Source organism: Anolis sagrei, chromosome Y (genome assembly GCF_037176765.1).
Source record: "Anolis sagrei isolate rAnoSag1 chromosome Y, rAnoSag1.mat, whole genome shotgun sequence".
NCBI classification, from domain to species: domain Eukaryota; kingdom Metazoa; phylum Chordata; class Lepidosauria; order Squamata; family Dactyloidae; genus Anolis; species Anolis sagrei.
The window spans coordinates 33,745,472-34,288,707 of NC_090035.1; the positions used below are offsets into that span (position 1 = coordinate 33,745,472).

General features: G+C 44.5%; 4 protein-coding genes and 4 pseudogenes across 5 annotated transcripts; 3 read left to right on the forward strand and 5 right to left on the reverse strand.

Moving 5' to 3' along the window:
• The first annotated feature begins 16,406 nt into the window (after nt 1-16,406).
• Nucleotides 16,407-404,004, forward strand: LOC137095548 (protein lin-37 homolog). 2 transcript variants are annotated; one of them, XM_067462331.1, is made up of 7 exons: nt 16,407-16,544; nt 393,790-393,844; nt 395,994-396,044; nt 396,919-396,948; nt 397,584-397,669; nt 401,101-401,250; nt 403,720-404,004. In XM_067462331.1, exons 2-7 carry the CDS (start codon nt 393,811-393,813, stop codon nt 403,786-403,788), a joined length of 420 nt encoding a protein of 139 aa, XP_067318432.1. In that variant the 5' UTR covers nt 16,407-16,544; nt 393,790-393,810; the 3' UTR covers nt 403,789-404,004. The 2 variants fall into 2 exon arrangements, with proteins under 2 accessions (XP_067318432.1, XP_067318433.1); XM_067462332.1 differs by lacking the exon at nt 395,994-396,044.
• LOC137095549 (uroplakin-1a-like) lies at nt 102,971-136,484 on the forward strand. Its single transcript, XM_067462333.1, has 7 exons — nt 102,971-103,150; nt 109,229-109,329; nt 110,601-110,801; nt 121,764-121,827; nt 130,170-130,349; nt 130,524-130,607; nt 136,189-136,484. The coding sequence occupies exons 2-4, from the start codon at nt 109,267-109,269 to the stop codon at nt 121,785-121,787; spliced, it is 288 nt and encodes a 95-aa protein (XP_067318434.1). The 5' UTR covers nt 102,971-103,150; nt 109,229-109,266; the 3' UTR covers nt 121,788-121,827; nt 130,170-130,349; nt 130,524-130,607; nt 136,189-136,484.
• Nucleotides 179,189-186,065, reverse strand: LOC137095376 (rho GTPase-activating protein 33-like; annotated as a pseudogene).
• On the reverse strand, nt 189,599-273,880 carry LOC137095375 (rho GTPase-activating protein 33-like). Its single transcript, XM_067461978.1, is given in 17 exon segments — nt 189,599-191,277; nt 195,985-196,092; nt 196,269-196,351; nt 202,954-203,098; nt 205,188-205,290; nt 215,834-215,901; nt 215,903-215,939; nt 222,513-222,572; nt 223,196-223,262; nt 226,404-226,481; nt 232,143-232,265; nt 232,390-232,482; nt 233,402-233,539; nt 234,309-234,392; nt 234,578-234,662; nt 243,983-244,077; nt 273,786-273,880. Coding segments are annotated over 17 exon segments (1,779 nt in total). The 5' UTR covers nt 273,792-273,880; the 3' UTR covers nt 189,599-190,871.
• LOC137095740 (U4 spliceosomal RNA) lies at nt 268,914-269,041 on the forward strand (annotated as a pseudogene).
• Nucleotides 282,608-341,990, reverse strand: LOC137095588 (proline and serine-rich protein 3-like; annotated as a pseudogene).
• A 22,594-nt stretch (nt 404,005-426,598) lies between the features above and the next one.
• Nucleotides 426,599-436,088, reverse strand: LOC137095343 (alpha-crystallin B chain-like; annotated as a pseudogene).
• Nucleotides 436,089-520,877: 84,789 nt separating this feature from the next.
• LOC137094774 (gamma-secretase subunit PEN-2-like) lies at nt 520,878-542,165 on the reverse strand. Its single transcript, XM_067461882.1, has 3 exons — nt 541,889-542,165; nt 521,392-521,496; nt 520,878-521,212 (listed from the first exon to the last, which is right to left on the reverse strand). The coding sequence occupies exons 1-3, from the start codon at nt 541,947-541,949 to the stop codon at nt 521,073-521,075; spliced, it is 306 nt and encodes a 101-aa protein (XP_067317983.1). The 5' UTR covers nt 541,950-542,165; the 3' UTR covers nt 520,878-521,072.
• Between the last annotated feature and the right edge of the window lie 1,071 nt (nt 542,166-543,236).

The window sequence follows — 543,236 nt, forward strand, 5'->3', positions numbered from 1 at the left end:
AGTTGCATACGCCAGGCAAAGAGGCATCAGTACCTGCTCTTCAGGGTTTGTGATGTCAAAGGCTAAAGTAGCACCCATGGACTCTACAGTGCCCAGATTAGAACTCTGTGTCGCTGTCTTGCCCACTCAGTTGAGTCAAACCATCAGAGAAGAATCTGGACAATTGTTTCAAAGGGTATTCTTTCACATCATGGTTGTGTTAGGTTACCTACAAAACACCATCAATAGATACAAAGTTTATGTTTCAAACAGGATCAACACCATCCTGAAGAGTTCCAACTGCGATCAGTGGCATTACATATCCACTTCGGAAAATCCGGCAGATGTAGCGTCTCGAGGAACATCAGCCTCAAAGTTGTCTAAGTCATCTTGGATCACCGGTCCCAAATGTCTCCAAAATCTTTCCTTTCCAGAAAGCATCACAGTGCTCAAAGACACTGAGTTGCCAGAAATTCAGTCTTGCAAATCTACCATCGATGGCCAAGACTCACCAAGGCAAGGTTTAAATCCAGCCAAATATGAAAGATTCAGCAAATGGACTAGACTCCAGGCAGCCATTGCCAGACTCATACATTACATTGCTACAAAAAACAGTGGTGCTACTTAAAGAAAAGGATGCTCCTAGATGCCAATGGGCTAAGGGTATTGTGTCAAAATTATCCAAGCTTAGACAATAGAGTGAGCAAGGCCCAAGTTAAAGTCATTTCTAACAAAGGGGTTTCCTTATTTGTCAGGCCTATTAGCGACAGGGTTGTGTTATTTTTGCAAGACATACAGTCTTAGAGTTATAAAAGTTAAAGGTATTTAACTTCATTTTGTTTAGATTTTCCAAAGTCCGAAAATCTAGGCCGGTAGTGTGACGGCGTGAGTGGTGCCACCTATGTGTAGAACTGTTAGTTGCAAGATTTAAACTGTTGTATCATGCTTAATCCTGCATTTTTACACTGCTTATGTATAGTTGGATGGATTGGTTAATTATAACTGTCAATCAGTACAGTTTGGCTTCACCTCTTCCTGCAGGAGGGGAGTGCTTTCTTTCTTTTCATTCTGCCATCAGAGTTTCTACCAGATGGATGTGAGTAAGAGACTTGACTCTAAAAGACCATGATTTAATTACCTCTCAGTACCAGTTCTGAGGTTTTTTACCCTTGAGACTTATGCTTCATGTTCAGACCAACCTGAACGACGTTGGAAGTCTCAAGCGCCTTCAAACCAGTTCTTTTGGCACCAGAGGAAGATCCTGAGTCTTCAAACATAGGCCATTTGAACTGGGGTTGTGGTTTGCTCCGGCATTCACAGCCATTGAGGAAAGAGAAAACTTGGAAAAGCTACTCAGCTTCAAACTCCTTGGATCCAGGACTAACTGAGACTGTAACATATATTTTCCTTCACCCCTCTGAAGTTTCCAGCTCATTGCTTTAAAGAAATAACTTTGTGATCAATAAAATTTATTTTGAGTTATTTACAGTGTTTTGGGTTTTTGAGAGTTCCAATTTCCCATAGGATGGCAAGAAGCAATCCCCTGGGGAAAGATGCCATGTCCATGCCTCCTTTAGTAAGAATTACAGCCCCCAGGCGCGACGGCACAACACCAAACTCTCCATTGACAACTATGGCTGTCTTAATTCCTTCCTCTCCCTCTGGCTCTCCCAATTCCATCAGCCAATCAGACTGCAATTCCAGTTTTGAAGCTGCCTGATCACTCTCAGCTTTTTCAAACCAGGCCTGTCTACTACGTTTACGCCAACCCTATAAGATAGGCCAATCCGTTACACACTACTAGTCATTATGATAAATCCCCCTCTTTTTTTTGCCACCTTTTGCTTTGGACATTTCCACATCCTTTTTGGCACAGATGAGAGTAAGCCCACAAATCTTCCAAAATGATCCTCTTTTCAAAATTCATCTCATATCATTTTGCAGGTGGATTGGATCACATATGGTTAAGCACAATGTGGTCCAGATGGTAAAACATGAGTAATGAAAAAGTAATGAATACAGGCTGCAGCTGTTTGCCTGATCTGTTTGGGAAGGGCAAGATTCTGCTTCTTCTTCTTTTTCCTTTCATTAATTAGTTAATTTGGCTAATTAATTGACTGGAAAATATTGTTGCACTTTGAGCTCAGCTTGTAGGACTTGAAGATGAAGAAACAGGCTCCAGGACAGTTGTTCTCAACCTGTAGGTCCCCAGGTGTTTTGGCCTACAACTCCCAGAAACCCTAACAACTGGTAAATTGGCTGGGATTTCTGGGAGTTGTAGGCCAAAAACATCTGAAGACCCCAGGTTGAGAACCACTGCTCTAGGAGAAGGAGAGAGAAAATGGGAGATTTTAAATTGTGTTTAAAACCTTATTTTATCACATAATAGTCACACTTTTCCTCCTTTTTAAAAAACAATACCTTTCAATAAAACAATGTTGAAAAACTTGAGAATATACAAGAGTGCCCAGAAAACAAATTTAATCTTCCTTCTCAGCAGATTCCACGCTACTGGCATTGCTGTCAGTATCTGAGGAATTGTCCCCAACGCTGCTCATGTCAAATATTTTTTTGTCCCCATCATTTTCCCACAGTGCATCATTTTCAGGTCCAACCTATCCATTAGTAAAAACCTTTCACAACGATGTCCTCCATCATAAGGTCCCAACTCTTAATGACCCATGGCATCAGTTCTACGGACAGGTGCCAATTGGTGATCACCACTCATCACAGAAATGATGCAAGTGGTCTTTAAAGGACTTGTTCACTGACACATCCAGTGGCTCCAGGATAGAGGCTATTCTATCAAGAATCACAAGCTCTTGTGTCTTGTTCTCACAGAGAGGTTGTTTTTCTGTGAGAACAGCAGATAGCACAGTGGGTTAAACCGCTAGCTGCACGAAAGCTGCTGACCAGAATGTTAGCAGTTTGAAGCTGCAAGTCGGGGTGAGCTCTCAACTGTCAGTCCTAGCTCCTGCCAACCTAGCAGTTCGAAAGCATGTAATGTGAGTAAATCAATAGGTACCACTTTGGTGGGAAGGTAAAAGGGCACCCCATGTAGATATGCAGACGTGCTGGCAGCAGCATCTGAGATATTGAAGGCTTTAATGGCCAGAATCACTGGGTTGTTGTAGGTTTTTCGGGCTGTATGGCCATGTTCTAGAAGCATTCTCTCCTGATGTTTTGCCTGCATCTGTGGCAAGCATCCTCAGGAGAGAATGCTTCTAGAACATGGGCATACAGCCCGAAAAACCTACAACAGCCCAGAATCGGAGATGTCCATGAACAGCAGGCTCCTCGGCATGGAAAATGGAACAGAACACTTCCCATGGCCGGAGTTGAACATCATCTCCAGACGCCGGAGATGGAAAAAGAGGAAGGCCTTTACTTTTGTCCATGTTGTATGTCATTGTTCACTGTGTATGTAAAAAGGCATTGAATGTTTGTTTATTTATTTCATTTATATACCGCTTTTCTCAATCCCCCTAGGGGGACTCAAAGTAGTTCACAACAAAGTAAATGGCAAAATTCAATGCCTCACAAAATGTAAAATGTGCCACAGAACTAAAATCGAGTACAATAATAGATTAAAAACAATAAACTTTAACCACAGGCAAACATAAAACATTGGACCAATCCCAAAGTTATCTAGACTACTTCTCACTCCCTGACTGCTTGCTTGAAAAGCCACAATTTAAGTAGTTTCCTAAATGTCAGGAGAGAGGTGGCCGATCTGATTTCACTGGGGAGGGGGTATAATAGCCGAGGGGCCACCACCGAGAAGGCCATGTCTCTCGTCCCCATCAGTCACACCTGTGAAGGCAGCGGGACCAAGAGTAGGACCTCCTCAGCCGGTCTTAATGCTCTAACTGGCTCATAAAGAGAGACACATTCGGATAGGTAAGCTGGACCAGAACTGTTTAGGGATTTATAGGCTAAAGCCAGCACTTTGTTTGCCTCATATGTGTATTGTATTCCGCTCCCCTCTGGGGAGATAAAGCAGAACATAAATAAAGTGTATTATTATTATTATTATTATTATTATTATTATTATTATTCACTTCCTTCACAATGTGACTTTGGAAACTGTCCAAAACCAGCAGAGATCACTGTTTCCATAGCACATTTGGTGTTCTGTTCCACAGTTTTAACCCAATCCACCATAAATTCTGTGCATCAGACCATTTGCCTGCGCCCATACATGAAACCCACAGGGAAATTGTACTCCTTTAGGCATTGTTTTCCTCTTGAAAATGATGTAAAGTGGTGAATTCCTTCCATCAGCTGCAATGACAAGCATTATGGTGCACCACAATCTTCCCTATGAACATTGGTTCTCATGGTGATACCGGATTATCAGACTAACTTTTTGGGGTAATAGTGCTTTTTAGGGGGCATATCAAAGAACATAGCACTCAGGTCAGCATTACAAATTTGAGAACAGCGATATGGTGTTTCCTTGCACATACGCAAGACAAAACAATGAAAGCTTTCCACCATCTCAGTGTAATCAGGTGGCTGCTTACAACCCAGCATGACTTGCCTTAAACTGAGTTGAGGGAATGTTGTGTTTGTGGATTCCTCACATAATATGCTACCTCCTATGCTTTGATCTGCAACATCTCATAGGATATAATGCAGCCATTGTCATGCATCTCACTCACATACACAAACACTTCCTCATCAATTTGTTGACCTCTAAATTCACATCGAGTAAGGGTCATTTTCCTTAGACAGTCTTTAACTTTCTGCCAATCACACTCCAACTTCCCATTCACAGAAAAATGCCTTCCTGTAGCTCTGTTTCTATGCTCTGTTTACCCCTATTCATGGTCAGCTCAGTAGTTCCGATGAGAACATGGTGTGGAGAAAGGCAAGCTATGAAATGTAAACACTCTCCAGCATTCCTTACCCTGAAGAGCTTTACCACTTGCCAGGCCCTTTCAGCATACCTCACTTACCCATTCATCAGCTCAAAGATTCACTCACCCACCCATTCACTCGCACATCCATCCATCTATCCAAAGATCCACAGTGATTCCAACAGTGGGTTCAGAGAAGAGGACACCTGGGTTAAACCTCTCACCATTATAAGTAGTTCAGCTGGACATGAATCCACAGATGCAATATGTGCAAACGCTTTTTTGTTGTTGTATGTATTGCCACCTTAGAGGAGTGAAAATTCTGGTGAACGTTGAACATTAGATTGGTTTTTATTGATTGTGATGTATAACTTGATTGTTTTAATTGTTTTATAATTGCTGTTGATATATGTTTTATCTTATTGTCTGTTGTTGGCATCTAATTGTGCCTTTTGTAAGCTGCCCTGAGTCCCCCCTCAGGGGTTGAGAAGGGCAGGCTGGAAATGCGCGAAAATAAATAAATAAATAAATAAATAAATAAATAAATAAATAAATTGTATCTTGTCACTTCAGGAGGCATTCCTGGAAGGGAGTAGATGGATAGGTGTCCGAGTGGATGAGTGCATGGGAAAGGGAAAGTGATTGAACCGGGTAGGTGGGTCTTTGGATGGATGGGCGAGTAGATAGATGGGTGGGTGGGTGTGAGTGAGTGAGTGGGTGGGTGGGTGGTCAAGTGGATGGGAGTTTACAGCAGGGAAGCTGTAAATCAAGGATACGACTATTATGTGAGGAATGCTTAAATACCAAAAAAGGGACCCAAAAATGGAAGTATGACTATTATGCAGTGGAGACTATTATGCGATGAAATACAGGTTATTTGGTTAACTGGGACTTCTATGCAAAACTGGGATACTTCAAAGAGTATGTTATCTGTTGCTTCCATCTTTCAACAAGTTGGTTAATTGAGCAAAAGTATGATAGCTGGGACCCAATGCTGAGAAAGCACAGCGAATGAGAGACCCAGGTGCGACAGAGTCATGGCAAGATAGTTTGCCAGAAAGGGAGGGCAACAAACAGGCAAGCATAGTGCTTAAGGCTATCCAGATTTCGTATGCAAACATGTTCAAATACGTAACGTCTTTGCTTCTTTAATTCTGACCCATGCCGTGCAACCAGTATTGGGTCCCAGCTATCATACTTTTGCCGTAATTTCAATGAGATGACTTTAGCGGCCCTTTCCTGTTATAGAGGCAGTTGTATACTGAGATTTGTCAGGTTTTGAATTAGCTTTTTGAAACAGTTTAAAATTAGAAATATGTGTTTGCTTCCATAATATGTTTGGTTTTATTGGTGGATGAATTTAATGATGTTTGCTTGGTTTTTTTCCCCATTTATCATCTTCAGACACTTTAAAATACATATCGTGTGGTTTTTATTGTTTTATGTTTCACTTTAAAGAGGGTACACTGTACTTTAAAAAATGTCCCATAACTGAAGATAATAATCCTGAATACATTTATTTCTCATGAGTGCCTTCCGGATTAGGCCCTTATTTGGCTATTACAGACGAATGGTTTGGCTCCAGACTTAATCCTTCTCAGAATATACCCACCGAAATAAATGAGTCTTAAATTAGCAATGACTGAGTTGAATCACATTAATTTTAATAGATTTGACCGAAATATAGAAATCCAGAGCACTACCATCTAAAATAGTGGTTCTCAACCTTCCTAATGCTGTGACCCCTTAATACACTTCCTGATGTTGTGGTGACCCCTAACCATAAAATTATTTTCATTGCTACTTCATAACTATAATTTTGCTACTGTTATGAATTGTAAGGTAAATATCTGATATGCAGGATGGATTTTCATTCAGTGGACCAAATTTGGCACAAATACCTTATACGCTCCAATTTGAATACTGGTGGGGTTGGGGAGGATTGATTTTGTCATTTGGGAGTTGTAGTTGCTGGGATTTGTAGTTCATCTGGACTCCGAACTCCAGCAATGATGGAATTGAACCAAACTTGGCACATAGAACTCCCATGACCAACAGAAAATACTGAAAGGATTTGGTGGGCATTGGCTTTGAGTTTTGGAGTTGTAGTTCCCCTTCATCCAGAGAGCATTGAAGACTCAAACAATAATGTATCTGGAAATGCAATATGCCCAGATCTGGGCTTGTTTGGAGGTTCTAGCAGGGGAGCGCAGCTATCGTAAACCCGGGACCGAAGACTGGAGACCTCGGTACACTCCTTCTATACCTGGGACGTCGTCCTCTTCCACCGAGCGCGCAGCTTCGGGAGGGACGCACATGGAGCGGTGAGGGAGGAAGGGGACACCCGCCTAGCCAGCCAGATCAGCCGAATCAACCCTGGCGATCAATGGGGTGACAGATGTCGCAGCCAGATCGCCCTCACATCCAAACGCATGGACCTCCTCTATAATGGTCCCAATATTCAAAAAAGGAGACCAAAACGATCCAACGAACTATCGGCCCATTAGCCTGCTCTCCATAATAGGGAAGATGTATGCCAAGCTCCTGAAAACCAAGCTAGAATCATGGGTCAACCAAAACAACATAATTGGCCCAGAACAAGCAGGATTCGCTAAGGGGAAATCAACATTAGACCAGACTCACATCTTGGCCCACCTAGCCAACAAATACTCAAAAAATTGCCCTAATAAGCTAAATGTGGCCTTCTTGGACCTGAAGGGGGCATTTGACTCTGTGAACAGAGAAAAGTTGTGGGAAAAACTAGCAGCCCTCAACATAGACCCAAGACTCCTCTTCTTGATTAAGAAATTGCACAACCAAAACCTCTGCCAGGTGAAAGACCACAGGGGATGCCTGTCAAACCCGATCCTGGTCCAAAAGGGAGTCAAACAAGGGTGTGTACTAGCCCCACTCCTCTTCAACATCTTTTTGCACGATCTCCCTACTGCCCTGGCTCAAGTTGACGGGCATAGCCCCAAGATTGGCCCAAAGCATGTCCCCCTCTTGCTATTTGCGGATGACGCAGCCCTATTATCCCTCTCTCATGTGGGCTTAAAAAGACTCCTGCATAAATTTGTTGACTTTTGCGAGGCGAACGAACTGCAGGTGAAGTACGACAAAACCAAAATCTTGGCGTTTGGGAAAAGCAACAAAAGACAAGTCTGGAAGATAAAGGGCCACTATATTGAGCAAGTAAAACATTTCAAATACCTAGGTCTCTGGTTTAGCAACAACTTGTCATGGTCCACCCACTTAAAATATACACTGGCCCGGGCCAAATCGAGTGGCTGTGCGACCAGGAGGTTCTTCCACTCCAGGGGTAATCAATATATCCCCCTAGCTCTGCAAGTATTCAAAGCAAAGGCGATGTCACAACTTCTCTATGGAGCACCCATCTGGTTAACCCCCAATAACAGCGCCATCAGATCTTTTCATTCGAAATTCCTCCACAAATTATATGGTGCCCCCAACTGTGTCCCGTATGCAGTTCTTTGTCTTGAATCTGGGCAATATTCTATTGAGGCTACTATCTGGCTAATCGTCATTAAATTTTGGCTATCTATACACTATCAAAGTCCCAGAGACTCTCTGACTCAACTCACCTTGAGCGAACTCCACCACTCCAAATGGTGCTCAACTGTCCTAGCAAAGATCGGGGAATTGGGCTACGACAGCGATTTCCTGACCCTACTATCTTTTCCCGAGATTTTTACCCTCATCAAAAGGAGGCTGCTAGATAGGGACCACAACCAATTGTTGAGCTTGGCAAACAAATCCTGCTCACCTATTAACTTGGCAATTCCATACACACAGGGAAATCCAGCCTTTTACATCACAGAGCTCACCAACCCCTCTTACAGAAGAGCCTACATGCTGGCTAGATTTAACATCATGCCATCGCCGCTCCATAGAGGAAGACTCAATGGCCTCCCGAGCGACAAGAGGGTCTGCCTCTGCAGCACAGGACAGCTAGACTCCATACCGCATATTCTCCTGCACTGTCCACTCTACCAGGAGCTAAGATCCAGTCTGCTAACACAAGTTTTAGACTCACTGAAGAACCGCAGCGATTCTGACAAAGTGATTTTGCTTTTAAATTGCCAGGACTTTAGCTGCTGCCTTTCAGTGGCAAGATTCCTGAATGAAGTCTGCAAACTGAATGTGTAGCAAACGAGAAGCCTTTTTTTATTATGTGTACTATTTTTTATACTCTCTGCCATGTTATGCCAATAAAGGCTTATTGTATTGTATTGTATTGTATGCCCAGATCTGAACACTGGTGAAGTTTGGGGGAAAGAGACCTTGACATTTGGGAGTTGTAGTTGCTGGTATTTCTAGTTAAGCTACAATCAAAGAGCACTATGAACCCAACCTATATTGGACCTGCACCAAACTTAGCACATTACCTACATGGCCAACATTTAATACTGATGGAGTTGTTTTTGAATTCTGAGCGTTGTGGTTAACCAACACCAAAAAGGAAGAGAAGGACAGGTGGAGAGATCTTCAGCTTTCTTTGCCAAAGGAGTTCCTAAGACCTTCAGAGGGAAAACACGTATTTTGTTACCCCACTGCCCCCCCTCCCGGTCTGACTCCCAGGTTGGAAAAAAAGATCTAAAACATTAGAGTGGACAGGAATCCTATCCATAGCCCCAACTAAAGCAAAGCACTGATTCAGTGGTTGAATAAAGAGTCAACACAAAGGCAAATCCAATTGGTTGAATGGTTCTACTCTTGTTGGGATTGACACAAGATATGGGCCATGTTTTTGCCTGTCAAACTTGAGTTGTGCATATCACTAAAGATGTGTCTACCACAACAATAATTAAAATACCTCATAGTTACTATAACCATTATGAGCTATAAAATGTATAATTCATAGTTTAAAATTAGATAAATAAAATTAGCTAAAGTATGAAAGTACTAATTAGAAACAAGCACAATAAGCAAGTATGAGGGGAAAGGAACTTTTCATGAATTTTGTACAACACCCTGTTCTCATCTTTTTGCTTTCTTGCCTTACAGGCACCATAAAAAATGCTTGTGGAGAAGGTATTTGTCATATTTTCCCTGCTGCTGTTATTCCTATGGACCCTGCTAGAATAACATAGTACTGAAGCTTGATTCAATTGACCTAGGAGGGACATCATAGTTGAGAAACCAGGAAGTGGTCACATCACCTATGCCAGTCTTTCCAGCTTCCAATCCAGAAAATCCAGTCCAGTTTTCTGACCCCATCACTCCTCCTCCCCAACCCTTTGCCAGGGTAAATGTATATAAGGGCAGTCCTGAGATGGCTAGGATCCTTGAAGAACGGATTGCAGCTGGCCTGAGAGGAGCTCACTGGTGAGTTGGGGCCCTGAGGCGGGTGATGTTGGGGCAAAGCCTCTCGCAGGGGCACTGTCCACAACTGTGTTGGTACTATGTAGCACTGTTGCTCCAAATACAGATGTCCTTCTAGGAAAAGCCAAAAGGGCAAGACTCTACAATAGAGTGACCACTCAGTATGGGCTTCAGTGGGAGATTCCACTTCAACATTAGGAAGAACTTCCTAACTGTGAGAGCAGTTCAGCAGTGCAACTCTCTGGTGGAGGCTCCTTCTTTAGAGGCTTTTAAGCAGAGGTTGGATGGCCATCAGTCAGGGGTGTTTTGAATTTCCTGCTTCTTGGCAGGGGCTTGGACTGGATGGCCCACAAGATCTCTTCCAACTCTCTGATCCTATGATTTTATATGGGTGACGGCCAACCTAAGGATGCCAGATTGAAGTAAAGGACAGCTCCTCTGCCTTTAATGGTTCTTTAGAAGCAGGAGTTGGTTTTGAACTGATTGCATGACAGCCAACACTTGCTGAAATTCTCTTTACACAGCAATGGAATGTAGAGGAACCTTCTCCAGTTCTGAGACCCTGGCCATTACACTGTTTGTGCAAACGTGGTGTTCTTGGTTCTGGTGGAGGATGTTCTCCAGGCACTACAATTGAAATAAAATAGAACTATAAATCTAACTAGCTTTATCCGCCACGTGTTGCTGTGGCCAACCTTCTCTCCCTCTTTCTCTCCTTCTTTCAGTGCTTCCTTCATTTCCTTTTCTTCTTTCCTTTCTTCCTTCTCTACCTGTTTACTTCCTTCCTTAGCTTTTTGCTCCCATCCTTCCTTCTCTTTATTTCTTTCCTTCCCTCCCTCTTTCTCTCCTTTTTCTTCTTCCTTTGCTCTGTCTTTCCTCCCTTCCCTTTTTTCTTTCCTTCTCTCCTCCTTCCTTCCTCTTTCCTTCTGCCTCCCTTTTTTTCCTTCCTCTTTCTCTCCTTTCTTCCCTCTCTATCTCTTTCCTTCCTTCCTTCGTTCTTGACTTCCAGGCTTCCTTTTCTTTCTTTCTTTTCTTCCCTCCTTTTCTCTTCTTCCTTTGTTTTTCTCTCTCTCTTCCCCTTCCCAAATTCCCCTTCCTTTCTTCCCTCCTTCCTTCCTTCCTTTTGACACCTTCCCTTCCCCTTCCCTTTCTTCTTCTTTTTCTATCTTTCTTTCCTTTCCTCCTTCTTTCCTTTCCTCTTTCCTTTTTCCCTTCTTTCCCATCCTCCTTCTCTCTTTATTCTTTCTTTCCTACCTTTCTTCTTTCATATACTTTCTCAACTTCTCCTTCCTTCCTTCATACACCTTCCCTCCCTCCCTCCCTCCCTTCCTCCCTTCCTTCCCTTCCTTCCTTCCTTCCTTCCTTCCTTCCTTCCTTCCTTCCTTTCTCCATTCTTTCCCATCCTCCTTCTCTCCCTTTCTTCTTTCTTTCCTTCCTTTCTTCTTTCATATACCTTCTCAACTTCTCTTTCCTTACATCCTTCATACACCTTCCCTCCTTTCTTCTTCCTTCCTTCCTTCCTTCCTCCCTTCTTTCCCATCCTCCTTCTCTCCCTTTCTTCTTTCTTTTCTTCCTTTCTTGTTTCATATACCTTCTCAACTTCTCCTTCCTTCCTTCCTTCCTTCCTTCCTTCCTTCCTTCACCTTCCCCTTCCCACTTTTCTTCTCTCTTTCCTTCCTTTGTTCCTTCCTTGCTATTTACACCCCTTCCCCTCATGGACTGACCTCAGCAGAGCCGGGCCGCGGCCTCTCCCAGCCGGGCCAGGAAGGTGCACAGCGGGGGGCCTCCCAGGAAGCCTCCTCAGGTCATGCCGCATCCTGGCCCCCAGCAAGCACAGCCGGCCGAGCTCCAACTCCCAGGCCAGGGCTTCAGCGTCAGCAGGTAGGCCGCATTCTAGAACTACAGCTCCCAGAGTGCATTGCGTGTGTACTTCCACCCCTGGGCACTGCGCATGCTGAGTTGGTTTTTGTAATTGTGAGTTTGTTGAAATGTTGTTTGGAATTTTGATGAGTGTTGTGCACACCTTGTGGGTTGAGGTATGTGCATGGCAAATTTGGTGAGTTTTCGTCAGGAGAGTTTCGCGTTTTGCTGTCCAGTTGAATGCCCTTTCCCTTTATATATATATACTAGCTGTGCCCTGCCACGCATTGCTGTGGCCTATAGTAAAACTTATGAAAGTTGAGGTAGATATCTGGACTATTATGAAAGAGAGGTACCTACTTATTCCTTCCATCTTTTCCTCCCCCTTTCTCTCCTTTCTTCCTTCTCTACCTCTTTCGTTCTTTCCTTCTTTCACTACTTGGTTTCATCCTTCTGTCTTTCCTTCATTCCCTCCCCCTTTCTTCCTTTGCCTTTCTTCCCTCCCTGTTTGCTTCCTTCTTTCACTTTTTATTTCCTTTTATTTCACCACCATCATAACAATAACAATAATGCAATGCATTGCCTCTGGGACCTGACACCTCTCCCATTCCCCCAGGGTCTAATAGGAATAATAGCATAATAATAATAGAAATAACAACCTTTACCCGCCACGTGTTGCTGTGGCCAACCTTCCCTCTTTCTCTCCTTCTTTCCCTCCTTCCTTCCTTCCTTCCTTACCTCCCATCTTTCCTTCTCTTCCTTCACTATCTCTTTCCTTCCTTCCCCCTTTTTCTTTCTCTTCTGGTCTCTTTTCTTCCTTCTCTCTTTCCTTCTTTCCTTCTCTCTCTCTTTCTCAACATCTTCCCCCTTCCTTCACTCCCTCTTTCCTTCATTCATTCCCTTTTTTCTTCCTTCCTTCCTTCCTTCCTTCCTTCCTTCCTTCCTTCCTTCCCCCTTTTTCTTTTCTGGTCTCTTTTCTTCCTTCTCTCTTTCCTTCTTTCCCTCCTTCCCTCTTTTTCTTTACCTCCCTTTCTCTTTCTTCCTTCTTTTCTTCCTTCCTGTCTTTCCTGGATTTTGACAGGGCGAGAAGGGGCGGGGTGGGGTTTGGAGGTGGTGTGAAGTAAAAGGAGGTAAGATTGGGGCAGGGGAGTGATGGAGCGTGGGGTTGTGTGTGTGTGTGTGGTGGTGGGGGGAGTGGGGTTGCGCGTGTGTGTGCGGCGGTGGGGGGAGTGATGGAGCGTGGGGTTGTGTATGTGTGTGCAGCGGCAGGGGGAGTGATTGAGCGTGGGGTTGCATGAGTGTGTGCAGCGGCGGGGGGGAGTGGGGTTGTGTGTGTGTGTGCAGCGGCAGGAGGAGTGATGGAGCGTAGGGTTGCATGTGTGTGTGCGGCGGTGGGGGAGTGATGGAGCGTGGGGTTGTGTGTGTGTGTGCGGCAGTGGGGGGGGAGTGATGGAGCGTGGGGTTGCATGTGTGTGTGTGTGGTGGGGGAGAGTGATGGAGCGTGGGGTTGCGTGTGTGTGTGCGGCGGCGGAGGAGTGATGGAGTGTGGGGTTGTGTGTGTGTGCAGCAGTGGGGGGAGTGATGGAGCATGGTGTGTGTGTGCGTGTGCGGCAGGGTGTGTGTGTGTGCGGGAAGCAGCACGGCAGGGCTTGCAGTGGGCATGGCTTCCGCAGAGGGAACGTTGGCTGGAAGGCTGTGTGCGCACACCAGGGAACTTGCGGCTGGGCGCATGCTCAGTTGTTTTGCTATTTTGTGAGTGTGTTGTTGTGTTGTTTTTCATTTTGAGTAGATATGTTTGTACCTTGTGGGTTGTGTTATGGGCATGGGAATTTTGGTTAAGTTTCATTGGGGTTTTTTTGAGTTTTGTTGTTTTGCTGTTTTGTGAGTGTATTGTGTTGTTTTTCATTTTGAGTAGATATGTTTGTACCTTGTAGGTTGTGTTATGGGCATGGGAATTTTGGTTAAGTTTTGTTGGGGTTTTTTTGAGTTTTGTTGTTTTGCTGTTTTGTGAGTGTGTTGTTGTGTTGTTTTTCATTTTGAGTAGATATGTTTGTACCTTGTGGGTTGTGTTATGGGCATGGGAATTTTGGTTAAGTTTCGTTGGGGTTTTTTTGAGTTTTGTTGTTTTGCCGTTTTGTGAGTGTGTTGTTGTGTTGTTTTTCATTTTGAGTAGATATGTTTGTACCTTGTGGGTTGTGTTATGGGCATGGGATTTTTGGTTAAGTTTCGTTGGTTTTTTTTAGTTTTGTTGTTTTGCCATTTTGTGAGTGTGTTGTTGTGTTGTTTTTTCATTTTGAGTAGGTATGTTTGTACCTTGTGGGTTGTGTTATGGGCATGGAATTTTGGTTAAGTTTCGTTTGGGTTTTTTGAGTTTTGTTTTTTTGCTGTTTTGTGAGTGTGTTGTTGTGTTGTTTTTTCATTTTGAGTAGGTATGTTTGTACCTTGTGGGTTGTGTTATGGGCATGGAATTTTGGTTAAGTTTCGTTGGGGTTTTTTGAGTTTTGTTTTTTTGCCATTTTGTGAGTGTGTTGTTGTGTTGTTTTTTATTTTGAGTAGATATGTTTGTACCTTGTGGGTTGTGTTATGGGCATGGCAATTTTGGTTAAGTTTCATTGGGGTTTTTTAGAGTTTTGCTGTCCCGTTGGACTCGCCTAACAGATTTATATATATAGATATTAGTTTCTATGGGGAGAGGGTGGCTTTTCATCTTGTCTTCTGATTTGAACTCACCTTATAGGGCTTTAAAGACTTGCAGGTTTATTATGGCCTAAGCTTTGGAGGACACTAGAAGCACTGAATTAAGTGGATACCGATCTTGAACAAGCCAGATTGGCTTTCAGGTATACAGTCTAAAGGTAATGTCTTGGGAAGTAGCTCTTCATGTTCAACACATTAATTTTATTGCTATTCTGTTTAGTTCTACCCTCTTTCTCTCTGATTTTATTTCTGTTATACCTTGTTTTGCAAGCAAAGAGTTCTTACTTACTTACTTACTTAGGCGATCCCTAATTGTACGAGTAAGATGGCCTTCCAAGTGTAGTGTCTTGGTGGTGGATACATAGGTGACTGTAGAGCCCTATTCTTGACCCACATGTTCTTCCACAGTGAGGACATTGCTTTCCACTTGGAAGGCAGTCCTAGGCAAGGTTGGCTTGATGTGCTTTCCTCTTGACACGTTTCTCCATTTCACCCTCCAATAGTGCCTCTTCAAATTCACAGCACTGCTGGTCACAGCTGACCTCCAGCTAGAGTGCCTATGGGCCAGGGCTTCCCAGTTCTCAACAAGCAAAGAGTAATCAAGAAGTGTCAAGACCCTACATTAAGGTCAGAAGGAGGGGGGCGGAGTCAGCCATGGCCGGGTGAAAGACGTCTTCCCTTTAGCTCTTGTGGAAACAAAGCAAAAAAGCAGTGAAAAATGGATGGATGATGACCTTTCTGGACTAAAAAGAAGTCTGAAAGTCTGGAGCATACAAGAAGCCTGAGAAGGTAATTTATTACCACTTAATTGCACTGATTTATGAGCTTTGGCAGAAGCGAGGGCGGCTGGCCGAAGCTGGCTGCCTTTCAGGCTGGCTGCCTGAAAACGAAAGCTACTTGAAAAAGCTCTTCCTTTTTCTGAATGGCTTTTTCCTTCCAAACCAGTTTGTGTGTGTGTGTGTGTGTGTGTGTGTGTGTGTGTGTGTGTCAAGAGCAACTTGAGAAACTGCAAGTCACTTCTGGTGTGAGAGAATTGGCCGTCTACTAGGACGCTGCCCAGAGGATGCTTTTGATGTTTTACCATCCTTGTGGGAAGGAGGAAGAAACAAGGGTGTGCACCCTGGTTTCTTTTCCCCTTGCAGCCTAGACCAGCCAGTCTTTCTTTTTCTGAATGTCTTTTTCCTTCCAAACCAGTTTTTGTTTGTGCCAAGAGCAACTTGAGAAACTGCAAGTCACTTCTGGTATGAGAGAATTGGCCGTCTGCAAGGATGCTGCCCAGGGGATGCCCTGATGTTTTGATGTTTTACCATCCTTGTGGGAGGCTTCTCTCATGTCCCTACATGGGGAGCTGGAGCTGACAGAGGGAACTCATCTGCGCTCTCCCCGGATTTGAACCTCTGACCAGTTGGCCTTCAGTCCTGCCGGCACAAGGGTTTAACCCATTGGAGGGGCTCCTCCAATCCAGTAAGCAGCAGCAATAATCACCTCCCATTCACCAGGCTTGATAGCCCCTTATACTCCAGCTAAAAATAAGCATAAGCCATATTTGCACCTATGTGTATCATATAAAGCAGTGGTTCCCAATCTGTGGTTCGTGGACCACCAGAATGAAAATATGGTCTGCGGCCTCACCATTACTACACTGGCAGTGAGGGGGCGGAGTCAGCCATGGCCGGGTGAAAGACATCTTCCCTTCAGCTCTTGTGGAAACAAAGCAAAAAAGCAGTGAAAAATGGATGGATGATTGACCTTTCTGGACTAAAAAGGAGGTGAAAGTCTGGAGCATACAAGAAGCCTGAGAAGGTAATTTATTACCACTTAATTGCTCTGATTTATGAGTTTTGGCAGAAGCGAGGGCGGCTGGCCGAAACTGGCTGCCTGAAAGTGAAAGCTGCTTGAAAGCTTGCTAATTATAACTGTGTACCGAGCAGGAGAAGATAAATAGTCTGCAACTTAAATACACATTAAAATAATTAGAAATACTGGATTTAATGGACTTAACGATCCGGGAAGGCAAAATAATGATTAGAAGCAGGTTCCTCCTTTGAAGAAGGAGTGAGCTAGTCTCGTCATATTAAAAGCGAACCCCATTGGCATTGTAAGGCATATTTGAGTGGATCTTTCTTGGACTGTGTAGAACGGGGGAACCAAGTAATTAAAAAATTGATGAAAGCACTTTGTCGTTTTCAAGATTAGAAAGGGTTCCACAGTCCCCCGAGGAAATGAGCACTGTCAGAAGAAGTCCTCCCCCCCCCCCATCAAGGGAGGTAAACAGATAAAACGACCCCCCCCCAAACGGAGGGGGCAAAAGGGGGAGGAACCATTTCTACTTCGCTGCCATGTTTAACACCAGAGCCAGAAGGAAGCAGGAAGAGCAGCAAGAGGGAAGAATTGGGGATGGGCAGTAGTCAAATGTTAAGCAAAATAGCAGAATTGATTAAAGGAGAGGCTGAAAGTCAAACAAAGGAAATGAACCTGAACATGAACTTGATGTTTGATAAAGAAAGAGAAATAAGGAAGGATGAAATTCAGGCATTGAAGCAAGAAATTCTGACCAGCAATAAAGAAATGAAAGAACATCTGGACACAGAAAGAAAAAGCTCAGATGGAAAATTTCAGACAATAAGAGAAGCTCTGGAAACAGCACATGGAGAAATACAAAAAAATAGAGAAGAAATTGAAAGAAGTAAACAGTAGGCCTGGGCGGTTTCGTTCGTCAATTTTGTAATTTGTTAAATATTCATTATTTTTAACAATTACAAAATGATTACAAAACTTATTTCCAAACCCGGAAGTGTTTTTAAATATCGAAACGGCATCCTCCATCTTTTTTACGAGCTTCCGCCCTTTTCGGAAATGACGTTTTAGGGATGGAGGATGCTGGGTGCGCTGGGAGCCAATCCGGCGCTCCCAAGCACCGTGGCTCATTGTGATTAGGTGGGCTGCCCTTTAAAAGCGGCTCCGCGTGGCCGCATTGCTCATTGCTGGGGAAGGCGAGGAGACGGGAGGTTTGGGAGGGAGGCTTGGCTTGCTTGCATTCATTCATTGCTTGCATTCATTCCCTGGGCTGGGAGCAGCGGGGAGGCTTTGCCCTGTTTTCGTCCTACATTTTTAAATATTTCTGAAAATTTTTTCTTTTATTCTTCAAAAAATTCAAAAAATATTCTTTAAAAAGAAAAGAAACTTGTGTGCCTGTGTGTGCGTTTGTCCTTGTCCTGTGGCTGTGTTCGCTCCACAACAGGGCAAGCATTTTGTTAATTTTCCATTTTTAAATATTTCTGACAAATATATTTCTTTTATTCTTCAAAAAATTCAAAAAATATTCTAAAAAAAGAAAAGAAACTTGTGTGCCTGTGTGTGCGTTTGTCCCTGTCCTGTGGCTGTGTTCGCTCCACAACAGGGCAAGCATTTCATTTGTGTAGTTCGAATCAGTGCGGTCCTTTTGCCAACAGAAAGTGTTATAATACAGTGCTCGCTCATTATTTGTGTAGTTCCAGTGCGGTCCTTTTGCCAACATAAAGTGCTATAATACAGTGCTCGCTCATTATTTGTGTAGTTCCAACCAGTGCGGTCCTTTGGCCAACACAAAGTGCTATAAAACGGTTCTCGCTCATTATTTGTGTAGTTCCAGTGCGCTCCTTTGGCCAACACAAAGTGCTATAAGACAGTGCTCGCTCATTATTTGTGTAGTTCCAGTGCACTCCTCTTGCCAACACAAAGTGCTATAATACAGCGCTCGCTCATTATTTGTGTAGTTCCAGTGCGGTCCTTTGGCCAACACAAAGTGCTATAAGACAGTGCTCGCTCATTATTTGTGTAGTTCCAGTGTGGTCCTTTGGCCAACACAAAGTGCTATAAGACAGTGCTCGCTCATTATTTGTGTAGTTCCAATGCGCTCCTTTTGCCAACACAAAGTGCGGTCCTTTTGCCAACACAAAGTGCTATAATACAGTGCTCGCTCATTATTTGTGTAGTTCTAACCAGTGCGGTCCTTTTGCCAACACAAAGTGCTATAAGACAGTGCTCGCTCATTATTTGTGTAGTTCCAGTGCGGTCCTCTGGCCAACACAAAGTGCTATAAGACAGTGCTCGCTCATTGTTTGTGTAGTTCCAGTGCGCTCCTTTTGCCAACACAAATTGCGGTCCTTTTGCCAACACAAAGTGCTATAATACAGTGCTCGCTCATTATTTGTGTAATTCCAATGCGGTCCTTTGGCCAACACAAAGTGCTATAAGACAGTGCTCACTCATTATTTGTGTAGTTCCAATGTGCTCCTTTTGCCAACACAAAGTGCGGTCCTTTTGCCAACACAAAGTGCTATAATACAGTGCTCGCTCATTATTTGTGTAGTTCCAGTGCGGTCCTTTGGCCAACACAAAGTGCTATAAGACAGTGCTCGCTCATTATTTGTGTAGTTCCAGTGCGCTCCTTTTGCCAACACAAATGGCGGTCCTTTTGCCAACACAAAGTGCTATAATACAGTGCTCGCTCATTATTTGTGTAGTTCCAACCAGTGCGGTCCTTTGGCCAACACAAAGTGCTATAATACAGTGCTCGCTCATTATTTGTGTAGTTCCAGTGCGGTCCTCTGGCCAACACAAAGTGCTATAAGACAGTGCTCGCTTATTATTTGTGTAGTTCCAGTGCGGTCCTTTGGCCAACACATAGTGCTACAAGATAGTGCTCGCTCATTATTTATGTAGTTCCAGTGCGGTCCTTTGGCCAACACAAAGTGCTATACGACAGTGCTCGCTCATTATTTGTGTAGTTCCACTACGGTCCTTTGGCCAACACAAAGTGCTATAAAACAGTGCTCGCTCATTGTTTGTGTAGTTCCAGTGCGCTCCTTTTGCCAACACAAATTGCGGTCCTTTTGCCAACACAAAGTTCTATAATACAGTGCTCGCTCATTATTTGTGTAGTTCCAGTGCGGTCCTTTGGCCAACACAAAGTGCTATAAGACAGTGCTCGCTCATTATTTGTGTGGTTCCAGTGCGCTCCTTTGGCCAACACAAAGTGCTATAAGACAGTGCTCGCTCATTATTTGTGTAGTTCCAGTGCGCTCCTCTTGCCAACACAAGGTGCTATAATACAGTGCTCGCTCATTATTTGTGTAGTTCCAGTGCGGTCCTTTGGCCAACACAAAGTGCTATAAGACAGTGCTCGCTCATTATTTGTGTAGTTCCAGTGTGGTCCTTTGGCCAACACAAAGTGCTATAAGACAGTGCTCGCTCATTATTTGTGTAGTTCTAACCAGTGCGGTCCTTTTGCCAACACAAAGTGCTATAAGACAGTGCTCGCTCATTATTTGTGTAGTTCCAGTGCGGTCCTCTGGCCAACACAAAGTGCTATAAGACAGTGCTCGCTCATTGTTTGTGTAGTTCCAGTGCGCTCCTTTTGCCAACACAAATTGCGGTCCTTTTGCCAACACAAAGTGCTATAATACAGTGCTCGCTCATTATTTGTGTAATTCCAATGTGGTCCTTTGGCCAACACAAAGTGCTATAAGACAGTGCTCACTCATTATTTGTGTAGTTCCAATGCGCTCCTTTTGCCAACACAAAGTGCGGTCCTTTTGCCAACACAAAGTGCTATAATACAGTGCTCGCTCATTATTTGTGTAGTTCCAACCTGTGCGGTCCTTTGGCCAACACAAAGTGCTATAAGACAGTGCTCACTCATTATTTGTGTAGTTCCAACCAGTGCGGTCCTTTTGCCAAAACAAAGTGCTATTATACAGTGCTCGCTCATTATTTGTGTAGTTCCAGTGCGGTCCTCTGGCCAACACAAAGTGCTATAAGACAGTGCTCGCTTATTATTTGTGTAGTTCCAGTGCGGTCCTTTGGCCAACACAAAGTGCTATAAGACAGTGCTCGCTCATTATTTGTGTAGTTCCAGTGCGCTCCTTTTGCCAACACAAATGGCGGTCCTTTTGCCAACACAAAGTGCTATAATACAGTGCTCGCTCATTATTTGTGTAGTTCCAACCAGTGCGGTCCTTTGGCCAACACAAAGTGCTATAATACAGTGCTCGCTCATTATTTGTGTAGTTCCAGTGCGGTCCTCTGGCCAACACAAAGTGCTATAAGACAGTGCTCGCTTATTATTTGTGTAGTTCCATTGCGGTCCTTTGGCCAACACAAAGTGCTACAAGATAGTGCTCGCTCATTATTTATGTAGTTCCGGTGCGGTCCTTTGGCCAACACAAAGTGCTATAAGACAGTGCTCGCTCATTATTTGTGTAGTTCCAGTGCGGTCCTTTGGCCAACACAAAGTGCTATAAGACAGTGCTCGCTCATTGTTTGTGTAGTTCCAGTGCGCTCCTTTTGCCAACACAAATTGCGGTCCTTTTGCCAACACAAAGTTCTATAATACAGTGCTCGCTCATTATTTGTGTAGTTCCAGTGCGGTCCTTTGGCCAACACAAAGTCCTATAAGACAGTGCTCGCTCATTATTTGTGTAATTCCAGTGCGGTCCTTTGGCCAACACAAAGTGCGGTCCTTTTGCCAACACAAAGTGCTATAAGACAGTGCTCGCTCATTATTTGTGTAGTTCCAGTGCGGTCCTTTGGCCAAACACAAAGTGCGCTCCTTTTGCCAACACAAAGTGCTATAATACAGTGCTCGCTCATTATTTGTGTAGTTCCAACTAGTGCGGCCCTTTGGCCAACACAAAGTGCTATAAGACAGTGCTCGCTCATTATTTGTGTAGTTCCAACCAGTGCGGTCCTTTTGCCAACACAAAGTGCTATAATACAGTGCTCGCTCATTATTTGTGTAGTTCCAACCAGTGCGGTCCTTTGGCCAACACAAAGTGCTATAAGACAGTGCTCGCTCATTATTTGTGTAGTTCCAGTGCGGTCCTTTGGCCAACACAAAGTTCTATAAGACAGTGCTCGCTCATTATTTGTGTAGTTCCAGTGCGGTCCTTTGGCCAACACAAAGTGCTATAAGACAGTGCTCGCTCATTATTTGTGTAGTTCCAGTACGCTCCTTTTGCCAACACAAAGTTCTATAATACAGTGCTCGCTCATTATTTGTGTAGTTCCAGTGCGCTCCTTTTGCCAACACAAAGTTCTATAATACAGTGCTCGCTCATTGTGTAGTTCCAGTGCGCTCCTTTTGCCAACACAAAGTGCTATAATACAGTGCTCGCTCATTATTTGTGTAGTTCAAACCAGTGCGCTCCTTTTGCCAACATATAAAGTGCTATAATACAGTGCTCGATCATTTGTGTAGTTCCAACCAGTGCGCTCCTTTTGTCAACACAAAGTTCTATAATACAGTGCTCGCTCATTATTTGTGTAGTTCCAACCAGTGCGCTCCTTTTGCCAACATATAAAGTGCTATAATACAGTGCTCGCTCATTTGTGTAGTTCCAAACAGTGCGCTCCTTTTGCCAACATATAAAGTGCTATAATACAGTGCTCGCTCATTTGTGTAGTTCCAGTGCGGTCCTTTGGCCAACACAAAGTGCTATAAGACAGTGCTTGCTCATTATTTGTGTAGTTCCAACCAGTGCGGTCCTTTGGCCAACACAAAGTGCTATAATACAGTGCTCGCTCATTATTTGTGTAGTTCCAACCAGTGCGGTCCTTTGGCCAACACAAAGTGCTATAAGACAGTGCTCGCTCATTATTTGTGTAGTTCTAACCAGTGCGGTCCTTTTGCCAACACAAAGTGCTATAATACAGTGCTCGCTCATTATTTGTGTAGTTCCAGTGCGGTCCTCTGGCCAACACAAAGTGCTATAAGACAGTGCTCGCTTATTATTTGTGTAGTTCCAGTGCGGTCCTTTGGCCAACACAAAGTGCTACAAGAGAGTGCTCGCTCATTATTTGTGTAGTTCCAGTGCGCTCCTTTGGCCAACACAAAGTGCTATAAGACAGTGCTCGCTCATTATTTGTGTAGTTCCAGTGCGGTCCTTTGGCCAACACAAAGTGCTATAAGACAGTGCTCGCTCATTGTTTGTGTAGTTCCAGTGCGCTCCTTTTGCCAACACAAATTGCGGTCCTTTTGCCAACACAAAGTGCTATAATACAGTGCTCGCTCATTATTTGTGTAGTTCCAACCAGTGCGGTCCTTTGGCCAACACAAAGTGCTATAAGACAGTGCTCGCTCATTATTTGTGTAGTTCCAACCAGTGCGGTCCTTTTGCCAACACAAAGTGCTATAATACAGTGCTCGCTCATTATTTGTGTAGTTCCAGTGCGGTCCTTTGGCCAACACAAAGTGCTATAAGACAGTGCTCGCTCATTATTTGTGTAGTTCCAGTGCGGTCCTTTGGCCAACACATAGTGCGGTCCTTTGGCCAACACAAAGTGCTATAAGACAGTGCTCGCTCATTATTTGTGTAGTTCCAGTGCGGTCCTTTTGCCAACACAAAGTGCTATAATACAGTGCTCGCTCATTATTTGTGTAGTTCCAACTAGTGCGGCCCTTTGGCCAACACAAATGCTATAAGACAGTGCTCGCTCATTATTTGTGTAGTTCCAACCAGTGCGCTCCTTTTGCCAACACAAAGTGCTATAATACAGTGCTTGCTCATTATTTGTGTAGTTCCAACCAGTGCGGTCCTTTTGCTCATTATTTGTGTAGTTTTCCGGGCTGTAGAAGATTTTTGGCCATTATTTGTGTAGTTCCAACCAGTGTGATGAAACGCTTCCTTCCCGGCTTTTCTAGTCGCAAGGGCCAAGTGCTATGGCGAATACCGAAGAAAGGTAGGGGACTGAAGATGAACACATTGACAAGAAGGGAACATTCATCCAACGAGATGGTTATTGAAACACCCACAGATCCTTCAACCAGCTGTGAGATGGCAGAACCTTCTTCCTCATCAGTTCGAAAGACTCTACGTTCAGATCCTGATGTCCTTCCAAGTACCTCTGATACTACTTGTTATGAAGAGGAGGGCAAGGAGGTGGACGTGTCAGAGGAATGGGAGGAAGACAATATGGAATCTGCTTCCACCACAGAAATTAGTGATCAAGAGGACTGCATGCTGCTGGAGGGCGAGCTACAGAAACAACCAACAATTATACTCCCTTCCACCAACACCGACAGTCCAAACATGAGCATGAGTACACCTGAAGTGCGTACTAGGGGTAGGCCGAGATCGCTCCTATGGGATCATTACGACGTCCATAATCAGAGGGCCACTTTGGCAGTTTGCAGGCATTGCGGTGTGAGCGTCAGCAGAGGAAAAGATATGAGGCATCTAACCACAACAGGGCTAAGGATGCACATTAAGAGACACCACCCAAATGTGAAGTTGGACGCAGTAGAAGTCGGCAACACATACAGCAGTACACAGAGCACTCCAACCACACCAACAGGCCCCATGCAGAAAACCATCGATGCTTGGGGCGTCCAAGTTACAAGGGTGAGATCTGGATTTAAGCCGCCATCAGTGAAGGAAATAACATGTCGCCTGGGAGAGATGATGGCTGTGGACCACCAGCCCTTCCGTATGGTGGAACGGGAAGGGTTCTACCGATTTGTTCACCTCCTGGCACCATGGTACAATATCCCAAGTCGCAGAACTTTCTCTCGAACAATTATTCCCGCTTTGTTCGAGGGATGCAAGCAACGTCTCAGAACCCTGTTGAACAAATAACAACCTGTCCATGTATATTTCACCTCAGACATTTGGACGAGCACGGGAGGAGGGCATTCCTATTTGTCCCTGACCGCGCACTGGTGGGAGACAGAGGGTTGCCTAGACTCGGGTCATCGTTGGGCACTCCTGTCCCTTGAGGTGATCGATACGGATCACAGGGCCGACACCATTTCTGAGTACTTGCGAGAGATGATGAGAGACTGGATGCGGCATACTCATTCCGGTGGTACTAACTCGGGATTCATGGTCACAGACGCAGGAAGGAATATGATCCGGGCGGTCGAAAGTGCCGGCTTCTCAAACGTAACATGCATGGCGCACTTGCTGCATAACTGCGTAAAAGATGGCTTCAAGGGGCCCGATGAGAACAGCACCATCGCCGTCACTCAACTCATTGAGCACTGCCGCAGAATCACGGGCTTTTTCCACCGTAGCTCTAAGTCCGCAAAACTGCTGCGTGACAGGCAGATCCTGGAATGCCTCCCACAACACCGGTTACTGCAGGATGTCCCCACCCGCTGGAACTCCACCTACATCATGTTGGAGCGCATGGTGGAGCAACAGAGGGCAGTCCACGCTGTCTCGCTGTCAATTGCGGCTCCGATATACAAGCTGGTCCCCAACAACCCGGAGTGGATGACCATCACTCAGCTGGTTGAGATCCTAGAATCATTCAAACTGGCCACCGAAAAACTTTCAGGACAAAAAGCACTACTCAGCCATGTGGTCCCAGTCATCTTGCGTTTGAAGAGCCATTTGGAGTCGCTGGGTGGACAAAGTACATTGCAGTCTATGGCTGGGCCCCCTACTCCACAGGCCCAGGAGGTGGTCAGAAAGTTGAATTTCACCCTCCGTAAACGTCTTCTACCGTTGACGGAGAGTAAGACTCATGCTTTGGCAGCACTCTGCGACCCTTGCATCAAGGACTCTGTCTGCCCCAAAGAACTGCCAAAGTGGAAGGCCGAACTTCTCTCGCTCGTGAGAGAAGAATACTCTAGGAGGGTGGGGGAACGCTCAGAGGAAATTCCTGCTGCCGTTACTCCCCGAAACACCAGTGGTTACGGCAACACCGATAACATTAGTCCCACCTTGCCACCTACCATGGATGAAGGAAGAGCATTGCAGCTGAAAAAGAGGAGAGCGGAGCATTTCATAACCGACAGTATCGTTTCATGGCAGGGCAAGGAACATCTTTGTCGGCCCAGGTGGCAAAGATTGACTCGGCAGAGTTCTCTGTCAATCGTTACTTTGAGGGGCCTCAGGAAATTGTACCCAGCGATCCATTGGCATACTGGTCCTCCCGAAGCAATACATGGCCTGACCTCTCAACCGTAGCACGCAAGTTTCTCAGCTGCCCACCAACTAGCGTGCAGAGTGAGAGGGTCTTCAGCCTGGCAGGAGATGTCATCACCCTCCAACGTACCTCGCTCGACCCCCTTGCGGTGGAGAAGCTTGTCTTCTTAAAGGCCAACTTGCCACTTTTGGGCTACCCAGAGATTGATTTCTACAGCAACCCTTGCTCTGTGCTGCAGATCACCTTAGTAGCCTCCTGTTTTCTAAAAACCCGAATTGAATTACTTTGAATACCCTAACCCTAACCCTTGCTCTGTCCCGTAGATCGGTATATTGCCTGCTGAATGCAGGAACATTGCCCTCATTGATCACCATGTGTACCTTGCTTTGTGTTGCCTTAAATTACTACTGCCTGCTGAATGCGGGAACATTGCCCTCATTGATCACCATGTGTACCTTGCTTTGTGTCGCCTAAAATTACTACTGCCTGCTGAATGCGGGAACATTGTCCTGATGTGTACTACTTTGCTTTGTGTTGCCTTAAATTACTACTGCCTGCTGAATGCGGGAACATTGCCCTCATTGATCACCATGTGTACTTTGCTTTGTGTTGCCTTAAATTACTACTGCCTGCTGAATACAGGAACATTGCCCTCATTGATCACCATGTGTACCTTGCTTTGTGTTGCCTGAAATTACTACTCCCTGCTGAATGCGGGAACATTGTCCTGATGTGTACTACTTTGCTTTGTGTTGCCTTAAATTACTACTGCCTGCTGAATGGGGGAACATTGCCCTCATTGATCACCATGTGTACTTTGCTTTGTGTTGCCTTAAATTACTACTGCCTACTGAATGTGGGAACATTGCCCTCATTGATCATCATGTGTACCTTGATTTGTGTTGCCTTAAATTACTACTGCCTGCTGAATGCGGGAACATTGTCCTGATGTGTACTACTTTGCTTTGTGTTGCCTTAAATTACTACTGCCTGCTGAATGCGGGAACATTGCCCTCATTGATCACCATGTGTACCTTGCTTTGTGTTGCCTTAAATTACTACTGCCTGCTGAATGCGGGAACATTGTCCTGATGTGTACCACTTTGCTTTGTGTTGCCTTAAATTACTACTGCCTGCTGAATGCGGGAACATTGGAACTTTGAAAAACATTTTTTTTCTTTTTGAAAAACAACGGTCCCCTTTCTGCCTGTTGTGCATCGCCTCTGTAACAGGGGAGCCGTCATTCCCCCGACACCTTGCTGTTGACATTTCTCCCTGTCCGCTTCCACCTACGCCCTTTTTATGCACCCTTTCCTCTGTCATCATTCCCAGGGCCCCTTTCCGTTTGTCAGGTGTGCATTTACCTTTCACAGCATCTCTGCCGTCCCCCTCAATCGAGGGCGGGCATTCCTTGTCAAAGCCCAGCTTGACTTCCCCTTTCCTCATGATGTGGCCAAAGTACTCCTGTCCGCTTCCCCCAACTCCCTTTCGTACACCCTTTCCCCAGTCGGGCATTGCCTCTGGAGTTCCCGGAAAAGAGGCACTCCTCTACTCTTGTGTGTACGCTCCCCCCCCACTCCATAAAAAATGAATGCATAGCCAGGAAAATTATTTTGCAATATATATATATAAATTCATAGTCAGGAAACTTATTTTACATACATATTTTTCATACACCCTTTCCCCAGTCGTTCTCATCTACTCCTGTGTGTACGCTTCCCCCCCCAACTCCCTTTCATACATACACCCTTTCCCCAGTCGTTCCCAGCCAATCCCCTTTCAGCCTGTTGGGCTTCGCCTCTGGAGTGCCCGGAAAAGAGGCACTCCTCTACTCCTGTGTGTACACTTCCCCCCAACTCCCAAGTCCCTTTAATACACCCTTTCCCCAGTTGTTCCCTGCCGGTCCCCTTTCTGCCTGTTGGGCATCGCCTCTGGAGTGCCCGGAAAAGAGGCACTCCTCTACTCCTGTGTACACTTCCCTCCAACTCCCTTTCATACACCATTTCCCCAGACGTTCCCGGCCGGTCCCCTTTCAGCCTATTGGGCATTGCCTCTGGGGTGCCTGGGAAAGAGGCACTCCTCTACTCCAGTGTACGCTAAAATAACTATTGCCTGCTGTATGCGGGAACATTGCCCTTGTAGATCATCACCATTCTAAAAAAAAAAATTAAAAATTATTTCCAAAAAAAAAAAAAACACTGCACATTTGCACATACTTCTTTTATTTTTTAAAAAATATACTGAAAAAAAAGGAATACACTGCACATTTGCACAGTTGTTGTCGGCAAGCATTTTGATTATTTTCTTTTTTAAAACTTTTCCTGCTAAATACTTCTTTTATTCTTAAAAAAATAAAAAAATATTTTTAAAAATATTTTTAAAAAAGATAACACTGCTACACATTTGCCCTGTGGCTGTTTTTGCCCCACTACAGGGCAAGCATTTCATTTGTGTAGTTCCAACCAGTGCGGCCCATCTTGACTTGCCCATGGCCTCCTGTGGTGGATGGCTAGTCGGCATCGTTTGTGGTCGGAACAACGATGGTATCTGATTGTCTTCAAACCTCCGACTTTCGTTCTTGATTAATGCAAGCGGCCAGCTTTGAACACACTAATTTTTTCAAAGTAAACGCTTCGGTCCTCTACATTTTCATGGAAGCACTTCTTTTTATTGATGATTTTAATGGCGACTTTTAGGCAAGTTTTTTTTAGGCAAGTTTTTTTTTTAGGCCAGCTTTGAACACACTAATTTTTTCAAAGTAAACGCTTCGGTCCTCTACATATTCATGGAAGCACTTCTTTTTATTGATGATTTTAATGGCGACTTTTAGGCAAGTTTTTTAGGCAAGTTTTTTTTAGGCAAGTTTTTTTTTTAGGCCAGCTTTGAACACACTAATTTTTTCAAAGTAAACGCTTCGGTCCTCTACATATTCATGGAAGCACTTCTTTTTATTGATGATTTTAATGGCGACTTTTAGGCAAGTTTTTTAGGCAAGTTTTTTTTAGGCAAGTTTTTTTTTAGGCCAGCTTTGAACATACTAATTTTTTCAAAGTAAACGCTTCGGACCCCCAGGACACTCATTTAAGAGCATGGGGGGAGCGCCGAGAGGCAGGGGCTGGGACAGGTGGTAGCTCGCCTCGCGGCGGACCGCCAGCTCAATCCCAAGATCCATTTAGCTTTCACAGCAGGCAAGCAGGCAGGCATTCCCAGAGCCCCTTCCCACAGCCCCTGTCCGCATACACACACCTGCTATCTGCGGGGACATTGGCCCTTTGGGGTCCAGCACTTATTGAAAATCAATTTTGCTTTGCTTTACTTTTACCTCAACTGAGTTACACAGACACACACACCTGCTGCATGCGAAGACATTGGCCGCACTTTTAATAAATCACAGCACTTATTGAAAATCAATGTTACTTTGCTTTACTTTACCCTCAAATGAGTTACACAGACACACACATGCTGCATGCAGGGACATTGGCCACACTTTCAATAAATCCCAGCACTTATTGCGGAGACATTGGCCCTTTGGGGTCCAGCATTTATTGAAAATCAATTTTACTTTGCTTTCTGTTTCCTCTAAAGACTTAGGCTTGGCCAGTTTCGTTCGGTAATTTTGTATTTCGTCAATGATTTGTATTTAAATTATTTTACAATCGAATATAGAGCCATTTTGTAATAGTTTGAGGATCAATGAAGAATCAAATTAATGACTCCAAGTTTTGTAATTGTTTTGTTACTTTTTTGTATGTCTGGTGCAAGTGTTACAATCTCCGTTTCTCTTCCCTCCTGGACTACTACGTGATCGTTAGTTCTGAAATCTGTAATCGTCTTTCCCATCTTCCGATGCATTACAAAGTTCTGTGTTACGTGCGCTGTCATCCGGAATTACTCTGATTGCCTCACATCACCTTATGTGTAAAATTCCTGGGTGGCCTCCTAATTTTTTTTTGTTTATAAAAAAAGGAGTACTCCTAAGAAACTAGTTTTCCTAACGCTTTAGTAGTATGGTACCCAGAGGGTTGTGTCTGCCTGGCTGCTTTGTGTAGGCAAGTTCTTTTTTCGCAGAGTTTGAACTGGAATACAGTATCCTATGCTCAATGCTTCTTGCTTGTTCTGAGCCTTCCAAGGTTTTCAAGAGTCTGCTTCAGTTGCATACTCTCTGACCTCTGGAGCTTACCGTAGGTTTCCTCTCCTTGAGGGTTCTCAGTATGTCTGCTGTGTTGTGGTGGTCGTGTGTCTGCTTTACTGCTTTATTAGTGCACTCCTCCGTGGTGGAACCAATGTGCTTTCCCTTAGCCTGCAAGAGTTTCGTTCTAGGTGGATTTGGGAAGCTTTCTGCAATTAGTCGTCGATTCTTCTTCTCAAGCACGATTTCTTGCAGGGCAGTTCTGTGAGTCTTCTCTTGCCGTTTCGGAAAATGTACAAATTCTCTGGTTTGAAATGTCTTCTTGGCTGCTGTGTGTAGGCCAGTACTTCATCCCGTGATGCAATGCAATGCAATGCAATGCAATGCAATGCGATGCAAATTGCCATCCCAAATACAAGCACTGCAATTACCTTGGAACCCTCCCCCCCCCAACTCCCTTTCCTACAACCTTTCCCCAGTCGTTCCCTGCCAGTCCCCTTTCAGCCTGTTGGGCATCGCCTCTGGAGTGCCCGGAAAAGAGGCACTCCTCTACTCCTGTGTACGCTTCCCCCCCAAACTCCCGTTCCTACAACCTTTCCCCAGTCGTTCCCTGCCAGTCCCCTTTCAGCCTGTTGGGCATCGCCTCTGGGGTGCCTGGAAAAGAGGCACTCCTGTACTCCCGTGTACGCTTCCCCCCCAAACTCCCTTTCATACACCCTTTCCCCAGTCTTTTCCTGCCGGTCCCCTTTCAGCCTGTTGGGCATCACCTCTGGAGTGCCCGGAAAAGAGGCACTCCTCTATTCCTATGTACACTTCCCCCCCAATTCCCTTTCATACACCCTTTCCCCAGTCGTTTCCTGCCGGTCCCCTTTCAGCCTGTTGGGCATCGCCTCTGGAGTGCCCAGAAAAGAGGCACTCCTCTACTCCTGTGTATGCTTCCCCCCCAACTCCCTTTCATACACCCTTTCCCCAGTCGTTCCCTGCCGGTCCCCTTTCAGCCTGTTGGGCATCGCCTCTGGAGTGCCCGGAAAAGAGGCACTCCTGTACTCCCGTGTACGCTCCCCCCCCCAACTCTTTCCCCAGTCGTCACCGGCCGCCCTGCGGTTGTCATGTGTGCATTTAGCTTTCACAGTGTTGTGTAGTGTGTGCGCTGTGTACTGTAGTGTGTACGCTTTCCCCCAACTCCCTTATCTCCTGTTGTGGACAAAGTCCACTTCTCAGGCTACGTCTCTCTGGGGTGCCCGGAAAAGAGGGCGCCTGTGTAGGGCATTCATAACAAGCGAACCGTCATTCCCTACCACCCCTGGGGTTGTCATTTGTGAACTTTGCTTTCACAGCATCTCTGCCCATCTTTCCCCAGTCATTCCCTGCCGGTCCCCTTTCAGCCTGTTGGGCATCGCCTCTGGGGTGCTCGGAAAAGAGGCACTCCTCTACTCCTGTGTACGCTTCTCCCCCCCCCCCCCAACTCCCTTAGCCATAAACAAACTACCTACCTCATTAAAAACCCACAAAAAACCCACAAAAAACTTATGAAAAACCCATTAAAAATGAAGGGACTTATATTTTAATATTTATTAGAGAAAACAGCTGCTATTATTTATTTAATTAATTATTTAAAAAAGGAAAACAAAGAAACTCACCAAAAAACTATTATTTAATTTACAAAAAAACCCCAAATAAAACAAGAAATAAATCCACACAAAAAACCACAAGAAAACCTGAAAAAACCACAAAACCCCCCCAAAAAGAAAAAAAGACTCACAAAAAACCAAAAAATATTTATTAGAGAACAGCTGCTATTATTTATTTATTTAATTATTTAAAAAAGGAAAACAAAGAAACTCACCAAAAAACTGCTGCTATTATTTATTTATTTATCTATTTATTTAAATAATTTAAAAAACAAAAAATAGTAACCCCACAAAAAACAAGAAATAAATCCCCCAAAAAACAAAACAAAAAAACAAAAAAAACCCACAAGAAAAACAAAAAAACCCACAAAAGAACCACAAAAAAACCCACCCAAAAAACAAACCAAAAAAATGTACTTTGCTTTGTGTTGCCTTAAATTACTACTGCCTGCTGAATGCGGGAACATTGCCCTTATTGATGACCATGTGTACTTTGCTTTGTGTTGCCTTAAATTACTACTGCCTGATGAATGCGGGAAGATTGCGCGTATTGATCACCATGTGTACTTTTGCTTTTTAAAAAAAATACTGTAAAAAAAGGAATACACTCCACATTTGCACAGTTGTCGTGTGTCCTGTGGCTGTTTTTGCCCCGCTATTTGTATTTTTATTTTAAGAAGGCAAGCATTTAGATAATTTTACTGCTAAATAATATTTCTTTTATTCTAAAAAAAATTTTTAAAAAATATTGCCCCACTACAGGGCAAGCATTTTGATAATTTTCTGCTAAATATTTCTTTTATTCTAAAAAAATATATATAAAGTATTTCAAAAAAAAATTAAACACCACACATTTGCACATACTTCTTTTATTCTTTAAAAAAATACTGAAAAAAAAAGGAATACACTGCATATTTGCACAGTTGTTGTCGGCAAGCATTTTGATTATTCCTTATTATTATTATTAAACCTTTCCCCAGTTGTTCCCTCCTTGCTCCTGGAACTCCAATCTGTCTGCTATCCACCCATAACAAACTTCCCTCTTTACCTCCTTTGTCTCCAGGCAACTACTGCTTGATTACTGGGTGAGTGTGGATCGGTTGGATCTATTGGCGGAGGAAGTACCTTGATGGTACAACTATCACGTTTCTCTAATGAATAAGAGTCATAAGACCCTTGGTGAAGAAAATCATGTCTCATCCCAGATTAGCCTCCTGAATAACCATCATCCTCAGCTTTAAGGGTGTTAGTGGATCTTACTTGCTCACAGTTTGCAAACTGATTGCACTCTATGAATCTGTGCTCTGTTCGACATTCCTTGATGAGTTACCTTTTTGTCTTTTTTTTGTGTTACCCAATATAAGGAGTGCTGCATAAATTCACTTGAAGGCTTCCTTGTCTTCCTCGTTCGTGGTGTTACAAATTGACATTTATTACAAACTACATTGGGGACATGGCACAAGCAGGATTACTTGAGAAAGGCATAATGTTACAAAGGTGTTCTTTATCGGTTATCAGTTCGTGAAGGTACTGCAAATAAAATCCCATTATGCATGGTTAATCATTCTCCACTCGTCCCCTGAATGTAGAGTGGGTTATGTTGGCTCTGTGCGCCAAGTTCGATCTTGCTCTGCCACTGCAAAGAACAGTGGATTTTCAAAAAGGGCTGGACCAAAATGGGCCACAGAGGCCACAGACAGTCACTGGTTGAAACTACCTTGAGTTAACAGAAAAGCAAAGAACACTGGATTTCCAAAACACACTTATTGCCAGGGAGAAATCCCCTTGGCACCAAAAAAAAAAAAAACAGCATCCGCCATTTTGGAAACGACTTCCACCAGTTTAGGAAAAAAAAGAAAGGAAATTATTTCGTTGTAATGATTTTAAAGTAATTTATAATTGTTTATAAATATTAAAAATAAAAACAATAATAATAAAATATCAATTTAACCCAATGCTTCCCCTCCCAAAAAAAAGGGTGGCACAAGCCGCATCCACAGCCAGGGACCGGGAGGCAGACAGCTACAAGCTCCCTGTGAGATGGCGGATGATGCTTCGATTTAGAAAATACACTTCCGCGTTTGAAAAAAAACATCAATATCGTTGTGTTATCATTATCAAAAAAAATAACTCAATACGAAAATAACGAACGAAAACGCCCAGCCCGATTACGTCATGGGCATATTCATACCCTGACCTCCTGTACAGCCAGAGATTCTTTGGGGTGTCAACACAGCATTGGTTGACAAAGAGAAGAGGAAGAAACCAGGCACCATCACTGCAGAGGAGCGGTCATTCAGAAGCAACGTAAGCATGTGCTTACAGTCTGTCTCACTGTCTCACTGCCTCACTGGGGGACGGCTGATATGCTGTGAAAGATAAGTGCACACCATGACACTCCCGGGGGGGCACTGACCAATGTCCCCCCGGGAGGGCATGGGAGAAGGCCGGGAAGGGTCTTGGCCTTCCCACAGCAGACAAAAAGGCAGCCAATCCCGGGGGGCAGGGTCAAGGCCCCCCCCCCGAAAGGATTTGGAGAATGCCGGGAAGGGAATTGGCCTTCACAAAGCAGGCAGCCAGCCATTCCCAGGGGGCCAGGGTCAAGCCCCCCCCCCCCCGGGAGGTCGTACAGTCGGTCTCACAGGGGGACGGCTGGGATTAGATGCTATGAAAGATAAGTGCACAGCATGACACTCCCAGGGGTTGTGTGTGAATGTCCAATGCCCCCCCCCCCAGGAGAACTTACAGCCTGTCTCACTGGGGGACGGCTGATATGCTGTGAAAGATCAGTGCACTCACCATGACACTCCCGGGGGGCACTGACCAATGTCCCCCCGAGAGGGCATGGAGGGCATGGGAGAAGGCCGGGAAGGGTATTGGCCTACACCCAGTAATCAAGCAGCAGGTGGCCAATCCCGGGGGGCCAGGGTCAAGAGCCCCCCCCCCTCGGGAGGACTTACAGTCTGTCTCACTGGGGGACGGCGGAGATGCTGTGAAAGATGCAGTGAAAGATGCTGTGAATGTCCAATGCCCCCCCCCCCCGGGAAGGCATGGAAAAGGCCAGGAAGGTTTTGGCCTTCTCACAGCAGGCAAAAAGGCAGCTGTTTGGGCGCCGGCGGGGGTCTCCTCCGGGGCCTTGCTGGGCCGAGGCGCTGCGGAGAGGAGCAGCGACAGCGACGGCATCGGTGACGACAACAGGCCCCTGGCAGCAACAGCGTCGCCGTCTCTTCTTTTCCTCCTCCTTCCTCCTCCTCCGTCGTCATCGTCGTCTCCTCCTCTTCCCTCAGCAGCATACTCCCTGCCATACACCCTTTCCCCAGTCGTTCCCTGCCGGTCCCCTTTCAGCCTGTTGGGCATCGCCTCTGGAGTGCCTGGAAAAGAGGCACTCCTCTACTCCTGTGTACACTTCCCCCCCCCAACTCTTTCCCCAGTCGTTATCGGCCGCCCTGCGGTTGTCATGTGTGCATTTAGCTTTCACAGCATCTCTGCCGCCCCTTTCGCTCGCTCAAATGGAAATTTGACTTTGCCATGGCATCGAAGGATGACATCTACAATGAGACAAAAATTCCTCTTTACCTCCATTAACTCCCTTTCATACACATTTCCCCTCCTCTTTACATCCCTTAACTCCCTGTCATACACCCTTTCCCCATACATCTTTCCTCCGGTATCTGATCGTCTTCAAACCTCCGACTTTCGTTCTTGATTAATGCAAGCGGCCAGCTTTGAACACACTAATTTTTTCAAAGTAAACGCTTCGGTCCTCTACATTTTCGTGGAAGCACTTCTTTTTATTGATGATTTTAATGGAGACTTTTAGGCAAGTTTTTTCAAAGTAAACGCTTCGGACCACAGGGACACGCCGAGAGGCAGGGGCTGGGACTGGCGTTAGCTCGCCTCGTGGCAGACCACCAGCAAACATTTTGTTGATTTTTATTTTTAACAATTTATTTTAGCGTTATATAATATTTTTATTTAATTAATTACCAAAAAAAATTACAAATAAAAATTACAAATAATTGTAAATAAGTAGTTAGTACTCTAGTAGTGTAGTGTTGATCCTTTGTTGTGGTTGCCAAGGGGATTTATCCCTGGCAATCAGTGCTTTTTGGAAACTACTTTTTTACTTACTTTATTTACTTATTGCAGTGTATCATTTTGTAATACAGTGCCCCACTGTTTTCCTGCCCTCAGTGCCCCACTGTTTTCCTGCCCTTCTTGAAAATCAATTCAGGAAAATCAATGTGGGAACATTGAAAATCAAATTTACTTTGCTTTGTGTTGCCACACAGTGATGTTCTCAGAAGTTTCCTTTCTCTTTGGATGACATTTTCTATGCATGGCTGGCGCCTGGTTTCTTCCTCTTCTCTTTGACATCCCAAACAGTGTTGGTTTTCTCCTCCGATCGAATGCTGCAGCATACCTAGAGCATGGCCACTGTATTCTTGGCTTCAATCTCTCTGTGCCCCTGTTTTTTTCCCTTTTTCCCCTTTCAGCCTGTTGGGCATCGCCTCTGGGATGCCTGGAGAAGGGGCACTCCTGTACTCCAGTGTACGTTCCCCCCCCCCAACTCCCTTTCATACACCCTTTCCCCAGTCGTTCCCTGCTGGTCCCCTTTCAGCCTGTTGGGCATCGCCTCTGAAGTGCCCGGAAAAGAGGCACTCTTTCATACACCCTTTCCCCAGTCGTTACCGGCTGCCCCTTGCAGGCAGTCTCACTGGAGCACGACTGATATGCTGTGAAAGATGACTGCAGAGAGACACTACTGGGGGGTCAATGACCCCCCCCCCCCGGGAGGACTTGGTTAAGGTTGGGAAGGGTATTATTGGCCTTTGACTCCTTAACTGTTGGGCATCGCCTCTGGAGTGCCCGGAAAGGAGGCACTCCTCTACTCCACAACTCTCTGCTCTACGCATGCAACTACTATGGCATGCCCATCCCTCCCAGAATTGACTGCAATAAAGGAACGTACTCCTGAAGTTTGACGGAGTGCCTTTGACCCCTCCCTTTTTTTCTCATGCCAGCTGTAAGTCGGTCCCCATCCCTGACCTATACGGTCACCCTCTTTTTTCCCCCGTCCTGGACAAAAATTCCTCTTTACCTCCTTTGTCTCCGGGCAACTACTGCTTGTTTACTGGGTGAGTCTGGATCATACCATATAATACCTCTATATGTTGTCTATCCTGTCTGTTTAATGGCATTGAACGTTTGCTGTGTATGTGTTCTGTAATCCGCCCTGAGTCCCCTTCGGAATGAGAAGGGCCGAATATCAATGCTGTAAATATATACATATACACATACATACATACATACATACATACATAATTATAACAATTTAGAATTATAATAGGCTTTGCTATAGCATAGAGAAAAGAGGGAATTGATAAGGATTAGGAGTGGTAATAGCTTCCAGTTTCAATTTCCCATGAAGATATATCTGACTGTTCTTCACACTGTCCTTTGAAGCTGTTTTGATACTTACTAGTTTCTGATTTTAAAACCTTTGTGTTTTAAAACAACTGGGTGAAACAGCTTTTGTTTCACCAAAGACAAATGTGCAGCAGTGTTTTCTTTTTTAATTTTTTTTAAGAATAAAAAAAATATTTAGCAGTAAAAGTTAAAAAAAAAGAAAATTATCAAAATGCTTGCCCTGTAGTGGGGCAAAAACAGCCACAGGACACACAACAACTGGGTGAAACAGCTTTTGTTTCACCAAAGACAAATGTGAAGACGTTTACAGATGGTGAAAGTCAACTTTCTGACCACCTCCTGAGCCTGTGGAGTCAACAGGGGCCCAGCCATAGATTGCAATGTACTTTGTCCACCCAGCAACTTACCAAAAAAAAGGTTGTAGTGATCTACGGGTCCGTGCTATCAAAATCAATCTGAGGATAGCCCAAAACTGGCAAGTTGGCCTTCAAGAAGACCAGCTTTTCCACAGCAAGGGGGTCGAGCGAGTTACGTTGGAGGGTGACGATTGCAATGTACTTTGTCCACCCAGCGACTCCAAATGCCTCTTCAAACGCAGGACGACAAGGACCACATGGCTGAGTAGTGCTTTCTGTGCTGAAAGATGTTCGGTGGCTAATTTGAATGGTTCTAGGATCTCGACCAGCTGACTGATGGTCATCCACTCCTGGTTGTTGGGGACCAGCTTGTTTATCGGAGCCTCAATTGACAGTGAGACAGCGTGGACTGCCCTCTGTTGCTCCACCATGCGCTCCAACATGATGTAGGTGGAGTTCCAGCGGGTTGAGACATCCTGCAGTAACCGGTGTTGTGGGAGGCACTCCAGTTTTGCGGACTTAGAGCTACGGTGGAAGAAGCCCGCGATTCTTCGGCAGCGGTCAATGAGTTGAGTGACGGGGGTGGCGCTGTTCTCATCGGGCCCCTTGAAGCCATCTTTTACACAGTTATGCAGCAAATGCGCCATGCATGTTACGTTTGAGAAGCCGGCACTTTCGACCTCATGGATCATGTTCCTTCCTGCGTCTGTGACCATGAATCCCGAGTTAGTACCACCGGAATGAGTATGCCGTATCCAGTCTCTCATCATCTCTCGCAAGTACTCATCCCTCGAACAAAGCTGCAATGACTGTTCGAGAGAAAGTTTTGCGATTCGGGATATTGTATTGTACCATCGTGCCAGGAGGTGAACTGAACAAATCAGCGAAAACCTTCCCGTTCCACCATACTGCATGGTTGCATGTTGCCTGGAAGATGATGGCTGGTGGAGAGCCATCATCTCCCAGGCAACATGCAATCAAGTAGCAGGCAGGCAGCCAATCCGGGGGGGGGGGGCAGGCCGGGAAAGGGTTTTGGCCTTCTTACAGCAGGCAAAAAAGGCAGCCAACCCTGGGGGGCCAGGGTCAAATAATAATATTTATATTATTATTTATTTCATTTATATAATATATAATAATATATTATTATATTATATAATTATATTTTATATTGTATATATTATATAATTTTATATTATTTATTATATTTATTATTATTATTTATAAATTATTATTATTTATTATTATTTATATTTTATTTATTTAAATTTTATTATTATATTTTTTTTTCATTATTGACTCAGTTTTGGCTACTTTATCTTATTACTTTTTTATTTAATATCTTTATCTTAATATCTTGTTCTATTTGATTATTTTTTGATTTATTTTATGAAATGATTTTGTTTAAAGAGCATTTAGCATTGCGCAATCGCATCCGCCATTTTAACGAATCGATTCACTATTATTTTAAATAACGAATCGATTCGTGTTTAATAACGAAGTTCGGAAGTCGTTTTTGCGCATGCGCAAATCGCGTCCGCCATTTTAACGAATCGATTCGTTATTACCTTAACGAATCAACCCCGCATCAATAACGAAGTTTTGGAAGTGATTTGTGTATGCGCGGGGGGTCCGCCATCTTAACGAATCGATTCGTTAATAATAACGAAATTTCGTAAATACCGAACTTTTTTAAAGGAAAATTTTGTAATTCTTTTAAATAACGAAATGCAAAAACCCCCCAAAAATGAATCGATTTTAGAAACAAATTTTTGCGTTGTTACCCAGGCCTAGTAAACAGGAACAACTGGTACTCAAACAACAAACGCAAAAAAATGAAAATAGGCTCTCAGATGTGGAAAGAAAGTTTGTGTACATGCAAGACAATCAAAGAAGAAACAACACATTAATAAAAAATTATCCAGAAGGAAATAAGAAAGAAGATTTAAAATCTGAGATTTTGAAATGGTTGCAAAAGATCTCGCCAACATTAAACTGGTCAGAATTGGATATTGAGAGAGTTCATCGCCTTCCGGCTGGAAGAAATAAAATAATTCCTAGGAATATAATAATTCGATTTCACAACTTCGTAAAGAAAGAAGACTTGATGAAAATATTAAAGAAGAACCCAGATTCTCTAAAGATGGACGACTCAAAACTGGAAATATTTAATGACTACTGTCTTGAAACTAAGAACTGGAGATATTCAATGAAGCCTATTACAATGCAGCTAATGAAGGCTGGAATTGTGTACACCTGGGGATACCCCATCTTTCTCAAATTTCAATGGAAAGGCAAGAGATACAGAATAGAGGCATTGGAACAAGAACTACTGGAGGAGCTTGGTATAGTAAGAAGACAAGAGAGAGATGGAAAGGAAGAGGAGGAGAAGTATCCGGAGGAAAGAGAAATGGAGGAATTAGTTGGCGCCATTGGAGGAATCGGGATGTAAGAAGAAATTAAAACACTGCAACTAAATTTACTACTTATTTTAATATGAGCACTCGGGGGGAGGGAGACTCTGGGCCACGGGATTACTTCACCCCCCCCCTCCCCAATTGGGAAGGCCGGGGGCCATGATTGGGATAAGTCCCGAAGAATGGAAGGGGAGGAAGGGGGAATGAAGGAAGGGGGGATCAGGGGGGAGGGGGAATGGGGGCAAGGGTAGGGGAGAGTAAGGGACAAGGGTTCACATTGTTTCAAGCCACCAAAAAAACTTTTAAAGGGAAATAGAAATGATGCCCCATAAATTAAGAATTTCAACATTTAACATGAGAGGGTTGGGGACGGTAATTAAGAGAAGGCGGATTGAATCCCTACTGAAGAAGGATGCGGTGGATGTCATCTTCCTACAGGAAACGCATCAAAACAAACCGGGCTCTAATGAACTAAAGTCGAGCTGGATAAGGAACTATGAAGCATCTTTTGGGTCATCAAAGTCAAGAGGAGTAGCTATAATAATAGCAAAGAAATGTAATTTTGCCATAAACAAGGTTTTGAAAGATGAGGAGGGAAGATATATAATAATATATGGGGAAATAGGGGAGGAAAAATATGTACTAGTAAATGTATACACACCAAATGTAAAACAGCAAGAATTTTATGAAAAAGTGTTAGAGCAAATAGAGAATTATCACCAACAAAATTTAATATTTGGAGGAGATAGTAATTGCTATATGGACCCAAAGAAGGATAAAACTACATTAGCATCAAAAACTAGAAATATTGAAACAACGGAATTAAGCAGAGTAATGAACAAATGGCAATTAAAGGATGTGTGGAGATTGGTAAAAGGGAATGAAAGCAGATATACATATTACTCATCGGTACATAAGGTGTATACAAGAATAGATTATATTTTCATCTCCAAAAATATGTCAAGTAAAGTGCTAAATGCTGATATAGGTATGATTAATATTTCTGATCATGCTCTGGTTTCAATTGAGATTGTGTTGAAATGTGATTATGACAAAATGAAAAGGTGGAGGTTAAACACAAAAATATTGAACCATAAAGAGATAGTAGATAGTGTACAAGCAGAATGGCAAGAAACATGGGGCTTTAACGAAAAGGGGGTGACAAAAGGAGTTCTATGGGATACCATGAAAGCAGTAACTAGAGGATTATGTATAAAAGAAACAATTAATCTAAAAAGAAGGCAAGAAGAAAGGAAAAGGAACTTAGAAAGAGAAATAGAAGAGATTGGAAAGGCATATGTAATAAAGAGAGATATACGAATTTATGCTAGGTTGGGAGCAAAAAAAGAGGAATTGGATAAAATGGAAATAGACGAAGTACAAGAAAATTTAATTTATTTAAGGAGGGAATATTTTGAGTTTAGTGACAGGAATTCAAAGATGCTAGCCAAATCAACACAGAAAACGAAAATGGAAGGAATGAAAAATACGATAAAAGATAAAACAGGTAAATTATGTAGAGCTATGAAAGAAAAATGGAAAGTATTTATTTGCTATATATTTATTTATTTGCTATATTTGTATACCGCCGTTTCTCAGCCTAGCCGGCGACTCAACGCGGTTTACAACATAATATAATAATCAACAATATACAGTTAAAAGCATAAAAAACATAAAACACAATTCATACATCAATACCAATCCAGTTCAACTCTTAACTAAAAACGTGATCCAGTTCGTCGTCCATATTGCCAGTCCTTTAGTCAATTACCATTCATTGCACTGAGTTAACCAAATGCCTGCTTGAACATCCAGGTCTTCAGTCTTCTTCGGAATACCATCAATGAGGGGGCTGATCTTACCTCCAAGGGCAGGGCGTTCCATAGCCGCGGGGCCACCACAGAAAAGGCCCTGTCTCTCGTACCCGCCAGCCGCACCTGTGAAGCAGGCGTGATAGAAAGCAGGGCCTCCCCAGAAGATCTAAGGGTCCTGGCGGGCTGATAGGCCGAGATACGTTCGGATAGGTAAGTTGGGCCAGAACCGTTTAGGGCTTTAAAGGCCAACGCCAGCACTTTGAATTGAGTGAAGAATTTGAAGAATTTTATAAATTTTATTTGAAGAATTTTATAAAGAATTATATCAAACCAAAGCAAGCCCAACAGAGGCAATTAGGAAATATGTAGAGGAAAATTGGAAGAGCAAGTTAGAGGAGAAAGATAAAGAGCTACTGGAACAACCTATTAAGAAGAAAGAAATAGAGGAAGTTATTAAGAAATTAAAAGTAGGGAAAGCTCCAGGGTAGCATGGTCTAGGGTCAGAATATTATAAAAGCTTTAGAGATGTCTTAACCCTAAAATTATTAAAATTGTATAATGGAATAATGGAGATAAGATACCAGAATCATGGAGGAGATCATTAATAATATTAATACCTAAACCTGATAAAGACTTAACAGACCCAGGGTCATACAGGCCCATATCATTAATTAATCAGGATGCAAAGATATTGTCCACGATAATAGCTAATAGAATGAATAAATGCATGTATAAGTATATAAAAGAAGATCACTGCGGGTTTGTAAAAGGAAGACAAATGTCAAATCTGATAGGGAGAGTATTAAAAAATTATTGGGCTAAAGACGGGAAGGAAAAAGCAGGGATATTATCACTAGATATTTTTAAAGCGTTCGATTGTGTGGAATGGGAGACATTAAGGGAAATACTGAATTAATTTGGAATGGGAAATAGAATAAAAGGAATATTACAACAATTTTATTCAAGGAATTCAGCAGTGGTAACCATAAACGATGGAGTGACAAACGAAATAAAAGTGACTAGAGGAACTAGACAAGGGTGCCCTTTGTCTCCGATACTATTTGCAATGGTGATAGAACTGTTTGCTAATAGCATAAGGAAAGAAAAGAATTTAGAAGGGTTAGGAAAAAAGGAGAAACAGAAGGTGAGTTTATTCGCTGATGACACATTGTTATTTATAGAAAATATAGTGGAGAAAATGGATAGAATAAAAGAAGATTTCGAGATATTTGGGAAAACAACGGGTTTACAAGTTAATTGGAATAAGTCAGAAATGATGCTACTTAATTATACAAGGGAAGAAGAAAAAGATTTTATTGAAAGATTTTATTTACGAAATTTCGTTATTCGTAAAACGTTAATAATGAATCGATTCGTTAAGATGGCGTCCGCGTTAGCGCATGCGCAAGGCGTTTACGAAATTTCATTATTCGTAAAACGTTAATAACGAATCGATTCGTTAAGATGGCGCCCGCGTTAGCGCAATGCAAAACAAGAAACCATGCAAACAAAAACATTTACAACATATACAGCTTCATAATGGACATTTAGATGGGACATGGAACTCATTTTCTGTTTTTTATATATATACATTACAAAATGAAAGATATTGCATGAGCTGAATTAGAAGGGAGTCAATTTTTTTTTTGGATTTATGATTTTTACCTTTTTTTTCTCCCTTGCCCTCCCCCCTTCCCCCATATATTTTCTCTTGTCATCCACGGGTGTATCTTTAAGTATCTTTGGTACTTTAAAAAAATGTAATAATTAAAAAACATATCTTAATAAAATGATCTAATAACCATAACTAGCTAAACATAAACAATAATAACAATAATAATAAAATAATCAAATAGAATATAAATCAAATAGAATAAAAAATTAAATAAAAATTGTAATAAAATACAGTTGCTAAACAAGAAGCAAGGTAAGAAATTGAAATTAAATTACTTAAGATTGTAATAAAATATAATACATAAAAATTGTAATTATCATATTTTAACATAACAATATACAAAATATAAATTATTTATTTATAATATATATTAAACAAGTTATAATGTTAAAAATTACAAATTAATTTTTAAAAATGCAGAAAGTAAATTAAATAAAAAGAAGAAAGTATCATAAATTGCACTTTGAAACAACTATGAATATTAAATTATGGGCAAATTATCTGGCTGGGCGGTTTTGTTCGATAATTTTGTAAATCGTTTTTTTTATAACAGAACGATATCGATATTTTTTTCAGACCCGGAAGGGTTTTTTCTAAATCGAAGCAGCATCCGCCATCTTTTTTACGGACTTCCACCCGTTCATAATTTCTGTAGCAGTTCTGCAAGTAAGGACAAATCCCCACTGGGTGGGTGGTTCGAAATCAACCACCCAATTCCCTTCCAGGCCTTCTCCAAGTCCTCTCGGGGGGGGGGGCATTGGTCAGTGACCCACCGGGAGTGTCACACAGCACAGTAACCTTTCACTGCATATCAGCCGTCCCCCAGTGAGGAAGCCTCTAAGTCCTCCCGGGGGGGGGCCTTGACCAAGCACACCCCCCCGGGACTGCCTGCTTGCCTGCTTTGTGAAGGCCAATTCCCTTCCCGGCCTTCCCCAAGTCCTCCCCCAGTTATACAACCTCAAAGACTTCACGGGGGGGTGGGGTGGGGTGGGGTGGGGAAGCTTGACCAGGCACCCCCCCCCCCCGGGAATGGATGGCTGCTGCTTGAGTGCTGAAGGAAGGCCAATACCGTTCCCAGCCTTCTCATTAATTCCAAATCTTTAGGGAAGTAAAGACTCATGTAATCCAGTTCAAAGCAGATAATATGACTGTTACGGAAACAGAATGCTAATTTAATTTGATTTTCAATTAGTGCTGGAAAGAAAAGTGTTTGGATAGTTGGCAGGTTAAGTGTTTTTTGATTAAAGATGGGAGACGGGGAAAAAAATAGGAAGTAGTGCGGAAACACTGTACCTGGTGTTCTCTGATAAATGCAATTCTGGTGAAGTTTATTATTTGGGGGGGGGGGGTGATTTCATTAATTCGATTTGCTATGAGGTAGTTTTGCTGAAGCTATCTGCATACCAGAAGGGCGGCCGGGAATGACTAAGGAAAGTGTGCATAAAAGGGTGTGGATAGAAGCAGATAGAAGTACTTTGCCCACATCATGAGGAAAGGTGAACTCAAGCTGGCTTTCGAAAGAGACTACCCGCCCTTGATGGAGGCGGACAGAGATGCAGTGAAAGGTAAATGCGTACATGACAACCGGAATTTAAAAAAAAGGAAAAAAAAGGAGGCACAGGGAGATTGAAGCCAATAATACAGTGGCCATGTTCTAGGTATGTTGCAGCGTTGATCGGAGGAGGAAACCAACACTGCTTTGGATGTCAAAGGGAAGAGGAAGAAACCAGATGCCAGCTATGCATAGGAAATGTCTGAGAACATCACTGTGATAAAAATTGCTAGGGACCCCGGGAAAGATGGCTCCCCTCTAATGAAACCCCGAAGCAAATGGCCTCTCTCTTCCGGGCACCTCAGAGTCCTCTACCGCCTGTCCCAGCCCCTGCCTCTCTGCGCTCCCCCGAATGAGTGTCTCCTGAATGAGTGTCTCAGGGTTCCGAAGCGTTTATGAAACTCTGTGAAAAAAGAACTGACCAACAGAAAGCAGCCTGGCGCACTTAATCCTCAGGAGTGGGGAAGTCAAGCTGGCCTTTGACAGGGAGTGCCAGCCCTCGATGTAGGGGGATGACCGATAGGCAGTGAAAGGTAAATGCACGCATGACAACCGGAAAGGAAAGGGTGTATGAAAGGGGAAGCATTCGCAAAAGTAGAGGAGTGCCTCTTTTCCGGGCACCCTAGAGGCAATGCCCTACAGGCTAAAAAGTGGCATACATGACCACTGTAAGGAAAGGGTGCTCAAAACGGGTGTTGTGGGAAGCAGACACTACTTTTTAGGTTGAGTCTTGGGGAAAGGGGAAGTCAAGCTGGCCTTTGAGAGGGAGTGCCAGCCCTCTATGTAGGGGGACGACCGATAGGCAGTGAAAGGTAAATGCACGCATGACAACCCGAAAGGAAAGGGTGTATGAAAGGGGAAGCATTCACAAAAGTAGAGGAGTGCCTCTTTTCCGGGCACCCCAGAGGCAATGCCCAACAGGCTGAAAAGTGGAATACATCACCACCGTAAGGAAAAGGGTGCTTAAAAGGGGTGTTGGGGGAAGCTGATAGTAATTTTTAGGCCACCTACTGAGGAAAGGGGAAGTCAAGCTGGCCTTTGAGAGGGAGTGCCAGCCCTCGATGTAGGGGGACGACCGATAGGCAGTGAAAGGTAAATGCACGCATGACAACCCGAAAGGAAAGGGTGTATGAAAGGGGAAGCATTCACAAAAGTAGAGGAGTGCCTCTTTTCCGGGCACTTCAGAGGCAATGCCCTACAGGCAGAAAGGGGACTGGCAGGGAACAACTGGGGAAAGGGTGTATGAAAGGGACTTGAGAGTTGGGGGGAAGTGTACACACAGGAGTAGAGGAGTGCCTCTTTTCCGGGCACTCCAGAGGCAATGCCCTACAGGCGGAAATGGGCCCGGCAGGGAATGAATGGGGAAATGGTGTATGAAAGGGAGTTGGGGGGGGAAGCGTATACAGGAGTAGAGTGGCGAGGTCAAGCTTGCTTTCAAAAGAGAAACTGTGTCAAAAACAGCCACAGGACACGCAAGAACTGTGCTAATGTGCAGTGTATTCCTTTCTTTCAATATATTTTTTTAAAAAAACCAAAGTACACATGGTGAACAATAAGGGCAATGTTCCCGCATTCAGCAGGCAGTAGTAATTTAAGGCAACACAAAGCAAAGTACACATCAGGGCAATGTTCCCGCAGTCAGCAGGCATGTAAATCATTACAGCAAACAGAAAGCAAACAAAAATTTATATTTAATAAGTGCTGGACTGCAAAGGGACAATGTTCCCGCAGTCAGCAGGCGTGTAACTCATTACAGGAAACAGAAAGCAAACAAAAATCATTTTTAATAAGTGCTGGACCACAAAGGGACAAAGTTCACGCAGTCGGCTGGCGTGTAACTCATTACAGCAAACAGAAAGCAAGCAAAAATTCATTTTTAATAAGTGCTGGACCACAAAGGGACAAAGTTCACGCAGTCAGCAGGCCTGTAACTCATTACAGCAAACAGAAAGCAAGCAAAAAATTTTTTTTATAAGTGCTGGACCACAAAGGGACAAAGTTCACGCAGTCAGCAGGCCTGTAACTCATTTGAGGAAAGAAAAAGCAAAGTAAAAATGATTTTCAATAACTGCTGGACCCCAAAGGGACAATGACAGACTAATTAGAGGTACTACTTTGTGGTACTAATTGGAGGTAAAAATTGGAGGTTACGGACAGTTAGGTTAAACTGACGATGCAGCAAATAATGAAGAATGCGGGTGAAATACTCAGTTCCTCACAGATTCATTCAACAAAAGAGATGGGACGTCCTCTGCCGATAGATTCAACCTTGCCGTATTCACCGGGTAATCAAACAGTAGCTCCCCAGAGGCAAAGGAGGTTAAGAAGGAAGTTTGTCATGGATGGTCATCAGACAGATTGTAGTTCCCGGAGCAGGGTTGTGGGGAAGGGTGTGAGAGTTACTGCAGTGTGAGCTCTTGGGATGACAATTTGCATTGCTACGCGGTGTAATGGGTTGTCGTGAGTAAGTAGGCAGGTAAAGTTTTTGGAATGAAAATGGCAGCAGGAAAATAACACTGGAAAGAGTGCAGAAGAAACGCTGCAGCTGCTCCCTGCAGAACCCCCCCCCCCCCATTTTTTTAAAGTTTTGTTAAAGGTTTTTATTAAAAGTAATTTTTATAAGGTAGTTGTTTTATGAGGTAGTTGTTTTATGAGGTAGTAGTATATGAGATAGTTTTCTTATGAGATTTTTTCTCGTGAGATAGCTGCTTCCTTACTATTGTTCTCCCATTCCCTAAGTCTGTACGGTTAACGGTAGCAGTGGGTTACCAGGTGAAAGCAAGGGCAAGTATACCTCAAGGACAGAACTGCTTCCATCGCAAACAGAAGGAACACGAGCAACGAAGCATTCGAGTCCTTCGCACTAAAAACCAGAAACCCGAATGTCCCACCAACACTCAGCAGACAACCAGGTAGACAAGTGGAAAATTAAAAGACAGGTGGGAAAGGGCACCTCACATGTGGAAGACCTGAAGGTTTCAAACTCACATTGTCAAGGATGCAGGAGCACACATTGACCAGAGAGCAGTGGTTACTCCCGAGGGTAGTCTGGGATGAAGTACTGGCCTACACTCAGCAGCCAGGAAGACAGTTAGCACCCTCAGAAAAGGAAAGAGAAGAGTCACAGAACTGCCCTGCAAGAAATTGTGACTGAGAAAAACATATGACTATGTATGCCAGTCTTACAGCTAACCTGAATCTTTCTAAATCTGTTCCTCTAAGAACGATAGATGTCCTCCACAAAGCAGACAAACGGACACTCCCACATAATTAAAATCCTGGAGTGATACTATAGATAAAAAGTTATGATGTTAAGATTACTCCAAACTACCCGTCCCATAACACGCTGAACCGTTTGTAATCGCAAAAAGCTTCCCAAATACACCTGGAAGCTATATAGGGAAGAAAGTATGCAACGTAAAGAGTGTCTTCAAAATAGTTTGCAGAACTAGCAGGAACAAGCAGGAAGCAACAGCACCCTTGGAGCAGAGGGTACTGTAACGGTTTATTCTATATATAACTGTGAAAAAAGAACTGGCCAACAGAAAGCAGCCAGGCGGACATAACCCTCAGGAGTGGGGAAGTCAAGCTGGATTTTGAGAGAGAATGCCCGCCCTCGATGGAGGGGGATGGCAGAACAGCAGTGAACCGGAAAGGGGCCCTGGGAATGACAGAGGAAATGGTGCATAAAAGGGGCGTTTGGGGAAGCACACAGTAATTATTTGGCCACCTCTCTCGAACTATCTCTCAAAATGTCATTCCAGCCTTGTATAAGGGATGCGAGCAACGTCTCAGAACCCTGGTGTATGAAAGGGAGTTGGGGGGGGGGGAGGGTTCCAGAGTAATTGCAGTGCTCATATTTGGATAGATCCAACCGATCCAGACTCACCCAGTAATCAAGCAGTAGTTGCCCGGAGACAAAGGAGGTAAAGAGGAATTTTTGTCAAGGACGGGGGAAAAAAGAGGGTGACCGTATAGGTCAGGGATGGGGACCAACTTACAGCTGGCATGAGAAAAAAAGGGAGGGGTAGTGTCTCTCTGCAGTCATCTTTGACAGCATATCAGTCGCGCTCCAGTGAGACTGCCTGCAAGGGGCGGCCGGTAACGACTGGGGAAAGGGTGTATGACAGGGAGTTAAGGGAGGTAAAGAGGAGGGGAAAGGGTGTATGACAGGGAGTTAAGGGAGGTAATGAGGAATTTTTGACCCATTGCAGATGTCATCCTTCGATGCCATGCAAAGTCAAATTTCCATTTGAGTCCCGGGGTTCCGAAGCGTTTACTTTGAAAAAACTAGTGTGCTCAAAGCACTTTGTGTTGGGGGGGGGGGGGGAAGCGTAGACAGGAGTACAGGACTGCCTCTTCTCCGGGCACTCTAGAGGCGATGCCCAACAGGCTGAAAGGGGACTGGCAGGGAATGACAGGGGAAAGGGTGTATGACAGGAAGTTATGGTAGGTAAAGAGTAATTTTTGACCCATTGCTGATGTCATCTTTTGATGCCATGCAAAGTCAAATTTCAATTTGAGTCCTGGGGTTCCGAAGCATTTACTTTGAAAAAACTAGTGTGCTCAAAGCACTTTGTGTTGGGGGGGGGGGAGCATGTACTGAAGTACAGGACTGCCTCTTCTCCGGGCACCCTAGAGGCGATGCCCAACAGGCTGAAAGGGGACTGGCAGGGAATGAAAGGGGAAAGGGTGTATGACAGGAAGTTATGGGAGGTAAAGAGTAATTTTTGACCCATTGCTGATGTCATCCTTCGATGCCATGCAAAGTCAAATTTCCATTTGAGTCCTGGGTTTCCGAAGCGTTTACTTTGAAAAAACTAGTGTGCTCAAAGCACTTTGTGTTGCAGGGGGGAGCGTACACTGGAGTACAGGACTGCCTCTTCTCCGGGCACCCCAGAGGCGATGCCCAACAGCTGCCTTTTTGCCTGCTGTGAGAAGGCCAAAACCTTCCTGACCTTCTCCATGCCCTCCCGGGGGGGGGGGGGGGTGAATTGGACATTCTAAGCATCTTTCACTGCATCTTTCCAAGCATCTCTGCCGTCCCCCAGTGAGACAGACTGTAAGTCCTCCAGGGGTGGGCTCTTGACCCTGGCCCCCCGGGATTGACTGCCTTTTTGTCTGCTGAGAGAAGGCCGATACCCTTCCCGGCCTTCTCCCTCCCATGCCCTCCCGGGGGGACATTGGTCAGGCCCCCCCCCCCAGGAGTGTCATGGTGTGCATTTCCCTTTCACTGCATATCGGTCCCCCAGTGAGACAGACTGTAAGTCCTCCTGGGGTGGGCTCTTGACCCTGCCCCCCCCGGGATTGACTGCCTTTTTGTCTGCTGAGAGAAGGCCAATACCTTTCCCGGCCTTCTCCCTCCCATGCCCTCCCGGGGGGACATTGGTCAGCCCCCCCCCCCCGGAGTGTCATGGTGTGCACTTCCCTTTCACTGCATATCAGCCGTCCCCCATTGAGGCTGTGAGACAGTGAGACAGACTGTAATCACATGCTTACGTTGTGTCCGAATGACCGCTCCTCTGCAGTGATGGTGCCTGGTTTCTTCCTCTTCTCTTTGTCAACCAATGCTGTGTTGACACCCCAAAGAATCTATGGCTGTACAGGAGGTAAGGGTATGAATATGCCCATGACGTAATCGGGCAGGGCGTTTTCGTTCGTTATTAACATATGTAGTTATTTATTTTTGATAATGATAACAGAAAGATATCGATGTTTTTTTCAAACCCGGAGTTGTATTTTCTGAATTGAAGCAGCATCCGCCACCTTTGAAATGACTTCCGCCAGTTTGGGAAGTGAAGTTATTGATGGTAGGATGCTTGGGGCACTGGGAGCCAATACGGGGTTAGTAAGAGCGGCCATCGCCCTTTAAAAGCAGCTGCGAGCTCCGCGTGGCAACATTGTAGCTGGGGAAGTGAGGGTGGACGGAGCGCGAGTGCTGGGGAGTCTGGCTTTGGAGTGCATGGGGCTGGGGACAGGGAGCTTGTAGCTGTATGCCTCCCAGTCCCTGGCTGTGGATGCGGCTTGTGCCGCCTTTTTTGGGGGGAGGGGCAGCATTGGGTTTAATTGATAGTTTATTATTATTGTTTTTATTTGTAATACTTATAAACAATTTTAAATTACTTTTAAATCATTACAACGATATAATATTTTTTTTCTGAAACTGGTAGAAGTCGTTTCAAAGATGGCGGATGCTGTTCCTCTTTTTTGGTGCCAGGGGGATTTCTTCCTGGCAATAAGTGTGTTTTGGAAATCCAGTTTTTCTTTGCTTTTTTGATAACTCAAAGTAGATACAACCAGTGACTGCGGCCTCTGTGGCCCATTTTGGTCCAGCCCTTTTTGAAAATCCACTGTTCTTTGCTGTGGCAGAGCAAGATCGAACTTGGCGCACAGAGTCAACATAACCCACTCTACATTCATAGGACGAGTGGAGAAGGATTAACCATGCACAATGGGATTTGACTTGCAGTACCTTCACGAACTGATAACCGATAAAGAACACCTTTGAAACATAATGCCTTTCTCAAGTATTCCTGCTTGCGCCATGTCCCCATTGTAGTTGTTAGTAATAAATGTCAATTTGTAACACCACGAACGAGGAAGTCAAGGAAGCCTTTAAGTTAATTTAAGCAGCACTCATATCGGGTAACACAAAAAAACTTGATTTTCTTCACCAAGGGTCTTATGATTCTTATTCATTAGAGAAACGTGATGGTTGTACCATAAAGGTACAGCCTCCGCCGATAGATCATACCGATCCACACTCACCCAGTAATCAAGCAGTATTTGCCGGGAGACAAAGGAGGTAAAGAGGGGAGTTTGTTATGGGTGGAGATATAACAGACAGATTGGATATCCAGGAGCAGGGAGGGAACAACACAGGAGACGCAACAACTGTGCAAATGTGCAGTGTATTCTTTTTTTTCATATTTTTTTAATTTTTATTAAGAATAAAAGAAATGTTTATCAGGAAAACAGCCACAGGGCAAATGTGCAGAGTTTTTTTTAATATTTCTTTTTTATTTTTTTTAAAGAATAAAAGAAATATTTAGCAGCAGGAAGTTTAAAAAAAGAAAATAATCAAAATGGTTGCCCTGCAGTGTGGCAAAAACAGCCACATGACACGCGACAACTGTGCAAATGTGCAGTGTATTCTTTTTTCCCCCATATTTTTTAATTTTTATTAAGAATAAAAGAAATGTTTATCAGGAAAACAGCCACAGGGCAAATGTGCAGTTTTTTAAAAAAATATTTTTTTTTAAAGAATAAAAGAAATATTTAGCAGCAGGAAGTTTTAAAAAAAGAAAATAATCAAAATGCTTGCCCTGCAGTGTGGCAAAAACAGCCACATCACACGCGACAACTGTGCAAATGTGCAGTGTATTCTTTTTTTCCTCATATTTTTTAATTTTTATTAAGAATAAAAGAAATGTTTATCAGGAAAACAGCCACAGGGCAAATGTGCAGTTTTTTTAAAAAAATATTTTTTATTTTTTTTAAAGAATAAAAGAAATATTTAGCAGCAGGAAGTTTTAAAAAAGAAAATAATCAAAATGCTTGCCCTGCAGTGTGGCAAAAACAGCCACATGACACGCGACAACTGTGCAAATGTGCAGTGTATTCTTTTTTCCCCATATTTTTTAATTTTTTTTAAGTACACATGGAGATCAACGAGGGCAATGTTGAACAAATCGGCGGAAACCTTCCCATTCCACCATACGGAAGGGCTGGTGGTCCAGGGCCATCATCTCTCCCAGGCAACGTGTTATTTCCTTCACTGATGGCGGCTTAATCCAGATTTCACCCTTGTAACTTGCACGCCCCAAGCATCGATGGTTTTCTGCATGGGGCTTGTTGGTGTGTTTGGTGTGCTCTGTGTACTGCTGCATGTGCTGCCGACTTCAACTGCGTCCAACTTGACATTTGGGTGGTGTCTCTTCATGTGCATCCTTAGCCCTGTTGTGACAAGATGCCTCATATCTTTTCCTCTGCTGACGCTAACACCGCAATGCCTGCAAACTGCCAAAGTGGCCCTCTGATGATGGACGTTGAAATGATCCCATAGGAGGGATCTCGGCCTACCCCTACTACGCACTTCAGATGTACTCATGCTCGTGTTTGGACTGTCGGTGTTTGTGGAAGGGAGTGTAGTTGTTTGTCGTTTCTGTTGCTCGCCCTCCAGCGCATGCAGTCCTCTGGATCACTATTTACTGTGGTGGAAGCTGATTGCATATTGTCTTCCTCCCATTCCTCTGACACGTCCGCCTCCTCTCCCTCCTCTTCATTACAAGTAGTATCAGAGGTACTTGGAAGGACATCAGGAGCTGAATGTTGAGTCTTTCAAAATGATGAAGAAGGTTGTGCCATCTCACAGCTGGTGGAAGCATCTGTGGGTGTTTCAATAACCTTCTCGTTGGTTGAAGGTTCTCTACTTGTCAATGTGCTCATCTTAAGTCCCCTGTATTTCTTCGTTATTCGCGATTGCATTTTGCCCTTGCGACTCGAAAAGCTGGGAAGGAAACGTTTCATCACACTGGTTGGAACTGCACAAGTTCTGAGGACTGTATTTAAGCCCTTTGTGGTGGGCAAAGGGACGCACTGCAAGGACTAGGAACAACACAAAATAGGAGCACTGCAAGCACTTTGTGGACCCTAAATGGGCACACAGGCGGTTGGAGCCACAAGGCAAAAAAGGAGCACAGTATTTTAACACTTTGGTGGAACAACAAAAAATAGGAGCACTGGAAGCACTTTGTGGACCTTAAATGGGTGCACAGGCGGTTGGAGCCACAAGGCAAATAAGGAGCACAGTATTTTAACACTTTGGTGGAACAACACAAAATAGGAGCACTGAAAGCACTTTGTGGACCCTAAATGGGCGCACAGGCGGTTGGAGCCACAAGGCAAATAAGGAGCACAGTATTTTAACACTTTGGTGGAACAACACAAAATAGGAGCACTGAAAGCACTTTGTGGACCCTAAATGGGCGCACAGGCAGTTGGAGCCACAAGGCAAATAAGGAGCACAGTATTTTAACACTTTGGTCGAACAACCAAAAATAGGAGCACTGCAAGCACTTTGCCCAACAGGCTGAAAGGGGACCGGCAGGAAATGACTCAGGGGGAAAGATGGGCAGAGATGCTGTGAAAGCAAAGTGCACAAATGACAACCCCAGGGGCGGTAGGGAACGACGGCTCCCTTGTTATGAATGCCCTACGCAGGCGCCCTCTTTTCCGAGCACTCCAGAGGCGATGCCCAACAGGCTGAAAGGGGACCGGCAGGAAACAACTGTGGAAAGGGTGTATGAAAGGGAGTTGGGGGGGGGAAGCGTACACAGGAGTAGAGGAGTGCCTCTTTTCCGGGTACTCCAGAGGCGATGCCCAACAGGCTGAAAGGTGACCGGCAGGAAACGACTGGGGAAAGTTTGTAGGAAAGGGAGTTGGGGGGGGAGGGTACTAGAGTAATTGCAGTGCTTGTATTTGGGATGGCAATTTGCATTGCATTGCATTGCATTGCATTGTAACCCAGGATGAAGTACTGGCTTACACACAGCAGCCAAGAAGACATTTCAAACCAGAGAATTTGTACATTTTCCGAAACGGCAAGAGAAGACTCACAGAACTGCCCTGCAAGAAATCGTGCTTGAGAAGAAGAATCGATGACTAATTGCAGAAAGCTTCCCAAATCCACCTAGAACAAAACTCTTGCAGGCTAAGGGAAAGCACATTGGTTCCACCACGGAGGAGTGCACTAATAAAGCAGTAAAGCAGACACACGACCACCACAACACAGCAGACATACTGAGAACCCTCAAGGAGAGGAAACCTACGGTAAGCTCCAGAGGTCAGAGAGTATGCAACTGAAGCAGACTCTTGAAAACCTTGGAAGGCTCAGAACAAGCAAGAAGCATTGAGCATAGGATACTGTATTCCAGTTCAAACTCTGCGAAAAAAGAACTTGCCTACACAAAGCAGCCAGGCAGACACAACCCTCTGGGTACCATACTACTAAAGCGTTAGGAAAACTAGTTTCTTAGGAGTACTCCTTTTTTTTATCAACAAAAAGAAATTAGGAGGCCACCCAGGAATTGCACACATAAGGTGATGTGAGGCAATCAGAGTAATTCCGGATGACAGCGCACATAACACAGAACTTTGTAATGCATCGGAAGATGGGAAAGACGATTACAGATTTCAGAACTAATGATCACGTAGTGGTCCAGGAGGGAAGAGAAACGGAGATTGTAACACTTGCACCAGACATACAAAAAAATAACAAAACAATTACAAAACTTGGAGTCATTAATTTGATTCTTCATTGATCCTCAAACTATTACAAAATGGCTCTATATTCGATTGTAAAATAATTTAAATACAAATCATTGACGAAATACAAAATTACCGAACGAAACTGGCCAAGCCTAAGTCTTTCGAGGAAACAGAAAACAAAGTAAAATTGATTTTCAATAAGTGCTGGACCCCAAAGGGCCAATGTCCCTGCAGACAGCAGGTGTGTGTGTGCGGGCAGGGGCTTTGGGAAGGGGCTCCGGGAATGCCTGCCTGCTTGCCTGCAGTGAAAGCTAAATGGATCTTGGGATCGAGCTGGCGGTCCACCACAAGGCGAGCTACCGCCTGTCCCAGCCCCTGCCTCTCGGCGCTCCCCCCGTGCTCTTAAATGAGTGTCCCTGTGGTCCGAAGCGTTTACTTTGAAAAAACTTGCCTAAAAGTCGCCATTAAAATCATCAATAAAAAGAAGTGCTTCCACGAAAATGTAGAGCACCGAAGCGTTTACTTTGAAAAAATTAGTGTGTTCAAAGCTGCCCGCTTGCATTAATCAAGAACAAAAGTCGGAGGTTTGAAGACGATCAGATACCAGAGGAAAGGTGTATGGGGAAAGGGTGTATGACAGGGAAGATGCTGCTGAGGGAAGAGGAGGAGATGACGACGATTACGCCAGTCCCAGCCCCTGCCTCTCGGTGCTCCCCCCGTGCTCTTAAATGGGTGTCCCTGTGGTCCGAAGCATTTACTTTGAAAACACTTGCCTAAAAGTCGCCATTAAAATCATCAATAAAAAGAAGAGCTTCCACAAAAATGTAGAGGACCGAAGCGTTTACTTTGAAAAAATTAGTGTGGTCAAAGCTGGCCGCTTGCATTAATCAAGAACGAAAGTCGGAGGTTTGAAGACGGTCAGATACCGTCGTTGTTCCGACCACAAACGATGCCGACTAGCCATCCACCACAGGAGGCCATGGGCAAGTCAATATGAGCCGCACTGGTTGGAACTACACAAATGAAATGCTTGCCCTGTAGCGGGGCAAAAACAGCCACAGGGCAAATGTGCAGCAGTGTTATCTTTTTTTAAAAATATTTTTAATTTTTTTTTTAAGAATAAAAGAAGTATTTAGCAGGAAAATTCTTTAAAAAGAAAATCATCAAAATGCTTGCCGACAACTGTGCAAATGTGCAGAGTATTCCTTTTTTTTCAGTATTTATTTTTTTAAAGAATAAAAGAAGTATGTGCAAATGTGCAGTGTTTTTTTTTTTGGAAATATTTTTTAATTTTTTATTTAGAATGGGGATGATCTACAAGGGCAATGTTCCCGCATACAGCATGCAATAGTTATTTTAGCGTACACTGGAGTAGAGGAGTGCCTCCTTTCCGGGCACTCCAGAGGCGAAGCCCAACAGGCTGAAAGGGGACTGGCCAGGAACGACTGGGGAAAGGGTGTATGTATGAAAGGGAGTTGGGGGGGGGAGCGTACACACAGGAGTAGAGGAGTGCCTCTTTTCCGGGCACCCCAGAGGCGAAGCCCAACAGGCTGAAAGGGGACTGGCCGGGAACGACTGGGGAAAGGGTGTATGTATGAAAGGGAGTTGGGGGGGGGGAGTACACACAGGAGTAGAGGAGTGCCTCTTTTCCGGGCGACACAAAGCAAGGTACACATGGTGATCAATAAGGGCAATGTTCCCGCATTCAGCAGGCAGTAGTAATTTAAGGCAACACAAAGCAAAGTAGTACACATCAGGACAATGTTCCCGCATTCAGCAGGGAGTAGTAATTTAAGGCAACACAAAGCAAAGTACACATCAGGACAGTGTTCCCGCATTCAGCAGGGAGTAGTAATTTTAGGCAACACAAAGCAAAGTACACATGGTGATCAATGAGGGCAATGTTCCCGCATTCAGCAGGGAGTAGTAATTTCAGGCAACACAAAGCAAAGTAGTACATATCAGGACAATGTTCCTGCATTCAGCAGGGAGTAGTAATTTAAGGCAACACAAAGCAAAGTACACATGGTGATCAATGTGGGCAATGTTCCCACATTCAGCAGGGAGTAGTAATTTAAGGCAACACAAAGCAAAGTAGTACACATCAGGACAATGTTCCCGCATTCAGCAGGGAGTAGTAATTTTAGGCGACACAAAGCAAGGTACACACGGTGATCAATAAGGGCAATGTTCCCGCATTCTGCAGGCAGTAGTAATTTTAGGCGACACAAAGCAAGGTTCACATGGTGATCAATAAGGGCAATGTTCCCGCATTCAGCAGGCTGTAGTAATTTAAGGCAACACAAAGCAAAGTAGTACACATCAAGACAATGTTCCCGCATTCAGCAGGCCATATACCGATCTATGGGACAGAGCAAGGGTTAGGGTTAGGGTAAGGGTAAGGGTATTGAAAGTAATTCAATTCGGGTTTTTAGAAAACAGGAGGCTACTAAGGTGATCTACGGCACGGAGCAAGGGTTGCTGTCAAAATCAATCTCCGGGTAGCCCAAAAGTGGCAAGTTGGCCTTTAAGAAGACCAGCTTTTCCACCGCAAGGGGGTCGAGCGAGGTACGTTGGAGGGTGACGACATCTCCTGCCAGGCTGAAGACCCTCTCACTCTGCACGCTGAGGTGGGCAGCTGAGAAACTTGCGTGCTACGGTTGAGAGGTCAGGTCATGTATTGCTTCGGGAGGACCAGTACACCAATGGATCGCTGTGTACAATCTCCTGAGGCTCCTCAAAGTAACGATTGACAGAGAACTCTGCCGAGTCAATCTTTGCCGCCTGGGCCGACAAAGATGTTCCTTGCCCTGCCATCAAAACGATACTGTCGGTTATGAAATGCTCCGCTCTCCTCTTTTTCAGCTGCAATGCTCTTCCTTCATCCCTGGTAGGTGGCAAAGTGGGACTAATGTTATCGGTGCTGCCGTAACCGCTGGTGTTTCGGGGAGTAACGGCAGCAGGAATTTCCTCTGAGCGTTCCCCCACCCTCCGAGAGTATTCTTCTCTCACGAGCGAGAGAAGTTCGGCCTTCCACTTTGGCAGTTCTTTGGGGCAGACAGAGTCCTTCATGCAAGGGTCACAGAGTGCTGCCAAAACATGAGTCTTACTCTCCGTCAACGGTAGAAGACGTTTACGGAGGGTGAAATTCAACTTTCTGACCACCTCCTGGGCCTGTGGAGTAGGGGGCCCAGCCATAGACTGCAATGTACATTGTCCACCCAGCGACTCCAAATGGCTCTTCAAACGCAAGATGACTGGGACCACATGGCTGAGTAGTGCTTTCTGTCCTGAAAGTTTTTCGGTGGCCAGTTTGAATGGTTCTAGGATCTGAACCAGCTGAGTGATGGTCATCCACTCCTGGTTGTTGGGGACCAGCTTGTATATCGGAGCCGCAATTGACAGCGAGACAGCGTGGACTGCCCTCTGTTGCTCCACCATGCGCTCCAACATGATGTACGTGGAGTACCAGCGGGTGGGGACATCCTGCAGTAACCGGTGTTGTGGGAGGCACTCCAGGATTTGCCTGTCACGCAGCAGTTTTGCGGACTTAGAGCTATGGTGGAAGAAGCCCGCGATTCTGTGGCAGCGCTCAATGAGTTGAGTGACGACGGTGGCGCTGTTCTCATCGGGCCCCTTGAAGCCATCTTTTACGCAGTTATGCAGCAAGTGGGCCATGCATGTTACGTTTGAGAAGCCGGCACTTTCGACCGCCCGGATCATGTTCCTTCCTACGTCTGTGACCATGAATCCCGAGTTAGTACCACCGGAATGAGTATGCCGCATCCAGTCTCTCATCATCTCTCGCAAGTACTCAGAAATGGTGTTGGCCCTGTGATCCGTATCGATCACCTCAAGGGACAGGAGTGCCCAACGATGACCCAAGTTTAGGCAACCCTCCGTCTCCCACCAGTGAGCGGTCAGGGACAAATAGGAATGCCTTCCTCTCGTGCTCGTCCAGATGTTTGAGGTGAAATGTACATGGACGGGTTGTGATTTGTTCAACAGGTTTCTGAGACGTTGCTTGCATCCCTCGAACAAAGCGGGAATGACTGTTCGAGAGAAAGTTCTGCGACTTGGGATATTGTACCATGGTGCCAGGAGGTGAACAAATCGGCAGAAACCTTCCCATTCCACCATACGGAAGGGCTGGTGGTCCAGTGCCATCATCTCTCCCAGGCGACGTGTTATTTCCTTCACTGATGGCGGCTTAAATCCAGATCTCACCCTTGTAACTTGCACGCCCCAAGCATCGATGGTTTTCTACATGGGGCCTGTTGGTGTGTTTGGGGTGCTCTGTGTACTGCTGCATGTGCTGGTGACTTCAACTGCGTCCAACTTCACATTTGGGTGGTGTCTCTTAATGTGCATCCTTAGCCCTGTTGTGGCAAGATGCCTCATATCTTTTCCTCTGCTGACGCTCACACCGCAATGTCTGCAAACTGCCAAAGTGGCCCTCTGATTATGGACGTCATAATGATCCCATAGGAGTGATCTTGGCCTACCCCTACTACGCACTTCAGATGTACTCATGCTCGTGTTTGGACTGTCGGTGTTTGTGGAAGGGATTGTTGGTTGTTTCTGTGGCTCGCCCTCCAGCAGCATGCAGTCCTCTTGATCACTAATTCCTGTGGTGGAAGCAGATTCCATATTGTCTTCCTCCCATTCCTCAGACACGTCCGCCTCCTCGCCCTCCTCTTCATAACAAGTAGTATCAGAGGTACTTGGAAGGACATCAGGATCTGAACGTAGAGCCTTTCGAACTGATGAATAAGGAGGAGGTCCTGCCATCTCACAGCTGGTTGAAGCATCTCTGGGTGTTTCAATAACCATCTCGTCGGTTGAATGTTCCCTTCTTGTCAATGTGTTCATCTTCAGTCCCCTGCCTTTCTTTTTTTATATAATAGTTTTTATTAAGGTTTTTAAAAATAACATCGAAAGAGGGAGAATATTAAAAAAGATGATAGGAAAGTAGGAAAAAAGTAAGAAATACATCCCCCTACCCCCCGTCCACCAAAAAAATACAAAAATATAAAAGCCACACAAAATAAAGAAAAAAAGGGGGGGGGCAGAAAAAAAAGTATAAAATAAAAATTGACTTCCATCTCTCCATCAGGTGTTGTGTCCTCAATGATATTTCCATTATATCCACTTCATAGTATTCCTCTTATTTATTTATTTCCTTTTCGTAATTTTCATATAGAGTCCAATCTGTCCTCTTTATCGGGTTCCCGGTATTCTTTTTCAAGAAAAAAGTTAATTCGTCCATTTCTCTTATTTCTCTTAATTTCCCTAACCACTCTTCAGTGGTAGGGATATCTTCCTGTTTCCAAAACTTCGCCAATAATATTCTCGCCGCTGTTGTAGCATAGGTAAATAGTCTATCTTCGTTCTCATCTAATTGTAATTCCAAATCTGTAAATCCCAATAGATAATATTCTGGTTTCTTCTTAAAAACTCTCTTCAAATTTTTTTTAGCTCTTCATGTACTTTCGTCCAATACTTCTCTATTTCTTTACACGTCCACCACATATGATAAAAAGTACCTGTTTGATTGCAACCCTTCCAACATTTATCAGAAGTATTCTTGTTCATTAAAGATAATTTCTTAGGAGTGTTGTACCATCTGTGGAACATTTTTATCCAGTTTTCTTTTAAATCTGTTGCATATACATATTTCAATTTTTTGTTCCACATCTGCTCCCACTCACTAAATTGAATAGGTCTTCTTATGTTTTTGGCCCATTTTATCATACATGTTTTCACTTGCTCGCACTCCGTTAGCCAGGTTAATAGTGTATTATAAATAACTGAAATTACTTTCTTATTCGTCTTTAATATTTTGTCCCAAATTGACTCTTCCCAGGCGAAGCCTATCTTATTGTCTTGCTTGATATATTCTTTCATTTGCAAGTAGTGTAACCACGTCAAATTACCATTTATTTCTTTCATTTGCTGGAAGGATTTAATTTCCATAGTATTCCTCACTAGTATATCTCTATATGTTGGCCATGCTCTCCAACCCAGTAATCTTCTTTGATACGCCTCCATCGGTGAAACCCATAGAGGCGTTTTAGTATAAAAATGATTCTTGTATTTCATCCATACTCTTAATAATGATGCTCTTACAAAATGGTTTCCAATTTTTTTCCTTTTTTTCTCGATCGTACCACGTGTAGGCATGCCAGCCTACACGTAGATCATGTCCTTCTAAGTTCAAGCCTTTTCCATTTTCTAATGTCATCCAATCTCTTATCCACAAAAGGGCACTAGCCTCATGATATGTTTTCAGATCTGGGAATCCCAGTCCCCCTCGTGGTTTTTTATCAATTAAGTTCAAATATTTAATTCTCGGTCTTTTCCCATTCCACACAAATTTCAATAGTTCTTTCTTCCATTTTATAAATTCTGTTTGATTTTTGATTATGGGTATATTTTGAAATAAAAACAATAGTTTAGGTAAAACATTCATTTTTATGAGCGCAATTCTTCCTAGTAGAGATAGTTTCAATAAGCTCCATTTCTTTAAATCTTTCTGTATCTTGCTCCAAGTCAAGTCATAATTATTCTTCAATAGTTGGCCATTCTTTGCTGTCAACCAAATCCCCAGGTACCTTAATTTTTTCACTATTTCCATTCCTGTAATCCTTGTAATTTCTTCTTGGTCTTCTTTCCCTATATTTTTAGTAAGTATTTTAGTTTTCCCTTTATTTATTTTGAGGCCTGCCACTTTCCCAAATTCTTGTATTTTTTCAATCCAGTTTTGTAAATTATTAATTGGGTCTTCCACTATTCCCAGTAAATCGTCCGCAAAAGCTCTTATTTTGTATTCATATTTCCCGATTTTTACCCCTTTAACATTTGTATCTTCTCTTATTTTCATCATTAATGGTTCCAACGCCATTATAAAAATTAACGGGGATAACGGACATCCTTGTCTCGTTCCTTTTGTAATCTCAAATTCCTCTGATAATTGGCCGTTTATCCGAATTTTTGCCTTTTGTAGATCATAAATCGCATCAATTGCATTTATAAATTTAGCTCCCATATCCAATTCTTGAATCAATATCTTAAAGAAGTCCCAATTCAAATTATCAAACGCCTTCTCGGCATCGATTGATAAAATAGCCATTTCTTTCTGGTGGTTCGCCTCAAAATATTCAATCAAATCCAATACTGTGCGGATATTGTCTTTCATATATCTTCCGGGGAGGAACCCTGTTTGGTCCTCCCCTATCCAATCTTTCAAAAATTCCTTTAGTCTCGCCGCCAGTATATTCGTAAATATTTTATAGTCCACATTTAATAGGGAAATCGGTCTATAATTCTTGATATCCTCCGGGGCTGAACCTTCTTTGTGTATCATTACTATCTCAGCTTGATTCCATGTTTCTGGGATTCTTTGGTGATTTAACGCTTCGTTTAAGACTTTCTTTAACATTGGTACCACAGTTTTTTTCATTGACTTGTAAAATCCTGCTGTAAATCCATCTGGTCCCGGAGCTTTATCTGCATCCATTTTATTAATTGCTCTTTCAATCTCTTCTTCCATAATTTCTTTATTCAATTTTTCTCTTATTTCCTCTGTAATTTTCTGCAATTTCAATTGGCCTATATATGCTGTAATATCATCCTTCTTTATTCCATCTTTCGTATATAATTTACTGTAGAATTTCATGAATTCTCCCATAATCTCCTTATCAGTTGTAACAGTTTTATCTCCCGATATTATTTTTGTAATTTGTGTAGTTTGTTTCTTCTTTCTTACTTGTCTTGCTAACCATTTCCCTGATCTATTCGCATTTTCAAAAGATTGTTGTTTTAAAAACTTCAGCTCTCTTGCTTGTCTTTCCGTTTCCAAGCGAGACTTCTCTTGATTAAGTCTCGCTAATCCTTTATTCAATTTTTTACACTGTGGTTTCTTTTTTAACTCTGTTTCTTTATTAGCGATCTTATTCATCAATTCTTTCATTTTTTTATTTCTGTCTTTATTCTTCCTGGACCCATGTTGAATAAAGCATCCTCTCAAAACCGCTTTGAAGGCATCCCAAGTCACTTGTATTTTTGTCTCCTCAATGTCATTAATTTCTAGATACTCTTGAACGATTTTATTATAATGTAATTTGTCTTCTTCCGTTTTAATCAAATTTTCATTTAATCTCCATTTCCTTTGAAAACCTTTATGATTAATTAGTATTTCTAAGGGGACTAATACCATTAGAAATACAGTCCCCTGCCTTTCTTAGGTATTTGCGATAGCACTTGGCCCTTGCGACTAGAAAAGCCGGGAAGGAAGCGTTTCATCACAATGGTTGGAACTACACAAATAATGAGCGAGCACTGTATTATAGCACTTTGTGTTGGCCAAAGGAGCGCACTGGTTGGAACTACACAAATAATGAGTGAGCACTCTATTATAGCACTTTGTGTTGGCAAAAGGAGCGCACTGGTTGGAACTACACAAATAATGAGCGAGCACTGTATTATATAGCACTTTGTGTTGGCCAAAGGAGCGCACTGGTTGGAACTACACAAATGATGAGCGAGCACTGTATTATAGCACTTTGTGTTGGCAAAAGGAGCGCACTGGTTGGAACTACAAAAATAATGAGCGAGCACTGTATTATAGAACTTTCTGTTGGCAAAAGGAGCGCACTGGAACTACACAAATAATGAGTGAGCACTGTATTATAGCACTTTGTGTTGGCAAATGGAGCGCACTGGTTGGAACTACACAAATAATGAGCGAGCACTGTATTATAGCACTTTATATGTTGGCAAAAGGAGCGCACTGGTTGGAACTACACAAATGAGCGAGCACTGTATTATAGCACTTTATATGTTGGCAAAAGGAGCGCACTGGTTGGAACTACACAAATAATGAGCGAGCACTGTATTATAGAACTTTGTGTTGGCAAAAGGAGCGCACTGGAACTACACAAATAATGAGCGAGCACTGTATTATAGCACTTTGTGTTGGCAAAAGGAGCGCACTGGTTGGAACTACACAAATGAGCGAGCACTGTATTATAGCACTTTATATGTTGGCAAAAGGAGCGCACTGGAACTACACAAATAATGAACGAGCACTGTATTATAGAACTTTGTGTTGGCAAAAGGAGCGCACTGGAACTACACAAATAATGAGCGAGCACTGTATTATAGAACTTTGTGTTGGCAAAAGGAGCGCACTGGAACTACACAAATAATGAGCGAGCACTGTCTTATAGCACTTTGTGTTGGCAAAAGGAGCGCACTGGTTGGAACCACACAAATGACAAATGCACACACAGGCACACAAGTTTCTTTTCTTTTTTTAGAATATTTTTTGAATTTTTTGAAGAATAAAAGAAAGATATTTTTCAGAAATATTTAAAAATGGAAAATTAACAAAATGCTAGCCCTGCTGTGGAGCAAACAGCCACAGGACAGGGAAAAAAGCACGCACACAGGCACACAAGGGTCTTTTTTTTTTTAGAATATTTTTTGAATTTCTTGAAGTATAAAAGAAAGATATTTTAGAGAAATATTTAAAAATGGAAAATTAACAAAATGCTCGCCCTGCTGTGGAGCAAACAGTCACAGGACAGGGAAAAAAGCACGCACACAGGCACACAAGGGTCTTTTCTTTTTTTTAGAATATTTTTTGAATTTTTTGAAGAATAAAAGAAAGATATTTTTCAGATATATTTAAAAATGGAAAATTAACAAAATGCTCGCCCTGCTATGGAGCAAACAGCCACAGGACAGGGAAAAAAGCACGCACACAGGCACACAAGGGTCTTTTCTTTTTTTAGAATATTTTTTGAATTTTTTGAAGAATAAAAGAAAGATATTTTACAGAAATATTTAAAAATGGAAAATTAACAAAATGCTCACCCTGCCGTGGAGCAAACAGCCACAGGACAGGGAAAAAAGCACGCACACAGGCACACAAGGGTCTTTTCTTTTTTTAGAATATTTTTTGAATTTTTTGAAGAATAAAAGAAAGATGTTTAACAGAAATATTTAAAAATGGAAAATTAACAAAATGCTCACCCTGCTGTGGAGCAAACAGCCATAGGACAGGGAAAAAAGCACGCACACAGGCACACAAGGGTCTTTTCTTTTTTTTAGAATATTTTTTGAATTTTTTGAAGAATAAAAGAAAGATATTTTTCAGATATATTTAAAAATGGAAAATTAACAAAATGCTTGCCCTGCTATGGAGCAAACAGCCACAGGACAGGGGAAAAAGCACGCACACAGGCACACAAGGGTCTTTTCTTTTTTTTAGAATGTTTTTTGAATTTTTTGAAGAATAAAAGAAAGATATTTTACAGAAATATTTAAAAATGGAAAATGCTCACCCTGCCGTGGAGCAAACAGCCACAGGACAGGGAAAAAAGCACCCACACAGGCACACAAGGGTCTTTTCTTTTTTTAGAATATTTTTTGAATTTTTTGAAGAATAAAAGAAAGATATTTTACAGAAATATTTAAAAATGGAAAATTAACAAAATGCTCACCCTGCTGTGGAGCAAACAGCCACAGGACAGGGAAAAAAGCACGCACACAGACACACAAGGGTCTTTTCTTTTTTTAGAATATTTTTTGAATTTTTTGAAGAATAAAAGAAAGATATTTTACAGAAATATTTAAAAATGGAAAATTAACAAAATGCTCGCCCTGCTCTGGAGCAAACAGCCACAGGACAGGGAAAAAAGCACGCACACAGGCACACAAGGGTCTTTTCTTTTTTTTAGAATATTTTTTGAATTTTTTGAAGAATAAAAGAAAGATATTTTACAGAAATATTTAAAAATGGAAAATTAACAAAATGCTCGCCCTGCTGTGGAGCAAACAGCCACAGGACAGGGAAAAAAGCACGCACACAGGCACACAAGGGTCTTTTCTTTTTTTAGAATATTTTTTGAATTTTTTGAAGAATAAAAGAAAAATATTTAAAATGGAAAATTAACAAAAAGCTTGCCCTGCCCTGTTGTAGGGCGAAAACACGGCAAAGCCTCCCCGCTGCTCCCAGCCTAGCTCTCACAACTGCCCTCGCTCTCCCAACAACAATGAATCAATGAGAATGAATGAATGCAAGCCAAGCAATGAATGAATGCAAGAAGCCAAGCAATGAATGAATGCAAGAAGCCAAACCAAGCCTCCCTCCCGCACCGCCCGTCTCCTCGCCTTTGCAATGAGTAATGCGGCCACGCGGAGCCGCTTTTAAAGGGCAGCCCGCCCAATCACAATGAGCCACGGTGCTTGGGAGCGCCGGATTGGCTCCCAGGGCACCCAGCATCCTCCATCCCTAAAACGTCATTTCCGAAACGAGCGGAAGCTCGTAAAAAAGATGGAGGATGCCGTTTCAATATTGAAAAACACTTCCGGATTTGAAAATATGTTTTGTATTCAATTTGTAATTGTTAAAAATAACGAATATTTAACGAATTACAAAATTAAAGAACGAAACCGCGCAGGCCTATTAAATATGGTTTTCTGTGGACAAGCAGATGGCGATTACTGGATGGCATATGTTCTGTATCAGAAACTAGAGCTGATGCGGTCTATCCAATGCAGTTTTATGTATTGGCACCCCAAATAACCAAACTGGATCTAAAGTTGACCAAATATTGATTCGTAACCCTTTTGGTACTAATGTTGAAGAGTGGTTCTTGGTCAAAGTGGTCGCTGGTAGAAAAAGGTTGGGAACCACTGACATAATGGGTGTTCTGGTAGCTACCAATGTTTCAAATAGGCACTGTAGCTGTGCCTTCAAAAGTAGCTGGATGCACTGTTTATATTCCTGTCTGCCTGCTGGTTTTCTTCAGATACAATCTGTACTGTTAGAGGCACAAGATCAGACTGGCTTTTCTGGTTAGGTGGCAATTCCATTATTCCCCAATGCATTATCATTAAAAAAAACCTGTTGAAATGTCCAAGAATGTTGCTTATAGCAGAGGTCCTATTTTGCTCCTGTTCTACCTGTGGCCTTTCTGCAGGCAACTGGTTGTTTGTTATGTGACTTGAAGGCTGGATTGCATAGCCTTTGCTCTGACCCAGCTTTGCTCTTGTTATGCCGTTCTCACATTCAGTGCACTGAAGAATGCTCAGGGAGAATGGGGTAGGGGGGCTTAATTTGATCCTAGAACCTTAAGTTTTGGAAGGGATCTCAGCAGCCATTTAGGTCTCTGGGCAATCATGTTAGAAGTTAAGTGAAGGATCAAATACTTTCTATGGAATTTGGACCATCCAGAGGTCTTGCAAAATACCTACATGGCAGTGGTATGAAGAAATACCAGCTGGGAGGGAGATTATAATGTTTTTCTTGTGTTGTTTCTGAAGTAGAATCCCTTACTTGTTGGCAAACATACTAGCATATATTACAAAAAAGAGCACTTCGATTCTGCCATAATTGCCATGGTTTCATCTTGTGGAAACCTGGTGTTTGTTGTTTGATGAGGCACTGACTAGAGCAATGGTTCCCAACCTATGGTCTGTGGATCACCAGTGATCCCCAAGAATGAAAATATGGTCCGTGGCCTCACCATTACTATACTGTTGCCTCAAAACCACACATCAATTAGTGCGACTAGTCTCGCAAAACTCTATTACAGTGTGAAAGATTACTACTGGCACATCAGGTCTAGATTACGAAATATGGTTTTTTGTGGGCAAGCTGATTGTGGCTACTGAATGGCATATGTTCTGTATCAGAAATTAGAGCTGATGTGGTCCAAGATAAAGATTTTCCTCTTACATTAAGTCCAGTCGTGTCTGACTCTGAGGGTTGATGCTCATCTCAATTTCTAAGCTGAAGAGTCGGCATTGTCCATAGACACCTCCAAGGTCATGCAACCGGCATGACTGCGTGGAGCGCCGTTACCATCCCACAAGAGTGATGCCTATTTACCTACTCACATTTGCATGTTTTTGAACTGCTAGGTTGGCAGAAGCTGGGGCTAACAGCAGGAGCTCACTGCACTCCCTTGATTTGAACCAGTGAACTTTCTGTCAGCAAGTTCAGCAGTTCAGTGGTTTAACCCACTATGCCACCGGGGGCTCCTATTGAATGCAATTTTCTGAAGCAGCACCCCAAATAACCAAACCAAGTCTACAGTTGACCAAGAACTGATTCGTTCCAATAAATTGTTGAATCTGCAAAGAAGAGGACTTCAGTACTAATCCACAACAATACACAAAATGCTCTGTCTCCATCAAGATACTCTATCAGATGAACTGTAGGATCTCCAAACAAGTAAACCCAGAAGCACTTGAGGGGAGCTCCACATGACAATAGTAAGACAACTTAAACAGACCTAAATGCCTTTCCTTTCAACAAAATAATTTGAATGCTGGACTAGACCAAACACACTGTGTTGCTGATAAGCTAATAAGCCCGGTGGCAACAACATGAGGAGAAAGAAACGCTTGAGAGAAGCAGAAAATAATACTCCCCCGAGCCCTCCTACACCCAAACAAAAGAGAATCTCTGACTTCTGTTCAAACCGCTTCTCGGCTCTTGCAGAAAGAGAAATTGGGGAACATGGGGAAAATGAGAGTCTGAAAGAGCACAAAGGGAGTGCTGCTAAAAACCCAGATTTGCCAAACAACAATAGTAACAAGCATAGCAGCAAAGAAGACAAAAGTGTTCAAACATCTGAGCTAGTGGGTGAGACAAGCTACTCTGACATGCTCCAACTGGTTGCTACCACTGTTGAGCATTTATACAACAAACTTAGAGATCTCAACCTCAAAGTTGACTCCATTATCACAACCCAGAAAGAAAGAAAGCAACTGAGACAGACCACTTGTGATTCAGCCTAAAAAAAAAACCTAACTGCAAAGAGTCTACTTTGCATTTGCATAAGATAGCAACCTAAAAGACGGCTTTACACATGGACCTCACCAGACGGTCAACACCGAAACCAGATTGACTACATCCTTTGCAGCCGAAGGTGGCGGACATCCATCCATTCGGTGAAAACAAGACCTGGGGCTGACTGTAGCTCAGATCACGAACTTCTTATTGCCCAATTTAGAATAAAACTAAAGAGATCAGGGAAAATACACAGACCAGTTAGATATGATCTCACTAACATTCCTAGCGAATATACAGTGGAAGTGAAGAACAGATTTGAAGGACTAGATTTAGTAAACAGAGTCCCAGAAGAACTATGGACAGAAGTCCGAGACGTTGTTCAGGAGGCGGCAACAAAGTACGTCCCAAAGAAAAAGAAAACCAAGAAGGCAAAATGGTTGTCTGCTGAGACACTGGAAGTAGCCCAAGAAAGGAGGAAAGCAAAAGGAAACAGGGATAAGGGGAGATATGCCCAGTTAAATGCGCAATTCCAGAGGTTAGCCAGAAGAGATAAGGAACTATTTTAAAATAAGCAATGCATGGAAGTGGAAGAAGACAACAGAATAGGAAGGACAAGAGACCTCTTCCAGAAAATTAGAAACATTGGAGGTAAATTTCAGGCAAAAATTGGTATGATAAGAAACAAAGATGGCAGGGACCTAACAGAAGCTGAAGAGATCAAGAGAAGGTGGCGAGACTATACAGAAGATCTGTATAGGAAGGATAACAATATTGAGGATAGTTTTGACGGTGTGGTGAATGAATTAGAACCAGACATCCTGAGGAGTGAGGTTGAACGGGCCTTAAGAAGCATTGCTAACAACAAGGCAGCAGGAGACGACGGGATCCCAGCTGAACTGTTTAAAATCTTAAAAGATGATGCTGTCAAGGTGATGCATGCCATTTGCCAGCAAATATGGAAAACACAAGAATGGCCATCAGACTGGAAAAAATCAACTTATATCCCCATACCAAAAAAGGGAAATGCGAAAGACTGCTCAAACTTCCGTACAGTGGCCCTTATTTCTCATGCCAGTAAGGTAATGCTCAAGATTCTGCAAGGAAGACTCCAGCAATACATGGAGCGAGAGTTGCCGGATGTTCAAGCTGGGTTTAGAAAAGGCAGAGGAACGAGAGACCAGATTGCCAATATCCGCTGGATAATGGAGAAAGGCAGGGAGTTTCAGAAAAACATCTACTTCTGCTTCATTGACTATTCTAAAGCCTTTGACTGTGTGGATCATAATAAATTGTGGCAAGTTCTTAGTGGGATGGGCATCCCAAGCCACCTTGTCTCTCTCCTGAGGAATCTGTACAAGGACCAAGTAGCAACAGTAAGAACTGACCACGGAACAACAGACTGGTTCAAGATTGGGAAAGGCGTACGGCAAGGCTGCATACTCTCACCCAACCTTTTTAACTTGTATGCAGAACACATCATGCGATGTGCAGGGCTAGATGAATGCAAAGCTGGGGTGAAAATTGCTGGAAGAAACATTAACAACCTTAGATATGCAGATGACACCACTCTGATGGCCGAAAGCGAGGAGGAGCTGAGGAGCCTTCTAATCAAGGCGAAAGAAGAAAGCGCAAAAGCCAGGTTGCAGCTAAACGTCAAAAAAACCAAGATTATGGCAACAAGAATGATTGACAACTGGAAAATAGAGGGAGAAACCGTGGAGGCCGTGACAGACTTTGTATTTCTAGGTGCAAAGATTACTGCAGATGCAGACTGTAGCCAGGAAATCAGAAGACGCTTACTTCTTGGGAGGAGAGCAATGTCCAATCTTGATAAAATAGTAAAGAGTAGAGACATCAGACTGGCAACAAAGATCCGCCTAGTCAAAGCCATGGTATTCCCTGTAGTCACCTACGGATGTGAGAGCTGGACCTTAGGGAAGGCTGAGCGAAGGAAGATCGATGCTTTTGAGCTGTGGTGTTGGAGGAAAGTTCTGAGAGTGCCTTGGACTGCGAGAAGATCCAACCAGTCCATCCTCCAGGAAATAAAGCCCGACTGCTCACTGGAGGGAAAGATACTAGAGACAAAGTTGAAGTACTTTGGCCACATCATGAGGAGACAGGAAAGCCTAGAGAAGACAATTATGCTGGGGAAAGTGGAAGGCAAAAGGAAGAGGGGCCGACCAAGGGCAAGATGGATGGATGGCATCCTTGAAGTGACCGGACTGACCTTGAGGGAGCTGGGGGTGGTAACGGCCGACAGGGAGCTCTGGCGTGGGCTGGTCCATGAGGTCACGAAGAGTCGGAGACGACTGAACGAATGAACAACAACAACAAGATAGCAAACTCCTCAAAACTGGTACTTTCACCTAAAAAAGTCTGCTTAACAGTTTGCCACTACAGAGGAATGCTTCCCCCCTGGAACAACATCTACCACTCTAGAAGACATCTGCAACATTTGCTGAAAAGATAAGTGAAACAAATCGATCTCCACTCTGAGCTCTGACTACCATCATACAAGGGTGCTACTAACCTTCTCCTCAGAACATATACCTTCACTACTGCTGCGCCTAAGATCTAATCTTGCAGCAAAAGGCCTCTTCCCAAGTCGAGTGTTTCTCAATAACAGGACTCTTCCCCTCATCTCCAGAGTCAAATACTCTCAGCAGAGCACAGGAAGCTTAAAGGGATACACTCCTGAGATGCAGGCCCTACATTTGGAAAAACCCTCTAAGGACTGCTCTATGGATATTGAAACCCATGATCCTGAAACTGCAGATCTAATTACCCTGGACTACGAGACCCCAGGGAACTGTGTTGAGCTGTCCAACCCCAGTGCCAATTCTCCACCAAGAATCTTTACAACAGCATCAATCGAAGCCCCAACCAAACCCCACTCCATTAGTGACAATGCACCTTCCAAATCCACTACCTGCCTAATTGAGGTAAGCCTGGAAACGGGTCCTGCCAACAACATACTGATGCTGAATAAGGAGGAGAACGAGGCCGCCACCTTGACTCCAGTACAGTGCCTGGTACCAGAACTGCTAACGCTAAAACAGAACAAACCTATTACGGAAGAACAGCTTCATCGACAACACTCCGAAAAGAAAAGAGACCCCTACAACAACTGTGTGTTCACTGGGGACATTGGTGGCATCACACAAGTTGCAGATATAAATTGACTATCAGAACCTTCACCGCTTACACCACCAGGCAAGAATGAACTCAGCATTCTGACATGGAATATTGCAGGGTGGAAGTCCTCCATAATAGATCCCTCTTTCCTAGACTACCTAGCCCAGCACCATATCATATTAATACAGGAAACCTGGGCAGTAGATTATATATCAAGTAATGGATTCCAAGCCTACTCAACAAAGGCAGAACCCCCAAATAGATATGGGAGAGCCAAAGGAGGTTTAACAATCCTAATTTCCAACAAGCTATGGGTAAAGGTAACATCTCTTCCCCCGCTAATGTCAAATGCCATGGCCATCTTAATCCAACTTACTAACCATAAAGTGCTGATAATAAATGCCTACATACCCCCTATGAGGAAAAAAGCCCAAGTTAAAGCTGCATGGATTGAGCTAGAATCCTACGTTGAGGACCTTATAATGCAGAATCCTGATGCATCTATAGTGTTGGGAGGCGATCTTAACTCAAGGATAGGCCCAGATGACCTCTCTCTCTATAAGCAGCAGAACTGCCCACCACCAGCCTGTGAGGATGAAGAACCCCTTCTGCCCCGTTAGTCCAAAGACCAGAAATCGAATTTTGCAGGCCTAAGCTTAGCCAGAACAACATATAGGCTAAATCTTCACATCTTAAATGGGGAGCTGAAAGGAGATTATCCAGGTGAATTCACCTTCCTCTCAGGTGAAAAAACTAGCACTATTGACTATATAGCAATCTCTAGGGATTTTATCCCCTATGGTAAAACTCTTAAAGTTATGTCTAAACCTGAGAATGATCACTTTCCAGTTCTGCTTCAATTACATCTCCCCCCCCCCCCCCAGGAAATCCATTTAACGGAATCCTATAAATCTTCGATACAGAAGGATCCTATAAGCGAGCCAAGTGGACCCCACACATGAATCAAAGAATAACAGACCTGCTGGTGACAGAGCGGCTTACGAGCCTCCGCACTTCTCTGATCTCTGCAGAAACTCCCAATGTACTCATGGAAACCTACAGAAACATTGTCCAAGAGCTCCAAATTCAGTTATGCCAGGGCAATAATACAGAGGGGACACAGCTACTTCAGCAACCATATTTATTTATTTATTTATTTATTTACTGTATTTGTAGACCGCCGTTCTCAGCCCTAGGGCGACTCACGGCGGTGTACAACATATAAAAAAGACAATTTACAATAAAGGCAATAACACAAACAACAATAACAACATCACTATCAATAATACAATTACACTAAATCATTTGCGATGTCTCATCATAGAATCACAATCCAATCTCGTTCTCCATATTCCGTTCCAATCATCATTGCCAATTGTTGTAGCATATCAACAATCACAAACATGGTTTGATAAGGAATGTCTCTCTGCTAAAAAAGCCCTCTCCACTGTTTATCAGAGCTATAAACTCAATCCTACCCCAACAGCTGCACAAGATCTCCTGCTGCAAAAGAGACAATACAAACAACTACTAACCCGCAAGAAGAGAGAGGCTATGAAAAACAACTGGGATCGGCTCATACAAGCTGTTAAGGCAAAGGACACAACCACCTTCTGGCGCATTACATCTAACATACGAAGCTGGGACCGAACTGCAGTTGACTCCCAAATCCTGCCAGCAAGATGAGAAGTATACTTTCAAGAGCTGTACAGGGACACCTATTCAGACAATGAGGGCACAAACTCTTGCTCTAATACATCAATGGAAAACCTCCCTACCTGGCCACCTGTGACCACCACAGAAATAGAGAAACTAGTAGCCCAACTAAAAGCGGGAAAGGCACCAGGAGAGGATGCAATCTCACCCGAGGTCATTAAGAACAATTTGGATTTCTGGGCCCCTATCCTAGCATCTTTATTTACCTGTATTGATAAATATAGCCAAATTCCTAAGGATTGGGGGTTGGCAATTATTGTACCAATATACAAAAGAAAAGGCAGGCAGGATGATCCAGCAAACTACAGGCTCATTAGCCTCCTTAATACCATTAGTACAATATACACAAGGCATCTGTATTGGAAATTGTTGGACTGGATGGAACAAGAAAACATACTTGCGGAGGAGCAAGCCGGCTTCAGGGAAGGTCGGTCCACCATTGACCAGTGCATAGTTTTACAGCATCTTATAGAAAAATATACCTCCCTTATATACCTTCCCTCTATGCTGCATTCATAGACTTTAGAGCAGCTTTTGACTCTATCTCTCGTATCAAACTATGGGAAAAACTTGGGTCCACTTCAATAGATAGACGACTATTGCAATTAATTCGCATACTACATGAAGGGACCATATTGAAAATAAGATGTACCCCTCAAGGTCATCTCACTAGGGCCGTTGAAACTGAGAAAGGTGTCAAGCAGGGATGTACTCTGGCTCCACTTCTATTTAACTTTTATATCAACTCCATTGTGGAGCACCTTTACAACTTGGACTACCACCCGCCAAAACTGGCAGGAAGACACGTATCTACCCTGCTTTATGCAGACGATGCAGTGATACTATCCAGAACTCAAGTAGGCCTGAAAAGAGCCTTGAGAGCCTTAACAAAATATTGTAATGAAGAACAGCTGAAGCTTCATCTTAATTATAAAAAACCAAAATTATGGTGTTTGCGAAACGACCCAAGCATCATACCTGGAGACTAGATGGACACAATATTGAACAGGTCTCCAGCTTTAAATACCTGGGAGTATTCTATCACTGCACTGGAAACAAGAAAGTACATGTGGATTACATAGCAGAGGCAGCACAAAAGAGCTCATATGCTATCCTAAAGTTCCTCAAAACGGGAGGAGGCTCATACATACCAGCTGCATTTAAGCTCTTTGAGGCAAAATCCATAGCACAAATGATGTATGGAGCCCAACTTGGTCCCTTCACAAACCATGCCCCTCTGGAGAAGTACAATAAAAATTTCTAAGATCGGAGATGCAGGTCCCCAGATGTGTCTCAAACACCACCCTGCGATTAGAGACAGGCCTTGTGAGAGTGGAGGCGAGAGTGTGGACAGCCACCCTCAATTATTGGCTGCTAGGCCTGTTTGATCAAGAAAAAATTTGTTTCTAAAATCGATTTGTAATTGGGGTGTTTTTTTGTTTCGATATTTAAAATATTTACAAAACTTTCCAAAAACAAGTTTCGATATTTACGAAATTTCATTAATATAAACGAATTTCGTTATTTAGGCCCAATAACGAATCGATTCGTTAAGATGGCGCCCGCGGGTTTTTAGCGCATGCGCGAACATTAACGAAATTCGTTAATACGTCAATCCGCTATTACGAATTGATTAACGAATTTTACATTAACATTTACATTAATTTCGTTATTCGTTAATAACGAATCGATTCGTTAAGATGGCGCTTTCGCGGTTAAGCGCATGCGCGAAGGCATTAACGAAATTTCGTTATTCGCATATTCGTTAATAACGAATCGATTCGTTAACAAAAACATTTACTTACAACACATTTTACAGCTTCATTATACATTTAGATGGAACTCATTTTGGTTTTTTTTCATATACATTAGAAAATGAAAAGATATTGCATGAGCAGAATAGAAGGGAGTCAATTTTTTTTGCATTTATGATTTTTTTTCCTCCCTTATCTTCACCCCTTCCCCCATATATTTTTAATTAGAACGGTTGGTAATTAAAAGAAATGTAATAATTAAAAAAACATATATTAATAAAGTAATGTAACATAATAAATAAAATAATAAAATAATATAACTGCTACAATAAAATAACTAAACATAAACAATAATAACAATAATAAAATTATCAAATAGAATATAAATCAATAAAAAGTTAAACCAAAAAATAAAATACAGTCAGTTGCTAAACAAGAAGCAAGGTAAGAAATTGAAATTAAATTACTTAAGACTGTAATAAAATATAATACATAAAGAAATGTATTATCATATTTTTTTAACATAACAATATGAAATATAAATTATTTATTTATAATATATAGTTATAATGTCAAAAATTACAAATTAATTTTTAAAAATGCAGAAAGTAAATTAAATCAAAAGAAGAAAATATCATAAATTGCACTTTGAAACAACTATGAATATTAAATTAAGGGAAATTATCTGGCTGGGCGGTTTTGTTTGACAATTTTGTAAATTGTTTTTTTTATAACAGTACAATATCGACATTTCTTTCAAACCCGGAAGTGTTTCTTCTAAATCGAAGTTCTAAATCGAAATTCTTTCCACTCAAAAGAATTTATAGTTCTAGTTTTTGCTAATAGGCAAAGAAGAATTGGAAAGAGAGTTTTAGGGCCGTAGTTGTTATTTCTTAAAGGAAAGGAAGTAAAATAATTTGGAAAAAGGCAATGCAATAATTAGGAGTTTTGCCTTTGCAATCACCCATTTTTATCTAGTTGCAAAGGAAATGCGTATGGGGCAATTTCTCTTAAAATAACTTTTTTTTTTGTTCAGCATTTTTGGTCAAACATTCCAAATAACTCCTTCAAAACAAGTCTGCCTAGGTGTTGCCTAGTTAATGCATTTACTTACTCCAGTTTTTTCTCTCTCCTGGAACCACAAAGATATTTTTTTTCCATGGAGAGGGAACAGAAAGAATTCTTAATCTTTTACCAGCAGGAAATTCATTGCCTTTGAACCCAGTTTTTTAATTTCTATGCATTTTATTTGCAAAATAAGGGTTCCTTGACCATGCATCTTTTTAACTCCAGTTCTTGGGCAATTTTTCTTAAAATAACAGTTTTTTTGTTAAGCTTTTTTGGCCAAAAACTCCCAATAACTCCTTCAAAACAAGTATATATCTTTCACAGTATATTGGCCGTCCCCTTCCCGGCCTTCTCCCTCCCATGCCCTCCCAGGGGGACATTGCTCAGCCCCCCCCCCCCCCCGGGAGTGTCATGGTGTGCACATTTCTTACACAGCATATTGGCCGTCCCCCAGTGAGACAGACTGTAAGTCCTCCCGGGGTGGGCTCTTGACCCTGCCCCCCCCCCCCGGGGATTGACTGCCTTCTTGTCTGCTGAGAGAAGGCCGATACCCTTCCTGGCCTTCTCCCTCCCATGCCACTGAGACAGACTGTAAGTCCTCCCGGGGTGGGCTCTTGACCCTGGCCCCCCCCGGGATTGACCGCCTTTTTGTCTGCTGAGAGGAGGCCGATACCCTTCCCGGCCTTCTCCCTCCCATGCCACTGAGACAGGCTGTAAGTCCTCCCGGGGTGGGCTCTTGACCCTGCCCCCCCCCGGGATTGACTGCCTTTTTGTCTGCTGAGAGAAGGCCGATACCCTTCCCGGCCTTCTCCCTCCCATGCCACTGAGACAGACTAACTCCTCCCGGGGTGGGCTCTTGACCCTGCCCCCCCCCCCGGGATTGACTGCCTTTTTGTCTGCTGAGAGAAGGCCGATACCCTTCCTGGCCTTCTCCCTCCCATGCCACTGAGACAGGCTGTAAGTCCTCCCGGGGCTGTAAGTCCTCCCACTGCGTGGACAAAGTACATTGCAATCGTCACACCCTCCAACGTAACTTGCTCGACCCCCTTGCTGTGGAAAAGCTGGTCTTCTTGAAGGCCAACTTGCCAGTTTTGGGCTATCCCCAGATTGATCTGGATAGCATGGACCCGTAGATCACTACAGCCTTTTTTGTGGTAAGTCGCTGGGTGGACAAAGTACATTGCTATCATGGCTGGGCCCCTGTTCACTCCACAGGCTTAGGAGGTGGTCAGAAAGTTGACTTTCGCCATCCGTAGACGTCTTCACATTTGTCTTTGGTGAAACAAAAGCTGTTTCACCCAGTTGTTGTGGCTGTCCTGCAGCTGTTTTTGCCGCACTACAGGGCAAGCATTTTGAAATTTTTCTTTTTTAAAAGTTTCACTGCTACATATTTCTTTTATTCTTAAAAAAAAATTATAAAATATTTGAAATAAAATGAAAACACTGCAGCACATTTGTCTGCAGTTTTTGTGTGCCCTGTGGCAGTTTCGCTGCACATCAGGGCAAGCATTTCATTTGTGTAGTTCCAACTAGTGCGGCCCATAAGCCAACACAAAATGCTTACAGTGCTCATTATTTGTGTAGTTCCAACCAGTGCGGCCCTTCTGCTGCGACCCCCTGTTGAAGACTGAAGGCCAAGTTGACACACATAACCACAATGAACCGGTTTATTGTCTTGCAAGATTTGGGGGAGGACAGACAACAGGCTGAAAGGCGTCCGGCAGGGGACGTCTGGGGAAAGGGTGTATGAAAGGGAGTTGGGGGGGGGAGCGTATACAGGAGTAGAAGAGTGCCTCTATTCAAAAATGGAAAATTAACCAAATGCTCGCCCTGTTGTGAAGCGTACACACTACACAGGAGTAGAGGAGTGCCTCTTTTCCGGGCACTCCAGAGGCGATGCCCAACAGGCTGAAAGGCGACCGGCAGGAAACGACTGAGGAAAGGGTGTATGAAAGGGGGTTGAGGGGGGGGGGGAGCCAGTAACTCTTAACTGAGTGTCCCGGGGGTCCAAAGGGTTTCCTTTGAAAAAACTTGATTTGAAAAAACCCTAAAAGTCGCCATAGAAATCGTCAATAAAAACAAGTGGGGAAATGGTGTATGAAAGGGAGTGGGGGGGGGGGAGGGGGCAAGTAACGACTGGGGAAAGGGTGTATGAAATAATATGTATGTAAAATAATTTTCCTGACTATGAATTTATACCGCAAAATAATTTTCCAGGCTATGCATACGTTTTTTTATGGAGTTGGGGGGTTGGGAAGCCATGCAAAGTCAAATTTCAACTTCTCTCGGTGCTCCCCCCGTACTCTTAACTGAGTGTCCCGGGGGTCCGAAGGGTTTCCTTTGAAAAAACTTGATTTGAAAAAAACTTGATTAAAATCATCAATAAAAATTAAAATCATCAATAAAAAAAGAAGTGCTTCCTTGAAAATGTCTGGGATTAAGTACTGGCCTACTCTCAGCAGCCAGGAAGACAGTTAGCACCCTCCCAAAACGTAATTCCAGCCATGTATGAGGGATGCGAGCAACTTCTCTGAACCCTGGTGTATGAAGGGGAGTTGGGGGGGGAGGGTTCCCGAGTATAGGTCAGGGATGGGGACCAACCAAAAGTCGCGATTAAAATCATAAATAAAAAGAAGTGCTTCCTTGAAAATGTCTGGGATTAAGTACTGGCCTACTCTCAGCAGCCAGGAAGACAGTTAGCACCCTCCCAAAATGTAATTCCAGCTATGTATGAGGGATGCGAGCAACTTCTCTGAACCCTGGTGTATGAAGGGGAGTTGGGGGGGAGGGTTCCCGAGTATAGGTCAGGGATGGGGACCAACCAAAAGTCGCGATTAAAATCATAAATAAAAAGAAGTGCTTCCTTGAAAATGTCTGGGATTAAGTACTGGCCTACTCTCAGCAGCCAGGAAGACAGTTAGCACCCTCCCAAAACGTAATTCCAGCATTATATGAGGGATGCGAGCAACTTCTCTGAACCCTGGTGTATGAAGGGGAGTTGGGGGGGAGGGTTCCCGAGTATAGGTCAGGGATGGGGACCAACCAAAAGTCGCGATTAAAATCATAAATAAAAAGAAGTGCTTCCATGAAAATGTCTGGGATTAAGTACTGGCCTACTCTCAGCAGCCAGGAAGACAGTTAGCACCCTCCCAAAACGTAATTCCAGCCATGTATGAGGGATGCGAGCAACTTCTCTGAACCCTGGTGTATGAAGGGGAGTTGGGGGGGAGGGTTCCCGAGTATAGGTCAGGGATGGGGACCAACCAAAAGTCGCGATTAAAATCATAAATAAAAAGAAGTGCTTCCATGAAAATGTCTGGGATTAAGTACTGGCCTACTCTCAGCAGCCAGGAAGACAGTTAGCACCCTCCCAAAACGTAATTCCAGCCATGTATGAGGGATGCGAGCAACTTCTCTGAACCCTGGTGTATGAAGGGGAGTTGGGGGGGAGGGTTCCCGAGTATAGGTCAGGGATGGGGACCAACCAAAAGTCGCGATTAAAATCATAAATAAAAAGAAGTGCTTCCTTGAAAATGTCTGGGATTAAGTACTGGCCTACTCTCAGCAGCCAGGAAGACAGCACCCTCCCAAAACGTAATTCCAGCATTATATGAGGGATACGAGCAACTTCTCTGAACCCTGGTGTATGAAGGGGAGTTGGGGGGGAGGATTCCCGAGTATAGGTCAGGGATGGGGACCAACCAAAAGTCGTGATTAAAATCATAAATAAAAAGAAGTGCTTCCTTGAAAATGTCTGGGATTAAGTACTGGCCTACTCTCAGCAGCCAGGAAGACAGTTAGCACCCTCCCAAAACGTAATTCCAGCATTATATGAGGGATGCGAGCAACTTCTCTGAACCCTGGTGTATGAAGGGGAGTTGGGGGGGAGGGTTCCCGAGTATAGGTCAGGGATGGGGATCAACTTACTGCTGGAATGAGGAAAAAAAGGGAGGGGTAGTGTGTCCCTGCAGTTTGGAATCTGTTATGGTTTAAAAACTTGACGAAAACCCGCAATTAAAATCATCAATAAAAAGAAGTGCTTCCATGAAAATGTAGAGGACCGAAGCGTTTACTTTGAAAAAATTACTGTGGTCAAAGCTGGCCTAAAAAAAAACTTGCCTAAAAGTCGCCATAGAAATCATCAATAAAAACAAGTGGGGAAATGGTGTATGAAAGGGAATGAGGGGGGGGGAGCGTACACACAGGAGTAGAGGAGTGCCTCTTTTCCGGGCACTCCAGAGATGATGCCCGATAGGCTGATAGGGGACCGGCAGGAAACGACTGGGGAAAGGGTGTATGAAAGGGGGGGGGGGACGCGCGCGCACAGGCACACAAGGGTCCTTTCTTTTTTTTGAATTTTTTTTTGGTTTTTTTTAAAGAATAAAAGACAGGTATTTTTTAAAAATATTCAAAAATGGAAAATTAACTGGCCCTGATGAACAGCTAACACATCCAGGAGACAGGGCAAACGAGAGCGTATACAGGAGTAGAAGAGTAGATAACCTGGGTCCGATCGCATCAGGGCAATGTTCCCGCGTTCAGCAGGCAGTGACAATGTAAGGCACCACAATGCAGAAAGCAAAGTAGTATGCATCAGGGCACCCTCCCAAAATGTAATTCCATCCTTGTATGAGATTGTTTGGAATATGTTATGGTTCCTTTGGTCGCTCCCCCCGTTCCTTAGATATAACTGTGGTAATTCTAGAGTTTAATTTTAATTTTAAAAACTTGACGAAAAGTGGCGATTAAAATCATCAATAAAAAGAAGTGCTTCCACGAAAATGTAGAGGACCGAAGCAGAGAGACTCCCGAGGGTAGTCTGGGATGAAGTACTGGCCTACTCTCAGCAGCCAGGAAGACAGCACCCTCCCAAAACGTAATTCCATCCTTGTATGAGGGATGCGAGCAACGTCTCTGAACCCTGGTGTATGAAGGGGAGTTGGGGGGGAGGGTTTCCATTCAAACATGGGAAATTAACCAAATGCTCACCCTCTAGAGCTAATCCATGCCGACGAGCGCAGACCTCCATGATGAAGAAGTGCTCACGAAGGTGGTTTTCCCATGGTGAAACAAAAGCTATTTCACCGAGTTGTTTGCCTCTATTTAAAAATGGAAAATTTTCCAAATGCTCACCCTCTAGAGCTAATCCATGCCGACGAGCGCAGACCTCCGGGATGCGTGTATGAAAGGGAGTTTGGGGGGGGGGGGGAAGCCAGTAACGACTGGGAAAAGGGTGTATGTATGTATTTCACAGAGTTGATTTGAATCTGTTATGGTTCCTTTGGTCGCTCCCCCTGTTCCTTAGATATAACTGTGGTAATTCTAGAGTTTAATTTTAATTTTAGAAACTTGACGAAAAGTCGCGATTAAAATCATCAATAAAAAGAAGTGCTTCTAGTTGGGGGGGAGTTAGGGGAGACTGGCAGGGAATGACCGGGGAGACACCATGATCACGAAGGTGGTCTTCCCGGGTTAGGCTCATCCATTGCACTCCGTGTGTGCTGACCCCTGTGATTAAAATCATCAATAAAAAGTAGTGCTTCTACGAAAATGTAGAGGACTGAAGCAGAGAGATTCCCGAGGGTAGTCTGGGATGAAATACTGGCCTACTCTCAGCAGCCAGGAAGACAGTTAGCACCCTCCCAAAACGTAATTCCAGCATTATATGAGGGATGCGAGCAACGTCTCTGAACCCTGGTGTATGAAGGGGATTTGGGGGGGAGGGTTTCCATTCAAACATGGGAAATTAACCAAAAAGCTCACAGCAGCCAAGAAGACATTTCAAACCTGAGAATTTCTATGTTTTCCGAAACGGCACGGCAAGAGAAGACTCACAGAAGTGCCTTGCAAGAAATCGTGCTTGACAAGAAGAAACGACGACTACTTGCATAAGGCTTCCCAAATCCACCAAGAAAATTTAGAAAGCTAAATGGATCTTGGGATCGAGCTGGCGGTCCGCCGAGAGGCGAGCTACCGCCTCTCCCAGCCCTGAAAATTAAAATCATCAATGAAAAGAAGTGCTTCTACGAAAATGGGGACTGGCAGGGAATGAAGTTATGGGAGAATTTCTCTTTGGTGAAACAAAAGCTATTTTAAACTTGACGAAAAACTGTATGAAAAACTTGACGAAAAGTTGCGATTAAAATCATGCTCACCCTCTAGAGCTAATACATGCTGACGAGCGCAGACCTCAGGGATGCGTGTATGAAAGGGAGTTGGGGGGGGGGGGAAGCCATCTAGGTGGCCTTTTGGGTCTCTTCCAAATGTAGGATTTTGTGATTCAGGATTCTATGATTCAGTAGAGACAGGCTAGCCATATGTCAGGAAGGCTTGGATGGTGCCTTCCTGCCTAGCAAAAGGAGATTGGATTGGATGTCCTCTACAGCTAATACATGCCGACGAGCGCAGACCTCAGGGATGCGTGTATGAAGGGGAGTTGGGGGGGGAGGGTTTCCATTCAAAAATGGAAAATTAACCAAAAAGCTCGCCCGGCCACTTTGGTTACTCTAGATAACCTTGGTCCGATCGCATCACGGCAATGTTCCCGCGTTGAGCAGGCACTGGTTACGTAAGGCAATACAACGCAGAAAGCAAAGTAGTACGCATCAGGGCACCCTCCCAAAATATAATTCCATCCTTTTATGACATTGATTGGAATCTTTAATTTTAATTTTAAATACTTGACAAAAAGTTGCGATTAAAATCATGCTCACCCTCTAGAGCTAATACATGCCGACGAGCGCAGACCTCAGGGATGCGTGTATGAAGGGGAGTTGGGGGGGAGGGTTTCCATTCAAAAATGGAAAGGGAGTTGGGGTGGGGGGGAAGCCAGTAACGACTGGGGAAAGGGTGTATGAAATAATATTCATTTTTTTATGGAGTTGGGGATGCGTGCATTTATCAGCCCGAAAACAACCCGGGCTCAACCGGCCGCTTTGGTTACTCTAGATAACCTGGGTCCGATTTGATTTGATTTGATTGATTTGATTTGATTGATTTGATTTGATTGATCGAGCTGGCCTAAAAAAAAACAGTGGTTAGATGGCCATCTGTCAGGGGTGCTTTGAACGCGGTTTTCCTGCTTCTTGGCAGGGGGTTGGACTGGATGGCCCATGAGGTCTCTTCCAACTGTATGATTCTATGATCTGTTTTGTATTCAATATCAGGACAATGTTCCCGCGTTCAGCAGGCAGTGGCAATGTAAAAGTAAAGCAAAGCAAAGCAAAATTGATTGATTTGATTGATTTGATTGATTTGATTGTTTTGATTTGATTGATTTGATTTGATTGATTTGATTTGATTGATTTGATTTCATTGATTTGATTTCATTGATTTGATTGATGTTTCTCGAACATGGCCAAAAGACAAAGTTCCTGCGTTCAGCAGGCAGGGGTAATGTAAGGCAACACAAAGCACAAAGGAGTACGCATCAAGGCAAGCAGGTGGGTGCGGAGGAAACCATAGAAATTCTTTCCTAACCTTCCACGTCTCCCTCAGGTGTCAGCAATCCAGAGAAGAGGGATTCAGAGGAGGGTGATCCAACATCTGGCCCCTGCACCACCTCCACACACAAGTCCCCAGGCGCTGTTATGGTGGGAAGACCCAGGTCGTTCCTCTGGGATCATTTTGATGTCCACCCCCAGGTGCGCTCACTGGTAGTTTGCAAGCACTGCAGGAGGAAGATCAGCAGGGGCAGAAACTTGAAGCATCTGGGTAGCACAGGGTTGGAGATGCATATGAAGAGGCATCACCCAATGATCAAGGTGAGAGTAAGAGAAACTGGCAGCACCTGCAGCCGCAGGAAGAATACTCCCACTTTGCCAACTGCCAAAGCGGGGAGACAGACTCAGTCCACGCTGAAAGTTTGGGGTCTGCCCATGGGCAGGATGAGATCGGGGGAAAAGTCACCCACAGCCAAGCAGATCACCCAGTGCGTGGGAGAGATGATGGCTCTCGACCACCAACCCTTCCATATGGTAGAGCGGGAAGGCTTCCGCCGCTTGATGGCGCTCGGTGGCAGAGGACAACGTCCAAGGTAAAGAAGGAGTGTACCGAGGTTTCCAGTATTAAAGTCGCCTTTAAAATAATCAATAAAAAGTGTCCTGGGGTTCCTGTGATGCCCTTAGATGTCCGGGGCTGCACGTGCACTACAGTGTGTGTCTACCCTACGCCGACAGGTGCCGGTAACCCGTTGAACCCCATTCGTGATGGGGTGACGGGGAAAAAAAGAGGGTGACCGTATATAAACTTGACTAAAAGTCACCATTAAAATCAATCATTAATCATTAATCATTAATCAAGAATAAAAGAAATACTTAGCTAATGATAGCTAACTTGTAGTTTGCTTCCCCTTTGCTTTTCTGAACTTTCCCATTTTGTAGTAATCCCTATTTTTTATAACAAAATAAAGTCGCATTCGTTTTTCCAAAGGCTGCATGACAGGGAGTTGGGGGGGGAGGGCACAGGAGTGCCAAAGGCTGCATGACGGGGAGTTGGGGGGGAAGGCACAGGAGTGCCAAGAGGAAGGGCACAGAAACTTGCCATAAAGTCGCCATTAAAATCATCAATAAAAAGAAGTGCTTCTATGAAAATGTGGAAGACCGAAGCATTTACTTTGAAAAAATTAGTGCGGTCAAAGCTGGCCGCTTGCATCAATCAAGAACGAAAGTCGGAGGTTTGAAGACGGTCAGATACCGGAGGAACGGCTGTATGACAGGGAGTTGGGGGGGGGGGAAGGGCAATGGAAGCAATGGAAGTGGTAGGCAAGAACCACAACGCTGATACTATCTGTCAATACTTGGAAGCCATGATGAGGGAGTGGATGCAGCACAGGAAGGAGAACATGAAGATGGGGTTCATGGTCACCGATGCTGGCAAGAATATGATAAGGGCAGTGGAAAGAGCAGGCTATACCAACATTAGTTGTATGGTGCAATTACTCCACAACACCATAAAAGATGGCTTTGAAGGCCCTGAGGGACAGAAAATATGATAGAAAATCTTTAGAGTAATTCCAAGACTGGTAATCAATCACAAACCTGAAATATACAGTATTTTGGTGACCATCCTGAAGCTGTTGTGATGAGTTGGGGGGGGGGGGGAGGAAGGGCACAGGAGTGCCAAAGGTTGCATGACAGGGAGTTGGGGGAAACTTGCCATAAAGTCGCCATTAAAATAATCAATAAAAAGTGTCCTGGGGTTCCTGTGATGCCCTTAGATGTCCGGGGCTGCACGCGCACTACTTTCCCATTTTGTAGTAATCCCTATTTTTTATACCAAAATAAAGTCGCATTCGTTTTTCCAAAGGATGCATGACAGGGAGTTGGGGGGGGGAGGGCACAGGAGTGCCAAAGGCTGCAAGACAGGGAGTTGGGGGGGGGGAGGGCACAGGAGTGCCAAAGGCTGCATGACGGGGAGTTGGGGGGGGGGGGAAGGCACAGGAGTGCATTTCTCTTTGGTGAAACAAAAGCTATTTAACCCAGTTGATTTGCATCTGTTATGGTTCCTTTGGTCGTTATCAGTCTGAAAACTTGCCCTAAAGTCGCCATTAAAATCATCAATACAAAGAAGTGCTTCCTCCAAAATGTAGAGAGGGCAGCAGAGACCTCTTCCGCCAGTCTGTCCCAGCCCCTGCCTCTCGGCGCTCCCCCCATGCTCTTAAACGAGTGTCCCTGTGGTCCAAAGTGTTTCCTTTTTAGTGTGTTCAAAGCAGGCCGGTCCCATCAATCAGGAACAAGTGCACGAGTACAGGAGTGCCATTGATCGCCAGGGTTGATTCGGATGATCTGGATGGCTATGCGGGTGTTTCAATGTGTCCATCTGCAGTCCCCTGCCTTTCTTTGGTATTCGCGATAGCACTTGGCCCTTGCGACTAGAAAAGCCGGGAAGGAAGCATTTCATCACACTGGTTGGAAGTACACAAATGATCTGGCTGGCTATGCGGGTGTCCCCTTCCTCCCTCACCGCTCCATGTGCTTCCCTCCCGAAGCTGTTGTGATGAGTTGGGGGGGGGAGGGCACAGGAGTGCCAACGGCTGCATGACAGGGAGTTGGGGGGGGCAGGGCACAGGAGTGCCTACACACAGGGCAAACATTTTGGCCCGGCCGCTTTGGTTACTCTAGATAACCTGGGTCCGATCGCATCAGGGCAATGTGCCAAAGGCTGCATGACAGGGAGTTGGGGGGGGGGGAGGAAGGGCACAGGAGTGCCAAAGGCTGCATGACAGGGAGTTGGGGGGAGAGGAAGTGCCAAAGGCTGCATGACAGGGAGTTGGGGGGGGGAGTGCACAGGAGTGCCAAAGGCTGCATGACAGGGAGTTGGGGAAAACTTGCCATAAAGTCGCCATTAAAATAATCAATAAAAAGTGTCCTGGGGTTCCTGTGATGCCCTTAGATGTCCGGGGCTGCACGCGCAGTACTTTCCCATTTTGTAGTAATCCCTATTTTTTATACCAAAATAAAGTTGCATTCGTTTTTCCAAAGGCTGCATGACAGGGAGTTGGGGGGGGGAGGGCACAGGAGTGCCAAAGGCTGCATGACAGGGAGTTGGGGGAAACTTGCCATAAAGTCGCCATTAAAATCATAAATAAAAAGTGTCCTGGGGTTCCTGTGATGCCCTTAGATGTCCGGGGCTGCACGCGCACTACTTTCCCATTTTGTAGTAATCAAGCACTGTATTGTATGACTTTGAGTTGTCAACTAGAGCACACAGCCACAGAAGAGTCTTAAATTTTTTTAGAATATGATCTGGCTGGCTATGCGGGTGTCCCCTTCCTCCCTCACCGCTCCATGTGCTTCCCTCCCGAAGCTGTTGTGATGAGTTGGGGGGGGAGGGCACAGGAGTTCCAACGGCTGCATGACAGGGAGTTGGGGGGGGCAGGGCACAGGAGTGCCTACACACAGGGCAAACATTTTGGCCCGGCCGCTTTGGTTACTCTAGATAACCTGGGTCCGATCTCATCAGGGCAATGTGCCAAAGGCTGCATGACAGGGAGTTGGGGGGGGGAGGAAGGGCACAGGAGTGCCAAAGGCTGCATGACAGGGAGTTGGGGGGAGAGGAAGTGCCAAAGGCTGCATGACAGGGAGTTGGGGGGGAGGGCACAGGAGTGCCAAAGGCTGCATGACAGGGAGTTGGGGGAAACTTGCCATAAAGTCGCCATTAAAATAATCAATAAAAAGTGTCCTGGGGTTCCTGTGATGCCCTTAGATGTCCGGGGCTGCACGCGCACTACTTTCCCATTTTGTAGTAATCCCTATTTTTTATACCAAAATAAAGTCGCATTCGTTTTTCCAAAGGCTGCATGACAGGGAGTTGGGGGGGGGAGGGCACAGGAGTGCCAAAGGCTGCATGACAGGGAGTTGGGGGAAACTTGCCATAAAGTCGCCATTAAAATCATAAATAAAAAGTGTCCTGGGGTTCCTGTGATGCCCTTAGATGTCCGGGGCTGCACGCGCTCTACTTTCCCATTTTGTAGTAATCAAGCACTGTATTGTATGACTTTGAGTTGTCAACTAGAGCACACAGCCACAGAAGAGTCTTAAATTTTTTTAGAATATGATCTGGCTGGCTATGCGGGTGTCCCCTTCCTCCCTCACCGCTCCATGTGCTTCCCTCCCGAAGCTGTTGTGATGAGTTGGGGGGGGGAGGGCACAGGAGTGCCAACGGCTGCATGACAGGGAGTTGGGGGGGTCAGGGCACAGGAGTGCCTACACACAGGGCAAACATTTTGGCCCGGCCGCTTTGGTTACTCTAGATAACCTGGGTCCGATCGCATCAGGGCAATGTGCCAAACTCTGCATGACAGGGAGTTGGGGGGGGAGGAAGGGCACAGGAGTGCCAAAGGCTGCATGACAGAGAGTTGGGGGGGGGAGCGTGTAGTGCCTAGCTGTTGCCTAGTTAATGCATTTAAAGGGATGCGTGTATGAAAGGCAGTTGGGGGGGGAAGCGTACACACAGGAGTGCCTCTTTTCCGGGCACCCCAGAGACGATGCCCAATAGGCTGATAGGGGACCGGCAGGAAACGACTGGGGAAAGGGTGTATGAAAGGGAGTTGGGGGGGAAGCGTACACTGGAGTACAGGAGTGCCTCTTCTCCGGGCACTCCAGAGGCAATGCCCAACAGGCTGAAAGGGGACTGGCAGGGAATGACCGGGGAAAGGATGTACAGTATAACAGGAAGTTATTGGAGCATTTCTCTTTGGTGAAACAAAACCTATTAACCCAGTTGATTTGCATCTGTTATGGTTCCTTTGGTCGTTATCAGTCCGAAAACAACCCGGGCTCCCCGGCCGCTTCGGTTACTCTAGATAACCTGTATGACAGGGTCTGTATGACAGGGAGTTTGGGGGGGAGGCGTACACAGAAACTTGCCCTAAAGTCGCCATTAAAATCATAAATAAAAAGAAGTGCTTCCTCCAAATTGTAGAGAGGGCGGCAGAGACCTCTTCCGCCTTTATTTCCCAGTCCCGGGGTTGCGAAGCGTTAACTTTTAAAAAATTAGTGTGCTCAAAGCACTTTGTGTAGGCTTATGGGCTGCACTGGTTGGAAGTTACTACACAAATGTACCAATGAAACGAAAGTCGGAGGTTTTTGATTCCATCCTTGTATGAGGGATGCGAGCAACGTCTCTGAACCCTGGTGTATGAAGGGGAGTTGGGGGGGAGGGTTTCCATTCAAAAATGGGAAATTAACCAAAAAGCTCGCCCGGCCGCTTTGGTTACTCTAGATAACCTGGGTCCGATTTGATTTGATTTGATTGATTTGATTTGATTGATCTTGGGATCGAGCTGGCCTAAAAAAAAACAGAGGTTAGATGGCCATCTGTTAGGGGTGCTTTGAACGCGGTTTTCCTGCTTCTTGGCAGGGGGTTGGACTGGATGGCCCATGAGGTCTCTTCCAACTGTATGATTCTATGATCTGTTTTGTATTCAATATCAGGACAATGTTCCTGCATTCAGCAGGCAGTGACAATGTAAAAGTAAAGCAAAGCAAAATTGATTGATTTGATTGATTTGATTTGATTGATTTGAATTTATATATATATATTGCAAAAGAATTTTCCTGGCTATGCATTCATAAAGGGAAATCTGTAACTAACTCTAAGGCTGGATCTATACTGCCATATAATCCAGAATGTGAAAGCTGATGATCCCCATCATCATTTTTAAACTGGATTATAAGTGTCTACGCTGACATATAATCCAGTTCAAAGCAGATAATTTTAAAAAAACCTTCTATAATCAGGTCTGTAAATAAAGAACAATACTCAGAAAACAGATAGTAAACAATCAGGGCCAGCTAACACCTACTAACAAAGGATTCCCCCAGGCAGGAAACAGCCAGGCTTTGAAGCTGCAATGCTAATCAAAGTAACCAATAGCAACATTCACACTTGCCTCAAGCAAACAAGACTTCTTTCTCCCACCCTGGACATTATTCTACAGATATATAAACCCCACTTGACTAGTTTCCAACAGACCTCGCAACCTCTGAGGATGCCTGCCATAGATGTGGGCGAAATGTCAGGAGACATCGTAATGATCCCATAGGAGCGATCTCGGCCTACCCCTACGCACTTCAGGTGTACTCATTCTCCTGTTTGCACTGTCGGAGTGTCGGTGTTTGTGGGAGGGATTGTTGGTTGAAACGCATGCATGTAAAGTAGACACGGGCATTATTTTTATTCAGAAATGGAAAATGAACCAAAAACTGGCCCTGATGTGGACCAAACACAGGCACAAACAGGGACCAACTAGAGCACACAGCCACAGAAGAGTCTTAAATTTTTTTAGAATTTTTTTTGTATTTTTTTAAAGAATAAAAGACACTATTTTTTAAAAATACTCAGAAATGGAAAATGAACCAAAAACTGGCCCTGATGTGGACCAAACGCAGCCACGAGACAGGACAAATGAGAGCACACACCAACAGAAGAGTTTTTTCTTTTATAGAATATTTTTTGTATTTTTTAAAGAATAAAAGAAAGGTATTTTTAGAAAATATTCAAAAATGGAAACTTTACCAAAAACTGGCCCTGATGTGGACCAAACACTGCCAGGAGACAGGGCAAGTGAGAGCACACAGCAAGTCGCCATTAAAATCAATCATTAATCATTAATCAAGAATAAAAGAAATATTTAGCTAATGATAGCTTATAGTTTGCTTCCCCTTTGCTTTTCTGAACTTTCCCATTTTGTAGTAATCCCTGTTTTTACGGGGTCACGGGGGGGGGGGGGGAAGCGTACACTGGAGCATAGGCAGTTGGGCTTCTTGCCTGAGAGGGAAGGATGGGAGAGGAAGCTTGGGAAGGGATTGTTCTTTGATTTGCCATGATTGCTTCGGGAGGACCAGTACACCAATGGATCTCTGGATAAATTCTCCTGAGGCTCTTAAAATACACTCCCGAAGCTTCGTTATTGGCGCGGGGTCGATTCGTTAAGGATATAATGAATCGATTCGTTAGTACGGCGGACGCGATCGCGCATGCGCAAAAGCGACTTCCGAAACGTCGTTATTAAATACGATTCGATTCGATATTGAGATTAATAACGAATCGATTCGTGAAAGCGAATATTTAGTATTTTTTTAAGAATAAAAGACAGGTATTTTTACGAAATATTCAGAAATTGAAAATTAACAAAAAACTGGCCCTGTTGTGGACCAAACACAGCCACGAGACAGGACAAACTAGAGGACAAACGCCCTGTTGTGAAGCGTACACAGGACTACAGGAGTGCCTCTTAAAGAAATATATAAATAAATACATAATAGCAGCATTTTTTGGTGAGTATCTTTGTTTTCCTTTTTTAAATAATTAAATCAACGAATAATAGCAGCTGTTCTACTTATAAATATTAAAATATAAGTACCTTCATTTTTAATGGGTTTTTCTTTTTTTGGTGGTTTTTTGTGTTTTTTTATGAGGTAGGTAGTTTGTTTATGGGTAAGGGAGTTGGGGGAGGGGGGAAGCGTACACAGGAGTAGAGGAGTGCCTCTTCTCCTGGCACCCCAGAGGAGATGCCCAACAGGCTGAAAGGGGACCGGTAGGGGACGACTGGGGAAAGGGTGTATGAAAGGGAGTTTGGGGGGGCAACACAAAGCACGAAGCACAAAAGTACGCATCAGGGCAATATTACCGCGTTGAGCAGGCAGTGGTAACGTAAGGCAACACAAAGCAGAAAAGTACACATCAGGGCAATGTTCCCGCGTTGAGCAGGCAGTGGTAACGTAAGGCAACACAAAGCACAAAAGTACGCATCAGGGCAATGTTCCCGCGTTGAGCAGGCAGTGGAAATATAAGGCAACACAAAGCACAAAAGTACGCATCAGGGCAATGTTCCCGCGTTGAGCAGGCAGTGGTAACGTAAGGCAACACAAAGCACAAAAGTACGCATCAGGGCAATATTCCCGCGTTGAGCAGGCAATGGTAACGTAAGGCAACACAAAGCACAAAAGTACGCATCAGGGCAATGTTCCCGCGTTGAGCAGGCAGTGGAAATATAAGGCAACACAAAGCACAAAAGTACGCATCAGGGCAATGTTCCCGCGTTGAGCAGGCAGTGGTAACGTAAGGCAACACAAAGCACAAAAGTACGCATCTGGGCAATGTTCCCGCGTTGAGCAGGCAGTGGTAACGTAAGGCAACACAAAGCACAAAAGTACGCATCAGGGCAATGTTCCCGCTTTGAGCAGGCAGTGGTAACGTAAGGCAACACAAAGCACAAAAGTACGCATCTGGGCAATGTTCCCGCGTTGAGCAGGCAGTGGTAACGTAAGGCAACACAAAGCACAAAAGTACGCATCAGTGCAATGTTCCCGCTTTGAGCAGGCAGTGGTAACGTAAGGCAACACAAAGCACAAAGCACAAAAGTACGCATCAGGGCAATGTTCCCGCGTTGAGCAGGCAGTGGAAATATAAGGCAACACAAAGCACAAAAGTACGCATCAGGGCAATATTCCCGCATTGAGCAGGCAGTGGTAACGTAAGGCAACACAAAGCACAAAAGTACGCATCAGGGCAATGTTCCCGCTTTGAGCAGGCAGTGGTAACGTAAGGCAACACAAAGCACAAAGCACAAAAGTATGCATCAGGGCAATGTTCCCGCGTTGAGCAGGCAGTGGAAATATAAGGCAATACAAAGCACAAAAGTACGCATCAGGGCAATATTCCCGCGTTGAGCAGGCAGTGGTAACGTAAGGCAACACAAAGCACAAAAGTACGCATCTGGGCAATGTTCCCGCGTTGAGCAGGCAGTGGTAACGTAAGGCAACACAAAGCACAAAAGTACGCATCAGGGCAATGTTCCCGCTTTGAGCAGGCAGTGGTAACGTAAGGCAACACAAAGCACAAAGCACAAAAGTACGCATCAGGGCAATGTTCCCGCGTTGAGCAGGCAGTGGAAATATAAGGCAACACAAAGCACAAAAGTACGCATCAGGGCAATGTTCCCGCGTTGAGCAGGCAGTGGTAACGTAAGGCAACACAAAGCACAAAAGTACGCATCTGGGCAATGTTCCCGCGTTGAGCAGGCAGTGGAAATATAAGGCAACACAAAGCACAAAAGTACGCATCAGGGCAATATTCCCGCATTGAGCAGGCAGTGGTAACGTAAGGCAACACAAAGCACAAAAGTACGCATCAGGGCAATGTTCCCGCTTTGAGCAGGCAGTGGTAACGTAAGGCAACACAAAGCACAAAGCACAAAAGTATGCATCAGGGCAATGTTCCCGCGTTGAGCAGGCAGTGGAAATATAAGGCAATACAAAGCACAAAAGTACGCATCAGGGCAATATTCCCGCGTTGAGCAGGCAGTGGTAACGTAAGGCAACACAAAGCACAAAAGTACGCATCTGGGCAATGTTCCCGCGTTGAGCAGGCAGTGGTAACGTAAGGCAACACAAAGCACAAAAGTACGCATCAGGGCAATGTTCCCGCTTTGAGCAGGCAGTGGTAACGTAAGGCAACACAAAGCACAAAGCACAAAAGTACGCATCAGGGCAATGTTCCCGCGTTGAGCAGGCAGTGGAAATATAAGGCAACACAAAGCACAAAAGTACGCATCAGGGCAATGTTCCCGCGTTGAGCAGGCAGTGGTAACGTAAGGCAACACAAAGCACAAAAAGTACGCATCTGGGCAATGTTCCCGCGTTGAGCAGGCAGTGGTAACGTAAGGCAACACAAAGCACAAAAGTACACATCTGGGCAATGTTCCCGCTTTGAGCAGGCAGTGGTAATGTAAGGCAACACAAAGCACAAAGCACAAAAGTACGCATCAGGGCAATGTTCCCGCGTTGAGCAGGCAGTGGAAATATAAGGCAACACAAAGCACAAAAGTACGCATCAGGGCAATATTCCCGCGTTGAGCAGGCAATGGTAACGTAAGGCAACACAAAGCACAAAAGTACACATCAGGGCAATGTTCCCGCGTTGAGCAGGCAGTGGAAATATAAGGCAACACAAAGCACAAAAGTACGCATCAGGGCAATGTTCCCGCGTTGAGCAGGCAGTGGTAACGTAAGGCAACACAAAGCACAAAAGTACGCATCTGGGCAATGTTCCCGCGTTGAGCAGGCAGTGGTAACGTAAGGCAACACAAAGCACAAAAGTACGCATCAGGGCAATGTTCCCGCTTTGAGCAGGCAGTGGTAACGTAAGGCAACACAAAGCACAAAAGTACGCATCTGGGCAATGTTCCCGCGTTGAGCAGGCAGTGGTAACGTAAGGCAACACAAAGCACAAAAGTACGCATCAGTGCAATGTTCCCGCTTTGAGCAGGCAGTGGTAACGTAAGGCAACACAAAGCACAAAGCACAAAAGTACGCATCAGGGCAATGTTCCCGCGTTGAGCAGGCAGTGGAAATATAAGGCAACACAAAGCACAAAAGTACGCATCTGGGCAATGTTCCCGCGTTGAGCAGGCAGTGGTAACGTAAGGCAACACAAAGCACAAAAGTACGCATCAGTGCAATGTTCCCGCTTTGAGCAGGCAGTGGTAACGTAAGGCAACACAAAGCACAAAGCACAAAAGTACGCATCAGGGCAATGTTCCCGCTTTGAGCAGGCAGTGGTAACGTAAGGCAACACAAAGCACAAAGTACAAAAGTATGCATCAGGGCAATGTTTCCGCGTTGAGCAGGCAGTGGAAATATAAGGCAATATAAAGCACAAAAGTACGCATCAGGGCAATATTCCCACGTTGAGCAGGCAGTGGTAACGTAAGGCAACACAAAGCACAAAAGTACGCATCTGGGCAATGTTTCCGCGTTGAGCAGGCAGTGGTAACGTAAGGCAACACAAAGCACAAAAGTACGCATCAGGGCAATGTTCCCGCTTTGAGCAGGCAGTGGTAACGTAAGGCAACACAAAGCACAAAGCACAAAAGTACGCATCAGGGCAATGTTCCCGCGTTGAGCAGGCAGTGGAAATATAAGGCAACACAAAGCACAAAAGTACGCATCTGGGCAATGTTCCCGCGTTGAGCAGGCAGTGGAAATATAAGGCAACACAAAGCACAAAAGTACGCATCAGGGCAATGTTCCCGCGTTGAGCAGGCAGTGGTAACGTAAGGCAACACAAAGCACAAAAGTACGCATCTGGGCAATGTTCCCGCGTTGAGCAGGCAGTGGTAACGTAAGGCAACACAAAGCACAAAAGTACACATCTGGGCAATGTTCCCGCTTTGAGCAGGCAGTGGTAATGTAAGGCAACACAAAGCACAAAGCACAAAAGTACGCATCAGGGCAATGTTCCCGCGTAGAGCAGGCAGTGGAAATATAAGGCAACACAAAGCACAAAAGTACGCATCTGGGCAATATTCCCGCGTTGAGCAGGCAATGGTAACGTAAGGCAACACAAAGCACAAAAGTACGCATCAGGGCAATGTTCCCGCGTTGAGCAGGCAGTGGAAATATAAGGCAACACAAAGCACAAAAGTACGCATCAGGGCAATGTTCCCGCGTTGAGCAGGCAGTGGTAACGTAAGGCAACACAAAGCACAAAAGTACGCATCTGGGCAATGTTCCCGCGTTGAGCAGGCAGTGGTAACGTAAGGCAACACAAAGCACAAAAGTACGCATCAGGGCAATGTTCCCGCTTTGAGCAGGCAGTGGTAACGTAAGGCAACACAAAGCACAAAAGTACGCATCTGGCCAATGTTCCCGCGTTGAGCAGGCAGTGGTAACGTAAGGCAACACAAAGCACAAAAGTACGCATCAGTGCAATGTTCCCGCTTTGAGCAGGCAGTGGTAACGTAAGGCAACACAAAGCACAAAGCACAAAAGTACGCATCAGGGCAATGTTCCCGCGTTGAGCAGGCAGTGGAAATATAAGGCAACACAAAGCACAAAAGTACGCATCAGGGCAATATTCCCACGTTGAGCAGGCAGTGGTAACGTAAGGCAACACCAAGCACAAAAGTACGCATCAGGGCAATGTTCCCGCTTTGAGCAGGCAGTGGTAACGTAAGGCAACACAAAGCACAAAGCACAAAAGTATGCATCAGGGCAATGTTCCCGCGTTGAGCAGGCAGTGGAAACATAAGGCAATACAAAGCACAAAAGTACGCATCAGGGCAATATTCCCGCGTTGAGCAGGCAGTGGTAACGTAAGGCAACACAAAGCACAAAAGTACGCATCAGGGCAATGTTCCTGCGTTGAGCAGGCAGTGGAAACATAAGGCAACACAAAGCACAAAAGTACGCATCAGGGCAATGTTCCTGCGTTGAGCAGGCAGTGGTAACGTAAGGCAACACAAAGCACAAAAGTACGCATCAGGGCAATATTCCTGCGTTGAGCAGGCAGTGGTAACGTAAGGCAACACAAAGCACAAAAGTACGCATCAGGGCAATGTTCCCGCATTGAGCAGGCAGTGGAAACATAAGGCAACACAAAGCACAAAAGTACATATCAGGGCAATGTTCCCGCATTGAGCAGGCAGTGGTAACGTAAGGCAACACAAAGCACAAAAGTACGCATCTGGGCAATGTTCCCGCGTTGAGCAGGCAGTGGTAACGTAAGGCAACACAAAGCACAAAAGTACGCATCAGGGCAATGTTCCCGCTTTGAGCAGGCAGTGGTAACGTAAGGCAACACAAAGCACAAAGCACAAAAGTACGCATCAGGGCAATGTTCCTGCGTTGAGCAGGCAGTGGAAATATAAGGCAACACAAAGCACAAAAGTACGCATCTGGGCAATGTTCCCGCGTTGAGCAGGCAGTGGAAATATAAGGCAACACAAAGCACAAAAGTATGCATCAGGGCAATGTTCCCGCGTTGAGCAGGCAGTGGTAACGTAAGGCAACACAAAGCACAAAAGTACGCATCAGGGCAATGTTCCCGCGTTGAGCAGGCAGTGGTAACGTAAGGCAACACAAAGCACAAAAGTACACATCAGGGCAATATTCCCGTGTTGAGCAGGCAGTGGTAACGTAAGGCAACACAAAGCACAAAAGTACGCATCTGGGCAATGTTCCCGCGTTGAGCAGGCAGTGGAAATGTAAGGCAAACAAAGCACAATGCACAAAAGTACGCATCAGGGCAATGTTCCCGCGTTGAGCAGGCAGTGGAAATGTAAGGCAACACAAAGCACAAAGCACAAAAGTACGCATCAGGGCAATGTTCCTGCGTTGAGCAGGCAGTGGTAACGTAAGGCAACACAAAGCACAAAAGTACGCATCTGGGCAATGTTCCTGCGTTGATCAGGCAGTGGTAACGTAAGGCAACACAAAGCACAAAAGTACACATCAGGGCAATATTCCCGCGTTGAGCAGGCAGTGGTAACGTAAGGCAACACAAAGCACAAAAGTACGCATCAGGGCAATGTTCCCGCGTTGAGCAGGCAGTGGAAATGTAAGGCAACACAAAGCACAAAGCACAAAACTACGCATCAGGGCAGTGTTCCCGCGTTGAGCAGGCAGTGGTAATGTAAGGCAACACAAAGCACAAAGCAACTAAGGTGATCTACCGCACGGAGCAAGGGTTGGTGTCGAAATCTATCTCCGGGTAGCCCAAAAGTGGCAAGTTGGCCTTTAAGAACACCAGCTTTTCCACCGAAAGGGGGTTGAGTGAGGTACGTTGGAGGGTGACGACATCTCCTGCCAGGCTGAAGACCCTCTCACTCTGCACGCTAGTTGGTGGGCAGCTGAGAAACTTGCGGGCTACGGTTGAGAGGTCAGGCCATGTACTCCTTTTTGAGGACCAGTACGCCAATGGATCGGTGTCTACATCCTCCTGAGGCTCGTCAAAGTACCGATTGACAGAGAACTCTGCCGAGTCCATCTTTGCTGCCTGGGCCGACAAAGATGTTCCTTGCCCTGCCATCAAAGCGATACTGTCAGGTATGAAACGCTCCGCTCTCCTCTTTTTCAGCTGCAGTGCTCTTGCTTCATCCCTGATAGGTGGCAAGGTGGGACTGATGTTATCGGTGCTGCCGTAACCGCTGGTGTTTTGGGGAGTAACGGCAGAAGGAATTTGCTCTGAGCGTTCCCCCACCCTCCGAGAGTATTCTCCTCTCACGAGCGAGATAAGTTCGGCCTTCCACGTTGGCAGTTCTTTGGAGCAGACAGTGTCCTTGATGGAAGGGTCGCACAGTGCTGCCAAAACATGAGTCTTACTCTCTGTCAACGGTAGAAGACGTTTACGGAGGGACAAATTCAACTTTCTGACCACCTCCTGGGCCTGTGGAGTCAAGGGCCCAGCCGTACACTGCAATGTACTTTGTCCACCCAGCGACTCCAAATGGCTCTTCAAACGCGAGATGACTGGGAGCACATGGCTGAGTAGTGCTTTGTCTCCTGAAAGTTTTTCGGTGGCCAGTTTGAACGGTTCTAGGATCTCAACCAGCTGAGTGATGGTCATCCACTCCTGGTTGTTGGGGACCAGCTTGTTTATCGGAGCTGCAATTGACAGCGAGACAGCGTGGACTGCCCTCTGTTGCTCCACCATGTGCTCCAACATGATGTAGGTGGAGTTCCAGCGGGTGGGGACATCCTGCAGTAACCGGTGTTGTGGGAGGCACTCCAGGATTTGCCTGTCACGCAGCAGTTTTGCAGACTTAGAGCTACGGTGGAAGAAGCCCGAGATTCTGCGGCAACGCTCAATGAGTTGAGAGACGGCGGTGGCGCTGTTCTCATCGGTCCCCTTGAACCCATCTTTTACGCAGTTATGCAGCAAGTGCGCCATGCATGTTACGTTTGTGAAGCCGGCAGTTTTGACCGGATCATGTTCCTTCCTGCGTCTGTGACCATGAATCCCGAGTTAGTACCACCAGAATGAGTATGCCGCATCCAGTCTCTCATCATCTCTCGCAAGTACTCAGAAATTGTGTCGGCCCTGTGATCCGTATCGATCACCTCAAGGGACAGGAGTGCCCAACGATGACCCGAGTCTTGGCAACCCTCCATCTCCCACCAGTGAGCGGTCAGGGACAAATAGGAATGCCCTCCTCCCGTGCTCGTCTAGATGTCTGAGGTGAAATGTACATGGACGGGTTGTGACTTGCTCAAAAGGTTCCTGAGACGTTGCTTGCATCCCTCGAACAAAGCGGGAATGACTGTTTGAGAGAAAGTTATGCGACTTGGGATCTTGTACCATGGTGCCAGGAGGTGAACAAATCGGCGGAAACCTTCCCGTTCCACCATACGGAAGGGCTGGTGGTCCAGAGCCATCATCTCTCCCAGGCGACGTGTTATTTCCTTCACTGATGGCGGCTTAACTCCAGATCTCACCCTTGTAACTTGCAGGCCCCAAGCATCGAAGGTTTTCTGCACGGGGCCTGTTGGTGTGTTTGGAGTGCTGCTGCATGTGCTGGCGACTTCAACTACGTCCAACTTCACAGTTGGGTGGTGTCTCCTCATGTGCGTCCTTAGCCCTGTTGTGGCAAGATGCCTCGTATCTTTTCCTCTGCTGACGTTCGCACCGCAATGCCTGCAAACTGCCAAAGTGGCCTTGTCCTTATGGACGTCGTAATGATCCCATAGGAGCGATCTCGGCCTACCCCTACCACGCACTTGAGATGTACTACTCATGCTCGTGTTTGGACTGTCGGTGTTTGTAAAAGGGATTGTTGTTGGTTGTTTCTGTGGCTCGCCCTCCAGCACCAAGCAGTCCTCTTGATCACTAATTCCTGTGGTGGAAGCAGATTCCATATTGTCTCCTTCCTCCCATTCCTCAGACACGTCCGCCTCCTCGCCCTCCTCTTCATAACAAGTACTAGTATGAGAGGTACTTGGAAGGACATCAGGATCTGAATGTAGAGTCTTTCGAACTGAGGAATAAGGAGGAGGTCCTCCCATCTCACTGCTGGTTGAAGCATCTGTGGGTGTTTCAATAACCATCTCGTCGGTTGAATGTTCCCTTCTTGTCAATGTGTCCATCTGCAGTCCCCTGCCTTTCTTTGGTATTCGCGATAGCACTTGGCCCTTGCGACTAGAAAAGCCGGGAAGGAAGCGTTTCATCACACAGGTTGGAAGTACACAAATGAGTGATCAAGCACTGTATTGTATGACTTTGAGTTGGCAACTAGAGCACACAGCCACAGAAGAGTCTTAAATTTTTTTAGAATATTTTTGAGTTTTTATTAAAGAATAAAAGACACTACAGGTATTTTTAAAAATACTCAGAAATGGAAAATAAAGCAGAAAATGGCCCTGCTGTGGACCAAACACAGCCACAAACAGGGACCAACTACAGCACACAGCCACAGAAGAGTTTTAGAATATTTTTGAATTTTTTTGAGTTTTTTTTAAAGAATAAAATACACTAAAGGTATTTTTTAAAAATACTCAGAAATGGAAAATAAAGCAGAAAATGGCCCTGCTGTGGACCAAACACAGCCACAAACAGGGACCAACTACAGCACACAGCCACAGAAGAGTTTTAGAATATTTTTGAATTTTTTTGAGTTTTTTTTAAAGAATAAAATACACTAAAGGTATTTTTTAAAAATACTCAGAAATGGAAAATAAAGCAGAAAATGGCCCTGCTGTGGACCAAACACAGCCACAAACAGGGACCAACTAGAGAAGAGTTTTAGAATATTTTTGAGTTTTTTTAAAGAATAAAAGAAAGGTATTTAGAAAATATTCAAAAATGGAGCTGGCCCTGAGCTAACACAGGCAGGAGTCAGGGCAAACGATCTAACACAACCAAAACACCCAAAAAAATAGCACACACCAACAGAAGAGTCCAACTACTCTTTGCTCCAAGCCAAGAAGCCACGCCAACCCAAGCAACAAGCACCAAGCAGCACAACCCTCCCACACACCTCTCCTCCCTCGCCTCCGCGCTAGAAATGAGCTCCGCGGCCGCGCGGAGCTCCTTTTAAAGGCCTTCCCGGCCAATCAAAAGCAGCCACGGTGCACTGCTGGGTGCTTGGGAGCGCCGGATTGGCTCCCAGGCACCAGCAGCACTCAGCAGCCTCCATCCCATTAACGACACGAGCTGAAGCTCGTAAAAAAAATGGGGCTGCTGTTTCGATATTTTTAAACCCTTCCGGGTTTGAAAATATGTTTTGATATCGCGTCGGATATGCTGAAAATAACGATTAAATTACGAAATAACGAATTAACGAACGAAACCGCACAGGCCTATTGGCTGCATCTGTCTTTCTCAACATGTGGCCTTGCTCCATTAACTCTGAGAGATGAATTCCAGTCTACATGGAATAAGGCAGTGGCAATCAAAATCGCAACTCTAGGCATCTCTCAAGGACAACTGCTAGGTATGGGACCAAGCCAAGGCTCGTATTAGACAACGGATCCTGGATATAGAGAGACAATCAGACTTAGCCTGCTCTCCAGCATTCACCATTAGCGAAGATAGCAGATATCTCATCGCTCCCATGCCTTACTTAGCTAACCTGGAGGTGCCTAAACACTGAAGAGCTTTCACTTTGGCAAGTTGCCATGCACTTCCATCGGCAGTACTGGAGGGGAGGTACCGGAAGACTCCTGCCCAGGAGAGACTATGCCTGTGTGAGTCTGGCTACATTGAAACAACTGAACACGTGCTCCTCCAATGTGTATTCTATAGAGACATTAGAGCTAATTTCATCACTCCATGGCTTTTAAAACATCCAGGGCGCACTGAAAGATATTACACCTCCCTGTTGCTCTCGGACTCTTGCTCTGCGACAACCTACAGTGTTGCCAAGTTCTGTGCAGCAGCAATTAACATCTGATATTTGTTATTAGCCGCCCCCTATTTTAGATTCATACATGCACTTTAAACTATAAGTTTAGTCTGTTTTATCTTTTTAATTTGTCTCTTTTATAACATGTTTTTAATCTGCTTTTAATCTGCTTTTATACCTGATCTACTTGGGAACTGCGATTCCCTTCCTTGGGCACCGATGCCCCATTCTGTACTGTGCTGGTCAAAGACCGTAATAAATCATTGATTGATTGATTCGTAACCCTTTTGGTACTAATATTAGAGAGAAATCCCTGGTCAAAATGTTTCCCTTATCAATAAGGTTTTAGAATGCTCAACTAGAGCTTTCTGGTTGAGTGTTCTAAAAGCTCTTCCATAAACTACAAATTCCAGTATTCCATAGGTTGTTGCCATGTCAGTTTATGCAGAAGCATGGCCTTCTTGTTGTGTTGTGTGAAAGGGCCCTGGGTGTGTATGTTCCTCGATGCTCCAAGTGAATGGGCTCCTTCTGCCTTCTGGTGATATTTTATCTTGAGACTATTCTGACAGCCCTTCAAATAGTGCCTGGCATTCTTTCAAAAGAAGCACATAGGTTTGGGTGAACTTTCTTTGCTCCCTCTGAAGCACCTTTTGTGAGACAGGTATTGCAGTGTTTTGTAGTGTGATGCCTATAAAGATCGGATAAATAAGATCTCTTAATCCTTAAATCAGATCTCACTCGCTGCCACCAATTGTAAAGAATCTAGCAAATCGATCTCAATCGCTGGAGACCAAATTATAAAGATCTATTCAGATCACTACTCAATGCTGCCACCAATATTAAGAGTGGCCACCAATTGTCAAGGGTTAACCACATTTTAAAAGGCTTATTTACTTTGAAAGTATGCTGCCACCATTAGTTTCTTCAAAAGTTGCTTTTGTAGTTTTCAAAGTTAGAGGCACACTTGAGTCAGGTTTTGATGAACAATAATCAACAAAGTTTATTATTTAGAACGGGTACAAATGCAGTCAATATCTTGGCTGTTACAGAAAGTTGTGTCTTAAAAGCGTGATGGTTATAAGAATGGTTCTATCATTGTAACTAAAGTGTTTCTTCTCTCCCTCCAAAACAAAACAAGAATCCCAACAGGACTGTGTCTCTGCCAGAGATTCTTCAGTAGCCCAGATAAATCTAGCCTGATTCTATCCTGCTACTACCCAGCTAATCTCCTATTAGCTGTAAGTTTGCTTTAGCTACCTTCCTAGCAAACTCCTGGCAGACTTAGGCCTTTTCTTCTAACCCTAACACCACTCCACTCCTAAACACCCTTTCTCTTCAAACCCCAAACTCCAACTCCTCTCTAGCACACAAGCCTCACTCTCCTTTTAAAACACTCCTTTTTTCCTCTCAACTTCTCCTAAACTCCGCCCCCTTTCTCTACACCAATCCTGGTCATTCTCTGCTGTCTAATATCTAGGACATGCCCCCCTGCTCTGAACTACACTCAAGATGGCATCTCCCTTCTCCAAAATGGCTGCTGATGCTTCGCCTTGCCCATTTCCTATCTTTCTAAGCTTACAGGCTTTTCCAGGCCCTGCATCCTGGCAGTAAATAAGGTAAGGGTTCTTCACAATGCCATTCTTCATGACTGGGAAATGGGAGCAATACAAGTCCAACATTAATAAATAAATAATTAATAAATAAGAAATAAATAAGAATGATTACAGTTCCACACTACAGGGATGCCTGCTGCCCACAGCGTTATGTGGGATTGGTCTGCAATTGACTTTCTATGCACTTGCTGTACCAGTGCTGGTTTCCTTGAGTCAAAGCCTAGAAAAATTCCATTTCCAGAATCCAAAAAGCGACTTATCCAAATTTTGAATTGCTTATTATATTTCTCAGTTAAAAATGTATTGATGTGTGACTCATGTCACTTCTAAACCAGGGCTTAAACTCTGCAAGAGTTGTTTCTCAAAATACTCCCAGCATCATGGGAATTGTGTGAACATTGAGCTGGACTTCAGCTCCCAGTATCCCTCATCCTTGTCTTGTTAGTTAAAGAGGATAGTTTAGCAGTGTTTCTCAGGACCACTGGGGGGATCGCAAGGGGCGTGTCAGAGGATTCACCAAAGACAAACAGAAAATACAGAATTTTCTGTTGGTCATGGGGATTCTATCATTGATGGGGTTCAGAATGCTCTTTGTAAGTGAACTATAAATTCCAGCAACTACAACTCCCAAATGTCAAGTCTAGTTTCCCCAAACTCCACCAGTGTACACATTTGGACATATTGAGTATTGATGTCAAGTTTAATCCAGCTCTATCATTGTTTGAGTCCATAGTGCCCGCTGAATGCAGGTGAACTACAACTCCAAAACTCAGTGTCAATGCCCACCAAACTCTTCCAAAATTTTCTGTTGGACATGGGAGTTCTATGTGCCAAGTTTGGTTCAACTCCATTGTTGATGGAGTTCAGAATGCTCTTTGATTGTAGGTGAACTATAATTCCCAGCAACTACAACTCCCAAATGACATAATCAACCCCCTCCCCACTCCACCAATATTCAAATGTGGGCGTATTGGGTATTTCTGCCAAATTTGGTCCAGTGAATGAAAATACATCCTGCATATCAGATATTTATATTATGATTCAGATCAGTAGCAAAATTGCAGTTAAGAAATAGCGAAAATAATGTTATGGTTAGAGGTCATCACAACATCAGAATCTGTATTAAGCGATCACAGCATTAAAAAGGTTGAGAACCACTAGTTTAGCATCCCCTCCTGGACTTTCCACAGATATATAGTGCCCACTGAATGCAGGTGAACTACCAGTCTGATCTGGCCACAGTGGTCCACGCTCTTGTTACATCCCGTATAGACTACTGCAATGCACTCTACGTGGGGTTGCCCTTGAAGACTGTTCGGAAACTTCAATTGGTCCAGTGAGTGCCAGCCAGATTGCTTACCGGAGCAACATACAGGGAACACACCACCCCCCTGCTGTGTCAGCTCCATTGGCTGCTGGTTCAGTTCCGAGCACAATTCAAGGTGCTGGTTTTGACCTACAAAACCCTTTATGGTTCCGGTCCAGCGTATCTGTCTGAACGTATCTCCCTCTACGTCCCATCCCGGCATCCGGGGAGGCCCTGCTCTCGACCCCACCGCTATCACAAGTGAGGCTGGTGGGGACGAGGAGAAGGGCCTTCTCGGTGGTGGCCCCCCACCTGTGGAACTCACTCCTGGGGGAAATCAGAGCATCAACATCCCTTCTTGCCTTCAGGAGGAAGGTAAAGACGTGGCTATGGGACCAGGCCTTTGGGCATCCTGACAATTAGATATGGAAACCAGATGGATAGGACCAACAAGGTATGGAAATTGGAATTTAAACTATGAGACTGTGAAACGCTGGCCAGCAATGATGTTTGTATTGTTTTTATTGTTTTTACTTGTTTTTACTGGTTTTATGGCTGTTCTGCCGATAATAATTCTGTTTCTGTTAATTGCTGTTTATTGCTAAAATTGCTGTCGTTAACTGATGTTGTTGTTCCTTGCTCTATGTAATGCGGGCATCGAATTGTGCCTTGCTTGTGTAAGCCGCCTGAGTCCCCCCTGGGGTGAGAAGGGCGGGGTAGAAGCAACCGAAATATATAAATAAATAAATAAACCCAATTTTCCTAATTTCCAACAGACCTCGCAACCTCTGAGGATGCCTACCATAGATGCAGGTGAAACATAAACAAAGAATACCTCTAGAACATGGCCATACAGCCCAAAAAACCTCCAACAGCCCTGAAAAAAGGAGTAACCCTTTCCATCCCAACCTTTCCTAGTTTCCACCTCAGTCATTCTTCCTTCCCCAGTTGCCCCCTTCCCACCTCAATCTGTCCAACCTTTCCAGCTGCCCCTTTTCCACCTCACTTTTTCACTTTTTCAGCCACCCTTTTCCATTCCAATGTTTTCACGTTTCCAGTCCTTTCTCACACCCTTCCCAAATGTTTAAAAGCAATGCTTTTTAAATGTTTTAAAATATTTGGAAAGACTAGCCGTTTACAAGAAACGTTGCCTGGGGGATGCCTGACTGTATTTACTCAGTCTTTGAGGAGGCTCTTTTCGTGTCCCCCAATTGTTGGGAAGTTGCAGCTAAATGTGAGAGAAATAAGGTTGAACACTGTGAACGCCATCCACTATATGGCTCTTGGCATCCCCCCAGCAACAGCAAGGGTATCCCTGTGGGCAGCCTAACCAGGAAATCCCAACTGGATCCCCCACCCTACCCCGAGAGTCTTCCTCCAGGGGCAAACCAAGAATGGGTAGTCCCTGAACAGACTTAGAAGTGGAGTGGGCAGATCAAAAGACAACCTGGCAAAATGGCACTACCTAAAAGAATCCCACACCTTGTGTGACTGTGGAGCAGAACAGACAACTCCGCATTTGTATGCATTGTCCACTATGCCCTGCCTCATGTACAGAGGAAGAATTGTTGGAGGCTATGGTGAATGTTGAAAGGATACGTTAGCACATATACATTGATAAAGGTTAGAATAATGATTTAATCAGAATTGGACAGTCTTATCTTATATTAAACTTTTATGTAAATATTCAAAAACATTTAACCTATGGATACCTCAATTAAGGTAATTTTATTGGTATCTATTTTTATTTTTGAAATTTACCAGTAGCTGCTGCATTTCCCACCCTCGGATTATGCTCGAGTCAATAAGTTTTCCCAGATTTTTTGTGATAAAATTAGGTGCCTCGGCTTATATTTGAGTCAGCTTATACTCGAGCATATATGTAATCTTCATTGCCTTAGTCAGAAAGGCAGATTCTGCTAAGATGGGGCACGGTTTCTTCGTGGTTTGAATTTTCACTATTTTACTATTTTAAAGTATTGTTCTTATTTACATTGTCATGTGCAACACCTCGGTAACATTTGTGAAAAGGTAGCATACCGATGAGAATAATAAATTATAGTAATAATCTGTCATTCTGAAATGACATTATGTTTGTTAGATTCGTACCCTACTCTCTACCTCCAAATGATGCTAAGGGTGGCTAATGCCAGTAAAAGGCAGATCAGAATGCCAAATAACAACTCCAAACCATAAAAACAGGGCAAGTGAAGCATACCTACAAATTCTTATATAAATGACAACCTGCTAAACAAATGGCAAGATATTTTTAGTGGCTATGACAAGTTGTCTATTTGAGTAAATAGCTTTCTATTCAGGACTACTTCCTTGCCTTCATGGACAGTCAGGCTTGCATTAGATCAGTGTTTCTCAATCTTCCTAATGCCATGACCCCTTAAATGCAATTCTCATGTTGTGGTGACCCCCAACCATAAAATTATTTTCGTTGCTATTTCATAACTGCAATTTTGTAACTATTGTGAATAGTAATGTAAATATCTGATATGCAGGATGTACTTTCATTCACTGGACCAAATTTTTGCACAAATACCCAATACGCCCAAATTTGAATACTGGTGGGCTTGGGGGATGGGGGGATTGATTTTGTCATTTGGGAGTTGTAGTTGCTGGGATTTATAGTTCATCTACAATCAAAGAGCATTATGAATTCCACCAATGATGGAATTGAACCAAACTTGGCATACAGAACTCTCATGACCAACAGAAAATACTGGGTTTGGTGGGCATTGAGTTTGGGAGTCGTACTTCACCTACATCCAGAGAGCACTATGGACTCAAACAATGATGGATCTGGACCAAACTAGGCACAAATACTCAGTATGCCCAAATGTGAACACTGGTGGAGTTTGGGGAAAATAGACCTTGATACTTGGCAGTTGTGGTTGCTTGGATTTGTAGTTCACTTACATTCAAAGAATATTCTGAATCCCAAGCTTCCCACACAGAACCCTCATGATCAACAGAAAATACTGTTTTCTGGTGGTCTTTGGCGATCCCTCCGACACCCCCTTGTGACCCTCCCAGGGGTCCTGACCCCCAGGTTGAGCAATGTTGCACTAGATACTACTGGTCTGCTTTGTACCTTGAAATTTAAAAAACCTCATATTGTGCCAAAGATAAGACATAGGAATGTGTAGTTTGCAGAATGAGTTGAGTTTTAGGGCATTCATTCTCCTCCCCTTTCAAATGGTGGTCCCCATTGAATGGTGCAATGTTGGCACCCAGGAATCTTAGCAATGCTGCCACAAGTTAAAGCTGTTCTTCCTGGAACAAGCTGGGCAAGAATATCTGCTTGGGGACATGTTTGAGAAACTCAGGGATAGCCAAAGAACAATCCAACCACTTCTCTCTTCAACAGTACTTGAACGGTTGGTTTGGATGGTCCATTGAGCCTTAGAGTATGCCTGTTTATAAAAGTCTTTTCTAAGATGCCATCCTTAAGTCAAAGCCTAGAAAAGTTACATTTTAGAGAACAGCTTCCTGAATCCTCTTGGCTTTGCTTGCTAATCAATTTGGAAAGCTATAGTCCAAAATGCAACTTGTCCAAATTTTGGATCAATGACTAGTTAAAAACGTGTTGGCATGTGACATGTTGCTTCTAAGCCAAGTCTTAAACCAGAGTGTCTCAATCTGGGGGTCGGGACCCCGGGGGGGGGGGGTCATGAGAGGGTGTCAAAGGGGTTGCCAAATACTATTAGAAAACATAGTATTTTCTGTTCGTCATTGGGGTTTCATGTAGGAAGTTTGGCCCAATTCTATCGTTGGTGGGTTTCTGAACGCTCTTTGATTGTAGGTGAACTATAAATCCCAGCAACAACTACTCCCAAATGTCAAGGTCTATTTCCCCCGAACTCCACAGGTGTTCACATTTGGCCATATTGAGTATTTGTGCCAAGATTGGTCCAGATCCAGGATTGTTTGAGTCCACAGTGTTCTCTGGAGGTAGATGAACTACAACTCCAAACTCAAGGCTCATCAAACCCTTCCAGTATTTTCTGTTGGTCATGGGAGTTCTGTGTGTCAAGTCTGGTTCAATTCCATTGTTGGTGGAGTTCAGAATGCTCTTTCATTTTACGTGAATTACAAATCCCAGCAGCTGCAACTCCCAAATGACAAAATCAACCCCCCCTCCAACTCCACCAGTATTCAAAATTGTGCCAAATTTGGTCCAGTGAATTAAAATCCATCCTGCATATCAGATATTTACATTACAATTCATAACAGTAGCAAAATGACCCATGAAGTAGCAACGAAAATAGTTTTATGGTTGGAAGTTACCACAACATGAGAAATTGTATTAAGGGGTCGTGGCATTAGGAAGACTGAGAAACACTGCTTTACAACATTCATAATGGTAAAATAGTTGTATATTTAGAAAACCAGGATCTACAATAGGAGCATAACACTAAACAGGCGGTAAAACAAACTATCCTATCCTAAAAGCTTGAAGAAATAAACGTCTTTCCAGGCATTTATAATATGGTTCTCTGGGTGGAGCTTGTTCCATAAATAGCAGAGACAACACTGTAAAGGCCCTGCTGCTAAGAGCTGCATGATCTAAATAGGTAAAAGTGATCTCTGGCTTAGGACTCGAGTGATTTATCATTCCTCTTCAAGTTGTGGGAGATGGATGTTAGAGCAGAGGATTTGAAGTTGCTGCTTGCACAGATGTCTTACTCCAAATTAGATGGACCTGATGGAATGAATCCTGATTTTGTTCAATTTATTCTCTTTCTTTTCCTCCTCTCTTGCAGAATCCTAGCAGCCCATAAAAGGAATCTTTCCTGGAAACATGGCGGCAAAGGGCTCGACATTTGTTGTGACAATATTAGTGATGGGCAATGTTATTATCATGGTAAGAATGCTAAATTGGCACTATTTGTATAATGACCTGTCCCAATCTGTTCACCTCTTGATATGTTAGACTACAACATCCAGCATCCCACAGGGCTGTAGCATTATGGGAGCTATCACCTAACCCATCTTGAAGACACTTGAAGAAACAACGCTGGCTCTACAGCTTTGAAATGGAGATGAGCACCACCCCCCAGAGATGGACACAACCAGACTTAATGTCAAAGGAAAACCTTTACCTTTACCTACCAGCTCTCCAGGGTGCCCTGGTGGCATAGTGTGTCAAATTGCTGAGCTGCTGAACTTGCTGACTAAAAGGTTAACAGTTGGAATCTGGGGAGTGGGATGAGCTGCTGCTGTTAGCCCCAGCTTCTGCCAACCTAGCAGATTGAAAACATACAAATGTGAGTAGATCAATAGGTATCACTTCTGTGGGAAGGTAACTGCGCTCCATGCAGTCATGCCAGTCACATGACCTTGGAGGTGTCTATGAACGACGCCAGCTCTTCAGCTTAGAAATGGAGAAGAGCACCAACCTCCCAGAGTCGGACACGACTAGATTTAATGTCAGGGGAAACTTTTACCTATGTCCACATATAAGATTCAGCGCATAAAGGAGTGTCCATTTTAAAATTAAATTCCCACCGTATGTCCCCCATCTACCCTCCACCTTGTTCTGAGACAGAGGAGACCTGTGAGGATGGTGGGGAAAGAAAACTCCGGACTCACAGGTCTGTGTGGGAACCAGCTCTAAGGTCCTGGGGTTTTGTTTGTTTGTCCTATGCATTAAACTCAAGTTTTGGCAATGTCTGGAAGAGCCCACAGTTTAAGAAGCTGGGGCATGAGGTACAGTGTGTGTCATACTTGTCAAAGATGGTTGATTCAGTTCATGGCTTTTGCAAATGCTGGAAATGTCTTCTGGAAAGTTGCTTCCAACGAATAAGCAGGACCAGGCAGAGACTGAAAATGCTATCTTTTTGTTGGATTGTGACACTGGCCTGCCATCCACCTGCCAAGCATGAATAGTGTCTATACTGACTGGAAGAATTTTGGGAGTTGTAGTCACCAAGAATAATATGTCCAAGAGTTGGTGCTGGGCTAGGAGAGCCTTTTCCCCCTGCAGATTTGGCAGACTACAACGTTTATCATCTCCCGCCAGGTGGATAGCACATCTGAAGAGCACTTGGCTGGGAAAGGTTTGGGTGAATTGAAATGATCCTTGTGTGGTATAAGTCAGCTTCCTATGTAATAACATTACCTCTGTTCATACAGCTTGCAGGTCTGGCCCTTTACGCTGAGTCTATCTGGGTAACAGCTGACCCATACAAAGTGTACCCCATCATGGGAGTGTCAGGCAAGGATGATGTCTATGCAGGTGCCTGGATCTCCATTTTCACTGGGTTTTGTTTCTTCTGTGTCTGCGTCTTTGGCATCATCAGCCTCGTGAATGGCAACCGCCTCATGGTGTTGTTGGTGAGTAAAGCAAGGAGGAAGAACAGACTGTTCTGAACACTGTCTTCTTCATCTGGAGCCTTTCATCAGTGCCTCCCTCTCTGCTTCCTTCTCTTTTAGGGGGTTGGAAGGAGTACATTGAATAAGAGGGGCACATTGGGTATCTTTCCCCATCTATGAGCTCCTCCGGACAGAACAAAATATGTTGGGAAATTGTTGGTGGTTGTAGTATCTATGACTCTGGTTCACAGTAGGGCTGGATTACCTATGGTTAAATTGATGCCATAGCTCTAAATCCCTCATCCGCTGGTGGTTCCAGTACTAAAAGGAAAAAAAATACTAGCTACCAGTATTAAAATACTCTAAAATCATAACAGTAAATAAAGAACAACATTCAAAAACAGTTGAACTCCTGACAAGAAACAATCAAGGACAGCTAATCACCTCTCAATAAAGGATTCCAAGGCAGTAAGAAGCCAGAACTTGAAAACTACTAGGCCATTAAATGCTAATCAAGGTGGCCAATTGCTACATTCACACCTACCTCCAACAGAACAAGAGTTCTTTCTCCCACCCTGGACACTCCACAGATCTATAAACCTCATTTTCTAGTTTCCAACCGACCTCACAACCTCCGAGGGCCTGCCATAGATGCAGGCGAAATGTCAGGATATAATGTTTCTGGAACATGGCCATATAGCCCAAAAAACTTACAGCAACCCCCAAAAAATACAGTTGGTTCCTTTTTTTCCTTAGTTCTGTCCACTTGGATCTCCCAGTGTTGCTGATGTCACCAAAACTTTGTGCATCACTTGGGTGGCTGAATAAAATTGTATGGGAATAAGCTGCTCATCTCATAAAACTTGCAGAACTGAAAATGGATTCTGACAGAATGATTGGGAGGCTGCTGTTATCTTTCAGTTATTTTTACACTCAGTTTTTATTAGGTTTGCCAAGAAATGCAACTAAATTTCAACCAATAAAAAATAAAAAATACAGTTACCAAAATAAAACAAGTAAAATGGTACAAATATAATCCACTTGTTTTCCTTCGCCATAACATCCCATCCCTGCCGGCAGAGGTCCGACAGCTTTGGTTTTGCTAGGAACAGAAATCTCTATCTCTATTCTGTAGTCAAAATTTGTATGTATGTGGGTTTGTGGGCGATTTCCAAGATAGCTCCCACTTCCAGGGAGCACTGTGACTCCCACCAATGATGAATCTAGACCAAACTTGATGCACAGACTCCCCAGAACCAACAGAAAATAATGGAAGGATTTGAGGGGGACAGACCATGGATTTTGGGAGTTACAGTTCACCTCGCATCCAGAGAGCACTGTGAACCTCATCATCAATGGATCTCAAAAAACTTTGCGCTCATACTGACAGGGTTGGGAGGGAATTAACCTTGGATGCTGGGAGTTATAGTACACCCTCATCCAGAGAGCACCATGAATAAAACCAAATATCGATCTGAACCACACTTGACATACATAACATGACCAATTTTGAATACTTGCAGGATGAGAGGGAATTGTATCCAAGATGTTGGGAGTCCTTATGTGTTTTCTAATTGGAGTATTCATTTAAAAAAAAGCATTTCAAAACATGTAACACAGGCATCACATGCCTAAGCTAAAATCCAATAAAAAATGTTGTGTGCCTTCAAGCCATTTCCAGTTTACATTGGGACTAAGGCAGAGAGACTATCCTGAAGTTTTCATGGCAAGTTTTGTCTTTTTTTAAGGCTGAGAAAGTGTGATGTGCCCAAGCTCACCCAGTGGGTTCCCGCAACTAAGTGAGAATTTGAACCCTTGTCTCCCAGTGTCCTAATCTAATACTCAAGCCACAATACAATGCTGGCCCTAATAGAAACCTTAAAAACCATCAATATTGACAAAAGAAAGAAATTTATTTTTCTCTTACAATCCTCTGTAACAGCATCTCTCAACCTGGGGGTCGGGATCCCTTCGGGGGGGGGGGGGGCTCACAAGGAGGGTGTCAAAGGGTTCGCCAAAGACCATCAGAAAACACAGTATTTTCTGTTGGTCATGGTGGTTCTGTGTGGGAAGTTTGGTTCAATTCCATTGTTAGTGGGGTTCAGAATGATCTTTGATTGTAGGTGAACTATAAATCTCAGCAACTACAACTTCCAAGTGTCAAGGTCTATTTCCCCCAAACTCCACTAGTGTTCACATTTGAACATGTTGAGTATTCGTGCCAAGTTTAATCCAGATCCATCATTGTTTCAGTCCACAGTGCTCTCTGGATATAGGTGAACTTCAGCTCCAAAACTCAAGGTCAATGCCCACCAAACCCTTCCATTATTTTCTGCTGGTCAAAGTCCCTTTGAGGCTTGAACATTTTTCCAAAGCCTCGACAATTCTTTAGCACCCATGGCCTCTGTCTGGACAGATCAGATTGTATTCTGTTGACTATTTTTGGGGCCCAACTTAAGCAACATAAGCTTGCAATAGCAGGACCCAGCAGGGTGTGAGAAAGTGGTACTGGAGTGTCCTAGTTTTGTTTTGGGTGGTAGGCAGGAACCTGAAGAGGTGAGAGCTGATGTCCAACCTGTGGTGGTTGATCACATGATGTTGAAGTGAGTGTCCCTTGGTCTAGCGAGGACTTCAGTGGGGATGGTGAAGGCAGGGGATGATGGAGGCTGTGATAGTGGTCAGTAGGCCTGGGTAACAACGGAAAACTTTGTTTCTAAAATCGATTCATTTTTTGGGGGTTTTTGCGTTTCAATTTTAAAAAGAATTCCGAAAATTTTCTTTTAAAAAGTTCGATATTTACGAAATTTCGTAAATGTTAAAAAATTACAAAACAATAACGAATCGATTTCGAAACAATAACGAATCGATTCGTTAATGGCGGACGCAACCGCGAAATACGCTAAAAAACCTCCAAATGGGACAGGGGGAACTTCTGAAGCTTCCCTTTCCCTCTGTTGTTGACTGTTGGTGTGATATTATAATTTTTTTTCACTAATTAAACAAAAAACAACTATAAAACTTGCCCCAGACATGCGGAAATAATAACGAAACAACTTCAAAATGATAACGAAATGAATACATAACGAATCCGAAACAATTATGAAACGAATTTAAAAATTGGTTTCATTTTTAAATTGCTCCAGAATGGTTCGTTATCGCTTCGTTATAAAAAAAATAACGAATTTTTAACGAATTATGAATTAACGAAACGAAACCGCCCAGCCCTAGTGGTCAGCATGGAGTGCGCAAAGGTCCTGAGTGTGTCCCCAATGGAGAAGATAGCGAATTGGAGCACATGGTGGAATTCTCCCACCTGGCCGCAGGCAGTGGTCCTCAGGCCTCCTGGGGGTGCTGGCTCCTCCCTTGGCACTTGGGGGGGCGGGGAGACCGGGCACCGCTTTGCGACCCCTCCTGTCCTGGCACCTCCTGGTGACCGCAGACAGGTCCGGCTCTCCATCATCACAGGGGATCAGGGGTAATGTCTAGGATAGTCAGAAAGAAGGTTTACAGCCCCCACCCCCACCCCTCTTCCTGGCCCTAGGATAGTTAGTAGCGAAACAACAAAGGGAAAACTTCCATACCTAGTGAAGACTTCAGTGATCCCTTTAGGGTCATCCCTTTGCACAGCTCTGGAACAGGCAGGGCATCCTTCCTTCATGGCGGTCACGGTGGGATCCTGGGTGCATCTGGGGCACCTCCTGTGATGGCATTCCCCTGTAGGGGCGTAGATTTATTATTTATTTATTTATTTGGAGTGCTTCTACCCCGCCCTTCTCAACCCCCTAGGGGGGACTCGGGGCGGCTTACAAAAAGGCACAATTTGATGTCTAGCAATTCACAAAATACAGTACAATATACAATATATAATACACAAATTTACCATATAATGTCAACAATTATAAGTAATTGTAATTGTTGACATTATATGGTAAATTTGTGCATTGACCACAAGATGATTTTATTGCTGCTAGTATATTGTTTGATTGTTTTAACTAATTAAAACAATCAAACAATATACTAGCAGCAATAAAATCATCTTGTGGTCAATGTTCGCCAATTCATAGTCTGTAATCCATCTAGCATCGTCATTATCCTTTCCTACTCTGGTCGTCATTGGTTGTCTTTGTCCATTTGCCAGCTTACCCGAAGGCCTGGTCCCACATCCAGGATTTTAGCTTCCTTCTGAAAGCAAGGAGGGATGTTGATGACCTAATCTCCCCCAGGAGTGCATTCCACAGGCGAGGGGCCACCACCGAGAAGGCCCTGTCCCTCGTCCCCACCAGTCTAACTTGTGATAAAGGTGGAGCCGAGAGCAGGGCCTCCCCAGAAGATCTTAAACTCCGAGGTAGGACGTAGAAGGAGATACGTTCGGACAGGTTCGCTGGGCCGGAGCCATAAAGGGTTTTGTAGATCAAAACCAGCACTTTGAATTGTGCTCAGAACTGGATCGGCAGCCAGTGGAGCTGACATAGCAGGGGGGTGGTATGCTCCCTTTATGACGCTCCGGTGAGTTATCTGGCTGCTGCCCGTTGGACTATTTGAAGTTTCCGAACAGTTTTCAAAGGCAACCCCACGTAGAGCGCATTGCAGTAATCTATTCGGGATGTAACAAGAGCGTGGACCACCGTGGCCAGATCTGTCTTCGCAAGGTATGGGCGCAGCTGGTGCACAAGTTTTAATTGTGCAAAAGCTCTCCCAGCCACCGCTGAGACCTGGGGTTCCAGGCTCAGCGATGAGTCCAGGATCACTCCCAAGCTGTGAACCTGCGTCTTCAGTGGGAGTGTAACCCCGTCTAACACAGGCTGTAACCCTATGCCCTGTTTGGTCTTACGATTGCCCAGTACGACCTCTGTCTTGTCTGGATTCAATTTCAATTTGTTAGCTCTCATCCAGTCCAACACAGCGGCCAAGCACCGGTTCAAGGTCTGGACAGCCTCCTTGGTAACAGGTGGGAAGGAGTGACAGATTTGGACATCATCTGCGTAGAGATAACATCTTAGTCTGAAACTCCGGATGCTCTCTCCCAGCAGCTTCATGTAGATGTTAAACAACATTGGGGACAGAATTGATCCCTGTGGGCCCCCACACAACAACGGTTGAGGGGCCGAACAGGTGTCACCCAGTAACACCTTCTGGGACCGTCCCTCAAGAAAGGACCAGAGCCACTGCAAGGCAGTACCCCCAAGTCACATATCCTCGAGGCATCCCAGAAGGATACCATGGTCAGCAGTATTGAAGGCCGCTGAGAGGTCCAGCAGAACTAACAGGGACACACTCCCCCTGTCAAGTTCCCGGCGAAGATCATCTACCAAGGCGACCAAGGCTGTCTCAGTTCCATGTCCCGGCCTAAAGCCAGATTGTGCCGGATCTAGATAATCAGTGTCTCTCAAGGGGGAAGCTGTCTCTTCTGGGTGGCATGGGGGTCTGGTCCGGCTCTTTTAGGATCTTCCTGTGCCATCTGGGTCCCAGCTGCCACACAGGAAAGTCCATAGTACTCCCATTTACACCTCACCCGGTCGTTGTCCCCAGTGGCAGGAGTGGATTATGGGTCTCACAGTCCAATCTGATGCTTTGGTGGCCTCCTGGTCATCCTTCACTGTGTTGCACTAGGATGACCACTGGAGTTTATCTCCTCATATTTAAGGCAGGTAAAGGGGTAATTTAAACATTCACATACACACACTCAGGGAAAAGGGAAGGAGGAAGGGCCAGGAAGGGGGAAAAAGCATTGGAAGGGCTATGGAAAGTGAGAGGGAGAGATAGAGAGAGCCTTAACCATAGATGTGGGTGAAATGTCAGGAGATAATGCTTCTGGAACTTCCCTGGGGAATGATGTCCAAGTTGGGAGGAAGCACCCCTGCCCACTTGGGGCAAGTGTGAATGCCACCCTTGGCATGGGGGGGGGGGGAGAAATGCACCTTTTCTCCCACCCTCCCAACATCCCTTTCTTAGGTTTAAGAAGAAGGAGATAAGAGGAGTCTAAGAAGATGGGAGAGAGAGGGAGGGATGGAACTCTTTTTGTGAGGCATGATTCTTAGAGAGAAAGGGGAGAAGTAGAGAGAGAGAAAACAACAAACTTGGAGGCATGGATCATCCCCTCCCCCTCTTCTTAGCAAAAAGAAACAGGAACAGGAAAAAAAATTCCCCTTTTACACCTTTGTTTGCAAGAGGAGAAAGGGAGGGGGGTTGAAAGCAAGAAGGGGAAGTTGAGGAGTAATGGGAAAAGATGAAGAGAAGACAAAGGAAAAAGGCAGGGACATTGGTGACTGCCTCTGGATAATGGGTTTTGTAGTTGCACAGAAGAGAAGGGGAGATGGTGTGAGAGGGGTAGAATTCCCTTTGTTTTCAAAGAAAGGAAGGAGAAACCCCCAAGGCCAGGGGAAAAGTGGTCAGAAAGAGAGAGAAGTTGAAAGCAAAAGGCGGAGAGGTAGGTTGAGGGGTTCCAGTGGGCAGCAAAGCTGGAGGTTCAGGAGGGGGGCTCAAAAAAGGGGTCCCTGAGTCAGGGAGACTTGGGGAGGGGAGAGAGAGAGAGTTAAGTCACAGAGTTGGCAGGATCTCCCCTGGAGGGGAGATATACACAAAGTGCTAAAAGATTTAGCCTTAGAAAGAAAGTGGGGTGCTTTGGTGAGGTGGGGATTTGTAGTTCTAGAGAAGAGATGGGAGAAGAAGGGAAGGAGTGATGTGCCCTCCCCCCATCTGCAGGGAGGAAAGGGGAGAGAGGAGAGGTGGCACAGAAGAAAGAAGGAGTAAGAGAGAGAAACATTTATTTCGTATACTTCTACCCCGCCCTTCTCAACCCCCGAGGGGGGACTCAGGGTGGCTTACAAAAAGGCACAATTCGATGCCTGCACAGTAATACAGATAAAATATAGACAGCAATTAAAACGGTTTCAACAGTTAAACATGCCAAAGAACTCACTTCTAGCCCTTTTCCCCAGAGAACTACCCAGTGCATTCCTACAAGGACAAGTGGGAAGCAGAGGGGGCATACAATTCAGACATTACATGAATACACAGAATTCCAACACTTTAGCTGGAACCTTCCTTCTTCTACTCCCCCCCCCCCCTTCCTTGGTGGGAAAGAGAGAAAGGAAACACAAGCCTGGGTCAGCCCCTTTCCCTTCCAGATTCCAAGGGAACAAAGGAGGTCAAACAAAAGAAGACTCCTCCCACTTTCCCCCTCCTCTTCCTGTTGAGGAAAGAGGAAGTCTTTTTGAAAACCCTGGGAAGGAGATGGCATGGCTAACAGGAGACAAAGGGGAAAGGTACATTGGGGATTGTCCCTGGAAGAGAGAGAAAGAAAAGCCCAGGTCAGACCCCTCGCTCTCCTAATAGACTTCAAGGAAAAAAGGACAAAGGGGTCACTTTTTACAATCTATTCCCCTTCCCCCCACCTTCCAGGTTTTTCCCAAACAAGGCAGCAGAGAAAAAAAGGGGTTGGAAAAAAGAGGATGTGGGCAAAGGAAAGAGTGGAGAAGAAAATGGGAAGGGTAGGGGGAAAAAATGAAAATGTCTAGGGCATTTTTCCTCCTTGGCAGGGAGGGGGTCTGGAGGAGGGTTTTGATGGGAGGGGGCTTAGCCTCAACTTTCCTTGCATGCCAAAAAGTTGATCACTCTTCTCCTTTCTACCCCCCCCCCCCGCCTAGTTATGAAGCATGTGGTATGGGCCAGCCCTCTTGGCCTTCCCTTGACAATGGGCTTGGAGCCATGCTGCCATGGGTAGGCCAGGCGGCCCCCAAGGGGTTGGGTGACCATTTCCCCACACTGTGCCAAGACCATTGCTTGGCTGGCAAGGAAGATTCCCTGCATGCCCATCCCAATCAGCCAAGACTTCTTACCTCAAGGTGTTCCTTTGGGACAGGACATTGTCGGTGGGAAGAATAAATGCTCATCTTAGGATCTTGCCCCCTAAGGTTACCTATAGGTTAATGGAAGTCAACCTCACCAACCGGAACGCAGGCTCTCCCAATGGTCCCTTTCACATAAGATGAATGGCTAGCACTTTGAGCAAGCTGTGAGGAAAAAGGAGAATACTCCCATGGCCCCACTAGCACCCAAGCCTGTAACTACAAGCTAGACTATTCTTGCCTCGCCTAAGATGCCAGATGTTCCCCACACCTCAATCAGGAAGTTGTTACCGAACCCCCCTTACCAGAAGTTCCAACTTCAAGGGGGTCCCTCCCACCTGAGGTCTTGGTGCGATTTTGGCTGCTTTTTTATTTTTAATAAATTACCTAGGATTTGTAGTCACGTCGGTGTCCTTTCTTCCAGGGAAGTCAATGTGCACCCCTTCGCTCTTTTGTGCCAGGACCCCAGGCCAGTTCAGCTGAGAGGAAGGTGTCTGGGTGGGCAAGGAGTCCATGAGATATTAGATTTTGGCGCCTCTCCCCAGCTGTTCCTCCCAGAGATCTGCCCTAAGGCCCCTGGACCAAGTAGCAGCTTGGGTTTTAGAGTAAAATTTTGCTTTTTGGGACTCCAAGCCTGTCCCTTCATGGTCGCCAATTGATATCAGGCCAATTGATATAGAGAGTCCGAAACCCTTGGCAAGCAAATAAGGATAAAGGCCCAGAATTTTCCCTGATTTTTCTCAAATAAATCTCACCAAGGTTGAAGAAAAGCCATCGAGGTTTATTTAGTGATCCAGCTGAAAAGGATGCAGAGCTGCAATCATTCGCCAGCAGAGCATAAAGAAATACATTTGATACAGCCATATTTATAGTAAATTCAAAGTTGCAGAGCTCAAACTTCCCACCCCAGCCTCCCTGCTGCCCTCACTGTGATTGGACAATGGACAAAGAGCTGGGAGGTGGCCCTCCCACCCCCGGCACCTCTGGACCAATCAGGAAGCTCCAGCGGTCCATAGGATCCAATGGAGAGGCTCCTGTTGCCTAGCAGCGACAGCAAATCAAGGGAGGCAGGATGATAAAACACAAAGGAATCTGTGAATGAATTCTGAAAAAATGCCATGTGGCCTGCGAGACAAAAAGAGGAAGTCTCAAGCAAGGCTGATCTATTGTGTTTTGATTGGAATGAATCAACATGTGTAAAGGAAAATCTGGATTTTACTAGCTAGCAAACATGAGGACAATGAAGGCAAGACTGGTGTGATTGTTTCTTGGTGGGAAGATAGTTAAATCAACCAGTGCAAAGGTGGGGGCTTTTGGAGGGTCCCCTGATCTCCAAGTAGAAAAATGATTAGGGGTCTGACAGGGGGCAAACAGCATTGTTAAGCAATCCTCTGAGAATGAAGCCGCCTGTCAGTTTATTTTTCATGCAAAGGAAATTGTGGATTGGGGTCTTTGGAATGTCTGGAGCTCTGCAGTTTCCTGGGGGGATTTCTTCATAAGGAAAGGGAAGGGGAAAAAAGGTCAAGGGGAAAGCTTCAACTACAAGGAAAATAATGAAAATATATATCACAAGCCCATAGTCCATAATGGGAAGAGTTCATTGTGTGTGTCCTTGGAAGGGAATGAAAAAACGTCAAGGGAAGGCCACTAGCACAAAGGAATATATATATATATAGGGTTGATGTTGCAGGAACCATATGTTTATAATTCATAACAGGAAAGGTCCATATAGAAGTATGTTTTTGAAAGGGAAACAAAAGGGTCCATGGGGAATGATTAAAATTCATGAGGAAAGGTCCAAAGGATTTCACTGAGCCAGTCAAGGGAGTCCTGCAGCATTGAGGTTGAGACTTGTCCTTGGCCCTTGGAAAACTGTAAGTTACTATCCCTTATTTTTTGGGGGGGGGGGCATGCTCAGCTTCAATGGGAGACCTGTGTGCCAAGTTTGGTTCAATTCCATCTTTGGTGGAGTTCAGAGTGCTTTTTGATTGTAAGTGAACTATAAATCCCAGCAACTACAACTCCCAAATGACAAAATCAATCCCCTCCCAACCCCACCTGTATTCAAATTTGGGCGTATTGGGTATTTGTGCCAAATTTGGTCCAATGACTGAAAATACATCCTGCATATCAGATATTTACATTACAATTCACAATAGTTACAAAATTGCAGTTATGAAGTAGCAACGAAAATAATTTTATGGTTGGGGGTCACCACGACATGAGAACTGCATTTAAGGGGTCATGGCTTTAGGAAGGTTGAGAAACACTGATCCAATGTGCCAAATTTGATCCAGTGAATGAAAATACATCCTGCATATCAGATATTTCCATTACGATACATAACAGTAGCAAAATTGGTTATGAAGTAGCAACAAAATAATGTTATGATTGGGGGTCAACACAACATGAGTATTAAGGGGTTTCGGCATTAGGAAAGTTGAAAACTCCTGCTTTATAGTGTCAAATAGATATAAAGTACAGAAGTCCCCGAGTTAAAAACAACATACAAACTTGAATTATTTCATTTATCATTCTAAAAGAAAAATTCCAACAATCCATATGTTATATTTTCCCAAAATAATGACTTTGGGGAAAAATGGGAAGTGAGGCATACCCCCCCCCCCCCCCCACACACACACACATTAAGCCTTCCAGAAGAGACCTATGTGAAGACATTACTTTCACAGTAAGGAAAAGATTATTTAGACAAGGGAGTTGCTACTCATGGCATGTCACCCACTTTTGTCACTTACCAAAGGTAGTATTAGAAACTGTTTTCTCCTGAACCTGTTTGAACAGAGACAGCAAGGCCAGAAGAACATAAAATTCGTACTGGATCACACCAAAAAATCCTCCTAGTCCAGGCTTAGGAGAAAGAAAACTACAGTAAACAAAGTCATATGAGGAACAGATGAAAAAGTTGGGTATATGTAACTGGTCAAGAGGGAGAAGACAGGTGATCACAGGCCAAGGCCATTCGACTTGGACTGATCTGTTGATAGTAGATGGGGCCTTTCACTTTCTTTGATGCATGTTTTCAATCTACTGTGTGTTTTCATTGCATTTGTTATTTAACATGAGTGCCATGCTTTTGGAGCATGTAGAACTAACCTTTATTTTCCTTCCCTTGCAGTATCTGGTGCTCATCCTGATTTGAGTGCGCTTCTTGCATCACCTCCTACACGCATCGTGATTTTGTAAGTACAGCGCTGGGAAGTCTTCCTGCTTAAAACTTCCACCTGCAAGACTGTTCTGTCCTGTTAGAAGGGTATTTTAGCCTCACCAAGCCTTTCTCCATGGAGGCTAAACATGTAGCACCAGAGATTGAGACTGTAGGGCCTTCCAGATCCTATTAGAATGCATTCCCATCAAGTCAGCAGTGAAAGATATTGTAGTCCAACAATGCCTTCTACTTGGCATGACACTGTTATTGCAGAATACAGAGTCAAAACAGTTTCCCCTATATGGTGACTCCCCGTATTTTCTTTGTGTAGTAGTTGTCAACTTGTAAGGCTAGGGATAGGGAATATACAGCTCTCACAGTATTGCTGAACTGAACTAAAACTCCCATAAGCCCTAGACAGCAAGGACAGTCGAAATTACAGTCTTACAGCACATAGAGAACCACATGCTTCCCATACTTTTGGATACTGTGATAGCATGTGAGCTTAGTGTTCACTTTGCCTGGAATCTGAAAAGTTTTTGAAAACAATATTATTTTATCCACTTGCCTAAATGCCAAAGATGGCTAGTTACCCCTAGTGGCAACAACAGCTGAACAATTGCTGGCTTCATTTCACATGGAGTTTAGTTTTGCTCATTCTATTGGAAATCTCTATCTATTTTGGACTAAGACGTCCACAATCATTTGTTGGGCAAAAGGACTTATTAACAAAAGACCGTCCTCATAAATGTATACCAAAGTAGCTTATTAGCAGCAGCATGACCCAGCACCGGTAGCCAAAAGTGATAAAATAACTTTCGCAATTGCATCTGGTGGGAACGAGAGACAGGGTCTTTTCTGTGGTGGCCCCTTGGCTATGGAACTCTCTCCTGATTGAGAACAGATCTGCCCCTCCCTCCTGTCCTTCAGGAGGCTGGTGAAATCCTTGCTATGGAAGGAAGCATTCCCAGAGTAATGGTTGAAACCAGCTACAGAACAAAGTTATCGACCACACATATGGACTGAGTTGGACATGATTTTATCTTGGCGATTTGGCCTATTTATAATTTTAATCTATATGTATTTTAACTCGTTATTATATGATGTTTTTAGATTGTACTATTAGCATTGCATCCTTACTGTAAGCCGGTCTGAGTCCCTCTACAGAGGTTGAGAAGTCCGGAATATAAAAGTTTTAAATAAATAAATAATAAACAAAAAAGAACAATAACACACCGACCAATGTTATCTCTTCCTTAGGAGGCTTTTCTTAATAGCAAAATAATATGGGTGCACTATTTACAAAAATGTTTCCATAACACAAGTAAAGTTCTTTATACTTCCTTCTTTGCTTCTACACTGGGCTTCTTTCTCATACAAATAAAAAGCCTCTTTCTCACAGAGCCTCTTCTCACACTAAACTTACACAGGAGCTTCACACAGGAGCCTTTTACACACAGCAGGCTTCGCACTGGAGCTTCACACAGTTGCTTTAACCTGGGGCTTCTCACACCAGGCCATCCTCACACTGAGGCCTACTAACACTGAGGCCTTTCTCCCACTGAGGCTTTCTCACACTGATAGTTATATATAATACTAATACTGTGCTATGCTAATAATTATAATGTATTGTTTGTACATATAATATTGATCATAGTATTGTAATACAATATAATACCAATAATAATACAATATAATAATTATATATTTATATTACATGTAATATTACTAATAATATTGCAGTACAGTGGTATAGTACACTATAGTAATATTTTTTCTTCGTGGTCTCTGCGAATGCACACTTGTGGAGAGACTGCGCCTGCGCGGGCTCCAACGGAAACTTCTACGGTTTAAACTTTTCAAGTTTTGGCGGTAACCCCGCCCAGCCCCAGCATGATGGAGCGCATACCCTCGCAATTCCTTTTTTTCTGCCACACGGCTCACTTCGATTCTTCTGAGTATGTCAACGACTAGATTTAAAAGATGCTCGAATTGTCCGAGGAAGATTCTTGATTCGGACAAGCACGCTCTTTGCTTGTTGTGTCTCGGCGAGGCACACATTACTTCTTTGTGTCGTCACTGTCAAGCGCTGACGGCACAATCCCGTAAAAATCAGGTTCATCGGCTTCGATACCTTCTGTACCAGCAGACGTTGGCTCGGGTATCATTAACATCGACACCGGCGTCGATGTCGACTTTGGTATCCAAGCCATCGACAACAACATCGGCCAAGGCGTCACGGCCGTCGACGTCGAAAGAGGCGTCGACTTCTAAGTCTGTCGATCCCTCGGCCCAGGCCGAGCCTCGCCAAACAAGGGCGAGAAAGGCCGCACAGAAAAAACCGAGGTCAGCTATGTCGACAGCTTCTAAGGCCTCGGTGTTGACAGCTTCTAAGGTCACGAGGCCGACGAAGCAGAAGGAACCATGCACGGTAACAACCGAGACCGTGCGCATCCGGCACTCTTCAACCAGCTCGGTGGCATCAATGAAGTCGATTAGGTCCACGAGGTCGACATCGGCGGCTCCGCCATCTTCCACGGCGGTTCGCATTGCCTTTCGCCGAGCTCAAGTGGAATCTCGGCGTGCTTCCACCTCATCCTCCATCCCGCCCACCCCGGGCAAGTCTCTGTCTAAGACTGCACAGCCACCGGCGAAGAAGAAGAAGACGATGCCGCCTCCATCCTCGTCTTCTTCTTCTTCTCGGAGACCAACTACTGCCTCCTCGGCCACCTCGTCTGCGAGGTCATCGCCGTTGCAGCCAGCTCAGCCTCAGCCGATCTCCCAACCTGCTCAGGAGATGCGTCGGTCACCAGAGGCGCCTATGGAACAACCGGACTCCCCTGTGATTTCTGTGGACACAATGATCGAGGCGCCCGTTCGTCTTATAACTGCCAGACAGGAGATTTTCCCATCTGTGACAGCCAAACAGGAGACCGTGACAACTGTGACGGCAAGACAGGAGACTTCTCCGGTGACGGAGACTCCGGAAAGTGGCAGACAGACTATGAGACTGGAGCGTGCCATTCAGGCCTCAGCATCCAAAGTCCCTCCAACCGCTTTACCAGAGCAGCCAGTTCGGGATGTTTCTTCATCCCCTCCTCCCCAGTCCATTGCTGCCGAGGAGGAAGAGGAGGATGGCGAGTTGCCGGGATCGGTACACTCGGGATCGGTTTTGTCTCTCGGGATCGAGAGATCACCTATCCATGATGCATACGAGGTCGATCCACCATCTCCACAGACAATGTCAGAGCCTTTGCAGATCAAATGGCTCGTATGGCTGACGCCTTGGGCTTGGAGGTCAAGCAAACTTCCAAGGCAGTACAAGACCCGGTTTTCAAGAGGGTGCAGTCAGAATCTCCACCTGCTCCTCTTCTACCTTTCCTGCCCTACCTCCTCGAAGTTATCCAAGGTTCTTGGGAAACCCCTTCCTCCATCCCACCCACATCTAAGAAGATTGAGGCGTGGTACAGGACAGACGATGAGGGCTTGGAGTGGCTCAAGTATCACCCCGACCCCAACTCGGTGGTGATTAAAGCAGCTCAGGCGTTCGGGAGACAATCATCAACACCGTCTGATCGAGAGGGGAAGAGATTTGATGCAGTTGGCAGAAAGCTGTACTCCGGCGCCCTCTTGTTAGCCCGGATGGCTAACTATGGCGCGTGCATGGGCACGTACCAGCAGATACTCTGGGAAAAAGCGGCACCATTTTTCCAGAGGATGTCTCAGGAGGATCGTACCGTCCTCTCCGCTCTGGCCCAAGAGGCGAACTCCCTGGCGCATCATCAGATGCAGATGGCCAAACACACTGGAGACACTGCCGGCAAGATGATCACCCACGCCGTGGCTATTAGGAGGCATGCTTGGCTTCGATCGTCTAGCCTCTCCACATCTTCCAGGCAGGTCATTGAGGACCTTCCCTTTGATGCCCTTGGACTCTTCAACGCCGGGACGGACGATAAGCTCAAGTCAAATCATGACTTTAAGACTTTGGCTACTAAGTGCGGGTTTGAGAACCAGAACTAGGCACAGAGGACAAAGTGGTTCCAATACAAGCGTCAACACATGGTCCCATACCGTACGATCCAGTACCGCCAGTCCGTCCATCCCCTGCATTCATCCCAGCAAACCCACCCTCAGCAACCCCAGCAGCAGCGTAGGCAACCCCAGCAGCAACGTTCAAGGTCCTGCCAGGCTTCAGGAGGCAACCAGGCCAGACATCGTATTTGACGCCCCAATGGGCGATACCGCTTGCAGATCCGTTACCGATGTTGTTCCCATGTCCCTCCCGATGGCACCCACCCTCATTCTTCCATCCGGCTCTACACCGTTCGGAGACCGCCTGACAAACTTTCTCCCTGCATGGGAAAATATCACCTCAGATGCATGGGTTTTAAAGATTGTCGGTGAAGGTTATGCATTGGAGTTCGAAGAACTCCCACCAACGGGACATATTGTCAATACCGAGCTATCTTCGACAATTCTGACAGAAGTCGAGACCTTGCTTCTAAAGGGGGCCATTTCCCCCCTACTGGACTCTCAAAACCATCGAGCCTTTTTCTCCAGATACTTTACTGTCCCAAAGCCGGACGGCTCCCTCTGCCCAATCCTCAATCTCAGAGACTTAAACTCCTTCATCGAACCCCAAAGGTTCCGGATGGTGACGGTATCGTCCATACTTCCCCTCCTCAGATACGGAGATTTCTTCGCGTCCGTCGATCTCAGAGACGCTTATTTCCACCTTTCAGTCAGAAAACACCACAGACGCTTCCTGGCTTTCAGGGTAGCGGGACAGACTTATGCCTTCAACGTGCTCCTGTTCAGACTCGTGACGGCACCGAGAACTTTCACCAAATGCATGTCGGTGGTCGCAGCAGCCCTCAGAAGGGAAAAAATCCGCATTTTCCCATACCTGGACGACTGGCTGTTGGCAGCTCGCTCTCCAGACCTTCTAAGAATCCAGGTGGCAAAGACACTTTCCCTCCTCGAGGATCTGGGTCTCCAGCTGAACAGGGAAAAATCCCATCTACAACCTACCACATGCATAAAGTTCATAGGCGCCATGTTCGATTCTCTCTCCCAGTCTGTTTACCTTCCAGAGGAAAGGTGATATTTTCCCATGCAAGGAGAAAGTTTGTCAGCTCTACGCGCTGAGGCGCTCAAAGTTCATCGATCCCGAGTGGTTCCAGCGAAGCAAATACAAGTCCTCCTCGGACACATGGCCTCCACGGTAATGGTGACAGCATTGGCAAGACTTCGCTTCCGTCCCCTTCAAAGATGGTTCCTGGACCATTTCAATCCAATGTGGGACAACGCCTCAAAACGATTGCTGGTCCCGAGGTCGGTGAAAGACTCTCTGAACTGGTGGATGAACCGCAGGGGCATTCCCTTCCACCCGGAACCTCCATCCGTCACCATCATGACGGATGCCTCGACGTTCGCATGGGGATGCCATACAGGAGATCTCTCGGTACATGATCTCTGGTCCCTGGAAGAAAGACAATGCCACATAAATTACTTAGAGCTGCTGGCGATCTTCAAAGCCCTAAGGGCTTTCGCCCTCCTTGTCACCGGAAAATCTGTCCAAATCCTTACGGACAACATGGTGGCAATGTTTTATGTAAACAAACAGGGCGGCACGGGCTCGAGAAAACTACTCAAGCTGTCATTGGAACTGTGGGAGTGGTGTGTAGCCAGGTCGGTGTCGATAACAGCCCTTCACCTTCCGGGCGAGACCAACGTCGAGGCAGATGCGCTCAGCAGAACGAAATCGACCTCGCACGAATGGAAGCTGAACACGAGCTCACCAAAATTTTCAGAGACTGGGGTCTTCCGGCGGCCGATCTCTTTGCGTCACCTCTAAATGCTCAACTGCCACAGTTCGGCACATGCCTGGCTCTGAACGCGGTACCAGGGTGCCTCTGAGACGCGTTTCTTCTGGATTGGTCGAAACATCTGCTCTACCTCTTTCCACCCTTCCCACTCATCCCGAGGGTGATCGAGAGGATCCTTTCGGTGCAAACAAACTGTATCCTGATAGCGCCGGAATGGCCACGACAACCGTGGTTCCCAGTTCTCCTCCAGCTGTCCGAGGAACGGATGAGACGCCTTCCACTTCGACAGGATCTGCTCTCCCGAGAAGGGGGCCAGCTTCTCCACCCCGATCTTGCTTCTCTTCACCTTTCGGCGTGGAGGATCCAGTTCTAAAGACACTGTGTCCAGGCGTTCTTCCTATCCTAGCTGCAGCTCAGAAACCGGCGACGAAGAAGTGCTACTCGGCATGCCTCAACCACTTCCAGGCTTTCCTCTCTGAAAAGGGACTGGACGACCCTCAGCCTTCGGTACCATCAATTCTCTTGTTCTTACTGCACCTTACCGAACGGGGTGTCGCTGTCATCACTAAAGTCACACCTGGCGGCCATTTCATGGCTTCTTCAGCGAAGAGGGGATGCCTCTCTGTTTAAGGACAGCTCGATAAAGTCCTTCTTGAGGGGGTTCAACAATCTTCATCCCCCGGTTCGTCCCCCAACTCCTGGCTGGAACCTCGACCTCGTGCTGGCACAGCTCGCACAACCCCCCTTCAAACCGTTGGCGTCGATTGATCTTCGACTTCTTTCCTGGAAAGTGGCCTTTCTGGTCGCAATCACCTCGGCCCGTAGGCCATCGGAACTGGCGGCCCTGAGGGTGGGCGAACCCTATTTTGTTGTCCACGAGAATAGGGCAGTTCTCCGCACAGATGTGACATTCCTACCCAAGGTTGTATCCCCTTTCCATGTTAACGAGGACATTGTTCTACCTTCGTTTTTTCAATCTCACTCTACCCCGACGAAGAGACTCCATATGCTCGACGTGTGGAGGGCATTGCTGTGTTACAGGGATAGAACTGCTCAGTCTCGAAGGACTCAGCGACTTTTTGTGACATATGCCCATGGTAAAATGGGTTTGACGATCACGGCACAGCGCCTCTCCCACTGGATCACTTCGACCATCGAGCTGTGTTATCAGCTGGCTCGACAACAACCTCCCTCGGTTGTCCGGGCTCGGTCAACCAGGGCAATGGCGGCCTCTACTGCTTTTCTTAAGGGGATTCCCCTGGACGCTATTTGCAAGGCGGCCATTTGGAAAAGTCCTCAGACATTTGTTTCACATTACAGATTGGACACCAGATGTACACCTGACATGGCCTTTGGGAGGGCAATTCTGGCGTCGTGTCTGCCATAGAGATTCGCACCAAGTTGTATCATCGATACCGTGGGTTTGTTACGGTACCGTATGCTCCCTTCCCCGACACACTGTGATGTTTTTGTTGTGAACACGGGTTGCTCGAATAGGGCTGGCTACTGACGGTAGCGAATGTACTTGCACTTGTTGAATTGTTACATTACTTGCCTGGCATACAGGCAGCCTTGCACTTGAGTCTCTTTGGGCTCATCATGTGTAGTGCCTTTTACTGATGTGTGTTTTTTATTGCCAAATGTTTATGCAACTACTTGAAGTACCCTCATTGCAATGAGTGTGTTTGTTTACCAAGGGTCAAAAAGTTTATGTAACTGTTCCAAAGAATGCCCTCATTTGTTGAGTGATTGTTTACTGTGAATTGGCCATCTTCAGATGGCTGGGAGGATCACGTACTCCCATACGTTTATGCACTGTGCCCTTCTTATGAAGTGATACGATACCTTGTTCATGACTTTATTACACTTAATAAAATTGTTTGGCCCTTGATTTTTATGGTCGGTTTGCCTTCTTCCCGCCTCCGGGACCTGAGCTTGCTAGTCTCCACAAGTGTGCATTCGCAGAGACCACGAAGAAAAATGGTAGGTTACATACCTGTGACCATCTTTCTTCGAGTGGTGCTCTGCGAATTCACACTAACCCGCCCAGCCTCCCCTCAGACAAACCTCCAATTTCTCGTTGCCTTAGCGGCGTAGGAATTGCGAGGGTATGCGCGGGGCGCCCTTTTATCCCCTGCGGGGGCTGGGCAGGGTTACCGCCAAAACTTGAAAAGTTTAAACTGTAGAAGTTTCCGTTGGAGCCCGCGCAGGCGCAGTCTCTCCACAAGTGTGAATTCGCAGAGCACCACTCGAAGAAAGATGGTCACAGGTATGTAACCTACCAATAATACTGTTATTGTGCTATGCTAATAATATAATGTATTGTATGTACATATAGCTTGTAAGCCACTCTGAGAAAGGTGGGATATAAATGTCATAAATAATGAATAAATAAATATAGATATATAATAATAATAACAACAACAACAACAACAACAACAACAACAACAACAACATTAAACAAGATTGCAGTTCTCTAGCCATAGCTCTTGGCAGTATAAATTGTGAGTTTATGTTCCCTCCTCTGTTGTTCTCACCCCCTTAGCAACAGTGCTGTGGCACCAATAACCCCATGGATTGGGTAAACTACACCTCGGTCTTTCGAAGCAGGTACCCTGAAATAGTGGCTCCCTGGCCATTCTTCTGCTGCAAACAGGATCAGAACTACAATTTCATCAATGAGGAAGGATGCCGACTGGGGCATGTGGATTACATCAACACACAGGTACTTGGTTCTTCTCCATCTTCCCTGGGGTTTGTCTGTCATTTATGAACTTCTTTGCAAGGTTTTGAACTGCCTTCTGGGAACATAAGGTTTCTTGGGTTCCATACAGAGGCAATAGCATCACCAGTATTTTCTCTTTCCCAAAAGTTGACTGGCTCTCCCTTCCTTCCTTAGGGCTGCTTTGAGCACATTAAGCATGCCGTACAGAGCTATGCCTGGGGTGCCTCCTGGTTTGGATTTGCCATTCTTATGCTTATGGTGAGTTCTTGTTGTTGTTCATTCATTCAGACATTTCCGACTCTTTGTGACCTCATGGACCAGCCCACGCCAGAGCTCCCTGTCGGCCGTCACCACCCTCAGCTCCTTCAAGGTCAAGCCAGTCACTTCAAGAATGCCATCCATCCATCTTGCCCCTGGTCAGCCCCTCTTCCTTTTTCCTTCCATTTTCCCAAGCATCATTGTCTTCTAGCAGGACATATTTGGGGAGGAACAAGTGAGCAAGTTGTTATTTTACCCTCTTGTTAGGCTGTGATTGTCCATATTTTAAAAGGGGGAATTAGCAGGCCACGTCTGTGTATAAGGGCTGGTTGTGGCCTAAGGGAAGTTTGGGAGTATCAAACAATGACCAAGCACACATTCCCAAAGGCTTCTGGCAGCCTGGATTCTCCATTTCCATACCAGTTTTTTTTCATGTCAGGAGTGACTTGAGAAAGTTGCTTCTGGCGTGAGAGAATTGGCTGTCTGCAAAGACATCACCCAGGGGAAGCCCAACAGCACTACATGTGAAAAAGATCTTGGAGTCCCCATGAACAACAAATTAAACATGAGGCAACAATGCCATGCGGTGGCAACAAAAGCCAATGGGATTTTGACTTGCATAAATAAGAGTCTAGTGCCTAGATCCAGGAAAGTCATGCTGTCCCTTTATTCTGCCTTGGTCAGACCACACCTGGAATACTGTGTCCAATTCTGGGCACCGCTATTGAAGGAAGATGTTGACAAGATTGAATGTGTCCAAAGGAGGGCGACTAAAATGATTAACAGTCTGGGGAACAAGCCGTATGAGGAGCAGCTTAAAGAGCTGGATGTGTTTAGTAGGCCTGGGTAACAACGCAAAAAAATTGTTTCTAAAATCGATTTGTAATTGGGGTGTTTTTTTGTTTCGATATTTAAAATAATTACAAAATTTTCCCAATTTTTTTTCGGTATTTACGAATTTTCATAAATATTTACGAATCGATTCATTAAGATGGCGAACCCCCCGCGCATGCGCAAATCACTTCCGAAGCTTCGTTATTGGTACGGGGGGTCGATTCGTTAACCCTAAAACGAATCGATTAGTTAATATGGCGAACGCGATTTGCGCATGAGCAAAACGACTTCCGAAACTTCGTTATTAAATACGAATCGATTCGCGATTACAATAATAACGAATCGATTCGTTAAAATGCGATTTTAACGATTGCGCAATGCTAAATGCTCTATAAACAAAATCATTTCATAAAATAAATCAAATAAAATAATCAAATAGAACAAGATATTAAGATATTAAATAAAAAAGTAATAAGAAGTCTGACTTGGCCACGGTAGTCCACGCTCTGGTTACATCCCGTTTAGACTACTGCAACGCTCTCTACGTGGGGCTGCCTCTGAAGACTGCCCGGAAGCTTCAATCAGTCCAACGTGCGGCAGCCAGATTGTTAACAGGAGCAGGGTACAGAGACCACACGACCCCTCTGTTACGCCAGCTCCACTGGCTGCCGATCAGCTTCCGGGCACAATTCAAAGTGCTGGTGTTGACCTATAAAGCCCTAAACGGCTCTGGCCCAGTTTACCTGTCCGAACGGATTCTCCCCTATGAGCCATCAAGGCTACTAAGATCTTCCGGGGGGGCCCTGCTCTCGGTCCCACCACCCTCACAATCACGGTTGGTGGGGACGAGAGACAGGGCCTTCTCGGTGGTGGCTCCCCGGCTTTGGAACTCCCTCCCATTAGAGGTTAGATCTGCCCCCTCCCTCCTGACGTTCAGGAAATCGTTAAAAACATGGCTCTGGGATGCGGCATTCAAAGACTGAACCTGGAACCTTCCCTGTGATGGATTATGATGAACTGCGACTATGAATATGATTATGACCATGACTGGATTGACGATTTGGCATAGGAAACTGTGATGATGTAATGATGATTTTATTGTACTGAGTTATACGATTTTAATATGTAATGAGTTGTATTTGTTGTTTTATCTGTTTTATCTGATTGTATTTGATATGTTTTGTAAACCGACCTGAGTCCCTCGTTGAGGTTGAGAAGGCCGGTATAGAAATCCTCTAAATAAATAAATAAATAAGATAAAGTAGCCAAAACTGAGTCAATTTAATAATATAATGAAATAAACAATAATATAATAATAAAATTTAAACAAATAAAATATAAATAATAATAAATAATAATTATTATTAATAATAAATAATAATATAAAATTATATAATATATACAATACAATATAAAATAAAATAATATAATATAATAATATATTATTATATAAATGAAATAAATAATAATATAAATATTTAAATAAAATATAATTAAATTTATAAAATATTTATAAATATAATTATAAATAATAATAAAAATAATATATAAAATTAAATTATAAATTATTAATATATAAAAATAATATTATAAAAACTTAGAAAGTAAATATAAGAAATAAAGAAAAAGTAACAAAAAGTAACAGAAATTGCACTTTGAAAAAACTCTGAAAATTATCTGGGAAGTATTGCATATACATACTAATTTCTGTAGCAGTATTGCAAGTTAAGTAAGAAGGACCAACTTCACATTTGGGTGGTGTATCTTAATGTGCATCCTTAGCCCTGTTGTGGCAAGATACCTCATATCTTTTCCTCTGCTGACGCTCACACTGCAATGCCTGCAAACTGCCAAAGTGGCCCTCTCATTATGGACGTCGTAATGATCCTATAGGAGCGATCTCGGCCTACCCCTACTAGGCACTTCAGATGTACTCATGCTCGTGTTTGGACTGTCGGTGTTTGTGGAAGGGAGTATAATTGTTGGTTGTTTCTGTAGCTCACCCTCCATCAGCATGCAGTCCTCGTCTTGATCACTAATTCCTGTGGTGGAAGCACATTCCATCTTGTCTTCCTCCCATTCCTCTGACACGTCCGCCTCCTCGCCCTCCTCTTCATAACAAGTAGTATCAGAGGTAGTTGGAAGGACATCAGGATCTGAACGTAGAGTCTTTTGAACTGATGAAGAAGAAGGTTCTGCCATCTCACAGCTGGTTGAAGCATCTGTGGGTGTTTCAATAACCATCTTGTTGGATGAATGTTCCCTTCTTGTCAATGTGTTCATCTTCAGTCCCCTACCTTTCTTCGGTATTCGCAATAGCACTTGGCCCTTGCGACTAGCAAAGCCGGGAAGGAAGCGTTTCATCACACTGGTTGGAACTACACAAATAATGAGCAAAAGGACCACACTGGTTGGAACTACACAAATGACAAACGCACACACAGCCACCGAAGACTCTTTTATTTTTTTTAGAATATTTTTTGTATTTTTTTAAGAATAAAAGACAGGTATTTTTAGAAAATATTCAGAAATGGAAAATTAACCAAAAACTGGCCCTGATGTAGAGCTAACACAGGCAGGAGACAGGGCAATCAAGAGCACACACCAACAGGAGACTCTTTTCTTTTTTTGGAATATTTTTGTATTTTTTTAAGAATAAAACACAGGTATTTTTAGAAAATATTCAAAAATGGAAAATTAACCAAAAACTGGCCCTGATGTAGAGCTAACACAGGCAGGAGACAGGGCAATCAAGAGCACACACCAACAGAAGAGTCTTTTATTTTTTTGGAATATTTTTTGTATTTTTTAAAGAATAAAACACAGGTATTTTTAGAAAATATTCAAAAATGGAAAATTAACCAAAAACTGGCCCTGATGTAGAGCTAACACAGGCAGGAGACAGGGCAATCGAGAGCACAAACCAACAGAAGAGTCTTTTATTTTTTTAGAATATTTTTTGTATTTTTTTAAGAATAAAACACAGGTATTTTTAGAAAATATTCAAAAATGGAAAATTAACCAAAAACTGGCCCTGATGTAGAGCTAACACAGGCAGGAGACAGGGCAATCGAGAGCACAAACCAACAGAAGAGTCTTTTATTTTTTTAGAATATTTTTTGTATTTTTTAAGAATAAAACACAGGTATTTTTAAAAAATATTCAGAAATGGAAAATTAACCAAAAACTGGCCCTGATGTAGAGCTAACACAGCCAAAAGACAGGGCAATTGAGAGCACAAACCAACAGAAGAGTCTTTTCTTTTTTTAGAATATTTTTTGTATTTTTTTAAGAATAAAACTCAGGTATTTTTAAAAAATATTCAGAAATGGAAAATTAACCAAAAACTGGCCCTGATGTAGAGCTAACACAGCCAAAAGACAGGGCAATCGAGAGCACAAACCAACAGAAAAGTCTTTTCTTTTTTTAGAATATTTTTTGTATTTTTTAAAGAATAAAACACAGGTATTTTTAAAAAATATTCAGAAATGGAAAATTAACCAAAAACTGGCCCTGATGTGGAGCTAACACAGCCAAAATACAGGGCAATGAAGAGCACACACAGAAGAGTCTTTTCCAACGAAGCCAACCCAATGCAAGTCTTTTTCCTACCCAAGCCAAGCCAACCCAAAGCAAGCACAAGCAGCCCTCCCGGACCTCTCTCCTCCCTCGGTGCACTGCTTGCTTGCTGATTGGCTCCAGCCTCCCAGGGCACCAGCATCCTCCATCCCATTTCCGAAACGGGCGGAAGCTCGTTAAAAGTATGGGGGATGCCGTTTCGTTATTTTTAAACCCTTCCGGGTTTGAAAATGTGTTTTGTAATCGTTTCGTAATTAATAAAAATAACGAATAATTAACTAATTACAAAATTAACGAACGAAACCGCCCAGGCCTAGTGTTTAGCCTTCAGAAGAGAAAGCTGAGAGGAAACATGATGGCCATATATAAATATGTGAGGGAAAGTCATAGGGAGGAAGGAGCAAGCTTGTTTTTTTGCTGCTCTGGCAACTAGGATGCGGAACTACAGGAGAGGAGATTCCACCTGAGCATTAGGAAAATCTTCCTGACTGTGATTGCTGTTCAGCAGTGGAGCTCTCTGCTCCAGAATGTGGTGGAGACTCCTTCTTTAGGGGCTTTTAAACAGAGGCTGGATGGCCATCTGTCGGGAGTGCTTGGAATGCAATATTTCTGCTTCTTGGCGGGGAGGTTGGACTGGATGGCCTATGAGGTCTCTTCCAACTCAATGATGGTTTGATTCTATGTTTTACCATCCTGTGGGAGACTTCTCTGATGTCCCCAAATGAGAAGCTGGAGCTGACAGATGGGAGCTCACCCCGCTCCTCGGATTTGAACCAGACAAACTTCAGCCCTTGAGGTGTTTTGGACTCCAACTCCCACAACTAATTCCTAATTGAATTTGACATTTGGGAGTTTTAGTTGCTGGGATTTGTAGTTCAATCAAAGTACAATCAAAGAGCATTCTGAATCCCACCAGTGATACAATTGAGCCAAAAGTCCTACGCAGAACTCCCATGATGAACAGAAAATACTGTGTTTTCTGATGGTCTTTGGTGACCTATTTCACACCACCTCGTGACCCCCCAGGGGTCCTGACCCCAGGTAGTGTAACATCATATAAGCTGGAATGATGTGTGGGATTCTAGGCCCGTCCGAGGTTGGAAGTCAATGCAACTCTAACAAAATCATCAGGGATTGTAATGGAACCTAACGCTGATGTCTTCCACAGGTCCCTGTTGTTCTTCTGGCTATATACCATTACACCACAATGTGAGGAGCCCGGCTGGTGAAGCTTAATTTGCCGGATGATGTTGTATACCCCTCTAGGACAGCCGAGGCACCCTGAATCACCCTTCTGAGGAGACCTCTTGTGGTTTCTTTTTGTATACATGCTGTACCACAATCAGCTTTCCAGGACTGGCCTAACCACTGGGCTGGATTTCCTGTGGTTGCTTCAGCTTTAATACCTTTAACTTTATCATGTTGTCACACACGTCTCCTATGGAACATTTGTTGCCACCTACATCTGTGTAATTTTTTTGTAAAAAAAAAAAGTAAAATAAATATTACTTAAAATTCATAAGCAGCACCTGTGTTTATCCTGTGAAATGGTGAACTTCAAAAGATAGTGTGGTGTGGAGGTTTGAATGTGGGACTCGGACTCCAGGAGGCCAGAGTTCAAATTCCTGCTAAGCCATGAGACCTACTGAGTGACTTTGTGCAAATCACTACCTTTTACTCTCCAGGGAAGTCAGTAGCAAACCTCTTCTGAATAAATCTTTCCAAGAAAGACTCACAAGAGAGTCGCCTAAGCTAGAGTCTTATTTATTTATCACTAGCTTGAGAACCCGATGATGCCTGGGTTATTTGAGAAAAGTATTGTTTGTCTGTGCTCCAAGTTTAGTCAACATGAAGTCGAGCACCCCCCCCCCCCCCCCAATAAGGGATAGTGACTTATAGTTCTGCAAAGGGCAAGGGCACCAGACTGCACAGTAGGGGTTAAGCCTTGGTCACATTGCCAAGGCACTAACAACAACAAGGACCCCACAAGACTTTTGGGGAACAGCTGGATCTTGGGACTTCTGCACTTCATGAGAGTTGTAGTGTCCCAAGGACCAGCTTCAATCCCAGCATGGCAGAATCCACCCAATGGCTCAGTGGGAAATCAACAGACTTTCCTTTTGGGGCTTTAAGAGCTCTGCCTAATGTTTTGGACTCGCAAGGACATCTTTCCCGCTCATGAACTTCCCTCAAAATGAACTATGGACTCATATTGCTTGAAAATAATTTCTTTATTAAATTTCTTTGGCAGGGTGGGATGGGGAAGGAGATATTTGATATGAATTTTTGTGGATTTCTGTATTCTCCCATGTATTCTCCTTATTCTTGCCCTGACACCCAAAACCTATCACTCCTTCCCCCTCCCCTTGGGTAAAACAATCCAGGAATCAGACAGCTGTTGAAGGGGCAATCAGAGGCAACAAAAGAAACTCATATCCCAGAACTCTGGCGAGGACAATGGAACCTGGAAACTCTATGAGGCTCCAGAATAAAGGCCATCGGGCTGGGGATTTCCTTCTGGAGACTTTTGGCCATTTCACAATAGGAGCGAGACGCCCTTCAGGGGGCCGCCTTCCCGATTTTGTTTACTTCATTCAAAACTGGACATTTCCCCAGCCTCCCCTTTTGTGCCTTATCTGATTGTGGCAGGAAGGCTAGGATGAAAGTAATCAAGGATCATCACAACTCCACTCAAGGACGACTTCCGGTGCGGGGCTCATGGCGGCAGGACGGTGGTGGTGAGAGCTCTCTCACGTTCTCCACAACCCACGGAGGTTTAGGTGAGCATAGCTCCCACTCCCCAGTGGATTGAGGCTGGAGAGATTGCGAACCCACAGGGGGGTCTAACCGATGGCCCATAAGCTGTCTCCCCCCTCAAGGGAGAGGCAGCCAGAGGGCCCGGACGCGATCCCCAAAGGGAAATCAGGCCTCCATTCGGACGACCTGGAATTGGCCCAGGAATACTGCCGACCACCCGCATTTTAGACGCAACAAAGAAGACCAAAGAATCGTAAGTCAACAAAAATTACTCTCTTTATATAAGGACGTTAAATATAAAATATAGAAGCAGCGGCTTTGGAACTATAAACCTGAAAGCGGTAGCGGAGGAAGGAGGAGGAAGTAAAAAAGCTAAGGAAGAGAAGGAAAGAGAAAGAAAGAACAATAAGGCCAGGGTGGAGGGAGGTTAAAAGGCTAAAAGGCTAAAGAGAAGAAGAGAAAGTAAAAGTAAGAGTAAAATAAAAGAAGAAATTGGCTCAAAAAGGGATAAGAAAGAAGACCAACATATGAGAATCTGTGTTATCCTTTCTTATTTGACAAGTAACAAGCAATTTGATAAAACCAGGACAAGAATCTGGATCACTGATTGAGCAATCGGGACCCTTTAAGAGGCCTAGCCTCAGAACCACCTCAGAACCGCCGCAGCACTGTGTCAGACCACGTTTGACTCCCCCAACGGCCTATCGCCAAGGTGTGAGGATCGAGGAATCCAAAGGGAGGCCAAGGGGACCCCACTCAACCTTCCAGTACAAGCATAAGTACAAGTAAAAACAAAACGCGACCTGTAAACTGTGGAGGGAAAGAGGAGAGGCGAAGCGGGAGGACAAAGGGATGCCGAACAAGCCACGGAGGCCGCTGGCGACGTGACACGGCGTCATGACGCAAGACGCAGGGACGCAGGGGACGACGACAACGTAGGACGGGAGGACGCAGGAACGCAAGGAGCGTGTGACATGTGACGCATAAGACAGAGGGCAGAAGTAAGAAGAAGGCCGGCCGACTGCGCATGTGCAAACAAAGCTCCCCCAATAATAATAACAAAATAACAAAATAAATAAAAATAAATATATATAACTAAGATAATTAAAAAATAAAAAATAAAAATAAATAAAAATAATAAGATATAAAATAGAACAAAAGAGAAGATAAATTTTTTAATAATAAATAAATAAATAATATACCAAAAAAATACAAAATACATAAAAAAATATACAAAGAAAAACAAAATAAATAAATAAATAAACGCCAAGAACTGGAATAGGATTTGACACATAGACACTTATACTAATATTTAGAAAACAATAACAAAATATTATAAGATCACAATAAGGACACAATAAGAACTACTATATTAAATCAAATAAAATCAAACAAACAAAAAGAAAATACGTAATACTTGTAAAGTACATAGTTATAATAGTATAATAAATAAAAGACTACAGCAAATAATAATAAATAAAATAGATAAGTAAAATTAATAAATAAAATAAAATAAATACATAAAATAATACAACTTAAAATAATTAATAAATAAAATAAAATAATATTTAACAAATAAATAAACAAATAATATAACAATAATAAAAAACCACGAATAAATAAGATATAATAAGTTAATAGATAATAAACAACGAAACAATAAAATTAATTGGTAAATAAAATAAAATAAAATAAAAATATTAAAAAAAGAGTAAAACAAATTTTTTAAATAATTAAATAAATAATTAAATAAATAAACTTTTATATTTATATTGATATATTAAAGAATAAAATAAAACTAAAATAAAATATAAAAATAAAATATAAATAACAATTAAAAATAATAATTAATATATATATAATAAAATATATAAATAAATCAAAAATAAATTAATAAAAAGAAGCAATAAACAAATTGATAGATTTAAAACTACAATAACAACAATAATAAGAATTAAAAGAAGGGGAAAAAAACAAGACTAAGGAAAAAGGAGAGGACACAAATCAACCATGACAACTCCAAAAATCAAAATGGACAAAGAAAAAGAAGAGAAAAGGTTACTTCTACTACAACAAGAAGAGGATCACAACAAGAAGAAACTACCACAAAAGAACCCTCTTTATCAGATATTATGAGGGAAATCCAGAAGCTATCAGAGAAAAACGATACTCTCAAAGAACAACAACAAAAATTACTAGAGAAACAACTAGAACTCCAAGAACAACAACTAAACATGAAAAAGGAGATCTCAGAGGAGCTAGGGGAACTAAAGAAAGAAATGAAAACGGACATAACAAATCTACAAAAAGAAATAAAAGAAATTAAACTAGAAAAACAGCAACTGACAACAACACAAGAAAAACAAAAAATTAGAATGGACAAAGTAATGGAGAAAAGTGACAGACTGGAGAGACAACAAGAGCGTATCGAGCAAGACATTATGGAATTTCAACTAAGATATAGAAATGTGTCAGAAGAGGCTAATGAAAACATTAGACAAACCATCATCCAAATAACAGCGAAACTGATGGATTGTACAGTGAAAGACATAGAAGACCAAACAGATAAAGTATACAGAATCTCAACGAGTTACTCCAGAAGGAACAAGGTTGATAGAGACGTAATAGCCCATTTCATAAAGAAAACCACTAGGGATGAAATATTAAAACAAAATAACAAACCCCCGATATTCCATAAAGGAAAAAAAGTTGCAATAATGAAAGAAATACCATCGGCAGCCTTAACAAAAAGAAAGAAATATCTGTTTCTAACAGAAGAACTACAAAGAAGGAAAATAAGATATAGATGGGAGAAAAACGAAGGTATCATGGCAACATATAAGGGTGAGCGGTACTGGCTAACCTCGGAAGAGAAGGCCAGAGATTTCTATGAGAAAATCCTAAAAGACAAGGAAGATCCGAACACACCAGATCTAGGAAACCCTAATAAGCGTGCCAGAACTAACTCTCCGAATTTACTAGATAACCAGGAAAGACCCAAAGACCAAGCCCAATCGAATCTCGACAGACCGGAGGAGGAGCTACCAGAAGAAGATCCCGCAGATGGAGTGGAAACTTAAATGCTATTCGAATAACGTAAACGGACTTAAGTCGGTCAGCAAGAGAAAGAAAATATACAACCAAATTAAAAAAGGTAACTATGACGTAATCGCACTACAAGAAACACACATCGCTCAGAAATATGCAGATTATTTAATCCAAAAACAACTTGGGAAAAAATTCTACTCCTCATCAGTTGACAAGAAAAAGGGGGTGGTAATCTACACGAAAGAAAAGTTACCAGCCAAATTGGCTTTTAAAGACCCAGATGGACGAATAATAGGTATTACTCTAGAAAGAGGCAAGCAAAAACTACTAATCTGTAACATATACACCCCAAACGGGCCGAAAGGGAAGTTTACAAAGAAACTTAAAAAACTGATCTTGGAACAAGACCCCCAAGATATAATACTATTTGGAGATTTCAACGGTGTGATGGACAATAAGATGGACAGGACAAAAACAGCTAAGAGATTAGGGCCAAATAGACAGGGAAAGCTACCCGAGGGGCTAATAAAGCTGAAGGAAGAGCTAGGCCTGCAGGATACATGGTGGACACATCACGCCTCTGAAAGAGATTACACTTACTTCTCAAATAGACATAACACCTGGTCAAGGATTGATATGGTATGGACGACCAAAACACTAACATCCAAAGTAGACAAGATCAAAATCCTACCAAGAAGAGACACAGACCACTGTCCACTGGAATTACACATTGACCAAAAACCTGGACATAGAAAATGGAGATTAAACGAAAACCTCTTAAGATCAAAAGAAGAGATCGAGAAAAACGAAAAGTTATTGAATGAATACTTCAATTTAAACTCTACCCCGGGAATGGAAAACCACATAATATGGGACACAAGCAAAGCGGTTATGCGCGGGTATTTCATACAACAAAGCACTTGGAAAAATAAGCTAAGGAACCAACAAATGATGGAACTACTACGAAAAATAGAGGAAACAAAAAAAGAATCTAAATGCCACCCAAATAACAACAAACTCAAGCAAGATCTGCAAGTGCTAAACAAACAACGAAACTTGTTGGAGATGGAACAAACAGAAAAAGAGTTAAAGTTTATGAAACAATACAATTTTCAAAACATAAACAAAGCGGGGAAGTGGCTCTCTCGAAGGATAAGGAAGAAAAAACAACCGCAATATATCACACAAATTCAACAAGAAGACAGGCTATACGCAAGAGACTCAGAAATACAGGATCAGTTCCATAAATTCTACACAAACTTATACAAAAGAGATATGATAAAGAAAGAAGCTGTTTGCTGCTACTTAGGAAAACAGAAAATCCAGATCATAACTGAGGAGCAACGGGAATGTTTAAACAAAGAGATAAGTGACGAAGAGATGGAAAGTGCGATCAAAAAATTAGATCCGAATAAGGCGCCGGGCCCTGACGGCCTAACTGCTGTGTATTATAAAATGCTAAAAGAAACAATAAAACCACAATTAAAGGAAGTAATGAACGGGATACTACAGGGGAAGAAGATGCCAAACTCATGGAGAGCAGCAAATATTACATTAATTCATAAAGAAAATACAGATCCCACCAATATCAAAAATTACAGACCTATATCTCTCCTTAACACTGACTACAAAGTTTTCACCAACATAATTGCAGAACGACTAAAAAACTTTTTGTCAACATGGATTAAAGAAGAACAGTCCGGATTCCTGCCCAATAGAAACATCAAAGACAATGTCAGAAATATAATCGACGTACTAGAATTCTATGAAGCCCATAACGAAAAAGAACTAGCCTTACTCTCGATAGATGCAGAAAAGGCATTCGATCGATTGAATTGGGACTTTTTCAAATTGCTACTCAGGGAAATGGACATAGGTTATACGTTCCTAAATGCAATAGAGATTTACAAAGATCAGGAAGCAGACATCTGGATTAATGGTACAGCCACGAAGAAGATTAAGATAGAAAAGGGCACAAGACAAGGATGCCCCCTGTCCCCCCTGATATTTGTGTTAGCATTGGCGATCTTATTAAATAACATAAGGGAAGACGAATACTTAAAAGGACTCAAAATAGGCAAAGAATCATATAAGTTGAGGGCCTTTGCTGATGATCTTATTTTCACGATAGAAGATCCCTTAAGCAATATAGAGAAATGGATCAAGAAAGTGGAGGACTTCGGCACAGTATTAGGTCTGAAAATCAATAAAGAGAAAACAATGCTTCTGACTAAAAATATTACCAAACCAAGACAGGAAGAGCTAAAAAATAGATCGGGACTACAAATTACGAGCAAAATAAAATATTTAGGAATATATTTAACAGCAAGAAATTCCCAATTATACCAGAATAACTACGATCATAAATGGAAGGAAATAAAAAAAGATCTAAAGAATTGGAGCTCGATGCAATTGTCACTTCTGGGCAGAATAGCTGCCATAAAAACCAACATCTTACCAAAAATGATGTATCTGTTCCAAAACTTGCCAATAGTAAGGAAAACAAGTATTGTGAAAGAATGGAACAAAGAGCTGACAAGGTTTATTTGGAATAATAAAAAACCCAGGATTAGTTTCACTAACTTAACAGACGAGAGGAAAAGAGGAGGCCTAGGCCTACCGAACTTGGGTCTCTATAGCGATGCCTGTGGACTCCAATGGGTACAGGAATGGATAAACCTGAAAAATAAAAAGTTGCTGACATTAGAGGGCCATGATCTTCGTGCAGGATGGCATTCGTACCTCTGATACGGAAGAAAGAGTATAGAAAAAAATTGGAAACCACTTTGTGCGCTCTGCCCTATTGAAGATCTGGGACAAATACAAAAAAAGGATGTTTAGGAAAGCCCCACTGTGGCTTTCGCCTCTAGAGGCATGTCACAGGCGGGAAATGGGATGGTCGATATGGCCCACTTATGAAGACTGCATAAAGAAAGAAAAGGGGACCTTTAAGTTAAGAACACAAGAAGAACTATCCAAGAAATTCCCAAATTTGAACTGGTTTCAGTATTTGCAGATCAATAATCATTATATAAAAGATAAAAAGAAGGATTTGAGGAAAAGAATTCTACATGGCAAAAGACTTTTGAAAGTAAGAAAAAATAATTACAAAAATATATAGACAATTACTGGAGTGGAGTACAGAAAAAGATCTGATAAAGGGATGCATGATCAAGTGGGCAAAAGATATAGGAAGAACAATACCTCTAGAAGATTGGGAAACGTTATGGAATAAAAGAATGAACTACACCTACGCTTACGACCTTAAGGAAAACTGGACCAAGATGTTTTACCAATGGTATGTCACCCCACACAAGATTGCAAAATTTAACGAAAATCAGAGTGACAGATGTTGGAAGTGCAGGAAAGACAGAGGAACATTTATGCATATGTGGTGGTACTGCGAGACAGCAAAATCTTATTGGAAAGAGATCGCAGAGATCTGCCAAAAAGTGTTAAAAAAGAGAAGACCGTTCAAACCAGAAAGTTTCCTCCTGGGGATGACAGATATTAATTGGAACACCAACGAGGATAAGCTCTTTGTCTACATAATCACAGCAGCCAGAATTGTATATGGTAGGACATGGAAGCAAGAGATCAGGCCGCGGACAGAAGAATGGACACTAAAAATCATGGATATAATGTGCATGGACAAATTGACATATATACTAGCAAGAATAAACAATAAACACACGAAGAGGACTGACTGGACACCCTTGAGTACCTGGCTGAAAGAAAAGAAAACACCCATAATTATAGAGTAACAACCTTAAATTATCCGCAACAACAAAGCAACAACATCAACAACAATAACTATAAGAAAGAAACCTAAGCTTTATCGACCCACTGCCAAAATAAGGAAGAAAAGAAAGAATCACCTACTGGAAATATTTATATGAAGAGAGACGGAAGAACTCCCCCCCCCCCCCCCCCCCCCCACACACACCAATGTTTTCTATCCCCACTTGTGTACCCCCACCTCACTTCCCCGGCTTTCCCTATTCCCCCCCCCATCCCCCCTCGCCTTCCCTCCCCCCAAACCCCATTTTTACTGTTTGGAAAGAAAATCACTAATAAACATTTATATAACAACTCCACTCAAGGACAATAGACTGGGCATCTCATCCATTGATCCACTTGCCGGCTCATTGTTCCTGTTTTCATCCCGCCTCTCTCAAGGCGCTGAAGCAGGGAAAGCTCTCCCATTGGAGGGAAGAGGGAGGGAGTTTTGAAACTTTCAAACCTGTATTTTGCTATAAATATGCCTCTGATCAAAATATCACCACATTGCATCCGTCTCAGCTGAATCGCTCATTAAACCTCGGTGCCACTTCTTCGCTTTGGCAAGAGTCTCATTTCAATTTTTAATATTAATAAAATTGCTGGAATCAGGCTTCTCTGAAGGCTTGCCAAGGTAGCGTTCCCTCTTTGGTGGGAACTAAGGGTCATCTACCCTTGGAGTTGACCCCCCTAAAGTCTAGTTTGACTTCAAACATCCAATGTCAGCTGGATTCATTGGGTGCAGGTGAACTACAATTCCCAAATGCAAGTCCCATTGTCCATGGTCCATCCTCCTCTAAAATGAACCAAGATGTAGAGTGTGTAATGGGGCTCTGTGTGTCAAGCATAGTCCTGATCTGTTGCAGTGGTCCTGATCTGTTGCAGTGGGAAGTGAGTGAAGCTACTGAATGTCCCATCATCCATTGTCCATCCTCCCCCAAACCACACCAGGATGTAAAGTGGATCATGTGGGCTCTGTGTGTCAAGTTTGTTCTTGATCCTTCATTGGTGCAGGTCACAGTGCAGGTCTCAGGAAGTGAGTGAAGGTACTGCAAGTCCCATCATCCGTGGTCCATTCTCCCACTTAGTGTACCAGGATGTAAAGTGGGTCATGGGGGGTCTGTGTGCCAAGTTTGGTACAGATCTGTCATTGGTGGTGGGGGGGGGGGTGCAGTGGTCTGTGGGAGCCCAAGCAATTGAAAGTACTGCAAATCCCATCATCCATGGTCCATCTTCCCCCAATCTGCACCAGGACATAAAGTGGGTCATGGAGGTTATATATGTCAAGTTTGGTCCAGGTCTGTTATTCGTGGAGGTCGCAGTGGCCTGTGGAAGTGGCAGCCAATCAGAATGCTGCCACATACACAGATACATACATACATACATACATACATACATACATACATACCCACTACCCATATATATATATATATATATATATATATATATATATATATATACATTGACTTGACTTTTATATATAGATATAGATGCCAGAAGCGAGCTGAGGGTACAGTTAAAATGAATTGAAAAATACAAACAAACTTGGCATTATGCTAAAAGTCCTTGGAGTGCCTCTGGTGTCGCTATGAGAAGGTCCGCCATTGTGCATGTAGCAGGGCTCAGGTTGCATTGCAGCAGGTGGTCTGTGGTTTGCTCTTCTCCACACTTGTATGTCGTGAATCACTTTGTAGCCCTATTTCTTAAGGTTAGCTCTGCATCTCGTGGTGCCAGAGCGCAGTCTGTTCAGCGCCTTCCACGTTGTCCACTCTTCTGTGTGCCTGGAGGGAGTTTCTCATCTGGTCTCAGCCACTGATTGATGTTCTGGCCTTGAGCCTGACACTTTTGAACTCTCGCTTGCTGAGGTGTTTGTGCGAGTATCTCTGTAGATCTTAGAAAGCTGTTTTTTGATTCATGCTTACTAAATCCAAATAGAGCAGGGGTCCTCAAACTTTTTAAACAGAGGGGCAGGTCACAGTCAAGGGCCAGATGCAGCCCTCCAAGGTCATTTACCCTTGGAGGGCCAGATTATAATTTGAAGAAAACATAATTTGAATTCCTATGCACATTGCACTTATCTTATTTGTAGTGCAAAAAACACCAAAAAGTACAATAATTAAAATGAAGAACAATTTTAACAAATATAAACTCATTAGTATTTCAAAGGAAAGTGTGGGCCTGCCTTTGGCTAATGAGATAGGATTGTTGTGTGCTTTCAAATCATTACAGACAAGTTGACCCTGAGCGAGAGCCGGGTAAATGACCTTGGAGGGCTGGATCTGGCCCCCGGGCCTTAGTTTGAGGACCCCTGGCCTAAAATGTGAAGATCTGTGAGCAACATACCCATTTCCCATTTTTCCCTCAAAGCCATTCTTCTGGAATACTGTGTCCAATTCTGGGCACTGCAACTGAAGGGAGATGTTGACAAGCTGGAATGTGTCTAGAAGAGGGCAACTAACATCCTGGACCACAGAAATGCTGGACCACTCTAACAACCACCATGTCAGACTACACAGAGAAGCCATTGAAATCTACAGGCATGTGGACAATTTCAACAGAAAGGAGGAACCCCATGAAACCATGGTAGTTGTTAAGAGTGGTCCAGCATCACTGTGTTCTCAAATAATATGCTGTGTCCAGGTTGGTTCATTAGGTGCCTTCTCCCATCCTGGACATTCCACAGATATGTGGAATGCCTAGTTTGCCTAGTTTGCTTCTGGAACATGGGCTTACTGATCAGAAAACTCAGCAACCCATTGCTAAAACACATAATTAAAACACACAATCATTTAAAAATACTTCATAGAATACACATATTAAAGCATATTACCACAAAATACACTTTAAAATTCACAAAACAAAAATTAGTCATAAAGCGAAGGTTTAAAATTAGTTATTAATGTGAAGATTTGAAAAAGAATGCCATAATATGGTGGGTTAACTGGAGAGACATGTGTCTGTAGCTGACTGGCTGAGTGTGCAAGGGGCCGGAGTTCTGATTGGCTGCTGCGTCTGGCTAGTTGCTGAGACCAATGGTTCTGTCATTCTGCCATTTGTTCTCACTTTAGACAGTGAAGAGATAGTGCTGGCTGCCAACTATCTTAAAGACTGATCATTTTAAGGCATAAGGCTTATTTTAAAGACTATTTAAAAAGACTGTTTTATTCCTCTGTTCTCTGCCTGTATTCAAAGAGACTGATGTATATTGCCCTGTTTGAACCTTGGAGGGCTGTATCTGGCCTCCGGGCCTTGGTTTGACTCTTGAAATAGAGGATGGGCCAAATATGTCAATGCCTTGGTTCTTTCATTGCTGGCTGCTCCTTCCCGGTGGATGTCAGGTGGTGCAATACCAGCTGGAGTTGACTTGAAGAAACACAACAGCAAGTTAGTATTGTGCTGAAACTAAACTGAGGATTATGGATGAGAGGCGAGCAGATCTCAGGCCTGTAGGAAAAGACCTGCTAGCTGGTGTTAAGTTGTGGAAAGGTAAAGTGTTAGACACAGCCTCAGATTCACAAACAGCTGTGAAATGGTCACTATCTTTCAGTTTAATTCATCTCACAGGCAGGGCCGGTTTATCAATTACGCGAATTAAGCGTTTGCTGTACACTTTTTTTTTTGCCAGGGGCGCAGAAGCGCCTCTGAGTCGCAGCCTTTCTCTGTTTCCCTCTCCCTCACTCCGCCACCTCCCTTCTGGCTCTGTGCATGTGCCCCACTGTTGGACGGGGAAGGCAGGCTCCTCTGTTTCCCTCCACTTGGTGCATGCGCGAAGAGGCGAGAGCAGCTGTGTGCAAGGCGCCCACGTGGCTCCAGCTCGAGCTAACCAAGATCTGTGAGGAGCACAAGGAGGAGCTCAAGGCCAGGTCAGTTCTAGTCACCTACTTACAAGGAAAGGGCTTGAGGCTGCAAGGAATAGTGGGAGTTGGAGTCCAAATCACCCAAGGGCTGCATGGCTCTCTTCCCCTCTGCCTCCAAGAACTTCCTGGCCCCATTTGACTTAATGGTTTGTTTGTTTTTTTGTTTTTTTTAAATTAATTTTTATAATTTCCAAAGATTTACAGTGAAAGTGGGAGAACAATGTGATCGTTTTAGAGAGAAAGATGGAAAAGGAAAGTGAAGTATTGGGGATGGGGCGGGAAAGAAGGGACAAGGGGGCAGGGGGAAGGGGGGAAGGGGGAGACAAGAAAAGGAAGGAGGGGAAAGGGAAGGGAAGGGAGGGGGGAAGAGGTGCTGCCTTCCGGTTCATTCCTCAGGGACAGGGGTAACTATGTCCATTTGCTTTTTCCTTGTGATTTAATTACATTTCTCTGTATCGGTTGGTTGGACCTTCATCCTTAGAGTTGGATCTGCATCTCTTCTTACATGAATCTTTTCAAAGGTTCCCAGTTTGTTTGCTTACTCTAATTCCTGTTGCCGATATAGTAAGATAAATTGTCCATACTCATGTACTCTAAAATTTTATTTATCCAATCGTCAACTTGTGGAAGGTTTTTTTTCTTTCCATCTTTGGGCAATTGTCATTCTTGCTGCAGCTGAGATATAAAGAAACAATTTCTCTTCGTTTTCGCTTAAATTCCAGTTTATAATGTTCAAAAGATAAAATTCTGGTTTCGGATCAAATTTCACTCGAAGGATTTTTTGTGTGTATTTATGTATTGTTATCCAGTACTTCTTAATTAACTTACATCCCACCACAGATGAAAGTGGGTGCCTAGCTCCTTTTCGCATCTCCAACATCTGTTATTGTAGTTTTTACTGAATTTTGAGATTTGTAAGGGTATCAGATACCAGCGAAAATATATCTTGTACCATCCTTCTATAATATTTGTGGCTTTCGTAAATCTTAGCTTCTTCTTCCAAACATTCTCCAAGTTATTGTTATTATTATTCTCATTACTATTATTTTATTATATGCGAGGAATAGTGGGAGTTGTCCAAATTACCCAAGGGCAGCATGGCTCTCTTCCCCTCTGCCTCCAAGAACTTCCTGGCCCCACTTGACTTACTGTTGTTGCTATATTGTTATTATTATTCTATTACTATTATTTTATTATATACAAGGAATAGTGGGAGTTGGAGTCCAAATCACCCAAGGGCAGCACGGCTCTCTTCCCCTCTGCCTCCAAGAACTTCCTGGCCCCACTTGACTTACTGTTGTTGTTATTATATTATTATTCTCATTACTATTATTAATTTATTATATGCGAGGAATAGTGGGAGTTGAAGTCCAAATCACCCAAGGGCAGCACGGCTCTCTTCCCCTCTGCCTCCAAGAACTTCCTGGCCCCACTTGACTTACTGTTGTTGTTGTTATCATATTATTATTCTCATTACTAGGTTCTTGTGGGTTTTTTCGGGCTATAGAGCCATGTTCTAGAGGCATTTCTCCTGACGTTTCGCCTGCATCTATGGCAAGCATCCTCAGAGGTAGTGAGGTCTGTTGGAATTAGGACAATGGGTTTATATATCTGTGGAATGACTGGGGTGGGGCAAGGAGCTCTTCCCTGCTGCAGTTAGGTGTGAATGTTTCAGCTGATCACCTTCATTAGCATTTGAAGGCCTGCCTGAGCCTGGGAAAATCTCTTGCTGGGAGGTGTTATTCTGTGCCTGGTTGTTTCCTCTCTGTTGTTTTGCTGTTGTAATTTTAGAGTTTTTTAATACTGGTAGCCAGATTTTGTTCATTTTCATGGTCTCTTCCTTTCTGTTGAAATTGTCCACATGCTTGTGGATTTCAATGGCTTCTCTGTGTAGTCTGACATGGTGGTTGTTAGAGTGTTCCAGCATTTCTGTGTTCTCAAATAATATGCTGTGTCCAGGCTGGTTCATCAGGTGCTCTGCTATGGCTGACTTCTCTGGTTGAAGTAGTCTGCAGTGCCTTTCATGTTCCTTGATGCGTGTCTGGGCGCTGCGTTTGGTGGTCCCTATGTAGACTTGTCCACAGCTGCATGGTATACGGTAGAGTCCTGCAGAGGTGAGAGGATCCCTCTTGTCCTTTGCTGAACGTAGCATTTGTTGGATTTTCTTGGTGGGTTTGTAGATTGTTTGTATGTTGTGTTTCCTCATCAGCTTCCCTATGCGGTCATCATTATTATCATTATTGTTGTTGGTCCTGCAGTAATTCTATCTCTCTGCCTGGTAGAAAGAAGGGGGCTGGGCTGGATGGCCTTCGGTTTCCCTTCCAACTGCCTGAGTCTTACAACAACAACAACAATTATTATTATTATTATTATTATTATTATTATTATTATTATTCCATCTTCCTATCTGGCAGAAAGAAGGGTGCTGGATTAGTTGGCCTTTGGGGTTCCCTTTCAACTGCCTTAGTCTAATAATAGTAATAATAATAATAATAATTGTTGTTGTTGTTGTAAGAAGATGATGATGATGTATAATAATAGAATAGTAATTCTATTTTCCTGCCTGGCAGAATGATGGGGGCTGGATTTGATGGCCTTTGGGGTTTCCTTCCAACTGAGTTTTATAATAATAATAATAATAATAATAATAATAATAATAATCATCATCATCATCATCATCATCATCATCATCTCCTGGAGTGACTGTAAGAGCAAAACAAAAAACCTCTTTCAGTATTTTCTGTTGGTCATGGGAGTTTTGTGCCAAGGTTGGTTCAGTTCCATCATTGGCGGAGTTCAGAATGCTCTGATTGTAGGTGAACTATCAATCCAAGCACTACAACTCCCAAATGTCAAGGTTTATCCCAGATTATCTGGCAGTGCGGACTCATATAGTCTAGTTTAAAGCAGATAACCTGGATCGGATATTGGGATATAAGGACAGTGTAGAAGTGGTCTAGGGGCCCTTCCATACAGGATAGTGTAAAAGGGGTCTAGGGGCCCTTCCAGACAGGCCCTATATCCCAAGATCCGATCCCTGGTTTTCTGTTTATCCCAGATTATCTGGCAGTGCAGACTCCTATAATTCAGTTCAAAGCAGATAACCTGGGATCAGATCTTGGGATATAAGGACAGTGTAGAAGGAGTCTAGGGGCCCTTCCAGACAGGCCCTATATCCCAAGATCTGATCCCAGGTTTTTTTGTTTATCCCAGATTATCTGGCAGTGCGGACTCATATAATCCAGTTCAAAGCAAATAACCTGGATCGGATCTTGGGATATAAGAACAGTGTAGAAGTGGTCTAGGGGCCCTTCCATAGAGGCCCTATATCCCATGATCTTGCCTCACTGCGGGGTGATCCTCTTCCCAAAGGGGCCAGGCCCTTGAGCCTCGCCTCGCCTCGCCCCTCTCGTTCCTGCTCCACCTGGCCACCGGGTGCATGAACAGAGCCGGTGCTCAATCGTTTTCCGCATTCGATCCCTTCCCCATGACAGGCTCCCTTTCCCGATCCCCCGGTGCTCCACCCACCTCCTCTCCTCTCCCCAATCTGCGGGTGGGCCAAGGGGCAGAGCCGCTACGCCTGGCCTGCTTTGGGTCCGGAGGCGTGTCTGAAGACCCCGGAATGCGCACCAAAATTCGCCTCTTCTCCTGACTTTCTCTTCAGCCATTGGGACCAGGAGAGAGAGAGAGAGAGAGAGAGAGAGAGAGAGACCCTCCGGCTGGAGGTATCTCCCACCTCCGCTCCCTCCTTTGTTTTTGAGCCTACCTTCAGGAAAGGTGGGCATCTCCACCTCTGTCTCTGTCTCTGTCTCTCTCTCTCTCTCTCTTGGTCCCAATGGCTGAGGAGAAAGTCAGGAGAAGAGGTGACCTTTGGTGCACACGCTGGTGTCTTCAGGCACGCCTCCGGACCCAAAGCGGGCCAGGCAAGGGAGCAAGTGCGGCAAGTGTAGTTACTGGGATGTATAGTTCACCTATAATCAAAGAGTATTCTGAACTTCATCAATGATGAAAATGAACCAAATATGGCACACAGAAGTCCCACGACAAACAGAAAATATATATAAATGATTGGTTGGGGGGGGGGGAAATACTGTTTGCTTACCATTGAAAATTACCTATGGCCGCCTCTGCAAGTCCCTAGTCTGAAAAATCTTCTGAAGAGACAGCATGACCAGGAAACCTTTATGTAGTAATGTATTGGCGAAGGCTTTCATGACCGGAATCACTGGGTTGTTGAAGGTTTTTCCGGGCTATATGGCCATGTTCTAGAGGCATTTTCTCCTGACGTTTCGCTTGCATCTATGGCAAGCAACCTCAATACCTCTGGGGGAAGAGTACACAGGAGTAGAGGAGTGCCTCTTTTCCGGGCACTCCAGAGGCGATTCCCAACAGGCTGAAAGGGGACCGGCAGGGAACGACTGGGGAAAGGGTGTATGAAAGGGAGTTGGGGGAAGCGTACACAGGAGTAGAGGAGTACCTCTTTTCCGGGCACCTCAGAGTCAATGCCCAACAGGCTGAAAGGGGACCGGCAGGGAACAACAGGGGAAAGGGTGTATGAAAGGGAGTTGGGGGGAAGTGTATACAGGAGTAGAGGAGTGCCTCTTTTCCGGGCACTCCAGAGGCGATGCCCAACAGGCTGAAAGGGGACCAGCAGGGAACGACTGGGGAAAGGGTGTATGAAAGGGAGTTGGGGGGGGGGAAGCGTACACAGGAGTAGAGGTGTGCCTCTTTTCCAGGCTCCCCAGAGGCGACGCCCAACAGGCTGAAAGGGGACCGGCCGGGAACGACTGGGGAAAGGGTGTATGAAAGGGAGTTGGGGGGAAGCGTACACACTGGAGTAGAGGAGTGCCTCTTTTCCGGGCACTCCAGAGGCGATACCCAACAGGCTGAAAGGGGACTGGCAGGGAACGACTGGGGAAAGGGTGTGTGAAAGGGAGTTGGGGGAAGCGTACACACTGGAGTAGGGGAGTGCCTCTTTTCCGGGTACCCCAGAGGTTGTTACCACTGGTTGTAACTACTTTGAGTTAACCGAACAGAAATGAGCACTGTATTTTCAGAAGGACTGGTCCCAAAGGGCCACGGGCCACGCAAATACTGGTTGTAACTACTTTGAGTTAACACAAAAGAAATGAGCACTGTATTTTCAAAAGGACAGGTCAGCGGAAACCTTCCCGTTCCACCATACGGAAGGGCTGGTGGTCTAGGGTTAGGGTTAGGGTTATTTCCTTCAATGATGGCGGCTATGGCAAGCATCCTCAGAGGTAGTGAGGTCTGTTGGAATTAGGACAATGGGTTTATATGTCTGGAATGGCTGGGGTGGGGCAAGGAGCTCTTCCCTGCTGCAGCTAGGTGTGAATGTTTCAACTGATGACCTTCATTAGCAAAGTAAACTTGATTTCAATAAGGGCAGGACCACAGTGGGGCAATGTTCCCGCAGACAGCAGGCAATAGAAATTTTAGGCAACACAAAAGCAAAGTAAACTTGATTTTCAATGTTCCAGTGTTCCCGCAGACAGCAGGCAATAGTAATTTTAGGCAACACAAAGCAAAGTAAACTTGATTTTCAATGTTCCAATGTTCCCGCAGACAGCAAGCAATAGTAATTTTAGGCAACACAAAAGCAATGTAAACTTGATTTTCAATGTTCCAATGTTCCCACAGACAGCAGGCAATAGTAATTTTAGGCAACACAAAAGCAAAGAACACTGTATTTTCAATAAGGGCAGGACTACAGTGGGGCAATGTTCCTGCAGACAGCAGGCAATAGTAATTTTAGGCAACACAAAGCAAAGTAAACTTGATTTTCAATGTTCCCACAGACAGCAGGCAATAGTTATTTTAGGCAACACAAAAGCAAAGTAAACTTGATTTTCAATGTTCCAATGTTCCTGCAGACAGCAGGCAATAGTAATTTTAGGCAACACAAAAGCAAAGAACACTGTATTTTCAATAAGGGCAGGACCACAGTGGGGCAATGTTCCCGCAGACAGCAGCAATAGTTATTTTAGGCAACACAAAGCAAAGTAAACTTGATTTTCAATGTTGCAATGTCCCACAGACAGCAGGCAATAGTTATTTTAGGCAACACAAAGCAAAGTAAACTTGATTTTCAATGTTCCAATGTTCCCGCAGACAGCAGGCAATAGTTATTTTAGGCAACACAAAGCAAAGTAAACTTGATTTTCAATGTTCCAATGTTCCCGCAGACAGCAGGCAATAGTTATTTTAGGCAACACAAAGCAAAGTAAACTTGATTTTCAATGTTCCAATGTTTCCGCAGACAGCAGGCAATAGTTATTTTTTGGCAACACAAAGTAAAGTAAACTCTAAAAATCAATCTCTGGATAGCCCAAAAGTGGCAAGTTGGCCTTCAAGAAGACCAGCTTTTCCACCGCAAGGGGGTCGAGCGAGTTACGTTGGAGGGTGACGACATCTCCTGCCAAGCTGAAGACCCTCTCACTCTGCACGCTTGTTGGTGGACAGCTGAGATACTTGCGTGCGACAGTTGAGAGATCAGGCCATGTCTTGCTTCGGGAGGACCAGTACGTCAATTGATCAGTGGATAAACTCTCCTGAGGCTCCTCAAAGTAACGATTAACAGAGTACTCGGCCAAGTCTATCTTTGCCGCCTGGGCCGACAAATATGTTCCTTCCTCTGCAAGAAAAGCGATACTGTCGTTTATGAAATTCTCCTCGTTCCTCTTTTTCAGCCGCACGTCCCTTCCGTCTTCCCTTGTAGGTGGCAAGGTGGGACTACTGGTATCGGTACTGCCGTAACCGCTGGTGTTTCGGGGAGTAACAACAGCGACAGTTTGCTCTGAGTGTTCCCCCACCCTCCGAGAGTATTCTTTTCTCATGAGCGAGAGAAGTTTGGCCTTCCACTTTGGCAGTTCTTTGGGGCAGACGGAGTCCTTGATGAAAGGGTCACAGAGTGCTGCCTAAACATGAGTCTTACTCTCCGTCAACGGTAGAAGACGTTTACGGAGGGCGAAAGTCAACTTTCTGACCACCTCCTGGGCCTGTGGAGTCAGGGGCCCAGCCATAGAATGCAATGTACTGTGTCCACCCAGCCACTCCAAATGCCTCTTCAAACGCAAGATGACAGGGAGCACCTGGCTGAGTAGTGCTTTCTGTACTGAAAGTTTTTCGGTGGCTATTTTGAATGGTTGTAAGATCTCGACCAGCTGAGTGATGGTCATCCACTCCTGGTTGTTGGGGACCAGCTTGTTTATCGGAACCGCAATTGATAGTGAGAAAGCGTGGACTTCCCTCTGTTGCTCCACCATGCGCTCCAACATCATGTAGGTGGAGTTCCAGCGGGTGGAGACATCCTGCAGTAACCGGTGTTGTGGGAGGCACTCCAGGGTCTTCCTGTCATGCAGCAGTTTTGCGGACTTAGAGCTATGGTGGAAGAAGCCCGCGATTCTGCGGCAGCAGTCAATGAGTTGAGTAACGGCGATGGTACTGTTGTCATCGGGCCCCTTGAAGCCATCTTTTACACAGTTATGCAGCAAGTGCGCCATGCATGTTACGTTTGAGAAGCCGGCATTTTCAACTGCCCGGATCATGTTCCTTCCTGCGTCTGTAACCATGAATCCCAAGTTACCACTGGAATGAGTATGCCGCATCCAGTCTCTCATCATCTCTCGCAAGTACTCAGAAATGGTGTCGGCCCCGTGATCCGTATCGATCACCTCCAGTGACAGGAGTGCCCAACGATGACCCGAGTCGAGGCAACCCTCCGTCTCCCACCAGTGAGTGGTCAGGGACAGATAGGAATGCCCTCCTCCCATGCTCATCCAAATGTCTGATGTGAAATGTACATGGACGGGTTGTGATTTGTTCAACAGGGTTCTGAGACGTTGCTTGCATCCCTCGAACAAAGCTGGAATGACTGTTCGAGAGAAAGTTTTGCGATTCGGGATATTGTACCATGGTGCCAGGAGGTGAACAAATTGGTGGAAACCTTCCCATTCCACCATACGGAAGGGCTGGTGGTCCAGAGCCATCATCTCTCCCAGGCAACGTGTTATTTCCTTCACTGATGGCGGCTTCAATCCAGATCTCACCTTTGTAACTTGCATGCCCCAAGCATCTATGGTTTTCTGCATGGGGCCTGTTGGTGAGGTTGGAGTGCTCTGTGTACTGCTGCATGTGCTGGAGACTTCAACTGCATCCAACTTTACATTTGGGTGGTATCTCTTCATGTGCATCCTTAGCCCTGTTGTGGCAAGATGCCTCATATCTTTTCCTCTGCTGACACTCACACCGCAATGCCTGCAAACTGCCAAAGTGGCCCTCTGAGCATGGACGTCGTAATGATCCCATAGGAGTGATCTTGGCCTACCCCTACCCACAGGTGTAATCACGCTTGTGTTTGGAATGTTGGTGTTTGTGGAAGGGAGTGTAATTGTTGGTCGTTTCTGTACCTCGCCCTCCAGCAGCATGCAGTCCTCTGGATAACTAATTCCTGTGGTGGAAGCAGATTCCATATTGCCTTCCTCCCATCCCTCAGACACGTCCCCCTCCTCACCCTCCTCTGCATAACCAGTAGTATCTGAGGTACTTGGAAGGACATCATGAGCTGAATGTTGAGTCTTTCAAAATGATGAAGAAGGTTCTGCCATCTCACAGCTGGTTGAAGCATCTGTGTGTGTTTCAGTAACCATCTCGTTGGGTGAATGTTCCCTTCTTGTCGATGTGTTCATCTTCAGTCCCCTGCCTTTCTTAGATGTTCGTGATAACACTGGGCCCTTGCGTCCCGAAAAGCTGGGAAGGAAACGTTTCATCACACTAGTTGAAACTACCTTGAGTTAATCGAACAGAAATGAGCACTGTATTTTCAAAAGGAGTGTTGCCAAAAGGGCCACGGGGCCCACAAACACTGGTTGAAACTGCTTTGAGTTAACCGAACAGAAATGAACACTGTATTTTCAAAAGTAGTGGTGCCCAAAAGAGCACAAAATGAGCACTGTATTTTGAAAAGGAGTGGTGCCAAAAGAGCCACGGGGCCCACAAACACTGCTTGAAACTGCTTTGAGTTAACCGAACAGAAATGAGCACTGTATTTTCAAAAGTAGTGGTGCCCAAAAGAGCACAAAATGAGCACTGTATTATTTACAAAAGAGCACAAAATGAGCGCTGTATTACAAAAGGAGTTTCCAAAAAGCACTGATTGTGAGGGAGAAATCCCCTTGGCAACCAAAACAAAGGAACAGCAACACTACTAAAGTACTAAATATTTTTTTTGTAATTTATTTATTTATTTATTATTATTATTTTAGTAATTAAATAAAAATATTATATTTAACGATAAAATTGTTAAAAATATAAATTAACTAAATGCTTGCCCTCCCAAGATTCAGGAAGGCAAGCAACAGCCACAGCAAGGGACTGGGATTTCTCCCTGTCCCCAGCCCCAAGCAACCAGTGCCACCAGTTGAAAAAGGAAAAAAAAAGCCAAAAAGGCAAAAGGCAAGCAAGCAAAAAACCACCAGAGTTTTGCAACCACCAGTTGCAAAAGGCAAGCAAAGGCAAGCAAAGGCAACTCCGCAGCTCCCTCCGTCTGTCCACCCTCCCCGCAGCTCCGTCCACCCTCGCAATCTGGCCGCACGGAACGCGCAGCTGCTTTTAAAGGGCAGCCCACCCAATCAGAAGAAGACACGGGGCAATCAGCCCCATGTCTTCTGATTGGCTCCCGGCGCTCCCAGCATCCTTCCATCATTTAACGTCATTTCCGAAACGGGCGGAAGTCCGTTAAAAAGGTGGAGGATGCTGCTTCATTATTTAAAAACACTTCCGGGTTTGAAAAAAAAATCAAAATCATTTTGTTATCAAAAAATAACGAATAATTAACGAAATACAAAATTAACGAATGAAACCGCCCAGCCCTAGTGATCAAATAAAGAGCAGGCTGGTCTAAACCTACATGAAAATGTATATATTGACTTTCCATTTTGAAAGAACTGGAGCTCTATATTGGCTGCTTGCATCAACAGCACTGGGAAGGTTCTCCCTTATTGACTCACCTCATTCCCTTTCTAACTGATGCAGAACCCAGGCATCCTGATTGCCCTATTGATAATACTCTTAGTAGTTAGTCCAACAGGTTTTACCAGCTGTGGAGCATTGCTAGCCTTTCATACTGTACCAAAGGTTCTTAGTTTGATCCATGGAATTTTAACTGCTCCAAAAACTTCCCTAGGGTGAAACAAGAACCTAGCATCATTGTTTGTTTTTGTACTGCTAAGCCTGAATAGATAGGAATGAAGTTCAAACAGGTCCTATCCAAGATTTACCTTCTTCCAGCTCAAAACAGAACATCAGTTAGCGAAAAAGGAAGCAAAGATACATCAGATCAGTGATTCTCAAAGTATCTCCATGGAGCTCTTGGGGCTCCGCATTGCATACTGAGGGGCTCCATGCTTCCTCCCCCTCCTTCTGCCTCTCTTGCCAAAAGTCTTTCTTCACCTCCCTTGTCCCAAATGCCTTTTTCCTCGCTTTCCTCATCCCCAAAGTCTTTTTTCCTTGCTTCCCTTGCTTCCAAAAGCCATTTTCCCCACCTCCCTTGCCGCCAAAGACCTTTTCCCCCTCAACTTCCTTGCTTCCCAGATCCTTTCCCCCTTGCCTTTCTTGATTCCAAAACCCTATTTCCCTCCCATCACTCAGGGGGTGCTTTGACTGTGTTTTTCCTGCAGGGCAAGAAGTGGTTGGACCGGATGGCCCCTGGAGTTGCTATTATTATTATTATTATTATTATTATTATTATTACAAAGGCTAGGTGTCCATCCATTGGGGGTGCTTGACTGTGTTTTTCCTTCATGGCAAGAGGTGGTTGGACCAGATGGCCCCTTGGGTTTCTATTATTTTTGTTGTTGTTGTTGTTGTTGTTGTTAGAAACCCTGACCATCCATTGGTTGTTGTTGTTAGAAACCCTGACCATCCATTGGGGGCGCTTTGTGCTTTTCCTGCATGTCAAGAGGTGGTTGGACTGGATGACCCCTGGGGTTTCTATTATTATTATTATTATTATTATTATTATTACTATTATTACTATTATTACAAAGGCTGGGTGTCCATCCATTGGGGGTGCTTTACTGTGTTTTTTTCTGCATGGCAAGAGGTGGTGACCCCAAGAGCGGCGGAGGCCCCCGCCTTCAAGTTGGTATGAACCGCAGTTCCTGGGAGCCAAGTTAGGGACCAACTGATGAAATGTGCCCCAGCAGGCAGCTCAGAACTAGGACTGCATTCAGCCTTTTATCACTTTCCCCCAAGCCCGGACTTTGTAACAAATCCCTAATAAAGGTACTTGAAAATTGCAACTTTTTAACCTTTCCAATTGATACTTAGTGTCCTTCACTGCCTAAGCTAACCCAAGCATGAAATAAACCTCTTTCCAGGCTCTGGGCAACCACGGGCCTGCCTCGGATGCCTTTCTGGCATCCCGGGGAGGCCAAATCTGATTAATTGGAACCGCGGATACGGAGATCTCCCTTTCGGATCTCGGTATCCGCTAAAATCTCAAAATGGCGGATCGGCCCCATTTCAATGCCATATTTTTTTATATTTAATTCTTAACCAAACTGCTATCTTGCTTTTCTCATTTCGGATACCTACGCCCGGGAAATAATCTTTTTATTTTAAAGAATATAATTTGACAGAAAACAGCTGATTGTCAAATTTTGCCAGCTCCGCACAAACAGCTCATTTCACTGCTGTTCATTCCTGCCTAGCCCCGCAACAGGGACTTGCTGCAGCTGCCCCCAGGAGACCTCGGAGAGGGGGCCAGGCAGGAGGCCCAGTCCTTGGGAAGGAGTTATAGTTCCCCAAGGACCAAGCCATGGACTTTGTTACCAAACAACTCAAAGACTGTCCTGTTGACTTCTGCCAAAAAAGGATAACTTTCTGCTGCTTGTTTTGAACGGCGAGCCACATCCACTTCCATGAACTCTTTCCAAGAAGATCCAAGTTTTCAAATAAAAAAGATGATTTATTATTAAATATCTGGGATGGGGATGGGATCTTTCCTATATGAAATGTATATGATGAAATATATATGAAATGTTGCTTGCCCTCCTGTTTTGCCCCCTGACTTTTGCCCTAGAAAAATGTGACCAAGGACTGTTGAAATGCCTGAGGGAGGACCACTGCCTCCCTCGAAACTTACTTAATTATCTCACATCTGCATGGACAATAACAAGTTGAGATTTCCTCTGCCCGCTCTCTGAGTTTGTCTGGTGGGTGAGGAAGTCCTTTTGGACATTTTGATTAAATCACAAAGGGACAAGAATGACCCCCGGGGTCCCCTGTCCTGACTCTGTTGTTCCTTCGGCTAAAACCCATTAAGGACACTCCTTATCTGATCCGGGACAGGAAAACCTTTCTTGAGAAACATCACACTTTGCCAGCCAAAACAATGCCTCAAATTACAGCTGGCCGGCTAGCAATTATCCCATCATTTCCTCCATTGTGGGAAATTCAAAATGTTTTCCTGTATTTTCTCTATTAAAATGCCTGTAAATTCTGTAGTGGTATGCTTGTAGAGGAAATATCCCTACACTTGCATCCGATTACAGCTGAATCGCAAATAAAAACACCTCGGTCGCCGACTTATTTATTATTTATTTATTTACTTACTTTATTTGTATACCGCACTCTCTCAGCCCGTAGGCGACTCAGTGCGGTTTACAACAGGTCAATATACAAAGTGCACAACATTAGCATTTAAAACAGTAACTAAGGCAACTACATCAATATAACAATAAATCAGTACATCAATATAACTTCAATACATCCAAATAACTAATCCATCACGTCTCATCAGTAAAGTCATAATCTGATCTCCTCGTCCATTATTCCAAGTTCCAAGATCAATTAATTGGTTGCACTGCTTAATTAAATGCCTGTTCAAAGAGCCAGGTCTTTACTCTTCTCCTGAACACCAGCAGGGAGGGGGCCGATCTAATATCTGCGGGAAGGGCGTTCCACAGCCAAGGGGCCACCACTGAGAAGGTCCTGTCTCTCGTCCCCACCAGCCGTGCTTGTGAGGCTGGCAGGATCAAGAGCAGGGCCTCCCCAGACAATCTTAATGTCCTAACTGGCTCATAGGGGGTGATGCGTTCGGACAGATAGGTCGGGCCAGAACCGTTTAGGGCTTTAAAGGCTAAAGCCAGCACTTTGAACTGTGCCCGGTAGCAAATTGGCAGCCAGTGGAGCTGGCGCAACAGAGGAGTTGTGCTCCCTGAGTGCCGCTCCTGTTAACAACCTGGCTGCCGATCGTTGGACCATTTGTAGCTTCCGCAGTCTTCATAGGCAACCCCACGTAGAGAGCATTGCAGTAGTCTATACGGGATGTAACCAGCGCGTGGACTACCGTGGCCAAGTCAGACTTCCCAAGGTACGGGCGCAGCTGGCGCACAAGTTTTAATTGTGTGAATGCTCCCCTGGTCACCGCCGAAACCTTGGGTTCAGGCTCAGCGATGAATCCAGGATCACACCCAAGCTGCGAACCTGCGTCTTCAGGGGGAGTGCAACCCCATCCAACACAGGCTGTAACCCTATACCCTGTTCGGCCTTACGACTGACCAGGAGTACCTCTGTCTTGCCTGGATTCAGTTTCAATTTGTTCGCCCTCATCCAGACCGTTACAGCGGCCAAGCACCGGTTCAGGACCTCGACAGCCTCCTTAGTAGCAGGTGGGAAGGAGTGACAGAGTTGGACATCATCTGCGACTTCTTCCGCTTTGGTGAGGATTTATTATTTTAATATTTTCTGCTGCTGGAATTGGCTTCGCTGCCCTCACCAAGGTTCCGGGACCCTCTTTGGTGCGGTCCTCGGGATTTCCTCGGCTGGGGAGATCCTCCTAAAAGCGGCTCAATATCAGTGGTTGGACCAGATGACCCCTGGGGTTTCTATAGTTCTTGTTGTTGTTATTGTTATTATTGGAAACATAACAAGATTAGTACACAGCAAACAAGATCACTATGCTGGCTGTTGTATTGGATCCCTTGTGTCCAGGACTGTGTGATGTATTGGCGAATAATGCGTGCAGATCCCAGTAAGGTTGTCTTCTGCAGCTGGCAGATGGTAATTTTGTCAGCACCTATTGTGTTTAAGTGCAGGGCAAGGTCTTGAGGTACTACACCCAGTGTGCCAATCACCACTGGGACCATCTTTACTAGTTTGTGCCAGTCTTTGCAGTTCAATCTTTAAATCCTCGTATTGTGAGAGATTTTCATTTGTTTCTCTTCAATCCTGCTGTCACCTGGGATTGTTGTTGTTGTTGTTGTTACAAAGGCTGGATGGCCATCCATTGGGGGTGCTTTGATTGTGCTTTTCCTGCGTGGCAGATAGATAGAAGATAGATGATAGATGGATAGATAGATAGATAGATAGATAGATAGATAGACAGATGATAGATAGATAGATAGATAGATAGATAGATATAGATGGTAGAATATATATAAGGTATCAACATTTCTTGGGGTTCCATGAGAAACTTTTGCTTCAGAATGGGCTCCGTGGCTGGAAACGTTTGAGAACCCTTTCATTACACAGTTGGTTTTGTGGTCATTCGACATCTTCCCATTCTTCACTTCTTCCCCAAAATTCTTCTGAGGAAAAGGGCTGACTCCGGAGCCTTCAATGTTTTCCCTACCCTTTTCCCAGGCTTTGATGCTTCTGATTGGGATATACTATTTCTTGGTTATCTAAGGGACATTGTTTGAAAGTATGGTCAGAGGTTGTGTTTCCTGCCTGCCATGAACTTTACTAAGTGAAACTATCATACTGCACTTCCCTTACTGCATGAAACTAGGAGCCCCCGATGGCGCAATGTGTTAAATCCTTGTGCCGGCAGACAGGTCACAGGTTCAAATCTGGGGAGAGCTCGGATGAACTCCCTCTGTCAACTCCAGCTCCCAGTGAGGGGACATGAGAGACAACTCCCACAAGGATGGTAAAACATCAATTATTTAAAACTTTTATATCCTGATCTTCTCAACCCCCGTAGAGGGACTCAGACCGGTTAACAGCAAGGATTCAATGCTACAGTACAGTCTAAAACAACATATATCAACAGAATTAAAATATATATAGAATAAATTACATGTGAGCCAATTCGCCAAGAATAAAATCATGTCCAACTTAGTACCCTTGTGGTCAGTAACTTCGGTCAATTGCTGGTCTCGGCCATTATTCTTGGAAAGCCTTGTTCCATAGCCAGGATTTCACTAGCTTCCTGAAGGTCAGGACGGAGGGGGCAGATCTAATCTCATTTGGGAGGGAGTTCCATAGCCGGGGGGCCATCATAGAAAAGGCCCTATCTCTCATTCCCACCAAATGCGATCACAAAAGTAGCAGGACCGAGAACAGGGCCCCACCAGAAGATCTTAACAGCCTTGATGGTTCATTAGAAGCAACTAGAAGCAACTTGCACTGTAAGTTGAAGAAACTGCAACAGCCTGTTGTAGGTTTTTTGGGCTATATGGCCATGTTCTAGAAGTATTCTCTCCTGACGTTTCACCTGCGTCTATGGCAAGCATCCTCAGAGGTTTTGAGCATCCTCATAACCTCTGAGGATGCTTGCCATAGATGCAACCTCTGAGGATGCTTGCCATAGATGCAGATGAAATGTCAGGAGAGAATGCTTGTAGAACATGGCCATATAGCTCGAAAAACCTACAACAACCCAGTGATTCCAGCCATGAAAGCCTTTGACAATACATTGCAACAGCTTACTTCTACCTGAGACTAGTGGAAAGGGCAAGCTTGCACCCCTTTGTTTCCTCTTCCTCCTGCTTACAGTTATTTTTGCACTTCTAACTCAGTTTGAAGCAACTGAAGCAAACTGAAGACAAAAGAGGAAAACAGGAGAAAAAGAGAGAAATTAGGATAACTTAAAATCAGATGAAAAAGTAGAACGAAGAAGATTGAGACTGTCCCTGACAAATCAGCATAGTTAAAGATTATGTATCCTCATGCACACGCCTATGTATCCACTAGTTTTCATGCATTGTGCTGGTACGGCTGTACCAGGAGCTCCAACTTCTTTTTCTTTCTTTGAGTGTTTGCATGTATTCCAAAGTTCCAGGTGGCTTCCCTTGGTTTGCAGTTATAGGGCCAATGACCCATCAATCATCATTAGTTTCTTTAGTTCCACACCTTTTTCTGAGTTTAGGAGGGGAAAGGGGGACCTCTAGTTCAGTTCACACAGAGAAACCTTTCATACAGGACATGAATCAGTTCCACCTGTAGAAAGCTTTGTCTTTTACAGCTCTTTTGCTGTGGGGAATTCATTCCCACAGCTCTACAGATAAGCATAGTCTTTGCTGGCTGATCCAGTCCCACAGCTTTACAGCCATCCTTCGCTGGGAATTGAAGACCTTCTTTCCTGTTGGAAATCTACAAAAGGACTCTGTTTGATAAAGACCACTCGCAGCAGCCATACTGCAATTTGGATAGGGTGTAGGGGCCCACTCCAGCAAAGCCTAAGACAGATTGCCCAGGTAGAGGTCAAGGATTTCCCTGATAGTGAAGAAACAGTTCATGAAGATAGTTGCCTGTCCCTTGTGGACAAGATTAAGAAAGCCACCAGTTAATTCAAAGCTTGAGGTGTTTTTTTTATTTATTGAAGACCTAAGCAATAATAAAGAACTTTGTTCAACTTTCCAAGTTTCTAAAGACTTTGTTTAGAGAAATCCAAAGGGCCTCTAATCCAAGGCACCCCGGCGTCCCATTGGGCATACAGAACATGTCCTGTCTACAGACATTTTCACAGGCCCAGCGCGTGACAGCACATGCATACTCATGGAAAGGAGAGGACACACATAGCATAGTATCTTATCAAGCTAAACTGTCCTCTGACAAATCTGCTGGGCTATCAGGAGTGCCATTTACATGGATCTAAAAAGGTTGCTAGAGGGCAGAATGCAATGGCAGAAATGGCTCAGTCACTGGAACTCAAGGCTTTATGATAGACAGGTTGCCTATATATTTTTATAGGTCTCATTATGCTAAAAAGATGGCTGAAATAAATGAGGAAAGAGATAAGACAGATAACAACTCACAGTTACTTTTAAAACAATGGCTGCACTGGTAAAAAGGATATGATACTATAAAGAACACCACTTATATATAACTAGCCAGCAGACTTTGCATGGATTTAAGCAGCAGGAAGAGCCACCCCCGCTGACCTAGAAAACTAACCAAAGAGGGTTAGACTCTTGTTACTTCTGTAAAAAGAAGAGGTGTTAACCAGAATTTAAAGTGGCATTTGTTGAATGTAAAAACTACCCATTCCTATGGCAACACAAATGGCAAATAATGGAAATGAGAGAAATCCATGGTGTGATTTTCTCCCACTCCTCATGCCCATGTCCTCATGGCATTGTTGGCTCTGTGGCACTCCTTTCGTTCATAGGTCTGGTGCTTTACTGGGCAACTTACAGCTTAGTTTTGCTGCAATGTTTAATACAGTTAAAAGAAGATAATTAATTTATCAACCACCATTGCAGAACTCCATCAGACCGGATTGGCTTTTCAAGTCGACTCAACAGCATTTATGATCGTGGCAATGCTTTGTTGTTGTGTTCATGTGCCTTCAATTCATCTCCAACATAGAGTGAAGAGAGAGGGGGCCAGGGGACAGTTCCATCTTGTCTCCTGCATATGTCATCAGTTGAGGACCCCTCCCCACCAGCACCAACTGCTTCTCTGGGCCAGAGAGAAGGGGGGGGGGCAGGGGACAGTTCCATCTTGTCTCCTGCATATGTCATCAGTTGGGACTTCTCCCCACCAGCACCAACTGCTTCTCTGGGCCAGAGAGAAGAGAGGGGGGGGGCAGGGGACAGTTCCATCTTGTCTCCTGCATATGTCATCAGTTGGGGACTTCTCCCCACCAGCACTAACTGCTGCTCTGGGCCAGAATGAAGAGAGAGGGAGCCGGGGGACAGTTCCATCTTGTCTCCTGCATATGTCATCAGTTGGAGACCCCTCCCCCAGCACCAACTGCTGCTCTGGGCCAGAGTGAAGGGGGGGGGGCAGGGGACAATTCCACCTTGTCTCCTGCACTATGCTAATAATATAACATAATGTAATATATTTTATATTGTATATACATGTAATATTTATAATATAATTGAATACAAAACTATACTACTACTAATAATAATAATATATTATAATTATATATTTTATATAACATGTAATATTACTTATAATATTACAATGTAATGGTATTGTACAATATAGTAATATATAATACTGATATTGTACTATGCTAATGATATAATATATTGTATGTATATATATCTTGTAAGCCGCTCTGAGTCCCCTTCGGGGTGAGAAGGGCAGCATATAAATGGTGTAAATAAATAAATAAATAAATAAACATATGGTGGTCCTAGGGTAAATGTAAAGATTTCCCCTTGACATTAGGTCTCGTCGTGTCCGACTCTAGAGGGTGGTGGTCATCTCCATTTCTAAGCCGAAGAACTGGCGTTGTCCATAGATGCCTCCAAAGTCATGTGGCCAGCATGACTGCATGGAGTGCTATTACCTTCCTGCCGGAGTGATACCTATTGATCTACTCACATCTGCATGTTTTCGAACTGCTAGGTTGGCAGAAGCTGGGGCTAAAAGCAGGAGCTCACCTTACTCCCTGGATTTGACCTGCCAACCTTTTGTCAGCAAGTTCAGCAGCTCAGTGGTTTATTATTATTATTATTATTATTATTATTATTATTATTAACTTTATTTGTACCCCGCTAGCATCTCCCGAAGGACTCGATGCGGCTTACACGGGCCGAAGCCTCCAGACACAATACAATAAAAAACATAACACAACTATAAACAAAGCAAATCAAAACAATTAAGCAAAATAACCGCAATGACAATACATCAATACATCAAGACACTATTAAAACTGGTTCGGCCGGCGCAATGGGGTACAGGGTTAAAAGTGCTGAGATGGCAGGAGGAACGTAGGATTAAAAGTGCGGTGTGCAGCAACATTGGTTGTGCTAAAGTGCTTCTAGGACTTGGGATGGGGATTCCTAATCTGCGAAGGCACATCGGAACAGCCACGTTTTTAGGTTCCTTCTGAAAACTGCTAGAGTAAGGGCCCGACGAAGCTCTTTTGGAAGGGCATTCCAAAGTCGGGGTGCCGCCACAGAGAAAGCCCTGTCCTGTGTCCCCACCAAGCGCGCTTGCGACGTAGGTGGGATCACGAGCAGGGCCTCCCCAGATGACCGGAGCGAGCGTGTGGGTTCGTAGATGGAGATGCGGTCACGCAGGTAGGGTGGTACCAAACCGTTCAGGGCTTTGTAGGTGAGCACCTGCACCTTGAATTGGGCTCGGAAAATAAATGGCAGCCAGTGGAGCTCCTTAAACAGAGGGGTAGACCTCTCTTGATAATGAGCTCCAGTTAGCATCCTAGCTGCTGCCCGCTGGACCAATTGAAGTTTCCGAGCCATCTTCAAGGGCAGCCCCACGTAGAGTGCATTGCAGTAATCCATTCTAGAGGTGACCAAGGCGTGGACCACCCCGGCCAGATCAGCCTTCACGAGGTACGGTCGCAGTTGGCGCACAAGTCTCAATTGTGCAAAGGCCCTCCCGGATACCGCCAACACCTGAGCCTCAAGTGTGAGCGAAGAATCCAAGAGGACTCCCAAACTGCGGACCTGTGGCTTCAGGGGGAGTGTAACCCCGTCCAGCACAGGTAGCCACCCTATACCCCGGTCCTGTTTACGATCGACCAGGAGGACCTCTGTCTTGTCGGGATTGATCTTCAGCTTGCTCTTCCTCATCCAGATCGACACAGCGGCCAGGCACTCGTCCACCACCCGAGAAGCCTCCTTGGAATTAGGTGGAAAGGAGTAGTAGAGTTGCGCGTCATTCGCATAAAGATGGCACCCAACTCCAAAACTCTGGATGACCTCTCCCAGCGGTTTCATGTAGATGTTGAAAAGCATGGGCGACAGAATGGAGCCTTGCGGGACCCCACAGGTCAAAGGCCAGGGGTCAGTGCAGGCGTCTCCCAGCTTCACCATCTGGGTCCGTCCCTCCAGGAAGGACCGGAGCCACGACAGGACCGCGCCCCCGAGGCCCATCCCAGAGAGACGACCCAGAAGGATACCATGATCGATGGTATCGAAAGCCGCTGAGATGTCCAGGAGAACCGGCAGGGTCACACTCCCCCTGTCCAGCTCTCTGCGGAGGTCATCCACCAAGGCGACCAAGGCTGTCTCGGTACCATGACCAGGCCTGAAACCAGACTGTGACTGATCTAGGTAGTTGGTATCATCTAGGAAGCTCTGGAGCTGTGAGGCGACCACCCGCTCCAGCACCTTATCCAAGAAAGGGAGGCTGGAGACTGGCCTGTAGTTACTCAGCACCGTGGAGTCAAGGGAAGCTTTTTTGAGGAGTGGACGAACCACAGCCTGTTTCAAACCAGATGGAAAAATCCCTTGCTCCAATGATGCATTGATAATCAATACAAACCAGTCAACCAACCCCTCCCTGGCTGATTTAATGAGCCAGGATGGGCATGGGTCTAGAGGTGAGGTGGTCGCCCTCACAGCCCCAAGAACCTCCTCTACGGTTTCAGGAAGAACAAGCCTAAAAGAATCCCACAAAATTGGACAAGCAGATGCCTCCGTCACCTCTTCAGGCACTGCGGTGGAATTGGAGTCGAGCTCAAGGCGTATCTGAGCGACTTTACCTGCAATATGGTGTGCGAAATCGCGACACCGAGCTGCTGGGTCATCAGTGACCTCCTCCACCACAGGTGGGTGGAGGAGTTCCCCCACGACCCGAAACAGCTCCGACGACCTATTTGCTGTAGACGCTATACGGGTGGTCGTGAATGATTTCCTGGCCACCCGTATAGCCACGGAGTATGCCTTAAGAGAGGCTTTAGCCCGTGCTCGATCAGACACAACCCGAGATTTCCTCCATTTGCGCTCTAGCCCCCTTCTCGCATGCTTCATCACAGTCAGCTCCCCGGTGAACCAGGGAGATGGCCTGTCACGATGCAACGAGATGGGGCGTTCGGGTGCGATCACATCTAACGCCCTGGACATCTCCCCATTATAGAGAGGCGTCGATGGAATCGCCAGACTCCAAGGCAGGAAGAACCCCAAGATTCCTCCGGATCCATCAGTCTCCTAGGGCGGACCATTTTAATCTGTCCTCCACCCCTGCGGAGGTTAAGAGTCGCAGCAAGTCTAAAACTGATCAGATAATGATCAGACCATGACACCGGAAGGATGTTTTGATCTTCCACTCTAATCATTTCGTTGTCCGCCACGAAAACAAGGTCAAGAGTATGTCCAACTTGATGAGTGGGACCAGATATTATTTGTGACAGTCCTATGGTCGTCATGGTGGCCATAAAGTCCTGAGCTGCGCCAGATAGGGTGGTCTCGGCGTGGATGTTAAAGTCTCCCAGCACCACCAGGCGCTGGGAGACCAAGGCCGAATTAGAGACCACCTCCGCTAGCTCAGACAGGGAAACTACTGGGTCGCGGGGTAGGCGGTACACCAGCAGGAACCCCACACTGTCACGGCTCCCCACTTTCAAGTGGACACACTCAAACCCAGAAGCCTGCGGGACAGCGTATCTGATCACGGCGATAGATTGCCGAAAGACTACTGCGACCCCTCCTCCCCGCCCCCCTTGTCTGGCCTGCTGATGCACTCCGAAACCTGGTGGACATAACTGAGTGAGATTTACTCCCCCCAGCTCATCCAGCCAGGTCTCGGTGATGTATGCCAGATCCGCCCTCTCATCCAGGATCAAGTCCTGGATGGCCGCAGTCTTGCCATTAACGGATCTGGCATTAATCAACAGGACCTTAAGACCAAGGGGGCTGCCATGGAGCCTACCACTACCTACCTTCTCCAGGGTCGCAAGAACTCTATTGCGCTTCTCCCTAGGATGTTGGTGACCCGCTATTCTCCTCCCCCACACGACTTGGATGGCACCCCCTTCCTCTGGAACCCTCCCCCCCCTACATAGCTACATGGTTTAACCTACTTCGCCATGGTAGCCCTAAGACAAATCTATCGTAGGGTTTTCTTGGCAAGGTTTATTCCGAGGGGTGATTGTCTTTGCCTTCCTCTGAGAAAGTGCCAGGTTTTAATTCCTAGCTGCAGTAAATCTTGCCAACCGAAAGGTTGACATTTTGAAGCCCGGGTCAGGGTGAGCTCTTGGCCTTTCGCCCAGCTTCTGCCTACATAGCAATTTCGAAAACAGTAATGTGAGTAGATAAATAGGTACTGCTAAGGGGGAGGTATTTAAGGCAGCTATAAGGAAATGCCAAAAAATGCCGTCAGTTCGATCAAGGAGGAAGAACGAAGCACAGCCTCCAAGATACCAAAGATGGGAAAGCCTATATATACCTCTATGTTTTCTGTGATCCACCCTGAGTCCCCTTCGGGATGAGAAGGGTGGAATATAAATACTGCAAATAAATAAATAAATATTGTCTTTGAAGTTCCAAACATCCAACAGCAACTCTTTGCTTTCATGTTTTTGTAAAATAATTGATGCAATTCCTTTTCAGTTGTTTAAAAAATTTGAACACTACAAGCTGCAGTTTCAAAACACACTCTTCTGTCCACTTGGCTGCCACTGTGAATGCTGCAGTGGAACTCCAGACCAAGCATAAGATAAGATGGAGTAAGCAATATGCCGCCTCTACCTTCAATGATATAAAAGTAATTAAAATTGAACTACTGCTGAAGGCTTTCATAGCCGGAATCACTGGGGTGCTGTAAGATTTCGGGCTGTATGGGTGGGCTGGTAGCACAGCTGGTTAATCACTAGCAGCAATAAATCACTGCTGACCGAAAAATGGCAAGTTTGAAGCCTGAGTCAGGGTTGAGCTCCCGACTGTTAAATAGCCCAGCTTACTGTTCACCTAAGCAGTTCGAAAACACCTGTGCTGTGAATAGAGAAATTAGGGACCACCTAAAGCAGGGAGGTTAATTTATGACACCATAAAAATGCCAGAGAGCAAGGAGGACATACTACGATCAAAAGCCTCAGTGTCATAGTGGATGAAGCGACATCTCCCCACTGTGGCCAGAATTGAGCAACCTCCAGGTTCAAAGTGGAAAAACTGCTGAATGACCTCTATCTGTCTGTCTGTCTTGTATGTCAAAAACAGCATTTAATGTTTGCTGTGTATGTGTGCATTGTGATCCGCCCTGAGTCCTCTTGAGGGTGAGAAAGGCGGGATATAAATACTGTAAATAAATAAATGAATAAATGCTCCAAAAGCATTCTCCCCTGATGTTTCACCTGCATCTATGGCAGGCATCCTCAGAGGTTGTGAAGTCTGTTGGAAACTAGGAAAATTAAAGTATAAAAAGAGGAATGCTGACCATCATTCACATCTAATTGGGATGCAAAGTTTTCTTCCCTTTTAGTTTTTTTTTTTTAAAAAAAGAATGAAATACAAGTGACTAGTTACTTCAACACTGTTGTAAGCTAGAGTTTGCTGGAAAGAACTCATAGGCATTTAGGTTATTCAATGCTATTTTTTTTTTACATTTCCTCATTTGAACTCTTTTAATTAATTTTAAACTGAAAAGAATTAAAATCTGTCTTCTAAAAAGAATACAGTTTGTTCTGGTATGGCCGTACCAGGAGCTCCAGCTTTCCTTGCCAATTGTGGATTGTTGCATGTATTTTAAGGTTCTGTGCATTTGCACTTTTCTTACTTTGCAGTTATTGGGTCAATGACCTGTCAATTATCATTAGGTTCCCTAGTCCTGCCCCCTTTTTGGGTTTTGGAGGGAATAGGAGCCATTTTAGGCTCAGTCCACAAACAGAAGCCTTTTTTACAGGACTTAAACCAGGCTTCATCATTTACAGCTTGGCTGGGGAGAAAAGGCCCCATAGCTTAGCCAGGGATATACAGATACAGCCTCACAGCTCTCTTGCTAGGGATCCAGTCCCACAGCACTTCAGCCAGCCATCACTGGGAAGTGAACATCTTCCTCCTCCTGGAAGTTCTGCAAAGTCTCTGTTCGGTAAGGGCCCTTCGCGGCAACCATAAAGCAGATTGGACTGGGTGTAGGGGCCCCACGCCAATAGAAGAGAAGACAGATTGCCCAGGTAGAGGTCGGGGATTTTCCCAACAGTGAAGGAACAGTTGCCTGCCTTTCGGAGCAAGATTGAGAAAGCCAATTGTTTATTAAGAAAACTTTGAAGCTAATCGTTGAAGATTTGTTCAGTAATAAAGATTTTGTTGCATCTTTAAAGACTTTGGAGCCCATCTTTTCAGAAAAATCCCCAAAAAAATCCTCCCTCTGAGGCAACCCTGGTGTCCCGTTGGGCTAACAATTTAAGTACTGTTCACAGTTTTTTATAGGAGCCCAGCATGCGACAGCACACAGTTCTGAGTTGAATGATGCGACTCTCAGGTCAAGTTGAAGCCTCCCGCTGTTTCGCCATGGCTTCCCCGTCGCAAGCAGTGAGATGGCAGACCCAAGATACTAGTTTAATTTTTATTTGTTACTTGGTTTGTATTAAGCCATTTAGTACAAGAGTCCAGGAAGAAAGGGAGATGGGTCCATATACAAAAAAAAAGAATGCAGCACATCAGGGACAATGAGGAAACATTGGCCTTTAAAAACACAGGCACAGACAAACCGGACACATGTGGCAGTGACAGCTTCGCAGCATCAGAGAACGTGGGAGGGCTCTCCTTCAGTCTCACGGTTTCTTCATGTCAAGACATTGGCGGCATCTCACAAAGGAAACCAGTGGGATCCACAAGCCACAGCCTGCTCTATGGAGGCACCTCCGGATCTTCTAAGAATTCCCCCCTCCCTCCAAAAAAACTGGCTCTACTGACTAGAATTGGAATCCAGCAACACTGAAAACATCATAAGTTGCCCAACTCTGGAGTAGAAGGCTGCTTAAAGGAGCAAGAGAACTGTATCATTTAGGCAAACCTTGAAGGGCTCATAGAATCATAGAGTTGGAAGAGACCTCATGGGTCATCCATCCAATCCCCCGCCAAGAAGCAAGAAAATTGCATTCAACGCACCCCCGACAGATGACCATCCAGCCTCTGTTTAAAAGATTCCAAAGAAGGAGCCTCTACCACACTTCGGGGTAGAGAGTTCCACTGATAAACAGCTCTCACAATCAGGAAGTTCTTCCTCATGTTCAGATGGAATCTCCTTTCTTGTAGTTTGAAAACTTGCAGAAGAAGGGTTTAGAAAAATAATGAAACAAAACCAAAACAAATTGCATCCTCAGTTCTTGTGGGTTTTTTCGGGCTATATGGCCATGTTCTAGAGGCATTTCTCCTGACGTTTCGCCTGCATCTATGGCAGGCTTCCTCAGAGGTCTGCTGGAGCTGGGGAAAAAAGGGGTTTATATATCTGTGGACTGACCAGGGTGAGACAAAAGGCTTTTGTAAGTTGGGCTAGGTGTGAATCTTTTCAACTGACCACCTTGATTAGCATACAATGGGCTGACTGTGCCTGGAGCAAACTCTTAATGAAAGGTGCTTAGATGTCCCTGCCTGTTTTTCTCTCTGCTGTTTTAATTTTAGAATTTTTTAATACTGGTAGCCAGATTTTGTTCATTTTCATGGTTTCTTCCTTTCTGTTGAAATTGTCCACATGTTTGTGGATTTCAATGGCTTCTCTGTGTAGTCTGACATGGTGGTTGTGAGAGTGGTCCAGCATTTTTGTGTTCTCAAATAAAATGCTGTGTCCAGGTTGGTTCATCAGGTGCTCTGCTATGGCTGATTTCTCTGGTTGGAGTAGTCTGCAGTGCCTTTCATGTTCCTGGATTCTTGTTTGGGCGCTGCGTTTGGTGGTGGTCCCTATGTAGACTTGTCCACAGCTGCATGGTATACGGTAGACTCCTGCAGAGGTGAGAGGATCCCTCTTGTCCTTTGCTGAACGTAGCATTTGTTGGATTTTCTTGGTGGGTTTGTAGATTGTTTGTATGTTGTGTTTCCTCATCAGCTTTCCTATGCGATCAGTGGTTCCCTTGATGTATGGCAGGAACACTTTTCCTCTGGGTGGATCTTCATCTTTACTCTTGTGGCTTGTTCTTGGTCTTTCAGCTCTTCTGATGTCTGAGGTGGAATATCCATTGGCCTGGAGAGCCCAGTTGAGGTGGTTCAGTTCATCTTGGAGGAGGTGGGGTTCACAGATTCTTTTTGCACGGTCTGCCAAGGCTTTAATGGTGCTTCTTTTTTGACTTGGGTGATGGTTGGAGTTTTTATGTAGATATCTATCTGTGTGTGTGGGTTTTCTGTAAACGGTGTGACCCAATTGTTGATCTGGTTTACGGATGACTAGGACATCTAGAAAAGGCAATCTTCCTTCCTTTTCTTTTTCCATAGTGAACTGGATGTTAGGGTGGATGCTGTTAAGATGTTCCAGGAACCTGTTGAGTTCTTCTTCTCCATGGCTCCAAATGGTGAAAGTGTCATCCACATATCTGAACCATATAGTGGGCTTTTTGGTTGCTGTTTCAAGAGCTTGTTTTTCAAATTGTTCCATGTAGAAGTTAACTATGACTGGGCTGAGAGGGCTCCCCATAGCTACTCCATCTTTCTGTTCGTAGAATTCATTGTCCCACTGAAAATAGCTGGTGGTGAGGCAATGGTGAAACAGCGCCGTGATGTCTTCTGGGAACCTCTGGTTGATGAGTGCCATGGTGTCTGCAACTGGGACCATGGTAAATAGAGACACCACATCGAAGCTGATCAGTATGTCATTTGTATTTAGCTTGAGATTGCTGATTTTTTCAATGAAGTGGGCTGAGTCCTTGATGTAGTGTGTTGTGAGCCCAATGTGGCTTTGTAACTGTGCAGCAAGAAATTTGGCTAAGTCATATGTGGGGGACCCAATGGCACTCACGATTGGTCTGAGTGGGGTGGAGTCCTTATGGATTTTGGGGAGTCCTGAGTGATTCCGGCCATGAAAGCCTTCGACAATAAATTGCATCCTGTTTTCCCAATGGGTTTTTTCCTCTTTCAAATGCTTTCTCATAAAGGGGCACAAGTAGTCCAAAACAAAGTTTGAAATAGTATAATCCATGCTATTAGCCTCTTCTTCCCTGATCTGCTGGATATTTCAAACTGGTCCACATCAAAGCAGCCATCACCTGTTCTGTCCGGGAACATTGGAGGCATCTGCCTGAAACCAGTTCCAACCCAAATCTGGGTTTCACAATGCACTGGCTAAGATCTTGTATCATACAGTGTCATGATTACAGTACCACACCATGAGTGTTGATAGACCCAAACTATAGGCATCAGTATTTACCTCTGAGGGCAGATCCAGACAGACCTTTAAAAGTGGGAGCTCCTGCATTTTCAAGTGGGGCGTCCAAATAATGACCCACATAAAAAATGAGTTCATTCGCCACAAAGCAGGAAGACCTTGCCTTGCAGCAAATTAATCTGCAAGTGAGTTTGTGCCAAGCCTTCTTGGAAGGTTCAGGTTGAACCCACTATGGCCGCTGTCTGGATTGCCCCCTCAGAAGTCCGGAACTTCTGAGGGAGCAGTCCAGACAGCAGTCTCATGTTTTTTCAGGGCTAAATCAGCTAAATCCGCCTAGTCAAAGCCATGGTATTCCCTGTAGTCACCTACGGATGTGAGAGCTGGACCTTAGGGAAGGCTGAGCGAAGGAAGATCGATGCTTTTGAGCTGTGGTGCTGGAGGAAAGTGCTGAGAGTGCCTTGGACTGCGAGAAGATCCAACCAGTCCATCCTCCAGGAAATAAAGCCCGACTGCTCACTGGAGGGAAAGATACTAGAGACAAAGTTGAAGTACTTTGGCCACATCATGAGGAGACAGGAAAGCCTAGAGAAGACAATTATGCTGGGGAAAGTGGAAGGCAAAAGGAAGAGGGGCCGACCAAGGGCAAGATGGATGGATGGCATTCTTGAAGTGACTGGACTGACCTTGAAGGAGTTGGGGGTGGTAACGGCCGACAGGGAGCTCTGGCGTAGGCTGGTCCATGAGGTCACGAAGAGTCGGAGATGACTGAACGAATGAACAACAACAAATCAGCCTGGAAAACCATGAGGGCACCAAACCCCTCCCCCAAACCCTTTAAAAACGAAAATAACTTCTGTGACTAGATGCGACAGGACAAGGGGAAGGAGGAAAATCGCTCCTAAGTGGCAGGAGAGGGCCATCAGCAGGGAAATGTCGGTGCCACAAGTTATTTTCTTTTTTAAATGCTTTTTAAAGTGTTTTGGGGGGATGTCTCCCTGTCCTCCCAGAAGGTGTCAAGAGGACATGTAGACAATGCCCATGAAAGACACAGACTTTTGGGGCCAGTGTGCAGACTACAGTCCACCCTGACCTGGATTTTTTAAACCCGGGTCAGTGTGGACTTTTCCGCTATCTGGAACTGCCCTGAAAAAAGTCTACATTTATTTTCAGGATGTTCAGCATTCCTCCAGGTTTGCAACAAATGAACCCCACAGATTCTGTATATTAAATGAAAAAGTAAACATATAGGAAACCCTTCCACAGTTTCCACCCAAGGTAAAAATATTTTCCAATCCAATACAGACCAGAGCATGGATTCAATTCTGACAGCCTATTTTACATAGGGGTTTACGAAATTTTTAAAGTGTATGTTCATGTCTTTGCAAAGTATCTTAAGAAGCAGCTTCCCAAGAAATCAAGGACTGTAAGAAGGTAAAGCGATCTAGAAGAGGGTGGACATCATTTCCACAGCAGGAATATAAAAAAACCAAATGCAACTTTAGTGCAAGTTCTGCAATTAAAATTGAACAAACCGGGGGGGGGGGGGGGGTCATACCACAATCTGATACTCATTGTTCTCTCTATGTTGAGAACCATATTGGAATAAATCTTGGAGTCATTTGCATATATATCTTTTGGGACTTTTCATTTAGATGGTAGAAGTGAAATACAGCAATTTAAAGTGCTTGTGGATATTGAGATCTAGACCGCTAGGCCACTGTGGACCATGCTTGGCGAGAAGAAGCTATAATCCAATGTTCCCAATTAAGAAATCTTACCAAGTTGAAGAAGCCACCAAGATATTTTAGGAACCATTGCACATATCCTGAAGCCCTCCACATTCAGCACTTAATTATTCAGCCATGATATTGCTTTTAAAATGTTTGTTGTGACTGTGAAATATGTTTTATTTCTGATGTGATGTTCTTGATTTTTATAGTGTTTGTTTTAATCAGTATTTTTTGGCCTTGTCCTCCTGTAAGCCACCGCAAGCCCCTTCAGGGAGATGGTGGTGGGGTATAAAAATAAAGTTATTATTATTATTATTTGAAATAAAATGAGTTCACAGCAGACACTCTGGTGGCTGTTATATTGGATCACATGTCAAACACTTCCCAAGTGTCTAGGACTATGTGATGTATCAGCAAATAATGCAGGCAGATCCCAGTAAGGTGGCCTTCTGCAGCTGGCAGATGGTAATTTAGTCAGCGCCGATTGTGTTTAAGTGTAGGCCAAGGTCTTTAGGCAGTCCCAGTGTGCCAATCACCACTGGGACCACCTTGACTGGCTTGTGCCAGAGTCTTTGCAGATCAATCTTTAAATAGTCATATCGTGTAAGCTTTATTATTATTATTATTATTATTATTATTATTATGCAATTCTTTGACTATCCTACTCCTGTCCCTTCGCCAATCTGTGCTGACTGGCAAAGCCGCATTGATGTCACAATCAGTTGCAAGGGACTCTCTCTGTGAGGTGAGACTGCAGCTGATGGAATAAAATACCTCGGTGACCTCTTCAACTTGGTGGAATTTCTTTTGGTCTGAAATAGAGCCATTTTGGACTCTCTAAATGGCTCTATTTCAGAAGGATGATCTGGATCTCACCACTGAAGAATGCCAGCCAGTTGGGGTGGCCGAGATCTAAGTTGGGCTACTCCCAAACTCCTGTGAGATTGAACCGTGACAAACCTTGCAGAGAACTTCAAAACAATGAGTTTTAGGATTCAGTCCTATGTGTACTTCCCTGGGACTGACTTCCCAGCAAGGAAACACAGGACGGGATGGTTACATGTTGCTTCAGATCTAAGAACTTTGGGGGAGCCTTTGATTTTCATGGGAGTGAGAGAGAAAGAAACCCCCCTCACTGACTGAAAACAATAGCAGCCCACACGCATACATTGGTTTATATCATGCTAAAAAGGAATGACAACAAGAACAAAAGAGTCAGTGATGTGGGAGAGGCGTTGTCACTGCCATTTGCTTCCTTTAAATGAAACCTGACATTCTAAGGATTCTAAAAGAAGCCCAGAGGCCACATAAAAAGTGCTTTTGGGTTGGGTGCCACAAGGGACTGATGTGTCACCCGAGTGGTGTGCTTGAGCAAGGACAGCCTGCTCAACTGGAAATAAGGCATAGATACTTCTTCCTCAGCCCACAGGCCTGAAATACTGCCCATGAAATATATATAAACATCTCCACAGATGCACACCAAAGTCCACACCAGACGCAAACACATACATACCTCACAGACATGAATACCTAACTCTATCTCTGCTACAGTACACACAAGCCTGGCTCCCAGGCTTAGGAAGATGTATGCAAGCATTTTATGCCAAGCACACATGCATCTTAAAACCCACCCCATACACACTCACACATATACAAAGTCCTTCTGATGTTAAATAGATACGCAAATGTGCCAATTAGCTCCCACCCATCCCACCCAGTTTGAATTCTCTGAACACACCACGGACTACGCAGTTTTGAAGCTAGGAGTGCAGGATCAACAAGGAAACCACAAGGTGTGTGTGTGTGTGTGTGTGTGTGTGTGTGATGGAGGGTGAATTTTTCTCATCATAAGATCCCCTTCCCCCCTCTGGCACATAGGTAAGTATTGGGGTTCTTCTCTACTCCAGCTTCCCAGGAATTGGCTGAATCTCTGAGAGAGCAGCAGAAAGAAGGTGGTGTTAATGTTTTAATTGGGTTAAAAACAATTATTAAAATGTTAAAAAATGCTGCAAATACGCAAAGGAAAGAGATTTTAATTGCTGCCCCCACTTCCACTCACCCTTCACTCAGACCCTGCCTTCCACTGAAATGCCTGTGATATCACACAATGGTGCAATACAGAAGCATAGGATGGCCAACAGTGCCCCACAGTGTCCACTTTGCACACTGCAACACTGCATCTCTGCGAGCATAGCTAAAGATAAATGTTTTCCCCTGATATTAAGTCCAGTTGTGTCTGACTCTGGGGGTTGGTGCTCATCTCAATTTCTTAGCCAAACAACCGGCATTGTCTGTAGACACCTCCAAGGTCATGTGGCTGGCATGGCTGCATGGAGCACTGTTACCTTCCCGCCAAAGAGGTACCTATTGATCTACTCACATCTGCATGTTTTCGAACTGCTAGGTTGGCAGAAGCTGGGGCTAACAGCAGGAGCTCACCTTGCTCCCTGGATTCAACCTGCCGGTCAGCAAGTTTAACAGCTCAATGGTTTAACTCACTGCGCCACCGGGGGCATAGCTACCAGTAATATTCACATTAGATGTGGGTGCTGCTGCAGGAGCGGTGTAGACCAGTAGGATGAAACCATGAGGCAGGGGTTCAACTAGGTCACTGTTCCAGTGGGAACAAAGTTCTCCAGTAAGGATGTTAGGAATTCCCTGCTGAGTGGGGAAGGGAATCAAAGGAAAGAGATGTAACATGGAGCAGAATAAAAATAGGGCGAGTCATGTGATGATACAATTGGCAGAGCTGTTATGGCATCAAAGAGGCTGAAGTGATATGATCCAAACGCTCCACTGCAACATCATGTCTTTTGTTGGGCACCACGCAAGTGCTGGAGCTGCCTTCAGTGATTCGTGTGCTCTTGAAATGTCCACTAGGTTTAAGTATCCAGAAATTCAGAACAGGCCAGCACAGTCACCAACAAATGATCTGGAATGTGATGTCACTGCCACCTGTCAAAATAGATAGTCTTCCATCCAATGCCTGCACTTTTCACATCAAACAGTACCACAAAATAAATTCCTCAGATAAGGGCAGAAACCCGGAGCCCAGCCCCAAGAATCCCAAATGGGGTACTGTCTCTCAGCAGTAGCTGTGTGTCTGGTCTTCTGTGTACACAGTCCAGCTGGGTCCCACGTAGCACTCAGAAGGAGACCCTTCCCTCCTCTCCACATTGCCATACTGAGCGGGAGACTCCTCCAACTTCCGCAAAGATGACAGGGAAGTGGAGGCTTGGCTCCCCAGATGGGCAGGGGGTCCGTCATTGGTGATGATGGGCTCTGGACCATAGGGAGGATGACTCAAACACGCTGAGGGAGGGCAGTAGAACTGGAGCAGAGTATGGCTGCACGGCAAAACACCCATGAGCTGGCGGTATTGCCCTGTTGATGGGCAGCCCCAGCCAAACTTCTACTTCTGAGGCAATAGAGGCCTGCTGTGGTGTGAGAGAGGCTGAGGAGCCCCGGGATCAGAATGGCTACGGGGATGTGCCATTTCCAGTGGAGGGGAAGGAGTGTGAGTGATGGAAGGGGGCTCAGGAAATGGTATGTTGACATAAATGGGCTCCTGCTTGGTGACCGTGGGAGGTATTGGCTGGGGATGCACGCGAGAATTATTGAGGATTGTTTGGAGAGAAGATGGGGCGGGAGGGAGGTAGGGCTGGTACCACGGTCTCTCAAACACACCGTAGGATGCATTGAAAGTGGCAAAGTACTCAGGAGGTGGGCAAGTTGGCCAGGGCCGTGCCATCCCAGGGTAAGCGGGAGGCTCCCCAACAATCTCATAGTAGAGGTTTTCATGCTCCAGCTGGGGAGGTGGGGTCCCATTCACACCACCCCGAGAGGAGGCCGGGAAGCGTCCATGATGTCGATGGTCTGGGAGATAGGACTGGAAGCCAGGGGGCCTGCCTTTGACGAGCAAATGATGAGGGGTTATGGGAAAGTGTGGAGGGGGGGAGGTTTAGGTGGGGCGGGAGACTGGCTGGACAAAGGATAGGGCTCATGAGGGTGGTGTGGGACACAGTAGGGAAATGATATTGGAGGTGGTTGGTGATGAAGACTGTAGGCAGCTGGTGAGACAGAGGTCTGGGAGGAGAGGTGGTAGGGATCGGAGAAGGAATGCAACGGTGGGTCTTTATGGGACATGTCAGTGAGGACCTTTTGGGAAGGGGAAAAGGAATCCGAACTGCCCACAGGAGAGGCCTGGTTGAGCAGCATCTGCAGAAAAACAAAGCAAGGAAGATAGTCAGGGGCACAGAACTCGGAAAGTTATTGCACTGAAGTCATGCATTCCAGTAGTATCCAAAAAGGCAAGTGATTGCTATTACTCATTAAAATGATGATACAGTTGCCCAAAATGTTGACCGTTACTATAAAAAAAACTTATAACTAATAGAGAATGGAATTCAGTTGGAAAATGCCCTATTTTTTAAATGATTTAAATACCCTTTAAGAGGAGGTTTAAGAACTAAGATAGCCCTCTAGGTCAGTGGTTCTCAACCTTTCTAATGCCGAAATCCCTTAATACAGTCCCTCATATTGTGGTAACCCCCAACCATAAAATTATGTTTATTGCTACTTTCGTAACTGTAATTTTGCTACTGTTCTGAATCATAATGTAAATATCTGATATGCAGGATGCATTTTCATTCACTGGACCAAATTTGGCACCAATACCGAGTATGCCCAAATTTAAATACTGGTGGAGTGGGGAGGAGGAGATTGATTTTGTCATTTGAGAGTTATAGTTGATGGGATTTGTAGTTAACTTACAATCAAAGAACGTTCCGAACTCCACAAAGGATGGAATTGAACCAAACTTGGCACAAAGAACTCCCATGACCAACAGAAAATACTGGAAGGGTTTAGTGGGCATTGACATTGAGTTTTGGAGTTGTAGTTCACCTACATCCAGAGAGCACAGGTATTTGTGCCAAATTTGGTCCAGTGAATGAAAATACATCATGCATATCAGATATTTACATTACAATTCATAACAGTAGCAAAATTCGAGTTATGAAGTATCAATGAAAATAATTGTATGGTTGGGGGTCACCACAACATGAGGGGTTGCTGCATTAGGAATGTTGAGAACCACTGGTTTAAAGGAAGACAATAAAGATACATGATTTTCCTGAGCCGATGACAACATACTAAATCATTCAAAACATCCCCTGCCTTTCAATAGTAAACCAACATCCACACCTTGATTAATGGTCAGTCCATCTCAGCCCTTCTTAAAGCAACTTCTTACGCGGTTTCCTCCTTGGTGGTCATGGCATTTGCTGCCTCTGCTCCTGCCCCGAACCTGACCCTGCAGGGAAGAGAGGGCGGCAGCCTTGACATTGGGGCGCACCATGGAGTAACGTGCCCGTGCGCCGCTTGTCAGCTCTCCTGCCTTACACTCCAATGACAGGGAGCGTCGGAAATGCCTCAGGTGCTGCTTCAGCCCAAGGCTGGCCTGCTGTTTCTGCTGCAGGGCCACCTGGTGTGCGCTCTCAACCAGGGCCAGGGCCATCAGCTGAGCCGGGTTTTGGGGTGGAGGAGGTGGGGGAATGTGCGGCAGCAATGAGAGTGTGCCAGGGGATGGGAGAGTCAATTCATTCTTTGGACCTGAATGGGAAAAAGGAAGGAAGGAAGGAGGAAGAACAGAAAGAAAGGTCAGAACCAAGGAACCTTGTGATCTGTGAGGATGGGTAGATTGGAGAGGGTGTAAAGAAGACCACCAGTATTGAAGTGATGCTCCTATGCCATCAACTCTGCTGGACTGGCCACATTGTCCGAATGCCCAATGACCACTTCCCAAATAAGTTACTATACTCCCAACTCAAGAACAGGAAATGTAATGTTGCTGGACAGGAAAAGAGATTTAAAGATGGGCTTAAAGCCAACCTTAAAAACTGTGGCATAGACACCGAGAACTGGGAAGACCTCGAGTGCTCTAACTGGAGGTCAGCTGTGACCAGCAGTGCTGCAGAATTCAAATGGAGGCACGAATGGAGGGTGAAAGGGAGAGACATGCCAAGAGGAAAGCGCATCAAGCCAACCCTGACCGGGGCCGCCTTCCACCTGAAAACCAATGTCCTCACTGTGGGAGAACACACGGATCAAGAATAGGGCTCCATAGCCACATACGGACCCACTGCCAAGACACTGCACTTGGAGGACCATCATTCTCGAGCTACGAGGGATCACCTAAGTAAGTAAGTAAAGAAGGACTGGGACATCACGAGGAGGGAGATGGAGGATGGGGAAGCGGGGAGGAGAGGCCACTGGCCAATTGGGAATTGAACAATAGAAAGAGTTATTCCAGCAATTAGATTTATTGCATTGCAATTATATGATTTAATTTTTTTATGATTTGAAATGTTAGATTTATTGCATTGTCGAAGGCTTTCATGGCTAGGAATCACTGGGTTGATGTGAGTTTACAGGGCTGTATGTCCATGTTCCAGACACGTTCCCTCATAAAGTTTCACCTGCAACTATGGCAGGCATCCTCAGGGGTTGTGAGACCTCACAACCTCTGAGGATGCCTGCTATAGATGCCAGTGAAACTCACAACAACACAGGTATATTTATTATTTGTATTTACAATGTGCCATTGAATTTTTCCATAATCTATAAGTCGTTCTAAGTCCCCTTTGAGGTGAGAAGAGCAGGGCATAAATATAGTAAGTAAATAAACCATTCCTTCCATTAGTGAAGACAAAACCCATAGCCTTCAATTGTCTCAGGCCCCTTCTACACTGCCATATAATCCAGATTATCAAAGCAGATAATATAGATTATCTGCTTTGAACTGGATTATATGAATCTACAGTGCCATATAATCCACTTCAAAGTAGATAATCTGGATTTTACATGGCAGTGTAGAACAGGCCTAAATTCATAACTGTGAAGAAACTTACATTTATCTCAGCAGAAATGAGTGAAATCTTGCCTTTCTTACATTACTGGGGCTTATTAATTTTATTTATTGATTTAATGACTTACTATATTTATACCCCACCCTTCTCACCCCAGAGGGGACTCAGAGCAGCATGGCAAATTTGGCAACAATTCAATGCTGTTTGAACAAACATATAAAACAATACACATATACATTAAACCATAAGTTAAAAGCATCTATACATTAAAAACCAATTATTAAGACCACACAAATCCAAAGTCACAGCCCAGGAGCCATTCCAGTCTTTTGTGTGTGTGTGTGTGTCAGGAGTGACTTGAGAAACTGCAAGTCACTTCTGGTGTGAGAATATTGACTGTCTGCAAGGACGTTGCCCAGGGGACACATAGATGTTTTGATGTTTTACCATCCTTGTGGGAGGCTTTTCTCATGTCCCCGCATGGGAAGCTGGAGCTGACAGAGAGAGTTCATCTGTGCTCTCCCCACATTCGAACCTCCAACTTGTCATGTGGTGGCCATAAGGAGAAAAATAAAATAATCGTAATTTAAAATGAAAATAATGAGCAGTAAGGCTTACCTGTCCGTTCTTGAGGCTGGGAAGCAGAGATTTTGGTGGAAGAGAAATTTAACAGATGACTTAGAAACCTTTCAGGCTGGCTCTATCTTAAGTCAATATTTGAAGAAGCCAAGGCTAAAGGCTGAAGGCTGAGGTAGGAAACTTGGCTCATGGGTTAAATCGATATTATTGATCCGAAAACTAACATCTAAAGGTCACGTAGTAGTAGCGCCACCTCCTGTCTGGTTGATGAAAATAGCAGGTAATTTCACACACCTTTTTAAATGATCAACTGAGGAAAATAATGTATTGTGAAAGTAATCACAGAAGAATTAATGGGGAGGCTGCTTTTGAATAAGTTTTATGTTAAAGATACATATATGAAAACATGTATAAAGAGATATATATGAAGTTATGATTCATTCTAAAGATTACGTAATTCGTCTGGGAACGTGGCTGATCAGCTGACAAAAAGGGGAGCAGTGGAAATTATAGTATCTTGCCAACAACTGTTCTTGGCCGCGGTTCCTTGAGGACAAATTGATATTGATTAGATTGTGTAAATGTCAAGACCCATATGCGCATGTGTAAACCTGTGAATTTATGCTATAAATGCTGGAGCTAATCTGACTTCCAACTTGTGTCAGATATTGTTTTCTGGACACCCTATCAAGCTTGATAGAATTAAAAAGCCTGGAATCAGTTGCCGTCTCCTTTCTCTTCCTTCCTGATTGTGCTCTAAATGATCTCGGGTAACGAATCTTCCGCAACAGATCGATTTACTGCTCTGCCTCAAGCAAAAAATACCTTGGAGTGTCCCTGCCACTGGAAGATGGAACCAAAGGTTACAGCCTACAACAAAGGTTTCAAATAAAACTCTGACGTATTCCAAAAGGTCAGAACATATCAGAACATACATCTCTATCATACATCTTTGCAGAGTGTCATATGGTTGCCCAGACAACTGGTAAAAGTAAAGGTAAAGATTTCCCTTGCCATTAAGTTTAGTCATGTCCAGTTCTAGAGGGTGGTGCTCATCTCAATTTCTTTTTTTTTTATTACTTTATCACTTTATTACTTTATCATAATTATTACATTTATTATACATTTGTTTATAGCAGTTATGTTTTATTCAACACCCTCTTTAACATATAATCTTTTTCTTCTGCTTAAGCATTCCCCCCTTCCCACCCCCCACCACTGTGCTCCCCTCCCCCCCCCCATTTCAAGCCACAACTTTTACATATCATCTGTCCAAAATCTCATTTTTTCCTTCTTTGTTTTTTAAACCATTTACAACAAATTTATCCCATACAACATCAAAATCACTTTGTTTCCATATACCTTTTTAAACTTTTAATATACATGTCAGCTTATCATTTATTGCCAGTTTCCATGCTTCCTTGTACCACTCCTCTATTTGTATATTTATTTCTTTTTTCCAGTTTTACTAGTTATTCCTCTCAAATTTTCATGCTCTCCTACAACCCTTCCCTTCTGTATTATTTGTTCAAATTGGTTAAGTTTGCTTCCATTTCTATTATTTTTTTCCCCAATTTTTGAGCCATTGTTCTAATTGTATACAATGGAACCATGTCAATTTTATTTCTTTAAACTCTTCCATAATCATGTCCTTCTTCATTCCCACCTTTATTCAATCCCCTATCTTATCTAAAAAAAAATCCCTTAACTTTTTATCCATTACTTTTTTTAGATTTTTTGAAAACTTCTTTTCCATTACAATTGGGGTTATAATTGACCCCTCCATTATTAACTTTCTCCTATATTTGTTCCATACTTCTAATGTATTGTTCAGCATTGGGTTTCTGATTTCTCTAATTTCTTTTCTCGTGAACTGTTTAAAAAATATATTCCAAATTTCTTCTTCCACTTCTTCTGAGTCATTACTAAGCCAGTCTGTTCCCTCTTTTTTAACCATTCCTTCTATAGCCAATCTTGATCTACCTGCTTCATAATATTTTTTAATATTAGGTAGCGCTAGTCCACCCTCTTTTTGCAATCTGTACCATAACTGTTTATTTAATCTATTTCTTTTACTACCATTGCAGTACTTGTTTATCATTTGTTACCATCTATTTAGATCTTCTTCTGTAATTTGAAGTGGCAGCATCCTAAATATAAAATTTATCTTTGGGAGTATTTTCATTTTTACTCATGCTAGTCTTCCAAATCAAGATAAGCGTATACCTTCATACTCTATTAACTTTTTCTGAACCACTTTCCTCAATGTTACTACATTTACCTCTTCCATTTCTTTTAAATCATTTGTTATTATTACTCACAGGTATTTTAATTTATTCTTAATTCTTATTCCCATTTTACTCTGTTCTATAAAATCTTTTTCTTCTTCCTTTGTATAGTTGAGTAGCATCATTTCTGACTTATTCCAATTAATTTGTAAGCCTGATGTTTTCCCAAATATCTCCAAATGATCTTTTATTTTATCCATTTTCTTTACTATATTTTCTATAAATAACAGTGTGTCGTCAGCAAATAAACTCACCTTCTGTTTCTCCTTTTTTTCCTAACCCTTCTAAATTCTTGTCTTTCTTTATGACATTTGTGAACAATTCTATCACCATAACAAATAAAATCAGTGACAAAGGGCAACCTTGTCTCATTCCTCTTGTCACTTTTATTTCATTTTTCACTCCGTCATTTATAGTTACACTGCTGAGTTCCTTGAGTAATATTGTTCTAAAATTCCTTTTATTCTATTTCCCATTCCAAATTTATTCAAAATTTCCCTTAATGTCTCCCATTCCACACAATCAAATGCTTTGAAAATGTCTAATGATACTATCCCTACTTTTTTCTCCCCCTCTTTAGCCAAATAAATTTTATTTAATACTCTCCCTATCAAATTTGACATTTGTCTTCCTTTTACAAACCCACACTGATTTTTTAATATATATTTATACATGCATTTACTCATTCTATTGGCTATTATCGCAGATAAGATCTTTGCATCCTGATTAACTAACGATATGGGCCTATATGACCCCAAATCTGTTAAGTCTTTGTCAGGTTTTGGTATTAATATTATTAGTGATCTCCTCCATGATTCTGGTATTTTATCTCCCTTCATTATTCCATTATACAATTCTAATAATTTTGGAATCAAAACTTCTCTAAAGCTTTTATAATATTCTGTCCCTAGGCCATCCAAGCCTGGAGCTTTCCCAACTTTTAAATTCTTAATAACTTCCTCTATTTCTGTCTTCTTAATAGGTTGTTCCAATAGCTCTTTATCTTTCTCCTCCAACTTACTCTCCCAATTTTCCTCCACATATTTCCTAATTGCTTCTATAGAACTAGCTTTGGTTTGGTATAATTCATTATAAAATTCTTCAAATACCTTCAGTTTTTCTTTCATAGTTCTACATAATTTACCTGTTTTATCTTTTATCGTATTTATCATGCCTTCCATTTTCTTTTTTTGTGTGGATTTGGCTAATATCTTTGAATTCCTATCACTAAACTCAAAATATTCCCTCCTTAAATAAATTAGATTTTCTTGTACTTCGTCTATTTCCATTTTATCCAATTCCTCTTTCTTTGCTCTCAACCTTGCATAAGTTCGTATATCTCTCTTTATTACGTATGTTTTTTCAATCTCTTCAATTTCTTTTTCTAGATCCCTTTTCCTTTCTTGCCTTTTTTTGAGATTGATTGTCTCTTTTATACATAACCCTCTCGTCACTGCTTTCATAGTGTCCCATAGCATTCCTTTTGTTACCTCCTTTTCATTAAAACCCCAAGTTTCTTGCCATTCTACTTTCACTCTATCCACTATCTCTTTATGATTCAATATTTTTGTATTTAATCTCCACCTCCTCATTTTATCATTATCACATTTCAAAGCAATCTCAGTTGATACCAAGGCATGATCTGAAATCTTAATTGTTCCAATATCAACATTTAACACTTTACTTAACATATTTTTAGAGACAAAAATATAATCTATTCTTGTATACACCTTATGCACCGCTGAATAATATGTATATCTATTTTCATTCCCTTTTACCAATCTCCACACATCCTTTAGCTGCCATTTATTCATTACTCTACTTAGATCCGTTGCTTCAATATTTCTATTTTTTGATGCTAGCATAGTTTTATCCTTTTTTGGGTCAATATAACAATTACACTCCCCTTCGAATATTACATTTTGCTGGTGATAATTCTCTATTTGTTCTAACACTTTTTCATAAAATTCTTGCTGTTTTACATTTGGTGCATATACATTTACTAATACATATTTATCTTCCCCTATTTCACCATACATTATTATGTATCTGCCCTCCTCATCTTTCTGTACCTTGTTTATGACAAAATTACAATTCTTTGCAATTATTATAGCTACCCTTCCTGATTTTGATAGTTCATTTGAACCCGGTTTATTCTAATGCATTTCCTGTAGGAAGATGACGTCCGCTGCATCCTTCAATAAGGCTTCAATCCGCCTTCTTTTAATTACCATCCCTAAACCTCTTGTATTAAGTGTTGAGATTCTTAATTTATGGAACATCATTTCCCTTTCCCTTTAAAAGCTTTTTTTGTGGCTTGAACCAATGTGAACCCTTGTCCCTTGCACTCCCCTCCCCTTCCCCCCTCCCCCTGCTTCCCCCCTCCTCATTCCTCCCTTCCTCCCCTTCCATTCTTGCTCATCTCCATTTCTAAGGGGAAGAGCCAGAGTTGTCCATAAAGACTTCCAAGGTCATGTGGCCAGCATGACTGCATGGAGTGCCGTTACCTTCCCGCAGAAGTGGTTGTTCTACTCAAATTTGCATGCTTTTGAACTGCTAGGTTGGCAGAAGCTAAGGCTAATCCAAATTTGAACTGTCAATGTTTCAGTGAACAAGTTCAGAAGCTCAGAGTTTAACGCACTGTGCCACTAGGGGGCCCTAGAGAGGTGGTATTACAGTTGAGGGGGGGGGGGTTCTCAAACTAAGGCCCAGGGTCCAGATACGGCCCTCCAAGGTCATTTACCCAGCCCTCACTGAAGGTCAACCTAAGTCTGGAACGACTTGAAAGCACACAACAACAACAACAACAACAATCCTATCTCATTTGCCAAAGGCAGGCCCACACTTTCTACTAAAATACTAATAAGTTTATATTTGTTAAAATTGTTCTTCATTTTAATGATTGTATTGTTTTAAAGTGTTTTTTACACTACAAATAAGATATGTGCAGTGTGCATAGGAATTCATTCATGCTTTTTTTTCAAAATATAATCCGGCCCTCCAACAGTTTGAGGGACTGTGACCTGGCCCTCTGTTTAAAAAGTTTGAGGACTTCTGCAGTAGAGTCTCACTTATCCAACATAAATTGGCCAGAAGAACGTTGAATAAGCAAAAATGTTGGATAATAAGGAGGGATTAAGGAAAAGTCTATACGATGACAAATTAAGTTATGATTTTACAAATTAAGCACCAAATCATCATGTTTTACAACAAACCGAAAGATAAAGCAATTTGATACACGGTAATGTTATATAGTAATTACTGTATTTACGAATTTAGCATCAAAACATTGCAATGTATTGAAACAGCTGTGGATCTAGGCGGGAGGCAGACTTTGTTGGATAATACAGCACGTTAGATGAATGAAGGTTGGATAATCAAGACTCTACTGTACTTGTGAAAGCCTCGTGAATCATTAAGAATAATAGCTTGGGGAAGTTATTTTTCAGATGACACCCTTAGAATCCTTCAAGGAGTGGTCATGTGGTTTGGGGATTCTGGGAGTTGTTCAAAAAGTAACTTTCCACATGCTAAAACATCAGTGATATATCATAACTGTATCATTGCACGCTAAACAGTGTTCCATGCTACTCCACTGCCTGGAAGTCCATAGGACACACAGTATGGAAACAATAGGAAGGGGTCATTGGCTTCTTCGCTGACCTTCCACAAAACAATTCTACTTGCATGAGACATAAATATCAGAATAGGGTTTCATTGTCAACAGTGTGGGGAGGAGGGAGGGAAGGACTAGTGATGGCTCTTTGCCTGTGGTTGGAATAGATTGGCAGTTGAGGAAACAAAGCGACATTGATTCTACAAACAGCAGCAATCTGAAATGACACAGTTTCACTTGAGACATTTGAGATTCCGTGAGAAGGATGCTGCATAAGACTTCTGAGAAACCTGCAAACAGGGCTTTAGAAGGGGCCGAGGTACCTGCGCAATCCTTGCCAACCGAAGTGAAAGTGTCACTGAAGAGAGTCTGTACATTGTTGAGGAGGAACTCAACCATCAAGGACTGAACCCGGACTTCCTGTAAGGCATCAGCTCCACACTGAGCAACAGACTCCAGAGTCACTGATCTGTCATAAAAGGCAGAAGGGGTATTACTGGTCAGCCAGGCAGAAGAAGATCTAGATGGGAACAAGCATGATGAAGTATCAGGGCATCATGCTTGTGCCTTACGGAGGGCCCAGATGAGACCCAAGGGAACATATTTAACTCGGGAGGAAAACCTCCAACTCCAACTGTGAAGGGGAGAGCAGACATACTTGGCACATGGCAGAGTGGTGCACATGTGAAGGCGAAGGAGAGCGTGCGAGGCTGGAGGGAGGCTCCACCAACTAGTCCCTTCAAGGAATGAGGGTTCTGTGTGGGAAGTTTGGCCTGATTCTATCATGGGTGTGGTTCAGAATGCTCTTTGATTTTAGGTGAAATATAAATCCCAGCAACTACAACTCCCAAATGTCAAGTTCTATTTTCCACAAACTCCACTAGTGTTCACATTTGGGCATATTGAGTATTGTTCTGGTACAGCGGTACCAGGGGCTCCAACTTTATTTGCCTTGTTTAAATGTTTGTTTGCAATCCCAGGCTTGGGATTTTGCAGCAGGGTGGCTTCCTGTTATAGTCTGCAGACATAGGGCAAGCCCCCTGTCCATCTTCATTTAGCTTTGGTTCCGTCCCTTAGTCTGGGCTTTGGGAAAATAGAGGAACCATTTTGGTCAGTCACACACAAGGAAGCCAGTCTATAGGACACAGATCAGCTTGTCCCATAGGAAAGGCTCCATTCCTCAAAGCTATCCGGGGATCATCCAGAGGTGATCTGGGGTCCATCCAGTGACCATCCAGGGGTCATCCAGTGACCATCCAGTTCCAGGGAAACAGAAGGAAAAGGTCCCAAAAGCTCTGGCTGAGAGCTCACAGCCTCTCAGCCTCACAGCACCAGAGGGGAAAACAGCCCTGAAGTTCCCACAGGACAGCACTACAGAACCACAGAATTCCAGCTAAGTATCTTCTAGCTTTGTCTGGTAGGCTACTCGGTTTCCAGACACATTTGGGGATCGGCAGTTATACCCAGACCAGCAAGGCCTAGGCGATGGACGGCCTGGGAGAGATTATAAAGGGTTCTTCCTCATGTTGAGATAGTATAGTTAAACCAAGTCAGTGCCAGTCTCTTAAAGACTAGTATAAGAAATAGGCCTGGGTAACAACGCAAAAATTTGTTTCTAAAATCGATTTGTATTTGGGGGGTTTTTGCGTTTCGAGATTTAAAATAATTACAAAACTTTCCTTTAAAAAAGTTCAGTATTTACGAAATTTCGTTAATATTAACGAATCGATTCGTTAAGATGCGCAAATCACCCCGGAACTTCGTTATTAAGACGGGGGTCGATTCGTTAAGGTGATAACGAATCGATTCGTTAAAAAAGAAATATTTATCAGAAATATTTAAAAATGGAAAATTAACAAAAAAAACTTGCCCTGTTGTGGAGCAAACCCAGCCACAGGACAGGGAGAAACGCACACACAGGCACACAAGATTCTTTTCTTTTTTAGATTATTTTTTGAATTTTTTGAAGAATAAAAGAGAAATATTTATCAGAAATATTTAAAAATGGAAAATTAACAAAAAAACTTGCCCTCTTGTGGAGCAAACACAGCCACAGGACAGGGAGAACCGCATACACAGGCACACAAGATTCTTTTCTTTTTTTAGATTATTTTTTGAATTTTTTGAAGAATAAAAGAAATATTTATCAGAAATATTTAAAAATGGAAAATCAACAAAAACTTGCCCTCTTGTGGAGCAAACACAGCCACAGGACAGGGAGAAATGCACACACAGGCACACAAGATTCTTTTCTTTTTTTAGATTATTTTTTGAATTTTTTGAAGAATTAAAGAAAAATATTTATAAGAAATATTTAAAAATGGAAAATTAACAAAAAGCTTTCCCTGCCCTGTTGTAGGGCGAAAACAGGGCAAAGCCTCCCCGCTGCTCCCAGCCCAGGTCTCACAACCGCCCTCGCTCTCCCAACAACAATGAATGAATCAATGTGAATGAATGAATGCAAGCAATGAATGAATGCAAGCAATGAATGAAAGCAAGAAATGAATGAATGCAAGCAATGAATGAATCCAAGCCAAGCCAAGCCAAGCCAAGCCTCCCTCCCGAACCTCCCGTCTCCTCCCTCGCCTTCGCAATGAGCAATGCGGCCACACGGAGCCGCTTTTAAAGGGCAGCCCGCCCAATCACAATCAGCCACGGTGCTTGGGAGTGCCGGATTGGCTCCCAGGGCACCCAGCATCCTCCATCCCTTAAACGTCATTTCCGAAACGGGCAGAAGCTCGTAAAAAGGATGGAGGATGCCGTTTCGATATTGAAAAACCCTTCCGGGTTTGAAAATATGTTTTGAAATCATTTTGTAATTGTTAAAAATAACGAATATTTAACAAATTTCAAAATTAACGAACGAAAACACCCGGGCCTAATAAGAAAGTCTTGAAGTGTTGTTTGAAGAATTGTTCCTTAATAAAGACTTTTTTGTACCTTTAAAGAACTCTAAAGGCCATTACTTCTGGAAGTCTCTAACAATCTCTATTCAGGCACCGCGGCTTCCCACTGGGTTTAAAGTGTGCGTTCTATAGAATAAAGACATTTTGTTCGGACCCAGTCACGACAGAACAATTATTCATGCCAAGTTTGTTCCAGATCCATCATTGTTTGTGTCCACAGTGCTCTCTGGAAGTAGGTGAACTACAACTCCAAAACTGAACATCAATGCCCACCAACCCTTCCAGTATTTCCTGTTGGTCATGGGAGTTCTGTGTGCCAAGTTTACAGTTCGATTCCATCACTGGTGGAGTTCAGAATGCACTTTGATTGTAAGTTAACTGTAAATCCCAGCAACTACAACTCCCAAATGACTAAATCAACCCCCCACCCCCCGTATTCAAATTTGGCCATATCAAGTATTTGTGCCAAATTTGGTCCAGTGAATGAAAATACATCCTGCATATCAGATATTTACATTACAATTCATAACAGTAGCAAAATTAATTTATGAAGTAGCAATGAAAATAATTTTATAGTTTGGGGGTCATCACAACATGAGGAACTGTATTAAGGGGTCACAGCATTAAGAAGGTTGAGAATCACTGCATTAATGACAATGGCAAGATTCTGTAAGTAATGGAAGATATATTGTGGAAAGGTGACTACATCAGGCACAAAGGAAAGGGAAGCAGAGCGGAGAATAAGTGCAACATTTCACAGAATAAAACTGGGAAAGATAGAACCAAGCAACATCAAAAAGTGGTTAAGCTGCCAAAGGTTATTAATGAGGAAGACACACTAAGGTATGAAAGATGCAGAAGTTTGCTTTCAACCGAGTCTATAGAGAAAGGGCAGATCCCTCTCTGTATTCCCCTTGATGAATTGTACATTTGTACTTTGCAATCAGTTTACAGCAGGGGTCCTCAAACTAAGGCCCAGGGGCTGGATACAGCCCTCCAAGGTAATTTACCCGGCCTTCGCTCAGGGTCAACCTAAGTCTGAAACAACTTGAAAACACACAGCAACAACAATCCTATCTCATGAACCAAAATCAGACCCACACAGACAAAACACAAAGTTTGCACTTCCCATTGAAATACTAATAAGTTAATATTTGTTAAAATTGTTCTTCATTTTAATGATGGTATTGTTTTAAAGTGTTTTTTGCACTACAAATAAGATATGTGCAGTGTGCATAGGAATTCATTTTTTTTTTCAAATTATAATCCGGCCCTCCAACAGTTTGAGGCACTGTGACCTAGCCCTCTGTTTAAAAAGTTTGAGGACCCCTGGTTTACAGCAACTGAATTTAAGCTGGGGACAAAAAAGGAAAGTGGGAGGTGGGGAGGGAAATTGTGACATCTTAAAAGCAGCTGAAAATCTGTGATGACAGAAGGTTAATGAGGACTGTCTCTGGCAAATTGGGACAGTCAGCAGGTAAGGTAAAGGTAAAGGTTTCCCCTTGACATTAAATCTAGTTGTGTCCGACTCATCTCTATTTCCAAGCCCAAGAGCTAGCGTTGTCCATAGACGCCTTCACCAACCTATCTGTCAGCAAGCTCAGTGGTTTAGCCCGCTGCGCTACTGGGGGCTCTAGTCAGCAGGTATGTGAAAGCAAATAATGTAAATACACAAATGTCCTGTTGCTATAAACTTCAGCAAAAGTATCAATTCAATTAATCATGAGAATACTCAAGTAATTTGTATAGTACACAAGCGCTTGTATACTATATGAATTAAATGTGTATTCTCATGATTAACTGAATGGATACTTTTGCTGAAGTTTATAGCAACAGGACATTTGCGTATTTACTTAATAGATATCTGTGTAGTTAGAATGTGAACGCAAATACACAAAAGCTTATGAGGCGCATCAAAAGACTACTGTTGGCAGAACGTTTTGCAGACTGGAATATCTACAGCAAATCCCCATCTCAAAACAATCCACAAAAGGTTAGACCAGTGCCAGGGAATGATAGGGAAGAACCAGAGAAACCAAATGATGCTCAAGAGCTGTGGAGTCTAATTCCCGGAAGTCGGTATGGGAAGTATTATTATGCCCCCAAAGAACTGTTGGAAGGAGTCAGTGATCACTGATACCACAGGGAAAATATTACGGCAAAATGGAGAAGATTACAAGAGCAGTGCAAAAATATTGCTGGAAGGAAGGCAAAGCCAAGCATTTGCACATTAAAGGGGAGGCACAAGGGAAGTGCCGGTGCCATCTCACCGCAGCAGGTTGGGTGCCCAAACAATGGCTAAATTGCGAATATGCATGCTGGTGTTTTGACTATGCATAGCCATGCTTGCCAGGTGCCACAGGAGGAACTCCAGAGTCCTGTAGAGATAGAGAAGAAGCACTACAGCTAAAAGGACTGCTTCTACCATCTGCCCTCCCCGATTCCCTCGCAACCCAGCCTATACCCCAAGCTCCCTTCCACTCCCAGATGCCTCTGCCCACACTACCGACCCAGTTGGCAGGACTGTGAATCCACAGCTTTAGACAATGCCTACCTATAATGTGGCAGAGGCAGCTGCTGAATGACATCATGAACTGCCACCAAGCGCTCCTCGTTCCCTGAAACGGACACAGCCTCCTACAGAGAAGGGAAAAAGAAAAGGCTGGAGGAGGGGAAGACAATATGACAATCCTAAGGTGGAAATTTACATAACAATTATGTTAATATATTGATAATAATCTCAATATATTTATATAAGGTAAAAGTTTTCCCTGACATAAAGTCCAGTCGTGTCTGGCCCTGGGGTTTGGTGCTCATCTCCATTTCTAAGCTGAAGAGCTGGCATTGTCCATAGATACCTCCAAGGTCATGTGGCCGGCATGATTACATGGAGCGCCATTACATTCCCGCTGAAGCAGTACTTATTGATCTATTCACGTTTGCATTTTTTTTAACTGCTAGGTTGGCAGAAGCTGGGGTTGACAGGGGGAGCTCACGCAGCTCCCCAGATTTGGACTGGCGACCTTTCGGTCAGCAAGTTCAGCAGCACAGCAGTTTAATCCACTGCACCACAGGGGGAGCATATTTGCATATTTAATAAACTTTCATGCCCTTCTCAAACAGAAAAAAATGGAATTTCAGCAAAATTTCGGTAATGCAAGGAAGCCACTAAAAGCATGGAAGTTAAAGTGGAATAATTATAAATGCTGAAAGTGCCAAGCTAAATAACTGGGTTCACATCCAATCATACTTCTAGAGTTTTTATAGCTTTTTATGGGTAAGAAATATAATAATAATAATAATAATAATAATAATAATAATAGATTTGAAGAAACACTACACTCTTCAAGTCTATTGTTGTTGTTGTTGTTATTTCTTACCCACATCTCCTCACATTGCTAAAGCTAAAGGTTTTCCCCTGACATTAAGTCTCGTCATGTCCAACTCAGAGGTTTGGTGCTCATCACCATTTCTAAGCCGAAGAGCCAACATTGTCCATAGACACCTTATAGGTCATGACTGCATGGAGTGCCTGCACCGTTACCTTCCCATCGGAGCAGTACCTATTGATCTACTCACATTTATGGGACCAAGCCTTTGAGGCAGTGCAGTGAGGCAAAATTGTGTCCTGAGATGGTTTTTAAACAACTTTTAATATGGATATAAGTGATTTTAATGTTTGTATATATTTATGTTTTTATGTCCAGGCACTGAATGTTTGTCAAACCAAGAATGGGCAACTTGGAAGTCCCTAAACAGACTCAGAAGAGAGAGTGGGCAGATCAAAAGACAACCTGGCAAAATGGCACTACCTAAAAGAATCCCACACCTTATGTGACTGTGGAGCAGAACAGACAACTGCGCATCTGTATGCTTGCCTACTATGCCCTGCCTCATGTACAGAGGAGGAATTGTAGAAGGATACAGACAATGCCATTGTTGTTGCCCATTTTTGGTCAAAAGATATTTAGCCACCTGCGCTCCTCCTATTTTTATCAGTTTTATACTAATCTATGCAATGCTTTTGATAAGAAATACCTAAATAATCTCTTTCCTCTTCTTCATCAGCATCCAAATAAAAACACAAAACTTCAGAAAGAATCAGGGAAGTGGGGAGAATCACAGGAGAATTTTAAAACAGGAGGTTATGGAGTCAGAATTAGAAGCTCCAGGAAAGACAGGATGTAATTAATCCATCACGCCTTTCCTCTGGCTTCCTGCCAAGCCAAAGAACAGGCATCGCAACAGGCAGCGGCAGAGTTCACCTGAAGCACCGAAACTCCCTCCTCTGGCTCATCTTCAACTCTTGCCTCCTGCCTGGGCAATGCAGCTGAACCAAGAGCCACCAGGTCTCCTCTTTTAAACAACAGAGAAAAGCCTGGAGCTGAGCAGAAAGGCATGCAGATAAATGCTGGAAAGAACATCAACAGGGCTCTGGAGGAGTGGCACAAAGAGACAGACTGAGAGGGCAGTAGAAAATTAAGGCTATGGGGAAACTAGGTTGCAGTGATTTTCCAGGCTGTATGGCCATGTTTCATAAGCATTCCCCCCTGACGTTTTGCCCACATCTATGGCAGGCATCCTCAGAAACTGAGGGGTCTGTTGGAAACTAGGCAATTGAGGTCTATGTATCTGTGGAATGTCTAGGGTGAGAGAAATAACTTAAGCAGGTTCCTGGACCATCTTAACAGCATCCACACAAACATCCAGTTCACCATGGAAAAAGAAAATGAAGGAAGACTGCCTTTTCATCCGCAAACCAGATCAACAATTGGGTCACACCGTTTACAGAAAACCTACACACGCAGATAGATATCTACATAAAAACTCCAACCATCACCCAAGTCAAAAGAGAAGCACCATTAAAGCCTTGGCAGACCATGCAAAAAGAGTATGTGAACCCCACCTCCTCTAAGATGAACTAAACCACCTAATCTGGGCTCTACAGGCCAATGGATACTCCACCTCAGACATCAGAAGAGCTGCAAGACCAAGAACAAGCCATGAGAGTAAAGATAATGATCCACCCAGAGGAAAAGTGTTCTTGCCATACATCAAGTGAACCACTGACGGCATAGGAAAGCTGATGAGGAAACACAACATACAAACTATCTACAGATCCACCAAGAAAATCAAACAAATGCTGTGTTCAGCAAAGGACAAGAGGGATCCTCTCACTTCTGCAGGAGTCTATCGTGTACCATGAAGCTGTGGACAGGTCTACATAGGGACCACCAAACGCAGCATTGCCCAAACACGAATCAAGGAACATGAAAGGCACTGCAGACTACTTCAACCAGAGAAGTCAGCCATAGCCTAGCACCTGATGAACCAACCTGGATACAGCATTTTATTTGAGAACACAGAAATGCTGGACCACTCTCACAACCACCATGTTAGACTACACAGAGAAGCCATTGAAATCCACAAGCATGTGGACAATTTCAACAGAAAAGAGAAAACCATGAAAATGAACAAAATCTGGCTACCAGTATTTAAAAAAACTCTAAAATTGCAACAGCACAACAACAGAGAGGAAACAAACAAGGGCATCTAATTACCTCTCAACAAAAGTTTGATCCAGGTACTGTCAGGCCATTATATACTAATCAAGGTGGTCAGTTGAAACATTCACACCTAGCTCCAGCAGACAAGAGACCTTTGTCTCACCCTGGTGATTCCACAGCTATATAAACTCTTTTTCCTAGTTCCAACAGACCTCACTACCTCTGAGGATGCTTGCCATAGATGCAGGCGAAATGTCAGGAGAGAATTCCTCTAGACCATGGCCATATAGCCCGAAAAAACCTACAACAATCCAGAAATAACTCTTGTTTGGTTGAAGCAAGTGTGAATGTTGCAATTGGCCCCCTTGATTAGCACTGAGTGGCCTTGCAGCTTCAAACGCTGGCTAATTGTTGCCTGGAGGAAGTCTTTGTTGGGATGTGCTAGCTGGTCCTGATAGTTTCATAGAGTATCAACATAGAGCAGAGTATCATGTGAGTACCCTCTTAATGTGTAAAATACTTTAATATTTTTACAAAATAATCATTTTTAACATAGTAATTTTCAAACACTCATAGCCACATTTCGTTCCTTTGGTATGGATACCACTGAGCCAAAAATCTGTATCTCCTGAGGAGAACAAATTCTCAAGTGTATAACTTTGTAAGTACTTAAATGTGTTGTAACTTATGGTATTTAATGGATATGTTCAACAAATATTGTTGTAATAACAAGTGTGAAGACTTAACTAATTTCTTTGAGTACATTTTGGTATAAGATGTTCTATATGTATGCAACTGGAGCAAAATATTGATTTATACATTAATTTCAGTCCACCAGAAGAAGGCCGAAACCGGTCGTGGACGGCTGATCTATAAGCTACTCAACATAAGAAGATACGGCATTGATATTATTTTAAAGACTGTATGAAAATGTACACAATATTGTTTGACATCACTGTGAAATTGGACAGTACAACATGTTTATATAACTGTTTGTTGAATTCTATTATTGTTTACCTTATATAAGTGGTATTTTTTGTTGTATTTACTTATTCAGGAACCCATTTATATTATATTACCTTGATAGTTTCATGTCAGGAATTCCCCTGTTGTTTGGGTGTCTCTCTTTATTCACTGCCCTGATTTTAGAGGTTTTTTAATACTGGTAGCCAGACTTTGTTCATTTTTATGGTTTCCTCCTTTCTGTTGAAATTGTCCACATGCTTGTGGATTTCAAAGGCTTCTCTGTGTAGTCTGACATGGTGGTTGTTAGAGTAGTCCTGCATTTCTGTGTTCTCTAAAAATATGTTGTGTTCAGGTTGGTTCATAAGGTCCTCTGCTATGGCTGAAGCTGTTGCCATTCACTTTAAAAAGGACTGCTCATTTAGTCAAAATGCAGTGGTTTCTGACACACATGAATTTCCCAGTCCAGACCACCTCCTGGTTGACTTTGAGCTTATTCATATATATATATATATTTAAATACATCCAAATAAAGTTTTCCCACTGAAGCATCATTAACTTTGTCTGAAACTAATTCTTAGCCGCTAATGCAGTAGTTCTCAATTTGTGGGTCCCCAGGTGTTTTGGCCAGCAACTCCCATAAATCCCAGTAAGTTTACCAGCTGTTAGGATTTCTGGAAGGCCAAAACATCTGAGGACCCACAGGTTGAGAACCACTGTTCTAGTGGACAACGGTGGCCCTCCAGCATAGGCACGGAGAGGATTTCTGCAGAGAGCCTAACACACCTCCCTGACAATAAGAGGCAAAGGTTATTCCCAACAATAAGTCTCGTCATGTCTGACTCTGGGGGGTGGTTTTCATCTCAATTTCTAAGCTGATGAGCCAGCATTGTCCGTAGACACCTCCAAGGTCATGTGGCCAGCATGACTGCATGGAGCGCCGTTACCTTCCCGCCGGAGCAATATCTATTGAACTACTAATATTTGCATGTTTTCGAACTGCTAGGTTGGCAGAAGCTGGGGCTAAAAGCGAGAGCTCACCCTCCATGATTCTGGTATTTTATCTCCCTTCATTATTCCATTATACAATTCTAATAATTGTATAATGGAACCACCGGATTTGAACCACCAGCCTTTTGATCAGCAAGTTCAGCAGCTCAGCTGTTCAACCCGCTGTGCCACCAATGGGCCCCAATAATACTAAAATATTAATTGAACAATCTTTGGCAATCTTTGACTAAAATATTTCTTATACAGTATCATGTGATGCCTGCAATATTGTTTCTTGAAATACCACACATGGGAATAAAAAAGACTTTTTAAAAAAATAGAAAGGGAGGAGAAGAAACAGAATAACTTCAGTTAACCAAGCCTAAAATAGTACAGCACAAAAATAGGTAGTACAAAAGAATAAAGAAGTAGGAGACAGCACTGCTCAGATTATCTTGCAGCCTGCAATGTTGGTGAACAATGTAGTTGAGCTCCACTATTCAATCGCCTTACTCCTCTTTTGTTCTGCAATTCCTATTTTTATGATTCAGCTCCAGAACATGTGCACACAGAAGATACAAGGCTGGCTTATGTACTCTGAGGCCAGTTTCAAAACACAGCATTGGCTGTTTTGCCACTAGAATGAGTGAATAAATACACTTGGCCTGCAGGACAGGTGATGGACTGGGCCAAAATAAAGAGGGGTTGGGTTTCTGTGAGTTTTCTGAGCTGTATGGCCATGTTCCAGAAGCATTCTCTCCTGATGTTTCGCCCATATCTATGGTAGGAATCCTCAAGGTTGCCTACCACAGATGTGGGTGAAACGTCAGAAGAGAATGCTTCTGGGGCATGGCCATACAGCCTGGAAAAGTCACCGCAACCCAGTGATTCCTAGCCATGAAAGCCTTCGGCAATGAAATAAATGTAACATTTCAAATTACAAAACAATTAAAACATATAAATGCAAGGCCTTTGACAACATAAAGGCGGGTTATTATCAGCTAAACATCACTGGTTATTTATTTCTGTGGATGCACATCTGTTTGAGAAATAAGGGTATATCTACACTGTACAATTAATGCAGTTCGATACCACTTTAACTTTCACAGCCCAATGTTATGGAGTTGTGGGAGTTGTAGCTTTACAGGGAACTTAGCCAAAGAGCAGTGACACCCCAACAAAATATAAGCCTCATGATTCCATAGCATTGAGCCATGGCAGGTAAAGTGGTATCGAATTGCATTAATTCTAGAGTGTAGATGCACCCTATGTTGTTCAAAAGTAGATTAATGAAAATGCACACAATCAGCCTGTTTTGAGATTGTGAACAATGGTGGCAACGCCGAATAGCAATGCAAGCAGGGACCAATTTTTCCATAAGGAAAGGAAGCAATCTGCACTGAAACACTGGTAAGGGAATATTTTCACCCACAATTCTTTACCAAACATGATCTTCTCTATGCTTGAAACAACTAAGCTATTCTAGTGGGCTGCTATGGACTGCTCAAAGCAAGAGTCATTTTAAAAGGCTGGTCATGGCAGAAATATTGGACGCAGAGCTGGGAAATCCAGGTTCAAATCCTCCCCAAGCTATAAACCTCACTGGGAGATCTTGGGTCAGTTACACTTTCTTAGCCTCACTTCCTGCACAGGCCTGTTGCAAGGATGAAAAGGGGGATAAGTGAGCCATGTACACTACCTTGAACTTGTTAGAGGAAAGGAAGGATATAAATGATTAAATAATGGGAAAACATCCATCAAGGCTGTTGCATGACTCACAGCAAACTTGTTGTAGAGCTGATAAGTGAGCAGTGGGTTTGGCAACTCTCGGAAGTACAGCTTGCAGAGCGAACTAATGGAGTGGATGTCCTGCAAGTAGACATCTTTGGAGAGCTCTGGCACCCTCTCACAGTCAAACTCGTGCCTGGAGACAGGGACCAGGGGAGTGGCAGGAAGAAAGAATTACAGGAAAAAGCAATAACCATCCAGAACTAATGCCAGATTATCATACCACTGTCCTAATTAAGGCCAAAGTGAACACAATGCAACAACCACTCACATTTCTTCCCAAAACATACTGAAAGCAAAAGATGGAAATCATATAGGGGAGTAAACATCTCGATTAGCATCCAGAGATGACTTTATGTGCCGAGACACTGTAGTTACACTTTAGGGTAGGTAAAGGTAAAGGTTTCCCCTTGACATTAAGTCCAGTCATGTCCGACTCCAGGGTAATAAATTTTGGGGCAAACGTATGCTCAATTGTATATCAAAGAGCTCTCGACATTGCTGCACAAAATGATTTAATGATCATAGCGCAAGCTAGAGCCACTCCATACCTGGCCAAATTTAAATGTAACGTGGGCATGGAAACTTACCTCTCTTTTACACTTCCACTATATATTAGAAAACTTTTTACCCAGTCTAGTTTTGAGCAGCTCAACATTAAGTCCAAGTTGGGATGACATCAGAATATTCCCTACACGAGGAGAATCTGTGGGTGTCGTGAGGTAGATACAGAAGTGGAGGACTCAGAACATTTTTTCTTAAAATGTCCCTAATACAATAGGATCCAGTCTTACTACCTAGAACCTCTGCTGGAGAATCATACTCATTTAGAGAATAAGGAGAAATTGCACATCCTCCTACAGGGTTCAGATAAAAACTCTATTTTAAAATTGACCCTTTTTATGCAAAAAGCGCTGGCCATCCGTGAGAAGATGGAAGCAGAGAGAGGTGACCTGCTGCCACCAACAAAATTCAAACTTAAAAACTTAATATGAACATTCCACTAGTTTTACCTACCCGCACCCCTGCCCAAATCCCATTTTAAGGAATTAATCAATTTTAATCTTTTTATCTTGCAGATGCACAATCATTTAGGAGTGGGTTGACAGGCCAGGAGGCTGGGATGCCTTGTGTTCATATATGGTTTTACTGTATGTATGGGCAAATGTGTATGTTTTGCATGTTTTGATATGGTCAAAATTGACTAATCAATAAAGAATTGTTGTTGACTCCAGGGGGGGGGGTGCTCATCTCCATTTCAAACCTCCAAGGTCATGTGGCTGGCATGACTGCATGGAGCCTTCCCATCAGAGCAGTACCTATCGATCTACTCAAATTTGCATGTTTTTTGAACTGCTAGGTTGGCAGAAGCTGGGCCTAACAGCAGGAGCTCACCCTGCTCCCCGGATTCAAATCACTATCCTTTCAGTCAGCAGCTCAGCAGTTTAACTCACTGCACCACCGATATCACAAAATATATTTATATACTGTATATCATATGTATATACAGGGGTCCTCAAACCAATGCCCAAGGGCCGGATACAGCCCAAGGTCATTTACCCAGCCCTTGCTCAGGATCAACCTGAAATGACTTGAAAGCACACAACAACAACAATCTTATCAGCCAAAACCAGGCCCACACTTCCCATTGAAATACTAATAAGTTTATATTTCTTAAAATTGTTCATTTTAAGTATTGTGTTGTTTTTGTTTTTTGTACTACAAATAAGATATGTGCAGTGTTCATAGGAATTCATTCATGCTTTTTTTCAAATTATAATCCAGCCCTCCAACAGTTTGAGGGATTGTGTTTAAAAGTTTTGAGGACCCCTGCTCTAGAACCATAAGCAATGCAAAAAAATCACTGCTAATAACTCATTCTCAAATCCCCCCCCCCCCCCGAAAAATCAAATTGCCTTTCTGTAGGGCGTGTGCCCCACACAGGGAACCAGAGCTTCAAACTGACCTCAAGCACTATAAAAGTATTCCTTTTTTCTGTGGGATGGGAGATTTCCTGGCTGTTTTATATTATAGTTTTGCTACTCAGTTTCTCTGTGACACAGACTAACAGAAGCTCAGGGATGGGCAATTTTCACTTTTCACACCTTTCTATAAAAACTGGATCCCCCTCATCTCCTTGATTTGTGGATAAAACTGGTCACCAGTGCAGGGCATCAACAGCCCTGATCTGTCATGCAACATGTCCTAATTTGACCAGGCCTTACCGTAGCTGTTGGATGTTGGAGGAGACCCCTGACAAGCGGTAGATGCCATCCACAATGCCATACTTCTTGATGAAATCAGAGCATGTGCGTAGTACCTGTGGTACTGATGAAACAATAAAACAATATTATAAAGACTTTTCCAAGACATTTTGCTGCCTGAATCAAATAAGAAGATGGCACCTTCCCTCATTCTACAGAGAAAGGCCAATGGACTGTCAGATCCAGAAGCATATGATCATAATGAATATAGAAACATGGCAGAGCCTAAGTGTAGGATCCTGATAGGCAGCCAGTGTCTTGTCTGGCTGCAGCTCCTTATACTGTCAATGCCTTCATGCTCTTTGCATGATGTCCCATCAACTGAAATCTTCCTCCAATGCCTTCCCCTGGTGCCCTTTACTTTAACACTTTGACATGTTGTTACTGGATGGAAAGAGGGCCGTTTTTTGAGTGATACTATAGAATCTGGAATTGTTTATCATTACAGATGACTCAAGAACAGAATATGGAAAGGAGACGGGCACATGGAGAACTCCAAAGAAGTCTGGTTTCTTTTTATTTCGTATGTAAACACAAAGCAACCTTTACATCATCCTTCAAAACACCATTCAAAAATCTGGATATATCAATAGACTATATTTGAAAAATGTTCAGAACTAACAAATTTATATTCTGACAGGATAAGTATGCAATGTGATTTTTTTTTTTCATATCAGAGGCGACTTGAGAAACTGAGAGAATTGGCTGTCTGCAAGGACATTGCCCAGGGGACGCCCGGGTGTTTTACCATCCTGTGAGAGGCCTCTCTCATGTTCCCCCATGAGGAGCTGGAGCTGGCAGATGGGAGCTTCCCTCCACTTCCCAGATTCGAACCACTGACCTTTCTGTCAGCAGTCCTGACAGCACAAAGGTTTAACTCATTACACCACCTTGGGTTCCTTTTGCTATGCAATATGAATAGTAATGATTTCTGATTCTCATTTTGTTTTGTTTTCCTACTGGCACATAATAAATATGAATCCATTTTTGTTTTTCTCGTTTGGGAGTTTTCTAATTTGCTGATTGTCATTCTGGTTTTGTATGTAGAATAAAATTAATATGAATTAATGGGGGGGGGGGGGGAATCAGAGCTTGAAACACTCCTTTTAAGAAAAAAAACCCCCATAAGCACATGCTAAACCACGTATATATGAGCAGCAGTAGGGAGCTGTTCTGGAACACATCTCCTACCACTGCTCAGTTATCCATTGCTTCAGTATGTCTTCATATTGATTCTTCTTTTAAATAATCCCTTCCCAATCCCCATTCCATCAAAACAGCTAAGGGACAATGTTGTTCTGGGCAAACAGAATTACAGAATCTCAGAGCTGGAAGAAACCACAGGGTCAGCCTTTTAAAAATCTTTGTAGTTACTCATAGGAAAGGCTCCTATCACATGTTCACTTTCTTCACCTCTGCTCTGTAGTAAAGTTAAAGATTTTCCCCTGACATTAAGTCCAGCCATGTCCGACTCTGGGGTGTGGCACTCATCTCCATTTCTAAGCCGAAGAGTTGGCGTTGTCCATAGACACCTCCAAGGTCACATGGCCAGAATGACTTCATGGAGTGCCATTACCTTCCTGCCGGAGCGGTACCTACTGATCTACTCACATTTGCATGTTTTCGAACTGTTAGGTTGGCAGGAGCTGGGCCTAACAGCGGAAACTCACCGCGCTCCCAGGATTCGAACCAGCGACCTTTCGGTCAACAAGTTCAGAAGCTCAGTACTTCTTTATATACTCCTCAATGATTTCCTCCTAGTGTTGCCACTGCCAGGCAAATTAACCTAAATGTATCACTATTTATTTGGATTACAATATTTATTTTGAACACCCAAGTCTTCCTAGTTTCAAAAACAACAATAATAAATTCAAGTAATGAATGAGTGAAGACAAACAATGGCTAGGACAGCTTAGCTCTCTGAACCTCTAATAATAATTGTTTCTAAATGTAGGCTGCATGGGAAAAAATGTTCCAGGGCTTGGTTAAACAAGCTCAGGGATTGCATACCTGCTTTCTCCCAAACTTAGAGAGTATCATGAGTTTGCTTAATAATCTTGAATATCTCTTGGGGTTTTATTCTGCTTTTTGTGAGCTCTACGCATCCAGAACTTCCTGAACCATATTTGCGCTCTGCCTATATATTTTAATTCCCCACATACCGATATCCTGTTATCCATTTAAGTTGTGGGCCCGATGGCGCAATGAGTTAAACCCTTGTGCCGGCAGGACTCCTGATCAAAAGGTTGGGGGTTCGAATCCAAGGAGCAGAGTGAGCTCCCATCTGTCAGCTCCAGCTTCTCATGAGGGGACATGAGAGAAGCCTCCTACAGTATGGTAAAATATCCAGGCATCCTCTGAGCAACGTCCTTGCAGACAGACAGTTCTCTCACAACAGAAGCAACACAGTTTCTCAAGTCGCTCCTGACACACACAAAAAACCAATTTGGCAATTCTTCTCCCTTAAACAAGCAACTGATTAGAAAACAGAATGTGAATTCAATAAGGTAAAGGTTTTCCCTTGACATTAAGTCTGACTCTAGGGGTTGGTGCTCATCTCCATTTCTAAGTCGAAGAGCCAGCGTTGTCCATAGACACCTCCAAGGTCATATGACCAGCATGACTGCATGGAGCGCCCTTACCTTCCTGCAGGGATCCTTCTTTTTATTTTTGTTCATTCATTATGAAACACATGTCCCCTTCCTCAGAGGTTGCCTCGAGCCCTGTCTGAACTCTGGCAGAGCTGCCTGCCTGCTAACAACCATGACTCACTGACGGCAGATTTTCCAGCTATTTAAGACCACTCTGCCTCCTACCGGAAACCAATTAAAACAGAAACAAGGACAATAAATCTGTGAGATTACAACTTCCAGGATCCACTAATAAAGCAATCCAAACAAAAAAAATGACATCTTGGTTTTTAGGTCTGTTTCTGGGGTTATTTGGGAGTGCTGATTCAGAAAACTGCATTGGATAGGCCACATCCGTTATAATTTATTCTTAAATATGGTTATCATGGTGTACCTGGGTTTGAGTGTGTCCACCTGAGGGTGGGGAACCGTGACAGTGTGGGGTTAGGCCTGTCGGTTTCGTTTCGTTAATTCGTTATTTCGTATTAAAATCGTTATTTTTTGCATATCCGAAGCGATATCAAAACATATTTTTAAACCCGGAAGGGTTTAAAAATATCGAAGCAGCAGCCCCATGTATTTTACGAGCTGAAGCTCCGCTCGTTAATGGCATGGAGGCTGCTGCTGAGCGCGCCATCCGGCTCTGGCTCCTCCTCTTCCTCCGGAGCCCATTGGATGGCGCGCGCGCGCGCTCACAAGCGGCCTCCGCGCGCCATCCGGCTCTGGCTCCTGCGCCCCCCTCCTCCTCCTCCTCCTCCTCCTCTTCCTCCCAGCTGGGAGGAAGAGGAGGAGGAGGAGGAGGAGGAGGGGGGCGCAGGAGCCGGAGCCCATTGGATGGCGCGCGCGGGCTCACAAGCGGCCTCCGCGCGCCATCCGGCTCTGGCTCCTCCTCTTCCTCCGGAGCCCATTGGATGGCGCGCGCGCGCTCACAAGCGGCCTCCGCGCGCCATCCGGCTCTGGCTCCTGCGCCCCCCTCCTCCTCCTCCTCCTCCTCCTCTTCCTCCCAGCTGGGAGGAAGAGGAGGAGGAGGAGGAGGGGGGCGCAGGAGCCGGAGCCCATTGGATGGCGCGCGCGGGCTCACAAGCGGCCTCCGCGCGCCATCCGGCTTGTGTGACTTTTCAGGGCTGTATGACCATGTTCCAGAAGCATTCTCTCCTGACATTTTGCCCACATCTATGGCAGGCATCCTCAGAGGTCTGTTGGAAACTAGGCAAATGGTGAGTTATATATCATCTAATATTATCTATGGAATGTCCAGGGTGGGAGAAAGCCATTCAATGCTAATCAAGGTGACCATTACTGCAACATTCACACTTAGCCTGTTTGATCAAGAAATTTTTTTTTTCTAAAATGTTTTGTAAATAATAACGAAAATTCGTAAATAACAAAACATTTTTTTGGAAAGTTTTGTAAATATTTTAAATATCGAAACAAAAAAACACCCCAATTAAGAATCGAATTTAGAAACAAATTTTTTCTTGATCAAACAGGCCTATGTGGGGTTTCTGCTGGTGTACTGCCCACCCCGCGACCCAGCAGCTTCCCTGTCTGAGCTAGCAGAGGTGGTCTCTAATCTGGCCCTGGCCTCCCAGCGCTTGGTGGTGCTGGGAGATTTTAACCTCCATGCTGAGACCTCCTTGTCTGGTGCAGCTCAGGACTTTATGGCCGCCATGACAACCATAGGACTGTCACAAATTATATCTGGACCCACCCATTGAGGCATCTGCTTGCCCAATTTTGTGGGATTCTTTTAGGCTTGTTCTTCCTGAGACCGTGTGTGACGATGTGTAAGTTTTATTTCTTTGGTTATGTGTAGTTTGGACAGTGGTTTAGGGATGGTAAGTATGGGAGATTATATTTTGTTAGAGATGGTGGCTAGTGGCTTGAGCTGAGTTGCCATAGCAACAGGGGTGGAGCCAACTATCACTTCACGGCGCAGCTTTTTAAAAGTGGCAGTCTGTGGCCGGTGAGCTACAGGAAGGGACTGATTTCTCTAGTGGGAGAAACAGGGAATTAGTCAGTACGCCAGCGAGCTACTGAGTGAACTGAATCTTTTGGTGGAGATTCAGGGAATGTGTCTGTAGCCAGTGTGCTATAGGGAAAGACTGAATCTCTTGGTGGAGATTCAGGGAATCAATTGGTGACCAAGTGGTTGCAGAGAAGGACCCGGTACAGGGGGTTGTTGATTCTGAATTAAGAATCAAGGTTTGGCTGGGTTTAAGCCTGTTATGCCAGCTGTGAAACCTTATGAAGTGTTTGCCTGAGTTTACTCATGAAACCTTTCCAATGTATCCATCAAGATTTGTGCCACTTTTGAAGAACAGTTATACATTGTTATACTCCTGTTAAAATAAACTTGTTACTGTTTTCCTCAAGCCTTGCCTGATACAGTTGCTCCTAAGTTGAACAGCCTACAATAGTAAAGTCAAGCCAAGAAAGCAAACGCTACGCTATCAAGTGAATAAAGCTTTCTGTAATTAACAGTCCCTTTATAAAATAGCTCCTAGGTTGATATTGATCGTTGCCCGGCTTCCCTCATAGATTAGGTGGCAGTGGGTGCTTTACCACGCTCACCTTCACAATTGGTAGCATTCGGTGGCATTAAAACGGTCATTGTTACAATTGGTGGCAGCAGTTTAACAACCTCTTTACACCGTGGAGGAGGTCCTTGGGGCTGTGAGGGTGACCACGTCGGCTCTAGATCCTTGCCCATCTTGGCTAATTAAATCGGCCAGGGTGGGGTTGGTCGATTGGTTTGTGTTGATCATTAATGCATCATTGGAGCAAGGGATTTTTCCATCTAATCTGAAACAGGCTGTGGTTCGTCCACTCCTTAAAAAGGCATCCCTTGACTCCATGATCCTGAACAATTACAGACCGATCTCCAACCTCCCTTTTTTGGGTAAGGTTCTGGAGCGGGTGGTCGCCTCCCAGCTCCAGGGCTTTTTGGATGACATCAATTACCTAGATCAGTCACAGTCTGGTTTCAGGCCTGGTCATGGCACCGAGACGGCCTTGGTCACCTTGGTAGATGACCTCCGTAGAGAACTGGACAGGGGGAGTGTGACTCTGTTGGTTCTCTTGGACATCTCAGCGGCTTTTGATACCATTAATCATGGTATCTTTCTGGGTCATCTCTCTGGGATGGGCCTTGGGGGCACAGTTCTGGCATGGCTCCAGTCCTTCCTGGAGGGACGAACCCAGATGGTGAAGCTGGGAGACGCCTGCTCGGATCCCTGGCCTTTGACCTGTGGGGTCCCGCAAGGCTCTATTCTGTCTCCCATGCTCTTTAACATCTACATGAAACCGCTGGGAGAGGTCATCCGGAGTTTTGGAGTTGGGTGCCATCTCTATGCAGATGACACACAACTCTACTACTCTTTTCCACCTAACTCCAAGGAGGCCTCTCGGGTGCTGGATGAGTGCCTGGCCACTGTGTCTATCTGGATGAGGAAGAACAAGCTGAAGATCAATCCCGACAAGACAGAGGTCCTCCTGGTCGATCGTAAACCAGACCGGAGTATAGGGTGGCAACCTGTGTTGGACGGGGTTACACTCCCCCTGAAGCCGCAGGTCCGCAGTTTGGGAGTCCTCTTGGACTCATCGCTTACGCTTGAGGCTCAGGCGTCGGCGGTGTCTGGGAGGGCGTTTGCACAACTGAGACTTGTGCGCCAGCTGCGACCGTACCTCGCGAAGGCTGATCTGGCCGGGGTGGTCCATGCCTTGGTCACCTCTAGATTGGACTACTGCAATGCGCTCTACGTAGGGCTGCCCTTGAAAACGGCTTGGAAACCCCAACTGGTCCAACGGGCAGCAGCCAGGATGTTAACCGGGGCTCATTACAGAGAGAGGTCAACCCTCCTGTTCAAGGAGCTCCACTGGCTGCCGTTTATTTTCCGAGCCCAATTTAAGGTGCAGGTGCCTACCTACAAAGCCCTGAATGGTTTGGGACCCCCCCCCCCCAACTGTATGACCGCATCTCCATCTACGAACCCACACGTTCACTTCGATCATCTGGAGAGGCCCTGCTTGTGATCCTGCCTGCGTCGCAAGTGCGCCTGGTGGGGATGTGAGACAGGGCCTTTTCTGTGGTGGCCCCCCAACTCTGGAAGGCCCTCCCAAGGGATCTTAGACAGGCCCTTTCATTGGCAATCTTTAGGAAGAATTTGAAAACTTGGCTGTTCCGATGTGCCTTTGCAAATTAGGAATCCTCCAATACCAAATCCTAGCAGCACTTTAATAGAACCATGAATTCTGCACACTGCACACTGCACCTATTTATAATCCTACATACCTCCTGCCACATCAGCACTTTTAATCTTGTACCTAGTACCCTGGCCTGGCCCAGTTTTATGGTGTCCTGATGTCTTAATGTTATTGTTACTGCTGTTGTTATTTGCTTAACTGTTTTATTCGCTTATTTGTTTTTAGGTATTGTATTGTTGTATTGTATTTTAGGGCCTTGGCCCATGTAAGCCGCATCGAGTCCTTTGGGAGATGCTAGCGGGGTACAAATAAAGTAATAATAATAATAATAATAATAATAATAATAATAATAATGCAGACAGTTGGGAAGAGCAGAGCTGAACGTTCTAAAGGGGCGGAGTTAAGTTCAAAAAGGGAGTTAGAGGGAGAGTTAAAAAAATGACAGTTGGTTAGGGACTGCCATTTGTGAAGTGCAGTTAAATATTGGAAACAGAGCCTGTCAGGAATAAGTACTTAAAGAAGATGTTTTAGAAATTGCTGTTAGTGAAAAGCAGTTAGATAAATAGATCTTGAGTCTTAAGGAAAGTAAAAAAGGCCCGTGTTGCCTATTTTCAGAATATAAAAGGATGTAACATGTACGTGTATGTGGAACTTTGAAAGTTATTGAGAGAGGTCAACCAAGCAAGTGTAACTGTAACAAGACACAAAAACAATTGTATCCAGTGTTTGGAGCCTGAAGGGTTTGAATAAACTTACTTTGTTACATATAAGAGAGCCTCCAGCCTGTGATTCAAGAAAAGAGGCTTCTGTTTTACAACACACAGAGCAACTCAGATATTAAAGTGTTGGCAGAGGACTGCACATAGGTACATGCTTCTTTACAAACTGGTGGCTTCCCTGGCATTGCACATGGGTTTCCATGGACAAGGAGAGGGCAACCAGTAGATGGTATATGCTCCATATCTCCACAACCAGTAGATGGTATATACTCCGTATGTAGGCATTAGACATTAGATTAGCACCCACGTTGGCAGTCTTCAGGAAGAATCTGAAGACCTGGCTATTCCGATATGCCTTTCCGGAATAGGAAAATCTCCAGCACTATGTCCCAGAAGCACTTTATTAGAGTTTAAGACTCTCTGCACATTGCACTTGCCCAGAAATCCAACATACCTCCTGCCACACCCAGCACTTTTTAACCTGTACCCATCACTGGCCCGGCCCTGGTTTTTATTGCATAATGATGTAATGTTTTGTTATTGCTTATGTTTTAATTTGCTTTAAATTGTATTGTTATTGTTTTGCTGTTGTTGTATTGAGGCCTTGGCCTTTGTAAGCCGCATCAAGTCCTGCAGAAGATGCTAGCGGGGTACAAATAAAGAATAATAATAATAATAATAATAATAATAATAATAATAGAGCTGATGGGGGTATACTAGTGCCATTTAAGGAATCAGCAGGTCAAATGTACTCAAAAACAGAGCTAACATTAAAGGCACCAAAATGTATGTTGGCCAGTGTAATCACAGGCTAAATCAGAAGTTTCCAACCTTTTTTTTTTTACCAGGGACGACGTGACCAGGGACCACTCTCCAACATTAGTACCAAAAGGGTGACAAATCAGTTTTTGGTCAACTTTAGATTCAGTTTGGTTATTTGGGGTGCTGATTCAGAAATTTTATTTATTTATTTATTTTACTATATTTGTATACCACTCTTCTCAGCCCGCAGGCGACTCAAGGCAGTTTACAGAGGCAACAATTCAATGCCCAACAACACCATAAAAACATTAAAAACATTTAAATATAAACATTTAATATAAAACCATAACAAGATAAATAAGACATAAATCATTTGCATCTCCTAGTTAAAAAGTTGCCCAATCTCACCATCCAGTTGTTCCATATTCCTATGTCTGTTACACTGCATTTTCAAATGCTTGCTCAAAAAGCCAAGTCTTGACATTTTTCTAAAATGTTAAAAGGGAGGGGGGGGGGCGATCTAATGTCTCTAGGAAGGGTGTTCCATACCCGAGGGGCCACCACTGAGAAGGCCCTGTCTCTTGTTCCCGCCAAACATACTTGTGACGAAGACGGTAATGAGAGCAGGGCCTTCCCAAACGATCTTAAAGTCCTAGATGGTTAATAAGAGGAGATGCATTCGGACAGGTAAGTTGGACCAGAACCGTTTAGGGCTTTATAGGATAAAACCAGCACTTTGAATTGTGCCCGGTAGGAAACTGGAAGCCAGTGGAGCTGGCACAACAGAGGAGTTGTATGCTCCCTGAGTGCCGCTCCTGTTAGTAATCTGGCTGCCGTCCGTTGGACCATTTGAAGCTTCCGGAAAGCCTTCAAAGGCAACCCCATTGAATTGAATAGACCACATCAACTCTAGTTTCTGGTATAGAACATACACCGTCCAGTAGTCGCCATCTTCTCACCCACAGAAAACTATATTTAATAAGCCTTGGCACTATAAGAGGGTTTAGCAAGACTAGTTGCTCTTTTTGAAACAGTGTTGTAATAATGAGGCCATGGACAATATTTTAGTTTTTGCGGACCACTGGTGGTCCATGGACCACAGGGTGGGAACCACTGGGCTAGATGGATTCTAGGAGCTAACATCCTAAGCAGTAATTTTTCTAACCTCTGGTTTGGTCAGTGGTTACAAATGTTGGAGCATGCAAGTGAGTGTGCGTGTGTCAACTGTAAAATAAGATGAATGAAGCTGATTGGTCGGGCAATGCCCGGGGAGCAGGCTGAGCCTTGAACTTTTGGGTACTGTTACCTTTTTGTTCAGGTTCGAGCTATGCAGGTGCAGAGAGAGACAGTTTGAAGAGAGAAGCAAAGAGAAACATAGTTTGGAGTGCACTCTCACTTAATAGACAGAGAAAGATCACATGGAGAAAGATCATTTTAAATCTCTCATAAAAGGACATTCTGTGACTTGGTGCAACTGATAACATTGTACATATGCTATTCTGGATTTACAAAGAGTAAACTAATTGTTATTTACTGTTCGCCTGCATGACATATTTTCTTTCTCTGGCAAGGCAGTGCGTGATTTATTTTACATTACGCTACAGAAAGCTAAACTAAAAATAAAGAAACCAGAAAGCTGGGCAAACACTAAGGAGATTCATGGAGATTCATTCAGATCCTTAATGAGAAGATAGGGCTCCACAGCCACATACGGACCCACAAGAATATTGGAGGACAATCATCCTCGGAAAGCGAGGGATCGCCTAAGTAAGTAAGTAATGAGAAGAAATGTTTAGAAGGCAGGCTGAACAACCTAACTTTAAAGTGTGTTGGTGACACACTTTTTAGACATGCATCATTTCACGACCATGCAATTCAGTTTGACTAGCAAACCCGAAGTTGAACCAACCCCTTATGTATGTTGTCACATACATAAGTTGTGACAACAAAATGTATGGGGATACTACATATCTCATGAAAACCATTCAGTAATATATTTTTAACTATGTGATTTGTAAGATAATATCATGCATTTCCAAGACTTTGGTCTTTCTTGTTACTTTCAAGTGACACATCTACACATTGCAGCTGACACACTTAATGTATCATGACACAGAGTTTGCAAAGCTATGACCTAAGCATTCAGCCTATTACCACAGGCCATTATGAAAGAGAAAAAGAGGAAACTTATTTAGACACAAGGATAAAGGATGAACTGCAGTATTTAAGGGGGGAAAGCCCAGTAAGCAGAGGTGACTATAATAGGGAGAGTCAGTGTGTTTCAACTTACCATCATTCCCTGCATTCTTCAGATGTTCACCCAAATCGCAGCCAAAGACCCTCTCCTGGAGAATTCCATCGGAGGAAGCCGATGAGTTTGCCATGTTTCTTACACACTGGAACCAAAGCACAGGCGGGTATCTGAGCTGGACTTGAGCAAAATTGTATTGTTGAAGGCTTTCATGGCTAGAACCATTGGGCTGTTGTAGGTTTTTTCGGGCTGTATGGCCATATTCTAGAAGCATTCTCTCCTGACATTTCACCTATATCTATGACAGGCATCCTCAGAGGTTGTGAGGACCTCTCACAACCTCTGAGGATGCCTGCCATAGATGCAGGCGAAATGTCAGGAGAGAATGCTTCTAGAACATGGTCACTTGAGCAAAATTAATTGAGCAGAGAGGTTCTGTGGGTTCTTCTGATGTTATTACATGAGGAATGTGTGGTTATCCTGATGCTATTAGATTGCAACTCCTATCAACACTGGCCATCGCTGCCAGAGAAGGTGGCTGAAGAATCTCCTGTCCAGTAATATATGGAAGACCACATATTCCTGTTCTCTGCCATGCCAGATGAGGAGACTCTGAGGCAGAGCTTTCCATGCATTTCGAGTTGGTGATACACTTTTTAGACATGCATTATTTTGCAACACAGTCATTCCGTTTTACTAGCAAACCAGTGGTTAAACCATGGCATGGGCAAACTTTGGCCCTCCAGTTCTTTTGGACTTCAACTCCCACAATTCCTAACAGGTTGTGATTTCTGGGAGTTGAAGTCCAAAACACCTGGAATGCCTGGGTTAAACTAACCCCTTATAAGAGATATGGGCATTGAGAACCTAATTGTAATAATGAAATGTATGGGGACACCACATAACTCATGAAAAACTTTCATCTATATATTTTTTTAATATATGATTTGTAGGATAATACAATCATTTGTTTTTAAAATACTCAAAGGTTTCTCATTATGTTTGTGTGACACATCTACACACCAAAGCTGACATACTAACATGTAGTGACACAAAGTTTGGAAAGATCTGCCCTTTTATGTCTGTATAGAGGGTTGTTGTAGGTTTTTCGGGCTCTGAGGATGCCTGTCATAGATGCAGGTGAAACGTCGGGAGAGAATGCTTCTAGAACATGGCCATATAGCCAAAAAAAACCTACAACAACCCAGTGATTCTGGCCATGAAAGCCTTCGACAATACACTGTCTGCTCACGTTAAATGAGCTTGCTCACGTTAAATGAGTCAAAATTTTCCATGTGAAAGAATTGTGCTAGTCTCACAGTCAAATGTATTTTAATCCCAATCCAGAATTGAGGTGGGGGAAGGAGATTGTGGTTGCGATTTAATGCACATACAGGAATACATATGAAAATATGCACTGCATCACATGGGAAAGTTAGGTCTTTGACTACATCTCCCAGAATCCACTAAATAGCCTAGCCATGTCCATGCTGGCTCAGGGCATCCTGGAAACTAGTTTACAAACTGTGTTTTCAGGTTCAGAGCATACTGTGATGCTCAAGCGAGTATGGTCCCTATGTAATCAGTCCCCCCTCGATGGACTGTCACCTTGTCGTGGTGAGGGTGCTTGCGCATTCCAATGAACCTGTAGGCACAACAACTGGAGTCGTGCACTCCCAGGAGTGGCCGCGGGGGAGGTTCCAGACCAAGCACAGTCCGAAGACCCAAAGACCTCAACGGCGGAGCAGGCGGAGGATAACATGGCACATGTTACAACGGCTGCGAAGGCAGAAGAAGGCTGCAACAGACTGAGAAGCCACGGTCATTGTGTTAAACTACATCACCAGTGGAACCTCACTCTGTGAAGTCTGTGTGTTGATCAGTTGTGCACTGACCTCCACACATTAAAAAAACCCACGCACAGGCGTCTTCCAAAGAAAACAAAAACCAAGCAACCAAAGTCCCATGGTGATCAGCGAGTGGCGACGGGGGCAGGACTGTGAAATCTGGAAGCCCCTAGTCACAGACTGGCACATGGGCGGTGGGTACGGACTCAGTCGTTCTACCTCAAGGTCCGAGGCAGTTGAGTAGTTCGGCAGCTGTATCCGCGACTGAGCAGCCCTATTGAAGACCCACTCTGCTCACCCCACATGGGGAGGGGGCTAGAAAAGGTGCCCTAAACATAGTCTGCCTCACTTATCCCTGACTGGACTGCCACGTCCAGTGGGGTCACCACCCTGCGACCAAAAAAGGAAAATGAACTTCGGTACGTGGAACGTACGGACTCTGATGGACAACAGTGGCAGTGAACACCCCGAACACAGAACTGCCATCATTGCAAGGGAGCTGGGACGCTTCAACATCGACATAGCAGCCCTTCAGGAGACCCGGAGAGCAGGAGAGGGACAGCTGAAGGAAGAAAAAGGAGGCTACACCTTCTTCTGGAAGGGACTGCCCGAAAAAGATCAAAGAATGCACGGAGTTGGCTTTGCCATCAGGAATAATCTGGTGAAACATCTGTCCGAAGCACCCACTGGCATCAACGAACGACTCTCAACCCTCCGAATCAATCTTGCCAAAAACCAACGGGCAACCATCATAAGTGCCTATGCACCAACACTAGATGCTGACGAAGACATCAAGGAGAAATTCTACTGTCAGCTGGATACCGTCCTATCGGGGATACCTAAGGAGGACAAAATCATCCTCCTGGGGGACTTCAATGCAAGAGTCGGGCGAGACTTCGACCTGTGGCCAGGGACCATCGGAAAAGACGGGGTTGGAAACAGCAACTCAAATGGCATCCTGCTTCTCACCAAATGTGCGGAGCACAACCTTGTCATCACCAACACGCTCTTCCGCCAGAAAAACAAGTTCAAGACATCATGGAAGCACCCCCGGTCAAAGCATTGGCACCTCTTAGACTATGTAATCACACGCGCCAGAGACCGCCGTGATGTGCTCCTCACAAGAGCTATGACAGGTGCTGACGACTGCTGGACTGACCACAGGCTAATTCGATCCTCGATGGCTCTCAAGATTGCCCCCAAGCGCAGACTCCAAGGAAGGAAGACAAGGCGCAAAATGAACACCCAAGCCCTTCAGGAGCCCTCCAGACGAGCCCATCTCCAAACAGCACTCAAGGACCACCTACCCACAGTACACCCCGAAAATGTCGAGGAACATTGGAACAAACTGAAGACCTCCATCATCCAAGCCTGCGAAGAAACTATTGGATACCAAGCCAAGAAACATCAAGACTGGTTTGATGAAAATGACATTGAGATCCAACAGCTAATTTACAAGAAAAGGAAAGCCTTCCAAGCATGGCAGAGACATCAACTGTGTTGCTAAGAAAAAGATCTATGCCAGTGCAAAAGCTGAGGTCCAAAGAAGGACAAGAGAACTCAAGAACATCTGGTGGACAAAGAAGGCTGAAGAAATCCAACACCTGGCAGATACCCATGATGCTCAGGGATTCTTCAAAGCCACAAAGGTCATCTATGGACCAAGAAACCATGGGATACAGCCTCTACGCTCATCAGATGGAACCAAACTCCTGAAGGACCAAAACTCAATTGCACTACGTTGGAAAGAACACTACCACAGCCTCCTGAACCGCAGCTCCAATGTGGCCGAAGAGGTCCTCTCACAAATCCCGCATCAACAAACTAGGGACGAGCTTGCAGCACTGCCTAGTTTGGAAGAAGTCAGCAATGCCATCAGCCAACAGAAGAATAACAAAGCCAGTGGACCAGATGGGATCCCTGCTGAAATCTTTAAAGAGGGAGGACCTGAGCTGACACACCAACTCCACCAGCTCATAGAAAAAGTGTGGGTGACCGAGAAAATCCCAGCAGATTTCAAGGACGCCACCATCATCACCCTCTTCAAAAAAGGGGAAAGAACAGACTGCGGAAACTATCGAGGTATCTCCCTTCTAACCTCCGCTGGGAAAATCCTCGCAAGAATCCTTGCAAACCGCCTTCTGCCCCTCTCAGAAGACACCCAGAATCCCAGAATGGCTTCCGCCCCTCCAGAGGAACAGTGGACATGATCTTCACTGCGAGACAGCTCCAAGAAAAATGCAGAGAACAAAACCAACCTCTGTTCATGGCATTCATCGACCTTGCAAAGGCATTCGACACAGTGAATCGCAGCGCTCTCTGGACCATCCTCCACAAAATTGGGTGCCCAAACAAATTTGTGAACATCCTGCGGCTCTTCCACGATGACATGATGGCAACAGTCTTGGACAGCAGTGGCTCCCAAAGTGACCCATTTAAAGTGGAATCAGGTGTCAAACAGGGATGTGTTATTGCCCCAACTCTATTCTCCATCTTCATCGCTATGATACTTCACCTTGTTGATGGGAAGCTTCCCACCGGAGTGGAAATAATCTATCGGACAGATGGCAAGCTATTCAACCTCAGCAGACTGAAAGCCAAAACCAAGGTTACAACAACAGCTGTTATAGAACTCCAGTATGCTGATGACAATGTCGTCTGTGCGCATTCAGAAGAAGATCTACAAGCCACTCTAAACACCTTCGCAGAAGCATATGAGAAGCTCGGCCTGTCACTGAACATTGAGAAAACCAAGGTGCTGTTCCAGCAGTCGCCAGCCAATCTCTCTCCAATGCCAGTAATACAGCTTAATGGTGTCACATTAGAAAATGTGGACCATTTCCGCTACCTTGGCAGCCACCTCTCTACCAAAGTCAACATCGACGCTGAAATACAACACCGCCTGAGCTCTGCAAGTGCAGCATTTTCCAGAATGAAGCAGAGAGTGTTTGAGGACCGGGACATCTGTAGGGATACCAAGGTGCTTGTTTATAAAGCTATTGTCCTCCCAACCCTGCTATATGCCTGTGAGATGTGGACTGTCTACAGACGTCACATGCAGCTTCTGGAACGTTTCCATCAGCGCTGCCTCCGGAAAATCCTGCAAATCTCCTGGGAAGACAAGCGGACAAACGTCAGTGTGCTGGAAGAAGCAAAGACCACCAGCATTGAAGCGATGGTCCTCCAACATCAACTCCGCTGGGCCGGCCACGTTGTCCGGATGCCTGACCACCGTCTCCCAAAGCAGTTGCTCTACTCCGAACTTAAGAACGGAAAACGGAACGTTGGTGGACAGGAAAAGAGATTTAAAGATGGGCTCAAAGCCAACCTTAAAAACTCTGGCATAGACACTGAGAACTGGGAAGCCCTGGCCCTTCAGCGCTCCAGCTGGAGGACAGCTGTGACCAGCAGTGCTGCAGAATTTGAGGAGGCACGAGTGGAGGGTGAAAGAGAGAAACGTGCCAGGAGGAAGGCGCATCAATCCAACCCTGACCAGGACCGCCTTCCACCTGGAAACCAATGCCCCCACTGCGGAAGAAGATGCAGAGCAAGAATAGGGCTCCACAGCCACATACGGACCCACAAGGAAATCCATAATGGAAGACCATCTTACTCGTCCAACGAGGGATCGCCTAAGATATGTAATCAGTCTAATGCTGAAAGAGAGGAGAATCAATCCCTATCTCTCTTGTCTGTGCCATCCCAATATATTTAATCAGTCAGCCCATTCTGCCCCGTATCCATCCTATTATACAATTATAACACCATGTATGATCACATAATTTCACACTTTTTTTGGATGTTATTTTCTGTCAACCCTTCCCTATGCTATCCAAAGATATAGATAATAATAATAATAATAATAATAATAACAACAACAACAACAACAATGCTTTATTTTTACCCCGGGGACTCGGTGCGGCTTACACGAGGCCATGCCCATCAGTACAGTACACAACAATATAACACAAAACATAACAAATCCAAAAACTAAAATACATAAAATGCAAAACCAATATAATAAGCAACACAACAATATAAAATCAACATTAAAACACAAAAGATTTCACTGGGCAGGGCCAAATTCAAGGACAAAATTTTAAGATAGGACAATGTAAAACATCGGGAGGAGGATCTGGGGATGAGGAAGGATTTGATTGCACGAACCATAAAATAAAGGGCTTCTGAGGTCATTTTGTGCAAAGTTTAGTCAGAGAGTATCTTATGTTCAATCACTGAAGGCACATTGGAATAACCAGGTTTTCAGATTCCTCCTGAAGATTGCCAGTGTGGGGGCTTGCCTAATATCTCTGGGGAGTGAGTTCCAGAGCCGGGGGGCCACTACAGAGAAGGCCCTCTCATCCAAAGTTTCAGAGGTTTTGGAAAATTTTGAATTTTTTTTCAAAAAAAATTGGAAGTGACTTTAGAATTGAATCACCCTACTTTTGAACCCAGTTAGAACCTTTTTTTGGATCGCCCATGCCTAAGATAGATAGATGATAGATATTTGGTTGGAGATTATTTTTTTTATGTTCCTGTTCTGACTTACAAACAAATTAAGTTTAAGAACAAATCTTCAGAATCTATCTTGTTTGTAACTTGGGGACTGCCTATATATGTATTTTGAAAGTTATGTCCCACAATATATTGATGCATAACTTATAAACCAGGGTCTGCATCACAACATTCCAAAAATATTTAGTTAAAAGCAGGGCCGCATTCTGATGCCTATGATGCATAGATTTGGTCAGTTTACTTTGAAATGCAGACCAAATCAAATTATCTCCCATTCTTGCACAGAAGATACACCCAACTGCAGAACACAGCAGTAGACTCTTTAGCCACCAAAATCAGAAGCAGTCATATCTCACCTGAAGATGGGGAGAGGAGACCAGGTGGGTAGGGAATGCTGCCACTCATCCCTTCTTCGTCTACCAGAGACAGACACAGAATGAAATAAGAAAAAGTATAAAATAATATCCTTCCCAGCTCTGAATCAAGTCATGATCCCATAATACATTCTTTTTTGTGGTTCCTGGAGGTTTTTATAGGGTTTCTTTTGATAGCAAATTGAATGCTTATATGGTGAAGTGATAAGAGTTTGGGGTTTGCAGTATTATATCATAGGAAAGTAAAGATTTCCCCTGACATTAAGTCGAGTTGTTTCTGACTCTGGGTAGTGGTGCTCATCTCCATTTCTAAGCTAAAGAGCCAGCATTTTCTGTAGATGCCTCCAAGATCATATGGCCAGCATGACTCACAGAGCGCTGTTAACTTCCCGCCAGAGCCGTACCTATTGATCTACTCACATTTGTATGTTTTCAAACTGCTAGGTTGGCAGAAGCTGGGCCTAACAGCGGGAGCTCACTCTGCTTCTTTCAAATATTTAAAAATATCTACCATGTCCTCTCTTAACCTTCCTCTAAACAAAAAAATACCAGTTCCCTAAGCTGCTCCTCGTGAGGCTTGAGTTTTTATCTTTTTGGTTGCCCTCCTCTGGACACTTACCAGCTTGTCAATATCTTTTCCTGAATTCTACATAAGCAAGTCTTACCTGTTTTGAGCCCTGGGCTGGGACGCTCAGAGAACAGCTCCACACATTCACTGGGAAAGAAACCCACCTGGAAAAGAGAGAAGCATGGTAACATTCAGAAGAAATGAAGTTCCATTCAACTCCTACGCTGAATATGCTTTACTGCAAAACAATGACAGAGGGTGTTAAAAACAATTATTATTTTTATTATTATTATTAAACTTTATTTGTATCCCGCTAGTATCTCCCGAAGGACTCGATGCTGCTTACAAAGGTCGAGGCCTCAACACACAATACAACAATACAAACCTAAGCAAATTAAAAACAATTAAAGCAATCTAAACAACAAGCAATGAACAATCCACTGAGACACAATAAAACTGGGCCGGGCCAGAGTAAGGGTACAAGAGTTAAAAGTGCTGATGTGACAGGTAGAATATGAGGCTTGTGGGCAAGTGCAGTGTGCAGTGTGCGGCGGTCTTAGCTTTAATAAAGTGCTTATGGGACTTGATATTGGAGGTTTCCTATTCAGGGAAGGCACATCGGAACAGCCAGGTCTTCAAGTTCTTTCTGAAGACTGCCAATGTAGGGGCCTGATTAAGATCTTTGGGGAGGGTGTTCCAGAGTCGGGGGGCCACCACGGAAAAGGCCCTGTCTTGTGTCCCCACCAAACGCGCTTGCGACACAGGTGGGATCACGAGCAGGGCCTCTCCAGATGAATGAAGAGAGCACGTGGGTTCATAGACGGAGATGCGATCATGCAGGTAGGCTGGTCCCAAACCATTCAGGGCTTTGTAGGTAAGCACCTGCACCTTAAATTGGGCTCGGTAGATAAACAGCAGCCAGTGGAGCTCCTTGAACAGGAGGGTTGACCTCTCTCTGTAAGGAGCGCCAGTTAACATCCTGGTTGCTGCTCGTTGGATCAGTTGGAATTTCCAAGCTGTTTTCAAGGGCAGACCCACGTAGAGCACATTACAGTAATCCACCCTAAAAACGGTGCTCCAGTTCATGCGAACTCCAAGGAAAAATTAGCAGCATTTCTGATGCAGGGAATCCAGCTGTCCTCCATTCCCTCCAATGGTTCACATGTGGCCAAGCAACATTAGTGTATAGTCAAGATGGAAAAAGAGAACAATAAGCAAGGAGAAGCTGCACCACATCGCTTTCGCCTGAGCAACTGAAGTGAAAGGCAATGAAAGGAGAAAATGAAGGGAAGAAAAATAAATTTGACTTTTTGAAAGCACTTGGAAACCCGAGACAACAGAGGATTAACCAGAACACTGAAAATAGGCATCATTGCCTGTGCAAATTTGTGCCTACACCAATTATGTATTTACCAATTATGAAGACTCAAAATTGTAAACACAATGAAAACTGAATATGTGTTTACTACACTAGCTGACCAACAGGGAGCTCTGGCGTGGACTGGTTACAAAGAGTCGGAAGCAACTGAACGAATGAACAACAACACCACTAGCTTCTTAGACAGTGGCTCCCCAGATGTTTTAGCCTACAACTCCAAGAAATCCCAGTCAGTTTACCAGCAGTTAGGATTTCTGGGAGTTGAAGACCAAATGATTTGGGGATCCACAGATTGAGAACCACTGTTCTAAGAAGTATAATGGGGCTGGGACCTGTCAGAGCTTGGAAAAGTTCTGACACCCATAATCCTCTAACAGGTTGACCCAATATCTAAAATTATCTTTGTCAAGCTCTGAAAAGTGCCACAGACTTTTCATACCTGGATATATTAGATATATTTGCATAATGTTGCATTCCATTTGCACCCATCGGTGGGGAAAGAGCAATTCACTTGAATGCACCATTTTAAAAACTTTTTTAAAAAATATTTCTATTGTCATTTTTTAAAATTGACAATAACAGAACTTCTATTATGTTTCCACACTGTTGAGTTGAGCTACAAAATTTTTACCAGTTTTAACATATTATCTTCAAAATAAACTCCTTAAGAGAAAAATGGGTGTATATTTAAAAATTACGCTGCTGTGAGTTTTTTTAAATTTTAAACACTTTTACAAATAAGGTAAAAGGTTTCCCATAACAAGTCTAGTCATGTCCAACTTTGAGAGGTGATGCTCATCTCAATTTCTAAGCCAAAGAGCCGGCATTGTCCGTAGAAGTCTCCAAGGTCATGTGGCCGGCATGACTGCATGGAGTGTCGTTACTTTCCCGCCGGAGCGGTACCTATTGATCTACTCATATTTGCATGTTTCCAAACTGCTTGGTTGGCAGGTGCTGGGGCTAACAGTGGGAGCTCACCCCACTCCACAGATTCAAACTGCCGATCTTTTGGTCAGCAAGTTTAGCAGCTCAGAGGTTTAACCCACTTCGCCACCAAATATCAAGTGTTAAAAGCAGCCTGAAACATTTTAGCTTCCATTAAAAGATTAGGAAAATGACTGAATATAAAGACAGCAAGATATTTTTACTAAATCCCTCTATAAAATTGATGACATCTACCATATAAGCACTTACAGTGTTCCCTTGCTACTTCACAGTTCACTTTTAATGGACTCGCTGTTTTGCAGGTTTTTGAAAATATTAATAAAAATATTAAATATTAAATATTTATGTCCAGTGGAGGCGAGTGACCCCGGAAGTGCAGTGGCCTGAGACACAGTGATGAAGGCCTGCCGCCCTGGCTTCCACAGACCCTGGAAGTGCAGCGGCCGGAGGCGCAGCAGGGAAGGCCTGCCTCCCTGGCCCGGTGCTGCCTGAGTGGCTTCAGAGGCTTTGAGGAGTCCAGGGAGGCAGATAGGCACCCTTGGGATGGGCCGAGAGGTGGGTAAGGAAGCACGGGTAAGAAAATAGTATATAAAATAATGCATAAAATTATTATGGCATCCCTACTTCACGGATTTTCACTTATCACGGATGGTCCTGGAACTGAACCCCCGCGATAACTGAGGGAACACTGTGTAGCTTTCGGGGACCCCTTTTATTTATTTATGTCAGGAGCAGGCAATATGCTACATGCACACCTACACTCACAACTACGTTATGGGACCAACTCTCCCATATTTTCCAGGATCTATTGGGAGTGCTTTGATTGTCCTCTTCCTGCGTGGCAGGGGGTTAGACTAGATGGCGTAAGTGGTCTCTTCCAACTCTATTATTCTATTACACTAATTCCTGTTTTGAATCTTTTGGACTGAACTATACATCCAGACTTCCTGGCTGCAATGTCTCTTTGCCCGTGATGTCCAACCTGAAATCCATGTTTCCCGCGCCACCAACTCCTGTCCTCCTTGAGGGGCATATCAATCACAGAGATGATGTCTCCAACCTGTGCCAAAGAGAGCAGAAAAATGTGTCAGTGCACAAAAATAAGGAATGCAGGGTATGCATTAAAGCTCAAATATTACACAGGCCGGGATATTATTACTACAGCTCCAGTGAACCAAGACAATTAACGCAGATGCATCCAAGGTTTTCTTTTCCCTTGCTAACGTTTTAGTGTTCTAACACTTTTATTTTTAAATAAGGAATTCCAAGCATGCAATAACTGTAACGGCCAAATCACAGAGATGCACTATTTGTGGCTGCGCATTACATTCAGCAGTAAATCCGTTTTTTGTTTTGTTTCAGGGTTCTAAAAACTGAGGTGCGTATTAGATTCAATGATGCATCAGACTCAAGTAAATATAGTATCTATGTCTGCCCTCCAGGCAAGGCACCTTACAAATCAGTCATTTGACAGCTCCCTGTCCACTTGGTTACAATCTAAATAGGACAGGACACACTAGAAAAAGAGAGCCATAGTTGGGAGAGCCTTAGGTCTCCTCAATTGTTGGCTGCTCTTCTCTCCTCCTGAGGCCAGAGCAGTGATAGCTGGAACATAGAGGGCATCTCACCAGCTACAGGTCCAATTATTGTAAATTATGAACCATCTAGGACTGCTTATGAACCATCCTGCTCTCGGTCCTGCCTTCTTCGCAGATACATTTGGTGGGAACGAGAGACAGGGCCTTCTCAGTGGTGGCCCCTTGGCTATGGAACGCCTTTCCTAGGGATATTAGATCGGCCCACTCCCTCCTAACATTTCGCAAAAAAGTAAAAACCTGGCTTTTCGAGCAAGCATTTGCAAATGCAGTGTAACAGGCAAATCTAAATTACAGAATAATTGGACGATGCGACTGGTAAATGATTTCAGTCAGGAGACACTGAGATTTTTGTTTTTATTGGTTTTGCATGGTTTTCAATATTATATGCTAAATGCTTTTTAATTGTATTATATGTGGTTGGGGCCATCGAATTGTGCCAACTGTAAACCGCCTTGAGTCGCCTTCAGGCTGAGAAAGACGGAAGATAAATACGGTAAATAAATGAATTATCATGGAAAATCTCATCCATCCCTAATTTTGAGCTATTTCTATAATTATGGGGTGTGCTTCAGTAAACTGTGAAAAAAGACTGGTTCAATTGCCAGCTTGTACTATGTTTTATTATTTATTTATTTATTTATTTATGGTATTTCTATCCCGCCTTTCTCAACCTGAAGGCGACTCAAGGCAGATCAGTTGTGGGGATTGAAATCTCAACCAGATACAAGGGAAGAGTCTATCTTGCACAAAGAAACGAAGTATGTATATTGTGCTGTCGCTGGACCTGTGCATAAGGCTGTAGACAGGACATAAATTCTGTGTGCCCAACGGGGACAACGGGACTGCCTCAGATTAAAGGCCTTTGGATTTCCTTAAAACAGAGTATTTAGATTGTTTAAAGGTTCAACAAAGTTCTTTATTAATGAAAGCAAACAGGTACTTTAAGGCTTTCTTAACAGTCTATTGGCTCTCTCTCAATCTTGTCCACAGGGAACAGGCACTATCTTCATAAACTGTACATTAACTAATGGGGAAATCCTTAACTTCTAATCTGGGCAGTCTGTCTTTTGCCTCTGTTGGCGTGGAGCCCCTACACCCAGTACCAAATGCTTCTGGCTTCCGCAAGTGACCCTTACCAAGTAGAGCTTTGTAGACTTCCAGGGGGAAAGAGTTCAGGTTTCAGTGATGGCTGACTGAAGTCCCTCAGCGAAGGAGCTGTAAGGCTGTATATCTTCCGGCCAAGCTGTGGGGCTGTATCTCCCCGGCCAAGCCATAGAAGACGAAGCTTTCTACAGGAGCTCTTAGTATTATGTCCTGCATGGAAAGCTTCTCTGTGTGGACTGAACCCAAATTGGCTCCTATTCCCTCCAAAACCCAAAAAAGGGGGTGGGACCAGGGAACCTAACTATAATTGACAGGTGGCTTGTCCTATGATTGCAGTCAAAAGAAGCCACCTATCTGCAGAGTCCCTGAAACTTAGGACTACAACAAACATTCAATGCAAAGCAAACAAAATTGGAGCTCCTGGTATAGCTGTACCTGCACATATATATACAACTCTTTGGTAACATTAGTTCTGTTTTTGTGGTGTTCCAGCAAGAGCCGATGCAATCATACACTGATGCCATTTAAGTAAAGTATACACATTGCAGATAGCAAGTGTGGTCAATTTTGTCCTTGGGGAAATAATGTTTTTGTTATTAGTATTTGTTATTTGACTTTCCATGAAGTATTTGTCAATTTAGGGTGCTACTGTATGTATGTATGTATGTATGTATGTATGTATTTACAGTATTTATATTCCGTCCTGCTCACCCCGCAGGGGACTCAGGGCAGATTACAATGTACATATACATGGCAAACATTCAATGCCATAGACAAACAACATTATATAGACAGACATAGAGGCAAGATCTGTATAGGAAGGATAATAATATTGAGGATAGTTTTGACGGTGTGGTGAATGAATTAGAACCAGACATCCTGAGGAGTGAGGTTGAATGGGCCTTAAGAAGCATTGCTAACAACAAGGCAGCAGGAGACGACGGGATCCCAGCTGAACTGTTTAAAATCTTAAAAGATGATGCTGTCAAGGTGATGCATGCCATTTGCCAGCAAATATTGAAAACACAAGAATGGCCACCAGACTGGAAAAAATCAACTTATATCCCCATACCAAAAAAGGGAAATGCGAAAGACTGCTCCAACTTCCGTACAGTGGCCCTTATTTCTCATGCCAGTAAGGTAATGCTCAAGATTCTGCAAGGAAGACTCCAGCAATACATGGAGCGAGAGTTGCCAGATGTTCAAGCTGGGTTTAGAAAAGGCAGAGGAACCAGAGACCAGATTGCCAATATCCGCTGGATAATGGAGAAAGGCAGGGAGTTTCAGAAAAACATCTACTTCTGCTTCATTGACTATTCTAAAGCCTTTGACTGTGTGGATCATAATAAATTGTGGCAAGTTCTTAGTGGGATGGGCATCCCAAGCCACCTTGTCTCTCTCCTGAGGAATTTGTACAAGGACTAGATGGCGTAAGTGGTCTCTTCCAACTCTATTATTCTATTACACTAATTCCTGTTTTGAATCTTTTGGACTGAACTATACATCCAGACTTCCTGGCTGCAATGTCTCTTTGCCCGTGATGTCCAACCTGAAATCCATGTTTCCCGCGCAACAGTAGCAACAGTAAGAACTGACCACGGAACAACAGACTGGTTCAAGATTGGGAAAGGCATACGGCAAGGCTGCAACCTCTCACCCAACCTTTTGAACTTGTATGCAGAACACATCATGCGATGTGCGGGGCTTGATGAATGCAAAGCTGGGGTGAAAATTGCTGGAAGAAACATTAACAACCTCAGATATGCAGATGACACCACTCTGATGGCCGAAAGCGAGGAGGAGCTGAGGAGCCTTCTAATCAAGGTGAAAGAAGAAAGCGCAAAAGCCGGGTTGCAGCTAAACGTCAAAAAAACCAAGATTATGACAACAAGAATGATTGACAACTGGGAAATAGAGGGAGAAACCGTGGAGGCCGTGACAGACTTTGTATTTCTAGGTGCAAAGATTACTGCAGATGCAGACTGTAGCCAGGAAATCAGAAGACGCTTACTTCTTGGGAGGAGAGCAATGTCCAATCTTGATAAAATAGTAAAGAGTAGAGACATCAGACTGGCAACAAAGATCCGCCTAGTCAAAGCCATGGTATTCCCTGTAGTCACCTACGGATGTGAGAGCTGGACCTTAGGGAAGGCTGAGCAAAGGAAGATCGATGCTTTTGAGCTGTGGTGTTGGAGGAAAGTTCTGAGAGTGCCTTGGACTTCGAGAAGATCCAACCAGTCCATCCTCCAGGAAATAAAGCCCGACTGCTCACTGGAGGGAAAGATACTAGAGACAAAGTTGAAGTACTTTGGCCACATCATGAGGAGACAGGAAAGCCTAGAGAAGACAATTATGCTGGGGAAAGTGGAAGGCAAAAGGAAGAGGGGCCGACCAAGGGCAAGATGGATGGATGGCATCCTTGAAGTGACCGGACTGACCTTGAGGGAGCTGGGGGTGGTAACGGCCGACAGGGAGCTCTGGCGTGGGCTGGTCCATGAGGTCACGAAGAGTCGGAGACGACTGAACGAATGAACAACAACAGAGGCAATTTAACATTCCAGCTTTATTTGAGAGTATTCTGGCCACCAGGGGAGCTGTCCCTTCACCTACCATTTGTGACACTGATGAAGTACTTCCTCATTATTTGAATGCTTGCTTGAGATTTTTATGGCCTCGTAAATTAGTTACATTTAATCAAAGTCCTCCTGACAAAGAGCCACCCAGTCATAGATAGATAGATAGATAGATAGATAGATAGATAGATAGATAGATAGATATGGTTCACACACACAGAGATATCGTATCACAGATTTGAAAGGGACCCCTAAAGAAGGACAATCACATGTTGTATGTTCCAGAGTAGGCAAACCAGACACACTCCACATCAACAACGACAAAGAAATAACAAGAAATGCAGTTTACTCAGAAGCATGAAGAAATTACATTAGAAACCAACACTTTCTCATTACTTTTATTTTCCAGATCACCAGACTGGGCCACAGCAATGCGTGGCAGGAACTGCTTGTAAATAATAAATAACTATTTTAAAGTCACTTTCTAAACAACCATGCTATTCCAGTTCTTTCATCTTTGATTGAGCAAAAGAAAATAATTACGTATTTACTTCATTTCTACCCCGCCATTCTCACCCGGCAAGGGATTCAAGGCAGCTTACAAACACCTGCAAAATTCAATGCCGCATAGACATAACAATAAAACATGCACCACCAAATGATAAAAATAGTAAAAACATATGAACAAGCACAACACTCTGAAAAAAGGGGAATTCCTGACAAGGAACAATCGGGGCCAGCTAACACCTCCCAAAAAAGTATTCCCCCAGGCAGGAAGCAGCCAGGCCTTGAAGCTGCAAAGCTTTGCAATGGTAATCAAGGTGATTAATTGCAACAGTCACACTTGCCTCCAACAGACAAGAGTTTTTCTCACACCTGGATGTTCAACAGATGAATAAACCTTTCTTGTCTAGTTTTCAATATACCACACAACCTCTGAGGATGCCTGCCATAGATGTGAGCAAAATGTCAGGAGAGAATGTTTCTGGAGCATGGCCATACAGCCTGGAAAACTCATAGCAATGCACATTCAAAGAACTAGATATAGGTAAGCAACCTGTCCTCCTTCTTTGTGGTCTTTGTATATTACACAAATGGGAGAATAACAAGCTACTAAACATAATGTATGGGTGTCATGCTACACATGAAAACAGCACAGCCCTCCCAAAGGCAGTGTCCCTCTGAGGCCTTGAATCCTGTATTTAATGTAAGATATAAATCAGAGACCTAGGCTGCTTTACACACATCATGGAGAGAACACCTCAAAAAGCTGTTCTGAGGAGGTTGCTTACCAGCTAGCTCATAGGCCAAACAAATGATAGACACAACACATTGAGCTGCAGACACAACTTTAGGCAGAAAAGAGATGTTAGGGCAGTTTTGTCACTAAGGAAATGTAGATTTGGCTGGTCAGTTTGACAAGTTGTCCGCCTGGATATTACTCACTTCGAAGGATAGCTCATCAGGTGCTTGCGCTGTGTAGCGTTTAACCACATAAGCAGCTGCAATGGCAGGAACATTGATGGAAGCTTCTTCATTCACCAGAAGCCGATTGCCATGGTTATCAATCTAAAAGAGAATGAGGAAGAGCTTCATATGAATTGGATAGAGCCCTCTAATACTGTATGGGTGTTTCTTAGGATTCTCTGCAGTAGAAAGGAGATGTGGCTGCCTCATCTCTCCTGGTTCTCACCTCCATCCAAGTGAGCACTGGACCACAGTTGATGTTGCTGTCCACAAGGTCCGAAAGCTTTTCCAGATATTGTGAGAGCATGGGCACCAGAATCTAGAGAGAAAAAACATATATCCTTTGCAGTAGGCAAAAACTTACTTCTATATCAGCATTTCTCAACCTGGGGGTTGGGACCCCTTGGGGGTCACGAGGGAGTGTTAGAGGGGTCACAAAGACCATCAGAAAACACAGTATTTTCTGTTGGTCATGGAGGTTCTGTATGGGAAGTTTGGCCCAATTCTATCGTTGGTGGAGTTCGGAATGCTCTTTGATTGTAGGTGAACTATAAATCCCAGCAACTACAACTCCTAAATGGAGTTCACCAGTGTTCATATTTGGGTATCTTGAATATTCGTGCCATGTTTGGTCCAGATCCATCATTGTTTGAGTCCACAGTGCTCTCTAGATGTAAGTGAACTACAACTCCCAAAGCCAAGGTCAATGCCCACCAAACCATTCCAGTATTTACTGTTAGTCATGGGAGGTCTGTGTAAAGTTTAGTTCAATTCCATCCTTGGTGCTCTTTGATTTTAAGTGAAATATAAATCCCAACAACTACAACTCCCAAATGGCAAAATCAACCCCCCCCCCCCCCCCCCCGCTCCAACTCCACCAGTATTCAAATTTGGGCATATTGGGTGTTTGTGCCAAATTTGGTCCAGTGAATTAAAATACATCCTGTATATCAGATATACCAGTAGACCAGTAGCAAAACTATAGTTATGAAGTAGCAATGAAAATAATGTTATGGTTGGGGGTCACTACAACATGAGGGGTCGCAGCATTAGGAAGGTTGGGAACCACTGTTCTATATGATGAATGTTACACTCCCCATTCTATAGATATAATATCCAGGTCTGTTCCCAGTTAACAGAACCATTGAAAAAAGATTGAAAGGGACTGGAAGTGTACCTTCTTGCAAGAGAATTTGCTCTACATAAACGCATACCTCAAAACAGCCTCACATAGTTACCTCAGGGTGAGCCCGCACATGGCTGATGGATGGCAATTCAGGAAGCTGAGAAAAGCGCTTATCAAAGATGCAGCAATGCAGGTGAGCATCCAAATTGTTAAATTCCTCATAGCTGTGATGCACCTGGCAATTCTTGTCCTATGGGAAAAGAGAGAAACACTGGATACATCCATATTAGACAACCATACCATTGTGATTTAACTATTATGGCTCAATGTGTTGTCAAAGGCTTTCATGACCGGAATCACTGGGTTGTTATGAGATTTTTGGGCTGTATGGCAGAATTTCCAACAGATTCCTGTGCTGGCCATCTTGAGGGTTGCAAAATCATAGAATCATAGAATTGGAAGAGACCTCATGGGCCATCCAGTCCAACCTCCTGCCAAGAAGCAGGAAAATCACATTCAAAGCACCCCCGACAGATGGCCATCCAGCCTCTGTTTAAAAGCCTCCAAAGAAGGAGCCTCCACCACACTCTGGGGCAGAGAGTTCCACTGCTAAACAGCTCTCATAGATAGAATCCTAGAATCCCAGGACAAAGAGTAAGTGTGGAAGATGGAGGCAGAAATCCCAGGACCAACAGGTTTGTATGTGGACCTCTTCTCAGGTCCCGGGATTTTTTGCTTCTGACTAAAAACCATGATTTGGTGGTGTCTGGAAGCACCCTAAATGTGTCTGTAAAGATTGCACCTATAGGTTTTGCCCAGGCACAACATCTATAGGGATCCCAAGCAATTTAATTTTATTACTAAACAGTGTTTTGATTAGCAGCTACTGCTTGCTAGTTAATATATCTTTTCATTTAATCTGTTCATTTAATCTGTTCGTTTAAGGTGCCAATCCAACTTAAACGAACAAATGCAGCAGGTTTTGTCAGCCAACTTTTCTCTCTCCCAGTCTTGTTTACCTGACAAGTGACTTGAACAGGAAACAGCTGGTCTCCCTCCTCTAAATCACTGAGGTTCTCATTCTGCTCAGGAGCAATCTGCAACTGCAGAGGGAAAGGAGATTTTAGTTCCTTCTGCAGCTGTCAAGAACCTGTACTCTCTAATATACAAGCACACACAGAGACATGAAATAAGTGCCACACAAATACTGGTCACAAGGATCAGGGTATCCACAGCAAACAGCTCCTACATTTCAATATGCTTCAAAACGTCAATAGGGGAAACACACCTGGATATGTCCAAAGTCCACAGCCTCATGGTGGAAATGGGCACACTCGGTCAGCTTGGGGAAGTGGCCCCATGTAATGGAAAGCCTGGAGGGCAAAAGAAGGGAAATGTTGTCATGCATATCAGTTCTAAGTCTGGAAACCTAACACTTGGAAAACAAATATTAGCTTGTAAACAAAATGCTGGAAAACAACCTCTCATTCTCCATAGCACTCAAGGCAACCAGCGGTACCTGTTCTGTCACCGCTGGGCTTGAAACGAAGTGCTTTTAAAACAGGACGTGCAACTTTAGCCCAATGGGAAGCCAGGGGGCCTGAAGAGAAGCCCTTAGAGAATTTTCCCCCATTAAACAGTCTTTAGAAGGCTTGAGCTTAAATACAAAAAAGTCTTTTATTGATGAACAATTAAACAGAAACAGCTGTACCAGAACACTCCTGGCCTAGATTTCTCAATGATGAGAAATCTACACTATAAAATTACCAAATCCGATTTGGTGACAAAACAGTTATCTATCTAATCAACAATACAATATCACAAATAGGTCTGTGTAAAACAGAAACATTGCCATTTTGGCACACTTTTAGCTTCACCATCCTTACCAATCCGTCCGGACTTGGCAAGGTCTCTACAACTTTGGCCAAAAGCCACTTGAAATGAGATAAGGATTTGTCTTTAAGCAAAACAATGTCTCCAACTTGGATGTTGGGTTTGGAGTCTTTCCACTTCCTGCAACTCTGAAGTTGAGCTAGGTACTCTGCCTTCCAGCATCTCCAAAACTGATTAGCAAGAATTTGAGTTTGTTTCCAAAGTGCTTTGTAAGATCCTTCAGGGACAGGATACATAATTTCCAGCCATTCAGAACTCTTTTGGGTCAGAATGGAAGCAGGAGTGAGAAGCTGTGGAATGTCTGAGTCTGAGGTGATGGGCACCAATGGGCGGCTATTTACAATGGCTGTCACCTCTGCCATCAAAGTAATCAAAACATCATGGGTCAAATTCTTACACTCCAAAAACATAGCATTCAAAATCTTTCTACACAAACCAATCATACGTTCCCACACACACACACACTCCATGTGAGACGCATGCGGTATATTAAATAGCCATGTAACCTTTTCTGCCTTCAAATAATTGCCGACACTGGGGCCCTTGGCAAACTTAACAATACAGTCTAATTCTTTGGTTGCCCCAACAAAATTTGTACCACAATCAGATCTGATCATCCTAATAGGTCCACTGATGGGGATAAATCTCTTTAAAGCATTCAAAAAGGCGGAAGTATCCATACACTCAATCACCTCGATGTGAATGGCTCATATAACTAAACAGGTGAAGATGACTGCCCATCTTTTGTTAACAGGGCACCCGCGAGTTCTCCTAGTAACCACCTCCCACAGACCAAACACATCAATACCAATATGGGTGAAAGGAAGGTCAATCTGGATCCTATCTGGGGGTAACTCTGACATGATTTGGCTTTGGCAACTGGCTCTTAGCCTCCTGCATGTAACACATTTGTAAATGACACTACTAACTAGCCTTCTGCCACTGACTAACTAGAAACCTTGATTTCTCAGTGCCCTCTCTGTAAGGGCCCTGCCCTGATGCTGCACCTTGCTGTGAGAATAGCGAACCAACAAGGTAGCTAGATGGCCTTTAGTGATGATGACGGGGTTTTTGACGCAGTCAGAAAACTTAGATCTGTTTAATCTCCCACCCACTCTAAGGACTCTCTGAAAGTCTAGAAAGGGGTTCAACAACTTAATACAGCTGTCTTCAGGGAGACTGGCTCCCCTTTAAAGGCAGTCGACCTCTTCTTTAAATATGTCCCTCTGGACAGACCTGAAAATCAAATTTTCAGCCTTCTTGGCCTTGGGGGTTGCCTCCCTTCTTGTGCACAGCTAAATGAAAGAGTCTGGCCACCATGACCTTCAGCATGGGCCAGCTAGAAAAACGATCAAAGATTGATGAGTCCAAAACTCCAAATAGCTTGCTGGGCTTTAAAGTTGTTGCTTTGCAGGATTGAACCTCAGGAAGGTCCGGCTCCTCTGTAAATGAAAAAAACCTTTGGAAAGTCAGGGTTGGCTAGGCACTCTGGTCCAGACAGCCAGGTGGAACTTAAAAGTCTTGTGTGCAGAAGCGCCTCGACTAGCAATATCTGCAGGGTTGTCATCAGTGGCCCATGATGCCACTGATCCGGAGTGGAGCTTGCCAAAATAACGTTGATTCTGTTATTTACATAAACTTTAAATCTTTTGGTGGTGTTTCTCAAATTACCCAACACTATCATACTGTCAGTATGAAAGAAAGTGTCAGAAAAGAAATGCCCAGTTTCTCCCTTGATTATTTGAGCTATTTGAATGGCTAGCACAGCTGCACACAGTTTTAGACTAGGGATAGTGGCGTTAGAGGGAGCAATCTTGGCCTTGGCCATGAAAAATCCTAAAATACAAGATCTAGAGTCTTTTTGTCTGGCATAAGCCACAGCTGCAATAGCTTTCTCCGAGGTGTCGCAAAAGACATGGAATTCGGTGTGCGAGCCTTGCAGAGGGCTCCTGGCCGTGAGTTGGCGCGGGATGCTCAACTGGTGTAGATCTTGAGCCTGGGCGGCCCAAGTGGTACAAGAGTTCTTGATGGACTGAGGAAGATCCTGATCCCAGTCCAGTTTGCTTTGAATGACCTCTCGGAAGAGGAGCTTGGCTGTTATCTTGACAGGGGCAGCCATTCCCAATGGGTCGAAAACACCATTAACTGCCTATAACATCTGTCTCTTGGTGTTCACGCAGGTGAACTTTGTGGCCCTGACTGACAAGAGGTCCAGACGGGTGTCCCTGAGCAGGCCTAAGCTGGATTGGCAGCTCACGTTCTGGAACACCTCCAATACATTGTCTTGTATCAGATCTTCAGTTGGGAAGGCTCTTAAAATGTCGGTGCTGTTAGAGTTAATCTTGTGCAGCCTGACATTGGCCTTTTTCAACAAGGATTAGACATCCTTTACTGTATTAACTGCAGACTGTGTGGTGTCAAACGACGCAAGCAAGTCATCTACATAAAAGTTCTGGTTGATAACTTGGGTGACCTGATTGTCAAAGGAATGTCCAAATCTTTCAGCAGTCTTCCATAGACAATAATTGGCCACCACAGGAGATGGCATGTTTCCAAACACATGGACCCGCATCTGGAAGGCCTTTAAACCCGCCAGAGCCTGGATGTCTTCAAACCATAAAAACTTTAAAAACTTTCTATGCTCCGGTGTGACCAGGAATGCATAAAACATTTTGAAGATGTCAGCGATGACAGCATACTTGGATTCCCTGAACCTAAGTATGACTCCAATGAGGCTGTTCAGAAGGTCTGGTCTCTTCAGGAGTACGTCATTCAATGAGATGTCCTTGCATTTGGCACTGACATCAAACACAATGCGCACCTTTTCCGGCTTCTGTGGGTGAGTGGCCTTATGGAAAGGAAGAAACCAAGACTCTTCTTTGTCTTAGCTAGGGCTGGATGGCTCAGCATACCATGCTGTAAACATATCGTCCATAAACTGAACGATTTGCTGCTTAGTCTTGGGATCATGCTGCATCTTGCATCTCAAAGACTGCAGTCTCTTCTCTGCTACCTGTCTGTTGGGAGGCAGGGTAGGCCGGTCTGCTTTGAAGGGCAAAGGGGCGATCCAATTCCCTTTCTTGCTGAGAGTGACCTTGGAGTTCATGATGTTCAGGAATGCTTGCTCATCTCGGGAGAGTACTGTGTTCTCGTCGTCCCGGGATACGTAGAAGATGGATGAGAACTCAGATGAAACTCCTTGGCAGCAAACAGAAATGTGGCTGAGACAACTTTGCATGAGGGTGACTTTGCCACAGCTAAGGGTCTTTGGCTGATCTGGACACAGAGAAGATGGAGGATGCATTCTGTCAACACATACAGGTCCCTGTATGGTCCATCCTAAAGGAGTCTTCTGTGCCAAAGGTGCATCTGGAGGACCTCTCTTCTCAGCTCAGATGCTCAAGCTGGGGCAGTTGGATCTGATGAGCAGGACTATGTCAATGCCCAGCTCAAAGGGTGGAATGAGGTCCTATAGTCCTTTCAAGTGAGGATGCGCTTGCATCATCTCTCTGGTAGCAATCTGGTCCTTATTGTGTGGGTTGGACGCACACTCAATAAGGTCAGGTAACTCAAAAAGAATGTCTTTGCCACATGACGAAATGATAAATCCAGATGCAACACGGCCCTGTCTTCTTTGCTTGCCCGTACAAGTAGAAATACAATAGTCAATAATCTTTGCCTGCCCCTTAAGAATTTTCTGAAGAAGTCAGGGGTGGCCACAGAACCGTCTTCTTCATCCATTGCTTGCTGGCAGGAGAGACCTCTGCCAAACAGATTGGGGGGGGGGGGGGCAAATCCTAGTCTTCTTTAGGCTGCCGCACAACTTTGTGCTAGCCACAGAGGGTGCTTCAGTGCCCGATGAAGGTCCCGCTGAAACTTCTGAATGTACTTCTGGGGAGCGTTGACTGGTGGCTCCGCTCTTGACCTTGGAGGGCACGAAATCCTTGTCATGCATGGCCGAGCAATGCTTTTCAGATTGGCACACCTCGCACTTTACCTTTTCTTTGCATGACTTTGACTGGTGAGGAGTTGCGCCGCAGCACCTGAAGCAGATCCTGGACTTCTTGAGGATCTCGACCTTGTCTGCGTGAGGCTTCTTGGCAAACTCCCTGCAGTCAGTCAAACTGTGAGGCTTCACAAGCAGTGGGCACAAAACATCCTTGGGCGTCATCTTGGCGTTAGCTGGAGATGAGTTGGTCTCCGTGGACTTGACAGCAATGTTTCTCTTGGTGCCACTGTCCTTTGCAGGTTTCTTAGGATCTTTGATGGGCCTGTCCGTCCTTGGAGTCCCATAAAGAGTTGGAAATCCCATCTGAGGGTTGTTGAGTTGCATGGCGGGATTTGTAATGAAATCCACAAGATAGGTGAACGGTGGGTAGACCTGATGATTGGCCTGCTTGAATCTGAAGACTTCTCTGCCCCACTCTTCTTGTAAGGAATACGGCAGCTTCTGAGTGATGGCAGTTTGGGTCCAGGCAGGCAAACCCTGGAAGCTGAGGGTTTCCCTGGGCTGACTGGAGCTCAATTAATAAGTCTGACAGGTCTCAAAGCTGTTTAAAGTCCTTAGGTTTGAGCACTGGGAACTTATGAAGTCTGTCCATCAGCGAGGCTTCAATTTGGGTGCTGGACCCATAGCGCTGATCAAGCCTCGTCCATGCAGTGTCCAAGGCTCTGTCTGGTTGGTCGATGAGAGCTGAGAAAATCCTTCTCACCTGCTTAGCTGATACTGGACCAAGCCAGGCGACCAAAAGAGTCAGTTGCTCCCCAGAAGTGAGCCTTAAATTCTGTATGGCACGCTGAAAAGTCTTTTTCCAAAGTAGGAAGTCTTCTGGCCAGTCAGAGAATTTCTCCACACCTTTGTCCCTCAAATCCTTCTTCGGGTTCCTAAACAGAGACTCAAGCTGTGACTGAGGTGTCTGAAGAAACAGGTGTTCAATCAGGGGTAAAGGCATTGCATCTTCTGGAACCTAGAAGGTCCATTCAAAGGAACACCTGTGGCCTCAGGTATAGGCGAGACCCTAATTTCCATGCTGGGCCTTGGTACCTGAATCGGTGGCTGTGGGCTCCTGGCCCTGAATTGCTTGACCTGCCTGCGTGGCACGATGTCACTGTCCGCCTGCACCAGTTTGCTGTCTTGGAAACTAATGTGGGCTAGCAGAAGAGGTGTGGTTGGTGGTGTTGGCAAAAGATTGATGTTTTCTTGAAACAGCTCTCCTTGCACTGCCTTTGCCAGGATCTTGGCATGGACCCTTTTCTGAGCTGCGTCCTGTTGGATGCACAACAACTTCAACTTCGCCTCTAACTTGGCCTGCTTTGTCTCTAACTCTATTTAAGCCCACTTGAAGTCCAGGCCTAGATCCGCAGCTGCTGCCTCAGCTTCGGTTTCAAGTATTTTTTTCTTGCAGTTCGAGATGCCTTGCTTCCTTGGCGTATAAAGCTGTCATTGATGAGGAGGTGCTTCTGGAGATGGACGATCCAGATGCTGAGTCACGTCTGCTGCTATGCTTTTAAAACAGGACGTGCAACTTTAGCCCAACGGGAAGCCGGGGCCCCCGAAGAGAAGCCCTTAGAGAATTTTCTCTCATTAAAGTCTTTAGAAGGCTTGAGCTTAAATACAACAAAGTCTTTTATTGATGAACAATTAAACAGAAACTTCTTTTGTCTTCAAAGATTAAACAAATGCTTCCAGGTTTCAAACAACTGGTGGCTTCTAATTGTTTCTTTGCTTTACTTCCAAGGAAAATCCCTTTCTAGCTCCTCCTAGGCTGTGAACCAAGACCTGACTGATGTGGATCCATTACCAGGCTGAACTGCATCTCAAAACCGAGTGGACATACCAGTAGGCCTGTAGTTACTTAGCTGGAGTTCTTGGTGTTTAAAGCTGTTATTCCCCCCAAAATTCTTCAGGGCTGTACGACTGTTTCCCTGGAACCTTTGGGAATCTTTAGATGCTCTTAAGACTGTTCTCCCCTGGGAAGTCTTAAGGGTTGAAGCCTTTGTACAGCAGAAAGTCTGTACATGTCCTTTACATTGACTTCCTACCTGAGACTAACTGAAAAATGGCCCCCTTCCCTTCCCAATTGCCCTGAGCAAGGGGTGGGACCAAACTCAACGATGATGGACTGGTGGCTTGCCCTATAACTGCAACCAAAAGAAGCTGCCTATCTGCAGAGTCTCTGAAACTTAGGACTGCAAACAACCATTCAGTGCAAAGCAAACAAAATTATAGCTCCTGGTACAGCTGTACCAGAACAGTACCATTCTGTTCTAAAAGCTTCTTGTTCCATTTTAATCCTGTAGGCTTGTGGTTCCCAGAATAATTCCTCAGATGGTGTTCAGCTCAAATGACATCCACTAGCCCAGCCATCATGGAACGGTGGTTAGACGTTCTGGAATTTTAGTCCAACAACATGTGGAGGTTAGAGCCTGGGAAGACATTGCTTGTAAGCTCTCAGAAGTCTTCTTTATTGCACATCCCTCACTTTACTCAAGTGCCACACTTTCATACCAGTTTTAACAAGGGAATACTTCACCCTCATCCTGCTTCTTGCCTATGTTTGTTGCTGCTTCTAGACAGTGCTTTCTCTTACTCAATTGGACTAGGTTGTCTAGGACACAGCTTTGGGTCAAGACCTCAAATTGGATCGCCATAACTGCATACTGAGGTCTCCTTCCTTTCTCTCTTGTGCTTGCATCTCCTTGCTTTCCCATTTCTCTCAAACACCACCTCTCTGCTTCCCTTCTTTCTTTCTTTCTTTCTTTCTCTCTCTCCTGTATTGTTCCCTGCTTTCCCTTCTCTCTTGCGTGTGCAAGTGTCTCTCTGTCACAAGAAATATAATGTGCAGATTTGATAAATGTGGATTTAATATGTGTGAGGAGGAATGGAATTGAATGGAAAGTAAATGAATGAGATTTAATACTTCTGAATATTAAGGCCTGGAAAACAACTGCCTGCTTGCTGGACTGTAATTAAAAGTTGCTAATGAGAACTGAAATGGTTGACCTGCCATAGTAAACTGTGATAAGAACTGTGACAGTGATAAGATAAATGTTTACATCTTTTTACATCTGTCAACATTTGCTGAGCAGAAACTGGATTAACTCCAAAGGAAATGATCTCTGTTTACATTAGTCAAAGACAATGCTCTTTCAAGTCAAAGCCAGAACACAATGGTTCGTTTGATCGACATCTGTCAGAAGGTGAAGACTTAAGAGTATTTCAAACAGAACAATTATTTACTACATCAGCAGAATATTCCTACAAAAGACTCAATGTAATAATTCTCAAGTGTGGCAGATTGGAGGAGTCTGGCTTACCCACTATGCTCTGCTACATGGGAAAGAGAGACATAGTGTACCATGGAGAGTGTCAGATCTGCTATGGGAAAGCAGGATTCTGTACACTTTGGGCTTCTTTCTCAAGGGAAGAGGAAGAAGTGCATTTTGGAGTCATGATACGTTTGCAAGGAGTCAGATTCTGTTATATGGAAATCAGGAATCTGATCCTTGGCATTTTAGTGTTTTAGAAGTTTTGGAATTATGCGTTGGCAGGCTGCAGGGAAGCAGGGTCTTGTCTAACAGGTCTTCTCCAAGGAGGGAGACAGAATATGATGGATGAATGTTTATGTGTAAGTGAATTTTTAAGTGAAAATATAACCCCTTCCATTGTTTGTTCACCAATGTAACTGTAAGTTGTTTGTGAATCCAATGTAGTTACATAGAATCCATATATCTGTATGCCTAATGTGATTCTTTGTGTAAAAGTTCTATAAAAGTTTTGATATACCCTCTCACATTGAAAATTGAAATAAAAACAAACTTTGTTTTAAAAGTACTATGACATCTCTGCCTTCCTTTCTCTCTGTCTCTCCTCTCCTCCTTAATATGGCCATTTGTCAGGGGTGATTTGAATGCAATATTCCTGCTTCTTGGCAGGGGGTTGGACTGGATGGCCCATGAGGTCTCTTCCAACTCTTTGATTCTATGATTCTATGATTCTATTCTATGATTCTATGAAAACACATAAACATTTCTTGGATTAAAAAAATTATCAATGTGTTGAAAAAGTTTAAGAAGCTCTAATCTAGAAGAGAATGAACAAAACCAAAAAGAACTGAACAGCCATATTCTCTTTCACATCATTTCAGTCCAGCAACAATACCATAAGCACAGTCTCCATGTCATTAGAAATCCCAGCTGGACAAAATCAACCCAACCAGTCCTTATTTAAGAAGCACCTGATAGGCAGAATATGAGCTAGTAAAATCTTTTCTAACAAAAAAATAAGTATGTGTGCATGCTAGTGTCACACCTACAATTAGTAAAGGTTTCCTCTTGACATTGTCTAATATCCAACTCTTGGGAGGGGGATGTGTGCTCATCTCTATTTCTAAGCTGAAGAGCTGGTGTTGTGCATAGATGCCTCCAAGGCCATGGGCCCAGCATGACTGCATGGAGTGCTGTTACCTTCCCGACAGAGCAGTACCTATTGATCTACTCACATTTGCATGTTTTCGAACTGCTAGGCTGGCAAAAGCTGGAGCTGACAGCAGGAGCTCACCCCACTCACCAGATTCAAACCATTGACCTTTCAGTCAGCAAGTTCAGTAGCTCAGCAGTTTAACCCGCTGCGCCACCAGGAGCTCCCACATCTATAATAATGCTTCACAATTTTTGCAAAGGTCGGAAATGTTTTTCTCTGGGCTTCCAGAATCCCACAGCTATGTCAAATGTGAGTCCTCAGGATGGAAACTTCATGCCACACAGCTTTAGGGCTTGCCCACCCCTTCTCCCATTTTACCTCTTCATTGGCTTCCCTTTGACGTTACTAGTTGCATTCCCCAAAGAGCGCACTTGACCCTTGCCTGTTGTATCAATGTTGTCCGTGCTCTGGGCCTGTAACCAAAACAGCCAAGGTAAGAAGATTGTCAGTTTCCACAGAAACTATGATATAAGTCAGTCTTTCAGACTTGCAGCTCTTCTGCCACAAGATCCCTGTTGAGTCAACTCAGGGATCAGCTGCCAGAGAGATCTCATGGTGATATCTATAATCACAGATCTTATTCAATCAAACAATTGCTCTTAGAACAGGAATGCTCCTTTTCTCTGTACTCCTCCCAAATCCTCTCAAAAAAGTCTCCCAATTTTGATACCAAATTTGTTTTGCTAGCTTTGGAAACCCACTGACTTCTTTACCATAGAATAAGAAACCATGTGATCATCATTATCATCATAATAGTTAGCCACCTTGAGTCCCCATGGGGAGAAAGGTGGGGTATAAATAAAGTAATAATAATAACCCACCTCTCTTTATGGCTTGAGGCAGGGTGCAATAGTCAAAACATATCAACATAAAATACATACACAAAAATACATATGGCAAAACACACCATTATAAAATACATACACCAAAACACATGGTACAACTTACGCAAAGAAAAGTGGCATTACTGGAGTCACAGGTCTGCACCTTTCTTGCTTGAGATATTATAGTGAGAGGGTCTATGCCAGTGTTTTTCAACCTTCGTAATACAGCAACCGTTTAATACAGTTCCTCATGTTGTGGTGACCCCCAACCATAACAATATTTTTATTGCTACTTCATAACTGTAATTTTGCTACTGTTATGAATCATAATGCAAATATCTGATACACAGGCTGCATTTACAATCATTGAACCAAATTTGGCACAAATACTTGAAACGCCCAATTTGATACTGGCGGGGTTGGGCTGGGGCTTGATTTTGTCATTTGGGAGTTGTAGTTTCAGGGATTTATATAGTTCAGTTACAATCAAAGAGCATTCTGAACTCCACCAACCATGGAATTGAACCAAGCTTGGCACATGGAACTCCCATGATCAACAGAAAATACTGGATGGGTTTGGTGGGCAGTGACCTTGAGTTTCAGGTGAGAGAGTGTGTCTAAGAAATATTTATTTATTTGTGGTATTTGTATACCATCCTTCTCAACCCCAAAGGGGAACCAGGGCAGTTCACAGTGTGGGAAACAATTCAGTGCCATCAATAAAAACAGTATAAAACATCAAAATTGACCCTCCCGATAAAACATTAAACATCACATAAAATAACATTGCATATCACACGAAGACAGAGTCGTTGTCCATAAACAGTCCTGGGTCATTGCACTTTCAATTTTCACTTTAACTTTAAATATTCCTATGACGGGCTGTTGTGAGAAATACAGCACTTCTCACAAACAGGGATGATAACCAAAACCCAAAGCAGCAAACCATGGCTTTTCCTCCCCCTCCCCCCCAGTGCCCCTGGTGGCGCAGTGGGTTAAATCACTGAGCTGCTGAGATTGTTGACCGAAAGGTCGCAGGTTCAAATCCAGGGAGCACGGTGAGCTGCTAAACTTGTTGACCAAAAGGTTACAGGTTCGAATCTGGGGAGTGGCGTGAGCTTCCGCTATCAGCCCCAGCTTCTGCCAACCTAGCAGTTTGAAAACATGCAAATGTGAGTAGATCAATAGGTACCGCTCCAAAGGGAAGGTAACGGTGCTCCATGTAGTCATGCCAGCCACATGACCTTGGAGGTGTCTATGGACATTGCTGGCTTTTCGGCTTAGAAATTGAGATGAGCACCACACCCCAGAGTCGGACACAACTAGACTTGATGTCAGGGGAAACCTTTACTTTTACTTTACTTCCTCTCTCTCCCCAAGTGAGAACTAGGAAAGCAAAATGTGTAGCATATCTTTCTTTCAGCATCAGAGTTCCCCAGTTTACCTCTTTGCCTGTAAACATATGTAAGTGAGGAAACTCTGAGCATCATGACGACATGTCACATGTTCAGTTTCTACACATTTCTGGAGAAAGAGGAAACAAAGGGATTCTTTTCCCTGAGACAATCCCTTGGCTTCCCTGAAAGTTTCAGTCCTGGATGACTCAACCCAACTGAAGTGCTGATGAACAATAAGGAACAATCAATGTCCTAACATATGCCTCTGCAGGAATAAAATTAGTCATATTCTCACTACTAATTTCCAAATTTTATGCAAAGGCGAGTTTTGACCTACCAAGGTCTAAACAGCCTGAGGTTAACCTGTTGAGCTGCTAAACTTCCTGACTGAAAGGTTGGTGGTTCGAATCTGGGGTGTGAGTGAGCTCCTGCTGTTAGCCCCAGCTTCTGCCAATCTTGCAGTTCGAAAACATGCAAATGTGAGTAGATCATTTGGTACTGCTCTGGCGGGAAGGGAATAGTGCTCTATGCAGCCATGCTGGCCACATGTCCTTGGAGGTGTCTACAGACAATGCTGACTCTTCAGCTTAGAAATAGAGATCAGCACCACCCCACAAAGTCAGACAAGACTAGACTTAATGTCGGGGGAAACTTGTACCTAACTACTCCTTTGCAAAGTGTTGAGATCACTAAGAATTTTGCTCTGATTATTATTCTACACAGATGGCAACTACTTCTATGACTCCTTCTGTAGTAATGCTCCAACTCTAATAGATCCTCATAAAGATAGTCACCTGGTACCTGTGATGTAACCCTTCAGGTGTCAGAAAAAGCCTCTTATTTCCCCTGGATTTTATCTAAATGGAAGACATTACAAGCTTCTGCTGCTTTTGTGTTGCTAATGATGCAGGAGCACAATCTGGTCCTGATGGGTTTATCACTGATTTCATTATTGGGGCAGAAGTGTTTTAAAACTGTGCTGATATGTTGCCTTCAGTACACATAGTTGGAAGACGGGCTCTAATATAAACAGAGAAAAATATGTATATAGTGTGATCCACTGCCAATCCAAAAGTCACTTTGATTAATGAATCCTTCATTAATCAAAGGCTAAAAGGACTGCAAAGAGATTGTCAAGCTTTATACTGTAAAACATATTTAAAATCTGCATAAAGTCTTATACAGATCATAGCTTTTCCCATAGTGTTAAGAATATCCAGGCTGTGGGAAAAACTTCCATTTAAAAAATGAACTTTTCTAAACCCTGACTGAACTTAAATTTGTCTCATTCGATTCACCATAACCTTAATTCTAACTATAGCACCACATTCTACTGGATTTTATTTATCACTAACTTGGGGACTGGGTTATTAGAGAAAGTGGGTAATGGTGGTTCTGTATGCCAAGTTTGATCTTTATGGGTCTTTGGATAATGGCTGCATTATTTTCAGGAAGTGAGTGAAGGTACTTGAAGTCCCATCATCCATGGCCCATCCTCCTACAAACAGCAGCAGGATGTAGAGTGGGTCATGGGGGCTCTGTGTGCCAACTTTGGTCTTGATTGGTCATTAGATCAGTTTTGCAGCAGTCTTGGGGAGTGGAGGTACTTGAAGTCCCATCATCCATGGTCTGTCCTCCTCCAAACTGCAAGTAGAGTGGGTCATTGAAGCTCCATGTGCCAAGTTTAGTCTTGATTAGTCATTGGCGAGGGTCTCAGTGGTCTCAGGAAGTGAGTGAAGTGACTGCAAGTCCCATCATCCATTGTCAAATTCTTCCAAACCGCATCAGGATGTAGAGTGGGTCATGCTGGGTCTCTGTGTAAATTGTGGTCCTGATCCATCATTGTTGGCAGTTGTAATGGTCTTAGGAAGGGAGTGCAGGTATTGCAAGTCCCATCGTCCATGGTCCACCCTCCCCCAAACAGCAGCAGGATATAGAGTGGGTCATGGAGACTCTGTGTGCCAAGTTTGGTCTTTATCAGTCATTGGATGAGGGTTGCAGTGGTTTCAGAAAGTGAGTGAAGGTACTTCAAGTCCCATCATCCATCGCCAAATTTTTCCAAACGACACCAGGACATAAAGTGGGTCATGAGAGGTCTATGTGCCAAGTTTGGTCTTGATCAGTCATTGGATGAGGTTCGCAGAGGTCTCAGAATGTGCGTGAAGGTACTGCAAGTCCCATCAACCCTCCTCCAAAACTGCAGCAATATGTAGAGTAGGTCATGGGGGCTCTGTGTGCCAAGTTTGGCCTTGATTGGTCATTAGATGAGGGTTGCAGCAGTTTTGGGGGGTGAAGGTACTTGAAGTCCCATCATCCATGGTCCGTCCTCCTCGAAAGTGCACCAGGATGTAGCGTGGGTTATGGGGGATTTGTGTGCCAATTTGTCCTTGATTGGTCATTGGATGAGGGTCACAATGGTTTCAGTAAGTGAGTAAAGATACTGCAAATCCCATCTTCCATGGCCCATCCCCCTTAGAACTGCATCAGGATGTAGAGTGGGCCATGAGTACTCAGTGTGCCAAGTTTGGGCCTGGTCTGTGATTTGTAGGGGCTACAATGTTCTGTGGGAAGTGAATCGGGTGAAGGTACTGCAAATCCCATCATTAGTGGCCCATCCTGCCCTGAATTGCACTGGAAGTCCCATCATCCATGGTTCATCCTCCTCCAAACTGCAGTAGGATGTCAAGTGGGTCATGGGGGCTCTGTGTGCCTAGTGTGGTCTGTATTGGTAATTGTCTGACTTAGCCCCCTCTGGCCTTTTCCTTTCCTCTCTTTGTCATCTCGGAATCTTGGAATTGAGGCTGGCCAATCAGAGACCATATGCAAATTTCCTTCTCATGTCCCTGTTTCTGCCATGAACTCTTTTCTCCACCAGGGGCTCCTATTGAAGCTGGCCAATCAAAGACCATATGCAAATAGCACCACTGCGGCAGCTAATCAGAATGTTGGAACTTTCAGGCTGGCCAATCAAAACGCTGGCACATACTCCTCCCGTCGCACCGCCACACTTTTGTCCACCGCATACAAACTTTCACCTTTATTATATACTAGCTTGGGGACCCGGCGCTGCCCGGGTTATTTGAGAAAGTGGGTAATGGCGGTTCTGTATGCCAAGTTTGGTCTGTATTGGTCATTGGATGACGGTTGCATTCTTTTAAGGAAGTGAGTGAAAGTATTTGAAGTCCCATTGTACATGGTCAACCCTCCTCCAAACAGCAGCAGGATATAGAGTGAGTCAAGTTTGGTCTTTATCAGTCATTGGTTCAGGGTTGCAGTGGTTTCAGTAAATGAGTAAAGGTACTGCAAGTCCCATCATCCATGGTCAACCCTCCTCCAAACAGCATCGGTATGTAGAGTGGGTTATGGGGGCTCTGTGTGCCAAGTTTGGTCTCGATCGGACTTTAGATGAGGGTTGCAGCAGTCTTGGGAAGGGAGTGGAGGTACTTGAAGTCCCATCATCCATGGTCTCCTCGAAAGTGCACCAGGATGTAGAGTGGGTCATGGGGACTGTGTGCCAAGTTTGGTCTTGATCAGTCATTGGCAAGGGTCTCAGGAAGTGAGTGAAGTGACTTCAAGTCCCATCATCCATTTCCAAATGTTTCTAAACTGCACCAGGATGTAGAGTGGGTCATGCGGGCTCTCTGTGCGAATTGTGATTCTGATCCATCACTGTTGGCACTTGTAATGGTCTCAGGAAGGGAGTGCAGGTATTGCAAGTCCCATCGTCCATGGTGCACCCTCCTTCAAACCGCACCAGGATGTAGAATGCATCATGGAGACTCAGTGTGCCAAGTTTGGTCTTTATCGGTAATTGGTTGAGGGTTGCAGTGGTCTCAAGAATTGAGCAAAGGTACTGCAAGTCCCATAACCCATGGTCCACCCCCAGCCAAAACACACCAGGATGTAAAGTGGGTCATGAGAGGTCAATGTGCCAAGTTTGTTTCTGATCACTCATTGGATAAGGTTAACAGCGGTCTCAGAATGTGAGTGATGTACTGCAAGCCCCATCGCCCATGGTTCATCCTCCTCCAAACTGCAGTAGGATGTAGAGTGGGTCATGGGGGCTCTGTGTGCCAAATCTGGTCTGTATTGGTAATTTTCTGACCCAGCCCCCTCTGGCCTTTTCCTTTCCTCTCTTTGTCATCTCGGAGTCTTGGAATTGAGGCTGGCCAAACAGAGTCCATATGCAAATTTCCTTTTGTCATGTCCCCGTTTCTGTCATGAACCCTTTTCTCCATCAGGGGCTCCTGTTGAAGCAGGCCAATTAGGGACCATATGCAAATAGCACCACAGCAGCAGCCAATCAGAATCTTGGAACTTTCAGGCTGGCCAATCAGAAAGCCGGCACATACACCGCCACATATCCACCGCATACAAGTTTTGACTTTTATTATATCCTAGCTTGGGGACCCGGCATTGAAGAGAGTGAAGGTACTTGAAGACCTATCATCCATGGGCCACCCTCCTACAAACAGCAGCAGGATATAGAGTGGGTCATGGGGGCTCTGTGTGCCAAGTTTCGTCTTTATCAGTCATTAGATGAGGGTGGCGGTGGTGTCAGTAAGTGAGTGAAGGTACTTGAATTCCCATCATCCAAATCCATCCCCTTTCAAATTGCAGTAGGATGTAGAGTGGATCATGGGGGCTCTGTGTGCCACATGTGGTCTTGATTGGTCATTAGAAGAGGGTTGCAGCAATCTTTGGAAGGGAGTGGAGGTACTTGAAGTCCCATTACCCATGGTCTGTCCTCCTCCAAACTGCACCAGGATGTAGAGTGGGTCATTAGAGCTCCATGTGCCAAGTTTAGTCTTGATTAGTCATTGGCGAGGGTCTCAGTGGTCTCAGGAAGTGAGCAAAGGTACTGCAAGTCCCAACATCCATCTCCAAAGTTTTCCAAATAACACCAGGACGTAAAGTGGGTCATGAGAGGTCTATGTGCCAAGTTTGGTGTTGATCCGTCATTGGATGAGGTTTGCAGAGGTCTCAGAATGTGAGTGAAGGTGCTGGAAGTTCCATCATCCATGGTCCACCCTTCTCCAAAACTGCAGCAGGATGTAGAGTGGGTCATGGGGGCTCTGTGTGCCAACTTTGGTCTTGATTGGTCATTAGATGAGTTTTGCAGCAGTCTTGGGGAGTGGAGGTACTTGAAGTCCCATCATCCATGGTCTGTCGTCCTCCAAACTGCATGTAGAGTGCGTCATTGAAGCTTCTTGTGCCAAGTTTTGTCTTGATGAGACATTGGCGAGGGTCTCAGTGGTCTCAGGAAGTGAGTGAAGTGACTGCAAGTCCCATCATCCATTGTCAAATTCTTCCAAACCGCACCAGGATGTAGAGTGAGTTATGCAGGCTCTCTGTGTAAATTGTGGTCCTGATCCATCATTGTTGGCAGTTATAATGGTCTTAGGAAGGGAGTGCTGGTATTGCAAGTCCCATCGTCCATGGTGCATCCTCCTTCAAACTGCACCTGGATGTAGAGTGCATCATGGAGATTCAGTGTGCCAAGTTTGGTATTTATTGGTAATTGGATGAGGGTTGCAGTGGTCTGAAGAATGAGCAATGGTACTGCAAGTCCTTTAATCCACAGTCCATCCCCAGCCAAACCACACCAGGACGTAAAGTGGGTCATGAGAGGTCTCTGTGCGAAGTTTGGTCCTGATCAGTCATTGGATAAGGTTAACAGCGGTCTCAGAATGTGAGTGGTGGTACTGCAAGTCCCATCATCCATGGTTCATAGTCCTCCAAACTGTAGTAGGATGTCGAGTGGGTCATGGGGGCTCTGTGTGCCTATTTCGGTCTGTATTGGGAGTGTTCTGACCCAGCCCCTGGCCTTTCCTTTCCTCTCTTTGTCATCTCGGAATGTTGGATTTGAGGCTAGCCAATCAGAGACCATATGCAAATTTCCTTCTGTCATGCCCCGTTCCTGCCATGAACCCTCTTCTCCACCAGGGGCTCCTATTGAAGCTGCCCAATCAGAGACCATATGCAAATAGCACCACAGCGGCAGCCAATCAGAACGCTGGCACATACACTGCCCTCCACAATTCCTCTGTCCGATACAAACACTCTTCTTTATTATATACTAGCTTGGGGACCCGGCGTTGCCCGGATTATTATAGATAGTGGGTAATGGCGGTTCTGTATGCCAAGTTTGGTCTGTATTGGTCATTGGATGACGGTTGCATTGTTTTCAGGAAGTGAGTGAAGGTACTTGAAGTCTCATTGTCCATGGTCAACCCTCCTCCAAACAGTAGCAGGATATAGAGTGGGTCATGGGGGCTCTGTGTGCCAAGTTTGGTCTTTATCAGTCATTGGTTCAGGGTTGCAGTGGTTTCAGTAAGTGAGTAAAGGTACTGCAAGTCCCATCATCCATGGTCAACCCTCCTCCAAACAGCATCGGTATGTAGAGTGGGTTATGGTGGCTCCGTGTGCCAAGTTTGGTCTTGATCAGACATTAGATGAGGGTTGCAGCAGTCTTGGGAAGGGAGTGGAGGTACTTGAAGTCCCATCATCCATGGTCTGTCCTCCTCGAAAGTGCACCAGGATGTAGAGTGGGTCATGGGGACTCTGTGTGCCAAGTTTGGTCTGGATCAGTCATTGGCAGGGGTCTTAGTGGTCTCAGGAAGTGAGTGAAGTGACTTCAAGTCCCATCATCCATCTCCAAATTCTTCCAAAGCACACCAGGATGTAGAGTGGGTCATACAGGCTCTCTATGTGAATTGTGATACTGATCCATCACTGTTGGCAGCTGTAATGGTCTCAGGAAGGTAGTGCATGTATTGCAAGTCCCATCGTCCATGGTGCATCCGCCTCCAAACTGCACCAGGATGTGAAGTGCGTCATGGAGACTCAGTGTGCCAAGTTTGGTCTTTATCGGTAATTGGATGGGGGTTGCAGTGGTCCCAGGAATTGAGCAAAGGTACTGCAAGTCCCATAATCCATGGTCCATCCCCAGCCAAACCACACCAGGGCATAAAGTGGGTCATGAGATGTCTATGTGCCAAGTTTGGTCTTGATCAGTAATTGGATGAGGTTCGCAGAGGTCTCAGGATGTGAAGATACTGGAAGTCCCATCATTCATGGTCCATCCTCCTCCAAGCAGCACCAGGATGTAGAGTGGGGTCATGCGGGCTCTGCATGCCAACTTTGGACTTGATCGGTCATTAGCTGAGGGTTGGTACAGTCTTGGGAAGAGAGTGGAGGGACTTGAAGTCCCATCATCCATAGTCTGTCCTCCTCGAAAGTGCTCCAGGATGTAGAGTGGGTCATGGGGGCCCTGTGTGCCAAGTTTGCTCTTGATCAGTCATTGGCGAGGGTCTCAGTGGTCTCAGGAAGTAAGTGAAGTTACTGCAAGACCCATCCTCCATCTCCAAATTCTTCCAAACTGCACCAGGATGTAGAGTGGGTCATACGGGCTGACTGTGTGAATTGTGATCCTGATCCATCACTGTTGGCAGTTTTAATGGTCTCAGGAAGGGAGTGCAGGTATTGCAAGTCCCATCATCCATGGTGCATCCTCCTCCAAACCACACCAGGATGTAGAGTGCGTCATAGAGACTCAGTGTGCCGAGTTTGATCTTTGTCGGTAAATGGATGAGGGTTGCAGTGGTCTCAAGAATTGAGCGAAAGTACTTCAAGTCCCATAATCCATGGTACATCCCCGGCCAAACAACACCAGGATGTAAAGTGGATCATGAGAGGTCTGTGTGCCAAGTTTGGTGTAGATCAGTCACTGGAAGAGGTTCACAGCCGTGTCAGAAAGTGAGTGATAGGACTGCAAGTCCCATCATCCATTATCCATCCTCTTCCAAACTGCAGTAGAATGTCTTTATTGGTAATTGGATGAATGTGGCTGTGGTCTCAGGAAGTGAGTGATGGTACTGCAAGTCCCATCACCCATGGTTCATCCTCTTCCAAACTGCAGTAGGATGTAGAGTGGATCAATGGGGGCTGTGTGTGGCAAGTTAGTTTTGTCTGTATTGGTAATTTTCTGACACTTAAGGCCTTTTTCTCTCCTCTCTTGTCACCTCAGAATCTTGGAACTTTCTGGCTGGCCAATCAGAGACCATATGCAAATTTCCCTCTCTCATGTCTCCGTTTCTGTCATGTACCCTTTTCTCCACCAGGGGCTCCTGTTGAAGCTGGCCAATCAGAGACCATATGCAAATAGCACCACAGTGGCAGCCAATCAGAAAGCTGCCACAAACTCTTCTGCCCTATGTCCTCCCTCCGTCCTCCCACACATACAAACTTTGACTTTTATTATATACTAGCTTGGGGACCCGGCGCTGCCCGGGTTATTAGAGAAAGTGGGTAAATGGTGGTTCTCTATGCTAAGTTTGGTCTTTATTGGTCATTGGATGATGGTTGCATTGTTTTCAGGAAGTGAGTGAAGGTACTTGAAGTGCCATCATCCATGGTCCACCCTTCTCCAAACAGCAGCAGGATATAGAGTGGGTCTGTGGGGGCTCTGTGTGCTAAGTTTGGTCTTTATTGGTCATTGGATTAGGGTCGCAGTGGTTTCAGTATGTGAGTAAAGGTTCTGCAAGTCCCATCATCCATGGTCAACCCTCCTCCAAACAGCAGCAGGATATAGAGTGGGTCATGGGGACTCTATGTGCCAAGTTTGGTATTTATCAGTCATTGGATGAGGGTGGCAGTGGTTTCAGTAAGTGAGTGAAGGTACTGGAAGTCCCATCATCCAAAGTCCATCCTCCTTCAAACTGCAGCAGGATGCAGAGTGGGTCATGGGGGCTCTGTGTGCTAAGTTTGGTCTTTATCAGCCATTGGATGAGGGTGGTAGTGGTTTCAGTAAGTGAGTGAAGGTAATGCAAGTCCCATCATCCAAAGTCCATCCTCCTTCAAACTGCAGCAGGATGTAGAGTGGGTCATGGGGGCTCTGTGTGCTAAGTTTGGTCTAGATTGGTCTATGGATGAGGGTTGCAGCAATCTTGGGAAGGAAGTGGAGGTACTTGAAGTCCCATCATCCATGGTCTGTCCTCCAAACTGCACCAAGATGTAGAGTGGGTCATGGAGACTTGTGCCAAGTTTGGTCTTGATCAGTGATTGGCGAGGGTCTCAGTGGTCCCAGGAAGTGAGTGCAGTGACTGCAAGTCCCATCATGCATTGACAAATTATTCCAAACCGCACCAGGATGTAGAATGGGTCATGCAGGCTCTCTGTGTAAATTGTGGTCCTGACCCATCATTGTTGGCAGTTGTAATGGTCGTAGGAAGGGAGTGCGGGTATTGCAAGCCCCATCGTCCATGGTGCATCCTCCTCCAAACTGCACCAGGATGTGGAGTGCATCATGGAGACTCAGTGTGCCAAGTTTGGTCTTTATCGCTAATTGGATTAGGGTTGCAGTGGTCTCAAGAATTGAGCAAAGGTATTGGAACTCCCATAATCCATGGTCCATCCCCAGCCAAACCACACCAGGATGTAAAGTGGGTCATGAGAGGTCTATGTGCCAAGTTTGGTCCTGATCAGTCATTGGATGAGGTTAACAGCGGTCTCAGAATGTGAGTGATGGTACTGCAAGTCCCATCATCCATGGTTCATCCTCCTCCAAACTGCAGTAGGATGTAGAGTGGGTCTTGTGTGCACTGTGTGCCAAGTGTGGTCTGTATTGGTAATTTTCTGACAGAGCCCCTGGCCTTTCCCTTCCTCTCTTTGTCATCTCGGAATCTTGGAATTGAGGCTGGCCAATCAGAGACCATATGCAAATTTCCTTCTGTCATGTTCCTTGTTTCTGTCATGAACCCTTTTCTCCACCAGGGGCTCCTGTTGAAGCAGGCCAATCAGGGATCATATGCAAATAGCACCACAGCAGCAGCCAGTCAGAATCTTGGAACGTTCAGGCTGGCCAATCAGAAAGCCGGCACATACACCGCCACACATCCGCCGCACACAAGTTTTGACTTTTATTATATATATAGATATAGATAGATATATAGATATAGATATAGACTAGCTTGGGGACCCGGCGCTAATGTTCTGACGCAGCTACTGGCATTCTCCTTTCCTCTCTTTGTCATATCGGAATTTTGGAATTGAGGCTGGACAATCAGAGACCATGTGCAAATCTCCTTCTCTCATGTCTCCGTTTCTGTCATGAACCCTTTCCTCTATAAAGCTGACCAATCTGAGACCATATGCAAATAGCAACACAGCGGCAGCCAATCAGAATCTTGGAACTTTCAGGCTGGCCAATCAGAATGCTGGCACATAGTCCTTCACACCGCCACACGTCTGCCGCATACAAACTTTGACTTTTATTATATGGATAGACAGATATAGATATAGACTAGCTTGGGGACCTGGGGCTGCCCGGGTTATTTGAGAAAGGAATTGTGTATCAAGGTTGTTCTTTATCAGTTATTTATATGGCTCGCAGTGGTCTCAGGAAGTTAGTGAAGGTACTGCAAGTCCCATCATCTGTGGTCCATCCTCCTCCAAACTGCACCAGAATGTAGAGTGGATAATGGGGGCTCTGTGTGCTAAGTTTGGTCTTGTTCAGTCATTGGATGAGGGTCACAGCGGTCTCAGAAAGTGAGTTAAGATACTGCAAGTCCCGTCATCCATAGTCTCCCTCAAACATCACCAGAATGTTGAGTTGGCCATGGGGGCTCTCTGTGCCAAGTTTGGTCTTTATTGGTATTTGGATGAGTGTCACTGTGGTTTCAGGAAGTGAGTGAAGGTACTGCAAGTCCCATCATCCACTGTCCGTCCTCTTCCAAACAGCACCAGGATGTAGAGTCACTGCTCATGGGGGCTCTGTGTGCCAAGTTTGGTCTTGATTGGTCATTAGATGAGGGTTGCAGCAGTCTTGGGAAGGGAGTGGAGGTACTTGAAATCCCATCATCCATAGTCTGTTCTCCCCCAAACTTCACCAGAATGTTGAGTTGGCCATGGGGGCTCTGTGTGCCAAGTTTGGTCTTCATCAGTCATTGGATGAGGGTCTCAGTAGTTTCACTAAGTGAGTGAAGGAACTGCAAGTCCCATCGTCCATGGTGCATCATCCTACAAACCGCACCAGGATGTAGAGTGCATCATGGAGACCCGGTGTGCCAAGTTTGGTCCTTATCGGAAATTGGATGATGGTTGCAGTGGTCTCAGGAATTGAGCGAAGATACTGCAAGTCCCATAACCAATGCTCGATCCACAGTCAACCCACACCATGGTGTAAAGTGGGTCATGAGAGGTCTATGTGCCAAGTTTGGTGTTGTTCAGTGATTGTTGAGGGTCGCAGCAGTCTCAGAAAGTGAGTAGAGGTACTTCAAGTCCCATCATCATTGGTTCATCCTTCTCCAAACTGCAGTAGGATGTAGAGTGAGTCATGGGGGCTTTGTGTGCCAAGTTTGCTCTGTACCCTTTTCTCCACCAGGGGTTCCTGTAAAGCTGGCCAATCAGAGACCATATGCAAATAGCACCACAGCGGCAGCCAATCAGAATCTTGGAACTTTCAGGCTGTCCAATCAGAATGCTGTCACATACAACGCCACACCGCCACACTTTTGTCCTCCGCATACAAACTTTGACTTTTATTATATACATAGATAGATAGATATAGATAGATGTCAGAAGCGAATTGAGGGTACAGTTTTAATATATTTAAAAACACAAACAAAGTTAAAAACTTGACATTATGCTAAATGTCCTTTCACATGACCACTTAGAGTGCCTCTGGTGTAGCTATAAGAAAGTCCTCCATTGTGATTGTGGCAGGGCTCAGGTTGCATTGTAATAAGTGGTCTGTGGTTTGATCTTCTCCACACTCGCATGTTGTGGACTCAACTTTATAGCTCCATTTCTTAAGGTTGGCTCTGCATCTCATGATGCCAGAGTGCAGTCTGTTCCGTGCCTTCCAAGTTGCCCAGTTTTCTGTGTGCTCAGGAGGGAGTTTCTCATTCTCCAGTGGTGTGTGGTGGAGACATCCTATGATAATGTGGCATGTTTCATTATGAGCAACATCCACTGTTTTAATGTGATGTGATGTATTCCACACTGGGTATGTGTTTTTAGCAGCAGAGTAGCAAGCACAAGGGCAGATGTCTTCAGTGTGGCTGGATGTGATCCCCAGTTTGTGCCAATCAGCTTTCGTATGGTATTATTTCTAGTGCCCACTTTTTGATAGTCAAGCAGTGCTCCTTATAAGTCAGAGCATGGTCCAGGGTAACTCCCAGGTATTTTGGTGAGCTGTAATACTCTAGTGGGATCCTTCCAAAAGTAATCCTCAGAGTTCGAGATGCTTGTCTGTTCTTAAGATGTAAAGCACACGTCTGGTTTTAGATGGATTAGGAATCAGCTGGTTTTCCCTGTATTAAGCCATAAGAGTACCTAAAGCTTCAGAGAGCTTCTGTTCAACCATTTCCAAGCTTCCTGCTTGAGTGGTGATGGTACGTTTGTCAGCATAGATGAAACTCTCTGTCCCTTTCGGCAGTAGAATACTAGATTAATCTGCAACTGTAAATCATGAAAACAGTCCCAAAAAGTTGGCAGAAGCAAAAATAAGACCAAACATAGCCAAAAGGCCCAGGATAGCTTTTAAAAGTTTTCACTTGGTAACTCATGGATGTGAAATGGTGCCAGGTGCCATTTCACATCAGGATAACCTGATGTGATAACTCAGCTTATCCTGAGTCACAATCTGTCCCTTCTAGGACCTCTGAAGTCTTTCCCAACTATATAATTCAACGGGTAATAACAATAGGAGGCACTTTTGGTGAAGACATCCAACTTTTGGAAAGCCGAGTTATCCTGGCACCTGGCACCTGATGTGATAACTCAGGATAAGCTGAGTTACCACATCACCTGGCTCCATTTCACATCCATGAGTTACCAAGTGAAAACTTTTAAAAGCTATCCCGGGCCTTTTGCTATGCTTGGTCTTATTTTTGCTTCTGCCAAGACATAATAATATTCAATCTTCTGAGATTGAAAAGGGTATTAGCCTCTAGACTAATGATGATATTCCCTTATTGTAAACTGTTTTTATAACAAATGCAGTAAATAAATAAATAAATAGACAAAATAGATACTTAATGTATGTGCTCATAATATATCATCATCATTGATTCACCCTATAATTCCTCTTAAGCATTATGGAAAAATAGCAAAAAAAGGGGTTTTGTGTGAAAGAAAAATAAATATAATTTGATCCACCACCCACTTATCCATGAATTCAGTTGCCACAGTTTTGCTTACCTACTGATCCTCCAAAAATATCCCTCCCCTACTCAAAAGGGTTTGTGGGGCACTCTGGATCTTCCAGTGTGATCCTATGGTATACTTCCAACATAAGTACAGTTGGCCCTCCACTTTTGCTAAGGGAGAGGGATCACTCCCCAAGCTATGCCAATGAGGGGACTGTCATGCGAATACAAGGCAGTCCCATTTCCATGGGATAAACAAGTGGAATATTCAGGAGACAGGGCCAATATGGGCAGTGATGAGTCCTCCTGAGGACAGGGCTGCCCTGTAAGTATATATTTAGAAAAGAGCCCCCAGTGGCCCAGCAGGTTAAACTGCTGAGCTTCTGAACTTGCTGACCAAAAGGTTGGTGGTTCAAATCTGGGGAGTGGGGTGAGCTCCCACTGTTAGCCCCAGCTTCTGCCAATCTAGCACTTAGAAAACATGCAAATGTGAGCAGATCAATAGGTACCACTCCAGCGGGAAGGTAATGGCGCTCCATGCAGTCATGCCAACTACATGACCTTGGAGGTGTTTACGCACAACGGTGGCTCTTTGGCCTAGAAATAGAGATGAGCATCACACCCCAGAGTCGGACACAATTAGACTTAATGTCAGGGGAAAACATTTACCTTACTATATCTTTGGGAGTTAGGCATGCCACATATGTCAGTTTTGCCCAGTACCTGCCTATCTTTGCCCAAGTGAAACAGACATAGACGGCACACAAGAGTGAGGCCCGTGACCTTCCCTATGGTTTGCTGCTTCTTTTTCTCTCAATATGCCACATATATCTGTTAAACCCCTGTGCCGGCAGGACTAAAGACCAACAGGTCACAGGTTCGAAACCGGGGAGAGGCGAATGAGCTCCCTCTATCAGCTCCAGCTCCTCATGCGGGGACATGAGAGAAGCCTCCCACAAGGATGATAAAACATCAAATCATCCAGGTATCACCTGGGCAACATCCTTGCAGACGGCCAATTCTCTCACACCAGAAGCGACTTGCAGTTTCTCGGGTCGCTCCTAACACAACAAAAAAAATCTGTTTCAACAGAGCAAAATTAGGGAGTTATGGGCAAAACAGGCCCATGCTTCTGCACCCACAATTTTAAGATGTACCCCATTTTTGGCAATGTTTATAGAGGGAAAAGCTGTGTCTTATAATCGAGGAAATACGGTATACAGTGGTTGTACTGTATCTATATCTGATAGTATGAGAGATACAGCTGATTATTCTAAGGTCACTCTGGGCCCATCCAGACAGTATCTTTATCCCAGGAACTTCCATAGCAAACAGGAGGGTGGCCAGATGCTGTTCCCTGTAAATGCGGAAGCAATTGCTACGAAAGGCAAAAAACGTGAGATTTCCATGTGCAGGAATATTGTGGTTTTGAGCCGAATATGCCAATCTTTGCATATCTGTATCTCCCTGCAATTGGAAAACATGGGATTTTTTAATCTGGGTTTGTTCCTTGGTTTTAGATGCTTGTTCCTGATTGGTCAGTTCCTAAAGAGAAGATGACACTTGAGTAGAAGGCAAAAACTTTGTGTGCCAGAAACTTCATGAAACATCTGGAGGACACAGTTTCTCTGGCCAGGTCAAAGAACTGAACTTGCTGCAGTGATTGTCCACATATTCCCATTTTAAGGGTTTTTAAAAAAACTGGTGGAAGGCCCACAGCAGCCATCTTGGGAGCCTCTAAGTCTCGCAACAAAGTATCAAGTCTAGACAACAGAGGCAGAAATCCAGGGACCAACAGGTCTGTTATGTGGACCTCTTCTGAAGTCCCAGGATTTTTTTGCCCCTGTTTAAAACCCGTGATTTTGTGCTGTCTGGAAGCACCCTCAATGAATTTGATGGCTATGGTCCAAATGCAACCACTTCACTGGCACTCTAGTTGTATATCAGTGACACAATTTTGCAATCACAAATCACACCATCGCAAATTGTGTTTACTAAATATTCTATCTCTTAGTATATAAGCTGAAGATTAGTGCATCTCTGTATACTATTAGGGTGTGCATTTCTTACAAATTCCAATAAGTCTCATGTTCTCAATCAGATGTCAACATTCTTGCAGATGGCCAATTCTCTCACACCAGAAGTGACTTGCAGTTTCTCAAGTCGCTCCTGTCACAACAAAAAAAAATCTGATGTCAGGTTTATTTGGGAACTAGAATGTCTGTTACCACTCTAACAAATGCTACAGAACACATTCCCTTCACGGTTAACCCCATACTTGCAAATACATGGAGGCCTTTCTTTATTCTCTGTTCTCTTTTTCCCATGGCCCCAAATCAAGTGACAGATCATGAAAAAAAAAACACTACTGTTTCTAGGAGATCAAGCTCAGCCCCTGGCAACTTCCTTCCCCAGCGATTTTCCCCTTTGAGCATGAATTTCATGGAAATTCCCACAGTTTAGTTCTGCATTTTATACCAAAATTGGTTGCCTCGGCAGTTTTTGAGATCATTCCTTAAACTTGCAAGTAGCTTCTTGCCTTATACAGTGACAAGCCAGGGGCTGAGTTGTCCAGTTAAAGATTAGTAATACAGGGACAGCCTGGCTCTCAGGCAGAATACACTGACCTAAGGATAAACACAGAGCATCATTCTCACACAGAAGTATGCAGTTAATTTTATATTTGTATCATACTAACTACCTGAAAATTGAAGGCTGCCCATATTCATATGAGAGTGCGTGAATAGTTGAAAACAGACACAAATTGTGAATGGAAAACATCATGTAATTAGGAGTGCTAGTATTAAAAGTATGTCTGCCTGAAAAGTGCAGAAAGCGCCCATTAGTTTTCAGACATTCATAAAATTTATCTGGGATAGTTACCATTTGCCAAAGTCCCGGTAGTATGTATTAAGAGGTGCCTGGTGTGGTAGAATCATACAAGGGTGGAATGAAAAGTAACCTTCGTTACTGGGGTTTGGATGGGAATATTTTAATAAATCAAACACAGAAATAATCCTTAATGTGCTCTTTAACGACCACTATTCACTTCTCCACATAATCAACAGGCAATTGGATACATTTCTGCCAACGATGAACAAGTTTTCTGAAGCCGTCACGGAAGAAGTCGACACTCTGTTTCCGCAACCATTGTCTCACAGTTTTCTCAACATCTTCATCAGAATCATAATAATGTTCCTGCAGATCTTTTTTCATTATCAGGAACAGATGGAAGTCAGACAGTGCTAAATCTGGACTATATGGAGGATGCTGTACGGTGGTGAGATCCAGTCTCCAAAATTTCAAGTCTGTGCACTTTCATTTCAGGCGTCAGCATCCTGGGTACCCATTGTGCACAGATCTTCCAATAGCCAAACAAAGCAATAATGTGACCCACACATTCTTGTGAAATGCCGATTGTGCTTAAAATTGAAGAATTCAATGATTGCACGGTGCTTAAGTTGTACTGACCGCAGGGTTCCATACCTCGCACTTTAACAACACAATCATTCAATGCTAAGGCTTCCTGCCAAAATGGAACTGTAGAGGAGAATCTACTGAACAAGCCAGTACCTGCCGCATACCACTACTGCCATCTGTTGAGGAGTTACAAAGGTGGAGGCATTACTTTTCATTCAAGCCTCGTAGAATCATAGAGTTGGAAGAGACCTCATGGGCCATCCAGTCCAACCCCCTGCCAAGAAGCAGGAAAAACACCAGATTCTATTTTTTTGTATTTATATATTTATTTTGTGTCAAAAGCATTGCATAAATAAGTATTGAAACATTACTTAGAATCTCTGAAACAATGTAAACTAGAGTACCTTGAAAATGATATCAAATACAATGTAAACTCTCAGTACCTTGAAAATGATGTCAAATACTCAAAAAGACAATCAAAATGGACAAAGCAAGGTGTATTTGTACATCTTTTCCTCGGAACAAATAACTCCAAAGCTGTAGCATCACCTGGTCTGCTGCCTCCCAGATACACTGGGACTGTAACACCCCTCATCTCCATGCTGCATGGCCAAATGGAATTACAGTCCAACTACAGTTAGAGCATGTACAGTACAAGCCTACTTGAGAGACTGCCTGTTCTCCTATCAGCCCACCTGAGCCCTGAGATCATCAGGAGAGAACCTCCTCTCGGTCCCACCACAGTCACAAGTACAGTTGGTAGGAACGAGAGGGCCTTTCTGGTGCTCACCCCGCAGATTTGGAACTTCCTCCCCAAAGAGTTACATTAGGTCCCCTTGTTATTCACCTTTCACTCCCAGGTGAAAACCTTTTCATGGAAGCAGGCCTTTCCCAATAACACACAATGGCAGCTTATCTCAGTCAGACAAAGCTCAATTGGTCAAAGACTTGGAGCTATGAGACATTTAATCTAATATTTTAAAGTTTTAAGACAACCTCAGTGGCCCGAGACACAGGGATTTTAGCTATTATGATATATATGGCTATTTTATGCTTATTTATATTTATGTAATTTGTGGTTTACGCACTGTGTTCATTGTTGTTTATATGTCAGGTTGGATGGATGTTGATTGTCTGTATTATGGAGTTTTGGTTGTTGTTTTTTTCTAATTTTTTCAACACTTTTGAGTCTCATTTGTGGGTGAAAAAGGCAAGATAAAAGTAAATAAATTATTATTATTATTATTATTATTATTATTATTATTATTAAGAGGAGGAGGAGGAGGAGAAAGCCACCCCATCTCTGAGCAGGGTGGCTTGATCCCACCATGGATTCCTGAAACCAGGGAAAGTAGTGAATTATTTTAATGTATCGTCGAAGGCTTTCATGGCTGGAATCATTGGGTTGTTGTAGGTTTTTTGGGCTATGTGGCCATGTTCTAGAAGGATTTTCTCCTGATGTTTCGCCTGCATCTGCGGCAAGCATCCTCAGAGGTTGCCTCTGAGGATGCTTGCCACAGATGCAGGCGAAACGTCAAGAGAGAATGCTTCTAGAACATGGCCACACAGCCCGAAAAACCTACAACAACCTAGTGAACTATTTTGATTACAGAAACATACCCCAGAATCACAATGGAGGACCGAGATAGGTCTAAAAACACTTTTGGCGGAAGGAGAATTTTTGGAGCATAGTTAAGTGAAACCGTGGATATCAAATATATGGAGAAGGGGGTTATATAGTACAATCAAATATTTTTGTAATTTGTTAAAATAAGATATATCTTTTGGTAATAACACATATAGAATAACACCTATTTCTTGGAAGTGCTTGTTTTTAGAGCAAGCCTGTACAACTTGTGGCCCTCTAGTTGTTTTGGACTTCAGTTCCCAGAATTCCTAACCATTGGACAAGCTGGCTAGGGCTTCAAGGAATCCCCAACAAATGGACGGCCACAGGTTGTACAGGCCTGGCTTAGAATCCCAGCATTCGTAATTTATCCCTGAGTCGAACATATATGAAAAGCAGTACATTTGGAAGACTATACTATAGGCATACTGTGGAACGTTTATGGCACTTCAGGTATGTACCTGGAACAAAACACTCTGATGCCTAAAGAAACTGGCAAGGAAGATAAAAGGAATGGTAGAGAAAATAGTTACAATCCTTCTGCACTACACAGAAAGCTGAAATTTCATAACAAAAGGCATGAGATCATAAGGGGGGAAAGCCTCTAGAAATCTGATTGGTAAAATCTAGCAAGGCAAATGTTTACCGCATAATAGAATCAATGTTTCCGCACAAAACAAGTGACGGCACAGGCATTGAGAACCAGAGAGCCGTTCCCTTATCAATACAGCATTCAACCTGCACCCACAATGGCTGTCATGCGTGGACTGAGCCAGGGCCGGCCAAAGACATGCTGTCAGCGGAGGCAAACTACAAGAGGGAGCCTCCCCCTCTTCTGCCCCAATTCCATGTACAGAGACTAACTGGGCTGACATCCCAGCCAAGCCAAGCCTTTTCCTTGCCTCAGTCAGAATAACAGTCATTGTTCTTATTATTTATTTATTTACTTACTTTATTTATATACCGCTTTTCTCAGCCCTCAGGCGACTCAAAGCCGTGAACAACATCGCTACAAAACATCACGAGACAAGTATAGGGCAATTAAAAAACAATTCTAACATAAATCATTAAAAATGTAATGTTTGTTTGTGGGATTAATATAACCCAAATACCACTGGACAAATTGCTGCCAAATTTGGCCACAAGACACCTACTAACCCAAGGAGTGACCATCACTCAAAAAAATTGATTTTGTCATCTGGGAGTTGTAGTTACTGGCATTGATAGTTCACCTACAATCAAAGATAATTCTGAACTCCACCAATGATGGAATTGAACCAAACGTGGCATACAGGACTCCCATGACCAACAGAAAACACTAGAAGGGTTTGGTGGGCATTGACCTTGAGTTTGGGAGTTGTGGACTCAAATAATGATGCATCTGGACCAAACTTGGCATGAATATTCCATATGCCCAAATATGAACACAGATGGAGTTTGGGGGAAATAGACCTTGACATTTGGGAATTGTAGTTTAACCCACTGCACCACTGAGGGTTCCTATTTCCTTTTTTATTTACTGTTATGATTTTAGAGGGTTTTTTAAAGGGTTTGGTGGGCAGTGTCCTTTGGTTTTGGAGTGATAGTTTACCTGCCTCCTTGGAGACCAGAGCGGCCGGAGCAGAGGGTTCCAGCGATGGTTGGAGCGGCGCCAGGTGGGCGTGGCCAGAGAACACCAGCGTTCCCTGGCCACGTCCACCCGGCGGCGCTGGCCACGCCCACCCGGCGGCACTCCGGCCTTCGCAGGAACCCTCTGCTCCGGCCGCTCTGGTCTCCAAGGAGGCAGGTAAACTACAAAAGGCTTCTCCCCCCCACACGAGCATAAGGGCCGGAGCAGAGGGTTCCCATGATGGGCGGAGCGGTGCCGGGTGGACGTGGCCAAGGAACGCTGGTGTTCTCTGGCCACGCCCACCTGGCGCCGCTCCAACCATCGCTGGAACCCTCTGCTCCGGCCGCTCTGGTCTCCAAGGAGGCAGGTAAACTACCACTCCAAAACCAAAGGACACTGCCCACCAAACCCTTTAAAAAACCCTCTAAAATCATAACAGTAAATAAAAAAGGAAATAGGAACCCTCAGTGGTGCAGTGGGTTAAACTGCTGAGCTGCTGAACTTGCTGAGCGAAAGGTCATTGGTTCAAATCCGGGGAACCGGGTGAGCTCCTGCTATTAGGCCCAGTTTCTGTCAACCTAGCACTTCTAAAATGTGCAAATGTGAGATCAATAGGTACCACTTCAGCAGGAAGGCAACAGCGCTCCATACAGTCATGCCGACTATATGACCTTGGAGGCGTCTACGGACAATACCGGATCTTTGACTTAGAAATGGAGATGAGCACCAATCCTAAAACTGGACTTAATGGCTGGGGAAAACACTCAAAAACAGGGGAATTCCAGGCAAGAAACAATCAGGGCCAACAAAGGATTCCCCTGGGCAGTAAGAAGCCAACCTTTTTTAACTCTCTTTTGGAATAAATACAAAGATAAACTATACAAAAAAACCCCGTTATGGCTGTCACCACTCGAGGCTTCCCAAAGAAGAGTATTAGGATGGAATGAGTGGCCTAAATATAAAGATATAATAAAAAAGGAAGATGGAGAATTTAAGATCAAAACCCAACAAGAATTAAAAAACATCAACAATAGAATATCATGGTACCAGTATGAGCAAATTAAAGAACACTTTAAGATAGACAAAGAAAAAGGATTTGAAGAAGGCACAAATTTCTGGGACAAGATTATGCAATCCGAAAACAAGCTAATCTCGAAGATATACAAGAAACTACTAGAAGTAGAAGGAGATGGAGACAAGGAGGAAACATACATGAAAAAGTGGAAAGAAAACCTTGGTAAAGAGATAAGGAAAGAACAATGGGAAGAAGTATGGAATAAGAAATTAAAATATACGAAAGCGATGGAACTCAAAGAAAATTGGTTCAAGATAGCTTATAGGTGGTATATAACACCGCACAAGATTGGGAAATTTAACAAAAGTACAAACACAAAATGTTGGAAATGCAGGAACCATGAAGGGACATACTACCATTTATGGTGGACATGCCCAAAAGCAATAACATATTGGAAAAGTATACAAAAATCATTACAAAAATTTTTAAAGATGAATATACCCCTAAAGCCAGAAACATTCCTACTTGGGATACACGAAATAAAAATGGAGAAGAACAAGGACAAAATCCTATTTCTCTTAACAACTGCGGCCAGAGTAATATATGCAAAACATTGGAAGGAAAAGGAACCTCCGGGAGAAGAAGAGTGGCTAACAAAGATCCTGGATATAAGAAATATGGACAAGCTAACTTACATTCTTTCAAAAAAAAAGGGCACTCCATCAATAGAAATTGACTGGAAACAAGTTACAACATACTTGACAGAAGAAAAAAATATGAAAATACTCACATGAAAAAAAGGACAAGGAAAACAAAGGGGGAGAGCAGAAGAAAGAAGAAAAAGGAGGAGTCTAGAAGAAGAAGAAGCGAAGGAAGAGGGAAAACCTCCAGAAGATACCGGGAAGTCAACGCCAGACTCACACCTATCACACACCCCTTTTTCCCTCACAGTGACCCTCCTAATTTCCTTTCTACACCTGTCACATTTTCTATTGCAAACAAACTCCAATAGCATCTTTCTCACTCTATCCCCTCTAAACTATTACCCTTCCCTATTTCTATTCCTTGCCCCTCCCTCCCTATACCTACCCGACCTGATACTGAATACCTCTGTTTTGTTTTTAACTAAAATCAATAAAGATTATTTAAAAAAAAAAAAAAGAAGCCAACCTTGAAACTGCTAGGCCATTCAATGCTAACCAAGGTGGCCAATTGCAACATTCACACCTAGCTCTAACAGACAAGAGTTCTTTCTCCCACCCTGGACATTCCACAGATATATAAATCCCATTTTCCTAGTTTCCAAAAGACCTCACAACCTCCGAGAACACTTGCCATAGATGCGCGAAAATGTCAGGAGAGAATGCTCCTGGAACATGGCCATACAGCCTGGAAAGCTCATGACAACCCAAATCTTGCTTTCATTTTAAAACGCCATGGATTGTAAGGGCACTTCCACACAGCTATATAATCCAGAACATCAAGGCACAAAATCCTACAATATCTGCTTTGAACTGGGTTATCTGAGTCCACGTTGCCATATTTTCCAGTTCAAAGCAGAAAATGTGGGATTTTACTTAGCTGTGTGGAAGGGGGTCCCTGATAACCCAGTTCAAAGCAGATATTGTGGGATTTTCTGCCTTGATATTCTGGGATACAGGGCTGTGTGGAAGGGCCCTTAGACAGACACTAATTCTAGTAACACCAACAGGAAGTGGGGAGGGAAATTTATTATTTATTTATTTACTACATTTATATGCCGCCCTTCTCACCCAGAAGGGGACTCAGAGCAGCTTAATAGTAATATGTAAATACAATATATTATATTATTAGCATAGCACAATATTAATATTATATATTACTATATCGTACCATATTATTATACTGTAATATTAATAGTAATATTATATGTAATATAAAATATATAATAATATATTATTAGTAGTAGTATTATATTGTATTGCATTATATTATCAATATTATATGTATATACTATGTATTATATTATTAACATAGCACAATATTATTATTATATATTACTATATTGTACTATACTATTATACGGTAATATTATTAGTAATATTACACGTAATATAAAATATATAATTATAATATATTATTAGTAGTAGTATGAGCTCTGAGTGCCTCCTTGGGGGTTGAGAAGAGCGGGGTAGAAATGTTGTCAATAAATAAATATTATATTGTAAGCTTTGTGCAGTGGCAGTATTGTAGTCAATGAGGTTAATCCGAGGCGCAATTATTGCTAATTGAAACTTTTCCAAATATTATATTGTATTACATTATAATATTAGCACTCTGGTCCCATCATCTGATTCCTAAAAGGCACCCCATTTTTAGAGATGTTCATATGGGAGAGGGTATGTGTGCAGGTACAGCTGTACCAGGAGCTCCAATTTTGTTTGCTTTGCATTGAATGTTTGTTGTAGTCCTGAGTTTTAGGGGCTCTGCAGATAGGTGGCTTCTTTTGGCTGCAATCATAGGGCAAGCCACCTGTCAATTATCATTAGGTTCCCTGGTCCCGCCCCTTTTTGAGTTTTGGAGGGAATAGGAGCCATTTTGGGTCAGTCCACACAGAGAAGCCTTTCGTGCAGGACATAATATCAAGAGATCCTGTAGAAACCTTCATCTTCTACAGCTTGGCCGGGGAGAAAGGTCCCGTAGCTTGGCCGAGGATTATACAGCCTTACAGCTCCTTTGCTGAGGGACTTCAGCCAGCCATCACTGAAACCTGAACTCCTTTTTCCTCTGCAAGTCTACAAAGATCTGCTTGGTAAGGGTCTCTCGCGGAAGCCAGAAGCAGTTGCTACCGGGTGTAGGGGCTCCACGCCAACAGAGGCAAAGAAAGACTGCCCAGATTAGAAGTTAAGGATTTCCCCATTAGTTAAAATACCAGTCATGAAGATAGTGCCTGTTCCCTGTGGACAAGATTGAAAGAGCCAATAGACTGTTAAGAAAACCTTAAAGTACCTGTTTGTTTTCATTAATAAAGAACTTTGTTGAACCTTTAAGCATTCTAGAGACTGTGTTTTAAGGAAATCCAAAGGCCTTTAATCAGAGGCAGCCCTGGCATCCTATTGGGCACACAGAATTTATGTCCTGTTTACAGTCTTATGCACAGGCCCAGCATGCGACAGCACAGTAGAAGACGAGAGCTGGTAGCTTCTGCCACCCGGAGTAGAGAAAAGGTCTTTTAGAGCTACAGAACAGTATTTAAGGGAACCTGTACAAGCCATTTCAAGTCTTCATTACCAGTATCCATCTGTTCGTGTCTGGGGGGGTTTTGGCCATCTTGGAGAGGAGCCCATCTGTGCGTGTTCCTTCATTTTCGGCCATTTTGGAAGACACCCCATGTGACCAGAAGGGAGGGGCTGGCAGCCTCCTTCTTTGCTTCAAGTTCCACCTTCCTTGCAGAGGACCCTGAAAGTCTGCAAAGTTTGCTACAAGTTCCTGCCTTTTTGAAGATCTACTCAGCTAGTTTTGCAAGTTTGCTACAATCCTCAGCCAATCTTTGCACAGCAAGTCTGCAAAGTTTGCTACAATCTTCCTCCAGTCTTTGCACAGCAGGCCTGCAAGTTTGCAACAATTCTTCCCGCCTTTTTGGAAGTCCTGCAATTGCTACTTTGTAAGTCTCCAACCAGAAGCAAGATTCTTCCCGCCCTTTTACTGGGGTCCTGCACAGCATTGCTATAGTTTGCACAAGCAGCAGAAGCAAGCCTTGTGTCTGCTTGGCCTTTCAGATTTCTGGAAAGGAGTGTTTGCAGTTCCTTTTGGCTTTTTGCAGCCTTACAACAAGAGTTTAACCTGCATTTGATTTATTGTGTCTGCTATGTCTTATTCTCTGCCTTAAAGTGATAAGTTTTGAGTGTGCTAATAACTGCCTTGATATTCGCTTGCTCTATTTGTTGTTGTAATTGCTTTTATATGCTGTTTGCTGCATCCTATTGAAATTGCATTGTTATATTGCTTGTCCTATCTGTAATATTTGCATTGATACACTGACTGCTTTTTATACTACATTGCTATATCACCTGCTCTTTGTGCTTATGATTGCATTTACATATTGTGTGCTCTATTGATTGTTGGTTATTGATATACTGATTGCTTTACTTGTCAGTTTACCTGCATTGCTGTACTGTTTGGGCAATTTGCTGCCATGGCTCATACCTCAAGTTCACCAAAATCTGAGAGCAGACCTTATGACCTAAGATTCCACAGTTCTTTGCACCCCACGCAAAAGGCATTAGATTCATTTTTGGAGGAGGAAGTTCAGCTCACAGATAAGGCTGAAAGCATCTGGCTTTCTATTATTGGCCTGGATAGCCAGCTACAGAGTTCTGGGGATGTCACAAGACATCAAAGCAGACCTTAAAGCTTTGATTAATAAGTGGAGAGGTTTAGTTGATGCCATTGCTCAGTTGCTTAGTAAAATAAACAGCCAAGATGCAGATTTTAGGGCAATTCAGTTTTTGAACAGTGTTAAGCTTAGGGAATCTAGCTATGCTCATTTGTTTCATGCAGCCAATTTTGGTCCCTCCCCCAGAAAAGACAAAGAAGGTCAAGCTTCGCCCGCTGGTAGTGTGATCCCTGAGCTCCTTAAGCATTCCCCAAAGGCTTCAAGTGCAAAGAACAGTCAGGCAAGCACGTCTGCCCATAGCAAGCACAGCCACGCCAGCAGGAAGTATAGCAGCAGACGTGATTCATCATCTGGATCGTCTGTCTCCAAAAGCAGCTCTTCATCTATGACTACCTTGTACGCCAGGGAAGCAAGGTAACTTGAACTGCAAGAAAAAAATACTTGAGGCCAAAGCTGAGGCAGCAGCTGCAGATCTAGGCCTGGACTTTGAGCGGGCTCAAATAGAGTTAGAGACAAAGCAGAAGTTGTCGCAAGCTGAGTTAGAGACAAAGTTGAAGTTGTCGCGCATCCAACAGGAGGCACCACAGAAAAGGGTCCATGCTAACATCCTGGCGAAGGTGCTGCAAGGAGAGCTGTCTCAAGAAAACGTCAACCGTTTGCCAACACCACCAAACACGCTTCTTCTGCCAGCCCATGTTGATTTCCAAGACAGCAAGCTGGTGCATGTGGACTGCGACATCGTGCCACGCAGGCAGGCTGAGCCATTCAGGGCCAGGAGCCCACAGCCACCAGGACAGAATTTATGTCCTGTCTACAGTCTTATGCACAGGTCCAGCGTGCAACAGCACAGGGGGTCTAATAATAGCCATCGTTTCCCTAGAGCTCATGAATTTCAGGACTTTCAGGGCCCTTCCACACAGCCCTATATCCCAGAATATCAAGGCAGAAAATCCCACAATATCTGCTTTGAACTGGGATACCTGAGCCCACACTGCCATATATTCCAGTTCAAAGTAGAAAATGTGGGATTTTATTTATTTATTTAAAACATTTATATTTCGCCCTTCTCACCATGCAGGGGACTCAGGGTGGACCACAACATATATATGGCAAACATTCAATGCCAGGACAGAAAACCATAAATATATACAAACATTAAAATCACTTATATTCACATTAAAAATTGCTTAAAGCCCATCTTAGGACATCATTTTGCCTCATTGCACTGCCCCAAAAGCTTGGCCCCACAGCCAGGTCTTCACCATCCTTCTGAAGGACAGGAGGGAGGGGGCTGATCTAATATTGCCAGGAAGGGAGTTCCATAACCAGGGGGGCAATCACTGAGAAGGCCCTGTCTCTCGTCCCGCCAAACTCGCCTGTGATGGTGGTGGGACCGAGAGCAGGGCCTCCCCATAAGATCTTAATTTTTGTAGTGGTTCGTAAATGGAGATGTGTTCAGACAGGTAAACTGGGCTGGGGCCATTTAGGGCTTTATAGGCCAAAGCCAGCACTTTGAATCATGTCCGGAAGCAAACGGGCAGCCAGTGGAGTTGGCGTAACATGGGAATTGTGTGCATCCTGTAGGATTATTTGAAGCTTCCGAAGCGTCTTCAAAGGCAACCCCACGTAGAGCATGTTGCAGTAGTCTATCCTGGATGTAACGAGAGCATGGATCACCATGGCCAAGTCTGACTTCCCAAGGTACTTAGCTGTGTGGAAAGCGCCCCAGATAGCCCAGTTCAAAGCAGATATTGTGGGGCTTTCTGCCGTAACATCCTGGGATATAGGACTGTGCGGAAGGGCCCTAAGTGTGGACTCAGATAACTGAGTTCAAAGCAGATATTATGGTGTTTACAGCCTTGGTATTCTGGAATATATGGCTGTCTGAAAGGGCACTGAGTGTGGACTCAGATAATCCAGTTCAAAGCCTTGATATTCTGGGTTATAGGGCTGTCTGGAAGGGCCCTTAGACAGACTCCAGATTCCAGTAACACCAACAGGAAGTGGGGAAAGAGAGATTCCTAAGATGCACCCCATTTTTAGAGATGTTCATATGGGAAAGTAGGTGGGGGGGGGGGGGTAGGGTCTAATAATAGCCTACCTTTCTGTAGACCTCCTGAGTTTCAGGACTTTCAGGACCCTTGCAGAACATCCTACAACAGCTGCTTTGAACTGGGCTATCTGAGTCCACATTCAGATAATGTGGGATTTCCTGCCTTGATATTCTGGGATATAGGGCTGTCTGGAAGGGCCCTGAGTGTGGACTCCGATAACCCAGTTCAAAGCAGATATTGGGGGGTTTTCTGCCTTGATATTCTGGGATATAGGGCTGTCTGGAAGGGCCTCTGAGGCTGCATCCCAAAAGCTGGGAGGATCAATAATGGGTGGGAGCAGGGCCGCCTTGAAGAAATCCCCTGGGTCTGGATTGGGAAGGTAACTATGTATCTACACACAATGCAAGGCCACATAGGTAAACTGAGCCTCCTAAGAGGATCTAGGACCAGGGCGCTACAGTAACCCATTCACTTCCTTTCCCACCAGCAATCACATTAGGAGTGGGGCCAGGTTTTGTTTATGGGGATTTGGGTTTCGATGGTAACAGGTGCATATCAGGGAGAAAGAAGAGAGGGAGAGAGGGAGGGGTCGCCTTGATGCTAAAGCCCCCCGCCCCAAATAAATAAAAGACCAAGGCCCCAGACTCACCACCATGGCGCCGCGCTCCTGATGCACTGGCCAGCAACCGGAGCCAGGCACTGACCCAGGAAAAGAGGGAGGGAGGGAAAGAGGGAGGGAGACAATGAGAGTGAGAGAGCACGCAGAGCTTCCTCCCCTTGCCTCCGCCCCAGCCTGGCCCCTCCCCTCCCTCCCCTTCCCTTTTGCCTGTCTTTGCTTGGGAAGAGCTTGAGGCAAGAGGGAACCGACGAGAAGGGGGAATCTTATTGTCCAAGGCTCTCACAACTGCCATGTCAGGCTTCGCAGAGAAGCCATTGAAAGCCACAAGCATGTGGACAATTTCAACAGAAAGGAAGAAACCATGAAAATGAACACAATGTGGCTACCGGCATATTAAAAAAAAATCTGAAATTATAACAGTAAATAAAGAACAACACTCAAACACAAGGAAAATCCAAACAAGAAACAATCAAGGACAGCTAATTACCTCTCAACAAAGGATCCCCCCAGGTGGTAACAAGCCACACCTAAAAACTGTCAGGCCATCAAATGTTAATCAAGATGGCCAACTGAAACATTCACAACTAGGTTGTTGTAGGTTTATTGGGCTATATGGCCATGTTCTCGAAGCATTCTCTCCTGACATTTCACCTGCATCTATGGCAGGCATCCTCAGAGGTGTGAAGTCTCAGACATTCATACCTAGGTTGTTGTAGGTTTTATCAGGCTATATGGCCATGTTCTCGAAACATTCTCTCCTGACATTTCGCCTGCATCTATGGCAGGCATTCTCAGAGGTTGTGAGGTCTCAGACATTCATACCTAGGTTGTTGTAGGTTTTTTCAGGCTATATGGCCATGTTCTCGAAACATTCCATCCTGACATTTCACCTCTGTCTATGGCAGGCATCCTCAGAGGTTGTGAGGTCTCAGACATTCATACCTAGCTTGTTGTAAGTTTATCGGGCTATATGGTTGGCGCCGGACTTAGCGCGGACGAACTCGCCTATGCCTCATGCCTTTCTGCCTTGTGCCGGAAGGGGGGTGGAGGGAGGAGATTGTGCCCAACTTTGACCATGCAAAAGGGAAGGCCACAAGCCACCCCCTCCTCCCAGAGACCCCCCCTCCAGACCTTTCCCCCCCTCCCTTTGAAAAACTGCTTGTTCCCCTACCATCCCATTCCCATTTCCCTTTACCCAATCTCCCTGACTCCTTCCTTCCCTTTCCAACCCCTCCATTTCCCTATTCCCTATTTATGATATGTCTGCATTCATATGCCCCTTCTATTTTTTTTCCTGCTCCTTGAGGAAATGCACTAGGGAAACTCTTTGCTCTCCTCCTCTCCTGCTTTCTCCTGTGCCACCTTTTCCCTCCTTCAGATGGGAAAAGAAGGCATTGCTCATTCCCTTCTTCACCAAGCTACCACAAATCCCTTTCTTTCTAAAGCTAAATCTTCAGTGCCTTGTGTGTTTCTCCCCACCAGGAGAGACCCTGCCACTGATGTGACTCAGCTGCCTTGCAAAAGTCTGTCTCACTCTCTCCCCTAACCCAAGACCCCTTTTGTGCCCCCCCCTTGAATCTCCAGCTCTCTTCTTCTCCCCTTCTCTTCTGTGCAACTACAAAACCCATTTTTCAGAGGCAGTCACCAATGTCCCTGCCTTTTCCTTTGTTTTCTCTTTACTCTCCAACTCCCCTTTTTTTTTGCTTTCAAACCCCTCCTCCCTTTCTCCTCTTGAAAACAAAGGGAGGTGTGAGAGGGGACCTTTTTTCTGTTCCTGTTTCCTTTTGCCAAATAGAGTTTGCTGGGTTTCTCTCTCTCTCTCTCTCTGCCTTTCCCCTTTTCTCTCTAAGGACCAGACCTCACCAAAGAGTTCCATGTGCTTGTAAAATGTCTCTGAAACCCATCCCTTCTCTCTCTCTCTCTCTCTTCTCCCTCCCCTCCCATCTTCTAAGAAGCCAATATTCTGTGAATTCTTTCCTCTATCTCCCAGAGAAATCCTGCTGCTCCCTCTTACCTCCTTTTTCTCAAACCCAAGGAAGGGATGTTCCAGAAGCATTCCCTCCTGACATTTCACCCACATCTATGATTAAGTCTTTCTCTCACATACACAGTCCCTCTGATGCTTTTTTCCCTTCCTGGCCCTTCCTCCCTCCCCTTTCCCTGAGCGCATGTATGTGTATGTTTAGATTATCCCATTAACTGCCTTAAATATGAGGAGGACGTTGAGGTCCAGGGGTCTCCTCTGCGCAGTGAAGAGACCACCAGACATCAGATCGAACTGTGGGACCCATAATCCACTCCTGCCGCTGAGGACAACTACCTGGGTGAAGTGAACAATGGGAGGTCTATGGACTTTCCTGTGTGGCGGCTGGAACCCAGATGGCACAGGAAGATCCTAGGAGAGCAGGACCAGACCCCATGCCACCCAGAAGAGACAGCCCCCCCTAGAGGCTGATCTGAGCCCCCACGGGGGAATGCCATCGCAGGAGGAACAACCAGGATCCCACAGCAACTGCCATAAAGGAAGGAGGCCCTGCCCGTTCCAGAAGCTGTGCAGAGGAATGGCCCAAAGGAGACCACTGAAGTCCTCACTAGGTATGGAAGTTTTTCCCTTTGTTTCCCTACTAACTACCCTTGGGCTGGGAAGAGGGGGGTGGGGGGGCTGTAAACCTTCTTTCTGACTGTCCTAGACACTACCCCTGAGTCTCTGTGATGATGGAGAGCCGGACCTGTCTGCGGTCACCAAGAGGCGCCACGCCAGAAAGAGTAGCAAGGCTGTGCCCCATCTTCTCCCTCCCCCAAGTGCCAAGGGAGGAGCCAGCGCCCCCAGGAGGCCTGAGGACCACTGCCAGATGGGAGAATTCCACCATGTGCCATCCTTCTCCATTGGGGACTCACTCGGGACCCCTGAGTGCTCCATGCTGACTGCCATCACAGACTCCATCATCCCCTGCCTCCACCGCCTTCACCTTCTTACTTCAGTCTTTATTACTCCAACCCAAAGGACACTCTGCCACTGGTCTCTCCCACCCTGCTGGGTCCTGCTGTTGTTGCTTGAGTTGGGCCCCAAAATAATCAACAGAATACAATCTAATCTGTCTAGGAAGAGGCCCTGGGTGCTAAAGAATTGTCGAGGCTTGGGAAAATGAGCATGACCATTTTCCAGCCTTGAAGGGAGGAATTGATGCCAAGCATCTTTCCCTCCTCCCAAGTATTTATAGTTCCCCAAGGGCTGAGCGATGGATTCTGTTATTGATCAACCCAGTGCCCATCACTGGACCTCTGCCTTTTCTTACTGACTCTCTGCTTCATGAACTGAACTGTTTGCCACACCCCTGGCTTAGGAACTTCCTTCTGGTGCTTGCCTTGAAATGCAAGCAGCCTCCGTTTCCACGCACCTTTGCCAAAGGACTATAAGATCTCCAGTTTGCGTTATAATAAAGATCCAGTATTGTAATAAACTTTGCTTGGGATGGGGATGGGATTGCCTTATGAAATATATATGAAGTGTATGAAATGTATGTATGTAATGAAATATCATGTAAAATGTACTCTGGTCCCCCTCCCCGCTTCTTCTCTTTGACCCGTGCCCCAAAAGGAATGTGACCTGAGGATTACTGTGGCAGGGAGGAAATCCTTTGTCCTCCCGAAACGGTTCATATTTACATTTGCATGGGCCGTATAGTTGACCCCTTCTTCAAACTTACTTTCAGAGCAGACAGTAAGATGAGGGAAGGGTCAACAGAAACTCAGGGATAAAAGGCTGATTGTATCATTTTTAGGTATTTGTTGATCCCCCTTGTTTACAAGGCTCTGAGGTCCAAATACCATCAAAAGCTCCTTTTCATACTTCCTCCCAAATCCAATCATAAACCAGGAAACTCATTGTTCCCCCTATCTGTCACCCCGCCGGTGAGGACAAAGGCTCGCATTTCAGCTGGCGGATGCCCCCTGGGCTCATCATTTCCTCTGAACTGTCAAGCTTCGTCCCGCCTCCTAGCTGCCAATTGGTCCATCTTCCAAGGCACTAGGAAGGCACTGATTGGCCTCCCAGAGGCGGCGGAGCCCGCTGATTGGTCCAGAGGCGAGGCATGCTGCCAAACCTCCTCCCAGCTGTTCCGCAGCCAGCCAATCAGCCCGAAGCCGGCTGACAGAGGGTGGGCGGGGGTTTTGAAACTGTTTTCCTTTGTCTGTGTACTATAAAAATGCTTGGAAATTCTGTAAAATCATGCTTGCAGTGGAATGATTCCTGCAAGGCATCTGATCTCAGCTGAATCACAATAAACCTCGGTTGCTGAAAAGAAACTTCTTCCACTTGGATGAGGCATTATTATTTATAATATTTTTTACTCTTTGGATTGGCTCTCGCTGGCCTCACCAAGGGACCCAGAGCCCTTTAGGCGCGGTCCTCAGGCTTCTCTCTCTCAAGGAGACCCCGCTAAAAGCAGCTCGATATCATGGTCATGTTCTAGCAGCATTCTCTCCTGACGTTTCGCTTGCATCTATGGCAGGCATCCTCAGAGGTTGTAAGCCCTGACATTCATACCTAGGCTGCATCTATGGCAGGCATCCTCAGAGGTTGCCTGTCATATAGCCTGAAAAACCTACAACAACCCTGTGATTCTGGCCATGAAAACCTTTGACAATACATATTCACACCTAGCTCCACCAGACAAGAGTTCTTTCTCCCACCCTGGACATTCTACTGATATATAAACCCCATTTTCCTAGTTTCCAACAGACCTCACAACCTCTGAAGATGCCTGTCATAGATGCAGGTGAAACATCAGGAGAGAATGCTTCTGGACCATGGCCATATAGCCCAAAAAACCTACAACAACCCAGGGGAAATCTTGCTTGGTTGGTTGGCTGGCGCCTCTCTTGTGGCCACTTCTCCAACCCCTCCTTACTCTCTTCCTGCTGGAAAAGGGGATCAAAATAATGCACCGATCAGGGAAACATAGCCCCAGTTCGCACTCAAAAGGTAGAGCTTTCTCCTTTCTGGAGAAAGGGGCAGCTGGCTGGAGCGCACAAAGGGGCTTCTGTGTGCTCAGCTCTGCTTCTAGAGAGGGGAGCAAGGGAAGCATTTTCTTAATCTAATCGGGCTTTTCCAGCCTCTCCTCCCTTCTTAACTGCCTCGGTCAAGGGCACAGGAGCCATCCAACACATCCCTCCCCCCTCCTGCAATACTTGCCCAGGTGTGTTGTGTGTTTCCTGCACATCTTCCCTCTTCTAAGGCTTTGGAGCCTAAGGAAGAGGAAAGCAATCCTTCTAGTTGTAGACCCAACCAGCAAGAGGACCTCATGTTTTTTCCAGTCTTCTTTCACTGACAACCCACCAGCAGAGCTAGATGGTTTACTACAGAGTAGTACTAGCAATAGTAGCAAGGCATGCTGTGCTGGCTGTATATAAGGGATGGATGATCAGATACCATCATCCTGATTGAGATGGGCATTGCAGTGCTTCTTTGGGTTTTCCAGCCTTGCCTATAATAGGCATGGGCAAACTTGGGTCCCCCAGATATTTTGGACTTTAACTCTCACTTAAGCGACTGAAGGGAAACAGGAAAGGGCCTGAGGCTCTTAGGAATTGTGGGAGTTGAAGTCCAAAACACCCGGAGGGAGGGCCAAAATTTGCCCAAACCTGGTCTATACTACCAAAAAATATTCTGTTTGGCAACAACAACAACAAAAACAACACTTCATCTATATTCCGCCCTATCTCTCCAAGGGGACTCGGGACAGATCACAGTACACATACACGGCAAATATTCAATGCCATTTTGGACAGACAATACAGAGACAAACAGAACAGAAAGGAGGTATGTTGTGTTGAAATCTAGCTTGTTGGTGGCACTGCATTTTCCCAGTCAATAGAGCCCCCAGTGGTGCAATGAGTCAAAACCTTGTACCGGCAGAAATGAAGACCGATAGAGAGAAAGCTCGAATCCAGGGAGAGCGTGATGAGCTCCCTCTGTCAGCTCCAGCTCCCCATGCAGGGACATGAGAGAAGCTTCCCACAAGGATGGTGAAACATCAAAACATCCGGGCATCCCCTAGGCAACGTCCTTGCAAACAACCAAATCTCTCAGACCAGAAGCGACTTGCAGTTTCTCAAGCCACTCCTGACACGAAAAAAAGAACTGTCTTGTCACACATTTTCCCAAAAAACTTGTCTCACTGCGAGGGGCTGCTTTACACTTCTAATCCTTTACATTATTTTTGAAGGCATGGCCACACTCATACACACACGCCACCGCCTATCATGCATGAATATATGTATTTTTTTGTTAAGTGGGAGTGTGTAAATGTTGCTCTTGTTGTTTATTTGATCAGTCGCTTCTGACTCTTCACAACCTCATGGACCAATCCACACCAGAGCTCCCTGTCGGCCGTGGCCACCCCCAGCTCCTTCAATGTTAAGCCAGTCACTTAAAGGATAATAATAATAATAATAATAATAATAATAACAACAACAACAACAACAACAACAACAACAACAACACTTTTTTTATATTCTGCCCTTCTCACCCCGAAGGGGACTCAGGGCGAATCACAGTATGTATTCTTGGCAAAGATTCAATATCGCTTTATATAGACAATACACAGACAGACAGACAGACAACAGAAGGAGGTGGTTTGTTTCGATTCAGTGTCCAGCTGTTTTTGATGCCGTGGAAGGTTGGGCTTGAGTCCAGGGGGTGCTGTTGCTCTATCCTCTATGATGAAGAGACGTCAGGACTTCCTTCCTTTTGGTTGCCCAGCATTTTCTTATCTTCTTTCTTTATGGTGTCGTAAAACACCTCCCCCGCTTTTTTAGCGGTACCTAATTTCACTAAAGCTGTTTTCACTAAAGCTATTTTTGAATCACTTAGGTAAACAATGAGCTAGGGTATAATTTGGCAGCTCACACCAACCCGGGGTTTGAACTTGCAACCTTTTGGTTGATAGATCTTACAATTGCTGATGATTTACCAGCTGTGCTAAACCTCCAGCCCCAATGATGGAATCTATCCATCTTGCCCTTGGTCGTCCCCTCTTCTTTTTTTCTTCTATTTGTCCATCCATCTTGCCCTTGGTCGGCCCCTCTCTTTTTTCTTCCATTTTCCCCAGCATCATTGTCTTCTCTAAGCTTTCCTGTCTTCTCAAGATGTGGCCAAAGTACTTCATCCTTGCCTCTAATATCCTTCCCTCCAGTGAGCAGTCGGGCTTTATTTCCCGAAGTATGGACTGGTTGGATCTTTTCACGGTGCAAGGCACTCTCAGAATGTTCCTCCAACACTACAGTTCAAAAGCGTATATTTTCTTTCGCTCAGTCTTCCTAATGGTCCAGCTCTTACATCCATAGGTTGCTATGGGGAATACCACTGCTTTAATTATGTGGATCTTTGTTGCCAGTGTGATGTCTCTATTCTTCACTATTTTATCAAGATCTGTCATTGCTCTCCTACCAAGAGTAAACGTCATCTGATTTCCTGGCTGCAGCCTGCATCTGTAGTTATCTTCACATCTAAAAATACAAAGTCTGTCACTGCCCCCACGTTTTTTCCCTCTATTTCCCTCTATTTGCCAGTTTTTCCCTCTATTTGCCAATTTCCCTCTATTTGCCACCATCTTGGTTTTTTTAATTTTAACTGCAACCCAGCTTTTACACTTTTTTCTTTCATGTTGGTTAGAAGGCTTCTCAGCTCCTTCTCACTTTCAACCATCAAAGTGGTATCATCTGCATATCTAAGATTGTTAATGTTTCTTCCAATTATTTAAAACTCCAGGCTTGGATTCATCAAGCCCTGAACATCGCATGATGTGTTCTGCATACAAGTTGAATAGGTGAGCCCGAGCGCAGCTTGGGGCCCCGCCTTCACCTTGATGTGAGCCGCAGCGGAGAGTTCCGCAGTTCCTGGTTTCATCAAAAATATTATTATTTTAATAAAATATATCTATCATACTTTGGCAATCTCATAAATTACTCGTTAGAAAAGATAGATAATACTTGGAAAAGAGGAGGGCAGTAGGAAGGCCACATTCCAGATGGACAGACTCATTCAGAGAAGCCATGGTCCCTAGTCTACAAGACCAAAGCAGGGCTGTCGAGGATCAGGTGACTTAAAGAGGTCTCTCATTCATGAGATCACCATAAATAGAAGTCGACTTTAACACTGCTTTCATCCAATTTTTCCACTCTAAAGATGGCTATCACAAATATAGAACACATTTCCTTTGTATTGTCAAAGACTTTCATGGCTGGAATCCCTGGGATGCTGTGAGTTCTCTGGGCTGTATGGCCATGTTCCGGAAGCATTCCCTCCTGACGATTTACCCAGGCAGGAAGCAGTCATGCCTTGAATCTGCAAGGCTATTTGGTGTTAATTAAGATGATCAATTGCAATATTCACACTTGTCTCAAACAGACAAGAGTTCTTTTTCCCACCCTGGACATTCCACAGATAAATAAACCTCACTTGCCTTGTTTCCAACAGACCTCACATCTTCTGAGGATGTCTGTGATAGGTGTGGGTGAAACGTCAGGAAAGAATGCTTCTTCAACATGGCCATACAGCCTGAAAAACTCACAGCAACCGACATTTCCCTTGTCTCTTTGAGCCAGATCATTCCCATTGCTTGTTACTAAGTCAAACCCTTTTGGATTCTCTTCATCACCATTTCATTGGACAGAAAATGTTGGGTACATTATGTTGTCTTACTGCAAATCATCACACATCATTTTAATCTAAAATGCGCTTTATTTTAAATTAATCACCAAAATATACAACGAAACCATGGAAACAGAGCATCATTTCCAGAGACAAGTCGACAAATCACTTTACATTTGTCAACAACTACTATGAGTATATCTGCTTGTGAAGTGCAGGTGGCACAACCAACCTAGAAAAGAATGAGCCCTCCGAGGTGTCACTGCCACCAGAATCCCACAGGAAACTTCTCAAGACACAGAGAAGCGTACACAGGAGCTTGTTATCATCCAGAAAAGTCCTGCTCAGAATGCTGTCCTTCAAGCTGAGCCATCTGAGCGTCCAGTTCTGCAAAGAAACAGCACACATCTATGCTACCTTCAAAGGCCAGAGGGCACCAAACAAATACACACTACATCTTAGCATAGAGCAGTGGTTCTCAACCTTCCTAATGACGTGACCCCTTAATACAATTCCTCATGTTGTGGTGACCTCCAATCATAAAATTGTTTTTGTTGCTTCTTCATAATTGTAATTTTGCTACTAATATGAATCATTATATAAATATATGATATGCAGGATATATTTTCATTTACTGGACCAAATTTGGTGTAAATACCTGATACGCCCAAATTGGAATACAGGTGGGATTGGGGAGGATTGATTTTGTCATTTGGGAGTCATAGTTGCTGGGATCTATAGTTCCCCAACAATCAAAGAGCATTCTTGTAGAGAAATGTTTATTATAGAGTGTTTAATGTACTGTGTTTAAACTGCATTTATGTATTACATTTATTTCCATGGCCTAGCTGTGAGGGATAGGTTGCCATGGTGACAAGACAAGGCAGAAGAGGAGGTGGGCGGAGCTTAAGGAGGAAAAGGTTTGAAAGTGGCAGTTAAGCTCCAGTCCGGTGGAGGAGACCCGGAAAAGAGCAGAGCCAGTTAAGGGCTCTGGGAAATAGCAGAGTCAAGAAAGGACTCTGGGGAAAGTAGTTTAGTCCGGTGGAAGAGACCCGGGGAAGAGGATAGCCAGTTAGGGCTCTGTTGTGAAGCTGTGAGAATTCAGTAGTTCCTAGAATTTGTGAATATTTCTTCAGCAAGAGAGCTGAAGGTGTTACCTTGTTAGATTGCTTAGGTTAAAAGAATCTAACAGAGGGGGTCTTCAGGATTGCCAGTAAGGAAAGACTGGTGATCAGTGGTTTGTTCCGAGTATAGGGCAAACAGTGTGGACATTCACAATAGGGAACTCTGAAGTAGTATAAGCACTTCACTAAGAAGAAGTTTGTAGAATTGTATCATCAGAAGCATGTATCTCAAACCAGCCATTTTGTAACATCAAGCCTTGTGCCAAGTTCAAATTCTCAAAACTGCAACAATTACATTCTGTTAACAATAAAACTTGTTCTCTTTATATTTCAAACCTGCCTCTTCGATTGCTGTCATGCTTGGTGCATTCCACACTACCAAAGTCACCTCACAACACAACTAAAGATAAACAGAGACCTAAACCAGCGTCTCTAAACATATTGGTGGCAGCTTAATTGATATCTAAAAAGAAGGTTCCTCACAGAATATTGGTGGGATTAACGCTTCTTTACATAATTTGGTGGCAGACGACGGGATTCGTGTAACAACTAATCGAGTGCCTTAAGTTTAATTTTAAAATAAGTTGTGAGGTAAAAGTTGCTGAAAAATGGCTACCAGGCGACAGAGAAAGCTGGCTGAAGAAAGAGAGGGAGACCAAGGGGAAAGTTCGGGCTCTGAGGCAGAGACAGAGTTAGTGCCTATGTCAGAAATGGCTTATAAATACAAACTGGAGATGGAGGAAAAACGATTAGAGATGAGACGATTGGAGATGGAGGAAAGACAAAGAGAGAGAGAAATGGAGGAAAGACAAAGAGAGAGAGAATTTGAGCTAGAAAAACAAAGATTGGCTTTGTCTCAAACATCCAGTGTTGTCCAGGAAGGGAGATCTGGAGTGGATACCCCAGATTTGACAAAGAAATTCCCAAAATTTACCAAAGGAGATGACCCAGAGAAATTCCTTATATCTTTTGAGAGATGTTGTCGAGATTTTGGGTTGGCTAAAGACAAATGGATGATATACCTAAGGCCTCAGATAAATGAGAAGCTTTTACAGATTTATGGACAGATGCCGGAGGAGTCTTGTAGAGACTATGATCTGTTTAAGAAGCAGGTTCAACAGGAATATAGATTGACTCCTGAATATTATAGATTTAAGTTCAGGACGTTGAAGAAAGATAAAACACAAAGTTTTGCTCAGGTGGCCTCTAGATTGTCTCAACTGTTCGATAGTTGGATAAAGACGTCTGAGGTAGAAGATTATCATCAGCTGAGGGAACTTTTGAAATTGGAACAATTTTTCCAATTAGTTCCTTATGAAATTCGTTGGGTGATTCAAGATCGCAAGCCATCCACGATTGTAGAGGCAGCGGGTATGGCGGATCAAATAACAACCTTGAAAGAAGGATTCAAAGGGGAAGATCTGCCAGGGGACAAAAGAACAAACAGGCAGCCATTTTATCCACAACAAACGCGCCCACAGCATGAAAAGGGTGCTGACATAGAAAACACCCCCTATAGGAGGCAGAGTGTAATAAGACCAACTGCTCCTGAGGTAAAACGTCGGTGCTATCAATGTGGAAAATTGGATTATATAAAATATCAATGTCCTCTGTTAAGGAATGAGAAAACAACCCTCTTTGTGAATAAAATGAAAGAAACACCAAGGGCAGAAGCAGATACTGTTTCAAAGGAGAGTTCAAGCTCAGAGCCTCAAGAGAAACAATGTCTGTTCATCCTGTCAGGCAGCCCATCTAAGGACTACTTAGAAACCATTTCTATTGATCACAAAGACAGGAAAGGACTCAGAGATACAGGTTCCGAAGTATGCATCGCGCACCCTGAAATAATACCTCAGAAATTTCAACAGCCAACCTCTGAAATAAAATTAAAAGGTTTAGGTCCCGCGATCCCGACACCCGTGGTGACCTTGCCAATAGAATATAAAGGATGGAAGGGTGTGTGGGATTTTGCAGTCAGTCCTGACATACCATACCAATGTTTAATTGGAAATGATTTGGCTGAGGAGATTAAATACTGTAAGATGGCGTGTGGGGAGAAAGAATGTAACAATAAAAGCCCTGAACAGAAAGCCCTGTGTTTTGCCATCCGACAAGATGGGGATGAGAGCCCAGAAGCCAGTGCTACAGTTGCTAAGGTTGTTGAGAAGACAGGAGGAGTTGAGGAAATTCAACAGGAACAAAGAGCAGAAGAACAACCCTATAGATTTATTGCTGGAGATGGTGTTCCAAATATAAAGTCAGAAGTGTACAGCCAGGAGAGACCATGCAAACGAGGAACAAGCCCTGCAGCAGAGCCGATTCCAGTGGCTGATTATTTGAGAACCAGTGAAGAGAGTATAGAAACAATAGGTCTGGAAAGACAAGTGATAAACTCTGAGGAGAAAGAGGAATCCTTGACCTTAAAAGATGTATTTCCTTCAGCTCCACGTAAAGAAATTACCTCAGCCGAACTTTTCGACAAAAACAATAAAATAAAAGTAAAAGAGAAAGCTAAAGGAAAACAAACTCTGGATGTGACAGTAGGAGCTGATGCGAGTTCAGAATATCCAGGGGTCTTCTGTGAAACAAAGATCCATACATCTGAAGAGAAAGTGAACAGAAAAAGAAGATTTGGCCAGGTGTCGGAAGAGAAATCTCCTTTATCCTTGAACAAAGAAGAAAGAGAGAATAAAAGCCAAGTTGATAGACTGACAAGAAAACTAATATACACAGACTATATTGGTGATAAAAGGAAAAATCTACAATTTCCAGCTTCGGGGGTCCATCCAGACTACAGTGATGAGATCACAAGGGAGAGAGAAGGTGTTCTTGTTCGTTCTTCCAACGGTAGCGAGTTCTCTTCAAGACCAGGAGAGAATATTCAAGGAAGTACTGATTCTTCGCTACAACAGAGTGCTACGCTGAAGCAAGTCTCATTTCAAGCCTTAGAACTCGATAAAAACAGAACTGTTCCTGATAATTGGAAGGTCAGACAAAAGAAGAAACCTAAAAAGAAGAAACGAAGAAGTGGAAAAAAGAAGCTAAAAGATCATCATAAAGAGACATTGCTGTAGACAGTTGGTCCAATACAACTGAGGTTGTGTTTGAACCATGGGACATTGGACACTAAGACATCTATGTCAATGATCAAATGTGGGAGTTAAACTATTGTGTGGGCTATTAACAAATTGAGACCATATGTATGGAGAAAAGTTGTGGTATGATATATAGATAAATGTCTTATAAATTAACCAGACTAGGTAGAAGGTCAATTATATATGTTAATGTATAAAGGTAATGTATGTGTAATATAGTATAAAATAGTATAGTGTAATATTTAAACCAAATGGGTATACTGTTTTATTATAGACTTATAAAATATAGGATGTTATTACAGTGGTGAACTGTATATGTTTCATACCATAGATATAAGATATAATCCCATTATAATAAAGTGTGGTAGGTATATACGTTCTGCAATAGGCAATAAATATTTACAAATATATGTATAAGTATAAAAATGTGAGACTTTGATACCACATCCATAGATGATACTGGAATGTCGTAGGTTAAAGGTTTGTATGTATGTGTAATTGAAATGTATTTAACCCTAATATGTTTCCCTTTCAGAATTGGTGTATATGTATTTATTGTTAAATGATATGTGGGATTATTTTTGCTATTCTAGGATTAAGAAATATGCAAAAATATTTTTCTGGGGGGGAAGGTGTAGAGAAATGTTTATTATAGAGTGTTTAATGTACTGTGTTTAAACTGCATTTATGTATTACATTTATTTCCATGGCCTAGCTGTGAGGGATAGGTTGCCATGGTGACAAGACAAGGCAGAAGAGGAGGTGGGCGGAGCTTAAGGAGGAAAAGGTTTGAAAGTGGCAGTTAAGCTCCAGTCCGGTGGAGGAGACCCGGAAAAGAGCAGAGCCAGTTAAGGGCTCTGGGAAATAGCAGAGTCAAGAAAGGACTCTGGGGAAAGTAGTTTAGTCCGGTGGAAGAGACCCGGGGAAGAGGATAGCCAGTTAGGGCTCTGTTGTGAAGCTGTGAGAATTCAGTAGTTCCTAGAATTTGTGAATATTTCTTCAGCAAGAGAGCTGAAGGTGTTACCTTGTTAGATTGCTTAGGTTAAAAGAATCTAACAGAGGGGGTCTTCAGGATTGCCAGTAAGGAAAGACTGGTGATCAGTGGTTTGTTCCGAGTATAGGGCAAACAGTGTGGACATTCACAATAGGGAACTCTGAAGTAGTATAAGCACTTCACTAAGAAGAAGTTTGTAGAATTGTATCATCAGAAGCATGTATCTCAAACCAGCCATTTTGTAACATCAAGCCTTGTGCCAAGTTCAAATTCTCAAAACTGCAACAATTACATTCTGTTAACAATAAAACTTGTTCTCTTTATATTTCAAACCTGCCTCTTCGATTGCTGTCATGCTTGGTGCATTCCACACTACCAAAGTCACCTCACAACACAACTAAAGATAAACAGAGACCTAAACCAGCGTCTCTAAACATATTGGTGGCAGCTTAATTGATATCTAAAAAGAAGGTTCCTCACAGAATATTGGTGGGATTAACGCTTCTTTACAATTCTATACACCACCAACGATGGAACTGAACCAAACTTGGCACACAGAACTCCCATGACCAACAGAAAATACTGGAAGGGTTTGGTGGGCACTGACCTTGAGTTTTGGAGCGTAGTTCACCTACATCCAGAGAGTACTGTGGATGCAAACAATGAAGGATCTAGATCAGGAGTCCTCAAACTAAGGCCCGGGGGGGGGGGGCAGATACGGCCCTTGGTCAGGGTCAACCTAAGTCTGAAACGACTTGAAAGCAAACAGCAACAACAACAATCTTATCTCATCAGCCAAAAGCAGGCCAACATTTCCCATTGAAATAATAATATGTTTATATTTGTTAAAATTGTTCTTCATTTTAATTATTGTATTGTTTTACGTGGGGGGGGGGGGGGGGAGTTGCAATACAAATCAGATATGTGCAGTGTGCATAGGAATTCATGTTTGTTTGTTTTTTCAGATTATAATCCGGTCCTCCAAAAGTTTGAGGGACTGTGACCTGGCCCTCTGTTTAAAAAGTTTGAGGACCCCTGATCAAGATCAAATTTGGCACAAATACTCCACATGCCCAAATGTGAGCACTAGTGGATTTTGGAGAAAATAGACCCTGATATTTGGGAGTTTGGTTGCTGTGATTTATAGTTCACCTACAATCAAAGAGCATTCTGAACCCCACCAATGATACAATTGGGCCAAACTTCCCACACAAAACCCCCATGGCCAACAGAAAATACTGTTTTTTGTGATTTGGTGTTTTGGTCTTTGGCCCTGACATCCCCCTTGCGACCCCCACAGGGGTCCTGACCCCTCAAGTTGAGAAATGCTGGCATAGAGACATTGTCCAGCCTTTCTACAGTACTAAGTAATAAAGCCACTGCATGTACTGGAAAGTCCAGCACCAAAGTCATAGGGAGGAGAGAGGAGGGAGCAAGCAAGCTTGTTTTCTGCTGCCCTGGAGACTAGGATGTAGAACAATGCCTTCAAACTACAGGAAAGGAGATTCCACTTGAACATTAGGAACTTCCTAACTGTGAGAGCTGTTCAGCAGTGGAACTCTCTACCCCAGACTGTGGTGGAGGCTCCTTCTTTGGAGGCCTTTAAACAGAGGCTAGATGGCCGTCTGTTGGAGGTGCTTTGAATGTAATTTTCCTGCTTCTTGGCAGGCGGTTGGACTGGATGGCCCACAAGGTCTCTTCCAACTTTATTATTCAAAAACTTTTTCACATAATTTCTTGGGGACAAAACCTTGCGGGGAGAAAGGAGAAACATACAGAGCACCTCAATGTTTTATCAGACACCAGGACAGAGGGAACAGTCCCTCTGTTGATTTCAGGTATCCAGTATGTCTCAAAGCTAAGACAAAAGAACTGGGAGCAACCAAGATAGACAGACTTCTTATTCCCAGCCTCTTCAAGGCAATATTTCTCTGCAGCAGAGAAGCATTTAGAAATGGGAGCAATCTACATGAAAATAACTTTGTACCAGTTCAGACACCTCAGCTGACTGCGAAGTACTTCCCTTTGGCCCCTTAATACCTGTAAGAGGGGATCATCCTCAAACTCTGTGCCATCAGAATCTGCCAAACAAAAGTGTTTCACTTAATGACTCATGCGCTCCAAAACCACATGCATTTCAGTAGATATATTCCTATCAATGTCAGAACACTGCGGTTCCCAGAAATCAGTCATTGCTTAAACTAAAGATTCCATTACTTATTTCAATCTCTTCTCCCACATGCTCCCTAGCCTTTTCCATAATTTTTATTATTATTACTGTTATTTATTCTGTGTTTGCAATTTCCTCAAACATTGAATACACACACACATACACGGGAATTAATTAAAAGGTCTTAACATTAATGATTAATAAAGATAATGATGTAAAAGGTAAAGGTTGTCCCCTGACATCAAGTCCAGTCATGTCTGACTCTGGGGTGTGGTGCTCATCTCCAATTCTAAGCCGAAGAGCCGGCATTTATAAGTTGCTTACCTGTAACTGTAGATTCCTGTGAATTCGTACACTTGATATCTCTGTGCATGCGCAGACAGCTTTCGGAACCTTCTAGAAATAAAAGAATGTTCTTCCGACCCAGCTAACCCCTCCCACCTCCGTCGAGTATAAGAACCCCGTGGGTGGGATTAGCCATCAGTTCTCTTCCGCTGCAAAGCAGCCAGAAGGTGTGGCATGAACTCGAGGGGAGGTGGGCGGGTGTGTACGAATTCACAAGTGACTACTCAGGAAACTACAGTTACAGGTAAGTAACTTATAATTTCCTGTCGTAGTCACTGTGAATCGTACACTTGATAGACTAGCGAGCTAACTGATTAGGATGGTGGGTATCATGCCACCGCTGAGAATAACACAGCTCTACCAAACTGAGCATCCCTTTTCGAGACAATGTCCAGTTTATAATGGGAAACAAAAGACAAAGGTGAAGTCCAGATAGCCGCTCTACAAATAGTATCTAATGGGATCCCTTTCCAAAAGGTGACCGATGTAGAGACCGATCTGGTCGAATGTCCCCTGACAGGGAGAGGGAGATCTTTGCCGGCCATCCTATAGGAAAGTTGAATTGTCGATACAATCCAAGATGCCGATCTCTGTGAAGAAACAGGTAACCCCAACACATCGGAACGGTATTTAATAAACAGTTTGGGGGACTTCCTGAGTGCGGATGTCCAGTCCGTATAAAAAGCAAGAGCTCGGCGGACATCAAGCAAGTGCAGGCTTTTTTCCAAAGGTGAGGTAGGGTTTTGGAAAAAGGAAGGTAAGATCATTTCCTGCGACACATGGAACCGTGTGGAGACCTTGGGCAGGAAGGCAATGTCAGTTCTCAATACAACTTTGTCTATATGAAATCTGAGGTATGGGGGATCTACTCTAAATGCACACAATTCGCTGGCACGTCTGGCTGAAGTGATGGCCACAAGAAAGGCGGTTTTCCATGAGAGGTAAGTGAGACTGAGAGTCGCCAATGGCTCAAACGGAGGTTTCATCAAAGCACCCAGTACAACTTCTAGGCTCCAAGAAGGGGTGATAGGGGCTACAGAGGGTCTAGTGTTCAGAATTCCCCTTAGGAAAGTTTTGACCAGGGGATCCGTAAAGCAGGAAGGAAGGCCCGATTTCCTTCTAAACCAGGATATGGCAGCTAAGTAACATTTTAGAGATGTATACTGTAAGCCTGTGTCTGATAGTGACACCAAAAAGTCTAGGATAACCGAGATAGGAGCCACCCTAGGGTCTAATCCCCGTGACCTTGAGAAGGACGAGAAGCGATTCCATTTATACAGGTAGGATCGCTTAGTAGAGGACCTGTGAGCTGCCTCGATAATGTTTAATACTGCGGGGGATAAGTCCGGGGTGTAGGTTGGACGGTGGGTAAAATCTGCCACGCAGAGGTCTGTGTACCTCTGGGTACTGTACTAAGCCTTTTGGGAGGTTAGCAGATCTGTCATGTGGGGGAAAGAAGAAGATCCCCTGTGCCAATTGGTTGAGGAGGGGAAACCACGGTTGCCTGGGCCACCACGGGGTCACCAAAATGCAGTGTGCGTTGTCCCTGAGTATTTTTGCTACTACTCTCAGCAGGAGGGGAAAAGGAGGGAAGGCGTAAGTTGGTTGGCCTGGCCATGTAAGTAGAAATGCATCCCCCAGGCATCCCTCCCCGGGGGAGGGATGTGTTCTGGAGCAAATCAGGGGGCACTTGGTGTTGGACTGGGTCGCAAAGAGATCTATCTCGGGGAAGCCCCGGGTGAGAAACAGTCTCCGGGCTTCCGAGTCGTTGAGGGACCACTTGTGGTGGGTCAATGGATTTCGGCTGAGCGCATCTGCCAGCAAGTTCTGTTCCCCCGGTACGTGAGTTGCTAGAAGATGGATCCCTCTGTCTATGTACCACTCCCAGATCTGTATGGATAAGGTCAGGAACAACCGGGAGTGTGTGCCCCCCTGTTTGTTGAGGTAATACATCACCGTGGTGTTGTCGGTGAGAATGTGTATTACCTGACCTGTGACCACCTTTTCGAAAGATTTTAGAGCTTTTTCGACTGCCATGAGCTCTAGAATGTTTATGTGGAGCATGGCGTCTTGCTCTGACCACGTCCCATGTGCAACCAGACCTTGGGAGTGGGCACCCCACCCCGTAAGTGAGGCAGCCGTGGTGACCATTCTGGTGGCAAACGGAGTGTGGAATGATAGACCCGCATATGCCCAAGTGGGGTCTAGCCACCACTGAAGTGAGGCACGGACCCAATGAGGGGGGACAGTTTGGTGGAGGGGCTGTCCAGCAAGGGGTTGAAGTTGGACAGAAACCAAAATTGGAGCGGTCGCATTCGTAATCTGGCATATTGGATAACTGACGTGGTCGAAGCCATGTGCCCCAGCAAGACCTGTAGTTGTTTGGCTGACACCTGGGGTGCGGCCGCAACTTGCTCCACCAGTTCCCGAAGGTTGACAAAGCGATCTTCTGGGAGGAAGGCCTTCTCGCAGGTGGAGTCCAGAAGAGCCCCGATAAACTGGATATGCTGTGTTGGCACCAGTAGAGACTTCTCCCGGTTGAGGACGAGGCCCAAAGACTGAAGGAGAGACAAAACCATGGAGATATGTGATTGGAGATGGTGGCAGGATCTGGCCACTAAGAGCCAGTCATCAATATATGGATAAACCGTGATTCCTCTTGTTCTAAGATGGGCCGCGACCACTGCCATACACTTGGTAAAAACCCGTGGGGTGGTGGAAAGCCCGAAGGGTAAGACGTTGAAGCAGTAGGTGAGTCCCTGAACTCTAAACGAGAGGAATCTGCGATGCTGTGGGGCAACGGAAATGTGGAAGTATGCATCTTTGAGGTCGATCGTAGCGAACCAGACACCTCCAGATAGGAGGGGGGTAATGGCAGCTAGAGTTACCATGTGAAATTTTCTTGGTTTGATATGTTTATTAAGTGCTCTTAAGTCTACAATGGGAAGCAGCCCACTGCCCTTCTTAGAAACAAGGAAATAACAGGAGAAAAAACAGAGTGGAACAACAACAGGGTCAACAACGGAAACTGCCCCTTTTTCTAACAGCATGTTAATCTCTTGTTCCACCTCCTCGCTCTCATGGGAGGCATCAAAGACGCTTCTTGGAGGCGCCTACAGATTTTGGTTTTCCCTGGAAGGGTTGCGACCTCAGCTTTTGGAAATATGGGGTTCGCCTCCCTTCTTGGAACCTGGGTTGGCCCCCTGCCCTATTCCTATACGGGATTGAGGAGGAACTGCCAAAGGGCTTCCGATAGCTAGAGGGTGATGGTTGCCACCTGCTCTTTTGTTGTTGGTACGGCTGCCAGGCGTACCCGAATTTAAATGCAGATTGCCTAACATCTTGTTTCTGCTTAAGGTTGTCATCGGTGTTAGGGTTAAATAACCCCTCCTCGTGGAAGGGAAGATCCTCAGCGAGGGCCTTCCCCTCCTCTGAAAGGTTAGAGGCTCTTAACCATGCATGCCTTCTAATTGATGTGGCGGTGGCAAACAAATTGCCAGATGTTTCCGCCATATGCTTAGCAAAGTCCTTCTGAAGCTTGGATAACGCTAATGCTTCAGCTTGCAATGCCCTTGGAAGACGTTGGTCCTCCGCAGGTAGGCAGTCAATGAGGGGTAACATCCGGTTCCAAAGGAAGGTCTGGTACCCACTCATATACATCGCATAGTGGGCCATGCGTGTAAAGAGACTAGCGGAGAGGTAAGCCTTCTTTCCCAGTGTATCAAGCTTCCTTCCCTCTCTATCGGGAGGTGCCGACATGGAATTCCTGGGGCGTTTAGATTTCGTGACCTCAGCTACCACGGTGTTCGCCTTGGGAGGCGTTGAAACCCACTTTGCAGTAGACATATCGATTTTATAAAGGGAGTCAAGATGCCTAGGGACAGCAGGTACCTGGGATGGAGGCACATCCACCACCTTAGCTAGTTTCAATAGGTAAGGTAACATGGGAAGGGCAGAGGAGGGAACCACATTCTGTTCATCTGAGGTGAACATGAATGAATGAATTGTTTATTGTACTAGCCATAGGCCATGACATCAGTAAAATACTAACTTTATAAACACTTTCCAATATAAACCTTAAAACGTAACAAGAATGAAAACTAAAACAAGTTCTTTAAAATTATGAAAGCAGAAACATGACAATAACAGTGTCTGCTTTGTGTCATTCCAAACCGTTTCCATTTCTGACCCCCAGTATGGATTTTGCTACTTCGGCTCTGATCTTTTGGGCTGCGATTGCGAATGTGGCAACCTTTAGTGTTATATTTTTAGAATGATCTGCTAGCAAGTCGCAGATCACTGCAGATAGTTGCCATGATGCCCTTTTTTCCAAGAGTGATCCTAGGAGATTTTATTATTATTATTATTATTATAGGACTTCCGGTATGATGGCGGAGAGGTAACAGCTGACTTGCGGAGCGGTCTGGTGAGATTCTTCAATCCAACCCTAATCCCCTCCATCTAGAGCCCCCCCAACTACCAACCACCACCATTGGCAACCGAGGGTTCGAAGGAGCCCTCAGGGGGTCTTTTGGTGGGTTTCTACCTGAAGAAGGGGAGCTAAGAGGGAGAAAGAGGAGAGGTAGAACGCTGAGGCCACCTCCATCTTTGGCCTGGCAAGAGCGTTCCCTCCTTGCCGCCTGACTGCTGACTGCTGATGCCTGACCACCTAAGTTGCTGCTTACCCACAGACTGGATTTAAAATCTACCGGTGGGCTGCCTTGTCTGTCCCCTTGCTGCTGCTCCGGCTCCGTTTCCAGCTGGCTGGGCCTCGCTGCCTGCTGCCTCTGGCCTCCGCCTGCCTCTGGCCTCCGCCGCCGCCATGCTGCCGCGCGCTCTTGGTCGCCGCGTTGCTGCTGCTGTTCCTGGCCGGGGGGTTGCTCTTCTCGTGCCGTTTGGATCTTCGCCCGGTTGGCGTTCCGTTGGCGTCCCCCTCTTCGGCGCTTGGCTGTTCCTTCTGCCCTTGGCGCCAGCGTCCTCCTGCATCTCCTGGTGGCTGGCGCCATTGCTTGGAGGACCTTGGCCGCTATTGTTTGGAGGACTTGGGCGGCCACAGGGTGAGGACCTCCTGCTGAGTGCCAGCTTTCCGGCGCACCGGCCTTCGTGTGCGGCAGCTGTTCTTCGGCGTGCCGGCCTTCAGCATGCCGGCTCCCCTGGGTGCCGGCTTTCCACCGAGCCTGCCTGTCAACGCGCCGGCTTCTCCACCGCGCCGGAGAACCTTGGCCGCCATTGTCTGGAGGACTCGGGCGGCCACTGAGTGAGGACCTCCTGCTGAGCACCGGCTTTCCGGCACGCCGGCTTTCGGCACGCTGGCCTTCGGGCACGCCAGCTGTTCTTCGGCGTGCCGGCCTTCAGCGTGCCGGCTCCCCTGGGTGCCGGCTTTCCATCGAGCCTGCCTGTCAACACGCCGGTTTCTCCATCGCATCGGCTTCGACCAGCCGGCTCATTTGCCGTGCCAAGCTCTCCTGGAGGAGGTAGGCCGCGGTACTTCTCCTCGCCACCGTCATCGCGGCCGAGGCCCGGCCTGGCTCCAGCGCTGCTCGCGACCCGGCGTCCCGGCTTCCATCCTCAACGCTCCCACTTAGAGCCTTGTCTTGTCCGAGTGTGTTGTGTTGACCAGTATGTTGTGTTGACCAGTGCGTTGTGTTGACCGAATACGTTGTGTTGACCGAGCACGTTGTTGTGTGGACCAAGTACGTTGTTTGCCATCTGGGCTGACTGACTGCATAGTCCAGCTTCCTGGGTCACCAGGCCGCTATCGGAGGACCATCTACAACAATCTTTGTGCTGACCGACCATCGAGTTCTTCCATCTGAACTCAGCAGAGCATTATCATTTCTGTGAGGGGGAGGGGTGTGCTGTCCGCTGTCGTACATGAGTCGCCTTCCATCGCGACCATTAATTTCGAACCCGGAGGCTAACACCAACCACCTATTGACGCCCATCCAATATTCATTGTTCCATATTATTCCATACTGTATGCCATAACAACGCCATTAGTAACTGTGTTTATCTTTGCACTATCCACTGCACTTTAACAGCCTGCAAGTTCGCTTAGAATAGCACTTTGTCAACCCCCCTATTCCTATCGCTGCTAACCCCACACTTTATGCTGCTATTGACCCATCTGAGCACTTTACCTCCATGCTGCACTTTAACAAATTCTGGCACATTGCACTTTAAGAACTAGAGAGAGTACCCGCTACATATTGAGATCGGGAAGCGCTAATAAGTGCATTGATAACTGTTTCCATGTGCTCCCCCATTCCTTGGTACCTTCTATCTGTACTGTTAATCCTCTGTGGAGGGGTCTGGGGACGCAGCGGGCTGGAGACGGGGGGAAGCAGTGGGACGGAGGGGGAACATAGGGGATGGAAAGGCGAATTGGTTTAAGATCCCAACAAGCCATGCAACTAACAATGAAATGCGAACCGAGATTACAGGGATGGAATGTGGCATGGTGGGGGGAGGGTGTTCCACCAGCCGAGGGGCCCCCATAGAAGTGGTGGTGGGGAAGGGGAGATGCGGAACAAGGAGACCAACAATTTGGCCTAGGGATCGTGCACCAACATTAGTAATTCCAAACCGGTCTCCTTATATGGCAAATTTGTGTAACCAGGTTGGCGGTCCCTCCGGATTGAAGGTGGTGCTGTTGAACGCCAGATCTGTCAACGGAAAAACCACGTTCACCCAAGACCTAATTTTGGATGAGCGGGCAGATCTGGTGTGCATCACGGAGACCTGGTTGGAGGAGGCTGGGGGTGTGAATCTCACCCAGCTCTGCCCGCCAGGTTTCTCCATGCAGCACCAACCAAGATCCGAAGGGCGGGGAGGCGGGGTTGCAGTAGTCTATAGAGATTCCATCCCTCTGACCAGGGGCCCCATCCCGCAGACTACAAATTTTGAAGGCGTCTACCTGAGAGTGGGTGACCGGGACAGAATAGGGATTCTGTTAGTGTACCGTCCACCTCGCTGCACTACAGTCTCCCTACCTGAGCTAGCGGGGGTGGTCTCGAGCCTGGCATTGGAGTCCCGGCAGCTCCTTGTGCTGGGGGACTTCAATGTCCACGCCGAGACGGCCCTTTCTGGGGCAGCTCAGGACTTGTCTGCCATGGCAACCATGGGGCTGTCCCAACAAGTAACTGGCCCCACTCACAGTGCAGGACATACATTGGACTTAGTTTTCTGCCAGGGATGGGAGGAAGGTGGCGGTGTTGAGGAGTTGACCATCTCTCCGTTGCCATGGACAGACCACTACCTGGTCAGATTTAGGTTCACTGCACCCCCTAACCTCTGCAGAGGTGGAGGACCTATTAGGATGGTCCGCCCCAGGAGGCTTATGGATCCGGATAGATTCCTGATGGCTCTTGGGGAATTTCCCGCCACCTCGGTAGGTGATCCTGTCGATGCCCTGGTCGCTCTCTGGAATGGGGAGATGACTAGGGCAATTGACACGATCGCTCCGGAACGTCCCCTCTCAAGTAGCCGAGCTAAACCAGCGCCTTGGTTCACCGAGGAGCTGGCAGCGATGAAGCGAAGGAAGAGGGAACTAGAGAGTTTGTGGCGTTCGGACCCGAGCGAGCCAAATCGAGCACAGTTTGTGTCCTTTCTGAGGGCATATGCCACAGCAATAAAAGCTGCAAAGAAGGCTTTCTTTGCGGCCACTATTGCGTCTGCAAAGAACCGTCCGGCTGAGTTGTTTCGAATTATCAGAGGTCTTTTGAATTCCACCACACAAGGTGGGATCCCTGACAACTCGACCTCTCGCTGTGAAGCTTTTGCTCGGTTCTTCGCAGACAAAGTCGCTTTGATCCGTTCTGGTCTGGACACCATGTTAAATGCAGACTCTGTGGATGTAGCAAGAGCACCTGCTTGTCCTATTTTGATGGATTCATTTCAATTGGTGAAGCCCGAGGATGTGGACAAGATACTTGGAGGAATGAGGCCAACTACGTCCATCCTAGACCCCTGCCCATCCTGGCTTGTAAAGGAGGCCAGAGGGGGATTGGCTGAGTGGGTGGAGGTGGTGGTTAATGCCTCCCTTCGGGAAGGCAAAATTCCAGCGAGCTTAAAGCAAGCTATAATAAAACCGCTGTTGAAGAAACCATCACTAGACCCCACTAAATTTGACAACTTACGGCCGGTTTCCAATCTCCCCTTTTTGGGCAAAGTCCTGGTAAGCGTGGTGGCCTCACAACTCCAGGTATTCTTGAGAGACACGGATTATCTAGACTCGGCACAGTCTAGTTTCAGACCGGGACATGGAACTGAGACAGTCTTGGTCACCTTAGTGGATGATCTGCGCCGGGAGCTCGACAGGGGGAGTGTGTCCCTGTTGGTGCTTCTGGACCTCTCAGCGGCCTTCGATACCGTCGACCACGGTATCCTTCTGGGGTGCCTTGCGGAAATGGGTCTCGGAGGTACTGTTTTGCAGTGGCTCCGGTCATTTCTGGAGGGTCGTTCCCAGAAGGTGTTATTGGGGGACACCTGTTCATCCCCACAACCATTGTCTTATGGGGTTCCTCAGGGTTCTATCCTGTCTCCCATGCTGTTTAACATCTACATGAAGCCTCTGGGTGAGATCATCCGGAGTTTCGGGGTACGGTGTCACCTGTACGCAGATGATGTCCAACTCTGTCACTCCTTCCCACCTGCTACTAAGGAGGCTGTCAAGGTCCTGAACCGGTGCCTGGCTGCTGTGACGGTCTGGATGAGGACGAACAAATTGAAGTTGAATCCAGACAAGACAGAGGTACTCCTGGTCAGTCGCAAGGCCGAACAGGGTATAGGGTTACAGCCTGTGTTGGATGGGGTCGCACTCCCTCTGAAGACACAGGTTCGCAGCTTGGGTGTGACCCTGGATTCGTCGCTGAGCCTGGAGCCCCAGGTCTCAGCGGTGAGCAGGGGAGCATTTGCACAGCTCAGGCTCGTGCGCCAGCTGCGCCCATACCTTGGGAAGTCTGACTTGGCCACGGTAGTCCACGCTCTTGTCACATCCCGCCTAGACTACTGCAACGCTCTCTATGTGGGGCTGCCCTTGAAGACGGCCCAGAAACTGCAACTAGTCCAACGCGCGGCAGCCATGATTCTAACAGGAGCGGAGCGCAGGGAGCATACAACCCCCCTGTTGCACCAGCTCCACTGGCTGCCGATTTGCTACCAGGCCCAATTCAAGGTGTTGGTACTGGCCTATAAAGCCCTAAACAGTTCCGGCCCAAGATACCTATCTGACCGCATCTCGGCCTATGAACCCACCCGGACTTTGAGATCTTCCGGGGAGGCCTTGCTCTCGATCCCGCCGGCCTCTCAAGCACGGTTGGCGGGGACGAGGGATAGGGCCTTCTCGGTGGTGGCTCCTCGGCTGTGGAACGCCCTTCCTGTAGACGTTAGGCTGGCACCATCGCTCATGACATTCCGTAGAAAGCTGAAGACCTGGATGTTTGTGCAGGCGTTTGAGTAATTCAGTGCAAGTGTGGTAATGTGAACATAGGAACGGAACAATGACGACGAATTTGGATCACGTTTGGATGATGAGGCGATTGGGGGATGGGATTTGTGATAATTGTGTATTGTTGATTGTTTATTAGCTATTAATGGAACTGTGTAATTTAACTGTTTTGTATATTGATTATTGCTGTTTTTATTGTCTTTGCTGTTTGGAAACCGCTGTGAGTCGCCCTTGGGCTTGAGATACAGCGGTATACAAGAATAGTAAATAAATAAATAAATAAATAAATAAATTTTTCCTAGGGTCATTGTACAAGGGGCAGTGTAGCAAATAGTGTGTTAGGTCTTCTATTTCCCCTGTGCCACAAATGCAAAGTCGTTGGGCATGGGGGATCCCTCTGTATCTTCCCTCTAGCCAGTTTGATGGCATTGTTTGGAATCGCAGGGCTGTAAATGCTTTCCTCAGGACCGCTGACGTTAGGTCTTGAAGATATTGTTAACGATATTGGTCACTTTTTAGCTGAGGATACTAGATAGAGAAGCCTTGCAATTTGCTAATCTGCAAGTTGTCAGCTGCATCCCTCTCAAAGATTTTGTCTCTAATCGCCTTCTTGTCCAGATGCATTAGGGTATTTGTTGACCCATCAAAGTACTGAAGGAGCAAGGCTTGCCAGTATTGTGCCCATCCTCCCTGCTTATACTGCTCCATCATGCATTGCTTTGTTATACTCTCGTCCTCCATTCCCAGGAGCCTCTTTCCATATAAGATGTTAAGCTTATTCATTCTGGCCTTAAGTGAGGGAAGATCCAATTCCAGCCTTAACAAGGCAGCTGGAGTCCCAGGGGGAAGGGCTAACAAAGCTCTTGCAAACTTATTCTGAATACATTCAACCTGTTTTGTAATGCCCTGTCCCCAAATTTCGGCTCCATATAATAGTTGGGGTAAAATTTTAGCAGAAAAAATCTTTGCTGTGGGACATACCAAGGACCCTCCCTTTGTTTTCCTGAAGGCTAGGATTGAGTTCACTGACCTCCATGCAGCTAGTTTGGCTGCCTCAATATGGCTCTTCCAATTTCCATTGTATGAGAAGTGTATGCCCAGATATTTAAAGCTATGACACTGCTCTATTGAATGGCCATCCAATTTCCAATTATGCATTTGTTTCCTTTTGGAGAATACCATTACTTTGGTTTTAGAGTGATTGATCCTCAACTTCTTTTGTTCGCAAATTCTGCTTAGTGACCTCAAAAGTCTCCTGAGACCTATTTGCGTAGTTGACAGGAGGACCATATCATCCGCATACAACAAGACTTGGATTCTCCTACTACCTGCTAAGGGAGGGAAGTGGTCAGGGGAGCTTAGCTCAGCAACTAAATTATTCACGTAAAAATTAAACAGAAAGGGTGCTAGCAGACAACCTTGCCTAACTCCTCTTTTTGTTTCAATGTTGTTTGATAGCTTGCCTGACAGGCCTAACCTCACTCTTAGGTCTGTCCCCGAGTATAGCTGTTGCAATAATAACAATAGTCTTCTATCCACATTAGTCTTTGCCAACTTTGCCCACAAACGCTGTCTATCAATTAAGTCAAAGGCTGAGGTAAAATCCACAAATGCCGTGTATAAGCATCCCTTTGGTTTCTTCAGACTATTTTGGATTAGGTGTGAAAGCACAAAACACTGCTCTATTGTGCTTCTGCCATGCTGAAATCCAGCCTGTTCTTCTGCAATAATATTATTCTCCTCAGCCCAACTATGTAGTTTATTTAGCAGGAACCTACCATAAATTTTTGACACTACGTTCAACAGGCTAATGGGTCTATAATTATGTGGGTCTGTCCTATTGCCTTTTTTGTATAGAGGAACAATCACACTAGTTTTCCACCCATTTGGGACCATTCCTGTCTGGTTGATGTATGTAAACAATCTGGCCAGGATGGGAGCCCACCAGGTGATGTTATATCTAAATAATTCTGGTGGTAGCATATCATCTCCTGGGGCTTTTTCTGTTTTTAATTTTTGAAGCAGTCCTTCAATTTCTTCTGGAGAAACAGGTGGCCAATCAGGGAAGTCAATGGGTCTAGTCACTTCCTCAGCAGTCTCTGGGCCACTGAATATGTCTCCAAAATAAGTTTCCCAAGTATGTGCTGCAATTTGGGAGTCTAGATGAAGTTGCAAGGGCCTTAGCCCTGAATGCACCATATTCCAGAATTTGACCTCCTCCTTTTGCCTAACTGCCAGATCCAGCTTGATCCAATTTTGCCTGTTGAATTCAAGTTTCTTCCTTTTGAGTAGGGTTTTATATTGTGAACGAATTTCACTCAGGCTTTTATAGATTTGTTCAGTCCCATTTTTGTTGGCTGCTCTGATGGCCAGGGACAGGATCTTTTTTTGGCTCCTGCATTCTACATCGAACCAACTTCCCTTACCAGGCTTTTTGACTTTAGTTGGTTCTGTATGAATCAGGTGAGGTTTGAGGGAGGTAATAATTTGCTGATAACCCTCTATTGGGTCAATAGTACCTTTAAGTATCTTATCTCTGCAGGATTCCAGAATAGGTCCATTAAGTTGGTCTATAACCTTATCGCTCAAGGGCTCCGACCACTTGAGTCGTCTGGGTCCCATGGAAACCAGGGCCAGTGGATAATTATTTGACCGTCTGTGCTGTTCTAAGTCTGTTTTTATGACTAGTTTAATGGGGTGATGGTCACTTTCTGGGCGTATGTCCACTATAAAGGTTTTGATTACAGGCAACAATCCTGGTGAGATTATAAAGTAATCTAGGACACTTCCCCCCCTTACTGAGTGATAAGTGTATAGTCCGGATGACTCCTCTAGATGGCTGCCATTCATGATTAGTAATAAATGTTTATAAACTAATGAGAATAATTCCAGTCCATTCTTGTTAAATTTCACATCCCATCGAGTTCCTACTAAGTGAAAATTGATTCTCCAAATGCAACCCAAAATGCTGAGCCAGTTCCTCATTTGATTTTCCCATCCTTGCATTGAAATCACCGCCTAAAACAATGTTCGTGTTTTCCAGGCCAGTGCTCCTGTCTCCCAGGACTGTATCTAAAAACTGCCACACCTCTTTGGCTGAATACGCTGAATTTACTGGAGGCACATAGGCACATAGACATTAATGCAAAATAAAACCTGGTTGTCCTTGAGATTTATCTCTACAGCTAATATGTTATTGTTAGACTGGTTAGTCACAATTTGGCAATCAGCTTCCAGCTCAACTGAAACAAAAAGGTGAACATGAAGTCCTCCACGTGCTCTGGGGGTTTCGGAGCCGGAATGTCAAGGGCTTTAATCATTCTTTCCACAAGCGCAGTGAATTTGTTGAAATCCGCAGGCAAATTAGTGGAACCACTCTTGACTCCAAACCGTGGGGTGTCAGGGGGCTCAGAATCAGAGTCGGTATCCCCTTGGTCCCCATTGTCCTGGGCAGAAGTGTCCGGTAAGTCCGGTCCAGAGGTGTTCAGGGGGACAACAGGAGTGGAAGGCAGCTGGGCCAATGCCCCGGCCCCTGTGGGAGGGCATGAGTCCTGTCCCAAAGAGTTCAGTACAATAGGAGGATTACACAAAGAGTCCGGTACAGTAGAAGAATTACACAAACCTTGGTCAACTCAAATATTGGTAGAAGCCGGAGCGTCAGGGCGGCACAAGGTAAGATCTGCACAACATGCCCTTCCTGAAGGCCGGTTGTCCGAAGGAGGGGCGATAATAGCAGTCGCTGAAGCAGGGAGCACTGCTGGCAAAGGCAAAACCGCCGGAGTGGGCTCCATTCCTGCTCCTGCCATAGGAGCCATCAGTGTGGTAGGCATGGGAAGAGGCAACGGCATCGGCGCAGCCACAAAGATGTTTGTTGTTTGTTAATTGTTGTGGATCGGTGTTATTGATCCTGTTGTTACATTTGTTGTGTTTTTAATTGCACTGACACTGTTATGATAATTTGTACCTTGTAAACCGCATTGAGTTGCCTGTTAAGGGCTGAAAAATGCGGTATAGAAATAAAGCAAATAAATAAATAAATAATAAAGATGAGTTGGCCCGATTGGCTGAGTTGCCAATATCCAGCGAGAGGCTTGGGGCCCTATCCGTAGGCCGTGCGCCGCGAGGAACAGGAGCGTGACTGCCTGGAGCGTCGGCGGCCCCATGACCGAGGGGAGGATGAGGAGGAGTCGGATGAGGATAAGGAGGAGGAGGGTCATCCTCGAGGCCTGCTTCTGGCCGGTGAGCGGTGTATACGATACTGGGAGCTCCCGCTCCCCCTGGAGGGCGATCGGGACCGCCTTAGGTGCCCAAATGGAAGGTATGTAGATCTGGGAGGCGCCATCTGGGATGGAGGGAGGGAGGCAGCCGATGGGGTGGGGCCAAATCTGGGCCAGGTCCGTCCCCCTGTATCGCAGCTGTCGGCGGTGGGGAGGAGCTCAGAGCTGGCGGCATCGACGTGTCGGCCCTCAGAGTGGGAGGGGCGTCCACAAGGATAGGAGGGGCATTGAAGATGCCTCCGAAGGCCCGGCTTCTCGATGGAATCAGCGCCGAAGCCGATACTGGTAAGTCAGTCAGTACCGGGGACCCAAACGTATCGGGCTCGGGGAGGATCTGATTCTCCTGTAGGGTGGGAGGCCTGGTAGTCGGTGCGTGCTTCCCTCCGCCGGCCTTTCAGCGTTTGGATGGTGAGGGCTCAACGCTGTGCTGCCTGTGTCCTGTGCAACGCCCTCTAAAGCCACTAGTGGTCGTGCTGAGTTTTCCAAGGAGGCCTCTCTGCGAGGGGCTGAGGCGGTTGGAGCGGAGGTTCCCGCCTTTTTGGAAGCCAGTTTTTTTGTGAGGGCGATCCAGCAGCCATCTTGAGGACCCTTGTCGTTGGGTTTTTTGGCCTTCTTCTTCAACAAGGACTCCGAATGTTTTGAGGTAGGCAGCAATGGGTCCGCAGGGTTAACGGCTTGTCCCAATGGAGGTAGGAGGGCCTTTTCGTATAGGGCTGCCTTAAGGCGCGATTCCCGGTTTTTCCGTGTCTGGGCCGTAAAGGCTAGGCAGACTGGGCAAGATTGGGTGAGGTGACCCTCACCCAAGCACGTCAGACACAACGAGTGACCATCCGTGTCAGGGAAGGTATTGGGGCAGCTGACGTTAGCACACCTCTTGAACGAGGAAGTGGACATAGCGGCAAGCGGGAATGTAATCAAACAGGCCGAGTCAGAGGGGGGAGATTGATGAGAATGGTCAAACAGTCTGGGTCGGTAACACAATAAGTAGAAGAAGTCCCAAGTCACTAAACGAATACCTTAGTCAAGTAACAGTCCGATTTCAAAGCCAAGTATGAAAAGAAGCTCGCAAGGAGAGAGGTTCTCAAGCTGCTGCAAAAGTAGCGCAGAAAAGAGAACTGACGGCTAAGCCCGCCCACGAGGTTCTTATACTTGAGGGAGGTGGGCGGGGTTAGCCGGGTCTGGAGAACATTCTTTTATTTCGGGAAGGTTCCAAAAGCTGTCTGCACATGCGCAGAGATATCAAGTGTACGATTCACTACGACAGGAAATGTCCATAGACACCTCCAAGGTCATGTGGCCGGCATGACTGCATGGAGCGCCGTTAATAATAGTTGTAGTAATAACGGAGCCGCCTGGTGGTGCAGCAGGTTAAACTACTGAGCTGCTGGTCTTGCTGACCAAAAGGTCGGCAGTTTGAATCCTGGGAATGGGATGAGCTCCTGCTGTTAGCCCAGCTTCTGCCAACCTAGCCGTTCGAAGACATACAAATGTGAGATCAATAGGTACCAATTCTGTGGGAAGGTAATGGCACTCCATGCAATCATACTGGCCACATGACCTTAGAAGCATCTATGGACAACGCCAGCTCTACGGATTAGAAATGGAGATGAGCACCACTCCCTAGAGTCAGACACGACTAGGCTTAATATCAAGGGAAACCCTTTTTTCTTCTCTTCCCCCCCCCCCCCCCCCCAAATTCCCTTTTTCCCTTTTTTGTGCCACCTTTTTCCTGGACCAACTTATCTTATTCTTTATCTCCAGAATTTCATTGCGTCTGTTGCCAGTTTGATCCTCCGTCCTTCAGTAAATACAAATTCCATAAACTTCCCCCATATTTTCCAAAAGTATGTTTGTTTCCATATTGCCTTTTTAATTTTAATGCCACAAGTCAGTCTGTCATTAATCGCTATGTTCCAAACCTCTCTATATCATTCTTCCAATTGGGTTTCACTTTTGTTTTTCCATTTTTTCGCAACTATCAGTCTCACTATTAATAAATTGTTGGTTCTTTCACTTCTTGTGAGGATACAGTGATAATAATGCTGTTTCTGGTATATTCTTTATTTCTATTTTTACTGTCACTCTTATTTCCTTAAATACTAATTCCCAATTTTTTTGTATAAATTTACAACATATATATATATATATATATATATATATATATGAGGCGATTTCTTGGCATCTTCTCCAGCATGATTTGAATATTTTCCATCTATCTGATTTAATCTAACTGGTGTTAAATACGATCTCCATATTATTTTATAATTTTCTTTAATTCTTACAGAAATATTTTCAAGAAATATTTTCAAAGTGCTCATATTCCATATTTTTTCCATTTCTGAATACTCAGGGTTCTTCCCGAGTCTAATTCCCATATTTCTCTGAGATGGTCTTGGTCCTGCTCATCTTCCAGTAATAGTTTATGAGTATCACTTGGTTGTCTTGGTAGTATAACAATGTTTGGAGGCCTAAGCCCCCTTCTTTTTGTGGTTTATACCATTTCCTTTTATGTGTTCTGGCTTTTTTATTTCATTTACAATAAACATTTATCATATATTGCCAGTTTTTTTATTCTTGATCTGAGATTTTTCTAGCCCCCTTTTTCACACATAGCCCACCAGATTTTCTCCCTTCTGGACCAACCCTGTGTTGCACCTTTGGCTACACTCCCACTTTGACTAAATGCAAAGGACCTGTTACAAAGGGATCTTGTTACAAGAACAATATTGTATATATGCACTCCTCTGGAGCCTGGATCCAGGGTTTGTGGAACCTGTATCCAAGCAGGAAGTAAAGTTTACATGCTCCTTGACTGCAAATAACACCAGTCCTTGCCACCACAACTAATGAGAAAGGCCTCAATATGTTGTAGTTCAGCCCATGATTGTGCCTGCTTCTAATGTCAATGAGGAAGTGGATCATGGGATTTCTTCCCTGCAAGCCAGCATGAGATTCTAAGTCCTGAAACTGAGCAGTCTGTGTCTCCAACAGCTAGTGAAGACCACATTCCAGAGTGGGGCCCAGATGCTGCTTGGAAACCTTTCTCTAGGGAAGCAAGATCAGATGCTGAAACGAGTTCAGAGGATGAAATCCCAGATTGAAAGGATAATGAACTTTTAGATAGGAAACTTAGTTTTCATCGATTTAGTGCGGCTCAACAGCATATTTGAAGGTCACAGCGCTTGTTGCATAAAAAGCCATTATCAGGCAGCCAGGGAAAACGGCATGATTTCATGTCTTTATTAGAGAGACCAGGGGGATTTTCCAGCCAGTTTCATCAACATTGGTGTTGAGGCAATAACTCTTGCAAAGTCCTAATTAAGCCTGCTAAGGGAATTCTAGTTCATGTTTCTGTTCATTCATGTGTCTTGATTTCAAGTTTGAAGGATTATGCCTGGATTTTTGTATTGGATTGTATGTTGCCCCGTGTTTCCTGGTTCTTTTGTTTTCCTGTGTTGGAATATAAAAGTTATTTTGTACCACAATGTTTGGATTGGACCACAATGTTTGGATTGAGTTGGATGATGTTTTCAACTCCAACTGTCTTTTATATGTATTTTATACATTATTTATTATGTATGTTGTTTTTAAAATGTTATTTATTGAATTTTTGCTGTTGCTAGCTGTTCTGAGTCCCTCCACGGAGGTAGAGAAGAACGGGATATAAAAGTTCTAAATAATAATAATACTGCCCTGATGTTTTGGGTTTTTAAAACTACTCTTGTACCTTGAATCTTGTGGATTATTTCATACATTTGGACTTTGACTTTTTTACTATTTTTGCTGAACTGCTTTTTATTTTATTTATTTTTTGCATTGTTTTATCTTTTTCTTCATCCATACAACAATTACAATCTCCTCCAAAGATAATATTTTGCTGATGATAGTTTTCTACTTGATTTAATACTTTTTCATAAAATTCCCACTGTTTAACATTTGGAGCATATACATTTATTAGTACTAACTTTTCTTCCCCTATTTCGCCATACATTATTATATATCTTCCTTCCTCATCTTTCACAACTTTATGTACAGTCATATTACATTTTTTGCCATTATTATTGCTACTCATTTAGATTTAGATGTCCCAAAAGATTTTTCATAATGTCTAATCCAATTTGATTTCAGCTCATTTGTATTTTCTCTAGCTTGGTGGGTTTCCTGCAGAAAAAACAGGTCTGCTGTATCTTTCTTCAACAAGGCTTCAATTCTCCTCCTTTTAATCACAATTCCTAAGCCTCTGGTGTTTAATGTTGAGATCCTTAATTTAGTAGACATCCCAAATATTGCTTATTTTCATCTTGTTTGTGGTTCGGATTAGTGTGGACCCTTTCCCTTTATCCTCTATCCCTCCCTCCCCTCCCTTTATTCTCCCCTTTCCCCTTCTTCTTCCTTTCCCCCATTCCCATTTGTTGGGTCTCAACCCAACCATGGCCCCTGGCCTTCCGAATGGGTGGAGACGAAATAATATTTCATTGATCATGGCTCAAGGTCACCCTCCCCCCAAGTGCTCATGTTTTTGTTTTTGTTTTTTTCTTTTCTTTTCCTTGCAAAACTTAGTTCACTAGTAATTTTCTTGTTGCTCCATTTCTCCAACTGCTCCACACGATTTCTCCTGTTTACTTTCTTCTCTACTCCAACCGGTTCTCCTCCTCCTCTATTGTTTTACTTTCTCGCCATTCTCAATAGATCCGCTGGTACCTCCTTTGTTCTGTTTCTTATTAATGTTCAGTTCCTTCAATAGTTTTAGTCCTTCTTCCACAGAGTTCACACTATATCTTTTCCCTGCCCATTGGAACTTCAAGAGTAGTGGGTATCCCCATATGTAGGGTATACCCGCTTCCATCAACTTGCTCGTAACTAACTTCTTTCCGAATCTCCAATTCTTAGTCTCTGGGCAATAGTCATTGTACATTTCTAATTTTGTTCCTCCGATTTTTAATCTTTCTGGGTTTTTCCTTATTATTTTCATTAATGCTTCTTTCTTTGAGAAATGTAATATTCAAATTATTACATCTCTTGGCATCATTTTATTCTTTCCTGTTGGTAACCGGTGTGCACGTTCTATATCTATCTCTTCCCAATTCAGTGATGGGGAAATATTTCTGCTTTCAAATCTTCCTTCTTCTCTCCTCTTCGCCCCTCTGGCCACTTTCTCAAAATTATATTATTCCTTCTTTGAGCATCCTGCATATACACCATTTTCTTTCCCATCTCCAAAACTTTAGTATTGAGTTCTTGTATTTGTTTTTTGTTTCATTCCTGGTCTGCTTTATTCTCCTCCACCTCTGTTTTTATCGTTTGCATATCCCCATGTACATCTTGTATATTTTTATATACTTTGGAATTTCTCATCTGTTTTTTTCTGATTCAAGGCCAACTGAACTAATTGTGTCTGAACATCTTTCATTTCCTTTGCGATGTTTTGTAAGTCTGATTTGAAAGTACTTATTATATCTTCCATTTCTCCTTTCCTTCTTCTGGACTCCTCCTCTTTCTCTGCTTTCCTTTCCTTTTCTCTTTCTTTCTTCTCCCTCTCGAATCTATTATCCAGTTCCATAAATATTTTGTTATTTTCTTCTCTCAGAATCATTGTCATTTGTTTTAACATTTTGTCAAAGTTACTATCTTCCTTTTCCGTCATGCTTTCTGTTTGTGAGAGAATAGGCAATGATTTTAAAGTGGGGGCGATAGGGGAGGTTTGTTTACTCTTTATTTCTAACTTTTTTTAGGTGGAGTTCTCTGCATTTCAGTATTAGACTGGGTTTTTTCAGCTTCCTCAGCTCTTTGCAATTTCCCCAGTGTTTTATCAGATGGTTTTACATGATTTCTGGTCCATGTTTTTTGACTGCATACACCTGCTGCTTCTCTCCTCTTTCACTTTTGACACTTTTGGTGGAGTTGCTTCCCTTTCTTCTGTTTCCTTCATTGCTATTATTGTGTCTGCATATTATGGTGTTTGTCTCCAATTGATTTTCCAATTAGTTTTTCTTTATTGAGTCTATACTAAATCTGTATTAAGTCTATATTAAATCTATATTCTATATTCAGTACCTCACTTCCTCTTCCTGGTGAGTTACGTCTTTAATCTCCTGGAGAGGCTTGACTCGCTTCAAATCTATCAATTATGTTCCGGACATGCTATTTGCCTTTCTTAGTTTAGAGAAACTGCCTCACAGACAAAACAGATTCTCGTCAAGGTCAGTCTTGCTTATCTTAATTCTCTCTCCGCCATTAATCTCTGCAATGCCGCCAACGTCAATAAATCAGGGAGAAGTGGAAGCTTTCCAGTTTATGCCAGCAATAAAGGTGAGTTAAAGAGAGTTGCAAAGAGAATTAAAAGAGAATTGCAAAGATGTATTCTTCCATTAGTTAAAACTCTTTCTCTTTTTTCTTTTCTTTTCCCCTGCTTTTAAGAGGGAGGACCACCCCCCATATTCTCAGAGTTTTTTTCTTACTTACTTATCTCTCGTAGCTCCTGTTGTAGTTTCCTTTTCCTTCTTTATTCTTTATTCTGAGCTGCACATGGCTGATAATCTCCTAGGCATCCAAATCATCTCCTGCTGCAGCCTTTGGCTCTTGGATACCACATCCATCTGGGATCTCTCCTTTTTGGTCCCGGCTGGTGCCTTGGGCTTCGCTAGGCTTCAGTCTGCTGTGAGGAGGGAGCCAAGCCTTCAGCCAGCCAGTCTGTCTTATCACCAAATAGCGTAGGAGATACAGATTTTTTTATCTTCCAAAAGATAAAGTTCTTATTTCTGCTTTTCCAGTCCTGGAGTATGGAGCAAACTATTCTTTGTTATGCATTTTATTGCAAGTAGTTCTTTTTCCCCACGAGGAGCTCAGAGGCTGACCTCCTTAGCCGGCCATGACCAAACTCCGCCCTTTTTATATAATCTTAAATAACTGCTTTTTATATAATCTTAAATAAATTGCTTGATATTTTAACTTGGACTAGAGTGTGGTGGTTAAGTACAGAGGTCATTCCTGTCCTGGAGTGCAACACGATCCAACAATATCTGGACACACATTCAGCACCCTGAACTTGTTATATATGAGCAAAAATGGAACAGACTGCACTCACATTTAAGGAGCATTGGATTCCAGGTATCTGCCATGCCTTCAACTATGTATACCACTTCCTACCTTCTGCTTGTTCCAGAAGCTGAGCAGCCATGTCCAGGAGCTCAAGGTGTGAGGATCTTGCAACACCATCTGGCATAGTCTCCTTTGGGCCTCTGTCCTTTAGACTCCTCTTTGGTCTGTCTCTGTAAAGAGCTGGAGATTCAGGTGAGGTTTTCAGAAAAGTCTTTCAGCAACCACCTGGACAACAGCAGGGAAAGAAGATTACTGTTAAATATACTCGCACCTCTAATAAATAATGCTGTTGTGTGAGGTAAAGACATCAGGCTCAGACAATACTAGCGGAATTGACCTGAGAGCAAGCCAAGGCCCTCAATGAGGAGTGAGTGCAAGAATTTGTTGGGTCTCACCTTGTATGAATTCATAGCATACCCTTGCTAAGGTCACTAATGGCAGGGAACTGGACATGGCTGATCTGTGCACTAAGAGAGGCCAGAGAAGCTTCCAGTGACCATCAGGTTCTTCAGAAAAATGCTTAAGCACAACCATTTTACTGAATGTGTGGGGGTGCTTTACCATTTGTCTTTAATACTTTTAAACACAAGCAATATGTGGAACACTCGTCACATAAGCCAATTGGAGAGAGCGTGCACACAGTATTGGGGGGAATGCTACACTAAATCGAGCAATTTTTTCAGAATTTGTGAGTTTCAGAGTTGTGCCCCAACTATGGCAGCCTTTAGGAAGAGCTTGAAAACATGGTTATTCCAGTGTGCCTTCCCAGAATAATGGATCCTTAGCATTATGTCCTCTAAAGCACTTTATACTGATTTAGGACTGCTTGTACGTTTCCACCAACACTCCACCTCCTCTATCTTGTTCATGCCCAGCATTATTTTTTAATTTTAACTACATTTGGCCCAGCCATAAATTTTAAATGTGTGTTGTGATATTGTTCAATGTTTATGCTATTTATGTATGAGATTTATTTTAATTCCTTTGTATTAGTATTTGTATTTTGTTTTGTATTGTGGTTGTATTGCTTGTATTGATTTTATTTATTTGTTTGTTTGTTTACCTTACTTACATACCGCTGTTCTCAGCCCGAAGGTGACTCACAGCGGTTCACAACAAATACGAACAGCAAAAATTCAGTGCTACAGTATAAAAACAGTTAACAACCTAACACATTACACAATTAATAAACAGTTACTACAATACCCATTCACTGTCATCTCATCATCAAAAACATGTTCCAGATTCGTCATCCATTGTTCCATTCCAGTGTTCATTAACCAATCAGTGCACTAATTATTCGAACGCCTGCTCAAACAGCCAGGTCTTCACTTTTTTGCGGAATACCATTAGAGATGGTGCTAGTCTAATGTCCATAGGAAGGGTGTTCCACAGCTGAGGAGCCACCACCGAGAAGGCCCTATCTCTCATCCCCGCCAGCTGTGCTTGAGAAGCAGGCGGGATCGAGAGCAGGGTATCCCCGGAAGATCTCAAAGACCTGGTGGGTTCATAGGCAGAGATGCGGTCGGATAGGTAGCTTGGGCCGGAACCATTTAGGGCTTTAAAGGCCAAAGCCAGCACTTTGAATTGAGCCCGGTAGCAGATCGGTAGCCAGTGGAGTTGGCGCAACAGGGGGGTTGTATGCTCCCTGCGCTCCACTCCTGTTAAAATCATGGCTGCCGAGCGTTGGACTAGTTGGATCTTCTGAGCTGTCTTCAAAGGCAACCTCACATAGAGAGCGTTGCAGTAGTCTAAACAGGATGTAACCAGAGCGTGGACTACCGTGGCCAAGTCAGATTTCCCAAGGTACGGGCGCAGCTGGCATACAAGCTTTAGCTGTGCAAATGCTCCCCTGGTCACTGCCGAAACCTGGGGTTCCAGGCTCAGCGATGAGTCCAGGGTCACACCCAAGCTGCGAACCTGCGTCTTCAGGGGGAGTGCGACCCCATCCAACACAGGCTGTAACCCTATGTCCTGTTCGGCCTTGCGACTGACCAGGAGTACCTCTGTCTTGTCTGGATTCAATTTCAATTTGTTCGCCCTCATCCAGACCGTCACAGCAGCCAAGCACCGGTTCAGGACCTGGACAGCCTCCTTAGTAGCAGGTGGAAAGGAGTGACAGAGTTCGACATCATCCACGTACAGATGACACCGTACCCCGAAACTCCGGATGATCTCCCCCAGCGGCTTCATGTAGATGTTAAACAACATGAGAGACAATATTGAGCCCTGAGGAACCCCACAAGACAATGGTTGTGCGGTTGAACAGGTGTCCCCCAACAACACCTTCTGAGATCAACCCTCTAGGAATGACCAGAGCCACTGCAAAACTGTACCTCCAAGACCCATCCCTGCGAGGCGTCCCAGAAGGATACCGTGGTTGATGGTATCGAAGGCCGCTGAGAGGTCCAGCAGCACCAACAGGGACACACTCCCTCTGTCGAGCTCCCGGCACAGATCATTCACTAAGGTGACCAAGGTTGTCTCGGTACCAGGTCCCGACCTAAAGCCAGACTGTGCCGGGTCTAGATAATCTGTGTCTACCAAGAATACCTGGAGTTGTGAGGCCACTACACGTTCCAAGACTTTGCCCAAGAAGGGGAGATTGGAAACTGGCCGATAGTTGTCGAATTTAGTGGGGTCCAGTGATGGTTTTTTCAAGAGCGGTTTTATTATAGCTTCTTTTAAGCTCGCTGGAATCTTGCCTTCCCGAAGGGAAGCATTAACCACTACCTTAACCCACTCAGCCAATCCCCCTCTGGCCTCCTTCAGAAGCCAGGATGGGCAGGGGTCCAGGATGCATGTGGTTGGCCTCATTGCTCCAAGTATCTTGTCCACATCCTCGGGTTTCACCAATTGAAATGAATCCATCAAAACTGGATAAGCAGGTGCTTGTGTTACATCCTCAGAGACTGCCATTAACATGGTATACAGACCAGAATGGATCAAAGCGACTTTGGCTGCAAAGAACTTAGCAAAAGCTTCACAGCGAGAAGTCGAATCATCAAAGGCCTCTGACAATTTGGAACAGCTCAGCCGGACGGTTCTTTGCAGACACAATAGTGGCCGCAAAGAAGGCCTTCTTTGCGGCTTTTATTGCCGCGGCATATGCCCTTAAAAAGGACACAAACCGTGTTCAATTTGGCTCGCTCGGATCCGAACATCACACACTCTCTAGTTTCCTCTTCCTTCGCTTCATCGCTGCCAGCTCCTTGATGAACTAGGGAGCTGGTTTAGCTCGGCTAATTTAGAGAGGACGTTCCGGAGCGATCGTGTCAATAGCCCTAGTCATCTCCCCATTCCAGAGAGCGACCAGGGCCTCGACAGGATCACCTACCAAGGCGGCAGGAAACTCCCCAAGAGCCATCAGGAATCCATCCGGATCCATAAGCCTCCTGGGGAGGACCAACTTAATGGGTCCTCCACCTCTGCAGAGATTAGGAGGTGCGGTGAGCCTAAATCTGACCAGGAAGTGGTCGGTCCATGGCAACAGAGAGATGGTCAGCTCCTCGACCCCGCCACCTTCTTCCCATCCCTGGCAGAAAACCAAGTCCAAAGTATGTCCTGCACTATGAATGGGGCCAGATACTTGCTGGGACGGCCCCATGGTTGCCATGGCAGACATGAAGTCCTGAGCCGCTCCTGAAAGGGCCACCTCGGCATGGACATTGAAGTCCCCCAGCACAAGGAGCCGCTGGGACTCCAATGCCAGGCTCGAGACCACCCCCGCTAGCTCAGGTAAGGAGACTAGTGAAGTGAGGTGGACGGTACACTAACAGAATCCCTATTCTGTCCCGGTCACCCAACCTCAAGTGGACGCATTCAAAAAATTTTGACTGCGGGATGGGGCCTCTGGTCAGAGGGATGGAATCTCTATAGATCACTGCGACCCCACCTCCCCACCCTCCGGATCTTGGCTGGTGCTGCACGGAAAAACCTGGTGGGCAAAGCTGGGTCAAATTCACGCCTCCCGCTTCGTCCAACCAGGTCTCCGTAATGCATGCCAGATCTGCCCGCTCATCCATGATTAACTCCTGGATGAAAGTTGTTTTTCCATTGACAGATCTGGCGTTCAACAGCACCACCTTCAATCCAGAGGGACCGTCATCCTGGTTAAACCAGTTTACCATATCAGGAGACCGGTTTGGAATTACTAATGTTGTTACACGATCCCTATGCCGAATTAATGGTCTCCTTTTCCCGCATCTCCCCTTCCCCACCACCACTTCTATGGGGCTCGGCCTCATGTAAGCCACACCGAGTCTCTTGGGAGATGGTAGCGGGGTATAAATAAAGTATTATTATTATTATTATTATTATTATTATTATTATTATTAAAGCCTTTCTTCTCATTCCCCAGCCTTTTAGCAGTACATGCATTAATTGAATATATTGTTTTTTGCAGTCCTAAGCACCAGAAATGTGTTCTTCATTCGACTGAACCGCCTGAAAGTTAGTACACAAAAGTCATGTACTATACTGTGGTGTTAGCCATGCAGATATGTCTATACCTCTCCCAAGACACCTTGAACTGACTGTTTTGCAGGGATGATGGGTGGCTCTTTGAAGTCTGTGGCTAGTTTTACTTGGTTTTTCTTGGATCTGCATGGCTTTTGGTCACCTTTGGGTTTGATGTGCACTCTCTCATCAGACTCAGTTGTTCGTTGACCATGGCATAAAATGGCCTGCTTCAGGTGCTTTGTGGTTCCTGCAGGCCTTAGTGGGGAAGAAGACTCCTGATTTGCAGTGGAACAATCCTTTTGAGGGGTTGGTTTCTTCATTACTTGTTTGGGTGTTGGCTCCATTTTGGGAGATAAGTCCATGTATGGAGAGACAGATGTCTCTTGGAGAGTTAGTTTCTTCAGTCCCTGCTCTCCAATGAGACCAGAACTCCCAGTTTCCACAATTCCATTCCTGAATGAAGTGGTTTCTCTGAGTTGCCTGATGCTTGTTTTTTTTTTTCTCACAGGATCTATGCAGGAGCAGAAATGGTATTCATTGAGGGCGGATCCCATGCTTGTTTGGGATTCAGATATTGGCAATGTCTTTCTACTTTTGTCAATCCAATCGCTGGGTTCTGATAGTTTCATGGCTACATTTTCTACCTGCAGAGAACAATGAAAAAGGCCCAGATTGCATCAACATACTGACATGGGATAGTGAGCGGGCAACTTTGCACAGTTAGGGTCTGCCTATATACCCTGCCTTGTAGAACAGTCTATTTCCACACAAAGGCAAGAAAGGCATAAAAATATCGACCACAGAGTTCCTCCAAAGAGTACTAACCATCAGTTACATGGACACTCATCACGTAACTCAACGAACACCAATCTGAGCTGTGGTACATGCATACAATACCATCCCATAACAACCCTTATGGCCCTATAAGAGAATGCTACAAATACTATCATCAAACATAACAAAGCCTCTAGCTAACCTCTGGCCAAAATGGACTCTGATTTCACCAAGCCATGATTCTCGTTGCCACAGTGCTTTTGCAGGGTTCATGAAAGTTAAATTCATGTTATTTTTAAAGGTATGATTATTATTAATCATCATCATCTTGATTTCTAGGCAAAAGCTACACATCGCAAGTGCTGAACCTGACTCATAGAAGATGGCTTTGAAAGGCAGCAGATCACAGGAGCTGTCTTCATAGACCTGTCAGCGGCTTATGATACTGTAAACCACCGCCTCCTCCTGAGGAAAATGTATAATATCACAAAGGACTACAATCTCACCCGCCTCATAGGAAACCTGTTACAAAACAGGAGCTTTTTTGTTGAGTTCCAGAGCCAGAGAAGCAGATGGCGGAAACAGAAGAACGGCCTGCCTCAGGGGAGCATGCTTGCTCCATCAATGTTCAACATTTACACAAATAACCAGCCACTACCAGAAGGGACAGAGAGTTTCATCTATGCTGATGATCATGCCATTACCGCTCAAGCAGGGAGCTTTGAGATGGTTGAACAGAAGCTCTCCAAAGCTCTAGGTGCTCTAACTGCCTATTACAGGGAAGACCAGCTGATCCCTAACCCATCTAAAACACAGGCATGTGCCTTTCACCTTAAGAACAGACAAGCGTCCCAAGCTCTGAGGATTACCTGGGAAGGAATCCCACTGGAGCATTGCGGCACACTGAAATACCTGGGAGTCACTCTGGACCATGCTCTGACCTACAAGAAGCACTGCCTGAATATCAAGCAAAAAGTGGGTGCTAGAAACAATATCATACGAAAGCTGACTGGCACAACCTGGGGATCACAACCAGACACAGTGAAGACATCTGCCCTTGTGCTATGCTACTCTGCTGCTGAGTATGCATGCCCAGTGTGGAACACATCTCACTATGTTAAAACAGTGGATGTGGCTCTTAATGACACATGCCATATTATTACGGGCTGTCTGCGCCCTACACCACTGAAGAAATTACACCGTTTAGCTGGTATTGCACCACCTGACATCCGCAGGGAAGTAGCAGCCAATAGTGAAAGGACCAAGGCAGAGACATCTCCAGCTCATCCCTTGTTTGGGCATCAGCCAGCACGTCAACGACTTAAATCAAGAAATAGTTTTCTAAGATCTACAGAGACACTCATTGGAACACCTCAACAAGCGAAAGTCCAAAAGTGGCACGTTCAAACCCAGAACCTCAACCAATGGCTGATACCAAATGAGATACTCCCCCCTGGGCACACAGAAGACTGGGCAACTTGGAAGGCGCTGAACAGACTGCGCTCTGGCACCATGAGATGCAGAGCCAATCTTAAGAAATGGGGCTACAAAGTGGAATCCACAACATGCGAGTGTGGAGAAGAGCAAACCACTGACTACCTGCTGCAATGCAACCTGAGCCCTGCCACATGCACAATGGAGGACCTTCTTGCAGTAACACCAGAGGCACTCCAAGTGGCCAGATACTGGTCAAAGAACATTCAATCAACTACCAAGTTTGCAAACTTTGTGTTTTTTTATCTGTTTGTTTGTTTTGTTCTGTTAGAAATGTAATACATTGGTCTGGTTGCCCCTGACACAATAAATAAAAATATTTCTAGACTGCCCTCTTTCCCCAGAGGGGAAAACACAGAAAAACGCAGAAAAAGGCAAGCCTCAAAATGAGTACAAACACATCAAAATAATACAGGATAATGGATAGTAACAGCAGAAAACTTACAATCAAAATAAAATAAACAGAGAAACAATTCACTAAGACATAAAAAACTAAAATATAAGTAAGCATTGCAATGCACACCCTAAAATCAAATTAAGAGACATTACATTAAAAATGGCTGACACTGGTGCTTCATTAAAGATGCATCATAACAGCCATATAATACAAGTAGGTTAGCCAGAATTTAAAGTGTCCTAGTCCTCCTCCTGATTACTTCTGATTACTTGAAATACTTGTAAGCATTTAACTATTTGAAACAGACAGTGGAATGGCTGTTACATTACCTGTCAGAGATGTAGACATTGAAAAGATGTGGAAGACAATCAAGTCTCATTGTGTGGGAGAAGATGCTATAAAGTTGCAACTACCTGAGTTTTTAAATTAATTTTTGCAGTTACCAACATAAGCTTTCACCCAATATTGTGTGTGCACACATGCCAGGGTCCATACAGTCGACTATGTTAGAAAATACTGTTTTGAGTATCAATATTATGATTAGCAAATACAGTGGAATCTCGCTTATCCAACATAAACATGCTGGCAGAATGTTAGATAAGCAAAAATGTTGGATAATAAAGACGGATTAAGGAAAAGCCTCTTAAACGTCAAATTACATTATAATTTAACAAATTGAGCAACAAAACATCGTGTTTTACAACAAATCGACAGAAAAAAGCGGTTATGTAGTAATTACTATATTTACAAATTTAGCACCAAAACATCACAATTTATTGAAATAGCTGTGGATCCAGACGGGAGGCAGACTGCGTTGGATAATACAGAACATTTGATGAGCGAAGGCTGGATAAGCGAGACCCTACTGTACAAACTATCTGGGGTTTTTTCCAGATCTTTCCCTCTGCATGTGGGAATACAATTCCCGGCTGTGGAACGCCCTTCCTATGGAGATAAGATCAGCCCCCTCGCTAATGGTGTTCCTAAGAAAATTAAAAACTTGGATGTTTGAACAGGCATTCGGTTAAACAGTGCAATGAATGTGATGATTACAGGAATGGAAATTTGGACGATGGATTGGATCACGACTCTAGTTATGAGATGCATTGTGTTGTCTATTGTTGTGTTAATATTGTATATTATGCTTTTATGGTTTTAAATTGTATATCGTTGTTTAATCCTTATCCTTGTTGTAAACCGCGTTGAGTTGCCTGTTGGGCTGAGAAACTGTGGTATACAAGTAAAGTAAATACATACATACATACATACATACATACATACATACATACAATTTACAATAGGATCAGTTGTCCATTTCATCAACCCATAAAAAACAATAAAACAATGAGAAAGAAAACAATCAACTTATATCCACAGTTGCAAAGATGAAGTGGCCCAGAGCAGTATATGCCATATTTCTTCTATTTCACCCAGTTGCTAAGATAAATTGCAGGAGCCTTTTTCTATATCCCATCCATGATGAGAGCATGATGAGAGTTGATTGGGATAAAGTGATTGGAACCTTCAGCAGCTGCACCAGTATTCTAGAAGCATGTTTCTATTCCTGGCTTTAGAATCTTAATTTACACATCGAGATCACAATCAATTATTCATTTTAAATCCTTACCATGCTACCAGCAGATGCTAGTTGGCCAAAGCTCCTCCAAGCTACAGAGGGCATCACAGCAGCTGCCTTGCTTGCCTCTTCCATCTTCCGCCGCAGGCACCACTGGAATAGGATGTCTTCTTCTGGTTTCTTGGAAGAGCAGGACTGAGATCTTTGAGTTAAATGGCAAGAGACAGCAGCAAGGTTACCTGGGGATACAGAAGAGTATTATTACACTGGCCAACACACATTTTGATGCCTCAAATGTTAGGGTTTTTTTTTTTAAAGGATATATCTGGCCTGCTGATTCCAAAAATGGTAGCAGTTCCCCCCTATCAGCTCTAGGTTTTGAAATACAGAACATATATGATATAATAATAATAATACTTTATTTATACCCCGCCACCATCTCCCAAGCGACTTGGAGAGGCTTACATGAGGCCAAGCCAAACAACACATCAAAAACAACAAGCAAAAATAAAAACAACAAACAATATACAAAGATAAACAATACAGTTAATATAACTCACAGGTAGACAATAACACATAAGAATTTAAAAACCTATGGCTGGGCCAGATGTAATCGTTAAAACTTTAAAAATAAATGCTGGACATGAACAGAGGATGTAACTAGGAGGGTTTTAAACCAAAAGTAGAGAACAACCCAATGGGTAATTAAAGTGCTTCTCGGGGTATTTTGCAGGGGATTGGTTCCTTTATTCGGGGAAGGCACACTGGAACAGCCATGTTTTCAGGTTCCTCCTAAAGACTGCCAATGTGGGGGCTTGTCTGATATCCTTGGGAAGTGAGTTCCAGAGTCAGGGGGCAACCATGGAGAAGGCCCACTCACTCGTCCCTACCAATTGCGCCTGCAAGGGAGGCGGGAGCAAGAGTAGGGCCTCCCCAGATGAACAAAGAGATCGTGTGGGTTTGTAAACAGAAATGCGGTCACGCAGGTAGGCAGGTCCCAAACCGTTCAGGGCTTTGTAAATCTGCACCTTGAATTGGAATCAGAAAATGAATGGCAGCCAATGGAGCTCCTTAAATAGGGGGGTAGACCATTCCCTGTATACTAGTTGCCATCTGCTTGCCCACTGAAATCCACAATAACCATATCTAAGAGCTGACACAGTCGATACAATGCAATTTTCTGAATCAGCACCCCAAATAACCCCAGGAAAAGGTCTAAAAACTAAGACATCAATAAAAAATGTTCAGGCTGTCTTATCATTGCACTAACTACCAATCTGGTATACTGTTAAGACAAGGACAAGGTTCTTCCTCATGTTTAGGTGAAATCTCCTTTCCTATAATTTGAACCTATTACTCCTGTTCAGGTCAAAAACTCATTTCTTATAATTTGAATGATATTTATTAAGCTTGTTGTATATGGTTTATGTATTGTGCAATTTGTTTATCTGCTTTATTTGGTTTATGATGCTGTGCTTTTGTGTCGTGTAATTTCGGCAGTTTTTAAACATTGTACGCCCCTTTGAATCCCATCCATGAGAGAAAAGTGGGATATAAATAAATACTGAGTCCGAGTCTCCAGGGCATCAGAAAACAAGCCTGCTCCCCCTTCCTTATGACATCCTTTCAAATATTTAAACACGACTATCATATCTCCTCTCAACCTTTTCGAAGATTGTTGTGGTGATAATCTCTAAGAATTGTATATGTGACCCCTTTAAAACACTCTGTTTCTGTCAATGTTCATCTGTTGAGAAGGAAGGCCCTTGTTCCCAGGTCCTACCTTTGTACTGATGTGCTGCAAGATGAGGCGGGCTGTGCTCAGTCAAGTCCACAAAGGCATTTGTAATGGTGGATGGAGGGATAGAGCCAAGTCCTTCAGAACTCACATGCCTGGAGTTACCAGAGGAGGAAGTGCTGCATACAGAAATATGTATGGGAAAAGACAGCTTTTTAGGTATATGTAGTGGCTAAGATAAGAGAATAGGGCTCGTCAGAGTTTGGAAAAGTTCTTTTTTTATAAACTACTGCTGTCAGAATTCTCAACTAGCCTTCTCAGTGGCAAGCTGGATGGGAGATTTTAAGAGGTCTAGCCCAAAAGAAGGAGGTCTTCAAACTTCTGTGTGAGGCTACATGATAATAAGTGAAATACAAGGAAGGCTGATACCTTCTCTGCAAGAGTTTTGCTGATCTCATCTGAAGATTCACAGTTTCTGGGTCCAGTATGGAAGTGTCCTTGCTAAAACACACACATACAAAAGAAAGAATAATAGAGGACAACTTTCTGTTAGGATACTGGTAAGAGAAAAGTTGTGCTTGCGCAGCACTGGAATCAAGCAAGCTCATTTCCAGACTCTTGATAAAAAGATCTGACTAGATAAAGTTAAATTAAGATTCTTGAGAAATACTGTGGCCAATCTTATCCTTTCTTCAGCTACAGCAGAACAAAACCTCGAAGCTGGGTAATGTGGCTATGCAGTCAAATTTACAAATGGCAGTCATTTATATTCTGTCTGTCTTCCCAAGTTGCAGGGCAACATATATAAAATTGGTCCATTTTACAGCAAAATCTGAGAAGAGAGCTGGTCTCACAGACCATGAGTGCTCTGAAGTTATTTGGTGAATTGACCACCTATTGAGCCCAAGCCTTTCTAATTCATAGAATCATAGAATCAAAGAGTTGGAAGAGACCTCATGGGCCATCCAGTCCAACCCCATTCTGCCAAGAAGCAGGAATATTGTATTCAAATCACCCCTGACAGATGGCCATCCAGCCTGTTTAAAACCTTCCAAAGAAGGAGCCTCCACCATACTCCGGGGCAGAGAGTTCCACTGCTAAACGGCTCTCACAGTCAGGAAGTTCTTCCTCATGTTCAGATGGAATCTCCTTTCTTGTAGTTTGAAGCCATTGTTTCGCATCCTAGTCTCTAGGGAAGCAGAAAACAAGCTTGCTCCCTCCTCCCTGTGGCTTCCTTTCACATAAGCAGTGTAGTTTCTCCAGTGGTGTAGGGCATAGACACCCTGTCACCCCGTGATGATGACACTCTGATTTTCAAAGTCACAACATGGCTTTTGGAGCAACCTGTCGACTTCTACAAGTGAGGTGTTTCCAGTTGCTTCAAAAAGATGGGAGAAGTGTGTGTCCCTCGGTGGCACTGATGGAGAGAAGGACTCAGAATTGGGCCAAGTTTCACTGCTCTCAGTCCGCAGGAAGTGGTTCAAGGGAAATCTTTAATGAACGCACCTCATACTATACCACCCTGGATCTTGAGGTATACACCACATAAAAGAAATAGAGATTTAAAAGGCACACACCTACACAAAGGACGCCAGTTTTCTGGATGCAGAATATCTTACACCTGCAAATATCTGCATAGGTTATTATTTTATCAAATATTTTGTAAACTCCTGAATGTAAGGGGGAAAAAAGAACTCACAACTTGAGCCAAGAAATAGAGGATTCTGTGGATACCTTGAACCACCTAATGACAAATAAATAGGACCATGAGCAAATCAGACAGAACTCTATCTAGATGTCAATATGAGTAAAACTGAGGCTGACACACTTGGAATATAGCATTTATTTATTTATTTCACATCAAAAGCATTGCATAAATTAGTACATAACTGATAAAAATAGAAGGAGCACAAGTGGTTACAATATCCTTCAGTGCTGTTGGACCGAGCTTACTAATGAGCCCAAAATAGTATAGGAGACTTATGTTATAGTTTCCCTTGCAATAGGAAACTTTCCTCCTAGAAAGTACCTTCTTACTCACAAAGGGGGACAGATTCAGTCCAGGACTGAACAGAGATGACATAACTCCACTCGAGCTACTATCTATAAGGAAACAATTTCATTTACAGCTGAGGACCCTTAAAATTCAGTCATCCTTACAAAGAGATTATTGTTAATTCTCAGGATATCCCCACTAACTGGAAGGCTTTTAGCTTCCCTAACCATCATGAACCTGCAAAGTTCCATCATCACAACAGCAGGTTCTTTGTGGGTGGATTAGACAAGGAGTCATTTGATATATTCAGTCTGACTCTTTTTTATATGGTGACTTGTTTTTAAAAGGTTTTGAGCACATACAAATTTATTTGGTAATTGGTAGGTTAAAGGGGAATCAAAATTGCTTTTTAAAAATTTGGTATACATATGTCTGATGGGAACAGCTAGAAGACCAGATTTCTATTCCTTCTAAGAGGCTAAAGTTCTTGTGACAGCTGGGAATTGGCATACAGAGATAGGATAACCAAAGTCACATTGTGAGTCTTTTCTTTTCCTTTCTAAGCTATTTTCCCAATGGAATGGTTAAAATTGTGACTCTTGTTTCCACAGGGGTTTGTTTTGGGCATTCTCAGGTTGGCAGCACGCATGTCGTCGTTGATGGTGATGGTGATCCATCTTTTCTTTGGCAATCCATGTGGTCATTGTCCTGCAATCTCCAAACATATTGCTGTTTGTACTATTGATGTTGGTTCTCTTCTCATGACATGGCCGTACTACCGTAGTCTTGCTTCCTGCATTTTCTTGCTGATTGCTTTTATTCCTAGTCTTTGACGGATATCATCATTTGGCACATAGTCAGGAAGTGCCCAGCCAAGTGTCCATCTTAAGTCAAGTCAAGTCAAGTTTATTTATACCCCATTGTGGCGTCGTGCCTGGGGGCTATTATTCTCAATAAAGGAGGGGTGGACGTGGCATCTTTCCCCCGGGAGATTGCTTCTTGCCCTCCTATAGGAAACTGGAACTCCCAAACTCAGCTGTTTCTTTTTTTTTAATAGAATTTTATTAATTTTATGTAGATTACAATGAAAGAGTGAGAACAATAAAGTATAAGAAAGTGAGGAAATGAAGAAAAGAAGAAAAAGAAAAAGAAGAAGCAAAAAGTATGCTAAAATCCCAAATAACCCCTAAAAAATAAAAAATAAAAAATAACTACAAAAATACACAAAACACACAAAAAAAGAGAAAAGAAAAACAAAAAAAATGACTTCCATTCCATCTTCTTGGATCATATCTTCTTATTATTCAAAAATATAAAATAAGTTCAAAACGAAATTGTCTCTCTTATTTCTTATTTTCCCAATTTGTCCAGATATTCATGGAGATTATCCCAATTCGTTCTTCTTAGTATCATACCTGTATTTTTCTTTAACAAAAAAGTCAATTCATCCATGTCCTATCTGATCCCGTATTTTCTTCTTTGTGAATTGGACTCGGTATATTTGATCCACTTCTTGCTCAAGTTCATCCTCCTCCACCTCCAAGACCCTCGCCAGGAGATTTAACACTGTTGACCTTATGTCTTCCTTTGAATCTTCTTGCATATTTCTTAGCCTTAATTGATAATCCATTTGTTTTTGTAGTAATTTTTCTTGTTCTAATTCCATTCTTTCTTTTTGTTTCTCCAGTGACTTAATTTTCTTCATAATTTTCGCCTGTGTCTCATCTGTTTCAATTTTTCCCGCTTTTAAAACTTCCACCTCGCCTGCCAGATTGTTTAGTTCTTTCTTCAACTCTCCAAACTCTTCCTTCATTTCTTTTTTCATATCTTTAAGATCCTTATCTAATTTCTTGTAATGTTCTTCTTGTTTTTTGTAGTATTCTTCTTGTTTGTCTGTCATATCCTTCTTCATGGCATCTTGTTTTTCAGAAAGCTTCTTAATCTCCTTTAGAATATTCTCCATATTCACCCCTCTATCTAAAGATTCTCTTCTCAGCTGATTTTAAATGCCTCTAATTAATTTTATTAATTTTATCATTGTCTGCTTCTCGGCCTTGTCTTATTTTGCGTCTGCTTCTCGTCCTCGTCTGCTGCCCGTCTACTTCTCCTCCTCGTCCGTCGATCGTCTACTTCTCCTCCTCGTCTGTCGCCCGTCTGCTTCTCTTCCTTGTCTTTATTCTTTAAATTCCTCCTTTATTGCCTTCAGAGAATGATCTGTGTCTTAATTATTAGACCTCTTCCTGCCTCCGTTTGCCTCTTTTGCCCTTCTTTGCTTTGCTATCTTCTTCACTTCTGACCTTGTGCTCTTATGCTCTTCTCTGCCCTTTAAAACCTTTTTGGACCTTTGGACTACCACTCCCAGCCTGCACTGCTCTCTTCTTCCTGTGTTGTTCCACAGCAGCATTCCGTTTCGTCAGTTCCTATCTTACTTTTCTTTGATCATTTATAAAGAAGGCCAGCGTAGACCAAACAACAATGGAGCCAAGGTCGTTTCTCCTCACACTGTAAGCTAATTCAATTTCTTAGAGTGGCCATTAGAGTCTCTATTTTAGATAGCAGTGCGGGGGTGTAGCCTAATGTTTAGAGGAGAGTACAAGGGTCCCGATATTTATAAAGTTCTATTTTCTTTGATACTTTTAAAAATACTTATACCAAATCCTTTAGACTTTAAAGTTCATCCAATTTAAAATCAACTTATAAAAACACTCTTCTTATTATAGATTCTCTCCTTTACTATCTTCTTCTTTTCTCCTTATAAAAGTACTTGATTTAATCCCTCTTTGCCTAGATTCCGAGGGGTAGGTCCCTCCCCCTCATATACCTTGAAGATGAAATTTCTTCTTTCAGGAACACAGTCCCTTTAGCCCCCTAACGTGGGGGTTCATTCTTCTTTAGAATTCTTATCTTAAAAATGGGGTGGAGGCGGTTGGACAAGCTCAGCTGAGCCTGATCCTGTAGAGCAGACCACTCCCCTTTTGGTGCTCTCAGATCCTTCGATTCCCCCTTAATAGGGGGGCCTTGGGGTCTTCAAAGCACCCAGGGGATTTGCGATCACCTTCGCCTTCGATCCGGTCAAAGGTGGGGAGCTATAGCTCGACCTCGCCACTCAAAACAGGTCCTCCCTGAGAGAGCTTTCCCTCAGCGAGGCTTCCCCGTCACCATTCCCACCGGAAACTGGAACTCCCAAAAACCCAAAATGCTGTAAATAGCTCAAAATAAGTTTTATTTATCACAAAGTCATTTCTTCAAAGCAATGAGCTGGAAAACTTTAGAGGGGTGAAGGAAAACATACATTACAGTCTCAATCAGTCCTGGGTCCAAGGGGTTTGAAGCTTCCTCTTTCCTCAAGTTTCCTCTTTCCTCAATGGCTGTGAATACCGGGGCAAACCACAACCCTAGTTCAGATGGCCTATGTTTTGAAGATTCAGGATCTTCCTTTGGTGCCAAAAGAACCAGCTTGAAGGTGCCTGAGTCTCCTCAATAATTGTCCAGGATGATCTGGACATAAAGCATGAGTCCCAGGGGTAAAAAACCTCAGAACTAGTGCTAAGAGGTAACTTAAATCAGGGTCCTTTAGAGTCAGGTCTCGTACTCACGTCCATCTGGTATGAACTCTGATGGCAGAATGAAGAAGAAAAAGGAAGCTCTTCCCTCTTGCAGGAAGAGGTGGAGCCAAAGAGTACTGATTGACAGCTATAAGCAACCAATCCATACAACTATACATAAGCAGGGTAAAAAGGGGCAAGATTAAGCATGATACAACAGTTTAAATCTTACAACTAACAGTTCTATACATAGGTGGCGCCACTCGTGCCGTCACACCCATCCCATCTCCCCTTGGGGACTTGGGGTGATTTACAACATATATGGCAACCATTCGATACCTTATAATACACAGTAAAAATAAAAATACATAATAAATTAAATGCAGATAATTAAAACAATTATAGTAATTATGAGAACAAATTAAATAAACACACATGACAACAGCAATTAAACACCCAATTGGTAGATTAAAATCAATAACCATCATTTTCTGTGGTCACACCTTCCCTCTGGAACTCCCTCCCTAAAGAAATTAGAACAGCCCCTTCTCTCCTTTAAGAAATAACTAAAAACCTACTTTTGCACACTAGCATACGGAGTGGAAGATGAGTAGTTTACCTTTTGATTTTACCTCATCCCTGGACATTCCTATATGCAGATGACATAGCACTCTGCCACCAAAAAAGTGCAGACCTCCAACAACTGCAGACATGGAGTGATAGTCTCAGTGAAAATGGACTTCAACTGAACTTTGTGATAATTTCATATTACCAAATTATCACATAACTGTGTCAGGTTTTATGGAGGTATTATATGTATGATGTGTATGAGTTTTAAATGTAATTCTTGTGTAGCAAATATGGATGCCACTGAGAATGGAAATGCTGTACTGAAATGTTTATGTTGAGGCTGTGATTAAGTGACCTTAAGATAAGCTTTCTTCTGCTGAGAACATTTAGGGAGTTGCCGCTTGGAACAAGAAAGATTAACAGTTGCAAAGTTCGGTTTTGACTTTCAGTTTTCCTGTTTCTTCCTGTGTGTTGCTTGCTGTAGATGGACGTGTTCTTCTGTGCTTAGTAAACTGAGTTTTCTTTTGTAACCAAAGTCTCCAGAGTCCTTGATTTCAGAGCTTTGTCTGATGGATCTAGCATTTCACTTCTGTCAAGTTGCACCTTAGCTTGACAAATTGCACTTTAAGTGTCATAGTTTCATCCCATGGAATCCTTGAGTTTATAATTTAGGGGCTGATATTAAAAACCTTCCATCATATAACTCTAGTGCCTCATCAAGCTACCAATCTCAGGATTCTACAGGATTCAGCCATGGCAATTAAAGTGGAATCATGGTGTTATAATTAGGTAATGTGAAGGGGCCAATGTATACACTATTACGGAAATCTAGAAGTTCCCAGATATACAATTCTACCTGCCCACAACTGCTATCATTACAATTAAGACAACTTTACTCCTACAAAAGGGTTAAGATCATTTCTAAGCCTCGCTGCCTTGATGTTGAGTTTATTTCATTGGCTTCCTTTTGCTGAAACAAGTACCTGAAGATGGTGATGATTCCTTCTTGGAGATGTTGTCTTCAGAGCTACCAGCAAACCACCAGAACTGTGAAGAAGGATCACTAGATGCCCTGCGTTCTTTACGTTTAGTGGGTTTCCCATAACGGAATCGCTCAATGTACCTACCCAGAGAAAGAAAATCCGGAATCATCTACACAGGCATTAATCCACAGAAGTTAAAGTGACAGTCTATGACCACTACTGATCTAGGAGCTACTGGCTGCTGATACATGGCAGATTTTCAGGAATAAGGAGAGAAATAGAGTTGTTGCCAATAGAAACAAATATGTTGTTGGTCCCAAAAGAACATTTATCTACAGCAGAGGTTCGCAAACCTTTTTAGTCCTGAAGCCCTTTTTAAAGCAAAAGTTTCTTGTGGAATCCCAAGAAATGTTTATATATTATAATACATATTATCTATATATATAAATTTGTTAGGGGCATCCAACGAGGAAACAAAACTCAAAAAACCCCCAACGAAACTTAACCAAAATTCCCATGCCCATAACACAACCCACAAGGTACAAACATATCTACTCAAAATGAAAAACAACACAACAACACACTCACAAAACGGCAAAACAACAAAACTCAAAAATACCTCAATGAAACTTAACCAAAATTCCCATGTCCATAACACAACCCACAAGGTACAAACATATCTACTCAAAATGAAAAACAACACAACAACACACTCACAAAACGGCAAAACAACAAAACTCAAAAATCCCCCAACGAAACTTAACCAAAATTCCTATGCCCATAACACAACCCACAAGGTACAAACATATCTACTCAAAATGAAAAACAACACAACAACACACTCACAAAACGGCAAAACAACAAAACTCAAAAATCCCCCAACGAAACTTAACCAAAATTCCCATGCCCATAACACAACCCACAAGGTACAAACATATCTACTCAAAATGAAAAACAACACAACAACACACTCACAAAATGGCAAAAGGATAAAACTCTAAAAAAAACCCAACGAAACTTAACCAAAATTCCCATGCTCATAACACAACCCACAAGGTACAAACATATTACACAACAACACAACAACACACTCAGAAAACGGCAAAACAACTGAGCATGCGCATTGGCGCCCAGCCGCAAGTTCCCTGGCGCGCGCACATGCCCTTCCGGCCAACGTTCCCTCTGCGGAAACCATGCCCACTCCAAGCCCTGCCGCGCCGCTTCCCGCACACACACACACCCCTGCCGCACATACACACACAACCCCACACTCCATCACTCCCCCCGCCGCCGCACACACACACGCAACCCCACACTCCATCACTTCCCCCGCTGCCGCACGCACACACGCAACCCCACCCCCCCGCTGCCGCACACACACGCAACCCCACGCTCCATCACTCCCCCCGCCGCCGCACGCACACACGCAACCCCACGCTCCATCACTCCCCCCGCCGCTGCACACACACACGCAACCCCTCGCTCCATCACTCCCCCACCCCAATCTTACCTCCTTTTACTTCACGTCACCTCCAAACCCCACCCCGCCCCTTCCCGCCCTGTCAAAATCTAGGAAAGACAGGAAGGAAGGAAAGAAGGAAGAAAGAGAAAGGGAGGTAAAGAAAAAGGGGAAGGAAGGAAAGTTAGAGAAAGAAGGAAGAAGAAAAGGAAAGAAAAGGAAAGATGGAAGGAAAGAAAAGACAGACAGCAGAAAAGAAAGAAAAAGGGGGAAGGAAGGAAAGAGATAGAGAAAGAAGAGGAGAAGGAAAGATGGGAGGGAAGGAAGGAAGGAGGGAAAGAAGGAGAGAAAGAGGGAAGATTGCCAAAGGAAGAAAGGTGTAGGGAATGAAGGAAAGAGAGAAGGATGAAACCAAGTAGTGAAAGAAAGAAAGAGGTAGAGAAGGAAGAAAGGAGAGAAAGGGGGAGGAAAAGGGGGAAGGAATAGGTAGGTACCTCTCTTTCATAATAGTCCAGATATCTACCTCAACTTTGATACGTTTTACTATAGGCCACAGCAACGCGTGGCAGGGCACAGCTAGTATTATATATAATGCATATATATCAGGCGTGGGCAAACTTTATGACAAATTGTGTTTTAAACTTGATAGACAGGCCAGGCCAGATGGATGGAGAGTGTCTGTGTGAACTAACTGAAAAAAACATGAACAAATTCATATCTCGTTTGTAGTGCAAAAGAAAAGAAAAGAAAAGGAAGGAAGGAAGGAAGGAAGGAAGGAAGGAAGGAAGGAAGAACAACACACTATTTAAAATGAAGAATAATTTAAACCAATATAAACTTATCAGTATTTCAGTGGAAGACCCAAAGGGCCATCCAGTCCAACACCCTTTTTGCCAAGCAAAGAAAAAAGCAATCAAAACACCTCAGAGCGGTGGGAGGGGGGGGGGATAAGGTTTTGGGAGAAAGGACGGCAAGGAGAAAAGTCTCTTGGCAGCAAGGAAAATGAAGAAAAGGGCTTTTGGAGGCAGGGGAAAATGCTTTCAGCAGCAAGGAAAGTGAAGAAAAAGGGCTTTTGGCAGTAAGGGAGGCAGAAAAAAGGCTTTTGGTGACAAGGGAGGTGGAGGAGTTAGAGAGAACTTGGAAAGGGGGAGGAGGAGAAGGGAAGCGTGAAGCCCAAAGTGCTCCATGGAGCACACTTTAAGAAACACTGATCTACAGCAAGTAACAGCTGTCACTAAAATATGAGCTAATAACAAAGTAGTCTGTTGTAAGCTCACAAAGGACAGCAAAATTTAAACATGGAATTTATTCAGGGGTGGGATTCCAAAGGATGTGAACTAAAGTCCTCCACTTGAGTATAGTCACACTCCTGAAATGGCTAAGAGGCTCACCTGGCAATAACTGATTCACTATCTGAGATAGGCTCCTGGAGCCTCAGTGCGGACAGGGCCTTGGTTCCCACCACCTGCTCTAAGGGACGGGCCTTTACTCCCTCAGGAGTTAGGGAGGAGGAGCTGCACTCAGTCGAGGGCCATAACTCATTGAAGGGGCTCACAGAATCCGAGTTAGATTGTTTTGTTTCTTGATAGCTGATGTCTGGCATGAAACTCAGCTTTAGAGGGCTCAGTGTTTCTACCTTCTCAGGAGAGTTGGGGCAATTCTTGTTCTGCAAACAGGATGGGCTCAGAACCTGGGCACAGAGAGGAGTTTGAAGAATCAGTGATCACGAGCGGCTAATGTTACAGCAAATCTTCAGAAGCATTCAAATCCAAATATGATACTGCCACATATTCCCAAAGTTCAATCCAGTGACACCAATAATTATATTTTTATCTTATCCTTCCTGTTTTAAAAGTTAATAATAATAATAATAATAATAATACAAAAAAGCAGATTTTCATGATATATATCACTAAAACTAAGCAACTATCTGACTAGCCACTATGGCATCTTAAAAACCTAGATGATAATGATGATGATGATGATGATGATGATGGATTACAGCATTTACAAACATAAACAAACATTCAATTCCTTTTACAATCATATACAATGAGACACACAAACACAAACATAGGCAAAGACTTCTCCTTTCATTTCCAGCTTCTGGAGGCGGTGCTCTGAGGAGGTGCTTTTCTCCATTTTTAAGCCAAGCAGCCTGCATTGTCACCTTCTGGTTTGCTAGGAGCCGTCACTTTGCCTTTTTCTTGCATGGCATAAATGCTTCCTTATTTATTTATTTATTTATTTATTTATTTATTTATTTAGGGTACTTCTACCCTGCCCTTCTCAACCCCCGAGGGGGGACTCAGGGCAGTTTACAAAAAGGCACAATTCGATACCTACACAAGATACACATACATACAAAACAGCAGTTAAAACAATTATCAAGTTAAAAACAATCGGTACATAACACAATCAATAAAACTAATCTCATGCTCAGCGTTCATCTTTCAGAGTTCCATAATTCCATTCCGCTTAGTCAGTTCCTGTCCATCGTCAAAGTCCTTTCTTTAGTTGCCAGAATGTCCAAATGCCTGGTCCCAAATCCAAGTTTTCAATTTTTTCCTAAAGGAAAGGAGGGATGTCGCTGATCTAATTTCCCCGGGGAGTGAATTCCACAAGTGAGGGGCCACCACCGAGAAGGCCCTGCTCCCCGTCCCCGCAAATCTCACTTGTGATAGAGGCGGGGTTGAGAGCAGGGCCTCCCCAGAAGATCTTAGACTCCGAGGTGGGACGTAGAGGGAGATCCGTTCGGACAGATACACTGGGCCGGAACCGTATAGGGTTTTCTTCCCTCCATTTCTATGCACAGACAATTCTCACTGCAATCTATATTGTAGTAAACTTCCATGTTTTCTTTCTAGTTGATCATCCAGCATTCCCAAAAAAATAATCTTTGGTTTCATAATAATTTTAACATTACAATTTTTCCCAACATCATACATATTTTAGTCCAGTATTTCTGCGCCTTTTTGCAAGACCAAGTTTTGGTAAAATGTCCCAACATTTTCTCACATTTCCAGCATTTGGTAGATCTGCTTTTATATATCTTAGAAAGTTTCTCTGACATTAAGTACCACGTATACATAATTTTATTTTGTTTTTCCAATCATTACTTAAAGCAACCATCAAATTCTTTGTTCAAATCTTCTCCCATTGTTGCAACTGAATGTATGTACCTATATTCTCCAATTCTGTGGAACTCATTGCCTCCATATATTAGAGCAATGTCGGAGTTGTGACCTTTTGCAAAGGCGCTCAAGACTTGGCTGTTTGGTTGTGCATTTAAGTAACCGGATCAAATTTTGCCATAGTCACTGCTGAATGTTTTATGTTGAATGCTTTATGTTGAATGTTTTTATAATGAATGTTTTTATATTGAATGTTTTATATTGTGTATAAACTGTTTTAAATTGTAAGTCACTCGGAGCACCTTGGTGGAGAGCGACTAATTAAAAAATAAAGTGATGATGATATTTTGAGTTCATTTAACCATACAAACTTTCACTTGTTCTTCCTCCATTCCATATTCAAACAACTTACACATTTTTGCAGTTAATCATTCTCCGAGTACAATAGATTTTCAAACTCAGATTTAAGTGTTACAAATACAAATAAGTTTTATCCATATTACACCGCTCAGTGATTTGTCTATGGGCAAACTATTGTATTGAGAAACCCTTCATCATTAACTCATCTCTTGCCTTTAACCTGTATTGGTCATCATCATCATTTATTCCACATTTGCAATAGTGATGGCATTATGCCTAGCCCTCCACTCATCACTATCCTGTAAAGAACACTAAGTTGAAAAAAAATGACTAGCATAAGCTGAATTTCACTGCTGAGTACACTGAATTTGGGCCACCTAGCTCAAAATCTAATATTCTAATCATAGTATTGTATCATCTATTCCCATATCTAACCAAACTCATACAGCCCACCAGCATTTTCTATTCTTGCAGTTTTAAAATCAATAAAGCTTTTAATGTCCTGGCTTTGGTGCACACAATTATTTAGTCCTATAGAGTTAACCCAGCCCAAGAAATTATTCAGTTCCTGTTAATCCATCTTTTGTTGTTCATTCGTTCAGTCGTCTCCGACTCTTCGTGACCTCATGGACCAGCCCACACCAGAGCTCCCTGTCAGCCGTAACCACCCCCAGTCCAGTCACGTCAAGGATCCCATCCATCCATCTTGCCCTTGGTCAGCCCCTCCTCCTTTTCCCTTATACTTTCCCCAGCATAATTGTCTTCTCTAGGCTTTGCTGTCTCCTCATGATGTGGCCAAAGTACTTCAACTTTGTCTCTAGTATCCTTCCCTCCAATGAGCAGTCGGGCTTTATTTCCTGGAGGATGGACTGGTTGGATCTTCTCGCAGTCCAAGGCACTCTCAGAACTTTCCTCCAACACCACAGTTCAAAAGCATCTATCTTCCTTCTCTGAGCCTTCCCTAAGGTCCAGCTCTCACATCCGTAGGTTACTACAGGGAATACCATGGCTTTGACTAGGCGGATCTTTGTTGCCAGTCTGATGTCTCTACTCTTTACTATTTTATCGAGACTAGACATTGCTCTCCTCCCAAGAAGTAAGCATCTTCTGATTTCCTGGCCACAGTCTGCATCTGCAGTAATCTTTGCGCCTAGAAATACAAAGTCTGTCATGGCCTCCACATTTTCTCCCTCTATTTTCCAGTTGTCAATCATTCTTGTTGCCATAATCTTGGTTTTTTTGATGTTTAGCTGCAACCTGGCTTTTGCGCTTTCCTCTTTCACCTTGATTAGAAGGCTCCTCAGCTCCTCCTCGCTTTTGGCCATCAGAGTGGTGTCATCTGCATATCTGAGGTTGTTAATGTTTCTTCCAGAAATTTTCACCCCAGCTTTGCATTCATCAAGCCCCACACATCGCATGATGTGTTCTGCATACAAGTTAAAGAGGTTGGGTGAGAGTATGCAGTCTTGCCGTACGCCTTTCCCAATCTTGAACCAGTCTGTTGTTCCGTGGTCAGTTCTGACTGTTGTTACTTGGTCCTTGTACAGATTCCTCAGGAGAGTGACAAGGTGGCTTGGGATGCCCATCCCATCAAGAACTTGCCACAATTTATTATGATCCACACAGTCAAAGGCTTTAGAATAGTAAATGAAGCAGAAATAGATGTTTTTCTGAAACTCCCTGCCTTTCTCCATTATCCAGCGGATATTGGCAATCTGGTCTCTTGTTCCTCTGTCTTTTCTCAACCCAGTTTGAACATCTGGCAACTCTCGCTCCATGTATTGCTGGAGTCTTCCTTGCAGGATCTTGAGCATTACCTTACTGGCATGAGAAATAAGGGCCACTGTACGGAAGTTTGAGCAGTCTTTCACATTTCCCTTTTTTGGTATGGGGATATAAGTTGATTTTTTCCAGTCTGATGGCCATTCTTGTGTTTTCCATATTTGCTGGCATATGGCATGCATCACCTTGACAGCATCATCTTTTAAGATTTTAAACAGTTCAGGTGGGATCCTGTCATCTCCTGCTGCCTTGTTGTTAGCAATGCTTCTTAAGGCCCATTCAACCTCACTCCTCAGGATGTCTGGTTCTAATTCATTCACCACACCGTCAAAACTATCCTCGATATTATTATCCTTCCTATACAGATATGCTCGTGTCGTAATGAGTGGCTTAAAAACAAAAGAACACCCTCCCCATAGAGGTAAGATCAGCCCCCTCGCTGATGGTGTTTCGGAAAAGATTGAAGCCATGGATGTTTAAACAAGCATTTGGTTAATCCGTTGCAACGAATTATGATGACTAAAGGACTGGTAATCATGGACGATGAATTTGGATTGCGACTCCAGTTACGAGATGCATTGGATGGTTATTGGTGGCCCAATAATTTTATTGTATATGTGTTTTATGCTTTTAAACTGAATATTGTTGTTTTTTAAGTGTTGTAAACCGCAATGAGTCGCCGATTTAGGCTGAGATATTAGCGGTATACAAGCGCATAAATAAATAAATAAATAAATAAATAAAAGAATCGCTGGGCCAATACCCACCAAATTTGGCAACAAAACTCCTCACCATACAAGGTGTGGCCATCAATAATAAAAAACAAAAAAAAACTTACAAATCCTAAAAAAGGAGAAGATACCACTGGGCATGCATACTGGGATGGGGGGTGGGTGGGTTGCACTCGCGCTCGCACACACAGGAGAGCTCCACGTGGCGGAGCCTGTGCCAGCAATGGCCTGGAGTCAGCCTTGGCTCTCTCCCTCCTCCTTCTCTCCCTTCCCTCTCTCTTCCCCCATTTTCTCCCTTCGTGCCTTTCCTGCCTCCTCTCCTTCATCCCTCTCCCTCATCCTTCCCCTCTTTCCTTCTCTCTTTCCTCTTTCCTTTCCTCCCTCCCTTCTATCATTCCTCCTTCCCTTCTTCCTCTGTCTTCAGCTCTCCCCTTGGGTGCCGCCATCAAGGGGCTCCATTAAGCCCCGCCCCTAATAGAGCAGAGTGTGCTAGGGACGAAGGAAGGAAGGAAGGAAGGAAGGAAGGAAGGAAGGAAGGAAGGAAGGAAAGGGTGAGTCCAGTTCAGTTCCAGGTGAGCTGGACATCCAAGCAGCTCCCAAGGTCAAATTTCCCCCAATTTCCACCAGAATTCACTTTTGGGCATATTGAGGATTCCTCCCAAGTTTGGTCCCGATCCATCTTTCTTTGGGTTCACAGTGCTCTCCGAATGAACAATTTCTCCTCTTCCTCCTCCTCATTCTCTCATCCACACACAGAGATATAGTATCATAGGGCAAACCAGACACTCTCCACATCAACACTGACAAAGAAACAGCAAGAAATATTATTTACCCACAAGCATAAAGAAATTACATATATTAGAAACCAACACTTTCTCATTACTTTATTTTCCAGATCAACGGACTGGGCGACAGCAACGCGGGGCAGGGGACAGCTAGTTATTACTGAAACAATTCTGAAAGGTGACAAGAATCCAGGCTTGGCAAGTGTTCTAGAGGAATTTCCAGGTTTGCTGTAGTTCAGAGCATGGGATTCTCTCCTGCATGCAATTTAGTGGAAATTTCCATGTCATTTGTTTTTTTCAGTAGAAAGTTGCCGGGTAACCATTTTGTTCACTTTTTTTACCCTGTGAAAGCATCCCATTCACTAACCCTACTATACTATGGAGAAATGAACACAGCATGCATTCCTCTATCTGGGAGAAAATGTTAAGACTCCAAAAACATCTGATCAAAGGTTGAAAAATTCCTGTTCTAGAATCTGTGCAAATCTCACAGCCTGGCCCTTCTACTAGTAGTGTATTCAAAGTGAAACAAGTAAATAGGCTTAGTTGGTCTAGGCTGAAATAACCTGAGGCGATATTCTCAAAGGTACAGTTCAACCTACTGGCACGCAGCCATCTAGTAACGGTCTCGAGGCACTGATGGAAATAATCGGGTACAGAGTCCAATCGGCCTTCCATCTTCAGCACCAGCTGAGTGTCATCGGCATACTGATAACACTCAAGCCCAAAACCTCGAACGAGCTGAGCAAGTGGTCTCATATAGATGTTAAACAACAGAGGGGAGAGAATAGCCCCCTGAGGAACCCCACAAGATAGAGGGGACCTCTCAGAGACCAGGCCTCCCCTCTCTACTCACTGTCCACGGTTGTGAAGAAAGAAGGACAGCCGGTTTAAAGTTGTCCCCCTGACTCCAGCAACAGCAAAGTGGTGGGTCAAAAGATTGTGGTCGACTGTGTCAAATGCTGCTGTGAGATCAATAACACAAGCAGCGCTGACCCACCCTGGTCAAGCTGGCATTGAAGGTGATCCATGATGGAGACCAGCACAGTCTCTGTCCCATGCCCTACACGGAAGCCGGACTGGAAGGGATCTAGTCCGGCTGTGTCGTCTAGGAATTGCTGCAACTGCTCCGCTGCTGCCCTCTCAATCAACTTGCCCAGGAACGAGAGATTCGAAACTGGGCGGTAACTGGAGGACAATCTAAATCTGGTTTCTTCAGCAGGGGAGAGACCACCGCCTCTTTTAAACCCTCTGGAAAAACTCCTTGCTCAAGGGAGCTGTTTATAATCTTCAACAGAAGGTCACGTAATCCCTCCAAGCAGGATTTCACCAACTAAGAGGGACACGGATCGAGGGAGCAAGTGGTCAGTCTAGCTGCAGCTATGAGCCTATCAACAGCCTCTGCGTCCAGTGGGATGAACCGGTCGAGGATGGGCCCAGCAAGTGGCCACGGAGTCTCAAGTTCTCTCACTGTATCAATTGTGGCAGGGAGGTCCCGGCGAAGTAGCGAGATCTTGTCTGCAAAATAGCTCTGAAAAACCTCGGCTGAAGGGGCCTGATCACCGCTTTTTGGGACGGTAGGGACCATCGTTAGAGATTGAATTATTTTGAACAATTTTGCCGGGCGTGAGCTAGCAGACTCATAATATACTTGCTTTGCCTCGGTGATACATGCTCATAGGACTCCCTAAATGCCTCATAAGCTGATCTCGATGCTCCGTCAAGGAGTTCTTGCCACACGCCCTCTAGCCATCTCTTTTCCCGCTTCATCAGTCGAAGTTCCTTGGTGAACCAAGGAGACCGATTTCAGTGCGGTTGGAGAGGGCGTCTAGGGGCGATCTTGTCGAGTGCATTGGATAGCCTGATGTTCCATGTTCCATGTTCCATGATGTTCCATGTGTCCACCTGCACATCGATCGAGACGCTGGCAGGCTCCAGATCCCTCAGAGCATTCTGGAACCTACTGGGTTCCATAAGTCTCCTTGGGCGAGCGCAAATTGGCTCGGCGCTCTTGCAGGGTGGGTAAGCATGCTCCAACCAGACTCTCAGGGCACAGTGATCTAACCATGGAACCTATATCGTGGAGGCTTGGGTCACTTGAATTCCTGTGCTGAAAATCAAATCTAGCTTGTGCCCTGGCCGATGTGTGGGCCCAGTACTACAAAGCGAGAGTCCTAGTGTCTCCATGGTAGACACTAGGTCCATAGCCACTATTGAACAAGAGTCTGCATTAGTGTGGACGTTGAAATCCCCCAAGACGATATGTCTGGAGAACCTCAAGGACCACTCCGACACAGTCTCAAGCAGCTGGGATAGGCTGTCTGCTGGTGCGCTAGGTGCACGGTACACCAGCAGAAAGACTATACTCTCAAAGGAATCCCACACCAGGCTAACACTTTCAATGCCAGAGATGCTCAGCACAGGAACTGCCCTAAGAGAAAAAGTTTCTCGGGCAAGCATAGCCACACACACCCCGCCTCCCAGTCCGCATCTGGTGAGCGATTACATAACCTGGAGATGTTATTTCCTGGAGTAGGATCTCATCCCCCTCTTGGATCCAAGTTTCTGTAATACACACTATGTGGTCTCCGCGATCATTAAGAAAATCCCTGATGGTAGCAGTTTTGTTCCTTATCAACCTAGCATTCACTAACACCAGAGGAGGTGGAGGAAACTGGTTGCCTGTCACAGATGTACCTGGGGATAGGCCGCAGGTCAGAGGGGGGCTGAGTCTCCCGCCAACTCAGCCTCTAGTATTCGGCCTGCGCCTACAGTCGTACCTCCCCCTCCCAGAGATCGTAGGAATCCCCATGCACAGACCTACTTCTCTTGGAGGCTCTGCAGCACAGATTAGGTGCCCAGTGTTCGACTGGCCATTTGAAAAGTAGATGGGGCATGGCCAATTAACAAGTGGTCATAAATGGGGCCCTCAGAGTGGTGAAGAGCAGGTGTAAAGGTCAGAGCACCCGGCCAGCATTGCGGGTGGGGGGATAATCTAGAGGATGTCGGGACCAGATTCCCTCGAGAGTGCTGGAATGAGTTCTTAACTCCCGTAGACTGGGAAGACACTCTCTCTTTTATGCCCACAGTTCTTATAGTTGAGTCCCAGGCTCTGGTATCTTGGGGTGTACTCTCTCCTCCATATTTACAGATCTAGTGCCACCTGGGGGGACGTGGGCCAGTTTGTGGGAGGAGGCAGTAGCTGTAGATCTTGTCCAGTTGCCAAATCCCACTCCCCAGAAGATTCTAGTTTTAAATTTCTTTTGATGACAGCCACGACTCTGGGACCTACGATTCAGAGGTCTGCCAGTTCCTATCACTGTACATCTGTCCATGTCTGGGGCTTCCGACCCTCCAGAGGCCATCGTCAATCTGTCCTGGTCCGCAGCCAATCTAGCACTGCATAGCACCAGAAGCTCCCTCCGCCAGCGAAATAGTTTGCTTTGGCCTCTCATCAGAGATCCAGTGCATATCATGGCAGCGTTTCCGTCTCTGGTCAAGATAACCCACACACCTGCGCCAGAACTTCTTGTGATTTGGAGAGGAAGATAAAAGCTCCCCAACAGTGACCCCGAGGTCAGTCACCATCTTTGGAACTTGCCTCTTTGATAGAGAGAGGCAGCGACATCACTGTGGGCTTCCACAAAAGGGGGACACTAAGGGAGAGACAGGCACCCGTCTAAGGATCTCTGTCACATCCAATGCCTCCACTTCAGGCAGAGAGGGTCAATCCTTTTCCTGATTGGTGGTCCCTAGAGCTCCCCGCCCAGACCAAGGGCATGGGTAGGACAGTCCAAGATCGAGATTTTAACAAGACTCCCACAGGATTTAAAAAAGACTGTGGACTGGTAAAATGGGGAATGCTCAACACACTCTAATGTTTCTAATGTCATACAAAACCTCCTTGCTCAAACAAACAGACCAATCAACTCAGAAAACCTATATCTTCTGGAAGATCTATGCATTTTTAAAATATGGATTTTATGTTTAAATTTCATCAGTATTTTAATCTTTGTTCTGTGTATTTTAATAGTACTGTGTTCTGGCTATGTGTTTTAACTATGTTGTATCCTGCCTCGAGTGATGAGAAGAGGCAGATAACTATTATTATTATTATTATTATTATTATTATTATTATTATTACTAGTACTACTACTACCTTGCTGAGTTTCCAAGATCTGAGGCATATAGGGTTTTTAGACCCAGATTAACCATACACTCATATATGGGTGAACTAATTTGTCAAATTGAAACAACATGCCTATTATTTTAATCCCAAGCCTGACTTGAAACTAAGAAACAAAGAAAGGTGTCAAGCAGGGATGTACTCTGGCTCCACTACTATTTAACTTTTATTTATTTATTTATTTATTTATTTACTTTATTTGTTTACCGCTCTTCTCAGCCAATTAGGGTGTGCAGTAAGTCTAAATCTGACCAGGTAGTGGTCAGTCCATGGCAACGGAGAGATGGTCAGCTCCTCATCACCGCCACCTTCCTCCCATCCCTGGCAGAAAACCAAGTCCAATGTGTGTCCTGCGCTGTGAGTGGAGCCAGATACCCGTTGGGACAGCCCCATGGTTGCCATGGCAGAAATGAAGTCTTGAGCCGCTCCTGATAGGGCAGTCTCGGCACGAACATTGAAGTCCCCCAGCACAAGTAGCCGCTGGGACTCCAATGTCAAGCCCGAGACCACCTCTGCTAGCTCAGGTAGGGAGACTGTAGTGCAGTGAGGTGGACGATACACTAGCAGAATCCCTATTCTGTCCTGGTCGCCCACCCTCAGATGGACGCATTCAAATTTTGTTGACTGCGGGATGGGGCCCCTGGTCAGGGGGATGGAATATCTATAGACCACTGCAACCCCACCTCCCCGCCCTCCAGATCTTGGCTGGTGCTGCACAGAGAACCCTGGTGGGCAGAGCTGGGTCAGATTCACACCTCCAGCTTCGTCCAACCAGGTCTCCGTGATGCACGCCAGATCTGCCCGTTCATCCAGGATTAGATCCTGGATGAAAGCTGTTTTTCCATTGACAGATCTGGCGTTCAACAGCACCACCTTCAATCCAGAGGGACCGCCATCCTGGTTACACCAATTTACCATATCAGGAGACCGATTTGGAATTACTAATGTTGTTTTACGATCCCTAGGCCGAATTGGTGGTCTCCGTTTCATGCATTTCCCCTTCCCCATCACGACTTCGATAGGGCCCCTCAGCTGACAGAACACACACCCCCTCCTCCATGTCGCACTCAACATCCATAACTTCAACCCATGGTTCATTATTGATTCTTTGGTTTGGTGGAATATTAGTTTGCCATAAACCTCCACTCGGTTCATTTCCCACCCCTGCCCTGCTGTTTCCAGACCTCTCCAGCCCGCTCCACCACTTATCCCTTTCACAATCAATTAACAATACAATCAACAGATACCAGGGAATGGGGAGCAGCATGTTAAAACTCTATCACTAGAACTTTACAAAAAAATTCATAAAGTGCAAGCAGTTAGCCGTATCGGCGTGCAAGGTGATAAGTTGTTAAAGTGCGGTGGCTTATCGGCATCTGACTTTAAATACTAAATAAAGTGCAACATGGAGGGATTGGTAATTCATGTGCTGGTTGTTAAATCAAAACTAAAGTGCTGAAGTTGGAAGGTTTAGTAGCACAGTTCAATACAAGGTAATGGGTTAAAGTGCTGAGGCTAGGCAGGTTAGCAGAAAATTTCAGAGTATTGGCAGAATATTGGCAGTGCAATTATACCTTAAGATCTCAGTTTCAGTCCTAATACGAATGTTGTTAATATTGCAGTTTAACCCCCCTCCCCTCCCCAGTATTAAGGTTACAGCCCCGAAGATGTAAAGTTGGGGGATGTTGTTGGTAGCAGGGCTCAAGGGAGCTGTTGTAGAACTGCTGGAAACGGACCCCCAGCTTGCGAACGTAGATCAAGTGCCAAGGTAGTTAATAAATCGGATGACAGGATGGTTAATACTAGTCCTTCCGGAGTTGGAGACAAAAACGCGATGGTGGGTGTCTCATATGATAGCGATGGGCCAGCACAACTCAAGATGATAAAGACCACAAGGCAGGAATAACTTAGCAAATTACCAACCAGCTGAACCTGTTACTCCAGCAGGGGAGAAGCTAGTTCCAAGCTTCCCAATGGCCAAGTTCTATGGCCAAGCTCTAGAGATGGTGCAATGGGGCGGTAATTCAACGACGCAGCCGAAGCGGTGGAAAGCCGGCCAGGACGACAACAAGCCGGTCAAAAACGGCACAACGCTGAAGCGCCGGTTGGAGCTGTGGGGGCCAAAGCGATGGAGAACCAGCCTGGTCCGGGAGCAACAGGCAAACAGCTGCGCTCTGGGCTGCGATACGGCGGTCAAGCCAATCTTCAGCTCTGGGTCCTGGAGTGATGATGAGCCGGTCTGAATGGAGGGGGCCGGCGGGGTGGAAGGTCTAAGCGAAGGAGGCCGGCGGGATTGAAAAGCCGGCCTAGCCCAAAGCCCAAAGACCAGGCAACCACGGGGCAGCAGCCCGGCTGCGCAGCACGCCGCCAGGCAACCCGGTTGTACTCCAGGGACTGGAGGTAGATAGATATGTTTTATTGATTGGCCTATTGGCCGTATCAAAACATTTAACACATAACACAATTAACACATAGTCATACATAGTCATACATACAACATACAACCCTCGGTATAAAAGGAGTTAAAATAAACAAGCTGTTAACAAGATCTCGTTCAGGTCAAATGTCTGCGTCACCTCCACAGTTTACCCCAATTGATTCTAAATGTGCAATTCTCAGCTGTGTTGCTTTGAATAGAAAAAGGGCTGTTTTGTGTGTTATTTTAGGGTTCTGGCCGACCAACAAAAATGAGGTTTTAATATATGGGTCCCAGTGTGTTTTTTGAATAATGTATGGTCCAAGGCAGTGGTCTCTCTCTTTCTTTACAGCTCACAGTTGAACAATACATGTGTGATATCCTCCACCTCTGGTGCTCCACAAATACAAAATCGTTCGTTGTATGGGACTTGATTAAAACTTCCGTGCTTGTCCATTGTATCCAGTTGTTCAAAACGAGCTCTGGTAAATACCCTCCTAAGGTGTTTAGGCATTTCTGTTTTTAGATATTGAGCTGTTTGGAAAGTATGTTTAAAGCGGCCTAACCATTTCAGTGAGCCAGCTTTACTGAGGGTAGCGATGTCTTTTTGGCCTTCTATATCCAATACTCGTTGAGCAACTATTTTTGCGTCTAACTCTTCTAAGAGATTCGGATACCGAGTCGGAAGTCCACAGCTCCTAATGTATTTTGTCAGGAGAACTAACCAAGAGGTCTAAGGGACTGGAGAGAATGGCAGCGCGGAGCTGGAAAATGGCGACACGGCTACAAGTCAGGTCGGTCCACGCCTCCGAATCCCGGTAGGAGAGGGGGCAGAGAGATGGCACAACTGTCACTTACTCAAGCGGCAGCGGTCCCAATCCTGTTGATAGCATTGGAGTTGGTAAGAAGGAGCCAGTGGTTGCAGCAAAAAAAGGTGGGGAGGGAGCGTGTTCAAGAGTCGGTAGTGGCGGCGGCCCGGTCGCTCTACCTCCTTCCTCTCCCAGCCTTCTTCAGCCCTTTCTTCAGCAATGCTCTGCCAATTAGACCCCCCAAGGCCACCTTCGTGGCCCTGGTTTGTCGGTAGTATAAGGAGCAGTTTCCAAGGGCTCCGGGTGGGGAGGCTTAAATCGGATTATAAGTTCTTTTCCAAGTTCTTTCCATCCTGTAGCGGAGGTTCGTTGCTACCATGCCGCCATCATACCGGAAGTTATATCAACTCCATGGTGGAGCACCTTTACAACTTGGACTACCACCCTCCAAAACTGGCAGGAAGACACGTATCTACCCTGCTCTATGCAGACAATGCAGTGATACTATCCAGAACTCAAGTAGGCCTGAAAAGAGCCTTGAGAGCCTTAACAAAATATTGTAATGAAGAACAGCTTCATCTTAATTTTTTAAAAAACAAAATTATGTTGTTTGCGAAACGACCCAAGCATCATACCTGGAGACTAGATGGACACAATATTGAACAGGTCTCAAGCTTTAAACACCTGGGAGTATTCTTTCACTGCACTGGAAACAAGAAAGTACATGTGGATTACGTAGCAGAGGCAGCGCAAAAGAGCTCATATGCTATCCTAAAGTTTCTCAAAATGGGAGGAGGCCACTAAATACCAGCAGTTTTTAGCTCTTTCCAAAAGTGCTGTAATGTGGGGATTTGTCTAAGTTCCCTGGGGAGGGCGTTCCAGAGCCAGGGGACCACCACGGAGGTCCTCTCTCTTGCCCCCACCAACCACACTTGAGATGGAGGTAGGACCAAGAGGAGGGCCTCCCCAGCAGATTTTAGAGCCTGTGCCGCTTCATAGGGGGAGATGCGGTCATGAAGATAGTCTGGACCTGAACAGTGTAGGGCTTTATAGGTAATAGTCTGCATTGTGAATTGGGACTGGAAACTTACAGGCAGCTAGTGGAGCTGCTTCAGTGGGGGTATAGCATGCTCCCTATAGCTAGCTCCAGTTAGAAACCTGGCTACCAATCTTTGCACCAACTGCAATTTCCAAGCTGTCTTCAAAGGCAGCCCCACATAGAGTGCATTACAGTAATCCATTCTAGAAGTAACTAAGGCATGGACCACAATGGCCAAGTCAAGCTTCTCGAAGTACAGTCGCTGCTGGTGCACAAGTTTTAACTGTGCAAAGGTCCTTCAGGCCATCGGCAACTCCAGGAGGAGCCCTTGACTGTGGAACCTGTGTCCTCAGGGGGAGTGTAACCCTGTTTCTAATATTTGGAATTTCTTTATGTTTGTGGGCAAACAGTATTTCTTGTTTTTTGTCAGTGTTGATGTAGATTGTCTGGTTTGCCTACTCTGCAACATGCAACATATAATTCTTCTTCTTTAGGGATCCCTTTCAAACCAGTGAAACTATATCTGTCAGGCCCGTAGCGAGGGGGGGGGTTAGGGGTTCAACCCCCCCCCCCCAAAATGTTTCAGATTTTTTTTAAAAAAACCTGGTTTACTCATGAATTAACTGGTTAACCCAATCCCCCTGCTAAGTCTATGAGATGCAAAAAATCCCTCCAGAACTGCAAGCACTATCTGAAGCAAATATTGGTAATTTATTCACACTGTCATTACTTGCAGCAATAGCCGATGTAGTTGTTCTGGTACAGCTGTACCAGGAGCTCCAACTTTATTTGCTTTGTATTAAATTTTTGCTTGCAGTCTTAGGTTTCAGGGACTCTGCAGATAGGTGGCTTCTTTGGTTGCAGTCATAGGGCAAGTCACCTGTCCATCATTGTTAAATTTTGGTCCCGCCCCTTGCTCAGGGCAATTGGGAAGGGAAGGGAGCCATTTTTAGTTAGTCTCAGCAAGGTAAGCTTATGTATAGGATGTGTGCAAGCTTCCCCTGTACAAAAGCTTCAACCCTTAAATCCTTCCGGGGGAGAAAGATCTTAAGAGTCTCCAAAGAATTTCCAGGAAAATATCCCTAAAGACCAAAGAACTCCAGCTGGAGAACATCTACTGCCTTGCTAGTAGGTCCACTTGGCATTCGAGACGGAGTTCGACCCAGTTGCAGAGCCCACATCAGTAAGGGTTAGATTACAGTCAGCCTGGGAGAAGTTAAAACAGGGATTTTCCTTTAAAGTAAAGAAGAAGTTATTGAAGACAGTTGCCTGTCCTTCGTGGGCAAGACTAAAGACAATTATTTACAGGCCCAGCGCGCGACAGAACAGTAGTGAAGCAACCAAGTTGGGAGGGGGGGGGGTGTTGAATGCTCTCATTAAGGAGGCCAGACTTGGTGGAGGTGGTGGGCAAGGGCGGAGCTGTAGGCTATTGAAGGCTGCTCTGCCCCCTGCTGTGCTCTTTGCTTCAGCGTGAGCTAGGAGGTAGGTTTCAACCCCCCCCCCCTGCGAAATTTTCAAACCCCCCCCCCCCGAAAATTTCAAACCCTCCCAGTTTTTGTTGCTGTTGCTGTGTGCTCTCATTTGCCCTGTCTCGTGGCTGTGTTTGCTTCACATCAGGGCCAGTTTTTGGTTAATTTTGCATTTTTGAATATTTTTTAAAAATACCTGTCTTTTATTCTTAAAAAAAATCAATAAATATTCTAAAAAAAGAAAAGAATCTTGTGTGCCTGCCTGTGTGTGCGTTTCCCCCATCTTGTGGCTGTTGGCTCCACTGTGGGGAGAGCATTTGGTTAATTTTCCATTTCTGAATATTTTTAAAAAATACCTGTCTTTTATTCTTAAAAAAAAAATTCTAAAAAAAGAAAAGACTCTTCTGTTGGTGTGTGGTCTCATTTGCCCTGTCTCGTGGCTGTGTTTGCTTCACATCAGGGCCAGTTTTTGGTTAATTTTCCATTTCTGAATATTTTTTAAAAATACCTGTCTTTTATTCTTTAAAAAAATCAAAAAATATTCTAAAAAAGAAAAAAATCTTGTGTGCCTGCCTGTGTGTGTGTTTCCCCCGTCTTGTGGCTGTTGGCTCCACTGCGGGGAGAGCATTTGGTTAAGTTTCCATTTCTGAATATTTTTTTAAAATACCTGTCTTTTATTCTTAAAAAAAACCCAAAATATTCTTTAAAAAGAAAAGACTCTTCTGTTGCTGTGTGCTCTCATTTGCCCTGTCTCTTGGCTGTGTTTGGTTCATATCAGGGCCAGTTTTTGGTTAATTTTCCATTTTTGAATATTTTTTAAAAATACCTGTCTTTTATTCTTTAAAAAAACAATAAATATTCTAAAAAAGAAAAGAATCTTGTGTGCCTGCCTGTGTGTGCGTTTCCCCCGTCTTGTGGCTGTTGGCTTCACTGTGGGGAGAGCATTTGGTTAAGTTTCCATTTCTGAATATTTTTAAAAAATACCTGTCTTTTATTCTTAAAAAAACCCCAAAATATTCTTAAAAAAGAAAAGACTCTTCTGTTGCTGTGTGCTCTTGTTTGCCCTGTCTCGTGGCTGTGTTTGGTCCACATCAGGGCCAGTTTTTGGTTAATTTTCCATTTTTGAATATTTTTAAAAAATACCTGTCTTTTATTCTTTAAAAAAATCAATAAATATTCTAAAAAAAGAAAAGAATCTTGTGTGCCTGCCTGTGTGTGCGTTTCCCCCATATTGTGGCTGTTGGCTCCACTGTGGGGAGAGCATTTGGTTAAGTTTCCATTTCTGAATATTTTTTTAAAATACCTGTCTTTTATTCTTAAAAAAAACCCAAAATATTCTTAAAAAAGAAAAGACTCTTCTGTTGCTGTGTGCTCTCATTTGCCCTGTCTCTTGGCTGTGTTTGGTTCATATCAGGGCCAGTTTTTGGTTAATTTTCCATTTTTGAATATTTTTTAAAAATACCTGTCTTTTATTCTTTAAAAAAACAATAAATATTCTAAAAAAGAAAAGAATCTTGTGTGCCTGCCTGTGTGTGCGTTTCCCCCGTCTTGTGGCTGTTGGCTTCACTGTGGGGAGAGCATTTGGTTAAGTTTCCATTTCTGAATATTTTTAAAAAATACCTGTCTTTTATTCTTAAAAAAACCCCAAAATATTCTAAAAAAAGAAAAGACTCTTCTGTTGCTGTGTGCTCTTGTTTGCCCTGTCTCGTGGCTGTGTTTGGTCCACATCAGGGCCAGTTTTTGGTTAATTTTCCATTTTTGAATATTTTTAAAAAATACCTGTCTTTTATTCTTTAAAAAAATCAATAAATATTCTAAAAAAAGAAAAGAATCTTGTGTGCCTGCCTGTGTGTGCGTTTCCCCCATATTGTGGCTGTTGGCTCCACTGTGGGGAGAGCATTTGGTTAAGTTTCCATTTCTGAATATTTTTTAAAAATACCTGTCTTTTATTCTTAAAAAAACCAAAAAATATTCTAAAAAAAGAAAAGACTTCTGTTGCTGTGTGCTCTCATTTGCCCTGTCTCGTGGCTGTGTTTGCTTCACATCAGGGCCAGTTTTTGGTTAATTTTGCATTTTTGAATATTTTTTTAAAATACCTGTCTTTTATTCTTAAAAAAAAACAAAAAATATTCTTAAAAAAGAAAAGACTCTTCTGTTGCTGTGTGCTCTCATTTGCCCTGTCTCGGGGCTGTGTTTGGTTCATATCAGGGCCAGTTTTTGGTTAATTTTCCATTTTTGAATATTTTTTAAAAATACCTGTCTTTTATTCTTTAAAAAAAATCAATAAATATTCTAAAAAAAAGAAAAGAATCTTGTGTGCCTGCCTGTGTCTGCGTTTCCCCCGTCTTGTGGCTGTTGGCTCCACTGTGGGGAGAGCATTTGGTTAAGTTTCCATTTCTAAATATTTTTAAAAAATACCTGTCTTTTATTCTTAAAAAAAAACAAAAAATATTCTAAAAAAAGAAAAGACTCTTCTGTTGCTGTGTGCTCTCATTTGCCCTGTCTCGGGCTGTGTTTGCTTCATATCAGGGCCAGTTTTTGGTTAATTTTCAATTTTTGAATATTTTTTTAAAATACCTGTCTTTTATTCTTAAAAGAAATCAATAAATATTCTAAAAAAAGAAAAGAATCTTGTGTGCCTGCCTGTGTGTGCGTTTCCCCCATATTGTGGCTGTTGGCTCCACTGGGCGGAGAGCATTTGGTTAAGTTTCCATTTCTGAATATTTTTTAAAAATACCTGTCTTTTATTCTTAAAAAAAATCAAAAAATATTCTAAAAAAAGAAAAGAATCTTGTGTGCCTGTGTGTGCGTTTCTCATTTGTGTATTCCAACCAGTGCGCTCCTTTTGCCAACACAAAGTGCTATATAATACAGTGCTCGCTCATTAGTTGTGTAGTTCCAACCAGTGCGCTCCTTTTGCCAACACAAAGTGCTATATAATACAGTGCTCGCTCATTAGTTGTGTAGTTCCAACCAGTGCGCTCCTTTTGCCAACACAAAGTGCTATATAATACAGGGGTCGCTCATTATTTGTGTAGTTCCAACCAGTGCGCTCCTTTTGCCAACACAAAGTGCTTTATAATACAGTGCTCGCTCATTAGTTGTGTAGTTCCAACCAGTGCGCTCCTTTTGCCAACACAAAGTGCTATATAATACAGTGCTCGCACATTATTTCTGTAGTTCCAACCAGTGCGCTCCTTTTGCCAACACAAAGTGCTATATAATACAGTGCTCGCTCATTAGTTGTGTAGTTCCAACCAGTGCGCTCCTTTTGCCAACACAAAGTGCTATATAATACAGTGCTCGCTCATTATTTGTGTAGTTCCAACCAGTGTGCTCCTTTTGCCAACACAAAGTGCTATATAATACAGTGCTCGCTCATTATTTGTGTAGTTCCAACCATTGTGATGAAACGCTTCCTTCCCGGCTTTTCAAGTCGCAAGGGCCAAGTGCTATCGCGAATACCAAAGAAAGGCAGGGGACTGAAGATGGACATATTGAGAAGAAGGGAACACTCAACCGACGAGATGGTTATTGAAACACCCACAGGTGCTTCAACCAGCTGTGAGATGGCAGGACCTCCTCCTTATTCCTCTGTTCGAAAGACTCTACGTTCAGATCCTGATGTCCTTCCAAGTACCTCTGATCCTACTTGTTATGAAGAGGGCGAGGAGGCGGACGTGTTTGAGGAATGGGAGGAAGACAATACGGAATCTGCTTCCACCATAGGAATTAGTGATCAAGAGGACTGCATGCTGCTGGAGGGCGAGCCACAGAAACAACCAACAATCCCTTCCACAAACACCGACAGTCCAAACACGAGCATGAGTACATCTCAAGTGCGTAGTAGGGGTAGGCCGAGATCGCTCCTATGGGATCATTACGACGTCCATAATCAGAAGGCCACTTTGGCAGTTTGCAGGCATTGCGGTGTGAGCGTCAGCAGAGGAAAAGATATGAGGCATCTTGCCACAACAGGGCTAAGGATGCACATTAAGAGACACCACCCAAATGTGAAGTTGGACGCAGTTGAAGTCGCCAACACATGCAGCAGTACACAGAGCACTCCAAACACACCAACAGGCCCCGTGCAGAAAACCATCGATGCTTGGGGCCTGCAAGTTACAAGGGTGAGATCTGGATTTAGGCCGCCATCAGTGAAGGAAATAACACGTCGCCTGGGAGAGATGATGGTTCTGGACCACCAGCCCTTCCGTATGGTGGAACGGGAAGGTTTCCGCCGATTTGTTCACCTCCTGGCACCATGGTACAATATCCCAAGTCGCAGAACTTTCTCTCGATCAGTCATTCCCGCTTTGTTCGAGGGATGCAAGCAACGTCTCAGAACCCTGTTGAACAAGTCACAACCCGTCCATGTACATTTTACCTCAGACATCTGGACGAGCACGGGAGGAGGGCATTCCTATTTGTCCCTGACCGCTCACTGGTGGGAGATGGAGGGTTGCCTAGACTCGGGTCATCGTTGGGCACTCCTGTCCCTTGAGGTGATCGATACGGATCACAGGGCCGACACCATTTCTGAGTACTTGCAAGAGATGATGAGAGACTGGATGCGGCATACTCATTCCGGTGGTACTACCTCGGGATTCATGGTCACAGACGCAGGAAGGAACATGATCCGGGCGGTCGAAAGTGCCGGCTTCACAAACGTAACATGCATGGCGCACTTGCTGCATAACTGCGTAAAAGATGGGTTCAAGGGGCCTGATGAGAGTAGCGCCACCGCCGTCTCTCAACTCATTGAGCGTTGCCGCAGAATCGCGGGCTTCTTCCACCGTAGCTCTAAGTCCGCAAAACTGCTGCGTGACAGGCAAATCCTGGAGTGCCTCCCACAACACCGGTTACTGCAGGATGTCCCCACCCGCTGGAACTCCACCTACATCATGTTGGAGCGCATGGTGGAGCAACAGAGGGCAGTCCACGCTGTCTCGCTGTCAATTGCGGCTCCGATAAACAAGCTGGTCCCCAACAACCAGGAGTGGATGACCATCACTCAGCTGGTTGAGATCCTAGAACCATTCAAACTGGCCACCGAAAAACTTTCAGGACAGAAAGCACTACTCAGCCATGTGGTCCCAGTCATCTTGCGTTTGAAGAGCCATTTGGAGTCGCTGGGTGGACAAAGTACATTGCAGTGTATGGCTGGGCCCTTGACTCCACAGGCCCAGGAGGTGGTCAGAAAGTTGAATTTGGCCCTCCGTAAACGTCTTCTACCGTTGACGGAGAGTAAGACTCATGTTTTGGCAGCACTCTGCGACCCTTGCATCAAGGACTCTGTCTGCCCCGAAGAACTGCCAAAGTGGAAGGCCGAACTTCTCTCGCTCGTGAGAGAAGAATAATCTCGGAGGGTGGGGGAACGCTCAGAGCAAATTCCTTCTGCCGTTACTCCCCAAAACACCAGCGGTTATGGCAGCACTGATAACATTAGTCCCACCTTGACACCTACCAGGGATGAAGGAAGAGCACTGCAGCTGAAAAAGAGGAGAGCGGAGCATTTCATAACCGACAGTATCGTTTTGATGGCAGGGCAAGGAACATCTTTGTCGGCCCAGGCGGCAAAGATGGACTCGGCAGAGTTCTCTGTCAATCGGTACTTTGATGAGCCTCAGGAGATTGTACACAGCGATCCATTGACATTCTGGTCCTCCCGAAGCAATACATGGCCTGACCTCTCAACCGTAGCACGCAAGTTTCTCAGCTGCCCACCAACTAGCGTGCAGAGCGAGAGGGTCTTCAGCCTGGCAGGAGATGTCATCACCCTCCAACGTACCTCGCTCGACCCCCTTGCGGTGGAAAAGCTGGTCTTCTTAAGGGCCAACTTGCCAGTTTTGGGCTTCCCGGAGATAGATTTTGACAGCAACCCTTGCTCCGTGCCGTAGATCACCTTAGTTGCTTTGTGCTTTGTGTTGGCTTACATTACCACTGCCTGCTGAACGCGGGAACATTGCCCTGATGCGTACTTTGTGCTTTGTGTTGCCTTACATTTCCACTGCCTGCTGAACGCGGGAACATTGTCCTGAAGCGTACTACTTTGTGCTTTGTGTTGCCTTACATTTCCACTGCCTGCTGAACGCGGGAACATTGCCCTGATGCGTACTACTTTCTGCTTTGTGTTGCCTTACATTTCCACTGCCTGCTGAACGCGGGAACATTGTCCTGATGCGTACTACTTTCTGCTTTGTGTTGCCTTACATTTTCACTGCCTGCTGAACACGGGAACATTGCCCTGATGCGTACTACTTTGTGCTTTGTGTTGCCTTACATTTCCACTGCCTGCTGAACGCGGGAACATTGCCCTGATGCGTACTACTTTGTGCTTTGTGTTGCCTTACATTTCCACTGCCTGCTGAACGCGGGAACATTGTCCTGATGCATACTACTTTGTGCTTTGTGTTGCCTTACATTTTCACTGCCTGCTGAATGCGGGAACATTGTCCTGATGCGTACTACTTTGTGCTTTGTGTTGCCTTACATTACCACTGCCTGTTGAACGCGGGAACATTGCCCTGATGCGTACTACTTTGTGCTTTGTGTTGCCTTACATTACCACTGGCTGCTGAATGCGGGAACATTGCCCTGATGCGTACTACTTTCTGCTTTGTGTTGCCTTACATTTTCACTGCCTGCTGAACACGGGAACATTGTCCTGATGCATACTACTTTGTGCTTTGTGTTGCCTTACATTACCACTGCCTGCTGAACGCGGGAACATTGCCCTGATGCGTACTACTTTGTGCTTTGTGTTGCCTTACATTTCCACTGCCTGCTGAACGCGGGAACATTGCCCTGATGCATACTACTTTCTGCTTTGTGTTGCCTTACATTTCCACTGCCTGCTGAACGCAGGAACATTGTCCTGATGCGTACTACTTTGCTTTGTGCTTCGTGTTGCTTACATTACCACTGCCTGTACCTTGCTTTGTGTCGCCCGGAAAAGAGGCACTCCTCTACTCCTGTGTACGCTTCACAACAGGGCAAGCATTTTGTTAATTTTCCATTTTTAAATATTTCTGTAAAATATCTTTCTTTAATTCTTCAAAATATTCAAAAAATAATCTTTTATTCTTCAAAAAATCAAAAAATAACCTAAAAAAAGAAAAGACCCTTGTGTGCCTGTGTGCATGCATTTGTCCCTGTCCTGTGGCTGTTTGCTCCACAACAGGGTGAGCATTTTGTTAATTTTCCATTTTTAAATATTTCTGAAAAATATCTTTCTTTTATTCTTCAAAATATTCAAAAAATAATCTAAAAAAAGAAAATAATCTTGTGTGCCTGTGTGTGCGTTTCTCCCTGTCCTGTGGCTGTGTTCGCTCCACAAGAGGGCAAGGTTTTTGTTAATTTTCCATTTTTAAATATTTCTGAAAAATATCTTTCTTTTATTCTTCAAAAAGATCAAAAAATAACCTAAAAAAAGAAAAGAATCTTGTGTGCCTGTGTGTGCGTTTCTCCCTGTCCTGTGGCTGTGTTCGCTCCACAAGAGGGCAAGGTTTTTGTTAATTTTCCATTTTTAAATATTACTGAAAAATATTTCTCTTTTATTCTTCAAAAAAATAAAAAAAACCTAAAAAAAGAAAAGACCCTTGTGTGCCTGTGTGCATGCGTTTGTCCCTGTCCTGTGGCTGTGTTTGCTCCACAAGAGGGCAAGGTTTTTGTTAATTTTCCATTTTTAAATATTTCTGAAAAATATCTTTCTTTTATTCTTCAAAATATTCAAAAAATAATCTATAAAAAGAAAAGAATCTTGTGTGCCTGTGTGTGCATTTCTCCCTGTCCTGTGGCTGTGTTCGCTCCACAAGAGGGCAAGGTTTTTGTTAATTTTCCATTTTTAAATATTACTGAAAAATATTTCTCTTTTATTCTTCAAAAAAATCAAAAAATAACCTAAAAAAAGAAAAGAATCTTGTGTGCCTGTGCGTGCGTTTCTCCCTGTTCTGTGGCTGTGTTCGCTCCACAAGAGGGCAAGGTTTTTGTTAATTTTCCATTTTTAAATATTACTGAAAAATATTTCTCTTTTATTCTTCAAAAAATTTAAAAAAACCTAAAAAAAGAAAAGACCCTTGTGTGCCTGTGTGCATGTTTCTCCCTGTCCTGTGGCTGTGTTCACTCCACAAGAGGGCAAGGTTTTTGTTAATTTTCCATTTTTAAATATTACTGAAAAATATTTCTCTTTTATTCTTCAAAAAATTTTTTAAAACCCTAAAAAAAGAAAAGACCCTTGTGTGCCTGTGTGTGCGTTTCTCCCTGTCCTGTGGCTGTGTTCGCTCCACAAGAGGGCAAGGTTTTTGTTAATTTTCCATTTTTAAATATTACTGAAAAATATTTCTCTTTTATTCTTCAATTTTTTTTAAAAAAACCTAAAAAAAAAGAAAAAAACCCTTGTCCGCCTGTGTGCGCGTGTTTGTCCCCCCCCCCCCCAACTCCCTTTCATACACCCTTTCCCCAGTCGTCCCCTGCCGGTCGCCTTTCAGCCTGTTGGGCGTCACCTCTGATGTGCCCGGAAAAGAGGGCGCCTGCGTAGGGCATTCATAACAAGGGAGCCATCGTTCCCTACCGCCCCTGGGGTTGTCATTTCTGCACTTTGCTTTCACAGCGTCTCTGCCCATCTTTCCCCAGTCATTCCCTGCAAGTCCCCTTTCAGCCTGTTGGGCATCGCCTCTGGGGTGCCAGGAGAAGAGGCACTCCTGTACTCCTGTGTACGCTTCCCCCCTTTCCCAACTCCCTTACCCATAAACAAACTACCTACCTCATAAAAAAACCCCAAAAAAACCACAAAAAAATTATGAAAAGAAAAACCCATTAAAAATGAAGGGACTTATATTTTAATATTTATAACTAGAACAGCTGCTATTATTTATTGATTTAATTCTTAAACAAAGTAAAACAAAGAAACTCACCAAAAAATGCTGCTATTATTTATATATATATATATATATATATATATATATATATATATAACAACATTAACAACCTCAGATATGCAGATGACACCACTCTGATGGCCGAAAGCGAGGAGGAGCTGAGGAGCCTTCTAATCAAGGTGAAAGAAGAAAGCGCAAAAGCCGGGTTGCAGCTAAACGTCAAAAAAACCAAGATTATGGCAACAAGAATGATTGACAACTGGAAAATAGAGGGAGAAACCGTGGAGGCCGTGACAGACTTTGTATTTCTAGGTGCAAAGATTACTGCAGATGCAGACTGTAGCCAGGAAATCAGAAGACGCTTACTTCTTGGGAGGAGAGCAATGTCCAGTCTCGATAAAATAGTGAAGAGTAGAGACATCAGACTGGCAACAAAGATCCGCCTAGTCAAAGCCATGGTATTCCCTGTAGTAACCTACGGATGTGAGAGCTGGACCTTAGGGAAGGCTGAGCGAAGGAAGATCGATGCTTTTGAGCTGTGGTGCTGGAGGAAAGTTCTGAGAGTGTCTTGGACTGCGAGAAGATCCAACCAGTCCATCCTCCAGGAAATAAAGCCCGACTGCTCACTGGAGGGAAAGATACTAGAGACAAAGTTGAAGTACTTTGGCCACATCATGAGGAGACAGGAAAGCCTAGAGAAGACAATTATGCTGGGGAAAGTGGAAGGCAAAAGGAAGAGGGGCCGACCAAGGGCAAGATGGATGGATGGCATCCTTGAAGTGACTGGACTGGCCTTGAGGGAGCTGGGGGTGGTAACGGCCGACAGGGAGCTCTGGCGTAGGCTGGTCCATGAGGTCACGAAGAGTCGGAGACGACTGAACGAATGAACAGCAACCTGTAGTCCTGTGTATGCTTCCCCCCCCCCAACTCCCTTACCCATAAACATACCTACCTCATTAAAAAAACCAAAAAAAATTATGAAAAACCCATTAAAAATGAAGGGACTTATATTTTTATATTTATTAGAGAAAAAAGCCGCTATTATTTCTTTATTTAATTATTTTAAAAAGGAAAACAAAGAAACTCACCAAAAAACTGCTGCTATTATTTATTTATATATATATATTTAATTAATTAATTAAAAAAAGTAACCCCACTAAAAACAAGAAATAAATCCCCCAAAAAACAAAACAAAAAAACACAAAAACCCCATAAGATAACCAAAAAAAAAACCCACAAAAGAACCCACAAAACAACTCACCCAAAAAACAAACCCAAAAAATGTACTTTGCTTTGTGTTGCCTTAAATTACTACTGCTTGCTGTATTGATCACCATGTGTACTTTTGCTTTTTTAAAAAAATACTGTAAAAAAGGAATACACTCCACATTTGCACTGTTGTCGTGTGTCCTGTGGCTGTTTTTGCCCCACTATTTGTATTTTTATTTTAAGGCAAGCATTTAGATAATTTTACTGCTAAATAATATTTATTTAATTAAAAAAAATTTAACAAATATTGCCCCACTACAGGGCAAGCATTTTGATAATTTTCTGCTAAATATTTCTTTTATTCTAAAAAAAAAAAATTAAAAGTATTTCAAAAAAATAAAATAAACACCGCACATTTGCACATACTTCTTTTATTCTTAAAAAAGAAATACTAAAAAAAGTAATACACTGCACATTTGCACAGTTGTTGTCGGCATGCATTTCTATTATTCCTTATTATTTTTAGTAAACCTTTCCCCAGTTGTTCCCTCCCTGCTCCTGGAACTCCAATCTGTCTGCTATCCATCCACCCATAACAAACTTCCCTCTTTACCTCCTTTGTCTCCGGGCAACTACTGCTTCATTACTGGGTGAGTGTGGATCGGTTGGATCTATCGGCGGAGGATGTACCTTGATAGTACAACCATCACGTTTCTCTAATGAATAAGAGTCATAAGACCCTTGGTGAAGAAAATCATGTCTCATCCCAGATTTGTCTCCTGAATAACCATCATCCTCAGCTTTAAGGGTGTTAGTGGATCTTACTTGCTCACAGTTTGCAAACTGATTGCACTCTATGAATCTGTGCTCTGTTCGACATTCCTTGATGAGTGACCTTTTTTGTGTGTGTGTGTTACCCGATATAAGGAGTGCTGCATAAATTCACTTAAAGGCTTCCTTGTCTTCCTCGTTCGTGGTGTTACAAATTGACATTTATTAAAAACTGCATTAGGGACATGGCGCAAGCAGGATTACTTGAGAAAGGCATAATGTTACAAAGGTGTTCTTTATCGGTTATCAGTTCGTGAAGGTACTGCAAATAAAATCCCATTATGCATTGTTAATCATTCTCCACTCGTCCCCTGAATGTAGAGTGGGTTATGTTGGCTCTGTGCGCCAAGTTCGATCTTGCTCTGCCACTGCTAAGAACAGTGGATTTTCAAAAAGGGCTGGACCAAAATGGGCCACAAAGGCCGCAGACAGTCACTGGTTGTAACTACCTTGAGTTAACAGAAAAGCAAAGAACACTGGATTTCCAAAACACACTTATGGCCAGGGAGATATCCCCTTGGCACCAAAAGAGAGGAACAGCATCTGCCATTTTGGAAACGACTTCCACCAGTTTAGGAAAAAAAAGAAAGGAAATTATTTCGTTGTAATGATTTAAAAGTAATTTGAAATTGTTTATAAATATTTAAAAAAAACAATAATAATAAAATATCAATGTAACCCTATGCTTCCCCTCCCCAAAAAAAGCTCCCTGTGAGATGGCGGATGATGCTTCGATTTAGAAAATACACTTCCGGGTTTGAAAAAAACATCGATATTATCGTTGTGTTATCATTATAAAAAAAAATAACTAAATACGAAAATAACGAACGAAAACGCCCAGCCCGATTACGTCATGGGCATATTCATACCCTGACCTCCTGTACAGCCAGAGATTCTTTGGGGTGTCTTCACAGCATTGGTTGACAAAGAGAAGAGGAAGAAACCAGGCACCATCACTTCAGAAGAACGGTCATTCAGACGCAACGTAAGCATGTGCTTACAGTCTGTCCCACTGCCTCACTGGGGGACGGCTGATATACTGTGAAAGATAATTCCACACCATGACACTCCCGGTGGGGGCACTGATCAATGTCCCCCCGGGAGGGCATGGGAGAAGGCCGGGAAGGGTATTGGCCTACACTCAGTAATCAAGCAGCAGGTGGCCAATCCCGGGGGGCCAGGGTCAAGAGCCCCCCCTGAAAGGATTTGGAGAATGCCGGGAAGGGAATTGGCCTTCAGAAAGCAGGCAGCCAGCCATTCCCAGGGGGCCAGGGTCAAGGCCCCCCCCCCCGGGAGGTTGTACAGTCGGTCTCACAGGGGGACGGCTGGGATTAGATGCTGTGAAAGATAAGTGCACAGCATGACACTCCCAGGAGGGGGTGTGTGAATGTCCAATGCCCCCCCCCGGGAGGACTTACAGTCTGTCTCGCTGGGGGACGGCTGAGATGCTGTGAAAGATGCAGTGAAAGATGCTGTGAATGTCCAATGCCCCCCCCCCTCCGGGAGGGCATGGAGAAGGCCAGGAAGGTTTTGGCCTTCTCACAGGAGGCAAAAAGGCAGCTGTTTGGGCGCTGGCGGGGGTCTCCTCCGGGGCCTTGCTGGGCCGAGCCGCTGCGGAGAGGAGCAGCGACCGCGTCGGCATCGGTGACGACAACAGGCCCCTGGCAGCAACAGCGTCGCCGTCTCTTCTTTTCCTCCTCCTTCCTCCTCCTCCGTCGTCATCGTCGTCTCCTCCTCTTCCCTCAGCAGCATCCTCCCTGTCATATACCCTTTCCCCAGTCGTTCCCTTTCAGCCTGTTGGGCATCGCCTCTGAGGTGCCCAGAAAAGAGGCACTTACTCCTGTGTATGCTTCACAACAGGGCGAGCATTTTGTTAATTTTCCATTTTTAAATAGAGGCACTCTTCTACTCCTGTATACGCTCTCCCCCAACTCCCTTTCATACACCCTTCCCCCAGTCGTCTTTCATACACCCTTTCCCCAGAATTAGGGTTGGCCAGTTTCGTTCGGTAATTTTGTATTTCGTCAATAATTTGTATTTCAATTATTTTACTCCTCTACTCCTGTGTACGCTTCACAACAGGGCAAGCATTTTGTTAATTTTCCATTTTTAAATAGAGGCACTCTTCTACTCCTGTATACGCTCCCCCCCCCCCAACTCCCTTTCATACACCCTTTCCCCAGTCGTTTCATGCCGGTCCCCTTTCAGCCTGTTGGGCATCGCCTCTGGAGTGCCCGGAAAAGAGGCACTCCTCTACTCCTGTGTACCCTTCCCCCCCCCCAACTCTTTTCCCAGTCATTACCGGCTGCCCTGCGGTTGTCATGTGTGCATTTAGCTTTCACAGTATCTCTGCCGCCCCTTTCGCCCGCTTAAATGGAAATTTGACTTTGCATGGCAGTGAGATATAAATTCCTCTTTACCTCCCTTAACCCCCTGTCATACACCCTTTCCCCATACACCTTTCCTCCGGTATCTGATCGTCTTCAAACCTCCGACTTTCGTTCTTGATTAATGCAAGCGGCCAGCTTTGAACACACTAATTTTTTCAAAGTAAACACTTCGGTCCTCTACATTTTCGTGGAAGCACTTCTTTTTATTGATGATTTTAATGGAGACTTTTAGGCAAGTTTTTTCAAAGTAAACGCTTCGGACCACAGGGACACGCCGAGAGGCAGGGGCTGGGACTGGCGTTAGCTCGCCTCGTGGCAGACCGCCAGCAAACATTTTGTTGATTTTTATTTTTAACAATTTATTTTAGCATTATATAATATTTTTATTTAATTAAAAAAATTACCAAAAAAATATTACAAATAAAAATTACAAATAATTGTAAATAAGTAGTTAGTACTTTAGTAGTGTAGTGTTGATCCTTTGTTATGGTTGCCAAGGGGATTTATCCCTGGCAATCAGTGCTTTTTGGAAACTACTTTTTTACTTACTTTATTTACTTATTGCAGTGTATCATTTTGTAATACAGTGCCCCACTGTTTTCCTGCCCTTCTTGAAAATCAATTCAGGAAAATCAATGTGGGAACATTGAAAATCAAATTTACTTTGCTTTGTGTTGCCACACAGTGATGTTCTCAGAAGTTTCCTTTCTCTTTGGATGACATTTTCTATGCATGGCTGGCGCCTGGTTTCTTCCTCTTCTCTTTGACATCCCAAACAGTGTTGGTTTTCTCCTCCGATCGAATGCTGCAGCATACCTACATCATGGCCACTGTATTCTTGGCTTCAATCTCTCTGTGCCCCTGTTTTTTTTCCTTTTCCCCCTTTCAGCCTGTTGGGCATTGCCTCTGAGGTGCCCGGAAAAGAGGCACTCCTCTACTCCTGTGTACGCTTCCCCCCCCCCCACTCCATAAAAAAATTAATGCATAGCCAGGAAAATTATTTTGCAATATATGTATAAATTCATAGTCAGGAAACTTATTTTACATACATATTTTTCATACACCCTTTCCCCAGTCGTTACTGGCCAATCCCCTTTCAGCCTGTTGGGCATCGCCTCTGGAGTGCCCGGAAAAGAGGCACTCCTCTACTCCTGTGTACGCTTCCCCCCGCAACTCCCTTTCATACACCCTTTCCCCAGTCGTTTCCTGCCGGTCCCCTTTCAGCCTGTTGGGCATTGCCTCTGGGGTGCCTGGAAAAGAGGCACTCCTCTACTCCTACGCTTCCGCCCCCCAACTCCCTTTCATACACCCTTTCCTCAGTCGTTACCGGCTGCCCCTTGCAGGCAGTCTCACTGGAGCACGACTGATATGCTGTGAAAGAGGACTGCAGAGAGACACTACCAGGGGGTCAATGACCCCCCCCCCTGGGAGGACTTGGTTAAGGCTGGGAAGGGTATTATTGGCCTTTGACTCCTTAACTGTTGGGCATCGCCTCTGGAGTGCCCCGGAAAAGAGGCACTCCTCTACTCCACAACTCTCTGCTCTACGCGTGCAACTGCTATGGCATGCCCATCCCTCCCAGAATTGACCGCAATAAAGGAACGTACTCCTGAATTTCTATGGAGTGCCATTGACCCCTCCCTTTTTTTCTCATGCCAGCTGTAAGTCCCCATCCCTGACCTATACGGTCACCCTCTTTTTTCCCCATCCTGGACAAAAATTCCTCTTACCTCCTTTGTCTCCGGGCAACTACTGCTTGTTTACTGGATGAGTCTGGATCATACCATATAATACCTCTATATGTTGTCTATCCTGTCTGTTTAATGGCATTGAACGTTTGCTGTGTATGTGTTCTGTAATCCGCCCTGAGTCCCCTTCGGAATGAGAAGGGCCGAATACCAATGCTGTAAATATATACATATTATACACATACATACATACATACATACATTATTGTAATAATTTAGATTTATAATAGGCTTTGCTATAGCATAGAGAAAAAAGGGAATTGATAAGGATTAGGAGTGGTAATATAGCTTCCAGTTTCAATTTCCCATGAAGATATATCCTTATCTGACTGTTATTCACACTGTCCTTTGAAGCTGTTTTGATACTTACTAGTTTCTGAATTTAAAACCTTTGTGTTTTAAAACAACTGGGTGAAACATCTTTTGTTTCACCAAAGACAAATGTGCAGCAGTGTTTTCTTTTTTTATAAATATTTTTTTTAAGAATAAAAGAAATATTATTTATTTAGCAGTTAAAGTTTTAAAAAAGAAAATTATCAAAATGCTTGCCCTGTAGTGGGGCAAAAACAGCCACAGGACACACAACAACTGGGTGAAACAGCTTTTGTTTCACCAAAGACAAATGTGAAGACGTTTACAGATGGCAAAAGTCAACTTTCTGACCACCTCCTGAGCCTGTGGAGTCAACAGGGGCCCAGCCATAGATTGCAATGTACTTTGTCCACCCAGCGACTTACCAAAAAAAAGGCTGTAGTGATGTACGGGTCCGTGCTATCAAAATCAATCTGAGGATAGCCCAAAACTGTCAAGTTGGCCTTCAAGAAGACCAGCTTTTCCACAGCAAGGGGGTCGAGCGAGTTACTTTGGAGGGTGATGATTGCAATGTACTTTGTCCACCCAGCGACTCCAAATGCCTCTTCAAACGCAGGACGACAAGGACCACATGGCTGAGTAGTAGTGCTTTCTGTGCTGAAAGATGTTCGGTGGCTAATTTGAATGGTTCTAGGATCTCGACCAGCTGAGTGATGGTCATCCACTACTACTTGTTGGGGACCAGCTTGGGCCGACAAAGATGTTCCATGCGCTCCAACATGATGTAGGTGGAGTTCTAGCGGGTGGGGACATCCTGCAGTAACCGGTGTTGTGGGAGGCACTCCAGTTTTGCGGACTTAGAGCTACGGTGGAAGAAGCCCGCAATTCTTCGGCAGCAGTCAATGAGTTGTTGAGTGACGGCGGTGGCGCTGTTCTCATCGGGCCCCTTTAAGCCATCTTTTACAAAGTTATGCAGCAAATGCGCCATGCATGTTACGTTTGAGAATCCGGCACTTTCGACCGCCCAGATCATGTTCCTTCCTGCGTCTGTGACCATGAATCCCGAGTTCGTACCACCGGAATGAGTATGCCGTATCCAGTCTCTCATCATCTCTCGCAAGTACTCATCACTCGAACAAAGCTGCAATGACTGCTCGAGAGAAAGTTTTGCGATTCGGGATATTGTATTGTACCATGGTGCCAGGAGGTGAACTGAACAAATCAGCGAAAACCTTCCCGTTCCACCATACTGCATGATTGCATGTTGCCTGGAAGGCAAAAAGGCAGCCAACCCCGGGGGGGCAGGGTCAAGATCCCACCCCGGGAGGACTTACAGTCAGTCTCACTGGGGGACGGCCGATATGCAGTGAAAGGGAAGTGCACACCATGACACTCCGGGGGGGGGGGCTGACCAATGTCTCTTCGGGAGGGCATGGGAGGGAGAAGGCCTGGAAGGGTATCGGCCTTCTCTCAGCAGACAAAAAGGCAGTCAATCCCGGGGGGGCAGGGTCAAGAGCCCACCCCGGGAGGACTTACAGTCTGTCTCACTGGGGGACGGCCGATATGCAGTGAAAGGGAAGTGCAGCAGTCCCCTTTCAGCCTGTTGGGCATCGCCTCTGAGGTGCCCGGAGAAGAGGCAGTCCTGTACTCCAGTGTACGCTTCCCCCCCCCCCAACACAAAGTGCTTTGAGCACACTATTTTTTTCAAAGTAAACGCTTCGGAACCCCAGGACTCTAATTGAAATTAGACTTTGCATGGCATCGAAGGATGACATCTGCAATGAGTCAAAAATTACTCTTTACCTCCCATAACTTCCTGTCATACACCCTTTCCCCGTCATTCCCTGCCAGTCCCCTTTCAGCCTGTTGGGCATCGCCTCTGGAGTGCCCGGAGAAGAGGCACTCCTGTACTCCAGTGTACGCTTCCCCCCCCCCCCCAACACAAAGTGCTTTGAGCACACTAGTTTTTTCAAAGTCAACGCTTCGGGACCCCGGGACTCAAATTGAAATTTGACTTTCCATGACTGCAGGGAGACACTACCCCTCCCTTTTTTTCTCATTCCAGCTGTAAGTTGGTCCCCATCCCTGACCTATACTCTGGAACCCTCCCCCCCAACTCCCTTTCATACACCAGGTGAGACGTTGCTAGTATCCCTCATATAAGGCTGGAATTACATTTTGGGAGAGGGTGCTAACTGTCTTTGTGGCTGCTGAGAGTAGGCCAGTACTTCATCCCAGACTACCCTCGGGAGTAACCACTGCTCTCTGCTCAATGTGTGCTCCTGCATTCTTGACAATGTGAGTTTGAAACCTGTCTTTTAATTTTCCACTTGTCTACCTGGTTGTCTGCTGAGTGTTGGTGGGACATTCGGGTTTCTAGTTTTTAGTGCGAAGGACTCGAATGCTTCGTTGCTCATGTTCCTTCTGTTTGTGATGGAAGCAGTTCTGTCCTTGAGGTATACTTTGACACAGTTCCCTGCCGGTCCCCTTTCCTTTTGGGTTGTCATGCGTGCATTTACCTTTCACTGCCTATCGGTCACTCCTGAGAGTTTATTGCACCATGCAGCTTTCTGTTGGTAAGTTCTTTTTTAAGTGTGCCAGGCTGCTTTCTGTTGGTCAGTTCTTTTTTCACAGTGCGAATGCTTCCCCTTTCCGTACACCCTTTCCTTACACCCTTTCCTTACACCCTATCCTTACAGTGGCCATGTATGCTATGCCACTTTTTAACCTGTAGGGCATTGCCTCTGAAGTGCCCGGAAAAGAGGCACTCCTCTACTTTTGCGAATGCTTTTCCTTTCATACACCCTTTACTTTCGGGTTGTCATGCGTGCATTTACCTTTCACTGCCTACCGGTCGTCCCCCTACATCGATTTTTATTGATGGTTTTTATGGCGACTTTTAGCTAACTCCCCTTCGTACCCCTCCATCGAGGGCGGACACTCCCTCTCAAAGGCCAGCTTGACTTCCCCTTTCGCCAAGACTCAGCCTAAAAATTACTTTGTTGCTTTGTTGCTCGTGTTCCTTCTGATAGCGATGGAAGCAGTTCTGTCCTTGGGGTATTTCTAACTTGCCCTTGCTTTCACCTGGAAACCCACTGCTACTGTTTACCGTACAGACTTTGGGAGTGGGAGGGCAGAAATGAAGCAACAGCTATATCATGAGAAGTAATCTCATTAGAAAACTACCTCTATAAAAACTACCTCATAAAACAACAACCTCATAAAACAACTACCCTTTGACATCCAAAGCAGTGTTGGTTTTCTCCTCCGATCAACGCTGCAACATACCTAGAGCATGGCCACTGTATTATTGGCTTCAATCTCCCTGTGCCTCCTTTTTTTCCCCTTTTTTAAAAAATTCCGGTTGTCATGTACGCATTTACCTTTCACTGCATCTCTGTCTGCCTCCATCAAGGGCGGGCAGTCTCTTTCGTAAGCCAGCTTGAGTTCGCCTTTCCTCAAAGTACTTCTATCTGCTTCAATCCACACCCTTTTATGCACACTTTCCTTAGTCATTCCTGGCCGCCCTTCTGGTATGCAGATAGCTTCAGCAAAACTACCTCATAGCAAATCGAATTAATGAAATCACCCCCCAAAAAATAATGGAGGAAGGAACAAAGCTTGTTTTCTGCTTCCCTGGAGACTAGGACGCAAGGGATATGATGAGCGCAAGGGAACAATGGCTTCAAACTATATATTTGTGGTTCCAGGAGGAAAAAAAACGAGTAAATAAATGCATATAATACCTTATTTTGCAAAATAATAGGTGCATATGCATAACCATGAACCTTATATTTAAAAAGAATGAATGCACAGCCAGGAAAATTATTTGCAAAAAAATTAATAAATTCATAGGATAATTATTTTACAAAAGACTAAATGCAGAGGAACCTTGCTTTGCAAAACAGATGCTTTTTTTGCAAAATAGATGCATGGGCAAGGAACCTTCATTTTGCAAATGAAATGCATAGAAATTAAAGAACTGGGTTCAAAGGAAAGGAATTTCATACTGGTAAAGTTTAAGCTTTCTATTGCCTTCATGGAAAAATCTTGTGGTTCCAGGAGAGAAAAAACCTGGAGTAAAATAGATGCATGGTCAAGGAACCCTCATTTTGCTAATGAAATAAAAGAACTGGGTTCAAAAGGCAAGGAATTTCCTACTGCTAAAGAATTCTTTCTATTACCTCTCCATGGGAAAAAAAATCTTTGTGGTTCCAGGAGAGAGAAAAAACTGGAGTAAATAAATGCATTAACTAGGCAACAGCTAGGCAGACTTGTTTTGAAGGAGTTATTTGGAATTTTTGACCAAAAATGCTGAACAAAAAAAATGGTATTTTAAGAAAAATTGCCCCATACGCATTTCCTTTGCAACTAGATAAAAATGGGTGATTGCAAAGGCAAAACTCCTAATTATCCAGTTTATGGCAACAGCTTTGCATTGCCTTTTTCCAAATTATTTACTTTCTTTCCTTTAAAAAATAACAACTAAGCCCCTAAAACTCCCTTTCCAATTCTTCTTTGCCTATTAGCAAGAACTAGAACTATAAATTCTTTTGAGTGAAAAGAACAAAATAATAAACTTCAAATTCTTTTGAGTGGAAAAGAAAAAATAGTAACAGGTCCCTTAAGCAGCCTTCCTTCCCTCCCTCCCTCTTCCCTCCACGTGCAACTCCAACTGAAGCAACAATCCCTGCAAGCAGGGGAGAAAAGAGCATTGGGCTGTACCAACTGGAGGGCGAAAAGGGGGTGTTTGGGGTCAGAGAAAGAACTTGACTCTCTCCTCCAAGGCCTGGAGGAAGACCCCACACCAAGCCAGACCTCTCTGCTATATTTTACAGTTGGGAAGGGTTCTGAATGCTCTTTGACTGTAGGTGAATTATAAATCCCAGCAACTACAACTCTCAAATGACAAAATCATCCACCCACCCCACCCCACCCCACCCCAATCCCACAAGTATTCAAATTTGGGCATATCAGATATTTGTGTCAAATTTGGTCCAGTGAATGAAAATACATCCTGCATATCTGATATTTACATTACTATTCATAACAGCAGCAAAATAACAGTTATGAAGTAACAATTGAACTCATTTTATGGTTGGGGGTCACCATAACATGAGGAAGTGTATTAAGGGGTCGTGGCATTAGGAAGGTTGAGGACCACTGTTCTAGAGGAATTCTCTCCTGCATTGGTTACCAATTGAGCACCGGATCACTTTCAAAGGGATGGTACTCACCTTGAAGGCCTTGCATGGTCTGGGGCCGATGTACCTGAGGGACCGCCTCTCCCCCTCCCAACCCCAGAGATCCCTCCGTTCTGAGGACCAAGATCCATTGGAAGTCCCCAGTGTCAAGACCTTGCGTCTAACAGCAACCAGACGCAGAGCCTTCACAGCAGTGGCCCCATCACTCTGGAATACTCTGCCACCTGAAGTCCGTGCCTTGTGAGACTTACCAGCTTTCCGCAGGGCATGTCAGACATACCTGTTTCGACAGGCCTTTGATCTCTGATATTGTTTTTTTTAAATTGTTTTAAATTGTTTTTAAATTGTGTTCAATTTTAGCCTGTTCTTGTAAGCCGCTCCGAGCCCCAGGGGAGTGGCCGCATAGAAGTTCGAATAATAAATAAATAAAAACAATGAATGAATGAATAAAGTGGTACCTTAGGGACCGCCTCTCCTTCTCCCATCATCGGAGGTCGCAACGAACAGCCCAACATGACTGACTCTCTATACCGGATCCTAGAGAAATGCCCTTGGAAAGCACCAGGCGCAGATGGGCTTTCTCTCTTTCTGCCCCTGCCTTGTGGGATTCCTTAGACATCCATTGACACCGAAATACAACACCGCATGAGCTCTGCGAGCGCAGCATTTTTCCGAATGAAGCAGAGAGTGTTTGAGGACCGGCACATCCGTAGGGATACCAAGGGGCTTGTTTATAAAGCTATTGTCCTCCCAACCCTGCTATACGCCTGTGAAATGTGGACTATGCTATGGAATCATGAGAGTTATAGTTTGCTGAGGTACCATAGAATCATAGAATCCTAGAGTTGGAAGAGACCTCCTGGGACATCCAACCCCATTCTGCCAAGAAGCAGGAATATTGCATTCAAATCACCCCTGACAGATGGCCATCAGCCTCTGTTTAAAAGCTTCCAAAGAAGGAGCCTCCACCACACTCCGGGGCAGAGAGTTCCACTGCTGAACGGCTCTCACAGTCAGGAAGTTCTTCCTCATGTTCAGATGGAATCTCCTCTCTTGTAGTTTGAAGCCATTGTTCCCTTGAATTGGGTGGTTGATTTCGAACCACCCACCCACCCAGTGGGGATTTGTCCGTACTTGCAGAACTGCTACAGAAATTATGAACGGGCGGAAGTCCGTAAAAAAAATGGAGGATGCTGCTTCGATTTAGAAAAAACACTTCCAGGTTTGAAAAAAATATCGATATTGTTCTGTTATAAAAAAAAGATTTACAAAATTGTCGAACAAAACCGCCCAGCCAGATAATTTACCCATAATTTAATATTCATAGTTGTTTCAAAGTGCAATTTATGATACTTTCTTCTTTTTATTTAATTTACTTTCTGCATTTTTAAAAATTAATTTGTAATTTTTAACATTATAACTTAATATATATTATAAATAAATAATTTATATTTCGTATATTGTTATGTTAAAATATGATAATTACAATTTTTTATGTATTATATTTCATTACAATCTTAAGTAATTTAATTTAAAAAGGGTAAGGGAGAAAAAAAGGTAAAAAAAATCATAAATCCAAAAAAAATTGACTCCCTTCTATTCTGCTCATGCAATATCTTTCATTTTGTAATGTATATGAAAAAAAAAACTGAAAATGAGTTCCATGTCCCATCTAAATATCCATTATGAAGCTGTATATGACATGTTGTAAATGTTTTTGTTTGCATGGTTTTTTGTTTTGCATTGCGCTAACGCGGGCGCCATCTTAACGAATCGATTCGTTATTAATGGTTTATTTTAGAATAACGAAATTTCGTTAATGCTTTGCGCATGCGCCAACGCGGGCGCAATCTTAACGAATCAATTCGTTATTAACGATTCATTTCAGAATAACGAAATTTTGTTAATGCTTTGCGCATGCGCCAACGTGGGCACCATCTTAACGAATCGATTCGTTATTATCGGTTTGCTTCAGAATAACGAAATTTCGTAATGCTTTTGTGCATGCGCCAACTCGGGCGCTATCTTAACGAATCGATTCGTTATTCCGCTCAAACTTTTACGAAATTTCGTTAATGCTTTGCGCATGCGCCAATGCGGGCGCCATCTTAACGAATCGATTCGTAAATATTTACGAAATTTCGTAAATACCGAACTTTTTGGGGGGAAAAATTTGTAATTATTTTAAATATCGAAACAAAAAAACCCCCCAAATACAAATCGATTTTAGAAACAAATTTTTGCGTTGTTACCCAGGCCTACTGGATAGCTCTTTGTCATGAGGGCTTTGATAATTTTTTCTTGCCATTGTGAAGGGAGTTGGACTGGATGGCAGCATTTCTCAACCTGAGGTTCAGGACCACTGGGGGGGGGGTCGTGAGGGGGTGTCAGAAGGGTCACCAAAGTCCACCAGAAAGCACAGTATTTTCTATTGGTCATGGTGGTTCTTTGTGGGAAGTTTGGCCCAATTCTATTGTTAGTGGGGTTCACAATGCTTTTTGATTGTAGGTGAACTATAAATCCCAATAACTACAACTTCCAAGTGTCAAGGTCTATTTCCCTCAAACTCCAAATTTGGCAGCAAGTCGTCCAGCGGATTTTGTGTTATGATGTCACTCAAAACGAACAAGGCATTTATATACATACTTACTTAGGCAATCCCTCATTGTCCGAGTAGTATAGTCTTCCAAGATCAGTGTACTGGTGGTGGCTCCGTAGGTGACTGAGGAGCCCTATTCTTGATCTGCATCTTCTGGCGCAGTGAGGGCATTGGTTTCCAGGTGGAAGGTGGTCTCGGTCGGGGTTGGTTTGATGCGCCTTCCTCTTGGCACGTTTCTCTCTTTTGCCCTCCATTTGTGCCACTTCAAATTCTACAGCACTGCTGGTCACAGCTGACCTCCAGATTCCCAAACTCTAGTTCTCCAGGTAATTTGGACTCAACTACCAGCGGCTCTGGCTTGGATTCTTGTTATTTTATGATGTTTTAGACTTATTATCGATATATTTGGATTGTTGTTTACATGATTTTAATATGTTGTCAGCTGCTTTGGCTCCCATGGGGGAGAAAGGTGAGATATAAATATTTATTATTATTATTATTATTATTATTATTATTATTTATTCTGGGAGCTGAAGTAAAAAAAATTAGAAGACACAGCAAGGACATGAAGTTGTTTACTCTCAAGAATAGAATTAAATACTGTTCACACATCTATGGGATCTACTGAATTCTACAACTTTCTCCCATGTAAAAATAAAATGGTTTGCTTTTAGAGCGAGAGAGAGAGATTGGAACAGAAGACAATGACATGCTTACGAAATTTGACAGTATTTCAGACAAGAAAATCGATTCCTCTTCCTGAAAGAGCTGCTTGACAGTCACAGACACTGCTTCAGAGTATGGAATCTCCTTCAAGGGGCTCCGGGAAAGCTCCACACAACCCACTTCACAACGAGGCCTACCTCTACCCTTAAACCTTTCCCGCTCTCCTCAAAACAAACTTACAGCCCGATGGTCACTTAGCAATCGAAACAGGAAGCCACCCCAAAGGATGCCAGGTAAACCATTCCCCCCGCATCAGTGTCAACTCCAGCAGTGTATTACTTTTACCAAGACGCTTTGCAACCAACATAACCTGAAGTTCATCCTGAGGTAGAGGCGCATGAGCAAGCCAAATCCCAGGCGCATGCTGAAACCAAATCCAGTTGGAAACACAGGGACTGAAGCCCTGCACAGGCCGCAACTTCCGGGCAACATCCATTTCCGGTTCTTCCAACATGGCTGCGCTGCCACTTCCACTCCTTTGCTTAGGCCTAGAGTTCCCGGCATGCAGCGCTCCAGAAGCGGTTTTTCTGCTTCGTGCAAATGCCCGAAGGGAGCAAAAGTAAGCGACGAGAGCAGGGAACTAGCCGCTCGAGACCCGTTGCAGGCAGCGCCTCAGCAGCCATTCCCTGAGAGCCCAAAGGGCCTCGAAACGTAAGTAGACGCAGGGTGTACCTGTACTGTAAAGTTAATGCGGGTTGACACTGCTTTAATTGCCATGGCTCAATGCTAGAGGATCCTGGGGATACCCTATCTTTCTTAAATTTCAATGGGAAGGCAAGAGATATAGAATCGACACATTGGAACAAGGTTATCAACTACTGGAGGAGCTTGGCATAGTAAGAAGACAAGAGAGAGATCGAAAGGAAGAGGAGGCGAAGGATCCGGATGGAGGAGAATTGGAGGAATTAATCGGTGCTGTTGGAGGAATCGAGATGTAAGAAGAAACTATACACTGCAATCAAGTTTTTTATTGTTTCGATATTTAAAATATTTACAAAACTTTCCAAAAAAATGTTTTGTTATTTACGAAATTTCGTAAATTATTGATTTAAAATGAGCACTCGGGGGGAGGGAGACTCTGGGCCACAGGATGACTTCGCCTCCCCCTCCCCAATTGGGAAGGCCAGGGGCCATGACTGGGACGAGAAGTCCCGAAGATTGGAAGGGGAGGAAGGGGGGAATGAGGGAAGTGGGGGGATTGGGGGGAGGGGGGAATGGGGAGTAAGGGTAGGGGAGGGGAAGGGACAAGGGTTCACGTTGTTTCAAGCCACAAAAAAGCTTTTAAAGGGAAATGGGAAATGATGTCCCATAAATTAAGAATTTCAACGCTTAACACGAGAGGGTTGGGGATGGTAATTAAGAGAAGGCGGATTGAATCTCTACTGAGGAAGGACGCGGCGGACGCCATCTTCTTACAGGAAACACATCAAAATAAGCGGGGCTCAAATGAGTTAAAGTCGAGCTGGATAAGGAACTATGAAACATCTTTCGGGTCATCAAAGTCAAGAGGAGTAGCAATAATAATAGCAAAGAAATGTAATTTTGTCATAAACAAGGTATTGAAAGATGAAGAGGGAAGATATATAATAATGTATGGGGAAATAGGGGAGGAAAAATATGTATTATTAAATGTATATGCACCAAATGTAAAACAGCAAGAATTTTATGAAAAAGTGTTAGAACAAATAGAGAATTACCATCAACAAAATGTAATATTTGGAGGAGATTGTAATTGCTGTATGGATTTAAAGAAGGATAAAACTACGATAGCATCAAAAGCTAGAAATTAGGCCTGTTTGATCAAGAAAAAATTTGTTTCTAAAATCGATTTGTAATTGGGGTGTTTTTTTGTTTCGATATTTAAAATATTTACAAAACTTTCCAAAAAAATGTTTTGTTATTTACGAAATTTCGTAAATATTTACAAAACATTTTGTAAGTGTGAATGTTGCAGTAATGGTCACCTTGATTAGCATTGAATGGCTTTCATTTCTCCCACCCTGGACATTCCATAGATAAACACCATTTGCCTAGTAGTTTCGAACAGACCTCTGAGGATGTCTGCCATAGATGTGGGCAAAATGTCAGGAGAGAATGCTTCTGGAACATGGTCATCCAATCGGCTCCGGCTCCTGTGCCCTCCTCCTCCTCCTCCTGGCACTTCCTGCAACACAGCTGGGAGGAGGAGGAGGAGGAGGAGGGCGCGCCATCCAATCGGCTCCGGCTCCTGCGCCCTCCTCCTCCTCCTCCTCCTCCCAGCTGTGTTGCAGGAAGTGCCAGGAGGAGGAGGAGGAGGGCGCAGGAGCCGGAGCCGCGCGCGCCATCCAATCGGCTCTTGCAGAATGGCAAGAAATATGGGGCTTTAACGAAAAGGGGGTGACAAAAGGAGTTCTATGGGACACTATGAAAGCAGTGACCAGAGGGTTATGTATAAAAGAGACAATTAACTTAAAAAGAAAGCAAGAAGAAAGGAAAAGGAATTTAGAAAGAGAAATAGAAGAGATTGAAAAAGCATATGTAATAAAGAGAGATACACGAATTTATGCTAGGTTAAGAGCAAAAAAAGAGGAATTGGATAAAATGGAAATAGACGAAGTACAAAAAAATTTAATTTATTTAAGGAGGGAATATTTTGAGTTTAGTGATAGGAATTCAAAGATGTTAGCCAAATCAACACAGAAAAAGAAAATGGAAGGAACAATAAATATGATAAGACAGGTAAATTATGTAAAGCTATGAAAGAAAAACTGAAAGTATTTGAAGAATTTGAAGAATTTTATAAAGAACTATATCAGACCAAAGCAAGCCCCATAGAGGCAATTAGGAAATATGTGGAGGAAAACTGGGAGAGTAAGCTGGAGGAGAAAGATAAAGAGTTACTGGAACAACCTATCAAGAAAAAAGAAATAGAGGAAGTTATTAATAAATTAAAAGTAGGGAAAGCTTCAGGCTTGAATGGTCTAGGGACAGAATATTATAAAAGCTTTAGAGAAGAACCCCAAAATTATTAGAATTGTATAATGGAATAATGAAGGGAGATAAAATACCCGAATCATGGAGGAGATCATTAATAATATTAATACCTAAACCGGACAAAGACTTAACAGATCCAGGGTCATATAGGCCCATATCATTAATTAATCAGGATGCAAAGGTATTGTCCGCGATAATAGCCAATAGAATGAATAAATGTATGTATAAGTACATAAAAGAAGATCAGTGCGGGTTTGTAAAAGGAAGACAAATGTCAAATTTGATAGGGAGAGTATTAAATAAAATTCATTGGGCTAAAGAGGGGAAGGAAAAAGCAGGGATATTATCATTAGATATTTTTAAAGCGTTCGGTTGAAAGGGTGCCCTTTGTCTCCGATACTATTTGCTATGGTGATAGAACTGTTTGCTAATAACATAAGGAACGATAAAAAATTTAGAAGGGTTAGGAAAAAAGGAGAAACAGAGGTGAGCTTATTCGCTGACGATACATTGTTATTTATAGAAAATATAGTGGAGAAAATGGATAGAATAAAAGAACATTTGGAGATATTTGGGAAAGCAACGGGTTTACAAGTTAATTGGAACAAGTCAGAAATGATGCTACTTAATTATACAAGAGAAGAAGAAAAAGATTTTATAGAACAGAGAAAAATGGGAATAAGAATTAAGAATAAATTAAAATAATAACTAAGGATTTAAAAGAGATAGAGGAAGTAAATGTAGTAACTTTAAGGAAAGAAGTTCAGAAAAAGCTAATAGAGTACGAAGGTATACGCTTATCCTGGTTTGGAAGAATAGCATTAGTAAAAATGAAAATACTTCCAAAAATAAATTTTATATTTAGGATGCTACCACTTCAAATCACAGAAGAACTAACTAGATGGCAACAAATGATTAATAAGTACTATAATGGAAGTAAAAGAAACAGACTAAACAAACAGTTATGGTATAGATCGCAAAAGGAGGGTGGACTAGCACTACCTAATATAAAAAAAATATTATGAAGCAAGTAGATTAAGTTTGGTTATAGAAGGAATGATTAAAAAAGAGGGGATAGATTGGCTTAGTAATGATTCAGGAAAAATGGAAGATGAAACCTGGAATATATTTTTTAAACAGTTTACTAGAAAAGAAATGAGGGAAATTATAAACCCAATGCTGAGTAACATACTGAAAGTATGGAATAAATATAAGGGGAGGTTAATAAAGGAGGGATCAATTATAACCCCAATAGTGATGGAAAAGAAATTCCCAAAAAATTTTAAAAAAGTAATGGATAAAAAGGCAAGGGAAATAAATCTAGATAGGATAGGGGATTGGATGAAGGTGGAAATGAAGAGGGAAATGATGTTGGAAGAGTTTAAAGAAATAAAATTGTCATGGTTTCATTGTATACAATTAGAACAATGGTTAATAAATTGGAAAAAAACAATAGAAATGGAAGCCAACTCAATCAATTCGAACAAATAATACAGAAGGGAAGGGCTGTAGAAGAATATGAAAACTTGAGAGGTATAATTACAAAATTTATAAGATACTAATTGAAATGAAGGATGAAAAAATAAAAAAGTGTACCCTTAAGGAGATTTGGGAAGAGGATTTAGGGATAAAAATAAGTGAAATAGAGTGGTAACAATTATGGGGACAAAGACATTTAAAAAATGTATCGATACAAGTTAAAGAAAATTATTATAAGTTAATATGGAAGTGGTAATTGACACCGGTAAGAATAGCATATATGAATAAAAATAACTCAATAAATTGTTGGAGAGGGTGTCAAGAACCAGGAACATATATACATATGTGGTGGCAATGTAAATATGTAAATAATTTTTGGGAGAAAGTATTTAGAGAAATAGAAACAATAATGAATATGAAAATAGATAAAAGTCCTAGTATAGACTTATTATCATTGTATAACAATAAGTTCTTAGAAGCCACAATTAGGACAAACTGATGAAATGTGCCCCAACGGACAGCTCAAACAGGGACTTCACTCAGCCTCTATGCCTTTCTATCACTTTCCCCCAAGCCCTAACATTGTAACTATCCCCCTAATAAAAATACTTGAAATTGCAACTTTTTAACTTTCTCGCTTGATACTTTGTGTCTCTCCTTGCCTGAACTATCAATTTGCATGAAAGTAACCTCTTCCTGGCTCCAGGGAACCGCGAGCCTACCTGGAATGCCTCCCTGGCTTTCCGGGGACGCCTGATCTGCATTATTTGAAACCGCGGATATGGGGTCTCTCCTTTCAGATCTCGGTATCCGCAAAATCACAAAATGGTGGATCGGCTCCATTTTAATGCCTTATTTTTATGTACTAAATTCTAAACCTATCTGCTATCTCGCTTTTCTTATTTTGGATCCCTACGCCCGGGAAATAACCTCTCGGATTTTGAGAATATATTTTATTAGAAACAGCTGATTGTCAAAATGCCGGTTCCATGGCTGCTGCTTCATTGCTCCTTGCTGCCGCTCGCCTCTGCCAAGCTCCGGACCTGGGGACTTGATGCAGTTCCCCCATGGGACTTCGGAGAGGAGCCTGGCCAAGGGGCCTTGGACCTTGGGAAGAGATTCTAGTTTTCCAAGGACCAAAGTGTGAATCCATTGCAGCATAGCCGGAGTTCCATCTGCCAGCCTTTGCAAAGACCAAGGACTTTGTGTTGCCTGTTTGGAACTTCAGAAAACACCATTTCCCCATGAACTTTCTTCAGAAACACTGGACTCAGAGCCTCCAAATAAAATTAATTCTTTTATTAAATATACTTGGGATGTGGGACAAAGATGGGGTTTTGTTGCTATGAAATGTTTATGATTTGAATGTATGTATCTTCCTATGAAATATATTTTGCCCTTTGCTTTGCCCTTGGCCCCTTGGCCAACCTTAGAAAGGCGACCTGGAAAACAATCAGTGCCCGAGGGAGGCTATTGCCCCCACAAAAACATTCCACGAACTCTTGCATGGACAATAGCAAAGGAGGTTTCTATTGATTTTCTGAGTTGGTCTGATTGATAGACGCTTCCTACAGCCAAGTTTTGATTATTAGAAACAATGCGGGCCAGACTGCCCACATTGTCTTTTGCCCAGCTCCATCTTCCTTTACCCAGCACACAAAGCAACATCTCTTATCAGTTTGGGGACAGGAAAACTCTTTTTAAGTCAATCAACTTTTTCATCAGTAAGACAATAACTCAATGCCCCAGCTGGCCGATACCCCCGGATGCAGGGACGCAGAGGTTTCAAGATGTCATAATCCCATTACTCTCCATTGTCCCTGATCGTCCCGCCTCCTCTTCCCTGATTTGCTGATTCCCCGAAGCGGGGAAAGCCTCCTGATAGGCTCCCCAGAAGCGGGGAAGCCTTGTGATTGGCCCAGGCTGAGGGCAGGCCGCCAAGCTTCCTCCCAGCTGTTTGGCCACCACCCAATCACCGTCAAGCCGGGCGGGGAAGGGCGGGTGGGAAATTTGAAATCTCTGTACATGTTTTGGCTATAAAAATGCTTGCAAACTTTGTAACGGCATGCTTGTGGGTGAGCTATCCGAGCATTTGCATCCGACTCAGCTGAATCGCTCAATACAAAACCTCGGTCACCATCTTCTTCCGCTTTGGTGATACAATTATTATTTTTGCTATTTTTATCGCCAGAATTCATCTTCTCTGTCCTCGCCAAGGTTGCGGGCCCTCTTTGGTGCTGTCCTATGTGTGTCTCTTACTGGGGAGACCCTCCTAAAGTCCGTATTGACTTCATTCCCTTTTTTCTGAGTGTTGCTCTTTATTTACTGTCCTGATTCTAGGGTTTTTTAAATAGTAGCCAGATTTTGTTCATTTTCATGGTTTCCTCCTTTTTGTTGAAATTGTCCACGTGCTTGTGGATTTAAATGGATTCTCTGTGTAGTCTGACATGGTGGTTGTTAGAGTGGCCCAGCAATTCTGTGTTCTCAAATAATATGCTGCGTCCAGGTTGGTTCATCAGGTGCTTTTCTATGGTTGCCATCTTAGGTGGAATTAGTCTGCAGTGCCTTTCATGTTCCTTGATTTGAGTTTGGTCAATGCTGCGTTTGGTGGTCCCTATGTAGACTTATCCACAGCTGCATAGTATACGGTAGATTCCTTCAGAGGTCAGAGAATCCCTCTTGATCTTCTCTGAATGTAGCATTTGTTAAATTTTCTTTCTGGTTTATTTATTTACTAGCTTGGGGACCCGGTGCTGCCCGGGTTATTTGAGAAAGGAATTGTGTATCAAGTTTGGTCTTTATCAGTTATGTATATGGCTCACAGTGGTCTCAGGAAGTTAGTGAAGGTACTGCGAGTCCCATCATCTGTGGTCCATCCTCCTCCAAATTGCACCAGAATGGAGAGTGGATCGTGGGGGCTCTGTGTGCCAAGTTTTGTTCTTTTTTTTAAGTAAATTTTTATATTGATTTTGCACTTACAATAAATATGAAGTGGACAGTGAGACAAAGACGAAACCGCTCGGCGTATACGACTAGGTTACATGTATGCCGGATGGTACAGCGAGTTACTCCTAAATACAAAACACATACAAATATAGCCGACAAACATACAAACAGTGCCCCTTGGGTCCCTCCCTTCCCGTCCCTATAAAACCGACTTCCCCTCATCAATCATTTACAATATTAAGTTCTCCCTGCATAGAGGACAATTAGTACAATTATTACAATCTTTCTCTCCTCATTTCTTAGAATGATTTTATACTATCATTTTTAAAAACAATACATATTATTTCTTAAGACATTGTTTCCTTTTCATAGTATTCTAAATATTACATTCATTAAATTGCAATTCCTATTTTAATATTGCATTTGTTTTAAATTTTCTAACATTTACTACATCCCCTCTTATAGCGGCCTTAGTTCGACCCAGTATTCCCGTATCTTTCATTCTCAATATAGCTTTTAAGCAAACTCCAATCTGTCATTTCAAAGCCTTTTCCAGTGTTTTGTCTTAGCCAAAAGGTCAATTCATCCATCTCTTGAATTTCTAACAGCTTTCCTAGCCACTGGGTTATGGTAGGTGTCAGTTCTTGCTCCCACATTTTGGCATATATCATTCTGGCAGCTGTAGTAAAAAAATAAATATTTTTTCCATGTTATTATTAGGGAACAGTTTTTTATCAAACATTCCTAATAGGTATAGTTCTGGGAGCATTGCGATTTCTAATTTCAAGATTTTTCTACACTCATTATGGATAGACCTCCAATATTCTTTCGCTTTTGGGCATAGCCACCAGAGATGGTAAAAGGATCCCTCCCTCACTTTACATTTCCAGCATCTGTTGTCCGTATTCCTATACATTTTTGCTATCATCTGAGGTGAAAGATACCAGCGATGCAGCATTTTTAGCCAGTTCTCTTTTAGGTCCAATGAATAGGTATATTTTAGTCGTTTCGTCCAGATTGTTTCCCAATCTTTCAAGTGGAGAGGTTTTCCTATATTTTTGGCCCACAAAATCATAGAGTGTTTAACAGCCTCAGTTTCCATGGCCCATCCCAATAGGCTCTGGTATATGAATGTTACTACTTTCCTATCCTTCTTCAGAATCTTTCCCCATAGATCGTTTTCATCACCGAAACCTATTTTCTTGTCTTCTTTGTAGCTTTCTTTAATTTCGGCATACTGGTACCACGAGACGTTGCTGAAGTCCTTAGCTATATCTTCCTGTGGTCTTAATTCAATTGCGCCATTATTTTTGTGCAGGATGTCTTTGTAGGACGGCCAACAGGTCCACCCTAGTAGTCTGCGTTGCTTTGCTTCCAGGGGGGAGATCCATAGAGGTGTTTTGTGGAAATAATATCTCTTGTATTTATTCCACACCTTCAGGAGCGCCGATCTAACGAAGTGGTTCCCGAAGTTATTTTTGGTTTTTTCTCCCTCGTACCAAAGATACGAGTGCCACCCCTTGCGAAGATTGAAGCCCTCTATGGTCAGGGTTTTAATGTTGGTAAATCTTGTCCAATCCTGTACCCAGGATAGGGCGCACGCATCATGGTATAGACGTAAATTCGGTAGACCAAAGCCTCCTTTATTGATTTGTATAGTCATGAGTGTATATTTTATTCTAGGCCTTTTATTTCTCCAGATGAATTTAGAGATCTCTCTGTCCCATTCTTTAAATACCTTATTGTTCCGGATAATTGGTAGGTTCTGGAAAAGATATAGCATTTTCGGGAGGGCATTCATTTTTATGGCTGCTATTCTGCCCAAGAGTGATAGGTTTAATTTACTCCATGTTCCTATTTCCTTCTTAATTTCTCGCCACTTTACTGTATAGTTATTTTTAAGTAGGTGTAGATTTCTTTGGGCTATCCAGATTCCCAGATATTTAATCTTGTTTGATATTTTAATACCAGTGAGTTTTTCTAATTTCTCTTGGTTGGCTTTTGTTATTGGTAACAATTTTGTTTTTTCCTTGTTCAGCCTAAACCCCGCCACCTTTCCGTATTTCTCGATTTTCTCCAGCCATTTGGGTATGTTTGTCCTTGGGTTTTCCACTACACAGATGATGTCATCTGCGAAGGCTCTTACCTTGAGCTCTTGTTTGTCTATTCTCAATCCACATAGGTTTTTATCTGCCCTTATTTCTCTCAATAAGATCTCCAAGGCAAAGATGAAAATTAAAGGGGAGAGAGGGCACCCCTGTCTAGTTCCCTTCTCAATTTAGAGTTCATCTGAGTATAGACCATTAATTATTAATTTAGCTCTCTGCTCTTTATAAATGGCATCTATTGCATTTCTAAATTGGAAGCCAAAGTCCATTTCCTGAAAAAGTGTCTTGAAGAAGCACCAATTGATGTTAAACGCTTTCTCAGCGTCTATGGCAAGCAGTGTCATTTCCTTCTGATGATTAGTTTCGTAGTATTCTAAAGTGTCCAAGATGATTCTGACATTCTCATTGATGTTTCTATTGGGCAGAAAGCCATTTTGATCTTCCCCTATCCATTTCGTAAGGAAGGTTTTGAGTCTATTTGCTAATATATTTGTAAATATTTTATAATCATTATTTAACAAAGAGATTGGTCGATAGTTCTTTATATCCTCTTTGTTTGTTCCTTCTTTATGTATTAAGGTGATTTCTGCCGTTTTCCAGGACTCTGGAATTATGCCTTTTTGTAATGCTTCATTCATCACTTTTCCTAGGGTGTCCACGATGTCCTCTTCCATTGCTTTATAGAAGCACGCTGCATATCCGTCCGGACCAGGAGCTCTGTTGTTTCGGAGGTCTTTAATCGATTTTTTAATTTCTTTCTTAGTTATTTCTTTATTTAACATGTGTCTTTGTTCTTCTGATATCTTCTCTAGTTTTTGGCTGCTTATATAGTTGACTATCTCTTCTTCATTTACTTCATTCCTCTTGTATACGTCTTGGAAGAAGTTTTGGAATGTTTCCACTATTTCGACATCTTTTACCAGTATTTTATCTTTTGTTTTGATCTTGGAGATTGGTTGCTGTTGTATCTTTTTCCTAATTTTCCAGGCCAGAAGTTTTCCTATTTTATTGCCATTTTCAAACTCTTGTTGCCATATAAACTTTAGTTGTTTCGCCATCCTTTCCGAGTCCAATCTATGTTTTTCTTTCTTCAGTAATTCCAACTTTTCTTTCGTTGTCTGGTTGTCTGGATTATCTTTAAGATCTTTTTCTGTTTTGCATATCTGTTTCTCTACCTGGTCTTTTTGCAGTCTTTTAAGTTTATTTCGAATTGACTTTTGTTGTATTAGGTGACCTCGTAGAACTGCTTTATATGCGTCCCACACTGTTTGTATCTTTATTTCTTCTTTGGTATTAATCTGGAAATATTCCTTCGTTTTTTCCTTGTTTCTTTTGATGTCTTCTTCCCTCTTGAGCAGGTTATCGTCCAAACACCATTTTCTGGGCCCCTGTCTGTGGTTGATTGTCATTATTATTGGGCCATGGTCAGTGTAGTCTCTTGGGAGTATTTTTATTTCTGTTACCTTAGATGTAATTGACCGAGTGGCCCAGATCATGTCTATCCTGGACCACACGCGATGTCGGTTAGAGTAGTATGTGTAGTCTTTTACTTCTTCATTAAGAGTCCTCCAGATGTCCTCAAGGTCATATTCTTCCAAGCAGGAGAGAAAGCATCTCGGTAGAATGTTTGTGTTTGTTGTTTTTTTCTTATTTGGTGGGGTGGTCTTGTCTAATTTGTGATTGATGATACCATTGAAGTCTCCCAGTATAATCAAATGGTTATACGATTCTGATGCTATCTTTTCCTTCAAGGTTTTCACAAATTTCCTTTTAGAGCCGTTATGGGCATATATATTACATATAAGTATACTTTCTGATCCTATAAATATTCTAACTCCCAACATTCTGCCCTCCTGATCTTTGAATATACATTCTGAAGGGATGTTTTCATCAATGTATAATACTACCCCTTTTTTTTTCTCTGGGGCTGAAGAGTAATACATTCTACCCAACCTTTTATTAATTAAATGTGCAGTATGGCGCTGAGCTATATGTGTCTCCTGTAGGGCTACTATATAATACTTTCCTTTTATTATTTGGGTAAAGATGGATTTCCTTTTACTAGGGGAATTTAAGCCATTTACGTTGTTAGTGTAAAATTTTACCTCTTGTGTAAAGTCATCCATCTCTTTCTTTTATATCATCCTGGTCCATATCGCCATCTTCCTCATCATCGTCCTGTTCTTCTTGTGTTGATTTGAGATCTTTAGTCGTTCTTCCGATATCAGGGGATGTGCTTCTTTTCCTCTTGGATTTTTTCCTTTTTTCCTCTGGTCTCAGGGTTGTTCTGATTTTAAATTCTTTTTCCAATCTTCGGTGGACGCGTACGGAGGCAGGTCGGGTTTGACGAGCTCTCGTCAAACCACCCGATTTTCTGGGGATTTGGGGGGAATTTCAACCCCCCTCCTCTGTCCTGGAGCGAGGGGACAAGGACCTCGCTATGCTGCACTCTATGTTTCGGATCCCTCTCCCCAAGAAGAGGGTTTGAGAGGGTCTTCGGCTTAGCGACGGCAAGCGAACCCAGTACCAGGAAGCAGGGATTACTCTGCACTTACTGCCTTCGTGGCCATCTCAAAAGAAATAAATATGAAGAAATAAGCTACGCGAAAGGAAGCGTGAGTAAAAAGAAAAGAAGAACTCACCTAATCATTTACCACATCTCTCTTCAAGGTTTTTTCTTCCAAAATTATTAGTACGGACTGATTGTGTAAATAGGTGAATTCCAAATGACTAATTACTAATTGAATACGCTTAGTACTAGTTGAGGACTCTTAGTAATCTACAACTCTAATCAATAGCTAGCAACAACTTTGCAGAAAGAGAAGACAAAGATATTAAGTAATAGAGAAGATAACTGATAAGTAGCTACAAAGCTACAAAGTAATACAAAGTAATACAAAGCAACTCCAAACTCCAAACTCCAGACTCCAGACTCTAAACCACAGTGAATGGAGGAAGAAACGAACTTGCCGAGCCGCTGATCAACTGCTAACAACAAACAACAAATAGCTGTTGAACAACACTCTAACAGATAGTCGCCAATTTCTACCCTAGGAGACCTGGAGGGTGGAAATAAATAAAGCGGAATATATATTGTACATTTTACATTATACCGAGTTGGTCTACCTGGGAGTAAGGCAGCACGGCAGCACAAGCGGAGCTTGGAATGCCCTGGATTGGGACCCACCGACAGCTGGGAGCTGACAGCAAATTAGCAGCGGAGTGGCGGGGCGGCAACGCCCCAGAAGATTGAACAGGGAAGAGCGAGGAGGAGGCGGCTCGGCGGCCCTGATCCAACATCAGGCAAACCGGGGGAAAGTTGACGACCCGGGCGAAACAGATGGGATCGGCGCGCCAATAGGCAGAGAGATCTCATGTGGCCTAGGAGGCGGAGCCTAGTGGAGAAGCTAACGGAACAGTGAAACTGTGACCTCACCGACCCATCGCCTCCCGATACGACGACTGGCCAAGAAGCGACAACGTGGAGGCAAGGCGGAAGAACAAGGAGGGCCCCTGTGAAACGCGGTAGGACAGTCGGGGTGGCAAAGGAGGTCGGGAAGAGCCTAAGGACTAACGACGAGGAAAGGAGGGGAAAGGGAGAGAAGGAGGGGAGAGACGGGGGAAGGGAGGAAGAAGAAAATACAGGAAAGGCCGAATTGGAACTGGTATGGGACTACAAGGAGGATAGGAAGCGAAGCCATATAGAAGAGCGTGGAGAACCCCCACGGAGACGAGAAGATTCTGTTTTTTTCTCTTTCTTTTTCTCTTCTTTCTTTTCCTTTTCTCTCTTTTCTTCTTTTCTTCTTCTCCTCTTTTCTTCTCCCCCTCCCAGTGCCCCTCCCCTCCCCTCCCCCTCCCCCCTCTCTTTTTTTCCTTCTTTTCTTTTTTTCTTCTCTCTTTTCTTCTGCTAGGGGGGCACATCTACATCCCAAAAACATGTCAAACCTCAAAGGAAAGCTGGATCCCAAAGACCTAAAAGAACTGAAAGATCCGAAGGGCACCATCAGAAGACACTCAGTTGCGGGACCACCTACCCTAGAAGAACCAAGTATGAAAGAGACAGGACCAAAGGAACCAGGGCTAAAAGAACTGTTAAGGGAAATACAATCTGAGATTCAAAACCTATCCACTAAACAAGATAAACTTCAAACAGAATTCCAGGCTAGGGCAGAAAAACAAGAAACACAACAAAAAGCCATTCAAATGGAGATCTTAGAAATTAGAAGAGAATTCAAAGAAGATATGCAAACAATGAAAGGAGAAATAACTGAGGCACTACAGGAGATAAAGGTAGTCAAAACCAACAATATGAAGATAGAAAAAGCCCAGATAAAAATAGAAAAAAGGATGACCAGCGCAGAAAAACAAAGCCAGAGATTAGAAAAAGTGCAGGAAAAACTGGAACAGAATGAAGCTGATTATCAACTCCGCTTTAGGAATGTTATAGAGGAGGAGAATGAAAACATCAGGGAAATTATAGTAGACCTATTAAATAAATTAATGGAAACCCCGATGCAGGAAATTGATAATGGCATAGATAGAGTCTATAGGACCCAAACGAGCTACACCAAGAAGAACAAAACTCCTAGAGACATTCTGGTGAACCTTGTCAGAAAGAAAACCAGGGATGAGATACTGAAAATAAGCCATCAAAAGTCTGTTCACTATAAAGAGGCTAAAGTGACAATATTAAAAGAATTCCCACCTAATACACTGATTAAAAAAAGAAAATATTTCTTTTTGACAGATGAACTAAAAAAGCTAAACATTAGATATCGCTGGGAAAAACAGGAAGGTATTATGACTACCTACAAAGGGGAAAGACTGTGGCTTACCACTGAAGAGAAAGCCAGAGAATTCTATAAAAGATTGGAAAAAGAATTTAAAACCAAGTTTTGTTCTTGATCAATCATTGTTTGAGGGTCACAGTGGTCTCAGAAAGTGAGTTTAGGTACTGCAAGTCCCATCGTCCATACTCTGTTCTCCCCCAAACCTCACCAAAATGTTGAGCTGGCCAAGGTTGCTCTCTGTGCCACGTTTGGTCTTTCTTGGTATTTGGATAAGTGTCATTGTGGTTTCAGGAAGTGAGTGAAGGTACTGGAAGTCCCATCATCCATCATCCATCCTCCTCCAAACAGCATGGGTCATGCGGGCTCTCAGTGTGAATTGTGGTCCTGATCCATCATTGTTGGCAGTTGTAATGGTCTTAGGAAGGGAGTGCAGGTATTGCAAATCCCATCGTCCATGGTGCATCCTTCTCCAAACTGCACCAGGATGTAGAGTGCATTGTGGACACTCAGTGTGCCAAGTTTGGTCTTTATCGGTACTTGGATGAGGGTTGCAGTGGTCTCAAGAATTGAGCAAAGGTACTGCAAGTCCCATAATCCATGGTCCATCCCCGGACAAACCACACCAGGATGTAAAATGGGTCATGAGAGGTTTATGTGCCAAATTTGGTCCTGATCAGTCATTGGGTGAGGTTAACACAGGCCTCAGAATGTGAGTGATGGTACTGCATGGTTCATCCTCCACCAAACTGCAGTAGGATGTAGAGTGAGTCATGGGAGCTCTGTGTGCCAAGTTTGGTCTGTATTGGCAATTTTCTGATAGAGCCCCTGGCCTTTTCCTTTCCTCTCTTTGTCATCTTGGAATCTTGGAATTGAGGCTGGCCAATCACAGACCATATGCAAATTTCCTTCTCTCATGTCTCCGTTTCTGTCATGAACCCTTTTCTCCACCAGGTGCTCCTATTGAAGCTGGCCAATCAAAGACCATATGCAAATAGCACCACAGCTGCAGCCAATCAGAAAGCTGGCAATACATTTCCACCACACCTCTGTTTGCCGCATACAAACTTTGACTTTTATTCTATTACTAGCTTGGGGACCCAGCGCTGCCCGGGGTATTAGAGAAAGGAATTGTATATCAAGGTTGGTCTTTACCAGTTACTTATATGGCTCGCAGTGGTCTCAGGAAGTTAGTGAAGGTACTTCGAGTCTCATCATCTGTGGTCCATCCTCCTCCAAACTGCACCAGGATGGAGAGTGGGTCATGGGGGCTCTGTGTGTTAAGTTTGGTCTTGATCAGTCATTGGATGAGGGTCACAGCAGTCTCACAAAATGTGAGTTAAGGTACTGCAAATCTCATCATCCATAGTCTCCCTCAAACAGCACCAGGATGTAGAGTCGCCCATGGGGGCTCTGTGTGCCAAGTTTGGTCTTGATTGGTCATTAGATGAGGGTTGCAGCAGTCTTGGGAAGTGAGTGGAGGTACTTGAAGTCCCATCATCCATAGTCTGTTCTCCCCCAAACCTCACCAGAATGTTGAGTTGGCCGTGGGGGCTCTGTGTGCCAAGTTTGGTCTTCATCAGTCATTGGATGAGGGTCTCAGTGGTTTCACTAAGTGAGTAAAGACACTGCATGTCCCATTGTCCATGGTGTATCATTCTCCAAATCACACCAGGATGTAGAGTGCATCATGGAGACCTGTTGCGCCAAGTTTTGTCCTTATTGGAAATTGGATGATGGTTGCAGTGGTATCAGGAATTGAGAGAAGGTACTGCAGGTCCCATAATCCATGCTCGATCCACAGTCAAACCAGAGCGTAAAGTGGGTCATGAGAGGTCCATGTGCCAAGTTTGGTGTTGTTCAGTTATTGTTGAGGGTCGCAGCAGTCTCGGAAAGCGAGTAGAGGTATTTCAAGTCCCATCATCCATGGTATGCCCTACTCCAAACCGCAGTAGGATGTAGAGTGGGTCATGGGGCCTCTGTGTGCCAAGTTTGGTTTTGATCGGACATTAGATGAGGATTGCAGTAGTCTTGGGAAGGGAGTGGAGGTACTTGAAGTCCTATCATCCATGGTCTGTCCTCCTCGAAAGTACACCAGGATATAGAGTGGGTCATGGGGTCTGTGTGCCAAGTTTGGTCTTGATCAGTCATTGGCGAGGGTCTCAGTGGTCTCAGGAAGTGAGTGAAGTGACTGCAAGTCCCATCATCCAGTGTCAAATTCTTCCAAACTGCACCAGGATGTAGAGTGGGTCATGCGGGCTTTCTGTGTAAATTGTGGTCTTGATCCATCATTGTTGGCAGTTGTAATGGTCTTAGGAAGGGAGTGCAGGTATTGCAAGTCCCATCATCCATGGTGCATCCTCCTTCAAACTGCACCAGGATGTAGAGTGCGTCATGGAGACTCAGTGTGCCAAGTTTGGTCTTTATTGGTAATTGGATGAGGGTTGCAGTGGTCTCAAGAATTGAGCATGGTGCATCCTCCTCCACACCAGGACGTAAAGTGGTTCATGAGGGGGTCTATGTGCCAAGTTTGGTCCTGATCAGTCATTGGATGAGGTTAACAGTGGTCTCAGAATGTGAGTGATGGTACTGCAAGTCCCATCATCCATGGTTCATCCTCCTCCAAACTGAAGTAGGATGTCGAGTGGGTCAGGGGGGGCTCTGTGTGCCAAGTTTGGTCTGTATTGGTAATTTTCTGACAGAGCTCCTGGCCTTTTCCTTTCCTTTCTTTGTCATCTCGGAATCTTGGAATTGTGGCTGGCCAGTCAGAGACCATATGCCACCACTGAGAAGGCCCAGTCTCTCATCCCTGCCAAGCGTGCTTGTGTTGCAGGCGGGACAGAGAGCAGGGCCTCAGATGCATTTGTAGAGGTAAGTAAGGCCAGAACCATTTAGGGCTTTATAGGCTAACACCAGCAACTGGCAGCCAGTGGAGCTGGCGCAACAGAGGAGTAGTATGCTCCCTGACTGCTGCTCCTGTTAGCAACCTGGCTTCCGAACGCTGGACCATTTGAGACTTCTGAGCAGTCTTCAAAGGCAACCCCACGTAGAGAGCACTGCAGTAGTTACGGCATGTAACCAGAGCGTGGAATACCATGGCCAAGTCAGACTTCCCAAGGTACAAGCACACCTGGCGCACAAGTTTTAACTGTGCAAATGCTCCCCTGGTCACCGCTGAGACCTGGAGTTCCAGGCTCACCTACGAGTCCAAGATCACACCCAATCTGCGAACCTGCATCTTGAGGGGAATTGTAGCCCCTTCCAACACAGGCTGTAACCCTATGCCCTGTTCGGCCTTACAACTGACCAAGAGTACCTCTGTCTTGTCTGGATTCAATTTCAATTAATTCGCCCTCATCCAGACCGTTACAGTGGCCAAGCACCGGCTCAGGACCTGAACAGCCTCCTTAGTAGCAGGTGGGAAGGAGTGACAGAGGTGGACATCATTCCCGTACAGATGATACCGTACCCCGAAACTCCGGATGATCTCCCCCAGCGGCTTCATGTAGATGTTAAACAACATGGGAGACAATATTGATCCCTGTGGAACTCCACAAGACAATGGTTCTGGGGCAGAACAGGTGTCCCCTAGCAACACCTTCTGAGATCGACCCTCTAGGAAGGACGGATCCACTACAGAACAGTGCCTCCAAGGCCCATTCCCATGAGGCGTCTCAGAAGGATACTGTGGTCGACAGTATCGAAGGTCGCTGAAACGTCCAGCAGAACGTCCAGCAGCTCTGTCTAGCTCCCGGCGTAGATCATCCACTAAGGCGACCAAGACTGTTTCAGTTACATATCCTGGCCTAAAGCCAGACTGTGCCGAATCCAGATAAGTGTCTTCCAAGAATACCTGGAGTTGTGAAGCCTCCACACGTTCCAGGACTTTGCCCAAAAAAGGGAGATTGGAAACTGGCAGAATTGAGTGGGCTCCAGTGATGGTTTTTTCAACAGCGGTTTTATTATAGCTTTTTTAAAGCTCGCTGGAATGCTGCCTTCCCGAAGGGAAGCATTAACCACCACCTTTACCCACTGGGCCAATCCCCCTCTGGCTTCCTTCAAAAGCCAGGATGGGCAGGGGTCTAGGATGCATGTGGTAGGCCTCATTCCTCCAAGTATCTTGTCCATATCCTCGGGTTTCACCAATTGAAATGAATCCATTAAAACCGGACAAGCAGATGTTCCAGCTACATCCTCAGAGACTGCCATTAATGTGGTATCCAAACCAGAATGGATCAATTTATTATTTATTTGTTATTTATTTGCTTCATTTGTATACCGCTATTCTCAGCCCTCAGGCAACTCACAGCGATTAACAACAGTAGTAGCAACAATTCAAAGCTAACATCAAACAAGGTATTTAAAAACAAATTAACACGATAGCAGACTAAGCAATTAACATCAATAAACACTCATTGGTGTCTCGTAACTAGAATCATGATCCAAACTCGTCATCCGTTGTTCCGTTTCCTATAATTTATTGCACTGCCTATTCAAACGCCTGTTCAAATAACCAGGTTTTCACTTTTCTCTGAAATACCATTAGTGAGGGAGCCGATGTAATGTCCATGGGAAGGGCGTTCCACAGCCAAGGGACCACCACTGAGAAAGCCCTGTCTCTTGTCCCCGCCAACCATGCCTGTGTTGCAGGCGGGATCGAGAGCAGGGCCTCCCCAGAAGATCTCAAAGTCCTAGTGGGTTCGTAGGCGGAGATGCAATCGGATAGGTAACTTAGGCCAGAACCAAGTGATCAAAGCGACTTTGTCTTGCAAAGAACTGAGCAAAAGCTTCACAGTGGGCTGCCAAGTTGTCAGGGCTCCCATGCTGAGTGGTGGGATTTAAAAGGCCTCTGACAACTCGAAACAGCTCAGTCGGACAGTTCTTTGCAGACACAATAGTGGTCGCAAAGAAGGATTTCTTTGCGGCCTTTATAGCTACGGCATATGCCCTTAGAAAGGACACAAACCGTGTTTGATTTGGCTCGCTCGGATCTGAACGCCACACACTCTCTAGTTCCCTCTTCCTTCGCTTCATCACTGCCAACTCCTCGTTGAACCAAGGAGCTGATTTAGCTCGGCTACTTGAGAGGGGATGTTCTGGAGCAATCGTGTCTATTGCCCTAGTCATCTCTTCATTCCAGAGAATGACCAGGGCATCAACAGGATCACCTACCGAGGTGGTGGGAAACTCCCCAATCCATCTGGATCCATACGATTCTTGGGGTGGACCAACTTAATGGGTCCCCCACCCCTGCGGAGGTTAGGAAGTGCAGTGAGTCTAAATCTGACCAGGTAGTGGTCGGTCCATGGCAACGGAGAGATGGTCAACTCCTCAACACCGCCACCATGCTCCCATCCCTGGGGCCAGATACCCATTGGGACAGCCTCGTGGTTGCCATGGAAGACATGAAGTCCTGAGCCGCTCCTACTAGGGTAGCCTCGGCATGTACATTGAAGTCCCCCAGCAGAAGAAGCCGTTGGGACTCCAGTGCCAAGCTCAAGACCACCCCTGCTAGCTCAGGTAGGGAGACTGTAGTGCAGTGAGGTGGGCGGTACACTAACAGAATCCCTATTCTGTCCTGGTCACCCAACCTCAGATGGACACATTCAAAATTGGTTGACTGCGGGATGGGGCCCCTGGTCAGAGGGATGGTATTTCTATAGACCACCGCAACCCAGCCTACCCGCCCTCCGGATCTCGGTTGGTGCTGCACGGAGAACCCTGGTGGATAAAGCTGGGTCAAATTTACACCTCCTGCTTCATCCAACCAGGTCTCCGTAATGCACGCCAGATCTGCCCGCTCATCCAGGATTAAATCTTGGATGAAAGTTGTTTTTCCGTCGACAGATCTGGCGTTCAACAGCACCACCTTCAATCCAGAGGGACTGCCATCCTGGGTACACCAACTTACCACGTCAGGAGACCGATTCAGAGTTACTAAATTTCCACAATCCCTAGGCCAAATTAATGGTCTCCCTTTCCTGCATCTCCCTCTCCCCATTATAGTTTCTATGGGGGCCCCTCGGCTGACGGGACACCCCCCTGTCAGCCGAGGGGTTCTGTAAATAGTTTGTAGGTTGTGTTTCTTCATCACCTTCCCTATGCAATCAGTGGTTCCCTTGATGTAAGAACTTTTCCTCTGGGTGGATCTTAGTTTTTGCTCTCATAGCTTGTTCTTGGTCTTGCAGCTCTTCTGATGTCTGTGATGGAGTACCCATTGGCCATAGAGAATCTGCGAACCCCACCTCCTCGAAAGAGAACTGAGCCACCTAAACTGGGTTCTACAGGCCAATGGAGACTCTTCCACAGACATCAGAAGAGCTGCAAGACAAAGAACAAGCAATGAGTGTAAAGACAAAGAAAGACAAAGATCCACCCAGACGAAAAGTGTCTGTGGTAGAGTATCCATTTGCCTGTAGAGCCCAGTTTAGATGGTTCAGTTCACCTTGGAAGAGCTGGTGCTTGCAGATTCTTTTTGCACGGTCTGCCAGGGCTTTGATTGTGCTTCTTTTTTACTTGGGTGATGGTAGGAGTTTTTATGTAGGTATCTATCTGTGTGTATAGGTTTTCTGTAAACTCTGTGGCCCAACTGTTGATGACTAGGACATCTAGAAATAGCAGTTTTCCTTTATTTTCTTTAGAGTCATGGAGAAGAAGAACTCAACAAGTTCCTGGACCACCTCAACAGCATCCACACAAACATCCAATGGAAAAAGGTTTTCTGCAAACCCAATCAACAATTTGAAATTAGTTGCTATTTTCCAGAAACTTCATTTTTGTGGTTGCCACAAACTATGTTGAATTGGTTGAGACTCAATGAGATAGTTATTGAAAAACTATAGCAAAATGTGCTGCAGGATGTCTCTCCTGCAAAAGCAATTTTTTCAGTTTAATGTACTTTTTCCATGTTTTTATGATAGAACCAATTAGAAAATGACATTTATAACCCAGGAACAAAATTCGTTTACATAGTGCAATTGATGCTAAAGGCAAAGGAAAAAAATAGATTTGGATAAAAGCGGACAATTAATGCTGGAAGAGTTTAAGATTTAATGACTGGTGAGATTGGTTACTTAAAGTTGACATCATTAAAATCAAATTAAGGGGGGAAAGAGAGATATGTGCCAAAGGATGTGCCAAAGGATACCTGACAGAAGGGACTCCATATACAGCAGTAGGCAGGCTCTGTTTTAGGGGAAATGAGATCAGTAAAAGGCTCTTTTGACAATACTTCTGATGTAAACTCTGTGGCCCAACTGTTGATGACTAGGACATCTAGAAATAGCAGTTTTCCTTTATTTTCTTTAGAGTCATGGAGAAGAAGAACTCAACAAGTTCCTGGACCACCTCAACAGCATCCACACAAACATCCAATGGAAAAAGGTTTTCTGCAAACCCAATCAACAATTTGAAATTAGTTGCTATTTTCCAGAAACTTCATTTTTGTGGTTGCCACAAACTATGTTGAATTGGTTGAGACTCAATGAGATAGTTATTGAAAAACTATAGCAAAATGTGCTGCAGGATGTCTCTCCTGCAAAAGCAATTTTTTCAGTTTAATGTACTTTTTCCATGTTTTTATGATAGAACCAATTAGAAAATGACATTTATAACCCAGGAACAAAATTCGTTTACATAGTGCAATTGATGCCAAAGGCAAAGGAAAAAAAATAGATTTGGATAAAAGCGGACAATTAATGCTGGAAGAGTTTAAGATTTAATGACTGGTGAGATTGGTTACTTAAAGTTGACATCATTAAAATCAAATTAAGGGGGGAAAGAGAGATATGTGCCAAAGGATGTGCCAAAGGATACCTGACAGAAGGGACTCCATATACAGCAGTAGGCAGGCTCTGTTTTAGGGGAAATGAGATCAGTAAAAGGCTCTTTTGACAATACTTCTGATGGGATTCAAGGGGGAGGTAGCATGGAGAAAGGGAAGAGTGAAATGTGAACTTTACCTGCATTGTGTGTGAAAGTGTATGTATTTTTTTGCAAGGGGCACCTGTTTGCAGGTATCATGATAAAATTTGCTACTTTGCTAAAACTCTCTGTTTAAAGTATTTGTACTAAAAAGGCTCTAAAGGGGCATATTTATAACAACTGATGGGGTTGCAAGGCAAGGCCACCTTCACACAGCCTTGACCCATAATGATACACCGAATTCTGACCCAGTTACAGCTGCACAAGTTCAAAGATGGGTGCAAGTGTTTTCGTTGGCAGCCTGTATCTACCTGTCTCAGGCAATTCAGGAACCTGGGGTGATATTTAACAATCTCCCTCCACCTGTTCATATTGTGTTGGCCACAATGTTGGTCTGGCTGGTCAGCCATCACGTGCAGTGATGTTGACCAAGGAAGGGAGAGGAAGGATGGTTTCTCCCCCCCCCCCCCTCTCATTGCCCAGCAGACCTCACTGTAGGTGGCAGCTGACTGGTAGGGCCACGGCCATCAGTCCGTGGTACTTCGATTGTGTTTTCCCTGCATAGCAAGGAGTTGAACTAGATTGTCCATGTTGTCTCTTCCAACTCTGTGAATTTATGTTGCGGCCAGAAACCACCACAATACGGAAGACAATGAGGGGCAGTAAAGGTGGCTATCCAGTGGTGCTGAACTAAGCTCACTGTCATTGGGCAATTGGGACCCCCTTCTGCCTGTGCAGTGACCAGGAGATGCTTGTGTAACCCATTGGGCATGTGCCACACCAGATTGGCCCCAGGATAGCAGGTCAGTGTAGGTCTTCCCCTTGTCTTTCTCTTTCGTATAGCTGTCACATGAGTATTCTTCTGAAGAATAGCTTGTGCAAAACTAAATCTTCCCTGATTCTACAGAACCCATGCAGTTTGTCACATTACATCTTTTAAATGTCTACTTGTCTTCAAAATCAGTCTGTTCCAGATGAGAGGTATCATTGCAGTGTTGTTTATCTCTTTCAGTGAACAGAATCTTGGATAAACATGCTACATACAAAGGTGAAAACAGAAAAGCGAGGTAGGTTGCCTTGGAAGCATGGTGCTATAAATAGCAAAAGCAAGTCATTGTCATGATCCTCTTTTTTACAGTGGCAACAGAAGGAAGTTGTTGGCCCCCCAGGAATACCATTTAATCCTCTCAGCCAGGAGCAGGGAATCTCGGTACAGGTCCACAGCATGTCACAAAGCAAAATGTCATTTCTGCCCAGTCCCTTTTTTTTCTTTTTGAGAAGACATAGCATGCATGCTCATTGCTTTGGGCAAGACGTCTAAGTGTTGCATAAATCATCCACCTCCAACTGTACCCTATTTCAACACAATTTAACAGGAAATAGGTTGTTTTTGGGAAATCAGTGGGATAATTTTTATTTGGGAAGTCAAGGCTTAAAAGATTCATCTAAAGATCTTCAGTAAAAATGGGGGACTTTGAATGTTCAGAGAATGCAAACTGTGGCTTCCATAGACCCTTATTGGCTGTATTAACTGGGGCACTGAAGTGCAAAATATCTGAGAGCCAAAAATTATCTGCCCCTGGTCCTTCAGTGTCTTCATGAGATGAAAAGCAAATGGCATGTCTATATATAAAGGATGACAACTTTGGCCTGGATGATCTTTTTGGACTGCAGTTCCATAAGCTATACGGGCTAGAAGTAATGGAAGTTGTAAGCCTAAAACCTCACATGAGCCAGAGTTGCCTGTCCCTCTTGTATAAATTATCTCTATCCTTCCTTTTTTTTGGAAGGAGTCGGGTTTAGCCTGTTCTCCATCTACACCATCTCCCGTGTCATTCTAAACAGCCCCTTTTCTTCTAGCAAAAATATCCATGTGGCACAGGAACCTGCGATGGAACTAGCCAAACTTATTTTCCTTTACCAGCAAGTGTGATTGTGGGATTTCCAGATTCAGGTCAATGAAAAAAAAGCCAGGCTTTTTTGCAAAGGCAAAGTATGAAAACATGTTTTCTGAGGAATAAAACTCTATTCTGCAGTCCTACTCCAGATCTGTAAACCACCAATGCTCGAACCCACCTTGATGCTGTGCTGCAGTGCCTGCTGGAGAAGACTGATGTTGACCGATGTGTATTGGTAGTCTGCAAGATTAACCTTTAGAATGACCTTGATACCTTCAGTTATGAAGGCCTCTGGCATAGATAGGGATAAAGGAAGCTAGGGCCAAATTTGAATGTTTTTCATTGACTGTTTTCCAGCAAAATGGGAGTTGAGGGGACTGGGGTTGGGGATGGATATAATTCTTATGTATTGCAGGTACACAAAGGACAGCCTGATTCTAGGCAAGTCTACTGAATAGTAAATATAAATAGCTTCCTCATTAGAGCTATATAGTAGTTTCCTAGACTCAAAGCAGAAATCACTTTCTTGTGATATATTCCTGACCTTCAAGTATATCCTTGTCCTCCATCACAGAGAATAGCAGAAACATGTAGGCCAGATGGCAAACATCCTTGATACAGATGATATAACAAAAATGTTTTCTGTTGCTCCATACATATAGTGATTTGCAGAAATATTAGGCTGCACATCCCACCATCCATGTTCAGCATGGCTAGGGCATGCTGTCTGACAGTGATGGGACTCAGTGTAATAAACCTAGAAGACTCCAGTTTGGAATGTGGTGCTTGTGTGGCCCCTTCTACAGTGCCATATAAAATCCAGATTATCTGCTTTGAACTAGATTATAGTGCAGTGTAGACTCATGTAATCCAGTTCAAAGCAGATAATGTGCATTATCTGTTTTGATAATCTGGATTATATTGCAGTGTAGAAGGCACCTGAGAGTGAGACCAAAACCAACAGGTTCAAATTGCAAAAAATTGAATTTTGACTAAACTTTAGGAAGAACTTCCAAAATGAATACATTTATTCATTTTGGAAACGTATTTCCCAAAAGGTGACCATTGTAAGCTCATTTCTTGCGTTATCAGTGATGTCTCTTCTAATGTTATGGTTCTGTTTTCAATTTTTTGGCCTGGGACTGGTCTCTGCTCACATAGGAGCAGTGTATGAATACCTCGTGACGCTGTTTTGCATCTAGAACTGTCTCCCATAAGGAGCAGTAATTTTAGTAGTGGCAAGCTCTCAAGTGGGAAGCCAATTTAAATAAGCCTCATTCCCCCACCCCCACCCCCACCCCTTGATTTGTTGCTTCAGGGAACAGATGGAAGAAGATTCTGAGAAGACAGCATCGGTTGCCCTCTGCAAGTAAGGAGCCTATGTAGTTTCCCACAAACTCTTATTGATTTTACTAGTTCCATTTATGTACCATCTTTCAGTAGGAGTACTCACCTCCCTTAGCCACTTTATCCTAGCAAGAACACCTCAAAATGCACATAACTTATAAGTCCAAGTTTACAAACCAAGATCTTACAGTGAGTAGGGGGAACATAATCCTCTATTTGTGCAGTTCTTTGAGCCTACCCTGTACAAGCAGCTGTCCAGCCCACTGCTTACTTGTGAGGAGGAGAGGGAGGCAATTCCGATTATGAAAAGGCTCGAAAGAGGAAGAAATATGAATGTACTTATACATTTTGTATTTTGCCTTTTTTCCTTCTCCTGAAAGCTGAAATCTGCAGCTTGATTGTCTAAATTGCTTCATTTCCAATAAATCACAAGAGACCCTCTCAGGACTGTACATTCTCCCAGTGTAATTTATAGCACTATAATAGCACTTCGTTTCCCATGGTTCCATTCTGTGGTATCCTGGGAATTTCAGTCCAGGGAAAGTTATTTGAAATCACATTTTAATAAAACCATCATTTAATTATAATCCAGGGATGGGATTCAACTTGGAATGGTACTTCAACACTAAACTTAGAATATGGGCAGGGTCATATGCTTGATGGTACTTCTTTGGGCAAGATGGTTCCATTTTCTTTATCCTGACTTACCAGTATAGGTTTGGATGGACAACTGACCATACAGTCTGGGATGGCCCACATTGGACAGTCAAGGCATATAATAAAAAAAGGTTGGGAACAGACTTTCTCCTTTTTTGTGAAGCTTGCCTCAGCTGATAATTATGACCATGGTTTTCTTCTCTGAACACTTTCTAACCTCTCTTGCTTTGTGGTTGCAGGGACTCTTCTCCTACTGCCACAGGAAAGAGGTAAGGTTTTTACGGCATCTTCTCCACCTAAGTGAAGTAAATGTAAACATTTTCCCATTCTGCTCCCAGCCATTCCTGGAATATCCAGATATCTGTGTGTGTGTTGTGTGCAAGAGAGAATAGCATGTGCACATGAATTTCAGTTTGCAAAATTTCGTCAAACAGTTCTGACTGTCAAAGAGAAAGGCTTATTAGTTGCTTCTCTCTTCAACAGTAGTAGTTGTCTCTGAAATATTATTTTGCCTTTTATGCACTGTATTTAGAACCTAGTTGTAGAAGTGTTTAAAAATGTTTAAATGGGAAATGTAAGAGTTTGAAAGACAGCCCTATATCCCAGAATATCAAGGCAGAAAAGGAACCATGTCAGTTGTGTTGGACTCACTGTTACGTTGTGTTGTCCATTCATGGCCTCCTGATCTATTTCAGAGTCTATGCAGGGAGTCATGAAGCGTTAGAACTGACTGACCAAGTAATCTAATCCAGAGGTTCTCCTGCATGCTTTGGGCCATAACTCTCAGACATTCCAACCAGCGTGGCCAGGGATTCCAGGAAGCCCAAAACATCTGGAGGACAAAAAGTCAAACAAACGCTCACTAACCACTTACTCACTATTCAATACATTTTTTTGATCTCAGGCCCTCCGCACGGTTTTCCCACCACCGTTGCAAGAAGAGGAAGGAAACAGATAAGGGACTCACTGAAAGCAAGCAGCAGAAACAGAGTGAGTAAAAAATTTGGATGTCTTTTTTTTCTTTATGCCGAAGATCTGATTCTGTGAACTTTTAATCAGCATCTAAAGCACTGACTGTCTTAACAATCTGTATCCGAAATCCTTGCCTCCTGTAGATACCTATGTAATCAAGCTGTTTGACAGAAGTGTAGACCTGGCACAGTTCTCTGAGAATACCCCCCTGTACCCCATTTGTTGGGCCTGGTTGAAGAACAGTCCCACCGTGCGGGAACAGGAACAATCTCCAAGCCCTCAAATAACCAGCCTTCATGGTTGGCACTGCATCTGGAAAAGGGGACTTCATACAACGGAGGTTCAATTAGAGTGCTCTGTCAGTGCTTGAAATCCGTTGCCTGAACTATCTTGGTTGCCAGATTGAAAGCTGGAGAGAGCCTGTCAAAACTTGATAACTTCCTGAAATTATATATATCACATGTTATATTACTAATAATATTGCAGTATAGTGGTATAGTGCAATATTGTAATATATAATACTAATATTGTGCTATGCTAATATAATATATTGTATATACATATAACTTGTAAGCTGCTCGGAGTCCCCTTCTGGGTGAGAAGGGCAGGATATAAATGTCGTAAATAAATATAAATAAATGATGTGCTGCAATTCTCGTTTCAATATAGCCATTAAAGATATAGGATCCCAGCCAGTTTTTACTCTGACAACCCTACTTACAACAGACCTTGGTGGCAGTCAATTAGTTTTATCTCTGTGGAACTGAACTTTAATACCTGGCAAGTCTCTATCTGAGCCCACTCTATTTTCCAATCCAATTTTTCTTATTTGTTATTGATTTTAATTTTTTTTAGATAGTCCACCTTTGAGAAGTTCTGCATGGGTCTTTTTCTCAAACCTTTTCTTCTCACAATAACCCTGTGAAGTAGGTGGGCCTGAAATAGAATGCATGGCTCAAGGTCACCCACTGAGTTTTATGGCTCAATTGGGACTAGAACCTGCATCTTCCAAATCAGGTTTCTAACAGTAGTCTGATTTGAACGGGCGACTTCAGGTAGATTTTTAAGATTTTAAAACCCGAGTGGCTATTTAACACAGTGCCCCACCACACTTCGAACTTCAGGAAATGATTCTCTAAATTATTATAATCCTTTCACAATGAACCAAGATCCTTGAGGGAAACACACAATGGACTTGCGTAAGAACCCCTGGGTCATTTTCCTGTTTCACCTGATTTTTTTTTTCATGTCAGGAGCAATTTGAGAAACTGCAAGTCATTTCTGGTGTGAGAGAATTGGCCATCTGCAAAGACTTTGCCTGGGGGACGTCTGGATGTTTGATGTTTTACCATCCTTATGGAAGGCTTCTCTCATGTTCCCGCATAAGGAGCTGGGGCTGACAGAAGGAGCTCAACTCACTTTCCCCGAATTCGAACCACTGACCAGTCAGCAGTCCTGCCAGCACAAGGGTTTAACCCATTGTGCCACCTGGGGCTCCACTTCACCTGATGTGATCTAAGTTATCTCTAGGAATGCTTCCTCTTCCACACTCCCAAACCGGATCCATCCTGGTAAAACCCACTGAGACAGCCATCACCTTAAGCAACCTTTGTTTATCTGGACTAACCCCATTGTATCAGCCAGAGATGGAATACTAAGCCCATTATTGAAGGCCCCATCACATTCCTTTCCAATCATGCCCCTCTCATGTGTGGATTGGTAAACTGACACACTTTTAAAAATAATTCAATAAATATGCAAAATTATGGAAACGGCAAACCATACTAACTTCAAAATTACAAAAGTTTTTGAAATAGCCAAAATGACCAAATTAATTTTAGCTCTACAAATACACAGAGACTTCAGGAGAAATGGAAACCCTTTATTGTATAAAGAACCAAAGGAAGATGACCACAGCAGGATTTGTTGACTAAAATAGTATTAACAGTATAGATGCACTTTGTACTTTTATATACTTGACATTCAAGAGACTTTAGAGACTTCAGATAATTGACCTGTTAGTACTCTTTAACTAGAACAGAAATGCTTGCAAGCTTTGTTATTTAGATATTTCAAAATTACATATGTTTGTGTGTGTGTGTGTGTGTGTATGCACACACACACACAAATACATACAGTTTGTGTAGTGTTTAAAAAAGAAGTAAATATTACAATGTAACTTTGTAAATTATCACCTACACAATATTAATTTACCAACAAATGGAATTTAATGTTTAGATTTATATGGCAATGGTGAAAATTAGATAAATGACACGTAAATAACTAGAAGATGGGAGGAACATTGGGTGGTATGGGAAGACATGACTACCAGTTCTGACATCAGGTGACAAGACGATGTTCTTTACTGTTATACAGGATGTATGGAATTATCAAAATTGTAGACACTGTGTATAATAGTACTTGAGACAAAGATATAGATGTAATCACTATAACAAATATTAGGCCTCTCTTCCCCTGCTAACCCCTTCCTATTCCTCGGTGGCATAGAAAAACATTTATATAGTCCTAATTCCACTGCCCCCAACCTATTTTTGTCTTCTCTCTTCGTGTGAATTTATGTTTTAAATGCTTAATAAACAGTTTCAGAAAAACAAAAACAGAAAAAACCAAAAGACTTTCCCAACCCTGTCGTCTATACAAATATGGAGATGTCAAGAATGAGGAGAGCCGTGCAGTAGGGTTCCTTTCATACACATGATACCTCCCTACACATTTTAGCTTTTTAGCTAATTTTCCTTACATAGTCATTGAAAATGAGATAGTTGTCAGAAATACTAAAAATTAACTAGGTATTTTTGGTTACAAAAATGTGAGTCAAGCACTGAAAGAGTTAAATGGATGCAGTGACTCAGATAAGTTGCTATTCAAGTGTGCCTGTACTTAGTAAGGCCTCAGTTTGAGAGAGTTCTCAGTGTTAGAGAGAATGCCTCAGTGGGAGAAAAGTCCTAAGTGGTAGTAGGCCTCACTGTAGAAGTATAGGCCTTAGTGTTTTTAAGCCTCAGTGTGATGTAGGCCTCGTTATGAGAAAACCTCATGTGTGAAACTCCAGTGTGAATGTTGAACTTTGTGTTATGGAAACCTTGTTCTTGTAAATAGTGTAACTCTATTATTTTGCTATAAAGAAAAACCTCATATAGAAGCTATAACATTGGTCTGTGTGTTTTTGTTCTTTTTACCACTTTGGGCTACTGGTGCTGGGTCACAGTGCTGCTGCTAAGTTACTCTCCTGTACATTTATGGGGAGGGTCTTTTTGTAAATAAGCCCACTCCCCCAACAATAACCCCCCATACACTGCCAGGAAGTTCTTTATGCTAAGGATGGAGTGTAAAAAGTAAGAAATTCAGCAGAATGTATTGGTAACATGTCAGTGTGACAACTGTGTAGCAATTACCACTGTGTCTTTTCTCTCCATGGCATTTAATTCCAGGGAACTGAGGGTCTGAATGGAAAGATCCAGGATGTTTTCAAGATGCCACCTCTAACTGCCTGCCAGGCAAATGCCATCGGCGAGCCGGTGAACCTACGTATCCAATCCAAACTGGAGCCTGAAGAGGAGACAAAACCAGTTATTGACATGGTCAGAGCGCCTGGAGGAGGGAGAAAAGCAAAATGGGCAGTCTCCTGTGTCAAATGGAAGGCATCTTAAAGGCTTTGTCAAGGCCATAGATTTCCCACTGTTTACATTCTCCCCATCCATGGCCCTTGTCATTGGGCAATAGAAGGCAGTAGCTTTAGATTATGAAGCTTTAGATTTAGATTATGAAGTGTATACGGATTTGTAGGTAATAACCTGCACCTTGAATTGAGCCCAGAAAATTGTCAGAAAAATGTCTTAGAAAACTGGTTACATATGGGGAATTGTCCATGCATAGTGTGCTGCCTTTTCTGTTTCCCATTAGTTTTTAGTGGCTTATTTATCAAACTGGTTGTGATTTTTTGATAATTTGATTACAGCTTTTAACTTCTGTATTTTACCATGTTTGTTTTGGCTCTGGCATGTTGCCTTGAGTCCTGACATGGGAAAAGGGCAAGACATAAACAAATATATTCATGCTAATAGCTGGAAATCTGCACCCCGTGCCTTGAGGGAGCCCCTGCCACTTTGGAGAGCAGTTGCAGAGTTGACTTTCCCCCCAAATGCCTGTCTCTGGCATCTTCAGAGCCAGGAAATGTCCTGTGCCACAACTCAGGTGGATTTCTATACCCCACTACACCACAGAATGCAAAATGCTTAGATTTGAGAATCCCTCAGAAGCAGTCTCTTGTGAAGAAGCTAGCTTAAAGTCATTCAGGCTGCTTTTAATAAATAATAATAATAATAATAATAATAATAATAATAATTAAACTGTAGCCCCTGGTGACGCAGTGGGTTAAAGTACTGCTGAGCTTGTTGACTGAAAGATCGCAGGTTCGAATCCGGGAAGCAGTGTGAGCTTCTGCTATTAGCCCCAGCTCCTGTCAACCTAGCAGTACAAAAACATGCAAATGTGAGTAGATCAATAGGTACCGCTATGGCGGGAAGGTAACGGGGCTCCATGCAGTCATGCCAGCCACATGACCTTAGAGGTGTCTATGGACAAAGCCAGCTCTTCAGCTTAGAAATGTGATGTTCAAGGAGCTCCACTGGCTGCCGTTTATCTTCCGAGCCCAATTTAAGGTGCAGGTGCTTACCTACAAAGCCCTGAACGGTTTGGGACCAGCCTACCTGAGTGACCGCATCGCTGTCTACGAACCCACATGCTCACTCTGGTCATCTGGAGAGGCCCTGCTCGTGATCCTGCCTGCATCGCAAGTGCATTTAGTGGGGACACGAGACAGGGCCTTTTCCGTGGTGGCCCCCCGACTCTGGAACACCCTCCCCAAAGATCTTTGACAGGCCCCTACACTGGCAGTCTTCAGAAAGAACTTGAAGACCTGGCTGTTCCGATGTGCCTTCCCAGAATAGGAAATCTCCAATACCAAGTCCCAGAAGCACTTCATTAGAATTAAGATTGCCGCACACTGCACACTGCACTTGCCCTATAATCCTTACATATCACCTGTCACATCAGCACTTTTAATCCTGTACCCTTTACTCTGGCCCGGCCCAGTTTTATTATGTTTTGTCATCCAAAACAGCCCTACATGTGCTCCCCATCTTCTGGCAAAGAGAGGATCACTATGCCCCACAATGTAGCCCCCAGTGGTGCAGTGGGTTAAACCACTGAGCTGCTGAACTTGCGTACTGAAGGGTTGCAGATTCAAATCCAGGGAATGGGATGAGCTCCCGCTGTTAGGCCCAGCTTCTGCCAACCTAGGAGTTCAAAAACATGCAAATGTAAATAGATCAATAGGTAGTGCTCCATGCAGTCATGCCGGCCATGTGACCTTGGACGTGAACCACCAACCTTTCTGTCAGCAAATTCTGCAGTTCAGCGGTTTAACCTGCTGCACCACAGCGGCCCCAGCTATGAGTTACATAATCAAAATAGATTAGGAAACCAAATTAAACTGCAACCCCAAATGTGTTTTCTTTTTTGGGGGGCGGGGGGCTGGGGAGATAATAAGGAAGGGTTTGCTGAATATTCAGGGGAAAGTTCCAAGATTAGGGCACAGTAAGGGGTAAAAAAAGATCCAAGCTGATGAAGAAAAGCTCGGCTTGACAAGAAACATACAATTATTAAAATGGAGACGCTGAGCAGAATAGTAAAGAGAGGTGAGAACTGAAAAAAAGTGAGAAGCCAAGTGATTGTATGAAGTGTGGAGGTATTTGTTTGTTTTTTAAATAAGAGGGTCACCTCAGTTTGGATGTAAAATGCTGCTATGCTGGATTAAGTTGGACTGGGATTTGCAGCCATCAGTTGAGCTCTTGAGTTGGCCTTTCCTTAGTAAACCACCATGTACTATGGATATTCCAGGGTTTTGTTTCTGACTGTGTACTTTGGAGAGTAACAGAGGTGATTTGCTGATTCTTCTTGTCAAGTATTCCTTTATTTAAAACCCTGATCAGCTTTAGTATGAGCAAAATGCTTATGCCTTGTCTTTCCCCCGCATGGACTTCCCCTAGACTTCTGACACAGTGCTGTCAATGTCCAGCCTCATCTACAAGAACATGGACCGGTGGAAGAAGATCTGACAGAGGTAGGAGGCCTGTCAAAGTCAGGTGGAGAAGTTGACAAAAGGCACGACAGAAGTAGTTGAAAAGGGTGGGGAATCTTAGGCCCTCCAGATGTTTTGCACTGTATTACTTGCATTAGGTTACCATCTTGGCTCTTGATAAGGTATCTGTCAGACACTAGTTCAAAACGTGACCAATATAGAACAGCGTGAGACACTTTTTTTTTTGTTGGTCGTGTCAGGAGCGACTTGAGAAACTGCAAGTTGCTTCTGGTGTGAGAGAATTGGCCGTTTGCAAGAATGTTGCCCAGGGGACGCCCAGATGTTTTCATGTTTTTATTATCCTTGTGGAAGTCTTCTCTCATGTCCCTGCATGAGGAACTGGAGCTGATAGAGGGAGCTCATCCACACTGTTCTGTCGCCAATGGATCTGAAATGAAGCGCCTTTAAGAAAGGATGTGTGGCTTAAATCCAGCGGGAAGCCAGGGGCCCCGAAAAAGAAATGCCTACTCTCTCCCCTAATTATCTAAGCTAATTGGATAGCTAGCACAGCTGCACAGAGTTCCAACCTGGGAATGGTGGCGTTAGAGGGAGCAAACTTGGCCTTGGCCATGACAAAACCTAAAGTGCAAGAACTAGAGTCCTTTTGTCTGGCATAAGCCACAGCTGCAATAGCTTTCTCCGAGGTGTCGCAAAAGACATGGAGTTCGGTGTGCAAGTTCTGTGAAGGGCTCCTGGCCGTGAATTGGCATGGGATGCTCAGCTGGTGTAACTCTTGAGGCTGGGCGGCCCAAGTGGTCCAAGAGTTTTTAATGGACTGAGGAAGATCCTGATCCCAGTCCATTTTACTTTGAATGACTTCTCGAAAGAGGAGCTTAGCTGTTATCATGACAGGGGCGGCCATTCCCAATGGGTCAAAAACACCAATAACTGCCGATAACATCTGTCTTTTGGTGTTCACGCAAGTGAACTTTGCGGCCCTGACTGACAAAAGATCCAGACGGGTGTCCCAGAGCAGGCCTAAGCTGGATTGGGAACTCACATCCTGGAACAATTCCAATATGTCAGATCCTCAGTCGGGAAGGCCCTTAAAATGTCGGTGCTGTTAGAGCTGATCTTGTGCAGCCTGACGTTGGCCCTTTTTAGCAGGGATTGGACATACTTTACTGTACTAACTGCAGACTGTATGATGGCAAACGACACAAGCAATTCAGCTACATAAAAATTCTGATTAATTACTTGGGCGACCCAAGGGTCAAAGAAATGTCCAAATCTTTCCGCAGTCTTCCACAGGCAATAGTTGGCCACCGCAGGAGATTGTGTGTTTCCAAACACATGGACCCGCATCTGGAAGACTTTCACATCCACTAGAGCCTGGGTATCTTCAAACCATAAAAACTTTAAATACTTTCTATGATCCGGTGTGACCAGGAACACATAAAACATTTTGAAGATGTCAGTGATGACAGCATACTTGGATTCCCTGAACCTAAATATGACTCCAATGAGGCTGTTTAGAAGATCTGGTCCTTTCAGGAGCACATCATTCAGCAAAATGTCCTTACATTTAGCACTGGCGTCGAACACAATGCGCACCTTTTCCGGTTTCTGCGGGTGTGTAACCTTATGGAAGTGAAGGAAACAAGACTCTTCCTTGTCTGAACCAAGACTGGATGGCTCAGCATACCTTGCTTTAACATGTCGTCCATAAACTGAACAATTCGTTGTTTGGTTTTGGGATCACTCTGCATCTTGCGTCTCAAAGACTGCAGTCTCTTTTCTGCTACTTGTCTGTTGGGAGGCAAAGCAGACGTGCTTGCCTGACTGTTCTTTGCACTTGAAGCCTTTGGGGAATGCTTGGGAGCTATGTCTGCTGCTATGCTTCCTGCTTGCGTGCTTGTTACAGGCAGACGCGCTTGCCTGACTGTTCTTTGCGCTTGAAGCCTTTGGGGACTGCTTGGGAGGCTCAGGGACCACACTACCAGCGGGCGAAGTTAGACCATCTTTGTCCCTTCTCCGGGAGGGACCAAAGTCGGCTGTATGAAACAAATGAGCATAGCTAACTTCTCTATGCCTAACACTGTTCAAAAACTGAATTGCCCTAGAATCTGAATCCTGGCTGTTTATTTTGCTAAGTACCTGGGCGACATCATCAATCAGACACCTCCATTTACTAATGAAAACCTTAAGATTTGCTTTGATGTTCTGGGATTTCTCTAAATCCTCCAAATGCTGTAACTGGTTGTCAAGGTTGACAATGGAAAACCACATGCTTTCAACCTTGTCTTTAAGCTGAGATTCCTCCTGCTGGAGCACATCTAAAGCTTTGTGAGATGGGTGTCTAGAACCCTGGGATCTTAGGTCATAAAGTCTGCTCTCAGATTTTGGTGAGCTTGAGGTATGAGCCATGATAGCAAATTGCCCAAACAGTATAGCAATACAGGTAAAATAACAAGTGAAGCAATCAGTATATCAATAACCAACAGTCACCAGAACACACAAAATGAAAATGCAATATGTAGCAATTGACAGTAAATAGAGCAATGCAATATATCAATGCAGTTACAAAGCAGTCAGTATAATAATGCAGGTATAACAAGCAATATATCAATGCAGTTATATGCACACACAAATGGCTTATCACTTTAAAGCGATGCAGTTATGACAGCTAGAGCAGGAAATTAAATCAATGCAATTGTAAGCACTCAAACCTAATACTTCAGGGCAGAGAATAAACACAACAGATGCAATAATTCAAATACACATTAAACTCTTGCCGAAGGGCTGTAGAAAGGCCAAAATGAATGCAAATGCTTCTTTCCAGAAATCGGAATGCCAAAGCAGAAACAAGGCTTATTTCAAAAGAGCGGGAAAGCTTGTTTCTGCTGTTTGAACAGACTATAGTAATGGTGTGCAAGGCCCCAGAAAAGGGCAGGAAGAATCTTGCTTCTGGCTGGAGAGTTGCAAAGTGGCAAACTGCAGAACTTCCAAAAGGCGGGAAGAATTGTAGCAAACTTTGCAGAGCTGGCTGTGTAGATACTTCAAAAAGGGCGGCAAGAGAGCTGATGCAGACTTTCAGATTCCTCTTGCAAGAAAGGTGGAGCTTGGAGCAAAGAAGGAGGCTGCCAGCCCCTCCCTTCTGGTCACATGGGGGTGATTTCCAAGATGGCTGGAAATGGAGACACACGAGCAGATAGGCTCCCTTTCAAGATGGCTGAAACTCCTCAGACACACACAGATGGATGCTGATAATAGAAACTTGGAATGGCCTGTACAGGCTCCCTGTTCTATAGCCGTTAAAGTTCTTTTCCTTTTACTCCTGGGCTGCCAGAGCAACCGGGATCATCCCTTAATGTTCTGACACCACTGGATCTGAAATGAAGTGCCTGTAAGAGAGGATGTGCAGCTTAAATCCAGCGGGAAGCCAGGGAGCCCAAAAAGGAGCCTTTAGGAAAATTTCCCTCATTAAACAGTCTTTAGTAGTCTTGAGCTTAAATATAACAGTCTTTTATTGATGAACAAACAGGAATTGTAAAGTTTGCTTGGTAAAGAAACCAGTTCTCTCAAACTTGTCCACAAGGAACAGGCACTATCTTCAATAACTTTGTTCAAAGGAAAATTCCCCTTTCTAACTCCTCCCAGGCTACTGTGAACCTAAACCTGACTGATTTGAATCCACTACCGGCTGAACTGCATCTCACAACCGAGCAGATGTACAGGCAGGCCAGTAGTCACTTAGCTGGAGATCTTGATGATTAGAGCTGTTATTCCCTCCAGAATTCCTCAGGGCTGTAAGGCTGTTTCCCCGGAACCTTTGGGAATCTTTAGAGGCTTAAGACTTTTCTCCCCCGGGAAATCTTAAGGGATGAAGCCTTTGTACAGGAGGATGTCTGTACACATCCTCTGCATTGACTTCCTTTGCTGAGACTAACTGAAAAATGTCCCTCCAAAAAACCCAGAGAGGGGCGGGACCAGGGATCCTAACTATAATTGACAGGTGGTTTACCCTATGAATGCAGCCAAAGGAAGCCACCTATCTGCAAAGTCCCTGAAACTTAGGACTATGAACAAACACTCTCCCCAGATTCGAACCTGCGATCTGTCAGTCTTCAGTCCTGTCAGCACAAGGATTTAACCCACTATGCCACCAGGGGCTCCACCTGAGACACCTGAAAACATCACAACTTGTATTCCCTTCACAACCTCATGTTTGCACCAGGAGAGTCTTACAATTTACTAGGTTTTTCTACAGGAAATTCAAAGTGAATTCAAAGCTTTAAAATATAGTTTTAAAGCAGAGGTGAGAGCTTTGTACCTCTTTAGATACAAGGGTTATCCAAAAAGTAAGGTTACAAGATCTTTTAAAAATACAAAGAATGAATATATTTTAATAAAACTTACATGGAGTATAGCATAGGTATTACATTATTTTTCCACATAATCGCCACTCAGTTCAATACATTTTGTCATCTGTGGGACAAGTTTTGATGCCTGTGTCATAGAAGTTTCCCTCCGCCTTTTTCAGCAAGTTCGCCTTTGGTTTTCACCTATTCGGCATTGAAAAAGTGTTTTCCATCAAGTTGTTCCTTCAATTTAATGAACAGATGATAGCCCCTGGGTGCGAGATCGGGACTGTGAAAGGGATGGCTTTAAAACATCCCAATCAAATGATCAACAACCCTTGTGTAGCATGAATAGTGTGCAGATGCACATTGTCATGAAGGAGACAGACCCCCGCTGTCAGCATCCCACAACATTTGTTTTGGATGTGACCCATTTTGTCACATGCTGTCTTGACATTATGTCCTCTCCATAAACTGAAACAATTTCGCAATGAATCGCAGCGGCATTCATGCCTTTAGCATTTAGGTAGCATATTACAGCTTCACACTTCACACTTGGTGGGAAACGGAATGAAGATGCTCATCTCTAACCTTTACTACAACGTCAGTTGATAAGCTACTGATGCCTGGTACTGCTCGTTCATTTCCACTGGCTTCCTGCTACACAGCAGTGATACCAATTTCCCCTGAGAAAATTCCCTGCAAAAGCTACATGCCTTGTAACCTTTCAAATTGGTGGCAACAATAGATCATCCCTCAGCTCCCCTGCTTCTTTTCAAATTGGTGGCAGACGATGGGATATGATTAACAACTGAGTAAGTGCCTTAAGACTACTTTGAGAATAATTTGTGAAGTAAATGTTATTGAAATATGGCTACCAGATGACAGAAAAAGCTTGTTGAGGAAACAGAGGGAGACCAAGAAGGAAATTCTGGCTCTGAAGCAGAAACAGAGCCAGTGCCTGTGTCAGAAATGGCTTTTAAGTACAAACTAGAGATGAAACAATTGAAAATAGAGGCAAAACAAAGGGAAAGAGAGTTTGAGGAAAGACAAAAAGAGAGAGAACAGGAGATAGAATTGAGGAGAATGGAAATTGAACTGCAAAAGCAAAAATTAGCTTTGTCTCAAACATCCAGTAATATCAAAGAAGGGAGCTCTAGAGTGGATACCCCAGATATGATGAGATTTCCTAAATTTACTAAGGATGACGATATAGAGAAGTTTCTAATCTTGTTTGAGCGATGTTGTAAAGATTTTGGAGTTGCTGAGGAAAAATGGATGACGTACTTAAGGCCTCAGATAAGTGGAAAGCTCTTAGAAATATATGAAGAAATGCCTGAGGAGTCCTATGGGGATTATGATTTATTTAAGAGACAGGTTCAACAGAAATTTCAATTAACACCTGAATTTTACAGATTCAAGTTCAGGACTCTGAAAAGAGATAAGAACCAAAGTTTCACTCAGGTGGCCTCTAGATTGTCTCAACTGTTCAATAGTTGGCTAAGGATGTCTGAGGTGGAAAATTACCAACAACTGAGAGAACTTTTAAAATTCGAACAATTTTTCCAATTGATACCTTCCGATTTTCGCTGGCTGGTACAGGATCGAAAGCCATCCACTGTAGTAAAGACAGCGGTTATGGTAGATCAATTAATTACCCTAAAAGAAGGATTCAAAAGGGAAGATCTGCCAAATGATAAAAGGACAAACAGGCAGCCATTTTACCAACATCAAACACACCCACAGCAAGGAAAAGGTCCTGCAATAGAAAACCCCTCCTGGTGGCGGCAGAGTGTAACAAGTCAAACTGCTCCTGAGGGAAAAATGAGGTGTTTTCAGTGTGGAAAGTGGGATCATATAAGGTATCAATGTCCCCTTTTAAGAAAAGAAAAGACAACTCTCTTTGTTAACAAAGTAAAAGAAACAAAGAAAACAGAACCAAATACTGTGTCAAAGGAGAGTTCGGAAATGGTGCCTCAAGAGAAACAATGTTTATTCATTTTGTCAAACACCCGAACTGAGGATTACTTAGAATCCATTTCCATTGACAACAAAGACATGAGAGGGTGGCGGGACACAGGATCCGATGTGTGTATTACACATCCAGATATAATACCTCAGAAATTTCAGCATCCTACCTCTGAAATAAGATTAAAAGGCTTGGGACCTGCAATACCAACAGCAGTAGTGTCCTTGCCAATAAAATATGGAGGTTGGAAGGGTATATGGGATTTTGCAGTCAGTCCAGACATACCATACAGATGTTTAATTGGAAACGATCTGGCTAAAAAGATTGGAAACTGGAGAATGACGTGTGAGGAGGAAGAATATAACAGCAAAAGCCCTGATCAAAAAGCCATGGGTTTTGCCATACAACAGGATGGGGATGAGAATCCAGAATCCAGCACTATGGTTGTGAGCTTATTAAGAAGACAGGAGGAGTCAGAGAAATTCAACAGGAACAAAGAGCAGATGAATTTCTAAAACCTTTGTTCGTTTTGGCTCAAAACCCCACAGTATCAGCAAAAGGGCAGCCCTCCAAGTTTGTGTTAAAGAATTGTGTCTTGTATAGAGAAACCAGAAACATGAAGTCAACAGAAGGATCAATGACATGTAATCAAATTGTAGTGCCTCAAAGTTTTAGAGAACAGCTGATGAGGGTGGCACACAAGAACCCTCACGGTGGACATCTGGGCGTGAGGAAAACCACAAAGAGAATCACTAAAAACTTTTTTTGGCCTGGCATGTTCCAGAAGATCAAAGAGTTTTGCCAGTCTTGTGGTATCTGCCAAAGATTGAGTACTGGAAGGGATAAAATTAAAGCTCCTATGATCCCTATGCCGGTAATTGCAGAACCATTTTACAGAGTGGGCATTGACATAGTTGGTCCTCTTTGTAAGCCAAGCAGACGTGGTTACGCCACAAGATATCCAGAGGCTGTAGCTCTAACTTACATTGAGACAACAACGATTGCAAACGCACTGTTATCCATTTGGGGAAGAACTGGTTATCCTAGAGAATTGGTTTCTGATTTGGGAACTCAATTTACTTCCAGACTTATGTCAAAATTGCTTGAGTTATGTGGAATCAGACACCTGACTTCAACAGCTTATCACCCACAGACAAATGGACTAGTTGAAAATCTGAACAAGACTTTAGTCAAAATGATAAAGTCTTACAGTCAAAAGAAGCCATGCGACTGGGAAGTCAAACTACAACAACTGTTATTCGCCTACAGGACCGTCCCTCATGACAGTACTGGCTACAGTCCGTTTAAATTGCTATATGGAAGGAAAGCTCGTGGTCCATTAGACCTGATAAAGGAATATTGGGAGGAAAATCCAGCAACAGATCCAGTTCCAGTGTCGGAGTACGTAAAGGATCTTCAATCAACAATGCAACTGGCTAGGGACATTGCACAAGAACATTTGCTTGCAGCTCAGCAAAGACAAAAAGACTATTATGATTCTACTGCTAAACCAAAGATCTTCAACATCGGAGATGAAGTTTTGTTTTTATCTTCCAACAAAACCAACAAACTGCAATTAGATTGGTCGGGACCCTGGAAGATCACCAGGAAACACAACCAAATAAACTATGATATTTATGATGAACATTCAAATGTGGAAAGAGGAGTTCATGTAAACATGTTAAAGCCTTATGTTGGAAGGTCTGCTAATGTTTATTTTGTTGTTTCAGAAGAAGAATCCGGTCCCTTTTCTTTTTGGGAAGGTGATCGTGAACAATACAAAAATTTGGATCGGGTAGAAATAAACAGTGAATTGTCCCAACCACAGCGAAGAGAGGTTGTGGAAGTTTTGAGTAAATATAAAGATATATTTTCAGATTTACCAGGAAAGGTTCAGGGAGTCCAGCATCAAATAAACACTGGTGATGCAGCTCCTATAGTATATCCACCCTACAGGGTCACGGGGAGACTCAATGAATGTATTGAAAGAGAGATCAAAGAAATGTTGGACCTAGGTATCATTGTTCCATTGGTTAGCTCTTGGGCTTCACCCATAGTATTAGTACAGAAGCCAGACAAGACAATTAGATTTTGTGTAGATTATAGGCAATTAAAAAAGGTAACCCAAACAGATACTTATCCTATGCCACGTTTGGATGATTTGCTGGAAAGGATGGGGAAGGCCAATTTTATTAGTAGTATAGATCTAACCAAAGCATTTTGGCAAGTGCCCATGGCACCACAGGATCAACATAAAACCGCCTTCTGGACCCAAAATCGGCTTTTTGAATTTTCCATACTTCCATTTGGGTTAAAGAACAGTCCGGCCACATTTCAGAGATTAGTAGACAGAGTTTTAAGTGGGCTGGGGTCTTTCTGCGTGGCCTATATCAATGATATAGGGATTTTCAGTGATTCATGGGAAGCTCACCTTGAACATTTGGATCTGGTATTAAGTAGGTTGAGGGAAGCAGGATTAACTATTAAAGCTTCCAAGTGCAAGTTAAGATACAATACTACCAAGTATTTAGGACATTTAGTAGGAAGAGGTTGTATTCAACCTGACCCTACTAAAGTGGCAGTTATTCACCAGTGGCCAGTGCCCAAAACAAAAAAAAACTGGTTAGTGCATTCCTTGGATTGGCTGGATACTATCGTAAATTCATTCCATCTTTTAGTGATTTGGCAGCCCCTCTTTCGGATCTTACCAAAAAGAAGAACCCGAATCAGGTAATTTGGACTCAAAATTGTCAAACTGCCATGGATCAATTGAAGAAAGCCATTACTTCGGATTCGGTGCTATTTGCGCCAGATTTTGATAAACCTTTTATTCTAACATGTGGTGCATCGGATACTGGGCTAGGAGCTGTCCTAAGCCAGTTAGATGTAGAGGGTGAGGACAGACCTATTTTGTTTTTGAGTAAAAAATGGCATTCCAATGAATATAACATGTCAACGATTGAAAAAGAATGCTATGCCATCATCTGGTCAGTTGAAAAATTAAAGCCATATTTGTGGGGGAGAAAGTTTTCCTTACAAACGGACCATGCTCCATTAAGATGGCTAGATAATGTAAAAGGTACGAATAACAAATTATTGAGATGGAGTTTATGTTTACAGGATTTTACATTTGAAATTAAACATGTTTCAGGTAAACGAAACATAGTCGCAGATGCCTTATCTAGAATTTCGTATGGTTTGTATATATGCATTATAATGTATCTAACCATATTGTGGTTGCCTTTCAGAAATATTGTGTATTTAGATATTGTTGGATAATTTGTGGAATTATTTTTGCCCATTTCGGGACTGAGAATGGCCCAAAAATAATTTTTCTGGCGGGGAAGGTGTACAGGAGTTGATTATAAATTGTATGATTTTAACTGTATTTGTGTTTAGATTGGTTGCAGTAAGGTTGGAGCGGCCTAAGTCAGAGGAGTCCTCCACGTGCATTGCCATGGAGACCAATGTAGGAGAGAGGGAAGTGGGAGGAGCTTAGAAGGGAGAGTTTGAAAAAATGACAGTTAAAAATCAGTTAGGGGTTTAGGTTTAGAGGAGTGAGTAGTCAGGAGTTAGGTTCAGAGGAGTGAGGAGTGAGGAGTTGGGAGAAAAGGAAAGGAAAGGTGGTGGAGTGACTTGTGAAGCAAAGCTTTGAGGCTTTGAAAAGCTGGGTTTGGCTATTGGAGGTTTCTCAGGCTAGTGCAGCCGAATGGTGAAACATAGCTGGTATTCTTTTAGTCTAAGGAGAGAATAGTTTACTTAGTATTTGTTCTAGGGAGGATCAACTAAGGGAAACATCTCTGTATGGAAACTTTGTCTGAAACAAGTGCTCTACGTCAGAAAGATACTGTGTTACTTGAAAGAATGAACTGTTAAAGTTGCAAGTATTATTCCAAGTGCAACAAGGAAAAGTTATGTCTTGCAACCACACGCTGTGTACTTAATAAAATTGTTAACTTTTATTTGAAGATTGCCTCAGCTCCGTCTATTCTGTGTACCAAGTGCCATTTCTCACAATATTACAACTTACCTCACATGGTGGCAGAAACGTAGGGAAAAGTAACCAAATAAATCTACATTCTTCTCTCCAGTCACGCTACAGTATAGACAGTGTAATTACTACTAAGTTATTACTTTCTTAATAAAGGAGGAGGTGCAATTGAACAGCCTCCCTCCTAACTTGATGGTAAATTTGGTTCCTAAGCGGCAACCTCCATTGCAAATTGGCTAAGTCTTTTTAAAATTGGGAACTGGGGTAAAATCTCCTGAATACCGGTTCCTTTCAAATTGGTGGCAACAATAAATCATCCCTCAGCTCCCCTGCTTCTTTTCAAATAGAAACTCTTAACATGTTTTCATGAAAACTAAAAATATACACATGCGAAATTACACATGCAAGCCTTGCCTGAGAAGAGTCAAACTCTCTAAACCTTCTAGAGACCACTTGAAGGCTTCTTCCAAAATGCATCAAGGGATGATGTTTTCTTTCACCAGTTTCCTTTTGGAAATTCGAAGAAACACAGATCTATGTGTTTTTTTACATCAGGATATGAAGGAGGAAAAGCTAATGGAGCAGGCTTTCCTGCTTTCTTCTTTTCTCTATTTTGTTGTATTGATGTCTAAGCATTCCCAGTAAAGGATTCTTGAGGAAGCTGCTGTGACTATAATACAAAAGACTGAAGTAAAATTCAGTCCTTTCCAGCTTAGATTGTGCTTATTGCATTGTTTTGCCATTGCTGTTTTTTCTGGCTGAATTAGTCTGCAGCACCTTTTGTACTCTTTGATTTCTGTCTGGTAACTATGTTTGGTGGTCCCTGTGTAGACTTGTCCACAGCTACATGGTATGCAGTAGGCTCCTAAAGTAGTTAGAGGATCCCTCTTATCCTTTACTGAATATAGCAGTTGTAGAATTTTCTTGGTGGGTCTAGATAGTTTGTATATTATGTTTCTTCAGCAGCTTCCCTATGTGGTCAGTGGTTCCCTAGAGGGAAAGTTTGCTTACCATACACCAAGGGAACCACTGACCGCATAGGGAAATCCTCTGAAAATGCCAGCCACAGAATGCAGGCAAAACATCAGGAGAAGATGCTGCTAGAACACGGCCACATAGCCTGGAAACTACACAACACCCCGATATATGTTATTGCTCATTCGAACAGGCTTGCATGGTTTGGATGCCAACTGAGACAAATCAGTGGGAGATATTTAGAAGTGAATTGGTCATAATCCTCACAACAACCCGGTCTTAATTTACAACATGACAAACCTTGACCAAGGGACCTGTCTCCCTGTAGAGCTATCTATAGACTTGAGTCAACTGTGTGTCCTGTCATAGCTGCAAAGAGCTCCAGCTGGCTTCCAGGAGAGTCTCAGTTTACACTCAGATGTCAGGCCAAGAGCCAACAAGCTTCGTGACTGAGCAAATATTTCAACTCTGACTAAAACCAAGGCCTTCTACAATATACCACTTGGGCTCTTCCATCAGGCTGCTCAGAGAGAATTGGTGCAAAACAGAGCAGCTACTCCCCTGCCTCAGCCATACAGCCATAAAAACAGTGGGGCAGAATGACCCAATACAACTGGTACATTAGTCACACTATCTCTTAAGCAGAGCTTAAAGTTACCTTTTTTGGACTATCATTTGGACTCCTTCAAGCAGCATGAACACTTTTCCAACTACCGTATATACTTGAGTATAAACCGACCCGAATATCAGCCAAGGCACCTAAGTTTACCCACCAAAACTGGGAAAACATATTGACTCGAATATAAGCCAAGAGTGGGAAATGCAGCAGCTACTGCTCAATTTCAAATGAAAATATATACCAATAAAATTACATTAATTGAGGCATCGGTAGGTTCAATGTTTTTGAATATTTACATAAAATTGTAATTTAAGATAAGACTGGCACTTAACACCTCAGAAACCAGCAAGGTACTATAAGAACTATAACAATAGATGTTGGAAATATGGGGAGAAACTGGGGACCTTCTTCCACTCTTGGTGGAACTGCAAAGAAGTGAAGAAGGACTGGAAAAACTGTCAAAGTATAATAAAAGTAAAATTTGAATTAAGGCCTGAATATTATTTATTAAACTTGACAGATTTTGAACTAGGTAAAAACAAGGACAATTTTTTTTATATGATGTCCCCAGCAAGAATAATACTAGCTCAAAAGTGGTGCCTGAAAGAAATCCCTACTAGAGATACATGGATTACAAAATTAATGGATTACAAGGATATGGACTTCCTAACTTTCCTACTGAAGGACCGGAAAAATAGATGTAAAACAGACAGGTCACTATTTAAAGAATTCCTCCAGGAAAGATGACTCACCCACAATGCTCAAACAGACTAATCTAGGAGAAAGAAATGATAGTAATGTAAGAAGGAAAATTATAGAATAGGTAGTAGAACCAAAGCTATGAGATCTTGTTTAAAAGGGTGAGGAAATGGAATAAACTCTGTGGAATGGATAGGAAGCCAACAATTTACCCAAACCCACCCATCTCCGTTTTTTCCCTTTCCCACCTCCATCTCCTCCCCCTCTACCACTCTTTTTCCCCTCCCTCCTTTCCCCCCTTACCAATTTTTTTTCCTTTTTATGTATACCTGTTAAAATTCCTGAAATAAAGATGATTAATAAAAAAAGAAGACTGTCCAACTCTGACTAAACCAATATTCTCACCTTCTTCAATGCAAATGTGCTTAAGTGTCCTTGCAATAATAATAAAGATAACAATAGATCACATCCTCAGATGCTGCAAGAAGATTGCACAGGCAGACTACAAGCAGAGGCGTAACATTTGCTCAGATGGTTCTTTGGAACTTGTGTCACAAATACCATCTGCCTGCGACAAAGAACTGGTGGGATCATAAGCCGGAAAAAGTTACAGAGAATAAACACACCAAACTCCTCTGGGACTTCCGGATTCAGACAGACAGAGTTTTGGAGCATAATACTCCTGACCTCACAATCGTGTTAAAAAACAAAGTATGGATCATCGATGATGCAATCCCAAGTAACAGCAGGATTGCAGAGAAACAACTGGAAAAGCTGACACGATATGAGGATTTAAAAATTGAACTGCAAAGACTCTGGCAAAAACCTGTAAAGGTGGTCCCAGTTATAACTTCCACTTAAACACAATAGGTGCTGACAAAATTACCATCTCCAGCTGCAAAAGACCACCTTACTGGGATCTGCACGCATTATTCGCCAATACATCATACAATCCTAAACACTTGGGAAGTGTCCGACGTGTGATCCAATTCAACAGCCAGCAGAGAGTGTGCTGTGGATTCATCTTGTTGTGTTTCTAATAATAATAATAATAATAATAATAATAATAATAATAATAGGGTCAAATAATGGAAATGTAATAAAAGCAGTAATAGAGCGAAATAATAAATGTAATGATACTAATAGAGTAAAATTATAAATGTAATAAAAATAATAATAGTAAAAGTGTAAAATAATAAATAACCTTGACTTTTGAGTATAAGCCGAAGGGGACTTTTTCAGTCTAAAAAAGGGCTGAAAAACTAGGCTTATACTTGAGTATATACAATACTTGGGGTACAGGATAAATATCAATTTCTTAACCATCCCCACTTTACCGCTCAGGGATTTTTGATTGTTTCCTCTTCCAAAATTGTCAATGTTCTAACTTTGAGGCAAAGCAACCATTTTTCATAACTGGATTTTGACTAAACGGCTGTGCATGATTTTACACTAGACTTGTTTTTCAACCTTCAGGTTCAAGTAAGCAGCATGGAGTGTTTTACAAAAGCAGCTCAGAATTAAGTTTAAAAATTACAGCCTTATATACAAGTGCATTTTATATGTGGCTATCTCACTGACCCCAGAAAATGTCAAGAGAGAGGCCACCAAGACAGAAGCTACATACATCATAAGGAAAAGCTCAGGAAGCTATGTTTGGCTTGGAGAAGGTGGTAAAGTAATATGATAAAAAGGTAAATTATTATTATTATTATTATTATTATTATTATTATTATTATCTTTACTTGTACCCCGCTAGCATCTCCCGAAGGACTCGATGTGGCTTACAAAGGCCAAGGCCTCAAAACACAACATAACAATACACAACCTAAAGCAAATTAAAATCAGTTAAAACAATATTAAACAACAAGCAATAAAACAATACACCAGGACACAATAAAACTGGGCCAGGCCAGAGTAATGGGTACAGATTAAAAGTGCTGATGTGACAGGGGATATGTAAGGATTATAGGGTAAGAGCAGTGTGCCAGCAATCTTAATTTCTAATAAAGTGCTTCTGGGACTTGTTGGAGTTTTCCTATTCTGGAAAGGCACATCGGAACAGCCAGGTCTTCAAGTTCTTTCTAAAGACTGCCAATGTAGGGGCCTGTCTAAGATCTTTGGGGAGGGTGTTCCAGAGTCGGGGAACACCCTGTCTCACGTCTCCGCCAGATGCGCCTGCGACGCAGGCGGAATCACAAGCAGGGCCTCTCCGGATGAACCAAGTGAGTGCATGGGTTCATAAACGGAGATGCGGCCACACAGGTAGGATGGTCCCAAACCGTTTAGGGCTTTGTAGGTAAGCACCTGCACCTTAAATTGGGCTCGGAAAATAAATGGCAGCCAATGGAGCTCCTTGAACAGGAGGGTTGACCTCTCTCTGTAAGGAGCACCAGTTAATATCCTGGCCGCTGCCCATTGGACCAGTTGAAATTTCTGAGCCGTTTTCAAGGGCAGCCCCACATAGAGCGCATTACAGTAGTCCACTATTGGTGACCAAGGCATGGACCACCCCGGCCAGATCAGCCTTTGCGAGGTACGGTCGCAGTTGGTGCATGAGTCTCAATTGTGCAAAAGCCCTCCCGGACACCGCCGACGCCTGAGCCTCAAGCATAAGCGATGAATCCAAGAGGACTCCCAAACTGCAGACCTGTGGCTTCAGGGGGAGTGTAATCCTGTCCAACACAGGTTGCCACCCTATACCCCAATCAGGTTTGCGATCGACCAGAAGAACCTCTGTCTTGTCGGGATTGATCTTCAGCTTGTTCTTCCTCATCCAGATAGACACAGCAGCCAGGCACTCATCCAGCACCAGAGAGGCCTCCTTGGAATTGGGTGGAAATGAGTAGTAGAGTTGTGTGTCATCTGCGTAGAGGTGGCACCTAACTCCAAAACTCCAGATGACCTCTCCCAGCGGTTTCATGTAGACAAGATAGAGCCTTGCGGGACCCCACAGGTCAAAGGCCAGGAGTCCGAGCAGGCATCTCCCAGCTTCACCATCTGGGATAGACCCTCCAGGAAGGATCGGAGCCACGACAAAACCATGCCCCCGAGACCCATTCCAGAGAGTCGACCCAGAAGGATGCCATGATCGATGGTATCGAAAACTGCTGAGATGTCCAAGAGAACCAACAAGGTCACACTCCCCCTGTCCAGCTCTCTACGGAGGTCATCCACCAAGGCGACCAAGGCTGTTTCGGTGCTGTGACCAGGCCTGAAACCAGACTGTGACTGATCTAGGTAGTTGATGTCATCTAGAAAGCCCTGGAGCTGGGAGGCAACCACCCACTCCAGCACCTTACCCAAAAAAGGGAAGTTGGAGATTGGTCTGAAATTATTCAGCACCGTGGAGTCAAGGGAGACCTTTTTAAGGAGTGGACGAACCACAGCTTGTTTCAGATGAGATGGAAAAAAACCCTGCTCCTTGACATGGCCATGTCCTAGGAAATAAAGGGAGGAGCCCTTAAGCTAACCCAAGGATTATGCTGCAGCTAGTTACACATGCAAAGCACTCGTGAAAAGGTAAAGAATGTATTATTTGAGTTGTTGGTACTTGTCTGTACACAACATAATGAATTGAGTTGGCTCAAGGGTTCCTCTCTTTATTCCCTAGGACATGGCTATTACCTTAATTAGAAAGGCTGCATTTTCTTTCTACAGAATGGATCTGGAAAAAATCCAGTGCAAGGATTTAAACCCTAGACTACACCCTTCCCTGCCCTGGCTCAGTTAACTAGCAAACGATCTCAACTTTCCAACTTCCAGTTTCCCAAATACAGAATACTTACATATACAATATCACTTATGCACCCCATTCCATCCAACTTCACCCAGGAGAATCAGGTCAACTACTGCCTTAAGTCTCTTAAGTTAAATGAACAGTTATCTTGAAACGATCGCATCTCCTCTTAGAAACCAGCCTGGGCACTGCGGACATCGGAGGAGGCCCTCCTCTCGGTCCCACCCCCATCCCAAGCACAGCTGGTGGGAACAAGAGAGAGGGCCTTCTCCATGGTAGTCCCCCACCTCTGGAACTCCCTCCCTAAATAAATAAACCTGCCCCCCCTCCCTCCTCTCCTTTAAAAAACAACTGAAGACCTACTTTTGCTCACTTTCTTTCTCTCCTTCCTTCCCTTCCCCACCCCCCCCCCCCCTCTTTCTTTCCTTCTTTTCCTTTTTCCTTCCTTCTCCTCATTTCTTTCCCTTCCCCTTTCTTCCCCTCTACCTATTCTTGGACTGCAACTCCCAGCAGTCCTTCTGATCGATCTACTTATCTACCTATCTCCATCTAATCTATCTATCTGGAGGATTGCTGGGAGTTGCTGTCCAGGAATAGGAAATTGGAAATATGCAAGAATTGGGATGCTCTCAGAGAAATCTAAGGAGAAGAAAGCTTGCATTTTGAAAGCAGTGCATTTGGATCATCCTCCTCTCCTAAAGAGCCTGGTCTAGGGGATGCTGGGAGCTGTCTTTCAGAGTGTGGATGTGTTATTGTGTTTTCTTTGCCAGGGGAGACATTTTTGCACATGCACTGTAGCATCTTTTTGCTTTTTTTTTGTCTTTTAAGTCCCTTCCACTGTGTTTTTATGAGTGATGGTCACTCATTGGCCTGATAGGTGTATTGTGTCCAAATCTGGTGTCAATTCGTCCAGTGGTTTTTGAGTTATGTTAATCCCACAAACGAACATTATTTTTATTTACATAGATTGTGTGTTTTAAGTAGACATTGAATGTTTGCCATTGTTATGTTGGAATCTGCCCTGAGTCCCTTTGGGGTGATAAACTTTTATTTTTTATTATACAGTAGTTTGTTAAGCCAAGTCCTTCATAGTGTCACTCTGGATAGCCAGATTTATTTATTTTTTGTCGTGTCAGGAGCATCCTGTTGTGAGAGAATTGGCCGTCTGCAAGGACGTTGCCCAGGGGATGCCCGGATGATTTTGATGTTTTATCATCCTTGTGGGAGGCTTCTCTCATGTCCCCGCATGAGGAGCTGGAGCTGATAGAGGGAGCTCATCCGCCTCTCCCCGGATTCGAACCTGCGACCTGTCGGTCTTCAGTCCTGCCAGCACAGGGGTTTAACCCACTGCGCCACCAGGGGCTCCTAGCCAGATAAGCCTGTAGGCTCCTTTGTTTTCCAGAACCAACCTGAAGTGTCTCTACAACCACCCATAAAAATCCCTCAGATAACCAGAACAGAAAACAGAATGTTGATGGACAACAAAAGAGATGTAAACATGGGCTTAAAGTGAATCTTAAAAAATGAGAAGCCTTGGCACTCAAACAATATAACTTGGAAGTCAGCTGTTGCCAAAAGTGCTGTGGACTTTGAAGAGGCCAGTGTTGTAGCTCAGCCAGATGAAAATGGGGGGGGGGGGGGAATGCAGGGCCTGCAAGGCCTGATGCTTCTGGAGATTCTCAGACAGAGGGGGATGTTAGAACAGGATGGTGATTCCAAAGTTGGAGGAATTGAGGGGGGTTTGGGTGATTCTCTGTGTGAAAATGAAACTGTTTTAGAAGCTGACAGGCAGGAAGTGAGGTCAAGGTTGCTTCTGCGGGGGAAGAATTCCAGTGCAAGCCAGGCCATGGGAAAATGAGACCGAGAGAGACTACTTAAGGCCGAAGGAATGCTTTCATGCATTGCTGTCCTTAATTAGGGAAAGAATAGGTTTCAGTTCTCAGATCAAGCTACGTAGTAAAGCAAGAAGCTTCTGCCTTGGTTCTTGCTTCAAGCCATGTCCTGGTCAAGTTTTGCTTTAAGTCTTGGGGATTTTTTTTACCATGAACTCAATCTTATGTATTGTTCTTTGATTCTTGGATTACTCAAGTTTGATGTTTTATTCCCTGCCTTTTGGATTAATCAAGCTCATGATTATACCCTGTTCCTTGGATTTATGCTCACGCTTTAACCTTTGCATTGGATATTTATCTCTGGCTTTTGGGACTCCTTTTATCTTACCTATTTGGATTTTTTTACTCTTTTGCTGTGTATGCTTTTTCAATAAACTGTTTATTCCTACGTTTGGCTTCCTGGTAAGTGCTTGAGCAAGGTGAGCCCTAGCTGAGGTGCACCCATGGCGAAAGGGTGAAACATTCTAAGAGGAAGGCGCATCAAGCAAACCCTTGTCTGGAAATCTGTGTCCTCAATGTGAAACATTTATTTATTTATTTATTTATTTATTTATTTATTTATTTATTTGGGGTTCTTGTACCCCGCCCTTCTCACCCCGAAGGGGACCCAGGCGGCTTACAACTGCAAGGCACACTTAGATGCCTGCCACACAAAACAACCATCACAAAAGTACAGCAATTCAAGTTCCCACAATTCAGGCCATTATCCCAATAAAAACAATAAAATGATAAAATCAATAAAACAATACAAACCTAATTCTTCCTCCTACCCATCAGTGTACACTAACTCAAAGATCTGTTTTTGATTCCACTTCGACAATCCTGCTGATCTTACACATCTGATTGTCTTATTTAGTTGTCTTATTTAATTGCCTGGTTGCCCAAAGGCCTGGTTCCACAACCATGTCTTCACCCTCCTCCTGAAGGAGAGGAGGGATGGTGATGTTCTGATTTCCCCCGGGAGTGAGTTCCACAGGTGAGGGGCCACCACTGAGAAGGCCCTGCTTCTCGTCCCCACCAGCCTCACTTGTGACAGTGGTGGGGTTGAGAGCAGGGCCTCCCCAGATGATTTCAAACTCCGAGGTGGGACGTAAAGGGAGATACGTTCGGACAGATACACTGGACCAGAACCGTACAGGGTTTTGTAGGTTAAAACCAGCACCTTGAATTGTGCTCGGAATTGAACCGGCAGCCAGTGGAGCTGGCATAGCAGGGGGGTGGTGTGCTCCCTGTATGTCGCTCCAGTGAGCAATCTGGCTGCCGCTCGCTGGACTAGTTGAAGTTTCCGAACAGTCTTCAAGGGCAAAGCTGGGAGAGATTCACACCTCCCCCCTCGTCCAGCCAGGTCTCTGTTATACATGCCAGGTCGGCCTGTTCCTCCTGAATTAGATCTCGAATAATGGAGGACTTTCCATTTACCGACCTGGCATTGAACAGCACCACCCTTAGCCCAGAAGGACCACCATCCTGACATCTCAGCTGTATCTTGTCGGGAGGATTTTTTGGAATCGCCAATATATTCCTATTATTTTCAGGCCGAATCGATTGTGAGGTTGTAATATGGGTAATCTTGGGATTGCCAATGTTCTATTGTAAATTTTGGGCCGGATTTGTTTTTGTCTTACATTCTTAGAGCATTTTGGGTTTGCCAAATTATTGCTGAAAATTTTGGATCGGATTGAGTAATTTGTTCTCCCTTTCCCGTATCTCCCTCTACTTGTACATGATGTAGATCCAGAATAGGTCTCACGGACTCACCACAATGTGGATCCAGAATAGGTTACGGACTCACCACTAAGATTCTATATTTGAAAAACAATTGTACTTGGTCACAAGGGATGATGATGATCAGTTTTAGTTTTGGAATAAGACTTTGAAAAGTTTGGGGGCCAGTTCACACTATGCTATTTTATTCCACTTTAACCACCATGTTTCCATCCCAGGTCATTCTGCAAGAAAAATTCTGAATTCGCAGCCTGAAGGACAATGTACCCATTTAAATTACCAGGATTCCATAAAATGCCACCATGGAAGTTAAAGTGCAATCATAGCACTATAGTTGTGTGATTCAGCATTTGAACACCCACTGAATCATGGAAATCCCCCGGTTAGCCTTGATCATGTCACCCTCCCTCAGCCTAAAAGAAAGGCAAGAGCCTCTTCTGTGCAAATCTTGCCAAGAAAATCCTGGGACAAGTGGCCATAAATTAGAGCCACATAACACATTCCACAGCCAACTCATGCACTGGGGAGGGGAAGATTCAGGCATCCGCTGGCACCTTCCCTATGTGCCCTTGCCTGTTCTCTCTACTCTGTTTGCTCCCTGCTGTTCCCCAGGAAAGCCTGTATGGCCCAAGAAAGGCAATTTCTGTCACCACCACATTTCTTTCCACCTACACCAGTGTGTCTCAACCTTCCTCATGCTGCAACCCCTTAATACAGTTCCTCATGTTGTGGTGATCCCCAACTATAACATTATTTTCGTTGCTACTTCATAGCTGTAATTTTGTTACTGTTATGAATCGTAATGTAAATATCTGATATGCAGAATGTATTTTCATTCACTGGACCAAATTTGGCACAAATACCCAATATGCCCACATTTGAATACTGGTGGGATTGATATAGTCATTTGGGAGTTGTAGTTGTTGGGATTTATAGTTCACCTACAATTACAGAGCATTCTGGACACCAACGATAGAACTGAACCAATATTGGCAAACAGAACTCCCATGACCAACAGAAAATACTGGAAGGGTTTGGTGGGTATTGACCTTGGATTTGGGAGTTGTAGTTCACCTAAATCCAGAAAGCACCGTGGACTCAAACCATGACAGATCTGGACCAAACTTGGCAGAAATACTCAATATGCCCAAGCGTGAACACTGGTAGAGTTTGGGGAAAATAGACCTTGACATACTGGAGCTGTAGTTGCTGGAATTTATAGTTCACCTACAATCAAAAAGCATTCTGAACACCACAAATGATAGAATTGGGCCAAAATTCTTGCACAGAACTCCCAGGTCTTGAAGGGACTTGCTCATGCGAGTCTTCCTCCACCTTCGCAAGCTCTCCCTCGCCCGCACATGCACACCACGTTGTCATATGCCGAGCACACCTGTTTGCCCCTCACCGCTTGGAGTCTCAGAAACAGCCCTCCCCTTGGCTGAGAGGCTGGCCAATCACAGCGGAGGAGGGCTTTTGGTGGGAAGATTCGCCATCTGTTTCCAAAAAGGAAGAGAAGGGCAGACAGAGAGATCTTCTGCCTTCTCTGCCAAAGGGGTTCCTAATACCATCAGAAATATGTTTCTGATGGTCTTTGGCGACCCCCCTGAAACCCCCTTGTGATCCTCAGGTTGAGGAATGCTGATGTACACAGTCTTTGTCTGGTGTGACCAATGGAAACCTGGTGACTGCTTTCCCCCCCCCCCCATCCCATTTCTCCTATTCCTTTCTCTTATTAGGCCTGGCATTTGCATGATTAATCTGAAGTAACCATGTAATAATATCTCCTATGCAGGCATGTATAAAATGTTGAAAGAGTTGATGGTCCCCTTACTCTAAAGCAGTGGCTCTCAACTTTCCTGATGCTGCAACCCCTTAATACACTTCCTCATGTTGTGGTGACCCTCAACCATAACATTTTTTCCTTACTACTTCATAACTGACATTTTGCTACTGTTATGAATAACAATGTAACTATCTGATATGCAGGATCTATTTCCATTCACTGAACCAAATTTGGGACAAATACATGATAAGTCTAAATTTGAATACCGATGGGGTTGTGGGGGTTGATTTAGCCATTTGGGAGTTGTAGTTGCTGGGATTTATAGTTCACCTACAATTACAGAGCATTCTGAGCTCCACCAACAATAGAACTGAACCAATATTGGCACTCAGAACTCCCATGACTAAAAGAAAATACTGGAAGGGTTTGGTGGCATTGTCCTTGGGTTTTGGAGTTATAGTTCACCTACATCCAGAGAGCACTGTGGACTCAGACAATGATTGATCTGAACCAAATTTTGCATGAATACTCAATATGCCCAAATGAGAACACTGGTGGAGTTTGGGCAAAACAGGCCTTGACATTTGGGAGCTGTAGTTGCCGCAATTTATAGTTCACCTACAATCAAAGATCATTCTGAACCTCACCAAAGATTGAATTGGGCCAAACTTCTTGCACAGAACCCCCATGCCTTGAAGGGACTTGCGGACGCGAGCCTCCCTCCAGCTTCGCACACTTTCCCTTGCCCACACATGCACACCACACTGCCATGCGCCATTCTTAGACTCCCTTCCTGCTTGGAGTCTAAGAAATAGCCCTCCCCTTGGCTGAAATGGCCAGCCAACACGTGGTAATACCTCCCATTCACACAATCTCACAAAGACAGATTGCCAAGATCAGAAAATCCCATGCAGCCATGTATAAAATATTGAAAGAGCTGATGGTCCCCTTACTCAGGAATCAAAGCTAAAGATTCCTGAGTAAGGGGGGGAAGGTCTGTGTGATAAACAATTCTGGGAGTTGTAGTCCACAGAAAGGACCAAGTTTCCCCCACCTCTGCAGGAGATGAACTCTTGTCACATACACATACAAAGGTTGTAACTTCAGGTTTATTAGCAAGTAGCCCTCAGATGACATTTTGTTTCTGCTAATACATGTAACTAAGTTAGTTTCTGAATCCATAAAAAGCAAGTGAACAGTAGCACTGAGTAAACCCATAACAGGAGGATACTGGCAAGTCGAAAGAGGCGGCCCATTATTTATTTCTGGAAGATCCCATGCAAATGCTGTAAAATTGCATTGAAAGGTAACCATCCGAAAGGCAAAATTCTCTGTTGTCAGACCACTTGTTGTCAGAGGTTTGGGGGAATCAGAAAAAATTCCATTATTCCAAAGCTCCAGATGAGCAGCCCTTGAAGCTACAAGCGAGGAGAAACTAGGCCTCAGCGACTGGAAAGAATCACAGGGCCATTACTTCCCAGTAACGGCAGGCTTCTCCTGGTGGGTGATGGGGATGCTCCGCTCCTGGGCAGCGGCTGCTTGGGCAGTGGGTGCTGTAATGGACAGCACACCATCCGGAGAGAGGGCTGAGGTGATGGCTGCCGGATGCACCCCTTTGGGGATCATGTAGCGGCGGTGAAACTCCCGGGAGATGTAACCATGCTCATCCTGCATGAATAGCAAAAGAAAGAAAACAAGCACGAGATGAGTCACTAGTACATTCAGGAGGATCTGTCTCAAAATCCAGAGATGGCTTTTCAACAAGAGGATGCACATTATTAACTTAGCCAAGGGGGTGCTCAGCATCTGGTTCTTTCAAGGTAAATCAGTGGTTCCCACCCTGTGGTCCATAAGGACTAAAATATCATCTGTGGCCTCACCATTGGAACGAAAGCAACTAATCTTACAAAACCCTCTTATAATGCTGAAGCTAATTAAATATGCTTTTATGTGGGCGAGCAGATGACGACTACTGAATAGCATTTGTTCTTTATCAGAAACTAGAACTGATGTGGTCTATCCAATGCCAAATCGAACCTGAAGTTAGGAGCTCCCAGTGACACAATGGGTTAAACCCTTGTGCTGGCAAGATTGAAGACCAACAGCTTGGACGTTCGAATCTTTGTATGAGCTCCCTCTGTCAGCTCCAGCTCCCCATGCAAGGACATGAGACAAGCCTCCCATAAGGATGGTAAAACATCAAAACATCCAGGTGTCCCCAGAGCAACATCCTTGCACATGACCAATTCTCTCACACTAGAAATGACTTGCAGTCTCTCAAGTCGCTCCTGACACACACAAACAAAAACCCCAAATTTGACCAAAAACTTATTCATAACCCTTTTTTTGACTCTGGTCAAAAAAAGATTGGAAACCACTGAGGTAAATCAATCACAGAAATTCCCAAAATCTGATTTCAAGAGTATTTCAAGGCTAAATCAGGAACAGAATCTGGAAAAGTTTACTGGACCATAAATCCCAGAATCTCCCAGCCAACATGCCCAGTGGGATATATATCAGGCATGGGCAAACTTCGGCCCTCTAGGTGTTTTGGATTTCCAACTCTCACAATTCCTAATAGCCGGTAGGCTGTTTGGAATTGTGGGAGTGAAAGTCCAAAACACCTAGAGGGCCAAAGTTTGCCCATGCCTGATATATATAGTTTAACCTTTCTGAGCATCCTCATCCCAAATGGAATCTCCTTAGCTCAAACTCCTGAAAAATTTGGCAAACAGTATAAGGTTTCTGAATGTCACCTAGGAACCAGCTTAGACATTTACACAAATCTGTTGCACAGTGTTTACAAACTCTGCAGAAAAGAGGGCAGAAACTACAGAAAAGAAGCCAGACCTTGAAACTGCTAGGCCATTAAATGCTAATCAAGGTGGCCAACTGAAACATTCACACCTACCTCAAACAGACAAGATTTCTTTCTCCCACCCTGAACATTCCAGATATATAAACCTCACTTGTCTAGTTTTCAACAGACCTCACAACCTTTGAGGATGCCTGCCATAGATGTGGGCAAATCATCAGGAGAGAATGCTTCTAGAACATGGCCATACAGCCTGGAAAACTCACAACAACCCAATGATTCTGGCCATGAAAGCCAGAGTATTATCAAATACTCTACAGAAAATGATTCAGCTGTACTTCATAAAAAAGGGGAAATTGTCCTGTTTAGCAAACTTTGCAAAAATGTGTCAGGACAAATGGAGTCCTGAGTGAAAAGGTTTAAGAAGCCCTACTTTAGATTACAACTCCTATCAGCCCTAAACAGGATAGTAAATGGCAAGACATTGTTCCACCTCTAGCCCAGATCATCCAGGCTTTGGACAAAGAGTCAAAGACAAAAGAAAAGTCAGACTCAGTACCATAAAAACCTTTCTTGAATTCCAAGATCGGGAGCCACAGCCAAATCACAGTGTCTCTTATGTCTGATGAAGGGAGAAGCCTTTATACCTGTTGCTTGTCAGTCACTTTGAGAACAATGCTTTTAAATAAACAATAAAAAAACTTTATTTATACCCCGCCTCCATCTCCCCAAGGGATTCAGAGCGGCTTACATGAGGCCAACCCCAACAACACATCAATAAACAAGAAAGCAATAAACAAAAAAATAACAATACAGTTAAATAAATCACATATAAACATTAACATGCTAGGATTAAAAAATCTGTGGCTGGGCCTGATGTAATAGTTAAAAATTTTAAAAAATTTAAAAATTTAAAAAATTAAAAATAAGCTCTGTGGTTCTCAACTTAGGGTCCCTAGATGTTTTTCACCTTCAATTCCCAGAAATCCTAACAGCTGGTAAACTGGCTGGAATTTCTGGGAGTTGTAGACCAAAAAATCTAGGGACCCCAGGTTGAGAACCACTGTTTTAAAGCAAGAAAAACCATGTGCAGATCTGTGCCTGTGCATGCAGGCACAATCACCCCATCCATCATGTTAGTACTTCAGAAGATTCACAGGGCTTCTCCATTAAATAAGTCTCCCTTTACTACTTGGATAGCATTAATATTCCAACTGAGTCCATCATCAAGACATGGCCATATGATCTTAAACAAACAAACAAACAAACAAAAAAGAGATGGCATCTGAATACCAGTCTTCTATGATGAGCTGTCAGGAACACATTGTCCTTACCTCTGTTCTGACTCACTGCCAACTTCGGACTTCAAAATTAAGTTTGGACCCAACATACATGATTCTTGTACTTCACACTAGAAATGGAAGAGCTCCTGGTCGAACAATGGTTAAACCCTTTTGCCAGCAGGGCTACTGACCAACAGGTCAGCAGTTCAAATCCGGGGAGAATGGGTTGAGCTCCCTCTGTCAGCTCCAGCTCCACATGCGGGGACATGAGAGAAGTCTCTGACAAGGATGGTAAAACATCAAACATCTGAGTGTCCCCTGGGCAACGTCATTGAGGACAGCCAATTCTCTCACACCAGAAGCAACTTTCAGTTTCTCAAGTTTCTCCTGACACAAGGGGAAAAAAACAGGATTGGACAATATGGTGCTTTCCAGGTGTTGCTGTACTACAACTCTCATCAACCTCAACCAACATGACCACTGTCTACAAGTTATGAGGGTTATAAGGTAAAGGTTTTCCCCTGACATTAAGTCCAGTCGTGTCCGACTCTGGGGTGTGGTGCTCATCTCCATTCCTGAGCCAGCGTTGCCCATAGACACCTTATAACGAAGCAGCGAGGAGTAGTAGAGAAGATTTTAAAATGATTTTATCAAACTGGGAAATATAGAGAAATAATCCCTCCGCTGCTCAACCAAATTAAAACGATGACGCCTCCACTACAGAACTAGCTCACCAAAATATAAAGGTAATATGGTTGCTAAACCAACTATATATTTAAAAGTTGGGAGCTGGGAACCACTGGAGCTGAGAGACTTTAAATGATTCTTTAAAAAATTTCCACTGCCACCATATTAATAAACAGGGTGAAGTATTATTGAGAGGTTGTTCAGTAACACACTCTGTGTCACCATAGTTTACTTAGAGGCTGTTAAAAGCTGACCTGAATAACGCTTTAACCACAAAGATATTCACACTGAGGCTGGTATAAGTTGATAAAAATAACAAGAACGTTTATTGAACAGGCTTGAATAATTCAAGTACAAATGCTTAATGGTTTCAGTAAAATACTAGCATAAAAAGCTTATGGTTGTGTTTGAGTAAAGAATCTTAAAAACTTCTGGGTTACAAGTCTTGAAAGTTTCAACACAGAAAATTTCTTCAGGAAATGAATCTCTGAAAGTAACTCCCCAAAATCCCCCTTAGGAATCTAGTCAAAAACCCTGTACTAGACTTCCTTAGAAAAAGAACAGACCACTAACAGGATGCTGTTCCATACAACAGTATTCTAGCTATCTTCAATCGCTATTCTTAATACTACACAAAAGACTGACCCAAACTTCTTCAAAAACCCAAACTGCTCTCGCTAACACCCAGAGTTCTACTCTCCACCTGTTCCAAAGTCCAACTGGCAAACTGGGACCTCAAGCCTCAGTTTAAAAGCCACTTTTTTTTCTTTAGATCACATAGGCTCCGCCCCATCTTTCTAACCAATCCTAGCCTTACAACTCCAAGGTCATGTGGCCAGCTTGACTGCATGGCACACCGTTACCTTCCCGCCAGAGCGGTACCTATTGATCTACTCATATTTGCATATTTTCAAATTGCTAAGTTGACAGAAGCGGGGGCTCACAGTGGAAGCTCACACTGTTTCCCAGATTCGAACCTGAGACCTTTCGATCAGCAAGTGCAGCAGCCCAGCGGTTTAACCCACCGCACCACTGGGGACTCCTGAGTCCAAAGCATTTGGCAGACATGAAATTAACTGCTACGCTGCACATGAAACAAATCAGAACCCATAAAAGCATTTGCAATCCAAGCACCCAAAACTTAAATCAGGCTTTTAGGCCAAGTCCACTCATAAAACCCTCCTCAAAGCTACATACCGGACGTTCCTCGTGCTTGGCATGGACCTCAATGTAGTCACCCACCACCTTCACATTCAATGCTTCACATCCAGCAACACAGAGAACTTGTTTTTGTCCATCTTCATCTGAGGAGGAGAAAACAGATCACGGCTTAACAAAACTGGCAACATTCCTTTTCTTGGTCACAGAATAATAGAGTTGGAAGAGACCACAGGAGGGTCCAGACAGTCCAACCCCCTTCTTCCATGCAGGAAAAGCACACTCAAACCACTCCCAACAGATGGCCATCCAGCCATTGTTAAAAAGCTTCCAAGGAAGGTGCTTCCACCACACTATGTACTATGAAATTAAAATCTTGCTAATAAAAGCACAACCTCTACATAAATATACATATAGTTCACAGCTGCTGGATTTTTTCCTTTTGGACCAGTTATGGGCAAACCCAGGCCCAGGAGCAGGATGTGCCTCTTTGGGCTCTTTTCTCAGGTCATCCTCTCTCACACCCTCCTTTTCTCTTCCCTTCCCTTCCACCCTTTTATCCTTCCTTCCTTACTTCCCTCTCTTTCTCCTGCCTTCCCTCCCTTTTGACTTTCCTTTTCTTTTCTCCCTCCATTCCCTTCCATCCTTCTTTTCCTCCCTCCCGCCTTTCTTCCTGAGGGATGTTTAGCTGGGAGAAGAGACAGTTGGGAGGGAACATGAGAACCATATTTCAAGATCTGAGGAGGACGGATGGGGAAAACTGACTTTCTGCTGCTCTGGAGACCAGGGCACAAGGGAGCAATGGTTTCAAACGGCAGGGAAAGAGATTCGACTGCAAAGATTAGGAAGGACTACCTAGATGGTGAAATAGGTTGCTTTGGAGTGTGGTGGAGCTTTCTTCTCTGGAGGCTTTTCTGCAGAGGCTGTCCATTGGGACTGCTTTGATTATGCCTTCTTGCATGGTAGGGGGTTGGACTGGATGGCCCTTGGGGGTCTCTTCCAGTGCTTAGAATCTATATCAGGAGTAGGCAATACTGGGTCTAATGGATATACTTTTTCTCTCCCATCCACCATCTCATCCTGACCAAGGCCAACCCTTTTGAGACCCAAACATTTCCATCTTTCCTCCACCTTCCGAAAAAGAAGAGGAAGGGGAGGAAAGAGCAGGGAGGGGGCTTTGGGAGAACCACCTCCCTCCTGGCCTGCTCACCCAGCTCTGGCCCACCATGCAGCCCCGAAGTTAGAAAGTTTGCCCATGTCTGCTATACAGGTGCTATCTTTAATGCACAAAATCATAGAATAATAGAATTGGAAAGAGACCACATAATAGTCTTTCCAGTCCAATCCCCTTCTTCCATGCAGGAAAAGCACAATCGAAGCATTCCTGACAGATGGCCATCCAGCTGGTGTTAAAAAAACCCAAGGAAGGAGCTTCCACGACACCTACGCACTATGGAATTAAAATCCTGCTAACAAGAGCACAACCTCTACATTAATACGAGTATAGTTCACAGATACTGGATTTGTCCTTTTAGGGGGTGCTATCTTTATTGCATAAAATTATAGAATAATAGAGTTGGAAAGACACCACACAGTGAATCTCCCTTCTTCCATGCAGGAAAAGCACAATCAAAACACTTCTGACAGATGGCCATCCAGCCGCTGTTAAAAAGCTTTCACCACACTATGCGCTACGGAATTAGTGCACAGTATGGTGGAAGCAAGCTAACAAGAGCATAACCTCTACTAGAGTAAAATAATCCACTTAAAATCCAGTTTCGGCCTCCTGCAAAATTCTGGGGTTTGTAGTTTAGTGAGACTGTTAAAGGCTCCTCCCTAAACTACAAACCCCAGAATTCTGCGGGAGGCAGAAACCGGATTTTAAGTGGATTTTTTTTCTCTAGTGTAATGAGGATAAATACACATGAAGTTCAGAGCTGCTGGGTTTTTCCATTAGACAGACAATATCCACAGCCCTGTGGGAAATCCACACACCATCTTCGGCATCCTGGGAGTCTAAGACAGCAGACAAAACACTTAGCCGCCTCTAGAAAAGCGTTTGGCTTGTGGATTGTGTGAGCTGTGGTCCAAAATATCAACTTTCCTATAGAACCTCATCTGCAGGTTTCCTACGTACAGTTATCCCACTCTATATTTAAAGCCAGAGAGTTTTGGAACAGTTTCCATCCAAGATCTGTGCCAAGTCTTGTGACAAGGCATTTGGAGAGAGACCAAGCAGGAGATTGAAGTCCACCATTTGGACTCGGGGAGGGAAGGCGGTGCACAAGCCAAAGAGTTTGGGCTATTGGCCCACAAGACAAACAACAAACCTTTGCATTCCACTAACCTTACTTAATATAATGTGCATTGTTTACTATATGATTGCTTAGACTAAGTATGGGCCAATTTGAGCCCTCCAGGTGTTTTGGACTCTAACTCCCACCAGTCCTAAACCCTCAGGCCCTTTCCTTTTCCCATTCAAGACTTGTGTGAACGAGGGAGAAAACCTTCTCCGCTGTGGCTCCCCGTCTTTGGAACTCACTACCTGGTGAGTTTAGGCAAGACCCCACATTAGCAGACTTCAAGAAAAACTTGAAAACCTGGCTCTTCTGATGTGCCTTTGGAGAGTGACCATTTATCCCATTTCTGTTTGCTCCATTTATAGTGTTGCCCCTATGATGCATTCCTCCCCCCCCCCCCCGAAACTTACAACACTTACATATTTTCTATTCCTACCTCACCCAGGGTTTTATCATTTTATCTCTTCCATTTGGCCTTCCCATTCTGTTCAATTTTATATTGTATTAATTTGCTTTATTTTGCTACTGTATTTTATGACGTAATTTTTTGATATCTGCATTCTGTATTTAATTGTGTTGTATTGTATTTTTGGGCTTGTCCCTTTGGGGAGATGGTGGTGGGGTATAAAGTTTATTTATTATTATTACTAGCTGTACCTCCCATGTGTTGCTGTGGCCAACCTTCCTTCCCTCTTTCTCTTCTTTCCCTCCTTCCTTCCCTCCCTTTTTTCTTTCCTTTTCTCCTTCCTTCTCTACCTCTTTCCTTCCTCTCCCATTTTTCTTTTCCTTCCTTTTTTCTGTCCTTTCTTCCTTCTCTACCTCTTTCCTTCCATCCTTTCCTCCCTCTTTCCTTCTCTCCTTCCTTCCTTCTCTATCCCTTTCCTTTCCCCCACTTTCCTTTTCCTTCTTTTTCTCTCTTTCTTCCTTCACTTTTTCCTTCCATCATTCCCTCCCTCTTTCCCATGCCTTTTCCTTCCATCCTTCCTTTGCTCCCTTCCCTTCTCTCCTTCCTTCCTTCCATCCTTCTTTCTCTCCTTCTTTCGCTCTTTCCTTCCCTTATTCTTTCCTTTTCTCCTTCCTTACCTCTTTCCTTCCTCACCCCTTTTTCTTCCTTTTTTCTTTCCGTTCTTCCTTCTCTACCTCTTTCCTTCCTTCACTTTTCCTTCCATCCCTCTTTCTCTTCTTTCCCTCCTTCCTTTGCTTTTTTCTTCCATCCTTCCTTTCCTCCTTCTTTCCTTCGTTTTTCTTCCCTTCTACCTCTTTTCTTCCTGCCTTTTTCCCTTCCTTTTTTGTCCTTCCTTCACTTTTCCTTCCATCCTTCTTTCCCTCCTTCCTTCACCCCTTTCCTTCCCATTTTTCTTTCCTTCTCTCCCTCTTTTTCTTTCCATTTCCCTCCTTTCTTCCTTCTCTACCTCTTTCCTTCCTTCCTTAGCCCTTTGCTTCCATGCTTCTTTCTTTCTCCCTTTCCTTCCCTCCTCTTCTTTATCATCATTTAGCTTTTCGTCATTAAGCTTTTGGGGGTTTTTGAATCCTTTCCAGTTCTTTTTGAAGGAGGGTTTATGAGTGATGGTCACTCATTGGTCTGTTAGGGGTGTAGTGTCCACATTTCATGTCAATTCCTCCAGTGTTTATTGAGTTATGTTAATCCACAAATGAACATTACATTTTTATTTATATGGATGATGATGATGATGATTATTATTATTATTATTATTATTATTTAGCAGCTTAAGAATGTTAGAATGTTGGGGCTGACCAATCAGAAACCATATGTAAATTAGCACGTCGAGATAGCTCATTCATGGGCCAACCTGGGCCCTCAAAGTGTTTTGGACTTTAACCCCCACCATTCCTCACAGCCTCAGGTCCCTTCCTCAGGTCCCTTCCTTGAGGGCCCAAGTTGGCCCAGGCCTGCTCTAAAGGGAGGCGAGCCAGGAAAGAGCTCTGTCTCTGCTGGACCTTCGCCTGCTGGCATTGTCTCCCTGGCAGGAATGTTACCATAATAGGCATCCGCGCTGCAGAAGCTCAGCCCTCAGGCTCGCCCTAGGCACTCTGCTCATGCCCAAAGGCACTCTGCCCACCCCGTTCCCCGATTCCCCGCTCTCTGACCTCGGAGAGTCCGGTCTCCGGGAGGTGGACGCTGGGCACGCGCATGTAGTAAGGCGAGAGGGTCAGTGAGAAGAGCTCGCACTCCAGGAGGCCTTCCCCAAAGCGCTGGTCGAAGAGCCTCTGCGGAAAGAGCGAAGGCATCATCGAAGGGAAGCCCATGGCGCGGCGGATCCAAGGGTGGCTGATGGCGATGTCCATTTCCGCGTTTCGTTCCTAACATAGACCTCCCAAGAAGAAGAAGAAACAAAGAAAGCGATCCAAGCCACGCTGAAGCTCGCTTTTTATACTCTCCCGCCGGAATTGGCTAGAAGCGTGGAGAGGTTTCGGGTGGAGCTCGACGCGCCGAGGAGCCAATCGCCTGCACGATAAAGGCAGGGGCGGGGCCAAGTGTGGGTTCGACTCTCCGGGGAGCCAATCGCCTATGCGAGAAAGGCAGGAGGCGTGGCCAAAAATTGCTTGTGGGAGAAGGCGAGGGGCGGGGCCTAGGCTGGACTGGACGCGTCAGGTAGTCAAGTGCCTGCGCGAGAAAGGCGAGGGGCGGGGCCTAGACTAGGCTCGACGCGCCGGGGAGCCAATCGTCTTCGCGAGAAAGGCGAGGGGCGAGGCTAAGGTTGTATCCCTTCTCGCTCTGTCCAGAGGAGCCTCTTTTCAAGCATGGAGAGTCACGCCCAGCCGAGGAGCCATGAGAAAGGCGAGGGGCGGGGCCAAGATAGTGCACGACGCGCCAGGGAGCCAATCGCCTACGCGAGAAAGGCGAGGGGCGGGGCCAAGGCATTTTTACTTCTCGCTTTGTCCAGAAGAGCCTGTTTTCAAGCACGGAGAGTGACTGGGATCGTCACGTGACTTATATCAGGCCTAGGCCCAGGCATGTAAGGGGGGGGGGCTCGAGGGGCTTTAGCCCCCCCCCCCCCGAAATTCTCATGGTGGTTCACGAAAAGGCCTTACTGGTGCATTATTTAAACTGTTATGTTTATTCATATCATGATCTGATCACCATCTATATCTGTATCTATATCTATATCTATCTATCTATGTATATAATAAAAGTCAAAACTTGTATGCGGAGGACAAAAGTGTGGCGGGAGGAGTATGTGCCAGCGTTCTGATTGGCTGCCGCTGTGGTGCTATTTGCATATGGTCTCTGATTGGCCAGCTTCAATAGGAGCCCCTGGTGGAGAAAAGAGTTCATGGCAGAAACCGGGACATGAGAAGGAAATTTGCATATGGTCTCTGATTGGCCAGCATCAATTCCAAGATTCCGAGATGACAAAGAGAGGAAAGGAAACGGCCAGGAGCTGAGTCAGACAATTACCAATACAGACCAGACTTGGCACACAGAGCCCCCATGATGCACTCGACATCCTACTGCAGTTTGGAGGAGGATGAACCATGGATGATGGGGCTTGCAGTACCATCACTCACATTCTGAGACCGCTGTTAACCTCATCCAATGACCGAACAGGAACAAACTTGGCACATAGACCTCTCATGACACACTTTATGTCCTGGTGTGGTTTGGACGGGGATGGACCATGGATTATGGGACTTGCAGTACCTTTGCTCAATTCTTGAGACCACTGCAACCCTCATCAATTATCGATAAAGACCAAACTTGGCACACTGAGTCTTCATGATGCACTCTACATCCTGGTGCAAGTTGCAGGAGGATGCACCATGGACGATGGGACTTGCAATACCTGAACTCCCTTCCTAAGACCATTACAACTGCCAACAATAATGCATCAGGACCACAATTTACACAGAGAGCCCGCATGACCCACTCTACATCCTGGTGCAGTTTGGAAGAATTTGACAATGGATGATGGGACTTGCAGTCACTTCATTCACTTCCTGAGACCACTGAGATCCTCGCCAATGAGTGATCAAGACCAAACTTGGCACACATAGTCCCTATTGCCCACTCTACATCCTGGTGCACTTTAGAGGAGGACAGACCATGGATGATGGGACTTCAAGTACCTCCACTCCCTTCCCAAGACTGCTGCAACCCTCATCTAATGTCCGATCAAAACCAAACTTGGCACACAGAGCACCCATGATCCACTCTACATCCCAATGCTGTTTGAAGGAGGACGGACGATGAATGATGGGACTCCAAGTACCTTCACTCACTCCCTGAAACCACAGCGACACTTATACGAATACCAATAAAGACCAAACTTGGTACAGAGAGCCCCCTTGGCCAACTCAACATTCAAATGAGGTTTGGGGGAGAACAGACTATGGAGGATGGGACTTGCAGTACCTAAACTCACTTTCTGAGACCACTGTGACCCTCATCCAATGACTGAGCAAGAACAAAACTTGGCACACAGGGCCCTCACGACCCACTCTCCATTCTGGTGCAGTTTGGAGGAGGATGGACCACAGATGATGGGACTCGCAGTACCTTCACTAACTTCCTAAGGCCACTGTATGCCATATTAATAACTGATAAAGACCAACCTTGAGACCCAATTCCTTTCTCAAATAACCCAGGCAGCACCAGGTCCCCAAGCTAGTCTATATCTATATCTATATCGATCTATATCTATATATATAATAAAAGTCAAAGTTTGTATGTGTGGGAGGACAGAGGGAGGACGGAGGGAGGACGTAGGGCAGAAGAGTTTGTGGCAGCTTTCTGATTGGCTGCCACTGTGGTGCTATTTGCATATGGTCTCTGATTGGCCAGCTTCAACAGGAGCCCCTGGTGGAGAAAAGGGTACATGACAGAAACGGAGACATGAGAGAGGGAAATTTGCATATGGTCTCTGATTGGCCAGCCAGAAAGTTCCAAGATTCTGAGGTGACAAGAGAGGAGAGAAAAAGGCCTTAAGTGTCAGAAAATTACCAATACAGACAAAATTAACTTGCCTCACACAGCCCCCATTGACCCACTCTACATCCTACTGCAGTTTGGAAGAGGATGAACCATGGATGATGGGACTTGCAGTACCATCACTCACTTCCTGAGACCACAGCAACATTCATCCAATTACCAATAAAGACATCCTACTGCAGTTTGGAAGAGGATGGATAATGGATGATGGGACTTGCAGTCCTATCACTCACTTTCTGACACGGCTGTGAACCTCTTCCAGTGACTGATCTACACCAAACTTGGCACATAGACCTCTCATGATCCACTTTACATCCTGGTGTTGTTTGGCCAGGGATGTACCATGGATTATGGGACTTGAAGTACTTTCGCTCAATTCTTGAGACCACTGCAACCCTCATCCATTTACCGACAAAGATCAAACTCGGCACACTGAGTCTCTATGACGCACTCTACATCCTGGTGTGGTTTGGAGGAGGATGCACCATGGATGATGGGACTTGCAATACCTGCACTCCCTTCCTGAGACCATTAAAACTGCCAACAGTGATGGATCAGGATCACAATTCACACAGTCAGCCCATATGACCCACTCTACATCCTGGTGCAGTTTGGAAGAATTTGGAGATGGAGGATGGGTCTTGCAGTAACTTCACTTACTTCCTGAGACCACTGAGACCCCCACCAATGACTGATCAAGAGCAAACTTGGCACACAGGGCCCCCATGACCCACTCTACATCAAAGAGCACTTTCGAGGAGGACAGACTATGGATGAGCGAGCATTCGGCTAATCCGATGCGATGAAATCTCTGATCAAGGACTGGCAATCACAGACAACGAAATTGGATTATGATTTTAATTTAAGAGATGCATTGGTCTGTATTGGTGGCCCAATACTGTGTATTGTATATGTATGTGTTTTATATTTTTAATTGGAATATTGTTGTTTTTAAATGTTGTAAACCGCAATGAGTCGCCGTTTTAGGCTGAGATATTAGCGGTATACAAGTGTACTAAATAAATAAAATAAATAAATAAATAAAATGATGGGGCTTCAAGTCCCTCCACTCGCTTCCCAAGACTGTACCAACCCTCAGCTAATGACCGATCAAGTACAAAGTTGGCATGCAGAGCCCGCATGACCCCACTCTACATCCTGGTGCTGCTTGGAGGAGGATGGACCATGAATGTTGGGACTTCCAGTTTCTTCACATCCTGAGACCTCTGCGAACCTCATCCAATTACTGATCAAGACCAAACTTGGCACATAGACATCTCATGACCCACTTTATGCCCTGGTGTGGTTTGGCTGGGGATGGACCATGGATTATGGGACTTGCAGTACCTTTGCTCAATTCCTGGGACCACTGCAACCCTCATCCAATTACCGATAAAGACCAAACTTGGCACACTGAGTCTCCATGACGCACTTCACATCCTGGTGCAGTTTGGAGGAGGATGCACCATGGACGATGGGACTTGCAATACATGCATTACCTTCCTGAGACCATTACAGCTGCCAACAGTGATGGATCAGTATCACAATTCACATAGAGAGCCTGTATGACCGACTCTACATCCTGGTGTGCTTTGGAAGAATTTGGAGATGGATGATGGGACTTGAAGTCACTTCACTCACTTCCTGAGACCACTAAGACCCCTTAGATCCAGACCAAACTTGGCACACAGAGTCCCCATGACCCACTCTACATCATGGTGCACTTTCGAGGAGGACAGACCATGGATGATGGGACTTCAAGTACCTCCACTCCCTTCCCAAGACTGCTGCAACCCTCATCTAATGTCTGATCAAGACCAAACTTGGCACACGGAGCCACCATAACCCACTCTACATACCAATGCTGTTTGGAGGAGGGTTGACCATGGATGATGGGACTTGCAGTACCTTTACTCACTTACTGAAACCACTGCAACCCTGAACCAATGAATGATAAAGACCAAACTTGGCACACAGAGCCCCCATGACCCACTCTATATCCTGCTGCTGTTTGGAGGAGGGTTGACCATGGACAATGGGACTTCAAGTACCTTCACTAACTTCCTGAAAACAATGCAACCGTCATCCAATGACCAATACAGACCAAACTTGGCATACAGAACCGCCATTACCCACTATCTATAATAACCCGGGCAACGCCGGGTCCCCAAGCTAGTATATAATAAAGGTGAAAGTTTGTATGCGGAGGACAAAAGTGTGGCGGTGTATGTGCTAGCTTTCTGATTGGCTGCCACTGTGGTCTCTGATTGGCCAGCCTGAAATTCCAAGATTCCGATTGGCTGGGCAGCAGTGCTATTTGCATATGGTCTCTGATTGGCCAACTTCAAGAGGAGCCCGTGGTGGAGAAAAGAGTTCATGACAGAAACTGGGACATGAGAAGGAAATTGGCATATGGCCTCTGATTGGCCAGCCTCAATTCCAAGATTCCAAGATGACAAAGAGAGGAAAGGAAAAGGCTAGGGGCTGAGTCAGAAAATTACCAATACAGACCACACTTGGCACACAGAGCCCCCATGACCCACTCGACATCCTACTGCAACCATGGATGATGGGACTTGCAGTACCATCACTCACATTCTGAGACCGCTGTTAACCTCATCCAATGACTGATCAGGACCAAACTTGGCACATAGACCTCTCATGACCCACCTTATGTCCTGGTGTAGTTTGGCCGGGGATGGACCATGGATTATGGGACTGGCAGTACCTTTGCTCAATTTGTGAGACCACTGCAACCCTCATCCAATTACCAATAAAGACCAAACTTGGCACACTGAGTCTCCATGATGCACTCTACATCCTGGTGCAGTTTGGAGGAGGATGCACCATGGACGATGGGACTTGCAATACCTGCACTCCCTTCCTAAGAACATTATTACTGCCAACAATGATGGATCAGGACCACAATTTACACAGAGAGCCCGCATAACTCACTCTACATCCTGGTGCGGTTTGGAAGAATTTGACAATGGATGATGGGACTTGCAGTCACTTCACTCACTTCCTGAGACCACTGAGACCCTCGCCAATGACTCATCAAGACTAAACTTGGCACATGGAGCTTCAATGACCCACTCTACATCCTGGAGCAGTTTGGAGGACAACAGACCATGGATGATGGGACTTCAAGTACCTCCACTACCCAAGACTGCTGCAAAACTCATCTAATGACCATCAAGACCAAAGTTGGCACACAGAGCCCCCATGACCCACTCTACATCCTGCTGCAGTTTTGGAGAAGGATGGACCATGGATGATGGAACTTCCAGTACCTTCACTCAGATTCTGAGACCTCTGCAAACCTCATCCAATGACGGATCAATACCAAACTTGTCACATAGACCTCTCATGACCCACTTTACATCCTGGTGTTATTTGGAAAACTTTGGAGATGGATGATGGGACTTGCAGTACCTTTGCTCACTTCCTGAGACCACTGAGACCCTCGCCAATGACTAATCAAGACTAAACTTGGCACATGGAGCTCCAATGACCCACTCTACATCCTGCTGCAGTTTGGAGGAGGACAGACCATGGATGATGGGACTTCAAGTACCTCCACTCCCTTCCAAAGATTGCTGCAACCCTCTTCTAATGACCAATCAAGACCACACTTGGCACACAGAGCCCCATGATCCACTCTACATCCTGCTGCAGTTTGAAAGGGGATGGACTTTGGATGATGGGACTTGCAATACCTTCACTCACTTACTGACACCACTGCCACCCTCATCTAATGACTGATAAAGACCAAGCTTGGCACACAGATCCCCCATGACCCACTCTATATCCTGCTGCTGTTTGTAGAGGGATAGCCCATGGATGATGGGACTTCAAGTACCTTCACTCACTTCCTTAAAATAATGCAGCCGTTATCCAAAGACCAATAAAGACCAAACTTGGCATACAGAACCACCATTACCCACTTTCTCTAATAACCCGGGCAACGCCGGGTCCCCAAGCTAGTATATAATAAAAGTCAAAGTTTTTATGTGTGGGAGGACAGAGGGAGGACGGAGGTAGGACAGAAGGAGGACAGAGGGAGGACGTAGGGTGGAAGACTTTGTACCAGCTTTCTGATTGGCTGCCACTATGGTGCTATTTGCATATGTTATCTGATTGGCCACCTTCAATAGGAGCCCCTGGTGGAGAATAGGCTTCATGACAGAAACGGAGACATGAGAGAGGGAAATTTGCATATGGTCTCTGATTGGCCAGCCAGAAAGTTCCAAGATTCTGAGGTGACAAGAGAGGAGAGAAAAAGGCCTTAAGTGTCAGAAAATTACCAATACAGACAAAACTAACTTGCCACACACAGCCCCCATTGACCCACTCTACATCCTACTGCAGTTTGGAAGAGGATGAACCATGGATGATGGGACTTGCAGTACCATCACTCACATTCTGAGACCGCTGTTAACCTCATCCAATGACTGATCAGGACCAAACTTGGCACATAGACCCCCTCATGACCCACTTTACGTCCTGGTGTGGAGGAGGATGCACCATGCTCAATTCTTGAGACCACGGCAACCCTCATCCAATTACCAATAAAGACCAAACTTGGCACACTGAGTCTCCATGACGCACTCTACATCCTGGTGCAGTTTGGAGGAGGATACACCATGGATGATGGGACTTGCAGTACCTTCACTCACTTAGTGAAACCACTGAGACTCTCATGCAATGACTGATGAAGACCAAACTTGGCACATAGAACCCCCATGGCCAACTAAAGTTGAAAGTTTGTATGCGGCGGACGTATGGCGGTGTGGCGGTGTATGTGCCAGCATTCTGATTGGCCAGCCTGAAAGTTCCAAGATTCTGATTGGCTGCCGCTGTGGTGCTATTTGCATATGGTCTCTGACTGGCCAGCTTCAGTAGGAGCCCCTGGTGGAGAAAAGAGTTCATGGCAGAAACGGGGACATGAGAAGGAATTTGCATATGGTCTCTGATTGGACAGTCTCAATTCCAAGATTCCAAGATGACAAAGAGAGGAAAGGAAAAGGCCAGAGGGGGCTGGGTCAGAGAATTACCAATACAGACCAGACTTGGCACACAGAGCCCCCATGACCCACTCGACATCCTGCAGTTTGGAGGAGGATGAACCATGGATGATGGGACTTGAAGTGCCATCACTCACATTCTGAGACCGCTGTTAACCTCATCCAATGACTGATCAGGACCAAACTTGGCACATAGACCTCTCATGACCCACTTTACATCCTGGTGTGGTTTGGCTGGGGATGGACCATGGATTATGGGACTTGCATTACTATCACTCACATTCTGAGACTGCTGTTAACCTCATCCAATGACTGATCAGGACCAAACTTGGCACATAGACCCCCTCATGACCCACTTTACGTCCTGGTGTGGAGGAGGATGCACCATGCTCAATTCTTGAGACCACGGCAACCCTCATCCAATTACCAATAAAGACCAAACTTGGCACACTGAGTCTCCATGATGCACTCTACATCCTTGTGCAGTTTGGAGGAGGATACACCATGCATGATGGGACTTGCAGTACCTTCACTCACTTAGTGAAACCACTGAGACTCTCATGCAATGACTGATGAAGACCAAACTTGGCACATAGAACCCCCATGGCCAACTAAAGTTGAAAGTTTGTATATGGCGGACGTATGGCGGTGTGGCGGTGTATGTGCCAGCATTCTGATTGGCCAGCCTGAAAGTTCCAAGATTCTGATTGGCTGCCGCTGTGGTGCTATTTGCATATGGTCTCTGACTGGCCAGCTTCAATAGGAGCCCCTGGTGGAGAAAAGAGTTCATGGCAGAAACGGGGACATGAGAAGGAATTTGCATATGGTCTCTGATTGGCCAGCCTCAATTCCAAGATTGCAAGATGACAAAGAGAGGAAAGGAAAAGGCCAGAGGGGGCTGGGTCAGAGAATTACCAATACAGACCAGACTTGGCACACAGAGCCCCCATGACCCACTCGACATCCTGCAGTTTGGAGGAGGATGAACCATGGATGATGGGACTTGAAGTGCCATCACTCACATTCTGAGACCGCTGTTAACCTCATCCAATGACTGATCAGGACCAAACTTGGCACATAGACATCTCATGACCCACTTTACGTCCTGGTGTGGTTTGGCTGGGGATGGACCATGGATTATGGGACTTGCAGTACCTTTGCTCAATTCTTCAGACCACTGCAACCCTCATCCAATTACTGATAAAGACCAAACTTGGCACACTGAGTCTCCATGACGCACTCTACATCCTGGTGTGGCTTGGAGGAGGATGCACCATGGACGATCAGACTTGCAATATCTGCACTCCCTTCCTAAGACCATTATAACTGCCAACAATGATGGATCAGGACCACAATATACACAGAGACCCAGCATGACCCACTCTACATCCTGGTGGGGTTTGGAAGAATTTGACAATGGATGATGGGACTTGCAGTTACTTCACTCACTTCCTGAGACCACTGAGACTCTTGCCAATGACTAATCAAGACTAAACTTGGCACATGGAGCTCCAATGACCCACTCTACATCCTGGTGTGGTTTGGAGGAGGACAGACCATGGATGATGGGACTTCAAGTACCTCCACTCCCCAAGACTGCTGCAAAACTCATCTAATGACCAATCAAGACCAAAGTTGGCACACAGAGCCCCCATGACCCACTCTACAGCCTGCTGCAGTTTTGGAGGAGGGTTGACCATGGATGATGGGACTTGCAGTACCTTCACTCACATTCTGAGACCTCTGCAAACCTCATCCAATGACGGATCAAAACCAAACTTGGCACATAGACCTCTCATGACCCACTTTACGTCCTGGTGTTGTTTGGAAAATTTGAAGATGGATGATGGGTCTTGAAGTTCCTTTGCTCACTTCCTAAGACCACTGAGACCCTCGCCAATGACTAATCAAGACTAAAGTTGGCACATGGAGCTCCAATGACCCACTCTACATCCTGGTGCAGTTTGGAGAAGGACAGACCATGGATGATAGGACTTCAAGTACCTCCACTCCCTTCTGAAGATTGCTACAACACTCTTCTAATGACCAATCAAGACCAAACTTGGCAGATTTTAAAGGACTTCCGGTAGGGGAGACATGGCGGATGCCACGGCTAGCTGAGCTCCAACGGGCAGTTCAGCTATCCGACCTTGCCAAAACGCTAAGGAGGGGGGAAACCCTCCCCACGAGGATTGGAGGTCAACGTGGTGCCAACCAAAGGGATAAATCTCGCCGGTGGAACAGCCCCCAATAGCGGGGGGTGAAACGCAGACGGGAGAAACCCAGAGGACGCGAGCATGGCAAGGTGCACCTGGGAAAGAGGTCCCCTATTTTAGCTTGTAAAAAAGAGGAAAGAAAAGAAGACAACCCAGAATTAAGGGGGGTTAAGCGACAGAAAAATATTAAAGAGAAAAAAGAAATAATACTGGAAAGGGAAAAGCGGTTGGGCTCCTTTAAGAAATAAGGGGAAGAAAAGGAAGGAAGTGAAGAAGCCGCGCAGAGGGCGTAGGCACCAGCGCCGGACGCGACTGAGAACAATACCTGCCAAAAACAAGTTAAGATAAGATTTCCGAAGATCTGCCAGCCACCTCTGAAGGGCCGGGTATACAGGAGATGAGGGAGGCGTGATCGTAGAACATAAAGAGCCAGAGAACACCACGAGCCCTCAGTTTCAAGCCGCAAGGAGGAAGCAGAGTGAAAGGAGAGAACCCAGCGGATTTAACTCCTTAGCCGCCGCAACCGCGCAGCTGACCATTGAGGGGAACTGAGATAAATGAACTGAAGAGAAGGGACAAATTGAGAGGAGAGGAGAGATGACTGGAGAGGCGAAGATCGAGAGGAAAGGAGAAGCAATCAGACAGATCCAGAACGAGACCGAGGGGGAGAGGAGAAGGTAGAGAGATGAAACAGAAGACACATGGAGCGTGATGGAAGAGGCAGGGAGGAGCAACGCAGGATGCAGCGTAACGCAACATAACGTGACGTGACGTGAGACGCAAAACGCAACACGCGACGGACTCCACGCAAAATACACGGCAAATACAATAGAAACAACACAGCGCGAGGAAGGAAGGGAAACGAGAGGAGAAGGAGAAGAAGTGAATCAAAGAAGGAGGAACTGAAAGAGAAGGAATCGTGGGTCTACAAAGCTATAGAACTACAGATACAGAAGAAAGTGAAGGAAACTATCAAAGGTGAAAGTAAGGTGACTGAAAAGGATAACCCTACTACCCTTTCCCTCACTACCCCATAGAAGACCCCTATACCCCGCCCTTGCTAACCTCTCCTCCCCACATATTTCCCCCCCCACATATTAGCAAACCTATTATTCAGGCCCGCCCAAGACTCTCCATAATGCCTAGATGTGGACATTGCTAGAAATCCAAGGACTTTAGACTAGAAGCACAGGCAACAAGGGACAAGACCGAAAATACATGAAAGGCTGATCTAAAAGGACAAACATTTTGTCACTCAGCATCCCCTACCCCACCCCATCCCCTACCCATTCCCCTCACTCCCCTCCTTTTTTTTTTTTTTTTTTTGCTTTTCTTCTTTCCTTCTCCTTACTTCTGGGAGGGTGGGGGGAGGGAGGTTATGTACTAAAAGATGTTGTATATAGTGATACGTGTGACTGTAAAAGACTGTAAAAGAGAAAGTTCTATAGAAATGTCTATGTAAACAGTGAATAATCTATAGAAATGCCTATGTAAATAGTGAATGACTAAAGATAGCTTCTGAAAGATAATAGAGAAAAGAGGATAAAATTTAAAATTTACGTCGAAAATAAAAATAGATAAAGACAAAGACAAAGAAAAAAATTACAAAATAGAAAGGACTCATTAACAAAAGATCCTGTATTAAAAGAACCTGTCCCAGAAGAGAATGTAGAGAAGAAAGACGAATTTACTATGAAGGACTTAATGAGAGAAATACTGAAATTGCAATCGGATGTGCAAAGACTTGAAGGGAAACACGACAAACAATATAACAACATTAAGAAAGAAATGGAGGAGATGAGAAAAGAAATTAAGGAAGAAGTGCAAGCAGCAATGAAGGAAGAAATAAGAACAATACATAAAGAAATAGAAGATATGAAACAAGAAAGGAAAGAAGACTTAAAAGAAAACAAAACCTTCAAAAACCATCAAAAAGAGCTGGAAAAGGCGATGCACACAATGGAAAGAAAAATGGAAACACTACAAACACAGCAAGAAAACCTAGAGGCAAAGGAAAAAGAGTTCCAACTAAGATTTAGAAATGTACAAGAGGGGGAAAAGGAAAACATCAAAGGAATAATTGCAAATATAGTGGCACAGATACTCCAACTTAGTCAGGAGGATATAGAAGACAATATAGACAGAGTTTTTCGAATTCAATCAGAGTACGCCAAAAAACATAATGTACCTAGAGATGTGGTAGTATGCTTTGGAAAAAAATCCATGAGAGATGAAATATTGAAAGAAAATGCCAAGAAGCCCACTTACTATAACGGTAACAAGATCGCTATCCTAAAAGAACATCCAAAATCGGTCCTGGAAAGAAGACGAAAATATTTCTATCTCACCGACGAATTAAAGAGAAGAAATGTAAGATTCAAATGGGAGAGAAGAGAGGGGATAATGGTAACATGGGGAGATAACAAGCACTGGTTAACATCAGAAATAAAGGCCAAAATGTTCTACGATAAATACCTATGCAAGGAAGAGAAAGGACAGAGGAAAGACAGGAATGAAGAAGATGTGAAGGAAGAGGAAACCCAAGAGACTACACAAGAGAGACTAAGGAAAAGACCAAGAGAGCTATCCCCCAAAGACTACAGGAGTTTTACGAACTCACCAGCGGCGAATGGGAAAGACGACGCCGGAATAGGGAAAACAAATGGCACAGAACATTAAGATATACTCAAACAATGTAAACGGTCTAAATAACCCCCACAAAAGGACAAAGATTTGGCACCAGCTTAATAAAGAACAATATGACGTAATAATGCTTCAAGAAACTCATATATGTCACAGGCATGTTGCCCATTTAAGCCAAAAGAAATTGGGGAGAATGTACTACGCCTCAGGAGGGGAAAAAAAGAGGGGGGTAGTAATGTATATAAAGGAAAAGATACCCTCAAAACAAGTATTCAAAGATCAAGAGGGAAGGATGCAGGGTATCATTATAGAATTTGATGCAAGGAGAGTACTATTATGTAACATCTACGCCCCAAATGGTGCCAAAACAAAATTTATCGACTCCCTACATAAGAAAATCCTAGCCCAGGAATACGACGACCTAATTATTATGGGAGATTTTAATGGGGTCGTTAACACAAACTAGACAAAATCACGGGAAAGAAAAAAAGGGGGGTAAATCACCAGATTGGGGAACTCCCAAAAGAATTTAGTAGATTAAGAGAAAATCTAGGATTGCAAGACATTTGGAGATTTCTCCACAAGAGCGATCGGGACTTTACATTCTATTCGGCCCGCCACAATTTGTGGTCATGCATAGATATGGTGTGGGGGTCAGAAAAAATAATAGAAAAAACGGTAAAGGTTAGAATATTAAAAAGAACCAATTCTGATCACGCCCCGTTGGAACTAACCATGGAAAAGACTGGTAACAAGGCAAGAACAAGGACATGGAGATTAGATGAACAACTGATAAGAGAACAGAAAGATCAGGAAATAAATAAAAAAAATACTAGAAGAGTTCTTTAAACTCAATACAGAAAAAGATACAACCATAGATATCATTTGGGATACATCTAAGGCGTATATTAGAGGCCACTTTATTCAACAAAAAGTCATGAACATCTTAGCGGAGATCTTATATCTATTCCGCATGATTCCTGTAATAAAAACAAAAACCATAATAGCAAAATGGCAGAAAGAAATAAATAAATTTATATGGCAGAACAAGCGGGCCAGAATAAAATTCAGGAACATGTGCGATTACCCGAAGAGGGAAGGGCTTGGGTTACCAGACCTCCAACTTTATTACGACGCAGCAGCGCTTGCATGGGTGAGGGAGTGGGCAACACTAAAAGACGACAAAATGCTATCACTTGAATGGGAGGACTTAAATAAAGGGTGGCACAACTATCTATGGGGAGGGAAAGCTGCAAAAGAAAAGAATTTCTCTAACCACCCCATTAGGGCGTCCCTAATAAGAACATGGAACAAATACAAGGGGAGATGGTATGTGAAAACACCAACATGGATCTCCCCGAACGAGGCAGACCAGAGGAGGGAAACGGCAAAAGGCAAATGGTTAAGATACAAACAGCTCCTGAAGACAACGAACCAGGAACTAAAATTAAAAACGCTAGAGGAAATAAGGCAAATAGAACCGGACTTCACCTGGTTCCAATACTGGCAGGTAAATGAGAAATTTAAGGAAGATAAAAAAAATAGGTTTTGAAACGAAAGAGAAGGTATGGGATAAGATGCTAAATAAAGAGAGAAAAGCCATTAAAGGATTATACCACCAATTACTATCATAGGCATCTGAAGAAGAACAAGTGAAGGAGGTTATGGTTAAATGGGCGAGGATGATAGGACGCAAAATAACAATGTCGGAATGGGAGGGAATCTGGAGAAAAAAACTAAAATATACATACGCCTCAGAGATAAAAGAAAATTGGGTCAAAATGTTTTATCTCTGGTACCAGACACCAGAAAAAATAGCGAAATACAGTAAAGGAAGATCTGACAAAAAGTGCTGGCGATGTGGAAAAAAACTGGGAACTTTTCGACACATGTGGTGGGACTGTAAGATCATTAGAAAATTTTGGAAGGAAGTACACCACAAGATAAAAGAAATATTACAAATCAACTTGGAATTTAAACCAGACCACTTTCTGCTGGGATTGAATGACCCAACCATGAACAAAAACGACGAAAAAATTATGTTTTACCTCACCACGGCAGCGCAAATTAGTGTGGCCCGCCTATGGAAGAATAAAAAGACAGCAGACTTTAGCCAGTGGATGAGTAAATCCATGGATATTATGAACATGGACTTACTAACTCAGAAATTAAGGAAAAATGAACAGACAAGAGAATACACTGACTGGAGCAAACTCATAACCTTCCTAGAGAAATATAAGAAGAAACGAGAATAGAACACGGAGGAAGGAGAAAACCCAGAGAACAGTAACCAACCAAAAGAGTACCCGACCAACATAAACCTAGATACATAAACAAAGATACAATGAACGATACGCTTAAATACCCTGGAAGTCAAGAGATCTACATAGCTGTTATATATGTTTGTAAGTTTGTCATGTGTCCTTATATCTGTTTGGTAGGGACTAGTACAGTAGACTAGAGGGGGGGGGGAGCTGGGAGGGGGGAAGGGACAACAAAGAACTGCCCCCTACAATAAGATACACCAAGAGACTGCAGAAGAAAGATAACAACCAGACTAAATGTCAGAGGGGAGCAGGAGCGAAAGATCTAACAACATTGATATGCAAAACAAGAGGGTAATTGTCTAATTGTCTATATGTTACATGTATTGTACTGTTTCAATATATATGTTTGTACGTCACTATGTGGGAACAGCATTGCCCCATCTTTTTAAATTATAAATTAATAAAAATTATTTATTAAAAAAAAAGACCAAACTTGGCACACAGAGCCCCCATGATCCACTCTACATCCTGCTGCAGTTTGAAAGGGGATGGACTTTGGATGATGGGACTTGCAGTACCTTCACTCACTTACTGATACCACTGCTACTCTCATTTAATGACTGATAATGACCAAACTTGGCACACAGAGCCCCCATAACCCACTCTATATCATGCTGCTATTTGTAGGAGGAGGGGCCATTGATGATGGGACTTCAAGTACCTTCACTCACTTCCTGAAAATAATGCAGCCGTTATCCAAAGACCAATAAAGACCAAACTTGGCATACAGAACCGCCATTACCACTTTCTCTAATAACCCGGGCAACGCCGGGTCCCCAAGCTAGTCTATCTATATCTATATATATAATAAAGAAGAGTGTTTGTATGCGACGTAGGGCAGAGGTAGGATGTAGGGCGGACGTGTTTGACAGCTTTCTGATTGACCAGCCTGAAAGTTCCAACATTCTGATTGGCTGCCGCTGTGGTGCTATTTGCATATGGTCTCTGATTGGCCAGCTTCAATAGGAGCCCCTGGTGGAGAAGAGGGTTCATGGCAGAAACGAGACATAACAGAAGGAAATTTGCATATGGGCTCTGATTGGCCAGCCTCAAATCTAACATTCCGAGATAACAATGAGAGGAAAGGAAAGGCCGGGGGCTGGGTCAGAACACTCCCAATACAAAACAGACTTGGCACACAGAGCCCCCATCACCCACTCTACATCCTACTGCAGTTTGGAGGAGTATGAACCATGGATGATGGGACTTGCAGTACCATCACTCACATTCTGAGACCGCTGTTAACCTCATCCAATGACTGATCAGGACCAAACTTGGCCTCTCATGACCCACTTTACGTCCTGGTGTGGTTTGGTCGGGGATGGACCATGGATTATGGTACTTGCAGTACCATTGCTCAATTCTTGAGACCACTGCAACCCTCATCCAATTACCGATAAAGACCAAACTTGGCACACACAGCCCCCATGACCCACTCTGCATCTTGCTGCAGTTTGAAGGAGTTTCGACTTTGGATGATGGGACTTACAGTACCATCACTCACATTCTGAGACCACTGTTAACCTCATCCAATGTCTGAACAGGACCAAACTTGCCACATAGACCTCTCATGACCCACTTTACGTCCTGGTTTGTGTTTGGCTGGGGATAGACCAAGGATTATGGGACTTACAGTACTTTTGCGCAATTCCTGACACCACTGCAACGCTCATCCAATTACCAATAAAGACCAAACTTGGCACACTGAGTCTCCATGACGCACTCTACATCCAGGAGGACAGACCATGGATGATGGGACTTCAAGTACCTCCACTCCCTTCCAAAGATTGCTACAACCCTCTTCTAATGACCAATGAAGACCAAACTTGGCACATAGAGCCCCCATGATCCACTCTACATCCTGCTGCTGTTTGAAACGAGATGGACTTTGGATGATGGGACTTGCAGTACCTTCACTCAGTGACACCACTGCCCCCTCATCTAATGACTGATAAAGACCAAACTTGGCACACAGAGCCCCCATGACCCACTCTATATCCTGCTGCTGTTTGTAGGAGGATGTCCCATGGATGATGGGACTTGAAGTACCTTCACTCACTTCCTGAAAATAATGCAGCTGTTATCCAAAGACCAATAAAGACCAAACCTGACATACAGAACCACCATTACCCACTTTCTCTAATAACCCGGGCAGCGCCGGGTCCCCAAGCTAGTATATAATAAAAGTCAAAGTTTGTATGCGACGTAGGGCAGAGGTAGGTAGGATGTAGTGCGGACGTGTTTGGCAGCTTTCTGATTGGCTGCCACTGTGGTGCTATTTGCATATGGTCTCTGTTTGGCCAGTTTCAATAGGAGCCCCTGGTGGAGAAAAGAGTTCATGGTAGAAACAGGGACATGAGAAGGAAATTTGCATATGGTTTCTGATTGACCAGCATCAATTCCAAGATGACTAAGAGAGGAAAGGAAAAGGCCAGAGGGGGCTGAGTCAGAAAATTACCAATACAGACCAGACTTGGCACACAGAGCCCCCATCACACACTCGACATCCTACTGCAGTTTGGAGGAGGATGAACCATGGATGATGGGACTTGCAGTACCATCACTCACATTCTGAGACCACTGTTAACCTCATCCAATGACTGATCAGGACCAAACTTGGCACATAGACCTCTCATGAACCACTTTACGTCCTGGTGTGGCTTGGCGGGGGATGGACCATGGATTATGGGACTTGCAGTACCTTTGCTCAATTCTTGAGACCACTGCAACCCTCATCCAATTACCGATCAAAACCAAACTTCGCACACTGAGTCTCCATGACCCACTCTACATCCTGGTGCAGCTTGGAGGAGGATGCACCATGGAGGATGGGACTTGTAATACCTGCACTCCCTTCCTAAAACCATTATAACTGCCAACAATGATGGATCAGGACCACAATTTACACAGAGAGCCCGCATAACCCACTCTACATCCTGGTGCGGTTTGGAAGAATTTGACAATGGATGATGGGACTTGTAATCACTTCACTCATTTCCTGAGACCACTGAGACCCTTGCCAATGACTGATCAAGACCAAACTTGACACACAGAGTCCCCATGACCCACTCTACATCCTGGTGTACTTTTAAGGAGGACAGACCATGGATGATAGGACTTCAAGTACCTCCACTCTCTTCCCAAGACTGCTGCAACCCTCATCTAATGTCCAAACAAAACCAAACTTGGCACACAGAGCCCCCATGACCCACTCTACATCCTACTGCGGTTTGGAGTAGGGCATACCATGGATGATGGGACTTGAAGTACCTCTACTCGCTTTCCGAGACTGCTGTGACCCTCAACAATGACTGAACAACACCAAACTTGGCACATAGACTTCTCATGACCCACTTTACACCCTGGTGTGGTTTGACTGTGGATCGTGCATGAATTTTGGGATTTGCAGTATCTTCGCTCAATTCCTGAGACCACTGCAACCATCACACAATTTCCGATAAGGACCAAACTTGGCACACCGGGTCTCCATGATGCACTCTACATCCTGGTGTGGTTTGGAGGATGATGCACCATGGACGAAGGGACTTGCAGTTCCTTCACTCACTTAGTGAAACTACTGAGACCCTCATCCAATCACTTATGAAGACCAAACTTAGCACACAGAACCCCCATGGCCAACTCAACATTCTGGTGAGGTTTGGGGGTGAACAGACTATGGATGATGGGACTTCAAGTACCTCCACTCCCTTCCGAAGATTGCTACAACCCTCTTCTAATGACCAATCAAGACCAAACTTGGGATACAGAACCGCCATTACCCACTTTCTCTAATAACCTGGGCAGCGCCGGGTCCCCAAGCTAGTCTATATCTGTATCTATGTATATAATAAAGGTGAAAGTTTGTATGCGGCGGACAAAAGTGTAGCGGTGCGACGGGAGGAGTATGTGCCAGCGTTTTGATTGGCCAGCCTGAAAGTTCCAACATTCTGATTGGCTGCCCCAGTGGTGCTATTTGCATATGGTCTCTGATTGGCCAGCTTCAATAGGAGCCCCTGGTGGAGAAAAGAGTTCATGGCAGAAACGGGGAAATGAGAAGGAAATTTGCATATGGTCTCTGATTGGCCAGCCTCAATTCCAAGATTCCAAGATGACAAACAGAGGAAAGGAAAGGCCAGAGGGGGCTGAGTCAGACAATTACCAATACAGACCAGACTTGGCACACAGAGCCCCCATGACCCACTCAACATTCTACTGTAGTTTGGAGGAGGATGAACCATGGATGATGGGACTTGCAGTACCATCACTCACATTCTGAGACCGCTGTTAACCTCATCCAATGACTGATCAGGACCAAACTTGGCACATAGACCTCTCATGACCCACTTTACGTCCTGGTGTGGTTTGGCCGGGGATGGACCATGGATTATGGGACTTGCAGTACCTTTGCTCAATTCTTGAGACCACTGCAATCCTCATCCAATTACCGATAAAGACCAAACGTGGCATACTGAGTCTCCATGACACACTCTACATCCTGGTGCGGTTTGGAGGAGGATGCACCATGGATGATGGGACTTGCAATAACTGCACTCCCTTCCTAAGACCAATACAACTGCCAACAATGATGGATCAGGACCACAATTTACACAGAGAGCCCGTATGACCCACTCTACATCCTGGTGCGGTTTGGAAGAATTTGACTATGGATGATGGGACTTGCAGTCACTTCACTCACTTCCTGAGACCACTGAGACCCTCGCCAATGACTGATCAAGACCAAACTTGGCACACAAAGTCCCCATGACCCACTCTACATCCTGGTGCACTTTCAAGGAGGACAGACCATGGATGATGGGACTTCAAGTACCTTCACTCCCTTCCCAAGACTGCTGCAACCCTTACTAATGTCAGATCAAGACCAAACTTGGCACACAGAGCCACCTTGACCCACTCTACATCCCGATGCTGTTTGGAGAAGGACGGACGATGGATGATGGGACTTCCAGTGCAGTTCAGGGCAGGATGGGCCACTAATGATGGGATTTGCAGTACCTTCACCCGATTCACTTCCCACAGAACGTTGTAGCCCTTACAAATCACAGACCTGGCCCAAACTTGGCACACAGAGTACTCATGGCCGACTCTACATCCTGATGCAGTTCTAAGGGGAATGGACCATGAATGATGGGATTTGCAGTATCTTTACTCACTTACTGAAACCACTTCGACCCTCATCCAATGACCAATCAAGGCCAAATTGGCACACAAAGCTTCCATAACCCACTCTACATCCTGGTGCACTTTCGAGGAGGATGGACCATGGATGATGGGACTTCAATTACCTCCACTCCCCAAAACTGCTGCAACCCTCATCTAATGACCAATCAAAACCAAACTTGGCACACAGAGCCCCCATGACCTACTCTACATATTGCTGCAGTTTTGGAGGAGGGTTGACCATGGATGATGGGACTTTCAGTACCTTCACTCACATTCTGAGACCTCTGCGAACCTCATCCAATGACTGATCAAGACCAAACTTGGCACATAGACCTCTCATGACCCACTTTATGTCTTGGTGTCGTTTGGAAAAATTTGGAGATGGATGATGGGACTTGCAGTACCTTCACTCACTTACTGAAACCAGTGCGACCCTCATCCAATGACTGATAAATACCAAATTTGGCACACAGAGCCCCCATGACCCACTCTATATCCTGCTGCTGTTTGGAGGAGGGTGGACCAAGGATGATGGGACTTCAAGTTCCTTCACTCACTTCCTGAAAACAATGCAGTCGTTATCCAATGATCAATAAAGACCAAACTTGGCATACGGAACCGCCATTACCCACTTTCTCTAATAACCCGGGCAGCGCCGGGTCCCCAAGCTAGTCTATCTATATATATATAATAAAGAAGAGTGTTTGTATGCGACGTAGGGCAGAGGTAGGATGTAGGGCGGACGTGTTTGACAGCTTTCTGATTGACCAGCCTGAAAGTTCCAACATTCTGATTGGCTGCCACTGTGGTGCTATTTGCATATGGTCTCTGATTGGCCAGCTTCAATAGGAGCCCCTGGTGGAGAAGAGGGTTCATGGCAGAAACGGGACATAACAGAAGGAAATTTGCATATGGGCTCTGATTGGCCAGCCTCAAATCTAACATTCCGAGATAACAATGAGAGGAAAGGAAAGGCCGGGGGCTGGGTCAGAACACTCCCAATACAGAACAGACTTGGCACACAGAGCCCCCATCACCCACTCTACATCCTACTGCAGTTTGGAGGAGTATGAACCATGGATGATGGGACTTGCAGTACCATCATTCACATTCAGAGACCGCTGTTAACCTCATCCAATGACTGATCAGGACCAAACTTGGCCTCTCATGACCCACTTTACGTCCTGGTGTGGTTTGGTCGGGGATGGACCATGGATTATGGTACTTGCAGTACCATTGCTCAATTCTTGAGACCACTGCAACCCTCATCCAATTACCGATAAAGACCAAACTTGGCACACACAGCCCCCATGACCCACTCTGCATCTTGCTGCAGTTTGAAGGAGGATCGACTTTGGATGATGAGACTTACAGTACCATCACTCACATTCTGAGACCACTGTTAACCTCATCCAATGTCTGAACAGGACCAAACTTGCCACATAGACCTCTCATGACCCACTTTACGTCCTGGTTTGTGTTTGGCTGGGGATAGACCAAGGATTATGGGACTTACAGTACTTTTGCGCAATTCCTGACACCACTGCAACGCTCATCCAATTACCAATAAAGACCAAACTTGGCACACTGAGTCTCCATGACGCACTCTACATCCAGGTGCAGTTTGAAGGAGGGTGCACCATGGACGATGGGACTTGCAATACCTGCACTCCCTTCCTAAGACCATTACAACTGCCAACAATGATGAATTAGGACCACAATTTACACAGAGACCCAGCATGACCCACTCTACATCCTGGTGCGGTATGGAAGAATTTGACAATGGATGATGGGACTTGCAGTCACTTCACTCACTTCCTGAGACCACTGAGACCCTCGTCAATGACTAATCAAGACTAAACTTGGCACATGGAGCTCCAATGACCCACTCTACATCCTGGTGCAGTTTGGAGGAGGATAGACCATGGATGATGGGACTTCAAGTACCTCCACTCCCCAAGATTGCTGCAAAACTCATCTAATGACCAATCAAGACCAAAGTTGGCACACAGAGCCCCCATGACCCACTCTACATCCTGCTGCTGTTTTGGAGAAGGGTGGACCATGGATGATGGAACTTCCAGTACCTTCACTCACATTCTGAGACCTCTGCAAACCTCATCCAATGACGGATCAAGACCAAACTTGGCACATAGACCTCTCATGACCCACGTTACGTCCTAGTGTTGTTTGGAAAATTTGGAGATGGATGATGGGTCTTGCAGTACCTTTGCTCACTTCCTAAGACCACTGAGACACTCGCCAATGACTAATCAAGACTAAACTTGGCACATGGAGCTCCAATGACCCACTCTACATCCTGGTGCAGTTTGGAGGAGGACAGACCATGGATGATGGGACTTCAAGTATCTCCACTCACTTCCGAAGATTGCTGCAGCCCTCTTCTAATGACCAATCAAGACCAGACTTGGCACGCAGAGCCCCCATGATCCACTCTACATCCTGCTGCAGTTTGAAGGAGGATGGACTTTGGATGATGGGACTTACAGTACCATCACTCACATTCTGAGACCACTGTTAACCTTATCCAATGACTGATCAGGACCAAACTTCGCACAGAGACCTCTCATGACCCACTTTACGTCCTGGTGTGGTTTGGCCGGGGATGGACCATGGATTATGGGACTTGCAGTACCATTGCTCAATTCTTCAGACCACTGCAACCCTCATCCAATTACCAATAAATACCAAACTTGGCACACTGAGTCTCCATGACGCACTCTACATCCTGGTGCAGTTTGAAGGAGGATGCACCATGAATGATGGGACTTGCAATACCTGCACTCCCTTCCTAAGACCAGTAAACTGCCAACGATGATGGATCAGGAACACAATTTACACAGAGACCCAGCATGACCCACTCTACATCCTGGTGCGGTATGGAAGAATTTGACAATGGATGATGGGACTTGCAGTCACTTCACTCACTTCCTGAGACCACTGAGACCCTCGTCAATGACTAATCAAGACTAAACTTGGCACATGGAGCTCCAATGACCCACTCTACATCCTGGTGCAGTTTGGAGGAGGATAGACCATGGATGATGGGACTTCAAGTACCTCCACTCCCCAAGATTGCTGCAAAACTCATCTAATGACCAATCAAGACCAAAGTTGGCACACAGAGCCCCCATGACCCACTCTACATCCTGCTGCTGTTTTGGAGAAGGGTGGACCATGGATGATGGAACTTCCAGTACCTTCACTCACATTCTGAGACCTCTGCAAACCTCATCCAATGACGGATCAAGACCAAACTTGGCACATAGACCTCTCATGACCCACGTTACGTCCTAGTGTTGTTTGGAAAATTTGGAGATGGATGATGGGTCTTGCAGTACCTTTGCTCACTTCCTAAGACCACTGAGACACTCGCCAATGACTAATCAAGACTAAACTTGGCACATGGAGCTCCAATGACCCACTCTACATCCTGGTGCAGTTTGGAGGAGGACAGACCATGGATGATGGGACTTCAAGTATCTCCACTCACTTCCGAAGATTGCTGCAGCCCTCTTCTAATGACCAATCAAGACCAGACTTGGCACGCAGAGCCCCCATGATCCACTCTACATCCTGCTGCAGTTTGAAGGAGGATGGACTTTGGATGATGGGACTTACAGTACCATCACTCACATTCTGAGACCACTGTTAACCTTATCCAATGACTGATCAGGACCAAACTTCGCACAGAGACCTCTCATGACCCACTTTACGTCCTGGTGTGGTTTGGCCGGGGATGGACCATGGATTATGGGACTTGCAGTACCATTGCTCAATTCTTCAGACCACTGCAACCCTCATCCAATTACCAATAAATACCAAACTTGGCACACTGAGTCTCCATGACGCACTCTACATCCTGGTGCAGTTTGAAGGAGGATGCACCATGAATGATGGGACTTGCAATACCTGCACTCCCTTCCTAAGACCAGTAAACTGCCAACGATGATGGATCAGGACCACAATTTACACAGAGACCCAGCATGACCCACTCTACATCCTGGTGCGGTTTGGAAGAATTTAACAATGGATGATGGGACTTGCAGTCACTTCACTCACTTCCTGAGACCACTGGGACCCTTGACAATGACTCATCAAGACTAAACTTGGCACATGGAGCTTCGATGACCCACTCTACATCCTGGAGCAGTTTGGAGGACGACAGACCATGGATGGGGGGACTTCAAGTACCTACAGTACCCAAGATTGCTGCAAAGCTCATCTAATGACCAATCAAGACCAAAGTTGGCACACAGAGCCCCCATGACCCACTCTACATCCTGCTGCAGTTTTGGAGAAGGGTGGACCATGGATGATGGAACTTCCAGTACCTTCACTCACATTCTGAGACCTCTGCAAACCTCATCCAATGACGGATCAAGACCAAACTTGGCACATAGACCTCTCATGACCCACGTTACGTCCTAGTGTTGTTTGGAAAATTTGGAGATGGATGATGGGTCTTGCAGTACCTTTGCTCACTTCCTAAGACCACTGAGACACTCGCCAATGACTAATCAAGACTAAACTTGGCACATGGAGCTCCAATGACCCACTCTACATCCTGGTGCAGTTTGGAGGAGGACAGACCATGGATGATGGGACTTCAAGTATCTCCACTCACTTCCGAAGATTGCTGCAACCCTCTTCTAATGACCAATCAAGACCAGACTTGGCACGCAGAGCCCCCATGATCCACTCTACATCCTTCTGCAGTTTGAAAGGGGGTGGACTTTGGATGATGGAACTTGCAGTACCTTCACTCACTTACTGACACCACTGCCACCCTCATCTAATGACTGATAAAGACCAAACTTGGCACACAGAGCCCCCATGACCCACTCTGTATCCTGTTGCTGTTTGTAGGAGGATGGCCCATGGATGATGGGACTTCAAGTACCTTCACTCACATCCTGAAAATAATGCAGCCGTTATCCAAAGACCAATAAAGACCAAACTTGGCATACAGAACCGCCATTACCCACTTGCTCTAATAACCCGGGCAATGCCGGGTCCCCAAGCTAGTACTCAATATATCCCATCTGCATGGGGGTATTGTGCTAATGATACAAAAGGTTTGCTAGGCTAGACCCTCTTTCACTCAGAGTCAGCCCCCCCCCCCAAAACTTAGCCCCCGAGCCCTCCCCTGAAAAAAATTCACACACACCCCCAAAACGCAATCCTGGCTACGGGCCTGCCTAGGCCAACTTCGGCCCTCCCTCCAGGTGTTTTGGACTCCAACTCCCACCATTCCTAACTGCCTCAGGCTTCTTCCTAAATGGCTGAGAGGGGAAAGGAAAGGTCCTTTCCCCTCTAAGTGTTTTGGACTCCAACTCCCATTCCTCACAGCCTCAAGTTCCTTCCAAAGTCGCTGAGGGGGGGGGGGGGGAAGGAAGAGGCCCTAGGCTGTTAGGAATGCTGGGAGTTACAGTCCAAAACACCTGGAGGGCCCAAGTTTGCCCATGCCTGCTATAAACCCTGCATGTTGTTGTTAATAGGTTTAGAATTCTAGAATTGGAAGAGGTGCTGTGGGCCATCTAGTCCAACCCCCTGGGTGCACCATCACAGCAGCCCCAACAGATGACCATCTAGACTGGGTGGGTGGCGTTGAGAAACTTTTTTTATAACCCCAACATTTAGCTATGGCAACCTTCCTAAAGTCATGACCCATTAATACAGTTCCTCATATTGTGGTGATCCCCCAACCATAAAATTATTTTTGTTGCTACTTCATAACTGTAATGTTGCTACTGTAATAATAATAATAATAATAATAATAATAATAATAATAATAAATACACTGGACATCACGATTGTGGAAAAGAAAAAGTTTGGATTATTGATGTCGCCACACCAGGTGGCAGTTGCATTGAGGAAAAACAACAGGTAAAACTCAGCCATTATCAAGACCTCAAAATCAAACTGCAAAGGCTCTGGCATAAACCAGTACAGGTGGTCCCAGTGGTCATCGGCATACTGGGTGCCGAACCAAAATATCTCAACCGGCTTTTGGAAACAATAAACATTGACAAAATAATGATCTGTCAACTATAAAGGCTACCTTACTTGGATCTGCATGCGTTATTTGAAAATTCATCACACAGTGCTAGATGCTTGGGAAGTGTTCGACTTGTTATTTTGTGATACAAAATCCAGCATATATTTATTATTTATTTATTTGCTTTACTTGTATACCGCTCTTCTCAGCCATTTGGCGACTCAGAGCAGTTAACCAGTATCAGCAATACAGTACAAAATCATAATAATTTAAAACAGTAATATCAATCAATTAACATCAACATCAATACAGCAGTACAGAAAATAACAATCCATCACATCTCATCAATAGAATCAGCATCCGATCTCGTTGTCCATTAATCCATATTCCAGTAATCAATCAATTGTGCTGCTTAGTTGAAAGCCTGATCGAAGAGCCAGGTCTTCACTCACAGATTAGTCTGGCATGACTTGTTTTTGATAAATCCATGTTGACTTAGCGATGACCCCATTTGTTTCTAAGTGTTTGCAGACCACTTCCTTAACTATCTTTTCCAGAATCTTGCCTGGTATCGACGTGAGGCTGACAGGACGGTGGTTGTTTGGGTCATCCTTTTTTCCCTTCTTGAAGATTGGGACCACATTGGCCTTCGTCCAATCTGCTGGAACTTCTCCCGTTCTCCAAGAACTCTCAAAGATGATTGCCAATGGTTCCGAAATGACTTCCCCTAGTTCCTTCAGTACTCTTGGGTGTAGTTGATCTGGCCCTGGGGACTTGAACTCATTTAGAGCGGCCAGGTATTCCTGGACGACTTCTTTCCCAATTTGGGGTTGGATGTCCTCTAATCCCTCATCCAATCCATTTTGCTGAGGTTGAATATGACTTTCTTTTTGTGAAAAGACCGAGGCAAAGAAGGCATTAAGTAGTTCTGCCTGTTCCCTATCCCCTGTCAGCATTGCCCGATCTTCTCCTCGAAGAGGTCCTATCGCCTCCTTGTTTTTCCTTTTTCTAATGACAAACGAAAAGAAGCCCTTTTTATTGTTTTTAATGTCCCTGGCAAGTCTGAGCTCGTTTTGTGCTTTAGCCTTGCGGACCTTTTCCCTACAGGTGTTGGCCATTTGTTTGAATTCTTCTTTGGTGATTTCTCCCTTTTTCCACTTGTGCATGTCTCTTTTGTGTCTTAGCACAGTTAGAAGTTCTTTGGACATCCATTCTGGCTTCTTTGCACTTGTCCTATTTTTTCTTTTTGTTGGCACGGTTTGCAATTGCACAATGAGTATTTCACTCTTGAGAATTTCCCATCCATCCGTAACTCCCTTGTCTTTTAGTATCTGTGTCCATGGAATGCTGCTCAGCGTTTCCTTCATTTTTTGGAAATCAGCTCTCCTAAAGTCCAAAATGCGGGTTTGACTTGTCTTAGTTTTGGCCTTCCTTTGTACCTCAAATTGCAGGAGCACATGGTCACTTGCCCCTAAGGATCCGACCACTTCAACCGCATCCATCAGGTCCTCCGCATTTGTTAGGATGAGATCAAGAGTAGCCAATCCCCTTGTTGCCTCTTCTACCTTCTGGACCATGAAACTGTCTACAAGGCAAGCGAGGAATTTGTTAGACCTTGTACTCTTGGCCGAGTTTGTTTTCCAGTAAATATCAGGATAGTTGAAATCGCCCATGACTACTACATCTCTTCTCTGTGCCTGTTTGGTCAACTGTTGGCAGACGACTTCATCAAGTTCTTCCTTCTGGCTTGGGGGTCTGTAGTAGATGCCTACAACAACATCTTTTTGAGTCCCAGTTCCCTTGATTCTTATCCAGATGCTTTCAAGCTGGTTTCCCGGATTGCTGTCTTACATCTCTTCTGCAGTGTAACAGTTTTTGACATATAAGGCTACTCCGCCTCCTCTCCCCTTTGTTCGGTTTCTGTGAAAGAGGTTATAGCCCTCGACGTCTACATTCCAGCGATAGGAGTCATCCCACCAGGTTTCAGTGATGCCTATAATATCATATTTGTGGTGTTGTGCTAAAAGTTGAAGTTTGTCTTGTTTATTTCCCATGCTCTGTGCATTAGTGTAAAGACATGTGAGCCCCTGAGATCTTCCCTTGAGCTGTTTAATTGGTATTATTATGCTTTCGGTACTTGTTCCTCATTGTGTTTGTGCAGCCCTCCATTTAGCCTTCTGGCGGTTCCCTGACATTGTGGGTAAAGTAGTGTTCACAAGGCTGTTGTCCCCCTCCCCCGGTGGACCTAGTTTAAAGTGCGTCTAATGAGGTTTGCGAGTCTGTGAGCAAAAAGGTGTTTTCCTACTTGTGTGAGATGCACTCCATCCCTTGCCAGTAGGCCATCCTCCTGGAAAAGCAGGCCATGGTCGAGGAAGCCAAAGCGTTCCTCCTGACACCATTTTCTAAGCCAGTTATTGACCTGTACTATTTTTCTGGCCCTTGTGGGTCCGTGTCTTACAACAGGGAGGAGGGATGAAAAGACCACCTGTACATTACATTGTTTTAGCTTTGTTCCTAGAGCTCGAAAATCATTTATGATCTTTTGAAAAATATGCCTAGCAGTATCATTGGTACCTACATGAATGGGGCTTGAGGAGCCTGGTGAGCCTCTGAGTGATATGGTATATTTTTGCCCCCGGTAGGCAGCATATTTCTCGAGCCATCCCATCTGGTCTGGAAATGACGGCTTCCGTTCCTCCAAGGAGGGAGTCGCCTACTACCAAGACCTGTTTACTTTCAGGATTGACAGGGCCCCTTTTGCGCAATGTAGTGTGTAGGTCCCCAGAAAAGTGATCCTGTTGGTGTGAATTGTGTAGGTGTAAAGTGTTGTCCTCCTCCTTGACATCCCCGGTGCATTCGTCAAGGACAATCCATTGAGATTCGTCCAAGAGCCTATCGTTCTCCTGTATGTGTTCCTGTTGCACCTGGCCTATGATTGGGGATGGTACACCTGTACGATTGTGTAAGTGTGAATGTTGTGAAGTGTTGTCCCAGTCAGGGCTATCCCCCGCACACTGATCAAGGATGAGCCACTGATCTAAGCCATTCTGGTCTTCCCCAATATGTTGTGTTTCTTGGTCAAGTGATAGTTGTGTGAAAATTTGGAAACTATTGTGTAACTGCAGCTGAGCAGAAGTATTCTGAGGAGGCTTCCGGGTCCTATGTCTTTTCTAAGGGTGACATTTCTCCAAGCCTGAGGGTTGTCCACATCTGAGGTGATGTCATCTTGAGCCTCCCCATAATGTTGGTGTGATATGGACTGCGTGTCTAGGACAGCGTGCTGTGTGGTGTCTACAAACAGCTCAAGTTCCTGAATGTCCTTAAGGGTCTTAATACGGTCCTCGAGTTGTTGGATCCTGTGTTCCATGTGAGTGATCCGTTTACACTTGGGGCAGATGTAATTGAGTAATTGTAGTGTGAAAAAGCTGAACATGCCACAGCTTGTGCATGAGACAGGAAGATTTCTTGTTTGTTCCATCTGGAGGTTGCTAGTTACCTCCTCTTGGTGTGTGTTTTATGTTGTTGTCTGTATGCAGGGGTGAAAATGTAGGTTACTGAGTGTATGAGTTGGCACACGCCGTCAGGCGCGCGCGACCCTGGTTTATATAGGGTAACCAGGAAGCAGAACAGGAAGCCCCGCCTCTCAAACAAAGCAACACCCAAAGCAGTTAATTTTTAAACACAGGAAGCCCCGCCTCTCAAACAAAGCAACACCCAAACACTCACTCAGGTTTCTAGTGCCCTCTAAGACAAAGCTTATCCTGAAGCAGAAGGGAACAAAATGGATTCTGCTTCATTCCGATATTATATTCACTTCAATGTTAACTCACAGGTTCACTTCAGATTTGAGATTGTAAATTAAAGTGCTGAAGTTAAGCAGATTAGCAGCACAATTCGCTTCACTGTAAGTGGATTAGAGTGCTGAAGTTGGGCAGGTTAGCAGTACAATTCAATATATTGAAGTGCAATTATGTTATAATTCTTAGTCTTCAGTCTTAGTTGGAATGGAAATGGACATGTAATGGAGATGGAAATCCTTCTCAACCCCTCTCAAACCCCCCCCCCCCACGTTGAACCCCAGATAGCAGAGGACGTAATTCCTCTGGTAATCAGAATTCAATTCACTGGGTAGTAGTGGGTGATGGAAATCTGGAAGGGTGAGGTAGAAAGTTGGTCAGAAATAACGAGAATAGTGGACGAGCTGCAGCTGTTAACTGGAGACGCTGGACATTCCGGAAGGTGGTGCAATACAGATGGCCGGAAGGTGATGCAATGCAGATGATGGGGAGCCAAAACGGATGTAAACACTGCCGCCAAATCACAGGCCATACCCCTATAAGCCACAGCCACAACACAACAAGAAAAATATGACTGCGGGATTTTCAGTCAAATTGGTGTTCCTGATGATCTTTACAGGACAGAAGCAGCGGAAGAGCCCTCTCCCATTCAGAGGGCGACGGGGGATGTATTGGCTGCTGGTCTTCCTGCCCAATGGCCAAGTCCTCCGAGCAATGGCGGCCAGTATCGAATTGAATTACTGGGTGAGGGCTGAACAGTCCGATGGAGTTGTGCATCAACATCAGCCACTGATATCGAGCTCCTTTGGAAGGGGGGTCTCCCGAGAGAGGGAGAGCTCCCCAAGAACTGCACCAAAGAGAGTCCTGAGAAAACCATGGCAAGACAATATGAATGGGTTCCTTAGTAGACAGGTTAAACACCAATAATCCACTTATAAAGATAACATAATGAATAAGTCCAACAAATAGGTAAATTGTGAAACTTAGACTGTTCAATTCACAGTAGTCACAAAATTAAGCAATATGAAATAAGTTCTGTATAGTCTTTTAGTGATGTCATTGTATGTTCATGAATCAGCCTCCCACGACCGGTTTCGGCCTTTGCTTTAGGCCTTCTTCGGGTGGTCTGTAATTTTACATACATAAATACATTTTACAATTGTATAGGTTGAACATAATGAAATAAAATGCATTAGAAATACTTACAAAGTTCAGTCTTTTACATATGTTCTCATAAGAGACTATACAGAACTTATTTCATATTGCTTAATTTTGTGACTACTGTGAATTGAACAGTCTAAGTTTCACAATTTACCTATTTGTTGGACTTATTCATTATGTTATCTTTATAAGTGGATTATTGGTGTTTAACCTAAAACCATGGCAAGGCCAGGAAAAATGCCAATTTGCGATAAAAATATTAATAATAATACCTCACCAAAGCGGAAGAAGTCAGCAACCGAAGTTTATTTGCGATTCAGCTGCAATCGGATGCATTTGTAGGAATCATTCCACCACAAGCATACAGCTAGGGCAGTTACAAACATATTTAAAGAGAAAACACAAAGAAAAACAGTTCAAAACTCCCACCCGCCTTCTGCCAGCCGACTCCGCGCTGATTGGCTGGCTGCTGAACAGCTGGGAGGAGGCTTGGCGGCCCGCCCCGCCTCTGAGCCAATCAGCATGCTTCTCCGCCTCTGGAGGGCCAATCAGAACATTCCTCTCGCTCCCGAGAATGGACGAATCAGGAACGAGATGGCGGGATGATCACATACAATGGAGAAATGATGGGATTACAGCTGGCCAGCCAGGATGGAATGTGAGGCTTTGTTCTGGCCGGCCAGGTGTGATCGCTGTAAACAAAGGTCTTCCTGTTGGAAATGGCTCTGGGGGAAAGAAACGGCTGAGTCGGACAGTGGACCTCAAAAGGGGATCAATGCTGTCCTTTGTAAATTTAATCATTCTTTTTTTCCCATGTTTCTGTAGACTTCCTCATTCTCGCTAGTCAAGCTCAGAGGGCGAGATGAGAGAATCAACAGCTATTCTTCCATGCAGATAAGTCAATCAGGGATGAGTCTCAAGGGAAGCAGAGAATTTCCCTCTAGCATTGCAACAGTTTCTGGTCACTTTTTGTAGGGCAAAAGTCAAAGGAAAGGCAGGGGGAACATATTACATTTCATACAATATTTTCTTATACATAGTTCATAAGGGAAAACCCGTCCCATCCCAGGAAATTTATTACAATATTTGATCTTTATTAAAGCACAAACTAGAAATCCCATAGTCCTTTGGAGAAGACTCGCAGAAACGGAGGCTGCTGGCATTTCAAATCAAGTGTCAGTAGGAAATTCGTGGCCATGGGTATGGCAAACAGTCCAGTTCATAAATCAAAAGTCCGGTGGCGAGCGCTGGGTTGGATAACAACAGAATCCATCGTTCGGCCCTTGGCAAACTAGGTCTCCCTCTCAGGGGCCGGGGTTCCCACCTGGCCGCCTCTCCAGGGTCTCCTATGGGTGCCCACAGCAAGCCCCGGCTGCGGAGCCGAGCAGGAACGAGCGGCATTGAGGAGAAATAGGCTGCTTTGAGCGAAACCGGCAAAGTCTGACAATCAGCTGATTTCTGTCAAATTTATTACCTTAAACAAATTAATTATTTCCCGGGTGTAGGAGTCCAAAATGAGGGAAGCGAGATAGCAGTTAGTCTTAGAGTTGATAGCAGAAAAATACAAAATTAGAACAGCGTTAATCCGCCATTTTGTTGTTTTAGCGGATACGGGGGTCCAAAATGGCGGTTTCGGTATCCGCAGTTTTAACGGACGCGGATCCGGCATTCTGGGGGTGCCAGTAGGCGTCCCCAGCAGGCTCACGGCTCTCCAGAGCCTGGAAAGAGGTTTATTTCAAGTGTGAGTTAGTCTGAGGCAGGGAAGGATACCAAGTATCAAGCAGAGAGATTAAAAGTTGCAAGTTTCAAGTGTCTTTATTAGGGGACTGTTACAAAGTAAGGAGAAGGGGAAAGCAAAGGGAGGCTAAAGGTATTCCTGGCTTTGAGCTGCCTGTTGGGGCACATTTCATCAGTTGGTCCCAAACTTGGCTCCCAGGAACTGCGGAACTCTCCGCTGCGGTTCATACTAATTTGAAGGCAGGGGTCTCAGCCGCGCTCGGGCTCACCACCAACACCCAGGTAGAAAGGCCTTCCCAGCAGCAACAACGGCGCTCCGCGGCCCTCCGCAGTAGCGGGCAGGTCCTCAGCCTGGCTCCTCCACAGCACAGCACCCTCGCCAGGCGCAGGACGATGCAGGGGGACGCCAGGCAGGCTGAACGCCAATGGGACGCCGAACAGATGTCAAGGGCAAGCAGATGAGGATGCCGGGAAGATGGGGCCCCAATCAGCAGAGGAGGAACGCCAACCCCGGCAGGGAACAGCCGCGTGGTGCAAACGCCAAGATGGAGGGGGGCGTTTGCACCGCCCCCCTCCATCTTGGGATATAGATCTCATTTGCTGTGGCATACTGTGTTTTGTGTCAGTAAAATAATAATAATGATGATGATAATAATAATAATAACTTTATCTTTATACCCCACCTCCATCTCCCCAAAGGGTCTCGGGGTGGTTTACACAGTCATAGCTTAAACAGACATAGATTAAAAACATAATACAGTACAATAAATTAAGCATCATAATAACATAAAACAACATCATAAAACCATCAATAGCCTGAACTTGGAAGGTAGGAGCTTGTACAATATAGTTTCAAGACGGGCTGGTGGAAAAAGTGCAAGATAATAAATTAGGTCTTGAATGCCACTGTCATTTAGAGTGCCAGATCTATAGGGCAGGGGACAGTGATAAAGTGCAGGAGCTGATAATAAATAATCGTTATTAATTGTAATGTAAACATCTGATATGCAGGATGTATTTTCATTCACTGAACCAAATTTGGCACAAATTTGGGAGGTAGTTGCTGGGATTTATAGTTCACCTACAATCAAGGAGCATTCGGAACCCCACCAATTATAGAATTGGCCCAAAATTCCCACACAGAACCTCCATGCCTTGAAGGGACTCGCTAGTGCGAGGCTCCCTCCAGCCTCACATGATCTTCCTCACTCGCACATCTGCACCACACTGCCATGCGCCGAGCATGCTTGCTCTCCTCTCCCCTGCTTGGAGTCTCAGAATCAGCCTTCCCCTTGGCTGAGAGGCGGGCCACTCACAGCGGAGGTGGGCTTTTGGTAGAAGGATTCACTGTCTGTTTCCAAAAAGGAAGAGAAGGACAAGGAGAGAGATCTTCAGCCTTCTCTGCCAAAGGGGTTCCTAAGACCATCAGAAATATTTGTTTTCTGATGGCCTCTGGTGACTCCTCTGAAACCCCATTGCAACCCCGCCTCAGGGGTCCCGAGTCCACCAGGTTGAGCACACTGAGCTATTGGGACCCTATCTATATCTATGTATTTTTTGTGTCATCCGCAACCAGAACATCTATATCTATGGCTGGATGGCTCTTTGTCAAGAGGGTTTTGATTATGTGTTCTTGCCCTGGTGAAGGGAGTTGGACTGGATGGCCTTAAGACAGCATTTCTCAACCTGGGGGTTGGGACCACTGGGGGTTGTCTCGAGGGGCTGTCAGAAGGGTTACCAAAGACCACCAGAAAGCACAGTATTTTCTGTTGGTCATGAGGGTTCTGTGTGGGAAGTTTGGCCCAATACTATCATTGGTGGGGTTCAGAATGCTCTTTGATTGTAGGTGAACTATAAATCCCAGGAACTACAAGTCCCTAATTCTTACTCACACTGCTGGAAGGTTTTATGGTGTCATAAATTAGTTAAATTAGCTTCGCCACATAAAGCGGCACCTAAATTTCCTACTTGACAGATGCAACTGTTTTTCGGGCTGCATAGGTCAACAGCAAGCTAGACTTATCAGGAGCTCACTCCAAACTGAGCTGGCTTCGAACTCATGACCTCTCGGTCAGTAGTGATTTAATGCAGCTGGCTACTAACTAGCTGCACGACAGACCGGTCCAGAATCCAGAATGCCTCCTCTCCCAAACAAGGGAAAAGCTGGCATAGGGAGGCCACAGCAGCTGGAAGGGTAGTATATTTACCAGCAGCTGTGTTGAGCTATCCGTGTGTTGCCTTCAAGTCACTTGTCAATTTATGGCAGCCCCATGAATTCCATAGGATTTTCTTTAGGCAAGGAATACTCAAGGATGGTTTTACCAGTTCCTTCCTTTGAAATATAGCCTATAGCAGCTGATATTTATTGGTGGCTTCCCATCCTAGCACTAATGAGGTAAGACCATGCTTAGTTTCTAAGATCAGAAGAGACCTGATGCCTTAGGTTGTTTAGGTTGTGCTATCTTTGAGATTGACAGATTAATTAGGCTTGAGTTTTCATGGACTGCAACTGAACTTGTTCAGGGATCTAGCTATTGCTGGCAGAGGGAGAAATGAGGGACTTGACCTCCTTCATCCAAATTCTGCTTCAAAATTAATTTCCTTCCATTCTCCAAATTTCTGGCATTGCAACGAGACAGTGAAAAACCATTCATATCTAAAAACTCTTCTATTTGCTGTGTTTATTATTCCCTCAGTCACTTTGCCTGCCCTTTTCGTGGATGTCTGTAGGTAAAGGTAAAGGTTTTCCCCTGACATTAAGTCCAGTCATGTCCGATTCTGGGGGTTGGTGCTAATCTCCATTTCTAAGCCGAAGAGCCAGTGTTGTCCGTAAACACCTCCAAGGTCATGTGGCCAGCATGACTGCATGGAGCGCTGTTACCTTCCCACCAGAATGGTACCTATTGACCTACTGTTGGACTGGCTGTATATACATTTTGAAAGCAACATATAACCAAAAATTACATTGGATCCCGCAGTTTTGCAAGCAGTGGTGCAATAGGCTCCAGGACCTGGTGTTCACCCATTACACAATGGCTCCCCACCCACTGTGAAAAACAGGCACCAGTTGCCTGTGTGTGAGTAAGTTCAAAGTCTGGTTGCACTAGGGACCACACCAGAACATGGGCAGAGCGCCCAAGAAGATATCGGCTTTGGACTTCAGCTCCCTAACACCTGGCCAGTTTGGGGTTCATGGAATCCCCAAACATCTGGGGAGCCAAATGTTGAGAACAACTGATAGAAACACCGGTTATGTATGTATGTATGCATGTATGTATCTGCAGGTCCGATGTTAACAGAAAGGTCAGAAATAATTTTGATGCAGAAAATATTGTGTCTTTTTTGGTTGGTCTACAAAAGCATGGTCACTGGCTTTCACAGAACCACTGGGGGTAACACAGACTTCCTGGCACATGTGTTTGGTGTTGTTCAATATGATCCAGTCAGCACTGAATGGGAAACTTCATCATTATCAACAGCCCTGTTCTTTTTTTTTTCTTCCAGATTTGGAGTTGCAACTTCCTTGATTGAGTCTATTCACCTATAATGTAGGGGCACCTATACTGTGGAATTAATGCAGTTTGACACTACTTTAATTGCCATGGCTTAATGCTATGGAGGAGCCCCCGGTGGCACAGTGGGTTAAACCCCCGAGCTGCTGAACTTGCTCACCAAAAGGTTGCAGGTTCGAATTCGGGGAGCTGGGTGAGCTCTCACTGTTAGCCTCAGCTTCTGCCAACCTAGCAGTTCGAAAACATGCAAATGTGAGTAGATCAAAAGCTATCGCTCTGGCAGGAAGATAACGGCACTACATGACCTAGGAGGCATCTATGGACAACACCAGCTCTTTGGCTTAGAAATGGAGGTAAGCACCAACCCACAGAGCCGGACTCGACTAGACTTAATGTCAAAGGGAAACCTTTGCCGTTACCTAATGGTATGGAATCCACTACCTTGGCAGCCACCTCTCCACAATAGTCAACATTGACACTGAAATACAACACCGCCTGAGCTCTGCGAGTGCAGCATTTTTCTGAATGAAGCACAGAGTGTTTGAGGACTGGGACATCCATAGGAATACCTTACTTACTTACTTACTTAGGCGATCCCTCGTTGGACGAGTAAGATGGTCTTCCATCATGGGTTTCCTTGTGGGTCCGCATGTGGCTGTGGAGCCCTATTCTTGCTCTGCATCTTCTTCCGCAGTGAGGGCATTGGTTTCCAGGTGGAAGGCGGTCCCGGTCGGGGTTGGCTTGACGCGCCTTCCTCCTGGCACGTTTCTCTCTTTCACCCTCCACTCGTGCCTCCTCGAATTCTGCAGCACTGCTGGTCACAGCTGACCTCCAGCTGGAGCGCTCAAGGGCCAGGGCCTCCCAGTTCTCAGTGTCTATGCCAGAGTTTTTAAGGTTGGCTTTGAGCCCATCTTTAAATCTCTTTTCCTGTCCACCAACATTCCGTTTTCCGTTCTTGAGTTCGGAGTAGAGCAACTGCTTTGGGAGACGGTGGTCAGGCATCCGGACAACGTGGCCTGTCCAGCGGAGTTGATGTTGGAGGACCATCGCTTCAATGCTGGTGGTCTTTGCTTCCTCCAGCACGCTGACGTTTGTCCGCTTGTCTTCCCAGGAGATTTGCAGGATTTTCCGGAGGCAGAGCTGATGGAATCGTTCCAGGAGTTGCATGTGACGTCTGTAGACAGTCCACGTCTCACAGGCATATAGCAGGGTTGGGAGGACAATAGCTTTATAGACAAGCACCTTAGTATCCCTACGGATGTCCCGGTCCTCAAACACTCTCTGCTTCATTCGGGAAAATGCTGCACTTGCAGAGCTCAGGCGGTGTTGTATTTCGGCGTCGATGTTGACTTTGGTGGAGAGGTGGCTGCCAAGGTAGCGGAAATGGTCGACATTTTCTAATGTTACACCATTAAGCTGTATATCTGGCATTGGAGAGGGGACAGCTGGTGACTGCTGGAACAGCACTTTGGTTTTCTCGATGTTCAGTGACAGGCCAAGCTTTGTGTATGCTTCTGCAAAGGTGTTGAGAGTGGCTTGTAGATCTTCTTCTGTATGCGCACAGACGACATTGTCATCAGCATACTGGAGTTCTATAACAGATGTTGCTGTGACCTTGGTTTTGGCTTTCAGTCTGCTGAGGTTAAATAGCTTGCCGTCTGTCCGATAGATGATTTCCACTCCGGTGGGAAGCTTCCCATCAACAAGGTGAAGTATCATGGCGATGAAGATGGAGAATAAAGTTGGGGCAATAACACATCCCTGTTTGACACCCGATTCCACCTTAAATGGGTCACTTTGGGAGCCACTGCTGTCCAAGACTGTTGCCATCATGTCATCGTGGAGGAGCCGCAGGATGTTCACAAATTTGTTTGGGCACCCGATTTTTTGGAGGATGGTCCAGAGAGCACTGCGATTCACTGTGTCGAATGCCTTTGCAAGGTCAATGAATGCCATGTACAGAGGTTGGTTTTGTTCCCTGCATTTTTCTTGGAGCTGTCGTGCAGTGAAGATCATGTCCACAGTTCCTCTGGAGGGGCGGAAGCCGTTCTGGGATTCTGGGAGGGTGTCTTCTGAGAGGGGCAGAAGGCGGTTTGCAAGGATTCTTGCGAGGATTTTTCCAGCGGAGGTTAGAAGGGAGATACCTCGATAGTTTCCGCAGTCTGTTCTTTCCCCTTTTTTGAAGAGGGTGATGATGGTGGCATCCCTGAAGTCTGCTGGGATTTTCTCGGTCACCCACACTTTTTCTATGAGCTGGTGGAGTTGGTGTGTCAGCGCAGGTCCTCCCTCTTTAAAGATTTCAGCAGGGATCCCATCCGGTCCGCTGGCTTTGTTGTTCTTTTGTTGGCTGATGGCATTGCTGACTTCTTCCAAACTAGGCAGTGCTGCAAGCTCATCCCTGGTTTGTTGTTGCGGGATTTGTGAGAGGACCTCTTCGGCCACACTGGAGCTGCGGTTTAGGAGGCTTTGGTAGTGTTCTTTCCAACGTAGTGCAATTGACTTTTGGTCCTTCAGGAGTTTGGTTCCGTCTGATGAGCGTAGAGGCTGTATGCCATGGTTTCTTGGCCCATAGATGACCTTTGTGGCTTTGAAAAATCCTTGAGCATTATGGGTATCTGCCAGGTGTTGGATTTCTTCAGCCTTCTTTGTCCACCAGATGTTCTTGAGTTCTCTTGTCCTTCTTTGGACCTCAGCTTTTGCACTGGCGTAGATCTTTTTCTTAGCAGCACAGTTGATGTCTCTCTGCCATGTTTGGAAGGCTTTCCTTTTCTTGTCGATTAGCTGTTGGATCTCGATGTCATTTTCGTCAAACCAGTCTTGATGTTTCTTGGCTTGGTATCCAATAGTTTCTTCGCAGGCTGTGATGATGGAGGTCTTCAGTTTGTTCCAATGTTCCTCAACATTTTCGGGGTGCTCTGTGGGGAGATGGTCCTTGAGTGCTGTTTGGAGATGGGCTCGCCTGGAGGGCTCCTGAAGGGCTTGGGTGTTCATTTTGCGCCTTGTCTTTCTTCCTTGGAGTCTGCGCTTGGGGGCGATCTTGATAGCCATCGTGGATCGGATTAGCCTGTGGTCGGTCCAGCAGTCGTCAGCACCTGTCATGGCTCTTGTGAGGAGTACGTCACGGCGGTCTCTGGCACGTGTGATTACATAGTCTAAGAGGTGCCAATGCTTTGACCGGGGGTGCTTCCATGATGTCTTGAACTTGTTTTTCTGGCGGAAGAGCGTGTTGGTGATGACAAGGTTGTGCTCCGCACATTTGGTGAGAAGCAGGATGCCATTTGAGTTGCTGTTTCCAACCCCGTCTTTTCCGATGGTCCCTGGCCACAGGTCGAAGTCTCGCCCGACTCTTGCATTGAAGTCCCCCAGGAGAATGATTTTGTCCTCCTTAGGTATCCCCGATAGGACGGTGTCCAGCTGACAGTAGAATTTCTCCTTGATGTCTTCGTCAGCATCTAGTGTTGGTGCATAGGCACTTATGATGGTTGCACAGAGTGTTTGAGGACTGGGACATCCATAGGAATACCAAGGTACTTGTTTATAAAGCTATTGTTCTCCCAATCCTGCTATATGCCTACGAAACGTGATCTACAGATATCACATCCAATTCCTGGAATGATTCCATCAGCGCTGCCTCTGAAAAATCCTGAAAATCTCTTGGGAAGACAGGCAGACAAATGTCAGCATGCTGGAAGAAGGAAAGACCACCAACAGTGAAGTGATGGTCCTCCGAAATCAACTCTGCTGGACTGGCCATGTTGTCTGAATGCCTGACCACTGTCTCCCAAAGGAGTTGCGCCACTCCGAACTCAAGGAAGGAAAACGGAATGTTGGAGGACAGGAAAAGAAATTTAAAGATGAGCTCAAATCCAAACTTAAAAACTGTGGCATAGACACCAAGAACTGGGAAGCCCTGGCCCTTGAGCACTCTAGCTGGAGGTCAGCTGTGACCAGCAGTGTTGCAGAATTTGAAGAGGCACAAATGGAGGGCAAAAGAGAGAAATGTGCCAAGAGGAAGGCGCGTCAAGCCAACCGTGACTGGGACCGCCATCCACCTGGAAATGGATGCCCTCACTGCAGGAGAAGATGCAGGACAAGAATATGGATCCACAGTCACCTACGGACCAACCACCGGGACCCCAAACTTGGAGGACAATCTTACTCCGACAATGAGGGATCATAGAAGCTGATTCACAAGGTCTTTAGCCTTCCTTGTCAAAGAATGCTAGCACCTCACTAAACTACAGCACCCATAATTCTGTCATCGAGGGCAGCGGAGCCCCCGCCTTCAAGTTGGTTTGACCCGCAGCAGAGAGTTCCGCAGTTCCTGGCAGCCACAATTGTGGCAGACTGATTAAATGTGCCCCAACAGACAGCTCAAACAGGGACTGCACTCAGCCTCTATGCCTTTCCATTGCTTTCCCCCAAGCCCTAACATTGTAACTATTCCCCTAATAAAGATACTTGAAATTACAACTTTTAAACTTTCTCGCTTGATACTTTGTGTCTCTCCTTGCCTGAACTATCAAATTGCAGGAAAGTAACCTTTTCCGGGCTCCGGGGAACCGCGAGCCTGCCCGGAATACTTCCCTGGTGTTCCGGGGATGCCGGATCTGCATTATTTAAAACCGCGGATACGGGGTCTCTCCTTTCAGATCTTGGTATCTGCAAAATCACAAAATGGCGGATCGGCTCCATTTTAATGCCTTATTTTTATGTACTAAATTCTAAACCTATCTGCTATCTCGGTTTTCTTATTTTGGACCCCTACGCTCAGGAAATAACCTCTCTAGTTTTGAGAATATATTTTATTTAGAAACAGCTGATTGTCAAAAATGCCGGTTCCATGGCTGCTGTTTCATTGCTCCTTGATGCCGCTCGCCTCTGCCAAGCTCCAGACCCGGGGACTTGATGCGGTTCCCCCATGGGACTTCGAAGAGGAGACTGGCCAAGGGGCCTTGGACCTTGGGAAGAGATTCTAGTTTTCCAAGGACCAAAGTGTGAATCCATTGCAGCACGGCCGGAGTTCCATCTGCCAGCCTTTGCAAAGACCAAGGACTTTGTGTTGCCTGTTTGGAACTTCAGAAAACACCATTTCCCCATGAACTTTCTTCAGAAACACTGGAGTCAAAACCTCCAAATAAAATTGATTCTTTTATTAAATATACTTGGGGTGTGGGACAAAGATGGGGTTTTGTTGCTATGAAGTGTTTATGATTTGAATGTATGTATCTTCCTATGAATTATCTTTTGCCCTTTGCCTTGCCCTTGGCCCCTTGCCCAATCTTAGAGAGATGACCAGGAAAACAACCAGTGCCCGAGGGGGCTGTTGCCCATACAAAACAAACATTTCATGAACTCTTGCATGGACAATAGCAAAGGAAGTTCCTATTGATTTTCTGAGTTGGTCTGATTGATAGACACTTCCTACGGCCAAGTTTTGATTATTAGAAACAATGCGAGCCAGACTGTCCACTGGGGGGGGGGGTCTTCTGCCCAGCTCCGTCTTTCTTTACCCAGCACACAAAACAAACATCTCTTATCAGATCGGGGACAGGAAAACTCTTCTTAAGTCAATCAACTTTTTCATCAGCAAGACAATAACTCAATGCCCAGTTGGCCGATCTCCGGACACGTAGGTCTCAAGATGTCATAATCCCATTACTCTCCATTGTCCCTGATCGTCCCACCTCCTCTTCCCTGATTCGCTGATTCCCCGAAGCGGGGAAAGCCTCCTGATAGGAGGGAAAGCCTCCTGGGAGGAGGGCGGACCGCCAAGCCTCCTCCCAGCTGTTCGGCCACCAGCCAATCACCTTCATGCCGGGCGGGGAAGGTCAGGCAGGAAATTTGAAATCTCTGTACATGTTTTTGCTATAAAAATGCTTCCAAACTTTGTATTGGTACGCTTGCATGTGAATGATCACTGCAATTACATCCGCTTCAGCTGAATCGCTCATTAAACCTCGGTGCCACTTCTTCGCCTTGGCAAAAGTCTCATTTCAATTATTAATATTAATAAAACTGCTGGAATCAGGCTTCTCTGACGGCTCGTCAAGGTCGCAGATCCTCTTTGGTGCAGTCCTAGGGGTCTCCCTTACTGGGGAGACCCTCCTAAAGTCCATACTGACTTCAATTCTATAGCATTGATGTCAGGATCGTATGCTTAGGATCTGTCATGTTTTATGTATTCATGCTGTTATAGCAAACAAACAAACTACAGAGGCTCTGATGGTGCTGTTGGCAGCCCCATTCATGCTGTTATGTCGTATTGCTTCTTCAGATTCGATATATAATACGAAGTGGTTTGTAGTATGAGGTTAAGTTCCTCAGCAATAGTTGTACTGCTATGCACTTTTAACATATTGCTACTGGGAATTGGAGTTGTTTCTAGAAGCTGCCAGCTGAAACTAATTGTCCTTAGAAACTGAAAATTTGGCTTCAAGATCTTTTCATAATATGTATTTATTTATTTACTGTATTTGTATACCATCCTTCTCAGCCTTCAGGCAACACGGGGCGGTTTACAGTGGCAATGATTTGATGCCCAAATGCACCATAAAACGTTTAAAAACATTAACACATAATATAAAACCATAACAAGAGTATTAAAACTATATATCAATTACATATCCTAATAAAAACATTGTCCAATCTTGTTATACAATCGTTCCAATTCCTATGTCATTTATCTTGCATTTTCAAATGCTTGCTCAAACAACCAAGTCTGGACTCTTTTCTGAAATGTTAAGAGGGAAGGGGCCGATCTAATGTCCCCAGGAAAGACGTGCCATCACTGAGTAGGACCTGTCTCTTATCCCCACCAAACGTGTTTGTGATGCAGTGGGATCGAGAGCAGGGCCTCCCCAGACAATCTTAAAGTCCTAGCAGGTTCATAAGGGATGATGCGTTTGGACAGGTAAGTTGGACCAGAACCGTTTAGTGCAAAAATAAATATAATATATAAAATATATATTATATAAAATATAATATAATACAAATAATATGTCCAAAGTATGACAGTCTATACCTAGGATTATCTGTTACATTATCTGATTTCTATGTATGGTTGTGAAAGCTGGACAATGCTGATAGGAAGAGAATCAGCGTGTTTGAATTATGGTCCTGGATACTGCAGATTACCAAAAAGCAAATCAAATCTGAACTCTTCCTAGAAGCCTAAATGACTACCCTTAACTTTTCCAGATGACAACCAGGAAACATGTGGTCAAGTAGCATCAGAGTGTGGTTAAGATGGCCAAAATAATGAAAAAGGAAGCAAAAACAAGCTAGGAGAGCCCACAACAGCTTGTTTTTGGCTGAGCCTCCTGCGAGGCATGATTCCAGCCCTTCCTCTCCCCTGCTGAATTGACTGTCAGTTATTTTTGCACTTCAAACTCCATTTGCGGTCATTATAAACCGAGGACAAGGGAGAAAACAAGCAGAAAGAGAAACTGGGCCACTTTAAAAATGTGTCAACAAAGGAGTAATTAGGTTTGCACCTGCCCAATTTGGACAATTGGAGGGTGTGCCCATGAAGTATGAGAAGCACCATTATCTGATGCATACTTCTGGGCCTATCTCCCTTTATCTTTCTTGTCTTTAAAGCTTCCTCACATTGTAAAACAATAAAGAGTTAAATTTCAATGCATCTCAGGAAGTGGAGTAGTAGCTATGAATGTGCTAGTTAAAACATAAACAAGTCTTAGAAGCACTGCTGTAGTCTACCTACTCTTTTACAGAGTCCTTGTTACAAGTTTAAAAGTTTTTGATATTAGCCATACAGCAAATGATTGCTGATAATCCAACATCTAACTGACTGTTCTAAATTGTTGGAGGTTCTAAATGTAAATAAACAGAAGCTTTACCACTGTTTCTGAACCAAAATATACCCTTCAGTATAATAATGTGTCACTCAGATTTGTGTAACGAGTAACAGTAACATTACTTCAGTTCAAACGGTCAAAGAGAGGAACAATATCCAGTGTTCCCTCACTTATTGTGGGTGTTACGTTCCAGGACCACCTGCGAAAAGTGAAAATCCGCAAAGTAGGGACGCTAGATTTATTTTAATATTTATACATTATTTAGTAATTATACACTATTTTAAGTCTTTATAAATCCTCCCACACACATATACACTACACAACCCTTTCCCTTTACCTTAGAAAAGAAATCCTTCAGTCACTTTAGTTGAGCAGCAACTTTTAGAAAGTGCTCGACTTCCATTGGGCATACATAAGAAGTCTTCACGCACGCATGCACAGTCTTGCTCTTGTGCTTCCTTACTCGCCTCTGTTGCGAGTCTACCCAATAAACACCTCTGGAGCCACTTCCAAGGCCACGGTAGCACTGTAGGTCACACTTCGTGACCAGCAGGTCTTCCCCACTGCGCCTCAGGCCCGACACACGCACCAGCCTCCCTTTATGATGCACGTTGGCCTCAGAAAGGGAAAACCGTGGGAAAACAGCGAGTCTGCAAAAAGCGAACTGCGAAGTAGCGAGGAATTACTGTATACAACAGTCTCTCTGAATTCTTACAGAGAACAGAGGGAATAAACAGTCCTTTAAACTGTCTTTAAAATTTGCTTCATGCCTTAGAAATGATCAGGCTTCAGAGAGTTGGCAGCCATTTCCTTCCTGGCTGTTTCCAGTCAGCACTCTCTTCACTCTCTGAGGTGAAAAAATAGCAATTAAAAAAATTTCTCACAGCAGCAAGCTAGAGACAGTAGCCAATCAGAATTCTGGCTCCTGGCATGCTCAGCCAATCAGCTGCCAACACATCCCTTTCCAGTCAACCCATTACATCATGGTGCCTTTTTACAAATCCCCACATAAGTTAATTGGAAGAGTGGGGGAGGTTGTAATAGGAAACTGGGCTGCATTATTTCAAAAATGAGGGACTCTGACCAATTAATTCAGACCAATGGATACTCCATCATAGACATCAGAAGAGCTGTAAAACCAAGAACAAGCCACAAGAGTAAAGACAATGCTTCACCCAGAGGAAAAGCGTCCTTGACATACATCAGGGGAACTACTGACTGCATAGGGAAGCTGATGAAGAAACACAACCTACAAACTATCTACAGAACCACTAAGAAAATCCAACAAATGCTACGTTCAGCAAAGGACAAGAGGGTTCCTCTGTAGGAGTCTACCGTATGCCATGCAGCTCTGGACAAGTCTACATGGAACATGAGAGGCACTGCAGACTAACTCAACCTGAGAAGTCAGCCATAGCAGAGCACCTGATGAACCAACCTGGACATAGCATATTATTTGAGAACACAGAAATGTTGGACCACACCAACAACCACCATGTCAGACTACACAGAGAAGCCATTGAAATCCACAAGCATGAGGACAATTTCAACAGAAAGGAGGAAACAATGAAAATGACCAAAACCTGGCTACCAGTATTTTTTAAAAAACATTAGAATCAGGACAATAAATAAAGAGCAACACTAAAAAAAATGGGAATTCCAGGCAAGAATCAATTAGGGCTAGCTAACACCTCCCAACAAAGTATCCCACCAGGCAGTAATCAGCCAGGTTTTGAGGCTACAAGGCCATTGAATGCTTCTCGAGATGGCTAATTGCAACATTCACACATATCTCTAGCAGGCAAGAGTTCTTTCTCCCACCCTGGACATTCCACAGATATATAAACCCCATTTTCCTAGTTTCTAATAGATCTCACAACCTCTGAGGATGCCTGCCATAGATGTGGGTGAAACGTCAGGAGAAAATGCTTCTGGAACGTGGCCATACAGCCCGGAAAACTCACAGAAACCTAATTAATTCAGTGTTCATATTGTTATTCTTAATTATTAATTTTCTTTCTATCCCACCTTTCACCTAATAGGGACTCAAGGTAGCCTTCCAGAAGACCCCTCGCAGGCATCTCTGTAGTCGAGGGCATCCCAGACCCCTGCCTTCAAGCTGATCTGACCAGCAGCAGGGAGTTCCACAGTTCCTGAATGCCAAGTTGGGCCAAACTAATTAAATATGCCCCAGCAGCAGCCTCAACCAGGGACTCTTTACAGCCGCATGCTCTCTCCTTTCACTCCTTTGCTAACCCCAACTATGTAATCAATCCCTCAATAAAGATTAATCAAGTAACTTTTAAATTCTCCAGCTTGATACTTTGTGTTCCTTTCTTGCCTGAAATTATCAAAGTGCATGAAACTAACCTTTTCTGGGCTGCGGGAGACTGCAGGCCTGCCCGGGATGCATCCCTGGCATCCCGGTGAGGCCGAACCTGCACTCCTCCAAACCACGGATACGGAAACCCCTCAGGCCCCCGTTTCTGTGAAATGGCAGATCGGCTCCATTTTGATGGCATATTTTTCCTGGCTGATTTCTAACACTATCTGCTATCTTGCTTTTTGTACTTCGGGCCTCTGCGCTTGGGGAATAACCTTTTGATTTTTAAGAATATAATTTTAAGGAAACAGCTGATTGTCAAAATCCAAGCCTCCCTGGTGCCGCACTGTTACTGCCCTCACCGCTTCTTTGTCCTTGTGAAGCCCCCTGCCCTGGAGTCTTGGTGCGGCTACCCCACAAGGTTTTCGGGGAACAATCTGCCTTTGGGGCTTCAGCCGTTGGGGGAAGCTATAGTTTCCCAAGGACCAAGGACTAGCTTCAAGGACTAGTTAGGCATTGAGTCACCTAACCGGGCTGAAAAATGCGGTATAGAAATAAAGCAAATAATAAATAATAGCTTCAGTCTCAGCGCTGCAAGACTCCATCCTTTGGCTCAGTGGAAATCACTGAACTTCTTTTTCAACTTTGGACTTTCTGCCAAGTGTTTTGGACTTAAAAGGACTTGTTTCTACCCATTAATTCCCCCTGAATGAACTATGGACTCATGTTTTGCTGAAATTATAACTTTAATCAATTTCTCTGATGGGTAGGAGAGGGAGAGGGTGTCTGATGATTTTCTTGTGATTTCTATATTTCCTCATGTATTTCCCCTCATATTTTTGACCTTGCCCTGAACCTTTTGCCCCCTTCCCCTCTCTTTGGGGAAAGTCAACAAGGAAGCTGCCCTGGCTCTGAAAAGGCAATCGGCAATCATAAAAGAACTCTTATCTTGAAACATGTTTGCATGGAAAATAGAACAGGAATCCTTTTTGACATTGGAGTTGGGCCATCAGATTAGATTTTCGCCTGGCAAACTTCTAATCACAAAACAAAGGGGGCGAGACGACCCTCGAAAAGTCTCTTTCCTCCAACTCCATTTTTTGCTTTCAAACCTCTCCACAACGGACATCCACCCCAGCCTCCTCTTTGTGTTATATCTGATTGCAACAGGGAAACCCGGATTAAGTAATCATTACTTAGTGCAGACCCATCTAAGGACAATGAAGTTAGTTTCTTTAGAAGGCCGATTCCAGACTCAAGAAGCCCCAGGACATTGGAATTCCATAATCCACTCAAGAAAGCATTGTTTATTTTCATCCCGCCTCCCTTCCTTCTGATTCGCCAGAGCGCCAAGGTGGCGGGAGCTTTCTGATAGATTCCAGTGCGCTGCAGGAGCTCTGTGATTGGCTCTGGTGTGAGGAGGGCAGCTGAGCATTAATTAGCTCTTTGAGAAACAATAGTTAAAAGAATGCATGTTTATGTGTCTCTCTGCTGTAGCAAAAACTTGAGTACTTGGTGTTGTTGATACTAAAGACACAGTAAACATGCTCTTCCAAGAAGTGTATTTCCAGAATTAATGTTAATTTTGTTCACTATTTATAGTTCAGCAGGACCTCTAAGCCAGAGCTTTCAAAACATTTAATATTAGAGGCACACTTTTTAGACATGCATCATTTTGTGACACAGTAATTCTGTTTTACTAGCAAACCAGAGGTTAAACCAACTCCTCATGAGTGAAAAAGATCTTGGACTCCTTGTGGACAACAAGTTAAACATGAGTCAACAATGTGATGCAGTGGCAAAAAATGCCAATGGGATTTTGACCTGCATCAATAGGAGTATAGTGTTATTGTTTATTGCTTATTGTGTATTTTCTGTTTTTGAGCTTATTTTAACTGTTTTGTATTGACTATTTGTTATCGTCTTTGTTTATTGGTGTGCTGTGGGCTTGGCCTCATGTAAGCCGTAACAAGTCCCTTGGGGAGATGGTAGTGGGGTACAAATAAAGTATTATTATTATTATTAGTGTCTAGATCCAGGAAAGTCATACTACCCCTCTATTCTGCCTTGGTTAGACCACACTTGGAATACTGTGTCCAATTCTGGGTGCCACAATTGAAGGGAGATGTTGACAAGCTGGTATGTGTCCAGAGGAAGGTGACTAAAATGATCAAGGGTCTGGAGAACAAGCCCTATGAGGAGCAGCTTAAAGAGCTAGGCATGTTTAGCCTGCAGAATAGAAGGCTAAGAGGAGACATGATAGCCATGTATAAATATGTGAGAGGAAGTTATAGGGAGGAGGGAGCAAGCTTGTTTTCTGCTGCCCTGGAGACTAGGACGCAGAACAATGGTTTCAAACGACAAGAAAAGAAATTCCATCTGAACATTAGGAAGAACTTCCTGACTGTGAGAGCTGTTCAGCAGTGGAACTCTCTGACCCGGAGTGTGGTGGAGGCTCCTTCTTTGGAGGCTTTTAAGCAGAGGCTGGATGGCCATCTGTTGAGGGTGCTTTGAATGCGATTTTCTTGCTTCTTGGCAGGAGATTGGACTAGATGGCCCAAGAGGTCTCTTCCAACTCTATGATTCTATGATTATGATTTTCCTTAGCTGGATATTAGCATGAATGTATTTGAGCTGTTCTTTATGAGCTATAAAAATTGTGCCAGGACTGCTTGTTCGATTGCTTCAAAAGATAGCTGCCTCTAGGTCAAGTGGAGATGTCATCATGAGCCCGAGCGCAGCGGGGAGCCCCACCTTTACATTGGTGTGAACCGCAGCGGAGAGTTCCGCAGTTCCTGGATCAAGTTTTTGGGACCAACAGATGAAATGCGCCCCAGCAGCCAGCTCAAAACCAGGAATGCCTGCAGTTTCTCTCCGCTTTCCCCTTCCCTTTACTTTGTATCATTTCCCTAATAAAGGTACTTGAAACTTGTAACTTTTTATCTCTCTGCTTGGTACTTTTGTATCTTTCCTGGCTCAACTCGTAACAAACACTAAAATAAACCTTTTTCCGGGCTCCGGAGAGCCGTGAGCCCGCGGGAGACGCCTCCGGGCGCTCCCGGGACCCCGAATCTGCGTCCGTTTAAACCGCGGATACGGAAACCGCCATTACAGACCCCCTTATCCGCGACCGTTCCAATTTTATATTTTTCTGCAACTAATCTTAAGACTAACTGCTATCTCCTTTTTCTTGTTTTGGGCTCCTACACCCGGGAATAAATTGGTTTTGTTCGAGTATTTTATCTTGCAGAGAAACAGCTGATTGTCAATTTGGCTGGGTTTTTCGCTTCTCCGCGGCAGTGCTCGCTCCCATTTGAATCCAGCAACCAGGGACCCACTGCAGCCGCCCGTAGGAGTCCCGAAGAGGCGGCCAGGCATGGGTCCCGGCCTCTGACCAGGGAGATGCAGTTCCCCAAAGGACATTGCCCCATCCATTACAACCCAGAAATCCTCTTCGGACTGTTTTGCCCTCTCCTATTGACTTTCTGCCTCCCTGTCTTGGACTGTTTTCCTGCTGCATCTTTGGACACGAACTTCAGACCAGGCTTGCCTTGAAGGGCAAGCAGCCTCAGCCTCCGTGCGCCTTCATCAAGAAGACTATGATTTCTTCAAATAATAAAATAAATTGACTATTTTTTAATAAACTTTGCTGGGGATGGGGATGGGATTTTGTTCATGAAATATATTAAATGTATGGGATGTATATAATGAAATATCATATGGAATGTACTCTGATTCCCCTTCCCGCCTTTCCCTCTGACCCTTGCCCCAAATAGAATGTGACTTGGGGATTACTGCCATAGAGAGGAACTCCTTTGTCCTCCCGAAACTGTTCATGTTTACATTTGCATGGTCCGTGATGTTGATTCCTTCCTGATCCTAACTTTCAGAGCAGACAGTTAGGGGAGGGTTAGTCAACAGAAACTCAGGAAGAAAAGACTGATTAAATCATTTTTGGGTATTGTTGATCCCCCCTTTTCTGAGGTCCAATATCCTTGAAAGCTCCTTTTCATACTTCCTCCCAAATCCCATCACAGACCAGGAAGCTCATTGTTCTCCTATCTAACTCCCCACCACGTAAGAACAAAGACACACATTCCAGCTGGCAGATGCCCCAAAGGCTGTCATTTCCTCAGTCTTTGTCAGGCTTCGTCCCGCCTCCTGGCTGCCAATTGGTCCATCTTCCAAAGCGCTAGGAAGGCGCTGATTGGCCCCCTAGAGGCGGCGGAGCCCGCTGATTGGGCAGGAGGCGAAGCGTGCCGCCAAGCCTCCTCCCAGCTGTTCCGCGGCCAGCCAATCAGGGCGAAGCCGGCTGGCAGAGGGCAGGCGGGATTTTTGAAACTCTTTCCCTTTGTCTGAACCCTATAAAATGCTTGGAAAATTCTGTAAAATCATGCTTGTATGTGAATCATCACTACAATTGCATCCTTTTCAGCTGAATTGCAAAATAAACGCTTCGGTCACTGAACTTCTTCCACCTCCGGTGAGATTAATTTTTAATATTTTTTCACTCTTTGGATTGGCTTGCGCTGGCTGCTCACCGAGGTTTGAGGACCCCTTTAGCGGTCTTCTGGGATCTCTCCTTGCGGGAGACCCCCCAAAAGAGCTTGATATCAATCAATTCCATGAGGCTAACTAGTTTTTCACAGGATCTCAGCACACAGAAGAATCAAGGACTTCTAGTTTAACTTATAATTCAGGACAGGGTGTGGACCATTACAAAAATTTTCCTTCATTGCATCCAAAAGCTGGAATGATGCTCTCATCTGTCTTGATTTACAGGTGGAGGCGTGCTCTTCCTGGAACATAAAATGGAGAAGCCTTTCTCCTTCCCTTGCAGCTCTCACAGTTAGGAAGTTCTTCTTAATGTTTAGGTGGAATCTCTTTTCCTGTAGTATGAAGACATTGTTCCATGTCCTAGTTTCCAGGGCAGCAGAAAACAAGCATGCTTCCTCCTCCCTATGACTGCCCTGCACATATTTATGCATTTCCTTCATCATGTCTCCTCTTAGTCTTCTCTTCTGCAGGCTAAAGTGTCTAGCTCTTTAAGTCGTTCTTCATAGGACTTGTTCTCTAGAACCTTGATCATTTTAGTTACCCTCCTTTGGACACATTCCAACATGTCAACATTTCTCTTCAATTACGGTGCCCAGAATTGAACACAGTGTGATTCCAAGTGTGGTCTGACCAAGGCAGAATAGAGGGGTATTTATTATTATTATTATTTCATTTACTTATACCCCGCCCTTCTCACCCCTGGGGGGACTCAGGGCGGCTTACAGTGGGGGCACAATTAGATGCCCAAAACAATTCACAAGCAATACAAATACAAACAATTCAACAATTAATTAAAAACATCAGTACATAATAAAATAATAAAACAGTCTCATGCTCAGGGTTCAGAGTCCATATATCCATTCCATTCTATTTGTCTTTGTCTATCATCAGATCCTTCAGTTAGCTGTCAGAATGACCAAAGGCTTGATCCCAGATCCAGGTCTTCAGTTTTTTCCTAAACGCCAAAAGGGAAGATGACGATCTAATCTCCCCGGGTAGCATGACTTCCCTGGATCTAGACACTAGACTCCTATTTACAAAGGCCAAAATCCCATTAACTTTTTAAGCTGCTGATGACATTCCTGGCTCATGTTTAACTTGTTGTCCACGAGGACTCCAATACCTTTTTCACATGTACTACTGTCGAGCCAGGCATTCCCCATTCTATCTTTACATTGCATCTTTTTCTGTCTAAGTGGAATACCTTGCAAAAAAGCATTGCAACAAGCAAGCAAGAAAGCTGAGATACCATAGTACCCAAAAGGCTACTAAACGGTTGCTGTGTGCCTTCAAGTTACTTCCAATGTAGGGCAAATCTAACTTGGGGTGTTCTGGGTCTGAGAGTGTGTGACTTGCCCAAAGCCACCCAGTTGATTTACCTGGCCAATGACCCAATGTTCAAACCATTGTATCATACTTGGTCTTGGTAAATGGTTAGCTTGGCTTGTGTGTGTGTGTGAGAGAGAGTGTTTGTTGAATGCTAGCTTTGGAATAAATTCTTGACAAAGAATAACCTTTCACAGCACAAATCTGTAAAGGAAACTGATAACTCAGAACTAGAGAAAACATAATTTTCACTACAATCCTGGCTAATCTTGAATGTCAGTTCTAGAGCACAGGGAGGAAGGGAAAAATAGGGAAGAATTGTTGTCTTCAGAGCCTCTTAATAGTTTTCTAAAGATACAAAGGCCTGGCCACTATTTGAAAAGGATGCAGTCTGGGAATCCATAGCCCTTTGGGTGTTGCTGGTCCTCATCTGGGATAGGATTCTGGGTGTATTACTCTATTAAGCTCTGTTTTTATTTTGTTGAACTGGGCTTCATCTCAGTCCTCAAATACTGTATATATTTATAATAGTTTTGAATTCCATTCTAATCTCGTTTCTGTTTCTGAATGATATGGATGTAATTTTATTCTAATAAAAGTTACCAGATATAGAAGGTACATTCTAGCACTGGGGTCACCATGCTGCTAGAAGTTGACCATAGCATCAAGCTGGATGACATGAGAGCAGTGGTTCTCAACCTTCCTAAAGCTGCATCCCCTCAATGCACTTCCTCATGTTGTGGTGACCCCCAACCATTAAATTATTTTCGTTGCTACTTCATATCTGTCATTTTGCTAGTTATGAATCATAATATAAATATCTCATATTCAGGATGGATTTTCATTCACTGGACCAAATTTGGCACAAATATCCAATACGCCAAAATTTGAATACTGGTGAGGTTGAGGGCGATTGATATTGTCATTTGTGAGTTGTAGTTGCTGGGATTTATAGTTCACTTACAATCAAAGAGCATTCTGAACTCCACCAATGATGGAATTGAACCAAACTTGGCACACAGAACTCCCACAATCAACAGAAAATATTGAAGGGTTTGGTGGGCATTGACATTGAGTTTTGGAATTGTAGTTCACCTACATCCTGTGGACTCAAACAATGATGGATCCAAACCAAAATTGGCATGAATACTCAATATACCCAAATGTGAAAAAGGGTGGAGTTTGGGGAAAATAGACCTTGACATTTGGGAGTTGTAGTTGCTGGGATTTGTAGTTCACTACAATCAAAGAGCATTCTGAATCCCACCAATGATAAAACTGGATCAAACCTCCCCACATAGAACCCTCATGACCATCAGAAAATATTGTGTTTTCTGATGGTCTTTGGTGAACCATCTGACATCCCTTCATGACTCCCCCAGAGTTTCTGACCCCAGGTTGAGAAATGCTGACATAGAATTTTCTAGATAGGTGTTCTCTCAGGTTTAAAAAATAGTACTTTTATTAACTTCAGTGAATGTGGCAGGCTATTCTTCTTTATTCATCTTTGATTGTGATGAAGACAGCATATGGCTGATCTTGCTCAGCCATACATAGCCTGGTTTGTTGGAGCGCATGGCATTTGTTTGTCATATGGCAATGTAATGTTGCATAGTGTCATGATTGCAATATGACCCAAACAATGTGAAACTGTAGCTCCTTTGATCCTCCAACCAGCATGAAGGGACTGTAGTCTAGCACTTCTAGATGGAATTTGGTTGCAGAAGACTGCTTTGTGTTAAATGGCTGCAAACATATGAAAACTTCATAATCACTCATTCATTTGCTAGGATAATAAGGGTCCAGTCATGCAAGGAATTTAGCAGGTGATGGCATCCCTCTGCTTGGGAGTGGGGGAGCTAAGTTGCTGCTGCCAGTTATATTAGATGGACCAATGGTCTAAATTAGTATCAGGAGTCTTCCTGTGTGCTTTATCCAGTCCTTTACTTGAGTGAGCTGCAACTGATATTAACAAAACTCAAAGCTGGGAGCAAGACAGGCCTGCTTTCCACAATGGTGAAGACCTGATTATAACTTCTGAACAGGGCCCCAGAACCGTAGGTTGTTACTATGAATACAATCATTTAATTGTTGTGTTGTGTTGTGTTGTGCTTTTGACTTCACACCCTCTCTTCTGCCTAGACTATAGCCTGAAGCAGAGGGCAAAGTGATGAACAGATTCAACGCACTCTCTCAAAGGCATCCAAAAAGGATGATAATAGATTAAGCTGTCACTCTCATGCCAAAATAATACTATTTAAACTGTTGTGGAAGGGAGGCCAGTTCAGGAAAAAATTAAACTCATTGTTTTCCCCATCATCCTACAGCTGACCTAACTGTAAAAGGCACTCAGCCAGCAGGGATGTCAACTTCCCTGCTGCTGTTCTAGTCTGGGCTTATGTAGTTTTAAGCAGCATCTCAACAGCAAACTATTAAGAGAAGGTTTTTCATTTGGTAATGCTGCGCAATTTGGCTCTCAGTGACCTGCTTAAAATCAAGCTCAGCATCTGATATTGTAGTAGAAATATAGTTTTTTAAGGTATACGGATAAAGAGGATCCATTGCCTGGCAAGAACAGCTAACTGCCAATGTTCTAGGAAGAGACCCACCAGGTGAAGGCAATCAACAGAGGCTTTATTAAATCTGCAGAAGAGATGCAATGTACTGCAATGGATGCCAAAATGTACAAGCATAAACATTATGGAATATGCAGTCACTTTTATACAGTAGAAACCCAATGCATTAACATAGTATAGTTTTGAAACTCCCTCCCCTATCCCTAACTGGCTGGGTGCTAGAAGCCAGCTGGCACCACCTTTACTCCTGATTGGCCAAAGAGCAGGCTCAGGCGGGCTTGCACTATGATTGGTTCTGGCCCCGATGACATGGCTGGGGATTCCCTCCCAGCCAGGTGGGGAAGCCCTGGGACCCCCAATCAACTACAGGAGGCATATCTCGGGGTGGAGGGTTCCCAGGAAGCTACAGCCATCTCTGGGAACTTAAGATGGAATTTTAGAGACAATGAATATTTGGGTGTGTAAATGATGGGATTAGGCAGGTGCCAAGTCCAAGATGCTGGGGACTATAGGTGACAAACTATGGTTGCTTACCTGTAACCGTGGTTCTTCGAGTGGTAATATGTGGAATCCACACATGTGGTACCTTGGTGCCTGTGTGCCGCAAGTATGGAAGATCAAAAAGCGAATGAGGCATGACCGTGTCCACCCAGCATCCCCTGAGGGGATAAAAGGCCCCACGTGGTGCAACAGCTCAGTTCCCCACCAGCGAAGCGGCAGAGGAAGTGGCATGACCAAGAGCAGGGAGGATGGGGGGGGGGGGATGTGTGGATTCCACAGATTATCACTCGAAGAACCACGGTTACAGGTAAGCAACCGTAGTTTCTGTCTCATGGTCTTCTGTGGAATGCACACATGTGGTAGAGTACAAAAGCCACTCACCATGGACGGCGGGAGTCATGCCAGCGCAGAAAAAAAGACAGCTCATCCGAAGGCCATCTGACATCTGGAGAGGTGATCAACCTTGTAATGGGTGACGAATGTGAGCGGCGATGACCACGTGGCCGCTTTACAGATGTCTTCAAGTGGGACACCCCAGGAGAAGGTGGTGGAGGCAGTGACCGCACGGGTGGAGTGAGCCCATAGTGCTGGAGGAGGGTCGGCGGCCCCCAACTAGTAGGTGAGGCAGATGGTGGCACGGATCCAGGCGGAGAGTCGCTGGGAGGAAACTGGCATCCCCAGGGTATCCTGGTGGTAGCGAAGGAAGAGGCGAGGGGACTTGCAGAAGCCCGTCGTGCGATCGAGGTAGTAGAGGAGAGATTTACGGACATCCAGGAGATGAAGGGCATGTTCCAGAGGTGTCGTAGGAAACTGGAAGAATGCCGGGAGAACAATGTCCTGCGCGATATGGAAGAGGGTGGGGACTTTCGGGAGGAAGGAGACATCCGTGCGGAGGACAACCTTGTCCCTGTGGACGCGAAGGTAGGGAGCGTCCGCTCTCAGGGCACAGAGTTCACTTGCCCAGCGAGCCGTGGTAATGGCAACGAGGAAAGCCGTCTTCCAGGACAGGTGAGTAAGGTCAACCGAAGACGCCAGCTCAAACGGGTGTTTAGTGAGGGTGGACAAGATGAGGCGTAAGTCCCATGCGAGCGGTGGCTAAAGCCGTGGAGGGAAGGTGTTCCGATAGCCCTGGAGGAACAACTGGACCAAGGGGTCCTCTAAACAGAACGGGTGGCCCTGGCACTTCCGGAACATTGAGATGGTGGAAAGGCAGCATTTGATGGAGGAAAAGGAGAGGCCCTTTGTAGAGATGTGTTTATTATAAAGTGTTATTTATAATGTGTTTAAACTGTATTTATAATGTTTATTATAAAGTGTTATTTATAATGTGTTTAAAACTGTATTTGTGGTTTACATTTGTTGCCATGGCCTAACTGTGAGGGATAGGTTGCCATGGTAACACAGCCTCAGAGGAGGTGGGCGGAGCTAAAGGAGTAAAAGGTTTGAAAGTGGCAGTTAAGCTCCAGTCCGGTGGAGGAGACCCGGAGAAGAGCAGAGCCAGTTAAGGGCTCTGGGAAATAGCAGAGTCAAGAAAGGACTCTGGGAAAAGTAGTTTAGTCCAGTGGAAGAGACCCGGGGAAGAGGAGAGCCAGTTAGGGCTCTGTTGTGAAGCTGTGAGAATTCAGTAGTTCCTAGAATTTGTGAATATTTCTTCAGCAAGAAAGCTGAAGGTGTTACCTTGTTAGATTGCTTAGGTTAAAGGAATCTAACAGAGGGGGTTTTCAGGATTGCCAGTAAGGAAAGACTGGTGATCAGTGGTTTGTTCCGAGTATAGGGCAAACCGTGTGGATATTCACAATAGGGAACTCTGAAGTAGTATAAGCACTTCACTAAAGAAGAAGTTTGTAGAATTGTATCATCAGAAGCATGTATCTCAAACCAGCCATTTTGTAACATCAAGCCTTGTGCCAAGTTCAAATTCTCAAAACTGCAACAATTACGTTCTGTTAACAATAAATCTTGTTCTCTTTGTATTTCAAACCTGCCTCCTCCATTTCTTTTATGCTTGGTGCATTCCACACTACCAAAGTCACCTCACAACACAACTAAAGATAAACAGAGACATAATCCAGCGTCTCTAAACATATTGGTGGCAGCTTAATTGATATTTAAAAAAGCTTCCTCACATAATTTTGGTGGCATCTAGTGAGATTAGCGCTGCTTCTTTACATTTTTGGTTGACAAGCGGTGGGATTAACGCTTCTTTACACCCTTGGAGAGGAGCGCCGTCAGAGGGAAGGTGTATAGAAGAGGGTCTGTCCAAGTAAAGAGGAAGGCGTCACCGAGGCAACCGTTTGGGGTGGGCGACGCTCCCCAGGAGCAGAAGAGGAGGCACTTCGCGTTGTCTGGCAACGCGAAGAGGTCAATGGCCGGGGTCCCCCAACAGTGGAAGAGCACATCAACCACATCCTGATGGAGGGACCATTCATGGCCCATGTGGTGGGAGAGGCTCAGGAGGTCGGATAGGACATTGGACTGTCCCGGGACGTGGATCGCAGTCAGGTGAATGGCGTTGGTGACTGCCCAGTTCCAAATGGTCATCGTGAGCAATAGAAGGGATCTGGAGCAAGTTCCCCCCTGTTTGTTTATGTACCAGACAACCGTGGGGTTGTCGTTACAAAGTTGGACGGAGCGATGACGGAAGAGGTCGCGGGACTGCAATGCCTTGAAGATGGCCAACATCTCGAGGTAATTGATGTGATGGCAGCAGTTGGAGGGAGACCAATGGCCATGAACAGAATGGCCCCTGGTGTGTGCTCCCCATCCAGCCAGTGATGCATCCATTATGAGGGTGTGGGAAGGGTCGACCGGATGGAAGGGCATGGTGACGGAGACATTGGAGCGGAGCCTCCACCAGCAGAGGGAGTGGCAAACCCAGTCCGGGATTGTGAGCAGGGTGCCCAGGTCATCAGTGAGCGCGCTGAAGGTTCGCAGAAACCAGGACTGGAGCGGTCTCATGTGGAGGCTGGTGAGAGGAATCACAGCAGTGGTTGACGCCCTGTGTCCTAGGAGAGACTGGATGCGACTGGCAGGGACACAGCCGGTGCATGCCGTACAATCTATCAAGTCGCGGAGCGCCCGAAAGTGGTCGTCGGGAAGGAATGCCGTGCTGCGGATGGAGTACAATGTTGCCCCGATGAACTGGATCTGTTGGGTGGGGAGGAGATTTGATTTGGTATGACTCACCACCAGGCCAAGATCCTGCAGAAGGGAGAGAGTGAAACGGAGGTCACGGAGGAGGAAGCAGTGGGAGAGGGCAAGGAGAAGCCAATCATCGATATAGGGGAATCATTGATATAGGGGAAGTAACCCCCTCCATGCGAAGATAAGCCGCCACTGCGGACATGCACTTCGTAAACACCCGCGGTGCTGATGAAATGCCAAAGGGGAGCACCTGGTAGCAGAAGGTGCTGTACCCCACCATAAACGGCAGGAACCTGCGATGTGTGGCGGCGATGGAAATATGAAAACAGGCATTGTGAAGATCAATGGTCGCAAACTATGCCCCCTTCGGGATGAGAGGAAGGATGGGGATAGGGTCACCATTCAAAAAGTGGGGGAGTAGATGTGAGTATTAAGGGCCCTGAGATCCGCTGACCTCCTCCTTTTTTGGAAACTAAAAAATAACGAGAAAAAAGTCCCTCAAAAATGAAGAGGGGTGGAGAGGGACAATTGCTCCCTTTGCTAACAGCACATGTACCTCCTCCCAAAGAAGCGGGGAGGGGTGGGTGGCTTTAACAACTCCCGTTGGGGGCTGGGAAACAAAATCAACAGTGTAGCCATATTGGACTACCCGCAAAACCCACTGGTCAGTGGTAATGGCTTGCCAGGCCATAAGGAAATGACATAACTGTGAACCAAACTTAAAATTCACCCCTCTGGCAGAAGCTGCTGCCGTTCTAGGGCTTCAAAATCAAACAAAAAGGTAGAGGCATCATCGTGCCGGAGGGGAGGGGAGCATCAGCTCGGAGGAATCGGTAGCGAAGGAGGAGTTTCGGGGTTAAAGGCAGCGCTTGAACTTCCCATGAGCACGGCCCTTACCCTGTTGATGAGGCCAGGATCCCAGTTGTTGTCATGAGGGTTGTGTAGAGGCAGCCTGAGGGAAAGGCCGGTTGGATGCGTGATAAAACCTGCGAATATAGGCCGGGGTTGGCGTCCAGCGGGAAGAAGCATGGGGAGGGGGCTGAGTGGTGTAGCCATAGTTGCGGGCTGCCTGACGGACCTCGTGGGTGTGTTTCAGCTGCATATCGGTGCCAGGGTTAAAGAGGCCATCATCATGAGGAGGAAGATGTTCAGCCAAAGACTTGCCCTCTTCCTCTTCGCATGCCTGTGAAGGGAGGTGTAAGTGGCGAAGAGACGGCCAGCCAAGTCAGAGGTGTGTTTGGCCAAATCCTTCTGGGCCCTGTAGAGTGTCAGGGCCTCCTGGTATACCGCAGCCACCAAAGGGTGATGGGCCTCAAAAAAGGAGAGGTAAGTAGGAGTGAATAAGCTTCCATAGGTAAGTCTGATAAGACGCAAAGTAGGCATCATAGTGAGGAAGACAGGTAGAGAACTCCACACTCGTGTGGATCTTCTTCCCTATAGAGTCCAGCTTCCTGCCCTCTTTATCAGAAGGAGTTGTCTGCGGCCTGGCCCACTTACTCAGCGTCATCTCCAGGACAACGGTATTCAGTTTTGCCGGCTGGGCAACCCATGGCACTCCGGAGAAATCCACCTTGTAGAGGAAGTCATTACGGCATGCCACCGGGTTCACCAGAGAAGGGGACACATCTGGGGTCTGAGTGACTTGTAAGAGGTATGGTATGCCCGGGAGGAGAGTAGGAGGCAACGGTGCCTGTTGCTGCTCCTCTGAAGGGAATAGGAAGTTGTTCACCGGCTTCTTAGGGGTGGCCCCCGGAACTTTGAGCGCCCTTGCAAGGCGGACAAGGAGGGCTGGGTGGATCAGGGCCCCATGGGGCCTCTGGAGGATACCCAGGTTCCGCTTCCGGGTGGGAATGAGTGGAGCAGGATCCTGAAAGAGAGGCCTCATCCGGATTCAATGGAAGCAAGGAAGGAGAGGCCAGCTGATGAGAGGGAGCATAAGGTGCCTGAAGTTGGTGCTCCGGCATAAAAACGGGCCCGTAAACATAAGCTCGCCCTCCCGGGGAGTGGTGGATGGATGGAGCACGAGGTTGGTGGGCCTTGGGTGCAGGTGAGCCTTGCCAGGTGGTGAGTCTCCCGTGGTCCCGCCCGCATCGCAGGGGGGGGGAGGAGAAGGACAGCAGCCCATACTGGGACGGGCTGTGGGACCGGTAAGGGGAGAGGAGGGCTGGCCCTGCGTGCATGTCCAGGTGCGGAGGGAAGGTCACGTGCGCTCCTGGGTCCGAGGGAGCATGCTGCAACTCACCCGGATCCAGGTGCCTCGGTCCTGAGGCCTGTGAGTGGCGGGCATCTGGCTCCAGGTCCGCTGAGGCCACAAGGGGGACCAGTGCTGGGAGGTGGCCATGTTGGTGAGGGGCTGCCCCCGCATCGGGGGGGGGGCAGGCCACTCTCGCATCCGGTTCCGGGGCCGCCTGCACCGGGCTTGGTGTGCAGAGCGGTCGCTGGGCGGGTGTGGGCGGTCCAAGGGAGGAGCGCGCCGGATCCCTCCGGTGCGCCGGCTCTGCCTCCTCCTTCTTCTTCGTAGGCTTCTCTGGCCGAGAGGAAGAAACGGGAGCATCAGCCGAAGCGGCACGAGGTCTCTTGAAGGCGGAGGAAGGCGGCCACGGGGAAGAAGGTAAGGAGGCCTCCTGGGCGGACGCGGGTGGAAGCGTGGGGGGAAGGGAAGAGCACGCACCCGTAAAGGAGAGCCTTTAAGTGCATCTGGCCTGGGGCATAAATGCCCTTCAGGCCGCGCAGGAGCCTGCCGAGTGGGCCTCGCTCAGGCACAGGAGGTAACTGTTGTTGGCGTCAGAGTCCGGGAAGGATGCCCCACAGACCGTACACTTCTTAAAACTAGAGGCCATGGTGGCCCAAAAAGAGAAAAAAGGGAAAAATGGGAAAAAAACAAAGAAGGAAAAGAGTGTTCCAGTACTTCTGCTTTGCTCAGGCGGAAAAAAAGGGAACTGAGCTGTTGCACCACGGGGCCTTTTATCACCTCAGGGGACGGTGGGTGGGGTGTGGTCATGCCTCATTACCTTTTTGATCTTCCATACTTGCTGCACACAGGCACCAAGGTACCACATGTGTCCATTCCACAGAAGACCACGAGACAGAATCCTTCAGGTCCATTCTCAAACTGAAGAAACAAGAGTGGGTCTCCAGATGTCTACTGAAAAGGTAGAGTGACCATAATTCTTTTGTCCATGGCTTTGCCTTGTCTGATGTCTTGGGTCCCACCAGAGGGGAACCCGAAGGACAGTCCTAAAACCAACAGCTCAGTTGCAGGAAAATAATGTCCAGGTGATAATGGCCTTTGCTATACCTTCAGCTTAAGGTGTGAAAGGAAATTCCAGAATGATTGACTCTGTCCAGGGGTTGGGCAAAGGTTTAAACAGTTCACTGTTGTTTGCCCAACTCCCTGCAAAACAGTTGGGTCTGAAACTGTAAAAATAGAGGGGGAGGGGGGAGAGGGGAGAGATAATTTTTTGGGAGCATGACCTGCTGCTGGTCCATTGCAGTGTGTGGGAACCTTAATGTAAAGGGAAGGGCACTACCGTAATTAATTTTAGCTTCTTGCTCTTGGAGAGCTATAGATCCTTTTTATTTGGGGTGGGGGGGGGGGGTGTGCCATCCGCAACAACAATATTATCTGCCACCTGGAAGATAATAACTTCATTGTTGTGTGCACCATCCTTTTTTGAATATAGCAACCCTAATGGAGATTTATTTAGAGGTGGTATAGAATCATAGAATCATAGAATCAAAGAGTTGGAAGAGACCTCACGGGCCATCCAGTCCAACCCCCTGCCAAGAAGCAGGAATATTGCATTCAAATCACCCCTGACAGATGGCCATCCAGCCTCTGCTTAAAAGCTTCCAAAGAAGGAGCCTCCACCACACTCCGGGGCAGAGAGTTCCACTGCTGAACGGCTCTCACAGTCAGGAAGTTCTTCCTCATGTTCAGATGGAATCTCCTCTCTTGTAGTTTGAAGCCATTGTTCCATTGCGTCCTAGTCTCCAAGGAAGCAGAAAACAAGCTTGCTCCCTCCTCCCTGTGGCTTCCTCTCACATATTTATACATGGCTATCATATCTCCTCTCAGCCTTCTCTTCTTCAAGCTAAACATGCCCAGTTCCCTAAGCCGCTCCTCATAGGGCTTGTTCTCCAGACCCTTGATCATTTTAGTCGCCCTCCTCTGGACACATTCCAGCTTGTCAATATCTCTTTTGAATTGTGGTGCCCAGAATTGGACACAATATTCCAGATGTGGTCTAACCAAAGCAGAATAGAGGGGTAGCATTACTTCCTTAGATCTAGACACTATGCTCCTATTGATGCAGGCCAAAATCCCATTGGCTTTTTTTGCCGCCACATCACATTGTTGGCTCATGTTTAACTTGTTGTCCACGAGGATTCCAAGATCTTTTTCACACGTACTGCTCTCGAGTCAGGCATCCCCCATTCTGTATCTTTGCATTTCATTTTTTCTGCCATAGTGGAGTATCTTGCATTTGTCACTGTTGAACTTCATTTTGTTAGTTTTGGCCCATCTCTCTAATCTGTCAAGATCGTTTTGAATTCTGCTCCTGTCCTCTGGACTATTGGCTATCCCTCCCAATTTGGTGTCATCTGCAAACTTGATGATCATGCCTTCTAGCCCTTCATCTAAGTCGTTAATAAAGATGTTGAACAGTACCGGGCCCAGGACGGAACCCTGCGGCACTCCGCTCGTCACTTCTTTCCAAGATGAAGAGGAAGCATTAGTGAGCACTCTCTGTGTTCGTCCACTTAACCAATTACAGATCCACCTCACCGTAGTTTTGCCTAGCCCACATTGGACTAGTTTCCTTGCCAGAAGGTCATGGGGGACCTTGTCGAAGGCCTTACTGAAATCCAGGTATGCTACATCCACGGCATTCCCTGCATCTACCCAGCTTGTAGCTCTATCGAAGAAAGAGATCAGATTAGTCTGGCATGACTTGTTTTTGATAAATCCATGTTGACTATTAGCGATGACTGCATTTGTTTCTAAGTGTTTGCAGACCGCTTCCTTAACAATCTTTTCCAGAATCTTGCCCGGTATCGACGTGAGGCTGACCGGACGGTAGTTGTTTGGGTCATCCTTTTTTCCCTTCTTGAAGATTGGGACCACATTGGCCCTCCTCCAATCTGCTGGAACTTCTCCCGTTCTCCAAGACCTCTCAAAGATGGTTGCCAATGGTTCCGAAATGACTTCCGCTAGTTCCTTCAATACTCTGGGGTGTAGTTGATCTGGCCCTGGGGACTTGAACTCATTAAGAGCGGCCAGGTATTCCTGGACGACTTCTTTCCCAATTTGGGGTTGGATGTCCTCCAATCCCTCATCCACTCCATCTTGCTGAGGTTGAAGACTCTCTTTTTGTGAGAAGATCGAGGCAAAGAAGGCATTAAGTAGTTCTGCCTTTTCCCTATGCCCTGTCAGCATTGCCCCATCTTCTCCGTGAAGAGGTCCTATCGCCTCCTTGTTTTTCCTTTTTCTACTGACATAAGAATAGAAGCCCTTTTTATTGTTTTTAATGTCCCTGGCAAGTCTGAGCTCGTTTTTTGCTTTAGCCTTGCGGACCTTTTCCCTACAGGTGTTGGCTATTTGTTTGAATTCTTCTTTGGTGATTTCTCCCTTTTTCCACTTCTTGTGCATGTCTCTTTTGTGTCTTAGCACAGTTAGAAGTTCTTTGGACATCCATTCTGGCTTCTTTGCACTTGTCCTATTTTTTCTCTTTGTTGGCACGGTTTGCAATTGCGCCTTGAGTATTTCACTCTTGAGAAATTCCCATCCATCCGTAACTCCCTTGTCTTTTAGTATCTGTGTCCACGGAATGCTGCTCAGCGTTTCCTTCATTTTTTGGAAATCAGCTCTCCTAAAGTCCAAAATGCGGGTTTGACTTGTCTTAGTTTCGACCTTCCTTTGTACCTCAAATTGCAGGAGCACATGGTCACTTGCCCCTAAGGATCCTACCACTTCGACCGCATCAATCAGGTCCTCTGCATTTGTTAGGATGAGATCAAGAGTAGCCAATCCCCTTGTTGCCTCTTCTACCTTCTGGACCATGAAATTGTCTGCAAGGCAAGCGAGGAATTTGTTGGACCTTGTACTCTTGACCGAGTTTGTTTTCCAGCAAATATCGGGATAGTTGAAATTGCCCATGACTACTACATCTCTTTTCTGTGCCTGTTTGGTCAACTGTTGGCAGAAGACTTCATCAAGTTCTTCCTCCGGGCTTGGGGGTCTGTAGTAGACGCCTACAACGACATCTTTTTGAGTCCCAGTTCCCTTGATTCTTATCCAGATGATTTCAAGCTGGTTTCCCAGATTGCTGTCTTGAATCTCTTCTGCAGCATAAGAGTTTTTGACATATAAGGCTACTCCGCCTCCCCTCCCCTTTGTTCGGTTTCTGTGAAAGAGGTTATACCCCTCGATATCTACATTCCAGCGATAGGAGTCATCCCACCAGGTTTCAGTGATGGCTATGATATCATATTTGTGGTGTTGTGCTAAAAGTTGGAGTTCGTCTTGTTTATTTCCCATGCTCTGTGCATTAGTGTAAAGACATGTGAGCCCCTGGGATCTTCCCTTGAGTTGTTTAATTGGGATTATTGTGCTTTTGGTACTTGGTCCTTGCTGTGTTTGTGCAGCCCTCCGTTTAGCCTTCTGGCGATTTCCAGACATTATGGGTAAAGTAGTGTTCGCAAGGCTGTTGTCCCCCTCCCCCGGTGGACCTAGTTTAAAGTGCGTCTAATGAGGTTTGCGAGTCTGTGAGCAAAAAGGTGTTTTCCTACTTGTGTGAGATGCACCCCATCCCTTGCCAGTAGGCCATCCTCCTGGAAAAGCAGGCCATGGTCGAGGAAGCCAAAGCGTTCCTCCTGACACCATTTTCTAAGCCAGTCATTGACCTGTACTATTTTTATGGCTCTTGTGGGTCCGTGTCTTACAACAGGGAGGAGGGATGAAAAGACCACCTGTACATTACATTCTTTTAGCTTTGCTCCTAGAGCTCGAAAATCATTTGTGATCTTTTGAAACGTATGCCTTGCAGTATCATTGGTTCCTACATGAATCAACATGAGGGGAGGATGGTGATAGGACTTGAGGAGCCTGGTGAGCCTCTGAGTGATATGGTGTATTTTTGCCCCAGTATGCCATTGGTTTTCTTTGAACCACTCGATCTATGCAAGGTCACCCAATAGTTTCCATGGCTGAGTGGAGATTCAAACCATAGGAGTCAAACCATTGCATTATTCTAATTTGCCATGTTAATATAGATCAGGGGTCCTCAAACTAAGGTCCGAGGGCTGGATGTGGCCCTCCAAGGTCATTGTGCTGTCACGCGCTGAGCTCCTATAAAAGACTGTAAACAGGACTTAAATTCTGTTAGCCCAATGGGACGCCGGGGTTGCCTGAGAGGTTTTTGGGATTTTCCTGAAAAGATGGGCTCCAAAGTCTTTAAAGATGCAACAAAATCTTTATTACTGAACAAATAACAAATCTTCAACGATTAGCTTCAAAGTTTTCTTAATAAACCATTGGCTTTCTCAATCTTGCCCCGAAAGGCAGGCAACTGTTCCTTCATTGTTGGGAAAATCCCCGACCTCTACCTGAGCAATCTGACTTCTCTTCTGTTGGCGTGGGGCCCCTACACCCGGTCCAATCTGCTTTATGGTTGCTGCGAAGGGCCCTTACCGAACAGAACTTCCAGGAAGAGGAAGATATTCACTTCCCAGTGATGGGTGGCTGAATGTCAGGTACCGCTGGGTCTTAGAATGAAACGCACACTCACAAGTACAGATCCTGGAATTGCGGTTTATTCAGCCCATACAGTACAACAGCAAAGAGAGAACTGAGGTTTCCCGCCAGGATTCTCCCAATCCCCCTCCTGGCCTCGCTCCCCCCTTTACCCCTTGGCTTATCACAGTTTAGACTACAATTCCTTTCCTACATCTTCAAAGTGAAAGCTTGGCCCAGATGGCCCTACTATAAACTAATCTATCATGGCTACTCCCTCTAGTGTCAAGACAGTGTCAGGAAGAAGACTTCTTGGAATCTCTTGGAAACATGAAGGCACATCCTGACATATCTCCCCCCTCGGAAGATGGCCCCCATCTGAAAGAAAAAGAGAGAAACATGAGACACAATATCAAGGTTTAGGCTTTAGGGGGAAGGTGGAGTGGAACTTCTTTGCAAGGCGCGGAGCGTTGACATGTTCATGTAACACCCACTCCGGATGGATGGCCTTAGAGGACCACTGAACCAAGTAATACAACTTCCCCCATGTCTGCTTAGAGTCCAAAATGTCTTTGATCTCAAAATGAGTGTGGGCCCCCACCATGATGGGGACCGGCTGGGAATCAGCCTCAGACCATTTAGGAGAGGGGCATGCGGGCTTCAGCAAGCTCACGTGGAAGACCGGGTGGACCCTCCTCCAGGTGTGGGGTAGTTCCAGCCACACTGTGACCGGGTTGACGACTTCCTGGACGGGGAAGGGCCCTATATACAAAGCGGACAGTTTACAGGACGGTTGAGTGGATCTCAAATACTTGGTGGACAAGTAGACTAGGTCTCCCACTTTGAGCTGGGGCTGCAGCGATCTCTTTTTGTCAGCGAACTTTTTATAGTCCATCTTGGCCTTGTCTAAAGTTTCTCTAACCACAGGCCAAGCCACTGCAATCGACTTCCCCCATTCATCCGGTGAACTCTCTCCTGGCCCTAGGGGTGTTAGGCCAGGGAACGGGGGAAAGTCCCTACCCCCCACAATTTTAAAAGGTGAAGATCCTGTGGACGCATGTTCGCTATTGTTGTAACTGTACTCAGCGAAGTCCAACAGGGAAGCCCAGTTGTCTTGTTAATAAGTGGAATAGCATCTTAGGAACTGCTGCAGTGTTTTCTGGACTCTCTCGGTGACCCCGTCAGTCTCTGGGTGGAAAGCTGTATTTAGTGCCCGCTCAGTCCCCAGCATGGACAGAAAGGACTTCCAAAATCTCGAGGTGAACTGTGTGCCCCTGTCGGTTATAATCCTGCGTGGGCAGCCGTGTAACCGGAACACGTGGTGAATAGCTTCGCTAACTCTGGGGCCGAGGGAAGCCATTTCAGGGCCACGAAGTGGGCCTGTTTGGAAAACAGATCAATTACAGTCCAGATAGTATTATATCCATGGCTGTCTGGCAGTTCCACTACAAAGTCCATGGCAATTTCTGACCAGGGCTGTGTGGGGTTGGCCACTGGTTGCAACAGCCCCGTGGACTTTCCCACCTTCTGCTTGTTTTTTGCGCAGGTTGGACATTCCCGAGTGTAGTCTTTTATGTCTTTGCGCATAGCGGGCCACCAGAACTGGCGGGCCAACAGCTTGAGGGTCTTTGTGAACCCAAAGTGGCCCGCTAGTAGTGAGTCATGGCCCCCCTTAATTATGTCCTTTCGCATGGAAGCTGGCACATAGTATTTGGCCCCATAAGACCAGAGCCCCCCCCCCCACTTGGGTCAGGTCCCCTTTGTGCCCTTGTAACCACTCATCCTTTTCCGCCACTTCCCTCAACCTCTGTAACAATTCAGCTGGCTGGCCGGAAGGTGGCGGTTTGTCTTTGAGTTTGGCCCGGGTCTGGACTACCAATCCCATCTGTTGTTGGTTAAAGATCGTTCCTGCCTCCGTGGGGGATGAATAGTCTGCCTCCGGCATGCGCGAGAGGGCGTCTGCCACCTGGTTAGTCTTTCCCGGGATGAACTTGAGGCGGAAATTGAACCGCTGAAAGAACTGGACCCATCTGAGATGCTTGGCGTTAAGTCTCTGTGGGGTTTGTAGGGCCTGTAGGTTTTTGTGGTCTGTCCACACCTCAAAAGGAATTTGGGTGCCTTCAAGGAAATGCCACCAGTGGGCCAGTGCTGCTCGCACCGCGAAGGATTCCTTTTCCCAGACATGCCAGCGCTTTTCAGTCTCTGAGAATTTTTTTGATAAATAAGCGCATGGCTTGAGTCGGCCCTCATCGTCAGCTTGTAAGAGCACCGCCCCATAAGCTGCCTCCGAGGCATCGCATTGCCCTACAAAAGGCTTGGCTGGCTGGACATGTGTTAGGATGGGCTGGCTTGTGAATTTCGCTTTCAGGACCTCAAAAGCCTTCTGGCACTCAGGTGTCCATTCCAGTCTAGCCCCCAGGGTTTTTGCCCTTTTTGTTTCCCCCTTCCCTTTCGTTTTTAACAACTCAGTAAGGGGCAGCGCCACCTCGGCGAAGTCTTTAATGAATTGCCGGTAAAATTTGGCAAATCCCAGGAATCCTTGCAGCTGCTTCCGGGTGCGGGGAGGTTCCCATGCTAGCACATCCTGTATCTTAGCTGGGTCCATGGCCAGCCCCTCTGTGGATATGCAGAAGCCCAGATAAGTGAGTTCGGTTTGGTGAAACTCGCACTTAGAGAGCTTAACAAAAAGCTGGTTCTCCCTCAGGATTTGGAGCACCTTTTGTGTTGTTTTTATGTGCTGATCCAAGGAGTCCGAGTATATCAATAAATCATCCAGGTAAATCAGCAGTCCATCATACAGCATCTCCCGGAAAATGTCATTAATGAATTGTTGGAACACCTTCGGGGCTCCTTTTAAACCAAAGGGAGTCACGGCCCACTGGAACTGCCCATAACAACAATTAAAGGCCGTCTTCCAACAGTCTTCATCCCTCACCTTCAGGCGGTAAAACGCCTCCCTGGTGTCCAATTTTGTAAAGATTTTGGCTTTGCCCAGTTGGGCCAAAATGTCCGACATGAGGGGGAGGGGGTACTGGTTGGCGGTGCATATGGCGTTTAGCCCCCTATAGTCCACACACAGCCTCAACGATCCGTCGGCCTTAGGCCTAAAAAGCACTGGGGCCGCCACCGGCGAAGTGGATGGCACTATAAATCCCCTTTCCAGGTTTTTATCCAGGAATTCCCTCAAGGCCTTTCTCTCCAGCTCAGACATGGCGTAGAGCTTTGGGCTGGGCAATTTGACATTCGGCTCAAATTCTATGGCACAGTCTGTTTTTCTATGCGGGGGTAGCTGATCACATTCTGTCTCGCTAAAAACGTCTGACCACTCCTGGTATACCTCTGGGAGGTACAATTCAGGGTCCTCTGGAGTCGCCTCTGCCTGCACCCCTTGTACTTGTGTAGGGGGAGGGGTCTGGCTGAGCCCCGCAGGCCTATACTCTCCATCCGCAAAGGTAAACACTCCCTCGGCCCAGTTGATTTGAGGGTTTTGCCATTTCAGCCATGGGATTCCTAGTATGACCGGCTGATGGGCCATGGGGGATATCACAAACTGCAGGGACTCCCTGTGGGTCCCCATCTCCAGGTGTAAATAGTCTGTTTTTTCCCTTATTGGGGCCCCATGTGCTGCTGTCCCATCCAACTGGGAAAAAATGACTGGCGTCTTTAATGCCTGGGGCTCAACTCCCAATTTGGCTGCCAGGGAGGGGGTGATTAAGCACCTGGTGCACCCGCAATCTAGCATGGCTTCAGTTTTTATTCTCAGTCCAGATTTGGGGTTGGCCAGAGTCACAGTCATTTTAAGCACATCACAATTTAGTTTCTTTAACTCACCGCCTGACGTCTTCACGATCTTCCTGTTGGCGGTGCCTCTTACAGGAGATCTTGCCCGTTTCCTGCCAGGTAGGAATCTCTGTCTGCGTCCTCCAGGTCCGCCTCCTCCTCTGCAGGAAGCTGCTGCGGGGCCAAAGCGGTTTCCACCGCCGTGGAGGCTTTCCCCTTCGTGGATTTGGTTCCTGGCGTTGGCCTCGCGGGAGGTGTCTTGTCAGGCTTGGGAGCGTTGGGAGGGTTGCGTCGTCTTGGGCATTCCGCCGCTCTGTGCCCCTCCTGGCCGCACGCGAAGCAGGGGCCCCTCCTCCCTTTCCTCTCGCGGCTGCCTGACCTTCCTCTGGGCGAGGGGCATCACGACCCTCCCTGCGGGCCTGCTGCGGGGTGCCGGGTTCGCCCTCTCTCTCTCACTCTGCGTGGCATCTGCTCCTGGTCACACTCGACCCTCCCCGCCAGCACAATCCACTCCTCGAATGTGGTTGGGTTGCTCCGGTGCAGTGACCATTCCAACACATCGGAGCGCAAGCCCGCTCGGAAGTATTCGAGCTTGGTGGCTTCCGACCAGTCTCTAATCCTGCCTGCAATGGCTTTGAACTCCAAGGCATATTCAGAGACAGTCTTGTTGCCCTGGTAGATTTTTTTAAGCTGTCCTTTCGCCTTCTCCTCCGCCAAGGGATCCTGAAATCTCTCCCGGAGCGCTCCCAAGAAGTCATCTAGTCTCCTCAACTCAGGCGCCCGGGTATCATACATTTGCATGAGCCAATCGGCCGCAGCGTCCTTCAAATTGGCCCCCACTGCATGGACCATCGCTCCCTCTGAGGGGAAGGATTCACCATAGTCCTCCATAAAATGTCTCACGTTTGTGATGAAATAGGAGAGCTGCTTGGGGTCTCCGTTGAACTTTACGCGCAGCTCTCCTCTCCCGGGGCCTCCATGTAGTTGGCTTCTCCCCGCCCATCCTGAGGTGAATGCCGAGGCCCGGGGGGGGGGGGGGGTGGAGCAGCTCTCCCTCCATGGCGAACGCCACTCTCCCCGAAGGCCGATACCCACGCCCCATACCTTGTGGATTAGAGCGTCGCTGCCCTCTCTCTTCTAGCGTGGTTCTCCACGACGTTGCTATCTCCTTTCTCATCTCATCCAGTTGGAATGAAAAAGTTTGCAGCATTCTCTCCATCGCATCCACTTTCTCCCCGAAGTGTTGCGCCGGCAGCACCGATGCGCTGCTGAGGGGCGAGGGTTCCCTGCGAGGTTCTTGCAGTCCCAACATGGGTAGCTTGCGTCTCACGGTTACATCCTTCCTGGAAGGCATCTGCGTGGAAGTCAGGGGGCCCCTCCAGTCTTCAGGCACTGCTGGGCCCTCTCCTTCTATCTCCACGTCTCCTTCCTGGGACGATCCCTCGTCCTCGATCCTCTCGGCCTCCAGCCCCTGGGAAGGGGAAGCTCCGATGCTTCCCTCGGCTCCCATCAGGATCTCTCCTTCCTGGAACATGCTCTTTCCCCGGATGGTTGTAGTCCTCACAGGTTGAGCAAGAAGTTGTGAGTTCTCTCTTTATGTCAGGTACCGCTGGGTCTTAGAATGAAACACACACTCACAAGTACAGATCCTGGAATTGCGGTTTATTCAGCCCATACAGTACAACAGCAAAGAGAGAACTGAGGTTTCCCGCCAGGATTCTCCCAATCCCCCTCCTGGCCTCGCTCCCCCCTTTCCCCCTTGGCTTATCACAGTTTAGACTACAATTCCTTTCCCACATCTTCAAAGTGAAAGCTTGGCCCAGATGGCCCTACTATAAACTAATCTATCATGGCTACTCCCTCTAGTGTCAAGACAGTGTCAGGAAGAAGACTTCTTGGAATCTCTTAGAAACATGAAGGCACATCCTGACACTGAAGCGCTGTGGGACTGGATCCCTAGTAAGAGAGCTGTGAGGCTGTATCTGTATATCCCAGGCCAAGCTGTAAATAATGAAGCCTTTTACAGGAGGCCCTGGTTTAAGTACAGTAAGGAAGGCTTCTCTGTGTGGACTGAGCCAAAATGGCTTCTATTCCTTCCCAAACCCAAAATGGGGGCGGTACTAGGGAACCTAATGATAAGAGACAGGTCATTGACCCAATAACTGCAAAGTAAGGAAAGCCATCTAACTGCAAATGCATAGAACTTTAAAACACATGTAACAATCAACAAATAGCAAGATAAGTTGGAGCTCCTGGTACGGCCGTACCAGAACAGTCATTTACCTGACCCTCGCTCAGGGTCAACCTAAGTTTGAAATGACTGGCAAGCACACAACAACAACAACAACAACAATCCTATCTCATTAGCCAAAAGCAGGCCCACACTTCCCACTGAAATGCTAATATGTTTATATTTGTTAAAATTGTTCTTCATTTTATTTATTGTATTAAGTGTTTTCTGCACTGCAAATAAGATATGTGCAGCGTGCACAGGAATTCATTCATTTGTTTTCAAATTATAATCCAACCCTCCAGTAGTTTGAGGGACTGTGACCTGGCCCTTTGTTTAAAAAGTTTGAAGACCCCTGATATAGATACTCTAATTCCTCATTTTCATTGAGCAAAGGAGCTAGTGTTTTTAATTTGGAATAGAGACCATTATTTTTATTATCTATATATATAAATCTGAAGTGGCGTCGAACAGAGAAGCAAAACTCAAAAAAACCCCAACGGAAATTAACCAAAATTCCCATGCACCTACCTCAATCCACTAGGTACAAACAAACTGAATCAAAATGAAAAACAACACAAAACACACTCACAAAACGACAAAACAACTGAGCATGTGCAATGGTACCCAGCCGCAAGTTCCCTGGCGCGCGCACATGGCTTGCCAGCCAACGCTCCCTCCGCGCAAGCCACGCCCCCATCCTCATGCCGCGCCGCTTCCTGCCCTGTCTAAAGCATCCCAACTCACCCTCCTCCACCAAACGCCACCAAGCCCCGCCCCCTTATAACTCCGCCCACCCCTTCCCCCCTGTCTAAAGCATCCCAACTCACCCTCCTCCACCAAACGTCCCCAAGCCCTTGCCCCCTTCTGACTCCACCCACCCCCTACCCCCCTGTCTAAAGCATCCCAATTCACCCTCCTCCACCAAATGCCACCAAGCCCCACCTCCAAGCCCCGCCCCCATCTAACTCCTTCCACCCTCCTCTACCAAATGCCACCAAGCCCCGCCCCCTTCTAACTCCACCCACCCCTTCCCCCCGTCTAAAGCATCCCAACTCACCCTCACACACACACACACACACGCCCCCTCACTCTCCCCCCGCGCGGCACACACACATGCACACACACCCCCTCACTCCCCCCCTGCGTGGCACACACACACACACCCTCAGTCCCCCGCACGGCACACACACACACGCCACCTCCAAGCCCCGCCCCTAATAACCCTGCCCACCCCCTTCCCCCTGTCAAAAACAATCCTCCTCCCCCTCTTCTATCTAACTCCACCCACGCTGCCTCCAGGCCCCGCCCCCTTCTAACCCCACCCACCTCCTTCCCCCCTGTCAAATCCTCCTCCTCCTCCTTCTAACCCCGCCCATGCCGCCACCAAGGCCCGCCCCCTTCTAACCCCGCCCACCCCTTCCCCCTGTCAAAAACAATCCTCCTCCTCCATCTAACCCCACCCACACCGCCTCTAAGCCCCGCCCCTTCTAACCCCGCCCACCCCCTTCCACACAGCAGAATACAATCCCACATCTTTAAACTGGGATATATGAACAAAATCACAACACATTTGGCAACACAACATCTCACAACAGAAGGAGTGACAATCACTCAAACAATTATGATTTTGTCATTTCGGAGTTATAGTTGCTGGGATTTATAGTTCACTTACAATCAGAAAGCATTCTGAACTCCATCAATGATGGAATTGAACCAAACTTGGCACACAGAACTCCCATGACCAACAGAAAATACTGGAAAGGTTTGGTGGGCATTGACCTTGAGTTTGGGAGTTGTAGTTCACCAACATCCAAACAGCAATGTGGACTCAAACAATGATGGATCCGGACCAAACTTGGCACAAGCACTCAATACACCCAAATATGAACACAGATGGAGTTTGTGGGAAATAGACCTTGACATTTGGGAGTTGTAGTCACTGGGATTCACAGTTCACCTACACTCAAAGAGCATCCTGAACCCCACCAACGACAGAATTGGGGCAAACTTGCCACACTGAACCCCCATGACCAACAGAAATACTCAAGTTTACACACAAGCATAAAGAAATTATATATATTAGAAACCAACACTTTCTCATTACTTTTTTTCCCAGATCAACAGACTGGGCCACAGGAAAGATAAGAGAGACAGCAGAAGGGAAAGAAAAAGGAGGAAGGACGGAAAGAGGTAGAGAAGGAAGAAATGAGAGAAAGAGGGAGGGAATGAAAAAGGGAAAATAAGGAAGGAGAGGAGGAAAGAAAAAAGGGAATGAAGGAAGGAAAGAGGGAGTGAAGGAAGGGGGAAGATGTAGAGAAAGAGGGAGGGAAGGAAAGAGATAAGGAAGAAAAGAGAGACAGCAGAAGAGAAAGAAAAAGGGGGGGAAGGAAAGACATAGAGAAGGAAGAAATGAGAGAAAGAAGGAGGCAAAGAAAAAGGAGGAAAGAAAAAGGGAATGAAGGAAGGAAAGAGGGAGTGAAGGAAGGGGGAAGATGTAGAGAAAGAGGGAGGGAAGGAAAGAAGGAAGATAAGAGAGACTGCAGAAGAGAAAGAAAAAGGGGGAAGGAAGGAAAGACATAGAGAAGGAAGAAATGAGAGAAAGAGGGAGGGAAAGAAAAAGGGGAAAGAAGGAAGGAGAGGAGGAAAGAAAAAAGGGAATGAAGGAAGGAAAGAGGGAGTGCAAGAAAGGGGAAGATGTAGAAAAAGAGGGGGGAAGGGAAGAGAGAAGGAAGAAAAGAGAGACAGCAGAAGAGAAAGAAAAAGGGCGAAGGAAGGAAAGAGATAGAGAAGGAAGCGGAGAAGGAAAGATGGGAAGGAAGGAAGGAGGGAAAGAAGGAGAGATAGAGGGAAGGTTGGCTACAGCAAATAAAAAGTGAAAGAAGGAAGGAAACATGGAGGGAAGAAAGGAGGCAAAGGAAGAAAGGGGGAGGGAATGAGGGAAAGAGAGAAGGATGAAACCAAGGAGCGAAAGAAGGAAAGAAAGAGGTAGAGAAGGAAGAAAGGAGAGAAAGGGGGAGAAAAAGGGGGAAGGAATAGGTAGGTACCTCTCTATACTCCAGATAACTACCTCCACTTTGAAAAGATTTACTATAGGCCACAGCAACACATGGCAGAGCACAGCTAGTTATTATTAAACTTTATTTGTACCCCGCTAGCATCTCCCGAAGGACTCGATGCAGGTTACAAAGGCAAAGGCCTCAACACAACAACAGCAAACAATAACAATACAATGCAAAGCAAATTAAAAGCATAAGCAATAACAAAACATTACACTATTACGCAATAAAAACCAGGGCCAGGCCAGTGATGGGTACAGGTTAAAAAGTGCTGGGTGGGACAGGTGGTATGTTGGAATTCTGGGCAAGTGCAATGTGCAGAGAGTCTTAAACTCTAATAAAGTGCTTCTGGGACATAGTGCTGGGAGGGGGGGGGGGGTTATCCTATTCTGGAAAGGCACATCGGAATAGCCAAGTCTTCAAGTTCTTCCTAAAGACTGCCAACGTGGTTGCTAGTCTAATGTCTTTGGGGAGGGTGTTCCAGAGTCAGGGGGCAGCCACAGAGAAGGCCTGTCCCTCGTCCCCACCAAATGCGCCTGCGATACAGGTGGGATCGTGAGCAGGGCCTCTCCGGATGAACGAAGGGAGCGTGTGGGTTCACAAACGGAGGTGTGGTCACGCAGGTAGGCAGGTCCCAAACCATTTAGGGCTTTGTAGGTAAGCACCTGCACCTTGAATTGGATTTGGAAGGTAAACGGCAGCCAACAGAGCTCCTTATACAGGAGGATTGACCTCTCTCTGTTAGGAGCGCCAGTTAACATCCTGGCCGCCCCCCGTTGGACCAGTTGGAATTTCTGAGCTGTTTTCAAGGGCAGCCCCACATAGAGCGCATTACAGTAATCCAATCTAGAGGTGACCAAGGCATGGACCACCCCAGCCAAATCAACATTTGCGAGGTACGGTCGCAGCTGGCGCACAAGCTTTAGCTGTGCAAAAGCCCTTCCGGACACCGCTGACGCCTGAGCCTCAAGCGTAAGTGATGAATCCAAGAGGACTCCCAAGCTGCAGACCTGTGACTTCAGGGGGGAGTGTAACCCCGTCCAACACAGGTTGCCATCCTATACCCCGATTCGGTTTACGATTGACCAGGAGGATGTCTGTCTTGTTGGGATTGATCTTCAGCTTGTTCTTCCTCATCCAGATAGCCACAGCAGCCAGGCACTCGTCCAGCACTCGAGGGGCCTCCTTGGAATTAGGTGGAAATGAGTAGTAGAGTTGTGTATCATCTGCGTAGAGATGGTACCTAACTCCAAAACTCCGGATGACCTCTCCCAGCGGTTTCATGTAGATGTTAAAAAGCATAGGAGATAAAATAGAGCCTTGCGGGACCCCACAGGTCAAAGGCCAAGGGTCCGAGCAGGCATCTCCCAGCTTCACCATCTGGGATCGACCGTCCAAGAAGGACCAAAGCCACGACAAAACCGTGCCCCCGAGACCCATCCCAGGGAGTCGTCCCAGAAGAATACCATGATCAATGGTATCAAAAGACGCTGAGATGTCCAAGATACCCAACAGAGTCACACACCCCCTGTCCAGCTCTCTACGGAGGTCATCCATCAAGGTGACCAAGGCAGTCTCGGGGCTGTGGCCAGGCCTGAAACCAGACTGTGACTGATCTAAGTAGTTGTTGTCATCTAGAAAACCCTGGAGCTGGGAGGCGTCCACCCACTCCAGCACCTTGCCCAAGAAAGGGAGGTTGGAGATTGGTCTGAAGTTGTTCAGCACCGTGGAGTCAAGGGAAACCTTTTTAAGAAGTGAACGAACCACCACTTGTTTCAATTGAGATAGAAAACCCCCCTGCTCCAGTGATGCAATAATTATCAACACAAAACAATCTACCAACCCCCCCCCCCCCCAGCCGATTTAATTAGCCAAGACAGGCAAGGGTCTAGAGCCGACATGGTCGCCGTCACAGCACCAAGGACCTCCTCCACGGTCTCAGGAAGAACAAGCCTAAAACAATCCCACAAAGTTAGACAAGCAATCACCTCAATCACCTCCCCTGGAACTGTAGTGAAATTGGAGTCCACCTCAAGTCATATCTGAGCAACTTTGTCTGCAAAATGGTGTGTGAACTTGCGACACCGAGTTGCTGGGTCATCAAAAATCTCCACCACCGGTGGATGAAGGAGTTCCCTGACAACCCGAAACAACTCCAACGATCTATTTGCTGCAGACACTATACGGGTAGTCGTGAAAGACTCCCTGGCTACTCGTATAGCCACGGTATAAGCCTTAAGAGAGGCTTTAGCCCGTGCTTGGTCAGACACGTCTCGAGATTTCCTCTATTTGCACTCTAGCCCCCTTCTCATGTGTTTCATCATGGTCAACTCCTCGGTGAACCAGGGAGATGGCGTGTCTCAACGCATCGAGATGGGGCGTTTGGGAGCGATCGTATCTATCGCCCTGGTCATCTCCCTGTTATAGAGATCAACCAAGGCGTCGACAGGATTGCCAGGCTCCATGACAGGAAAATCCCCAAGATTCCTCAGGAAACCATCCGGATCATCAGTCTCCTGGAGTGGACCATCTTAATTTGTCCTCCACTCCTGCAGAGGTTAAGGGTCGCAGAAAGCCTAAAACTGATCAGATAGTGATCAGACCATGACAAAGGATGTTTTGTTCTTCCACTCTGATAATTTTGTTGTCCGCCACAAAAACTAGGTCGAGTGTATGTCCAGCCTGATGGGTGGGTCCAGATATAAATTGTGAGAGTCCCATGGTCGTCATGGCGGCCATGAAGTCCTGAGCTGCTCCAGTCAAAGGGGTGTCAGCATGGATGTTAAAATCTCCCAACACCACCAGGCACTGGGAGGCCAAGGCCGAATTGGAGACCACTTCTGCTAACTCAGGCAGGGAAACTGCCCGAGTCGCGGGGCAGGCAGTACACCAGCAGAAACCCCAAGCTGTCATGGTTTCCCACCCTCAGGTGGACACACTCGAACCCAGGTGATTGCAGAACCGAGCATCTGACCATGACGATGGATTGCCAATAGACTACTGCAATCCCACCTCCCCGCCCCTCCCCCCCCCCCCCCCCCCGGCCTGGCCTGCTGATGCACTCCAAAATCTGGTAGGCACAGCTGAGTTAGATTTACTCCCATCAGCTCATCCAGCCAGGTCTCGGTGATGCAAGCCAGATCCGCCCTCTCATCCAGGATCAAGTCCTGAATGGCAGCAGTCTTTCCATTGACAGATCTGGCATTAATCAGCAGAACTTTAAGACCATGGGGTCTGTCATGGAGCCTACCACTTCCTACCTTCCCCAGGGTCGCAAGAACTCTGTTGCACTTCTCCCTGGGACGTTGGTGACCAGCAAATCTCCTCCCCCACACAATCTGGATGGTGCCCCCCCCTCCGAGACCTCCTCCCTCTCTACGTAGTTGGAATCTGTGGCTAGTCAACTTTCTGAGAAAGTAAGGCTAGAGTATAATTTCCCTTGGATCTCATGTAGGGACGCTTCCGATGTCAAGCTGGAAAGAGAGGCATCAAGGGAACTGAGAGGGCTGAAAAGAGGGAGTGTTCTGAGTTTACCCCTGGGTTTTGTATTTTAAAAAATGGGTGTGCAAACTTCTTGTGCTTCCTTGCTTCTGGCACCTGTAAGGATTATTCCAGTTGAAAAGAAAAATCATCACATTGTTATGTGATTTCAGCAGGCCTGTAGCGAGCGGGGTGGGGGGTGGGTGGGTTAGGGGTTCAACCCCCCCAAAATGTTTCAGATTTTTTAAAAAAACCTGGTTTACTCATGAATTTTAACTGGTTAACCAAATACCCATGCTAAGTCTATGAGATGCAAAAAAGAGTCTCTCCAGAACTGTAAGCACTATCTCAAGCAAATATTGACAATTTATTCACACTGTCATTACTTGCAGCAATAGCTGTTGTAGTGAAGCAACCAAGTTGGGTGTGTGTGTGTTGAATGCTCTCATTAAGGAGGCCAGACTTGGTGGAAGTGGTTGACAGGGGCGGAGCTGCAGGCTATTGAAGGCTGCTCTGCCCCCTGCGGTGCTCTTTGCTTCAGCGTGAGCTAGGAGGCAGGTTTCAACACACACACACACCACGAAATTTTCAACACTCCCCCCCCCCAAAAAAATTCAATCCCTCCTGAATTTTTTTTTCTGGCTATGGCCCTGGATTTCAACTCCCCTAAATTGTGCGGTTCAAAGGTCTAGAGTGCTAAGCAGTCAGAAGGTCGAAAGAAGTACAAATGGTTTTGAAGACAAGGCTAAGGTCTTTATTCTCAAAGAGGATATCGGTAGTAGAGCTAAAAGTACTGACACAAAGCATTGGAAAATACAGAACATTTTATTGCAGCTATTCAAAATACTTGCACCAATCTGATTGGTTGAAAAGTGGCTCAGTTAAGTTCTGGCCTCCCATTGGCTGAGATTTCCCTCTCATGTCATAGCTGGTAGGTGTTCTCCTATGGCAGGAAAAATAACCAGCAGTCATTGATTGGTTCAAAGTTTCCGACGTCAAGAGGGATGTGAACCCCAGGAATATGGAGTGGCAACATGTAAATGAATCTTTGACTTAATAGTCTAGTCTGGGTATACACAATGGAAAGCATCCTGTGTACACAGTGATTTTTTTTACAAATGTTAAATAGCTCAATGGTCAGTTTGCCCAAAACCTATGTGTTGAACCTCATAAACGCGTACCTCCAAATTTGTCAATGAAAGCAGGACATTCATGAATGAACCCATGGGATTTATGAATGAAGGCAAGGGATATGAGAAGTGGACACAAGAAGTCCATGAATGGAGTGGGAAATCCATGAATGGCTTACATATGCATAAAAATTTCATCAATATGGGGCTGGGAGCTCTGACATTTTCTCTTGAGCTCCCCCCAAGTGTCCCATGTCATTGTAAAAAGAACTATATTAATTTGGAGCACTTTTTCCTAGAGCCCAAGGTTTGATGAAGCAACATTTCAATGAATTTCATGGAAGATTACATTTTGGGCAATTAGAAATGAACATGTGGCTGGCTATATAATTCCTATTGTTGGGTGTGCGTGTGTGTGTCTAATTTCTCAGTAACAACATCATAATAATAACATAATAACACTTTATTTATATTCCGCCCTATCTCTCCAAGGGGACTCGGTGGATCACATTACACATACACGACAAACATTTAATGCCGTTTTGGATAGACAGGAAAGAGACAGAAAGAACAAAAAGGAGGTATGTTGTGTCCAGCCTTTTGGCGCCTTGGAGGTTGAGCTTGAATCCAGCCACAGGGGGATGCTGATGCTCCATTCTCTATGACGAAGAGCTATAAGGACTTCCTCCTTCCTTTAGGTCACTGGGCGTTTTCTGATCTTTTTCTTTACGGTGTTGTGAAATACCTCCCTTTTCTTTTTTAGTGGTACCTAATTTCTCAACTTACAGCTCAAGCCGTTTTCAAACTGCTTAGGTCAACAATAAGCTGAGCTGACAGTTGGGAGCTCATGCTTACTCGGGGCTTCGAATTGGCAACTTCTCGGTTGGTAGATCTTATTTATAATTGCTGCTGTTTTATCATTTGTGCAAAAGCCCAGCCCCGCTTGAGTGTCATTTACATGATTGCAGATCCCTCACCCCTCCATTTTAGGACATTTACACATTTCAATTTCAACATCAAGCTACACAGCCTCAACTAGATTTTGCTTCTCTTGCCTGATAAAATGATTTTCCGTGAGTTGGTTGATAAACAGGATTTTTAAGGATCAAAATGACTACCCCTACTTGTTGGTTAACAGAACCCCTGAGAAATATAGCAGACAGGCCATAATTATTGTGATTCTCCCTACAAGCATGCTTGATACAAAGAGTACGGTAATTACTTTATTTATAAAACTCTTGAGTCTAATATTTATATTATATTCAATTAGCCTAAGTGCAGCCCTCAATTGACTAATTTTTTTGTAAATTGAAACAAGTTGTAAAAATGGCCAGGAACAAAGCCCCAGGCAATGAGCAGCCCTAATGCCACAGGAAATTGAAATAGTGTTTGCAAGCATCGAGATTGTAACTGAAGGCTGCAAAAGAAAAGTTGAGAGTTGGTGACTTATGGCAGCTGAATTTGGTTCAAGAAAGACGTGGGCAGGACAAGGTTCTTGGTTCTTTGTTTACGTGTGTTGCTAGTTATGAAACTTAGATTTTTCTTTTAAAGAATGTAGTATTTTTCTCCTGTGAGTTGTTGCTAATCATTGTGTACAGATTATTCACGAAAGAGGAATATACCAAAGAGAAAGAAGCACTGATTTAACCCCAAAGAATTTAAACCGTTCCATTTTGACTTCAGCTGTGGAGAACTTATGAGAAGGCTTGACCATAAATAAGATGCTGAATCAAGCAACCAAAACAGGATAATAATGGCAGGTGAAGGAAGAAATAAGAAGTGGAAGCAAGAGCATATAGCTACATTGAGAACTCATGTTCTAGATGGCTTCCCTAAGCTGGTAATCCCATGTGTTTGAATATGACTTAGAACATCTCCCTAGCTATAGTCCATGGTCATAAAACCTGAGATGAATTGAAAACATCAGGAGGCACTGGATTAGGACGGGGATTCTGTAATTCTTGATTTTCTCCAGCTTTGCCAACCTTCTGGGTGGATAAAGTACACCCACCCGGATGTAGTTTTGCCACCCAGCTCAACCGGTTGACCAATAGCAGGTAGTTTAGTGAGAACAGAATTAATAGCTTTTGAGTCTTGGAGGAATTCATTCTTTATTAAGGTAGCTCATGAAGACCTCCTATGCTTTTCAGTGCATTGCATGGTATGTTCTCCAGTGTATACACTCTGTTTACATAGGATGTTACACTCAGACATGTGAATCTATGCTAATATCCTAAATAGATGGAAGGCACTTCCTGAACACAGTGTTGTGCAAGCCTAAGGATTAACAACTTGTGCTGGAAGCTTTTCTTGGATACGAATTCCACTTATCAATTCCACAAAATAACATGCTGACCTTGTATGCATATATAAAACATTGGGGAAAACAGGCTGGAACCAACATATTTGAAAACTTACCTTGCTCCATATGATCATGCCTTGAGTTGGCAACCTTCAGCAGAAGCCTGGTATTTCCTATCAATTCAAAGTGCTAGGCTTGTGGGTAAAGGAGACTGGACTTTCTGAATAGCACCTTTATGGAAATTCATCGTTGAGCTCCCAATGGTCAGTCAAAATTGTTTTATCCGTCAGGTCTATAGCTAGAAGTTGTATTTTTATCTATTCTTATTTTTCAAACAAAAATCTTGCACACATGCATGCCTCTGTTAACAAAGCAGCTCCTTTGTTAAATATTTGTAAAAGGAGACCCAAGCTCTAGCGCTTTCTTCCTTGTCCTCTGTCCAGTTGGAGATTTTTTTTAGCTGCATCAGCATTGGGGGAAGATAGTGAGGGAAAATGGGAGAAACAGATATTCTTGGTGATAGGCTGCAGAAGCATGTCTGCAGAAAACAATTTAATGAAGCTTGAGCTAAGAATAGGATTCTACTCTAATTAATCCTTCTGTAGCTCTCTGTGTATGTCTGTCTACAACAAGGAAGTTTACCAGCAGTTACCTCCAGTATCCTTTATTGTGTACCAAAGTACAGAGAAAAAGGAGGAGCCAATTAGTAGCTGGCCTCATTGGCTATCTCACGAATGTTTTAAAAACAATAGATCTAAGATTGGCCACTGAAATGGAATTCACAAGAAAAATAGATTGTGGTAAAAGAAAGAAAACATCTTTATTGGAAGAGGTCTCTAGAAGGCTTCAATTTTTTTCATTTATGTAAGGCTTACTTGATCTTGCTTCTGTTCACATTTTTACATTGCAAGCTGTTATAAAAAGACTTTTTAAAACACGCAAAACTGCTTTTTTGTGGTGCAGGAACTCAACCTTACATTTTTTTTCCTTGATACTTTTGCTACTGGGATAAATGTTTCTGTTAAAGTTGTAATGCTCAGGAAAACATTAATGTTTCATTAATGAAGAATATTTCTACTGCTAGAATTAAAGGAATATTTTAGTAAAATAATAATTTTAAAGGGTGATCCTGGGGTGACACAGAGTTCAAATGAATGCTATAAACCAGGGATTCTCAACCTGTGGGTCCCCAGGCATTTTGGCCTACAATTCCCAGAAATCCCAGTCAGTTTACCAGACATTAGAATTTCTGGGAGTTGAAGGCCAAAACATCTGGGGACCCACAGGTTGAGAACCACTGCTATAAACAGTGCCAAATCCCTGGGACATACCTTCATAAAAATTCTAGATTTTTTCATACAAATTCTGAGTGTGCTGTTGTACTTTCTTTCTTGGCAATTTTCATGAATATCAAAAAAGACAACACACCAGAGGAAGCTGCTGCCAAAGAACTTTGAAAACAAGACGAGAAGGAAAAGGTTCTTAAATCATGCCCATACCATCATTTTCATATGGCTTTTTTCCAGAGGAAAGAGACCAGGTTTCATACAATCATAGAGTAGGAAGTGATCTCATGGACAATCCAGTCCAACCCCCTGCCAAGAAGCAGGAAAATCGTATTCAAGCACCTCTGACAGATAGCCATCCAGCCTCTTTTAAAAGCCTCCAAAGAAGGAGCCTCCACTACACTCCGTGGCAGAGAGTTCTACAACTGAACAGCTCCCACAGTTAGGAATGTTCAGGTGGAATCTCCTTCCTGTAGTCTGAAGCCACTGTTCTGTGTCCTAGTCCCAGCAGAAAACAAGCTTGCTCCCTCCTCCCTATGACTTCCCCTCACATATTTATACATGGCCCTCATCGTGTCTCCTCTCAGCCTTCTCTTTTGCAGGCTATATATGCCCAGCTCTAAGCCGCTCCTCATAGGACTTGTTTGCTTCTCCTGCCCATCACAAAACAAGCCCTTTCTCACCTTAGAGGAAGATTTCCTTGGCTTATGTTGAGTAACCAGAAGTGGGTAGTTAAATTGACTGATTTGTGTTTGCAACCCACTATTTAGTAATTGAACATGTGAAGATTACTGTTGAAGGGAGGATAAGTCTTAGGCAACATGAGTCAACAGTAACAGGTAGGAGATACAGGAGGAGAAAGCATGTTTAGGCTGGTTCAAACTTTCTTATGTCAGCTCACCTGGCTCCTGGACATGAAATACATCCTCTCCCTTGATGCAAGAAGGAAAATATCATAGGGAAAGGCGTTTGGCACCAGGGCAGACTTATAGCTACATACATCTCAAAGAACCCCAGTTAGTTTTCCGCCAAAATGCTAACCAGAGTATTTGAGAAAGTTGAGCATGCAGAGCTTGGTTAATGTAGTCTTTCTTGTCACCACACCTGACATTCTGAGTCATGCATGAAGTTATATGGGTTCCTCACATTTTCGAGCAACTCCTATGGATAGCAGTGTTGTTACTCAATGAGACTGTTCAGAGCCAATGTGGCTAAAGAGTCACACAAGCTGAAGTCCTGACTAAGGCATTTCTTCCCCAGTCATACTTTCTCCCAATATGATCACATTGTCGGCACATCAGAAATAGACAATCCTAAGTTTATTGATCACCTCTGAAATAGAGAGGATTCTGTGGAGCACAGAGAGGCAGCCCCACTACAGTTCTCCATGACTTAAATCCTGCCCTGGTCCCATAGAAGGGGGAATCAAAAAACAAAGCCAGTTCATCAAAAAAAAGTTTAAAATCTTCATGTTGCTGCCATCAAGGAAGAGAGATTCGTCAGGGAGTGCCCAGGGGGATAGTGAAGGAGAGGTAGTCCCCAAGCTCACCCCAACCGGCCCGTCGTGCCTGGAAGATGCTGATCCATGTGGTGAGTACAATCACCCAGAAAAGAAGACCCACGGCTGAACGCTGGACATCTGGGACAAGAAGAGAGTGACATAACTGAAATGCCTTTCCTTTCCTGCAATGTAGTGCCATCTTCCCTTTGAAAATATAAGAACTTTCCCCCCAATTAGGCTCAGTTACATACTCTGACTGGTAGTATCCAACCTCCCACTAGTGCCGGTCCACCAATTCTCCCCCTCCAGCTACTCACAGCGCTTAATCTGTAGTTGCTCTGTATATGCTGGTGCCAGAAATGCCTCATGGAAAAACCAGAAAACATTCACCAACCACAGGAAGGGAAGCAAAGCAAAGCCACCTGGAGATATGGAAGAGAGAAATTATCAGTATGTTTCCCATCAGTCTCAGTGCCTAATGAAAATGCTCCACTATTTTGGTATTTTAACAATGGAAAATGTATGTTGTACCTGCAGTATTTGCCATATGAATAGGCAGATGTTCCAGTGATATCCCAAATGCCCTCACACATTATTTGAGTGCACTAGGACCAGCCTAACATACCAATTATTTTGTGAGGCAAAATACTGAAGATGAGGGTAGATCCTGCATATTTTCTAAGAACAATCTATTTGCCAGGCACTTTGGCACAAAGGGCAAAACTGCTCACTTCCTAAGTAGTTTAACCAGGAAGAACCCAAGATATGACCTACCACCATCTTCGTTAACCTGTCAATTGCCTTTTTGGCCCCATCTACATGGCCTATTTAATGCAGTTCAAAGCTCGTGTCAACCTGCAGCGGCCAGACAACAAAGCCTCAGTGGTTTGTGCCAACCCCATCTGGGCCTCAAACTGGTTCCAGAGGATGAGAGGAGCACCCTACAGGATGGAAACACATCTGGGCTCCCCATTGGCAATGTCTCTGTAGACGGCCAATTCTCTCGCACCAGAAACGACTTGCAGTTTCTCAAGTTGCTTCTGACACGATAAAAAAATCCACATAGTAAAACCACTTCAATACTTTCTTGAAACTGCCCTACATGATCAGTGTAGGTGGAGCCTTGTTTCTTGATCCTTTTAACCCTCACTTTCTGTTGTGTGCTGTAATGTGCATCAACTTTATCTTTAGTTTCCTTTCTAGTGTAGTTCCTGCCTCAGGTGCTTTGACATGGATTACTCTATTATTCTCAGACACATTTTTGGATCTTATTTGGTTTTTATTGCACTTCATGAAGAACTATACGGCACAAAGCAGCTAATATAGATGTTAGAAATAGCCAGGAAAAAAAACCTAAAAGTCAAGTTGGATAGATAGGTAGATACATAGAGATCCAATCTCCCCTCACTTTTTAAATTATTATTTTCACAAACCTGGGAGTTAGATTAGACCAAAACAAAGAGGAATGTAAATTTCAATTGTGAATTTTGATTGACATTCTATTGCTACAATATGCGAATAGTGCAAGTTTGGTGCAGGTGTGTGTGTGTGTATATATATATATATGTATGTATGTGTGTATGTGTGTCTATATATATATAAAATAATAGCTTGGGGACCTGGCGCTGCCCGGGTTATTAGAGAAAGTGGGTAATGGCGGTTCTGTATGCCAAGTTTGGTCTTTATTGGATAATGGCTGCATTGTTTTCAGGAAGTGAGTGAAGGAACTTGAAGTCCCATCATCCATAGTCCACCCTCCTCCAAACAGCAGCAGGATATAGAGTGGGTCATGGGGGCTCTGTGTGCCAAATTTGGTCTTTATCAGTCATTGGATGAGGGTCGCACTGGTTTCAGTAAGTGAGTGAAGGTACTGCAAGTCCCATCATCCATCTCCAAATTTTTCCAAACGACACCAGGACATAAAGTGGGTCATGAGAGGTCTATGTGCCAAGTTTGGTCTTGATCAGTCATTGGATGAGGTTCGCAGAGGTCTCAGAATGTGAGTGAAGGTACTGAAAGTCCCATCATCTATGGTCAACCCTCCTCCAAAACTGCAGCAATATGTAGAGTAGGTCATGGGGGCTCTGTGTGCCAAGTTTGGTTTTGATTGGTCATTAGATGAGGGTTGCAGCAGTTTTGGGGAGTGGGGGTACTTGAAGTCCCATCATCCATGGTCCATCCTCCTCGAAAGTGCACCAGGATGTAGAGTGGGTTATGGGGGCTTTGTGTGCCAATTTGGCCTTGATTGGTCATTGGATGAGGGTCGCAGTGGTTTCAGTAAGTGAGTAAAGATACTGCAAATCCCATCATCCATGGTCCATCCCCCTTAGAACTGCATCAGGATGTAGAGTGGGTCATGAGTACTCTGTGTGCCAAGTTTGGGCCTGGTCTGTGATTTGTAGGGGCTACAATGTTCTGTGGGAAGTGAATCGGGTGAAGGTACTGCAAATCCCATCATTAGTGGCCCATCCTGCCCTGAACTGCACTGGAAGTCCCATCATCCATCGTCCGTCCTTCTCCAAACAGCATTGGGATGTAGAGTGGGTCAAGGTGGCTCTGTGTGCCAAGTTTGGTCTTGATCGGACATTAGTAAGGATTTCAGCAGTCTTGGGAAGGGAGTGGAGGTACTTGATGTCCCATCATCCATGGTCTGTCCTCCTTGAAAGTGACCAGGATGTAGAGTGGGTCATGGGGACTCTGTGTGCCAAGTTTGGTCTTGATCAGTCATTGGCGAGGGTCTTAGTGGTCTCAGGAAGTGAGTGAAGTGACTGCAAGTCCCATCATCCATAGTCAAATTTTTCCAAACCGCACCAGGATGTAGAGTGGGTCATGCGGGCTCTCTGTGTAAATTGTGGTCCTGATCCATCATTGTTGGCAGTTGTATTGGTCTTAGGAAGGGAGTGCAGGTATTGCAAGTCCCATCATCCATGGTGCATCCTTCTCCAAACCGCACCAGGATGTAGAGTGCGTCATGGAGACTCAGTATGCCAAGTTTGGTCTTTATCGGTAATTGGATGAGGGTTGCAGTGGTCTGAAGAATTGAGCAAAGGTACTGCAAGTACCATAATCCATGGTCCATCCCCGGCCAAACCACACCAGGACGTAAAGTGGGTCATGAGAGGTCTATGTGCCAAGTTTGGTCCTGATCAGTCATTGGATGAGGTTAACAGCGGTCTCAGAATGTGAGTGATGGTACTGCAAGTCCCATCATCCATGGTTCATCCTCCTCCAAACTACAGTAGGATGTCGAGTGGGTCATGGGGGCTCTGTGTGCCAAGTCTGGTCTGTATTGGTAATTGTCTGACTCAGCCCTCTCTGGCCTTTCCTTTCCTCTGTTTGTCATCTCGGAATCTTGGAATTGAGGCTGGCCAATCAGAGCCCATATGCAAATTTCCTTCTCATGTCCCAGTTTCTGCCATGAACTCTTTTCTCCACCAGGGGCTCCTATTGAAGCTGGCCAATCAGAGACCATATGCAAATAGCACCACTGGGGCAGCCAATCAGAATGTTGGAACTTTCAGACTGGCCAATCAAAACGCTGGCACATACTCCTCCCGTCGCACCGCCACACTTTTGTCCGCCGCATACAAACTTTCACCTTTATTATATACACTAGCTTGGGGACCCGGCGTTGCCCGGGTTATTAGAGAAAGTGGGTAATGGTGGTTCTGTATGCCAAGTTTGGTCTTTATTGGTGTTTGGATAACAGCTGCATTATTTTCAGGAAGTGAGTGAAGGTACTTGAAGTCCCATCATCCATGGTCTGTCCTCCTCTAAACTGCACCAGGATGTAGAGTGGGTCATTGGATCTCCATGTGCCAAGTGTAGTCTTGATTAGTCATTGGCGAGGTCTCAGTGGTCTCAGGAAGTGAGCAAAGGTACTGCAAGTCCCATCATCCATCTCCAAAGTTTTCCAAACAACACCAGGACATAACGTGGGTCATGAGAGGTCTATGTGCCAAGTTTGGTGTTGATCCGTCATTGGATGAGGTTTGCAGAGGTCTCAGAATGTGAGTGAAGGTACTGGAAGTTCCATTATCCATGGTCCACCCTTCTCCAAAACTGCAGCAGGATGTAGAGTGGGTCATGGGGGCTCTGTGTGCCAACTTTGGTCTTGATTAGTCATTAGATGAGTTTTGCAGCAGTCTTGGTTAGTGGAGGTAGTTGAAGTCCCATCATCCATGGTCTGTCGTCCTCCAAACTGCTCCAGGATGTTGAGTGGGTCATTGAAGCTCCATGTGCCAAGTTTAGTCTTGATGAGTCTTTGGCGAGGGTCTCAGTGGTCTCAGGAAGTGAGTGAAGTGACTGCAAGTCCCATCATCCATTGTTAAATTCTTCCAAACTGCACCAGGATGTAGAGTGGGTCATGCTGGGTCTCTGTGTAAATTGTGTTCCTGATCCATCATCATTGGCAGTTGTAATGGTCTTAGGAACGGAGTGCAGGTATTGCAAGTCCCATCGTCCATGGTGCATCCTCCTTCAAACTGCACCTGGATGTAGAGTGCATCACGGAGACTCAGTGTGCCAAGTTTGGTATTTATTGGTAATTGGATGAGGGTTGCAGTGGTCTGAAGAATTGAGCAATGGTACTGCAAGTCCCATAATCCATGGTCCATCCCTGGCCAAACCATACCAGGACGTAAAGTGGGCCATGAGAGGTCTATGTGCGAAGTTTGGTCCTGATCAGTCATTGCATAAGGTTAACAGCAGTGTCAGAATGTGAGTGGTGGTACTGCAAGTCCCATCATCCATGGTTCATAGTCCTCCAAACTGCAGTAGGATGTAGAGTGGGTGATGGGGGCTCTGTTTGCCAAGTCTGCTCTGTATTGGGAGTGTTCTGACCCAGCCCCCGGCCTTTCCTTTCCTCTCTTTCTCATCTCGACATTTTGCATTTGAGGCTGGTCAATCAGAGACCATATGCAAATTTCCTTCTGTCATGCCCCGTTTCTGCCATGAACCCTCTTCTCCACCAGGGGCTCCTATTGAAGCTGGCCAATCAGAGACCATATGCAAATAGCACCACAGCGGCAGCCAATCAGAAAGCTGCCAAACACGTCTGCCCTACATCCTACCTACCTCTGCCCTACGTCGCATACAAACTTTGACTTTTATTATATATACTAGCTTGGGGACCCGGCGCTGCCCGGGTTATTAGAGAAAGTGGGTAATGGTGGTTCTGTATGTCAGGTTTGGTCTTTATTGGTCTCTGGATAACAGCTGCATTATTTTCAGGAAGTGAGTGAAGGTACTTAAAGTCCCATCATCCATGGGCCATCCTCCTACAAACAGCAGCAGGATATAGAGTGGGTCATGGGGGCTCTGTGTGCCAAGTTTGGTCTTTATCAGTCATTAGATGAGGGTGGCAGTGGTGTCACTGAGTGAAGGTACTGCAAGTCCCATCATCCAAAGTCCATCCTCTTTCAAACAGCAGCAGGATGTAGAGTGGATCATGGGGGCTCTATGTGCCAAGTTTGGTCTTCATTGGTCATTAGAAGAGGGTTGTAGCAATCTTTGGAAGGGAGTGGAGGTACTTGAAGTCCCATCATCCATGGTCTGTCCTCCTCCAAACTGCGCCAGGATGTAGAGTGGGTTATTGGAGCTCCATGTGCCAAGTTTAGTCTTGATTAATCATTGGCGAGGGTCTCAGTGGTCTCAGGAAGTGAGCAAAGGTACTGCAAGTCCCATCATCCATCTCCAAATTTTTCCAAACAACACCAGGACGTAACGTGGGTCATGACAGGTCTATGTGCCAAGTTTGGTGTTGATCCGTCATTGGATGAGGTTTGCAGAGGTCTCAGAATGTGAGTGAAGGTACTGCAAGTTCCATCATCCATGGGCCACCCTTCTCCAAAAGTGCAGCAGGATGTAGAGTGGGTCATGGGGGCTCTGTGTGCCAACTTTGGTCTTGATTGGTCATTAGATGAGTTTTGCAGCAGTCTTGGGGAGTGGAGGTACTTGAAGTCCCATCATCCATGGTCTATCCTCCTCCAAACTGCACCAGGATGTAGAGTGGGTCATTGGAGCTCCATGTGCCAAGTTTAGTCTTGATTAGTCATTGGCGAGGGTCTCAGTGGTCTCAGGAAGTGAGTGAAGTGACTGCAAGTCCCATCATCCATTGTCAAATTCTTCCAAACCGCACCAGGATGTAGAGTGGGTCATGCTGGGTCTCTGTGTAAATTGTGGTCCTAATCCATCATTGTTGGCAGTTGTAATGGTCTTAGGAAGGGAGTGCAGGTATTGCAAGTCCCATCGTCCATGGTGCACCCTCCTTCAAACTGCACCTGGATGTAGAGTGCGTCATGGAGACTCAGTGTGCCAAGTTTGGTCTTTAATGGTAATTGGATGAGCGTTGCAGTGGTGTCAGGAATTGCGCAAAAGTACTGTAAGTCCCATAATCCTTGGTCTATCCCCAGCCAAACACAAACCAGGACGTAAAGTGGGTCATGAGAGGTCTATGTGGCAAGTTTGGTCCTGTTCAGACATTGGATGAGGTTAACAGTGGTCTCAGAATGTGAGTGATGGTACTGTAAGTCCCATCATCCAAAGTCGATCCTCCTTCAAACTGCAGCAGGATGCAGAGTGGGTCATGGGGGCTGTGTGTGCCAAGTTTGGTCTTTATCGGTAATTGGATGAGGGTTGCAGTGGTCTCAAGAATTGAGCAATGGTACTGCAAGTACCATAATCCATGGTCCATCCCCGACCAAACCACACCAGGATGTAAAGTGGGTCATGAGAGGCCAAGTTTGGTCCTGATCAGTCATTGGATGAGGTTAACAGCGGTCTCAGAATGTGAGTGATGGTACTGCAAGTCCCATCATCCATGGTTCATACTCCTCCAAACTGCAGTAGGATGTAGAGTGGGTGATGGGGGCTCTGTGTGCCAAGTCTGTTCTGTATTGGGAGTGTTCTGACCCAGCCCCCGGCCTTTCCTTTCCTCTCATTGTTATCTCGGAATGTTGGATTTGAGGCTGGCCAATCAGAGCCCATATGCAAATTTCCTTCTGTTATGTCCCGTTTCTGCCATGAACCCTCTTCTCCACCAGGGGCTCCTATTGAAGCTGGCCAATCAGAGACCATATGCAAATAGCACCACAGCGGCAGCCAATCAGAATGTTGGAACTTTCAGGCTGGCCAATCAGAAAGCTGTCAAACACGTCCGCCCTACATCCTACCTCTGCCCTACGTCGCATACAAACACTCTTCTTTATTATATACTAGCTTGGGGACCCGGCGTTGCCCGGGTTATTAGAGAAAGTGGGTAATGGCGGTTCTGTATGCCAAGTTTGGTCTTTATTGGTCTTCGGATAACGGCTGCATTATTTTCAGGAAGCGAGTGAAGGTAGTTGAAGTCCCATCATCCATGGCCCATCCTCCTACAAACAGCAGCAGGATATAGAGTGGGTCATGGGGGCTCTGTGTGCCAAGTTTGGTCTTTATCAGTCATTAGATGAGGGTGGCAGTGGTGTCAGTAAGTGAGTGAAGGTAGTGCAAGTCCCATCATCCAAAGTCCATCCCCCTTCAAACTGCAGCAGGATGTAGAGTGGATCATGGGGGCTCTGTGTGCCAAGTGTGGTCTTGTTTGGTCATTAGAAGAGGTTTGCAGCAATCTTCGGAAGGGAGTGGAGGTACTTGAAGTCCCATCATCCATGGTCTGTCCTCCTCCAAACTGCACCAGGATGTAGAGTGGGTCATTGAAGCTCCATGTGCCAAATGTAGTCTTGATTAGTCATTGGCGAGGGTCTCAGTGGTCTCAGGAAGTGAGCAAAGATACTGCAAGTCCCATCATCCATCTCCAAAGTGTTCTAAACAACACCAGGACGTAACGTGGGTCATGAGAGGTCTATGTGCCAAGTTGGGTCTTGATCCGTCATTGGATGAGGTTTGCAGAGGTCTCAGAATGTGAGTGAAGGTACTGGAAGTTCCATCATCCATGGTCCACCCTTCTCCAAAATTGTAGCAGGATGTAGAGTGGGTCATGGGGGCTCCGTGTGCCAACTTTGGTTTTGATTGATCATTAGATGAGTTTTGCAGCAGTTTTGGGTAGTGTAGGTACTTGAAGTCCCATCTTCCATGGTCTGTCGTCCTCCAAACTGCTCCAGGATGTAGAGTGGGTCATTGAAGCTCCATGTGCCAAGTTTAGTCTTGATGAGTCATTGGCGAGGGTCTCAGTGGTCTCAGGAAGTGAGTGAAGTGACTGCAAGTCCTATCATCCATTGTTAAATTCTTCCAAACCGCACCAGGATGTAGAGTGGGTCATGCTGGGTCTCTGTGTAAATCGTGGTCCTGATCCATCATCGGCAGTTGTAATGGTCTTAGGAAGGGAGTGCAGGTATTGCAAGTCCCATCGTCCATGATGCATTCTCCTTCAAACTGCACCTGGATGTAGAGTGCGTCATGGAGACTCAGTGTGCCAACTTTGGTATTTATTGGTAATTGGATGAGGGTTGCAGTGGTCTGAAGAATTGAGCAATGGTACTGCAAGTCCCATAATCCACGGTCCATCCCCGGCCAAACCACACCAGGACGTAAAGTGGGTCATGAGACGTCTATGTGCGAAGTTTGGTCCTGATCAGTCATTGGATAAGGTTAACAGCGGTCTCAGAATGTGAGTGGTGGTACTGCAAGTCCCATCATCCATGGTTCATCCTCCTCCAAACTGCAGTAGGATGTCGAGTGGGTGATGGGGCTCTGTGTGCCTATTTCGGTCTGTATTGGGAGTGTTCTGACCCAGCCCCCGGCCTTTCCTTTCCTCCCTTTGTCATCTCGGAATGTTGGATTTGAGGCTGGCCAATCAGAGACCATATGCAAGTTTCCTTCTGTCATGCCCCGTTTCTGCCATGAACCGTCTTCTCCACCAGGGGCTCCTATTGAAGCTGCCCAATCAGAGACCATATGCAAATAGCAGCATAGTGGCAGCCAATCAGAAAGCTAGCACAAACTCTTCTGCCCTACGTCCTCCCTACGTCCTCCCTCCGTCCTACCTCCATCCTCCCTCTGTCCCCCCACACATACAAACTTTGACTTTTATTATATACTAGCTTGGGGACCCGGCGTTGCCCGGGTTATTATAGATAGTGGGTAATGGCGGTTCTGTATGCCAAGTTTGGTCTGTATTGGTCATTGGATGACGGTTGCATTGTTTTCAGGAAGTTAGTGAAGGTACTTGAAGTCCCATTGTCCATGGTCAACCCTCCTCCAAACAGCAGCAGGATATAGAGTGGGTCATGGGGGCTCTGTGTGCCAAGTTTGGTCTTTATCATTCATTGGTTCAGGGTTGCAGTGGTTTCAGTAAGTGAGTAAAGGTACTGCAAGTCCCATCATCCATGGTCAACCCTCCTCCAAACAGCATCGGTATGTAGAGTGGGTTATGGTGGCTCCGTGTGCCAAGTTTGGTCTTGATCAGACATTAGATGAGGGTTGCAGCAGTCTTGGGAAGGGAGTGGAGGTACTTGAAGTCCCATCATCCATGGTCTGTCCTCCTCGAAAGTGCACCATGATGTAGAGTGGGTCATGGGGACTCTGTGTGCCAAGTTTGGTCTGGATCTAAGGGGTCTTAGTGGTCTCAGGAAGTGAGTGAAGTGACTTCAAGTCCCATCATCCATCTCCAAATTCTTCCAAAGCACACCAGGATGTAGAGTCGGTCATACAGGCTCTCTATGTGAATTGTGATACTGATCCATCACTGTTGGCAGCTGTAATGGTCTCAGGAAGGTAATGCATGTATTGCAAGTCCCATCGTCCATGGTGCATCCTCCTCCAAACTGCACCAGGATGTGAAGTGCGTCATGGAGACACAGTGTGCCAAGTTTGGTCTTTATCGGTAATTGGATGAGGGTTGCAGTGGTCCCAGGAATTGAGCAAAGGTACTGCAAGTCCCATAATCCATGGTCCATCCCCAGCCAAACCACACCAGGGCATAAAGTGGGTCATGAGATGTCTATGTGCCAAGTTTGGTCTTGATCAGTAATTGGATGAGGTTCGCAGAGGTCTCAGGATGTGAAGATACTGGAAGTCCCATCATTCATGGTCCATCCTCCTCCAAGCAGCACCAGGATGTAGAGTGGGGTCATGCGGGCTCTGCATGCCAACTTTGTACTTGATCGGTCATTAGCTGAGGGTTGGTACAGTCTTGGGAAGCGAGTGGAGGGACTTGAAGCCCCATCATTTTATTTATTTATTTATTTTATTTATTTAGTACACTTGTATACCGCTAATATCTCAGCCTAAAACGGCGACTCATTGCGGTTTACAACATTTAAAAACAACAATATTCCAATTAAAAATATAAAACACATACATATACAATACACAGTATTGGGCCACCAATACAGACCAATGCATCTCTTAAATTAAAATCATAATCCAATTTCGTTGTCTGTGATTGCCAGTCCTTGATCAGAGATTTCATCGCATCGGATTAGCCGAATGCTCGCTCATCCATAGTCTGTCCTCCTCGAAAGTGCTCCAGGATGTAGAGTGGGTCATGGGGGCCCTGTGTGCCAAGTTTGCTCTTGATCAGTCATTGGTGGGGGTCTCAGTGGTCTCAGGAAGTAAGTGAAGTTACTGCAAGACCCATCCTCCATCTCCAAATTCTTCCAAACTGCACCAGGATGTAGAGTGGGTCATATGGGCTGACTGTGTGAATTGTGATCCTGATCCATCACTGTTGGCAGTTTTAATGGTCTCAGGAAGGGAGTGCAGGTATTGCAAGTCCCATCATCCATGGTGCATCCTCCTCCAAACCACACCAGGATGTAGAGTGCGTCATAGAGACTCAGTGTGCCGAGTTTGATCTTTGTCGGTAAATGGATGAGGGTTGCAGTGGTCTCAAGAATTGAGCGAAAGTACTTCAAGTCCCATAATCCATGGTACATCCCTGGCCAAACAACACCAGGATGTAAAGTGGATCATGAGAGGTCTATGTGCCAAGTTTGGTGTAGATCAGTCACTGGAAGAGGTTCACAGCCGTGTCAGAAAGTGAGTGATAGGACTGCAAGTCCCATCATCCATTATCCATCCTCTTCCAAACTGCAGTAGGATGTCTTTATTGGTAATTGGATGAATGTTGCTGTGGTCTCAGGAAGTGAGTGATGGTACTGCAAGTCCCATCATCCATGGTTCATCCTCTTCCAAACTGCAGTAGGATGTAGAGTGGGTCAATGGGGGCTGTGTGAGGCAAGTTAATTTTGTCTGTATTGGTAATTTTCTGACACTTAAGGCCTTTTTCTCTCCTCTCTTGTCACCTCAGAATCTTGGAACTTTCTGGCTGGCCAATCAGAGACCATATGCAAATTTCCCTCTCTCATGTCTCCGTTTCTGTCATGTACCCTTTTCTCCACCAGGGGCTCCTGTTGAAGCTGGCCAATCAGAGACCATATGCAAATAGCACCACAGTGGCAGCCAATCAGAAAGCTGCCACAAACTCTTCTGCCCTACGTCCTCCCTCCGTCCTCCCTCTGTCCTCCCACACATACAAACTTTGACTTTTATTATATATATAGACTAGCTTGGGGACCCGGCGCTGCCTGGGTTATTAGAGAAAGTGGGTAATGGCGGTTCTGTATGCCAAGTTTGGTCTTTATTGGTCATTGGATAATGGCTGCATTGTTTTCAGGAAGTGAGTGAAGGTACTTGAAGTCCCATCATCCATGGTCCACCCTCCTCCAAACAGCAGCAGGATATAGAGTGTTTCATGGGGGCTCTGAGTGCTAAGTTTGGTCTTGATTGGTCATTAGATGAGGGTTGCAGCAGTCTTGGGAAGGGAGTGGAGGTACTTGAAGTCGCATCATCCATGGTCTGTCCTCCTTAAAAGTGCACCAGGATGTAGAGTGGGTCATGGGGACTCTGTGTGCCAAGTTTGGTCTTGATCAGTCATTGGCGAGGGTCTCAGTGGTCTCAGGTGAGTGAAGTGACTGCAAGTCCCATCATCCATTGTCAAATTCTTCCAAACCGCACCAGGATGTAGAGTGGGTCATGTGGGCTCTCTGTGTAAAATGTGGTCCTGATCCATCATTGTTGGCAGTTGTAATGGTCTTAGGAAGGGAGTGCAGGTATTGCAAGTCCCATTGTCCATGGCGCATCCTCCTCCAAACTGCACCAGGATGTAGAGTACGTCATGGAGACTCAGTGTGCCAAGTTTGGTTTTTATTGGTAATTGGATGAGGGTTGCAGTGGTCTCAAGAATTGAGCAAAGGTACTGCAAGTCCCATAATCCATGGTCCATCCCTGGGCAAACCACGCCAGGACATAAAGTGGATCATGAGAGGTCTATGTGCCAAGTTTGGTCCTGATCAGTCATTGGATAAGGTTAACAGCGGTCTCAGAATGTAAGTGATGGTACTGCAAGTCCCATCATCCATGGTTCATACTCCTCCATACTGCAGTAGGATGTAGAGTGGGTCATGGGGGCTCTGTGTGCCTATTTCGGTCTGTATTGGGAGTGTTCTGACCCAGCCCCCAGCCTTTCCTTTCCTCTCTTTGTCATCTCAGAATGTTGGATTTGAGGCTGGCCAATCAGAGGCCATATGCAAATTTCCTTCTCATGACTCCGTTTCTGTCATGAACTCTTTTCTCCACCAGGGGCTCCTCTTGAAGCTGGCCAATCAGTGACCATATGCAAATAGCAACGCTGCCCAGCCAATCGGAATCTTTGAACTTTCAGGCTGGCCAATCAGAGACCACAGTGGCAGCCAATCAGAAAGCGAGCACATACACCGCCACACTTTTGCCCTCCGCATACAAGTTTTGACTTTTATTATATACTAGCTTGGGGACCCGGCGCTGCCCGGGTTATTAGAGAAAGTGGGTAATGGCGGTTCTGTATGCCAAGTTTGGTCTTTATTGGTCATTGAATAACGACTGCATTGTTTTCAGGAAGTGAGTGAAGGTACTTGAAGTCTCATCATCCATGGTCCACCCTCCTCCAAACAGCAGCAGGATATAGAGTGGATCATGGGGGCTCTGTGTGCCAAGTTTGGTCTTTATCAGCCATTGGATGAGGGTGGTAGTGGTTTCAGTAAGTGAGTGAAGGTAATGCAAGTCCCATCATCCAAAGTCCATCCTCCTTCAAACTGCAGCAGGATGTAGAGTGGGTCATTGGGGCTCTGTGTGCTAAGTTTGGTCTAGATTGGTCATTGGATGAGGGTTGCAGCAATCTTGGGAAGGGAGTGGAGGTACTTGAAGTCCCATCATCCACGGTCTGTCCTCCTCCAAACTGCACCAAGATGTAGAGTGGGTCATGGGGGATATGTGTGCTAAGTTTGGTCTTGATCAGTCATTGGATTAGGGTCGCAGTGGTTTCAGTAAGTGAGTAAACGTACTGCAAGTCCCATAATCCATGGTCAACCCTCCTCCAAAACTGCATCAAGATGTAGAGTGGGTCATGGGGGCTCTATGTGCCAAGTTTGGTCTAGAGTGGTCATTAATGAGGGGTTGCAGCAATTTTGGGAAGGGAGTGGAGGTACTTGAAATCCCATCATCCATTGTCTGTCCTCCTCGAAAGTGCACCAGGATGTAGAGTAGGTCATGGAGACTGTGTGCCAAGTTTGGTCTTGATCAGTCATTGGCGAGGGTCTCGGTGGTCTCAGGAAGTGAGTGCAGTGACTGCAAGTCCTATCATCCATTGTCAAATTCTTCCAAACCGCACCAGGATGTAGAATGGGTCATGCAGGCTCTCTGTGTAAATTGTGGTCCTGACCCATCATGGTTGGCAGTTGTAATGGTCGTAGGAAGGAAGTGCAGGTATTGCAAGCCCCATCGTCCATGGTGCATCCTCCTCCAAACTGCACCAGGATGTAGAGTGCGTCATGGAGACTCAGTGTGCCAAGTTTGATCTTTATCGCTAATTGGATGAGGGTTGCAGTGGTCTCAAGAACTGAGCAAAGGTACTGCAAGTCCCATAATCCATGGTCCATCCCCAGCCAAACCACACCAGGACGTAAAGTGGGTCATGAGAGGTCTATGTGCCAAGTTTGGTCCTGATCACTCATTGGATGAGGTTAATGTAAACCTCACTCATTGGATGAGGTTAATGTCTCAGAATGTAAATGATGGTACTGCAAGTCCCATAATCCATGGTCTAGCCTCCTCCAAACTGCAGTAGGATGTAAAGTGGGTCTTGTGTGCTCTGTTTGCCAAGTGTGGTCTGTATTGGTAATTTTCTGACAGAGCCCCTGGCCTTGCCTTTCCTCTCTTTGTCATCTCGGAATCTTGGAATTGAGGCTGGCCAATCAGAGACCATATGCAAATTTCCTTCTGTCATGTCCCTGTTTCTGTCATGAACCCTTTTCTCCACCAGGGGCTCCTGTTGAAGCAGGCCAATCAGGGATCATATGCAAATAGCACCACAGCAGCAGCCAGTCAGAATCTTGGAACTTTCAGGCTGGCCAATCAGAAAGCCGGCACATACACCGCCACACATCCGCCGCATACAAGTTTTGACTTTTATTATATACTAGCTTGGGGACCCGGCGTTGCCCGGGTTATTAGAGAAAGTGGGTAATGGTGGTTCTGTATGCCAAGTTTGGTCTTTATTGGTCTTTGGATAACGGCTGCATTATTTTCAGGAAGTGAGTGAAGGTACTTGAAGTCCCATCATCCATGGCCCATCCTCCTACAAACAGCAGCAGGATATAGAGTGGGTCATGGGGGCTCTGTGTGCCAAGTTTGGTCTTTATCAGTCATTAGATGAAGGTGTCAGTGGTGTCAGTAAGTGAGTGAAGGTACTGCAAGTCCCATCATCCAAAGTCCATCCCCTTTCAAACTGCAGCAGGATGTAGAGTGGATCATGGGGGCTCTGTGTGCCAAGTTTGGTCTTGATCGGTCATTAGAAGAGAGTTGCAGCAATGTTTTGAAGGGAGTGGAGGTACTTGAAGTCCCATCATCCATGGTCTGTCCTCCTCCAAACTGTAGCAGGATGTAGAGTGGGTCATTAGAGCTCCATGTGCCAAGTTTAGTCTTGATTAGTCATTGGCGAGGGTCTCAGTGGTCTCAGGAAGTGAGCAAAGGTACTGCAAGTCCCATCATCAATCTCCAAATTTTTCCAAACAACACCAGGACGTAAAGTGGGTCATGAGAGGTCTGTGTGCCAAGTTTGGTGTTGATCCGTCATTGGATGAGGTTTGCAGAGGTCTCAGAATGTGAGTGAAGGTACTGGAAGTTCCATCATCCATGGTCCACCCTTCTCCAAAACTGCAGCAGGAGTAGAGTGGGTCATGGGGGCTCTGTGTGCCAACGTTGGTCATGAGTGGTCATTAGATGAGTTTTGCAGCAGTCTTGGGTAGTGGAGGTACTTGAAGTCCCATCATCCATGGTCTGTCGTCCTCCAAACTGCTCCAGGATGTAGAGTGGGTCATTGAAGCTCCATGTGCCAAGTTTAGTCTTGATGAGTCATTGGCGAGGGTCTCAGTGGTCTCAGGAAGTGACTGCAAGTCCCATCATCCATTGTCAAATTCTTCCAAACCGCACCAGGATGTAGAGTGAATTATGCAGGGTCTCTGTGTAAATTGTGATCCTGATCCATCATCGTTGGCAGTTGTAATGGTGTTAGGAAGGGAGTGCAGGTATTGCAAGTCCCATCGTCCATGGTGCATCCTCCTTCAAACTGCACCTGGATGTAGAGTGTGTCATGGAGACTCAATGTGCCAAGTTTGGTATTTATTGGTAATTGGATGAGGGTTCAGTGGTCTGAAGAATTGAGCAATGGTACTGCAAGTCCCATAATCCACGGTCCATCCCCGGCCAAACCACACCAGGACGTACAGTGGGTCATGAGAGGTCTATGTGCGAAGTATGGTCCTGATCAGTCATTGGATGAGGTTAACAGCGGTCTCAGAATGTGAGTGGTGGTACTGCAAGTCCCATCATCCATGGTTCATCCTCCTCCAAACTGCAGTAGGATGTCGAGTGGGTGATGGGGGCTCTGTGTGCCTATTTCGGTCTGTATTGGGAGTGTTCTGACCCAGCCCCCTCTGGCCTTTCCTTTCCTCTCTTTCTCATCTCGGAATGTTGGATTTGAGGCTGGCCAATCAGAGACCATATGCAAATTTCCTTCTGTCATGCACCGTTTCTGCCATGAACCCTCTTCTCCACCAGGGGCTCCTATTGAAGCTGGCCAATCAGAGACCATATGCAAATAGCACCACAGCGGCAGCCAATCAGAACGCTGCCACATACACCGCCCTATGTCCTTCCTCTGTCCGATACAAACAAACACTCTTCTTTATTATATATACAGATATAGATAGATAGATATAGATATAGATAGATATAGATATAGATAGATGTATTGGAACTCCCTCCCCAGGGAGATTAGACAGGCTCCCACACTGTCCTCCTTTCATAGCATCTTGAAGACGTGGCTCTTCAATCAAGCCTTTGAGAATATTTAGCCCCTAGTTGCCCTACATAGTAGTTGCACATCCTGTACTTTATCCATGCCCTCTCTCCATTACTGCAACTGGTACTTATTTTATTCCAATGTTTACAGCCCGCCCATGGTGCCAGTAATTTATTGCCATGGTTAGAGGATCTCAGCTTGATTGATGTTTTTATATGTGCATGTGTTTTATTGTATTGTATTTTATATTGTGTTCACTTTTATGTTTGTTTTTAGGCACGTTGTGCCATCTGTAAGCTTCCCTGAGTCCCTTCGGGAAGATGGTGGCGAAATATAAGAATAAAGTTATTATTATTATCATTATTGTATAGATTTTATGTTCAGATGTTTTGACTTTGTTGTACCTCACCTCAAGCCATCAGGAGAGGCGGGTAATAAAAATTATGATTATTATTCATACTATAATATATGATTTATTTATTTACTTCGCTTATATACCGCAATTCTCAGCCTAGTGGCGACTCATTGCGGTGTACAACAAAGAAAAACAGGTGCAAAATACAAGATGAAATAAAATAATCCACAGTATATCATTATCATCAACAAACATCTACTTCTGCTTCATTGACTATTCTAAAGCCTTTGACTGTGTGGATCATAATAAATTGTGGCAAGTTCTTAGTGGGATGGGCATCCCAAGCCACCTTGTCTCTCTCCTGAGGAATCTGTACAAGGACCAAGTAGCAACAGTAAGAACTGATCACGGAACAACAGACTGGTTCAAGATTGGGAAAGGCGTACGGCAAGGCTGCATACTCTCTCCCAACCTTTTTAACTTGTATGCAGAACACATCATGCGAGGTGCGGGGTTGGATGAATGCAAAGCTGGGATGAAAATTGCTGGAAGAAACATTAACAACCTCAGATATGCAGATGACACCACTCTGATGGCCGAAAGAGAAGAGGAGCTGAGGAGCCTTCTAATCAAGGTGAAAGAAGAAAGCGCAAAAGCCGGGTTGCAGCTAAACGTCAAAAAAACCAAGATTATGGCAACAAGAATGATTGACAACTGGAAAATAGAGGGAGAAACCGTGGAGGCCGTGACAGACTTTGTATTTCTAGGTGCAAAGATTACTGCAGATGCAGACTGTGGCCAGGAAATCAGAAGACGCTTACTTCTTGGGAGGAGAGCAATGTCCAATCTCGATAAAATAGTAAAGAGTAGAGACATCAGACTGGCAACAAAGATCCGCCTAGTCAAAGCCATGGTATTCCCTGTAGTAACCTACGGATGTGAGAGCTGGACCTTAGGGAAGGCTGAGCGAAGGAAGATTGATGCTTTTGAGCTGTGGTGTTGGAGGAAAGTTCTGAGAGTGCCTTGGACTGCGAGAAGATCCAACCAGTCCATCCTCCAGGAAATAAAGCCCGACTGCTCACTGGAGGGAAAGATACTAGAGACAAAGTTGAAGTACTTTGGCCACATCATGAGGAGACAGGAAAGCCTAGAGAAGACAATTATGCTGGGGAAAGTGGAAGGCAAAAGGAAGAGGGGCCGACCAAGGGCAAGATGGATGGATGGCATCCTTGAAGTGACTGGACTGACCTTGAGGGAGCTGGGGGTGGTAACGGCCGACAGGGAGCTCTGGCGTGGGCTGGTTCATGAGGTCACGAAGAGTCGGAGACGACTGAACGAATGAACAATATCATTATCAAAACATCACATCAAAAATATCAACATTACTACAAGCCATTCCGAGTCGTCTCATCGTCAAGTTCACAATCCGATACCATTTCCGTTGTTCCATTCCTATGGTCGAGTTACCAGTCATTGCACTTCTATTCAAATGCCTTCTTAAACAACCAGGTCTTTAGCTTCCTGCGGAATATCAACAGGTAGGGGGCTAGCCTGATGTCTACGGGAAAGGTGCTTCACAGCCGAGGAGCCACCACCGAGAAGGCCCTATCTCTCGTCCCCGCCAGCCGTGCCTGTGACGCAGGCGGGATCAAGAGCAGAGCCTCCCCGGAAGATCTCAAAGTCCTTGTGGGCTCATAGGCTGAGAGGCGGTCAGTTAGGTATCTTGGGCCGGAACCGTTTAGGGCTTTATAGGCCAATGCCAGCACCTTGAATTGAGCCCAGTAGCAGATCGGCAGCCAGTGGAGCTGGTACAGCAGGGGGGTTGTATGCTCCCTGTGCCCCGCTCCTGTTAGTATCATGGCTGCCGCATGTTGGACCAATTGGAGCTTCCGATGAAATATAAAAATAACACTATGTATCAATATTTGAAAAATACAATCTGTTCCTGGTTTAAAAGTTTTATTTCCTGTGTAATTGTGCAGTGTTTACTTTGGCAATCCTTGTTCTGTTCCTGAAACTTCATTTTTGTGGCTGCCATAAACTAGGTTGAATTGGTTGAGACTCTAGGACAGCGTTTCTCAACTTGTGGATTAGGATCCCTGCGGGGATCATGAGGGGCTGTCAGAGGGGTTGCCAAAGACCATCTGAAGTCACAGTATTTCCTGTTGGTAAGGGGGTTCTGTGTGGGAAGTTTAGCCCAATTCTATTGTTGTGGGGTTCAAAATACTCTTTGTATGTGAACTATAAATCCCAGCAACTACAACTCCCAAATGTCAAGGTCTATTTTCCCCAAACTCCACCAATGTTCACATTTGGGCATATTGAGTATTTGTGCCAAGTTTGGTTCAGATCTATCATTGCTGAGTCCACAGTTCTGTCTGGATGCAGGTGAACTACTCCTAAAACTCAAGGTTGTTGCCCACCAAACCCTTCCAGTATTTTCTGTTGGTCATGGGAGTTCTGTGTTCCAAGTTTGGTTCAATTCCATAAATGGGGGATTTCAGAATACTCTTTGATTGTAGGTGAACTATAAATCCCAGCAACTACAACTCCCAAATGACAACATCAATCCCTCCCCCAACCCCACCAAATTTGGACGTATTGGGTATTTGTGCCAAATTTGGTCCAGTGAATGAAAATACATCCTGCATATCAGATATTTACATTATAATTCATAACAGTATTTATTAATTTACAACATTTCTATCCCGCCTTTCCACCCTGCAGAGGACTCAAGACAACTTATGCTTAGGCAACTATTTGATGCTTCAAAAGCAATTTTCAGTTAAAATAAACATTTCTTTTTACCTGTAGCAAAATTACAGTTACGAAGTAGCAACGAAAATAATTTTATGGTTGGGGATCACCACAGCATGAGGATCTGTCTTAAGGAGTCATGGCATTAGGACATTACCTATTAATTATTTATTACTTATTAAGGACATCATGGCATTACCCTTCCAGCCCTAACTTCTATTGGTTTTTGGACTTTCCCATAGCCCTATCCAGAAACTATTGCACGAACTCTTAGCCCTCTGAGATTAGTATTTTTACTGTTCAGCCTAGGGATTGCTTTTATGATACTGTGTTGTGTTAATGTGGTGTGTTTTATTTTATTTCTGAAATTTTGACATGTTTTTTATTTTACATACTCCACTGTGTTTAATTTGTGTTTTTTCAGGCTTGTCCCTTTATAAGCTGCCCCGAGTTCTTTCAGAAAAATGGAGGCTGGTATTAAAACAAAATTTCTGTTCTTGTTATTTTTGTAAAGTTGACAACCACTGCTCTTGAAGATATTAATAGAAAAACTTGTGCAAAATGTGCTATAGCAAGATGTCCCTCTTGCAAACACAATGTTGTGGCAGTTTAATAAACGTTGTCCATATATTTTATGACAGAACCAATTAGGAAATGACATTTATAACCCAGGAACAAAAAACATGTTAATAATAACACTGGGGGGGGGGGGCAGTGGAGAGTTCCACCTTGTCTCCTGCATATGTCATCAGTTGGGGACCCGTCCCACCAGAACCAACTGCTGCTCTGGGCCAGTGAAGTAAGAGGGGGCCACGAGACAGTTCCACCTTGTCTCCTGCATGTCATCAGTTGGGGACCCGTCCCCCCAGCACTAACTACTTCTCTGGGCCAGAGTGAAGAGAGAGGGGGCAGGGGGCAGTTCCATCTTGTCTCCTGCATATGTCATTGGCAGGGGACCCCTCACCGCAGCACCAACTTGTCTCCTGCATATGTCATCAGTTGGTGACCCCTCCCTCCAGTACCAACTGCCACTCTGGGTCAGATTGAAGAGAGAGGGGGCCAGGGGACAGTTCCATCTTGTCTCCCGTGCTATGCTAATAATATAATGTAGTACATGTAGTATTAGTAGTAATATTACAATATAATGGTATAGTACAATATAGTAATATATAATACTGATATTGTACTATGCTAATAATATAATGTATTGTATGTATATATATCCTGTAAGCCGCTCTGAATCCCCTTCGGGGTGAGAAGGGCGGCATATAAATGTCGTAAATAAATAAATAAATAAATAACAGTAGCCGGGTGAGGCTCTGGGGACAGAAGTTCGACTAGGCCACGAAGAGAGGCCCTCGCTCACCCAGGTAGTACTTCCGGCAAAGGCTGAGCTTCTCCTCGTTGGAAACTCGCTCTAAGTTCATGGCGCCGCCCGCTGCCTCTCCCCGGAGCCGTTGTTTAGGGGGGAAGGAGCCCCGAACTCGGCAGCTCGGGCGAGAAAGTGTGAAGGCCGAGGAAAAGCAGAGTCGGAGCCGAGCTCGAAGCCTCCTTCCGCACAAAGGAAGCAAAGGCGGCCGTTCACCAGTCACCAACACTGGACCCTCTAACCGGCCACTTCCTCAATTTGAGGCACTTCCGGACGCAAGACACTCTGGGATTTGGGAGTCACTCGTGCGACAGGGCGTGGCTGCGGACCATAGAGTTAGGAAAACAGAGAGCTTCACCAGGCATGGGCAAACACAGTATTTTCAATTGCTCACAGGGATTCTGTTTGGGAAGTTTGGCTCAATTCTATCGTTAGTGGGATTCAGAATACTTTTTGATTTTAGGTGAACTATAAATCCCAGCAACTACAACTCCCGAATGTCAAGGTCTATTTCCCCCAAACACTACCAGTGTTCACATTTGGGCATATTGATGATTCCTGCCAAATTTGGTCCAGATCCATCATTGTTTGAGTCTACAGTGCTCTCTGGATGTAGGTGAACTATAACTCCAAAACTCAAGGTCAATGCTCACCAAGCTCTTCCAGTATTTCCTGTTGGTCATGGGAGTTCTGTGTGCCAAGTTTGGTTCAATCCCATCATTGGTAGAATTCAAAATGCTCTTTGATTGTAGGCAAACTATAAATCCCAGCAACTACAACTTCCAAATGACAAGATTAATCCCTCCCCCAGTCCCATTGGGTTGTGCCAAATTTGGCTCAGTGAATGAAAATACATCCTGCATATCAGATATTTACATTACAATTCATAACTGCCAAAATTACCATTATGAAGTAGCAACAAAAATAATGTTATGGTTGGGGGTCACCACAACATGAGGAACTGTATTAAGTGGTCATGGCATTAGGAAAGTTGAGAAACACCACTTTAATGGAAGGCTAGCATTATTTGGAAGACGAAAAAGGAGCAAATTGGCATTGTGTTTTCTAAAAAATGATCAGAACTTAGCAGGATTTTTAATTTTCTGATTATTTTTTTTTTGCGGCCCAGATGGCCTTGAAAGAAGAGCTGAAACGGATTCAAATACACATCTTTAAAAGTACATAATCAATTTGGTACAAGGAGCCTCTGGTAGCGCAATGGGTTAAATGGCAGGACTGCTGACCCTTGGCAGTTCGAATCTGGGCAGGGTGAGCTCCTGTCTGTCAGCTCCAACTTCTCATGCAGTGACATGAGAAGCCTCCCACATGATGGTAAAATATCCAG

Coding starts and splice junctions, on each gene's coding strand:
- LOC137095548 (XM_067462331.1), top strand. CDS start 393,811: ATGCTACATACAAAGGTGAAAACAGAAAAGCGAG. Junction 393,845..395,993: donor GGTGAAAACAGAAAAGCGAG/GTAGGTTGCCTT, acceptor TTGTTGCTTCAG/GGAACAGATGGAAGAAGATT. Junction 396,949..397,583: donor CCTACTGCCACAGGAAAGAG/GTAAGGTTTTTA, acceptor TTTTGATCTCAG/GCCCTCCGCACGGTTTTCCC.
- LOC137095549 (XM_067462333.1), top strand. CDS start 109,267: ATGGCGGCAAAGGGCTCGACATTTGTTGTGACAATATTAGTGATGGGC. Junction 109,330..110,600: donor TGGGCAATGTTATTATCATG/GTAAGAATGCTA, acceptor CTGTTCATACAG/CTTGCAGGTCTGGCCCTTTA. Junction 110,802..121,763: donor ACCGCCTCATGGTGTTGTTG/GTGAGTAAAGCA, acceptor CTTCCCTTGCAG/TATCTGGTGCTCATCCTGAT.
- LOC137094774 (XM_067461882.1), bottom strand. CDS start 541,949: ATGAACTTAGAGCGAGTTTCCAACGAGGAGAAGCTCAGCCTTTGCCGG. Junction 521,497..541,888: donor TTGCCGGAAGTACTACCTGG/GTGAGCGAGGGC, acceptor CCATATCTCCAG/GTGGCTTTGCTTTGCTTCCC. Junction 521,213..521,391: donor GCAACTACAGATTAAGCGCT/GTGAGTAGCTGG, acceptor TTCTTGTCCCAG/ATGTCCAGCGTTCAGCCGTG.